The sequence below is a fragment of the Scatophagus argus genome, chromosome 10, assembly GCF_020382885.2.
Source record: "Scatophagus argus isolate fScaArg1 chromosome 10, fScaArg1.pri, whole genome shotgun sequence".
Classification (NCBI taxonomy): domain Eukaryota; kingdom Metazoa; phylum Chordata; class Actinopteri; family Scatophagidae; genus Scatophagus; species Scatophagus argus.
In genome coordinates, this window is record NC_058502.1 from 4,636,895 (window position 1) to 5,181,520 (window position 544,626).

The window sequence follows — 544,626 nt, forward strand, 5'->3', positions numbered from 1 at the left end:
TAGTAATTGTTTGTGCTAGCAGCAGCGCAGTAGTAAAGGTAGCAGGAGTAGAAGTAGCTGCAGTACTGAAAACATTGGCTGTAGAGGTATTAAAGCTATAGTATACAGGGTACCAGAAGAGTTAACCACAGTCCATGAGTGCCTCCTCAGTTCAGTGTTGTAATAGTTTAAACAGCTCTTTAAAACATGACGGTGCCTGCCATCTAGGGATTCATATCTCTGCCTTTACATAGCTATGTGGTGATGTCTTCATCAGTGAGGCATGTATGAGCTGCTTCCGTGATCGGTTTAGTTTCAGCAAAAGTCCTGCACGTCCCCTCAGGTAAGCCTCTGACAGACTTCAGACAGATAGAGCAATATGAAGAATAACAAAGCAGAGGACGTATTCCAGAGTTCCTCCTCGAGGCAATTGGGAAGTTTGTTTTGCACAAGACCTGTCAAACTCTGAAGAAAGGCTTAAAGAGGGGAATAACCCCAAGCAAATGGCGGAAGACAAAAAACCTTTCAATGGAAATGTGCACAATATGTTCTACTCCAAAGCCCTGACAAGTGTTAATCATATCAGATATGTTTACAGCAATGAGATGAAATGAAATGTTAGAAAATGTATCACATCCATCTGTCAGTCAGTCGATTTCTTCTGATCTGGCAAACCATTTTTATCAGATGGGAAGTTTTGTAATGATTATGACCTTGTTTGAAGTGGGATGGTGTTGATGGGTAATGTGGATTTTTTGTTTTTTTTTCGGTGGCTGGCTGCTGAGTGGCCATCCAGTGCGGGCAAGGTGTCAGACGGCCTCTTGGGTCCTCAGGCCATCTGTTTGGGGTCTTACTTTAGCAGGGGAGATGTGTGGCCGTTTTCTGCTTAATTAGGTCCAGTAAACAGGCACTCATCAAAAAGCAGCTGCTAACGTCCCCATTAAGACACACACACACACAGACACACACGTAAACGAGGACACAGAAACAGACGTGCGGTAGAGATAAAAATCACACAAACTCATCAGTAATGGCTGTGGTGATGATTGAGGTCAGTCCAGAGGGTGAACTCCCTCACCTTGACCGCTTGACCCATGCAGACACCTGAGAATCTCCCACCACATTCATGTCTTGTTACAAAGTTGAGCTTTAGGAGATGTTTGGCATTCCTGTGCGTCTTAATGCAACCACTGCAGTGAACGTGTGCTACACATGTGTGTTAAAAAACAGAACAGTTGCCACATTATCACCTCAGAAAAATTGCAGGGAGCATGAGAGTGCAAACAATCAAATGCCTAATAGCAGCATTACAGAGCTGTGTGGATCGCCTCCACAGTAAAACAAAACAAGCCAGCAGGAGAAGCACAAGCCGCATTTCCACATCTCACTCCCGACCTCCTTGTTTGTGATTTCACACAACAAAGTTGTAAACTGGAGGGAAATATACTTAACCACACTGGACGTTTGCCAAATTTCCATAGGGCATTAGCAACCAACTGGTGCAGGCTCATTAAAGAGCAGAGAAACCTATAACCATTAAAAGACCATTAGGCAGCATGTAATTTTGTGGAACTAAATGGCGGAGAGTAATCAAAAGCACATGAAGCCCAGCTGGGCGACTGGGCAAACTGTTTCGATTAGGGAGGAATCCATCATCGACAATGGCAGCTTTTTGGGGGGTCAATTTTCCTGTGCACTCGATTCTTCCCCTCTGTCACTTCCACTGTTTCTCTCTTTGCCGTTTTCATGCTCATTGGCATTAGGATCATTATTACAGTTACAGTTACAGACTACACATCCAGACCTGTGTCACAACACTAAATTGCAAAATGTGGCTACAATGTCGCCTGCATCTAATATGGAGATAATACGTAGCATATTTTCCCATATTAAATCCATGTGATTGGAAGTCAGGAACAAACTACAATCTTTGACAATATAGATAGAAAACACATACTGTTCAATAAAGTTTTGTATTTCCCTAAATAGCTAATACAGTGCTCACCAACATTTATTAATTTCTCTTTGTCCTTGGGTAATATTTAAAAACAATCATAGTAAATCGTGGTACTTGCGTGTAGTTTTTTGTGTTACAGTTTTTCAAAAAGTCGCAGTTGCTGGCCTTTCTCCATAGCATAAAATGCGAAAAGGTGAAATTTGCTATGTATCTCACAGTGCATCTACAATTCACAGCCAATGTTATTCCATAAATATCCTATTTCTTCATCAGGCTTCAGCTGCACACGCTCCATTCACAATTCACATGCACAAAGATTTAATCAGCAATATAATCAGTATAATTTTCACCCCAGGCACAAGCAGTTTAGAGAGAGAGGCAACAATCTCAGACCTTGTAAAAGTCATGTCAAATTCTCAGGCCAGCTCCCTGTAGTGGTAAATGGTGTCCAAGGCTGAGTTTATTATGTGTAAAATGTCATTAGACCAGTCAAGGCACATATTTTTCATGCTGTTCTGGCTTTGGAGGCCATTGTGACAGGCCAGACTCTGATTAGTAAAATTAGGGGAGAATTTGAACTGACACACCTTTCACAGGGTTAAATCAAGTGCATGCCACCTTGTTTCAATCAAACAGTATTCACACTCGCACCAGAACATTGGGAACATTCATCCTCTGTGTGTTACAGCTTCAAGGTCTTAAATACACTCCTGGCCAGTAAAGAGGGCTGGTGAGAAAAAGCTTTGAGCATATCGCAGTTATGCACAGTAGAAACAGTAGACACAAAGTTAACACACAGTAGAATAAACTTCCATTTATGTATCTCCATGTAACACGTGCTAAGGAGCAACAGTCACTTCACTTCAAGGCAGAAAATGTTAAAACTCAGCCAACATGCGGCCAGTGAAGCTCATCTGAATACAAATGTTAGCCAGCCGGTCAAATTTCCATTCCACCTCATTTCTCTAATGATAGGATTTTGTTCAAGGAAAAGCATTTCCGCTTAGCAACATCAGAGCTAATGGGCATTTTAAGCATCCACTCGTTGCCATCCAGCTTTGTCTGTATATTTTTGTTTAAAATCAGTAATAGCGCAAAATATAACACTAAGTTAGGTGTTAGGTGTACCACACAGACATAAACTCACAATCAAACACGTCACCGGGTCATTTCCAAGGTCTACAGGCAAGAAAAGCAAAGGAGAAAAGGTACTAAGGGTCGAGCGAGACCAAAAGATCATCAAGTGCAAGAAGTGGATGTAGAAAGTGAAGGAGGATCTGGTGGTGGAAAAAAGGACACGAAGGGTTTCTTCTTTCAACACCTCATTTACTACAGCTATCTGCCTGTTTAACCAGCTGCGGCACATAGGAAACATCAGGGCTTCACACACTGCCCATTCTTCACAATAAAACCGTATGAAGGCCATGCTGGTGGAAGGGGAATACCAAACCCGAGCTGGGACACTGAACTCACACAGCTCACCAACTGGGCTGTTGTTGCACAGAAGTTTGCCAATGTTGGACAAAATTCTTATTTCTATTTTGCTTTCAAATTTGTTACAAAACATTTATTTTACTATTGAAAATAGAAATCCATTTCTACTGTTGCGTTCACTGTTGTTCTGAATAAGAGCACTTCTTGTCTAAAATGAAAATGCATTTGTTCACATACTTTTAGTGTATAATTTTTAATTCTGAAGAGTGTGCTGAACAATTCGTAGAAATGCAAATTCACTCCAACAAAGTTTTTATTTGTTCGTTTTGTAGAGGACAGATGTTTCAAATCCAACTCAATTTACTTGATTTCATTTATTTTACAGAGTCACTGACACTGAGCCAAGACTTTAACATGCGGGCCAGTTAATCTGGGAAGTGAAGGAGAAAAGCGAGTGTTTGCCTCATAAAGGTGCAGCGTGCCTTTGCAAAAGAAAGTAAAGTTGGAAAACACAATTCATTACCATCCACTTTACAGCCCTTCAAAGTTACTGACAAAGCTATTGGGTTTAGTCTGTTGCCTTCCTAAATGCTGTTTTTATATACAATATGTACTGCAGCAGTGCCTCCACTTTATTTCTTCACCGTCTCTTTCTTGTTTTCTGGCTCCACGGCTGCTTTCATGCCTGAGTAAAAGACTACTTGGAAAAAAAAGGCACATGTACATAAAGAGAAACAGCTTTTCACAATAGTTGTACTGACTCATGTTAAACAAAGTCTGATTACACTTTCTTAAAATGCTGAGAAGAATATCAGAATTACTTTTTTGTGCATTACTGATTCCACTCTTGCAGTAAATACACAGATAGCAACATGCTGCAGCATGTAAAGAAACGTATTTTTGCCACACGCGGCTTCTTACAAGTACGCTCTTATGGCGCAAGTGATACTGTGTTATGTAATGGTAGTCGTTACTCACACAGTCTGCCCTTTACCAGATTCTGTCATCTTTAAAGAGTGGTGAAGGTTTACCACAGCTGCTGGGCACAATCAGATGACACAACCTTTCATACCTCTGATGAAAAGACTCCCACTGAGAGAGTCAGCTAATTATTTCACATGTTCCACAGGTAATAAATAGTGGGGAGTCAGGTGAAAACGGCAACTCTGAGCTCATTATGGACTCCGTGTTACAGAGATTTTGGCACTTCAGACAGTTTCTGTCCATTTGAAGTTGGGAAGGTACGTGGTGAGTTTCATTAATTCCTAGCAGGCGAACAGACAACCTTTATATAGGTGGATGAGTCAGAAGCAAACTGATGTGGAATCAAGCATGACTCCTCACACGGGTGGCCAATTAAAACTGAACACGTTAGCTGCAGGATGGGCCTTTGGTACATGCGCTGTAAGCTGTGGTGTTGCATGTCTGCTTGCTGTAATGAACAAGAACATGATTTGGGTTGCAAAATACAGAAAAGCGTAAATCTGTCGAGCCTTGTGGGAGGATTCTAGTTTCAAGTGCTCAAACAAGTGTAATAGACTTACAAAATCTGACCCAATATAATACTTAGTCATTGTAATAAAAAATAAAAAACAAATAATATGAAAATTAAGAATGGATCTCTCTTTGGTCCTTTTTTTGGTGACCTTAACCCAACACTCAGCATTCAGCAGACTGCAAAGCACATCACTTTGTCCTCTCACTGTCTGCACAGAGAAAACAATTTAAAAATCATTACACTGATGAAGAGCTTGGATCAGGATCCAAAGTTATAACTCCCAAGCTTGAGTGAGCTGATAATGATGTCTGTGGCACACTGACCCAGTACATCACCTGCAGCACATTAACAATGATATTAGAGTCGTTATTTTGGCATCCGTTTTACCTTAAGATATACGCTAAGCTGACAGAGAGAGTCTCCTTTTCTGTTTATGAATGTGAGCTGTAGGCCTGCCAAAAAGTCTACACTTCAACCTCCTTCCAACAGTTGAAATACACATTAGGGAGTGGGTTGATGTCTGACTTAGAAAGACTGCAATAAAACTATTTTTTTAAACATATTTCCTGGAGGACGTCACAGAGCCCTGACCTCAGCCCCATCCAGCACTGTTGGGATAAACTGGAATGGGGACTGTGAGCCAGGCCTTTTGGTCCAACATCAGTGTCTGACCTCACAAATCCTCTACTGCATGAATGGGCAAAAAATCCCACAGAAAGCCTCTGCAGAAGAACGGAAGCCGTCTGTGTATTTAGAATGCGGTGTCATTAAAGTCCCTGTTGGTGTAATGCTCAGGTATCCCAATACTTTTGTCTATATAGTATATGTGGAGGAGAGACTTGACTGTTTCATTATTTATTTACTTATTGTAACTGTATCTACGCTCCAGCCAAAGGCAGTACAAAGGAACCGCACTGTGATTGATCACGTAGCAGCAGAGCTCTTCTTCAGACACTCTGGCAGCTGTTGTGATCAAACATGTCATCGTTTGGACACACGACAGTCTCTCTTTCAGCACTTGACCACCTGCACACGCATGAAGTCATTCATCTTTACTTTATTCAGTTAGCTCATTTCACTGTATCATGCCAGGAGCGTATCCACACAGAAGTTCCAGCATAAATATTATCGCACAGATTCCTAATCTGAGAAGGAGCAAAGAGAACAAATTATCAGTTCTAATAAAATTAAAAATATCACATTCCTTACTGTGCAAATAAAGAAACAATGCCTTCCTGTCAAACTAATAATAATCTAATCCCTTAATTTCTAATATAAACTATAGTTCCCCCCCCCACACTAAGGGGAACACAACATGGGATGCTGTCATGCTGTTGACGACCTCCAAGCAAAACTTCATATTCTGATGGAAACCTAAAGAGCTGTCATACTGCAGTATAGGCCAGAGCAGGCTCACTGCGGTTATGGAGTAACTCTGTCTTCTCAAGTCGCTCGCCCCCTCCCACACCTCCTCAACAATGTCTGACTGCTGCGTCAGGCACTTAAGCCCCTGACTACTCTGATTTACAGGGATGAAAAGGGAGAGTTGAGATGTTAGTCAGTGAACTACAGCTACGCTAGCTTTCCGCGCTGTCCTCACTCCGCCGTGACAGTATTTTACAGCCGCCCAACAAATTTACCACTGCATCTAGCTGTGGGCTCAACATGAGTCTGAGCCAAATATGAAAAACAGCGAACAACAAAGTCCTTCTGCCTCAGACAACCACAGACAGCCGCTGCAGACGCACAGACAAAGCCAAGAATTAGCATCTGACATGACCAAGAGCTTTGATGTTAATCATATTGCAGTCATGTTAGATATCCAAACAGCCACATCAGAATTTATTCTCATATTTGGGGATGGTGTAACATTATTCATTTTTTTCTATGATGCTTCAAGTCTTATATTATGATATTATTATCACAACATTTGCTTTCTGAGTGAAACAGACAAATAAAGCTATAGATAGTGATGGATTTTTAAGCTTTAGTAAAAGTGATACCTGTGCAAAATAAGGTGCCGTTCCATAAAAGCTAATGTATACAAATGTGTGCCATAAGCACTTCACTTTCTACAAGATATACAACGTTAGAGCTACTTTCTCCCTCTTGAGTCCTTCCAGCATTAGCCTCTCACCACAGGTTCATCCCATATCGACCTCACCCTGCGATGAATGTGGACGACACTGAAAGGCGCCACTATGCACCCGTACTCACACTCACTACATCATATCTGGAGCTAAGAAACACAGTAACCCAATATCTGGAGTTTCCCCTCGATTTGCCGTAGTTCCCACCCACCCCCCGAGATCCACCCTTGGCTTCGGCCTCATGATTCACTGAGGACAGGAAAGGCTGAGTGGAGACATGTAATCCATTACGGAGGGAGATGGAGGAGGGCAATGAGGAGGAAGAGGAGGTGGGAAGGGAGTGGAGATGGGGGAAGGCATGCGGGATGGAGAATTCGAGGAAGGGGATTTTGCTAGTCTCTGACAGTTCATAAGAGGACTCCCACAGGCAAAGTGGAGAACCTGGGGTGGGGTAGTGTGGAGGAGAGTAAAATATATCTTAGTTTCTTTGCAGGAATCATTTCTCAGCACACAAAGAAGTGCATTGCTTGGTGCAGCTAAGTGAAATCAGTGGCCAGTGAAGGTTTGGTAAGAGAAAGTGCTTTCTCTTCCTTGCTAGTTATACAATTTCTTGGTTCTTGCATGTTTTCTGGTGCCCAGACGAGGGACCATCATGTAAACTGTAAGACGAAATGTGAAAATGATGGGTAAACGGGCCTGTGAAGAGCATCAGAAAACTGATGCAAGACATCTGAACCTCAGCACTGTTGTGGGATAAGATTTCAGTATGGCAGATTTATTCTAAATGTAGTTATTGTGACACAGCAATGGTCTCCTACCACTTATTCTGTTTTTCTTAAGCCCTTGTTACACTCCAAAACACACACTTGGACTTGATCCTTCAAATACAAGTACCCCTGTTTGTTTCTGCTCCACATAGGCGATATTTCTATGCAAAACAGCATCCACTGTCTGTACATTTACGGCTTAATACATCCCTGCCATGAGCATGACAGAAGCAGCTTTGCTTTGTCCATCACCAGATTCTCCTGCTCTTCTCAGCATACTCAACTCAAACTGTATACCATATAATCAGATCCAAATACCTGTCACGGTGTCTCCCTCACCGTCTTCTTCAGACGCAGGCGCTTTCATATAGAACCTTGACTCTCTGCCACACAGTTCCTGCCTTTCCTCACCTGCCCACTGATTGCCTCCTCTGCAGAACACCTGAGTGAGTCGCCTGCTTAGCCAGCTGCTCCTAATCAGCAGTCAGGCCTTGTATTTAAAGAGGGCAGCTAACACCATGGCTACTTTGCCTTTGAGTTGTACTTAGCTATTCCCGTGTGCCTGAAATCTTCTTGCACACACGTTGCTCCTTCATCATGTAGGAAGTGTCTGTTAATTCAAATTTCAGGATGTGCAAAAAGTTTATTTTCTCAAGGTCTGCCATAAAGAGCTACAGACTCCTTCCTTCCTTTCCAAATGTGTACCAAGTATATTGTTTGCCTGGCTGAGACTGTACTATTTTGTGCTTTGGTATGAGGTCTTATATGAAGAGCATGAATGTGAAATATTTTATTAACTTTTGATGTAAGTCCTGTAATTTAGCAATATAGTATCAAGTATAAGAAAATGACAGACATGAATATAACCAGTATCTATTTTAACTATATAAATATTAAAATGTCTAGTTGGAAGAGCTCACACTTGCTGTGTTCAAGTGTCCTTAAATAACCAGAGAATATTCAGACCGACCCCCAGCACCTAAAATTTGTTTCCTTTGCTCCAGAGGACCCCTGCTGCTTTGTGGTGAAGTCTGCTTTTATTTATATCGACATGGAGGAGAGGTGGAGAAAGCTGAGATGATGAGAAAGAGGGATATCAACACACCCTCCCAACACATGTTAGGACACAGAACTCCAGAGAAGTACTGCACCTGCTGCGGCCGCTGGCACGCAAAGCTCATCTGCACAAACACCTCATATATTAGAAGCACACACACACACGCACATGCAAACACACACAGCAGGACAAAACCTGATCTGTGACATACAAAGTGGAAGCAAGAAGTCTGGTGCAGAAATGGAGAATGAACTTGGTGGTACAAATGCAGTGATGCAGTGTAATGTTGCCTGTGCTTCGAGCTGCATTTTACAAAGTGACCACACGGGATCCAGAGGGTAGACCAGAGGCTCTGACTGCCGTAATCTTAAATCTCTGATTCAAATGATGCCTCTTGCAGTTAATCAGCCCACTTGTGCCCATATTGCAAATAAAAACCAAATGGACTCTGATAAAAATCTTCGTCCTTATGCTGGATTTGGTTACATAGGTAAAACTGAAATTTGCTTGTTCACATGTTTCTTTTGCTTTCCCTGGTTTGTGGTCATTTATACAGTTGTGGTGTGTTGTAAAAAAAGGCTACAGTCCTGCGCAGGGCTGGGCCAGTTCTGTGGGACAGAGGATGGAGACTGGTGGGGGATTGTTTATTTGTCTGATTATTGGACTCCCTTTTGAAAGTCCAGGCTTTTGAATCACCAATGACGATTTGAAAGCGAAAGTGTTTTTTTAGTCAATTTAAGGCTCAGAAAACTCAAACAATAAACAGGCTGCTCTGAAAGCTAATATTTTCAGAATCAGATATTTATTTAAAAGGCAACGTTGGACAAGCTACAGATTATTTGTGTGATCAAAAAGTACTTTGCCATTCGGCCTGTGACGCTTTCAAGTTGGGCTACGTTCAAATAAATATGGAAAACGGCCTGAAGTTTAAAATCACACACAGATGATGAGGGCTGATGTGTGCAGTCACACACGCTGCGGGAGCCCCGTGTGCTCGCTGCAGGAATATAAATGGAGTTTTTAATTGTTTCTGACTCTGGTCTGTGGGCTGGGTCTGGGTAAAGCCAATTAGGAGACTGGAGGAAACAGTGAAGGATTGTCTGCGGAAAAAGGCTATGACTTTCTGGCAGACAGCGTATGCGGTTTCGTGTTGTTGTGCATGTAACTCTGTGTGTGTGTGTGCACATTATGTGAGACTGCTGGAGCATAGTTTGAGTCTGCATCCGTAAGTGTGCATGTGAGTGCTTTTCTGTCTGTGTGCAAGTGTCTCTGTGTGTGAGACAGCGAGCGCCCTTTGAATCCTGGGGAAGAAAATGTCACATGGCATATCTGATTACATGTTGCAATGTTTTTTGTTTTGTCCAGCATTTAGCTTTTCCCTTCTGAAACTGAAAGCCTTGGCCACTGCAAAAAGTATCTGGAGATTGAAATCAGACCCAGAACTCTGGTCAGAGTTGGAACCAAAACAGAGAGAAAAGGCTCGCTGAGAAACCAACTCTTTGGTTTTCTGTGACTTATGTGGTTCTTGAATTTCACCCATTGTTTTGCACAGTCAAAACAGTGTTTCAGGATGAAGAGGAAAGCTGTCAGTGAAAATTTACAGTGCATTTCACCGACGTGACACTTCAGACAGTGTGTGAGGTTGACTTTCCTTGTACCATGTGTGTCGCTGGGTGCTGTGTCACTGAGACAGTTTCCGCTATTTTTATTGTATTTGGCATTTCAAATAATTCTAAATCTGAGGTACAACATTCGAGAGACAGGCAGACCAACCAGCAGCAATAAAGAGAAGCACTTTCATGAAACACATTGCTTTTTATTGGACTCATGTTGTGAATTATACATTCCTACTGTTCTCTATTCCCACTGCACTGATTTGTTTCTGTAGTGTACAGCGTGTGAATGTGGTTGCCGACTGGTGGATCTCGCTTTTTCATTATTAGGGACAAAAACTGACATTTATCATTAGAGATTTGGATCACTTTTTAGCTTAATGTTTTAGCGATTTACCAGCAGAATGCACCACAAAACCAGATGAACCTGAGGAAAAAATACATCTTCAGTAGCTGTTTTTAATGGTTTAGTGTGTTCCTCTTTCAGCATTGCTTCCATATGATTTGAAGCCACTTCTGAAAAATGTTGAAAAGCTGATCTATTGAAAGCTGCAGAGCTGCTTGCTTTATTCAGTAGAATTTTCAGTATACCAACGTGCAGAAGCTAAACAAGAAGGACCTATTTATACCTCATATATTTACAATGCTGTGTGTTATTATAAATAATGAGGTCCCTGAGGTTTGCATGCTGACAGTGTGGCAGTTAATACTAGCAGCCATTTAACCACACTGAGGTCCCTGGTGGCCTTTAGACTTGCAGAAAAAGAGCAATATGTTACCACACTCATTTCACCACTGCCACTCAAAAAGCACATGAACCTGATGGGAGTGTGTGAATCTGCACAGGTGTAGTGAGGCATGTGAGTGTAGGTACACACTGCATTTCTGTATGCGCCCTGTGCATTTGAGGGTAATCTGCACTGTTTATGTGAGTACTGTACATTCATGCATGTGTGCGCCTGCGGGTGTGAGCCAGTGTGCATATGTGTGTGTGTTTGCAGTGCATAGACATACATAAAAGTTGTGTGTAAGAGGCAGATGACCTGATTGGTAGCAGGGTGGCCAGCTGGTGAGGGCTCGTGTTTCCTCTGGCATGAAAACTCTCTGCTTGGATCATCACTGTAACCACGGAGAGGGAATGTGTGTGTGTGTGTGTGTGTGTGTGTGTGTGTGTTTGTGCAGGGAGGCAGTGAGAGCACAGACATAGTATTTTTTTTATGTTTACCTTTATGCGAGTGTGTAATTAACCATTAGTTCCTTACTTTAATGTGCTGATGGATGTTACTTAAGCCTTAAAAAATTGTAAATAATATGTGGCCCTCTCAGGTCTAAATATTTGAGCCAACAATAAGTGCTCTCTGTCTACTGCCACTGGCATCCCCCTTCAGTTTTAAACAGGCCAGTGTTAGTCCTCATGCAGAAGAAGGCCTCCTCTCTGGATCCCTCTGTTTTAGTGAAGTTTAGACCCCCTTTCTAAGCCTCTGAGGATTTTTGGGGGGAAAGAAAATGTCTCTTATGTTTTTTTTTGCTTGTTTGTTTGTTTGTTTTTTAAAAAACATTTTTTGTAACATTTTTATTTTCCTTGACTTCAGCTTAGCGTTTGACACATGTAGGAGACCACAGCATCTCAATCAGCCATCTGAAAAAATGTGTTGGCATCAGCGATGTTGTTCTGGATTGGTTCATCTCTGCGCCCATATACATTTTGTGTTCATGTTTTTTTTGGTTTTTTTAGTTCCTGTTAAATAAATTTCTCTCCTACTCACAGAATTCTCTTATGACAATGCAAACTTTGATTTCAGCCAGTGAAGAGTCTTTAAACTACCAGTATGTCTTCGGTGGTTTCTGCCCATGATCTAATTGGAAGTTTGGTCTTCCTCCAAATCTTAAAAAGAAATCTAATGTCACTGTTCACCAGAATTAAATGTTGCAACTGTATGTTTGTGCAAACCACAGATATGTTACTTTTGTACATTTTGTGTGTAACATGTTAAGGTAGGTGGAGGGGTTGGCAGTGGCATGTTGGTTGCCAAGCAAGAGACTACAGTTTGAGACCACTTCAACCAACCAACCAGTTCATTTTAGAAACCACTGGGACATTTTGTAGCCATCTGTGAGGGACCAACAGCAGACATTTGAAGGTCATGTTGGGAAATTTTCCAACTGTGTCAGTGACAACAAAGGAGACGTTTTCAAGAAGATGCTAGGAGACGTTTCCACCATGTTTGGGACAATAAAACTAGGTAATTTAAGGCAAAATATTCTGTCCTAACCCTAACCAAGTGTTTTTAGCACCTAAACCTAAACAGAACTTAAGCACAGCATTGTCCCAACATAAATTGAAAATTAAAATACAAAGCAACATTTGATACAACATTTCATGTATCAAATGTGAAATTTCAGCATAATCCTTGATTTGCAGAAACGTGTCAACATTTATTCTGACGACTGGGTTGCTAATGCACATTCAAGCTTTTGAGGCCAGCGGTGCACAGCTGCTCTCCTGTTTTTCTCAAGTTATCTTTCTATGTGTCACCTCACAATTCCAGGCTGAGGATCATCCCCTCCTCTTGTTCCCCTCCCGTGTGCATCTGGCCTTGGGCTCGCTCTGGTCTGACTCTGGGCAAGGCAGGTCCGCCTGGGGTTCTTTGGAGAGGAAGCTTCTGCTTGCTTACTGTTGTCCTGCAGAAGAGAGAGGCAGAGGTAAAGCCAGGTGGGGCAGTTTTAAATTTAGACTTGGCTTGGCTGCTACTACTCAACCATGTTAACCCTGTCCATCTGTCACTTTGGACCGACAGGTAGTGAACAGTGTATGAGCACTTTTTTGCAAGAAGCAGCTGCCCATAGGGTGTTAATGTAAGTAGCCAAGACTCAGTCATGGAATAAACGTCAAACAGGACAAAGACAAGGTTACACGGCAGAAAGGCACTGTTATGGGATGAGATGAGTGAGTATCCAGTCAGTATAAATGCTGGTTTTCCTTTAATGTATTTGTGACCTCCCAAAAAAATATAAATCACTGTATTCATTCCTATGAGCTGTATAGGAGTCTAATAAGGACAGACCAAGAATAAGAAGTAAGTGGAACAGAAGTCGGGCAGCAAATAAAATAATAGAGAGAACATCAAGGCTATAAATTGAGTGTGTGTTTCTCTCTAAGAAAGAGAATCCCATGCCATATTAAAAAAGATGAACTGAATGCAACCACACCAAGACCAAAGCGCAGTCAACTTTTATGACAAAACAGAAACTCCACTTCTGCTCTGATTTATTGCTTGAGCTGCAGCAGTTCTCCCCTTCTCCGTCTTTCACTCACTTTCCCAGTTTTAATTTAATTTGTAGTGGTCAAGTCCTCGCCCATAAACAAAGCTCGTACTTCAGATTTATGATGTGAAGGCACACCCTCTCTGCCTATTGTGTATACGTTTTTGGAAAGCAGTGAATTGTCAGTGAGTTTCATGCCGTGGTGGGATTTTCCCCAAGCTGAGAAAGGTAGATTTGTACTTTGTACTTTCATGGAGGGCAGTGCGAACTGATGAAAAGTCCTTGGGAGGTGTTTGATGATGTGATGGCAAAGGTAAATGTCAATGCATTCATTGGACACGCAAACACATACTGCACACTGTCACGCACACACCTCACTCACACACACGACACACTAACGTCAGTGCACTATTGTACATTCTAAATCCTAAAAGAATTGCAAGCCAGCAGACCTTTGAATGCAGGGTTCACTAACAACTACAGTCAAGTGTGTATATATATGTGCACATAAATAAGCATATCCATATGTACACAGCACAAGCAGACAAAGCTATAAGTCCCTGTTTTGTCCCCGAAACACCTATTCCTGTGGCAGACCGACTGGATGACAACACACGCCAGGGAGAGCTGACCTTCACCACCACAGACACAAACATCACTTCATCAGCCACCTCAACTCCGCCGCAGGCTGGATGGAGGGACGGGGAGGGACGGGGGGACGCAGACAGACAGGACAGACAGGACAGGACAGATGCCAAGCAAGACGGCAAAGTGATATTGCTAATCATAACCTAAGAAATTCAGTTAAAAAACAACAACAACAAAAACAATAACAAACAAAGCTCAACACTAAAGGCGATATGTTGGCCATCAAGCATTTTATCCAGCTATGATACAAAGAACTTAGTTTTTCGTCTTCATTATAAAACAATGCACTCTTCAGCTTCAGATTGTGTTGTGACAATAATGCAAAACCCTACATTAATGACCCCATTGAGTGTGAACTGCAGAATCACGTGGAGACTCAGCTGACCGGATCACATTTTGATTCAGAATCACTATTTTCTTTAGTAAAATACAATGATGGTTGTTCATGAATAAAGCGTGAAAAAGCACAGTCATGGATGTTTTTTAGTTCTTAAAATCAAAAGCAGCTCGGTTTAGTTTGTGTTTTTCTCACTTTATTAGCAAGCTGGTAACAAGTGAACAGAACAAAATTGTTATTTCTCTTCCGCATTTCCTCCATAGAACCAAATCACTGTGTGCAGAAATCTTAATTTTCAGATGTATAGATTGTTGGCTCAGTTTCAACATCCAGGATGAAATACTAAAAATGCTATTTGATTTAAAAAGTTACAGATGCACATAATCAGATTCGAGAAGAAATGTTCTGTGTGCTTTTCAGTTCAGTTAAGAATCCAAATGGTATCAAACTAACACTAATGTATCGCTTGACCTTTCATATTCCCTGCAGCTGCATTCACACACACACACACACACCCACACACACACAGACACACACACACACACACAGTGCTGTGGCTGAGGATGGACTCTGGTTCTCCAGGGGGCAGTTTAGATAGTCACGCCCTTCTCTCTGTGCCACTGAGGCCATGCCACTGTCTGTTTCGCATTTAACATGCCTCCCCCAAGACACATACACACACACACACACACACGCACACACACACACGCACACACACACAAGCATGTTCACTACATGCCCTGTTTCACATTACAAACACATGCATGTGCATTACAACACGTACATTCATCTGACACTAACTGACAAGCATGCAGAAAGACACACACACACACACACACACACACACACACATACACACACACACACTGCCTCTGTCCCTGTCTGTTTGGCATTAAAAGCTGAGTCTCTCTGCAACAGAAGGCAGTTGTTTATGCACATATAAACTATTGCTCTAATTACCCCATATGTAGTCCTCCAAAAACAATGACACTCTCTGATGAATATTTAACGACTGAACTCATACACACACATATGCATAATAATGATATGTGTGCACACTGCTGTGATTAGAGTTTATCACAGACAGGAAGCATAAAAACAACTCGTCGTTTCTCCTTCTAGTGATTATGGACATCTTAAAACATCCTTTTTCTCAAACTCACAGTGTGTGCATGTTCACCTTTGTTTAGCAGTAACAAGAAATCTTTAGTGCTTGAAGGAATAACTTCACAGCATGTCGTGAGTGTTGCACAAATGATCTTTTGGGCATAGATGTAAAAACAAGATACTCTGGAGAGCTGCAGAGCTGTTCAGTGAACGGATGAATTCCCAGTAGGTGGCCAGGACAAGCATATATATTGTTAAAGATGTGAAAACAGAATAGAATACCTCCTCCTAAATGCATGAGTTTAAACAAAAATGATCATCAAAACTCCTTGTGACTGATTTTGTTTTGACTGTGACTGATCCACACCACAGCTTGCTTTATTGACAGGCAACAGCTGCAACAGCAGTTATATCTGATTTACCAGCTCTAATTATTGCAAATCAAAATACCAGTATCGTGTACTCTGTCAATTTACTGCCATCGAAGACAAAATAAATATTTATATGGTCCAAGTCTAGATTCCACAGGCTATGCGAGTGTACAAGCAGCAGTGCCAAAGAGAGGCATGACACGTTCATGTTCCACCTACAGGCAAGTGGACCATGAATTCAAAAACATGCTCAGAATTGTCTTAAATCAAACTCAGCTGTCTCGGGCAAATCAAAAATGATAATAATAAAAAAAAAGATAAGATGCAAAATGTAGTCTTGCTTTATGCTTTTCTATGTATAACCAACATTCATGTGAGCATCTAAATGATACATGAGAAGAGCCAGGCAGCGTGTTGTGTTTGCTTACCCCTCAGAAATAAGTGTAACAAGGTGAAACCCAAAGCTAGGGGAGTGATACCTGGGAGGGTTATGGCGAGCTGCTTGGGGCGTCATTAGTTAGCATCAAACAGGCAGATGACAGCTTCCTGTGAAGAAGCAGAGGCAGATAGATTTCAGTCAGATGTGGTAAGTATGGGTAAAGACCTGATTTATCCTGCACACACGAGATGCTTTCTTACATACAGTAAATGTCACATCTATTATTAACTTATGAATATATACATTTCCTCATTCCGTATAAAAACTTTAAATATGCATGACGGTTTGACTCTGCTCCTCTTGAAACTTGGCATTAGTCCCTCAGAATCAAAGAACAAAACACAAAATCCAATTTGAAACTGATGAATGCTGTTTTTGCATCGAGTAAAGCAAATTTTCTTCAGGTATGATCCACAGCTAGCCCAGCTGAGCAGGATAGCATTAGCTTTATCAGCAGTTGCTCTAAACTCTCCAACTCATTGTGACAGGAAGCATCGAAGCTCATCCAACCAGCAAGGGATTTTTATTTTCTTTTTCCAGTTTGTGTACACTAAATATAACAAGATATCTTGAATTGACGTCAAAACATGCAAAACAACTGTCGACACCAGAGAACCCCTCATAAATGTCACAAGCACAAAAGTCAGAGCTCCTTTATCTCCATCTTTCCAATCAGCTGACTGAGGGGGGATCCGGTCAAAGCAATGAAAAAGAAATTGTGAAACGTAAAACATATTGTACATGAGCTTTGATGAGAAAAATCTGTCAGCGTGGAAGCTTTACAAAGTTGACAGCGCGCTCGCACTCATGTGGCAGCCCTGAAAGACATGTACTCTGGCACAAAACACTCTTACTTCAAGGCATACTTACAAACCCAAAAACAAGCCAATGGCGTTGGTCAACCATGTTTTCATGTTAGTTACATGCATTTCAGGACACATGATCCCCAGGCGTTTGCTGGAATTCAGCGAGAGGTCAAAGGGGCCGAAATATTACACTCCTCAACACAACCACAATCTCTCCTCAACTCGGATAAATCAGCGCCAATCGGAGCACAGCGAAGAGAAAATAAACTCCCTCCTATACATGGTGAGTGAAGAGGAGGGTCAAGATAAACTAGTCTTTAAAGTTTGCAGTTGTATTGAGATTAATCACGTTTAGTTTGTGGGAAAATACACAAGTATGCATACATATACACATAACAGCTTTAATCACACGCCACATGTTCTCACACATACACGCCAGAGTGGCGACATCTGCGAAAACAAACAGATATTCATACACAACAAAAATATTATTCTTCACTGAGCTTTATGTGAAGTATTTTGGCAAGATGACATTAAAGTAAAAATTGTGTGTAATAAATCTATAAACTATAATGCTTTTGTCTGTGTGAGGCAAAGAAACAATGCTGTGTTCTTGAATGAACCCTTTTGAAATATTAATAAAAATAAAATAACATTTGCCAGTTGAAATTCAACTTATTTGTTATTTACCAAAAAAAAAAAAAAAAAAAAAACATCAAAGCTAAGATCCTGTCAATACTTTAATTTAACAACTTTTCATAGCTTTACTGTGCACCTATCTGTATGCAAGTGTGCAAAGGTTACGTTGCTTTTGCTTGTACTTAACTGTAGCTTTTCAAGCAGAAACCTGAAAATGTATACTATATGGACAAAAGTATCCAGACATACCCCTTTATTATTGAAATCAGGTGTGGGACGGGGTCGTTTTTCAGGGGTTGGGCTCAGCCTCTTACTTCCAGTGAAGGGAAGTCTTTGGACAATTTTTGGACAATGCTATACTTCCAACTTTGTGGCAGCAGTTTGTTGAAGGCCCTTTTCTATTCCAGCATGACTGTGTCCCAGTGCACAAAGCAAAGCTCCATAAAGACATGGTTGGATGAGTTTGGTGTGGAAGAACTTGACTGGCCCACACAGAGCCCTGACCTCAACCCCATCCAACACCTTTGAACTGGATTGTGAGCCAGGCCTTTTGGTCCACCATCAGTGTCTGAGCTCACAAATGCTCTGCTGCATGAATGGGCACAAATTCCCACAGAAACACTCCAACATGTTGTGGAAAGCCTTCACAGAAGAGTGGAAGCTGTTAGAGCTGTGAAGCTGTCTGTGCATTTAGAATGTGATGCCATTAAGGTCCCTGTTGATGTAATGGACAGGTGTCCCAATACTTTTGTCTATGTAGTCTATTATGTACACACAATGGGTCATCAAATGCAAAAATAATTTGCATTTGCAGTAAGAAGGGAGTCTGTGGAGTAGTACAAACCATAATAATAACTTTTTCTAAATAGGAACAACCCTTTGGAAAGGCAGCAAAGAGGAAATATGTGAGTTATTGAAACACGGCTGAATGAGTTCATCTGAGCCCTCTGGGTAGCAGTTGGTCTTTTGTAGTTGTGATATCTCTTCTGGGGGAAATTTAATAAGAGAAAGCATCTGAATTGGTCCGCTGGAACCGAACCAGTCCAACAGTCCTGAGCCGAGTAATTAGAAGCTGCTAAAGAATTTTACTTTTGAAGCATTTTCCCACTGAGGTGCACTTCATACTTCATCTTTTACACAGAACAATAAACTCATTTTGTTTTAGTTTAAACAGAAATAAATAGTCATGTTCCCCATCTAAAACAGTGATGAAGAAGACCTCAGTGCAGAGGTCAGCTGTTGTCTCTGAGCCTGCTGTTGGAGAGGAAGATGAAGATGAAGATGACATTAAGGTGCATCTCCTGGGATATGAGAATTGACAGAAGATGATGAGGATGCCATTCCTCCCCCTGCACAGGCGTCACAACCCAACAGGTCCATCAGGGAGGAGGCTCAGCCCTCCCGTGTGCCCCACGAGCTCAACCTGCTCAAGGTGTGCCCTCGGGTGGTACCCAGGTTGGTTATCATATGGCAGCCAGTAGACAGCCATGCATACTAATGATGATGAAGGTGGCTTGTAAGGGTGAAATTAACTGGTTCAGTTGGTTAAGTGTCAGGCCACCCTTCCACCTGGCTTGAAATTTCTTGGTAATATGCGGGTGTATTTAAAAGAAATATACAAATTCAACATTTTATGCTTTAAAAGCAAGAAAGCAAGAATAAGCCATTCTACTGGCATGTGCGTTTAGATTTTTCAGCAGGTACAGCGGTAAAGAAGTATTCAACATTACACAAAAGCTGCCCATCCAGCCAATAAAGAACCACACAGAAGCCACTGATATTGTAAAGTGATAGCAAGACAGTGAAACCTGCAAAGGGGTGAACTCAAAAGCTAAACAAACCCCACAGCGCTCAAACCTATTGCTCTGATCCGACACCTTGTAATCCAGCTCCAACATGACAGAGCACTGACACGATTCCCCCGGTGAGCCACCTCAGGCGTAGAGGCGCTATGGTCTTGGTGGATTTGTAAAAGTAGGCGCAGACATGTTGTATAGAGCGAAGTCTTAGCCCAGAGGGAACAACAGGCCTGCCCTTCCCTGCACCTCCACCTCCCCAGTGACCTTTCAAAACACAGAATACAATACTGACAGATACGAGAGCTCGCATCTTCCAGGCTCTTAAAGGATCAAAGAAGCCCCAGACCTGGAGCACACAGACACACAACAAGTGCCTGAACAGATCCACACACATACAGTACCCGCATGCATGCAGACTGTGTACTCATTCACATAATCAAATATGTACAAATGAACATAAAAGGCAAATAAAGACATGGATGCAAAACAGGCATATAGTCATATACACACAAAAGATGTGAGGTGGAAGTAAAACACACATACACACACAGAGGCAACATATACTCTCTCACCCACCTGCACAGAAACAAACTCACTCCAATTACATGTGTCTTTTTTTTTTTTAAGGCTCTCCCTCAATGCAGTCCTGAGGGACAGAAGATGGGAACGATAGAGAAGGAGAGGATAAGAGGATGAGAAGGGTGCCCGGAGCCAAAACGAGTTGGTTTTCAAGAAAAGAGTCATCTAAGCTGCCAGTCCCTGTCTTTTCTTTTGGAAAAGTTAATCCCCGTCCCTCTCCCAGCAGATATGATCCCTCGTCTGCAGGAAGCTACCTGAATGAATAGAAGCAGGTGAACCGTCTGGGGATTCTATCACTGCAGGAGCGATTGGATTCCACAAATACAGAGATGAGCCCTTTTTTAATAGGCCAGCACTATCTTTTCCAAAGGGGGTCCAGTGATCAGAAATGCACCTCTGATTGTACCCCTGTAATGTGTGTGCCAGGCTGAAATGTGAGCATAAGCACATCTGTGCGTATGCCTGCTTGTTACAGGCTTACAGATTACAGGCCTATTCAAGCTGACTATCTGCTATGGTAAGTAGGCTGTAGGAGCAGGACGGGTGCTACTTGTACAAGCATTCATGACGGATGACACGGTTTTTGCCCACATAGCCCATCCTGTGCCCGACCCCTAACAGAACAGCTGAGCTGAAACACTTTGATAATACCTACTATTGAACATTCTTATTGTTTTGGAGCAAAAAAACAAAACAAAACAAAAACCCATACCTCTTACAGTACCAAGAGATTTCCAACAGAGGACCTTTGAACATGTGTCAGCAGGAACGCAACAGGTGTCATGATTAGTCAGGTCTGTGGGCATACTCTGCTACTCTTTGGCTATTTGGGGGGGGGGCTACTAATTAATGACAATTAATTGCACCTGTGCTGTTCCTTCTACAAGACAAGTCAAAATGTTCTTGGTGAGAAACGGTCCAGCTCACACACTCGCCTTTTCGAGCTGCTCAGTGATGGAAGGCACATTTCAGTTCAATAGTAAATCATTTTCACAGTACATGTTCACTCTACTGGCACAGGTACATATTTGTCTATGTGTGTGTGCGCTTACACACTTATGCATACATATGTGTACAGATGTGTGTGTACTCACCCGTGTGATCGTGGTAAGCAGCTGTGAGGGGGACCCCCAGTCTTTGGGTGGTCTTACACCCTCCTCCATAAATTATTAGTCCACTCTCCTTTTGATGGTCTGGAAGTGTGTTGGCGTTGGGGTAACACACTAGAGCATCCACCACCTGTAAATAGCATGTCATACACAACTGCTGTGAACATAAAAATACAAACCATCGTATAGGATCTGTTCTGCTTCTAATCAAATCCCTGCACCGCATATTTCAGTGCTAAAATAAACCAAAATGTGCTGGAAATCCTGTGCTGATCCTTAAACAGTCAAACTATTTTGTGATTCTGTTTTTGTGATTGAACAGACAGGATCAAAAAGCATTTCCACTGAGCTCTGTCTACATAGCTTGATTTATTTTTTCACATTTAGGTCTCCAGAGATTTCCAGCAGGTTTCGGACTGCTGATTAAAAGTCTGTGATAAGCATGAATAGTGTATGTTCCTCATTTGTTATGATGCAGTTCATCATCAACACAGCAGGCTCTGTATTCATTGAGAAAAGAGAAGAAAGAAAGAAAGAAAGAAACACACCACACATTCCCAAGCCTCTTATCTTAAAATAAGCAATTTGTGATTGGGCTGCGGTTTACTTCATCTGGTTCCTCGTGAGTGGCTCTGTTGGCTTGTTTGATTAAAGGTGCTTAAATAAATTTGGAGTTAAACTCAACAACTTTACAAAGTTGCCCACATCAGTTTTATGTAACGAGACAGTCAGCACATTCTGCATGCTCAAACTTTTGCATAATGATGTGCTCATAATTAGCAAAAGATGATCTAAAACTACTTTTATCTGTCCATGAAGCTGAGAGAAACTGGCAGACTGTGTCTTTGACTGACACTTGAGACGATAAAGAAAACACATGCTTGAATAAAATACACAAACAAATCGCCACATGCCTCTTAAAACATAATTCACTGCATATTTTCCCGCTGTTTAATCATTCCCGTAAGTATAAAAATTGCTGTTATTATCTTTGGCTATTATATCTAATTGTTGCCATAGCTCATATAATCAGAGTTGTTTGGGTGTGTGCATGTATGTGTGCATATGTTTGTCTATGTGTGTTTCTCTCAGCGTGTGTATGCATTAATATCCATGTGTTCAGCTGAGCATGCACACATAACATTAGTGTGTGTGTGTGTGGGAGTGTGTGTGTGTGTGCATAGTGTGTGTGCGTGTCCATGGTATGTGTGTGTGTGTGTGTGTGTGTGTGGATGGTGTGTTTGTGCATTTGTGTGTGTGTGTGTGTGTGTGTGTGCATGTGCATTGTGTGTGTGTGTGTGTGTGTGTGGATGGTGTGTTTGTGCATTTGTGTGTGTGTGTGTGTGTGTGTGTGCATGTGCATGGTGTGTGTGTGTGTGTGTCTGCACATGCACATGACTTCTTTGGGAGGAATGTGGTGTGTCTGGAGATTGTGGGCCTCTAAAAGACTGGTGCACTTAACATAGTTGTTCATCAGCAACAGCATGATAGGCAGCTCTCTTTCCCACACGCGCAGGTGTCACAATACAAACACACACAGACAGACAGACACACACACACACACACACCGGCCGCAAACTGATGACCCCTCAGTACTGTATTAAAACCTTCTGTCATCATCAATCACTGTCAAGTAAAGTCAGGTCATATAAAGTTGCTTTAAAAGTGCTTTTAGCAAAGCTTGGCCTCCAAGTGCTTCTCAGAAAAAGACATGATGACAGGTAAAAACAATAGACGGCTGGTAAAAAAAAAAAAAACAAGAAACAACAGACAATTTACAAACTCAACCAGAGTTAATTTGACCGTCCCCAGCTCACCGCATGCTAACTCAAGTAAGCCCAGTCACATAATAAAAACAATGAGTCTTTGAGTGGCTATTACCACCATTTCTCATGAGCTGACATCAATTGTTTTGACTCCATCAGAAATCAAATGGAACCATGCTCTTGGCGTCTTCTTAAGGTTAATGCTGCAGCTTCGAAGCCAATCCAAAACATGGCTCTGCACCAAGGCATCCACTGCGCTGCTGAGCATTATCGAATTCCCAGCGACACGTCCCTCAGCGCAGACCGAGACTGGAAGCAGTACGCTCAGCTGTGCATTACAGAGATCTGTTTGATACTCTGAAAAGACTGCAAGAGCACAGGGGACGCTCAAAAGCCTTTCTGATGGAAAACTTAATCACTAACAACCTTTACTTAAGTTCTACTTAAGTAGAAATTTTACTTGAGTGTATTTTTATGCAACTATTATTCCATCTCAGAGGTACGTATTGTACTTTTTACTCCAGTTGTCTGACAGGTACAAAATATACCCATTAATGCAGCCGTAACATTAATCCAAAAACATCATGTATATTAGTAAAACACTGACAGGAAACATTAAACAGCACAGTAAGTACTTCTACCTTTGATACTTTAAGTACACTCCGCTGATAATATTTTTACCTAACTAAGATTTTGAGTGCAGTACTTTTACTCGCAGTGGCATATTTTCACAGTATGGTACGAGTACTTAAAGTAAAGGGTCTGACTGCTTCTTCCACAACTTAACTTAATCATGCGTGAAAGGAGGCAGTACAGAAACATTCGGAGCCTGTTCAAAAACACTGTGTGTTTTTTTTCACCCCCTGTTAACCCCGTCCAAATCCTGCGCCTCAGTGAGAGTGATAGCATTGTTATGAAGCCAAGATTTTATGAGCTTTGGCCCATCGTGTCGATGATAGGATTCCTTTATAGCAGAACGACTTTTTGCTAATGACCTCTGGTTACTTTAGCGTTAGCATGCTGACGTAGCAAAAGGAAAACAGAAAACCCACAAAATACTTGGACTGTTCTTTGTTGTTTGGAAGCAACTGAATGTCTTTCGTCAGACACCACTGAATCACAGCAAAGAAAGGGAATAAAAAAAAAAAGTGAATCATTCCTTGTGCTTGTTTTCAAACCCGTCCCGGGGAACAGATGTTGTTCATTCTGCTCGGCTGTGCTGAGGAAGAGCACCAAATCGTGCTGTTTTCAGCCCAAATAGCTCACGCACAATTACTCTGCCGGGGATCTGTGTGCATTGGCACGTCGCTGCAGCTCCCCCTTTGTTTTCTTAATAATTAGCTTGTGTTTTCACAGGGGGGTTATATGTGTGTGGGGAAGCCAGCCTTTTCAAGGCTACTTAATGTGCTCTGCGTCTGTCTCCCTTCCTCTCTGTCTCTCACCCTTCCTTCTCTCTCATCCCACCTTACTTTCTGTGTCTCTCTCCCAATGCCCAAGGCCTGCATGATGGATGAATGAGAGTTCAGGTGGGGTTTTTTCGCTTTAGCTCAACTCAAATTTGATCTGAGGAGCAAAGTAAAATGATGAAAAGTGGCACCATTTTTACATCATTGGCCTCTTCTTTCCTGGAAGGTTTGTGAACTCCAGAGAGGTTCAGAGCAGCAGCCATGCTGAGCGTAGGGTGACTTAATAGCGAGGAATATCACGCTGTATTAACACGGACTGCAATGAGGCATGGCCATTACAGTGGCATCACACATCTAAACATAAAATGTTTCCAAATTTCATTCGCTGAAAGTTTGAAATTAGAAAAATCATGTTTGATCTCCAGAATTTTTTTTACATACTAGCCTGTGTCGATTTTCTCCTTTGGTATCTGTAATGTGTGTTCAACACATGAACCCCACTGTTAAACACACTTCCGTTGTGTGTCAGTCAATAGTGACTGTGTTTGACCAGTGGTCGATATGCTCAGTGTGAGCCAATCTCATTGATTTTCCACCTGCTCAGCCGCCTCGATCACCTTGACCCCAGCGGGATCTGTTCACATGGCCTTTGTTAATTAAACTTAACTGAGGACATGCATCTGATAAAGCACACATGCACAGATAAAGACACAGTCACTTACACACACTTGGGAGTACAGCTGTAGACAGCTGGGTTATACACACACAAACACACACACACACCACATTTGCACAGCAGATTTTAAATGCTGTAAAAGCAGCACAGTAACTGGAGGGTCACCAGTTCAAGCCTTGAACCCTCTGGGAAAATGTGGGCAGGGAAGGTGAATCAGTAACGCTTCCTTTAACGCTGCAGAAGTTCCCTTGAGAAAATTATCTCCAAGGCAAATGTTGAGATTAAGAATTGTTGATGGTTGAAAATTAAACTTTGAAAATATATTATTTTGTTGGTTAAAAGATAACTATGAGCAGGACAAGTATTCAATGCCTTTTGGGCTAAATGACAGTCGTCATGCTTGGATCAGATTTATCCAACGTCTGTGAACACCAGGTGGCTCAAAACCAACTGCTCCTGTCGAGCTGCACAAGACTGTACAGAGCTGCTCCCAGGTGTGAATACAAACAACTCTGTGAACATGGCGCTGATGTTTATTGAAGAGATGCACGCATAGTTGACTTTCAATAAATTGTTAAACACACACACTTTTTTCTTTCTCTCACAGATTCAAAATAACCTACTCAGATGTCTCCAAATTCAGCCATCTCAGCCCTTCTGGATCATTAGACGACCTTAAAGTTGTCTCTGTGCCACGTTGTTCTGGTAATCTTCACAGTAATCATTCATCTGCTCACTGACCTTCAGAAAACCTTGAGAACCCCTGAGAACTAAGGAACATGGCTGCCTTTACACCTGTGTTTCCCAAGCCGGGAAGCAGCGATTGCTCCAAAGTATTCTGACCTACCTGCGGAAAATGTTTGAGAAATGGTTGAAAATACTACAGAAAACATACTGAGGTGCAAAATGTTGTCCACACTCTGAATCATGTGTGTTGCTCACGCTGCTGCCAGTGTAACAAGCTCTGTTCCCCTAAAGGTTTTTGGCTGTCTTACCTTCACTGGCACTGATGAAGACAAGAAGAAAAACAAACATTTAAGCTACAAAGTGTGGCGCCGCGTAGCTTGGAAGAACTGTGGGACGTTTTGATGGACGTGTTTTAACATAACAATACCATCACACTGTTTACTTACTATATGCTTGTTTGGCTCAATGTTGAACTTGTGTTTCTCCTGCACGTCAGAAACACCCAAAAACATATACTGGTTACAGTGGTGTGTACAGTGGTGTGTACATACCTTGAAAACTACACACACACACACACAGAGGCATACTTTCCTCCTGGCCCGGGCTGTCGATGAGGCTGTGGGAATGGGGTCACACCTGCGCTGGCTGGCAGGGGTGATAAACGATGTTGCTTTAAACTTTGGAGACCGTCATTTTTGGGAGCCGCTGTTTACCCTCTATTGAAGTATAATGGGGGCCTTTGAAGGCCAGAGCGCCAGGGACAGAGGCTGCCCTCTGTCTGCTGTTCTGAAAGGAGGAGAAAACTAGCCCTCGATTAGCTAATGACACATTCTGCTTCGATTTGCCATAATAGGACAGAGCAGCCCTCTGACATTAGGACTGGCAGATCCCAGCTCTGGCTACTTTGGAAAGTTTCTCACAGCTTTCACCAGACAAATCGAATAAATCAGTTTATTGGAGTTTTTGCAGATGTTTTTTGTCTTGGCGCTTCACGACAGGATGAGTTTTTATGATGTAAATTAAGACGGATGTGCATGCGTTTACAAAATGTCTAGATGGTCTTAAAAAGTGTGAATATGCACGTAAAACCCCGTCTGACCTTTCTCGCTATCACGCTAACATCAACGTGTATGCGTGTTACTCAAACGCTAGAAGCTGGACCGCTCGTGCTCTTCAGTCATCGCCTAAACGAAAACCCTTTGACAGCGATTGCTGTATCAGACACCAGAGCTGCCTTTTCATGCTAGTTTGGAGAAGTCATCAGCAGATCCTCTTACCACCTCTCTTATCAGATGAGGCTGCATATCTGGGTGCTCCTCCTCGTTTGTCTTTAAGGCCTGAAGCGATAAAGTGACGCGAGAATGACAGTCTAGACTGCAGCTGTCTCGGTATGAAGCATTCCAAGCCTTCACTGAAAACCACTGTAATCTCTCCCCCTCTCTGTGTCACACACACACAAAACACACATGGACAGACATTAACACAAAAAACCGCACATTCAAACACACCCCTGTAGACACATTCACATTCAGTACACCCACACACACGTGCACAATTATCTGGGTATGCATACAGTCACATTGCACAGAAAAAACAGCCAATTGATGTTAATCCAAGCATGCAGTGGCTGTTGTATTAGCTCATGATTAGCCCGTACTGCCTGCAGCAAGTGGAACGCAGAACATCCAGATTTTTTTGGTTTTTTTTACGTGGCCAAATAATCTCAGCAACTTCTGCTCAAAGTCTTATATCAACTGTCATTCAAGTTTTCAGGTTCCACTCAATACATGTTGATTGTACTTTTCATGCAGATTTACGGCAGTGAATAGACAATTTAGGTTAGAGTGTACAGTCGATACAGTCGACATAAGAGCTGATAAGCCTTTGCACTGTGAATACCTGTAATGTTCTATGTATGGATAATTAGTAAGATTAAAGTCCAACATGATTATTTTTGCATCAGCATGTTTATGAAACGTTGGCCGTTTCACAGTTCAATCAGCACTTCATCTAAGTATCCATGAATGTATTTAGAAAGAAGAGCGTAAAAAAGGGATAAGTTGAAGAGCACATGCTGTCTCCTTTCACACACCCACGCAGTGACACTTTAATTTGCATCTACGAAAACTTTTTCCTTCCAAAAAACCCCTTCTCTTCCTTTTCCTCCTTGACACCAAATCGCTTCCCTCGGCTTAACAACCCCAGAGGAAAGTTGCAACTGAAACAAATGGGTTTAAATAACAACCATGCAGCAACAATCTTCTCACAGCGCGGTGCATTGCAGTTGTCATTCATCACGCCACCGCAGCATAACGCGGGACTTCCACAACAATTACTTCTGTCATTAAACTCCCCGTATTGTTGTCGTTTTCTCGTGTGATAAGCGTGATTACCGGCCAAGCGCGGGCTAATCTTCTCCAATCTGCTCTGCGGTAGGAGGAAAAGCAAACCTCAGCTTGCCACTCAAACCTGAGCGGAGAAGACGCGTACTGCTGTGTTAGACTGCCCCCCTGTGGCTGAGAGCAGGAATTTCATTTTAAAATACTGTGAACAGGCTGGCGCACTTAGAGAAAATGAATGAGACTCTTAACAGGTTTTAAAGGCAGCAGGTTTTAATTTTGCCGCCTTGAACAAGCTTATACCTTGATTGTAGAAATTATCTGAGACACTTTTTGTGTGTGGACTGGACTGCGCAGTTGGGTAGACAGTGAGTGATGTGGAAAGCTACAGTCCCTTAGTGGTTTGCCTTATTGAATCGTTGCTAATCACAAAATGAGACACGTACATAAAGATAAGCAATGAAATGAAATCTTGTAAGACATTCAGGTTAATTTGAATAACTTATATGACCTCTTTTGTTGTATATCTCTTAAATGACAAAACTTGTGATATTCTATATATTTTTTTAGTATCAACAAATCATATTAAGAGACCAACAGCACATTAGTGTGGCTCTCAGTAAGTTCCTTGTGTGTGGCTCTTAACCTCAAGCCTCTTCGCTGCTACTGAAGATGTGAATCTTAAGCAACACATCTTCAGCATGTGGTTTCTTTATTTTGAGAAAGGCTGAATGATAAAGTAGTTGGACACTTGAGTTTATAGCAAACGATATCACTGATGTGTCTCGGACAACAGTGGAGCTACATGCCAGGTTTTGGCTTCCCAGATGTCAGTAGTTAATCGTCCTATTTGCATTTTTGCAGCTTTATTCCCTTCAGTTCTTAGTTCTGCATTTGTAATGCACAAAACTCAGTATAACTCAGTGGTTCCATTACTTCTAAGTCTGACTGATGTGGAGTTGTATAAATTAACACTGACGTTTTGCTGAATTCCTTATTATTGGCTCCTTTTAATCTTTCGAATTCACAAGTTCAGTCGACCTTCCTTATGTGCATCATCATCATCATCTGGGATAACAGCGTCTGCAAAAAGTCTTAAAAGGGGTGTAAATATTTAGTAGCAGGGCATATAATCTGTCCAGATCCACTGCACTCCGGTCATGTACAGTATATGGACACAGGGCTGCTCTCACAAGCTCTTTTACTCTCTCAGGCTACATCATTCACATCATCGTAAAAGCGGAGGCCCTTCATCACTTTACAGTACCCAGCGCTACCGTTAGCCCCAGGCTCTCACATCAAGGCCTGCAGTCTTCCGCCCCACACCAGCTGTAAACCTCGGCTCTAAGTGTAAGAGGGAAGAGGGATGAGAGGGGTTATTGATGTGCCATAAACCCAGTTATTTTATCGAGGGAAGGAGGAAACTAGGTGTTCACTCCAGCAGCCCCGTTTCTAGCAGGTGTGTCTCTTTTGAGGAAAACTGAGGTGATGTTCTGCATGAGTTTGTTTTGTTGTTTGCTTGCTCAGGAGTCCCGTAAACTGCAACAAGCACGAAATTCAATTTGCAATTTGGACAAGCTTGTGAATATTTCCCCACTGATTGAACGCGCTATCTCAGATCAACCACCAAAACTGTGTTCACAGTGGTGGTGGATCCATGAAACGCGGGCTGGTTTTGGAGAGGCCGATGTCTCCGGGGGGGAGAATAGTTTCAGGGGAGGTTCAGTGAATGAAAGTGAAAAAGTATTACATTAGTTACTACATTAGTTATGGTGTGGTGGTGCCTTTTTTCAAGCTTTTGGGACGCCTGCAGTCTCACACTTTAAAAATCCTTCAACTATAGCCTTGTTTAGTGAATTCATTCAGTCAATTCAACCCAGATAACACAGGAGTGTCTCATCTGGCATGTGTGTGTAAGTGTGTAAATCACTCAGAAGAGCTTAAAATGCTTAAATTTATATCAAAGGTAAATGGTAATTAAATTCATTCATGTCAGAAGCTACGACAGGCTCACATTTGATATTTGAAGCAATTTCTTTTTTTTTCAATAAACGCAACATTAAAATACAGTCCTGGCATTCGCTTTATGCCAGCAACTTAAGAGTTTACAGAATCTCAAAGGTGGAGTGAAAGCTGCAGCGCATGTCCATGTAACCTCATCTCTAAATGAAGACTTATGATCCATGGAGACATAAGGTTATGGGCTTTGCCTTGTTTGCAAAACATCACATGCAACTTGATCTATCCAAAATATTCTTTAAACCTGCACACTTGTATGATAACATGACAACAGCATTAGCTACTGTATAGAGCGAAAAGTGAGACTCTGACTCTTTTATGAGACCTGGCGAGCTGCCACCATCTTCTTCCCCAGCTGTTGAGTCTTTCTGACACAACAGAGGAGAGCAGCTCACGTCTGCACACAATTTCATCCTTCCACTCTACCTGCAGCATGCACACACACTCCTCTTTCTGAAAAGGTATCTGTACGCTCATAGACATATGCGCACACTTGTGCTTGAGAAAAAACTAGAATAGAAGCATACATTCAGTGACCTTGTACATCCATGCATGAGAAACCTCCTTTTCACACACATACACTCACAAACACACATGATCATGCACAGACAACAGTCCTCGGGGCAATCATTTGTCATCTGGAGAAGAATTTACAGTCATGCTCTCTGTGCTGGAGGCTTGGACTTAAGGCATTCCTCTGGAAATTTATGTCCAAACAGCTGTGGTCTCATCCGCTTATGTGCGGACCTTGAAGACAACGCTGTCCCAGGAATTATGAGGGAGATCCAATCCATTACACACCTCCAGTCAACTCTTGAGTGTGCGCACATGCCTATGTAAGTCGTTTTCTGTGTGTGTCTTTGTATGACCATCAGCATGTGTAAGCATGAGCGTTTTCCTGCTTTCACAGTGTGCAGCTGCCTAACTCGATGTGTGTTTGCTTGTGTGTGTGTGTGTGTGTGTGTGTGTGTAGGATTCGGAGATGGTTTTGCGTTCAGCTCTTTGATGGCTGAACGGTTATCCTGAGGCTTTATGCATCGGAAGCCAATAGTTTGAAGGGGTGGGAGGGTGATTTCACATTGCAGCCATATGGACTGTTATGATTCCCTCTTAAAGTGAGGTCCACACCAGAGGTAAACAGCAGGCCGCAGTAATAGATGAGGTTTTCAAATGGTCACAGAGTGAAATCATCATAAAGCTGGTGTGCACATGGGCAAAGGCAGATGAACAGTCCTTGTTTAATAATTCTAAATTTTAGTTGTCCATTAAAAGTCCATTTAAAGCAGTTTCCTACTTGCACACATTCAAACCTCGAGAAAAAATAAAGGATGGAGTTTACTCACAAAACTTGTCTCAGCAATTTTCCTATAACCTTCTGCACCCAGGCTTGATCCTCCATTTAAGCCTGATGGATGGCAGACCGACTCTCACTCATTCAACAAGGAGTATTTCTATGAGTGTGTGTGTGTGTGTTTCTCTGTAGATTAAACACACTGGCAGGAGTAAGGTAATGTAAAGGATGGAAACTCAATAAAGTGTGATGATGATGTGATGTGTTTAGTGAGGAGGGTTCAAGGCTTGGCTCCATGCATGTTTTCAGCATGCCGTCATTTTCTTACACTGCCAAAGTCCACTGGGATGTACAGTGGTGGGGGAGAGAGAGGGAGAGAGTAAAATCGAGAAAGCAATGAACAAAGTATGAATGGTGCATTAGAGCTTTGTGATCTTTCTGATGAAGCTGTCCAGGTTCTCCTGCTTCCCCCCTTTTTTTGAATAATTGTTGTTAGTTTTGAAAAATCCCAGAGAAGTGAATGGGAGTCTGAGGAGTAATGCACTGCAGAAACTCGGGTTAGAAAAAGAGCGAAGAGGGCAACACGTTCTGCTGGACTGATATTAACAGTCTGCGTGTTGTCAGTATACTTCTGCACAGGATCAACAAGACAAGTTCCAGTTACTGAGCGTGACACACAACTGACTGTGAGACAAGGGAATAAAGACACAACATACAGTGACAGTAAGGGGCGAGTATATTGGAGTGGATAACTTAGAATAATCTCATCTGAAGAATGTGATTCTAAACATCTAAATTCCTTATATCTGATTGTTAGCTTTTATTAGTTAGTTTTATTTAATTTTTCTTAGCAAACACCCGACACAAGAAACTAATGTGTTTTCCTTTTAGTAGAGGCAGTCAAAAAAACAAGTTTCTGTTGGACACCCTGGTGGTCCGAGTTTCAGTCTCACCTGCTGACTCTTGAAGAAGTAATTTGTCCCGGCGCTGGGAGGTGAGGGCTAAATAAAAGGAAAACATTGTTATCATGATTAATCAGCGGCTCCGTCAGCGGGCCGAGGTGAATAGAAAGTGGCACAAATGACTGCATGGAATTCCAAGTATGTCAGACTGAATAAACCTGCAATGTCCGTCCTTCACTCTCAGTTGCACTCACTTGCTGTTTTTGTGTTTTTGTTTGTTTTTTTGTTAATTAATGCAACATTTTCACCAACAAAGTCTTCATCTGCCAAAAATATCTTTATTGTCTGACATTTTCTTCTTTTCCTTTGAGTGTGCTTTTCATGCTGCAGCTGGAGCCGTCTGGGGTTGGATGTGCAACACTGTACACCTCTTTTACATCTGTGATGCATCCTTTTGAAATCGTACAGATAAAGTTACTGTATGCAGCTGTCACGGTTTTGTGTCCTTCGGTGTATCAAGAGAGAATTGACATGGAGGAGAAATCCTTAAAGTGCTCAGAAAAGAAGTAAACTTGAACAGCTCATCTGCTCGTAAAGGCCCAGTTAATATGGTTGAAAACGACTGGACATCCTCTGAACAGACTTTGCAGTGGACTATTTTGTCAACTGCTGTTTCCAAGTTCCAGCATGAACTTTAAATCTTGACATTTTTTGGTGTCTTTTCTTAGTTGAACGTAAGTGTTTTGTTTCTGTTGCTAAATTACTGGAGTTTTCCATGATTTTCCAGTTCTAAACTAAAACACTGGCCTCAGCTAAAATCATTTTGCTCTCCTGGATTTGTTTAAAATTTCTTCCCTGAGATCACTTTGGTTTCACTACAAATGAGCTGAAAACCACCAAATGCTCAGGGCAGATTGAGAAATACATTTTTGGTTTATTCCTATGCCCCAGTAAGACATATGGATACATACTGACTCCAGATTGTGACAGACTTTGACTGTTGACAAGACACAAAATCCCAGAAATTGCATGGCAGATATAAGGTTTACTTGAGGACTGAATGGAAATTCTTTGAGGTTCTTGGGTTTTAAGATGCTTAGCACTCAAATGGTATTTGAAAGTGCTGTTTGACTGTGATGCATTTTCGTCTACTTACTGACAACCTACCTCAAATGATGTGCTTTTTCCAGATGTGTTGAACTCATTTGGTTCTCCAGGTTAGTGCAGCCTGCTGCCAGCACACTTCATCCTTTTAGGAGCTCAAGAAGTCTGAAGGGGAAGTCTGCTTCTACCTTCAACTTGCCTGAGGAGGTCATTTGGTCTGATGCCTTTCACTCCATATAATATAAACTTCCTCACCACAAGCTTCTCACAAACAGCATAAATAAACAACCCCAGGACAAAACAGTCTTTGGAGCTTGTTAGGGTGCACGATTTCACCAAGAGAGTTTGTTTGTTCAAATTTGCTCGCGCAGTGACCTAACTCCTTTATACTGAGCACATGTGGGGAAGAGGGCATAGAAAGGCGAACATTACAGAGGAGGGGGGAAAAGTGGAAAAATCCACATTTTTCCAATATGCAGACGGGGCTGTTCATCAGGCAAGGTTTGATACATGTCTTTGAAAAGTTAGAAACAACAACTTGGTGGAAAAAGTAGGATGGTTTGGCTAAACAAATGTCATTTTTGGACGGTGCTGCAGGGAGGATGAGAAAAGGAAAGATGATGAAAAGAATGAAAAGATACATTCCTGAGAGTCTAACTCACCGCCTCGCTGTTTCCTGAGCTTGATTAGAGGGATGCAGTGACTTGTGGATACATTAAGATTAAGATCTCAGCTGTCCAGAGGGAATTACAAAAAAGGAAGCAATATGAGTGTCTTTATCAAATGTGACTTTGGCTTTTATTAAAGGAAGTCTCATTACGGCCTGTGCTTATACAGCGCAGTCATGCAGCCACGCTGTCGTTTGTGATGGTTACAGAGGCCAGTTTGGAAGGAAAAGTCACATATGGGCTGGTCCAAATTGCTACTATCAATGAAGTAATTCTCTGCTTGTTCTGTGTTTAGTAAAATATACAAGAGGTCATAAAGGCAGACTCTATCCTCAGCTCTATTTGTAAACCTCCTCTACAGCTGTCTTATAGTTCAAGACACAACAGCTACACAATATTTACTGCAAGTAAGGTCATCCATATAAACATGTGGATTATGTGAGAATAAAAGTTTAAAAACACAAATCTTTTGTTTTGCTGAAGACTGTTTGACTGTTAGGGAGCAAACATACTGCTGAACAGCCTATAAAAATGCCAGACTCTTTGCCACTCAAAATTGGTTCAGATTATTTCGAGAAACTGTAAATAAAATGTGACAAGGTCAACCACATCATATTTTCAACGCTTTGGATTATACTGGAATATACTGAGTTTCCAGATTAATGAGGCTACTGCAGTATAATAACTATTAGTAAACACCTCTGAGATGGGATACAGCAAACCAACTGCTGGAGAACTTTCACAGCAGATATCATTTGTCACAGAAGGAAAATCACAGGTGTTACCAATAGCATTAACAGTGGCTCCAGTGGACTCAAGCCAAGCTGGAACACTGAGGCAGCACAATAACATAAACCTGAAACTGATCCTCTAAACAGAAGACAGCCAGCATTAATTTTATCACTTACACCTGTGCTTTCCCTACTGTGACATGGCAAAATGTGAAAAACACCTACTGGCAGAAAGCTAGAAGCTTACCTCAAATGTTTTTATGTAAGAAATTCATTATCAGTTCGTTTTAGATGTAATATATTGTATAACATGAAAAAAATAAAAACTCAAACATCCCGTTTGGTGAGTATGTTTATACAGAATCAATTCTCAAAGGAATACATGACCACAAATCACTTATCAACACAATGTTTGATGAATATCATGAGGGTAAAACAAGCAAATACCAAAAATGAACAAAAATTTAAAAATGATTCATAGAATCACTTTCAAAATACAGAGAAAAATCTGCATTTCTCCTAAAATATCCATTTTAATACCTGGACTCTCACTTTTTGAAATAAAACTGTATTTTTTCATGGCTGCAGATTCACATTACAACCCAGTGATGAAGTGAATATTACAAAAAATACAGTACTGAATCATTTGATTCTGGTGCAGTCGCCAGCATCAGCCTCCACAAATATGTTGAGCAAAAGCTGCGATGGGGTGTTTCTGGTACTGCTGCAGGGCAACAGTCTCCAAGAAATTCATGAGCAGCCCATGTAAACACTAGTGTGCTGCTTTGTATGATTCTGCCATAACACAACTTTAGAAGCTGCTACATTGCCTTTTAAGCAAAAAGTGTCAGTTGTCCACAGAAGTGGTACAAAATGCAGTGGGGACAGACCATACCAGACTCCTCCTTTACTTCAGCTCCGTTTTGGAAGCTTTGATGGTGGGGCGTCAGATGCTGTGTTTGCTGCTTTCCTGGACGCAGCTTTTTTCCTGGAATCTTTGTCGTCTGGCTCGTAGAGAGCATTTCTGACGAACCGTGAGGCAGCCCCCTTATCCAGACGGGCGGCTTTCTTCTTGTCTGTGAGCTCTTTCACTTTGTTCATATATGTCCTTATTCGTTCCTGAACAACAGAGGTGACACGTATAAATTGAGAGAAAGCGAGGACATGCCAAGCAGTACAGAGACACATACATACCAGCTCCTGTTTGATTCCATGTTCTCTGGGATTTACTCCTTGCGTAGTCAAGTACACTGTAAACAAGAACACAAGAAAGACTATGAGTCCAAATTATGTAAAAAATGACACACTCAAGGAGACACATGTATGATGCATCTCCCATATGGACACCTGCCTTATCGTTATATACAAAATAATGACATGATGAAACCTTACTCCAGAATAATGAATTAAGGGTGTAGGCACTCATCAGATCCAGCTTGGCTTGATCCAAAGGGTCCAGCTGTCAATAACAGATTAATTTAAATTAACACCAGCTATATAAAAAATATAGAACTCCAGTGAATAATAAGCACAACAGAAGTAAACAACAGATTAATATGCAGATGAATTGACTTTGTTTTCTTTCTTTTGACGTGGCTGTGCGTAGGTATCTGCTCGCTTTAATTCTAAAACATTATCAAGTGATTGACAAGTCACTGTCTTAAGCCTACCCTCTGCAGCAGGTCGTTCCTGGGCATCGAAATCAACTTCTCCAACATGGTTTTGACAGAAGAAACGGAAGAGTCGAACCCGGCGAGCTGTTCGTCTATCTCGTGAGGATAATCCTCAGTTCTGATGTCCGCTGCCATTCTCCTGCAAAATAATTGGCCAAAACAAAGTTGCTTAGCTCCAGTGTTACACGATTTGTTCATTACAATGCAGACGACAGCAAAAAGCTCAAAGTCAAATCTCAAATCTGTAATGTTAGCTAATTAGCTGCTACAAAAGACTGCACATGCTACTAGCTCTTCACAAGAAAACAGGTGAACTTTTAGGCTATAAAAGCAGAAATAAAGAGACAATTAAAAGTGATTTTTGGGGCAACACTGATTATCAGTTTGGTGACAATACACTTTCACTGGAAACGGAATCTGACGATATTTAAAGTAAGCTATTTCTGTTGTACCTTTTTAGCACGCAACACGCTGTGGACGACCGGAAGTGACGTTTAAAAACAACACAACTTGTCGTCTTCTACTTCCTCTTCCTCCTCTCTACTGCCGTCTGCCGTTCGGAAGAGCGAAGTAGACTTCACTTTGCGATTTGCTCCTTTTTTTGCCGGTGTCCGTGCTTTAACTAGAAATTATAACAAAACAGTCTTATCAGCCGCGTGACAGTGCCACAATGAAAAGGCGTTTAAAATATTTTTTCAAGATAGCTAAGTAGCATTAGCCATAGTAACTGAACTGATCTGAGGGCAGCAGAGGTTGCCACGGTAACCTGCAGCGTCAGTGCGGTAAATGAAAGTGAGTGTGCGGACATGTCAGAAAACAGTTTGGCCTTAAGCGCGTTTGGGACTTGGACCGTCCGCACCGTCCGCTGTAACTGAACACAAGTAATCCATCTGTGAAAGAGGCTTAAGACATGGACAACTGTGATTTGGAGAAGCTCTCCGTCTCTGGTGCGAAGCTCCATCCAGCGTTCACTCCAGAAGTCACACACTACAAAGTGACAGTTGAATGCAATGTCAGCGAAGTGACTGTGGACTTGATTACTAGCGACTGTGGGGCTTCATACAGTATTGTGAGTACTGCCCTGCAAGTGTTATGACGTTTTTATCTGGCAAGACTCACATTAATGTTTTTCTTCTTCACGTAAATGTAACCTTTTTTTACGTGCGTATTTCAGCTCTTTGGTGACGGTTCCAGCACCATTAAACTGAATGATGGGTTAAACAGAGTAGAGATTGAGGTGGTGGCTGAGGATGGCACCATAAAGAAATACTGTGTGGAAATCACCAGGCTGTCTGCAAAAGTTGCAGAGCTCAGTAATCTGGCTTTGGATGGAGATATTCCACTGCATCCTGAATTTTGTACCAACATCTATGAATATAATAGTAAGTAGAGGCTAGTAGAGATAACCTAGTTGTATTGAGGTAGTGTTTCATATGTGAATTAACAAAGAAATTAAATAGAGTACGCCGAAAGACTGTACACTGATCATCAGTTAGTAAAATTTTCACATTATATAAGATTTTCATTTTGTTGTTGGTGCTTTTGATCTTTGCTTCTGTCGGTATCGTGCAGGCCTCGTTCCCTTTCACTGTAACGCTGTCACACTGCTTCCCAAAGTGGCAGACAAAAACATAAAACTTGAAGTGAATGGGGAAGGCGGCTCACAGCAGGTCCCTCTGAACTTTGGAGACACTGTGGTGGAGATCTCAGTCTGTTCAGCAGATGGCAGTAATTCACAGGTGGGATGAGTCATGAGAAGACGACTGTTGTGTTTTGAGGCTTAATGTGTGTTTTATGCTCACACTAAATGGTTGACATTATATTTCAGAACATATACACCTTCACGACTTAGCAGTACATCTGATCCATACCTAATAAAATCTCTGGTACTGTATAGTAATTTTACATTTTAATGCGACTCACGCACATGTTCAGTTGCTCCATGTTCCTAAATGATGTCATATAAGTCAGCCTTCAGTTTGTTTGGCCCATTTTAGGTTTCGTAAAGCTCTCCTGCCACATGAGTGGATTTTTTGTGTGAAGGTACTAAACCTGACGTCCCTCCAAATCTGTCAGGTGTACACACTGTTGGTGACTCGCAAGCTGATTCCCATGGCCGTGACCTTCGCTGATGAGAAGCAGCAGCTGGACTACGAATGCCCAGTATCTCTGACTGCCTTTTATAGGCCTGTATCTATCAACCACAGGTGGGGGTTGAATGGGAGGATGCTTATTATGAGAACATATTAGCAGTTATAGCAGCAATTACCTTCTTTACCATATTCACTTTATCATATAATGTTCTATAACAGGTGCTTTGATGGAATAGTAAAATGAAAGATGTTATGACACAATATACAGCAAATCAACAATCCATTTCAAGTCATTTCCTTTTCTCATCCTTTTCTATTTTTTTGAAATATGTAGAAGTTGTTGTATGGAGTTACCTCAGTACCTCAGCAGCATAGACTATGCACATGCTGGTGTCTGTGTTGGTTCAACAACTGCTCTCAAGATCTAACAGGTTGTCTTGTTGATTTGCAGTGACCCAAAGCACATCTTGTCAAGGCCTTATATTGAGATGCTTGCACGGCGATCAAAGGTCGATCCACTTAACGACTGTCCTTTGGGAGATGGCTGGAAGGTTGTTGAGCTGGACCTCGACAGGAAGATGTCGGCTGCTCTGGTCAATTGTTTCTTTGCTTACCGAGGTGAAGCTCGGAGTCTTAGCTCCTGAAAGAGATTTGTCTCAAGCAGAGCTGCTGTGAGCCAATAAGAGCCTAAGCTGAGTTAAAGGTCATTCGGCAGAGTAATAAAACCACAATTATCTCTGCCTAAAGCCTTGCGACAAAGCAAGTGGTATACAGATGAGGAAGATAAAAGCGTGCTAACCTGTCAAGACCATGAATGTCACATTGATCAAATAATAAAAAAGAAGTTACTTTCAGCACACGGGTCCTTTCAGAATACCTTTAGACAGACGACCTGCCCTCAGAGTAAAGGATCCTCTGATTCTTTGACTCCACTGTTCAGATTTTTCAGTATCAGTTGATCAGTTATGTGTACCTCCAAAGCAGCTCTACCTGTAAGAAAAGCTTGTCTAACTACATCATTAATATAAAAGGTACACTCCGCTTTACCTCTCAGCCGTCCTGATTACACCAGCTATGCTATCATGTGACTCCATGTTACTGTAGACAACTATTACGTTGCTGCAAGCAGGTGGATATTGTTACTTAACTAAAACCTTGTGTATCTAACTGCTGTGCGCTGAAGGCCTCCTTTGAGACCAGTAGGCTTTCCCTGCTTGGTCAGGTGGATAATTGATCTCTAGGCAATCAAGCCCTCTGTCCAATTGATTTGAACCTGCAGAGGTTAGTTCTGGATAATTTTACAGTACAGAAGATAGCACCAGCACAGCACATAACAGATTTGTTTACATCAGTAGTCAAATTCATTTGTTAAGACTTAATTTGCTTGATTGCTTGTATTTCTGCGAGTTGTTAATTAAACTGACAGTTCAGTCCATTCCATAATAAAGAAAATCACTTGATTAAACTGATATATTCTGAGTATTCTGTTACAGTTGTCAGTCGTGTAGGACAGCATTTCTGTGTACTTACTTACTTGGTGTGTGAGTTGCTGTGTCTTTGATACATTGTTTTTTTTAAAAAAAGGATGTGGTGGTGTGATGAAATTGTCTGAGCTGGGGTCTCACTCTGTGGACTGTCCACACAAGCCCACAGGGTACCTGGATGCAAAGGTCAGTATGAAAGATTAAACAGTGATCTGCACTGCCACAATCAGTGCCGGCGACCTTGATTCTGCTCATCCTTTATTCACAAGTCAGCGCTCTCTGCACAGTGACTAAGTGCTGGCTTAACTTCCACCGTAAAAGTATCTTGTGTTTGCGTGTGAGGTGTGTGTGATGGTAACACAGATGAGAGTTGATAAAGCAGTAATTTATCGTTCACTGTTGCTAATTTTCAGGATGTGACAGAGACAGGCTGGTACAAGAAGCACTTTGCATCATCCGGTTGTTTGGAGCTCGAGACAAAACACACTTTGGAGGTGATGCACTTATTTTATTTGCATTATCAGTACACAAGTTTAAAGTTCAACTGCATTAGTGACACCACCTTAGACTTCATAAGTAAGCTAGCCAGTTATTAAACATAAAGATCATTTTTTGTTGTTTTGTGTATCACATTAGTTCCATCCCATTAGAGTCGGACTCAAAGTCAGGGTCATATGCAGAGTCAAAATCACTGTTCTCATCATTTTTGATTTTAAAGATCAGGAATTTGCCTTAGTGATTGTGAAACTGTTGTATTCTATAGAGTTACATGTTGACACACATTACAGAAAAGAGGAGATTTTGTGGGAAATTAAAGTGATTGAACTTTGATTTGAAGTCTTTTGAAAACAATGTTTTGACTTGAAAGAGCTCATCCTTATATAACTTACATATGACAAATGTTTCACTGCTGCACACTCGCTCGTTTCCTTTCCTGTCTTTCTTAATCGTCGTTTTCAGTTCCACTGGGCTCTTTCTTTAGTGAAGTTTAATACCACTTAATAACATGAGATAATAATCTGCCTAACTGCCTCTCCTGTTGTACCTGTAGGTAGAATGATTGTTTTCTTTCTCTACTTCAGGTACGTAGCTGGGAGAAAAGACTACAGATGACAATAGGAGAAGACAACGTGGATAAACTGTGTGCCCTGGCCCAGGATCACCTGAAAGTCTACCGACAACACCTGCCAAAGCCAGGTATCACTTTCCAAGAGTGTAGGATCAACGAATAAACCGAATCTTTTTGGTTTGATCCAAAAACAAGTTCCAGTCAAAAAGAGAGCCCAAAAGAGTATTCATTAGAATTGTTGTCAATTCTCTGGAGATATCATTCCCCATATTATCATATCTGCTCTGGTCTGTCTAAACTGCCATCCACTTTAACAAAGAGTTTCTGCAGTTTGTTTTGTATTCCACAGCTAGTTAAATAGAAGTCTGGTGAGTATTGAAATGCACCCTTCGCCAGGGGACAGTTTTCTTTGCCCTGCTGTGGCACAGCAGCTCAGCTTCAGCCATTTAAAAAAATACATGAAAATGGGCGAGTTAGCAGTTGCCTCCAGAGTTTCTTCCTCTATCTGACCTGCCAGGCAGGCACTCAAGTTACTGCTCATCTTTTCTCAGCTACTCGTGCTTTGCTAATTGTTTGATGACTCTGAGAAGTGACATCTGAGACTGATCCCAGAGCACTGAAAGAAAGTCATTGGAACTGAACCGAGAAGTAACACCAGAAGAGAGTCAGTACGAGATATGAACCGACAGAGACACTTAACTGTCACCTCTTGAAATATAAGCAGATTTTCTTCTGTAGTACCAGAACAAGGTGTATGGAGGCTGGTGAATGAAAAGCGTTGTTCAGTTTGCCCTCTGGTGTTGTGTTGCTGCAAAACACAGCAGAGCACATTGCATCACTTGTGAAGATCTTATCTACACAGAGGAACTTGGTAAGAAGAATAAGAAGAATCAACTTTTATTGGCAGTATATATATATTTTACATACACACATACTGAATTTTACTACTGCATTTATCCCATCCTTAGTTGAACACACACATGCAACACCCGGCAAATTACATGCAGTGAAACACACACAGGAGCAGTGGGCAGCATCAAGCGCCCGGGGAGCATATTGGGGGGTTTATCAGCCGGCTAATGAAGGGGGAGGGGAGCATTTTATCACATTAATCACTCCACCACACCCAAATTTTTCTTGCCTGTCTGGTGGGGGAATCGAACCGGTGACCCTCCGATCACAAGCCGCTTCTCCAACCTCTAGGCCACGGCTGCCCCCAATATAGTATCAATATATCATGATGAAATATAGTGTAATATATGAAATATATATGAATTATGATGAAATATAGTATCAGTGTAGCATGATGAAACTTTATTACAATATACTGCAGAAGCTGCAAATGCTTTTCGGTTGCATTATTGGTCACATTATATTGTGCTCTTTTGGAATTAAATCTTTGGATTCAGAATTACTCAATGCTTTTTTGTATCAGGCACATCATTTCTAATTCTTCATTTTTTTTTAATAGTTTCTTTACCTGGTGCTTCCTCTAGTGCAGAACAAGGGAATACTGCGAGATGTGCTGTATTTCAGCTCTTTATTGATGCAGATCCTCTCAGAAATGTATGCAAACTCTGACTCTCTGATCTTTTGTGCATACCATATTCAACAGTGTTTACATCCACAGGGGACATGTTGCAGTATAAGGACGACCAGTCTCCTCTGCATAGCCTGGAGCAGGCTGCTGCCCACTATGCATCAGCTATCAGACTCAGCTCCAGAGATGCCAGGCTCCACTTCCTGCTGGGTGTCGTTCTGGAGGAGCAGCACTATGCTACAGAGATCTACGGCCTCCAGAGGAAGGTAGAATCAGACAACCACTTTCTGTGATGTGTTTGAGGTTTTGCACTGATGACTAGCTGTACATGTACAACCAAACATCTGCTTTCCATCTTTCTATTAAAGGACATTTGCTAACACTTAAACACATTTATACAGAATGTCCCCTAAAGCTGCCTTCATGGATTCTGACTGAAAGTCCTGGTTTCAGTGCACATGAGATCAAGGACTTTGCCACCCACACGTTCACAGCTACTCTTTTCCACATCATACCAAGCACACATGCAGTCCCCTGAAAAAGTCAAATTCCAATCCTGTTTGATGTCATATGGAGGTTTCGGAATTACAAAGTCTCACCTTTTCGGGATTACAAAGTCTCACCTTTTCATTCCTTCATCTTCAGGCTGATGGAGACAGAGATGAATTAAGCGACGCCAAATCTACAGCACGTCAGGATGACATCCTGGCTGTGTGCAAACTCCATGGTTACCTCGGCACGCCCACAGTGCAGAACCAGCTGCAGGCCTTGGATAAAGAGTACCAGCAGCTCAAAGAGCAGGGACAATCCAGCAAAGCAGACTATGTCCAGACACTCTACATCTGGCTCTCTAAAAAAACTGGGAAGGTAACTGTGTCATCAGTTTCATCTCATGTTGCTTAAGAATGGAATATACTCTGCTTGCCATAATTAGGAGCACCAGTGAAACACCTAAAAAGTAAATGTAAAAGGGGGGTTGATCAGATTGCTATTTTGACTTTTTCTTTTCAGTAAAACATAATGTGAAGTGATTAATCAGGGAGACATGTCAAAGATGAAAATAGAATAAAGGGATGGGTCAGTTATGGTATCATGAAATGCAACATCTGATCTCTTATTGCTTGAGCATAAATCTGTTCATTTTCAAGGAGCAGGTAGTCTCAGGACCTTGTCCAGTGACTGCTTGATCTATAGTTAAAGAGGCACATAAGATACCCTGACACTTTGTCAACAAGGGCTTTGTAAATAAATAGGATGCAGTGATGTTGTCTGCCAATGATGGCCGTGCAGCTTTCTCATGCAATAATCAATGCATTCTAAAACCATTGCCAGTTATGAACCTAAGGGCACAATAACCGACTGCGTGGAGAGCTTTACGAGTGGAGAGTGCATATAAATTACATCAGCTGCTCTCTGCAGTTCTGGCTGATACACGCAGGATACAGACACAGATACAGATGTCGCTAAATGTAACAAACCACTTAAGGATGGATACTTAAGTTATGCATTATAATGTTGCTTGTTGTCTTATTATGTTGTAAGTGACTGTCATGATACATTCTTATTGTTCTGGAAAGCCTCTGAATAATTACTAATCAACATGTGGCAGATGAGTTTGGATAGCCATGCAGCCGTGCAGGATGAAGAGAGCTGTGTTCACCGTGCCCTGATGAAGTACCTGGATGCCTGGTCCCTGAGTCCTGACAGCTGGGAGTACAACCTCCATGTAGGAAGGCTGCTGCTGCTTCGGGGCAGGAGCAGAGAAGCCCTGCAGCACCTCCAGAGCGGTCTGGCTCTGCATCCCCTTCATCCTGCACTCAGGTCGGCTCATAGAGGTGTTGTTGGTAGTAGGAGCAGAAATTGTGTCAGCAGCTCTGTAATATTAATGATAACAACCAAAGTTAATTAAAAGTTAGAGCTAGGAGGTTTGCTACCTGAGGATCTCACGTTGTACCCTGGCTTATTTATAGAAAAAATACCTGAAATATAACCCAAAGAGAACAGTCTAATTAAGAGTAAAGCCACGCTGTGCCTGACAGGTGATCAATCTCAACACTGATTCTCACAGGCAAGTAGTGAAATTATGACGCATTTCTGCTCCTAAAAAAACCTAAAAGCAATGTTTTGTTCAAACCGAAGCTCAGATGAAGTGAGACGAGGCCTAGCAGTCCAGTTGGGTAAATGGAGTAGAGATTAAAATGTACAGAGACAAAGACAGCATCACAGCTACTTTTGTCTTCAACATCTCTCCTGTGTTGCCTTCATGTTGTCAGATTCTTCACAGGGCTGGCTCTGCTGCAGCAGGAACAGAAGGCCTCTGAGGACACAGAGAAGGAGGCTGCCCTGTTCTTACAACAGGGACTGGAGCACTTTGTCAGCCAGCGATGCAGCAAGAGGTGTGCAAGTGTGTGTGTGTGTGTGTGTGGTGGAGGTGGATGTGGATATGGATGCATTCAGTAAGAGGGCATGACAGTATCAGTAATGTACCAGGGTGTTCTGTTTAAGGCTGCAGAAGGGAGAATATGATGGTGAAAAACACTGTCACAGTCCACAGATACACACAGACATACCATCTGCAGTGTCACCCATACATAGAGTTCCTTCACCTTTCAAAGTATAGATTTGGATTTTCACCTGAACACCATCTGTGTTTAGTACTGAAGCCAGAAGGTTACATTTTGGAATTGACTATTCACTGTGGATCATCACTGGAGCAATTCTCCTGCTGTTTTCCTGCCCTGCTTTTCATTTTCATGATTTTGTCTCCAGCTGGGTGGAGCAGGGTCTGTCAGAGCCTCTGTCAAGCCTTAATACACAGTTCCTCCGAGGCCTCCTCACTCTGGGCCAGCTGCAGCAGAGGAACACCCTGTCTGGGAAGGCCATGAGTGCAGAACAAGTGTATCACACGTAAGTTACAAACAAAACGTTTTGTATGAGTAATAATTTGACTCTTTTTTTAGAGGTGGTTTTATCTCTTTGTGTTTGTAGTGGATCTCAGCTCCAATTAGCTGCCTCACTCAACTCCACTGTGAACGTGTGATTCAGAGAAAAGTCACTCACACCAGTATGATCCAGTTTAATTACTGTTTAAGTAGTGCATGAAAAACTCTGCTTGTCTCTGTGCTGGAATGCTTCAGTGTGGCAGTGCTGACTGCCCAGAGTGTGAGTCAGTGTGTGTGTCGTGGCAAGGCGAGCGGGGAGCTGGAGTGGGTGCTCCTGGATGCTCAGTTCGCCCTGCTGCAGAGGCTGATCCAGCAGGGCAAGCGCCAGGCCAAGCCAGGCACAGAGAGACAATCCCTGACGGCAAAAAGATGCCAGGCCCTCACAGCTCTCATACGCCTCACCTCTATCGCCCCCTGTCAGGAGCTGCTGGACATGCAGGAGAAGGTAAGGATGTGCAGTTGGGCACGGAAACATACACAATCAGTTTTTATTTGCTCTTATTTTTCTGTTTTTGAAAGCTGATGATAAAACAAAACTCTCAAAAGTTTTTTGAAATGCTGTACACTGAAGCACCATAGTTAGTCCATGTATTGACCGTAATGTTCGTAAGCGTCTGGTTTGACAGACAAATCATACCACCAAACATACCATCTGCCTCACTCCTCCGCTGCTGTGTACAGGCATGCCAGCTAGCAGTAGTAACCACACCGCGGAGCAGTCACGCCCTGTGTCTTCTGGGTCAGGTACAGCTGGCTCAATATGATAACAACCCAAAGTCAGACAGGTCAAAGGAAGCCATAACTGATGCCTGCCTCAGCTTCCAGGCCAGCATCGAGCTGGAACACAAGAGTCAGAGTGGAGAGCCAATTGAACAGCTGAGCAGTGAGTCTGTTAAGTGTGTTTGATATCTTTGATCTAACTTATAATGACAACTGGCTGTGGGAATCATGTAGAGATGGGCCTAATCTTACATTTATGTAAAAATGATCTGTAGCATTGCCATATGATATGGTAACCTGAACAGTTCTCCATTGATAAATGTGTTCCTGCTGTTCAACAGACACTTTACATAGAACGGTTACGATAACCTTTTGGTCACTCCACGCCCACATTCTCCATCCCCTGTTTTCTCAGGACAAAAGTGGTGGCAGGACTGGCAGGAGGAGGAAAACAAGAAGGCTGCCACGCAGTCCATCACCCACCCAGCGGGAGTGAAGGGGCCTTCTGACACCACTATGGCCAAGAGAGGCGTTAAACAGGGCAGAGGGGGACCTGGTCAAGGGCGGGTGGCAGCAGCTGTAACCAAAGGTCCTGCTGCTACGCCCCCAGCACCCATCAGGGGAGGGAAAGCTGCCCGTCCTCCAGCCAAAACCCCTGCAGCCAGGTGAGTCACACAGACAGTTCAAGCCAAGCATTTACCAGACCTGATGTGTGGGTGTCTGTGGATGTTTGTCGGCGTTTATTTATTCATGGATGCTTTCCTATGGATGCTTACTTTTCTTGGTTCTGTCCTGCTTCATACTCACATTCATCGTCTAATCAAAATTTTTGAATCTGAGTAGCTTTACTGGAACAAGTTTGTTTCCTCACAGAAGCTGTGTGAAAATTGTGAATTATACAAATTACGGAAACATTTACAGGTCTTGAAAGGTTTGAGGACCACACTAAATATGTAAACAAAACACATTCACACCGACATAAATGTGATGTTTTGCCATATTTTCTGTAGGAGCCCAAATTAAACTTACTGTGAAGCAACAGACTTGTGTCTCTTTAATCTTGTTATCCATTTCAGAGCTTTTGTCTGATATTTTCTCTCCTGTAGGGGGAAAGCTGGAGCAGGAACCAAGCCAGATAAATCCTCTAAACCTTCCAACAACAGTCCTAAACCCCAGTTCGCTGCCAGCAAGTCTAAACAGGAATGTTGCCCAGATACTGCTGAGATAGCGGAAGGTAACGCATAACAAAATCACTGGGAATGACATAGCCAGCCGAATCCCAACTCAATATTCAGTCTAGAAAATACATTAAATTGTTTGAATGTAGATGATGTGATACCTCATTGCATCGTCACACCTCACACTTTTTCAGATTTCTTTCCACTGAAACAGGTCAAGTATGAAATAAAAAACAGCTGTGTTATTATGAAGCCTCAGCTATGACGTGGCATGGAATAACATCAGCAAACATATTTGAACATATTTTTCTTCCTGGCTTTGTCAAAGGAGATGATGATACTTTACGTGTGTATTAATTGTCGTTGTTTCAGAGCCTGCTGTGGCGGACAGAGCGAGCATTTCCGGTCCAGTGAACCGAAGGTCTCATGTCTCACGACTGGGTCTGGCCCGCGCCTTCTCCCGCTCTGCAGACACCCAGGACCAGGCGAAGCAGCTCTACCACGAGGTCATCTCCATGGCACCAGGGGTCAGTTGTAATCTGCGACATTTAGAATGCAGACATTTCCTCAATGCTTTTACAGTTTACAGTGGCTGTAAAATAAGATAGCGTCCCCTACTCAATTTTAAGACTCCACGTCTCGGTGATTACTTCCAGTGCAATGACCACATTGGGTAAAAAAATTACACATTTAGCTTTCTAAAATGTTTTCAAAACTAAAATATTTTTAAAGCCATTCAAAGCTGTTGATTGATTACATCACTTGATGCAATCCAGATCAGATGTGGTTAATGAATTAAATGACTGCCCAGGTCCATGATGCCTACATCGAGCTGGCGCAGCTGCTGGAGCCATCAGACCCTCAGGCTGCGGTGGAGGTGTACTGCAGATTCCCCCTGAGGCCTGTGGCCGAGCAAAGTTTCGATGATGCATTCATCACAGGAGAGATCGTCCGCATGCTGATGTCGCTGGAGCAGTACGACCACCCGCAGCTTGGCCTCAGCCTCGTGGCGTACGGCAAAGTCATGGGCCTAAGTGAGTGCTGTTACTGTTATTGTAAATATGAGACATCAGCATCGATGCTGTTATTAAAGTTAAGTCACATAAGTAGATGTTTTAGAGTTTAAGCAAGTTTGTGTTTGCTTTTATAAGATTTTTTTTTAATAATTTGGGACAGACAAAATCTGGTAACATACCAGGCTTTCTGAAGTCAGCTGAAAAGGTCAAGAACAGGACTTTGGCCCAGGAGGCCGAGATTTGTGTCCCATGCAAAACTTATTTTTACATTGCATTATTATTTACAGATTTAGTTGACTTTTTTAAGAATTTTCAATTTGCTGTCACTGTTTAGTTCAAGCAACAAAACCCCTTGATTAGTTTTAGGAAAAGGTCATGGCTTTGGATAAAATAGACCCTTTCACTGTGTTAACCACGTGTTAGAAAGCACTGAAGGCTAACCTCTCTGTGTCCTGTGTGACCGTCATGCGTAAACAAACTGCACTTATTATTATTTGCAAAGCATGATTTTCTTAGCAGTCACCTTGACTATATTTAACAAATGTGTTATTTAAACACAGTGCTGAAATCGTGCCACCAGGCCCATGTGACATCCCATGATGTGCTATTTATAGAAATGTATTGCATTCAGTTGGTGGGAAGGCCAGATAGATGGCATATTATGTCACATAGAGTACATACATGCAGCATGATGTCATAAATATGTGACTCTGCGCAGAGCAGGTTACATTCATTTACTTATCTCATACGTGGTGTTTGATTTGAACTGCACTTCAAACAACATGAAGAACATTTTGGATGTCATTTTGAAATGAAACTCTTCATGCCTTTAAGCATCTGTATCCATGTGATGTTTTGATGTGGTGATCTGTGGCTGTTCTTAGGTTGCATAGACAAATACATCAACATCTTGGATGAAAAGTCCATGACAAAGCTGCTGAAGAGTGTCTATGCTAAGATCCATGACAGACAGGAGGACGATCAGGACCTACAGGACTTCTTCAAGTTCAGATGCTGGCTATAATAATGCTTGTGACCCTCTAACAGATACCTGCATTTATCTTTAAGATGAAGACACTTTTTGTGTCCATTGTTGAAATCCTTGACTTAACTTACACCTGCTATTATAAATAAGCCATTCATATTTGACAGAGAACACTGACAAAATTTTCTCCAAAGGGACATTTAATTTGAAAACAAAGAATTCTCAATAAAAATGACATATCAAAAGTGACAACTTTCACAATACTCAGAACTGGAGCACAGCAGTGTTCACCAGTAGTGCAACAAAAGACGTGTTCGAGTGAGCATCCTACAAAAAACGGAAACAAAGAAATGAAATCTTGATCCCCAAAGTGTTTCCAGCCTGAGACTGTATGTCTCATGTCTTCCTCCCAGTAGAAGTTTTCTGATGAACCAGGAAATGTATCATTGTGCTGTGGGGGTATTTATCTGCACTACAGGGTAACATTGCCTGCAGGGCTCAGTGAAGCACATTTTTCAGGGATAACATTTAACAAAGCCAAAACAACATAACTGCAACAAAGAATTTCCCAGTTCATTTGAGTTAATTGGTTTTCTGCAAACATAAGTGTTAAGATAAGTACCAGTTGTACAAAATTTTGGATAGACAGCCTCCAACCTGCAGTAGGAAATTTGTTTTGTTGCCTTCTAATAAAACAGTTTGGCCTCTCACAAAGGCAGTGATCGCAGTGTCTCTGTAGTTGTCTCATTTTGTATCAGGCTGCACAGATCTTCATCAGCAGGTTACTTTGTCACACCATGTTGAGTTTGGTGACAATGAGCACGCGGACACACTGGTCAAAGCCCGAACACACACACAGGCCCTGCTTGTCGGGGCTCCAGTCCAGGCTGGCGATTGGCTGAGTGGACAGAGTGACGTTCTGTAGTAGGTTGACTGAGCCAGCTACACCCACATCCACCCCATCGGAGTCCTTCTTGCTTCTCTGAGCTGGATACTCGCTGAAAATTAGGAAAGAAAATAGACATTACTCTGTAGTAATGCAGGAAATTTGATTCATGATAGGTACCAGTATATTTGGGACAAAACTTTGTAGTTAACAATCAGTTACTTACTACTTCCATAGATGTAAGTTGCCTGCTCCCCCAGCGGTCATGAAGACATCTCTGTTTTGTGGCAAATGCCTCACCTGCCAGATGGTCGACTTATGAGCCTAAAATAAGGAAGAGGAATCATGGTGTGACCTCTGCTATCAGGCCCATGTCGCCGTCCCCCACCCTCCCCTATTCTCCACTTCCCTTGTGTCAACTGGAAGGCATTACTTTGCCTTTCGTGTCTGGTTTCAGGAAACAGTGTGGGAATGCAACACATGTATGCTAAGGTGCGAAGGACAATAACAAACAAATGAGATACAACTTGATAAAAATACAGAACAAAAACAAAGTGTTGCCATCAGAATCCACTGGCCTTTTTTTTATCTACAGTTTTGAAATGTTTTTTTTTTATAATAATGACAATGATATATAAAAACAACATAATTTGAAAAACTCTAAACTTCTAGTTAAGACTTGTTTTCTAGAGTTACACTGATATATTATTTTAGACCAAACTATCTGGTGGAACCTTATGAATGTGCCAACCATTTATCTCTCTGAAAAACTGGACAAATATTTAGAAAGCTGAGGCTTCTGAACTCTCGGATCTAGAAAACACTTGGCAAGCTGGTGTGTGCACTAATACTGATTTAAGTGTGTTTTTTGAGCATTTTCCCACAAAAAGCCACACTTCCCTCTCCTCACTGGCCCAGTGTCGTTTTTGGCCAGTGTCACACATCCACGGAGAATGTTAGACAAACACAAACCCAAACACTTCCAGCTGTGAAAACGGTCAAAGCAACTTGTGCACCCATTTCCCTCTGAACCATACAAATGCACAATCATAACGGTAATAACCTTTTGACATTTTCCCCATGCATAGGAGCCAAACACCCATCTGGCTCTCTCCACCCAGGTCAATTACCTTTTCGGAAACGGAGGCGAAGCCCTTGGTTTGGTGCTGAGTCCTCATGTCAAAGATGTGGAATTTTCCCTCCAGTGAGGTGGCCACCAGCTTGTTCATGTTGATGTCTTTCCTGTCAAACTCCAAGCAGCATACCTGGTAATGATTGTAAGAAAGAATAACAGTCACTCCCTCAGGACATTTATCACAGGGCATGGCTCCACCACAAACTATTTCATGCTGAAATGGACATAATGACCTCTGGCTGGATCATCTAAACTCAGGAGGTAATGAATAAGAGAGAGGACTGTGTAATAAAATCAGTGCTTTGTACATGGCCTGTGAAGAGAACATGCAGTCACCTCAAACTTCCCCTGTGGTTTTACGTACAGTCTGTTGATTCTGGGAAGTCATTCTCAGCCTTTTCTCAACGTCTGTCCCTGTTTCTGTCTACATTATGATTCAAGAACAGTTTGAAATGCTAAAGAAATCACGTACGTTTGGTCAGTTTATCCTAATAAAAACACAAGTTCTGTATACCTCATATTTAGAACTGCACTACTCTTTGTGTTTCAAAGCTGAGTTGACTGAATCGCTGTCGATTTGATTTCTCATTTTCCTCTGAGATGTTTGTAATTTTCATGCTGTGGTGCCACACTGGCTACATGGCTAAAGAAATAGAGAGAAAAATCTTCCCCTGACATCAACACCCGTCACAACACACACACTCATTGGCTTTTTAACCAGCATTCACCTCACCCCGTTTTTAATGTTGGTTTCCCATCGTAGCGACATATTCCGCAGGTCAAAGAGTTTGATGTCCCCGTTGTCATAGCCAGCACACACACAACGGTCCTGATCATTGAACGCATGACCTGTAATGAGAATGAACAGTTTTCATTCATGATGGTAAAGGGACACTTTCAAAGCCAGTTTTCTGTTTGTAAACATGTTAAACACACACAGGTAATATACATACATACTAACTGGAAAGGATCACAGAAAATAGATTCAAAACAGACTGATGTTAATTAGCATTCCTTTGTTATGTGTACAGGGTATACACTGAGAGTGGGAGAATAATTGAGAATAACCTAGACACGCTTCACCCCGCTTTTGTGCATGGAAGGAGTGGATAAACATATGCTATGACAATGTACCCGTGTGCATTCGGAGAAGCAGCCGTTCTAAACAGGGTCAGCCATGGTTAACAATTGTGGATGTAGGTCCTTTTGAAAGTTGAAATCTTATATTTTACAAACCAAACGCAACAGTCCAGCAGTCCCTCTTGGTTTCTCCTTCCACAGGCTCCATGTTGGCTACAGGTGAATCCTTCTGTCTGGGATCCCACACCTTCACTGTCCCTGTAACACACAATGGAATTTGAAGTTTTATCTCGCATCTTTATGTAATTAAGTTCCTTTATGTTGCTTGAAAAGTTTTAATTATACACTGTTTTAAACTTTCTAAACGCTCTTACCGTCTCTGCTTCCAGTGACTATCTCAGGCGCACCATCGCCAATCCCCAGGCCACCAACACCATCAATACTATTCACTATCTCTTTGTGGGCCTTTACAGTGTACACTGGCACTTCAGGCACCTCCAGATTCCTGTGGACAACAGGATCAGTGTGAACTCACTTTCAATTCAGTCAGACAGAAGTTAAAAAGAAGAAGAAGTTCATCTTAAAAATACTGAACAAATCTTCCACTGAGAAGCCAGTTATAATTGCATAATTTAGCGGTTTTGAATTAAATTTTCGGTTTAGTCACCATTTAGTTTCTTGTCTGGTGAGACACAGAAGGTGTGATAGCAGTGAACGTGGCTAAATTACCATATATTGAGATTTCCATCAAAATCTCCAGTTGCTATGTGTCTTTGTTGAAGAGAGGTGGCCCCAAAGGTCCCACACTTAATGGGTTTGGGTTTCTCTATCTGAAACATAAGAGAGGGGCAATGCAACAAGCGGTGAAATAGCAGTAAGAATGGAAAACTACTTATGTTTGGGTCAGTGTTGCGCAGTTTGTCAATGGCAAAACCATACATTTAATGTTTGTGAATTAAATGTTTGTGACAGCTTATTAAATTGAAATGACCCAAATATGATGAAACGCTGATCCACTGACCAGAAATTTAGAACAACCAATGATTAGTCGAGACCAGGGTTTACTCTGGAGTCTTGTATTTCTTCCACCAGAAAAACCTCCAAAAACTGTGCACAAAGACTTTGCTTGTGATGGTTAGCAGTGGCGGTCATTGGCTGTCTCCAGTGTTACCTGTTGCTATGGAGACAATAAACCAGCAAGACTCTTCTAGAAACCTGATGAGATAAGCTAGCTAAACCCAATATAAGCACTTCGCGTGATGTATTTTTTGAAAAACAAAATCAAAAATAAAAACAAAAATAAAAACGGACGAGAGCAAACAAGAGTGAAATCTTTACGTGTTACCTACCTCTTTGATTAGCTGAGCCTCTCCGTGCAGCGCTTCATATATTTGCATTACTCCGGTTCCTCTAGGAAAGTTCCCCAGGCAGACAAACTTCGCGCTGCAGGGGATCCATTTGCTGTCGAAAACTGTGTAGTTCAAACTCTTCTGAATATGAGCAATAATCTGGGGCTTTGACAGAGGCGATGACATCCTTGCTATGTATGAGATAATATAAAAACGGTTGACTTTGTCTTGTTAAGGTACTAAAGGGACCACTCAATCCAACTAGCTGCCAAAATAAATGACGTCAAGACCCTCCTACCGCGCCTGCCTAAACATGTGCCTGAAAAATAAGTGTAAATTTCAATTAAATAATTGACTCATTTGAGACACACATACACGTCTACTTGCATTTTACCGTTTCAGTACAATTCTGTCAACTCATCAAGCCATATTTTTTATTATAACACCGGTAATCATTATTTTCTCTCTTCAGGCGTCGACGTCGTGGCCGTTTGGGTCCTTTTCGTTGCACGAGGACACCCTCATGCCTCAGTGGCCGTCGTCTTCCTCAGTTTTAACTGCTTAGTCTGACATAAAACGAGTTTCGGAATGGACACTGATAAAAATTCAACCCCAACCGCCGGCGCTGCCGCGGAGAGCAAAGATGGCACAGATTCGTTCACAAAGGTAAAGTCTAAAAAGTCCCAGAAACGAAAACGCGAACAAGATGGAGTGGACATGGACACAGAGGAGTCCGTGGCAAGCAAGCGACCACAGTTTCCACCAATTTCAGGCGATAAACTGAAGGTAACTACCATTTGTTCAAATGTGTTTTCTGTGTGGTTTCCATGTTATCTAAACTGAAAGAAAAGGAATTTAATGTTTATGTCTTTGCTACGAAGTCGGCCTAAGTGCTTTGCGCTTGCGCAGTGTAGTCTTGTGACTTTACAACATACTGTATGTTGTGTTGTTGCACAGGGAGAGAGCAAAACAATGACAACTAATGTGTTTGACAACAGTTTTGTAGAACTTTGCTTGATTGTGTTTAATTTTGACTATATATTTGAAAATATTTAATTGACTACCTAGTCAACAATACTCTTATGCAATACCTGCAGTCACCAGTTACATTACAGAATAGGTTTTAGAATGCAAAATAGGCTTATAAGATATTCATAGCTAATATCTACCCAACAGTATAGGGCTTAGTGAGGCCACCCACAACTTTTAAAATTAACATTGCACATTAATTTATCAGCATCTGCAATGTATGTGATGATCGGTTTGTGTTTCAGGGACCAGATGAGATGCGCAAAATCCCTGTCCCAGCTCACAGATACACCCCGCTGAAGGAAAACTGGCTGAAGATTTTCACCCCAATTGTAGAAAACCTACAACTTCAAGTTAGATTTAACCTTAAAACTAGGCATGTTGAAATCAAAGTAAGTTTAAGCTGAGCTTTTTTTTTCAATAATGCCCATCTGTCCTGTTTTTCTCTGCTACCCACAGTCCTGTCTATATTGTGCTTTTCTTCTTTCAGACATGCAAAGAAACACAGGACATTGCCTCACTCACAAAAGCAACAGATTTTGTAAAAGCGTTTATTCTAGGATTCCAAATTGAAGTAAGTACACTAACAGAAGGTCTTAGTGAATTGTGAATGTCTTCATTTTTGCTGAAAAGGTTTTTTTGTAACCAGTGTTCCAAAGCCAGATGTAGAGGATTTTACCTTACTGGTGATATTGATGTTTTATCAAACATTTAACATCAGCAAGGTGTCTGCTGTCAGTAAGATAAAACCACCAGGAAACAGGTCATTTTGTAGGTGTTTTTATTTTGCGCATGTTTAAACATGGATGGTAAATTTATTCTTTAAGTGTTATTTTTGTCAGCTTTTATAGGCTGTAGTGATCATATTTAACTTAACTAACTAACTAAATCTTAGGCATTTAGCTCTCAAATGACTGTCACAATATTTGATTGTTGATGATGAATGAAAGCCCCTTGAACTTGGTTTGATTTTGCTTTGTGATATAACACTCATCTCCTTCCAGGATGCCCTGGCTCTTATCAGATTAGACGAGCTTTTCCTTGAAAGCTTTGATGTCACAGATGGTAAAGATGACACTGACATGAATCATTTGTCTCTATGAAACTGTTTTTTAAGATTTTACATTTTAAGATTTTTTGCTGCTGCAAAATGAACTTAGTGTCCAGTCTTTTTAATTGTCTGGTTGTGTTGTCTGTCTTGGCAGTGAAACCTCTGAAGGGAGACCACTTGTCCAGAGCAATCGGAAGAATAGCAGGGAAGGGAGGGAAAACCAAATTCACCATTGAAAATGTCACAAAGACCCGTATTGTGCTTGCAGACACGTGTGTACTTTTCATTATTCTTGTTCTATTACTGTTAAAAAAAGTTGAATTATTACATAAATTAACTATATACATTTTTAATCATTTTGTCATTTGATTTTCTGAATTATTTAATTATTTCATTGCACTTTTGCAGTCTAACATTCAGTATTTTTACAACTCTACTACTATTCAGTTTTGTCACCACCTTAAAACAAAGGTTAGATTGTAAAGGGTTTGTGGATAGCGACTGTAATATCCAATTATATTTTGATTATATTTAAGTAAAGTGGTTAAACCACTGTGGGTTGTCTTTTCTGAAGCATTCAACTCTCCTTCATCTGTTTCTTAACAGGAAGGTTCACATATTGGGGTCTTTCCAGAATATCAAGATGGCCCGGACAGCAATATGTAACTTAATCTTGGGTAAGAAAGTGCTTTTTTTAATGTTTGATTAATACAGTACAACAAAGTTTAATGTCATGTTTGGAATAGAACTCTTTGAATCCACATGTAGTGCTGAGAAGTGACCTTTTAAATCCCTTTTGCCCCTACAGGAAGTCCACCTTCAAAGGTCTATGGCAACATCAGGGTGGTGGCTAGCAGGACTGCAGAGAGATTCTGAAGTCTTATTGGCTGTTGTTTGTCTTTCTGCCCCCCTCCCTTTGGCTGGTGGAATTGCCACTTTGATCTGCCTTGATGAGTTAAGTCTGTTAACGTCTTTCTGGATGGCCTGATACCTCAGTTTCCTCTGTTGGCCTCATGGTAATTTATTTTTGGATCAGGTTATTTTTGGACCCCAAACCATTAGGAAACATCAAGATACATGCATAAACAATGTGCATTTATCTGTAAGCGTGAGTTTCTGTAAATAAATAATTTCAATCTCTACAAAAAATGAGTTTAATTTTGTTACTGAGGTCTATAAAATGTCAGATTTTTGGACCAGGAATGGATTCATTAATAGTTAAAAATGCTGCCAAAGAAAATTTGTGACTACGACTTTATAGTTCCAGTCAATAACTTCCTGAAGAGAAATTATGTTTTGGAAAAGAAGGGACAGAAAATCTTTTACTTTCAACATTTCAAAGTTTATTTAAATTTTATTTAATTTTCATACAGTATCAAGTTTCCAACAGTCCCACAGCATAAGATGCAGCATGCAGAAAAAGGAAAAAAATGGTTCTCAAACTTAAATCTTCTCAGATATCCCCACACAAACTAAAAAGTCCCTCAGAGAAAAGGTAGCTCTTACAAACTAAAGCGTGGTCTGAACTATACAGAGAACAGAGAGCCAGAACTGCATTTAACAAATACTTATATACAAAAGAAAGGAAAAAAAAACATCAAATTTTCCCCTTTAAGCTGAGTACAGTGTGTGGCAGTTTGAGACAGGATCAGATATGCAACTTTTACTGGAATAGAAGCATCTTGCTGACCCGGGTAAAATACAAAAAGTTATATGTAGTTCAGTTCATTTGGATTACCTCTCATAATATGTGTACATTTACCAAAGTTTGGCAACATCCATATTGTATACCATTAAATTTTTAAATATATTAACATCACCATCCATGTGTAAACAAGAGGATTATTTCAAAAATTGATCTACATGCACAACAAAAAATATATTTCCATGTCATGCAAGCACAGGGAGGCCCAAGCCGTGCAGAGCTTTGGGATAAAAGGACAACAGAGCACTCCAGAGTCACATCTCTGACCGAAAACTCCTGTTCAAACCAGCAGTCGGCCTCCAAAGCAAAAGAAAAAGCTATCCTGATGCAGTTTATAGTGGGAAGCATTTTTCCCCATAGAAATTAAAATTTGGTTGAATTTGTTTTTCTCCCTGTTCGCATTAGTGGGTGGGAGGGGGAGAAAATGAGGTGATTGTGACGGAAAAAAGTGGAAGAAGAAGCCAACTTTTGAAATGTACACTTTGGGAAAAAAGAGAAAAAAAAAAAACTACATTATACAGCCTCTCCCACTGCACGCTGATCATACCAACGCGTTTAAGTGTTTGTGGTGCTTTAAAGAAAACAGACCCGTCCTGCGCTGTACTAAGAAAAGTTAAGTATTAAGAAGGGCTCCTGTAAAGCAGAAACAAAGCCTTCTCTTCCTGTTAAGGAAGATGAGCACACATTGATTACCTAATATACACATATTGGTTAAGAAATGCTGCCTGCAGATAAGTCTCTTAAATTGCTATATACTCGCACAAACAATGTATAATCTCACCATTATTCACTCTCATACTATTACTCTCAGGTCGTAGCCACGTCTGTCCAGCCTCTGTTCTTAACATTTAAACGCAAGAAGTTTGAATGAATTCAGTCCATTTGTCAGTGTGAGTGCAGAGCTTTTCTTTGCATTGCAGATTGTCTTACAGATGCACGCTGTCCAACGCAAAATGCCTCATCAAGCGTAAACCATGAACCAGTTTGGAGCCACAAATTATTTTGGAAAGACATTTTCTTGGCATTCATCTACCTTTAATTTCATGACAGAAAACAACGATAATCTCCAACAACATAAACACATTCTTCAGTATGAGTAAAACTAGAAATCTTATCACAAAAAAAAGAGAAACATGAATTGCCTTTCTAAGAGTGACTGGAAGCTTTTATTGATCTACACCAAACTGCTGTATGTAAGCTTAACAGAGGACACAAAGTCAGAAAATCAGAAATTTATATATGACTCGCAGTTGGAAGTTTCACGAGCCTATCTGTCCGGCATGAATGACAGTGGTGATGGTGGGTAATAACTTGGACTGGTTTCTGGATATGTTCTGGTTGGCACTTCATACCCTACTTTTGAGTTGTACTGTAAGTCAAGTGTTAAAATACTATACACTTCCACTCACAAGACAACCATAGATATACTTGTATTTTTCTTCTTTATAAAAGACAAGAACAAAAAATAAATATCAAAAATAACAATTAACAAAAAAAAAAACAAAAACAAAAAAACAGGAAGGATGAAATATGAAATATGAACAAGCCAACCAGCCTCTCCACTGCGCCCCCTTTCTCCCCCCTCATCCAAAATCAGAGATGCTCTTGCAAATGACAAATAGATGTCCTTCAGTCTCATAAAGTGCTACGACCGGGTTACTGAGAGGATTTCTAGTTCAATAACACTTCAAAGTTGGCTTCACGAGGCCTGTGGTTTTTGAAAGAAAAAGTGGCTTCACAGAGAGCGAGAAGAGAGAGAGAATACTTCCATTGAGTTACACAGAGAGCATTTGGCTGGGCGTCTCGAGCAGATCTTCAGAGATGGTGGAGAAAGCGGCTGTCGAGGAGGAAGGGGTGCATGTGTGTGTGTGTGTGTGTGTGTGTGTATGTGTATGTGTGTGGTGGTGGTGGCGGGGTGTCAGCAAGTGGAGGAGCGCTCACACGTCCACCACCATCTTTTTGTGTATATCGAGACCACCGACCACCTGGAAGCAAAACAAAATACTTCTTTTAATCCAGAGCTGTTGCAGGCAGTGATAAAGTGGTCACTAATAACATTACTGATGGCTCAGTCCCATTAAGTATCCCAGTGGGTCTTGACACTGACCCAGTGTGCACAGTAACAGCTCCCTGGCTCCACTTGTTATGAATCTTATTGATTAAACAAGTGCTTTATTATGTATTTCACTTTTGAGTTCTTGCTGTAACAGTATGTACATTGCAAATACAACTAGCAGTTACTTTCATTAAACTGTTATTCTTACAATTAATCTTTCAAACTGTAATATACAGACATAGTGAAAAATACCCCTAACAATTGTCCATGGTGAAAACCTCACTTCCTGCCAACCGAGAGTCCAGTCACTTGATATCAAACACAGAAAAGAAGCAAATACTTAAATTTGAGTGGACACAATGAATGTCAGATTCCCGGGATAAGTGACTTCAACAATTAACCTGTCAAATTAACAGTAATTTAATATTATGCAACCAAAAAGCTGGGAGATTCACAAGAGACACTTTTAACCACAAATGTTCACAACTGAAGCCGTAGAGGATATATATAATATATATAAATTTGGATCCTATATTTCCCATCTTGCAGCTCAATTGCAATGTCTCATAATTTCATTTCAAACTTCTTTCAGATCTCACACCTACAGTTTGAAATCTTAAGCCAAACTGAAGACATTATATAACTGCTTTCAGAGGCTGAGAAGCACTTACTCTTAAACTCAGCCAAGGTTACTACTACACATCATCCAGCCTCTGTTCTCAACATCAAATGACAAGTAGAACTTCCTGTGTAAATGAGCAGAGTTAACACCTCACTGTAAACACCCTTTCCCTTTACTACAACAAACCCTCTAAAAATCTATTTTTATAACCATTGTGATATGTTTAGACTGTCTTTTTTTTTGCAGTTTCTTTCACCCTACTGTGCTCAGATCAGGGTTATGTGAAGTCAGATTAAAATCATGTCACGCATGTTCACTGAACCTCGAAGCGTGTGAGCAGCAACACTTTGTTAAAAACAGGTTCTAATGTTCTCCTGCGCCATTCTAGAAATACACTCCCGCAAGGACACGAGCCTTTTTAGTTCAAGGCTCCGGAGATGCAGCCATCGCATGTGGGCCTTGTGTCTGTCGGAGTTACAACTGGCGCCTTTCATTTCAGAAAATGTCTCGGAGCAAAGCACGTTCCACTGGGCTCCAATAAAAGGTGTATGGATGAATTTTTAACACTAATTGTACGTCTTTGTCTTCTTGATCTTAAATTAGATTATTAAATTAGGTCATGTAGCTTCTGTCTGAATTATAAGGTCCGTATTTGAATCTGTGACAGAAATGCAGTCACATAATAGCTAAATCCTGGATGTCAATCTTGATTGTGTGTTCTCCTTAACTGTGACCAAGGCTTTAAAGAGTAACTTTGTCACAATTTCATCATCTTTGCAATATCTCCTGCAATACAGCAGCTACATCTTAATCCCAACTATATCAAACTATTGTGACTCTGTCCACTTATTCATCCAAAAATGATCCCCTGCAATGATGCTCTCATGACATTAATGTCAGTTTATGAGCTGATCATTTCAATGCTTGCCCGTCTCACATGACCATACCTGGGTTGTGAGAATAATGTCAAGGCACTATGCCTCTGACTAGTGCTTTCTCACTGTAAGTGAAAGCTTGTTTCATGGTGGTACTTGTAAATATCATTAGATAAGCTTTAGCTAGATGCCCTCCACACAGAATAAATCTTTTATTTACTGCTTGGTCCAATGTTCCTGTGGTCGTACATAGTGCTAGCTGAGGACTTTTAGTGCCCCATAATGTGTAGAAAGAAGCTAGCAGCCTGTGTTTACAGCCCTTGACACTATATTTCAACAGGAAGTGTGAAATTGAAACCCAGTGCTGTCGAGCCTAAGCAAAAATCTGTTGAGTTTGTTTGCCCCTTTGGCATTTGCCTTTACCATAACAGGCTGCATCAGCAGAAATGTCACCACCCCCAAAATACCCCAGGAGAGCTTGGACTTACTGCACAGAACTCTTCAAAAGATATCCTGCCGTCTCCGTCCTTGTCTGCGTTGATAATGGTCTTGTCCACGATCTGCTGGAGCTGCGTGTCCTTCAAGTTGTTGCCTACCATCATCTTCAACACCTGGAAGAGTTCGCCGTTGGAGATGTAGCCGTCCTTGTCCATGTCGTAGATCCTGAAAGCAACTGTGGCACAAAGTGTGGCGTGAGGGAGGGGGAGGACAGAAGCAGGGGCAGACAGGAGTGTCAGTGTCAGTTACACTGCAAAAACTACAGAGAACCAAACGTTCAGAGAAACAGTCACTGATCAATGGATCTCAGAGAGTCGCCTACCTGACTGACAGTAATAATTAAAGAACATAAGTCCTACAGGTTTTCAGATATTTAAAAAACAAACCCTTATCAAACGTGCTCTTCTTTGGTTTCCAGAGAGTGACTAGCCATAAGCTTGATTCTAGAGGAGGATCATAACCCTGGATAGTAACCATTTCTAACAGGAGATGTTTTCGATTTATAAGCCAGTAGCAGGTGTGCAAAAAAAGTGAATTTTGTACATTGTTCAACAATTACCGATTTTCCCCCAGGGGATGTTTTCTGTTGTAGCAGTAGAGCAGGGTGAGACAAACAGAACAGGGGAGACCCATGGGACAAAGCCCCGGCTGTTTTTAGTCCCAAAGCAGCAAAACAAGGACACAAGAGACCTTGAGCCAGAGGTGCTACATATGTCCACATGTGGTTTTAATGAAGAAGCAGCATCACTTACATCGAAGCTTCTGTTCCTTGTCTCCCTTGACGCTGAACTGTGAGACTCCCTCGATGAACTCTGGGAGATGAGAACAACAATGAGCACTGTAGGTTTTACAACTCGCGAAAGCTGTGACTATGTTTTACAGCATGCAATATTAATGAGAGAGCTGATCACTCAAATCAGCAAAGATAAACTCAAAGTCCTTGTACAACAGTGAAAGAAGATATAAATGTTAGAGCTCTTTTCCACAATTTTTCTATTTAATTATTATTTTAATGACTTCCAAGATTTAGGAGGCAATAAAGAGCTGAGAGAAACTCCCGGGTGCAAAGTCCCTACATATAGAGATATGAGCATTTATGATCTTTCACTGTAGTTTAACTTTCAAGACAATGATGTATTGACACTGAGAATCATGGGTATGTTTTGTATCACTTATCACTTATCACTTAAGAGTTGGTGAATTTCCCCATCATGTATTCAGTTCACAAAGTGGACCTTTTTCACTACTCAGAGCAGCTGTGTATTTGTGCTATTAATCATCTTTATTGCAGAAAATGATCTTCAAATCATACTTAATGCTAATGGACACTGCTACAGCTGCTTAAAAATAAGAGCCTGCAGTGCAGGGACATTAGTTCCAGCAAACATTAAGGTGCTGAATGACTGTTGTTCATAACAACTCAGCACACCCTGCATTCACATAATAAATGCACTTATCAGTCCAAACTATGGGTATGAATTAAGACCTAGAAAGATGACTTCTGAATAATGCCAAGCAATTACTAAGGCATTATTTTAGTCAAATAAGTGAAGTTCCTCTGAGTGAACTGCATGCTCTGCTGTCACACCAACATATAAACTGTCAAAGTGGCACTCCAAAATTCAAACACTGAATTTCGAGTAAGGCAATTTTGAGAAAGTAGTTCTGAAATACGATAAAGCTGTGATCAAATTTGGGATAGCAGTCAAAACACTAATATCATATCAGCACTTATGCAGTCTCGTTAGTCCGTAGACTACCAATCCAACTCCACTGAGGCTCTTAAATCGAAACTCAGAGCTCATTTACTTGCCTTGATTTTCAGTTATATTTCAGTTATATATTTATATATATTCTTTCATTACTTCAGCTGTGAGTGTTTCTCCTTTGCTCTCACTCAAATCAAGATCTAAAGATGGAGGGTGTCAAACATTGTGCAGATTGTAAAGCCCACTGAGCAAATATGATTTGTGATCTTGGGCAATATAAATAAAACTGACTAGACTTGACATAGTCCAGAATAAAGCTGTAAAATCTAGCAAGGGTAGTTCCCCACACCAGTAGAGTCTGTTGCATACCTTTAAAGTCCACCTCTCCGTTCCCGTCTGTGTCAAATATGTCGATGACCCTCTGGACCAGTGGGTTCTGTTGGAGCTCCGGCAGTGACATGAACTCCTCCACACTGAGTGAGCCAGAGTTATCTAGGTCGAGTTTCTTAAATCTCTTTCCTAGCCTCTTAATCTCATCAGCATCAACTGGAGACAAAAAGAAAGACAGGGAGAAGATCCAGATGAGATATTTACATTTGTTTTGTGGACATCCAGCTGATGTTGTTATCCATTTCCTAGATCATCACAACGGTGAAGAGCAAATTGTACTGGGGTCAGATGCATGGTGTCCAGATAGACCCGAAACTCAGAACAACCACTGATACTAGGACAATGGAAAAAAAATGAGCAGAAAACAGCAGGGAGGAAATGAGCCTTTGCATTTTCCACCTGCGGTAACATTCTTCCAAGATGGATGAAGAATCACATACAATATGCCAGTGGATGTTTATGTCAAATATAATTATCCCTTTGCTAACACCTGCATGAACAGTAGTCGTAAATTTTAGTAGCCACCACTTGCAACTAGGTCAAGGACACCACTTCTGGCCTGCACAGGACTGAGCCAACCACTGAAAGCTGCAGACACACAGTACATTTTGTTCTGCTGTTCTCCAAAGAAAAACTGAACTGGGTCCCACTATTAAAAAAGCTCCAGTTGCTAGACTGCAAACATTACATTCAGGCAACAGCTTTGATAATACTGCTGTGAATCTAAAATAGAAGAAAGAAAGCTGAAATGAAAGGGTGGAGGAGAAGGAGCAACACAGGAAGTATCAGAGAGACAGGGGCAAATGCATAAAACTTCTTGAAAACTTACAGCCTATGTTGTCTATTGGTGCTTTTTTAGCAGAAGGCGTCCGGATCTTTCGTTCTCCTGCCATCAGTAACAGCCTTAAGTCTCTGACCAATGTACAATTGCAAGGAGTAATCCATAAGCAATAACAAAGCCAGTTGTTAATTACTGTATAAGCTTATTCAGTCACATGATCCCATTGGCCAACCATGAACTACTACTATGCCTGCTTTAATCTGGGGTCCTAAATAACATGGGCTATCAATTTATCTTAACACATAGCTGACAGAGGGGAGGTGGTGTGACACATTTATGACACTAAGAATTCAGTTCAGTCCAGCTCTGATCAGGTTTACTGACCTCCATGAGGGAAGCCGTTTCAGATAAGTGACAGGAAAAGACTGCGAAGTTGATTTACAATGTGAGCTACGATGGTACATCAGCACAGAGTAGGGAAAAAAGCTAAAACTTAAGTCAGCCAGTGGGCTGACATCAGATTTATTTTACACTGCACCTGACAAATGTTCACGTCAGCCTATTGGTGTTAATTACAAGTAGGACAAGACGGAATGTATCATATGAACCTTGGATGTCTGTACTCCCAACAAGACAACCTGAAGCAACTGCATGTTATCCCATCTTTCCGCTTCTTATTACAGGATGCAGAGAGAGAACGAGAGAGAGAGCTGGAGGGGTGTGGGCTGTGTTTTGGGTTTCAACATTCGGACATGCTGTGCTACATCAGCTCGATGACTAATCAAAGTGTGAGTGTGGTGGAGCAGTAGGGGAGGAATGAGAGAGAGAGAGTGAGAAAGGAAAAGAAAAAGTTGGGATGGACACAATCACAGCAGCAGCAGACACTTGTGCTGGTTGGAGGGCCTAACAGTAAAGTACAGTGTAATCTGTCCAATCTGCTGTCCATTAATTTCTGTCCCTGGTATAACATAAACATGAGAGAGGTTAGGTTATAAATGTGACAGAATTAATCACCAGTTATTTACTGATTAATTCATCTTTTAAGTCATCTTTAAGTAAAATGGCAAAAATCACTCGTTCCAACTTCTCAGAGGTGGATTTTTGCTGACCTTCTTTGTTTCTATGATAGTAAACTGAATACATTGTGATTGGTTGTAAGAACAAAAGCAAGACCTTTGATCACTTCAACTTGAGCTATCAGAATTGTGATGATTTTTTTTCTCCACTGTTTTCTGATCATATGATTAATTAAGCAGGCAAAGTAATCAAAACAGAAAAGACTGTTAGCTGCGGAACCTGTATAATAAAGTAGCAGTAGCAGTTACATAAAAGCTGAACTTCAAACAAGAACACAAACTGTTAAATACAGTACATATATATATATATATGTATATATATATATATATATATATATATACACATATATGTTTGCAGCTGATGATAACGCTGATGGCTTGACTGGCAACCTGAATTCATTCACATCCTGTTGTTCTTTGATGAATAATGTTCTTACTAATCTTCAGCATTAACATTAACCACTGGTAAATTATGCCTGTGTGCTGTGCAAGCACTTGGCAAATTAAATTGGTGATGCAGAAAAGCCATGCAGCCTGTTGATTAATAAACAGCTTTTTTGTCTTCTGCATCTCTAGGCAGCACAGCAACTCAGTGCACAACGGATGTTTGTTGCACTGCGTCTCATTTCCATGATTTTTGCACACATTAGGTAGGTTGTGTCGCTGGTTCTTGGCCTGTTTTTACATGTCTGACAACCCCTGACACATGATGAATCAGTACTTTAGCAAAATCTGATATATGCCGCAGGGTTTCTGTGTCTGATACGTGTGAGTTACCAGAGCTGAGCACACGGCTGTCCTCTGACACAAAACACTTCCTTATCAGCAGCCTCCTGTTTCCTGTTCACAGCACATGACACCAGCCTGGCTCACAGGGGTTTAATGGGGGGTTTCAGTGCTACAGATAATTACCATGCGGGGTCTAGTGCCCAGTATAAACTCAAAGCACACTGCCGCACACTAAAGTTATAAATGTATTTATGATTTAATGTTCAGCTTTTTTCTGACACACTTCCACAGCCCACATTCTGCAATGGTCCTTTTGTTCGCCAATGACTTCATAATAAAAAAGCACTTCTCAACAATTATCAGGATGCCATTTTCAGGACTGCCAAATGACGAGAGAGGGGATAGCTCAGGTACTAGAGAGTGAACAGGTCAACTTGAACTAGTCAGAGCCCAATCTATATGGCTCAAAAGATTGAAAATGGCAAAACATTTATAAGATTCTGCTTGTAGTTCAACTGGAGCTCCAATAATTAGTTGATTAATTGATCGACAAAAAATGAGCTGCCAGCTATTTTGATAATCAATGAATCATTAATTGGAAAATGTCAAACATTTGCTGGTTCCAGCTGCTTAAATGTCTGGGTTTGCTGCTTTTCTCTGTCATTTATAATCTAGTTTACAAGAGTCTTGGTTGAGGACTGTTGGTTGGATACAAGGCAGATCAGTGAGTAATGAAAATACACATTGATTCAATAGCTACAAAAAGCACAGAATTCCAAAATGCATGGGGTACCAGCTGCTTGAATAAAAACATTTGCTGGATTTTATAGCTGTGACGGTTATTTTTTAGTACTTTTGACATTTATAAACCCAAACAATTAATCAGCAAATCAAGGAAATGATTGGTCAATGAAAATAATAATACTCTTAGTTGTAAAAATAGGCATGCACTTTAAACTGGCTCTCTGTCACAATTTAACTTCTTTTGGTTGCTACACAGTCAGGTCAGTGGGATAAGCTGAAAAATCATTCTGACATTTACAACGCATAACAAACTTTGCTGCAGTCGCTGAGCAGGGAACATCTGAGCGCTGTGCCCAGATCCCTTCCTGCTGTCTGGAGCTGCCAAGTGAGGAGGTACATGTATTATTCATGGCAGCAAGGACAACAGCTTTCTCACAGTCTGAGTCCCTCTCCCAGTCTCAAACCAACAAGTCTCAAGTCTGCCACCATCACAGACAAACGTGGCTCCCAGTGGAGCCAAATAAAACTCATGATTAAGACTTTTACTACAGCAATTAGGTTAACTGACCAATCCAGCATATCGCTTGTGCAGAAAACTGTTATGACCAAGAGATAAGTATTCCTGAATCATACCATAGCTGGAGGTTTATGACTCTACAGAAAAACACCAGAGAAGCTAATGAGGTTCTCTGATGTAACTATCACCATCATCTCATGCTTTCATGCAAACTCTTCCCACTGAGTGCAGTGAAAAGAAATAATTCCTAGATCACCAGCTTTACAAGCATCGACTGCCATCCTCCTTTACAGATGCCAAAATGTGGTGCGATGACAGGTACCAAAAACTGCCCAACAAATACAGGAACAGAGTCCAACTGGAAAGTGTCACTGTCTTAAGAGGATAGCTGTGTCACTGAGAAGGCCATGCTTGACGAAAAAATGCCTGGCACAAATATGAGAGCCAGGAACGACAGGTACAAGGTGGTCTTATTTTTTAAAAATCTCACTAACATCTGTACATTCAGCTACAGACAGGAGGGAAAAATACTGTTACAGCAAAGGTGACAGGTTTCTGCACATCTTCGTGCGCATAAAATATAAAACCTGCATAACACATTCTGTTCTAGCTGATCAACAGCCTCCTCCATGACCCTCTCTTGCACAATAGGAGGAGGCAGACGTGTTTTTAACCCCAGCATCAGGCCATGGCCTGTGTGTTTGAGCCTTTGGCAGAGGAGACAGCTGTGATGATGTGGGCGATTTTGCAAACCGACACATATATATGCACATCTCTGTTCCACATCGCTTGTAAGGATATGGATCAAGTTACAGTAGAGCCACAGGATTTAAATGATAGTGCAATTGACTAAGATCACCCAATAACCTATATTTACATTTGCGTTAAAGATTCTGAGTGTAACTTACACTTCACAGGAGGAGAAATGGATGGGGTTTTAATATAATATTACAGAGCTATGTGCGTTCTCTTACTTTCATTTGTATTAAAAAAAAGCTGAATAATACACCCAGGGATTCATTTTTCATTTAATGCAACATTCAAGGGAAAACTATCCAAAAATAAATGGTTTTCGGATAAGGCTGCACAGTCATAGAGGCTCCTCACACTGCTATGCTAATGAGCAGCTCTGAGGGAGACCCAATGTAACTGTGAGATGATTATGATAATCTCATATACTCCGCCGCAAAGTACAACACACAGAGACACACACTTTCATAAGCACTGCATGCACCCTCAACTGTGTTACTAGGCAACTGGAACCTGTTAGCCCCCAAGTTAGCCCACACACACACACACACACACACACACAAGAATGAGAAACATTTCAACAATTGTTCATAAGGTGTGTATACAACAAAATATATGCATATGCATGTCATAAGTGTTTGATTGTGTACAGGAAGTTCACACTAAGTCTGTCACAAACACATAAGCATCAATTTACAATTACAACTATGTCATCACGACCGATTCCTGTGCAGCTGCTTGGATCGAAAACGTAGCCATTTTTGCTTTAGTACAACCAGAATAAGAATTGTTTAATCAAGTGCCAATGTCAGTACCAGTGTTTCTGTAAGTGGTCCAACCTGTCAACAACCTCATTTCAGGGCAGCATCTCTGACCGCCACACTAAATCTTCTGCTTAACCCTGCAATATTACCAGTACCACAGTTAACAGTCAGCTAGCTCAAGCTAACCATTAAACAGCAGCACAGCTGTGTGAACAGAAAATCTTCTAAGTGCAACTGGCTTTTGCTCCCCATTTTTGTTTAATTATAAAACACAATGTTCCCAAAATGTCATTAATGACTTTGTCCTCTTAAGTACATTCAGCCATCAAATGGTTCACCCTGCACATTAATGGGGACATGTGACTGCATTAACACAGGGAATCTGCACTGAGACAAGCAGGGGAGGGAGTGATATACAAAGCAAAAATCAGCTGGTATGTTACTGATAATTGCAGCCTAGACCCTGTTGTATACAGCTAACCAAACACACAAGATAAGGTGTGAGGGTGCATTAACATGAGAAGGTTACACGAACAGCTCCGTAATTACATGAGTGTGATACATGACACTGTGCCAGTTAGCACAATAGTGTTGTGCTGAGACAATGAGGGTGGAGCGTCATCTAAGGAATATATTTATATAAGTGTGTCCAGATAAAAAAAAAAAACAAAAAAAAAAAAACAAAACAAAACTGCATACAATCATGAAAAAGGAACTCACAAATCAGACTGGTGGCCATGAGTTGAACTGCTTAGCTGCATTACATCTAGGACTCTACAGTACAGGAGTTTTATAAAGTTGTAAAAAAAAAAAAAAAAAAAAAAAAACCCAACCCTGATGATGTCATAATTTGCATGAAAAGGTTAAACGTAGAGATGCTACTGAGCTGCATCACGGGAAGTTCAGGATCTAACATTTTTTTTTCACGATTTGAGAGTATCTCAGCCTCTGCTTGCTTCCATTTTAACAATTCCCCTGAGTTCCCTGACATTACTGCAACAAAGTGCAACTGTAAATTTCTCTTTTGTGTAATTCATTTTTATAATAATTGAGAATAATTGTTCTTTTTTTCCCCATCCAAAGAAAAATTATTGTTCCAACGCTCTAACCCCCAAAGTGAAGAATAGTGCTGCATTAGTTAAAACTGTGATTCCTGTTCAAATTCAAACACAGGCAGCTTGGTATTTGGTTTTCATCAGGTAGCCACAGAACAGGCTCCAGTTTACCTGTGAATCTGGAAATCAGGAAATCATTTCTGAGACTGAAAAAAGATAAGCGCACACACAAACACACACCTTCTCTCTCACTCCCTCAGTCTTATCTCACGTAGGCCTCTGGGAAGAGAGGCCATACAGCTGAGTGTGTGTACTACAGAGGAGGGCTCCAGCACTCGGTGCATTAGGCTGATTGCTCTGCCTGCTCTGATAATGTACAGCTTGTCTGCACAGACCAAACTGAGGACGAAGCAGGGCAGTGCACCAATGGTGCATATATTTATAGCCATGCCGTCATCAGAAAACCCCCGACTCACCCCTCCTACAGAGGATCTGGCTGCCGCCCTCAGGGAAACCCCTAGCAACAAGGAACTCCAGCGAGTCACCCGCCGTTTATTTTGGGTGGCTGCAGACAGGCCTGCGATGGTTTCAGGCTTGCTACTGTGTTTCTCTATGAGAGCGTGATGGGTTGAGGAGGTTGTCTATGTGTGGGGTGAAGAGAGTGGCGGAACAGAGTGGGCATGTGCATGCACTTTAGCAGAGTGTGTATGGGAGTGTGTGTGTGTGTGTGTGTGGAGGTGTGTTTCTGTGCGATTTGTGAGTCTAATTATGCACGCTCCCACAAGTAGGCCATTAAATTTTGCCCGATCTAAGTTCAGCTAAACCAGCTGGGGTGAGACGCTGCACTGATAAGAGGATACTGGCGTTTAGAAAAATCCATCCTCCAGCATTGAATAATGAGAGATACTAAAAGACACACTCCTCCTCTTGATCTTTGGATATCAGTTAAGAACTGTCTAGTGACTGGTAGACTTTGCTGGTTCCTGTCTCATTGAGGGCGGTAATAGCTGGTGCAACACCGTGAATCTATCTGACCAGCAGGCCAGAGCTAATTTCTTCACAGCCAATTCCTGCCTGTCCAAGCAGTTGATGAGCTGAACAGCTGCTCTGTCAGCAGAGGGTGAGAGAGAGAGAGACAGAGGCAGAAAGCCAAAGAAAGACCAAGACAGACAGAGGGAGAGAGAGAGAGAGGCAAAAAAGTCCATTTTTGATTCAATATGTACCCATTAAACCTTGTCTTTAAGCAATTTTTGAGTTTTTCTATTGGTTTAGTCACTGGTTCATTTAATATTGTAAAAAAAATATCTGTCTTTTTGAGTTTAAATTAAGCGATTTGATGTTTTTGCATTTCTGACAATGCAAAGCAGAAGACAGGCACTGAGCAGAGAGGAAGAAAAACAAACAGTGGTGAATAAGTAAAGACAGCAAGAGAGAGCGATATAGACTGGCAGACAGCTGGAGAGACACTGTAGGTATCTTAGACTGAATATGGAGATCCCTAATGGGTTGAGTTCAGGGTCATGCATCATCCAAATCCACGTCCCCTTACTATGGTGGCATAATCCTGGGGAGGGAATGCCTGGAAGGCCTGGCAGGCCAAGGTCCTGTCCCCCATGATGCTACAGTAGTCCAGTCTAAGTATGGTCAAGCCACAATGTGTCTCCGCCCACTCCAATGAGAAGTGTCATTTTGAATATATTTGTGTCTGTATGTGTGTCTTGGTTAGGTTATTTTGCAACACAACACAAACAGGTGATGTTTAAACTTAAAAGAGTTCAAACATGTACCAACCAAGTCCTAGTAGCACAGTCAATATGTAGTACAGTCCCTTAAGATACAATGCACATCAATTATTGACAGAAAAAGCAGGTCTGTATTTGGAAACAATTCATCTATAGGGTTTCTCAGCAGGAAAAAAAAAACAAATTTAGTCAATAAGATTAAAGATCTCTAAGATTAAATCCAAGCAGATATAATCCAAGACCATGGCTCATAATTAGCATTAACATTAAAGATATTTTACTGCATAGTTGCCCCTTACTACATCTTTTTATCTGCAGCACCAAACATCTCAACAACTAACTTCTAAGCTCTGGTGTCACAGCAGTTATTCTGAGACATGATGAGGTCAATCTAAACAGCGACACTGTTCCTGAAGTACGGCTACACTACAGAAGGACCTGCTGTGGTCTCAGTGCTCATTAAACAGTGGGGCCATTTCAGTCTGGTTCTTAACAACCTCACAGTGCAAATCAGGCAATTAGCACCACAGCGGGCAGTGAGAAATCTGCATCTCTGAGGACTTTTCAACAACGCAAGCCTGAGTTGATGTATCATCAGGTAGGGAAGGTGAAGGAGGCGGACAAAGAAGAAATGTGAGTCATATCCTCAGCTCTCCTCCTCCTCCTCCTCCTGAGAGCGCAAGGATGTCTACTGGGCAGGCATCTCATAAACATGACAAAGAACATAAAGAGAGTTTGATTCCAAGATGAAATCTTCAATTTTAGAACCACAACATTTATACAAAAAAAAGCATGAAAGAAAACACAAGGAGAATTTAAGTGAATACAATGAAACTAAAATTTGTTTTAAGAGCAACAGATAATGTCATCACACGGGTGAATTTAATGGATAAAATCATTTATATGTAATTTCATGCTTCGTTAGTCATATGTAGTGTGATATAGTACATTATCCAGAAATTTAACTGACAGATAAACCAACCAGATGACAATCATGTTTTTCAGAAAAGTTAGTGATTAGACATAAGATAAGCCTGCTGTCTGATCTAATCACCATCATAAAAATCTAGAAAATTTTAATCAGAATATACACAGCAAGCACTGTACTCATCTTCTGGGCAAAACCCTGCAAATGGCGAACTATCATTTGTGTGAGCGGGGAAAGCAAAAATTGAAAATACTTACAATGCGAGCACATCTCCAGGGGGTAGCTGGCTTCATTTCCCTGAACAAAGAGACAAACAGACGTGTCAATTTATGTTGGAACTGGATACATCACAATAGTACAGAAACTACCTCAGTTTATATGTAGTATATCTGCAGTTTCAGTAGAAACCCATTACATCTGTTAAGTTTATTTAAAATAGGATGGCAGTGAATAGCAACCAGGGACAGACTGATTATTGGAACTGGTATTGAGCATTTTTCCATTTATCAGTATCATCTGTTTCACCAGAGATTGAAGTTAATTGTCATGTTTAATCCTCTTTGTCTGCTTCTGCTGTGCATTGTGTAGTTGCATCTTTCAACAGAGATGAAAAGGAAACAAGATGGCTCCCTCCTTATAGTATGCTGGCATGCTGGTTTTGTCAGTATGAACACATGTAGCTCATTAAAAATCATTGCAGACCAAACAAGCATTTTTAGACTGTTTTCTACAGAACTCGCAGTTGCTTCCTTGTTCGTCAATCAATGGCACCAACCGGGAAAGCTAAAAGACAATAGGGCCTGTTGATCTGTGGTGAGCACAACATCCATGTTCATGCTGCACATTTTCTCAACAACAGGAATGATGCAGACAACAAAGAGCATTCAGCTGTCTTCTGTGCTTGAATATTTAGAGATGTAATGATATCTGTAGAAACAGGCTGCTGGTATTTTAAAACCTGATGATGAGGTTTTGTTTTTTTTAATTATTGGGAAGTTACATCCTGCCAATAGACAGAAACAGGCAGGACCGTAAATTTAATGGCTTAGACTCTGGACCGTTGAGTCTACTGTTCAATAAAACTGTCTTAACTTCAGCCAGTATGTGTAACACTCTGTCAATAGATGTTGAAATGTGGTATTGTGCATTCCTGAACGAAGTCACGGTCTTCTGGTTTTCTTAGCTCCTGTGTCGGGCAGGAGGAAGGATGGTGCTCTGTTGGTATTACAGAATGAAAAAGCCTAAGTTGAGTCATGCATTAAGGCTTTTTGAAATCGTTTGTGAAGGTTTTCATCAAACTCGACAATCTTTCAGCACGATGCTTCCCTGATCTTCAAAGTAAAACATCTTCATTATCTAGAAATCGCTGATGTGAATTCTTCAGATAGTTTGCATGCAAATGTGTCCTTCATGTCCTGCAGCAGAGACAAGAATTCATCCCACAAGTTAGTACTTTATGTTTACAGCTAAAGTTTTTACTAGTTTGGATTTGGAACTGCATAATAACATTTTTGCATATTTCAATGGGAACACCAAAGGATACTGGTTTAAATACCACACTTATGATACACAGCGTTGTATGGGCAACATGACTGAAACTAATATGTGACAATGCTAAGTATCTTAGGGCAAAAAAAAAAAAAAAGTTTACTCAGTTTTTCTAAAAAAAAGACACTAAAAAATGTTAACACTAAAATTAAAACTCATAGATATACATGCAAATGTTTTAACGCAATTATCCACAGGCCATTTTGAGGCCCTAACACAAATACACTGGGGTGAAATGTGGACGAGGAGGTAACTGCATGCACTTTGATAAATACAAGCCACTTACAGCAGTTTTGGTGAACATTTCAAAATAATATAATAATACTTCAATCAAACCCCTTGCGGCTGATTGCTATTTATATATGCAGCCTCTTTCATATCGTGCATCATGCATTGCATGACATCAAATTTTCCAGCAGAACGCAAAGGCTCTTTAAATGAACCATACTATCCTGTCCTGTGCGTGTGTGTGTTATTGACTCATGTTCAGCAGTCACATCCGCATCCCCTCTAACATCGCAGTGTCCACTGAGTCTGCGTCCAATCGCTGGCAGAGTGAGGCTGGACGCTCACATGGGAACCAGTGAGGAGTCCCTGTTGCAGAGGGGTGGGGGTGATGCGATGGGGATTCTGCAGAGAGAGAATGATGCCCCGAGCCAGCATGTAATCGACCGGAATTGTCCTGCAGTTCCGTTGAGGAATACCAAAGTGTGATCTTGCTCGGCAAACTGGAAACCGAGTACCTACGGCCAGAGTTGGTACACCAGGAAACCAGCTACCACCTTTTTGGCCAAACGTTTCTGAAAATCGTGTCTTTCAAATTAGCAGAACCATAGCCGTCTGCAGTATCTTTATTCATGCTAGTACTAGAAGCCCGAGTCAGAATTTGCAGTCAGAGGTCCACAAAAGTCTTAACAAAGAGCGGATTTATCCCAGGAATGAACTGATTAATTCAAATCAAAAACTAAGGCATATGAACTTTGACTGCACAAGATAACCACACAGAGAATACTCCAAAAAAGTTCTCCTTACAGCGTAACTTAATATGATTCTGATATTGAAATTTTTCTTTCCAAATGTGTATATACTACGATTATCAGATGAGGAAAATTTTGAAAAATGTTGATTGACTTTGACTGTCTTGCTTGTTTGCCAGTGTGAGTACAACAAAAACAAATTTCCTGCAGTGGTTAAGACCAAAGAAATAATCTCACCCAAAGAATATAAGTAACACAACATGAATGAGAAGAGGTGCCCTTCATGTTGACATCCAAACACACTATACACACTCACCTGTCTTAAAAAAAAGTGGCAGTTATGTCATCTACTGGCTTATCACTGTGCTGCCATACCACAGCAGACTTACCTCCGAGAAGTTGTGGTATTTTAAGAGCAGCGAGGAAAAAGAGGTGACACAGGATTAGCCAGGAGAGCGACTTAGCATTTGACACCCTATTAGGAGAGCGGAGTCAGCCACTAGTGAAGTGATCGGAGGTTGACATATACATGGCTTTCCTTTATGAAACAACAAGCTGACTGTGTCTGAGAACGGCTAGTTTAATGGATTGAATTCCAGTGCAGCTCAGTGCGTAGTGCATGACTCCACCATTACTGGGGTTGGGTTTCCCATTTGCCTGTGTGGCTCAGAGGGAATAGTGACAATGTGATACTTTATCGATCCCTGTAGGGAAAAGTCTTTTTGTTTGCTCCCCTCCACAAAACTTGCTTGGTGACCAAGCAGCATTGCAAGAGCTGTAGAGATACAGTGACTCACTAAAGGAAGCTTGCATTCAAGGCGGTGTCCTGGTGTCCTGCAGTTCAAGGACAGGCTCTCAATGACCCTCACCATGCTACATGAGACTTCCATTATTGTTCACACCTTTATTTTGGTTCCCTATGGTAGCACTAAAGAAAATTAATTCTTTGTTGTATTTTACTTATAATCCATTTAGGACCCATTGTGACTTTTTCCAAATGAACCAAGAGTTACAAACATCGCACCAGAGATCACTGTTGGGTAGACTGAGACCCTTGTCTTATGCTTGTCCAAAAATATTTCAAAGAATTTGAGTCATAGTGTTTTCCAATGCACAAATGTTTTAACAGTCAAATAATATACTCCAGAGTTCATTTTAACTACAAGGGCATTTGTCTTTAGTTGACAAGTCAGTGACATGCCAACATGTTTAGTAGGTCGGTTTGGCTTCACAAAAGTAACACACCATCATGCAGTCCAGAAAAATGTAGGCTCCTAAAGGTTCAGTGTGCAAATTTACAGATGTGGTGGATTGCAACCACATGAACATTCCACGTCGCATCCTCCCCTATGATGACAACTAAAAATGTGGTAGTCCCTCTCTAGAGCCAGTGGTTTGTGGTTGGTTTGTTCATTCTGGGCTACTGTAGAGACATAAACAGTCTAACAGTTTCTATGCTCATGTCACGATCCACCTGCTGACCATTTGTATTGTTTACCCTACTTGCACTACTTCCACTCTGTACTACCTCACTTTTGTACTACCTCCAAAACCATATTTATTTTACTTATTTTACTTTGTTTCACCTTATTCTATTTTATTTTTAATATTATATGCTACTCGTTCTTACGTTCTACGTATGCACCAATCACCAAGACAAATTCCAGGTAATGTGAAACCTCTTTACTTACATGGCAATAAAGACAATTTTGATTCTGATTCTGAATACACATGTGGCTTCAGATGATTATACACCAATTAAAACATGATTATAAATATTATGATGCAATTTCTGCCCCTAAATCCTACACACTGGACCTTTAAAGCCCAATGCATCAAAAGCATGAACAGATAATATATCTTTATGTAAATTGCAAATATCAGGGAAGGCTTGGAGGCATCACTGCCTTTAAGATGCATCCATTCTCTATACCAGTTATCCGTCAGGATCGTTGGCGCTGGAGCCTATCCCAGATGACTATGGGCAAGAGGAAGGGTACACCCTAGACTGGTCGGCAGTCAATCACAGGGCTGACACACAAAGACAGACTACCACACATGCAACCCTGCCGCCCACTGCCTTTAAGATTTCTTTCATATCTGAAACAACAGAGTGACTTCAGGGTCCAAATGAAAACTTATAAAAGAATAAAATAAAATAGGAAGTAGATGTACGAGAGGAAAAATCTCATCAAATTCACTGTTCAGGCAAATAACCATTTTAAAACATGTGTTTTCTGTACTGATGCCTATCCTTTATGACATCTTATGATACATTTGTCTTAGCTTACAAAGGTGGATAAAAAAAAAATACCCAAACAACATTCTGGGTAAATGAATGTTAGGTGTGCATGCTCTCAGCTACATCACTGTCATTTAAGTACTAACTGTAGGGTCCCTGGAGGTCAAGACACTTACAGCAAAGCAGATTTGTTGTTGAGGATTACAGGTTTACTAAGGCCTGCCTTGGATTCACCGGTGCTGCTAGTGAGGGGTCAGGAGTAAGTCTTGACTTGTCTTCTGTAACAAACCATTTCATGCATTTCTTTTAGAGCTGCCTGCCCTGTTACATAGAGGCTAACACAGCGTATCAGATGGGGTGATTATAAACAAACAGAAAAAGAGGTGAACAAAGTGAAAAGGCATCTGGCATACGCAGAGAGAAACAGAGGCAGAAAGGGAAAGAGAGACTCGTGCTGGCTCATCTATAATGCATGCTTCATTCACAATCAATTAGGCCTTAGCACACAAAACATGTTTTGCATAATGAAGAGTCTGGCAACAACGCTGGTTCAGCAGCAACGCTACGGCCGACCCAAAAACCCGGCTAATTATAGACCTGCAGAACCCAGTCATAACATGAAAGACTGGGGAGTATATCACACAGAGCTGCAGACATGGAGGGCTTTTCTGAGGCATTTTGGCAGTACATAAAAATGTATTCTGCTCTCAAAATCAAATGATAGCACACTAATTCTTGATTAGTAGTAAGGGATACTGCTATCATAACATGCTCACTATAATGGAGCAAAAAGTTTAAATCCTCACCTTCAGGTTCCATTCACAATAAATTTCTAGTTTATTGAAGATTAAAAGGCCATAAGAACAAGAGGATCCACCTTAACTCCTAACTAAAAACTTAACCCTTATTTAATCAAGGCAGGTTTTCTGAGCATGAATGCTCTTTTTCAACGGTGACTGTCTTCACCTGGCTGTCAGGGACATGTCAGTGTTCTAGAGCCACTAATTCACTTTCTGGTCTAAATGTAGTCAGACAACCTTAAAGAGTAAGAGCCTGCAGAAAATGCAGAGCAGAAATGCATCATTCCCTGAATTCCGTCTGTGGTGTCTGAGATATTGTGCATAAAACTATGGATGGATTGACAGGACATACAGTGTGTGACGGACACACTGGACAGACACATGTGTGAGTTGAGCAGGGCATTTAAGATACTATTCCACACAAAGCATGTTACTGACATTATTTTTGAGGGCTGATAAAGTCTGTTGTGTAGGCATTTTCTTCCTGCTTCGCTTGTCTGCTTGATTACTTCAGGGATTGCAACTCTCCTCCATGCAAATGTGTTTGCACATACTGAGCTTGCCATAAAGGCAGGCTTTACGACAAACATACTCAACCCCTCAGAGCCACAACAGAGAACAGAGCTGAGCTGTGCTTTCAGATTGGTCTTTAAACAGAGTTCACCACTTCATCAGCCCAACTTTATACAGAAGGCAATATCCAGGCCAATAACCAGCTGAAGCAATGTCAATAATAACCTACTACTCTATTGCACAGATGAGAAGCCACGGATGATATGTGCAAGAAATGAGAAAATAAGCTGCTAGAATTTCATAGTAATCTGTCTGTTATTCTCCTTCTGCTCCTCAAAGCATCAACTCTCACCTGAAATTCTTGTTTCATAATATCACCTGAATATTATGTTTGCTTGCTTCTGTGTTGATTCATGGTCAGTCCTGCGTGGATATACTGTACGTGCGCTGCGTACGTGTTTGTGTGTATGTCAAGGATCTGAGGCAGATTTAGGAGTCAAGTGCAAATATGAAAATAATTACCAAAATCTTGCTGCCCAAGTGAACTCTGGCAGAGCTAATCCTCTCAGCCATTTCTATCCCCGACTTGAGCTTACCTATACAGGGTTTTGAAGGCCTTATAATGCTGTGTAAACTAACAATGCCTAAATCTTCTTACACATTAACCTAGTAGTGATAAAGCTACTGTATTTATCTAGTGTTCAATTCATTACCAGGGACACACTGAGTAATGCTGTCACATCAGAAGGTCCCGGCTGAGAACACGATGGTGAAAAAAATTACGTCTTCAAGGCGCTCACGTTGTCAAAAATAATCCAAAACCCAAATATATTTCAATTTGATTCAACTTACAAACAAAAACAACAAATCCACATGTTTAGAATCATAACTGGATGAGTAACTTAAATGATCGGTTAATTATAAAATTACCACTAACGCTACGTGGATTCAGGCAAAAGGCTGAAACAGCAACCTCAATAACAGCTTAATTTCAACGTCAAGGGATGCAATGAAGTTATACTTTTTTAAATTCAATACCTTCACAAAACTATTTTCAACTGACATTTTATCACCATATTTCTTGTAGAAAAATATTTTTACTTTCTGTTAAAACATGAAAATGTATGTGTTTTGTGTTTGACTAACTTTGTCCTGTTGGCCACAGCCAACCCTATATCAACAATAGCCAATTTCATTTATTGCCCCATAATCTAATACCATGAATCACTGCGTAACACACTGCTGGCAAAAGCTATCCGTGAAGGAAGCCCCATATTGTTTGGTCCACTGCTATTATTTAGATGCTTTTGAGGCCTTGACTGCTGATGAAGCAGAAAAAGAAAAACACTTTGATTTAATTAAATTAACCAAAAATGTCAATCAGCCATAGATTCTGCTTCTTGCCAACAAGTGACGTATTTATAATTTTGCCCAGACTTTGTACAAACAACAACAACAACAAAAAAAGAACAAAAAATTGATACCAGCTTTTAACCCACCCCCTTCACCTCCTCCTACATCAGTGTCAGTGGCTAGAATTTATAATCTATTCATCTATTTTGACCTTTTTAGCTTCTGAGCACCGCTGAACAGTCTCTCATGCATTACATCCATGAAACGGTCTATTCCAGGCAGTAATTACAGAGGCGAGCAACCCTTGATGTGCCATTTGAATGTTACTTTAAACTTTTCAATTCACCTGGCACAGAGGCTGACATACCAGACAAACAAAAGTTTACTGACAAGAGTTTGGCCTGCGCCAGTGACTGCTGCCTTCAGTGCAAAGCCCAGCACTGCAGCGGTGCAACGACCAGCGAGGAGAATAAATCCAGATTGAGTGGGCTGGTTGGAAGTGCACTGTGGATCACATACTGTTGATCATCATTTCTGCTGGTGGTTCGCTGTGGCTTTTATCTCTTTTACATTAGCTACGGCTCGATCCTTATGTGGGTGGTGCTTGATTGCTAGGCAGCATATGGTCCCCTTACCATCAGATCATTCCACTACATGCTTAAGCAACTGTGTGTCCCTGCCCCCAGCCTCACCCTGCAGCAGAGAAGAATACATTTTGACAAGCCATGACACACTATCTTTGCAACATGCATGCCCTTAGTTTCTACCCTCTGGCAGAGAGCGGAGACTGCTGCAGGGCAAATGTAACAAGGTGTTCTGAGCATTATAGCTTACCTGTCTCTGGATAATGTATTCACTACAAGAAAGCCGAGAAGCCACTGCTACTATTTCTTATTTCAATGCTGTGTCACAGGCAGAAGATGCTGCTGTTAACTGTTGTGCTGTTGTGAGTGGCTTCTGAGTTCCTTTGTGTTTACAAAGGCATCATAATACTCAGGAACAGCAACCTTAAATCACAATGCATGAGCTCCTGGTAGTGATGTAGCAAGTACCCAACCTGTTCCAAAAGGCTGGTTTACTAAGTTATGTAGTTTATGCAGCAGAACTGAAGAGAAAAGACTGAAAAGATCTTTCCCTGCTCCACATTTAAGGTTGTACTCGGCAAACACATCCAGATGGCTCAGTCAACCTGCTTCTTAGAACAGGCATCAGGTGAGTTCACGCTTTGTGGGCTGAAATGTGAACTTAAAAAACAGCTCTTACAAGACATATTCTGAAAATAACTGTTTGTTGACATTTGTGCTCACACAAAATCCCGATGAATAACGGAAAATCATTTTGCTCATAAAGAATTGAAATTACTTTGTCACCATTCCCTGCTGGACCATCTGATGATGGCACCATTTCCTGAAACACGTCTCTGACATTTCTTCTTGCTCATCAGCTGATGTACATGTATCTGCAATAAGCTAAAATAATCATTCATATCTGCCTGGCAAATCTATCAGGGTGGTCCCAGTTTGTAAACTCGATGACAGATCACTAGCTTGGGTCAATACTTACAGACATGCGAATCTACTGGTTATTAACAAGTGTGAGAAACCAAAATCTACAAAACCCTGAACAAATAAAGCTTCCCCCAGATCTGATACAGATTTTACCTCCAACAAACAGGTAAAAGCAATACATTGTGGCTTTTATCCCTGTCTGCACAAAAAGAAGCCAGTAAAACAGTCCTCCGTGGACATATTCTGAATACCGGGATTACAGTGAACAAATGGCTGCTTCTGCCAATCAGGACACCAATAACTGGTCAGAAAATTGATTTGTGGAGGTGTGTTTGAATTATGGTTGGGTGAATAGTAGAGGGAAGCACACAACCATACAACTCTTGCTGGTGACTGGTTACTGACAGTTTGATCCTCCATCAAGGCCTGGACGCTGCTGCCCGGTGAAGTCCACTCCTATTGGTCATTATATGGATGCTTAACGGTTACTAGGCAACTCAACCTCTTACATATAAATATACATATATAGTAGCCGACTGACCAATTAATTAGGGCAGTGCGAGCCAATCCAGTGGCCTGCAATGGCAGCCTCCTCTAGAAAGCGCTGTAGGTAGATACAAATATAGCCCCGGCCTATTCATTAAAGCTGGGCTCAAATGAAACAATGTTGAAAGTATCAACAGAGCGCCGCGCTGCCTGGGAAAACATACAGAAACATGTCGTTATACGCCGAATGCAAGCGCGAAAGACGTGACTTGAGCAGACGTTTCTTTTTCCTGCCTGATGTGTGAACTGTGCCACATTTAGTCGCTAAAACCAGGCCTAAATAAGCGTGTATTTTTGTCACGAAAACTCATTCGCACAGGCCTCGTTGCTAATAAGAGTGAAGGCTATGTCGAGGAGGGATAAGAAATATCTGGGCCACAGGCTTCAGGCTACTGTCAGCCCCGGGGTTTAGCACACACACACACAGAGAGAGAGAGCGCGCGACAGGGAGCCAAAAGTGGGTGAGAAACGCGTTTCCTCCTCGCCGGAGCCCTACGTGGTCGACCGTTAACTCCATGCAAAGAGCTCACCGCGAAAAACAACCTGTCAAAACGCCACATTATTCGATACATTAAACAGTAGGCCTGCCCACTGGTGTGTTTACCAGTCGGCGGAGGGTACAATTAGGAGCTTTGCCGCTTACCATCTTGCAGGTCGGATGATGAAATCCAGGCGATGTGTACGGAAAAGAGGTACAGCAGGGGGAGGGGGGGGAGTCGATAGGCCGCCGAGTTGTGGCGAGAAATACAAAAAATATGGTTGTGGTGCTCTCTGAGGTCTCGTCCTCGCTTTAAACCCAGCTTGAGGCACTCTTCCCCGTCTATCTCTCTCTCTCTCTCTCTCTCTCCTTTGCCGAGGCTTTCACTGCAGTGGCAATGGGAGGGAGACCCGCTGGGAGGGGACAGTAAGCGGAGGAGGAGGCTCGGGTTGACAAGCAGGCGGTGGCGGAGGGGAGGAGAGAAGAGGCGAGGGAGGGGGAGGTGCAGCAGTACTGTACATCCGGGACCTGCAGGTTACATTTATTTATTTATATTTTTACCTCCTGAATAAGTTTGTGTTTGTGCTCCCCCTGCCGGTGGCGCCGATGTACTGCAAGAAGTCGCCACTCAGGCTTTTTCATACTCTGTACACCCGCAACCTCACTCAGCTCAACTCAACTGGCAGATGGACTTCATTTTATCTAATCCCTATGGCACTAAGTCGGTTCATCAATAGTACAGACTTTGCCTCATGAACAAGCACTAAATCCAGTCTAAGCGTCGTAAACCACAGTGAGATTTGAAGTGGTTACAGATGAAAATAAAACCTAAACAATCACAGGCCTGCAGTTTCTGAACACAATCTTTGGGCTGGAGCACAAATCAGCACTATAACAGAAGGCTTCATGTGTTATGAGTAGCAGTACGTATGGGAGTGTGTAAACACTTGTAGATGCAGGAGAAGATATTAGGTTGTATGTGTGTGCAGCCATAGCAGCAGATGCACATCCAAGCAAGCACTGATTTGCAGATTAAAAGCAATAAAACGTCTAAATTAAACTTAGTTGGGTTTTTTTTTTTGTTTGTTTTTTTAAAAAGATATTTAGGCGATCTAACTGTTGATTCACTGTTTTTTTCCATTAATATGTATTTTGAAATATGATTTGTATGTAATAGACATTTAAAAACCTTTCAGTTTGTAACTAAGTATAGACCAGCTGAAGATTAGTCAAAGTTGAAACCCTTCTGACTCAAATGCCTAAATTCATTTTGACACTTTTATTCAACCAAGACACATTCTTACAATACGTCCTCCAGTACACAGCACTTTTGCATGAGTTTAATAATTTTGCGGGTTGTTGGTTGATATATGCATATATAATTCATTCTATCATTCTTGGCTTTATATTCCTACATAACAGTCAAATTTTGCAGGATACATCCAACCTTATCCGTGTTTTCTGCAGGACCTCATTTGTAGCTAAACATACAATACTGTCATAATGACATCATGTTTGGTTTTTGTTGGGACAGAATTGTCAACTCAGAAACACATTAAAAAGTAGCTTGTGATGTCAGAAAATGTCATTAGTTTGTTGTCACTATGGGCCCTATATTCATCCTAACTACTGTGGCCTGTACACCAGAGCTTTAAAGGACATTTTCCTTCCCATGTCCCATACACTATGTAGACAAAAGTACCCAGACACACCTCATTATGGGGTGCTTTTTCAGGGATTGGGCTCAGCCCCTTGCTTCCAGTGAAGGGAAAACTTAATGCTTCAGCACACCAAGACATTTTGGACAATGCTATGCTTCAAACTTTGTGACAACAGTTTGTTGAAGGCCCTTTTCTATTCCAGCATGACTGTGCCCCAGTGCACAAAGCAAAGCTCCATAAAGACATGGTTGGATGAGTTTGGTGATAAACTCCTTCCCAGTTGTTTGAGTTGTTTATACTTTTCTGAGGTTTAGGTAGGTTTAGAATTAGTTAAATGAATGCATTAGCCACATTAAATATTTCCCATTTTACTATTAATAACATCACTTTCACAAAAATGTAAATTTCAGCACTATATTGTACAATTTCATTTTGCTGCTGCTTGCATAGGTCAATTCAACATGTCAGTTTCTACCAAAATACACACAATAATAAAACATTTTCAGTGGTTCAACACCGTACAAAAATACAGTTTTTCTAATATTTTGATTCTCCACAAGAAATAGAAAAAAATATAACATTAACAGTTTATGTTCTGAATGCTTCAAATACATATTTTCTCCTTAATAAACATGAATATTCATGGATAAATGGAAGAGGTAGAGAAAACCAACAAAGAAACAAACATGCTGTACAAAGGAGCACAACTTCACCTGAATACCAAATTCCTACTTCCAGTACCACAAAATAATGAACACAGCTACACAGAGCATTCACTCCAAAACACTATGGGCCCTGGTTTCATCATAAGGTGTAGGCAGTGGCACAGGTTCGCTTGATTCACAAGATTCTGGGTAATTTAATGATTTGGAGGTGCTGACGCAGAAGAGGTGCACTGCAGTGTAAAAGGATATGGGCTGAAACACGCTTTTGAGAGAGTAGACATATTATTTCTGGGTCCAGCTATCAGCAGCTCGTAGAGGCTGGGAGATGGCTTGTACACTTTTAAACAAACAATGTCCTTGTCCATTTGGCTTGTGTCCTGTGTCAGTCATGAGTGACCTGAAATGCTTTTGCAGGCTGCAGCAACAGGACTGTTCAGATATAGAAGTGGTATCTCCCCGGTTTGGCGAGGACCAGCTTCAAGGTGCAAGTGTCTCAGCACAATAGGCCGAAGGCAGTTCGGTTTTGTTATCATTTTACAAGTTCCTGCACTTAACGAAATTTGAATTCATTTTCAACTGTGTGGACCCGTGACCCCACAGTTTTAACTTTAGAAGCTGCAGCTGTCATGGCAAGTTCCCATAAGAGGACAGATGGAAAAAATTCTGCTCGGGGCCAACGAAATCCAAAGTCACTCATGCAAGGACGCTGGACTTTGTCGAGAGGAGAAATGCTCTATTCTTAGACGATAATAACATTTTGGTAACTTTTGTAACATGACTTAAGTTAACACATAATTAACTTTCATGCTAGCAATAGTTTTGAAAGAATGACATGAATTTCTGGATTTTTGGAATGAAATGTTTCACATATAAACATAACTTCAAAATACATAACCACAAATAAACACATCTGAACAAACACGGTTTATGAAATACACACGCACACACTGTAGCTAAACACACAGGCACACAGGCGTTCACACACACACACACAGTACTGCACATGCACATATGTCTGAATACACTTGAGGGTCACCAGTTGCCACAATCGAATTGTACAAAACAGTTACCTCCTTTAATCTCCCATAAATAATTTTAACAGATTTTAAAGTAGGTTGTTGAGAAGTGCTACACGTTCCATTTTGACCTCAATACAATGTGCCAGGTTAATTTTGACACATTTGTATCATCACCATAAACAAACAAAACCAATGTGAAAACACTGGCAACATCACTGCATTTTACATGTTCCGCCATAGGATTGGATTTGGCAGGAAATTGGGTGCATTTTTTAACAGAATTAAAACAGGAAAAGTTGAGTTTTCTTTTTCAAACAGGGAAAAGCGTTTAGGTTTTTTCTTACTGGTCAATGATGGGAAATATGAGAGGTTGTAATTATGAAAAAAAAAATATTGAGCAGACTGGATTGACAGGAAGGAAGGACATATACATCCTTTTAGCAACAGGAAGCAATAGATCATAATTACACACTGACGGTTAGATATGTCACATCTTGTGTTTTCACAGAGTACACGCTAAATGTTTCAAGCCATTTCTCCATCAGACAAACATCTCCTTGTTGACCCACATGAGTGTGCGCGTGTCGTTGGGTTTGCATTCATACTCGATGCTGTTGAAGCTGTTCCCCCACTGGCAGTGGTCCCTCTTGTTGTAGTTGTAGTACTTCACCTGCCACACAGTTTCAAACATCCCCACCTCTGTGAACTGAAGGAGAAGCACACACACACACGCACACAGAGATGAGTGCAAACACAGACAAACACTAACAGCTTTCAGCATCTTTAAGTGGTCTGATTTGGTGAAACACACACTGATAAACACACACACACTCACACTGTATCACCATGTGTGAAAAACACGTGAAGGTGAACTGAAGAGGAAGCTGGACAGATGGGTACGTGCACACACAAACATGCAAACACACACTGCGTCATCCCAGAGGCCAGGGGGTATGAACTGGACAGATGGGGAAGGACGCACACAAACAGTGATGTCAAGGCAGACGAGTTTACTTCTAAGAATCTTTACTCTCTCTTTCTCCATTAAAAAGAGAAGCTAAACATCCATCCATCCATCCATTTTCTATGTGGCTTATCCGTCAGGGTCGCGGGGGAGCTGGAGCCTATCCCAGCTGACTACGGGCGAGAGGCGGGGTTCACCCTGGACTGGTCGCCAGTCAATCGCAGGGCCAACACACAAAGACAGACAACCACACACTCTCACACTCACACCTAGGGGGCAATGTAGAGCAGCCATCCATCCATCCATCCATTTTCTATACCGCTTATCCGTCAGGGTCGCGGGGGAGCTGGAGCCTATCCCAGCTGACTACGGGCGAGAGGCGGGGTACACCCTGGACTGGTCGCCAGTCAATCGCAGGGCCAACACACAAAGACAAACAACCACACACTCTCACACTCACACCTAGGGGCAATTTAGAGCAGCCAATTAACCTAATGTGCATTATTTTTGGTATTGTGGGAGGAAGCCGGAGAACCCGGAGAAAACCCACGCAGGCACAGGGAGAACATGCAAACTCCACATAGAAGGGCCCAGACCGGGATTCGAACCTGGACCGGGATTTGGCTCGCCTTGGACCCTGCTATGAGGTGACAGTGATAACCACTGCACCACCGTGCCGTCCGAGAAGCTAAACATGTTTTTTTGAACTTTTAAATCAGATGGCAGGACTTTCATTGCCACAGCACCAAACAGCTGCTTCTTTCAAGCGTCTGCGTATGAAGCTGAGTAGATTTGGCCCCCAAACACTGGGGACAAATTATGTGGTTGATGTTTGAACCAAAACACAATGCACATTCATGCTGGTGGAATTTTAGTGCTTGACAGGCGAGTGTTTGCGTCACATGAGTGGTTTGAAAATCACAGCATCTTTTAACTATTTTTTTTTTTCAGGTGAAAAAAGGCAAAGAGTCTTTTTTATGCTTGGGTTTTGGACCGTTGCTCACACATAACAGGACTTTTAAAGACATCACAATGAACTCAATGTGAAAATGTGGTTTTATAGACTGAAGTGTTTATCCAGAAAACAGCCTACAAATTGTCTGACAGTGAAAAGAACTATACCCACAGCGACAGCACACATCTGGTACGTAGTACCATAAGTAAGACATTTAAGTGTTAGATGGACATTTGAGTCTGGCATGTGGTCCATTTGTTCCTAATGAAGATGTAAATCTTTTAAAATGCATTGAATACTTTAATTTTGAAAGGCCTGAATAATTTTCCATTCAGCCGGACACTATTTTTAGCAAATCTTACTGGAGCAAATAGTGTATTCGTTGGTGACTGCTTTCAGCCACGTCACCCAGGAAAACAATGATGTTTGGATCTGGTTTCATCTGTTCAAGTGCCGCAACAGTACTAGTGAATTATTCCTCATTCAAGGAGGTATGAAGGGGATTCTGTTGCTCAAATATCAGACTTCTTCAAGTAATATGATCAATATCATATAGAAATCTCATAGTAACCATCAATATCACCAAGCTGGAATCAATGGAACTGAGTTTGTTACACACAACTGAACTGATTACTTAATAAATGTTTTTATTTATTTATTTTTTTGTTTGTTTTTGCAAAACCATGTTTGGCTCACCTTGATTTTGAGAGAGTCCTCACCTATCATACCAGTAGCTGAGGTTTAGACAGAGTAAATATCTTTATCCAATCTCTAAGACGGTTTCCATGTTGCCTGGAGTTTGTCTTCTCCCCCAGCCGGACAGGAAACCAAACAGACGCTCCTCTGATCCTGAACCCTTGCTGGCTATGCAGTGATTTTTGAATGTTGGACTTCTCTCGCCTCTGCCTCCAGATTAAAGTTAGTTTCCTGCCCTGTGTGTTACCCATACCTGGATGTTGATCTGAACTGGCTGCCTCTCTCCACTCTTGGTGTGCGCCACCCCTTCTGTGTCGTACTGGCCGGTGTAGACCACCGCCTGCGGGTCTTTAGACTGCTGCTCCAGAGGGAAGGTCACCCCACCCACACTCATGGACCTGAGACGAGTACACAAGACATCTGCCGTCTGTGGTCTCACATTCACATGAGCATGTGTGGGAATGTCACGATAACAGATAGATGGATAGATAGATAGATAGATAGATAGATAGATAGATAGATAGATAGATAGATAGATAGATAGATAATTTATTGGTCCCGAGGGAAATTCAAGAATTCAATTAGATGTATGTATTAAAAATAACCCACACAATTTAAAAAAAAATGAAAAATTAAAAAACACTAACTAATAGATGATGAGTTCAGTGTCTGCTGTGAAGATCAGCTGTGAGCTTCATACTCACTGTTGCTGCCAGGATTTCACGTTGACAGATCTTTAGTGAAATCGGTCTTCAGCTGCGTTTCATGCTCCAAATTGAACGCCTATGCATCATCACGTCTGACCTATTTTTATACCGGAGCGCATGTTGCAGCGCATTTATTTTTACAGGCTGATATTTAGAAAGACATCACTAATCCTTATTTGGAGACGGATGTACAACATCGTTCATTACATAATCATGAATTGTAGGCAAATCACAAGAGGGCGGAGACACAAAACCCAAACGTGGAGTCCTAATCTGTGGTGGATTTGACTTGCGGCCAGTTAGGGGTTTATGCTGCCTTCAAGCGCTCCTCGTAAAATTAAGCCCACGCTTGAAAATATGACTTGTTGAGTACTTAAGTACAGAGCTTCTGATAAAAAAAATTAAAAAAAACTAATCATGGCAACAATATCGCAGTGTGATTCTAACATGAAAATGTGTCAGAGCCATTTGTAATGGATGTTTTCTCTACAGTCTGGAAAAACCTCCACTTTTCTTCCTCTTCATGTAACGGCCATATCTCCGAGCGTACATGAATGCAGTCTGTGAATGAATCTGTGCTTACCTTCTCAAAGAAAAATCGGTTAAATTAACCACTATGAGAGCATGCAAGAAATGAGCATCACGCTCACTTTCAAAAACAATCAAGAAATGTGTTTAAGCTCTGTGGCATTAAAAGGGAAAACACGAGCGTACGTCCTGCCGAGGAGGCGGACAAAGACGAGATTGTTAAAAAGCAACGAGGCTATTTTACCAAATCAACAAAAGAAACTGCCAACATTCTGCAAATGAAAAATAAATATTTACAGTTAACAACTTCATTATATTAACAGACAACCACCGCAATCATTCGGAAAGCTCCATGTGCATTTCTGCCTTCCATTTCGTTCATTAGACCAAGTGAATCAAGTGATCTTTGTGACATCTTCCAGGAAGAAGTTTAAGGAAGATATTGTCCTGTCGATGTGTTTGTCTTCTGGAATGGACAGGTTTAACACCGCAGTTTGGGTTATGGCAGGATCATTCATGTCTGTAACAAATATCGCAGGGATACCTACGTGGCCTCGACCGCTCCTGGCTTAATGACCACCTCGATTTTGTATTTGGATCCGGTCAGCAGCTTGATGGTCCGGGTCTGTCCGAACCTGGCGCCGTCGGACTTGAAGTGCACCGCGGTGTTGTTGGGAAGCATCTTCAAGGAAATCCCAATTTTGACGATCTGAGGGACGTCGGCCATGTTTCCATATAGCTGCTAAGTGAGCGATCGGAGGGGATTGTGGGGTGTGGGTGATAGGTCGCAGGTGTGGATCAGTTCACGCAGACGGAGAAATGCCGTGCGAACAAGTCCACAGCATTGCGCACAGCAAGGGGAATTGCGCCGCGGCGCGCTCCGTAATCCCGTCCAACCTGCAGCACAAGACTAATCCCAACCAATGCTCTCTCCCTGAAAATCTCTCACGCCCTCACCCTCTTTCCAACTGTCCCCACCCTCCCTCTGCCCCCTCGTCTTCCTGTTTCCCTCCGTCTTTAACTAACTTAATGAAGCATCAGCTCAGATCTCCCGTTGGATTTCAGCTGGTTGTCCGACGTGGCTGTCGCTGTCCGTGGTGCTTAAACTCTGCCAATTAAGACTGTGGAACATGAAGGACAGGGACGTGTACAGGAAGAGCACCACCAGCTCTTTGTTGACGTTTAACTTTATATGGTCATTTGTAGTATTTAAATGTTATTTTTTTCCTGATTTGGCCTACCTTCCACTGATTGAGGTAGCTGACCTCTAGTTGTAAATGAGTCAGTGTTAGGCAAAGAACAAATACGAGTCTAATAATCAGTCACCTTATAGTCACCATAATCCACACCTGCGACCCATCACCCACACCCCCTAAACAGTCTAATAATCCAGCATCCACCCTGCAGTCTACTGTCAGACACCACAGTCTACACAGAGAGCAACATTTTCTATCCAGTGAGATCCGTATGGGGCGGTTGCAATGCCTCACGAAGCCAGCTAAAGAAATCTCTTAAATAATCTTCACTTATGCTCATACACGGATCTGAAGCTGAAGCAACCTATAACAAAGCAGAACAAGCCGCTGGAAGTCAAGGTTGGCTACGGGAGCGTTTCTGGGCGTCACGAAGTGCGCTCCAACACTACTGGCAGATCCGCTTCAGAACAGAGAAAACACTGTCAGCTTTCACTCACCTGCTTGGGTTTCTTATGCATGAAAGTTGTGTGTGTTCACTGGTGTCTTACGGAATGCAAAAATCCCTTTTTAAAATCTACTAACAAAATGGTGACTAGACATAAATAAGAAAGCTGTCGGTATAGTGAAAATGTTTTTGAATTCATTAGTTCTTTTCTATGTCTGAGTCTGTGTTATTGTAATATCTCTTTTTTCGTTTTATTTGTTTCTTACTGTTCTGAATAGTGATTGTAGCCTATTGCTGCACACTAATATCACCACCTCATGGCGCTGTTGCCTTGTTTGTATATTGTAGATAATTACAAGTTGCCCACAAATTATAGTAGCCTACAGTGACAAAACAGCATCTTAAAAAATTAGCCTCACTGTAAAGCTGTAGCTATCTTGAGAAAAAAGGAGGAAACAAAAGAAGATCAGCGTAAATGGTCGGTGTTGTTTCTCCCTACCCTGAGTAACCCTACATAGTCATTTAATAATAAAATTATTATTAAAATACAGACAGGATCTATTTAGGAAATCAGTCCATCAATCAATCAATTTAACACAATCCGATAAATCCAGACATTCAACACTGATTGCCGAGGGCTTTTTGCCAACCCCTGTTGGAGCTTCTCCTGTAACGCCCATGTTTGACCACTAGAGGTCAAGCTTTGATCACAGCAGGTGAGACCCTCAGCCCGTCTCAGTTTAAAGCATGTTCAGCAGAGTCTGATCATTTTACAGTAGGTCAGTGACGCACATGATGCCGTCATATTGCTGACATCACGACGAGTCTTGGATGAAGGAAGCCAAAAAGTCAACATCTCTACAAATAGTAATAATGATAATACTTTCAGGTGCGGACTGCCACAAAACAGAAATAATGATAACATCACAGTTTTAATAATTTTTTTTCCCACTTTGTTGCTGACAGTTGAGTCTCTGTTAATTTGACATATTTGATTTTTACTTAAGTAGAGTTTGAAAAGACATAGCCAGACAAAAAAAGCTACGCTGGTCACATGGTCCGTCAATAAGGAAGAGAGTGACGACATGACATAATACGAAAGCGTGTTCGGCTCCGGGCTGGGATAGTCTGAGACCGAGCAGACCTCCGTCCCCGTCCTCCAGCTGCTGAATCCGCCACTGTTCACTGGAAATAATCTCGGCGTGCTGTTCAGCTTCGGCCAGTTCACTGATGGAAGTTTAAGTGTGACAAACGGTAGCCTACTCATGCATTGTGAAACCCGTTTCAGAATGTTTTCAGTGATACCAGCAACTGCGCGTCCAGTTCCCTTCTAAAGTTGGCCTGAGGCGCAAAATAAGAGACCTTATCGTCTTTCAAGGGTTTCAGAGATGAACTGTAGGGGTGGCAGATCTTCGCAGCGTGCTGGCTTTATTCACTGACATAAACACATCAAAACGATCAACCAACGTGAGAGTTTTGGGCAGCAGGCATTTCCTCGCCTGCGTAAAACTTGCGTCATCCGTTCCCTGGTGTCTTCTGACGCTTCTTCAGTTGAAATGTATTATTTATGTTGAAATATATTGATACTGCCACAATTGTTCGAGATCACCTACAAATCCAGTGGTTCTCGTGGTGCTGGCTGTGCTGTGCCCTTCTGCGTTCGTGCGTAAAAGACAAATACAATTTGAGGCAGCACCGGCAAGCTCCACACACTTTGACAGAAAGAAGCAAGACGGCGAGTTAGAGTGAGTAGGGGGAAGACAGTGTGGGAGGGTGGGAGAGAGCCCTCCCCCCGCCAAATGTCTCGATGGATCCACTCCTTCTTAACGCAACTCTTGCCCAGGCTTGCGCAGATGGCCAAAGTGTCCAAACCTGACTGTGAATCTGCTCAAACGGCCACGGGATGACAAGATGAGAGCAGATTAGATATTTAACTCTTCACACGCTGCTTTCTTTTGTTTCGTGTTGAGTGCAGTTCAAAGTAGCCAAACATCCTCTGGCGAAAGAGCATTTGGCTACATGTGAATGTCTGCCGGTCTCCCAGCGCACTGCGCTGGTGATGCCATGCCGAGAAGTAACACCGGCGACGAGAGTGGTGGCACCGGACTCTGGCTGAAGACCTCAACGGGACGCCGGGTGCAGGAATACCCACTGAAAGATGTGGAATCTGGGCGGAGGACGATGAATAACGCGGTGCGAGTCGGGGACGGTCTTCTGTCTCCCACCGCTGCAGGTGCGGTGGGAGCGGAAAGGAAGCAGGGCGCCCGGCTCAGCCTGCTGGGGAAGCCGCTGACCTACAGCGCGCAGAGCGGCCGCAGGAACGCACGGTACCGGCGGCTCCAGAATTATCTCTACAACGTGTTGGAGAGACCGAGGGAGTGGGCTTTCGTCTACCACGCTTTCGTGTGAGTACTTGGACTTTTGACCACTTTGCAGCAGAGCTAGACAGCATAAGGCACTTAAAACATCTTTCACCCACTGTTCATTCTTTTGAATGGGACAACAGTTTCCCCAACATCTGAAGGCTGAATTTAAAGGTTTAATGTTTCAGAATGTTTCAGTGAAAAATGGTTTAATGTTGGATTTAAACAAAGTGAAATGGAATCATGCTACACACACACTCACACACATGTCATGATACCGAACTGATTAGAGTTGGATGAGGATGTGATTTCGATACTTTCTTCATTTCTTTTATTCTCTCACATAAGCAGTTCCATCTCCCTCCAGGCTGCACACGTGAACGCAAACACGTGCAAATGAATAAAAAACACAAATACACACTTTCCTTTCCCTAATTTTTATGGTCCTGTGGGTTAGATTATCCTCACTGTGACTATTATTGACCAGATTTCATTCATCTGATGACTGAGTTATCTGCATCTCAGTACAGGATTTCTCTTGAATGTGTCACCTGTTGCACCAGCTGCAGTGTGCAGAAAACACAGGTGACTCAGAGCCTGAAACAATCCAGATTTAATTTAAACACGGGCTGCAGGTGCGTGTGCTGGTATGTGAAGGTGTTTTGTGTGTGATATTGCACACCCAAATGCTGAAACTGCATGCAGAATCAGGAAATCAGACGCAAGCATGATATTAGCTCCAAGTTCTTCCTTATCTTTGCGTAACAGTAGAAGCTCCAACAGATTTGGGCCTCTTTTGAAAGGTGCAAGCTGTGGACTGAAAGGGTTGAATCTGATATTAACTGCCACTCCCGTGCTGCTTCTGAGTCTTTCATCACTGGTTTGGACAGGGAGAAGAATGAGTCTGGGAAAAGTCCTGCAGGCTGACATGTTTCAGTGGTTAAACTCAAAGCAGCCTTCAACTGCAACGCTCTGGTTTTTCTGGTGTGACACGGCTCCTTCATGGCCAAAATGCACATCCATGAAACATCCAGTTTCCTCTTTCTTCTTACCATTTCAATTAACCAATCAGGAGATTATTGCTAACATTCATTCCAAATGTTCCCTGTTTGTGCCTGTCTAAATTATAGGTTTAGTTGTTCTGTTGTCCTGGTGGTGTTTGTGTACCCAAAACAACAAATGTTATCTTGTTGTGGTAACAGAGATAATCTGCAAGATCCCTTTGTAATTTTCTTTTCTTTTCTTTCTTTTTTTTTTATTTGCTGTGCTGTTTTTACGCTGCACATCGAGCATCGAGCTCACCTGTCGAGCAAACGTTGTGGGAGGTGCTGATGCGACTTGATGGTTGGCTTTCCTGTGTATACTCAGGAATGGATGCAGTCAGTGCTCCCTGTTAGCAGTGTATTTAAAACACCAGTCAATGTAAAATGCATCATGTCCTGTATGGCTGAAGATATTTCAGAGGAAAAAAGCTACACTGTGTAGACAAAAGTATTGGGACATCTGACCACAACACCAGCAGGGACTTTAATGACATCATAATCTAAATGCATAGACAGCTTTACAGTAATAACAGCTTCCACTCTTCTGGGAAGGCTTTTCGCAAGATTTTGGAGTGTTTCTGTGGAAATTTTTGCCCATTCATTCAGTAGAGCATTTGTGAGGTCACACACTGATGTTGGACCAAACGGCCTCACAATCTCCGTTCCAGTTCATCCCAAAGGTGTTGGATGGGGTTGAGGTCAGGACTCTGCGTGGGCCAGTCAAGTTCTTCCACACCAAACTCATCCAGCCATGTCTTTATGGAGCTTTGCTTTGTGCACTGGGGCACAGTCATGCTGGAATAGAAAAGGGCCTTCAACAAACTGTTGCCACAAAGTTTGAAGCATAGTATTGTCCAAAATGTCTTGGTGTGCTGGAGCATTAAGATTTCCCTTCACTGGAAGTCAGGGGCTGAGCCCAGCATCTGAAAAACAGACCCTTAAAGAAGTGTTCCTGGATACTTTTCTCTACATAGTGTATCGGACTGGGAATGTTTTGTTACACAGGGACTTGGTGTCTCATTGAAGATCAGATTCTGTATGGACACAGCTGTGGTTATGTAATGAACACTGTCTTTTTTCTTATTGCAGTGCATCTGTCTGTGCATATACAGTGTATATATGCAGCATATGCATTCAAACACATACACCAGCGTGGTTGGAGTGATGAAATACCACATCCCCACCCCTTTCAGAAATCTTGTTGGGCGAGGAGTGCTGTGAGAAGGAGGATGTGGAGCTGTCAGAGTTGGGGCTGTGAAGCCGGATGTTGACGTTTTATTTGCTCAGGCGGGACAGCTGAGGTCGCAGGGGTTAAGTTGTTGCATCTGCTCACAGCCGCGGTCCGAAATGTACTGTTGAAAAGCAAGATAAAGAAACCTCAGAGAGATTTGTACAATAATCTCACTTTGAGGGCAAATTGGCAGAAAGTAAAGTTTGTTTTTTACGAACTTTAAGGCAGAAAATATATTTTGAAGGTTCAGACAGAAATCGTGGATGTGCATGTAACTTCTGTGCAAACACGTTTTACTCTCTGATGTTTACTCCGCAAATACCCAGACAGCCTGCATGTGTGTACGCAGGGTATTTTATTAGCATTAATGTGGCGAATGATCTTGATCTTACAGTTGTTGTGTCGTCCTTTTTTACACTTTAGACGTTTAGATATGATATCCCAGATCCACTGCCACTACTAAGAAATGTAGGCAGAGGCAATTTTGTCCCCTTTGCTTCACCACATTAGAACAAACAATGATTTTAACCATAGTCTTGATTATCAAAAAATGACTTTATGTAAGGGCATCAGGTGAAAAAAAAAACAAAAAGATGGAGACCCCTCAGAATATTTTTGACAGTCACAGTGATTATGTGGCATCTTGATTACAGAGGCTGGGACACTTTGTTTTGTTGCAGCTATCTTGGTCTAGACTTTCGACTTTTGATTTATGGAGGTATTTTTACATGAGTGCAGATTGTGTTAGTGATCACAGAAAAATATGTTGCACTTACATTTGCATACTTTCCAGTGATTTTCCAATTGCTCTGGCACTTGCGGTCTTAGAGTCTTCACATATTTATGTCGGTTCCTGTGTGAGTCTCGTGTGTTAAGGCCTTGACATGCCACTACGCCAAAAGCGATCTGCAAAAAACAAAAAAAAACAAAAACAAAACAAAAACAGACCACAAACACTATTTGGCCAAGGTCCTATTTCAGAATCTAATTGGACTCCTGTAATTACCATTTACCATTACCATGACCATTTATGGCACAAAAAAACAAATACACTGCAACGGAGTAATACTTGTTTATACATTCAATTACTCTACTAATGTTTTAATGGCTTATTTGAAGGCAAACATTTTCTGCCTTATCCAGGAGAAGCAGAGCTTCTTGGGAGTCTAATTGGAATCTGCCGCCTCAAAAAATCTGCAGGTCTCCTTATTAGACTCCCTTTAGCAGTCGTTCATTATCATCACACGGACGCCATTTCACAGTGGACCCAAGTGTAAAATCCACTCATGTGACGTCATGTTTCCAGCAGCTGCCAATAATGTTTTATGAATGGATTTGAGACTCGTTTCAATTAAACAGTGAATTGCTGGGGTGCAGCACTGATGCTCAGTGGGAACAGTGGTACTGAGAGACATATAACAGTAAAGGGAATCACGTTGTTCAAAATGTAAATTATTCCTTCTAAGGGATCTAAATTGCGCTCTATTTAATATTCCTGACATTCCTGTAGAACACATATGAGTATTTGTTGACAGTTTAATTGCCACAGTCATTTCCGGACTGCCAGCCAGCTTAAAGATCTTTGCTCATTTGTGGAGTTTGTTTGAAGTCGTTAACTTGTTGCCGTTTGCTGTCGCACCAAAAAAAACATTCTGGCAACTCATATATGAAACCGAAGTCATTGATCTTAATACATTCAGTGGAGTTCATTCAATAGTTTTCACGTAAGGCTGCAGTAAAACTTTGAAGTTCAGATTTAATTGGCACATAGTAAGTCACATCTCTTGTGCAATAAATTTTTATTGTGGGTAGTTTTGATCCAGCTTGCAAATGAAATTTAGTCAGTGAATGCAGCGTTCCGTTGTAATGTGTGAATAAACCCTGGAGTGTAACGTTATGGTTGGCTAATATATCAGCTGCTCTGGTGATCACAAGCTCCAAGCTTCATGTTCTGCGCTGATTTACTGTTATTTCAGTGTGTCAGATGACATTTAAATTAATGGATGTCTTAAGTGGTCACCCCTCATCAGTCGCTCCTGTGCACGTAAATGTCACGCAGCACACAGCAGTTAATGCACACACATATACACACACATGATTGTACAGTGGCTTACATGCTTACTCGAATAGATATGCTGTGTGTGCGCAGACGAAAAGGCAGAACTAAATACACAAACACGCAAAGACACACAGGAAGAAATTCATCATATGTGCAGTAGGTACTCACTCACTCACACACACACACACACACATGCATATAAGCTGATACACTCACAGATACAGATGTTCACTTTAACTAGAAACACACACACACACACACACACACGACTGACAAATATCCACATTGTGTGCAAATGATTTGGCCACATAGACTAACGGCCCTACGCATGTGCCACATAAAAACACATTCACACGTCGAACGAGATGAACAAACACACACCAAAAGAAATTAGATGATTTATAAAAGAAAAGTTTCCTTTGATCATTTAATTAGTAAGCCGTTGTGTTGAAACAGATGCTGCTGTGTGTGCATGGATCCATGCTGCGCAAACGTGTCAGAAAACAGTTTGATCGTGCGTGTGTGTGAGAGAAAGAGTGTGTTAATGTGTGTGGATATTTGCAATCTATGCATGTATGCTATTCTGTATTCTCTCTATAGGAATCCCTGATGTGCTGCAGTATGAATCAAGACACTGATAAGCATCTGGGCTTACTTCTTGCCAAATAGTGCTCTGAAGCACTGCTGGCATTAACATCCAATCTCTTAATGAGATGGCGTGTGTTGGTCTAATCACATTTGCTTGAAATGGGTTCCAGCCACAGTCTGCATTATGTGCTATACTCAGAGGATGTTTCCTCTCTGTGCGCGTGTGTTTGTGTTTGTGTGTGTGTGTGTGTGTGTGTGTGTGCACGCGCATTTTTTTCACCCAATCTTTAATACGTTCGCTTAACATTTTTGTATTTTGCACAAGTGTGAAGATGATGTATGCCACTTGTCCATGCGCTGATGTGTTTGTGTCTTTTTGATGATATTTCATGTGTTGTGAAAGTGAATAAGAATGCGAGTTCAATGCATACTTTGTAAGATGAGTGTGTGTGTCCACGTGTCTGTTTTTGTGTCTGAGAATGAGCTACAGAGAAGTGTGTGTGTGTGTGTGTGTGTGTGTGTGTGATTGATTCAGTCACACAGTTTGAGTGCGTTGGCCATTGATCCCAGGCCCGTTCTGGTCTATCGACAGGTAGCACATGAAGCCAGCCTGATGATTTGCCACATGGTGGAAACGCACTAATGATCAACCTCAGTCCTGTAGCCAAACAGATTTGTGCAGAGTCTGTGATGCATTAACTGTCAGCTTCAGTTGGCCCTTTGAAAGGAACGACACTTTATTTCTATTTAACTGCCACATAGCATTCACACTGACGAGGATCTGTGTTACAGGACAGACAGTCCTCGCTAAATGCTCTGAAAGGCATTTGTTTGGTTGTACAGTAACCATACAGGAGGTACATCGCGCCATTTTCTAAAATGGTCATTTGGAAGACACTGACAATGTTTTGCGTGTATCCGCTTCATATAACGTTGATTTATTGAGAATGAGACTCCACAATCAGTTCTCTTTCTCCAGAATCCCCGCCCCCCTCTTTTAAAAAAAAACATAGAAGTGTGAGTACTTTTCCAGTGAGCCATACTGTTAGGGATCAGAATCTGAGATACAACCATTACATTACAGTTACTTAACCTGTTTCACTATACTGGGGGGTCAGCTTGACTTCTGTCTTACGATGAGCTCAATGAAGAGTCGATATCTACTATTTTTGATGGATGGTAGCTAGAAGACATCGCATGATAAGTTGCATGTCTGTCATTACATAACCTCCAAACTGTTGGCAGGCTGCTTGTTAAATCACAATGTCTTGTTTTCTACTCAATCTGTGGAGGGTTTGGAGGGTTTTAAAGGCACCGTGGACAGATTTGATTTTTTTTTTATGACAGTTACAGAATTTTCACTTGTTTGTTTTCATATTTATTTGGTCCAAACTAGGTTTTCATTGTTCTGTTTGGTTTACTGGATGTTTTCCAGCCAGGTTTGATCAAACCACATGTCTCACAGTTCCTGGCATTGATTGGATTGTTGTCCCTCCCCTTGTGGTGTTCTGGCCATATTTCAGTATCTGCATGCAATTGACTATGTTTTATGAATCACTGGTCATCTAATGGCCTTGTATTTCATTCAATATTTGTTTGCTTTCCTCTGTCCATTCAGACCAGCCATAACAATTTTGTTTGTGCCTGTGTTGACACAGAGCTGTGATTTATAAGCTGAAATGACCATTTGATGGGTCAGTAAGTTGTTCAACATGGAGCTGAAAGAGTGTATCTCTGCTGTCTCGGAAAACATACCTCTCACTGCAACTTGGATTACACTGATTGGGCTTTTGAAATACGAGAAAAGGCCGTTGCATGCAGAGATTATTCAAACAGCAGGTGCATTGATGAAGTAAAATGTGCTCAGACCTGAGGAACATCAAAGGCATCGCGAAGAGACTGTACTTTGTTTCCTGAGAACAAGATGACATTCGAGACACCCGAACACATAAAAGAGTCTCTGTGTTTAGTTTCAGAGTTACTTCCAGGTAAGGAGGAGGATGTTGGCTACCACCCAGTGGAAAATGCTGGAAAATGCTAAGGACCCATTAGATATGGATGAACAGAAAGAGTGATGCGCAAGTGTGTATTTGTATAAATACTGTCACGATGTGTTCCGGTGTTTGCATGAATCGGCACAGACTGGGTACCCTATCAAAGGTTAAGTGTGTGCGTGAGTGTGAACTCTTAATGTATTCACTGTAGAGTGTGACACAGCACAGACACGGTGCGGATTTGTGTGTCCAGGTCACCAGTTGGCATAATGTCATCCATGGCAAACCAGAGGAATGACTGGAGAGGAAGCAAGAGAGCAAGATGGAGAGACTGAGCGAGAGAACAGGTGAAGACGAGAACATTCAAAAGTTTGTGTGCAAGAAAACACAGGAAGAATATTAAAGGCTGTTTATTCCGTGTGCTCTGAAGGAAATGCAACATCTGCTTCTCTACTGCTTCTCTACATCTGCTTCATCTGCTTCTCTACCCTAATTCGAAACGAGGAGCACCTACAGTCATCATACCCAGACAGAAGTATTTCACAGACGACTCTGCATGCAAGATATGCAAACACACGGTGGCAGATTTATAAGAAATACAAGTTCACTCAGTCAAGATTATGTTAGCAACAGAATTTGTTTGCATATTAAACATTTTTCTCTTCCTCCAGTATAAAGTCAAAGCACATATTCAGGAGTTGGACATTGGAGACAAAAAAAATAGTTGCATTCAAGGACACTTCAACTTTAGGCTTTTCAGCTTCAACTGCCAAGCATAAGACCAGTTTTCCAACAGTGTAGTCAGCAGACTGCTTCCTGATTTAGATAGCATTCATATATCCATAAGCTTCCTTCCTGTGAACTGTTGATGGTTTGAAGTTTAACACATCAGCAGTGAGATATGAGAACATTTGGGTGGAGGGAGTAGAATTTATCATTCAAACTGATGATTAATGCATGACTCAGTGCATTGCTGTGAATGGACAGTGCATCATCAGAAAATCCCTTTTCTGTATCTGAAGTCACACTGAAGACACTGTATTTGTCTGCAGTTTAACACTCATTCTCTCTCATTCAATTTCCGTGAATGTTTACGCAAAGTTCCCAGTAAGCATTTGGCTTCATTACACCCTCATATTCTCTGGGTGAGTGTGCTGCAAATATGTTTTTACAAAAAGGAGCTAATTAACCTGTGTCAGAGTGGAGAGATCTGATGTGCGATCAGATCAGCTTTGACATCGTTTTCGTCAGAGAACCAGTCGACAATGTCAGTCCGAGCTCGCTGGTGAGAAGGTGCGAGATCGGAAGGGACTGCAGTGACAAATATACTGTGACATTCGAGCAGGTCACACAGGAAGTGTGTAGGTTGTAGGCCTGTGTGTGTGTGTCAAAGAGGTTGAGAGAGAAAAAGATGTTTGTCTTTTAAAGTGCAAACTTATGTGCAATAAGAGAAAGAAAGAAAGAGAAGTAGCGATGGTGTGTATAGTCACTACTGCCATAAGACTCACGTTCAGGTTTTCCCACAGCTATGAATGTATGCTGGTATGCACGGCGTATCTGTTGCTCGTGTGTGTGTGTGTGTGAACAGCAGTGTGTGTCTGCTTGTTAGTCATCCGGCAGCCCTCTCGTACATCAGCGGAGTTGCCAGTTTGCTGAGCAGACTGCAGCGCTGATGGATGGACGCAGGCTGAGCTTGTCTGTCCTCCTGCCCACACAGAGTCCACGGCTGCTGGATTTGCGTCACTCCACCCTGCCCTGCCCTGCCCCATCGCGTACACCTCAGACGTTACCCTGTCAGCTCTTTAAAAAAGAACAAATCTCAAGAGCACACACTCAGAACCCTATACACTCACCTAAACATACTAACACACGTGAGTAAATGTGCACTTGCTTTACGAATACACACACATGCTTTGTCGTGTTGCTTCATTCAAGATCCCTCTGCTTTACTAAGCTGTCTGTTCAGAAACTTCGGAAGTGACTGTGATTAGCAGCTTTTTCCATTTAGTCTGAAGCATTTTAACGTGATTGAGCTGTGCAGAGAACAGCTATGTGAATTGAATCAAAGTGAGTGTTGCTCAGGTTGTCACTCTCGCTTGTTAGAGCATTAACAACACTTAATAAATCCACCCAGTGCTTTTGAGCAATGTTGCCACTGTTGCCTGATGACCTCACAATGACATCGAGAAGTCAGTGTGCTTGGCCGTTATGCACCAAGAAATGTTCACAACATTTAACCCACAGCAAAGCGGCAAACAGTAGTTTTCCCTTAACTGTTTGAGTACTTATTAAAGAAACAAAATAGACAAATTGACTCAGCTCATGTTACCTGTTAGTGATAGAAGAATCTAACACTTGATAAGTTCTGTTTCACAGTAGTAGATGTTCTTTATTGACCCCAGAGCCTGTGTGCATTCATCTAACATGACAATCATACCAAAGAGCTGCTGCAACAGGCTATAAAATCTCTAATGCTGTGTTGACTTTTCTGAACCCACCTGCTTTGAACCCAACAAGTTCATTTAACTTGTGAGCTTTAGAAGTGTTGGTTGGAGGATGTTTGAACTTCTGAAAAGAAAAAAATACATACCTACATATATATATAGCTGCTTCCTTCTGCATGCTGTCTCTATGCTAAGCTAAGCTAACACATTCTGCCTTTAACTCCATACCCCTCAAGCTCCATGTCCACAGACACTAAAGTGCTATTGATCTTCTCATGCAGCTGTTGTAAAGTACGTGAATTAACTAATTTCCCAAAACTATTTCTTTTATGTAATTTGTGTCAGCTATAGCAGACCGAAAGTACAATATTTTCCAGTGAAATGCAGTGTAGCATTCTATAAAGTAGCATGAAATGAAATTAACTCTAATGATGTACAAACACTCTGGAATTATGCTTAAATAGAGTGCTTAAATGTAGTTTATTACACAGCTGCTCTATTTGCATGCGCGTACACACACACACACACACACACACACGGCTCTTTCCAGCATCTGCACTCCTTGCTCTGTGGCCCCTGAGAAATCCTCACATATACAGATATAGCAACAATTATGAGCTGTATGTCGCAGTATAGCTCAGCCACCTGGGGTGAGAGTATGAATATTTCAGTAGGTTTTTTGTGTGTATGTACTGTATGCATGCATGCATGTATGTGTGTGTGTGTCAGACAGCTCAGTCTGCTCTGCGCAATCTTCATGAATACACAAACACACACACACACACTCACACACGTAGCCATATCGTAGCAGAGACATACAAGCCAGCTCAGCCCAACACATATTGTGAATAATTTATCTTGGTTAGTCATACACATTTTTCCCAGGTGACACACTGATTCAGGCAGAGCAGCACCGGCTCACCCACGCTGACAGGTTTCTTATACAGAGTGAGACAGAACACTGTACCAACAGGTGTTCGCTTTATTTGACATGTTTTGTATTATGGGAGGATGGGTTTGGGAATGTCATTTGTCCTGCCAGTGGAAGAATTGTGTTGAGAGCTGCAGGAGATGGAGGTGCTAAGAGGAGGAGAGAGAGAGAGAAAGTGGCTGGGTGAGAAGAGGTGGAGGTGAGGAGAGATATAGCTAGCTAAATGAGATTATAGAGAGAACTCCAAATAGTTATGTACCGCTGTAAGATACATCCAATAATCTGTTTAACTGCATTAAAGTCACTCTCTTACACACACACACACACACACTCAGTGTTGTAAGGTCAAACACACACTGACACAGATCTGACAAAAAGAAAATTAAGCGCAAGCGATGTTGATCAGCTTTAAAATTTGCTGCCTTTCTATGTTTTTCTGTAATTCTATTATCTTTGGGTTTTGGACTGCTGGATGTGATTATTTCTCACATTTAGTTTGGCATGTTTCTCTTATGAAAACAGGCTCCATACTTCAGACCCATGCATGTGTCTGTTATTGGCCCTGAAGGACTGTGAGTGACAGTTTCCACACCTTTGCACTTACCCTGAATACAGAGTCTAGTATTTATCCCTAGAGAAAGTAATAGCATTGACTTGTGACCTGCTGGGAAATGAGAATCAAAATATTTCCCAAATTTCGCAAGACCTGTGTTAATGTGGGATATTCAGTGCTAGAGAGGTCTGTCCCCCCAAATTTGTGTAAAAGAAATTTCCCTTTTTCACTGTATCTACCCAACAAAGCACAGATTGAGGGGAAAAAAGCATTTGAGGAAAAAAAGTCATATGTGTGCACATTGTGAACAGTAAATTCTATGGCAGAAATAGAAGACATTTCACAGCAGGGAACAAAAGCCATTTTACCATTTATGACATTAAATACAAGAGTAACAAAATAGATACATACGTACATACCAGAGGATAAATCCAAATTATCTGTCTTGCCTGGACTATAGACCAGCTCAGCATCGATACTGTAAGGAGGTATTTAACAGGAAGTTAGTACACTGTGTTCCTCAGTTTCTCAATTTCATTTCGTCTCTCTGTCTTGCTAATATTGAGCTAATGTGTGTAGGCGCGTGAGTTGGCTTTGCTTGTAGTGTGAACTCATTACAATTCCTCTGACAGAGGTAGAAACAGCAAGAGCTTCCCTCTGAAGGCAGACTCGAACAATCTGTTAGCTCTTACCAGTGGCTGTCTCATCCAGTCTGTCTTACTGAGCTTGTTTATTTTGGTGATTCATCGGCCATTTGACATATAAAGAAGAAGCTTTAAAAGCAGCAAATGAACCTGACAGTTTTTGCTGTTCACCGTTTTGACTTACTGTGAAAATTATATCAAAGTTAAAACTGTCCTCCCTCCCTCTTCCTCTCTTCATGTTGCAGAATCTGTTCAAAGATGCTTGTTTTGTTGTGGAGGAGTTAGACAATGGCTGCCCTTTGAGGTGCCCTGCGTGGAGAGTCTTAGGCATATGTGCATAAGTTTAATGAAACTGACTGAGGCAAGCTTTTTAGTTTTTATTAAAAGCTATCACGTGCCACAACGTGTCTTTCTTAAGCAGCGTTTATCTGAGGGGTTTGAGTGCCATCCATCATCTATTTCTCTTTGTTTACTGAGTGAGGAACCTTTGTTGTCCCCTGCTTTCAGATAAAGAAGTCTGTCCTTGTTTGTTTGACTGTCAGATCCTGATTAAACTTGAGAGAGTGATGCAGCGTATAGTTACACTCCAGTGTCAGGATGCATTAAAAGGTGCCCAGACAGGTGAAGACATTCGCATCACACATGAGCTGTCACATTGTTTGCTTTTGTATTGTTTAAAAGAAAAACACATTCACTTTTACTGTGCCAAAAGCACAAAATGACCCTGATGTACACCTCTGTGGTGTCAAAGCTCAGTTATCCTGCTTTAAAGTGTCTGCCTCCTTCTATAAGCAGCTCCTTTGTGGTTGATATAGATCTCTGTTGACAGACAGCCCACGCTCTTGCAAGCTTGCACTACTGCATAGTCAGCATGCACAATTTCAAGTTTTTCCTCAACATTGAGATCATCCAGCATTTCAAAAATCAGTTTAACTCACTCAACCCGTGGGGGAATTGATTATCAACTAAACAATGCAGAGTTTGTAGAGTTTTGGCATTTAGATTCTTACAAAGTTACTTCCCCAAAGGATACACAAAGGTCACCATAGCAAGCACTGATGAGTGGCAGTAATGATTTCCACACCAGTGAATGTAGCTTACAGGTGGGCACCATGGGTGGAGGTGGGGTTTATGAAATGCTACATGAAAGACAGCAGCAGTAACAGCCATGGCACCAAGTCACTGCAGTGCCTGCGTCATTGGTTTCAGCTGAACAGTGCGGCAGTGGGCAGGTTAAAGCTAAAGAGCAAGGTAAAGAGCCTTCTGTCATATTGCAAAATGTGTGTTGAATGCGCAGTTTGCTGAAAAAGAAATGTTCAGACTACAGACAGACAAATGAACGATAAAACGAGACACCAGAATCTGCTGCTCTGTTGGCTTGTCAACAAGCGACTCAGTCTTAATCATTTCACCAGGTGCCTTGAGTGAAAGACCAGCGCAGAGCACTGTGTCAGGTAGATATGAGCAGGTAGAGGCACAGCTTATCTGACTGATGTTGCACTTCCGGCTGGGCACCACTAGGGTTTGATTGATGTGGAGACTCATTGAAAACGCGATGGAGTTGTCGCTGTAAATCAGGTGACGGATGATGAAGATGATGGTGAATGTGTGATTGCAAAGTAAGCTATGTCTCCGAAACAACATGACTGATCAAAGCCTTCCATGCCATGGAATTCGTTTTGTTTTTTACACTTAAATACATGCACGTGCCATGTGTCTATGACTCCCCCAAAACATGACTTAACTCCAAAGTATGTGTTGCCCCCAGGAACCAAAGCTTGGACAAGAATGCAGTGACTCTGTTACACTCTGTTAAAAATCCTCAGTTGTTTGTGTGTGTGCATGGGTGTGAGAGGGATTGAGGCAAGAGGAGAATGTCTCTGTGAACGCCTGTGTGTGAAGCCTTCTCTGCACTGTAGAGCATGTGAGAGAACGTGTGTGTGTGTGTGTGTGTGCGCGCGTGCAGGCGCTGGGCCCAGTCCATTGACGGGAGTCAGTCTAATGTAGAGTGAGTCTCTGTTTTCTCTAAGTAAGCCTTCTCCCAGGCCTGCAGCCAACAGAGCAACCGGCCTGACACAACAAGACAGCTGGCTGTTTGGATAACATCACACCTTTTGTGTGTGTGTGTGTGTGTGTGTGTGTGTGTGTGTGTGTGAGAGAGAGAGAGAGAGAGAGTAAACATGAAAGTCTTTTAACATTTGATTAAACTTAAATAGACCCATTTGACTGGTTAGTAGAGTTATGTGCACTGAAGTCCTTCATGGGCCCAAAATCCCAGGCCCAGCCCTGGCCCCAGCCCATGGTGTTCAACAGGGCTGTAACTACGCTACTCACAATTAATCAATTCATAGTTTAGTCTATATCATATCAAAAACTGTGAAAAATGCTCAGAGACCAAAGTGACATCCTCAGATTGCTTCTTTTGCCCAACAAACAGTCAAACCCAAAGAAAATCAGCAAATCCTGACATTTCAGAAGCTGGAAACAGCAAATACTTGACAATATTGTTTGAAAAAATGACTGAAACAATTAATCAACTATCAGGGAGCTAGTAGCTAAATTTTTTTGACTGACTAATTGCTACTCATTGCAGTTCTAGTCCTCAATCCCTATAGCCCTGCTCCAGTCCAGCAACGTCTGCCATTTTCCAGCCGAATCCAGACCCGGCTTGAGACCAACACCAGCTATAAGCTCTCTTTGACACACACACACACACACACAACAGGAACAAGAACAATACAAGAGGTACATACGAAGCTGTTAAATAAAGATCTGCAAGCACCTCCAACTCCTCAGCGAGGTAACCCCCCCACCCTTTGCTCTGCTTTTGTGTGGAAAACAGTCCAGGCTGATTTCAGCATGAAATAATACTGCAGTTGCTCATAGCCCGATGGAAATGGACCAGGTATTTACTGACTTCTTTATTAAAACAACGTGAGTTTGTTGGGCTGTGCTGTAAACAGACACTGCAGCTGCTCTCCTGTTGTATTTCTGACAAAGTAGCTGCTCAAGGAGTGTTTGTTGAAGTATTAAACTGCACTTGATGATGCTGCCAGATCAGACCTTAAGTAGCACAACTTGAAGTTTATGGCTAAGTGTCTGAAGATTTGAATTTCTCACTTTGAGTGTGTGAAATCTTTGAAAAAGTCACTATTAAACAACAGGAAAAAAAAAAATAATAAAAGGCCCATTTCCTTTCATTACTGCAAGTCCTCATAAAGTCGTTCAGGCAAGAGAGAGAAAGACAGTGTGAGATAGAGGGAGTGTGAAGGGGGATATTTGTCAGCCTGTGTTGTACACTTGCTAAATGTCAGCTCCATCCAATTTTGCATGAGAATGTTTATAAGGACACCAAAGACTAGAGATGATACCCTTCACTTCCCACCTCAAATATATTTAAACACTCCCCCTCCTCCCCCTACTATTTTGGATTGTTCAGAACAACCACAGTGCACAACACAGCCAGTCCTGCTAGCTGAAACTGGAGATTAAAAAGGCGCTGCAGCTGAGACCATTTGTCAGATATGAGCAGTTTGTGCCAGTTAGGAAGCAAATATCATCATTAGAAAGGTGTGTAATTATTATCCTGCATTTGTCTGTGCAGGTGTTTTCATAAGCACTGATACTACAGATCAGATGTAAAGTCGAATTGGTTTTCTGAGGAACCGTTGCTGGAGCACAGGGTTGCTATCAAGAACTGCTGAACTCAAAGCTTAACTGTGTGATGTTTTGACAGCCTGTTAAAGGTAGATTCACCTAAATGAAAATAAAATGTAAACATTTTTTAACTTGCCTCTTTTGGTATCAAGCCAGATTGGTGTGGTTTTATTTGATCAGGTTTTGAGATAATCTGATTCCAATTGTTCCAATCTGCAAATCTTTCTGTGTAAATGCCGGTCCCAAGCATTTTGAAGGGGAAACTCATTTTTATTTTAACAACTGAAATCCTAAGACGCTGTCAAAACACTTGTGTTTCAGGTGAGACTCATTTAAGCTCATTTTTGCCCAGATGACAACATACAGTCTAAAGCAGTAAAAACACCACACTGATGGCAAAATGTGAAAAAAACCCCAATACAATTAAAAAGCCAAGAGTGGAGGAGTGGACTGACGGCAGCAGTGAAAGGGAAATGGCTCCGTCCTCTTTTGTGAAACTTGCTGCCAGTTTCCATTTGCAGGAAGGAAGTTAAAACATATTTGAAGATAAAAAAACTGAGTGTTTATTGCCCAGTACACAACAGCAGTGCATCATTTAAATCAGTTTCACAAAAGAGGCCCTAATCTCCCAGATAATCAGAGCAAAAGAAAAAAAATTCTCGGCGTGTTACAGTAAATGTAAACAACATGGCATTTAACTAATAGCTGTAGGTCCCTTGCCTAACATTGCTGCAAAACCAATTAGCAGCAAAGTGTCGGAGCTTTGGAAACTGCACTCATGCTCAGACAGTTTATGTTTTTTAGACTCAGTTCTGGTTTTTGAAGAGTTCATGTTCCTGGCACTTCTTTGCAGATAGAAAACCCAAAACCCTCCATTGTTCTCTCCATTTGTACCTTCTTTGCACAGTGAAGGTATTTTGTCTATTATGGTACAATTTTGTATAGAAAGTTTTTTATTCAGCCAGCCTTCACAAGTAGAATGTCCTCATATTCTATGCAGTAAGGCCATCATCAACCCGGCCTGCGGTGATGTTCGAGAAAGCCAACGCTGTGTTTGGAGAGGTACTCACACAGCTTCAAAAACACACACATAGAGCTGCACATATTGAGCTGTCCACACACACACACACACACATTGGAAGACACAGAAAGATTTCTGACCCAAATCTGCTCATTTGGAGCTCCAACCACAATAGATTTTCCATACTTGCAGACACAGAAATGCATACATATACACAAATACAAATACATATGAGACTGCAACTTCTCCACCACGACATCCAAGTGACAAACTTCTTTTCTCCCCCATGTTTCCTGACCTTGTTAAGTAAAGAAAGGAGCAGTGGATGGGAGGGAAAGACGACATGTTTCAAAGTGGCGGGTGTGTAAATGGTCCAACTCAGCAACGTTAAAGATATTAGGACAGGCACTGAACACAAGACCTGATCCAGACCTGGCCCCGCTCCAACCAGCTGAGAAATGAAAGGTTCAAATCATCGCTTCTGGTGGCCTCATCTATCACCGCATGGGTAGAAAGAGTTCTACACGTGTGTGAGGGATCTGTCTGTGCGACAGCTTTGTGAACAGCCACAGTTCTCACCTGTTCCACGTCCATCTGCAAGTCATAGTTTGGCTTTGATGCAGAGTTGGACACAGCAAGGTTGAGATACTGTAGCACTGAAGAAAAAAAAATGTTTAGTGTGTGGGAATGTTTTCCAGCATGCACTGTGGCAGCTTACTTATGGACATAAGTATCATTTTACACACATAACTGTACTGTCCGTTGCGGTGTAGTATCTCAATGTTTCCACTATTTTCATAACTCTCTGGATGTTGTGGGTTATTTGTTATTCTGAAGAATGAGCTTAGATTGTGATGTATTGTGCACTCATTTTGTAATTTTGCTTGTGGTACCACAGGCAATGGGCGGTATGAAACTTATCATTCCTTCCCTCTCCTCTGCTCTGTTTTTCACTTCAACCTTGACTTTACTTTTTCTTCTTTCTGTGTTTGTTTGGATTAGCCAACAGCATCAGAGACAATTTTCTAATTTCATCCTGTCTAATTCATTTTCTCTAAAAACCCAGACAGATTACGAACCAAACTACGACGCAGTGGGAGGTATGTAGTTGATGTGTCACATAGTTTAAAGATATAGGATGTATAAATAATCAATTCCAAAATTGAGCCATCAAGTCTAATATTCGCAGGAAGTTTTGCATCACAGTTAGTCTTGTTTTTATTAGATTTTAATATAATGTAGAAAATTCTAATAAGTGTTCATTTTAGCACTTTTGGACGTCACAACCTGGAGAGTTTTCTAAGCATCGGTGTTTGGCCTGACTCTGTATTTGCCTGCTTTATAACACTAAACACAATTAAGTCCAGAATCATATAAAATGCAATAAAGTCCATAAATTTTCTTACAGCATGCAGCAGTTTTGAAAAAAAAAATGTTGAAATCTTTGCAAAACTACATAAAATGCATCATTGTTCTTATCTTTACAACTGAAACTACTGAAGCCACTGACAAAACAACCTCAACACCTCAAGGTCCATTCAGTATGCCAAAATCTATCAGGAACAGATCAGTGATTGATGGATCTACATTCCCATGACATTTGGGCAAACTTCATCAGATTATTACAGTTCCCTAAACTTTCTATATATGATGACCCAAAGAAAAACAGAAAGACCAGCTCATGCAACTGTCACAGATTCCAGTTGTGTGAGGGAGGAACACAATGCTCACATAATTCACACTGACAACATGCAATCTGCATTTCAGAGTTCGTGCTCATTTGATTTATGACAGCTCATTGGAAAAATATGGAAGAGGATGGAAGTCTCACTATAACTGTTACCACAACAGTGACACAGATGTTCCCCTATGCAATGACAAGGCTCAGTGCAGCCTTTAGACAAACCGTGTGTGTGTGTGTGTGTGCGTGTGCGTGCGTGTGTGTGTGTGAGAGAGAGACACAGTGGGAGGTATGTAGTTGTCTGTCTTTTTATAACTGTTTCTCAGTGTCCTCGTGCCACAGAGGCTAAAGAATAGAACAATGACAAAAGTGTTGGGAAGCATTAACAGAAATAAGAAAAACATTTTTATTCCATCAATCTTGAAATAATTGCTGAAAAACAACATTTGCCGGCCAAGAAATGTCCTTTTAACTCTGGGTCTCTGGCAGCCACTGTGTGTGTGGTTGAGTCAGTTTCTATGCGCGAGTGAAGTTGTAATGCTTTTTCCATTATGAATCACTTTTATTATTCATAATTAAGAAAAGCAGTGATCCTGATGCTACAAAGCAAAACAAAAACACCCCCATTCAGTGATACAGCTGGCCCATGGTCTCATTCTGTAATTGGCAGGAGATGAGTGGAAGCGAACAAAGCATCCATATTAATGGAGGAGAGGCAGTTGGGGGGTTGTTGTAAACGCACCCCACTTTTTTAGAAGCATCCCCCACTGTTGATACACAAACAATTTACACTGACAAATCAACACAATGAGGTGATTTTATGTTGAATATATCTGCAACGTGTCGCTGCCAAGACATATATGTATTTCACATTATCTGCTTCTGGCACATAAAGCATGGATAACATTTTCACAGCTGTGTTCAGGAAACTCTTGGGTGGAGGGTAAGGGAAGATGGTGGTCTTGGCTAAATATTCAACAACAATGACTCAAAGTATGAGACAAGGTGCATTTACTTTTTAAAATTTAACCAAAACCTTTTGCAAAAACAGGCTGTGATCTCCATTCTCCAGGGCCAAAGTCCTGTGACTGGTAAAACTTACTTTCCACAGTCGGTGTAATAAAGACAGCAATTACATCTACTTCTGAAGAAATGTAAAGCAATGCAGCTGTATACAAACTTAATATGTAGAGGACATGGTTGTAGATATTAATCCTATAATAATATCTAATAATAAACAGAATTCAAAACTAGAAACAACCTTTTTTCTGTCTCTGTATGGACATACTTTATGATGGGTTAGGGTAAGTTTCCTTAAGGTTATATGATTAATATTTTATTTTAATTGTGTAACTTTTCAGAATCAGAAATACTTTACTGATCCCTGGGGGAAATTGAGTAACTTTAGTTGTCCCGTTAACTAAAATTCATAACCCAGTGAAAGCAGGGATAATACTTTTATTTCATGATTCATCGCCCCGTTTTGCAGAATGACAAATTCATCTGATTTTCCCATCCATAGATTCTATTTCATCCCGCATGCAGGTGAAGGAGCGAGGGCAGGTTTTCACTGCACACTGATTCAAAGCAATCACAAACGCTATAGCAGTCTTGCTGTCCTCTGCCCTGTATGTTTCCATGCAATGCTAATCATAATGATAGAGACAAGTCCTCCATCATGATCGCCCCTGTAAGCGTTCAGTTCGCCTGCTCTCTTCACATGCTGAATAACTGATAATGGATTGATTTTAACCTATCATTTTCATATCGCTCTGTGTACGTATGCGAGTGAACTAGAAGTCTGTTCAACCTTCCTGATGTCAGTTGTACTCTCTCTTATTTTTTTTAGTACATTGAAAAATTTGAACTTCTATGGCAAATTTTGTACAGATCATATTCACTGTATCTCACAGGATACAGTGAGACGTTCAAAGTTTGGTGGAATACGTAGCTAACATTGGTAGCATGCTTTCATAGGACCAGATGACACAAAAATAGACAAAATTAGCTTCTCTCTCATGTCTGCGGTCGCATTTCCATCCATCCATGGCCTGGAACACCAGAAGACACATGTTGTATTTTACACAGAATTATGAACACAAAACAAAACTTTGTGGAAACGAGGTGTAAATGACCCACTCGGGTGTCTGGTGCAGCCATTACTTCCATCTCTCTGCCCCAGCATGAGCACCATCCTCTTTGCTCTCCAGCTCCCAACTTGAAGCACCCCAGTTGCTGTGTCTTGGCCGTTTCTATAGTGACACCAAATCCCTCTGAAAACACAGGCCGTTCTTCCTAATTCAAAAGGGAGAACTCAATTGATTACCACTTGGCTTGCTGCATGAGGTTTGTGCTTGTGTGCTTGAAAACAGAGCAAACGAACCAATAGATCAATGCACAAGCTCATAAGGAAACGAGGGCTCCTCTGTCATTTAGGTTGTTAGTTTCAACTAACCTATGCATTCAAACTGCAACGAATCTCGTGGTTTTTGTCGTGAATCAGGCTCTTCATCACATGACACTTTTACATTTCAATCTTTATATGCTACAGCCATTTAATTTGGTGGTAATTTAAGAATTTAACAGAGTTTTCATACAGTTTAGAATGTTTTTGTAGTCTGAACTCAGTTACACTGCGACAACTGCTTTGCATTTAATGTTTAGATTTTAAATTTTAAAGACCTGTAACATTTCCTAAACCAAATGCAGTGGGTGGTTCGAAGTGCCGAGGGTTAAACAGCCAGTCAGCCTTTGAAAATGCATAACATCCGCCAACCCCCCAAATCAGACGGTCCAACTTGCCAGCAGTGCTGATGACACCAGCAAATCCTATATCTCCATTTTTTTCTTCCTTCTTAACTTTTATGCCTTGTGCTTTTGCTCAGTAATCCAATATGGGCGGCCACCATTTCAGAGCTGCCAAGTCAATAAAAGCAATTAGAAATGAAATCACTTCAGAGAGCAGATGATTTCTTACTGGAAATCTGCTGATCTGTGCCCCAGCTGAGCTGCCTGGCCAAATACAACTGGAGGCTGTGAACAGCTTGATTGATTGGAGGAAACGGTGGCGAGACAAAAGCAATTATGTGGCAGCATTCAGGGAGAAGCAGGCTTATTGACAGAGAATGTACCTTGCATCAAAAGAGTTCATTCTGCTCTGTTATCTCTCATAAGATAAACTGTAGGTTTTTATAGTTAAGGCCTGATAATCTGGTATGCAAAGACATGCATTGGCTTGAAATTGAGCTGAAGTGGGTCTTTGCTTATTGTTTATGTATAATGTTTACCACACTGACAACCTTAGATCACATGCTCACATTTGCTATTGGCTTGAAATTGCAAATGTTAAAAGTTTGATCTTTTCATTTGTAATTCAACTAAAAAAAAAAAACAGCTTAAAAATAAACCCTACAAACATTTTTTTGTCTTTTTCTATTGTGAGTGTCCATTTATATTAGATATATTTAGTAAATAGATGTTTACTCTTAAGATATTTGTGTTTTAGTTCTAACAGATCATTCAGAGGCTTTTTAATAAATGGAAATAAAAAAGGCAATTCTGCCCACATACTGTACTTCAGCCCACAGCTCTGTGTTGTTAATGTCAGTGGCATTTTGCAAAACAGTTGCTTTAGCTCACCTGATGAATTCCTGTAATACTGGAAAGGGGATTTATTCTGTAGGTGTGAGTGAATTCATTTCTCCGTAGTTTGATCCACGCTGTTCCCATGCAGCTCTGACCTGACATTTTGTATACCATAAAGCTTCCTGTCAGTCTAAACACTTTAGAAGCTCTATTGTGCTGTGGTAATTTTCTCTGCTTTTCAACGCTGTGAGCCTAATTGACTGTGTGTCTCCTGCTTTTTCCTCGCTGAGAATGTACATTTTTATCCGTGTTTTTCTTCAATTGTCAGGACTCGTCTTAGCCCGTGAAATGTAAAACACAAAATTTATCCACTTCCTCAGAGTTAGATGACAGAATAGAAATATATTCAGTATGTTTAAAAAATAAAATAAAATAAAATAAATAAAATGTCTACTGTTATTGTACAACTCAGAATTGTTCCACTGACCTATTTTGTTATTCATTGTGTGGACTTCTTGGTCTGATGGTGAGGATTACAGAAAAATGCCGCTTGATCAACCTTGAGGTTTGTCTCAGTGTGTGTGCACTGGTGTGTGTGGACCCAAAGACAGAGCGAACCACTGAGGCGTGCTGGTCATTTCTCAGTTCATAACACTGGATTTCCTCTAAGACCTCAGCTGGATAGAAGACTTTGTTACCTGGACACCTTGATCTCCTCTCAACATGTGACTCATACAGGCTGAGTCGTGCACACTGCTCCCTTATAGTCTATGTCTGTCTTTCTTTGGGTTAAAAAAAAAAGCATGTGAGGTCACCAGTAAAAAGATCATTTATATTTAGAGTTATTTTAGAAAGACCACAGATCACAAAAATATCCAGCAGCGCAAACCTTTGTAGTTAAAGCCTTTCTGAGTGACTGTTTTGTATTCACTTTCTGTTAGTGGAAGTGCAGGTGTTGTTGATTGTCGCAACCACCTTATTGAAGGTATGTTTAGTAAGTTCTTCACATTTTGTGGCATTTAAATAAATGTGTCATCACCCCAATGTATGTGATAAATCAGACAGTAAACTACACGTTAGAGGTTATAATTAGCCGTGTTTTGGAGAACCAGTTCTGACTCTTTCAGACACCTAATTGTTATTATTCAATCCTGTATTGAGTGGTTATACTGTCTGTTACATTTCATTTTATGTTGATTGGTAATTCCTGTGGGTCTCTTGCATGCAGAGAATCAATCATTGTTTTGGGTTTTAGTTTATAAAAAGGAAAACACTTACAACACACAACTGTCTTCATGTTTTGATTTTGCAAATGTATTACCCACCATACCGTCCAAAGAGCAATACAGCAAAAATAGAAATGAAGGATGTCGAGACATAGCAGTTCTTCAGTTGAGTTCAGTTGATTTGTTCCCTAACCGCTTTGCTTATTGGGTTACACTTCCTGCCCTCCAGCTGTTTTGACAAATACTTTGCAATTCTCTTCTTCCCTTTGTCTGTCTGTCTGTCTGTCTGGATTTGCTTGTTGTCATTTTTTGAAGTTGTTACTCCCTTTTTGTATGTTCTTGGTCATTTTAGTTTGGTGTAAGAGAGTTTGGTGAGAGAGGAGAACCTGAACCCCAAGCAGGCTGTTTCATTTTATTAAAAAGATCACAGCAGTCAGTCTGAGATCACTTCCATGAGTTTTCTCTTATCACTGAAAAAGGTTAAGGGTTGAAAAAGTAATCTGTGAAAACTTCAGTTCATATAACGTCTCTGTCATTGGTGTTCAGATCTTATATGCTGATGTTTCTGTATCAAAGTCTGTGAATCAAACAGAATGGATGATACCGAGATGTCTAAAATGTTTCCTCAGACTTCCCTCTGATAAAGTTTCTCCAGGTGTCATTGTTCACATTCAGATTCAAATGTAATATATTTAAATATGCTGTTGACTTTCACTCTGACTATTTCCGGGGGCCTATTTACATCTATATGGTATAATTAAATAGAATACAATAATACTAAAACTAAACTTTAAACCAGGTAAGTATCTGTGTACATATATGCATGTTACTTTACACTGGTGGCACGGGGTGCCATCTAAATGACTATTTTATATTGTGTTAAGCGCAGGAAAGGTTGGGCATAAAACTTAAGAGACAAAGAATGAGTCTAGTTGATAGATTGTCTTCATAAGTAGTGTTTAACAGACATGTGTGAGTGCACTCATATGAGCCTGGACGCTCTCCTGTCAGTCATTAAATCGAGTCCAGACTCATCATCTGCTGCTGAGTTTCTCTCTGACCTTCGCAGTCCCTTGTTTAAATGTTAATTACATATTTCACATCTGCTACACTGTTCTGCCTCGTAGCCACACAACCTGCACAGAATTAATAGCCGTTACCTTTCTACGGTATTACGGGCTGTCTTCAAGCTTCCTGCATTCGTAATCATGGGATATTGGCACACGAACATTTTGCATTTTGCTTTTGCAAATTAGTCTGAAACACACACATAGACAATGTCCTTTTCTCAGTATGCATGCTGTAATGGCCCAGTCTTAGCTGTGAAAATGAAAACTGCATGGAGCCTCTTTGGCCACGTGATATCTTCATGTCAGCAGCTGACACATGGGCACATTCACGTGATCACAGCAAGGTCTTGAATCAAACCATCCAAAACTGGGTAGGTATTATATTGTTAATTTTACAGACCACAGGCTTAATTTAACTATTCAAAGAACAGACAGCAAAGTGCAGGCTAATTATCGGCTTTTTCTTGTTGATTCATGCTATAAAGCCCCTGGATGCGGTGCTCAGAGTACAGCTCACACACACCTGCGCTCTGATGTGTGTCACCTGAAAATTCAGCTTAGGCTGCTGAACCTGCACTGTTCGCTTACTTGCTTATTTACTTGCTGGGCAGTGCGTTATATTATTGATAAATTGAGCCTTTGTTACCTTTGCGGAGGCATGGTAACTCCAACACTAACTTTAATCATAACCTTTAATTGGATATCTGCAGTACAAATAATATTTATACTGCCTGACAACTTGCTGTAAACACACAGATGCACTTGCACTTTTGTAGTAGTCACGAATTGCTGATAGGGCCTTTTTCGACCTGCAAGCCCCGGTGCAGCCGCAGCCTTCACGACATCTGCCATTACTTTTTCCTTCAAAACTGGACGATGTTTACATGAACAGGCTTTTGTGACATCCAGCTGTGAGTCAGCCCTGGACTAATAACCACAGCGTGATTACAAAAAGAAAGATGTTATCACTTGTAGTAGATCGAAACAGCATTAAATTACAATCACAGACTACATCATCTATTCACGATAGTGACGCAGCAGACATTTAAAATCTACCTCCCCGCTATCTGGTCTGGGCATTCATGCCGCTGAATTTAGTGTCCTCATATGCAGTTTATCTCCATGACATTACAGCTGACCAGTACTGACTGTGCTTGTACAAATGTCAATGCGGCCTGCGCCTTGTCACTGTGACAGTTTGTGTTCCTGCTAAGCAACTCATGGTTGATCATGCCCATTGCAGGCCGAGGTGTTTGTGGTAGTAAAAACGTGGAGGAAAAACAGATGATTGTGTTTGATTTCAAACATTTACAACAGACAAATTATGGATGATTTCTCTGGATCAGAGTTTGGCATAGTTGGCTAACTGCTGCAGTTAGCAACAGTCTGCTCTTGCTGAGGAAACTAATTTCTGGTTTGGGAACTCGGTTGTTCCTCCACACACAGAAAAATGTGAGGTGAAACATAAGCAGTTTGGCCATCGTCAGGAGCAGTTTTAATTGGATGGTTTCAATGGAAATGTTACTTACAGATCTATAACAGGATGAAAGTCTGACATGCTGCTCAGTTCTCCATCCACTCGACCACCATAACATCGACGCGTCTCTATCACTGACTGTATATAAAGATGGACGACACGTTCCAGTAAAGGTCATGTTATCAGACGGGACATAGACCAAATAAAATTTTTCCCTAAGATTGTTTCTGTCATTTTAGCTTATGATGCTGATGTGTACTCAAGCTCCGAGTGACATCACCAGCACAAGATGGTAGCCCTTGTGTCTGAGATATTTTATTAAAGCAAAAGTTCCATTCATAAAAGTCTTTACGCTTTCAGTACTTTTTAGTTCGTAACTGACTTTGTTGTTTGGACTTTTGTTGAACTCATGCTTTTGTTCTTACTGTCATTAACATGTTTACCACAGCACAATAGGGCTTCTAACAACACTAACATGTATCAGCCTCACTATTCACTAATGGCTTTTCTGTTGGAGTCGTATTTGCTGAGCTAACCTACTGCCAAGACAGACTGAACATTTCCTGCTGCTGCCGTTTTTTTTTCACATGAAAAGCTTTCCACTGAGAGACCACAGGCAGGTATGAAGGAGCTGCAACAAATGCATTATACAGCATTTGTGACCACTGCTGCAGTTAAAAACTGGTCTACATAATTAAGATAAGCCTATATTTACTGCGTATCCTTTAGCAGATCACCTTAAAAATGCTGCAAGGATGGATTTGGTACAAGAAACAATCACACAGCATCAAGTTAAACAAGGCTTTTTATCTGCTGTCTTGTCCCGTGAAATGTTACACAAGTTGTGAGTTTTCAATACATTTTGAGTTAAATGTGGGGGTAATGTGAGGGTAATTTCAAAGAAATTAAAAAAAAAAAACATTTCACTTGGTAATTATCACTGACTTACCATAAAAATGAAGTGTTACCAAAGTTTGCCCGGTTTTTGCTACATTTACAAGAGTATGAATAAAAGACGAGATAATATAGTGATAATACCCGAGAAGGCATGAAGATCCTTTTTAACCCCTCTCCCCATCCTCTCCACGGACTCGTTGGTCACTCTTAATGATGCTGCACATATTTCATGCCACTAGTTGCCTGCCTCCCTTTAATGTGGTGGCCAGGGAGGGAGGGCTGACTGATATGGAGTCCAGAAATAGTCGTCCTGTCTCCATGGGTTTCTCTCCACCAACTCTTTTCATCTGCACTATATGAAGCTGCCAGCTATCGATCTACACACTGCTGCTGAGTGTGTGTGCGTAGGTGTGTGTGCGTTTGTGTGTGTACTTTAGCGCAAATCATTCAAATGCAGCAGTTTACACCTGTAAATTTCATTATATCCGGCGTGGTGGAGGTGAAAACACAGTGTAATTTGGCTCCTCTGTTACACTTTCCCAGCAGACAGCGGGCGCTCCAGGCAACAGCCTGTGAGGTCTCATTTACGTGCCACTGCTTTCATCTGCTCTGACGTTTTTCTTGCATTTTATTCTCTTCTGTCTTTCTGCCTTTCGGCTCACGTTCTCCTTCCTTTTTCTTTCCCACCTGTATGAGCATGACGCATGTGTTTGGCAATGTGTGTTTGTCTGCATGCTGGCTGTGCGTTGGCTTGGCGTCATTCCTCTCTGCTTGATCTTCATTTCGTATGCTATTTCTCTTTATGTTTTTACACTTCCTTCTTATGGCTTCATGAATTATTCACAGGCTGTGAGAAATATTAGACTTAACTGAAATCATTTAGGAATACCCACTTTTTATTAAATGCTACACTGTTCCCTTTCTTTTTCATTTTCTCATTCTGGTTCTTCATCTACTACTCTCTTCTTCTCTTCTCTTTTTAACAGTGGAAACAAAATCTGGTCTGAAGTGTGTAAAAATTCTCAAAGCCTTGTAAATTTGTTTTACAGAGTTTTTTTTTACAGCTCTTCAAACTAACTGCCAAACTGTCTGATTCTTGCAGAGATTTACAATAGGTTGGAATTTTGGGCATATACAAGGTGCTGGTAATGTTGGAGATGCCGATGATGATCCATTTAATAAGGTGTCTCAGCAATGGTGGGAATCAACATGGAAAGTGTAGCTTTGCCAGGTGATTTTATAACAATGATTTTGAGTTGCAAGTACAGCTGAGGCTGTTTGGTTAAGTAATGATCTGATGATGGCACAAGATGAAAAGTTAAAGCATTTGTCCTGAGGGGAACCTGAATGTTTGTATCAAATTTGAATCCCTCAAATGGTTTTGGAGATGTTTCACACAAAACCACAAATGTCCAAATGCCTCATGGTGCCGCTGAAGGGTAAAATCAAGGGGATCACCGAAGTCATGAAGAAACATCTTCTGGAAACCATGAATGTTTGTACTAATATTGGTGCCAGTCCTTCCAGTTGCTGATTAGATATTTTTATCTGAACCAAACTTGTGGACCAACTAGCTGACTTTGCAACCCTGGTGCTGCACTGCTAAATTTCTCCACAATGTTTTTGTTGGTGGTCTACAATAAGATATTACTGAATCCTTATAGCATATGTGGAATATTCTCATCATTGTTTTCTAGTGATACAATCATTGAAAGTAATTTTAATTCATGGCCTGATACCATGACAATAAAAACACAATCTAATGATTTATGGAAACATGAGTAATCCTATCCTTAAATCTGTATGAGTGTATCTGAAACGTGTCAATGTTGCCCATTCATCGTATATCACATAGACAGGCACATGCACACCCAGAGCAGGTCTCACAGACAGGATTAGTGTCTGTGAATGGCCTGGCTTTACTGGTCTGTTTTGTGTGGTCACAGGTTGTGATAGCAGAGGGATGAGGAGAGCAAATCCTTTAGTAGCCCCAGGACAAAATCTGTCACATGGCATCACACACACACACACACACACACATTCATACCAGACAAACCTGACTCAGTGAAGGGGTAGGGATAAAAGTATGAGGCGGTTCATATCTCCGGAGAAACACACACCAGCTCACTGATGTCGAGAGTCAAGCTAAGTTTAGAACAAAATAGTTTTAGGCTATGAAAGTGGTTTAATTGAGATGGTGCATCTAATTTTTTTTTATTTCAATTATGTAAGTGAAGTGAAAAGGGAATTATGATCACAACCTTGCGTGTTGGAAAATAATTTGACCTGTTACATTTCAGTACATTTCTGGAACATAATTCAGGCCTTACATGTTTTGACATGACTGATTTAGATTGAAAATAAAAACTAAATCAAACCATCACAGCATTTAATGTACCCAAACCATATTAAACATTTGAGTTTCAACAGGTCAAAGTGCAGTAACTTTACTCTAAGTCATAAATCAAGCTAAATTGTATCCAACGTGAGATAGGATGGGCTCCATCCGGTTGCGAGCCTGCAAAGGTTTAAGGATGGATGGATTAACTAGTGGTGACGCTGGTGTAGGCAAACTAAATTCATTTAGATAGATAGATAGATACTCAAGTTTTATTCTTAAATATCTTGACAACGCGGGTGGCACAGTGGTGCAGTGGTTAGCACTGTTACCTCATAGCAAGAGGATTCCAGGTTCAAATCCCGGTCTGGGCCCTTCTGTGTGGAGTTTGCATGTTCTCCCTGTGCCTGCGTGGGTTTACTCTGGGTACTCCGGCTTCCTCCCACAATACCAAAAACATGCATATTAGGTTACCTGGCCTAACCTAATGTCCAGTCCAGGGAGAACCCTGCCTCTCGTAGTCAGCTGGGATAGGCTCCAGTCCCCCTGCGACCCTGATGGATAAGCGGTATAGAAAATGGATGGATGGAGCTTAACAACACTGGCCTTTGAAAAAACAGAGGGACAGCAGATCCATAATGGAGGAGGCCTCAAGATAGATAAATAGATAGATACTTTATTGATCCTGAGGGAAATTCAGCTTATTAGCTTTGTTGCAAAATCCAGTATGCAGATAAACTGTTCCACAAAAGAGGTATTGTTTGCATACATTTAGCATTATATTGTACTTGCTGATTTATATTGTATCTGCTGTAAATCTGTATCTGATGCTCTGGGCTACCCAAAGACACTATAGCAGGTCTTATTACAAGAATAATGTTTTGAGTGAAGCCATACCTGGTGCCTTTATTCACAAGGCCCCTCTGTTTGTTGAACTTTCCAACACTGTCAAAGGAAAAAATATAGCTCTTTTTTTCCATCTATATGACATCAACTATACTTGAAATTTGATTGTTTTGCTCAAGGAGTCTGTGAATGTTTCCACTGGGGGAAAATGTTATCGCACAGCGAACAATGTGTCAAATCGAAGAAAACATTTAGTCTTTCTCTGACATCTTGTGTTTCCATCTTTGGCCCTGACTTTCTGCACTGGAGGGTGAACAGAGCGACAGAAAGGTGGAAAGATGGATGGAGGGTGATGAGAGGAAAGAAGAGAGGGATACAGTCTCACAGAGTGAAGGTAGATGTCTCTGTCCTGCCTCACTAAGCCTCTCCTAATCCCATCAGGATTATGGATGTTTAGAGACGTTTCAGACACGAACGAGCGATGTCAGATTTCAGCCGTGACCTTTGACTGATGTCATTCGGTTAGCGTTTGGGCCTGCACTGGGATGCAAGCACTTTGTCAGTTCTGATCCGTGGTGATTCATCTTTTTGTAACTTGAGTCTGTTTATATACATGCTTGTATTTTTATCTGGCCGTATGTCTTTTCAACATGTTGCCATGGATGTGTGTGGTGTTTCTCTGAGAGAGACAAATGTGTTTTTACACGTAGTCATGTTTTTATTCGTTAAAAGTAAATAAATGTTGGAGCGGACTGTGCCATTTAATCATTGACCATTTAAAATATTTTCCATCATGAAGAATTTGTTGTTTCAAATCATTTCCTAACTCCAATCATGCTTTTGCATTTGACATGACTTTAACACTAGCTAGCCAAAAACTTTTCAATTCAGAAGCGTTTCATTAATTAATATCGCTGATTGTTGTTTATTAGTTTAGTATTGAACTTTTTAAAGTGTTTGAAACAGCATGTAAATCCATATGTACAAAGGAGGCCGCTGTGTAACCTGATCAGGTCCATTATGTCACATACAGAGCAAGAGACAGGAGAGCCAGACGGACTATAAATACACCCAGGAGGGAATTGCATTAGCAGAAACAGCAAACATTATGCTTGTGAAGTTGATGTAGACCCCCTCTCTTTACATGATGAAAGTCTTTCTTTGTGCATGCGAAAATACCGTCCAAACCATCAAATTTTTCAGTGACAATTCATTCATTCATTCAAAAAATCTACATTTAGAAAGATTACAAAGTTCAGTTTATGTTGACACTGACAGATAGGTGTTAATGCAGCTGTATGTTTGTTTTTGAGGCTGTAACTGGTGGCGTTGTACTGCATTGAGTGATGCTGAACTTGAATTTAAATGTGTTTCTGATATTGTTCCTCAGAAATGATGTGGGCAAAATATTAGGAACATCTCTGAATATAATGTAGTGCATATTGTTCATTTGTGTTCATATACAAAGGTGAAGAATGTGCAGGTTTATTTATGTGAATGAATTTTTATGGTGCTGAACACAATGGGATTCCTGGAAGAGAAAAAGCTCCTTCTTTTCACAAAGCACTTCAGAGGAAAGGGTACATTACATGTCGTTATACGTATCGATTTACTGGGGAGTCATCCTTTACATTGCGTGTGTGTGTGTGTGTGTGTGTGTGTAGAAGACATGGTTACCAATTTCTTGAGCTACATACCGTATTTTCCAGACCATAAGCTGCTACTTTTTTCACATGCTTTGAATCCTGCTGATGCGGCTAGTTTATGGATTTTGCCTCAAGACGAAAGTGACGTTGAGAGCGACAACAAAAGAGAGACCGACAACGTGGACACCTGCGGCTTACAGACAACTGCGACCTATATGTACAAGTATTTTTTCTTTTTAAATTTAGTGGGTGTGGCTTATATTCAGGTGCACTCAATATAAAATTTTCATATCTGTATCACTGTGTTCAAAACAGAACACAATCAACAGATTGAGTTTGACTCACATTAAATGAGTTTGTGCATTGTTTCGTTAACTATACTTAAAATCATCATGTGCAGATGCTCAAGTGTATTTGTTTCTGATATTTAAGATAATTAGACTTTGCATTTGCCGTATGAGTCCAATTAAATTACAGGAATTGTATTGAACTACAAGAAGTCTTTTTTATCAACATTAATTTGGTGTCATGGATTTTTCTTCAGCATGAATTCAACAGTTTAACAAATTAAATGCTTCATCAGGATTGAGCTGAACGCTCCCCAGCTTAGTCTGGACTAAATCCATTGGTGGCTGCGACTCAGGCGCTTGCTATGTGTGGACAGACGGTAAAACTGGTAGAAATGCAGCTGTAATGTCTGGTAATGGCAGAAATCACTGTAGTCTTTGAAAACCTGTGTCCTTTCTGTGTCTCAAGATCAGATATTCAACTTTACTGTATAAAAACGCTTCCATAGCTGTATCATTGCACGCTAACACACTAACACTAATAGTAACTAACCACCTAAATATACAATATACTTGACCAAGAAAGTCATTCACATCTAGTTCATACTTTCATAAGGCAATGTTAAGGTCAACATTGTGGCAGAAATTACACAGACACTTAAAGGATAGGTTAAATCTACTAGCAGCGCCTGTGTTGACTAATGCACCGCCAGTCAGACTTTACAGCCTCGCAGGTAACATACAGTGTCAGAAGGAAAATTATTTCCCATCACCATGCGGAGATACTCCTCCATGACAAAACAATACTTTCGCATTTTCAGATTAAGGCAATCTTTATCATTCTGCTGTCTGCAGGCGTTTCTGCAACAGGCACCGTTTTGATAAGCTGTGGCGAAGCAGAAAGAACAGAGGCCTTTCCTGTGCCAGCATCTGCTTCGAGACACGCATGATATTTGCAGCTTCATAAACTGAGTCACACTTTCATTTTGGTCTGTGACTCATATTGCTGCGCTGACTTCTTCGAAAAGTCAGAACTAGCCTCCCCGGCCATAATGATAATTTAGTGCTCATCTAATATCCTGTCTCCATCATGTGAGAGCCGCGTGGAGAGAAGGAACTCATATGATGAATTCTTTGTCAAGGCCAATGTTCTGCTGCAACATGTTTAACACGACAATTTGATTTAAATAAATACATACTGTACAGATGTCATTCAGTTTCTTTGGACTTTTCTTCAAGCAACAGTAGCAGTTGTCATTTTTCCAGTGAAATATTGCCCCACCATGTTTGCATTTGAGTGAAATGTTTCATTAACTGTTGTGGGTTTGCCAAACTTTGGTACAGATATTCATGTCTCCATAAAGGCCAATTGTCATAACCTTTTTTGATGCTCCGACTTTCCATCTAGTGTCATCATCAGGTTAAAAAAAATAAAAAATATGTATAAATACCTGCAAAGCTTATGTCATTGCTGACAACTTGAGCTGTGTTGTTTAATGCTAAGTATGAGATGTTTGCATGCTAACAACCACTGACTTATATAAAGACCGATGATACATGTCAGCTTCCTCCCACTGTATGAAATGAATCCCAAATATCCAGTATATGAGCAGTGCCGTCATGGTGATCCGGTGATATTATTTGGAGCCAGAGTCTTTGCATTAACGTTTGAGCAGCGGAGCTGCCGTATCGAGTTTCTGCCCATACACCCGCCCGCTCAGTCATAAGCGGCACTGAGCTGTCAACAAAGACATTTCAACCCCTATTTGTAGCGTCAAGAAACTAATTAAAACCAAACTTATCAGGAAAATGAGCACTTAAGCACACTACAGCTTGATAAGAACTACGTCAATCACAAAAACAATCACTTTGACATGAGCTTTTAGTTGGTCCATGTCCCATCTACCAACATGAGGACAACACGTGTGCTGTAGACTCTTTCCCTTTTCATGTTGACGTGACATCTAAACTCGATGTAGGTGCTAAAATTATTACAAAATTGAAAATTTGATGGAATGATGCTACTGAATTGTGCAACCAATTTGCCAAGCACATGCCAGCATCATTCATGGGGATCAGGTTTTCCCCTCATGTCCTATAGTCTAATAGACTTATCAATCACTTTAAAATGATCTTCTATAAACACATTAGCGTGAAGTGGCATATTCCGTCATATCATGCCAGCACTAGATATTCTTGTTGTGTATAGAGAAACAACCCGTGAGTTCTTAGTCTTCCTACATCATTTATCAGTACATACAGTACGAGACACAAAGGTCAAAGCAGTGGACAACAGAGTGTGAGGGAGGCATTTGTGTCAGTTCAGTTGGACGCAAATAATTGATTGTGCAGCGCAGTTTGCGGGCTCAACCCAGCTTCGTCCCTCTGCCCTTCACTCTCAGTCTCCCTCATTGCCGTCACTGCTGGCATTAAAGTTTAATGAGCTCAATCTGCAGAAACTGTCCAAACAAACGGCCCCGTTGACAAGACAAAGCTTTGCATTTAGCGCTTCACTTGCCAGAGGGGTTATCTCGAGTTCAGTGGAGACCACTGCTAGAAATGGAGACAGGAAAAGACTGGAAATAGAACCAAGACAGAGCAAACCTCCGCGCTGCACCCTGGATACAGGTTGTTTGGAAACAGATACATAGCAATTTAACTGCTGTAGAGTTACCTCAGAGTGGTCTAGTTGGCTGTTTTACAAAAACCCACAGTCACTCCCTGAGAGCTTTGGGTTGCTGCTGTCTCAGGCTTTTGAGACCAAATATGTATTTCATTTGAATCATTTTCCATATGTCAATATAAACATTTTCCTTTACTTCATCATTTAACATCTCCATGTATCCATGTTCACTAAACCACTTATCCTGTATAGAGTTGCAGACGGGTGGAGCAGTGTGCATGGGCCAGGAGGCAGGACTTACCCTCAACACATTTCAAATTCGTCACAGGCTTTTAACTGTCCTCTTTTAAGAATGTGTTTACATTTGTGTCTAAAAAATGATTTAATCTTTGCCAAATGAAGCCACAAAAAAGCCACAATTTCTTTTAATCTGAATACCGTACTCAGGTTGACATATATCATAATATGTAATCACTGTAAGAATTGGCATAATGTATTAATCTGTGGTTAATTCATGTCATTATCCATTTAGCTGATGTCGCAAGCCAAAGAGACTTACAGTGAGGTAGAAATTCAGAGGGACTTTTGAATTGAATGTGGGTTGAACTTTCTAGTTAATTAGTACATTTAGTGAGAGTACAGGCCGTCCAACAATGGCCATATAACCTTTAATACAAAGCTAAACCTTGGCACAGATACTGCTGATCAACAAATCAGCAGTATTATACTAGATGGACTGTGATAAATGCAAGAAATTGCTGCAACTATGTTACAATCAGGCTACTTTTCATTTTAAATTCCTGCTTCAGCTGGTGTAAAATTTGTAATTATGAACTGAAAGGCAGGATTAACTGGAGTAATGTGGTACAAATGGCAGCGATGCGTAACGGTAGCAGTGAAAGTGTGACTGAAAGTAGTTACTACTGAACAGTATTAGCAGTAGATATAAAATAGTACAATTTTTCTAATAGCAAGGTGGAAAAAAGTCAAGCTGAAATCCCCTGCAAGTGGTAAAACACACTCTCTAAATCTAAACCTGAGTCAGACAGGCTGAGCAGGAGCAACATGATGAAACTTAACAGTAAGCAGCGCTAAGCATAATTATATGCAGTAATACCCAGTACAGACGCTTGCTGTTTAACTTAGCATACTGATTTAGACCCTGTGTGTCTAGTCTCTAGCCTGTTCCACTATGTCATGCTCCCTTTTCTCTTTTTAATTTTCCCATGGCAACCATTACCAAAGACTTATGATGTTTTCACCACAGTACAAACGCTTTAAAGGTCTTTCACTGGATGCTAACAAGTATTTTGACATGAATACAAACAAGCTTTGCTGGCTTTTCTGGGATCACGTAGTTCCACTTTATATTCATTTACTTGGAGGCATTGATACAACACAGTGAGCCCTCATTAGCAGAACTGACCTCTTCTTCTATTCTTTAGTATTTGGTAGTGTTATGGTCTGAAATACCAAACGAAACATGGAAAAAAAGAAAGATAAAGAAGTGATAACATAAGCATGACTAGTGATGACTAGTAGACCTGCTTTGCCAAGTCTTTACATCAGTGTCTGAACACCTGCACTGAGAAAATGTTGACCACAGTGACCGGATTCTAACCTGACACCCCCGAAGCTCCTTCGTGTCATATTTCTCCCAGGCATGATGCCCCCCCTTCACTCTTCTTAGCCATTAAGACTGGCAAATAGGGCCACGACCCCAGCTAGCGAGCCTGTTAATGGGTGCGTCTGTGGGGGCACAGCTCAGCCGGCGTCTCCCCCGTGCGGGGGCCTCTTTTCCAGAGGCTCTTAAATGTGCAGAGCTGGAGGCCAGGAGCTCCATAGATGTTCATGCATCCTGCTGGTGATGGCTGTACCATAAACGGTCGTGAAGTGGGAATACGTTCCAGATGCTGCGGGGGAAACAAACACACATACCCATGAACATTCAACCATATAGGAAAAAAAAAGAAGCCACACACACACATTTACTTACACATGCTGAAGTCTACCAGTGTGGGCCTCGAGGAAGAGGAGCTCTGAGCCTGCATGGAGACAAAAGTTCAAGGGTCAAAGACCACATGAGATCGTCCGGTCATTACTCATATACAGACAGCATTGTGTGCGTGTGCATGTATGTATGTGTGTGTGTGTGTGAGAGAGACAGAGAGACAGTGCGTGTGTGTGTGTGTGCGTGTGTGTGTGCGTGTGTGTACAGAGGGAATGTAGGGCAGTTAAAAAGGGAAGGTGTATCCTTTACACCACCACACCCTGCATGTTAACATACACTGAGTGATAAGAGACTGATACACTGCACTGATACTTTCAGAGCAGCTGCTGAGATGCTGCTGTAGAGGCAAGTTAGCCTGTAGAGGGCGGGAGGTCATATGAGCATTTTCATAACAGGCAACTCACATAGGAACACAAAAAACTGTGGACAAGACTCCTTGCAGTGTTTTCAATATAGTTTGGGAGACGGGTCATGATTCAAAGCACAGTGTATAGTTTCTGGCACTAGAGATCTTTTTCCTGGAGAGTCCGTGCTAATCCACAGACCTTGTTGCGAGCAGAACCACGTAGGAACTATTGTCTTTCCAATGAACTAGACTGTATCTCTGTGCAGAAGGAATTGCACATCTGCTCGTGGATGAGAAGCATCCTCCTCAGATGAGCTGTAACATTAGCTAGCTCGGCTAGCTTATTTAGCTAGCCCCCATTAGATGCATTAGATGCAACCCTCCTTCTGTGTAGTGATACATAAAGAAAATAGTTTCTACATAAAACTGCTAACATCAAGGTTTGTGAATTATCTTGAGTAACTGGGTCATGGTCTCTGGAAAGAGACATTTTTATTGAGTTTTTCCAAATGTATTATTTACCACTTTGAGCACTTTGATGTCACTTTAATGCTCAGCATCTTTATTTTTTTAATTTCTTTTCCTGTCACACAGATGCATGTAATGTGTCAGTGATCTCTTCTGAATTCATACCTGACCAGGATTCACACCACAGACACCAGATGTGGGTTCTGACTTGTTCTGCTGTTTGTTGTCCCGTGGTCTTTAACCTTGTCTATCTATAGACTGAACTACAATCATCCATCTGTCCTCTTGGACCCAGCTTTTTCATTCATTCGTTGAGTTGCTTCTCTTACCTCAGCTTGGTCAGTGGTACTGGTCAAGGGTACAACATTTTCTGTATATAGCTAGTGCAGATGCCAAAAAAAGCAGTCTAAAGAGGTAAATTAGAAATGGTAATGTCCAAAAATATAACCTGCGACAACCAAAAACATGTGTATCACCTTACAAGGCCCCTACTGTAACAGAAACCCAAAGCACGGAGGGAAAAAAGGATTCCTACACACCGCAAGTCAGCTTGATATGTTACAGCATACTGTAGGTGCTGAGAAATTTGAGTACACCTGAAAGTGCAGACTGCAGCCTTTTTTCTTCTTTTTTTTTTATCTCAGCTGCCCTCCATGCACACTCATAATACAATGATATGAAGGTGAAGGATTTTCAAGAAATGTGAAAGAAAGTGAAAAGACAGCCTGCGGCATTAACTGAGTGCAAAGACACATTGCCAAGAATAAAAAAAATAAACTCAACCCAGACTTTAAAGACAAATTGCATAGCCCTAAAATTTCATTTCACTGAAAAGAAATATTCCAAATCGAAACAAAGTCCAATGTTTATATTAGAAAAATCCTTAAGCACGACCCAGACAGCTCAGATTTTGCAAGGGGAGCTGGTCCTGTCTGACTCAGTTCAGGGTGCAGAACTGAGCATTATAATTGCTTTAGCTTCATCACATTTTTAGGGTCATGTTTAAAATATTCACATGTGCCTGTTCTTACTGTACATGGGTGTGTGTGTGTGTGTGTGTGTGTGTGTGTGTGTGTGTGTGTGGCACTGGATTAAACTAGTTAAACCAGTAAAATGCTGCTCACACGCTGATACATCAGTAATAATTATCCAATGAAGTCATATATATTTTATATATATTGAACGCGGCCATTTTGTGGGTTTGAACAACACTTAAGTGCACAGTTTGTAGCACTGCAGGAGGGTTGCATGATGTTGAAGAGACGTGAAACGCACTGCAGTGTGTACAACTTATTATTTAATACAAAAGTCTGCAGTTTCTGTCGTTTGCATCTCTGTGTTGTTTGTTTTTTTCTGTTTACTGTTGCTCTTCCTGGGGTTCCTTCTTTTTTTCTTGTGCTTTTTCTTATCCACATCATTAGTTACAGACTTTACAGACTGTAAAGCCCTCTGAGTGCAATTTTTTGATTTGTGATTTTTGGTCTACAAAAGACAAAAGATTCTTTACTTGCTGCTGCAAGGCTGTAAAATGCACTTGTACTCTGTAACACGGCCGCCGTCTCCTCTTGTGTGTGCGTGTGCGTTGGCCTGTGTGTGTCTGTCTGTGTGCGTCTTTGAAGACAAGTGTAAATTGTGTGTAACCCAGACACCGCCATGTTGACCACAGCCTGTGATGCTGTCCAGACCACAAGCAGGCTGCTCACAGACACCGCTGCTTCAAGTGTGTGTGTGTGTGTGTGGGTTTGTGTTCCAACAAGAAATGAAACACAGCTACAGTAGTAAGCCAGACACGAGACTCACTAATATTCCATTACGTAGTCCTCTTTTCCGCAACAAGGCTGCAGGCTGCTCACAGTCACATCATATAGCCATGATTAAACATTTACTTCGCAGATCAGTCGTCTCCAAGGAGACGGTGATTACATTTACTTTACTTTGGGGGGAATTTTGCTGACATTCTTTTCCAGAAATGAATCTAACAGTAAAATAAGCTCTAATTAGTACATTTGCCTTAGAGATCTGAAGTCCTGATCCAGAACAGAAGCTCATACAGTCCTGAGTGGTTTATTCAGACAGGGGAGTGTGTACTCACTTCATTTGGAGGATCACAACAGCACGTGAACTCCCCTGATAATCACAGAAAAGCCTAAAAATCTCAGTCATTTTCCTGAATCTTAAAATCTAAGGGTTTATGGGTGACAGGGGACTCCAGCAACTCACCAACATGCTGTCCAATAAACAAGGTATATGTGATGGTCACGTGAGTTTGGTCACAAGCTGAAGTTCACTTTTAGCCGTGTGTCATAAAACGAGATCAGTCAGGCTCCGTGTTTCTGCGTTACTTCAGTGAGCTTGACATTGGTGGATAACTGTTTTCACAAAGCTGGTGGTAACATGGCTCTCTTAACCCTGGCTTTTCTAATCCTGGTATGAGCACCTTCACATGAAGGACAGGGACTTCAAGGTTATTATGAGAGCACAGGATGCATCAAGAGATTCAGAGCAACACATTGAATGAGATGCAAATCTCGGAAATGAGTTTGTAGCAGGAGAAAAAGTTCTAAATTTCACAAAGAAATGTTCCTAAAATAAAGACACACTGCATAACCAATGCGGATCTTTAGACCTGTGAAAAACATGGAAAACTTAATAAGAAGGCTTGCTTGTTTAATTAATGCTTGAAGGATATGGCTGAAGATTATTTTCTTAATTTCTTTTCTGTCTTTTGGCCTTTAGGTGTCGTTTCCTGTTCAGCACAGAGTAAAACAATTTAATACACTTTTTTGGGGGAATCCTGTTTGCTGGTTGAAAGTATCTGTCAGCAAAAGCAAATGAGCTCCACAACTTTTGTGTCTCTTCGCACAAATTTGATGGCTGTTTATGACTGTATTAATTCCTTTTCTCTTCCGATTTCTTTTTCTTGCTGTTGCTGTTTCTTCTCAATGTGGATTCCCTTCCATGCAACGAGCAGGTGAGTACTTTTCACTTACATGTGTATCTGCACGCACAACCAAAACACCCATCCAGAATGTGACACATCGTGCTAAATATTACATAATTAGTGTGTTTACAGTAATGAGTTTTAAGTCACTGGATCTCAGAACGACTCTCCTTTCGCCTTCAAACGTGTGTGTGTGTGCAAGTGTGTATGTGCGTGTGTTTGTGTGTGCATGTCTGGGAGTGCTGCCACTCTAATGGATGGAAAATCTCTCTACACACTCCAACACAGGATCGAACCATCCCTTGCTCACACTTGCATACACAAACACGTTCACACAAAGAGTAAATTTGCACACGTGCATAACACCATCCATGCGGCATTGGACACATCCACACACATACACACACACACACACACACACACAGACTACTGCTCTTGTGTTTTTCTCTCTCCTCTTCTTCTCACTCTCTTTTCTGCGACTTGAACTCACTGTTCCTTTGATTTTGCCATCAATTCAAGTCAGACACACACACACACACACACACACACACACACACACACACGCATACACACATACACACATGCAATCTCTTTTCTTCACTGACTCTTGCTTCTTTTGGCAATCTCAAAGGACACTGTCAAGGTCCAAGTTCTGCTATTAATAAAGTCATTTCAGCCAAAAGTGCCTCAGTGATGGTGACGGTTTTGTTTTTCTCTCAGAGACTCTGGCATGGAGTTTATGCCGTGGAAGATTAGCTTTCAAATTATATGTTAAGTTAACGTGAGTTGATGTAATTCCGGTTTGTTTCAGAGAAGTAGCTTTAGAAACAAGAAGAGTTAATGTGTGATCTCCTCAGTTATGTTTAAAGGTCATCTTTCAGAATAATCATATTCTAGCTGGTGTGCTTCTGCACAAAAACGATGTGTATAAATAATCTGCTCGAACACTAAGATAAGCAAAGCAACCCTCCTCACTGAAGGGTTTGTTTCAGAACACAAACGAGTCTTTACGTAGATGATACCTGGTGAAATCCACAAACCAGGTTCTGCAAAATTTCAGGACAATTTAGTGAAATTCTGCAAAGCACTGATTTTGTCACCCTCAACTCTCAAAGCTGCTAGCATGTTGTACGTCTTAATACAAACTCCACACTCTGACCTGATCCTTTTCAGAGTGAGTCATATTGTAGCAATACTGTATGAAAGTAGATTTGACTTTAATGGAATCCAAATGATGCCCAGAAGATGGAAAATCAATTGAAAAACTCTTAAGACTTCAGTATCACTCTAAAAAGCTTTCATATCTTTGTTTTTAGTCAATAGATGATTAAAGATGATTAAATGAAATCCCTGTGGTGTGGCCCTCCATTAGCCCACTGTAATACTGCAACCACTTGTACGGTCAATTAGATAATGTGGGAATGGAAACAAATCGGTGTTCATCTGTGGTCATTGCACACATATCAGACCAGACTAACTGTGCTTCACACAAATGCATGTTTGAACAATGCATAGTACTTTGTATGCAAACACACACCAATGCACACAGTAAAAGCATTTGTATTCCTTCCTCAGTATTTATATGTCAATCTTTTCTATTAAGTGGAAGTGCAAAGAAAGGCAGCTGCACTTGCTATCACAACAGACAGCTCAGGAAATAGCTTCCAGTCCTGCACACACGCATGTGCACACACGCATACACAAGTGCACGCACACACACACACACACACAAACACACTGCTGCCTTTAGTCTTGTCAATGTGCAACAGCTGGGCACAGCTTAAGTCAAAGACGCAAGTGTGAAGGCATGTGGCCACGAGGCTCTTCAGCGCTTCTGTGTGTGTTTGTGGAGACCACCAGAAACGGTGTCTGTAGAGAGGCTGTAATGTTGCACACACACGCGCACACACAGCACATGCTCTGTTTGCTTGCTGACTTAGTAACCGTGAAGAAGTCACTTCAGCACTTGTGCTGTGTCACCTAAAAGCTTTGATGTTGTGATTTTGAGTCAGAGCTGAAGCTGATTTAAATCATTTTTGTTTTTAATTGGTATATTAAGTTGTCATAGACAAATGCAATTACAAAATTTCAACACAAAGAGCAATACCAAGTGAGGCCCATTTTTACTGGAACTTATTATTAAATGAATAGATGTTAATTTTCCTTGAAGTCGAGTAATTTTCTCTGAGATCTGTACTCTGTGCTCAAACTGTATTTGGTTATCAGTGACTCATCCTGCTTGTTTTTGCTGCACTGACTAAACTGAAGGCCTTCACCATTCATCAAACTATCGCTGGCCTTCCTCCTCCTCCTCCTCCACCTCCTCCTCTTCGTTTTCCACTGAAGTTGTTGTTTCTACGATATGAAATCGTACAAGATAAACTGTGTGTGGCTCTGCCATGGCTTTTCTGGACAAGATTGTGTCTGTTTTTGTAGAAGTTTCTTTAAAGTTATGGTTGATGCAAACTGTTGGTGTGGAAACCATTACAAAGACAGAAAAGAATGAAAAAATGAAGAAAGGGAAGGAAGAGGAACACTGTTGGGAAAAGAGAGACAGAAAAAGCCTCAAGAGACAATTCAAGATAGAAGTTAAAAGGTAGAAAAATAATAAAAAAAAAATACAGTTAAAGGAAAGCAGCAAGGAACTGATGGAAAAAGACGCATTAAGACATCGCAGTGTGTGGTGGTTAGTGTTAATCAGGGTGAGGAAGAGCCTCGCTGGCTGCTCTTGATGGGAATTGGCATGAAGTCAGCTGCAACGATATTTAGGATGCGACAGAGCTCTGTGGGACGGGATGCGAAGTGTGTGTGTGTCCAGTAGGACATTAGGCTGGGAGTTGACACCCGCAAAATCAAAGCAGCGCATTCAGCAACCCCTCCAAATCAGTTTCCAATCAAGACCTTGCTGCTTCTGTTGTGCTCTGTTCTCCTTCTTTTACACTCAACAATCAAGTTTCCCTCAACAACAAGTGAGATATTTCATTAAAATAACACCAGTTGGAAGTCTTGTTTTGCTGTTGTTTCCCACAGTTTTCCAAAATGTCAACATCACACGCTCGTCACAGACTTCCTGGCAGGAAACACCTGAGCCAGTACACGTCCCAGCAGTTAGAGAGGTCATCCAGCTGTCTGGCGTACAGACACACCTGCTAAAATCACCTGTGAGTCAGGAGGAAAAAGCAGGTTTTATACAGACTTCAGCTGATAAATAGGAATAAATCGTAAGGTCTAGTGATGGTAAAAGGACTGTACTTATATCACGCTTTTCTAGTTGTACAGACCGCTCAAAGTGCTACTGTCGCATTCACACATTCAGAGAAAGCCACAATCTAATCATTCGCGCACATTCTCACACCGACGGCGCAGCATCGGGAGCAGCGTGGGGTTCAGTGTCTTTCTGTTCTGCTAGGACATGCTGGCTGGAGGAGCCGGGGGTCGAACCACTGACCTTCTGATAAGTGGACAACCTGCTCCTGAGCCACAGCCGCCACAGAGCAACGTACATTTTTAACACAAATCTTATACACAAATCATTAGAATGTAATTGTATGTTTAAAAGAAAGTATATGTATACATTGAACATACATTGAAAGTGCATGAGACAAACGATATGACAGCAGAGCTCTAAGACTATTAAGTTTAGGCACACCTTGGATCCTTTGGATCCTACCTCTATTTAGTTTGTGTGAGTGTGAAGTTGCCTAAAGTTGTGAGAGGAAGCTGTAGAAGAAAAGGTCAGGCCTTTTACTCGAAGAAACACACCAATACTTTGCCCACATTGCATGGTCCATCAAGGCCACTGTGGATGTTGAAATCAAGCTCTTCTTCTTGTATGTGATGGGTGAGTTTTTAACTGTGGTGCTAATGGCAAAAAAACCCTCAATTCTTTGATTTTTAAGGAGCTGGTACCAAAACCTGACATTTACTATAACACTGATCTTTTTAATTGAACTCTTCTGCTGTCATACCTCATTAAAGCTGCAAGAAAGAGTGCAGCTTGACAGGAAGTTGGCTGTTAACTCAGCAATATGAAAAAAAACAGGTGACTCAAACCAACTGATCACAACTTAATGACATTATGTAATCAAATCAGTACCAAAGAAGATGTGAGGTGTTGGTCCTCACAGATGGAGCAGCAGGCGTTACCACACAGGGAGACGAGATAAAAACAGATGCAGGCTGTTAGGCAGGGCATGCACTGCGCGCACACACACACACACACACACACACACACACAAAACACTGACACATGCACATTTCATTGATACACGCTTTCAATCATAAACAAGTATGTTGCGTTCATTTTACACAAACACATACACACATGAGATTGCCCACAATTTCCTCCCCAATCAGACATCAAACAGCCGTCTGAGGGTTCCCGGCCAGAGCTTTTGATCTGTTTAAATGGGTGTCATTGGGGCACACGTTTCTCCCATCTCCCTCCATCAGCGAACAGCCATTTGTCCCTATGGCTGATTATCCATCTTATCTGGAGGTCATCAGCTTGGCTGATTAGGACATTCCCAGAATTCCATCTTTTGCTCGCTGCAGGAATGTCTGCATTTCTGCTGCTTGTTAAAACGTTGGCTCTAACTACACATGCCTCCCCTTCATTTTGTTTTCAGTTGTATTTTTACGGCATTGTTTTATTCCATCCTATTTCACAATGGTGTTTTGCATTCAGCCCGTGTGCGATTTTCATATCGCATATGCGATCAACGACATTGTGAAATGTTATCAAGATTAAGAATATTTAGGATTTCAAAGGTTTTTTATGTTTTTTTGTTTTTTTCAGGCCTTAAACGTGTAATAAGCAGCTCTGGGGCCGACCCAACCCACCCGATTGTTTGTGTTTGCCAATTTGAGAATGAGACTCAGCAATGAACTATCTTCATCCAGAATCTGTTGCTATGCCTGTAATCATTCAAATTATTGCCCACCTGAAGCTTTAATCAGTTTCAGATACATTTAGTGTAAAATATCTTTTGAAATGTCGGTGCTCCTGTCCAGAGCAGAGTCATGCAGTCAGTGTGAGCTGCCAGGCTGCACTTTGCTGGCAAGCCAACAGCAGCATAGATGTATGCATCCCACAGGGAGAGCAGCTTGCACACTCAGGAAACAGAAAGCTATGTTTTCCTTCAATTACACTTAATTCCTCTTTTGTCTGCCACTCATGCCACTAATGATCAGCAACACATTGGTTCCTCCACCTCTTCCCCTCGTCGGTTTTGCCTTCTCTTTACTTTTTGGTGTGAGCTGATTTCTGCCACTCAGACACAGAACAGCTAGTCAAATTTAATTCAAAGAAATTCTTTTATTTTTGATATTTTGAAAGGTTAGCGTTCCTCATTCTTTGATCCTGTCTAAAGTTCTTTAAAGTTCTTCACATACAAGATGTATTTTCTAATGCATTTTGTAATTGGTTTCAGTTTGAGAGTTTTGATTGTTTATGGTAATCACTGGAATATTAGCTTTATAACTTTTTGTTTTCTTATACATTTGCAATTTCCTTTTAAGAATTAAGAATCACTTTTATTGACAGTATATATATTTTTACATACACACACTGAATTTGTCTTCTGCATGTGACCCATCCTTAGTTGAACACACACATGCAACACCCAGCAAATTACATGCAGTGAAACACACACAGGAGCAGTGGGCAGCATCAAGCGTCCGGGGAGCATATTGGGGGTTAAGTGCCTTGCTCAAGGGCACATCAGCAGGCTAATGGTGGGGGGCATTTGTTTTACAAAACAATGATCTACAAATTGGTCAATATGAAACAGGAAAACACTTTACACCATCCACAAAACACAACATTTAGTGACATGCACATTTTCAGTAAACACTGTGGGTTCTTCTTATGAAATATTCAAAGCATTTGTTCTTGTACTTAGTATATTATTTGTTCTTCTGACTGGATGATTTTTTCTTCTTAGGTAATAGCTGTTTAGTTTGTTCAAGAAATGCACTGAGTTGTTTGTGTGTGCCTACCAGTCTGCTGCTGCCTTTTGTCTGAAAAATGCTGTATGAATCCAGGATCGATGCAGGATGCAGAGCTTCTACTTCCACTTCCACTCTAAAGGAGGAAAGTGTTGATTTAATTTTAAATGCCTTATATCCAAGAAATGTGGTACATAAAACTTACAATGTGTGTTATTTTTGACTCTATATATCAAGATATTAAAAGCAATAATTCAGAAGTAGCCGCAGGGATGTGACGTAAAAGTGTGTGTGCTTGCTTCCCTCCCACAGGGGGTAAAAGTAATTGTTACGTGTTTATTTTTTCAATGGATCTCTCAAACACATACAGCTCTCGTGGTGTCTTTTCTTTTGGTTTGTCCAGGAAAAAAAGAGAGAGAGAGGGGAGACAATAACAAGAGGTATAGCTGATTTCTTTCTACCCTGCAGGCTGACTGCGTCCCATTTCCACCAGACTGGAAAAGGGGGAAAATTCTCCTTCTTCCTCTTTGTCTCAGTCTTTTTTCTGTCTGACTTTCTTTTTGTATCTCAAGCTCTCTTCCCTCTTCCTTTTCATGCATCTTATTCCTTATTAAGTCATCTCATCTTGTCTTCATGTGTGTTTTGGAGTGTCGTACCTTTGCCTCCAGAATAACTCATCCCTCAAAATCATCTGTTGCTTTAACATTGACTGTTATCATCTGTGATTGATTTGATTGTGGCTAAAACACTCACACACACAGTACAGAGACAGGTGAGGTTTGAAAATTACAGAATCACTAAGAAAGCATGCAAAGCCGTCACATCTGCCTGTCATCTCGGTGGGTTTTTGAAATTGCTTCGTGCTCTTGAGAGTGTCTAATTAAAACCAACCAAAATGAAAAACGCACTGATCCAATTTGCTTGGTTTAAAATCTTCTTGAGCACATGGCATGTTTTGCAGGTAATGCGGACTAAATCATTCTCAAACGTTAGCTGAAAATTAAAACAGGAAGACATCAAAGTGCAGGTCACACTGATCAACTAACAAGTGAAGTGTAGCTCAGAAGTACAGCACAGTAATGAGACTTGAGCACCAAAGATAGAGATATTTAAAAACCAAGAATATTAATTCAGATAGTTCTCTTCCAATATCAAACTTCAAACAGGCTTTTTGCTTGGCGGTGGTTTAGTACCCGGAGCATCAGACCGCTTCACAGAGACACCTCATCATCCCTTTGACCTTCACGCAGCCAGGACTGCAGATAAGAGAAAAACACGCAGACAGAGAGACACAAAATCAAAGATGCAGAGTACAAATTCAACCCTTCGAAATGTACCTCATTTTCTGCATCTTGTTCAAAACGTGTAACCCAGACATGCGGAGGGCAGGAGGCAGCAGCAGCACAGATGGAGCTGTGTGGGCCGACACATGCGTTGACGCACTTGATTGTGGCTCGGACTAAGTGTACAATAACAGCACATTTGCATATTTATGCACACACGCACACTCACTCAACCCTCAGCACACACACACAAATATATCCTATGGACGCTCTCACACTGGCATAAGCAGCCCTGAGTCAGCCTCTCTTCAGTTAAGTTCTGTCTCTGTGCTAAAGGGAACCCGTCAGCCATCTGTTGGCCTAATGAGCTGACTCTCCTCCACCAAAGCAACTCAACAGCACAGCTTCACCCCTCTAATTCCCTCATTCACATCTCACTCAGTGTGTTTGAGCATCTCATCTTCCTCTGCTGTGTTCGGTGCACAACGGCACTGCTGCTACACCCGGTTCCTGACATGTTTTGTGTAAAGTTTATAGTAAAGAGGCACAGGGTCTTGATATGCACACACATTGTCTGTGCATGAAAAGTGACACAGTGAGAAAGAAGGAAGAGGAACCTCATTTTCACAATGCAGGAAAAGTTGTGTATTAATTTGTAGTTTTTAGATAATATTTGCTCCACACACTTGCTGTATCTCCAGGCTTAGCCCTTTAACCACAGCAGAAATGCTTCTTGACTGCTCACAGAGTTTTATAAAGCTTTTGTTCACATGTGCAGTACTGCTCCTGAAAACAACAGAAAACACAGTTTGGTGTGAAAATTGATGAAGTTCCTCTTTAACTGCCATGCTTTAAAAAAATGTTCTTTAATTGTCTGTACATTTTCACAAAGACCAGATGATTGCACATAACAATATACAATTTGGAGGCAAATCACTGAAGCCACAGGGGACTTCTGGTGATAAGTACAATTCATCAAATCCCTTGAATCATCATGGACAACAGACACATTCTCAATAGCTTTCAAAAATAAAAGAACTGCAAAAACTGTAAGAGATGTCTTCTTCAAATAAATGCTGCTAAACTTGATTCATCTTTAAAATATGAAATCTCCAGAATCTGCTTGCAGTTGCTGTGCATTTTGTCCATCCAGTTCCACACACATTTGAAATGCAAGCCTACAATAAGTTCTGCTCAAGATACTTTGTACTTGCTTTGGCTAATACTGACTCGTAGGACAAAAATGAGGCTCACAAATACTCAAATTTAACACTTACCTAATTAAACTATACACACATTTTATTGGCCTCCTGTCTGACAGCACTACAAACAAACTAAACCAAATGAAGCCTAATTAAAATATTAATCAATTTGTTTTTTACAGGTCTGGAAATTACAGCAACAATCTTTCTGGTCTTGCCGAATGAACAAACAGGCTTTACCAAAAATGCCTGACCTCCCACATTAGAGACAAAAAAGGCAAGAACAGACTCCTGACAAACCGTGTTTTGGTCTTGGTATACTGAGCTCAGTTAGCTGCACCAGTAGTGTACTCGTTCAATCATAGCCCTCTTTGGATGGTACCAGCGAGGTCTGAGTAATGAGCTCTCATGCACATGCTGCTAGACTGTAGCTGAGTGGCATTAATCAAGGCTGCCCACTAAGCCTAGTGGATTTCCTAAGACTCACAAGGTGTAATGCTCTCTGTCATAATGTGCACAATGTAGCATGGTAAGCTTAGTGGAAAATGGCACTGTTTAGACCTCAGCTGGAGGAAGGTGGAAAGTCTGCCACATTCACACAGAGCTCATTACTGCACTGATAGTGCTGCTGGATCCAGAACCCTCTCCATGGCCCTGCCCGGATCCTGCTGCTCCTGCTCTGCACTGTTCTCTCTATCCTCCCTCTCTGTCCTCTCTCCCTCTCCTTTTTCTCTCTATCTCCCCCTCTCCTGTCTCTCCTCTCCCCCCTCTCCCTCCCAGGCGATCACAGCAGAAGGCCGTCTACACTGAGTCTGGTTCTGCTCGAGGTTTCTGCCTGTTAAAAGGAAGTTTTTCCTAATCACTGTCGCCACATGCTTACTCAGTGTGGGGTTTTGCCCTGGGACCTGTTTCTCTCTGATTCTCTTCTTTTTTTGTTGTTTTTTCTTGTTGTTGTTTACACACCTGTAAAGTATCTTGAGATAACTCTGTTATGAATTTGCTCTTTAAATAAAGTTGAATTGAATTGAATTCATGTGAAACAGATAACTGTAGGTCCTTAACTGTGCAGCGACTGTGGAGCTGAGCTCCTAACTCACTTGACCCAGAGGTTTGATTTGGACGAGACTGTGTTTATTCATACTCTGATTTCTCAGAAATCAAATGATGAAAAGCATTTGATATGAAGTTCCAGGAAGAAGACAGAAGCTGAACCCCCCAGTAGCACCCCCCCACCCACACACACACACACACACACACACACACACACACACACACACACACACTCTCTCTCTCTCTGTCAACTGTCATCTTTTGGTGATTTTGATATCCAGTGGTTTTTTTTGATTTGTTTTAATTTAAAATAGCTTTTTGTCCCATCTCCTGCTCTCATAGTCTCTCTCTTCATCTCTCTTCATCTCTGACTCTCTCTCTTGCTCTCTGTCTGTCTCTCTGACATCTGCTGAGCAGCACTCTGAACAGGAGTCTTGGAGTGGTATTAGTGCTGAGATGGGTGCTGATAGAAATCTGATGTATGGTGTGTGTGTGTGTGTGTGTGTGTGTGTGTGTGTGTGTGTGTGTGTGTCTGCTAGTAAGCTTGTGTTTTTATGAACCCTGTTAGCTGTTGGCCTTTTTCTACAGCATGTCAGTCTGTGTCTAGTTAGTGAGAACACACACACACACACACACACACACACACACACACACACACACTAAAAGCTTTCCAACTTCTCGCACCCGTCACCCATCCTCAGTGCCTCCCACATCATGGAAAATTGGCTCATGTCCGGCTCTTTCTTTTTCTCTTTACTCCTCTCATAAACTCTCCATCTCTATCTCTCTCTCTGTGTCTTTCTTCACTGCAATCTCATGGCTCAGATGTGGGATAAGAAAACAAACAGCTGCTTCTTAAGCTGGTATACCAGTCGCCTTCAGACGTGTCATCAGCAGCCCGTGACGAGACTCTGCTTTGTTTCACGTGATGCTTTGAATCTGCTTAGGTTGCCATATTAAGCTTTTTTTGTGATCATTCTTTTTTATTAAGATTTAAACTTAACTATCAGAGTAGGCTTAAAACTCACTCATCCCAACCACAATATCTTTGCTGCTTTCTGTGTGTAGTATACTATATAAATATGCACCAAGGTGTGACTCATGTGTGTTGTCCTTAGGATCCCTCGAAGATGAGTTGGTCTCCGAAGGTGTAGGCTTGGTGATGTGGATGGGTCAGTCAAAAATAACATGACAGCCACAGCACAAAAAGACAGAAACGTCTAAAAAGCACTGTTGCCTTATTGTTGGTTTTGTCATTTCTGATATTTGCTGAGCTACAATTGAATACAATTTATGTGAGTGAACCTTAAATTGACCGACACAGGAAGAAGGACTCGAGTAATACACTTGCGTTGAGGTGAAACATTGCATACTGTAGCTTTAAGGGCAACAGGCCGGCATAATGAACAGCGCCATAACTCGTCATCTCTGGTTCAAGCCTTTGTACTCGCCCGGATACGCCTCCCTGAAACCTCCTTAAGCAGGTAATTAAATTCGCTCCACCTCCAGCTGACCCATCTCTGTGAACCTTTGGAGGTGAGCTGGAAAATGACGGTTATTATGGTTAAGCTTTTCTTTTGATGAAGAAAAACCTTTCACAAGTGAGCACAGAGAACTGGTCTGTGCAGCTCTGTGTCCTTGGCCCAGCTCTGTTTGGTCAAGTAGTTGCTTAGAAATAAAACCGTATGTTTTATCGCTGCCATCATCAGGTAAGATACTGCACTCGAGTGGATAAACACAAGGATTAACTAATAGACTGTTGGCAAGGAGTGGATCTGGCTTCCTCCCTCGTTCTCCCTCCCTCCCTGATTCTTCATCGTGCCTTTTCCTCCTCTCTCTCTCTCTCTCTCTCTCCTTGTCTTCTCTTAATCTACCAATGTGTGCTTTGATTCAACCCACCTTCTTGCATAAGTCAGAAAATCAAGATAGTGACAGAATGAGTAGCACACGAAGTCATGCGACCATGTACGGTGAGAACAGGTATCGATTAGAGTAAAAACGTGATCCACACAGTGACATTGTGGGAATCACAATGTTCTCTCAACTTGTCACCTCATTCTTAATCTCTTTCTTCTTCTTCTTCTTCTTCTCTATCTTTCTCTTTATTTTTTGATGTACTGATCCACCGGGCCTTTCCTAGAAGGCAAAATGTTATTTATAGCTAAGCTCAATCTTTATCTTCCTATCATAACCTCCACTCTGCTGCTTTCATCCAGGAAAACCTGCCAAAATCACCCCCGCTGCAGCGTTTTCAGTGCTAGGCTACGTTTCAGAGGGAATTCATTTACTTTTACTTCACTGCATTTGTCTGACATCTGGGGTTACTTAACTGATTAAGATTTTACAAATGTGATGAATTTCTAAAATAAGATGCTATAGATGAAACTATCCGACGCTGTATAACATAGTTAAAATGGGTTTAACTTCCACAAGCTGTAAGACTGAAACAACACTCCTCACCAGGTGTGTTTACTTTAGTGCTTCAAGAGTATTTTTTGTTAATAAATTTAGCAATATTTCTTACTTTTACTTGTAACAGAGTAATTTTACAAAGGTATAAAAAGACATGAGTACTTCCTCTGCTCATTTTGTTTCACAGAATCCAACCTTTTCCCTTTGTGCCACCATGGCGGTCCCCACCACATGAGCATCATCTTTCGTACCCACCATTGCTTCTTTTGCTCTGTCGCCCTGACATTACGACTTTTACTCATCCACGTACCCAAAGCAGCTGGCCTCAGCGACTCTCTTGGTTTCTCTTTCTCTCTGTTTCTGATCCCTCGCTCTGTCTTGATTGAAAGGGTATGCATGGTTGGCACAAAAAGAAAGAAGGAAATAGATAATGATACCAGACCGTATTGTATGGAAAACCCTGACCTCTCACGTACGCAATTTGTCTCACACTCACTCACACATTTTCACACCCACACCCACTAAAATTCTCATTTCATATGAGCACATGGAGGAGAACGTTTCACCTTTTTATAGTGTTTGTCCATTATATCTTAAACATGCTTGCTCATATTTACATGTGTACTCTACATACTTTCACACACACACGCACACACACACACAGATCAATTTATGAGCTTGACGATGGCAAAAGAATAGATTTACACGTAAACATTTGCAAAGACTCACATGTTCAGCTAAAAGTCTGTTTGGTCGTTTTAAATCCACGGAAGACAAGTGAAATGTCCCTCTCTCTGCAGTTGTTTCTATGGTGTGTACTTTGCTGCATGTCTTTATTTACTCACTTGTGTTTTTATTATACATAAGTAAATACACTTCACTTTCTGTGTGTGTATGCATGTGTGCATGTATGTGTTTCCTTGGCAAATCTCCCGTCCATTTCTCCCACACTTTTCATCCAAATTCAGTTAAAAACATAAAAAGAAAGTGCAAATTATTGTGCATTTGCGTAAACCACTCTTATGTGAATATTAATGAGTTTAGTGCACATTAGTGTTTCTTGGAACTGCCGCCTGTTTCTAGATGTATGTATCTAATCCAATGAAACCTTCTTGCGAACCCACGCTGCAAATCTCCAGGGACCTGATTACACACACAAACACACACACACACAGCTCTTCTTCTCAGGCCTTTCAGGCATGTTTTTTTTCAGTTCATAGAGGACCAGAGCAGGATCTTGGCTGTATATGGTTTTGTCTGCGGGTCCTCAGGTCATCCATCAGCATTAAGTCAGAAGCACTTTGTCTCTGCCCCATATGCACCAAAGCTGGGAGTCTCTCACACCTGCATCCTGTCCCAGGGTCCACTGAGGACGTCAAGCACCAATTTTGCCAGATGTTGGTTTGACATCTTGACGACACAGCGGGCAAACACTCAGCTGAGATATTTAATAAGAGGAATTAACTGGCATTTAGAGTGGCACATCCAAAGCAAACGTTCTCAGTGGAGTGAACTCACATCCCCAGTGCTGCTGTAGAAGAGTGTGGCAGCTGTTTACAGGTATTAAACATCAGTAAGTAACAGCTGTCATATTATTAATACCTGCTAAGCATCAGAAAGCATGAACAGCTTTCTCCTCAGTGTTCTATTGTAGTTTTTACAGCTTGATACTCTCATGAAACCCATTTTACTTTAAACTCCCAAAATTACAAACAAGCTTGTATTACTTTTCTAATGACCATAGAAATGCCGGAGACGTGTGCTCTATCATTTTATGATCTTAACAGATTTTAAATTCACAGTTATAGTTAATGCAATAGTTTGATATTTTGTGAAATTGTTTTAGTCAACCTCTTGCTAAGAGATAGATGAGATCTGCACGTTAGATCTGTTAGAGCCAGGATGTGATTAGCTTAGCTTAGCATAAAGACTCTAAATGTTATCAGTTAGCATGATGTGACTTGTTTCATCATCACACAGACACAGACAGGTTGTGGAAAGAAGTCACATTTTTCACCAGTTTTGTCCAGGAGGTATATTTGCTACGATTATCTACTGAGTGCCTGAAACACACCCAGAGAAAGACCATTTCAAATACACTTCCTCATTTTTCAAGTTCTCACATAGATAGTCACAGAGAGTAAGACCTATGAACCAGCAAAGCTGTTGATAAACATATATGTTGTTAAAACAATCATTTCAACAATCATCACACCCATGTTGGAATCTCAGAAAATCGATAAATTATTATACACAGAGTCAGCCAAAATAACATATACACACTTCAGGGAAAAAGGGTAATGCCATCTGTTGAGAAAACATCGTACAACAGCACACAGTGTCATCGTAATTTGATCAAACTTCGAAAGGGGTATCTATATGTATAGAAGTACTTATACAAATTAAATATTTATGCATGTTTTTCTTTTCCTGGCTGACTCTGTATATGAAAAAAAAAGCTTCTGGGAGGATTGTGTCAATGTTTTCCTAACAGTCCAAAGGCAATCTGAAAAATCTAGTCAATGAACCACCTTGCCTGAAATCCATACAGCGAACACGCGCATGTCTCAAGCATGGCCACACAGGCGTCGCTATCAGCAGTTCACCTCTGAGTGACTGATCTAATGGATAATTCATCAGTGTGACAGTAATATTGATCATATCTCACCCTCTCATCATCGTTCAATAGCAGCTTCTCACTCATCCGTGTGCACCCACTAAATAATTTATTTCATCATAAACTGATAAACAAACACTGTGGGTGCCTGAGTGCATAAGGTGATATTGATCGTGTGCTGAATGCATCTGGGAAAGCTTTAATGTGTAAAAATATGTCAATCTTATCAGAGTGTGCATGCTGATTTATTTCTTGTTGTCACCACCAAACGGTCAAGGACCATTGACCTTCTTCGTCAGGTGAACTTTGTAACTGGGTCCCTCAAAAGGAAAAAACGCTGCTGCGGCGGATGTGAATTTAAATGCAACCGAAAGAATGACTACAGGCTGTGTTGTTACTGCCATCAAAGAAAAATAATGGCTGTTTCTGAAATTATACATGTAGCTTCTGAATGAAAATTGCAGAAGCAATTTAAGCTGTTTGTTCACCTTTCACATGATGGCCTGGATTCCCCAGAGGCTGTAATCAAGGACTCTGCACAGAGGAACAAAGCGCTGTTCATTCATCGTATTCAGGCACACAGCATTCACTTTGGTTTGTGTTCTTTCGCTCAAGACCTCAGACTTCTGCAGTGTGAAGTGAGAAATTTGAAAATCAGAAAGAGACTTTGTGCCAAATGTTTTTAACTTTTAATTTCATTTGTGAGCTGACATCCTACTGAGCATTTTATTTTACCATATGCAGGGTGAAATGAAAAGTTGGGAAAATTCAGTTTGCTGCTAAATTTACTTTCTAAATCCGTTTCTGTTGCCAACATGGTTTTTGCCAATGCTATTTCATCGTACCCACACGTAAACTGTTTCACGATTTAAACAGAAGTATTCAGACACACCTCTTTATGGATCTGTTTTTCAGGGGTTGGGCTCACCCTCTTACTTCCAGTGAAGGGAAATCTTAATGCTTCAGCATACCAACACATTTTGGACAATGCTATGCTTCCAACTTTGTGGCAACACTTTGGTGAAGGCCCTTTTCTATTCCAGCATGACTGTGCCCCAGTGCACAAAGCAAAGCTCCATAAAGACATGGTTGGATGAGTTTGGTGTGGAAGAACTTGACCTGTGTGACCTCACAAATGCTCTGCTGTATGAATGGGCAAACTCTCCCACAGAAACACTCGTGGTGAAACTTCCTTCAATTGTGATCTTTATCTACTCACCATTTTACTTTCGTATGTCAAGAGTATGACATGAGTCATTCAACTGGATGATAATTATAAATCTGCTCTCTGTGCTGTGTGTCTGTAAAGAACAATAAAGAACTATTGTCAGAAACCATCAGTCCTCCTCTGCTGTAGCTCAGCTGCAGCTACACACAACACTCATACACACATATACATTGACTCCCCTTTTTATATTCCTCATGGCTCTTGTTGGAAATAAATGGCAGCACCAAGAGTCATCAAGACAAAGTGATGGCGAGGGAGTCCAGAAGGAGAGAAAGGTGCAGACTAAGGGATGGGAGATGAAAGAATCGAGGTGAGGAAGAAAGCAAGGCGGGGGGAAAGAGCATTAAAGATTAAATAAGAGTAAATAAGACAGAGACGACTGTGGGAAAAAAATGAGAGGAACAAGGCTGGAACATATTCTGTACACAGAAAACAAACACGCAAAGATCTGTAGAGATGAGACATATCAGAAAGACAGATGGCATCTTTAAAAAAAGAAAAACAAATGAGAGAGAACAGCGGGCTGCGGCTGATAGCCCGTGCATATGTTGCCTGGAAGCCGCCTTATGAATTTTAATTTGTATTTGCTCATTAACCAAGATACCATATGACTTACAAGGAGCTGAGTGGTTTCCTTGCGGGCAGCAGACGAGGAGTATTTTGGGTCAGTTGGTGCAATGAGGAGGACTCTGATGGAGGAGATCTTCTCTGTATGTGATTATATCCAGTTTGATCCTGAAAGGGTTTGCAGTACCTAGAAGTATCACATCCAAAACTGCATTTGTGTTGTATATAAATTCTCTCTTATTTCCATACTTTGAGTTTGACACTTTGAGATGTTGGCTCTGACATTCCTTCTTTTGGACAGAAATATTTGCCAAATGAAAATTCAAGGGAGAGCACGCTAAAAAGAAGCCAACAGTGCTGCCAAAGAAACAGATTTGATAGGAGATTGCCACTTTAAAGGAATTAATCTTTGCTCTTCAGGTGATTAACTGGGTACTGGCAACAGTGCACACACACACACACACACACACTCACACACTGTTATCACAGCCTGCAGCTCTGTGTCAACCGCTTGTTTAGCCAGTCTTACTGTGAGAAGGTTTTGTTTTCCTTCCATTCATACAGTATGTGAATGAGATGATTCACCACACTAACAGTAAGATAATGAGGTTTGGTGAAGCTTTAAACAGGGCTCATCCTGGTCCTAATCATGCTCAGAACGGTTTAAATTCTGCCTAATGAAGCCTGGCACGTGAAAGATAATCACATCACTCTGTAGCTTGCAGGTTCACTTTCAGCAAGTGTGTGTGTGTGTGAGAGAGAGAGAGAGGGACCTAATGAGCCAATAGCATGTTATTTAGCGATTAGATTTTATTTATTATGTTTGCCTCATTTGTGTCTGTGTCTCCATGTCTCCACAGGTTCATCCTGGTCTTTGGATGTCTGGTTCTCTCTGTGTTTTCCACCATCCCTGCTCACCAGGAATTCTCCTCACACTGCCTGCTCATCCTGGTAGGACGGACACACACACACACACACTGCAAAGGAGAGCTTATCAAGTTGATATTATTCTTCTCTGATGAATTATGAATGTCACATGGTTAAGTTATTATTACTGAACATGAGTGATGCTCATGTCTGGAAATTCTTAGCATGGCAATGAACTAACTGATCATCAGTCTCTTGGTATTCAAAATCGCAATCAAAATCAAACCTCCAATCAAGCCTCCACCTGAGTCGAATAGAGGAAAATGATTTTGTCTGTACTGCTCAAAGCAAAAAAACAAACAAACAAACAAACAAGCAAAACAAAACTACATTTAAAAAGTATTCCAATAAAAGTATCCAAGTTACTGTGGATGATCTACAGAACTCACATTAAACCATTTCCATAGGGTCTATTTCTATTTCTTTGGTAGAAAGTAGTTCCAGTATAAGATAAAAATGTCTGTCCTTTATCCAGACTAATATGTGCACTGTTGGAAATGAAAAAGAAATGGAAAAGTGCTTTATTTTTATTTTCTGCTCTTGCTGTCTGGTTGAACAAAACCTTTAGAAATACAGCTGATTCACTTCCATGCAGTGAGGTGGACGAGAGGCCTTATTTTAACCACACAAGCACATCAACCAGCTGTAGGTTGTGGACTGTTTGGGCATCTCTAAGCACTGCTGCCTTTGGGTTCAAGTCATGGATGTGTCAAAGGAAAACGTGGATACCTGGGTCCTGTTCAGGCCTCATGAAAACATGCTCAAAAGATGTACTCAAGTACAGTAATGATAGTACAAGTATGTGTTTATTTCAGTGTGTCACAGCAAGGATGAACCTAGAAGCAAACTTCTAACCTACTAACTTGCATAGACTTTCTTTCTTTCTTTCTTTCTTTTCTCTGCGTTTGTAGCGTTTAAAGGTTAACACATGTGGGTTTTTGCGTGTGTGTCCTGCAGGAGTTTGTGATGATTGTAGTGTTTGGTCTGGAGTACATCATCAGGATATGGAGCGCTGGCTGCTGCTGCCGCTACCGAGGCTGGCAGGGTCGCCTCCGCTTCGCCAGGAAGCCGTTCTGTGTCATCGGTAGGTCTGTGTGCGTGTGTGTGTGTCTGGTATATTTAAAGGACACTGTCGATGTCATGCATCATCACAGCAAGCTTTTTGGCTGGATGTCATTGGATAGCCGGGCAAGAAATAAATCAATAAAATGTTATTTAATTATACTTTAACAATGAAGCTGCTCTCCAAACACATTCACTGCACTTATTCGTTCTTATTTTTGGCTTAATATTTCCCAAGCATTTATACCAAGAAAACTACAGATTTTTTTCAGCATGAACAGAAACATGTATTTCTGTTTGGTATTCGCATCATCCTTTGAAAGCTGTTCAATGCATTTAGTCAACAGGTAATGTCTCTTACCAATATGGAAATGTTGATGTGTCTGGTATCACATGAAGACACATTTAGAGGTTTGTGGTATTTCTTTTGCTCCAGCAGAGGGGAAGAGAGTCTGCTGGGAAATACAAGGGAAGAGAAAGTGGGATATCTCAGGGTTTTAGACAGAGTGACAGAGGAAGACTAATAGAGGCAGAAAAGGAAACAAACAGCTTGTAGTGAATCAATAGTTGTTTTAAAGGTGATGGACAGCTCCTGTTGTTAATATTGTGGAACCTGCGACCTTTAATTTTCACTCTTTTTACTCCCCAGACATTATTGTACTCATCGCCTCGGTTGCTGTGGTTTCAGCTGGTAGCCAAGGCAACATCTTCGCCACCTCTGCGCTGCGTAGCCTTCGTTTCCTTCAGATCCTGCGCATGGTGCGCATGGACCGCAGGGGAGGGACCTGGAAGCTCCTGGGATCTGTAGTGTATGCACATAGTAAGGTGGGACAACCGTTTCTCCTCTCCTGAATTTTACTTTTTGTGGCTCAGATCAAGATCAGACAGTGCCGTTATGTTTTTGTACCGGTTGCCGTCTGCCAAACTTGGTGAAGAGTAGTTTCACCTTTTGGTGTGGAGTTTTTTGTTTTCCTATGTTATCTTAGCAGCTCTTTTTGTCTGTTTGATCATGTTGGATATGACTAATGCTAAATACTCAGCTCAGTTCTGTTGTGTATTCCAGATTGCACAAGCAGGTGTACGCTAGAATATTATCAAACTTTTGCACTGAATACTCTTTTAAATTTAAACTGGGGATCAACCAGATTAAGAAAATTGTGCTTAATTTGGCACATTTATGTCAAATAACAAAGATGTCTTATTCTCTGTCACTGTAAATAAAAAATGAAAATGAATTATTGCATATTTTTCAATGCTTCTGTAAGGGGAGCAAATGATCCAATACATAATGTTTATCTTTCAAACCGTGTGACGTAAATCTTTATACTGGTGAAAGATATCGATATATATTTTTTTTTTTTTTTGCGTGTGTGTGTGTTCTAGGAGCTGGTGACCGCCTGGTACATTGGGTTCCTGGTGCTGATCTTCTCCTCCTTCCTGGTCTATCTGGTGGAGAAGGAATTTAATAAGGATTTCGCCACCTACGCCGACGCCCTGTGGTGGGGCACGGTGAGCACAAAAAATAAAAATAAAATCATAATGTCCTTGTGTGCTAAGGTATTTTTAAAAAGTCAGACAGTGTGACTAAGCTTTGTGATTTTATTTCAACAAAAAATATGTGTACTGTATGTTTTTTTTTTTTTTAGAACAACCATAACTCATTTAACTGACAGCCACATAGTGTTGAAATCATGAAATATGTTTGGAATAAGTTTCCCCATCCAACATAGAATGCTGCCCTTAATCCAAATCAGGGACAGCAGCAAAAGTGGATGTCAGCAGTGCTATATTTCCATTTACAGTTTCTCTCTGACCTTAATGACATCTGCTATATAAAAACCAACAGCAAAGCCCTTTAAAGTCACACTTCGCTGGCTGCACTGCACTGTTTCCTCATACATCTAAAACCTATCATACCTTAGAACCGTGGAAACAGACAACACACGAACAAGAAGTGGTCCAGTGAATAAATTCAATTTCCTCTTGCTGCCAAGTGAGACTGGCCTGTTAGGCTTGTGGGAATGGCTCTCAGATACACTCTGTTTCTATTATTCTGTTATTCTGTGGCCTTGGAGCATCTTTCTGGTAGATAATAGAAGCTTTCAAGTTATTTTTTTTGTGAAAAAGGTGAAGTTTAGTCACAGAAATTTGAAAGATTTATGAGTCAATGCAAAAACTGACAAAGAGAAAACATCCATGTAAATCTGCAACATCCATGATTTTCTATATATATTAATCATATATTAATTAGATTAGATATAAACAGGGCATCATTTGCTGAGTGTAGCACGAGGCCCCTGGACAGCGGCGATAAATTCATCCAGTTGGTGATCACAATACAAGATTACAGTAAACCTCTGGAGCTTAGCATGATTTTGAGTTGAAGAATTAGAGCTCAGGAGGAGGCTGCTTGTTTGTGCTGCCGGATCAGTACTGTTTGAGTGATTTTATTTGAGTGTGTGACTGCAATGCACCACATTTCACTGATGCAAAAATTACACCACGGCTGTCAGTGATGACGCAAGTGTCCAGAATCACCATTTACTGCTCACAGTAAACTACTGAGTGTCTGATATGGAGGGCGTAGTGAATGAGTGAGGTGCAGATTTCAGACAAAGTCCTGGTTATCTAAGTGCTGACCTCTGACCCCACAGATCACCCTTACAACCATCGGCTACGGAGACAAGACCCCTCAGACGTGGACGGGGCGGTTATTATCAGCCGGTTTTGCTCTGCTGGGGATTTCCTTCTTCGCCCTGCCAGCTGTGAGCCGAACTGATTACATTTATGTTGTCGCAGCTCATGCTCACCTCATGCTTTGTCATTTTTTTAGAATTTTCTGCAAATGTAAAATTCTGTGTCTGTGTGTGTGTTTATCCTTTGTAGGGAATCCTCGGGTCAGGTTTTGCCCTGAAAGTGCAAGAGCAGCATCGACAGAAGCACTTTGAAAAGAGGAGGAACCCAGCTGCCAGCCTCATTCAGGTAGAGAACAAATACACACTTTAACTCCACAGAATTTCTTTTGGCAGCAGCTGAGGTTCGAGAAGTTTCTCTGCCTTTTATGTGCCTCTTTTTATGTATGTTTGTGTGTGCTTAACCCTAGAACACTAACGTTAAAATTAGTAACACCATCACTAACGTTGGGTATATTTTACCCGATATAATATCTCGGATAAAATACAGTTTATCACACCAGCGTTCATCATGCCATATAGGACACACAGTGGCCACCTCTTGGTTTTTCTTTCACAGCTGTACTGAGCACACATTTGGTCGAAAATATCAACACATCCCTTCATTTGGTTGTAAAATTCGATCACTTCAAAATTGTGTGGGTGAAAATCACCCGACGTTAGTGTTCTAGGGTTAATGTCTGTTCTGTGGACCTTTCACTGTGCGTCCCTGTGTCTGAATAAAAACAGTGTGAGTGTGTTTTGTCCACTCTTTACCCCTTCGATGGGACTGCTGGGAATACGCTGAAGTGAGCGTACCTTCACTCCTATAAGAGTGAAAGTGTTTCATTAAGAATATGAGAGTGTGAGCGTGTGAGAGTCCTTCCTGGGCTGTCAGGGTGTGTAGCTGATGATAACTAACGGTGTGTGAGACACGCTGTCATCTCTCAGGTCCAACAGCAACACACACTGCCAGGATTTATGAGCCGTTTCCATCACGATTGTTCCCTGGGCAGACGCTCCTCCAAACCGTCACTCATTGTAATAGACAAGACCAGCTGCATTACTATCTAATGAACAATAAATATCTCCTCTGTGTGTGTGTGTGTGTGTGTATTTCTATATGTTTGCATCTGACAGTGTCTGTGTTACTTTGTGTGCTTGCATGCATGTGTGTGTTCTTTGAAACTCCCTCTACCTTGGCCTACTTACTGAATTTTTCCATCAAATAAAGCAGCTTGTATGGTATCATTTTTTGTTCTCAATGAGATCTAAATATGCATGATTTGGTAATAATTTTTGTCAGTTAATATGTAATACTAATTATCTTTACAGTCACAATGTGGTGATAAAATATCTGCAAAAAATCAAATGAAATTTGAGTCAGATGTTTTGCAGTTAACCCAGTTTTCAGCATTTGGAAGTAGAAATACTGCCGAACGTCTCCACTATTACCCACACTGTCTGTAAAATACTGCACATTGTTTGCCACAATGAGTCTCATTCCCAGGTATTGTTGTTGTGGCTCATCCGAACCACCAACCCAAAATGTTGTTAACTGAACATCTGTGAAAGGGACTCAACCCCAACTATTTTTTCCAAAACGCTCACTTCATGTTTAATGGCGCAATCAGCCGATCCTTGTCAGTTTGTAAAGCTCTGAATATCACTGCACCAATGGAAGAGCTGCTGCAAGCTGTAAATAATGAATACCATAAACTTGTTTTTGGATGAGTGACTGATGTATATTATGCACAATTTTAATAATACAATTATTTGTGCAAGTGAAACATCTAAATACTGTGTCATCTGTTTGACCTATAAACTTCCTTTAATCATGGACACGTATGCCTTATAATAGAGTGGTTTATTATACAACAGTATGGTTGCATTCAGTTTTGTTTCACTTCCAAAGAAGTGGTTTAGCTGATTTGAGTAAAGTGAGGATTTGTTTAAAACCTGTCTGGTTGTCTCACCATCTGTGAATTCCCAGGTCTCAGTATGATATTTTCATACATAAGATTAATCAGTTCTTATATCTTGTCTTGTCTGTCCTCCCTGTTATCAATTCGTACCAGTTGTTATGTTTGACAAAGACCAGTCGGTGCCCAGTTGATCCTTAAGAAGCAATTAATCCACTGTGTGCATGGATCTTGTTTCTGTTTTACTGGCTTTGTGTCAAGCACCTGGTCACTGTCTGTTGCCTGCCAAGCTCATAACATTTTCCTCAACAGGTAAAAGGAAACTTGGAAGCAGCTTTGATGTGTTAAATATGTGGATGACATTATTATTCTGTCCATCACTTCACTCCCCCATCTCACACACACCTCTCCCTGCTTTTTACCACTGTGTGTTGTGTGTGTGTGTGTGTGTGTGTCGGTGTGTACTGTATGCAGGGCAGGATATTGCCACTGTCTTCAAGCCTCAGCAGCTGGTCAGTTGTAAAGTTCACCTGCTGCAATAACTATTTAGCTTACAAATTGTATTTTTAGAACAAGACTGAAGCTCCAATTGACTTTAAAGTAATCTGTAGAGTAGCATAACAACCAAGAGCCGAAACTGACCAGCATTTGGCAGGAAGCCGGTGTTAATTTCCCAACCTGTCTGTCTAAAGTGTTTAAAATATCAAGGCTTTCCAGTCATGTCACAAATCTTGTACCCCCACCTGGCACCATTGAGGAAGCTCAGTGAGTTCAAAATAGTTCAAAACGTAAAGAGAACAACCTGAAGAAATGATTGTGGTGGACGTAGGTCATTTCTGCAAAACGGCCCGTACATTTGTCTTCAAATAAGGGTTAGCTTTGAGTCCAAATTACTTATTCTTGTAACCTGAATCTGGCTTTAAACATTTAATTTGAACAGCAGTCTCTCATGCTCAAGTGATGGACTTGTTTAATGAGCAAGTGAAGTTCCCATCACATCATGTCAAATCAACAAAGGTGTTTGTGTAGAAACACAATCCGTTGTTTGTAGTCATACTGAGGACCTCCAATATGGCTGCCAGCTGGTTGCATCCCCTGAAACGTGTGTGAGTGTATCTCAGTCACATTTTCCTCACTATATTTGTGCCATTGCCCTTCTGTGTCATGTGTTCTGTGTCCATGTGAATGTGTGTGTGTGAGTCTTGTCCATCTCTGCTCCCTCCCCCACCCAGGCGGCTTGGCGTCTGTACTCCACCGACGGTGCTCGTCCCTACCTCAGAGCCACCTGGCACCACTACCAAAGTGCACTCCCCCCCTTCAGGCATGTATCCCCACCACCATCACCACCATCACCGGCCCCATCTCGCTCCAACAACCCCCAACCACATTGCATCAACATTACCCCAAGTACTAATCAGCTTTTCCCCCCTCCTCACCTACCTTCTCTCATTTCTTTCCCAACTTATACATTCCTCCCTCGCCCCTTTTTCCTCCCACACTTTACCCTGTCAATTGTTTCATTTATCACTATTTTATTTATCCTGTCGACTCTGCACGTAGTGTGTCTGGCGTAGTTATGCTGCTGATGAGAACTCGGTTTCCATTGCTACCTGGAAGCCTCATTTGAAGGCGTTGCATACCTGCAGCCCCGCCAAGTAGGTAACAACTTACAGACTTACAAACATGGCCGCTGCTGCTCAGCCTTCTCCTCATGTCTTCCTCCTCAGCTGGTGTCTGCTCGTCTGCATCGGTGCAGCTTCATCTCTTTTTCCACTGTATGACTCACTGTTATGCTGCAATGCAACCTTTTCTTTTTTTTTAAAATAAACATACCTGTATTAACCTTTGTTTTTTTTCCATTCTGAGAAGGTTTGCTTAGTATGCATGATCTTTAACACCCCTCAGACAGTTGTGCTAAAATACTCACATGTGAGACAGGTTCTTATTTGTGCAGAACGAAGCTAATTCCACATTAAAGAAAGTGGAATTTTTAATTGTTTTGATACCACAAAAAACAATAATAATAATTATAATAAACATTTGACACTCACGGTCAAATCACCTTTGGTCTGGGCCATGTCAGACCCAATTTTTGGGATCTCCAAACAAAACTCAGTTTTAGCATTTACATAAGTTCAGTGTTTCACTAACATTTGAGTCATCCTGCGTACTTAGAAAGTGGACAAAAAAGGATGATGACCATTCATGCTTTCACACACACACACACACACACACACACACACACACACACACACACACGCACACCAGATTTAGATTCTTCTCACCTGAGTGCTTAACCTGTACTGTGCATGGCCAGACCTTGCATGTGCTTGTGAAAAATTAACCCCATTGAATTTCCTTCTTTTTGTTTTCTTTTGGCTTGATGCCTCTCATATCCATTAGTGGAATCATCTGTATAGAGCTGTTTTAATCTGCTGGAGTACTGATTTCTCTCCCTTTGTCTCCTCCTCTTTGTCCCACTAACCACTGAAGGAAAGAGCAGGGCGAGACTACTTACAGGTTTGTATGACTCTTAGTTTATTACTCCAAAGACACAAACATGTACGCACACACTCAACATATGACACAATAAGGTAAAGGCCTTTTGTCATAACATCTGATTTTCTCGGCTTGTTAGGTTTATTTTTTAATTCTCATTTTCATGAAATTCAGTGGAAGGATGTACCATGAGCTAAGAAAGAAAACACTGTGCCGAGATTCTTACAGTGAAATTGCAGCCATCCTCCTGATAAATCCCGAGTTCCATCAAAGCTGTCTAAAAATACTTATTTCAGAAGCTGAAAGTTTAATTCTGTTGCCTCCAGAGAGTTTCCTCCTGTCCAGTCAAGCTTTTAGTGTTGCTGCTTGAATGTACCACGATATTTTCTGCAGTGATATTACTACATGCATGCAAACGTTTAAAATACCGGAAGCAGCTTCATTAACCATTAATGTAAACTTTCACACATTGTTACAACACATAATGATGAAATTGCCTGGAAAACTCTCATTGCTTGACATAATTTAAGAGGTAATATAGCTAACAGGGAGTGGTAGAGGTGCAGCAAAGTGTCTGTGCAGATGGGGATCCCTAAATGAGAGAAAGTTTAGACTATGCTCACATGCATTGTTAGTTGTTTGAAGGTAATAAAAACACTGAAAGAAGGTTCACTGAAGTGCTATTACATACCAAATAAACAGATAATTAGCATGTACAATGACAAGGTTGCTGTGCTTGACAAAAGGGAAACCAGAGGTGTCAGGTTAGCATTTAATTGCCACTTGAGTATCACCAGAAACAACAGTAGCGAATACTTTCTCTGAAGTGCTCTGCTGAAGTATAGTTGTTGAGATGAAGTGACAAAGATCATGTTTCAACATCATACGCAGACTGAGAGTATATGGCAACTGAGTATTAGAAGAGCTACTTTCTTATGATCTTTTTGTACTGGCACAATGTGCTGCTTTTCCCAGCTTTCATCTCCTTTCTTCATTTTGTATTCACTTTTCTAACTTTTCTCCATCTCTCACTTTGTCTCTCCTCCTTTCATTACTGTTTCATTGCACTTGACTCTCAGGCAGGGAAGGGTGATGGGCTTCTTTGTCTTTGTTCAGTGTGTGTGTGTGTACGTGTGTGTGTGTACGTGTGTGTGCATGCACACACGCCTTCAAGACAGGAGCCTGTACCATGTCTGTACCATGACGCACTTTTTCCATTGGGATGGTATTTATATAACTCATCAAACAAAAGTCTAGGAAAGACAGAGTGAGGTTGAAAAGGGGAAGGAGAGGGGAGGGGAGGGGAGATAGGGGATTTCGGAGAAGGGAAGAAGACAGAGAGATTTGTGAGTTTAATTATGCTAGTATACTTTTTACAGTGCAGCACATCTTTGGAAACATTCGGAGGCCTTATATTGAGCCAGCAGCTTCTGAAGCATTTAAACCTAAGACAGCCACACACACACATAAAGAATAAGTTTATTCTCTCATTCAAACAAACAACTCTCTCATCCTTAAACAAAACAACATTTAATTAGGCTTTGTTGCATCCACAACAACATTTATCCCCAACAAATCCTTCTGTTTAAAGGACAGAATTTAATTGGGCTTTCCTTTCTTAGAAACTTTTGCTGCAGAAAGTCCAATTTCCACTTGTGAAATCATAATTATGCTCTCTTTTATGACACTGTTTCTTTTCTGTATGTTCCCCTCCACCAAGGGACCACACGGCTCTCTGTGTTATTAGTGGTTTTACAGACTGTCGGCTGTCAGCAGTAGGTGCCTTGGTAAACGGGTTGGTGGTTTTGGTTTAAGCAGACTTGTAAACACCAGTGGCAGTAAACATTAAGCACACCACAAAGTACTACAGCGGACATCATGCCGAGTTTAAGTGTGCTGGATGTTGGCAGTGAGAGGCAACATGAAATAAAGGATAATGGGGGCTTAATGTGGAGTTTATGTGTGTAGGCAGGTGTGCCTGCAAGTGTGTGTGTCTGACTGTATTTGTACCTCCTGGTGCAGTTTAATTCGACCTCAGTGAGGGCTAGTGTCCACGCTGTGTTGTTTTTCTGGCAGAAAAGCACCTGAAGGCCACTGGAATGCTTGCACAGAGAGGAAAAACATGCAGGCACTTTGGTTTTGATTGACGTTAGCTCAGAAGCTAACTTAACACTGTTAACACAGGGTTGACTAACAGTCATAGCCACAAGCTCCTTCTCCTCTCTTTTCTTTGTTACCAGGGTGATGGGCGATGAGTGCCGCTCCATCTAATATACGATTGGTTGCCTTAGAAAGAGCGACTGTAAAGACCGCAGTACCTTTGTGAAACAGACACATATTTTCTACCCGAAGCCCTCTGAGTTGCCACACAAAAAAGATCTTTAAGAACAACTGAAGAAAGATGAAAGAAAGATGCTGGGAAAGAAATGTTATGAGCCTGAATATGCTAAAGAAAGAGCTGAAGAGATTACATTTCCAGTAAACAACAACACTGTAGGAACACAGGGGCCGTGGTCAGCAACCTCATTCACCACACCACATTCAACGAACAACGATTTTGATGCCTTTGGAGCTTTCATGTATGATTAGGGAGCCAAACCCAGGCAGGAACACCTGAATCATTTCTCAGTGAAGCATCTGGTGAGAGTTTGGTCAAATTTGTTGGAACAACAAACCAGAGTCCAGGTTGTACTTGTACTTACAGAGTAATGCTTTAAAACTGACTTTAGTTTGATAACACTATTAGATGTGCGTCATGAATTCAGTGAGTTCAGGTGGGTTTACCTTGGGTACATGCCTGCTCATTCATTCCCATCCTCCTGTGAAACATATCCCCTGCCCTTTTCCTGCGTGTTTACTTTGCATCAGTATCGACAGCAGAGAATTTCTCCTCTCCTTCCTCTGCTGAACTCCTCTTTTAACCTCCTTCCTCCTTTATCTCTTTTCTCTCCATTCCTTCCTCCATCCGTCTCTCCCTCCTTTGCTCTAGTAAGGGTCTAAGTAATGGGAGGCTCTTCAGAAGGTATACTCGGAAATATAGGAGGTACCTGCAGTACTACCCAGCATCCTCTCTGCCCTGCCCTTAGCCAAATAACTTGTGGGAATGACTGACTAATAGCATGGAGGACAACAAGGGAAACAAAGTTAACTTCCTTCTTGCCTCCCTCCTCAATCCCTTTTATCTCGCAATAGACTTTGTCTGAGACGACTACTGCTGCCTGCTGCCTGCCAAATGCAAACAGGACTTTGTTACCATGTTACAAATTAAAGGGGAATTCCACCAAAATTGATGGAATTTGGAACTGAAATTTAGATGTAGTTTGAAAGGTAGTAGAAAACTAGCACGTTGAGCCCCTATTCGATGGATGTGCATCATGGGATGTTGCTTTCCTTGATCCTTTCTGATTTACAATCAATCAATTGATTCAGACAGTCAATTTTGGGAAATGTTCCATTTTCTCATTAAGAGAGTTTGATAAGATACAACTCAAAGTTAAAAGCTAAAATTTAAGGTCCAAATTCCCCTTTATTTTTTATCTTTTTTTTTTTTTTATCAACAACTGCCTCTCAGACCCCCAAAATGTTCCTATCTACCCTAGAAGTCCAGCCACATGATTATATATTTTTTTTCTTTCATGTTTTTTGTGGCCAACCATCAGTTTCTAGACTCATGCAACCACAACTTGGTTCATGTGAGGATTGTTTTTTACCTACAGTCCCTTCGATTGTAAAAATAATGTGATCATGTGAACAAAACCTGAATTGATATAAAATGAGCCATTCATGGGGCTGGACCAAGTTTGCCATAAATGATCCCATGCATATGTCAGTACACAGATTTGAGTAGTAAGCTGCTCTCTGTTTCACTGCATGCTCTGTGTATTACTGCTTCACCTCTCTTTTCAGTCTTTTTTTATCTATCAGAGTTGCAAAGAATGGAAACAGATAAGAGTATTATTAAAATATCTAATTCAGTCCTATTGAACAATAAATAAAGTATAATTTTTGAAGGTCATGGACACTGAGGTCTGATAATGAAATAAATGACATTACAGCATGAAAAATGTGTTAGAGCCCTGCATCCCCCCCCCCCCCCCCCCCCCCTCAGTGCTCTGCTGCATTGCATGCTGGTCTATTTGCCTCAGCAACATAATAGTTCACAGCAGCGAGTCTCATTGATTGGGTACTTTCTGCATCCCCACCAACTCCTTGAAGGTGACCAAAGATCTAAACATCATGTGGATAAATGCACTTAAAGTGGCTGATGTTATCGGTTATTTGTTTAAACTGACAAAAGTAAAATGTATAACATAATGTATAGTATTAATGGCAAATAAGTACATTATGTCATAACATGGTGTAACTACAGTGAACATTTGAGACCGAGATCCTGGTGCATCCTTTGCTTCACTGCATTGCTAAATGCTGATTAACATGCTACAAGTGATTAAAACAGTGAAAGAGATGACAATGAAAAACACTGTGTTGAAGCTGTTCAAGGCTGCTCTCATTAATGGTCTCATTTGTTTAAGGTAGTCTCGAAATTAATGTGGTGATGATGTGTTAATGTTACCACGCTTCACATATCACCTTTAAAAATCTCATTAACTCTGTTTTGAATAAGAGAACACATGAATAGATTATCTGGCGATCGGGTGAGGAGCGCATCACTTCGGGATGCAACACTGAGGGTTTGCTTTGGTGGCTCGGCGGGCAGTCTGGCTCTGCTCTGGTGTTATGGGCATGTCAGTTGGATGGATGATGTTTGGGCTAAAGGAAAAGACAGAACGCTGCCCTTTGTATGTGCTCTGAACTCTCCTCACTTTCTGAGGGGAAATCGGTGTTGACAGCATCCTTTTTTATCTCTCTCTCCCTGTGTCTGTGTGTGTCTCTCTATCAACACACTCCATCCTTAACTCACTTTCCCCAATTTCACCTTTTCTCCTTCTGGATCATCACTTCCATCACTCTTGCTCCCTCTGTATCCTCATCTCAAATCTTTCTCTGTGCTTCTTCGACTGGTCTTCTCTCCTACATCCCCCTCTCTTCACTTCCTTCTCTGCTGGCTTCTTATGTCCCCCCCCACTCCATCACTGCAGTCAAAAGTTGAGTTTTAAGGAGCGAGTCCGCATGGCGAGTCCTCGTGGTCAGAGTATGAAGAGCAGGCAGGTGTCCATCAATGACCGCCAGCGCTGTTCCCCTGGCAACGAGGTGGTGGGAGGCTCCGAGCTGATGGGTGGGAGCCCGGCCAAAGTGCAGAAGAGCTGGAGCTTCAATGATCGGACCCGGTTTAGGCCGTCGCTGAGGCTGAAGAGTCAGACTCGCACTGCTGTCCCAGACGGTGAGCCGTACAGCGTGTGTGTGTGTGTGTGTACTTTCATCTTTCTGTACATGGCAGCCAACAAGCCAACAGATCAACACATATGACAGGTTGCCCTGGCACAGTGTGCCATTTTGTGCTGTATGTGCAGATCATATGATCATTGATGCAAGTCAAAATCAGTAAATACATAAATAAAAACACGAAGTCTGTATATATTGTTTAATCTCTCAATATTCTAGATATACAGGATGAAGAATGTAGAATTTTTTTTTTGTTTGTTTTTTTTATCCAGGTGATTATATTGCATTTTGGGAAAACTCGTAACAAACTTGATTTACACACTTTCATGAAGCTCTAATGTACTTTAAATCTCAGTTCTTACTCTTTGCACTTTTAAGGGAACACAGATTTATTGTTATGATCTAAAATAGTCTGTCTGTATATAGAATATAGTGCACCAGTGTTTTTCCTCACATTTTCCAGAAACTCCTACACTGCAGTAATAAATGAAATTGCTGACTGTTTTAATAGCACCTCTGTTTCACTTCATTTTCCCCTGTATCATTTATTTGAACTAATTTCATAACCTCTTACATGCACTACAACATTATTCATTCTCTTTCCATCTTTTGCCCATTGCTTTTCTCTTTCCCTCTCTCTTTTTTCCATGTCTAGCTCTCTGTTCATGTCTCCCACCCTCTTAATTATATATATATATGTACATGAATACCCTCCTCTCTCACCTTACATTGCTGAGCTGGCAAAACACGTCCATTCCTAAAGATCCCATCCAAGCAGGGCATAAATTTTCACCTCCTACAAGCCAAAATAGTATCAGTTTGAAACATTCTTGGAGAATCCCATCAAGACCCGCTTTGCAGAAAGTGTTTTATGAGTTTTAAGACTGGAAATGATTTTGCATGGGGCTACATTTATTGATAAAACGGCGGTCTATCTCTCCCAGTGGACGCAGGCATGACCACAGAGGATTCCTTTGATGAGAGAGGCTGCCATTGCGATGTTACAGTGGAGGATTTATCAGCTCCCCTCAAAGCTGTCATCAGAGCTGTCAGGTGAGATCCTAAAATGCTTACACCTCACATTTCAGGCCTTTCAGCTGATGCTCTTATCCAAAATCAGGGGATTCAACATAGTGAAAAAGATCAACGTCAAATAATAACATAAAGAGGCTGCAAGAGTTTTTACGCTTTGCTTCATAAAAGTGTATAAAACAATAAATAATAATGTAACTTCACGTTGATGAGCAAATGAGCAGCTGATCATGTTAAGTTGCGACTGATGAGTCCTATCAGTATCAATATTTTGATTCAACTCTATGTTTAAATCATGCCGGGGTGTTTGCTGGTTTTTAGAAGCAAGAAACTTTTCTGCTTTCCTGCTCGGTCAGTGGTGCCACCGAGGCCTTCCTGCTAATCTGGTTTGCTGTGTTATCCAGCTCCTTGTATGTTGTGGTTTGGTGGACATGATAAAGGGCATCTTATTGATTAGTCACTCATCATTTAAACTTCTCACAAGAGCCCATTGATTCTGAAACCACATTGGCAGCTTACTGATTTATCGGTAAATTGAGGATGTCACTGAACTGCTAGTTGCTGATCATATGAGAAGTGCAGTCTTTTCTGTAGATGAACTGTTGCTAAAGCCAGGCCATGTTTCCTATTGATTGACTGGCTTGACTTGCGTCTTTCTCTGTAAGCTGTGGCCATTGATACCAAAGTTCACGAATGATTCATTTCAGAGGACACTGTGTGAAAATACCACCAGCTACCAGAAGGCTGCATTGTGAAAGTATAAAGAGCCTGTTGTACACCTTGGATTCATACACCCAAACAAGTTACAAATCATCCCAGATTACGGCTCTGGAAGGATCCATCAGTGGTGACAAACTCGCAGGGCTTAAGTAAGAGCCTCCTGTGAGTGAACTGAATCCATATCACAACATAAGAACACAGACCCCCGTCTTTCTTCCCTCAGCTATACGTGTAATTCTGGATGTGAATAAACATACATTCCCCCACGAGTGCAGGGGTTCACATGATGTTTAGCTTTTTCTTCTCTCTTTGCTCTATCTTAGTCTCGTTATCTATATGACCTGCTGCTGGGTTTGTGTGTGTGTGTGTGTGTGTGTGTTTCAGCAGACCATGCTCTCTTACACTGGCACCGGCACCCTGTGAGCGAATGTTTATCCAACCGGCGCCAACTGATTCTCTCACTCCACCCCTTCTTCTCACTTTCTTCACATTTTTCATTGTAAAAATGGTCATTTTACCCACTCAACAAATCAGGATTTCCATTAGAAAATTACAGGCTGGTGAGAAACTCGACTTTTGTATGCGACTCCTATAATTCTTTAGGGGTTATTATTAGATGGATATTATTCTTATTCTTATTCTTAGACTTCAGATGTTGCTATCCTGTTTTTATACATTAAAAAAACATTTTCTCACATAATAAAATGACAGATGTTTCCCTGGATTATCAAAAATGAAAGGCCTGAAATTTTAATGCAGGATGAAAGACAAGGTCATTGTGATTTGATGTGTTGCTCTGATAATCTCCATTACCATCACTATCACCAGAGTGTGCCTGTAAGGAAAGTCAGTCTTTTGCATCTGACCAATTATCTGAAATGTTTCCTCTGGTCTGGTGTGTCATAACGTGTTGTGGAGCATCCAAATTTGTTCAAATCGGAATTTGTAGTTTTTATCATTGTAACAGAGAGGACAGGTTATGTAAGAATTTCCAGTGGAAGCTTTTTGGACTCAATATTTGACACAAATCAAATCGAGGGATCATTTTCTGCAATGTTCCCTCCCTAAATGACCGTGAAGTACTAATATCCAGTCAGTCACTGTTTTACTTTGCTCTGGAATGTTATCATATTTGCAGGTTTAGAGAGATGCAACATGAAGAGACTTTAAATTGCTGTTGTTTTATAGCAAACTGAGCTGATGTCAATCAAAGCACCAGCCGCTCTGTTTCTCCATACTGACAAAGATCACCACCACCACCACCACCCAAATCTGTCCAGCCTGCCCACCCAGCAGGCCTCCTCCATGGGCAGCCAGAGCCCAGGGCTTTCCCAGGGTGTCGGGTTGAGGGTTGGACAACCCCTCCCCTTTCAGGACTGTTATTACAGAGGGTCATCTGTCACTATTGTTTCCATTTAGACAGTGAGAAAAACAGGCAACTGGAGAAAAGCAGAAGCCGCCGGGGAATCCAGATGCGCAAAGTACCTAGATCTCCTTACCTGTATCAATATTATTCACCCAGCAGTGGCTCAGTTCACCAAATAGAAGGAGATAGAGGATTATACTCAAGTTTCAAAGTCATTCATTTTGGCTGTTATGGATTTGACAAGAGAATCAGGGAACTTTGGTATCCTGTTATACTACTTGAGGTATTTGAGATTTTAATAATGTTTTCTTTATCGCAGTCCAAAAACAAGATCAGGAGTGACACATAACAGGGTTTGTCGGGTGGATTTGCTAACATTCCTGCTGCCATCTAGTGGCTGATTTTAGTAATTACATCTTTACTGTGCAGGGATCTTTTTACTTTGTAACTTATTTCAGCATCCGTCCTCCTCTCCGCCTCTCTCTTTTCTCATTTCTTGTGTGTTTGTATTTGTCTGTTTGTGTGTGTGTAGGATCATGAAGTTCCACGTGGCAAAAAAGAAGTTTAAGGAGACATTGCGTCCATACGACGTGAAGGATGTCATAGAGCAGTACTCTGCGGGACACCTGGACATGCTCTGTCGCATCAAGAGCCTTCAGACAAGGTCAGGACACACACATGCAGCATTAGACACAAAGTTACACTCACATTTAAATAAAATCCCAGGGGGGTCTGCCTGAAAATCTCGATATATTTTGTAATGTTCAGATGTCCTCTATAAGAGTTTTTAATCTTTAACATGGACATACACAGGTGGATGTTGCTACAGCTCCTGCTAGTCCTATAGAGGTTAATTAACCCACTTTTACCTTCATCTCACTTCAAACTTTTTGGCTTTTTAAACATGTGTGTGTATATGTACATGTGTCCCCTCTTTCTCAGACTAGACACTGTAGTCGGTCCCCCTCCAAGGCCTATCAGCAGCCGCGTCAAGACCTTTTCTTCCCCCTCCCTGCATTTATATTACAGCCAGGCCCGGAGGAAACAGGCTGCACCGGGGTTAGGCTTACCCCGACCTGATCTGCTCGCCAACTGCTTCCCTACTAACAGAAGCCTAAACCTTGACGATGTCACACCTGGGTCAACAAAAGTTGAAAAGAGATGTTTTTGGTTTTTTTTGTTTTTTTTTATTTAGTTGAAAGTTTGTTTTAGTTCAGATGCAGTACTTTGTCTAAACATCATCTTTATTCTGGCATAAATGGACTCCCATAAAGCACTTCAAGCATGAGGACGCAAATCGATATTATTCATCTCAGGAGATTTGTCTCCCATCTTCTGGCAATATTGCAAGTGGCTACAGTCCTGTTTTACTGCTATGTTGAGAGAAAATTTGCCAAATTGGCTGTTTGGCCCAGGTCTGGCTGTGGAGGTTGTCAAGGAGCTCAAGCAATTTTCTGATTCAGATGTAACATTTGTGGGTAGAAACAAACTATGGTCATCTGAGCCTTGGTTTGGATGCATTAAGAAACAAGCCCTGGCCAACAGATATTCACTTTTTCTTGTCACATTTTTCAACCACATTGTGCAGATCATGACTGAGCACCTTGACGACCTCATCTAAGTGTAACATTTTGTCAGCTAACATACCGCAGGTGACATACTACTCACTTCTAACGAGAGAAGCAAAACATCTACAGTGTTCTCGTGTAAAAGGCTCAATCCAGAATTTATTTGAACTCCTAAAACTCAAGCGAGATGCTTAAAAAACCTGATTTTTCCATCATCATTCATTCATTCCAAATCCAGCTGCTTTATTTAAGTGCCTATTTCCTTTTGCAGCTTAAAGCCACATACGTGGGCTTTCAGTTGTCGTATCAAAAATCTATAGTCAATTATTTGGTGAAAAACAATGCTGGAAATAATTTAGCAGGAGGTGCTCTGATGCAGTTTGGATTGGGACTTTTCACACTGACAAACTATATTTATTCATTAAAAGGAAGTTAGAGTTTAGCATTTGTCATTGTCATTCCATTGTACTTCAGGTGGTGTGAGGTTCCAGTGCTGTCAGTATGTACTCCCAGGGAATATAATATAGTGCTTGTATTCTCTATGTGTGAGTGTTGGTGTGACGTGTGCCAAGTGCTTCTGTGAATATTTACTCACCAGAACTGCCACTAGACTTCCACAGTGTTGGTCACCTTTCTCTGAGGATGACGGAGTGCGTTCGTCTTATTAACGTGGGCAAAAAATGGACATGGAAAACATGATTTTTCAGTCTCATTTTTTTGAACAATCAGCGTTTTATTCAATAATGACTTTCTCCACCATCCATTAGGTGAAACGAGTAAATGTGCCTTAAAACTTTGCAAGCTCACCTGAAATTGTTTTAAATTAATGTGGTTATGGGAGATTATTGGGCTTCTAAGCTTTGCTGCATCAGCATGAATTTAAATGTGGGAGTCAGACTAAATATAAATATCTAAATATTTAAGCTGCTTTTCTTTCTCATCCTGTGTGCTTATCTACATGCCGAAGTTATGCTTTAGTGCGTGTGTGTGCGTGTGTGTGTGAGAGAGAGAGAGAGAGAGAGAGAGAGAGAGAGAGAGGTATCTGACCCAGTCTTTCTCTTGTCTCCAGACTGGCCAGTGCAGCAGGCTCTGGTCCCAGCCTGAGTAGCCGACCCAGGAACATGTCCTCTCCTGCCCTGCACTATTATTACAGCAACAACAGGAGGAAGCTCCCTGGCTCAGGGTTACTTTAATTTCACTTAAATTGAGTTTTACCCGCAGTATAATCCCTTTAGTTGCCCCTACGGTGGCCATTTATGGCCCTTCCAGTCCTGACTGAGTGTGAAATCTCACATGCTTGTAGGCATGCAAATAATCATCATTTGTATTAACTTACGTTGCATCAGATGGTTGAAGTTTGCATTAAACATTAGAATATGATTATTCTAGTGTGACTGGCTCCAGTTTTGGTTAACCCAGGTCTGACACACATAAAAATTTGCTTTTATGCAAAAATGTCCAAACATGAATCCATACACACCCCAAAATAGATCCCATCCATAGTTCCACTCGTCATTCACCAGAAATGGAAACCAGTGAGTGTGTGTGTGTGTGTGTGTGAGAGAGTGCTGCTAACTTTTGTGCAGTTGTTTTGAAGTGTTTTCCAATTAATTTACATTTTTTACGTTTTTTTGTCTATAAAACAAAATAACTTGTGTGGTTTTTCCTGGGTGTTGGCTTCTCTTTTATAGATGCGTGTTAGAGATAATCAAACGATATTAACTTGCCTAATTCAACATTATTACAGTGTGAAAGAACCCACATGATTGATCACTACTGCAATTTCACTGGTAATTTGACTGCAGCATTTAGCATCTCACTAGGTTTTTAAACACACCATATGTGTGCATTTCTTCGTCCATGAAGATTCTCAGTTATCCAGGTCATGGTTGTCCACATGGGGTTGAGTAAGGACAACTGGGCTTGTAGATTCACTCGTATCAACGAATCACCTGTTGTCCAAGAGGCTTCCTCAGGTCTGACAGACAAGTGGGGAGACCCAGAAGTCAAATAACTCCTGGATGAGAGGTGAAACAACAGTTGGCCTTACTCAACTCTGCGTGGACACACCTCAACATTGTTGTTTTAAAACCTTTTAATTTCAGTATTGATCATTTTCAGCAGAAGAGCAGTCCTTTATGGGTTGTGGGCATTTTTGAACTCGCTCTGTTTAATTTATTTTAACAAAATGCATTGTGACATACCAGGTTGTCAACCAACAGCAACAATATGACTTACTTTACTTTGAACACGCTGTATCTGTAAACTTGAATTTGAGATGTAGTGCTCAATTTTTTTATTATTACTTTTTCTGTATTCCTGAAAAGCTGAAAACTTTGGAGATACAGAGCAGTGATACAGCCACGCCAGGTGTGATGTCTGTTTTACTAACCTTACTTTTAACATCCTGCTGCCGCTTTAGGTTTGTTGACTTACTTGGGATAACCTGAAACAAAGCTTTTGTACTGTGTCTACTTATATTACATCATCTTATTTTCTAACAACACCAGTGTGTGTGTGTGTGTGTGTGTGTTTGTGTCTGTATCAGGGTGGATCAGATTCTGGGAAAAGGCCAGATTCCTGTGGATAAGAAAATGAGAGACAAATTGCACCCAGATGGAGAATCTCTGGAAGGCATGAGCATGTTGGGGCGTGTGTGTAAGGTGGAGAGACAGGTGAGTTTAGAAAAAATCAGAAGAGGGAAAAACATTTGCAAGATTTTATTGCCCTATAATGTTGAAGACATATGTGCAAGGAGCTGATTTGAACTGTCTCATTAATTACATTGCCAGAAGAATTCTGGTTTTCAAAAGTCACTTTCTGTTATGGAAACAATCAGCGGAGATCTTGCAGCATAAAAAGAAAACTTTTTGCTTGCTGTGTGTCTCTGCCTCCATTTTCTCACTATGTTAGTCTTTTCTCTTGGTCCAAGGTAACTTCTATTGAATCGAAGTTGGACTCTTTATTGGATGTTTACCGCCAAGTCCTGCAGAAAGGCCCGTCACCGCTCACCCTGTCCTCCCTGCCCCTGTTCGAGCTGGACAATCACCAGCACCACAACTCAGGCTACCAGGCCTCCATCATCAGCAGAGATCTTCCCTCTCCCCAGGAAGGTGATCCAAATGGAGATGTGGGAGATAACAACAGGGGCATACGCCAATCACTTAGCGCCAACCCAAGAGGCTTGCGTCTTATCCTGGCACCGGCAGATGATGACGGTCCCCCAGACTCAGCACCTCCATCCTATCCCCCGTCCACAGCCTCGCTCTCGCCATCTCCCCTGCTGCCGCCTGATAGCCCCTACCCAACCTTGGTCACACCCAATGGTACCTCCAAAAGAGCACACTTCCCTGACCTGCCGCCCCCACCACCCTCAACAGGGGGCTTCACACTCCAGTTGCCCCCTATGGTGCATCCCTCCCACCATCGGTGCCCCGCTGACCCTGTCACAGATGATACGACAGGTGGCATGGCAGTGGTTGAGGGGAGCCTTGGCCCCTCTGTTGTCGTGGGATCGAGTGTAGATGCTGACCAGGAAGGGGACAGTGAGGCAGGCACTGCCCAGGGAAGGGTACAGCTCCGAGAGAAGCCTGGCTTGAAATGTGAGGGCGTCTGGAGGAGGCACATGAGCCTGGAGGTCAACCCCCTGCTGTTTCTCCAGTCTAGCTCGGATGGGACACCCTCAGACTGGGGAAGCAGTCTTGGGAAATCCCTCTCTGTGCACAATCTCACCCAGCCTTTGACCAACCGTGCCCCCCGTCTCTCCTCAGCGCTCAACAACAGCAGCAGCAGCAATGGTAGCGAACGCAATGCCCTTAGTAATTGGGGTGGAGAAGAACTCTTCATTAGTGAGTGCAAACTAGAGCCAGCGGAAGAACATTTCAACTTCCTGTCCCAAGAACCTGATGACCCCTCAGTCCTTCTACAGACTGTGGAGGATGCTCCACCTCACCCCAAGGGAAACTCAGAGTTTTTAAGTCAGCCCCCACACATACAGCTGGCATAACTACACAAACACACACACACACACACACACACACACAAACACTTGCATACTGTATGTACCATTACTGGGGAAACCACTTCAAAATATTTTTACAGATCATTTTGCAAATGTCCAATCAATGCCTTGTATAAAGACATACAATATTTTTACATTCTTTCCAGCATGATTATGTCCGCTTTGATACAGATTTTATTATGTTATATACTTTTTTATGGAGTACTAAAATTACCAAAAAGAAATCAAAAGTATAGTGATGTATAAAATATGTATGAAAGTGGACATAATCGTGCAAGACAGAAAACACAAACCGTACACAAATACAAATAACCTTACTTTAAAAGGTACTGCTTTGGTGTTCATCCAAAGATCAGATTCAGAAATAATTAATTTTAATAACTTTATACAAAAAATGACATATTTTTCATACACAAGATGATATATTAATGAACATGATAAAAATAATTGATACTATTGAATTCCGTGAACTACGAAGGAATAAAAACTGTGATATGACATGTATCTACTCAACATCGAGTGTAGAAGCAAGTCAAATAATTAGGTTTCACAAAAATGACTGTGAGTAATGTTAACATTCTTTTGAAAGTAATTTCCAGGAGTCCTGCATTTTAACTCAGTCTGAACCTAAATCCAAACCAAAGAAGGTAGTTAGGGTTTGTCACTGTAACAACCAGGAGTGTGAACTTTTCAGCGCAGAAATGAAAGCATATCCCATTTGTAATGTGACAATTAAGTGAGTGAACACAATCAGACAAAATACTGTAGCCTATGTAGCCAGTAGTAGTTGCAGGTTGCAAAAGTCAAAACTGAAGTTGAACCTCAAACAAACCACTGGAAACTATAGGTCGACCACTTCTTTCTTAACTTGTGGTGAGACCAGTACACACAGGTACATGCACAAACATACACACTACAACACACTGACACACACAACCTCCGACCACAACCACTGAGTACCCTGAGAAGAGCCAACATGAAAAAGAGCTGGGACTGCCTAATGACTTATTTTTTCATACAAAAACTTGTATTCAGAGATGTTCTTCGAAGAGGAGGAGAGTCACTTACTCTCCTTGTTCAATGTCTGTCTTTGACAATGTAAAATGTCATCATTTACTTTTATTATTTTCATACATATCACTGCATGGACTGTTTCTGAAAAAAAAAGATGGAAAGGAGAATACCGGGTGTGGTCGGTTGTGATGGGAATAGCTGAATTATAAGAAGAGTTAAAAGGTTGAACCTTTAGCATGTAATCTGACCACTAGCATCTCATTCTGTTCATTTTCCATTACCACTGAAATGTTAGCTAATGTGTGTGAGGTTGCTTGGTTTCTTCTGTCAGCAAGTTATCAGTGAATTTTGGATGCAGCAAAGTGATGGGAAAAACAGCCTATTGGCAATTGCTAAAGACAAGTAACCATGTCCCACTTGATTTTTACAGTGGCCTGGTGAGTTAGTTGCTAATGATGTGAATGCTGAATTGCAGTTAGCGGCCTTTTCCAGTCAAGCATGAGATGCTGCATGTCTTAGCTGTCGTGATACATAAAGTCAGGAGCAGTCACGTATTCGCTGGAGGCCTGGATGTCCTTCTGCATGTTAAAGTGATGTTTTCTCCAAACCTTCAACAAAAAGGTATGAAAAAAAGTCTGGCTTAATGAACATTATTATATTCTAATTTGAACTAATTTGAAAGTAGCTAAAATGTGTACAACCTGTTATACAGATACCCACTTAGTATTAAATTTTAGGACAAATATGATTAAGATAAATTAATATGTTTGTTGACAAACCCTTTTTACTGGGTGCTGGTTGCACCATGTGTATCAGCAGTGATTAAAGGCTGCTTGACTGATCTTATTCCCTCCTCCCAGTCTGGAGCAACACTAGGTGTAGTGTGGTGTTACAGGGGAAAATGTACAATGCACAGATTCAATTTGGAGTTACCTGAGAAACCCATGAAAACGAGATCCCTTATGTGCAGTGTTGTGTGCATATATTTACCCATGTGATAATTTTGCTGCTATGACAATGACAAACATATGTGTTCGCATAATAAAGCAGGGCAGAGGAGAGAGAGAGAGAGATTAGAAGAATATGTTCTTTAATCTCAATACAAAATCCTAACTGATTTTTTTTTTTTTTTACTTCAGAATTTTCAGCTTTCAGCTGGTGCAGAACAATGTGCTTAAGGGGACGTAGGCAGGAGACTAACTACACAAAGTACACTCTCATCTGAGATTGAGATTAAAATATATATTATATGTGACATCTTTAAACTCTCCCGCTGTATTTAAGAAAAAAAAAAAGATGTATGATTTACCAGGATTTTAAATGTGCATGCACTTCCTTCTCACTACATCAAGCATAAGTACAATATTTAGCCATATAACAATTGTTGTAGTACACTCAAAAATGTTATATAATATTTTTGGTGCATTTAGTCCATATTCAGATAGAGAAGTTATGTTCTCACTGGCAGGCTTATGAAAAATGGTGTGTTTCAAGTGTCTTAAATGACATTGTCCTTACACTACACTTGAATTATGCACAACACTATGTCAGCCATCTTAATTTTTGTGAGCCCTTTTGATTTCTTTTCGCATGTTTACCTCTTACATGTATGCAGTCACAGCAGTCTTAAAAAAAATTGTATTTTAATGTGTTAATGACAACCTTTATTCATCATTGTTTTCCAGTTATATTCCCTTTGTTTGAATGGTGAGTAAGTGCATTGCTAAGCAAATTAATAGTTCCTTTAGAAGAATATAACAAGTATTATTCTCTAACAAGCAACAATAGTAAACACTTGTAGATTGATTTTGAAATATTCTGCAGCTGATGCAGGAGATGTGGTATGATGAAGAATATTATCAACATGAAAGCACAGTTGTTAATGGTGAGTTTGAGGAGCCTGAAAATGTGACATGGGAGTTTAATGCTTAATATTGGAATAGATTTGTTGTAGTTATTGACTGAGATTTTGATACATCTGAAAAGAGGCCAGTCAAAAGTGTACATTACTTTGGAGCAAGATATTGAACAAATGCTGAATAACTCAGCCAATTTGGATATTGGATGGATTATTCCCCTCAAAAACATGTGCATTTTTGCAATCTGTAAATTGCTTCAGGGTGCCTTTCTTGCATATAAAAATTTCTTCTTTTTTTTATTCGCAAGGCTATAAAGGTCTTTTTTGTATACAATCTATAGCATACTGTATATTTGAAGTCACGCTGCTCATTTTTGGTTGGACATCCAGTTCACTTAAGTCCTGTAGCTTTAGCCACAGACTTTATATGGCTTGGATGGCTAATAATACCATTTCTCTACTGCTAGAACAGTAATTTATTACACAACTGGCCTTAAAGCTTGATAATGTTAACATTATTATTTCTTTGAAATTAATTTATTAAAGTGCACATTATGTTCTCTGGATGAGAAATGCAAAAATAATTTTATTATTCATTAATAAAGTACGAATTAATTAAAGTGTTTTGGTGTGTATTTTTTGGCAAATGCAACAAAGGTCACAAAGAGGTCACGCTGCCTTTCCTAGAAAGAGGATTTTATAGGTTCAACATGGATTGGATTTAAAAAAAACAAAACAAAAAAAAGGATCTAAAAAGTGTTGGGTTTTGGCAAACTTCTCGATCTCTTTATGCTCTACTGAGAATTTCACATTTTTTATTAATTGTCATACTATTCAAGATTTATGAATACACTATTCATCAAAATCTGTCCAAAGTCACAAAGTCGGAAGTATGAGTTTATAGAGAGGAAGTGAAGGCGGCATAGTCTTGATTGACAGCTTGACGGCCGTTACAGCTAGCTGTGCTGCAGTTGGGGAGCCAAATTTAAAATGTCTGACTGGGAAGATGAGTACGACGAAGAAGGCGTTGCTATCCAGAGGCCTGCTCTAAAATCAGCTCAGACTGAGTGGAAACCGCCATGTGATGGCCGTCAAAGACAAAGCTTATTTTTCGGTGTAAGAAATGCATTTAGGTTTGGAGTGCCTAGAGAGGACAGAGATGGTAGTGGTGCCGAAGGATGTCAGTACAAAAGTCGCAGAGGTGGACGCGATGTACGTTCATTTTCCCAGAGCGATGGACGACGATCATTTGGCAGTCAAAGGTTGGACTCTTCTCCGCCTGTGAAAGTCACTGTGGAAAATGCCTCCGTTGGGAGGGTAATAGGTGGGTTTGTAAAAAGTTGTTTCAGTGGCTACCACACATTTTGTAGTCTCAGCTAACTAAATTACACTTGACTTCGCTGTTGGGTAGTTATGCTAACGTTAGTTAGCCTGCTTTGGTCTTATGGCTTCCGGTGTAATTCCCTGTCTGCCAAATTCTGTGAGATGTTTAAGGTGTGTGTGTGTTTGCCCTGGAAATAAGCGTAGTGTATGTTACATATGTTTCCATTGTGTAACTAGCGATGTGTTTAAATTTTGTTAAGAGCCTAAATACGTTTTTTAATAATGTTAAAGGTCGTGGAGGAGCAAAAATTCGTGAACTTGAAGAGAGCACCGGTGCAAGAATTAAGGTAAGTCAACTAGGATACTAACAAATTAATACAGCACTTCTCCTTGTTTAAGTGAACTAAAGTCAACAATTTTAAATGATAGAAGTCAGCTTTATCTGCTTTAATGGGAGTTGTAAACCAACCTAACAAGACTCTTAAACCAACCAGTCAACCAACACATGCCGGTAAATTTCGTGCAGTGCCTACGTTTTCCAACGTTGCCTACCTCATCAACAGAAAATTAGAAATTACGTGTTTCATCAGGACTGTTGTAAATTTGGAGTCCGGAGCCTGATCATTTTTATTTCAGACTAGAGACTAAAGGGGGTCAGGATCAGTTCAAGGCAATGTAACCTGGCTATGTGGATTTAAAGTTTTGTACTACATTTTCAGTAATACCAATTAATCAATAAATTGCTGTAAGTCATCTTGAGATTTTAACTTCTCAGTGTGTACTGAGCTATCAGTATCTTTTTAAATTGGTAAAATAATCATTTTTATCATGTTTGACCAACATCTGGGCTGGCTAAAAGCCAAGTCAAGATTAGCGATATATTCAGGCTTTATTTTCACATGGTGATATATTTCATGATATAGCATGTTTTCTGATTTAATTAACAAATAAAAAGTGCCCACATGGAAAAGGCAAATTTCTTATTATTTTGAGTAATATACTCAACATATAAAATGTTCTTAATCATATTTTCATCTTTTTAGAACCATAGTGCAAATTTTCAATTAAGCATGCAACACAATATAAAATTTTAATGTCTAAAATTAAAAAAAAGTAAATAGAAAACACATTTTGGGCCTAGACCTAATGGGAAGGCTTGCCTGCTGTGCTTACAGCCCTGCATCATAATCATGTACTGCTAAACATTTGTGCTGTTCTTTTGTTAGATAAACAAGGGAAGCTATGAAGGTGAGGTGATCATTTTTGGCTCCCCTGCTGCCCAGCAGAAGGCCAAGCAGATGATTGAAGACCTGGTGTCTGATGGCAACTCTCAATTTTGCAGTGGTATGAAGTCAATGAAAAAAATAAAATAAATTAATTTATAAACCTAAAAGAATTCCTGACAGTTGTGCGTCTTAAGGCAAACCAGACATACTTGCAAATCCACCTCCTAATTGCATTAAGCGCAAGTGTTTCAGTTGTTAGCTAGCCTACTGATGACATTTGTACAGTCTTTTATAGTGGCTTTTTTATGGGATGTCAGCACAGACTGCATAAAGGGTCAAGCTGTCTTAATTTGCATGAACAAAATTTGCTTCTTCTTTCCTTCCTTTTGATCTTTTATCAATAAGATAAGATATGATGAACTTTATTGATCCACAGTGGATAAATTCACTTGTCGTGGCAGCTCACAAGAATAGAATAGAACAATATAAGGACCTGTTACTTAATGGTACCGGGTTACACTACTGTACTGCAGCTTATAAATGAAAATGAATCCCCGCAGCATAGTGATCCATTTTACAGGTCTTCGCAGGAGGCCAGACTATGAAGGAGGAGATAATGAACAAAGGAATGGCTCCGTCTGGTCTGCTGCAGAATTACAGGCTGCCAAAGTGGCCCCGGTCTGTGTATCCATAGACTGGAACACCATCCGGGAAAACAAGGCAAAGTATGACGAGCTCAAGTGGAGGGGTGAGGGCTCATATTTTGTGACTACTGTACGTACACTGCAGTCCACAAATATATGGAAATTGATATGGTTTTCGTTGAAATTAAACAATGACTATGAGTGGAAGATATGACAATGGAATTAAATTTTCAGAAAAGGAAAGGGGCTCATCTGTGGCTTTAAAGGATTTCTGTAATATTTGCAACTTCTGTCAGACCTCCCACCCATGAAGAAGATGTTTTACACTGAGGCAGAGGGTGTATCCATGCTGACAGCAGAGGAAGTCAGTGAATGGAGGTAAATTTGACAGCTTTACCGACTTATCACATCATTTTCTTCCTGGAGTGTGTAACCAAAAAAAAAAAAAAAAAAAAAAACAGTGAGAGAGAGAACCATAAGTGTCCACATTATATTGCATAATTCTAGGTGTTATTTTTAAATACAGTTATGTTCTTTTTTAAAGTTTTTATTGATGCTTTGTTGGTTTTTTTTATGTTTGTTACTGACAAGTTAACTAAACCTCAAACCTCCCTCTTGAAAATCCCCCCACCCCCCCCCCCACCACTACCACTACCACTACCACTACCACTACCACCACCACTACTACCACTTTTCCCATGAAATGTTTGTTGCTGGCATTATTTTCCTTTACATCTGCAGACAAGTAGGTGGCACCATTTGTCTACAAGTTCATGTCTTGTCTGGGCAGGCCCGGCTGTATTACATAAGCTTTACTGTGTGCATATTCAGTTTGTAGATTCAGTGTTTCTGGGGAATACAGGAAAAGTAGTTGGCAACAAAGGCTTGATCGTGGTCCGAATTTGGACCACAATCCCATAGTTACTGGTCATGGTCATGGTCATCTTTACAAATTTTATTACATTTATTTTGCATTTTGAAATTGAAAGAATATTCATTCTCCAACATGTGGAGAAGGAATAAAAGATCAGCAAACAGTTTTTGATGTGTTATTTGGAGCACTGTATAGTTTGCACTAAATGTGGTCTTATCCAACATGTGCAATTATATCCAACATATGCAATATATTCACTGCTTCATTTTTTTTCTTTATGTGGGTTACATACTTTTAATTTAATTTATTCTTACTTTTTATTGCTTGTTCTTGGTTCTTTGTTATTCCAAATGCACCTTCAGCTGCAGCTCTTTTCAGTTTCATAGTATAGGTTGTGCAATGAAAATAAAGACTATCTTATATATATGTTATTGTCTTCCAGTGGTGTGGTTTGGAATCCACATTTCAACCAGTTCCACAAAGTTCTTATTTGTGTTATATTTTTTCACAGGAAGGAGAATAACAATATCTTTGTGGATGACCTGAAGGAGGAGGGGGAGAAGCGGCCCATTCCAAACCCCTGTCGCACCTTTCTGGAGGCCTTTGAGGTTTATCCTGACATCATGGAAAATATTGAGCGAGTTGGTTTTGTCAAACCAACCCCCATCCAGGTATGAGCCTGTCACCTGAGCAAATTTAATTTGAAATTTATCACAAATCATACTTTGAAGTATCAGTGCTGAATAAATATGAATCCGAAGAAGCCACATCCTCCATTGATGGACTTGATGATTATGTGTTATGTGTCAGCTTTAGCTGATGTTCAAGTTGTCTTTATGTTGACAGACAAGGTTAATGTGCTTGACAAGATGAACTTAAACTAGATCAAATCTAACTCCTATTAACTACTTAGTTGAATTAATGACCAAAAACCCAATAAACCCAGTGTTTTGGGTTAATTAAAAAAAAAGGTAAGTATTTGTTTTACTTGCCGCCAGTGAAATACTTTTCCTGTAAAGGAGTTGTTTTATTATTTGTTTGGGAAAAATGTGAAATCATTTGGAGCAAAACTTTCCGTAAGTGTATACTGTGAGTGGTTAGTATTGTAGTTGTTGTAACCTGTCCCACACGTTTAATACCTGTGATTTACAGAGATTCCTATTATGCAATACCCACATTAATGTCAGCCTTTACGGGAAATCTAGAGCCTTTGTTATTATTATTAGCCTGTGGTTGTACTCTCCCAAGAAAACAGAAATGAAAGGAAATTGGACATATTTTTAGGTAGTCACACGATGATAAATATGTTAAGAACATTCATACTTTTGCACATAAATTACCTTTTTAACTGAGATGCTCTTGAAGCTCACCTTTTTTGAGAATAACTATTCAGTGTTTCATTGTATTGAGGGTAACAAGGAAGGTGTGGAAGGTGTACTATTGTAGCTGGCTCAAGAAATGATAGTAATTCTTTATTTTGCTCAGTTGAAAGGCTTTGCTGTTTAAGCACACGGATGCTCATACTAGTTGTAGACTGTTGCTACACAACATTTATGTTAAACTTTTATATTTAGTACTCATCATTAAATTGTGGCTGCAACAGGGATGTGAATATAGGTAGATTGGTCAGGAACTTACATTTCCTGAACTTGAATTGAATAGTTTTTGTGTGTTTCCTTAGTTTTCCAGAGGCTCTTAGGCAGAAAATGTTACTGCTTTTCCAATTTCACTTTCATTTCACAGTAAGAAGGTTGGTCAGATGGAATGCAGTCATGCCGGCCTCTACTTTCTCAGTATAATGCAGTGTCAAACGCTTCTGTTCTCTTAGATGTGCGTCTGCACTTCCCCACCCCTGGCAGCTTTTGTTCACCCTGATTCCTGCTCATACCTGCATGATGCTATTAGATTGGTATCTGCTTATCACCCCAGTGAGGTTTAAAAAAAAAAAAAACTAACCTTATAAAAATATGTTCTTCGGTGCGTTCTTGCTCGGTTTTACCCTCTCAAAGCAAAATTGCTATGTCTTTCTATTGTTCATCAACATGTGACCACAGCTGAAGTCATATATTGGAGACGGGGGGGGTTATGTTTTGAAAGTTTTGGTAGTTCTGATTTTTTTTACTTTGGATTGAGATGAGGTGAGGTTTCTTCCCCGCCTGATGTTGTCTGCTGAAAGAATGTACATTTAAAGGCAAAATATACAGCAATCATTTTTCTGTGATTGCAGAATCTGTTCTGTTTGTGAAAAAACACCATTAAGCGATTCTGGAGAAAGATAGTTGATGGCTGACTCTCATTGTCAAAAAATACTGACCAAAAATGTCAGTATTTAACAGCTCAAAAATCAGCTGTCTTTCTCCTGAATCACTGACACCCACAAAAGTCCAGAACACAGCAAAATAATGACAAAACTGCAAAATACAAGCAGAGTGCAAGGTATCTCCACTTCATGTGAAATTAGTAAAAATTCATGAAATCTCCGAAAGCCACACTTGAAACTAATATCTGGCTACGCTCAGACTTAGGTTCTGAAAAGAAAAGATAATTTGACTTATTATTCTTTTTGAAAAAAATATGCCTAATATATTTAGTATAATCTTGACACCTATTTAAATTCACGTTCCCGAATGCTATTTGTAGATTGTTTTTGATTTAATTTTGTATCACACAGTAACTTAAATACAGTATTTTTAGAGAGAGATAACTTGTGGTCTGTCTTTTCACCAGTCTCAGGCATGGCCGGTGTTGCTGAGTGGGGAGGACCTGATAGCCATTGCTCAGACAGGGACAGGAAAAACCCTGGCCTACCTGCTGCCAGGCTTCATCCATATGGATGGACAGCCTGTGTGAGTACAAGACCCGTGCCACACAATGCGTTTCAGTGCGTTATTTTCATTTCTTTCAGAGGTGTGCAGTTTTAGTAATTGTGCCCGTTTGTCTGTGAGATCATTTCTTTTCGTGCTGCCTTTCTTGATAGACCCAGAGCTGAGCGGGGTGGTCCAGGCATGTTGGTGCTGACTCCCACCAGAGAACTGGCCCTGCAGATTGAAACTGAGTGCAGCAAGTACCGCTATAAGAGCTACACAAGGTCCACCAGTCTTATATTATCATAAATCATTAAAGATAATCTTAGAATCAATGAGTGATTGTGACTGTACCTTCTTTCAGTGTTTGTATCTATGGTGGAGGGGATAGGAGAGGCCAGATCAACCTGGTGAAAGACGGGGTGGACATAGTGATCGCTACACCAGGCAGACTAAATGATCTGCAGATGAATGAGCTCATCAATCTGCGCTCCATTACCTACTTGGTGAGCTGTTTATGTCTGAGCATGTTTGTTTTGACTGTTTAGACGAGTCCTTTATGCTCAACATGTTCTGTTTTGTTCCCACAGTTGTGTTCTTTTTGTACGGTGGCTTACAGTATTTTTACATTTTGGCACTGCTCACCCCAGTGGGAATCATACATTTCCACAGCTCTCATGTGTTAGCACAAACCAGTATAGCAGACGTTTGTGTTGTGTGTCTTTGTACATGAGTTGCATTTTTGAATTTCTTCAAATTTGGCACAAAAGTACACTTGGATTCAAGGATGAACTGATTATATTTTGGTGATCAAAGGTCAAGCTAACTGATAACTCACAAAACCGTGATGGCCTTTTGTATCCAAAATGTCAAAGGCCAGCTTGACTGTGACATACTTGGGTACTCACCTTGAAGCTGTGCTGATTGTGCTGAATCATAAGATCACTTCCCAATTTCAAAATCCACAGATGGATTTATTAGTAGTTTAACTGTTGAGATCATGCTAAAATTACATCAGCCGGTGATAGCTTCCACTTTACGAAGAACTACACTTAACCTCGAGACGTACAACCACGAGGCTGTAATTCTAGCTCCTATATGTTGTGTGTGGCAGTACAGTGTGTTTTTATTAAGTGCTCTGATCATGGTGAAAAGGTGCTGGACGAGGCTGACCGTATGCTAGATATGGGCTTTGAACCCCAGATTATGAAGATTCTTCTGGACATCCGCCCGGACCGACAGACTGTCATGACCAGGTTTGAGTCATTTTAAATGAATGTTTGTCTTCACAGGGTTAATGAGCAGGATATTAGGACAAGTACAGATGCAGAGAGAAAGCATTTATATTGCAGACTTTAAGTGCGAAGATCTTCCAGTGTTGGTCCGTGTTTCTCACACCATGTATATTTTTATCAAGCTAAAAAGATTATTATTTCAAGAGAAAAGTTGTATATTCTACTTTAAGTTAGCCCCTGCATTCATTTACTATGTTACAGTATTCTGTATACAAGTGCTGTGAACATGTATTGACGTGATGTAAGATGTACAGTACAGAACTGAAGATAAATGTCCTTTTTCCACTTTTAAACTCCACTGTTTTAGTGCCACCTGGCCCACTGGTGTGAGACGATTGTCCAGATCCTACCTAAAGAATCCCATGATGGTTTATGTCGGCACTCTGGACTTGGCGGTAAGTTGACATTAATTAAGTTAAGGTTATTGAGTGGGTGCGTAGTGTGTCCCACCTGAACACAGTAAGCCAACTGAAGTCAAATTTGTGTTTCTCTGCTACAAAGGATAAAACCGTTTCTTCATGATTTATTAGTGGCAGATATTTAATTGCTTTTACAAAGTGAGTTTCAGATGCTTTATGCTCCCATCTGGATAACATGCTGAAATGCGTTCCTTTTCTTCTCTGGGCCTTAGGCAGTCAACACAGTGCAGCAAACAGTACTGATTGTCCATGAAGAGGAGAAAAAGTCGTACCTCTTCGACTTCATCAGAAACATGCTGCCCCATGATAAAGTCCTTATCTTTGTTGGCAAGAAGATTGTGTGAGTGTGGACTCACTCTGTAACATATGGCTTGTCTTAGCTTGTCTTAGCTTGTCTTACTTAAAAACCACAGACTTAATCACAGATTGACGTCGGCAGTGCTTGCCACCTACACTAACAATTCTTTTGCGTGTGTTCATCTCTAAATGAAATCTCAGGGCTGATGACCTGTCCAGTGACATGTGTCTCCAGGGCCTGGCTGTACAAAGTCTCCATGGTGACCGTGAGCAGTGTGACCGTGAAGAAGCCCTCAAGGACTTTAAAGCGAGTAAGTAACTGAAAGGAAAATGTGGCCTAAAAATACACTCAAATATTTTTTGATGTGTAGCTGGTGTCCTAATACTCAAACTGACCACAGCACAACAGCCTGTTTTTGTTTGTTTGTTTGTTTGTTTTGTTTTTTCCAGGTCGAGTTCGTATTCTGGTCGCCACAGATTTGGCGTCTCGAGGATTGGATGTCCATGACATAACACATGTCTTTAACTATGATTTCCCACGCAACATAGAAGAGTATGTCCATCGCGTGGGTCGCACTGGCCGAGCAGGGTAAGGTTGTCCTGCATTCTTCACGGATCTCATGACTGAAAAATCAGTCCTTGTCTCGGTTAGTTTGTGATATCGATGCATTTGTGTTCTAGACGTTTAGGTGCTGCTGTTACCCTTGTAACAAGAGAAGACTGGAGGATGGCACCTGAGCTGATTCTCATCTTGGAGCGAGCAGGACAGGTTTGTAGGACAAGAAATTCATGAGATATAAATACCAATATTCCTCCATCTTATTACAATTACCCAGTCGGTTCTGTACATGTGCAACTCTGAGACGAGAAAGAAGTGAGACGGCTCACTTCTTAGGCACTTCTATATGTTTGAATTCTTTGATCATCAGGTAAGTGAGTTGCTAGATTTACTAGCTCGAGGTGGCATTTCTACATATAGGAGTTCATATAAAGCTTTATGATAAAATGGTTTGTCTGATAAAAATATTTGTTGTTTTTATTTCAAAAGAAAATATTGTTTCCTGCTTTAGTGACACTAAGTCATTAAATCAGGAAAGAATGCTTAATTTACAAGTTGTATTTGTAACCTTAAAGCCGATATGAATGGTATAATCAAGTAGGAAGCATGTACTGTGTTCTTATTTCAGTTTATCAATTTCAAATTAGATTCAATAAAACATTTCACAAAACATAGCAATGTGTTTGTAATCTTGGTGAATCCTGTTGCAGGACATCCCTGATGAGCTGGTGCTTATGGCAGAGAGATACGAGAAACACAAGAGGGAGAAGGAAATGAGCGATCCAAGGGGAGGAAGAGGAGGAAGGGGGAGGAGAGATGGTGGAGGGAGAGGTAGAGGAGGCAGAGATCGAGGCCAAAACTGGGCATTCTAATGCATGATTGTCCATGTAAGTCCACACTTAACACAAGGCTTCCTGCACACGTCTACAAATGGACTTGGATGTATGAATGGACAGAAGGAATTTTTATTTTCCACATTTTTTGTTTTGACAAAAAACACTATTTTTACAGGCATAAATAAACAGTGGTGAATTTCATTAATTTTTTGATTCTGAATGAGTAACAATTTAGGACAAATGTTAATATCCTTATGCTTTTTCTTTCACGACTGGGTCAAGCAAGGGTCTGATTGTAATTTCTTTTGAATGTATGTTTCAGTTTAATTTTTTTTTCTTTGAAAAGTTTTGCTAGATATATCATCTGTTGTAATTTAGAGGAAGTTCTACTGTTGTAATCTTGTTTTGAAAACATTAAAAATGCACAATTTTGACAGATTTTTTGTCTGTAAACCAGACACAGCAGTGCAGTATCATTCTGAATGTTTTGTCATTTCTTGATCTGGACAGAAACATACTAAAGAGATTTTACACTCTGTGTATATTTCATTATTTTGGTAACTTTCATATTTACTGTGTGATACATCTGTTTTCTATACCACTTATCAGTCAGGGTTGTGGGGGGGCTGGAGCCAATCCCAGCTGACTACAGGCGAGAGGTGGGTTCACCCGGGACTGGTCACCAGTCAGTCGCAGGGCTGACTCACAAAGACACAACCACATGTGCATGTTTTTGGGACTGTGGGAGGAAGCTGAAGTAAACATGGGGAAAAAAATTTTTGGAAGGTGTCAAGTTAAATAGTTTACATGATTACACTGGATTTGGTTGCCCTAATTTTACTTCTGGAATGTTTAAAATGCTATGAGGAGCCAAACCGTTGATGTTTGTTGTGAAGTTGTCACTTGAAAATAGGAAAGCCCCTGTCGCTTTCCTCCCTGATGCAACGAGCCAGTTTTTTGCATTGTGTTTGTCCAGGACTGGAAAGCAGGTTCTGGTTTGGAACGAAGAAGTTGTTGAGTCTGCCATTTTCCAGATGGTCTATAAAATCCTTCAGGAGCAGCTGAAAACAGTGACTCAGAGTTGAGGCACTCCAATCGCTGTCTTTAGTTCTGGAGGCGCAGGCGTGTAAAACAGTCGTCTTGGCATGGTAGGAACAGAACTTGTCAAATGAAGAGTCCCTTTCCTTCAGCAGATGGAGAAGGTGCTTCAGGAGCTTCAAACAGTCCTTCCTGTATGCAAATGAAAAGGACAATCATTATGATGATCATTATTTCCAAATATACAGTACTGGGGAAGGGAAATAAGCTTGATGTGTTTTTCATCGGCTGCACTAAGTTTCCTTGGCCAACCGCTGTGCCTACAATCCTAAACGTTGCCCGTTTCTTTGTGCTTCTTCAAAAGAGTTTGAACAGCACATGTCGAAACCCCAGTCTGCTTTGAAATCTTTATCTGGGATAGATCTTACTGATGCAGTAGAACTACCTTGTGTCTTGTTGCTGTGCTCAGTCTTGCCATGTTGTATGACCTGTGACATGAAACAGTCTTCCGCAACCTCACCTTGGTAGCAGAGTTTGGCTGATCCTCACCCAATTTAAGCCTCCTACACAGCTGTTTCTGATGCAGTTAATGACTGCGTTTCAGCCAATGTGAAATTGATGATTTTTAGCACCTATTTGGTATAATTGATCATGCAACTGACTATAATCGTACAAAATCCCTGGGTTTATGCAAGTGTACCTACAGGAATTGATGCTGGTTTGAAGGCAAAGGGTAGTAACACCAAATATTGATTTGGTTTAGATTTTTCTTTTGTTTGCTCGATAAATAAAGGAATTCTGATTCTGAAATTGATAAAAATAAAGAATTACTATTTATATTTTTGACAGCATTCTTAGATTACAACATTTTTTCCACACCTGCCTAAAACATCCGCACAGTACTGTACATACAGAAAGGTTTCTCTCATGGAAATTATTTGACTTTGATAGAAGGAAATCCATACAGTGTTGTACTGTCACTTTGAAATCTAACCTGCAGCAGCTTGCTCCATGCTTTTCGCAGCATGTCTTCTCTGATCCGTGATTCTTCAATATGGCCTTCTCAACATGGGAGAATGAAATCCTCCAGTTATCTGTTATAGAAGACAAATTACTGAAACAACACAAAAGAGTGTTTACGTGACATGAAGACGTGAAACTGTTGCCGAACAGAGTAAATTTGGTTTACTCTGTTCCTCCTACTGATCTTAAAAAAATTAATTCAAGAAATACTGACATCTCTAATCTGTGACAGCTTACATGGTGTAGTTGTTTATACAGTACACGACCAACCCACCTACCAGAGTTCAGTTTTCAGATAATGTTAATTGATCACCTCTCTGGCAATTACAATTTTGATTCACTAGCTGAGAAAAGTTCAACTTACCTTTAGCAAGGACCCCGTCAACTTCCACTGTGCCCCTGCCTTCATATTTCGGGATGAGATAATATGGCTTTCGCTTGTATTCCTGCTTTACTTTGGTTCCCAGCCAGCTCTCTATTTTAAGGCCTTCCTTGGTGAAAACAGGCCAGCTTGATTTAACCACGAGACACAGAACAACATCCACTGAAATGGTGATTGATTGTAGTTCTGTGTTCAGGGTCACTGCAGGACAGCCTTTTTTCTTTCTTGTCACCTTCCATTCTGTTCCTGTATTAGACATTTTCTTTCTTAAGATCTTTTTCATTGAACACTGACATATATTGGAGTCACAGTAAAAGCTTTACTCATGTCAAAATTGATTTAGTTGGATTGGTTGTCTGATTAAAATGGCTCATTTTGTCACTTACCTTTAAATCCTTTGACACACTTCACCACTTCTTCCCTGAACTCCGTGAGCATTTTACTGGCAGATAAAACATTGTTCTCTTCAAATTTCTTCAGAGGGCTGCCACCACGTTTTAATGCCACACTGTAAAAAGCTCCATCGTCTCCAAATGGCTCGATAGTCACTCGGTTAACAGGCATGGGCAGCATGAAATCAAATTCATCTGGACTGGAGATCTGTTCACACACACACACACACAGTAATACACCACAAATTATACAATAACATGAATATAACATGAGTATTATATGAAATCAGAGTGTTAGGCTTTCCTCAGAAAATGATGGCACCCCGTACTTAAACTTAAGTACCTTACCTTGAGATTTTCATAGTAACTTCCAGTAGGTAGTGGCTCTTCTACTTCTTTAAAGCATTCAGAGTTTTTCTTCAAATGCATGGTTATATTTTTTACTAGTTCATTAACGACTTTTGCAGCATCTGCTCTGTCGTTCCTCTTAATCTTCAGTTCTTCCAGAGTTTTACGGAGGAGAGTGTTCAGTGCAGCATTATCTTCACACTTTTGTGGTTGCGCCATCTTTGTCTTGTCTGTGAATTCTTCTACCGATTTGGTCTTGTCAGTACATTTTGTTGCTTTTGTGGCCTCTGCTTCCATGGTGCTTTTTGGCATCTCTAGCTGCGTCTTTTTTGTTTCCTCCACAAATTTTTGGGGTGATTTGACCTTTACAGCAGGCTGCTTCTCGGTTGTCTCTGGTGATTTTGCCTTTCCACCACATCTTTTTGCATTTTTGGCCTTTAGATTGTCCTTTGGTGTCTCGGCAGCTCTAGTTGTACTCGTGGTACACTTAGTGTCCTGACTATTTTTCGAGCGTGGTCTTCCTCTGCCAGTCATGATGATGCAATGAGAAGAAAGGAAGTTCTCTGCCAGTGTTATACTCGCCTTGGCTCCAGCATTGTATGAGGACCTGCCCCTTAAAGGTGCAGTAGGCGATTCTGGATAGCAATTGAGTTTTGGTTGTCAAATACTGCCACATTGTGTTAACCACAAGCATTGGCATTTAACAACCTGGGAATGAGACTCAAAACTTAACCATATTTCTCCCAAATCATCCCCTACACAACTACTTTTCAATCTGCTCTTAAGCTGTTTGAAATTTTGAGGTGAACTGATAAATATAGACATTTTTTTGTCCCATCAGTGGGTGAAAAAGGGTTTTATGGTAAATACGTGTTTATGTGATCGTCTCACAATGTTTGAAAATCATTGACGAGTTCTATTTTATTCCTATACCAATAGCGACATCTTGTGGACAAAAGGGTGTAAGGAAGATCGACTTTTTGTCAGGTTTGTCTATAGGATAGGAAATTAAGAGACGTGTTGCCGTATCGCTTCTTTGCAGCACACTCAAAAAAAATCAGTCCAACACTTTGGTTGAAACACATTTAATGTTGCAAAGAGGCTCATGCCATCTTACAGTAAGGTGCAGTAGCTTATGCCAATTTAAGCTTCGTCAGTGCAAGTGCAAAGTCAGCAAAACGCCAATCAAAGTGCCATAAGAATTAACTGGTGGCCTACTCCGAGTCCCTCTGCAAAGAGACTTTGGATCATTTGTTTTAACTGCTTTTTAAAGCTTAAACACAACAAATCACTAAGTTCTACTAATCAACTACTCAGAAGAACATATTTTAACTCCTGCCATAGGCTCCTACAGAGCACTATGTAGTTGCAAACAAACACTAAAAGCAAGACAACATGTACCATGTAAAGTGACCTGTAGTACCTGCACTCCAGAGAGCTAGAGAGGTGATACATTTCATTACCTCTGCTTGTTTAATGTCTCAATATCAACATTACACAATGGTATTCCCATGTCGACAGTGCACATTTAAAACTACCTGTTTGATATTACATTGTACGTAATGGTGATCTAACCACTGAAATGGAGTCAGGAGTGCCGCCTCAAGGACTTAAGATCTAAATGTTGTTCTTTCCTTCGAATGCTTTTGCGATGCATTGTGATGATTAACCAGTCTTTGATTATTAAGTTGTAGTAGCCAATTGTAGGATGAAGTTGGATGACTGATGTCCTGCCCTGGGAGACCTTGGGGTCGGCAGAGTAGCACAACATTCATTTGTTCCTCTGGGCCTTCTGGGCGGACTTGGTAACTTTACCAGTGGTGGAGACCTTCTTCTCTACACCCTTAATTACGCCCACAGCCACAGTCTGACGCATGTCACGCACTGCAAAACGGCCTGCAAATTGAGGAGGGGGAACACAGATATTTCAGCTAGTGCTTTCATCTGACTTACAGTGGAGTCACAGAGCCTTTGATATGGGGAAAAGTGTGTAGGGTAGCTGCTGAAATTTCACAATTCTCCTCTATTCTTGAACTTACCAAGTGGAGGGTACTCAGAGAAGCTCTCAACACACATTGGCTTGCCAGGAATCATATCGACAATGGCAGCATCTCCTGACTTGAGGGATTTTGGGTTGTCCTCCAGTTTCTTGCCAGAGCGGCGATCAATCTTCTCTTTGAGCTCTGCAAACTTGCAGGCAATGTGAGCGGTGTGACAGTCCAGCACAGGAGCATAACCGGCACTGATCTGGCCAGGGTGATTAAGGATGATCACCTAAAAAGAAAAGAGACAACATGGATGGCACAATAATAGAAAATTTATTTACTTCCTGTCAGGAACACTCACTGCAAAGACTAAACTGTTCGATTGATTATTGTTGTGATTGTCCTCTTTTTTTTGTCCTTCCCTCTTTGATAATCTAGGCCAGACAAATCTACTCTTTCTGACCTGTTGTGTGGTACAGAGTTTGACAAGCTTGTAGCATGCAACCATCACTGGGGCTGAAGTGACACTCAAAGATAACTTTTTTTTTATGTGAAACATTTAAATAAATTTTAAAACAAATATTTATCAAGCCTATAAATAAGTCTTGTGTCAAATCATGCTTATGTTTCATTTATATAAATGGATCCCTTGCAATGTCTACCTGTGCAGTGAAGTTGGCAGCTTCCTGCGGTGGATCGTTCTTGCTATCACCAGCCACATTGCCACGACGAATATCCTTCACCGACACATTCTTGACGTTAAAGCCCACGTTGTCACCAGGGAGAGCCTCAGTCAGCGCCTCGTGGTGCATCTCCACAGACTTCACCTCAGTAGTCACATTGACGGGGGCAAAGGTGACCACCATGCCAGGCTTTAGGACGCCCGTTTCCACACGGCCCACAGGCACTGTTCCAATACCTGAGAAGAGGTCCAGCACAGAGAACATTCAGTGAAAGACACTATGCTCACCATATTCTCATGGTGTTTAGATTTGATCAAAGTCTTTCTCTAATCGACGCACGACATGCCTCCTATCTTGTAGACATCCTGCAGTGGCAGACGTAGAGGTTTGTCCGTTGGACGAGTGGGGGGCTGGATGGCATCCAGGGCCTCCAGTAACGTGGTCCCCGATGCATTGCCTTCTTTCCTGTTGATCTTCCACCCCTTAAACCAGGTCATCTGGAGAGAACAAGGTTATGCACTATACTATTATTGTTATAGCAAAAGAGAACAACTGCTTGGATTATCCTTTGTTGAGCTGCATTTCATTTTTAGGTACATAAAGTTACCAAAAACTCACTTGGCTCAATTTTAGTAATTAAATGATACTTATAAATGAAAAATGAAATTCATAATTATACTCTGTCTGGTATAACCAACAGCCTGTGGGGGCTAATGTTAGCAAGCTTGAGCCAGACATTGCTGTAAGTTTTCTGATTTAAGGGCTCTTCTGTACCTGCACTACTGCTACACTACGTTTCAGCATTTATGATTATCCTGTAACTGCCACAGTGGTCGTTGTTGAGCAGCATTTATAGAGCTGCTTTAAACACTTAGTGAACTCCTTTGGTACTTGCACGGGAAGGGGAAAGGGTTACTCAAACTGTTTGGTGGCTCTGATTATTTCAGTTGACTGACAGTCACAGCAGCTGGTCATCCTTTGACCTACAGTTTACCATCCCTGACACCAGCCATGCAAATTAGAATTCAGACTTAGGGCTGTATTTGCATTACTATTACATGTGTGGTGCTTACATTAGGGCTGGGCTCAAGCATGTTGTCTCCATTCCAGCCTGAAATGGGTACGAAGGCGACGGTGTCCGGATTGTAGCCGATCTTCTTGATGTAGGTGCTCACTTCTTTCACGATTTCCTCGTAACGCTTCTGGCTGTAGTTTGGCTCGGTGGAGTCCATCTTGTTGATGCCCACGATGAGCTGCTTTACCCCCAGAGTGTAGGCCAGGAGGGCATGCTCACGGGTCTGTCCGTTCTTAGAGATACCTGCCTCGAACTCCCCCACACCAGCTGCCACAATCAGCACAGCACAATCTGCCTGAAGATGCAAAAGATCAAATATTGGTACTGTTGGTGCACAGCAGCTGTAACCATTGCAAAGTTTTCTTTGTAACTGTAAAAGAATAAGTCAGAGTGAGTCATTTCCTACACAATTAATAGTTAAAAAATTGATAAACATTTTTAATATCAGTTCTGATCTGGCTTATTTACCAATAATAGCAGCGTGAAATATGACAATTTGAACAAAGTATACCCTTCAGTTGGTGAATGACCTTGCTGACAGTTGCTGGATGCTGTCCACTATGACTTTTGCAGCTACTTGTAATGTTATTTTCCCAGGAATAAGGGCCTGTTCTGCTGTTCATCTCAGGACAGGTCACCGTAGCCTCACTGATCAATCTTTCTAAAAGGCACAGAGGCTTACAAAAACATGCCACAGCTCTGCCATACAGCAGGTAATGTAAACAGAACATCTGAGCATCCTCATGTTACATACCTGGGAGGTCCCAGTGATCATGTTCTTAATGAAGTCCCTGTGACCCGGGGCATCGATGATGGTCACATAGTACTTGCTGGTTTCAAACTTCCACAGTGAGATGTCGATGGTAATTCCACGCTCCCTTTCTGCCTTCAGCTTGTCCAGCACCCAGGCATACTTGAACGACCCTTTTCCCATCTGTGAAAAAAGTAACAAGAGTTTGGTATGTTGGTATGTCTTTAATTTTGCGATGAGAGGAGTGGGTTCCTCAAGGAAAGACCTTAATTGATTCAAAAGGCTTCTTTCTCTTGCCTGTATCTCCTTACCTCAGCGGCTTCCTTTTCAAACTTCTCGATGGTTCTCTTGTCGATGCCCCCACACTTGTAGATGAGGTGGCCTGTGGTAGTGGACTTGCCGGAGTCCACATGTCCGATCACGACAATGTTGATGTGGAGTTTCTCCTTTCCCATGGCGACTGGAGCTTTCTGAAGTCACGAAAGAATCTGTCTGCTTAAACCAGCATTTAATTACGGTTAGTAGGGTATACAGATGATCCGCTGGGTGGAAAACAGAAACCTTTCTAGGCTTTGTGCGAGCAGCAAAATATTCTTTGAGGGTGGGAAAAACAAATGAAGCTGAAGAATTTGGTGATTGAACACTGTCAGATTGAATGGGCTTCATAAGATCACACAACAAATGTACTGCCGCACTATCAGAGTCCTAATGCCTCCCCAAGCGACTGGCATGGACAGAATGTGAATGGCTGTACAGAGCCTTTAAAGGAGCTGCTTGTATTTGTTCTGGATATGTTTATGAGATGATACTGACAATGACAGTTCCTGACTGGCATTAGAAGTTTTCTCCTATGCGGTGTTTCTCAGAAGATTAGAAATCGGATCAGTGGCCACTGCGCCAAGCACAAAACCCTCTGCCCCTCCTGCTCTCTGTTCCTCCCTCCCTCCATCCATCCACACCCCTGCTCTCCTCTTTCACATCCAGCCAGCTCTCCTGTCCTCACCGACATATCAAAACAACAATGCTCAGATATTTCACAGCACCGTCCTCTTTTCACTGTTGCAGACTTACTACTACAGCTTTACTACAAGCCAGAATCCACCATTTTGTCAGGTCCAATCCACTCATGGTGTAGCAGCCATTTCTCAGACACTGCAGTGCACTGCACACAGGTTAATGCAGAGGAGAGTACACTGTTTGTTTCCTCTGCAGTACTGTGTTTATGGTTACAACCTTCAACATAACAATCTGTACATGCACTGCAAATTGTGTGCAAGTTAGTGGGGATTAATTTGATCTGGATAGTCTGCACCAGTTAGAAAAGCCCAATAGCTTTAATCCAACTGTAACATGAATCCCCACTTGATCCTGGCCAGACTTTGTCAGGTGAACTCCAGAGCAGACAACCATTTTTACATGCGCGTATTTATCTCATCCCTCATACATATAACATCACGACAGCTGCCGCAGCGCGCCTTGAAGTACAAAAAGATGATGAAACACGGAGCAGTGAGTAAAGAAAAAAGACAGCGCGGGTACTGCGATAAATGTAATGTTAGAAGGGTTTAACGGAAATGTCAGTCCTCCGCCATGTTCTATCATCTGCCCGCTTACTGACACCGGGATGCGTATTAGCAACCAGCCGCCTGCCCTCTTTTCTGCATCACAACAGTATTCCCAAAATGCTGCCCGGAGACTGAGCCTCGCAAGGAAACGTGCATTCATTTTTTTCCCTGACAGCATCCAAAAAGAAACCCACCATCGATGAATAGTGTCATGTACTGTGTCGTACCTGAGAGCTTGCCGGTGTCAGGTTAGGCGCAAGACCGAAGTGGAGAGACACTGATCCGGTTATAGCGCACAGGACAGGAGGGGTAGTTGCGTAATTGCGCGCACCCGCTGCTGCACAGCATCGCTGAGAGGGAGCAGGAGAAGTTACCGTGAACGGGTTTATCGTAGGACAGAGCTACCAGCGAAGCATCCATTATCGGACACAGTCCCGTTCACAGAAGTATCGGAGCAATAAAATCACACTGTAAGCTGCAGAACTAGATCATGTGACGGCAGTGGGTCACAGAGAGCTGCTTAGAGGTTTCTGTGTATTTAAGTTCTGGTCGCATCTGTTTCAGAGGTGGTGTTGGTGTTGGTGTTGCAGCGTCCGTCACGCGCAGCTCACCTTTCCAGACGCGCCCTAGTTGGATTAACATTAACCCCGATGCCCACAGCTCGTCTCCAGTGCGCCTGTCTGCATGCCTGTCTGCCAATTAACACAAAACGGGCGGCTGCGGGACTGCGGGACGGTGAGCGACCTGCCAGTAAACATACAGCAGCCTAAAGGCCGTTTCTAATCCAGTGATACATTTTTTTATGAAAATGGGCCACTGTAAACCTTTATAGCAAAGGTGAAGTGTGTCCAGACGTTATCATCTTAGAAGTTTTTCTAAAACAGATCATGTCATATTTCCCCTCCAGTAGCAGCCCATATAGATTTTTGCTTACCTATATTAGGTCACTGATGGGTCGGTGTCTCCCTAACATAACTATGAGATTCTGCATTTAAAGGTAATAAGAAGGATTGAAGAGGCTTTAATCAGCAACTCCAAGAATTGGAAGTTCAGTAATGCAAAGTACAATTTTCCTGTGGTTGGTCGAAAGCTGTGGCAGAGACTAAAATAATAACCCAACACAATGCCTGATCTGAACACAGATGTTTATGATTAAGTATTTACATTACATGACAACTGATTTAAGACATATTTCTGGAATGTTTCCAGACTGAAAGTTTACAATAATTACCCTCTCAGCACAGTCCCTTTTACTCTCTTTATAGACACTAATGATTAAATGATAAAAACAGCAACGAAATGAATCTTTTCTGGAGAGAATGAGGCTACAGTCCTGAATTGTCTGACCTCGTTTAAGATAAAGTAATAAGGCACAAGTGCATTCCAACTTCATTTGAGATGATGCTACTTCTGCTAAGAAAATGCCATCAGTCACCAGACAGGTGACTACTGCATAAAGTTGTTAACTGTGATATCTGAAATAATTTTAAAATGGGATCTAATTCAGATGATACTTAAAAATTGAGAACAAATGGCTCAATGTAACAGATCAAACAAACTGTAAAAAGTAAACAAAAGTCCTTTTCAACCCTTAGAAAATACCTGAGAACACACCAAGTGCAAATGTGTGCACCAGGAGCCCGTCTGAAGCACTTTTCCCTTTGCATTCATCAGAAAGGTGCCAAAACCTTAGCATCTTCTTAGTGTTACAGACTGAAAATACCAGGGCCCGTGCACATTCATTGGTTACATGCTCTTACCTAAGATAAAACATGTTCCTGGTGGACATAACCTGAAAAGACAATACATACTGCTTTGCACATAAAATCCCTTAACCGCACCATAGGACAAGTTACTTCAAAAAGGTCTATTTGGAATTGCACAAAAGACAAAGAGCTTTAAAATCATTTTAAACAGGTTTCACTGTAAGGCATTTCCCCCCATAAAAACAACAGTGTGCAGTCACAACATTGTCTCAAAAAAGGCTCATCACATGTGCATATAGTTTTTAGCCAACCCTTAAAAACGACACTTACCTTCACTCACTAAATGCAAAGTAGCACATTTGGTTACCCCAAATCTTACAGGCACAAATGAAAGAAAACATCCTTCTTTATGATGTAGAATTTTTACTATGCCAATTAAACTAAAGAGGATTTACTGTGGCATTTAAGGGTAAATAAAACTGAAAGCAGAAGTGCTCTGGAGACAGAAATGCCAACTGAACCTATTAAGTTAAAGAGGAATTCTGGCCTTTTTAAACCTGGGCTCTATATTCACACACTTTGGTGTGTAAATTATTCGTACTTGCCAAAAGTTTTGAAATTGGTCCAGTGGATCACCTCAGCTAGCAGTCGTGGCACAGCTGCAATAGCTGCAACATGATAATTTAGGGCAACTCTGACTGCCGAAGTTGCATCCATTAAATTGGATTTCTGCCACTCACAGGATGAGACTGTGACTCTGAGTGTCTGACAACATTAAACAAAGAATCCCTACAGAGTGAGACCTTTTTGTTAAGCAGTAAAATCCATTTTTATTTAACCAGAGGCACAAGTCTTGCTCGAGGAGAAGTCCTGCTCTGGAATCTCATGGGAGGTGTGTTGTTGCCTCATTTGGTTCCCTGAAATCAGCTAAATATACAGCCACAACTTTGGAAATAAATTTTTGCTGGTAGTTTTACTCTTTCCAGCTTCACTGTCATCTTCCTGCAACAACTCACCTCTCGCAATGCTGTGAGTGAGACTTCTACTTCTGGTTTGGGCTCCTTCCCGTGATGTTGTCAGAAACTTGGAGTAACCATCTCATCCTCTGAGTAGCAGAAAAAGCCCTTTTACTGGAGGTAACTTTGACTGTCAGAGCTGCCCCAGGGGATTACATTGCAGAGCACAAGGCTCAACGATCTAATGGACCAATTCCAACTTTTGGTAAGTATGAATTATGTACACAGTAAAATATATAAATATTGGGGCCAGTTGTAAAAATATTGAAATTACCTTTAAATGTCTAACCAATCACATGTCCAGGCTGTTAAATTTCAACAAAAGTCTTTCATAGCTTATTTACAATGGTTTTCATAACATTTGGCAATCAACAAGGCTTAAATAGCCTATAGCTATTTTTCTAACTTAGTCTTGTTGACCTTTCAGCTTTAAATCAAACATAGTAACATGTAACTACCTGCCTAACTATCGGAGTTCCCTTTTTCAACTGTGACAAGCAAACACTACTCATAATTCTTTCCTAAATGACTATTTTTGCCTCCAAGAAATATTCACCTCACCTCACTGAAACTGCAATTGCCTCTGGTCTATGGCATGAGTGTTGGGTTATCTGTGAACAGACTTCTGGGTCCTCATGGTCACAGTAAAGAATATCCTTGAGGGTAATATGGCCGTTACTCGCTGTTAGTTAGCTGTGCGAACTAACAGCTGACTAGCAGTCATAAGTGAGACTTGTCCATTTGATAATTCAGATTTGTCAGCTGGATGAGTCTAGTACTTGTATTCTGCCTCAATCTCCATGAGAGTAAGATGCTTGGACAGCCCAGGGCTGCACCGTTCCTCGACCAAACACAGTGTAGAAGGTCGCTCCAAACAGGTTGATGGCGGCAGCGATGTAGAAAACAGTCTGCCATTCTTCTATGGTGTTCTAGAGGAACAGGCAGCACATTATAATTGTTAGTTAATTATGTGTGGCAAGAACTAACAACAATCCAGCAAATGAAATACTTCATAATTTACTGCTACAGGAGGAACTCTGCACTTTTCAACTATCCTCTTCACAGACAATTAAACAAACAACAAGGTTAATGTGTTGGCTGTCATCAAGCCAGAGAGAAAAACTCTGGGTTTGACTATGCTGCTTTTCTCAAAAGTCTACGGATGCCCCCTGGTGGCTACATGTGTATATGTTAATCCTGTTCTGACTAAACCAATTAGACAGGAAATGGAGCATCACATCAAAGTAAGGATACCATCTGTTTAGCCAGGAACACTTGAGGTCAGGGCACACACAGTGACCTCTGTTAGTCTGTAAGCAGCAGTATGCTACATACCAAAATCAGTCACAAAGTCACATCACTGCAGCTCACGTGAAACCAGGCAATGTGCTTAGTAACTGTTATAATAAAATACAATAAAACATAAAACCTAGACTCGAGTCACGACCTTTGAAACACAAACAGCTCTGTTAAATTTTAAAGGAGTCAAACCCACTCTGCTGACTGCTTAATGAGGTTTGATTGTTTCTTACGTGTTTGGTGAGCTCTCTTGCTATGACTGGTCCCACCATACCAGGAATGGTGGCGAAGGTGTTGGTGATTCCTAGGAGAATACCTGCATACCTGCAAACACAAGCATAATGACTGCTAAACACTAAACCCACTGCAGTTTCCACAGCTACACCACAGTTTTTAGAGCCATCTCAAGTACAGCCCAACCAGAGTTTTGAGGCCAGTGAAGACAATGATAATAGGTAGTAAAGGACGATATGGACACATTTTTTAATGATCCCTCAAACATAGAAATATGTAATGGAGGCAGGATTTGTACAGTTTAGCCATAAACTTCGCTGTCCAAAATGACATCAGCAAAATTAAATTATCCCAAGCCTCTTCTTATGCATTATGTTCTGTTAAACAAAATAATTTCAGGGTATATCAAACAACACAATGGGCCAATATCAGTCGATAAAACGAGCCAACCAATATATCAGTCAGGCTCTATTCCTAATACTTCTTCTTACCTGCAGAAAAGCTATTCTAGGGAGTTTGGACGTTCATGCAAGAAGATCATTATCATGGAATAAGAAACGTTATTTGGTTTTGTTATGAACTTTTAAGTTTGCTTTTCATGAGCAGGTAGTCACTATTATATTTACAGTAAATGTTATTTCAGTGATAGAATTTGATAATTCTTACGAAGGAGCGATGTCAAGGTGGTTGATGTTGAAGCCAGAGGCCGAGACTCCGCCCAGAGAGGAGGAGACGGTGAGGAAGGCCACAGCCAAAATGTAGTTACAGCCTGTGTAGCCTGCTGCCACCAGGAACACCGCCGGCCCAATCATGCCTGCAGAAACAACACAATAAAGATGAAAACATCCTCAGATGGATGTGCACAGTCAAGGACCTGTGTGGGACGTTGCCGTTCCTTACCAATAACAGTGAAGGCCTTCCTGACGTTGACGGTGGGGTACTGGCAGGTTTCCCGCAGGTAATCAGCAAACTGGCCACTCAGCACAGCCATCACAGCGCAGCCCAAGTAAGGAAGAGCCGACAGCATCCCGTTCTGTTGTGGACAGAAGGAGCCAATAACACACTGAGAAATTATTTTTGACACTGATCATATACCGCCAGCCAATATAAGGCCCAGTTCGTTACAAATGGTGATTTAAGTTGTAAATCAATGCTAATCATATGACAATCTCACCTGCTGTATGCTAAATCCCAGTATGTCATTCATGTAGGTTGGCAGCAGGGTGAGGAGGGTGTAGAAGGTCCAGTTGTAGGAGAAGTGGGCCACAACAATGGCCCACAACGGTATGGATGTCAGTATGGCTTGCCAGGGGATATCACGTGCAGATGTGGACAGCTGGTACACACAGGAAGTGGAAAATAGGGAATAAACTGATTAGGAAGTTCTAATGCTCACTGTGCAACTAAGAAGAGAAGTGAAAGCTAGTTTTACTTCTGTGTTCAATGGGATTAATCTGTATTGAATATAAACAAAAATATCTACTGTTGTCCCAACAGAATATGTTCTACCTTCATTCCCTCTGAAAGACTGGCAGCAGGCCATACAGGATGTTTCATCCTCTGTGTATGCTGCTGGTTTTATTACTTGTGTTAGCTTTTCCTCCCCCTGCTGGCCAGAAAAAAATCCTCCTTTCCTACTTGATGCTGTGTTTTTGGTTGTTTTCTGATTTAAAACCCAACATATAATTTATTAGAATGTATCACACTGAGTCTCAGTGTAAAAATCCAATTGTACACAAACGACTATCACATACACTTTTTCAAGGACTTTAACAGAGAAGTCATCCATGCTGCTAGTGCTTCAGGGTTTCTACAGATTGTACTGTAATACTGTGATGTACTGTGATTGTAATCAGAGGGAGAACAGGGAAACCAGGGGTCAATTGCCAGTAGATGAACCCTGGTAATTAGTGTTCAGCATCACTGTGAACATGTACAGTATGCAGGTCAGCCTTGCCTCTGAATGTCAAAATAAACTGCAGAGTAACAGTGAGTGTTGTGACCTAACAGCTGAGTCAGACAGATAAGAGAATAAAACACCACAACACTGAGATTATGCAACACTTGTATCTGATAAATGCACTGGACCGGAAAGGTTAAGCCACAATTTATCAGTCCATCAAACTAACGTTTTATCCACATTTCAGATAATGATCCTGGGATGTTGCAAGTTTTAGCATAAAGAAACTGTACTAAAGCATCTGTTTAAATTACTTATTTTAACTTGAACAGTAAACAAGTCAAAATCTACCTTTACGTAAGTTTAATAAGACTTTTTTTTGGTCTTGTTTCTGGCGTTACCTCGTTCTTTAGTGATGTGTTGATGTAGAGTCTCTCCCGCTCGGATATCCGTGGGTGAGTGTTTGGGCTGTCAAAGACAAGAAAGGCCCACAAGACAAACCACACCAGGCCAACAGCACCTGGAGACAAGCAAGCAAGTTCTCATTTAACGACAGATTAACTGTGATTAGACTGTACAAAGTGAGCAGATGCATGGATTATGATGATGAAGAGATGATGTGCAAATCACTTAACCTCAATGCACTGAGAATAATAAGACACTAACATACACTAAGTGGGTTAGAGATGGTCTTACATTAGTAGTAGTGGTGGTGGTGATGAGTCACCAGACAACCGAGGAAGTAAAAAGGGATGTCCCTAAAAACAAACTGCTGAATTTAAACAGAAGTTTAAACTTAGTAGGAAGAAAACAGCTAAAAACTGAGCACAATTTAAACTCAAAGGTTAACCATTGTCCATATTATAACGACAGCTAACCGCTGTGGTTAACAACAGTAACGGATGTTGTTTCGGTAATTAACAGAACAATAACAATTTTAACTTACTAGGATTTCTGATACTGATTAGTGAGGGTAACAACATTTAATCGACTAGGCCACTAATGGTGCACATCCCTACAATTAAATAATTAAAGGGGAGTTCAGCAGTGGCTCAGTCTGTAAGCACATTTTTTTCTTCAACTTGCTAGATCATCGTTTCTACAGAGCAAAGAGGAACAACGGAACAGACGCTGGAAGCAGCTTGTCTGAAAATTAAAAATGGCAAACAACACTGATTCATCAATGGAGAGGCCACCTCAGGTCAGAGGAAAAAAACGAGCAGCAACTTCATTAGAAATCATGCCGTGCATTTTTCCAGTCATAGAAGATGAGACTTGATCAGCCTCTCATATTCATGCAGAAACTGCAATACTGTGAAAAGTGGGGGAGGTGGGTCTCATGTTCACAGGCTACAGTGCTCAGCAAGTCCCATCTGGGAAATGTGCTAACCTCACAAATAAAATCCAAATAGTATGAGATACATCAGGTTGAAGGAGCACTTCAGCTCCCCTCACGGCTGAAGGGCTCATGAGTAACAAAGTAAACCTCACTGCTACCCCTCACTAGTGACAACGCGGGTGCATTACCGAATACATAGAAGACGTAAGTCCAGTCCAGGTAGAAGCAGATTTCGCCAGAGAGAGGAAGAGATATAACCGTCCCCAGCTGGGCTCCTGGGATGGAAGAGAAAAGACAACCATCTGTCATCTCAGCATCTCATCGCACAGCTATCTGAATCCACACAGTGTAACAACTGAATGAAGAACACACAGAGAGTGACAAGCTGACACTGACAATGAAAAGTTCTCTGCAAAAGTCCTAAACAGCCTGCACATGATCAGACGGAGGCATAAGCCGAGGCCGCTATTAACAATTATTTTCACTGGATCAACTACACACCCACCAACAGATAAGATAAAATACTTCATTAATTTGTAGTTAATCTATTAATTAACTTTTTACTCAAATGAAAATGACCAACTTCAACTGATTATTTCATAAAAGAAATATTCTGGCAAGAGATGAGAGAACAACCTGTCTGCACAGTTTAGTTTACACAGAAACAGGTTTTGACTTTGCTGTTCTTTGTGTCTGCATTGAATCCCGTGTGTGTATGTGTGTTCCACACCTGGGACTCGTACCAAATCCTGGTATTAAACTGGCCCAGGGGCAACATTATTAACGACATTAACGGTTCTGCTCTCAGATGAATGAAAATAGATTCGTATTTATTATTGCTTTATTTAGACATTTGTCCAAGAATTGTGCGTGCACACACACAGTGAAAGAGAGAACTTAGAGGTCAGAAGTGTGGTTACACTTCACCAGAATGAAGGCCACAATTGCAGCAAGTCTTTTGCCTGTAAGGGCAGAAACATGAATAGTCTGTCTAAACATCTGCCAAAAGTGGAGCGCTGCTCAGATCTGTTATGTGCCTGGAGCCCTGATTAGAGTACCATACAAGTGCAGGATCGACGAGAAGCAAGAGTATTAATACTGTTAAAATCGTAACGATACCCATCCCTGGTCTTACCAATGTAGGAAATTGTGAGCAGTCGGCTCCTCTCCAGGGGTGGGGCCCACGTTGCCCACATGGTGTACATTGCAGGGAAGGTGACTCCCTGAAGACAAACACAATAAAAACATCAACCGGAATGCAGGAGTGGAGTTTGTCTGACTGTCTGTGCCTCTAAGTCTATAAAGATGACATTATCACAGCTCAGCTGATGCTTACAGCACACACAACAGAAACCCCGTGATCAAAATGTCAGGGTTAAACAGACGGATCCCTCACCTCTCCTATCCCTTCCAGCACCCTGACAGCGATGAGGTAGCTTGAACCCAGGTCAGCAGCCACAGGGGTGAGCAATGTAAAAACTACAGTTCCCAGGATTCCAAAGCCCATCAGCCACTTGGGTCCGCAGCGGCCAGCCAGGTAGCCCCCGGGTACCTGTGTCAGGATGTAGCCGTAGAAGAAGGAGCCCAAGATCCAGCCCTGTGTCTCAGAGTCCCAGTTGTACACGCTGGCCTGTGTGGGCAGGTTTGAGAACTATATTAAGAAGCTGGATGAAATATTTACTAAATCTAAAAAAAAATAAAAAATAAAATAAAAGGTAGTGTGTCAGCTTAACAGAAGCTACCACACATGTGCTGCAAAGATTTCAGGTGTGGAATGTGTCCTCATCTTGTTACGTCACGTCTGCAGAGAAGGCGGTCATCAGCACAGCTCATCAACAATAACACACGGTAAGCTAACCTAACAAACAGCAAACACAAACAGCATCTTTGCAAAAAATGTTCACTAAAGCAGCAGCACTTCTGGATGTTTGCAGCACTGTTTTCTTCATGGGAACCTCGATGGAGATCACTGGGCTGAATGTTACATACTCAGCTACTGATATTATTGTGTGAATTAAAAACAGATCATATTCCAGTAAACTCTGACTTTTTTTACACATGTTGGCTCGGTTTACACTCTGTCATTTACCATTTGTGAAGCTGCCATTTCATACCAGAGGAAAAACTTGGAAGAAGTAGCTACACTTGTGTTTTCTGTATCCAGGATGATGTTTGCTCCCAGTTCATTTTTCCCAAGACTCCCAAACTGCTTCAGTCTCCGAATCATCCTGAGATGTTTAGATTGTTTTCCAAGAACAGCAAGCAAAGGTGGAAAAACAAGACTGTGGTGCTCACCATTGTTTTCAAAAGGCACATCTGAAGGCCACCAATGAGTTTATCAGTCAGTAGAATTTACACAACAAGGAGTGAAATTAAAGCCCAATTATTAATGAAAATCTAGATTCAGCTGACTGAGATTTTTACAGCTGTGGTAATTTGTACTCAAGTGGATTTAATTCTAGCTTCAGGGGTCAGAGACAGTCTTTTCAGGCAGCACATGTAGTTATGCCAATTCAAAATGGTTCCAAACCCAATTTAACTGGAAACATTTCATGCATGCTCAGAACAGTTTTGCCGTGCCGTCGAGTTGTTGCTCACCGTGTGGTTGTGTTTGGGCCGTGCAGGGTCGGCATGTGCAGGACACACTGAGCCGCTGTGGTTGGTGCTTGACGGGTGGGTGTTGTTAAGCATGTCCACCATGGCCACACTGAGGTTCACCCGCAAGGAGTAAACCACAAAGAAGCCATAGGAGGAGAGCAGCGCCAGGCCATAGCGTGCTGAACAGCATGCCGGGGCTACAGGGTGAAGGGCAGAGAAAAGACACGCAAGGGAAAAAAAGACAAACATTTATTTCAGATTTCTCACTCATTCTAATCATCAACCCAAAAAGAAGAAAGAACATCGAATCAATCCAGTATTGATTATGAAAAAATATAATAAGCAAATTAATGCTGTAATCTGCAAATGTCTAACGTAAACCTGTCCATAATGGTAATGTAATTCTTTTACTAAAATTATAACTAATTCATTTCCTGTCATTGAGAGTAAGTAGTCGTTTCAGTACTTCATTTAGGCATTTTACTTTAAGTAAACGTTGGTGTATCTGGACTTTGCATAATAGGCAGCTACTTGCAGATATGATATTCAAACCACTGCAATTATATTCTCTTATTCTTTATGTAAAAGATAATGGCACAACAAACTCCTGTGTCTTATCCTGCAGGTTGCCATGCTTACGCAAAAAAAACAGACAAACTCTGGGCTTATTTTTATAAGTCATGTTCAAACAGGGCTAAATTTCTCTGCTGGATGCTCAGTACACTTCAACACAAACACAGGCTCTTTCTCTTCCAGGTCCAGACTTTGCAAGACTTTTAAACTCTCATAGAACTGGTCTATGAGAGCATGACACTTCTCAGAGTTCAGGCAGATCTCTCTTAAGATAAGAGCTCAGGGAAAATGTCCCTAAACTCGTGACTCGGGCTACTTAAAATGTCAGCATATGTACAAAAGCACAGATAAGACAACTGTTAAGAATGCTGTTAAAAACCTTTCCATTTAGATCTGCTAAACATTGTCATGATCAGCGGATATTGGCTGATGCACACGAGTTGGAAACAATAACAAAGACACCCTACTGTGACCCAATAAAACAGAACAAAAATACTTTTAAAAAATGTTAGTTCTGCTTATAACTAACGCCTTATGTTAAGTTCGCACTATGGTCTTTTTAGGAGATTTAGTCTCGTCGTAATGCAGCACACAACATTTTGCAGGTGCTCACCGTATCGTTGTTGAGCTCTTGTTTCTCCTTCGCTTTTTGACATATCGTACCCGAAATTACACTCACGAGGAACGTTATTGTTAGCTCTTTAGTAACCCCTGAGATCTTTTTCCTTTACCTCCCTGGGCTTTGTCTCCGTGCCCCCGGTGAAGCAGCGGTGTCTCTTGCTCGTCCCCCTCCGTGTCCGACCCGTACGGCTCCATTTATCAATCAACGGTTCACGACGTCTCGCGTTACAGCATCACAGCCAAACCAAACAGACTTAAAGACAATAGCGGCGTCACACGCATCAACTTCACCAAAGGATCGCGGCAGCTGATCTCAACTCTACACGACACAAGCTAACTTCCGTCACGTGACGATGGGCACAAGACCGGAAGCGAGGAGCCGTCTTTGCCTATTCTACCCCGAGTTTTGCCTACAGGTGGATGAACACTATGGACGTGTAGCGGAAACAGTGAAAATGTTATTTACCAGAATACCATTTCATGACTAATTGCTTGTTGATACTGTGCCAAAGAGTTATTATCAGTTCTAGTCTTCAGAGTTTCATTACCAGGGAGCACCATGGCTAACTGCCTGAGGGCCCAGGACCTGGGCTATAGGAGCATGCCGCAAAGGCCCCAGCTATCTGTTCGTCAACTACCTAGCCGTTATTTGATAAACTGCAAATTTCTCTAGTGATACGCAACACTAAAGGACAATTAACAGGTGGCCACTGCACTTTACCCACTCGAGAGAGCCTGTCCTGCAAAGGAAGCTCTGTGATAAACCTGAAGCCCCTATTTGCAGGTTGTTATTCCAGTGTCCAGCTTGCTTATCAAGGCGTCAAATTTTCCACTGAAATGCTGTCTGCAGCTATGAAAAAGATAAAATAAGTCTGACCTTTTGACCACCTTGATCCATAATTCATGTTTTTTTATCTAATCATATTGACCAATACCAGGACAGCTTATTCATCTCTTGCTGTGATCATTGTGTGAGGGGAAACTCATGCAGGCCCAGTCTGTAGGTCTGTGGGCAAGTCTATGTAAGAAAAGGCCAGAGAATTCATGTCTCTGAATCCTGTTTTAACTGACTGTAACATCCCGAAAAATGAAGGTGCATTTCACAGATGAATGGAACTTATGCTACTCTGTACAATGAATTTCACATTATTCAGAGGACTCACTAAATAGACTTACAACAATATAGTAAGTATAAACAGGATAGGAGATAAGTATATACTTACCTGTTATTGCAAATGCAGTAAAAGACTGGTACAGTAATAAAAGTAATGTTTAATAACTGTTTAAATGAAATAAATTGTTTTTCAGGCCCTCATAAGCAAATGATCAGAGACACATTTTCTCTGTTCTTTGTAAGGCAACTAATGGACAGCACATTATCATTGCACACACTCACATGTAGCCACGCAATCAGATGATGCGTGGGAATTATGTAACCTTCAAACACAGGTTTGTTGTGCAGCTCAGCTGTTAGTCTCCAGGCTTTATATTGTCTCCACCACAGACAGAGGGACAGCGAAAACAGAGACTCCAACTGTGGAATTCAAGACAGACAGACATGCATACAGAAGCAGACAGATCGATGTTCAGTACGATGAGGTAATGACATGGACAGAGAGACAAACACAGGCTTCTGTCAGCCACGACGCAAGAGGCTGCCACGCTGATTATCGGGCTAACATATGCCTGAACACAAGTCTCTGAATCAAAGTTTTGGGGCAGTTAGATTCTAAGAATTCCATTACACAACAATCTCGAGTTAACTTTCACGACCAGATCTTTATCTAACTCTTTCTGAAAACTGTTTGGCATTTTGACTTGGTAGAAACTCTTCACAGTACCACTTCATTCAGCCGTTACATCTGTCAGCTGGGGGAGTTGCCACCCTGTTCCAAAGCGAACCCTGACCTAATAAAAAAACATATTAAAGGTTACTTTAGGCCGGGTCCATTACCCTTAGAAGATGTATACTCCAGTACTTTGCCCATTCAACATTGCACTGCTATAACATTGTGGGATGTGAAATGGACAATAGACTAAAAAAAGTCTAACAATCAATGCAGTAGAACAAGAGATGTTGTCTTTTTTTCCTGAATTTGTCTTCCTTGTCAAAATCTGATGCCATTATTACCCACAATACAACTCACCCCCTGACAGTTAAGTTGGATATTCGGGTGTGTTGAGCTAGTAGCAGCTAATGAAGCCTCCAGCTGGGATGAGGAGCAGGATACTGGAGGATGGTAAACTCACTGCTCTCCAACACCACATCCTCAGCTCACTCTGCAGCCACAACTTACTTTTATGTAGTTTTTTTGTTCACTTAAGTAGTAGTAGTACTCCTCCAAGCCTCAAAACAAACTTTGATGTATAAAATCAGTGGAAATGCCCTTCAGAAGCTGGTATGTTAAGACTTTGAAAACTAATAAAACAGGCCATATTCACTTATAGTCATGAGTAGTAGTGTTTTGGCAAAAATTTGATTATATTTACCCATCTATAAGCAAATATATTGATCAAGCCACATGAGTGGTCTGAACAAAGCAAAGGTTGTCCTTTAAAGCTACAAGTACCTGATACACAACAATGGAGTTTTGAAGGAAGAGCCTGTCACTTTCAAATTTAAAGTATATTAACAGTGGGCTAAGGACTGTGAATGATAATGTGAAAGAGGTGGCTTGTAGTGATGGATCCACAGGGAAAACCACTCTGAGGCTCCCCTCAGGTCTATGGAGCTTTACATCATCTTTCAGCTCATTGTTTTCATTTGGGTTTGGTTCACTCTCAGTTCTCTCATTGTCAGCGTTTCCAGCCACATGCAGCTGGAAGCAAAAACTCTGATAAACTTACTGTATGCTGCCTGCCCAGCATAGGATTTAGCAGCAAAAGACCAAGATATTTGTCTCGTGAGTTGGTGGAGACCAAAACCAGAGAGAAAAGAGTGAATATTGGACTTTGGACTGGACTGTGTGCGCTGTGCCCATAACATTATAAGGTGTCAGTGTTTATAACTTGCTGCACTGCCACCAGTAATCTCATTAAGGAGTGGAACAGAAGAAGTAAATGTGGTGTAAACACATGAAGTTCTTGTGTGTTTTTAGTACAGACACATCCGACAGCTCACACTCTCGGAACCTAGCTTGAAATCCACCACTGCACAGGACTACATTCAATTATCTAGTTTCATCTTTACCCACTTAAGTTCCATTTCATGCCCACGCTGATCAGTGCTGTTGTGTTAATCATCCTCATTAATATTATTAATATTATTACTTAGCCATAGTACGTGGTTGCATGAAGAAAAAATGTCTCTCTCTCTCTCTCCTCCTGATCCTTCCTTTCTGTCCCTCCACTCTCTGAAGACAAGAGCCTCATTGTTCAGAAGGGAAATCATAGGACTCACATGCTTTGGAGGAGAGAAAGTGAGTGATCACAGCAAAGGATAGGGTTGTTCAGAGGCAAAGAACAAGGCAGGAGAGAGGACTGAAGTCACCTTGAGCTGCATAAGGACCTCAGAACTGGACAGCTGCGAACAAGACTGGACAGGATACCTAAACATGGAGAATGGAAAAACAGAAACAGAAGACATGACAGAAGCCGTGTCAGAAGGTAAAATGTGTCCAAAAACTTGACCTGTAACTTATAAACAGATGTTCATTGAGGCAAAGCTTCTGGTGTGTGTTAAGGCTGCAACCAACAGTTACGGTAACTATGGATTCATTTATTGATTATTTCTTTCAGTAATCAATAATTGGCTTATAAAATGCTAGTTGCACTGAAACATGACCATCACAACTTCTTACATCTCAAGGTGACATCTTCAGATTGTCTGTTTGGTGCAATAAACAGCCAAAAGACCAAAAATGCTTAATTTTCAATTATATAAAACAAAGAAAAAAAAATCTTTGATGTTCACATGATGTGCCACTTTTCTTTGACATAAAGGTACCAAAGAGCAGTCCTGTGTGAACACATACATTTGCAGAATTTGCAGTGATCTCAAGTGCAATGTTCAAATGGGGTTCAGTTCGTTTTCCTCTTCTTGGCTGTGGATGATTTGAACTGCAATCTCAGATCTCCCCCCCTTCCTTCCTTAGTTATGAAGAATGGCAGTCTGAGCTTGTCTGATAAACATCAGTTTGAAATTAGGTCCTGATCCATACTGATTTTTATGACCTGTATGTTACTGACTAATCATATGAAGTCGGATGATTTATCAGTCCAGCTCTGGCTGAAAATAATTACTCTGTACTAAAACATTAAAGCTCGTTGTTACAGGTGAAATCAACAATGTGTTTGAAAAAAAGTTGTAATGTTAGTGAATATATAATCCAGTAGGAACTGTGAAGAGCATCATGTGTTTTCCTCCAGTTGCAGAACCACATTCTTTTGGTTTCCCAGTGTTAATCATTTTGTTTTATAGTTTGAGGTCACTCTGGGAACTCTAGCTTGAAGCTGACGTGTCAATGCCAACATTTTCTGGCCTGTAACAACAGTCAAATAGTGTAAAGCCAAGCTGTGTAAAGCCAAGCTGTCAGGGAAAATTTGTCATACGCTACTGTAAATCCAGCAGACAGAAAGATATTTTTTGTTGGACACTTCATATTCCTTCTTCTGCTCTTTTGTAGTTATGAAACGTTATGCAGTACTGATAAGGTACATTGTTCTTACTGGCCTCGTGAATTATGCATTATAATATATGTAAAGTGCGTATTTCATAGTAGCCTCGACCTGTGACGTATTCAGAACAATCTGAGACATTGTGTCTACATACAACCAGTTAACTGTCCTAAAGTGTCCTAAACTGCACTGCAAGAAAATCATCATCATAAATTTGAATTTCCTTGTGCAGCACTGCCCCCAGCAGTCCAGTCATTTTGTAAACATGAAAAACAGACGCTCAAACCTCCCCAGCATGACAAAATCAGTACAAGTGAATGTGACTCTTCCTGTAGGTGCTCCAATAACCAAGAAGAGGAAACTTTCAGACCTACAGTGTCTACAACATTGACGTATGAGGAGTTAAAGGACATAACAGCGATGCTTGCCCTCACATGTAGTTGGATGAATTCCTGTTCTGATAGGAACTGGAATTTGGAGCACTTTCACATGACAGCCGGAGCCCTCTAACCTTCCTGTCCTAACCTTCACTTCTGTGGATTTCTGTCATGAAACCTGGTGTCAGCCCTGACACCTCACATGCAGACATGCACTGCATTGCATATGATTATTATTCTGTTTTGATAAATATTCAAACCATTAATTACAGTACTATAATTAATGGTACTATAATAATACTATTATATGTAATACTATGAACGTATATTATGGACGTTAATCATATAACTAACTACGTTTAACTGAGCTAACTGAACATTTTTTTCTGATTTTTTTCATTTAGATAAAGAAGAGAATGAGGAGGAGGCTAACCTAGAGATTGCTCAGGTAATCAAGACCAGCTTCTTTGGCTTTCACCTAGTAAGGCCCATTTTAAAAAAAAACAAAAAACTTGAGTGTCATTACTTTGGATGATGGTAATATGTTGGCTGTCTCGTCACTAAAAGCCTCCCCTCCATCTGTTGGGAGCCAAGGGCAAACCATTTCTGTTTTCTATGTTTTAAAAGTTTTCTGTCAGCTGCCTTTACTAAACGCTGCATGCTCTTAAGCTGCAATTAATGTTTACTTTTCAATCTGTCATGGGAAAACCCTCACCTCTAAACCATATGACATGCGATCTTCTCAGGATCTCAAAAAAACATTAGGAGCATCATTTACAGAAAGGTCAAAACACAGTTTAGTCATTTTTGGATAGAAGAATAGAAATGGTTTTAGATAAGAGAGAACACAGTGTCCAAGGAAGTTTAGCATGTGAGGAACTGTTTCATTTTACTTTGATTTCAGTCTGCACTGGGTCTCATGACATTTGATGACATATCTGATCAAGACGACAAAGAGCAGAACTGCATGCATCAGACTAACTGTCTACTAACAAATCAGAGAAAAAATTAAATTAAAATGTTTACATGAGCTTTCGTCAGATGTTGGATTTACTTAACCTGAAGTAAATTAGCAGAGCAAATTCTTGCCTTTTAGCTGAGTGTTTGCTGTTATCCCATCAGCTATCACCTAAGATTGTTGCAAAAAATCATATCTCACAAAAGCTGCAAAAATTCAATATCTTTATTTTCAAACTGAGTTTTGAATGGGTGTCACTATAGCCACCAAAGTTCACATACTACTCAAATCACATCTTCATCAAATTAGTGTTTAAATCACCTGATTCAAGGGGACCAACAGCAAATGGCAATAATATGATTAGATATGACATCTATGAGGAATTAATACTGTTGTGCATCTTGAGATGATCCGCATGTGTAAGGATGTACAGCTGCACTGTGAACAACAGATAGCATCAGAAAGGAAGAAAAGCAGAAGACGAACAGTACAGATGCTCTATTCAGCCTCCTGCCTGATGCCTTTCACATGACTGAGAGAAAGACACAGCAAGACAGAGCTGCTTCAACTCATGTTATGTTCCCATGAGCTGATTTATTTATCCCTGCTGATTCAATTCAGTCAGCTTTGAATGAAAACTAAAGGCTGACTGCAGAGAAAAAGGGAGGCAGATAACAAATCCACTACTTTTAAGATGAAGAAAGGAAGAAAAGAATGACATTTTTTTTAAAAGAGCTATGCACATAAGAAATAAAAACAATGAAGGGGTAACGAGAAGAGAGTAAAATTAGGTGAGACGCGGCTGTGAAAGCATATTACCTCAACGACTGCACAATAGAAGGCTGACAAGAACCAAATCAAAACTGGTGCGTGTGTGTGTGTGTGTGTGTGTGTGTGTGTGTGGAGGGGGGACAGCTAAAAGGCACAAAAGAAAAGAGGAATACAACAACTCAAATAACAAGTAAAAAAAAAAGCAGTTAAAACAACTCATAAAAGTGAAGAGTTAAATCTACTATGTACAAAGAAATATTAACACACTCAAAACATTATGAAAACATTATGGATTCCTATTGCCTCTTATGATGCAGCTGCAGGGGCTGGTGGCTGAGCTGCGCGAGGGGCTCCATGCTGCCCTGACAGAGCTGTGCGAGCTGCGCCAGAGGGACCATAGCTTGGAGGAGAAACTCCAGGCCCACCAGACTGATGTGGATGATAAGATAATGGGCCTCAAGAACTCCCTCAACACATTTAAGGTGCTGGAGACACCACACACACACACACACACACACACACACACACACACACACACACACACACACACACACACACACACACACACACAGTCTATTCTTGGTGAGGCGGAGAAGCTTCTGTAACATAATTTAGAACGTCTGACTAGACTCTGTTGAAACTGTAAACTAATTTCACTTGTCATTATTAGATAGGAAGACAGCTTGTTCAGACTCTCACACTCCTGTTCAGCAGTTGAGGAAATACTGTCAGGCATGTGCATCTTCCATGTAGCCTGTTTCGTATGATCTGTGGACTTACTGTTTGGTGCTTATAATATTTATCTGCACAGACACAAATGCACCAACTTCAACAAAAGGGTCATTCATTCATGACACAGTGTGTCATCATGAGATTATTTTCACGTGCTGCATCTGCACACGTATGGTGTTTCAGGCAGGTGGTATTCTTTATCATGTTCATTGTATGATTAATGTGTATATATGTGAAACAGTGCAGAGATGGTGCACATTAACTCTATGTGATAACAAAGCTAGTTTCAGTTTTGGTGACACTTTGAAACATAAATCCCATAATTTCTTATTAAATATTAGTTTTTTTTTTAAAAGGTTTCCCTTGAAGAATTTCCCTCCAGGGATTAATAAAGGAATTCTGATTCTGATTCTGATTCTGATGGAGGTGATTTTCCACACATTTATTCTTTTAGTTGCTCTGAAAGAAAAATACCTTCTTCTCAACTTGTGCCCCAAAGCAGTGCAGTGGATTTCTCTTCAGATACTGACCTGGCGGCTCACAGTGAAGACACACCACACACTGTTAGTCACAGCAGTTACACCAATGCAGTTCTTTGGTATAATCTGCTTGCAGGAGGAGCTGAATGTGGCCTTGTTCCACATAAAGGATGTTTCCATCAGGCAGAGAGAGGTGCAGAAGAGGATAGAGCTGTTCCAGTCAGAAAACACCAAAGATATCCTCCCTGTTCCACACAGGTAGGGCCGAAATACATGATGCAAAGATTCATCCACAGAGATCATCACAGTTTAATCTTTGATAGAGAAGAAACTGTGATGATGTGTAACTTAGCAAATAAGTTTTTATCTTCTTTTACTTCTCCTCCTACTGCTGATTGGGTCAACAGCAGAAAGAGCTCCAAGGCAGATGTGCTGGCGGCATCAGGGGATGAACACATCTGTGTGCCCACTCAGACGGACCTCAGTGTTATCCAGCACTTCTTTGCCAGTCTGTCACACAGTGGGTCACCACAGAGGAGCACCACATCAACACAGAGTGAGTCTGTCTGTCTGCCTGTCTGCCTGCCTGTCTGTCTGTCTGTCTGACTCGTCTCCTCACATTCGTGTGTGGGTTGCAGCTTCTACCTCTGAGCAGGAGGCCCAGCAGCAGCAGCTTAGAGGTTGTCTGTCTAAATCTCCAGCGTGGGAAGAGAGGAAGAACAGCAGAGACGACACAGAGACGCCCAACAGCCCGACTGAAAACAGTAAGAAATATAAGTGTTAATACAAGTCGTGATAATACTACTGCTTTACTATCTATAAACTACTGCTGCTGCTTTTACCTACTGTACACTGTGCTCACTGATGCCTCTACACACAACACATGACCATTCATTAAAGGAAGAGTTCTACATTTTGGGAAATAAGCCCTTGCATTGTCTTGTCAATAATTAGATCAATATCACTCTCATATCTGTCCATTTAAATGAAAGGCTACAGCCAGCAGCTTGTTAGCTTAGCTTAGCACAAAGACTGGAAACAGAGGGAAACAGCTACCTTGACTCTGTCCACATAACACCTGCAAAGCTTACTTACTAACACATCATATTTTGAGTTTTGCTATCACTATAAGGTTGGCAGAAAGCCAGAGAAGGCTCCAGGAAGTGTCTACCAGATCAAGAAAAATTAGCCCTACACTGACACAGATATAATGTGTGCTTTTTGAGAACCTCGGTGTTGCTGGTAGATTGATATTCCACCGTTGGACAGCGCCGGGCCTGTCTCCTGGCTCCAGCTCCAAACTGAACAGACAGGCCAATCGTCTTATTTGACAAGAAAGACAATACGCATATTTTCCCAAAATGTCAAACTTTTCCCTTAATTGTCTCTACACAATATGAAATACTGTACATATGGCAAAATATAGATTGGGTCAACACAGATCATACAACACAAAGCTCTCACCCAGCCCCCAATCGCAAAAACCCTAATGAATCCCTTCCTCTGTTTGATAAAATCTTGATGCCAGATGATGAGGTGATGGCACTTTACAGTCATCACAAGGCTCCAGAGGTCAGCCAAAGGCAGAGGGCTGCTTCAGTTCAGTGCTGAGCACCACCAGCTGCAGGGTTTTGCAGAGACTGATAGGAAGACTTACATGTAACTCACCATAGTTTAAGCTTGCGTTTCTGTGTGTGTGTGTGTGTGTGTGTGTGTGTGTGTGTGTGTGCAGATAAGAGACAGAGGGTGGCTCTGGAGCTGCTCGAATCAGAGAGAGTTTATGTGTCCCACCTGTCTCTGCTGCTGAAGGCCAACATCTCCTTTAACGGATCAGAAGCTCTCACCTCCAAAGACAAACGGTAAGCCTGCGGACGCACGAAGACAACTGATGAACAAAGGGTCAGTACATGGACATCAGCCCAAGATAACCCAAACATCACCAACCTTAGATCCTACGTTAAGCCATGAACTAACTACACAGACACAGACAGACGCAATTTCTTTCTTTACCTCTTGTTCACATTCACATAAACACACAGATGAACACTCATCCAGGAGTTGCTACTGATCTAATTTGAGAGCTTGCAGTGGGAGGAGAACAGGAAATAAACTAATCAAATAAAAGCAGGTTATAAACACCAGTGAGACAGAGAGGATACTCTTTTTAAAAGCGCCTTGTTAAAGACTTCTTGGTAATGTAATCACTACTAAGCTTCAGCACACGTGTTCCCAATGATCCAAACCACCAATGAAAAGGTGCAAATGCTGAACTGGTTTCACTGGTATTTGTAAATTATTGCATTTGTTTTAACCTGATTTACCTTCTGGCCAGAAGTCTGGCTCATATGATGGCACAATAATTAACAGGAAGTTTACGTGGAAACACAACCTTGACAGATGTTTGCAATTTGCCCTGTATATGAGCCGATTCTGCAAGCTGGAAAGGCACTCTGCTTCTCCACAGCAGGGCCAGACTTCATGTAATAGCTTATTCTATGCACAAATACATGCAGATAAATAAATAAATAAATGCATTTCACAACAGCAAGTATTATATTACTACATTTCATGTGAGAGTGAAAAGAAATCATTTTATGTCTTTGCTTGTTCTACAGTATTCATACAACAAAGCAGAAACAACACAGTGAGTGGTCTCTAATTTATCTTTACTGTCTGCTCTTCTCTGTCTTCAGTCCTTTTCCCAGCTCTCTGAGGTTTCTGATCCAGCAGCACCTTGAGCTCCTCCATACTCTCCAGGAACGTGTGCTCAAGTGCCAGTGGCAAGGCATCATGGGAGACGTGTTCATGAGGCTCACTAGCAGAGAGGTAAACCTCAAACACAAACTTTCAATACAAAGAGTAATCGGCATGATTCAACAATTTGTAATCCATCCGTGAATATTTATTGTGCAAAAGATGTGGACCTCAAGTTTATTCGCTTGTAAATCCGAATCTCGACATTCACAATGCACCGTGCTGTTTCAGGCCAGTTAATGTGCGGGGGTCAAAGGGTTTGGTCTTGTGACTGGCCATTTATAATGAATCTGAATCTCTTTGGCAGACATGCTGGAAATAAGGAAATGTCAAATTCCAGCAGAGCCACGCTGAGAGCTGGAATACAGACAAAGACAACAGTGATGTTTCTCAGCACTCTACAAAACAGCAGATGGCAAAAAGGGATATTAATCCTGAGTTGACAAAATTACAATTCTCTGAAGGACTCGACTCTCCTACAGGTTTTCTACAAACACTGAATAGTGATGCTTATATAATGATTTTTATATACAAAGAAGGTAATTCCCGTAAATACCTGAGAGCACTTGACAATTTCCTTTTCCCTCTGAGGGTACTTCAGTTCTGACAAAAGTTCAAGTAAATTTGACGTAAAATGTTTCAGGGAAGAATTAAAAACCCTTTACTCAAAGTTGAAAAAAAAACTATTGTGTTTTATTAGTGAGAGCCAAACCTCAGCTGATAGCTGAACGTAGAAACAATACAATGACACAAATGAGTCCATACTATTAAAGTCAACATAAAGATAACTGGGACTGAGTGAATGGGAGGAAATGCAGTCACTGGTCAGAATCTGGTCAGTAAAAATGAAATAAAGTTATAAGGAGGAGAGGAAGCAAAATGTGTGTGGATGGTACGTGAACACATACATATAAACCCATCTCTCTGTGTCTCCTTATAGAGTGATTTCTTGGACTTTTATGTGTCATACCTGAAGGAGCTTCCAGAGTGTCTGTCAGTCGTGACCATGCTCGCCTCCAGCTCGATGAAATCGGCTGGCTTCCTGGAGGTAACAAAGTGACATGATAATGTAACACTGACTGAACAGGGCAGGCAGAGCAGGATGATGTGATAATGATTTAAGGGGTTTAGAAGAACAACATGAGCATATGGTCATAATTTCCAAGCCCTGTTGGTGAACAAATGCTGCAGACAGCTGAATTTAAAGTCACATTGCTTATACCTGCTGTACTTACTGGTTTTGTCATTCCATCCTGGCTGGCTGTCCTGTACTGATCGGCTGCTTGGTGCCTCTACCAGAGTGACATAACAGGGGACGAATCCAAACCCTCCCTCCACACTCTGCTCCTTCAGCCGGTTCAGAGGATCCCTGAATACCTTCTGTTGCTGCAGGTTAGCACACGCACACTTCACGCAGGATGAATAATGAAGGGTTTAACTTCATAATACCATACACACATCCCCTACATGTAGCAATAACGTAATGTACTTTATAAAGAATAAAATAACTGAATAGAAGAGGACTCAATAAAAAAAATAAACATCAACCAGTAAGGATACAAAAAGAAAGACGATCAAAGACCAGAAACAGAAAAGTCTATTTAATTGTTAATTAATGCAGATGACTGAGCTTACGAACAGTCAGAAAGCCATCCAGACCCGGGTGAGTAAGGGCTGTGCTGTATATTTGTGTATGTGTGCAGGGGCTGCTGAAGCAAACAGAAGCAGATCACCCAGACTACTACCTGCTGCTGGTGTGCATCCAACACTTCAGGTCCTTCACAGCTCAGTACCACCACCTCATCCAGCACAACCAGGAGCTCCTGCTGCACAACCGCAAGGAGGTGAAAAGGTCAGGATTAGTATGATATTAAAAACATAACATTAAGAGATCAAACAAGACATATTTTCACTGTCTGGACGTGACAAAATAAGGTAAAGCTGTGCCTTCTGTCTCTGCAGGTCTACGATGAAGCATCTGTTGAAGACGGTGGAAAGTGGGATTCAAACTAACAGCACTGGCTCACCGTACCCTTGCAGTAGTGCCATGCTGTGAGTATGAGAGATTTGAGAAAATGTGAGGGAGTTTTCTTAACTAGCTAGTGACTAACTTATTAACTAATTTATTTTGCTTAAGCAGGTAGCATGCATTTGGTTTATCAGTGTTTTATGCTGTAAAAAGCTGCCCGCTGCTGCTGGAAACAGGACTGATGAACCTGTTGATATGAATCATCTGTCACTGGCAGAGAACATGCGAACCAGGTGAAGCAGAGCAAGCAGCGTCTCCTGGAGCAGATCCAGTCGCATCGTTTCCAGGATTGGGATCGGGACCAGGATCACCAAACTCATCGTTATGACACAGATTGGCCCTCTCAAGTCCCATTCTTCAGTCCAGACTTGGACTCACGAAACCACAAACCAACAGGTCTGGGGTCACAGAGGCTTCTGCTTATAGAAATGGAAGAATTTTCTGTAGTTTCTGATTGAATATACATTATACTTTGCAAGTTTTATTACTTGCATAACTTTATTACTTCATCCTTACTTTTTATTACACCTGTAATCTTTGTCTTGCACAAGCACAAACAAAGCTTTATGCAGTGATTCATTAGGCATGCAGAGGTTGTGTACAATGGAGTGTGAGAGGCCTCATTGTCTTGGGGCAACAAGACTGGGTACACTCATCATCTTGCAGCACGAGTACAGTATTGTAGTGTCCCATGTCATATCCTTAAGCTTTTGTTTAGTTTTTTTCATGATTTCACTTTGTGTATCCCACGCAGGGATTCTGCAGGTACAGACGTGCAACCCATGTCACATAAATGTTTATGAGACAATTGCACCATCAGCCAACCAGTCAACCAACCTTTGGCTTTCAGGTCTTGGCAGTATCCCAGAGAGTGAGGGATCTGAGAGGTCCATGTCATGCCAGCATCATCTGCTCTCCAGACCTGCAGACATCCGTCAGGTTCAACCGGGGTCTGCTCTGGCCGATGCCCTTGGAGAGTTCCTTCTCCCTCCAGATCCCCCAGGGATGGAAAGCCTCTATGAGGAGGACAGAGGATCCTTTCATGATGTCTCAATGTTCGACCGCTGTTCCTCTGCCTCATCAGATTCCTCCATCGACATTGCCTTTGTGAAGTGCCCTAAAGCTCCCTCAGCATCACATCATGCAATGGCAGCGAATGTGTCGACAACCTGTGACGTCTTTGGCAATGGTAGAAGTCAGGGTAATGTTTACAGCAAACTGCCCAACCGAGGGTGCGTGTCCCCAGATGAATCTGTAATGATGCGCCGCAATCAGCATCGCCCCCTTCAGGCCAGCCAGCGTAAGAGCAAGGTGAGCTGGTTTGCACTTATGCACACAGAGAGAAAGACTGTCAAAGAATTTTTACATGTCTACAAACATGACGTGTAATTTTGTGCTGTGCAGTCATTGAATGGCCTGCAGATGGACAACACAGTGAGTGGTCTGGATGGTGGACCTCTTTCAGACCACCCCCATAGAGTGGGACTGGGCAGCCACGCAAAGCTGGAGCGTCAAGGCAGTAAAGGAAGCAAAGGGTGTCCCACTCCATCCCGCAAGGTCCAGAGCCCCTTAGGAAACAGAGTGGATGCCGACAAACAGGGCGACGATCTTCATGGGCTGCTCAGCATTGTGGGTTTCAGCAAAGATGTGAACAAAATAATAATTTGTTATGTAAAATCTGCCTGTATCAGTTTTTACCCAGAGTGGCAGGGATTCCCTTTCTTGTTCTGGGTCACCTGGGCAGGCTGTAACTGAAATAAGTATATTGTGTTCAACCCCACCAGGACCCCGGGTTCCAATCATGGGGTGACGAGTCAAAGTGGAGGGGCGGGACGGAGGAGAATAACCACACGGCCTTCAGCGAGAGGAGTCGGAAGCAGGACAAAGGAGGCTTCAGAAGCTCGTTCAAGAAGCTCTTCAAGAAGAAGTAAGAATGTAAATGTAACATGAAAATATGCACAGGAATGGCTTGATACCATAGCTGCATTAACTGAAAGAGAGCAAATGAATCCTCTCAAGAGATGGAGATGGAGAAAAGAGGGAAGGATTGAAGGAAAAAACACCAACGAAAGGTTTCGTCTTCAAAACAGCATCTTTTTGCATCAGAAATACCTTCCATAGACATTACCACTCAGACATGGAAAAATCAAATTTACCCAGCTTTTCTTTTTTTCACACAGGAGTGGTGATGAGAAGAAAGAGAAGGGAGGTGAGAAAACACCAGAAAACCAAAACACTGGTGAACACGAGACACCGGGGAAAAATCCCAAACTGGTACATCTGGAGATAAACCGCGGCACAGCTGTATGAACACCACTCACATCACGCACACACACTTTCACAGACTGATCAAATATAAAGTGTAATACGAGCATGATTAAGCATGTGTAAACTAAAGAAGTGCAAGTGTTTTTTTTACATTTACAATTGTTAAAATGCTGTAACATATAAACAGGTATAAGCCATTTAGCTCAGTGACTTTTCCTCTAATCATTTTCTAGATGAAGTCTTGCCCCATGACTTCATACTGAAGGAAAGCACTTGAAATGGCTGAATGCCATTTTATTTCTTTTTTTTTTTTTTTTTTTTTTAGCAAAACAGATCTGATCGCTGATGTTGTGCTTGTGCTTTGTGTTATTTTCTCACTATTAGTAACAGCAGGAGCTCGGTATCATTTTCCCACACCAAAATAATTTCACCTCTGGAGGGTAAATTAACACACTTCACCACTAGAGGGCTTCCCCAGACTCCACATTTCTGTGCTCTACCTCCAGTTTCTAAAGGTTCTTCAGATAACTCTTTTCTTTTACTTGCTGCCCTTCTTTCTATGCAAATCTGGTTTTTAATTGTTCAAAGCTCTATATTGATAGGAGGTCCCCTCTTCATTTAACTACTGACCTGAAATTTAACTATTCCATTTCCATCAGTTCAACAGGCTCTGATGCTCATTTTCATTGGTTTCAATCCAGCCAGTTTGCTTAATGTCTTCTAGCCATAACCAGATTTTTATATTGTGCATTTACTCAGGAGAACAAACAATAAACTGTTGTTATTTGTGTACCAGTATGTGTATATGTAAGTTTCATTTTGTCAAAGGGCAAAACAGTAGACCTAAATGCTGTGACAACAGTTTCTATGCATTGAACAGAACTGTTTTGTTAAGATATAAAAGTGGCAATCAAGAAAGTTCAATAAAGGAAAAATAAAAAATGTTATGTTGCTGGTTCCTTTTCTTTGAATCGCTGGGTAATTCAAACATGATCAGATTAAAATAAAAACTATATATGATGAACTAAAGGTTGTTTTAACTGGCAGGACACATCTAAAATTAAGCCAACAGCAGATGAACGGATAAAAAGTTTCATCAGTCGTGATTCTGTCGATGAGTTTCTCGATTACATTAACATGAGACATATTTTACAGACGTGTTTCACCTCATGGGACTGGCCTGTAACTCTCTCATTCAGCAGGCTGCAGATTCCTCATTAGGACAGGCCGTTTGGTCCTGAGGTCCATTTTTGTCCAACGTCTGCCACCTGCAGGAAAGAACCTGTAAGCTCAAATACAGTAAAGGCAAACTATCATGTCACATTATCATTTAGTGGATATTAGGCAATTTTTAGAATTTAGGTGTTGGTTTTACCGTTCACCACTGGGCTCACAGTGGACACTACTTAATTTTACTACTTAAAATTGCACTACTTAATAGCTTTTTGGAGCTATTGGTCTAAAGCAAACAAAAATACATCACAGATTTTTATCTTATCATAATAAAGGTTAAAGATTAAATGTGTTCCAGTTAATGCCACAAATAACAAAAATCTTACACGTGACAGGTGTGAAATGTAAAACATGAAGCCTCACCCACTCAGCACAGCTCTGCAACCTGATACGACACCTGCTGGTGTCGCGTCACCTGTATTCAGGTTCACATTCATATTACTGTGTACTTCTCTACATTCACAGTAAATAATACAGCTCTCTGGAAATTACTCATTTTAGTGGATAGTTTTCATAGAAGGAAGCGATAATAAAGTGATAATTCAGCCACCATCAGACTTATTATTTACACGATTCTCACTGTAACGTGTCAAAACGCCTGCCGTGAAAAGGCCTGTCAGAAATAACCACCTTGAGACACGTTATGTTTCAGTTCCTTCTTTTTAATGTGTTAACCTGTCATCTCATAAATCTGTTACACTTCTGAACCAAAATATAGGCAATTATACAGTATGTAAAACAAACCCATTTTTATTTTACACTATATACACTTCATAACGTGTGCATTGCATTATGAAAACAAAAGACAAAAGTGATGTAACAGCGACAGAACAGAGGAGACTAGTTGTGTTTTGTTTCATACTGGGAGGAGACCTGGGATCAAACAATAACTCATCTGTGTTTAATTTAATCTGACTGGGGCACCAGGTAGACGGGGTTGCCAGAAGCCACAGGTGATCCCAGGAAAATTATGCCATAGACCAATTTGGGATTCTTTTCTGTGACTGTCTCATTCTGGAAGTCCACGTATCTGGTGCCCACGTCACCTTAAAACAATCGCTCCATGAGTTGCTTTCACACATGATTTGACCCAGGAGAAGATGACATTATAAAACAGACTTTTTAACACATCAGCAAAACCCACAACAGAAGGTCGTGTTGGCACCTGCTTTGGGGGTTTACAGGCTAAGCTTGCAGCTACGACAGCAGACATCACCGAAGCAACATTCAATCCCACGGAAACTCGCTTTGTTATTCTGCAAAAGGACAGTTTCAGCTAAATTAAAACTTATGAACACAACAGAGAAAAAAGGTACAAGATCTTAGGACTGCTCATATTGTCCGTCTCAACTAAATCAATACATTGTTGCCATGATTTTTAGATGTGCGGTTATGTTGGAGGATGCATTTTTTCAAATTGGGTATTTTAGAAAACAAAGAAAAACTCTTCAGTGGATATCTCATTCACTTTGTATTTATGTGACGGGTTCTAATAACCTTTGTTCATTTACGTACTGAGAAGACATGTTTTGTTTAACCGTACATGCTGTAGACCACCGCCACATGTTGCTTTTTCCCCATCTCTGACACACCACGAGGTAGACTAAAATTCTAAACTTATTAAGCAGATTTTGGCATTGCATTAAAAATGTAAATTAAAACACGTTCTATGACATCAACCAAGCCAAAGTACACAATCGAACGCTTACAGTTTGTTGTGCAGGGCTGCTGATACTCAGTGATATTCCATCAACACTTGTACGGGTTACATGTACGGGTGTTGGCTCGAAGCACATGTATTGTCACGCTTGTGGCTAAATTGTGGCTCATCTAAGGCAGTGATTCACTTTCAGGGCAAGTCAAAACAGTGCTGATGCATTTTAACATTTGCTTTTGTTTAGAAAAGCTTTTCAGAGAGAAGTTCAAATATATAAATTGCGAAACTGCAGCATGCTCCACATGGCAGGTTAAAGAGTTTCGCATCCCAGCTTGAACACATTTCTTGCCTTGAAAGTGGATCAAACTCAGCTGCTGATGCCAGAGTTCAACTCATTTGTCTCATTTATCTGCTCTATGGCTTTGTGTGGTTAAATTCCAGCCATCAGAGTCCTGTAAAGAGCACCACATTAAGGAATACATTACACTTCAAATGTACTACATGGGAATTCAGTGTAGTGTCTTAGTGTCTTGGATGATTCATGTGTCTGAAATTTGTTTTCCAGGTGCCAAGCAACACCATGTGAGCATTTTATACAAGAAAAGTGTGCGCAGGTGTTTAAAAAATTAGAAAATGAATTAGATCCTCACAATGGATTCAGGTTCTCTGCACTGGACTAGACTATGCTTGTTTATATTTACTTCACCACAAAAGTGCAATAAATCATTGGGGACTGACCGCGTTCTTCAAAAACAAAACCTTAATTCAGAGATATTACTGTTACCACAGCCTGATCACTCCTCTGTCGTTATGTTAAAGACATTTAATGATGAAGCTGCTCTTGCATACACAAGTATTTTGTTCATCTCAGGGCCAGATGGTTCAGTGATGAGCTTATGACTAACTTTCTGTGGAGCACATTAAAAATTCTGGAGAGTGGCCCAATTTAAAAAAAAAAATGCACCAAAACATTTCAGCTTTTTCAGATTTCAGGTTTTAGTGATGGGGTCTCGGTAAGGGATCCTCTAAACTAGTGTTCACGTCCTCTAGTGTCACAGCTTGTAAAGACACATCAATACTACACACCACGCAGTGCACATCTACATGCATGTAGCGTGAGCTCTTGCACAGATGTCGGCCTTTAAAAAAAAAAATGTCATAGCAATGGTGGCTGGAGTTCAATATTTCTCTAAATATAACTTCAATTTCAATAAAAAATCAATAAAACATGTGGACTTACAGAGAAACTGAACTGCCCACTGCACTTCTGGGTTAGCTTCTCTTTAACTAGCAGAGTTTTATTAACTGTTCCTTCTGAAAAAGTTCAAACAAACATTTAATAGATTTCATAATCTCAGCAGAACGGGTATCTGCTGTTGAACTATTACTATTGCATGTATCCAGCATAGTAGCACACATCTATTTAGCAAATATCTGGTTCGAGCTTCTTTGTTTTGGAAGCTCGTGGAACAGAAGCTTGTCAAGAATGTGAGTTGGGCCTCTTTAGTGTACTCTGTACACTAAATACATTATCCATGGGGCCTGAATGTAATGTAATGTACTAGCTCAATAGCGGGTAAAACCCTTCTCAGCATTTGTTTTATCCTCCTTGGAGCACAACATGGGGGAGGTGTTCTTGTTCTGCTACTTGTTCCAGACCACACATACAGAAATCTATCAAACCATTTCAATGATTTAACAGAGTCCTTCCACTCAAACCATGTGGAGTTCCACAGAAGCTATAATTAATGCTTAAACCGATGGAAAAGAGCTAATACACACATTCCAGGTGTTCTGATTAAATATAAGTGACTTTTCCTTCCGTGTAAATCCAGCTTTTGTTTTGATTTTTAATATCTGTTGGTGGTCTTTTCAAGTGGCCTCAAGCACAAACACATCTGCTTAAGACCACATCTGTACATGATGCACTTGCACGTGTGTAATCTACTGTCTACATATACACACACACACACACACACACGCACACACTACGCATACACACAAGGTCATATATTATAATGACATCACATTTGTTTGTCAAATACCCTTTTCTCTGTGCAAATTTTTAACACCAGTGGTTCAATTAAAACAAACAAACAAAAAACAAAACAAAACAAAGCTTTCTGATTAAAACAGCATTTTTTTAAAAAAATGAAAAAGATGACATCAAAATAGGAGAAATAAACTCAAACAGAACTCTTAACGTCCGCTGCCCTGACGACGAGCAGGAAGTTTCGACGGTGGTGCATGCAAAACAAAAATGACCAATCAGCGTTGCTTCCTGTTTGCTCAGTCTAATCTTGAGCTGTGGATTGTTATTCGAGTGAAATCCAATGACTAAAGCTGTCCACCTAAGGAGACCGCAGGGCTCGAAGTGAATTTACTGCTCCGTCATCCCTCCATGCCTGTCTGTCTCTCTGTTTGCCTCCACAGTTGTACAGAGCGACCATACACACGCCTATCTACACGACCATGGTCTTTTTTAGTGTTCGTCTCTGTCAAAAAAATACTACATTTATATTTACAACAATTAAATAGAGGTCAATTAAGCACTTGTGTGGTGTAGTGATGGGTATCGGAATTCAATTCTAGCAGGAGTGGCGAAGCGGTTTAATTTATTTTTTCTTTTTTGTCGTTTTTTTAAAAAAACAAACAAATAAAACAGGAAAGCCATCCTGGCTGTTAACATCATGCCACAATAAATAAAGGTGTAGTTTAAAAAAAAAAAGGGGAGGAAAGGATGATGAAGGAGAGGAAGGTTTTCTGTCCAAGATGGCTCTTCTGTGAAGCTTTAGCACAAGTAGCAGTAGCAGTAGTAGTAGTAGTAGCTGTAGTACTAGTAGTATGTGTAGAACTTGCAGAAGTAGTGTTGAAGTCAGACTTCTGTGCTGGATGATGTTTTCCCAGTGTGCAGTGTACACGGGGGGAGGTGGGAGGGTATCAGGAAGGATTTTGGGTTGAAGTCGCTTTTGTAAGGTGCAGAGAAGAGATTCCCCGACTATCTGAACCCAAACTGAACGCAGACCACCAACGTTAACCCTCGTCCCATCACAAAACTGGTTCACAACCCCGCTACTCTACCACCACAAGCTTAGCTAACACACATCTAACACTGTGGTGCGTTTTAAATTTCTGCAACTGGGAATCAACATCTGCACCCACGAACGGCTCGTCTCCCAGTTACGAGGCAGACGGGAGGTCGGGTGGGTTAGCGGTAGGGTTGGGCTGAGTGTCTCCCCTGGTTGCTCGCTCCCTTGTTTGCATTAGTGGTGGGATGTTTGGAGAGGTGTGTTTACGCTCGTGTGTGTGAGTGTGTGTGTGTTTCAGTAGCTGTTTTCATGGCCTGCCAGGATGTAGAGGTTGCTGTGGGCTGTAGGGTTGTCTGTAGGCCTGCTCTCCAGCACCACCACCCTGCAAGAGACACAGACACACACACACACACACACACACACACACATCCAGTTTAGTTTCAAGGGAAAAGTCTTAATTTCACCTTTAAAATCCCAGGCAAAAGGACAACCCAGCCTGTTTCAGAATGTTATTAGTTTTCTTGACAAAAATAAATACAACACAGAGGAATATACAGTGTGAAGACACAGTAAAGACCCTTAATTTACTGCAGCAATATGTACAGACAGCCAGCAGCCCACACAGGATATGATCCAAGCCTGTAAGAGCCCGTTATTTGGAAAAAAGCAGCAGAGGGAGATGACTTGTGTTGACACTAAGCCTTTCACAAAGTACTCTGTGTTTACCCTGAGGAAAACTGGGAGAAAGCCGTTAATACGATTTAACAGGGACCCAAAGGTTCACACATTCACACATCATAACTCAAGCGCGCTCGTAATGAGACGACAGACACCAAAATCACCCTGCCCACACAAAAGCTATTGACAGTTTAAAACAATCATATTTTGGGCAGGTTTCTCCAATCCCTGACACAAAGACATACTTTTCATGTCCTGCTATCAGTTAAAAATGGTGTCAGCATGCAGCATCACACCAGACAGATGATGATTTTGGTGTCTATCCTGTCATGACTTAACAGGTAAAATCCCCCAAAAGCTTTGCTGAATTTCTTCAGACACTCAGACACTCTCTCTTCCTCTCAGTCTTAAAAGCTCCTGATCAACGGCATCCAGTATCAAGAGAGTCCCGAAGGAAAGAGGGAGCGTTTTGGGCTGGCAGCAGCCAGCGAGCAGCGAGTGTACCTGCGATGAATGAGGCCTCGGTCCTCGGCCTCCGGATCTCTACAGTCGGCATGTCTTCAGTGATAAGACATCAAACAGGATGTTAACACGAGCTAAGCGTGTGCGTGTGTGTGTGTGTGCGTGCGTGTGTGTGTGTGTGTGGAGGAGTGTTTTTACCTGTCTGATCCCAGTAGTCTGAAGATGCGTGTGCTATCTGAAATCTCCTGGGTGATCTGATGAATATATGTGGAAGAGACAAAAAATATGAAGCAGAAAGTTAAAGTCAGAAAATGCAAGGACAAGCCAGTCCAAATTTCTCCATTTTAAATGTCATTGCTGATTAAAACTCCGATTAAGTCCGATATTTTGGATCAAGGTATCTGACATTATGAGAGGCAAATAAGAGTATTTTTATTTGTTGAATTAAGTACAGTAATGCACAGTATTTCACTGGAATATCCAGTGGAATTTTGTCTGTCCTATGTTCAGACCCAGAGGGAGGATGAGGAAGACCTCGCATACATAGAAATAGACAATAATAATTCACAGAGAAAGACCTCCTCAGCAACAGGAATAGAGGGACGCTGCTCGTGAGGACAACGTTAAAGGTTTTTGCAGAGAATATGGGGCTGCATGTCTGTCCAAAGGTCAAACAGTTTGGGGACATAATTATGGTTGATTGTAATTGTAAATCACAATAAATAAATAAACAGATGATCAGTTGTGTCATCCCTCATCAAAATGTAAATTATTTCGCAGGTCTGACAAATCCACCTAAACTGCTAATCTAATGTCACGCTCCTTTAATCCACTTAGGAATTCTGCAACAACATTGATGAAAACCACAATACTAATATGGTCTGAAATTACATCCTGCTATGATGCCTGGGAGTGAACCTCATCATACCACCCAAGGGCACCGCTAATGTGCCTTTTCTTCTCAAACAGGCAAACACACAAGCACAAGCACAAGCACACACACACACACACACACACACACATTGCGTCTCACCTCATTGGTCTTGAAACTCCGCCCCTGCATGCCATGCCTCCAGAAGGCCAGTACACTGTCTTGGAGACAAACTGGAGACAAATGAAGATATACAAATATCATCATTATGAACTAGGAATAAGCTTGTATTGTATAAATCCACTAGTCAACACATGCCACTCACAGTGGCTCCATACTAGTGCCACAAGTTATATATTTGTGATTTGAAATATAAAAGTAAGGCTCTTTCTTTTCTTCTTTACCTGTGGCTTCGATCTGGAAGTTGAAAGTTAGCTCGGCTGACAACTTCCTGCTGGATTTCAACCTTCCCTGGAGGTTCACTATCTTTATACACCCTGTAGCGAGAAAAAAGGAAAAGATGGGAACGAAATCCTGTTTACTTCCTGACCTGAAAAACTTGAAGCAAATGAACAGATGTGTGAAATAGTGAGAGTGTTTACTCACTGTCCAGGCAGACCAGGATCGTGTCTCTCTCTAGCTGAGTGACGTGGATCACACATGTCTGCGGTGTGTCTGCACGGAGAAGGACGAGAAGTTTTGACTTTGTGCTGAACACAACACCTCAGAACAAAGTGTTGTTAGTTTATCTTAGCGGCACTGGCTCACTGTTCTCACCTGATTCTGTGAACCAGGAGGAGGTAGAGTTGGGGTTGACTGTGCTGAAGCGGACCACCTGGTTGAGTTCGGTGCCTTTGCTGACCGCCACACAGATCAGAGGGTAGGTGTGCTCCGGGACCACCAACATCTCAAAGACCTCCAACGGACACGGCAACGGGAAGTCGATGCTCTGTCGAGTGGATGAGGAGGCAACGGGTAAAGACAGAGAACATGGGGCTACAGAAACCCTACAGAAAGGCAGTCAGCGAAGTGCTGTGCAAGAGGTTTTAAAGAACAAAAACTGACCTTGATGAGCATGAACTTCTGCATGGACTCCACCCACTCCAACAGCATGACACTGGACTGGAAGGCTCCACACAGGTACTTATGGCCTGTGTACGGGTTACGAACTGCAAGGAAACAAAACCAGCTATTAGTCATTTTATTTCTTGACGAGACTTTGCTTGTGTGTATAAAACTCAAAATTACCTGTGAAATGTGTGCATCTTTTTCTTTATTTCTTTGACTTTTTTATTTACTGATGAGACTTAAATGAAATACTGACAGTGATATTTTACATATGTTTCCATGGGATAATACAAACCAAATAATTGCATGATTTTCAATGGTTTTTATGGTACTTGTCATAGGCCAGATTTCAATACAAGCAAACAAAGTCAGTCTTGCAGTACTGCAGAGCCATGAAACAAGCAGTATTATTACTCAGAAAAAAATACAACAGTCTCCTTCACTAAAACTCACCTACACAACATTTTTGGCACCCTTTCGTGTCTGGAATTTTACTGGACACTGCAAACTTCCTATAAACAGACAAAGAAAGAAATCATGATCACTCAAGAAAAAAAAAAAAAAAAAGTTAGTTTATTATTTATGTGACTGATAAGTTTTGAGCCCCTGTCCAGTGAGCTACCTGGGAATGATCTTATCAGGCAGCTTGTGTGTGGGAATGGCAACTGGCAACTTCTGCAACTGTCTGGCTTGTTCGAACAGACCGCTGAGACTATGAGAGTACAGCTGAGAGGCTTTTCCTGGAATGGAATAAAACAGAAGAAAACCAAATGAAAAAGAAGAGAGCAAAAGTGAAGGATGAATAATGTACACTTTAAATACAGATGTATCAATAAGTCACACAGATGTGTGATAGCTCACCAGATATGGAAAGAAGACAATTGTTCATGACATATAGCCAGGTACACCGCCGAGGAAAGAGCTGCAGATGTATACAAGACACAGAAATACAACATTACACAACTAGCTTAAATAATTTGTTACAGTTCACAAATCAAAGATTTTTAAAAAAGGTTTTAATTATAATTTCAATGTGGAAAAAAAAGGAGAAACAAATAAAACAAATAACTCATTGAAAACACTAGAAAGCATCGTTATCTAGGAATTTCTGCATATAACAATTAAAAAAAATACAAAGCAAAATGTGAAGAAAGTGAAAATTTTTTATTAATACTTTCATAAAGTATGTTGGTTCCGTCTCAAACGGCATGATCTCCAGTCTCACCTGTTCCATCGAGGTCTCGTGCAACTCATTAAGGTTTAATGTGTAGATTCCCTCTTCAGCTCCAAATATCAAATACTGGTCTGAAACACACACACACACACAAAACAACAGCTCACATGAGACAACACTGAAAAGTTTCTTCAAGAGTCAGGGTGGATTGATTCAGGATGGAAGCTAATGGTCAGCACTGGATCTGGGTTTTCTGCTGCTTACCTCTGGTGTCGGGGTTGATCCAGGAAGTGGCACAGTGGATCTTCAAAGGGCAGCCGTTAAACACCTTGGAGAAACACGCACCCATCTGCGAACGGGAGGAGGACACCAAGAAATGCGATACAAATGATGAACTCTGGTGACAACTTGCTGACCCTTATGATGCTTGAATGTGTTGCGTTTTTCATTGCTTTGTTTGTTTTTTTGATCAGAGAACAACACAGATAATTATTGATATTTCTTCTGGAGTTGCTAAAGTGATTAAGTGTGATGGTATTTCTGTTTCCTCGCACAATACAACTCACTGTAACTGTTTTCCAAAGGAGAGCAGAAAGGAACCTTTACTTACATGGACTTTGGGTGTAGGAGGGAGGCCATTACTGATCGGCTTCTAGAAGAGACACATACAGTCAGTCATTACTGGACTGTGAACGATTCTGGTATCAAATTGTGAAAGTGAATTTTAAACAGGGATTAACGATTTGACAAGCAGGGAGTAATGAAGGTACACAAACAAGACCCCCTAGTTTTCATTACAGCACTAATAATTTCTACAAATGTAAACAAAAATTATTTTCAAACAAATTCAACACATCCACAGTGGGTGAACGGTTTTTAATCTGGGGGAAGTATCGGCTCCTGCAACAAAATTCCTAAACCCCACCTTGTGTTAACATAGGTACCCTGAGTGACCAGTAGGAACTGGACATGACAAGGAAAAGGATGTGATCCCTCACTGGCTTCCCACCCCTAAAACACAACCTACAGGATTTGACAGAATGCCTGATTTTTCTATCTGTGACAGCATCATGTCTATTGTTACCAACTTCAGTAATGTGTTCACTGAGGGCATTTTTTTATGAAAACATCCTCATCATAACTTCCTGTTGTAGAGCCAAGTCTGCTTACCGGAATGTCCTTCTTGTCTTTCCGTATGGGAACACTAGGGGGCATAGTAGACTGTCTGTCTGCTGGACCATCCCTATCTCCACTGTGAGGAGAGTTCAGCCCATTTCCTACAACGACAGAGATGTGTGTGAGAGAGAAACTAAGAGGAAGCGAGTATGTGTAAAGGACAGAAAAAGCGAACGTGAATATGCAGCTTTGTGTTTGAGGGGAAAAAAGTGAGTGACAAAACAGAAACAAACTCAGCTGCACATGGACACTCGGAGTTGGTTGCACTGAGCTCAATCTAGTCTGCGGGACTGAAGACACAGAAGATTTAAACTAAAACTGCAACAAACAAACTAGTGGGAGCAGAGAGGGAGGGTAGGAGGGAGCAGGCTAGCAGGAAGAATACAGAGGATCACATAGAGTCATGAGCACAGGGAGGTGCCAATGCACAAGTAACCAGCAATTCTATGTGCCCTTCTCTGTGAGAAAGGTCTGACGTGGCTTTAACAATAATACTGAGTCTTTTTTGCGATAGTCAGCCTGTTGAGCACCGGACACTTTTCGACAACACTCACATGTACGCACACACGCAGTGCTACACCACCCATGTGTGCTTGCTGAAGGCCTAACAGTTCCTCTCATTTCTGTGAATGATGTTTGTTCTGTTATCATCAGAGACAAAAAAGTAATGCCTCAAAAATTAATGTTATTGTCAGAACTTGTGCGTTGATGTATTGAAGTCATTCTTATATTATTTAGTAGAATTTATATTTATTTATTTATGCTGCTAGCAGAAACACAAACTACCAAATCATAAAGAGAAGAACAAAACTGAATCAATACTTTCAAATCTTAAAAAACAAAACAAAACACGGGAGCAGGGGATTTTGTGTACGGTAGCAGTCATAATAAATGACGACTGACTTCATATTGTGTCTCATATCACAATCGTGTTTTTGGACGATGTTTTCGCCTCTTCCTTCTTCCTCCTAGGAAGCGAGGGGGGAGCGGCAGCAGATGACTAGCTTTTGATTGATTGGATTAAACAACCAATCAGACTTCACAAAAAAATGACAACATGTAAACTGAGCAGGAGCTGATGGAGGGAGGAACTACAAACAAAAAACTGAAAAGGACTATTATTAATGGACTCATGGAACAAAGAAATCAGACTACGAGGGCTGGGAGACCACACAACCAGTCGGAGGGGACGATGGGGTCTGCGGACACTACCGATCTATTAAGTGGCTGCGCTTACTCTCTTCCTTTTCCTCCTCTTTTTCCTGCTCCTCTTTCACCTCCTTCAGCACCTCCCATGCCTCCTCCAGCTCCTCCTCTGTGTGAGGCGTGTGGAGCCACTCCCAGAAATGCCTAAAGCTCCCATCATCCTCTGGGGCTGAGTTTTCGACGTCCGTGCGCTTGGGGCTCTCGTTACCTAGGCTACTGCGGCGGTGGGGCGGCAGCTTCGGGGGTGGGGGCCGTGGGGGGACATTGGATGCCGGCTTGGCAGGGCTCGGCGTCTCTGGGATCGGACAGCGTTTGATGGTCCCTCCTCCGCCATCGTCTTCGCTGTGTGATTGGCTATCGTCCTGTTTTTGCTGTTGTTGTTGGGATGAGCGGATGGACTTGGGCTGAAAGAAAATAAAAAGAACACAGAGTCAGCTAATTTCTCATATTCATAGCACAAAATTCCTAAAAAAGACTAATCTGAACTTTCAAGTCTCAAATGACAAAACATTTACTGTGGCTGATAGATGGATTCGGTTGCTCGTACCTTGGGAGGAAGCGGGGGTGGGACCTTCGGCCTCATGATAGTGCTTGATTTACTGAAGAATAAGAAGACGGAGAATTTGAGACTCTCCTTGATGAAACACCCAAAAAATAGACCTACAACTGCAGTTTGTTACACAGAAAATATTCTACACATTCATCAACATGACACCACTGAAGCTATGGTTTAACTTGTCATTTTAAAGCAACTGTTAGTTTGATCATAAAGGACAGATTTCTTAAGATCACAGAGTTTAGTATAAATACTTGAAAAATGACAAGTATAAACACAGCCTGACACTACTGGACACCGTAAAAGATTAAACAACACATACAAAAATGACACTGGCACACTAGCAGGTGTAAAGTCTCTGACAGTAGTAGTGCTGATACTGCAAGTATACAATATTTTTAGTGTTTGAGTTCTGAGTTTTTCTCAACTGAATCAAGAAAAGACCACATTTTCAGTTTTCAAGCACCCAATAATCCCTTAAAGGTCAGCACTATTTTCACTGTTCACAGAGACTTTAGCCATTTTGCCTTATAAACTACAGATTTTCTGAGCCACTTGTTAATGAGTGACAGACAAAGAACCAATCAGAGCACACAAATCAAAACAGACAGAGCAGCCAATCACAGTGGACACAGATAAAAATGAGACAGTGATTCATCTGAATGGCGGTCAATAAACATATATGGCTTACCCCCTTAATGTAAACATAATCACTAAAACTGGTCAGTAACAGACACACTGTACACCTCTGAGCTTGTTAACACTGTACTGGAAAATGTTGCAAGGTGATGGGTGGCGAATGGCAAAGGACCTCCTTCAGGAGGGCATACAAAGGTATTTAGAAAACAATACTGTGTGTGGAAATAAAGGAAAAAATATCTAAAAAGAAAGCAAGATGATTTGTAACACAACCTACTGACCCTACACATTTTAGAGTTTAAAGCATTTTAAAGCTGGATCAATACTGGTTTAGACACTAGCACAAAAAGTTTCTTAGTGGCAGTGAGCCACAAAATTTAGTGATTTTTGTTTTCATGAACATGATACTTTGTCGCTAAATGCAGCTCGCTAGCACAGTTAGCTTTTCTATTGCTAAAAGGTCTTATGCAGTTGCGCTTAAACAGCTTGAGCACAAATTTGAAATGTGAGTTTACACTATCACTGGGTTTCTGAGGCCACAATTAGCTTTATCCACAAAACGTAGCTTATCTAAAACATGTTTGCAGCCAGGAACCATAGTTATGATTCCAATTTTATATTGGCTACAGTCAATTTAGGAATTAGGGATCTTTCTATTTTCGCAGTCGCTGTACTTTGTGTGCGTATGTCTGTGTGTGCTAAGCGCTAAGGCCTCTCTGCTTGTGGTGGAAAATAAATGTCTCTGAAGAACACTGGCCACCGCAGACATTTGGCTTTTACACAATGACGGATGAGGCTGGATGCCAAATAAACAGTTTTATAGAGGCAGGACAAGACAGAAGGCAGCGTGAATGCGCACACACGCACACTCACATACACACACACAAAGTGCGAAGGCACACAGATGGCGATTCAAGTGGAGAACAAAACAAGACAACAGCAAATAAGACGTCAAGGTCATGAGTGCCACACTGGAACTACACTCAGACTTCATAATTTAAGATTCAAAAAAGTGCTAAGAATCCAGTGAAAACTAAATGATGCAATGTGCCAGAGTTTGTAGCTTTAATTACATGTAGCTATAATATCTAATACTGTGGCCCTGCTTTCCCCCGTCCCTCTGTATGTAAGGAGGTAAAAATGTAGAAACAATTAAAAAAAAATCAACAAAATCACTTTCCGGGTGAATTTTTACAGTTAGGGTTACTGTTAGTACACACAGGCTGTAAATACACGCACACACACACACACATACAAACACATGTGGCATATGTGGCGTGATGGTGGGGTGTGCTGCATAGAGATGCGTGGATGAAACTGTGGCAAAGATGGGAAGCCTTTCTCCTTGTCTCACTCCTCATCATCATCATCATCCATTCCTCTTAAAAAAGAGAGAGGAACGGGTGAGGGAAAGAGAGAGACGAGGGCAGAGAGGCTTCCGGTTCTAAGACCGGGAGAGAACTTACTGAGTGTGAGTTTCATCATCATCTGCACCATCATCATCCTCATCCTCATCATCCCCTAAGTGTGCCACATGGCCCCTGGGAGAGGAGGTGAAGACAGGAGGGGGAGGGTGGGGGAAAGGAGAAGGGAGGGTTGGGGGAAGGGGGAGAAAGAGAATAGAAATAGAGGGTTGAAGGTAGGGAGAACATAAGATGGAGAGGTTTGGGATGAAAGGGAGCAAGCAAAGGTGACAGCGGGAGGAGGTGGGGGTGGAGGGGGAGAGGATAGAGGAAGAAGGGAAAGGGGAGGGAGATCTGAGTGAAGCTTGGTCCACAAACTACCTCTAACCCTGAGCATATCTGAAAGGACTGAACTGATCCAAACAGAAAAACAAACAAAACAAAAACAAAAAAACAAGAATGTCCCTCAACAAAATCAATAAATAAGTTGATGTCCAGGCATTCCTACAACCACAACATGGTGCTGATTACTTCCACGAACGAACACCTGTGAACTAAACTGTACTGCTTAAACCAACATGGTCCTTACAGATTTACACCCTTCAACAGTACACGTAACCTCTACAGCAGAGTCACGTCACACTCACCACCCTGAGTCACGCTTTTTAAACAGAAATACGCAGCAGTTGCTTCGACTTTGCCGTCCTTTTGTGTTAAACTTTCATGAGTGAAATCCAACACTTCCTGCAGATGTTTCACAGTAAAAGCCTATCAGGTAAGAGAAGGGATCTTGTTTTTTCAATCAATAAAATGACACCTGAGCAGGAAGTGATGACTTTCACTGACAGTAACTTTAAACGGCTCAAAACAACAGCAAAGTCAAAGCGACTGAAATGACTTAGTGACAGCCACTACAAAACAGGTCATTTTGCTGCTAACATTAAGATTTTACCTGGGCCTTTATTATGTAGCTCACATTTGTATAACACTGACTCAGTGGAGCAGTCAAATTTAGCTTCTACTGTCCTGACCTAAAGGTTTAGACAACATATTTATATCCTCTGTTTACAGATCTGTACATTTGTTACTATGCAGACCAAGAGATTCAGTGAAACACATTTGTCGTATCAAAACTGTCTCGCAGAAAATAAGAAGCACAGGAATGGTGACCATCAATACCTCTGGGGCAATTAAAGAATGTCTCCACAGACTCGCCAGTAAAATTGACACCCACTGCAGCTTTGGCTAAAAAACTGTATAGACGTGCATGTGTACGTGTGCGTGTGTGTGTGTACACATGAATGTCTGCGTGCGTGCGTGCGTGTGTGTGTGTGTGTAAGCCATGCTCTGCAGGAAGCCCCTATGAAGCACAGCCTTTTTCCTGATGACATCAAAGCGTGAAGCAAGCCGCAGAGGAAAAATAAAAACCCACAAGAATCCAAAATGCTGCGAGCTGTGACGACTTGATTTCATTACGGCAGCGTTAGTTGCTTGTGATTGGCCAAGATTAGTCCTGCTGTGATCAATGATTGGCTGATGGGTGGGTGTGGTTAGAACACCAGCAAAACACGATGCCCTGGGTGAATCAGGATGCGACTTACCTTTGTTGTAGCTCCTCCTCCACAGATTTCAGAAGACTCCTGTTTGTAGGAAAAGTGAAGAAAGAGTATGAATGACAGAATATGATAAAGGAGAAAAATCAAAGTAAAAACAGAAATCTGATTTTTGAGACTGAAAATGCCTACATGCCTGAGAAATCTTTTTAGTCCTTGTCAGACTGTGGAGGACATTCTGCTGCCCTGATCTGAACCTGAGCTTTCTGCTTACAAAGCACACTTGAAAGCTGAAAGCTCACGCAAACACTTAACGTGGAGAACCTCTCAAGCTGCAACTATGAATAAATCATCAAACCTACAGCAGGAAACCTTTCTAGATCTCACATTCTGTTAGTCTAACTGTGAGCGTAGATGAAGTATGGGAGAAAATTGAAGCATTAGAGAAATAAAAGTATAAAACAAAGAGTGAAACAGACAAGGTGAGAAAAAGAAAGCAGGAGAGAAAAAGAGACTTACTTATTTCCTCCCAACAGACTTGGTGAATCGTGCCCATACTCCAACTGCAAGTCCTACAAGACAAATAAACTACGTTACAACTGTGACATAACACTCCATAACTGGCTCATTTGAAAAGATGCTACATTTATGACACAAACAGGGTTGAAGACTTCAGTCAAGTGCCAGAATAAACCACATACACATAGTGATTACAATTAAAACCCTGTTAAATTGCTAAATTATAGCAGGTGACAGTTACAGCAGCCTGCTAGAAATAACAATGATAATAATAATAATGATGATAATGGTATCCCCAATAAAACAGCAATTTCACCTAAAGTTTAATTCATAACCACAGACATACACAGACGTACACAATGAGAGTATGGAGCAGTATGTGCACAGATTTGACTCTTGCTGAGTTCACATTGTGGCCTTGAAATATTATAATAATAATACGATGTTGCCACAACAGATGCAAGACAGACTGAATAATTTATCCAAAGCAAAAAGTAAGCTGTTGCTGATGTCCCACTATATCATCAGTAACAAGAATATCAGGCTGACACATGTAGAAACAGCCGTCGTCCCGCTCAGCTATTAGAATATCTGCTGAGCTGATATCTTTGAAACCAGTTCTTCCAAACATTTTTGGCATGGCTACTGGTGAAGGTGTCATCATGTTATGGCCTGTGTGGAAACATGAGGTCATGATGCCAGTTCAAGAGTTTCATTTCACAGACAAAAAACCAGAAGAAGTGAACTTCCAAAAAACAAATGAATCATTCTGTCAGCTGTAGCTAATGGGAAACTAGTTGCGAAGAGGGGAACAAGCCTTACACTTAAGTACAAGTACTGCAAGTAGTAATTTGGTTTATCACGCATCATGAAGTATGACAAAAAAGTCCTCCAAACTCTTTAAATACAGAACATTTATCTTACCAGAGATTTTCAGATAATATTAGCTTACTAGGTTTCTGTGCAAAAAGGGATATAATTTCACACTCCTGTAGCACCTTTCAGGCAAAACGCATGCTGATAATAAGCAGCAGTTTGAAATGAGTGAAAACTTGGCATAGCATTTATTGTGTAAAGCCACAATGTGAATGCAGCATCATGTCACCGAAACATTTTTTAAAGATAAAGACACAGTGCAACAAGCATGCAGAGGGAGACACGTACTATAAATGAACAGATAAAGACAAACATCACACACGCGCGCACATACACACACACACGAAACAGGTCTTATTGCTTTAGTCAAGAACAGGACAGAAAAGGTCAGAGGACATGTAAGCAGTAGTATACAAAAGAGAGACACACATTCTGTAGAGGGAAATATTAGAGATAGAAAGTATTAAATTTTGTGAATACGAACATCTGTGATCCAGCCCATGTGTCCCAGAACAAGGCACTACATCCGCACATTTAACACACAGATTTACAACTTGATTTCATCGACGTGTTCGTCTGAATGTGTGCACTGTATGTATGTCCCACAACAACAAAAAGTATAACAACATCACTGATGACTCTTCAACTCAACTTGACAACTACAACACCAGTTAAGTGAGGCAAAAGCCAAAGCTGGAAAAAGATTAACAAAATGAACAGAAACAGATGGATGGGCCAGAATAGTTGGAACAAAACTGAAAATCAACAAAAATACATATTGGACATGGAGCAGCCAAAACAGTCAGCACTCTGGAAAATTAAAAAAAAAAATGAAAGAGACATCAAGGGCTCAGAAAGCAAGAGAGCCAAAGGAAGGACAAGGATATGTCCTTCAGAAACAGATTAAGAACGAAAGAGATATATGAGAGATTAAGACGGCAGTACAAATGAATAAAGACTGAAAATAAAAAGAAAAAAGGTTAATGTAATTGACAGAGGGAGAGGCTGGAAGAGAGAGACAGAAAGAGTACTACCAGATTAGATCTCGCGGTATAGTAGAGCTCCTCAACACAGTCCAGATAGGGCTCAGAATCACACTGGTCAGCAAGACAGAGCGAGAGACACCTCAGTTAATACATTAACCTGGACTGATGGAGGGAACGGGGGCATTGTGGGTGAAAGAGAAAAGGACGAGGGTTGAAAAATGGATTAAAATGTCCTCTGAAGCCTGTGGGTCAGCAAGACAGGAGCTGGAATATTATTCTGAAGAGAAGAGGGGATGAATGTGGATAGAGATTCAGGGTGGGATGAATAAATTAGTGTAGATGAGGCTTTGAAATCAGTAAAACAGAGACAGAGAGGCGTTAATATATATGCTAAAGAACCTAAATTAATATGGGGACCTTCGTATAGCCTCCTGGACTGAATAAATGAAACAATTAGCAGCCTCTGTCTTCTTCAGTCTCTTCTGTTCTTGACAGTTTTTCTCCTGAATTATGGCAACATGTTACCATGTTAATCCAGGTTCAAAAGTGTCACTATGGGTGTGTTTGTTTTCTGTTTCATATTACAAAAGAGGTTGCTACTTATTGCACAGTAATCCTGAATGGATGCCAGAGAGCTAAAAACCACACACGACACCAAGACACACAGAGGCCTAATGCCATTATATTTACTTTCAAGGAGAGAGCAGAAGCTGAAGAACACAGTGATGAATGTCTCAAACACTAACAGATTTCATTATAACAGTCCAAAATGATGGATTTATTGGTGGAGGGAGAGGGGTCAGAAGGAGGCATTTTAGGATGGATTTTCACAGTCAGTTTGAAGGGAGGAGGAATATAAAAGGGAATTTGTGGAAGAAGTACAAAGGAAGGACAGCAAAGGTGGGAGGGGGGTGAGGGAGACACTGTGGTTGAGCACAAACTCTGAACCATCCCATTTGTTCACAAGTAGAACTCTTTCAGCAGTTCTAAAAGTGACGGACAGCAGCAAAATCAGCTTCAGTCTCTAAAAAAAGAAAGAACTTACTAAACTGCTATGGAACAACCAACACACAAAGTTCAAGGTCGGTGCAGACTTTTTGGCCAAATGTGATGACCTAAAAATTTGCTGCGCTTCACATTTCACAGATCTTTTTATGTCCATGTCAGTGGTTGCCGTCTGGCTGTCAGTCAGTGTCACCACAAGGCCAAAAACACAACCGAATTGTTTCCTGCAAATTTATCCATTTTCTGCTCATCCAGGTCGGAGTTTTGGTAGTGGGATCAGAAAGATAGCTCAGGCGTTGTTCTCCCCAGGCACTACGTCCAGCCGTTACTTGATGATCCTTAGGAGTTCCAGGCCAGGTGGGACACATTAACCGTCCGTCATGCTCTGGACCTATACCAAGGTCTCCACGGATTTGGACATGCCCAGAATTCCTCAACAGGAAGGTGTCTAGGAAATGTCCTAATACCACCTCAACTGAAACCTTACAAAGCAGAGGAGCAGTGGTTCTACTCTAAGCTCCTTCTGGAAATCTAAGCTCCTCATCCTGTCCCTAAAGGAAAGCCCAGTCAAAAAAAGCTCATTTTGGCTGCTTGGTTTCACAATCTGAAGCTTGCATGCAGTGAAAAAGAATAAACTTGCGTCGACTTAAGTAGCCTGCTTGTAAAAGTCACATTTGATTTCTGCTTGTCAGCAATCCGATTTGTTTTCCCTACCTGCTGAAAGATCTATGAACTGTGGCTGGCATCGCTGGGGACGTTTCTACTTAAAACGCCTCAGTTTTGAAACCACCAGAGAGAACTGTGTGGATAGGCTTCATGTGTGGCTCACCACAGACTGACAACATCGCAGACTGGTTGAGGTGCTTCCTGTGATTAGGTGAGGATCAGCCATGCTGGAGCTGGTGATGTGACAACCACGCAAACACACCCTCACTAATTCAGACACAAACTCACACAGATATACGCCACAGCTAATAACTCACCGGTTCATGATGAGGCTCCGTCTCCTTTCTCATAGGAGGGTCGAACTTCACCTGCCCAACTGAGAAAAATAAAGAAATAGGCAGGAAAAAACAAATGAAAATAAATTTAGAATACAGTGAGTCCACAGTACAGAGTCGGGGAGTTAAAAAGCCTGTGGACCGTGTTGACCTTGTGTATGGACTCACAGTTAATCTCTGACAGCGTCTTTCCCTCCCTGGCGCTCCTGCTGGTGGAACGAATACGATGAGGAACAGAGACTGGAGACTGTCAGGAAAGGGAAAGACACACACACACACACACACACACACACACACACGCACGTTCAAATAGCTGTTCAAAGATTATACATAGTTTACACAGTGCTTAAGAAGATCACAATAGGTTTTAAAAAAAACATAATCCCTCTGTTATTTCCTGTGGGATGTGATGACACAGCAAAACAGGCAGCCACATTCTGCAACCAGACAACCAAAACATAGCAACAAAGTGGCAGGAAAAGGCAAACCTTCCCTGGAAACAATATCAATATTTTGCCTCAGTGTTACAGCAGTCCTTGTGAGTCCCTGCAAGGTAACATATCCTCTATAATAAATGATGCAAGATCTTCTCCGAGTGCCACAGATATGCCACACATATTTTAGTCTAGGTGACTCTTGTGATAAACAGCTGACCCCAACAGTCCTGGCATCACACACTACCAAGAGAAGTCAATCTCTGCTTCACATCATCACATCATCTAGTCTAATAGTTAGGATGTATGCTGGTCCCTGCTAAAACACAGCAACCTCAAACCATGCTCGTACAGCACTGGAAAAAGACAAACCAAGACTACATAAAAATGCATCCATCAAAGCCACACTTGTTGCACAGATCCAGTAATAGACTTTTCGGTTTAAAACCACCTCTTACAGGTGGAGTAACTATCATTGCAACTCATAGTTAGTAACTGTAATGGCACAGGTAGATGAGGATGGCATAACTGACATATTGGAGTACTCCCCTCTGTTTTCAAAATGCATCCTGTATCTTGTGTTTCCAAACCGCCAAATGGAAAAACAAGATTTTGATCTTTCAATCAGAGCTGGGTAAAACAATTCTTACTGTCAATTTTAAGCTGCTTAGAGTAACAGAGGGCAGCCTTTACTGTACCACTGATGAAATATTTCCCAACACTTTAAAAATTGAAACTTTAAATGTAGGTCAGGTTTGTATAAAAAGGGAGAAACTCTTCCACTCTGGCACTTAAGTGGACAACAACAAACTACACAGTCAATACAATTAGACCTGGATGTGGTTAAGATGCATTATTATAAGGAGTGCGACGTTTTCACACTTTAGTAGCCATCTTCATGAACAGAGCCATTTCTTCATTGGCCAGCCGACGCCACAGAACCAGAACGAAAAAAGCAAACCTCACTGATGACATTCACTAATTTGTTTCCACGACAGCAACAGCAGACACTGAACTGAGTGGAAATCCAGTTTCTATTCATTCAGTTCTGTTGTTCCCCCCAAGAGAAGAAACAACCGACAGTATCGTTTGTGTTAGCATGACATCACTGCAGACACCGCAGCCCACATCGGTACCTTTCTACGAGCTGCGAAACGGGGTGCACGCCGAGCACCCGGGCTTATGGGTAGGAAACGACCCCTGTACTTAAACTGAGGAGGAAGAGGAGGATGGGGGATGGAGACAAAAAGACAGGAGAAACAAAAGAAAGGAGAAAGAAGGAGGAGAGAAAGGCAGAGAAAAAGTGCTACGAGGAGGAAGACACAAGGAAAGAGGAAGTAGATGCGCACAAGGACAGAGAAGATAAAAGACGAGAAGAGTGAAACAAGAAACAACAAAGAAGAATGGCAAAAGAAGAAGAAGGAGAATGACAGGGAGAAGAACAAAGAGCAGAAAGATGAGTCACTTGTGGCAGATAGAAGAGGGGCTGAGGCTGAGGAAGGTGACCGGTGAATGATGAAGAGGGAATTTAATGAGCAAATGAGTAGAGAGGCGGGCACGATTTGAAGGGAAGGAAGTGAGATCCAGTAAAACAAAATCACCACTCTGTTAACATGACTGAATGCTTGATGACACTTTTGTTTTGAAAGCAAAACCTGAGACGGTCAAAGGTTACCTCTGGCTCAGGGTCATCATCATCGAAGTCATTGTAGGTGCTGTGGTCGGGGTTGTTGGCTTTGTCCAGCAGCTCTATTGCCAGCGTCCGGCTGAGAGGCTGGGACACAAATGGATGCTGAAAGACAAACAGGGAGAGGTAGCCAATAAGAAAGAGGAGTTACACATGCTTATTTTGTCAGTCTTAACAGGTCCAGTTTATGCAATACACAAAAACATTTTTACCACCAGAAGCACACACCTGGTATATCTGAACTCATAAGCAAACATAAGTTTTGCTGCAGAAATGGTCTAAACCGCAGTGTGTATTAGTATGTAAGAGAATAGCTGGGATGGGTCACCCAGTCTGTTTGTTTTACTGCTCACCTGCAGCAGTTTCTCAGCTGTGGGTCTCTTCTTCGGGTTCTTGGTCAGGGCCAGTTTGACAAAATGGTGGAAGTTGTTTGTCCTGCAGTCCAGCAGAGAGAGAAAGAAAAAGAAGAAAAATGAGAGAGGCTTAATCTTTGTAATTAGCAAGGGGCAGATTTAATTAAAATGGTTGATACAAATGAAGAAGAAGAAGAAATCATGGACACGTTGCTCTCTTACCACTTGAGTTTATCTTTCAACTTAGGAGGCTGAAAATTACTCTTAGTCATTAAGAAGAGAGCCCTGTGGGAAAAGAGACAGAGAATAAACAAAGATCAGAAGTATTTCCAATCGGGTAATGTTATATAGTGCTGAAAGTGTGCAATCATAATGATCAAAACATAGGAGCCAACACCGCCATCCCTCTCTATTCTAGTTGTTTATACAGCATATACTGAAATACTACTATACTGTATATAATTTACACAGAGAGCTTATTACATTTGGTGAGGACACAATATTTTAGCAAGAAACATTCATCAGGTAGTGTCAGTGTTTCACACCGACTGCAGGTCGTCTCTGCTATGATCTCTCTCTCATACGCACACGCACACACACACACACACACGCACACACATCTACCTCATGGGGTGCAGGTCAAACATGGGTGGCTGTAGTTCAGCCAGTTCTATAGCAGTAATGCCCACAGCCCAGATATCACACAACTGGTTGTAACCTCCTTTCCTCTCAACTGCTGCTACTTCTGGAGCCATCCTATGGAGAAAGAGAAGAGAAGAGATAGAAGCACAGCATGAAAACCAAAAAAAGGTAGAAAGGAAGAGAAAAAGAATGTGAGTACAATGTGTGTTAATTTTTAAGTACTAAATCAGGCTTAAGAACAGAATTTGGATTTTCCACAGTATTCTCTAGCTGCAAGCACGGGGAGACCAACCATGACCCTGATGTTAAACTGTTAGCACTTTTATGGTTTTTAACAGTTATGCACTGTGATTTTTCTTCTGTAAGTGCATCTCTATGACCCCAAAATGCTTTTCACTGCACTGCTTGTGCATGTTTTGTAAACGGGAGAAAAAGTCCGAGTCTACTATAACTGTACTGAAAGCTTTCAGCCAACACATTTCCCTTTGGACCAATTCTTTCACGCTACCTAAGATTAGAGAATTAGTGAATTCCTCCCTCAGCGGTCAAGTGCCTCTTGTAAACTGTAGGAACTTTTTTCTTACTTTTGCTCTACCTGCACACATATCCAGTATAAAGGGAGCCGATGAGGGAAAACAAACACAACTTACCAGTACGGAGTTCCAATGAACGACTTCCTCTTGGCTAGAGTGGCTGTGATCTGTGCCGATACACCAAAGTCAGCTATGAAAAGAGAGAGGCGAGAAGACAAAAAAGGGGGGAATGAGAGAAAGAATTAAAAATGGAGAAAAAACAAATAAACAAGTAGGAGTTTAAGAACAGACATGATTGAACAGAGGGGGAACAGGAGGGAGAAAAAGAAAGTAAATGAAGCCATTTGGATTCAGTCTTTTGAAGCAGAAGGTAACTGCAGAAGCCTTGCGCGTTCCTCTCACCTAGTTTAACATAGCCGTTGTCTGTCAGGAGGATGTTGGCTCCCTGTCAGAGGAAAACACACCATGAGAAAATCACATTTTCAGGTCATTTCAGATTAACATGAGAAGCGCATTCAGCAGTGCAAGCTTGTTATTGATCAGTGAAGCCTGCAGCTATGAATCAATAATCATTTTCCTCACCACAAACACCATCAGCACCAATAATTTGGGGATCAGTTTTCATTAACAACGTCACTACATGCATGTGCTTGCACTGTTTTGGTAGACTCTCGTTAATTTATTTTTATTTTATCCTTCATTAAAATTAATAAATGATTACCGGAACTGCCTCTGCAGAACTTAAAAAGGTGTTAAGTGAATTGTGTGCGGGTTTGAAGGCTGCAGTCTGTGTTGTCATAATACTGAGTAACATTATATTGAAAAGCAATATTTTATGCAACTTTTCAACAGGAAGCCACATTAAAGTAGAGGGGCAGTTTTGCAGACATGCACATTTCATTTAGCAGTTTACTCCAAACTCACCTTGATGTCTCTGTGCATTTTGCCTTTGTTGTGTAGATAGTATAAACCCTGTAAACACAATCACACAGCGACTAGTGTTATTGGGCCATGCAGAAAAAAATGAAACTGAGGGAAATGTACAATGCTAACACTTGTGTTAGCATTTGTGTGTATGTTGTTGTGTTTTACAGAGAACCTCCCAAAATATGCATCTTCATTTATCTCATTTACCTCTCCTTGCCAAAAACACAAGCACACTGGAAATAAATGCGGTGTATACGCTACCTGCAGGGTCTCCCGTGACATGTAGGCTATCTGTGACTCTGACAAAGGCCCAGTTACTGGAGTAGTGAAACAAAGGGGAGAGGGAGTGAGGGGGAGAGCGAGAGAGAGAAAGAGAGAGAGAGAGAGAGAGAGAGAGATGGATATCACTGTGAAATGTTACAAACAAAAACAGCTCAGTTAAGTTCAAAATATGTGTGTGTGTGTGTGTTTCAGTGCATGTTGCTCTAACCGTGATAGATATCCTGCAGAGAACCTCCTCCGCAGTACTCCATACTGATCCATAACTTATCTCTCCTGCACAGAGAAAACTGTCAGCACACTTTCACACAAAACTCACATAACCTCACACACTTTTCTTTACTTCCTCACATACACCAGCTCAATCACTCTTTGCAGCCTCTGATAAAAACGCTTTCATGCACTTTATTAGTGATCATTACTAATTCATTGTACCTCTGACACTCTCACTCTGACTGACTCACTCCCTCTCTCTCACTCACTCACACACACACACTCTTACCGGAGATAACTGCCAAAATAGGCTACGATGTTGGAGTGTTTACAGTCCTTCATCATTATAATCTCCTGCTGAACGACAGCAAAGTCCTCACCTGGGGTGAACACATATGTACACACATTGTTATTTTCATTGTGTTAATCTCTAGACTGGGCTGTCATTATTTACCAAACCACAAAAAAGAAGAAGTGTGTTTGTTCTTGGATTTGTGTCTGTGTCAGACACCAGAATACGTGAGTAGACAATAGGAGGCAGACTCGTGGAAGCCAGTGCAAACATATTTCCTTTTTAAATTCCACACATTATAATTATTTAGCAACAGTGTGATGAAACATTTCCCCACCTCCTGCAACTTCTGAAGTGTTTGTTTTTAAATGTTTTCCTTTCTTTAGTAGAGAAGCAGAAGATGGAAAGCAGCAGAAGGGAAGAAAATGGGGTACATAATGCATGAGGAAAGAGACAGGGCTAAGGACAGTGATAGATGGGAAAGGATCTGTAAGTGTCGGGTGAGAGTGGAAGTAAACAGGGGAGATTGAAGAGGCTGAAAGAGTCTGATGAAGGAAAAAAGCGGTGGTGAGAGGACCGTCAGGAGGAAAAAAAGAGCACAGAGAATGACGGAGCAATCGAGAGAGGGGTTGATATCAGAATACAGAGGAAGATAAAGCAGCAAAAGGGGAGATAAAGGGATACAAAGAAAGATGAGGTAGCTCACCCGGTTCCAGTTTGATGACTTTGATAGCAGCCAGCTCTCCTGTGTTTACATTACGAGCCTAAAGGAGGAGGAAGAAGAGAAAGTGAGTGATGGGACGCTCCGAAACACACGGCGAAGATCTGGCAATATTGTTAATGCAAAACCAAGGCAGATTCATGCAACTACAGAGCACAACATTGCAAACATAAATAGAAAGCATGTCACGTACACAAGGTATGCCTATGTAAGGCTGTTATACAGCTACCTGTAATCCATTTGACACGTGATCTCTGGTCACAAACCATTTTCTCGTACTTTTGAACGCAGAATTTCTGACTGCACAAACACACTTTCACACCTTTTTTTCCCTGAATTGTTAGTGTCATGTTCCTAATGCAAAGACCACAATTTATTCCTATACTGTTTGTTTAATATACTAGAATTCATTCATAACTCATTCAAATTGCAAATTCAGATAAGGCAGAGCATTAGAGCAATACACGGACTGTAACAGGAAATCAAGACAGCTCTTCCTGTATTCCTGAAAAGCTGACATTTGTCAAAACGCAGGGGTTTTCCAACACGCGGAGGCTGCTTTTCTATAAATAGGGAGCTGTGTTTACATTTAGCAGCAATGGTGGTGGGGTGGGAGATGAATTCTATATGAAATATACATGAATAAAATATAGTCTTTCACTCAACTGCTTGCTTCTCAGGCCAAGAATGTGCAAATGTGACTGTGTGACATTGCAGAAGTATGTGTGAAAGAATGACCGTCTTTGTGTGTGAAAGAGAAGATAGTGAGAAAGAGACATTTTACATTAACTGACAAAACCAGGACTTTTAACATCAGAAACAAAACGAGAGCTTCAACACCGTGAACAGCCCTGGAGTATTATATCAGGTCTAACACAACAGCTGTTGATCTGTTTTCACCAGTTCTGCTTTCATTGGAGGGGCCGACAGAAAGAGCCCCATCTACCATGATCCTGACAGCATATTTATCTAACATTAAAAAGAAAGAAAAATGAGATTTTACATTCTGGTGTGATCACCTTATTGGAAAGCTGCCCCGTGTTGGAAGGTAAACTTTCTTTTTTATAAGAACGCCCACTGAGTCTCGATTTTGAGGTTCTCCTCCAAATCAAGAACACATAAAAACTTAATATCATATCTACAAATTACAACACATTAAAAACTAGGGCACTGGCACAACGTGTTTCAATTTCCATTCTCAACTCATTGTACAAAACATACAAATGAAAAGAAAGACTAATTAAAATAATTGCATGAAGAGCTGGAAGTTCTTGCCCCAGTAGCCTTGGGGTTTAAAAAGCTCCCTACCCACATGCAACGTCTCTGGTTTGAGTCCAGCTCCAGCCACTGACCTTTGTCAGATATCATTCCCCATCTTGCTCTGTTCCCTTATTTCCTGTAAACTCTCCACTGTCTAATAAGGAATAAAAGGTACGTATGTAAATATCAAAAGTGCAGCGCAATAGAGGGCCGAAGTTTACTTAAGATAAAAGGCTTAGTCAATGTCCCAATGCTATTACAGTATCAACATGAGAAGAAAAATGTCTGTAATTCAAGTGGTGTCCTTTTATACAGTGATACATAACATGCAAACTGAAGTGCTGAACTGTCAGCATGATCAGTGATAGTCACGGCATCAACAGAAACCTAAACGTCACCAACAAGGCAAGGAGTATTACCACACATAAGAACTGCAAAAACACAACAACTATGAGAAGACAAAATAAAAGAAGTCAAGGATGACCCCAGGAAAACCAGCTGCACTATCAAAAGGAATCAGTAATATTAAACGGCAAAAAACAGTTTCTTGGTTTTCCAACAGGGAGGCAAAGATTCCTTCCTTAGTTCAAGAGGAAGATCAGCTAACAAAGAAGAACAGAGACAAACCCACACCAAAACAAAGATGCGGTGGGAGGGAGGAGACACAAAGGGATGCGAAGAAAAAAAGCAGCAGAGGGACGAAGAGCAGTGATCAGAGACAGTGTGTCTTCAGTCAGCAGACAGACCAGAGATGACTCATAGCGCTCGGTGCCACTGTGAGCGGCAACAATACACAGCCTGACTCGACTTGACTGACAGGCTGTTGTGACGGACTGAAGCCTGCAGTCTGGTGTAACCAAGTAGATGTAGATTGGCTCACCCTTTACCTAAAAGGTCTGTCGTGCTGAGGTATCCTTGAGCAAAAGCCAAAGTCTAGGCACAAATACCACCAAACATTGAAACAAATCAAACTTTAGCCACCTAGAAACAACCGCCACTACGACATTTTCACAAAGTTTCATGTTCAATCAAACTAAATTTTCGTGCCAACCATTGTGTGCAACAAAGAAATCTAATGTCAATCCTGCAATCCATCATCCCCTGACATTTCAGAACGATCCATTCAATGACAGAACGAAGACCGAACAATAATCAAACAAAATATCAAACTAAGAAAACACTGACTACAAGGCTGCTACTTATAAATTTCATTTAATGGTAAGAAAGATAGAAGGTAAAGTTTGTCAGCTTATTTTTGGTGAAAATTCCAAAACTAACAGCTAAAAAGGTCATGACTCATGACATCACCACTACACTAACACAGCCAGGGTGCCTCACTGTTACATGCTGAGATCACTAAACACTTGGTGATGGTGACACAGGAGAAGTGATTAATAAGAATCACAAAGGCGATGAGGGCTCCTACAGTACGTTCCTGGGAACAGGGCTGTGCGTACTTGTTCCAGTATAACTCAGTTTCAGTTCTGACAACAAAACAATACATTTTTCTACTATACGGTTTCATTTAAAAAAGAAGCCAAAGTTGTCAAATATTAAACACAAGCAGTTAAACGGGAACTTAAAATGGTGAAAACTCAATTTTAAATAAAGAAGAAATAAAGAAAAGTGTCAAATGAGAGGATTTTTTATTTAATCAATAATAATAATAAAAAAATGAACATTTTCTCTCACTCCTGGAAAAGTGAGTTGTTTCCATGCATTGTTTTGTGTATGTGGGCTTCGGCTACACAGTAGTGGAGAAATTCAGCTCTCGTCCATTGTTACCACAGGCCACATGTGTGTGTGCATGTGTCACACACTCAGCATATGGCCAGCTCAGTGGAGGATCAGTGTGGCATTTCACTCTCTCTTCTCTCTAACCAGGAAAGACAAACATGACCAACAGCACCTCACCAAGCTAATCCTGCCACTTGAGCTGCAGTAAGCAAGAGTGCACCTTTTGCTTTTATTCCAAGGCTGTTGAGTGCTTTTTATTTTGTCTAATATATGAATGGATGTTTATCTGCTCCAGGTCTGACAAACATGCTTGTGCTATTAGCCGGCAGCTAATCCTGTATGACAGTAGTCTTGTACGGTTAACTCCTGGCGGGCGAGGGATGGACTGACTTACATAAGGTCAGAGGTCGGGTCAGGGTAGTGGTCTACACAGCAGAGACAAGTCACCCTCAGTCACAGGTTCATGTCCAAGGATTCACACATTAAAACTCAGCAGGGGCCTCCACATTAAATAATATATTAGCTCTTAATATACTGATTTTTATTTGTGGTAATTTGTGATTCAATTTGATTATTTTTGTCCAAGATTTCTTTTTTATATTTCACTCTCATCACCTGCTCTCCTGTCACGCTCACTTACCACCTCATCAATCTGTCTCTTGACATTTTTGCACTAATAGTTTTTTCCCCTACAGCCTGGGGGGCAGGGAGTCACACCCGCATGCAGTCCAGTATAACCTGAGCCTTCTGCTGAAGGCCACTGAGCAGCTTCTCTGCACTGAGTTGGTGTATTAAGGCCTGCCCTGCAGCAATAGCTACAACAGTAGATGGTTATTCATTTCTTCTGACAAGATTTTTCCGAGAGATCTGAGGTTTCAAACAGGTGACCTTCCACTCATGCATGTCTGATCTGCGTGATAACCAGTGCATTAGTCCTTGACGCAATGGCCTTTTCCTCATTTTCTTCTCACTTATCTGACATTACACGATGACACGTACTAAAATGCCTCTCCAGATATTACTAAACTCATGTGAAATGCTCTTAACTCCTCTTCCTCTTGACTTTTTCTATTCAGAAAGGAAATAGAAGATATCTTAGTCTGTTGATTAACTAACTTGTAAAGCCTGATTTAGTATGAGAATAAAGTTTAAAAAGTACAAATGAGTTGGTTTTGCTTTTAGTCAGACTTGCTCTGAAAGCTCTATGTTTGGAGCGCCACAGATGAGCCGTTACAAACACAGGGCCCGAGGAGGGGAACAGGTGAGGCAAAGCTGTATGCAGTGAAGTGTTTTTAATTAAAACACCTGTCTATCAACAAAATACCCACCCACTCAAGAAAGACACACATATATGTTCATACACACAACACCCAGCAGAACCATCAAAAACACTTTGGTTTAGCCAAGAAACTTTTACTTTTAAGCTCTCAAAGCTGTCCTCTGTACACTGCAAAGTCATCAGCCCAGGAGTCAATTACTGCAGCATCTTGTACTGAAATTCTTCTTTCTTAAAACAAGCAATTTAGTGGTATTTGTTTCCAGTACAACTCAGCTGGGCTGAAAGAAATTCTCTTCACTGCAAGGTTGAGATGTTTTACAAGTAAATAAAAAAAAAAACAACTTTAAGTTTGGCTGATGTTATTGTCACACATGATGTTTGATGAGATGAATGTGATAGATTGTCCCTCTGCACCAGTGGCATCAACACTTAGTGTCAACCTGTGAACTCACATACCACACACTTGACACACTGTATGTATATGAACGCATGCACAGCATGTGCATGTAGCTGCAGTTCTGGAGGACTCAGACTAGACACTGTTCACATCACAAGCAACAGCAGGTCAGACAACAGACTTAAACATTCTTGCCAACATTGATTATGCATGTAAATGTTTCCCAAGAAGCATTCAGCTGGTCTTAAACAATTATTTAGCCAAAGCCAGCTTTGAGTACTCCCAACTCCATCACATGAGCACACAATCTCAAAATAGGATTTGACACTTGCTGCCAAGATTTACTGATCTGTTGAACAGCACAGGTATGAACTCTAAAGCGCTCCAAACAACCCTCGCATACATATTCACTTCCTGGTTACTTATTAATGAAGCGGTTTTTAGTTTAAGTCATATGTCAGTATTGCAGAGGGCAACAGTGCCCATTACTGCCTTTAATTTATTTGTGTGGCACCATACATATGTCCTCATCTGAAAGGATTAATTTTCATTAATGCATTTCAAAACCATATTTTAGCCAGGAATGCCAACAGCTTAGGGGTGAAAAAAAGGAAGGGGTCTGAAGAAAATTTTGTCAATTTCAATGGTTAAGTGCACCAATCTGGAAAAACACATAAAAAGATTTATTAAGCTTAAAAATGTATTATATGCCCATGCATGGTACATGCAAGTTAAATACAACAGGCGTAGAGACACACAAAAGAGCACCTGCTTCCTAAAGCCTGCATGAGAAAAAAAACAAGATGGCAAAACATTGTGTTGGAAAATCACCTAATAATAGATTATTTGTGATGTAGTATCATTATTATTATTATTATTATTATTATTACAGTCTCTCTATAACACACAGATCAACTATGTTCTGTTACACAACGATGTGTAACTATGCAAGTTATCAGTGTGTCAATGAACCAGTGGCACAGCGACAAATTCCTGCACAGCACATTAACTGTACTTGGCAAACAGAAACCAGAGTGCCGGGATGGAGACTAAATTACTGATCAGAATCTGAAGCCAGAGAGAGAACCCGATTTGCTTCAGAGTTTTCGTGAACACAGGCTGGGGTCGCTGAATCCAAAACAACTGGAGGAACAGTGACAAAAACAGGATGGTTCTCAGCCAGCCGCTTTAATTGTGACTCTACAGCCATCTGTGCATGTGTGTCAATGCATGTGATGATACAATCATGTATGTGTGTATGTGTGTGTGTGTGTGTGTGTGTGTGTGTGTGTATTATGCTGAAGGCTCCTGGACTAGTGTGAAACAATAGCAAGCTCGCACACACACGGAGGAAGTGAAGATTCCTGCATTCCTGGACCACGGCTGCCCAGCTGTGCCACACACACACACACACACACACACACACACACACACACACACCCACACACACACACAGGCCTGGCCAGAGGAAACACTGTTACCATCACCACATTTATCACTGTTAAATACTTTATTATTACAATAAATACATCAGAAGTGTGTGAATGCATACTCAGAAAGCCACTAAATATGGCTTCAGTCATGATGAAGGACTTCATGCTTGTGTTTCTTTCATGACGAGAGGATGGAGCATCAAAGTCAAACCCAGGCTACCTAGAAATTATCCTCGTGAAATCTGGGATAGGTTTAGATTTCAATTTCGTTTAAGTGGGTTTGAATAGTAAATTCTGCTCACACTGTGGCAAATGTACTGTTTGGTCATGTTAGAAAGAAGAAAGAAGCCAACAGGCATAACTGAAGGCGAGTAGAATTGCTTGCCCCTTACATAAAGTCCAAAAATACCCCGTTGACAGGAATGTTTCTACAGCACACACTGCTACTGAAATTGATTTGTTATCAGCCGATGTCTGTCCACACTGAAGGCCGTTGTCCGGCTCTACTTCCTCAGTCTGAAGCCACAAGTACTGTCACCTTGAGAAAACACGCCAGTCATCCTATTTAAACAACAGAAGTCACGTCAGATCCTGTGTATCGGTAAATACTTGGCCTTGAGTGAAGGCAGCTATGGGTGCCGTAACCCTTATGCAGTTTTTGTGGCTGCTGAGCAACACACTAAGCTGATATTGGCATTTACTGAAGCTCTTTTGAAGCAGCCTAAGGCCTTGTTCAGACCTGGCATTAACATGCTTCCTGAGTGATTTGATCTCAAGCGGACAGCTCCAAGTACAGGTCTGAATGTACCCAAGACACATGGGGACGCATTTGAGATGTGATCACTTAGACCACATTCTAAAGAGGTCTGGACAGCATGTGACCACTTTGTTTTAGCGCTGTGTACGCAAATGTGTCCAGGCCACACTGAAGGACCACATACTCCACTGATGTCCTCTGTGAAACATGGGGCCACAACAACAGGCATAATGGATTACAGCCTGTCTGTGCACTGTATCATGTTTAGGCTGTTTGAGCACACACTTTCAAGTGATTTCACCTCTTAACTAGTAGTCACAATGCCTCCTAGACTACCAGAAAAACCATACAATTTTGGGAGTTACTATGACAAATTCTTCATTTCTAGCCAGTGTTATGCGTTAAGTTGTTTCTTTCATCGTGTGAAAAATGTGTCCGTTTTCCCCTCCTTGGTGTTCATGTTTACTGGCAAAGAGGGTGGAAGTGAGATCCGATCACAAGTGGTCACGCTTGAGGAGATGCATTTTAACGCCAGGTGTGGACTGCCGGGTTTAAGGCAGCCGGATCACTCAGGGCGCATGTTAATACTAGGTTTGAACAGGCTCGAAATCACAAAGTGGCACTGCAGAAGAAGAAGGTTATTGCTTCTGCGTATCTTTAACAGTGAGTGATGTAGGCTCATCAAATTTAACGTCAGCCTGTTTGGATTTCTTTGCTTTTATGCACCACGCACCAGTCAGAATGGTAAACATAAGTGTGCAGTTTACTGTCATCACATTGCAGGAATTCTGAGTGTGGAAGTTTAAATGAATCAAACTGCTACCTTCTACTGGCTTTTCAAGCTCCAGAAATGAGAAGCAGTCTAATGTAGGTTTAAAAATTGGAAATCACTCAGTTCAGTGGAGGGGAGAAGGGTGGCTTTTTTCCAATACCGACACTTAGCTAATGATTGTGTCTGGGACTAGTAAATCACATATGAACATGTTTAGTGGGTGTGACACTGCACTGTACATACTGCTCTGCTGTGAAGTGTTTCAGGAATCATTCAAGGAGAAATCTCAAATAGGAGCTGATTTTTTGTCTTACATTAGGTGGTAGAAATTTTGACTTACATTTGTAATCGAACTAAACGAGTACAGCAGCAATCAATACAATGTGAAACACTGATGTATTAGACCGCTCTAAATGTTGTATTTTTCTTTTCTTGTTCTCGACAGCCTCTGGCGTGTCTGTAAAAGCCAACCTTGCCTTAAGAGGAGAAGAATTTCATTATAATTTAAAAGCATAGTTTTGGTGAATCTAAATTCTGTTCATGTATTGACAGCTTGGAAAAAAATGGGACCTGTCTTCAAAAGAAAAAAATCAAACACTGGCATGCTTGATTTTTGATGTTTGACAGCCTACAAGTTCTTTAAATGGAGGATCGAACCTGTGATCTTGTAGTTAGGGGGCCAGTCTCGATATCAACCAATCCTCCTTCAGTTAACTGACAAAGACAAAGAGGCAGGGCTACGAGCAGAGGAGAGAACAAGCTTCACACAAGCTTTCCTGCTCAAACATTCCTGTCCAAGCCACAGATTTTCACACAGCGATACATCCAAATATAGGCATCAATGAGGTTTACTGAGTATCCTTGTGCTTAGAAGCACATCCTTTAATCCAGAGGTTTCAGGTTGAGCCCCCAAGTCTCTTTCAGTAAAACCAGATCATCAGCAACATAGTAGTTGTATTTCCTGCAGTATATCAGCTTTATCAAAAGATGCACTGACTGTCAGCATAACTGAAGAGTTCTTACTGATAATTTTATGACGATTATGTAAACTAGATGAAAGGTTTTTGCCCTGCACAATTGTTTTTACCTTTGTGCACATTATTCAGCCGCACACTGTTTGTGACAAGTTCAGCAGACGAGTTTGCTCTGAAGAGCTAATGTCAGATCTGTGTGTCTGCAACAAGGCAAGATACTGAACCTAAATTAGAAGCAACTAGATTAGCAGCAGGGCGGGACAGAAAGTTGAAAATGAGTGAAAGGGAAGACATAATGACAGATATAAGGTTTCTGGATGTACTTTTAGAATCAATGGCAGCTACGCATTCAAAAATTCTGGAAATCATTCATATCTCCTGTCTTTAGGATACATTTATTTTTCCGTAATTACCATGAAGAGCCTGGAGGTTTACCAAACATCATTTATTCCTGTTACAGTGCTTAATGAATCTCCAGTCTGCCAAAAGCCTCTCCCTCACCCAGCGGTGAAGTTAAATTCCTCGACTGAGTGACTGCAACACAAACAACTACGCCGCTAAACAGAGTCGATGTTTAACTTGCATAACCTGACCGATAAAATATAGAGATCTGATGTGGAAATCAAGTGGGTAAGGCTGAAAACACATCAAGAATGAGGCGTCAATGACATCTCATAACTTGTTCTTCATACTCAGCTGCACGGTTGTCTTAAAGAATCAATACTTCTTTGATAACACGTGCTTATGACCATACAATATTATCAAAAGCACAAAAAGCTTTTAAAAAACACATCTACACATCACATCAGTTTCAACAAAAGGCTGCTATGTATGTGTTGGCATGTGTTTAGTGACTTTTTCCTGTACCAACTCTGTGTGCAGCTTGTTACTTGACCCGGTAGTGTGCTTGTCTTTAACTTCATGCTAGTGAATACAATATTCCAGAGGGACTTTAGCCCATCCTGCACGATGCTACTTATTTTTATGTTCGGCATTATCTAACTGTGTCTTGAGATAACATAAAATGTGCATGACATGTCAAAGCCTTGCTGCTTTTCTACTGTGTTATATGATTATGACTGCATTTATTATTATATATAGCATATGATAAACACAGAGATACTCGATGTAACTGTGCTTGACTTGGGGTGATATTCAGGAACTTCCTTTCCTTTTGGATGCAGGCTGTTTGCTCCCAGCACAGGCCTTTGGTAAAGTGTAGAACTGCAACTACAACTGTACCGCGACATAAATCATACAGACCGCATAGAAATTATTATTACATTTCCTCGTAACGACGACTAATTTTTACTGGTGTTAAAACGTCAATAATAAGGGCTGCTGCTGCTGCTGTTGTTGTTGTTGTAGCTCGCTCATTCCTGAGAGCTTTAGCCAAACTGGATTTCCAGCTGTCAGTTTCTGTCACGGGAGGACAGTTTGAACAAATTCAACAAAAGCGGAGGGATATTACGATGGCTTGTAAACCTGATCGTTTGACTCTGCTTCAGTTTGTGTTCCCGAACATGTAACATATCGTTTCCTGTTGTCATTTTGCCACAATGTCCCCACGAAGCAGCTAAAATTGTTAGCTTCTACATGCTATCGGGTTAACTGCGTCCGTTCTCGGACAGCTAGCGACTAACGTCTATTATCGGACACATCTAACAATCGTTCATCAGTATTACAGGTAACTTGGCTAATCACAGCAACATGTATACGTGAACCGCAGCTTACAGCATGTAAGCAAACACGTCAACACGGCATAACGTTACACAAAACCTCTGTCACCTAAACGACTCGCGCTTGTGGAGTATAAAGTCGATGATTATTGTTCTATAAAACCAGACTTGTGCACTCGAGTACCGACTGTAGGTCAGCGTTAACGTTAGCTATGGTTATTTATGATTTCCCGATGCCCGAGCATTGGAACTAACTGCTAAAAGGCATTTTTTAGGAAAAACAGTCAACCAATCAGTGTCCGATAATGGAACTGTGTGATTGCTTCCCTCGCTGCGGTTTTACCTTATACACATCTCCGTATGTGCCGCTTCCTATCCTCTGGATCAGCTCGAAATCCTCCTGCGGATTCCTCCGGGACAGGTCGACACTGGAGTTCATCATTTCCACTACCAATTACGGCGCCGATCGCGCACGGTTGACGAACCCCAATAATATCTAAAACCAGATATTTTAGGAAAAACATACGGCGTCAGAAAATCCCAACCCAAATCCAATGTAGCTCCAACATGGCTTCCACTGCGCATTGAGCATGCGCAATGGACATCATGGCGTACCCTCTCCATAGTGTCTGATGATCAGGCAGATGCAGTTAAATTGAAGAGTTTAAGTTTAGATTTTTATTCAAGAGATAAGTGTGTTAATAAAACAATAAGGAAAAGTCTGTTGTTTACTGTGTTTGTGCAGGGAAAATTGAAAAAGGTGTGAGAAAAACATAGTATGTTCATTTTTAACTCAGGCCAACTCAGTCGATCATCAGCACCACAAGGCTCATGTAGTGAAAGTGAGGCCATGTTTTCTAATCTGCATGGGCAGTAAAAACACTGGAAGATTGTAGCTAACAGGGAAATTCATGAAAACACTAAGCCCCATGTGGCCTTATCTGACCCACAATGTAAAACTGGGCTAAGCAGGGCTAAACAGTGGCAGATGGCAACATTATGATTCAGCCTATGGGGTCTATGTTAACAGCCATAACAAATGTCCTATTACAGAAACTTTATAGTTGTCATTTCAGTCTGCTCACAGAACAAAGCCAGTGTTATTCCACATTTTCCATGGCATGTCAAATCCAACAATGCATCGATCCAACAAGTATTTTCTGTGCAGCAAAAGGTTAGACCTCGTGGCCCAAAAAACATCAGTGAGCAACATTTTTGAATTAGGTGACATGAACCTTCAACAATAACTGAACTGAACTCATCGTTATTAAAAAATATAAATTTGTTCTTATAATTTACAATTGAAAGTGGGAGGCAGACAAACAAAAACAGTAGTTCTAAGTAGTTGTGGTATTTCAACATTTTTTATAACAAGTAACAAATTACTTTGAAATGGAATCTCCACCAAAACTGATCAACTGTCTATCTTGACATACTTATGGAGAAGTCCATCTATCAACCCTAAGCTGACTCTCAGAGTTGCCTGATGTTTCAAGGAGGAGAGAGGGGGAGGCAGACTGTGTTGTAGCCCAGACTGATGGCCTGTTTTCTGGGCAAGTGGGGAATTGATTCCCTGGTGGATCTGGATGGTCTGCTGCCTTGTGGAAGTTGAAGAAGGACACGGGCAGACTTGTGTCCCACTTTGAGGCTTTGTTTCCTCTTTCGATGTTGGTCCAGTGTTTTTCTGTGCCACAAGTTTTTTCAGCAGACAGGATAACTGAGGACTGAGAAGCAGAACCAGCGTACCACCAATACAGAGGATCCTGTACACAGAAACATTAATCAAATTAATTACAGTTCTAACTAATTTTTTGGATATATAATATTCCTCTCATGCTTACTAAAATTTCTAATGCCAAATTAAAAGGTGTTTTACTTTAAAAATAACAGGACAAAATGAATTTATTCTGATATGCAATTTGACTTGGATGAGAATTTTGCACAGTTCATGAACACAAACACAGAAACTCAAAACAACTCAAACTCGTAACATTTTCTGATTCACTGGATAATTTCAAGCGAAACAATGGAAACAGACACACAGAGGCACAAACCTCTCCATCTCACTGAGGATGAGTGGCAGGTTGGAAGCCATGTTTGTTTTGGTGCCAAACTTCCTGCCAAATGGCAGGTCACAGACAACAATGTCCACACTGGCGCTGGGCAGAGGCAGTGCTGCACACAGAGAGGACAGACAAGACAAAAGGTAATGTAATACATGACAGCGGGCCCCACACTCACCTCCTGATACCTACTATATTTCCTCATGTACAAATGTCTTTTTCTAAGTGAATGTATTCTACATTCTATACTTCTAAAGTCTAAATGTTATAAAGTGTACGAACCACTATACAACAAAACATGTAGGCAGGTTTAATAAAACCACTGGACATGCATATGACGATTATATAGGAATATTACTTTTTTGTTTGTATATCTTACTGATGACCATTAATTTAAGGACAAAGGAATATAAATACCTGTTGACCATTTATAACTTGACAGTAAAACTCCTACCCAGAAACTGATTTTACTGAGGCATCCACTGTAGGTCTCTCCCCTTATGAACATTAACTTAATGGCAAAAATGTAAAAGGTTTAATGACACACATTTAACTTTTTTTTACCCATAGACGATGCTTTCAGCAGGTGTATTCTGTTTCTGAGCTCTGAAAACTCTATGTTCTCACTGGCTTTGTGTAGCTGTCCATCATCAATGTCCACACCCAGGAAACAAGCAGCCTGGAGAGCCCAGTGAGAGGGATAAATCAAATTATATTAGTGGTGTTACAGTTGCACAGTACAATTCAATATACTATTACCAAAGGCCATATCCTATGTATTAAACGTATTCTTTTTTTAAAAAAAACAAACAAAACTTTTGGTTTTTCTATTGAGATCAGAAGTGGCGTAGTCACGGTGGCCGAGAGGTTAAGGCGTTGGACTCGAAATCCAATGGGGTTTCCCCGCACAGGTTCGAATCCTGTTCGTGAGTGGGGCAGTCGTGGATCAGCGGTTAGGGTGTTGGACCCGTAACCGGTGGATCGCTGGTTCGATTCCCCGTCCCGGTGTCCATGGCTGAGGTACCCTTGAGCAAGGTACCTAACCCCCACTGCTCCCCGGGCGCTGCACGCGGTCGCCCACTGCCCCGGGTTTGCTGTGTGTGTGTGCACGTCACTTGGGTGGGTTAAATGCAGAGCACAAATTTCGTTGGAGTGAGTTCCCTCCAATGACAAAATATGTCACTTTCTTCTTTCTTCTTCTTCTTCTTTCTTAAGTGATTTTTCAAATTCAAAGCATTCAATAAACAAAATTTACCAAATCATAAAAAACGTGCATTGTTCGTAAATGGAAACATTACACGGAATTACCAATTCAGAACAATTACACTATTAGAGCATATCTGAACAATATTCTTTGCATTAAAATACATGTGTAAAAAACAAGTTAACAACTGTAAAATGTGTTGCCATCATTTTCAAATGTTTAACACACAATTCCAAAACTGTTTCCAAAAATGTCAGAGTTTTCTACTTTTGACAGATATGCAGGAGTTCTGTGCAGATTTCTGACCTCGTGCTCCTGTGCGGCTTCGATTAAGATGGTTCCCACCCCGCACATCGGGTCGACCACACAGAAGCCTGGCTGGGAAGCAGGAGACAACATGCAGTGTGACTGTGACCAAAGGGCAGCATTAAACCACATTCTGATACAAGAACAGGCCTTGCTGGTATTGTCTGATGATGCCTTCTGATTTGCATACATAGACAAAAATGTGCACATAATAAGTTAGTTTCTTCCCAGATAAAAAATACAGCAGCTGGGAGCCAGCACGTATGTGTGTTAGTACCTGTATCTGAGCCAATGAGGCCATAGCCCAGGCTACAGTAGACCTCAGTCCTGTGGTTTTAATGTAGCACCGGTTAGCCAGAGGTAACCTGAGGGAAAGACACATAACTTATGAATGACTGCTTATCAAATGAATTGGCTCTGTTCAAAGTCTGCAGCTTCAAGGGGATTTGATGGACCCTCCAAGAAGACGGCACATAATCATTAGCAATAAGTGTAATAATATTAAAAAGTGTTTTTGTTAACAACCTGGTTAATGGGATCCCCAGCAGGCAGTGGTCATCACTCAAATAAATGTTTATCTGCGGACCGATCAAATAACTAATGATGAATAACAAATCCATACAACTAAGTAGACTTTTAAGATGGTGAAAGAGTTTACCTCCAGCTGAGGATTCTTCAGGTCAGCCTTCCAGCCCAACAGTCTGCTCAGGCCTACACCTATTATTTTGTTCACCTCCTATATTAGATACAATGTGTAAACACACAATATTACTCTGAATGTAAAATACATACATACATACAATACAAATGCTCATAACAAAGTAGTGTGAAGTCAGAGAAAAGTCACTGGTAGGTGTATATGTAGGTTAAGGAGTAAGAAGGGTTGGTCTTTGAGTCAGCATCTGATAAAATTGCATATTGTGAGACTTCATGCAAAAATACATCTCATCAATCCACCGTAAAATAAAAAACTACAAAGCAGTCAAATTTCCAATCTCTGTCAAATGGACTCCACACACACAAACAGACATTTGTATTCGATGGAGGTATCAGATTCAGATTCATAAACAACTTCCTCTACCTGAGTGCTGAAGTATTGGGACAGAGATCCAGTACACTTGCAACTGATCCTAAAAGACACCAGGACAGAAGAAGGTTCTGGTTTGACCCTGCTGGGCAGCAGTGAAGTCTTATCACTTCCTCCAGTAATCTCCACTTTAACATGAAGGCAAACGTGACAAACAGAGGGAAATAAAGAATCAACACAGAATAGGAATGAAAAGATGTTAACCTTACACAGTTTAAATAGAAACTGTAAAATTAAAAAAAAAATGTATTACCTTTTTCAACATTTTCTACAACAACGTCCTTTGCTATGTCATCTGGCCTCCTGAGGCTACTTTCTGCATTGACAGCTGCTCCTGGTGTTGCAGAGTTGTTGCCACTGAAATCTGTTCCTGATGTCACTTCATGTTCACCATTTGTTCTAGAGCTGCAGAACTCCATGACCAGTCCCCTCTCCTCTTCTCTGCCTCTGCACTTTTCTCTCACAGATGTCTTCTCTTTCTTTACATTCTTCTCACTGCTAGAGTCTCGAGCTGCATCCCTCCTTTCCTTCACCTCTTCCTCTTCATCCCTCTTTCTCTTCTTTTCCAGTGTCGGTGCTCCATTTTGTTCACCGCTTCTCTGCCTCTCGTTGCTTTTCTCCTGCCTCTGTCCTCCTGTACTTTCACTAGACTCCACATGGCACTTCTCCCCCTCCTCTCTCCTTGTCGTCACTTGTGGACCAGTGCCTGGTGTGTTGACAGTAGTCCTTCTGTCTGCCAGCTCCCCCTGCAGGCGACTCCATGTCAGTACAGCACTGGTCCATTGATAGCTGTCACCCAACAGTCTGGACTGCAGCACAGAGGCTGCCTTTGCTATGAATTTCACAGAAAACAAGTAAATACAAAAATGGTAACGAAGGTGGTTTCTCTTTTGGAGATTTTACTTTTAGTCTTGTGGGAAGAGAATTATTTTGTTACCATTAACGTTACTTTTGGACATTCATCTGACTAAATTTCGATTGTATTAAATAAAATAGATCATCCAAGGTGATTTGAGCATTTTTTTTCATTTAATTGTGCTCATTTGATGAATGAAATTAAAATTTATATTTTATTAACTGAACTTTTCAGGTAATCACGAACTGAAACACAGGCACAGAATTTAAGATCTGCTAAGATATTCCTCATGTTTTCCATTCATGTGTCTGTGTATTTGATGTGTCAGGCTGGTACCTCGGCTGGTGTGCACAGGCAGGCATACGGGCGAGTCTTGTTTCAGCAGCAGGAAGAGTCTCTCCGCAGCCTTCAGCTTACTGACTCTGTTGATCCCTGCAGAGGAGCTGAACAACACTTTACCTGGTATCTGACACACCTGGACACATGCAACAAATCAACTTGAGATGAAATAACAGACAGATAAGAAAGTTGGTGTATTGGCCAATATTTTAGGGTTTCCAGCATTGGTTTATGGCAGAGAGGGCCCACCTCACTTTAATCAAAAAATGCCTCCACAAACTTAATAAAAAACAATACATTTTTATGAAAGAGCTGCTATTACTGGGTGATACCATGTTTGTTTTACACATAAATACTGTTGCCAAGAATCTTTCATATTTAATTAGTTCAGACTTCTGTCTAAGCTAATCTACATACTGATACAGTAAATTCTTTTTACAGTTGTAAAACAAACATTAATATCAGCTGACAGAAACAGTAACTAAATATCATGTAAAGACGGCTATCAACTATGAAAGTATATAAATATTAATATAACAAATATATCTATATGACAGTCTTTGAGCTGCTCAAAGCTTATATTCATCTTGTACTACAGCTCTACTACAAAATGCGGACATTAGTTACCAAAACAAATTTATTAACAGTTAATTTCTTGTTTTTAGCTGACGTTTAACAGCACGTGTCAAAAGATTTCGCAGGTCCAATGCCAATGTCTTTGACAACACTGTATTTTTAAAAAATATATGCATAGTGTATGTTATGAATTTTTGAACAGCGGTCGGTTTGTCTCTTCACTTGGAAAGCGAAGCACTCACATCTTCAGCTGCCAGCTTCTTTTTGACTTCGTCAATTAAGAAAGGCTCCATCCCGTTACCGGCGGTGCAGTAATAGCGAACTAAACCGCCCTCACTTCTCGGTTCAGTCATTATGTTGAATAATGTATTCAGCGGCAATAAATGTTTATATCTTCTAGCAGAAGTTTGCCGTGTCTTCCTTGAGAGTCGCCATATTGGATTGTTTGTTTACACCGGAAACGGAACTACGTCCTCACACCGCAGTGACAAGTCTTGGCCAGTAGGGGTCTCTGTTATGCCGTCGAACAAGTTAACAGGAAGCTGGTTTTTGCAAGCATTAAAAGAGAGCACATAAATCGTAATATTTATCACAATAAATGGCCCAATAATGTGCCAACGCTGCTCAAATTTGTTTACATTAATTTTCGTTGTAATCATGTTGTGTTAATATGATACAACAACGTAAATGCCATGAAAACAACCCTTAATTTTAATATACTTGTATACATTTGGTGAAATGATTATTTTACTCGATTTGCTTGCTGTAAGCCACCGTACCCAGGTTGTCTGGTCCAATCAGAATGCTTGATGTGTTCGGTTACTCTGATTGGATCTGTAACAGGAGTCAGTCAAGTTCTCGTGATTAAACTACAGTCATGGTATTTTGAACATGTAATCATTGACTTACAACAACAGATAGATTTCTACAATACTGATCTCTTATCACTCAGACCCACACATATTCATGTAACACCCACATTTTTCAGCGCACACATTATTCAGACACACACACAACTTCAACAAGACAACAAAAATGTGAACACATACATTCAGTACTCATTGATCCAAATAGACGCAGCATACACACACCTCTGCTGCAGTGTATTACCTGGAAGCAGCTCTGAACTGGTATTCCTCCAAAGCTGAGTGGGAACTTTTAATAAGCCCTGCAGCAGAAATTTATACGTTCACACTGAACTCAGATAGCTCCCCCTTCCATCTGTGTCTCAACACTTCACACTCTAAATCCCTTTCTTATCGCTGCCTTTCATCCCGCCTTGCCACATTTCCTCCAACACTTTTTAATCTTCATCTTTTTTTCTCTGTGACATTTTAATGTCCCCAAACATATTTAATCTCCTTACTTTATTTGATGAACAGTGTTCTGCTTGTTGCCTTGTGCCATAAACCCTTCAAATGCTGACAGGCTGGTGTGACCTGCCACAGTGTAGTGCAGGCTCATAACAAGGTGAGGAATCATGTTAAGTAATTGTTTTTCTATAACAACAAATATGGCCATGGTTTATGCTTTATGGCAATTCATTCAGTGGTTGAGGAGGCCGAAGTCGTGGACCAGCAGACAGACAGGCAGACATTGCCATCACTGGAGCCAAACTGCTAACAAGAATTTAACAAGTTAAATTCAGTTTGTCGCTACATTACATTTATTTGATAAATGCTTTCCATCATTAATTTAGCATGGAAAGCATAAATATTAAATTTCACAGTCAGAGGACCTGATGTTAATTTTATTGGGTTGCAAGATTTAGTCGGTGATACTTTTAATTAAAACAGAGAAATTTGGATTTATGGAGGCTTATACACAATAAGACACAGCTGAAAAGGTAGGTTTCACCTTTTCTTTGTCACTCTCATTCCCTTTCAGCTTTACCATGTAACGACTTTCATCAGCCCATAATACTGGATGTATCCATGTAGAAAGGAAACATTAATATTCCTTTCAACAGCTGCCATTTGCAATAATTAGCTCCACTGCTGCTAAGTGAACACAACAGCTCCACAAAATGGATGCCGTCTGGCACACCAGCCATGGTATGATGTATTACTGTACATTAAACTTGTTTTTATTCTCCTCCACACCCCATAAATGATTGGAGGGAGGGAGGGGGATAAAGCAGACAGAAAAGTGAGGATAGAAGAGGAGAGAAGTGAAGAGAAGAAATGATGAGGAGGGGAAAAGGGCACAGAATAGAGAAAAAACAGAGGGAGGGAAAAGATAAATATATGAATCATGGGCATGGAGGAGGGCAAAGAAAACAGTTGCTTTGTTTTCCAGCTTCATCATGCTGGACTAATTAGTGCAGCCCTGACAATAAAGTGTTTATGTAGAGAGTTTCGAAAGAGACAGTGATGTAAACTGTGTGGTAAAATTGCAAACAATGCAGAATAAAAGTACAGATTTAAAGTTTGGCACAGCAAATAATAGACACAAGCAGACTCACGCTGCAGACCTTTGACCTTAATTTCACAAAATTTCATTTGTAGAATGAAAGACTGAATTTTGTTTCTGTTCTAGGGAAGAAATTCAATGAAAACCAGGTAGTAATTAAGTTATTAGAAAGATCTTTGGGAGTCAGAGCAGCACAGCCAGAAATGCATTTTGTGAGTTGGACAGGGAGCATCCCACTGCAGTTTCCTCATACTTTATTTAACAAACTTTTCCCTCAGAATTTTTTAAAACACAACGGTGGGGTGAGAGGACACCAAGCGCCAGCAACTTTATAGTTATTTGTTATCATATTAATAGAAAAGTCTGTTTACACTGTTGTCTTTGTGTGTTGCTGATCTACCCACATACACATAATGTATACAGTCACTTACACCCAAACTCACATATAACAGACATAATATGCCCACTCCCCGATCATCTGTTTTCTGTTAGAGAATTAAACTTGAGCTTCAAGTGGCATCATTAAGCCGAATTATGTACATTCTGTGCGTGAAGATTAATATTCAGTGAGGTTTCAAGAGGATTGTCATTTAGAAGGTCACATTATTTGTGTGTGTGTGTGTGTGTGTGTGTGTGGTGGGTTGAGTCCAGTCATTCTCTCCTCTCCTCTACCAGCATCACCTTAACTTTATCTTTTATTGTGTCTCTTTTGATTTGCTCTTCTCCCGTCATCTCTTTCCTGCCCTCCTCTCTGCTTTTCTTTCCTTTCATCTTCACTTCACTCACTGATGGAAATGAGACCTTTACAAAGAGGAAAACAAGGAGAACGAAAATGCACAAGAGAGGCTGCGGGTGAATTTTCCCCGCTTTAAGCACATACGCACGTGTGCATGCATGCCCATTTCTGAAGTGTGTGTGTGTGTGTGTGTGTGTGTGTGTGTGTGTGTGTGTGTGTGTCACGTGAGCGCATTTAAATATTTACTGCCCTCAGAGGAGTGTGAAGTGTGTCAGTCAGACAAGCACCCATGGAGTGAGACAAAGAGAGAGGAAGAGACAGAGAGAGGCAGACCTCAGTAGGTAAACACAGTATCAAACTGACAGAAGCCATCAACATCAGCAGTAACAGGAGAAATAGGGGAGTGCAGGAGGAGCAGACTGAAGGGACAGAAAGATGAATACAGAGGAGGAGGAGGAGGAGAAGAAGACGAGGAAAAGGGTGCATGTGTTCAAGCTCACCGTGTTCAGTTTTTCAAACATCAGCATTTCATTCTCTTATTCACTGCGACAAGTCAGCACACTAAGCTGCCTCTATCTCACAAAACAGTCTTATTATTTTTCACAATAATAACTTCCCATGTGTACTTCAAATTCTCAGTGTAACGACTTGGAAAAGCGCAGGTGTCACTAATAACATTAGCAACGCGTTGGTTCTTTTCAAGTGCCCCAATACGGCAGCAATGCCAGCAGCTTCTACTGTCATACGTCAAACTGTCTTTCCTTTATTTGTGGGGCAGTTGGTTTCAGCCAGGTTAGCTGCTCTTACAGTTCTAAAAATGTAGATATCCAGTTTGTCAGAGAGTCACTGAGCTGAATAAATGCTGTTGCTTGCTGTTGTTGGCATTATTAGACACTATTTATGTTTTAGCTCCATTCATTTTAGCCCATGAGTCAGCTCTCAGCGCTATTCAACTCTGGTCCGGTCTCTAGCAACTCTTGAGGGGAACATGTAGCTCTTAAGCAGCTCTGAGCTCCACTTTGTTTTAACTAATTGCAAAGTTAGCTGTAAGTGGTGAGAATTTTGTGTATTTGTCACAATGAGCTACACATAGCCATTTGATTCAGTGTAGAGCAGCCAATTAGACCAACTTTAAAGAATCAAAGTTAAATTACAATTTGAACTGTGACTGAATTACAGTGAAATTGTCATTACTCCTTATATCTAATTTTTGCTGGACATGACTCTCTCTCTTTTTTTAGCGAGCACACAAAATGCCTTGTGCAAAATGACATGAAATAAATGAATCAGGGTTACAGTCCACAACACAGTGTGGGGCATTTGATTTAGCTGCACAGGTCTGACAGTGCACAAGCCCTTGTCCCAGTTAACAAAGAACATCTCTCACACCATATAAAATCCCAAATCCCCTTGCCCCATATTTTATCAAGTAAAAAAACATCGCACCACCACGCTGTTCCATTTAACTAAATAAAAAAAGCTGAAAGCCCTTGGCCTATTTTTTTTTCAATATTTAACACAGCCATAAAGAGTTTGTAGCTATTACTTTCATTCCCAAGGACCTCTGGTCCAGGGAGTCCCCCAGCACAAGGAGCATTACTTTCACTATCATGCATCCACATAAAAGGTTGGGCTATAAAAAGAGCGAAAAATACTGTTCTCAGGGGTTTTAATTTTCCATGCACCAACAAGAGACAAGCAACAAAAACCTTCTCAGATGGAGATTACCGGGACAAAACCCTAACAAGCTGGCCTACTTGGCCCTGAAGACATGTCAAACTCTCACAAGCGTTCACAGCAGTTGCATTTCCTGGTCACGGAAGCCAGGGGGAGGTCTAGGTTTACTGCTGAGCTACATCCTGCCCCTGTGTTGTCTTGGTTAATCTCTTTACTGCAGCAGGCGGGGGCAAGGAGGAGGAAGAGGGGAGGTGATGAGACAAAGGCCGGCTGCTCAAAACACAGAGATTAGATTTGACTGAAATGCTGCTTAAATGTTAGCGTACTAATTTGGTGACATTGGAGGTATGCATCTTGCTGGTATTATGATTTAAATATAGATTTATATTTTACTTCAGTTATGTAGAAATTTCAACTTAAGTGTTGAAACCCTTAAGGTCGTTGTATGATGCATGATGTTTATAATCATTCATAAAAGAAAATAAAGCAAATACTTAATTAAACTGTTATTATCTGAGTATGCGGTTACCTATTGGCACCAGTTATTGAATGCTGAATGTCTGTTTTTGTGCTGTATTACCTGCACTTTAGTATATTCCCTCTTTTCTGTTTTTCCTCAGATGCTGCCATGAATTAGAAATACAGTATTTACTGGTTTGGAACTACACATTGAGATGTCATAATGGGCCAGCTGCTCTCAACAGAAGAAGAGCTTTCTCAAGTGAAGAATGCAATTGGTTCTCTCCTCTACGATACCATGTTGGAAGGCGGTGCGATACCTGACCTCAGAGTCGTCCACCCTGTCCTCTTAGCCAATCACGACGAGAGCTTTGACTCCTCGGCCTGCCTCCAGGAACAACTGCAACAGGTTAATAAGGTTTGAAAGAAAGTGTGACAGTATGTACGACTGAAGATGATGTTGTGTACTACAAAACATGAGGTGATCTGCTGCTTTTCAAACAGACCGAGCAGCTCATCGATTTTCCCTTTAAATCCATTCAGTCATGAAGTGGAGATGGAGATGAACAGGTTGCGAAAGAAAGATGTTGTTGCCTTGAGACAGTTAAGAGAACAATTTTGCAAAATGAAGTACCACTCAGTGTTAGAAATCTGGTCTGGCAGGGTTTGTCTTGGTGGTACAAATCAATACAATGGCCATCAAAGAGCAATTTGATGATGACAAAATGCTCTTCACAGTTGTTCTTTAAATGAAGGGAGAGCAATCTCCTCACCTAGCATTTTTATTTTACTGAGACAAATGGTAAAAAATATTTTTTCTTACCCAGCTGCAGGGCGACATCGCCAACAGAGCGCCCACCTACCTGAGGGATTTGATTGGCCGATTGTCAGCCTTCTCAGATGAGCCCCGCCTGGCAGGACTGGTGGGATTAGTGGTTACTATGGTGATGGATATGGTGTACACATCATCAAAACAACCATCAGGTGTGAAAGGAAAGTCAGCAGGGTCATCATCGTGCCAGGTAAAGCCTCTGATAGAAAATAATGAAGCAAATTTGTAAGTGAGACACCAAAGTTTAATTGAGAATCTCCTAATCAGAAAAAAAACAAGGTTGCTGCTATAATACCAATGCATGAATCACTACCTGCAGCAGAGAGTCTGGGAGCTGCAGGAGGTGATGGAGGAGTACCTGAAGCGCTGCAGGATCAACCTGAGTGACAAAAGCAAGCTGATCCAGGACGCCATCAGACTGGAGGCCCAGCTCAGCCTCACCCTCACCCAGCTGAAGACCTGCCTGCTCGGGGGAGACTGTGACTCCAGGTGAGAGAATACATAAGAGCTGAGCATGGAGCAAAGGTAAAACATGAAATAGTTGCATGGAGGAGAGAAGAGTACTACAGTAAAATTCAACATAGCACAGTACAGCAGTTAAAGGGCCGAGCTCATGAGGAGTTTGTTTTGCTCTGGTCCTTCAGGTCTTTCAGGCACTGGGCCAGCGGAGCAGCATTTAACACCAAGATGTTGGTTCACCTGGCTGGTCTTGAGGGTAAGCCTGAGCCCGTGGCGGCAAGGGCAGCACTGGAACAATACAAGGAAGACCTCACACAGATCATACCTGCTTACAGGTAATACAGTCTACCATAGTCTACCATACAAACATAGTGGAGGTTATCATCACTTTGCAATAATTTACCAGCCACCATGTTCATCTGGCGCCCTACTGGGTTTGTAGGGTAGTGGCTCCATATGCCACATATTTATGTCCATTTGGGCCCCTAATTGGACCAAAGTGTGCTACAAATTGGGATTGGTATTTGTTTGTTGCCATGTGGGATTAGACATTAGACATACTGATCCCATGAGCAGCCCACTTGGACATTTTAGCTGGGATGTTGCTGTCTGAAAGTGCAGCCTTTTAGTTAGAAAGGGTGGATGAGTCAACTCTTTGGCTCCAGAGTGTTTTGGCTGCAGACTGGTAATGACTTGGAGTTTAAAAGTGCTTAAGCAATGATTTATCTTTTTGTCCTTTTAATGAAACGTGTTTGGCCAGGATCAAATAAAGTTGCATGAGCCATTTGCAGTGCCGCAGAGTTTGTTTTTTACTGATGATGTTTTGGTGCAGCTGGAGACTGTAGGTGGACAACATACAGTCAGACTACAAACACTGAAGATGTTGTCAGACAGCAAACACACAGCACTTCAGTGCAAGCAGGAGCCTAATAAAGCACACTGACAGTGGAAACACAGTCACACAGGGCCTGGTTGTCTACTACGAGACAGGCTCTCCAGCCTGCTGCAGATATGACAGCAAAAAAACAGAAAAAAAACTAACAGACTGTCAGAAAGTCTACTCCTAAACTTTCAGCTTACATTTAGACTTGCTGCTTACAGTAAATATATTCAGGCTGACAAGCAGTAGCTGCAATCATGGCACAACCAACAGCTTATAAGTAAAATAGGAAAAATTACATGGAAGTCAAAACTTCTACTTTTTCATCTATAAATTTTTAAACCTACTGACAAACACACAGCGTCTGTAATCTTGCAGTGGTGAATCCAGGTTTCTGTCTCAGTAATGACTATGCATTTATAAAGCGCTTCTTATGAAAGAAGTTGAAAGTGTTTCATACACAAATGAACGAGTTGGTGACAAACTAGATAATAAACTAAATAATATCTGTTTTCTCTTCTTTGCCTTCCTGTCAACCTCCAATCTCTTCACTGTAGGCGTTACAAGTCTTGTACAGTGTGTGTTGTGAAATGTCGAGGGGATCTTCTGGCATCATGTGACCCCTCCAGCGAGATGCCTGAGGAGGGAACCATGACGGGACTCACTGTGACAGACAGAGAGACAGGAAAGAGTGTGACCATCCCTCTGTCCACCATGGAGACGGAGACAGGTAGACTTTCTTGAAGTAACCAAGAAAGTTGTTTAAGCCTTTCTCATTTGAGCTGCATTTAACCCAACCAAAAATGATGTTAACAGGGAGGAGAAGGAAAGTCCCTGGCCCTGGTACCACTTCTGCAACTGTGTCCTCCATTAACCTGGACCTGATCACCTCAGATCAGTACGCCCAGGCATACCTGGACCATTTGTTTTCTGATAAGGGACCGGTGGCAGAGCTGGAGAACTACTTTATCAAGGCTAGTGAGAAACTGAGAACTCTAAGAACTCAACCAGGATGTAAAGACAAGACTGGACTGGAGACAGAAGACAGGACAGAACAAAGAGCAGACATGGGAAAAGATGATAAACAGGGCAAAACAGAAAGGAGAGGGAGGCTAGAAGAGGCTGAGGAACGCGAGCAGAGAGGTGAAACTTTGAAACTGAGTATTGTGGAGACACAGCCGGTTGAGAGGGTTGATCAGAATCTTCACAGCACAACAAGTGCATGAAAGCCTTAACTGGACGGCAGCAACCACAAGATGTCAGCTGTTTATCAAAGAGTCATGTGAAACCTCAGAAACATGAAAGCATTTTGCAATGCTGTTTGTAATTTATTAAGATAATTTAAAACTGATTGCTGGATCAAAGCTGAACGACAGATTTGTCTGCAAGAGAACTGATACTTATTTTCAATAAAGATTAAACTGCCCATTATTTGATTTCCCAAAGCCCAAAGTGTCTTTTGTCCAACCAACAGTACACAACCCAAAGATTCTCCATAAATGACAACCCCCCTGTAACTGTAACTGAATAAACAAATTTTCTTTGGCCAGCAGTTGTGTAATGAATATGTAAAATTTCGAAATGCCTTTTTAAAAATTTTCAGATTGAATGTTTCACAAACCACATGCACATTTCAAAGTAACTTAAGCTGGTAGAAAAATGGACTGAAATCACATGGCTTTCTTCTTCGTACCACACTCTCGTCAGAAGGTCACAAGCACAACAACCTGTCAGCCACCTGCGCACAGACCATTTCCTCCACGTTTGTGAAAGGACACGCTGAGAAAGAAGACATTTTGAGTGACGCTCCCAGGAGAGATGACTCTTTCTGTTAAGTGTCTCTCACTCAGAAAGGTTGAAAAGACGCTTTCCATTGCAACATTACGGTGTGCGATGCAGCGGGTGGGCGAGCAGCACAGGAAGGAGCTCTTATGTGGGGTAGCTGGCAGCACTGGGTGAATGTCAACCCAGGAAGGAGTGTGTATGTGTGTGTGTGTGAGACTGCATGCATGTCTGTGTGTCTAGGTTGGTGAAAGATTCGTTGAAGAAATCAGACGCATATCTTGTGTGGAATAGAGATATCAAAGAATAAATGAAAATGAAGGTGTGTGAGTTAGTTAGAGGACACGGGAAAAAAGCGACGGCAGTGCAGAAAGAAAGAGGGACAGCAGTACAAGTGGTTGATGGTTTTTCTGCGTGTGTGTCAGGTCACGCTAGCTGTCGATGAGTCACACTTCACAGCTCCAATTACTGCTCTCCGCTCTGCTAATGCTGTCTGATTGGTGTTATTACTCTCTCACTCGCTTTATTCTCTTCCTCCTGCTCTCTCTTTGTCTTTCTCTCCCACTGGCTATCAGACTAGGTTGACTTTATTATCCGCTTTATTGAAAATCTGACTGGGTTTGTACACACACACACACACACAAAAGAAAAGCAGCACATTTAATGCACACACACCACACAGCAGCATAAAATTACAAGAACTTTCATAACACTTATTCTCTTTCTCTTGCGATGTATTGTTTTTCTTGTACTTTTTTCTTCTATTTCAGAAACAGGTCTTTATAGCTATTTATCCATTTTTTCCCCCAAATCCTTGCAATCTCTGGCTTTATTCTCGAAGTTTGGCAGTTAATTTCAGCTGAGATTGATTTATTGACATTAAAATGTCCTAGCAAAGTATTCACAGAGGCATCAAGAAATAAAACATTTCACTTCATAGCTTGCTGTCACACCTTTATCATCGCCATTAAAGGTGACCAACATGATTTTACAGGCCTGGTGGTGATGCATGTTTATGTGTATTTCATTTACACTATATGGACAAAAGAATTGGGACGGCAGATTACACCAAGAGGGACCTCATGTTCGAAATACATTGATACATTCCACTCTTCTGGGAAGGCTTTCCACAAGATTTTGGGGTGTTTATAGACCTTGCTTTGTGCACTTGGGGTAAAGTCATGCTAGAAAAGCAAAGGGCCTTCTGCAAAACTGTTGTCACAGAGTTCAAAGCGTGGCAGCGCTGTGTGAATACCAAAATGTTTTGGTATGCTGAAGCATTAAGATTTCCCTTGACTGGAATGCTTTGGAATGCTTTTGTCCATATGATGTATTTTAAGAATAAGTCAGATTTATACAACAGATGTAAAATGTAAAAAGTGCTAACAGCAGCTTATACTTTACTGTTACTGTAAATTTCTCTACAGTTTCTTTGCACACCCTCACTATGTATGACAGTTATTCAGTCATATGGTGTCAACAACTGTGTAACACCAAAACATCCACTTACTTAAAGTGCTATAAAATGCTTTTGCATGTTTGATATACATGCATGTTCTGTATATAACCACTCCTCACTTCACGTATATCCATATAATAATTATGTCACTGCACTATTTGAATTGTTGTGATGCCACCTAATTTTGAGGTTTTTCATTGTTCTGTATGATGTCGCTGTCATCCTTTTCTCATTTTCCCTTGTCCTATGCCTCTGTACCTTCCTAATTCTTGTGGGATAAGCATGGACAAAAGGTCAGAAGGTTAGATTTTACACATCTAAAATAAAACCTGAGGAGGGTCAGAGAGTCCTTATTAAAGTAGGCTAACTCTACCTGATGGCCTGTGAGTACATACAGGTGTGGTAAAGAACCTCCGTGTCTGGATGAGTGTGTGTTCATAACTGAAAGCATGCTGGCATGTTGCTGCGATCACTTGTCATGAAAGCGTCGCTGCGGCAACCAAAAATCGCCACAGTAACTCGACATCATCTCACCGCCCACAGCCTCTCAGCAGAGAACAGTCTCTGACACAGAGTAACCTACAGTCGAGAGAGTGTGTGTGTGTGTGTGTGTATACGTGGTTGTGCTAGTGTGTAAACTCGCTTGTGTTTTTTGGTAATGTGTGTATTTGTGTGTTCTTGTGTGGGTGTGTGCAAGTCAAAGAGAGGAGGACTTGATTATCAACTTCTGGCAAGAAAAAGGGTGGAAGACGAGCAAGTGAGACAAGAAAGAGAGACTGAGACTCAAAGAGCAGTGAATGTAGAAGGGAGGGACATGAGGAAGAAGAGAGAGCCATGTGGAAGGGTGACAGACTGAGGCAATGAAGAAGAATCAGATGTAAAGACAGGAAGAGCAGGATGGAGGTCGACAGAAGGGAAGTTTTGGGCAGAATGACAGATGGTGGAAATAAAGGCGTCTGAAAAATTGGCTCACTGACGAGTTTTAAACCTCTAAGGGTTCGTTATTACTAGGATCATCTCTCACATTACACGTAGGGTAGTCATCCATCATCATTGCTGAAAAAGTATTGATAAGCTTCAAGAGCTGAATTAGATTTAAGAGTTAAAGTGCCGCATTATAGGTTTTACATGTTTTAGCTCATTAACTCCAAATTGCATACACTTTACATTATTGTAGACCTCTTAGATTGATTCTCTACCTTCAAGGGGCAGCCTGTGGATTCAAGTAATTTCACTGAGGTGAAATTAACTTTCACTGACGTGGAACTTGTTTGAGACAGACAATCAATCACAGTGCACAATTTATTTAATAAAAGTCCATTATTGTCAGCTGTGTGTAGGAGACCATTGGTGTGTTCATGGACGCTTCCATGATGCTTGAGATATGAGAATTGGTTGCTGGAGGTGCCAAAACCATATTATTCTCTAAAGATCTTATAGAACGTTTTTTGAGAGAGTGAGGTACTAAACTTTTTTCTCATGTTTGTGTCAAGTTTTGTAATTCTTCGAACATTGTTAACCCAAAACAACACCTACTACTGTTTCATGTGAAATATCAAAACTCACTGCAGTGCCACGGCCACGCCGTTCATCTTAAATTTAGAATCACAAAGGTCTTCAGATTGTAATGACCGAATATGAAGTCAATTGGATTAAGTCTTTAGGAAGAGTTTGTTAAAGAACAGCACCTGTTAATGTAAATAAAATGGGCACAAAATTCAAAATGACTGACCACCTTTTGGGTTCTGGTCATGACACCAAGAGGTTTTTTTGTAACATGCCAACATGTTCCTTGCATTAACACATATGTTAAATAGTAAGAAATTAACAATTAATTTAACAAAGATTATCAATGATTGTATGCATGTTAATATGCTAACATCATCATACTATCATGTCAAAGATTCATTTATGGATTTTAGCACAAGGTCTGAAATGGTCATCTGTCCATCTCTATCTCAAGGAAATTCAATTTGAACGCAACTGGACTTAGTTATTTGTCTTTGAAGACGTTTCACCTCTCATCCAAGAGGCTTCATCGGTTCATGCTCGCTTGACTAGGCTGGGACTAGTCCCACTACCTACCCACTACCAACTAACTTAAATGCTCCTTCTGTGTGAGGAGCATGAACTGATGAAGCCTCTTGGATGAGAGGTGAAATGTCTTCAAAGACAACTAACTAAGTCCAGTTGCGTTCGATTGAATTTCCTTGAGATAACCATGACCTGGATGAATGAGAATATTCACAGGCTTAGCTGTCCATCTCTCAATAAGCACACATGTGCACGCGCACACACACAGGGTACGTGGAAGTAATTTATGCTCTTATTATATGTCTGTCAAGTTAGTCAAGCAGCTACTCATTTGCAGCGGTAAAAGCAGACATGTAGCCTGCAATATTAGTGCCTGATGATTGTCTGACAACCTGTAGTATGTGTGTGTGTGTGTGTGCACGTGTGGGTTTTTACCAGGACCTTTTGTTCTGGGAAGAAGAAATGACAGTCCCATTACTAAAAATTAACCCCCTGGCCTGTGTAGACCTCCAGACATCCTCCTCCTTCTTCTCTTTTTTTTAACAAGCTTGACATTATTACTACATATATGGCATTTCATTTGCAGGGTCGGAGAGAGAAAAGTATGTGCTTGAGCACTTAAAGGAAAGGATAATCAAGGAGTTCTGTCAAAACACAGACACAACAAGAGAATAATCAATTCAACATCTATTTTTTTACTGCAGCTCATACACAGGCTACATGATACAAGCCCATGCACACCTCGCTCACAAAATGTAATTTTGTTGAGAAAGCTACACCACAGATTTACATTTGAAGCAGATCTTTCCTGGATGATTGACAGTGTACTTCTATTAAGAAATCTGTGCACAAGTCTGGCAGTTATTGTTATTCCAGTGTTGCCCAAGCTGTCAACCTGTACCTCTGAGACAGGCAGAATAATGTCTGACTCAGAGACAGCTAAAAGAATAAAGAAACGTACAAAGGGAGGTATAAAGTCTAAATGAATGTCTAGACAGCGAGACAGTGTGAGACTGACATATTGACACATAAAGAGTCAGTGTGCATTTTCCCTGTCATACTGTAGGTGTAAACTGGGCTCCTTGCACTTAAAGCCCACTAGACAAAATGCTGTAAAACTGCTACGCTAGTGAAGGGCACCAGAGAAATATATAACCTCATGCAGCATACAGCCAAATACATTAACGCATAAAGACGAAATAAAACATGAGCCCACACAGAGAAGCACTTTTCATCACCATGTTACATCACCATGCTTCCAGTCTTTGTGCTGAGCTCATGCTGGACCATCTCTTTGCTGAACACAATATTCTTATCTAACTCAGCTAAGACAGCGTATTCCCAAAATATCCCAGCATTCCTTTAAAGGCCCTGCACGCCCATACAGGTTAATTATTCTCACCGATTAGACCTCTGCTTGTTGTTGATGTTGGGCCTAGTGCACAAGTAGGCCTACGTGGATATTTTTGTAGAACAGAAAACGATCTCTCAAGATGACGTTTTGTTCATCTGATGGGTAACTGTGGGAATGGAAATGAGGCTAGTGCATACAGTATGTCCCCATTTCCACGATGATTGGGATTTATGTAACAGAACTGTTTAACATGCAGATTTGTAAGGTGCGCATGTTTGCGTTTTTGTGCCTGCACACAGTTTTAGTCATGAATCTACAGTGGATACACAATGTGTAGGAGATCCATAAAGACTATGATCAAACTACTGAAAATGAGAAAAAACAAACAAACCAGATTAAAAATCACAATATTTCTTTCAGTGCCATTTCTTTTGTCAACAACAAGAGTCAGTAACATTGTCAAAAAGTGACAAGTGGTTAGCATGTCTCAGGGGACAGTATTATTACTGCTGTTACTGAATCTGTGAAGGCAGAGACAGGTCAGTTTAATCACTGCTACACCAACATGCCACTTCAAGCAAATACATTTGTTTTGATTTTGAAATTTAGCTTACAAGGATTCACAGTTTTTATAGGCACTTTGTAGAATATTAGCAAGTGAAAGTTCAATGTATATCAAACATTTCTTTTAAAAAACTACTTCACCACATGTGTGTCACCGTTGAATGAAAGGCTGGTCCTGTTGTCTCTCGCCACGTGATTATGTATAGTTTGTCAGCTAACGAGGACTTTCTGACAGTTTGGGCATTAGTCATCCTTGAGGAACAACCATGCACACACATACAGATAAATATCCACACTATTTCAAAGCATGCTAACCTGCAATAGACGCCGTCTGGACGAGTACCTACAAATCAAATGGGACAGCATAATGAGATTTTAGAGAGACATAGCAGCGAGCAGGTAGTATAAAGACTCGGGGCAAACACCTGTACGCAAGAAAAAACAGCATAAAACACACAGCGACAAATAGTCTCTTGCCGACCCATTGTACATATCACGCAGCCAGTAAACATAATAAAATACCTCCAACCAAGTTATCTTGCACTTCAAATGCACAAATACTAAACAAATTTGTTTGTAATAACAGTAAGAAAAAAAAATCCCCAACCAAGAAGAGGATTTTTAATGGGAAGAATCCATCACTCTACACTCAGAGAATGGGCACGATCCATCACAGTGGCAGCACGGGAGGAAGAGAGGAACTGAACGCCACTCTTTCATCAGTCAGATGTGTTATATGACTGTAAAGGCTTTCTGCTGACCAGCTGAGCAGCTCTCTATTCATGCATTCACCTTGTGCTTTGCCTAAATCCCATTTACGTCAAGGAACTGACGATTTATAGCAATTGGTTTTACAAAAAAAAAAACCAACCAGGCAGCAAGTTTTGCTAGCGAAACCCCCTTTAAATACATAAGGAGTTTAGAGCGGTGGAGGAGCATTGAACAGCGAATTTTCACAAACAAATGAGTACATGTCACGCAGCCCAAAGGGAACAGGAGCTGAGGTGAACAGCGAATGCAATATGAGATGATCACTTAAAGCCTGCAAAGTAAGTTGAGAGAGGTGAAGTGGGTTGCTTACAGCTTGTATGTACAGTCGCCATCTTGTGGTCACAATGAGGCACTGAAGAACTACACTCAGTATTGATAACGAAATTTTAGAACTGTGAACAGACAGTTTGGGTGGAACTTCATACTTTCTATTGTCACCCTGCAGCCAATCAAAATCAAGTATTCACGCAGACCATAGTACCATAAGTTGATATTAAAATAACCATATTGCATATGATGCACATTAATATTTTGCCTTGTTTCATCTTATACAATCCCACCCTCTGCAGTGTTCCCTCAACACACACACACACAACATAAAGAAATTATTTCTGTACCCTATTCAATTTACATAAATCTGCTGCTACTATACAGATAGCAGATTTAATTAGTCCATTAGTCAAACATTTAATTTTCTCTGACGTTCTATCCGTTGGAAGGTTAAAAGGAGCTTTTCTTTTAGTACAAATTAATAATTTATCTCTCCTAATGTTCTAATGACAAAGAAAGATTGGTGACTATGTGTTGAAAAAAAAGGAAGGATCATGGAGACAATGTATATTCATTATTTTTTTCCATGGGACTCATAAAAAACAGAACGAATTACTGAGTGGTGACGCAGCCATCGCAACCGTCTCTGACACAATAAAAGAACAAGTCAGTTGACAGTTAATGAGATGTCAGCCATTCAAGCAAATGTCATTTTGATCATGAAAAGTTTGAACATCTGAAAACATAAAAGAAAAGGGATGTCTGTGTGTGTGAAACAAAGGGAGAAAGCAACACACACACACACACACACACACACACAAACATAATTAGGACTGGTTGCAATTCACATGTACTGTAGTTCCACTAAAATGTAAACTGCAGTGCAAATTTGAATAATAATTAAGCTTTCATATTAAAGCTTTTCATTATAGACTGAATGTTACACACACACACACACACACACACACACAATAGAAAGGCAGTGGACTCACAGGGTCTCTGAAACAGGGTATCCCAAACTTTATTTTATTGGTTTTATCAGAAGTACCATGGAGAGCAGTCACAGTTAGTGGCAACACACACACACACGACAACTTTCCTCCTATCAGTTGGTTGCTCAACAGAAATTAATTTAAAAAAAAAGAAGAGAAAATTAACACACGCACACATACATAGGACAGCCGGCAAAATGAAAAGAAAGACTGTTAAACCAAAATATAGAAACAAAAGACAAAGATTTTATTATTACCAATATTATAACTGTTGTGGTTATTATTCCATTTAAAAAAACACACCAAATCAAAATGAACAAACATTAAATCCCCAACTACACCCTGTGAGAGAGAAGGACACAGAAAGAAAGAAAGGATGGAAAAAGTGTGGAGGTGGAAAAAGATGTGACGGTTCTGAATCAGACAGATGGTGACAAATTGTCCTTTGAAAGACACAGGGCAGATAGGGAAACAGGCAGATATACTGTTCTTAACTAGAGAAGGATAGACATGAAAGAAGACAGACAGAAAACAGGTGAGTACAAGCAGGAATGAACATAGTGTTGAGTCAGTGCGATAAACAACCAGACATGCACTAGACGGACAAAATGACACCACCTGAGTCAGAATCAAAGGTGAAAAGATTGACTACGGCCCATCTGAAACGCCCCTTCAATAGACAAAAAAAGACGATGGGGGAGGGGGAACAAAGAGAAGGATAAAGTAAACCAGCAGAAAAGGAGGGATGAGTGAAAAGAAAGAGTGAGGCAGATAGAGAAAAAAGCTTTAAGCAAACTACAACTTCTCCAAAAAAGGCAATATATGTCATTCTTGAGTGTAGTGAGTGTTTTTGTTTCCTTTAAATAAATATGTAGAATTAATTCTCTACGGTTTGTGTGATGGCCATATGGTCCACCTCACTTATAACACTGTACAGTATATACACAATATTATTATTATTTCTTTAATGACAAAATAACCTTTAGATGTACATACAGTATTCCTCGCCCTCTGTCAGAGAATACAGCCACGGTATTAGAAGTAGCAAGCAGTATCTTTTGTTTTGTACAAATAACCCATGCAACTCCCATATAGATCATTTATTTAAGATACATTAACTCCTTTAAGATCTCATCTCTCATTCAATAACAGCAGATATTGCCTTTTTAACAAAAAACCTTAATTAATTAGTCAGTAATGTGCAAGTTAATCCAAAACAAACGACGTCGTCCTCTTTGTTTAAATTAAAAACATCCTGCTTTTAAACTCTACACACGTTTAAAAAAATGTAACCGAACGGAATAAAAGATGAACAGAAAACCTGAATCTGTACAACATTCAAACCATTTTTTTTGTCAACACCAGGGGAATGGGATACGATTCTCTATTACTATATACAGACATGTTATCATTCATGCACAGTGTCAACAAGTAGCACATTGACATTCCAAAATATGGAAAACATGGCATAGGGAGACGGAGGGTAAGAAGGGAAACTTGGGAAGAAGAGAAGAAAAGACAATGAAAAGGATTGCTGCCTGTTCTGGTTGCTTTGGCAGCAGAGAGACTGAGAAAGAAAGACAGAGAAAGAAGGGGAAGAGACACAGAGGGACAGACAGACACTATAACAATACACATGCTGGGCAGGAGAAGTCCATTTCAACCTCACTGACCCAGAAATCAAGGTATGGCTGTAACTTCATGTTTTTTTTTTCTTTAATGTTCATCTTCTTCCTCCTTGTCTTCCTTCTCCTCCTTCCTCTCTTTATCATCATCTTCTTATATCATAATTGTTAAATGTTACTTTAAGGATAGAGAATAACTCCGGGTAATGTTTTTTTCTTTTTTTTAATCTTTTCCAGCAGTGTCCTACATAAATTGCTGTAGCAACGTCTCAGCATGATGTCGCCCAGCTTGTACCAGCAGGGGTGTTTGTCCTTCCTTTCGTTCATTTATTCGTTTGTTTGCTTGCCTGTCTGTCTGGTGTTGCGTTCATTTATTCCTCAGTCTGTCAGACAGACAGTCAGTCAGTTAGGACGTGAACGAGCCGTAGAAAACGTATCGTCAATCTTTACATCAGAAGCAACATTGTTAATGTTTCACAACTGATTCAACACAACTGTATTTTTTCTACACCAGGTACAACATTATGACTGTGTACATTAGAGTAAAAAAAAAAAACTAAATCTGTTGTTGTTTACATCAGAAGCAACTTTGCAGCAACAGCTGTTTCACACAAGCGACAAGAACCAGTGCAATGCTTTTCCTTCATTTAAAACCCTGCCAACTTCTTCAAATCTGCGGTAGTCTACAGCACATTTCATAACTCCTTGCTTGCTCTTAGTGTTATATTTACAGCGGAGTCCTGGCTAAGCTTTGACCCTTCAAGTCTCAAAAGTCCAAACCAACCAAGACAAGAAGTTAAATTCAAGCGCTATTGCGATTCTTTGCCTGGAGAAGTTACTTTAGACGAGATAGAGCTTGACTGGGTAAAGACAGTCGTGCCAGGTGAAGCAGGCAAACTTGCTAGTCGTGTTTAGCTTCCCACCTTGGGCTTTGAACAGCTGTCATTAATCTGCTATTAGCTTCACGTTAGACTAGCTTTTAAGTCAAGGTAGATACACTGACAGAGGCGGTGCAACAAAGCCGGCACAGCAAAAGAACTAATTTTCCATCTATAAATTATGTTACCTTCTGGCAGCAAACTATATTTAATGCAAACAACTACATCAAGCTTTTCATTCCTGCACAAGGTCACTCTTGACAAATTAGGCATCAGGCACGTTTTAAGTAAATCCAACATGACATAGAAATCTCAAAGATAATTCATAACCCGTTGAAGTTACTCAAAAAACTGATGCAAACAGCTCCCACAATGTTATTTCTTTTTTGCGCAAGCTAGCATAACTTTTTACAGTGTATAAACCTTTAGCTCCATGCCAGTGAAGAGACAAATGCATACAAATTTAAATAGAAAGATTCTGGCTAGGTTAAAACAACAAGGCATTTTTTTGTCTCTTTTCAGAGTGTTAATGAAACATGAATAATATTTGGTGTTTTAAGAAAGAGCCATTGTTTAGAAAACCCTTTATAGATTGGACTGTAATATTAAGTTTCTGCTAGAAAGATTTCCCTTTGGCAAAACAGGGGTAAACTGCCACTCCAAGGCCTTCACAAGAAAACAGCTACTCTAATGGAGAGCTTCACATGGTGCAGAGTTTGGCAAATACAAGTAAAATCATCATGTATTCATTTTGGACATCACCTTCTGAATATTACAGTCACTCTGCAGTGATTCTCTATTCCACGACAATCATTTGGTGAATCAGTAATAAATCCCAGATTACAACAACCTACAACTGCTATACATCCTTAAGATACTGAATATTTGCCAAACTCCTTCAACCCAGCTCTCTACTCAGCTCTACTCTCTCACAGGGGTTGAATGCTGTGTATGACAAGATTTTTGCCAAGTTTTAAATAAGTTACATCTAGCCCAGACTACTTACTTTACAGATGACATTTAAAATACTACTTATTATATTATACATCAAGTAAAAAACACAAATCAGCAGGAAAATTCTGGCCAATTTAGATGCATACAGTGTAGTGCCATACAACGTTTAGAAGGCCTACATATACAGTAAGTTTTTTGAACATTGAAATCTCTGTGGTTTTAGGTTGAATGACTAAAATAGTTAACAGTCTGAAGTGTAAACCTCTTTGACAGTCAAGTTAGCCTTAAACATTTATATTTTTACATATATTTCAGGACAGGCTTTTGGGGACACTTTTGTGTTTTGTTTGGGCAAAAATACATGAAATATTTTCAGGATATATTTCTTGGATGTTCCCGATGATGAAAGATGATTCCCAGTCAGGTAGTCTCTGTCACTTGGTCAGTCTGTTGCTTTTGCAGTTCAATGTGGCTCATTTGACTAGCATTTTGGTGAAAGTAGTGTTCATGCTCCTGAAAGCAGGTATCGAAACATGTTTACCAGCTAGTCCAGAACCTGACAAGGGTTTTCAAAGAAGCTTAGCAGTTGCTCGAGATCCTGTTTGGTAGCTAGTTCCCTGAAACAGCATACTTATTATTTTTAAAGCCCTCGGGGAAGCCAGCTACACAATTTTCTAGATGAAAAGTAGTGTGGCAGAGCAACATGTTTGTAGAATCACTTTTCTTCCCGTAACTCAAAGGTTTCTTTGCACTCTACTTCCATTACTGCCTCAAGGTGAAAGCATAAGGTATGGTAAAAAAACAAACAAACAAAAAAACAAAACCCAATCAGATAGTGCGCTTAAATAACCAAAATGAACTCTACCACTTTGTTATTCATATTGGTTATTCAGAATCACCAGTTTAACCCAAAGAGAGCCTAACTAAGTTGAATTCACTTGGTCATACAGGTCCCAGATGGCAGTTCTGAGGGTTAAATAATTGTCTCCAATGTCTCCATAATTGTCAAACAGAGCCTGGCTGTCTTGGTTTAGTTCCTACAGGGCTGCTGTAAGGTATTCACTGCTTGCACTGGGTTAAGGCATTCATGATCCACATGCCTGAAGAATAGTGTACTGTATTTAAGAAGCATCACAATGAGTGCATGGATGGTATAATTTGGAATAAGGCTGACCACAATTTATAGACAGTCTTTAAGACTCCAAAACAGAGTGCTTTGGATCATTGGGACACTTCTTCTTATTGGTAATTCTGGATACTTGGTCTAGCAATGCCTGCAGTCAATTAAGTAGTCATGTAGTTTAGTTTAGCCACTTTGAAGAAATGTCGTAACAATTGAGAAATTGGTGTCTAAGATTAAGAAATACAAATCACTGTTAAATAGCCTACTAAAGACCAAGCTAAATGAAGAATTAGAAATCATGGTCAGGGTTAGGGATTAGTGGTCATTTTTTAAAAAGCCCTTGAGGATTTTGATTGGTCCACTGACCAGCCAGGGGGAGGTGCTTAAGACACACAGGGTTTATGACTAAAGCTGTCGAGTGAACCAAATGGAAAGTGGCATCAAAACGAGATAAACAATGACAGAGAAAGTTAAGAAGCAGACAGCCTATGAGGTTTCACAGAGGGCGGCATCGAAGTTTTTCCAAGTCTATTGCAATGTGATGACTGCCACATGATTCTGGCAATCTCGTTGGTGGAAAACCAGGTAACAGAAATCCACATTTAAAAAAAACCAAACAAAAACAAACACATGTAAGATTAACCTAAATATTTATGCAATGATAACAGTTTCTCTAACAGTTTTAAACGGTACAGTGGCCATTTTGTCTTCTCAGACATGGCCTTATTAAAGGTAAAAGCACACTAACCCTTTCTTGATTCAAATTAGACCTTAAATCATTTACATCTACAGTATAAAGCAACAGAGAAAGGGCCCGATCAGGAGCGCATGGCATAACCAAGACATTCAGAAGGAAAACAGGGGAGCTGTAATGCATGTTCAACTCTTGGTATTTACATTTCTAACCTCAGTGATGTTCAAAACATTTCACTGAACGTGCCCTTCCACAAAAGAGTCTCGCTCAGCTTTTCTACAGGCTGGGAGAGTGAGAGTCAAAAAGACCTCAAATACGAAAGCATATTCCGCCTCATTCAGCAACAACAATACGAGAGGCATTTTTTTTTCACAGTACTTAACCATCTTCCCACAACGCACAAGCACAGAAACACACAGTCAAACACCAGCATACACACACAGTTTGTTGTCATTAAAAAGTTGTGGCAATGCATCTGGTTCATTCTGATTGTGTTGTCCGTATCATCTGACCATGCATCTATATACTGATACAGTTATTCTGTCTTTTTCTATCTCACTCGTGCCTGTCACTGTAGCTAAATGCCAACTATTCTCCAACACCAGCAGGAGGGGATTAATGGGACTGCTGTTGTTGAAGCCACATATTGTAGGAAATGTGATGGTGTGTCAGTCTGTTTCAACCTTTAGCTCCTAGTCTTATTAAAACTCTTTTTCATTTTTGTATGGTTGAACCTGCTGGAGCACAGCTGGGGATTGGTTTTATAATTTTGTAACAGGGGTGGGTTTAAGACAATTTGATTGGTTTGAGTTTATGGGTCAAGATAAAAGATGCATTCCTTAGTTTATACCTTTTTCTTCCATTTTTCCATCTTCTGAGCTATCTATTTAGCTCCTTTGATTTTCATGTTTGTCGTCATCCTTCCATGCATTCGTACTTCCTTCCATTTTGTTTTCAGATGCTTTAATGCGTCCTCCATTTCTTCATCTGTACATCCATCCATTCATTGGTCATTCAATCTGTTGCGTAAAGGTAGGGAGTGATAGATCAATGACACAGCCTTGATTTCCAAATTCATCCATTCATCCACCTCCCCTTGGCTTCTTCCTCCATGTTCTCCCTCACCCTTCCCTTCATCACCTCCCATTATTTTAGAAACCCTGGATGTGGCAATAAGCCTCCAGTGAGGAGAAGAGGATGTAGAGGAGCCACAGGCTGATGAACAGCATGGTGGTCAGGACCTTCGAAGTCCGGGGCCCACCCAGCTCTCCACCGATCTCTGGCCGCCGTCGGTACATCAGTACGGCGACGCAGATGAAGGCAAAGATGGTGAAGAGCGTGACGGAGAAGGCCAAGGTACCTGGATCCACGTTGAAGTCCTTCCCCTTGCTATTGTGGTAGATGGCTGCAATGGACCACGCCACCTGTCAGACATCAGAAGAATCAAACTTAACAACAAGACTTGTAGTGACTCAAAGCACTCATGAAACGAGAACTATTACAAACACAAACGCAGTAAGCAGCTCCGAACCAATTCATTAGTCTATGAATAAGCTGAACTCACCCCAATGCCCAGGAAAACATTGACAGCATTGGAACCTGTCACGTTACCGATGGATGCGTCTGCGTACTGATCCTGGATAGCAGCTACCTTACTGGCAAAAGTATCTGATTGGACAAAGAAAGGGAGGGAAGCAGATTAAATGTGGGCATACCTTTTATTTTCTTTCAACACGCACTGCTCAGCGGATGCTTATCAAAAAAGTCCTGCTATACTTTAATTATGATGGGAGCTAAATTCTCTGACCGTAGCGATGCTCATATTTTCATACTATTAGATTAAGTCATCTCCGAACAGAAGTCTCTTAATTTGAATATCTAAACAAAAGAGAGAACAGGGATTGTTTCAGTGATGTATCAGTTCCTCCACATTAAAACTTAGCAGGGTCAGAGTAAGAGTGCAGCCATGGTTTATACTTCCATTTCCAGCTAAGTAATCAGAACATTTAATTTTTACACATGCTTGTAACATGCTTTAAGACTAGGCTGTTGTGCCTGAGTGCATCAAAAGCTCCACATAACAGAACAAAATTTTTGGTGGAATCCTTTATGGGAATATCCCCAGGTTTCTGCTCACACACAGAAATACTTCACTCTTTGAAGGAGAAAGCTTTATTCAGAAACTTCTTTAATTGGATCATTAAGTTGAAACATTTTGAATAATTTCACAATGAATGTCCACGATGGCATGCAATGGGTATGGACTTTAGTGAGACTATGATCCTTTCTCTTGTGCCACAATCAGGCCAGATTTTAATTGTGCACATGTCCTCATCACTTTGCTGTAAGCAAGAGGAAACAGTTTATTATGGACTTGGCCTTTTCTCTTCTGCCACCATCAGACCAAACTTTAAGGCTACCGTTATGTAATTGCTGTAATTTACCAAACACAGTGCAGACTGAGAGAGTGAAAGCTATAGAGAGGTCACAGTGCATTGGCTCTAATAACACAAATTGTGCTGTTCAGTGCAAATGATGTTCTATACTGACTGAATGTTATGGACCACATACAGATTTATACTTTAACACGAACAGAGTAACAGAGAAGGCCGTTCTTGGTAAATGCAGATCACTTACAATTATTAACAGAGAACACTGTGCAATCCTTTTCCCTGCATTTAGACAAGAAACCTTAAATTAGAAACAAGATCTTTAATCCTGTTACAGTGTTCTGTCGCTGGCAGCCAGCACAGGCCATTATTGGTCCAAGATCAATAATTTACAAGGCTGAATCACAGCTTGCAGGGGCAAACAAATCTTGGCCTGACAACTAATCAGCATTGTGCTGTTTAGTCCCAAAATTCTCCCCTGGTTTCATACTTGCCAAGCTACAGAAGCCCCAAAGGCACTGTTTTCCTCCTGGTATTGAAAGTAGCAGTGGAGACCTTGCCAAATCCCAACAATAGGCTCTTCCCTCTGAGCACAATGACTTAGCAGAAAGCCAAATGGTCAGTTGGCACTCTTTTCTCTCACTAATGTTCTGAACATCTTCTCTTTTGTTATTGATTATCATGGAAATTGTCTGTAAGCTCCAACGAAATCATGAAATTAATACTCAAAACATTGATGGTTCAAATATAGTCATTTTCTAATTTCAATGGGAAACAAACAAACAAACAGGAAGTCAAAAGAAGTATCTCAAAATGACAGGATGACAACACTATCTCTGATAGTTATCCAGCTGCTCAGCTAACCAAGCACAACTTTCCAAGTGAATTACACAATGGACAATTCCAGAACATTACCTTCTACAGATGCTAAGCAAGAGGCTACATCAGCTACACAGACAGATTTACAATTTGATCTAAGATAAGACCAGATGCATCTATTACTTTGAACACGAGATGAGCAAACTTTGGGCCACATCAATATGATATAATTAGGTACATGGCAGTAACAGAATAGTACAAAAAGGAGCGCTACACTGAATAAAGATAAAGGTAAAATTCAGAAATTCATGTCTTCCAAACATAGCGAGAGTAGCTACAACAGTTAACAGTAACACAAGTTAAAAAAGGCAAGGAGGTGAAGGAGAAACAGAGAAAAAGAGAAGCAAGAGTTTTCTTGGAGCAGCAGCCAAACTGGCGGAGGAAAAAGAGGATGATGGGAGGTCTGACAGAGGACTGAGAAGGGGAGAAGCAATGGGTCAAACAAAGACTCCAGCAAATATAAATCTCCCCATACAAGGTGTAAAGCTTCAAGAACAGGCCTGCTGGACTTGGAAAAGTGTGTGTGTGCAGGCAATTTTTGTATCCCTATCTTTCTGTGTGTGTGTTTCTATGTACAGTGCATACATGTACACTGTGTGCCACCTGGGTCCAATCTGACGCCATGCCTCCACCAGCTGGTAAAGGGCTGCGGATGTATGTGTGCATGCATCAATCGGTCTGTGTCCTCGTGTGTCTGATTGAGTGGGTGAGCGTGTGAGTGCTTGCATGTTCAGTAGCAGAGTGTGTGTGTTTGTGTGTGTGTGTGTGTGTGAGAAACAGGTTCCACTCTGTAGCTCCTTCTGTTAGAGCATGCCTCCCTGGAGAGTTTTCTGCCCTTTTCTTCTGCCTCTTTGTCAATCATCCAGTGTTTCTCTCCGTCTCCTCTTTCTGCCTCATCCACCCTCTCTCCATCCTCTCCCTCAACCTTTCCTCTTGCCTCTCAAAATGGAATGACTCATTGGGGAGCAGTGGCGTGTCCTAGACAATGGAGGTAGGTGTGGAAATGTTTGCCTGATGGTGACAATAGAGGAAGGATCAGGGGTCCTCAAAAACATCAGGATCCATCCTCTTGGGACCATTCTATCCACAGAAAATTTCAAAGAAATCTGGCCCTTAGTTTTAATGATACCTTGTCATGTTCAAATAATTGCTCAGGGCTCTGACCGTACTGATGTTTATCATAATAGAGCTTTGTCAGCTCTGAGTAAAATAAAGGTCTTTATTTTCCAGATTATTTCCCTGCATACACATCTCCTGCTTTCCTACATAGCATGAATATTCTTAAAACATAGAATCAACTAATATTCTAGATTTCTGTGAGACCCTCGCTGAGTTGTGCTGCTTTCCCTTCGATTCGTTGAATTTCTCAAACCAAAGCTGACAATGGTGTTTTCTTTCCTGAATCATGGTTTCTTCTGATTATCCTCCAAGTCATCTTTAGCATTGGCTGAAGAGTTTATGCCAGGATGTGCAAACACAAGAAGGATCCATTTTTGTCTTTTTGCCTTCTTAAATCTTTAATGCCACTTTAATATCCCTTCATGACCCCAAATCCTCGAGGTTTAGATCACATTTTGCCACAACAAATTCAAATTAAAAACGGTCAAATGATGATGTCACTTACACTGCTGCAGTTTGCGTCTGTTTCTGCCCAAGTCAAGGCATGAAACAGAACAATACATGCTTTATAGATGCCTTATTATTCAGACCTTAATGTTTTCAACATACTTTAGATTTCGAACTGATGATGCTCAGGAGTTTTATTAAAACCCCAAACCAATAACAAATTTTGGGTTCTAAAATCTCGTTTAAAAGCTCCACTCCTGCTGTTTTCTTTCTCCTTTCTGTCTCCTTCGTTGCGTGTGGGTGTGTGTTAGCCCAGCTAACTGTGATAAATGAGGTTAATCATCATGGAACCACAGCACAGGATGGGTTTTATTAACTGTAATAGCCACAGAACTTGAAGTCTGTTCCTTAGTGTGTGTCTGTGTGTGTGTGGGCCACAGGAGGTTCTGTTAATAAGGCTGAGAGCCTCAGAATCTATGAGCCACTTTGTTTCCATTCTGCAGCTCTTCACACTGTGTGTTTGTGTGTGTGTATTTCTGTGTTTCAAACAGCTGTGTGTATGTGTTTGTCCGTAAATGCAACTGTTAGCTAACATGAATACCTGTTTGTATGTGTTCAAATTTTCAGCATGTTTACATATATATTTGTATGTGTGTATGTGTGTGTGTATGTGTGTGTGTGTGTGCAATAGTACCTAATACATCACTTTTATCCCTGAGCTCCCTAAATGGGAGGACAGAGACCACCTGAGCCTGACATGACAAATAGCCCCATGCTAATAACATATTGTGGTCACAGTGCATGTGTGTTTTGTGTGTGTGTGCATGCAGAGGCAGGAGACTGAGGCCAAGGTTAAAACATATTTAGCCAGCTGTTGCAGTCATCGGTCATTCGTCACATTTAGCCGATGATCCATGCTGCTGTCTGCAGACTGCACTGCTTCCTCTAACAGACTCCCACATATAAAGAGACACTGAAGAGACTGGGAACTGAAGGGTCAGTCATAGTAAAACTCTTTCAGCGTGACACCATATAAATCACTGTCATGTAGAAAACCTCTTAAAATCTAATTGTCTGAATGTTATCATGATGACAAATCTGTGCCTATCATTTCTAACTAATGAATAACAACTGATTCCCTGTTATTAAATAACCATAAGATCTAAAAATTCTTTGGTCAAACCAAACCCTACATTTCCATTTCCATACATTCATTGCTTTCTGCTGCGTTTTCTACAGTGGCAACAATATGCCATTGCCAAGCTACTGTTGACTTGATTGTTGTTTAAAGGATCACTAACTTTAATGAGCTGAACACAGAACACAGTCTATACCATAAAGCTGTCTGTTTTATTCGGCAGCATACACACTGAAGGAAAGACATGGGAGGAGTAAAACAACTGGTAATATAACCTGAAGCAAGAAATTTAAAATGTCAAGGTACAATTCCTGAAGGAGATCATTAATGAACACAAATGCCATTCCTACACTGAAGGGCTTTAAGTATTTGACGAACATTAAAGCTCTCTGAAGCTCAGCGCCAAATAGGGACCGAGAGGAAGCGGGCACAATGTCCAGCAGTAGGATATTTAAGACAATAAAAAGAGCAGCAGTAGGTGGATGAACATACATTATGTGTCCACGAACATACAGTGAATGAGCTCACAAATACACACACTCACCTGGTACAGAGGTTCCCAACGCAACAAATACCACTGCTGTGACTGAGTCTTTCAGGCCGACTGTGCAGCCAAAATGAGAGGCCAAGTCCCCTGTAATAACATGAAAGGAACATCATCATCATCATCACCACCATTACACTTAACACTACTTCCATTAAAGCCTACACTGTAAAAAAGCCTGTCTAAAATGATAAATGATTCTTTTATCCCGATATCAGTCAAATCTTACCTAATGAAGACAAAAATAAACATATCTGAACATCTTTTCTGTCACTAACACAAATATATGATTTTTCTGTTGTGGATTTTGAGTCCAGATTTCCTTAAAAATTGGGTTTTAATTAATTTGAATTTGCTTAAACAGATTAATGTTAGAACTGGGCTTGTCGGCTGTCCTCACCAATGACGGCTGTGAGCAGTCCAATCATACAGATGGAGACGACAAAGCAGGCCCAGCCGTTCCAGTACTCCGTGGGCGGGACAAAGGCGAACAGGACCTTCCAGAAGACGGTGAGGAAGTGCATGACGTAGTCGAAACACGACGGCAGCTTCTCCTCCCCGCACTCCTCATCATCATCATCCTCACCTGGCGAGAGGGAGAAAGACGGGTTAAAGAAATGAGCAGCTGAGTGATGGTCTGGGGTTTGATGGGTCTGATTCCCGCAAAGTTCTCAAGTTCTGAAGGTCTGGTAGCCTAATAAGGAAAAACAAAGCTGGAGAAATGAAAACAAAACGACAAGTTTTTGCAAACTGTTACATGCTAGCAACACAGACACCACAGGCTCCCCACAAGAATCGTGATTGTATGAGGTTAAAGTTACATAACTTGATCAATTATTAATGGAAACATAAACCAGACTTTCATATTAAAAGCTGATGTAAGACATATTTTGTCTTTATTGTTAATCTGACAACTAAACTCAGCCGTGCTGGAAAAAAAAAAAAAAAAAAAAACAGCTGACATTTTGTGTCCATGACCCGAGACACCTGAAGTGCAAAGGATTAAAGGACTTTCACTCTGGCGAACATAAAGATTATAAGCTTTATTCTTCAATGGCTGACATGTAGAGCGTTAAGTCTATTATCCATCATGAAAGTGATAAAGACAATACAGACTGGATTTCACAGACATACCTTCTGACCTACTGACATGTAGGTGGGCATGTGTATGTGTGAGATGTCAGTATCAAAGTCTTATCATTGTCTGGACATGGACAGCAGCCAACCACATGCTGATAAGCTGTTTTGTCTGTGTGTGTGTTGATGCTTGTAGGTCTGCTGAATAGGTAAAACATGAAAATTAAATCACTTTCTTATGATGAAAGGCATCCCGCCATACCTCACTCACACACACACACACACACACACACACACACACACACCACTGGCTGTCTGCACACTCCTCTGTGTATTTTGCTGTTGTTCTGCTCCATTTATAAATGAGTCAAACGAATGAATAAATGAGATGACCTAATGTTTCCATGAAACACGCTGACTGAGTTAATCTCACTGAAAGCCATGATCTCTTATTGATTTCAGACGCGTCATTCACTTACTGCATACTATTAACCTTTGAAGAACTACTGACATATCTCATGCATAGAAAGTGGTGAAAAAACACTTTTGAGTGTCTAATGACAAGAGTTTCTTGTTTCTTGTTACAGATCTTCCAGTGTTAGCTCGGGAGGTCTTTCTTTGGGTTTAGGGTTAGGGGGTGAAAAATCCAAACAATTATATCTAACTATCTCTACCAGTTCAGATTTATGCAGCAGTTGTAATTGATATGATATGCAGGTTTGATAGAGAATTTAGTTTCAAAATTTTATTTCAGAAAGAAAAATGTGGAAACTGCCACATGCACGCTTCTATTTCTGTGATGGATATATTACTTGCTTTTGAAATATGCCATTGGGGACTGAATGCATGAATACATCAGCCTTGCAAAACTGTCACTACAGATAAGAAAGCATCAAATCCTCTGCAAAAATGCCAACTCATAGCCACGATGACCTCAAAACAAGATCTGCATTTTCCACAGATTTAGTGCAGCTGTTGACACTTTGAGTCCTGACCTTCTGTTGCAAGTATAATTTTATAAGCCAGCCTGATATTTAAGTCATTTAACACAAGTCACAAACCAGATCCAGGCTGTGTTGCACAACTGCTTTACGTTAGCATGGGTTAACACAGCGTTTAATACACTCTGATAGGGCCAATAGTTCCCTCAGGGGTCACATACCTTGTTTAAAGTAATTAAAAATAAATGCTTCCTTTTCAGGGTGAGCACTTAGAACAAATCAAATCATCTGCCATAAATGAACAGTAGAAGGTCAGTGCTGAGAGCATCATCCACTATGTCTGGAACACACACACACACACAGAGTAATAAATTATAAAACAAGACTCTACCTGAGTTATGTTACCTTTTACTTTCAGCAGCTCTCCTTCCCTCCCACACAGTCTGTTATGGCTGAATGGAGCCATTTCTCTCTCTTTCTGCTGATGTTTATAGGTGCTCTGCAATCACAGTCATGGTCTCTTTCTTCAGTCTCTTTCTCATAATATTCTGTTCCTGTATGTGTGGGCATTAATTATGTGGCTGCCATTGCAGCACCCACGAGGAAATAACAATGTGGGGTGACCACATTAGGAGAATAAGAACTTTGTCTAGCGATCACAAATAGAGGACAGGAGGAGATGTCAAAGCAGTGGACTCAAACTTCAACTAAAACACTTTGTGAAATGACCGTTTGACATTTAGCTGTAGCTAATCGTTCACTTTCAAAATCGAGGAACTGTCTTTACCAAGAATAGGAGGCATTACATTTAAGTTCTGCTCACTATTTGCAAGGAGGTGGCTGATGTAGGTGGTCTTGCAAAATGCCAAAGGTTGACACCAGAGAGGGTCTGCATCCATAGTCCAATGTTTTAGACAGCAAAAACCCTTGGTTAAGTTCAGTGATGTGGACAAGTCCCAGGTGTGATGCTCTAAAAGACCTGAGCCCAATCATATTTAACACTGAAATACAAAATAAAAACAACTGACACATGCATGTCATGGTCTGGAAGTTGTCACTGTCTAATGTCATAGCTGCAAATTTCCCTGATTTTATCAACATATGCCATGAAAGCATATAGACTGTGTCTGTTGAGACAAACCTATGAACTGAGCACAGTGCGTCTCTCTCTCTCTCTCTCTCTCATTAAAAGTCATTCTTGATCACCCAGCAGTGGGTCTCTCTCTTTTTCTCCCTGCAGTCAGCCTAAACAAAACATAATCCTGCCAGATCATCCAAGCAAGATGGTAAACTTTATTTATGTAAACATAATCGACATGTCAGTGTTTTAAATAAATGAACATACTCGTCCACACACTCAACAAGTGTCAGAATCACCTTCAACACAACGACATCAGTTACTTCTCTGTTAGTGAGACGACCAGCCAGAAATCGTCATAGGAAGGCAAACAGGATTACCTTCTGTAATTAAAAAGCCCAGCCAGAGTAAATTCTGCCTATCCAAAATTTAAATACTGGCATTATGTCTGACGTGCCCTAAGCCCATACTTCACGACACTGTTGACTTAATGTTTAGCCAAGACTGCGGCCTTTCGTTAACCTTAACTAGCCTGTGCGTTGAGAGCCTGAACAGAACCATAAAAAGCTTTGTTGAACCAGTATATACATATACAATACATCCCCTCCACTGACAACCAGATCTGAGTTAATTCATACGATTTTAACAAAATCTAACAAGAGAATTGGTAGAAGCTGTAGTGATCCAAGTGTCTCCAATAAAATATATGAATACAGCATCTGACCACGTGTGCTTTAGTGATCATTAAGTAGAGATGTAATGATCTCCATGTAGTTTATAGGCTTTATATGCATATATATTCACAAAACATAAATGGCTCTGTCACATAATCTTTCTCCAGTGTGGATTATATGTCTCATCTCTCTATGTCTGACTTTATTTCTCTCTATGCCTCACTTGAACTCTCTATTCTCTCCTCGTCTATCCATTTCCACAGTCGGTTAGACGTTATACCGATCGTGTGGTTCCTCATTGGTTATGCTGTCTTTTTTACTCCCTCTCCACTCTTTTTATCCTTGCTCACATTTTGCTGATGTAGACTTTATATAATTGAATATTCTCTGTCACTCTTTCGCTTCATCCCTCTAAATCTCCTTCATCGCTCGACAACCTTCTGTCACTCTCTAAATGCCACTGATGGTTTCCCCTTACTCCATTGTGTGTGTGTGTGTGTGTGTGTGTGTACGTGTATGTGTGTGTGTGTGTGTGTGTGTTTGTGTGAGATCAGTGATTTTTGTTACTAATTTGAAGGCCAGTCACAAAAAAGGAAGAAATATTATCACAGCATCAATAGATCAAACCAAGTAACATCTCTAGGAGTTGCTCATTGGTTAGCATCTCAATAATGCTACTAATCTAATAGCTGCCCACAGAAACACTAGCATGTTCATGTACTTGACATCAAGAAATAATCTGATGCACACACATATCAATGTCTCTTTTGCCTGCCGGAGGAGTTGGATGTGAGCGCCGCTCACTGAGCATGCCCAAGTGAAGCGTTCTCATAGGCAAGAGCAGATGTGGACTGCATGACGTCTCTGCAAGCTGCTAGCCAAGCAAAGTGTGTGTACATGTGTGTGTCTGGGCACGTAAAGTAACATGGGCCAAGCTCAGGGGATTTAGAGGAGCCATTCACACCGCGCATGTGCGTGCACACACACACACACACACACTGCTGTTGCAAAAATAAGAACAAGATATAAAGTAAGACAAGAACATTACACACTTAGTGCACTGTGGGAAATATCTCACACATCATTCATCCATGCTACTTCAAATGTAGGCACAGTTTGTGCCTCTCAGTGTTTTTCTGACAGCAATCACTACATTTGACTCAAAAAAATAAGACACTCCAGTTGTCAAAACTAAAAAGAAGTCACATTTTGAGAATCCAGCTCAGCTTTAAACAAACCTCACTGCATTTATAAAGACATGTCCATGATCTTCAGAGCCTCTTCTGTCCTGTTGGTATTATCCTGTACGGTGGATCTGAATTTTAACCAAGAAGTGATTTATCAAGATGTGCCTGGACTCCTTGACCAGAAAAAAACAGGCACAGCCTTGCCTGTAGAATGATGACAGCTGTGTGACAGTGTGTGCGTGGATGTTTGTCATAACTCATGATGACATATATTCTTGTCCCACTGGTCCCATCATCCTGTCTGTCTCTATAACCAACCACTCTGAAACAGTGTAATCGTTTAGTCCAGCATGGACCGAAACTTAACATCCCCAAAAACACCTTTGAATTTGTTTTATCTGTGCTTTGGCAACCTTTTACATGAGCAGCTGTCACATACGGTCCATCAGTGAGTGAGCCAGTCAGCCTGTCTTTTGACAAGCCAATCATTCAGTCAGTCAACAATTCAATTAAATAATCAGTCACTGAGTGAGTCAACCATTCATTGTCATTTGCCGTCTAAAGGATGAAAATTACAGTTTGTGCACAGAGGGAACAGAAAGGTGGTGACGTGAGATGCACAGCAGTCAGGGTAACTGATGAAGTATATTTTTTTCACATTTAGCACAACAGTTGCACTGTGAAAAACAGTCATATTTGGCCATAAAGACGTAGTTGATCTCTAATGCATATCAAAGGCACAAAAGCCCATTCCAGAAGTTCTAAGATGCTTTGGCAGAAGTTTGGACAGAAAAATGAAGACTAATGCCGATGTCCCTTCTTTTGCATGCTGCCCAGCTTACGTTGCACCAGGCCCAGGAAGGTATGTCCACAGGACGACAGCTCTGAAGTAGTTCCTTTGAGGTGTACCTGATTGGCCCCGTGGGTCAAGGCCCAATCCTCAGATGCTCACGGGTGAGCCTTCCTTCCTGGTCTGGCTCCAGCAGGGGGCTGAGATAGAGTGAGCAGCTCAGACATCCACAGAGAGCTCAGAGTAGAGCTGCTTCTTCTCTTTGAAAGAAACAAGCTTAGGTGGTTTAGGCCTCTGATACCTCAGAATATCTCCTGGGTGCCTTCTTTTGGAAATTTTCCAGACACAATCAATTGATAGTAGACCCTGAGGTAGACCTACAACTCACTGGAGAAATGATAAATATATATCATCTGACTTGGGAACACGCCTGGATGCCACAGTTCCAGAAAATGAATGGCACCCCATTTATTCTTTAGAGAAATAGAATACTGTATCTCTTATGTATATTCAGGTAATATTTATGACATGAAATTCTCCAGTGAACACATTTATGCTTAATAAGCCCTTTCATTGTATTTTACCTCTTTCGATGTTTTTCTTTGATTTCATACTACCTCCGTAAACGTCCCTTGGACACAAAAATACATCTGTCCATAAATAACATACACACAGACGAGCAGGTGATGGACAACATGGCACTGACTTAGTAATTAGAGTTCAGTGAAGTGTGTAGTGATTGCACATCAGTCTCCTTCTCTTTCCTTCACTTTTCTCCCTCACTCTCTGTCCTAATCCCCCTCTCTCCCCCGATTTTCTTTTTCATTGATTTTTTTTCCATCTTGTTGTCCCTTTGTTTGTCTCTGTACTTATTTCCTTTTCTTTTGTCTTGTTGTTGTTGACCGTGTTTTGTGCATCTCAATTTTCAAACTTGTACCAAGACATTATATTCATGTCAATTATGGGTGCCGGGTTGCTGTTTAACACCTGCATCCAACATGGCTCATATGACTGTCGTGTGGTTTGGCACCGCCATTGGCCACCATTGGTCGTCTTTGGTCAGTGTTTGGTTAGGTTTCTGCATCTTAAACTGCTCAGTTAAGATTAAGGAAAGGTTGTTTTTTAAAGGAAAAGAAAATGACAGTTGGTGGAAGAAAGGTTGTGATCAACTGTCTTCTGTGTCAAAGTCACATGCAAACAGTTGTTCTCTCAACTGTTTGCCCTGGTTTCCCACACTAGGCTACAAAATATCAGCCTGTTGAAAGACCAACTTGATCGTGTTTTAAGAATATTAATGGAAGGCAACTGATACGGCCTCTGTGGCAACTCCTGACATGTCGACGAAACGACTTGCATGTGGGTGTTTTTGTTTGCCTTACCTCGCCTGGTTTGATGTGCCTTTTTTGACGCGTACCCATGGCAGCACAGATCATTCTGCACTACAACAAACATGACAATGCGAAAATAGGTAAGATTTTAAGTTTTGCTTAATTTCCTGTATTCATGTATCCTCTGGTTAGAAGCATAGCATTAAATTAATCACTAATGGACAACAGTTGTTATTCACAAGACCCGCCTGATTTTGGCTCAGATTGGCTCAGATTATATGTGCCCAGCTGCTCACTGGCAAGCGCACACATAATATCTCCATGTCTCTCTGTGTTAGCTTATCTGGGAAAAATTCTCCATTAGCCACATAACAAACAGAAAAAGACACACAAGGGAAAACAGGTCAGTGTACATACACACAGTGCCAGCACACTGACATTTCAGAGGGCTTTAATGGCTGGCTAAATGCAGGTTTCTCGCTTTGAGATGAATGTCACGGTCTTTGCAGCATTTTGATGTGCATGCGAGTGTACATACAGTATGTGCATGCCAGTGGGAGAGCCAAAGTGCTGTTATGAAGTTGTGACCTGGAGGTTAAATCTTGGCAGATTTTAAATGTCATTTCAGGCCTGCCATCTTAGCAGAAAAGCTGTTCCAAATCTGCAATCTTCTCCTAATTGAACCGATTAACTGATAAGCAACAACAGATCCTTCACCATCATCGAGGCCAAAATAATTTCTGGAACGCCTCTGAACACTGAGATCTTGAACTGACACTTCAGATGAAGGGTAAGGATTATAGAGACATTGAGATATTCTCAATGTCTTAAGTTAACATGACAGAATATTTGAGGCTCCTTTAAAGTGATTTTAATCTTGTTTTCAATCTAATATGTTTAAGAGAACCAGTTAGGCTGGAGATAAGAACCAGTTAGGCAGGATGATAGAAGGAGGGAGAATAAGAATGAGGGGCAGAATGAGAGTGAGGGAGAGATAAGATAAGACAAAGCTAGCTTATCAGTATGTATTAAACTCACCACCGTATCGGCGACAGACGCTCTGGACTTGTTCAAACCCTCGAACCAGCAGGGTGTATCTGAAGGGATGAACTGCCAAGTTACAGCATGTCTCCATTTGGGCTTATTTTCAAAGTGTCTGTGAGTGGCTACATGTGTGCTCAGTTTGTACAAAGTGTGCCATTCAAACTCACACTGTGTGTCAACAACAACAGCACAAGATGTCCTTGAACATATCTGAGATTATGAATAACTGGGGTCATTTTAGCTATTTTTTCCTCTGTGTTGCTGCAAAGGTTTAAGTTCATTCATTCATTTTCTATGTCACTTATCCGTCAGGGTCACGGGGGGGGGGGGCAAATCCCGGGGTTCACCCTGGACTGGTCGCCAGTCAGTCACAGGGCTGACACACAAAGACAGACAACCACACACTCTCACGCCTCGGGGCAATGTAGAGTAGCCAATTAACCTAATGTACATGTTTTTTGGATCGTGGGAGGAAGCCGGAGTACCCTGAGCAAACCCACGCAGGCACAGGGAGAACATGCAAACTCCACACAGAAGGACCCAGACCGGGATTCGAACCTGGAACCCTCTTGCTATGAGGCAACAGTGCTAACCACTGCACAACCAGGTTGCCCAAAACTTTAAGTTATCCCTTATTTTTTTATTATTATTTATTATATTTAATAACTTTTCAAACTCTTTTTCTTATTTACATCCTCCCCAGTTTTCTTTTCTTCTTTTTCCCCTTTTTCCTTCAGCAAGTTAAGGTACAAGTTTCTTAAAAGATTTTTTTATTTTTTTTAACCACACCAGAAATTTAACCAGATCCTCTGGACTTGTCTTAGTTCCACCATAACCTTTCTCCTCTACCTTCAGCCTTCTTCCTCTCTTGTTTTCAGTACACATCCATCCATCTAGAGTAGACCCTGGCCCTTATGTCACACAGCCAGGCCCCTTCACTTCCCTCTCATACCTCCATCATGGGCTCTACGCATTTGTATTCCACAGGAGAGGTAATTCACCTCTGACCTTCATCCTCAGGTTTGGTAATGAAGTGGAGGAGGCACTGAGGCAGTGTGGGGGAAAATGGAAAGAGAGCAGTGAATAGGGCAAAGTGAAGGAAAGAGAAGGAAGCGAAAATGAAGGTAATAATGTTGGAACTACAGTGAAGAACAAACCCACCTACAGTCACTGAATGCTTCTTTATGAGTCGTGGTGAGTTACTGTACTGTGCAATGAATAAGAGTCCTTATTCACAGTCCTTATTTAAGCTCAGCACAGCTGGACTGTCACCTCAGCTGCTCTTTGCTGTTTGTATCAGTAAAAAAACATGAAGAAACATCTCAATATAACATCTCATCTTCAGCTTCCATCCAACCGTCTACCTAATTTTTTTTTACTGAGAAAGATGTATTTTTCTGAGCCAGATAAACCCTTACAATCATGCTGGATGTGAACGAGTCTTTGTGGTAAAACACGGTACCACAGTGCTGTCCTGCACAGAACTTTGCACTACTCTTTCCATTTGCACCCTACTGCTGTATATGTTGCTGTCATCTCTGTTCATTGTTTATATTTTTTATTCTGGCTGTTTTTATATTTATAATGCTGTTTCTATATTTATAGTTCTTATATTTACATGTATTTTACGTATTTTTTGTAGGTTATTGGGCTTATACCGGGACCAGGGAAACTAATTTCGTTGCACCTCATATTTTTAACATGTGTGAAATGACAATAAAGCTCCTTGAATGCTTGAAACCTTGAATCCTTGAAATCGGAGCTGGTAGTTATGTTTACAGACATAATTGATTTCAGAGTGATTCCAGCTGCCTGTAAACAAACTTCTATATACTTGTTGTCGTTAACTCCAAATTACGCATTAAATATTTGCTATATGTACTTTTAGAGCAGGCTGCAGTTTTACAGTATGCAAGAAAATGAATGTATGTAACTGCATAAACACTTTATTTTCTTCCACTTTCAGTATTCACCTGGTTTTTTATTAATTTTATGATTTCTTTTATCTGGCTGTGTTCTCTCCTTTCTCTTTCCTCTCCTTCTTTCCATTCTCAGTGGAGAAAGACAGCAGAAAAATGTGTGATCTATCTACCCAAATCGATTGTTTCGCCACTGGATATCTGTCTACCCAATCAGCTGTCAGTTTGATCTGCAAGCATCCAATCGGCTCTCAGACACTTTGAACTCCCCAAATCCAATCAGTTTCAAGTTTAAAGGCCCTGAATAAACCAATCGCCCTGTAGTTAGATCTAGTTTGCATCTGATTTGGCTTGTCAACTTGTGTGTGTGTGTGTGTGTGTGTGTGTGTGTGTGTGTGTGTGGGTACATGTTTTTCTTGCCTTGTGGGGACAAAAACCTGTTTATACTTGGGGGGCTGTATGTATGTGTGTCCTTAGTAGAAATTACACTCACACATAAGATCCAGTTCGAGGCACACACACACACACACACACACACACACACAAAAACACACAGCACTCTGTCAGCCTAGACAAGCTAATCCCAGATAAGAGAGTGAAGACAGGCTTTTTCATTAATGGCATCAGCTCGCCAACAAAGGCTGGCTGACAGGTTGGCTAACTAAAGCACAAACAAACACACACACACACACACACACACACACACACACACATAGAGGATGAAGTTATTTGAAGACACAAAAGCGATTGAGCTGGCTATTGACGAACAATGCTCTAATAAAAACCCAGCTTCAAAGACAGTAGCTGCAGCAAATTGGGTGATTTCTTTGTCCAGCTATGCATTCACAAGAATAATAATCTATTTTCACGTACATTAAAATAAATAAATCAGTAAATGTTTTGCTTCATTTTAACAGTTCAATCTGGAGATGGATAAGATTAGACACCTTAATATTTGCTTGGTAAATATAAGGCTACAGCAGCTGACAGTTACAGCTCGTCTTATATAACCGGAAACAAAAGGAAGGACGCAGCATTTCTGACTCTGTTCATGGTAACGAAATCCACCTTCCAGTAGCCTGAAAAGCGCACTAATTAACATCTCGTTTGCTGAATTGATGCAGACTTACGTGTTGCAGTAGGTTCTTGATTCTTACTTGATTGGTACAGGTAACTTCCTGAAGTATCTGCTGATTGCCTGGCAACCTCAAGCTGGCGATCAGACTCCAGGAAATTACTGTTCTGAGCCAGGACAGAGTCAGGCTAGCTGTTTCCAGTCTTTGTACTAAGCAGAACTGACTGGCTGCTGACTGAAGCCTCATTATCATACAGATATGATAATAAAGTAAAAACGTCCTCATCTAACTTTAAACAGGAAAGTGAATATGTATATTTTCCCAAAGGAGGAAAAAAATAATCCTTAAAGCCATTAAGTCAAGCCAGGTTACAAAAGCTTTAGATTTTCTGTATTGAATTCTTTGCACATAAAATCAGAAACTATCACTCCTTGTTGTTGGACTCAGAAAAACACAGCGGCAGAAATCCAACAGCAGTGAGGACTTTCTGCTTTCTCCGTTTCCTCTCTCTTTTTCCATTAATGAGCTGCAGTAATGTTATCGTGCCTCCAGAGGGCAAATTGCCACTGCTAACCAATGAACTGTGAAGATTCTGCAGTGAAACAGGAAAAAATGCTGCCTCTTTTCTTTCATCAATTTTCTCTCTCTTTATCCACTTTTCTCTCTTGTTCCTTTTCTCCCTACCAGTCTGTCTTTAGATGACCTACATGTTTCATGAATTCCTTTTATCTATTGTTCCCTTTTTCCAATGCCAACTCCTGCTTTGTCTTCCTACATGCATTCATGCTTTTATTCCCTGAATTATATTTTCTCTTCATGCATGCATTCTTTTTCCTGATGCGTATGTTCCCAGGGATTTTTCACATTGCATGCATTCTCTCTCTCTCTCTCCCTCAATCTCTACATAATACATGATCACTCTCTCTCACACACCGGGTTCTCTTATCTCTCACATGTATGCTGTCTTTCTCCCTCTTCATGGGGCATTAACATCACCGTGGCTTACAGAAGATCTTGACAGAGACAAAACATCAAATGTGTTAAATATTCCCCCCTCTCTCTTGCCCTCTCTATTTTGCATGAACACACATACAGCCTTGCTGTGGAGGCTGAAACACACACTGTCACTCCCATAACTGCTTTCAACATAATCTCCCATCTGGTCAGTGTTTGTCATGTCCAAATTTTCAAACCAGGTCAGTCCACCTTCCAGTAACCATTAAGAAAAAAAGCACACACTTGACTCCGTGAGAGCACAAAATCACCCTGCTTCATTTCTCACACAGTCAGCTGTTATTTAAAGCAATTGGCATCAAAGTAGCAAACCACACATGCACACAGGACCACATCAAACTCAATAGTAAAACTGCAGCTGTTCATACTAAAGAGAATTTATATGTCACACATTAACACACACAAAAACATCTGCTTCTTCAAACCAACCTCAGCTGAGTCAAAATTCAGGAAAAGTAAAACATCTGAACCATTAAACTGAGGAGTTACAGACATCTCTCCGCTGAACTTACCTGCGCTCACAGTGATGGCTTCTATGAACTGATCTCTCCAGCTGTTGGTTCCTACCAGCAGAGCCAGGTTGGTCTTCTTTATCAGCTTGTCCACTGTGTTCTGCAAGGGGACAGATGAGGAATAACACTGGTTAGATGGCAGACACCAGGCTGTTCACCGAACGATGCCTTTTCATTTCATAAAATCACTCAGAGTTTAAGGAGACAAAAAGTGGTTAAAGACTTTACGGTGACAGAAGACTAAGAAAAAGACTGACGACAAAGGTCCACTCTGTGTGTGTCTGGGCCAAAAATGCGAAAGGAAATTATGTTATGATAAAGCAGTGTTTACCTTTCACATGATGAATATGTCAAGATAGACTCATCTGGGGATGAGATTTCAGGGTTAAGAACACAATCTTTAAAAAAACTAATAATTGTTTTTTTTTGTTACTTCTCTATGTAAGTCTATGCAGTTGAAAGGGACTCCACTTTTCCACGTCTTTCCGTGTTTTATTCCTAGTATTTATGCTTCTTTGTTGCTTTCTTCAAAAGGAAGACACTATACTGAGATAACAAACACTCATGCACTCTCTATCTCTGTCTCTCTCTCACCCACACACACACACACACACACACACACTAATTAGCGCAGCGGTGGGGATTGCTTTCTCCTTTTCTCTCCACTTCAGAGGGAAACTGGGATGCTAATTGTGTTGAATGAAGCTTAGGAGTGTAAATGGTGCCTCTCTGCTGCTGTGGACACACACACACACACACACAAACCAGCTTTACTCCGCTGATTGTATGTGGAGTGTTTATTTAGCCGTACCCAGCTAAGTTTTTGTAATCCCATCTTTGTGATTCGGTGAAAAGCTGTTATTTTTACTTTCTCGTTTCCTCCCTCATGTCATTACTGCAGCCTCAGCTGGACTGGTGTGAAATACATATGTGCTGATGCATGTGTGTGCACATGTCTCTGCAGAGGTGCACACATGTGAAACTCCACCAGCATGCTGTGCCTTAAGCTGAAGTGAGGACCCAACAAATGACCTGATGCTGACCCATAATTCATTGCACTATGATAAATCTCTCCCTCTCTCTCATCCATATCAGCTTTAGGGCTTTATTATTTACTTATTTTACTTCATTATTTACTAAAAAGAATTTCCCAAACATCATACTGATGAGGAATGAATGAAAAAGTTTTAATGCACAGTTAAGTTGGATTTATGTAAACAGCGTGTGATATGTGATGTTTTGTAGTACAAATATCTCTTTAAAGTCACGAGGAAAGCAGCTCCTTTCTTCTCTTTTTCATTTGTGGACTCGAGATCAGCTCCTCTCTGTGCGTGCCTCACTGCCTGCCAGAACATGAGCCTCTGGACTACGTGTGAACTCACACTGAACGTGAAGACAATTTCATACAGAGGACGGTAGATGTGAATTCGCCCTGAGCTCCAGGAACTGAGGTGAAGTTGCAGTGCTGTGCTCCTTTACAACTTTACTTCAAACAAGAAAACCAAAAAAAGAAGAAGAAAAGAAATGAATTCCTAGTGCCAAGATAAATCAGAAAACATTTATTCATGGACAGGATAAACTGGGACTACAAAAACATGTCCAGTAGCCAGTTTTGAGTGAATAACCCGTTTGTTGTGGATACTGTGGTTATCGTTTGAATGAAATTCACTTAGATTTCAAAGGAAACTTTCAGATGCCAAGTTAACTCTCTGGCGATGCGACTTTTCTTTTTTTCTCCTTGAATCTGTTATGTCAGACGCTCTCATGCTGGTGCACTTCACTGTCAGCCAACAGGCAGTACTTCAGATAACTATAGGATCCAGTTCCATACCCTCAAACACAAACACACACACACACACACAAACACACACACACACAACCTAATGTACAAAACTACTTGACAAAGTATAGCATCCTGTCAAGTGGCAACTATTACTGGGTGTTATTAACTGTCTGTCGAAAGCGTGTGTGTGTGTAGGTGGAATGGAAGCAAAGAACATGCATTAACACACACACACACACACACACACACACACAAGTATATTACACAATGTAACATGGACAGTAATTACATGTGTGGGATGCACACAACATGAACACACAATTATTTCCTATATACCTGAAAGGTTTGTGAATGGTTTGTTTGTGTGTGCATGTGTGTGTACTTGTGTCTTTTCTTCAGAAACATATAAATGCTGTAGTCACGACTGCAATGAAAAGCCTTTCTGCTTGCTGTTTCAGTGTTTGCATCCCCAGTACTGATTTATAGTGTCTGGATTACCACTGTGCCATCCCAGGGACATCACTACACTCACTACATCTTAGCCTCTCTCACCTTCAGCTTTGCATAAACTACAGGTTATGGACTTCATTTTAAAATAATGGACAGGGGAAATTATTTGTTATTATCTTAGTTTAATAGCACTGGCCATGAGACGCAGGTGGTTATCTCTTGATTAAGTTAGTGGAAAGACAAACGCCTACACTGAAATATTATGGTAATACAGCTAGTTTTTTATTGTCTCTTTCAGTGTTATGGAGAGCGAGAGGAAATTTACCAGATTCGCTACTAAGCAGACTGTTTTTGGAAATGCAAATGTCATGAAAAGTAGTGCAAACGTCAGGTATGCCTGCGCTTAGACAAATCACATTAAAACATGCTCCTGTCAGACTAAACAATCAAATCTTTAGCTTTCATTTATCTGCCCTCATACACACAAACACACTCTGCTTTACCTTAAACTCATATGATTCCTCAATGATGACCTCCAGCTTGACGTGGTCTCCAAGCATGGGACGGCCCATTTCAGCAATGCGTCGTTCCTCTTCATCTTTTCCCGCCAGCGGCTCTTCCTCCTCGTCCTCTTCCTTCTGCTGTTCCTCTGAAAACGGCAACAGAAAATCACCAACAGCAGCGTTAGAACATGACAGCAGCAGGCCTTGCAGACTTACTTTATTTCACCAGAGTAATCCTCTTCAACACTGTAAAACAAACAAAAACCTAACAAATCAGTTGGAAACAGAGAAAGCAGTGACGTTTCTGTAACCTTGTAGGTACTGGGGAAAAATATAGAGTCAGATCAGTCTCAATATTAATACACAGAGAAGGATTCGCAAATGGGGTTTATACATAAATTATTCTCTCCACATGGATAATTTTCAATGTACACAAATGTAGCTATCGTTCTACATAAATACTGACCATTTGTGAACTTCACAACATTTGTGTATGGGTTTTTCTTCAGACTTTTCAGATGTGGCATTTTTCTAGTCAACAGGGAATTATCTGCAGCCAATCAGATGGCTCCTTCTACTTCAACCAATCATGTGAGAGTAGATTAGAGGGCGTAATTCAATTTGTTGACATCAAACAAATTGAAACTATGAACAGGACAGAGGATGGAAGTGATGAAATGCCCAATATATCTCGTCATTTATTGGGCATTTCATCACTTCCCTCCTCACTTCCAGGAACTCTGTGTGATGTTCAAATAATAAGTGCTGTCTCTTCACGTTTCAACAAAGACCAACTCGTGACACCTGTGACATTTTTATTAAAAAACATGGACATTTACAGAAGCCGTTCTGTGAAAATAATTATCAGTGTGTATCAGTTGTCATTGACTCAGCAGTGCTGGAACTGTACAATTTAATGTTTAACAACGGCATCCCTCTGGTCACCGAAATTCTTTTAAACTCCGGAGTACAGGGCTGAAATAGACAAAGCCCACCCATTAAAACCCACCAAAATCAGACCACTAGCATCTGAGATACCTCAGCTGAGCTGTGATACAGGTTGCATTACTTCCTGCTTCAAAGACAGTGAATCTTTGAACTATAAACTTAATTAAACAATTCAAATCAGTAACCCATAATTCCCACCTCTAGCGTCCATCTTTGTGTTGAATGAATGACTAGATGTTTCTGTGCTTTCAGCTTAAATTTAAGTGACTTAGACTTTCAGTTCCTCCTCCATCTTATTATCCCTGTCTCTCAGTTTTCTTGTGCATGACCCTTTTCTTCTTTTTACCCTTTTCTTTATGGTGTCTGTCAGTAATTGAGATTCACTGTAGAGCCTGAATTCAGTACTGGGATCAAAGAAAGAGAGAGAGAGAGAGAGAGGGAGAGAGAGAGAGAGAGGGAGAGGGAGAGAGAGAGAGAGAGAGAGAGAGAGAGGGAGAGGGAGAGAGAGAGAGAGAGGGAGAGAGAGAGAGAGAGGGAGAGGGAGAGGGAGAGAGAGAGAGAGAGGGAGAGAGAGAGAGAGAGAGAGAGAGGCTATGATCAAATTTTCCGCAGGGGAACGGTTATACATGCTATTGCCTTCCATTATAGTGCAGTGCATTGTGGGTCTGCACCAACTCGTTGGTCATTTGTTACAGCATGAAGCTTATTGCTCATTCAAATGCATATGCATGCAAATTTCTGTCAGAAACACTTTCGTCAAACTTCATGACTCCATCATAAGAAAGAAGCACAGTTTGGTGTTGTGGCTTCCTGCCAGTCCAATGAGAACAGAAGGCAAGATGAGCAGCAACCGAACCAAACAGTCCAGCTGAAATTAAATTGCATCTTTATACGCTGTCACAACATACATATCTGATCTCTAAATCATAAGTTTTTTCATTTATTCTTCACACCCAAAAGGAAAAAAAATATATTTCATATTTTTGGCTTAATGCTTTCTGACATTAACCAATCAGAGAGCCACTGGTTCTCTGTCTATGTAGATGGAGAGCTGATGCATTTTGCCCATGTTTATATAGTTATACAGTACATGGTGTCACTAACGATGTAATGTTGTAATAGTGTGTTGTCCCTGTTTTATGTTTTATCCTGCTTTATGTACATATTACACACTGAAAATCTCTTTCAAACTAAATTTTCACTTAAACTGCATGGTGAGAATATCATCTCACATGCTCTTTGTGGTTCTCTTTAAGTTAACTTGAGTTCACAGTGCATTGAATTAACACACACATGCACAAGCTCACACTGTTACACACTATTTAATGATGATTTAATGAACTCAATTAACAGCCTACACAAAGCCTCATGTGGGATGAACAAGACCGGGCAGAATCCTCGTTAGCTCCCTCTGTGTGCGTGTGAAAGTGTGTGTGTGTGTGTGTGTGTGTGTGTATGGAAATGGACCTGACAGAGGTTGAATGTTGTAGGGTAAGATGCTGCTTCCTGTCAAAGCTGCTGTCCGTACCATTTATCATTTTGATTTTTCCTCTCCTCTGGTGTCCTTCTCTCTGCTACTTTGCAGCTAAATTCAATTAAATACAACTGAATGCGCTTTGCAGCCAGAGCACATACAGCTGAGACTGGGAAAGCAGCACTAAGGGATAATAAAATTTATTTCAAAATTGGACCCTCTCTTTTCTACTTTTACTTTACTGAGTGTGGAAATAGACAAACGTCATGATGAGGACATACTTTGTCCTTTGTCCATACTTCCTCCTCTCAATCTGAATTTTCCTCCTGACATACCGTCTGTCATCCCATCCTCTCCGTCTCTGCTCCTCAGTATTAAAGCCTCTAATTTGTATTCCTCTTTTCACTCTAATTCCTTCTTTCCCTCGTTCCTGATATAGTTTCAATTCAAATGAGCTTCAGCGAAAAGCCAGAGCAGACCAACAATGAGCATATTACTTATTCAGTTTGCAACCCTGACGACTGTCAAATTAAAACTGCCGCCTGTGCATTTTCACTGTGAAAAAATGAGCTCATGTGGGGAAAAGTGTAACATGTCTCCCCCATTAGTGACATTATTAGTGCCTTTGTTTCATTTAAGAAGACTTCTTAGAATCTAAGTTGCCTGTCACCACCACTGCCAGAAGAGGACGATTTTCGTTTGTTTGCAAGTCCATTCCTCCTCAATGAGCACCTTTGTTTTTTGGTTAGACGTCCTCATCCTGAAAAGCACAAATCTTTAAATCTCAAAATCATTAGTGATTGCTTTGTCACTCTACTGTTATTGACAGAAATAACGATTACAAGTTAGGACTTTGAAATTATCTGTGGTGGTTTCTCACTTCAAACAAGGTGAGGAAGTTCTGATACATGAGCTGTGATTCATCGTGGTTAAAATCCTCCACAAGGCTTCACCGGTAACAGGATGGACACGTGTTAAGTATCTCTCTAGCCGTGTGGTCTCGTCTCTGATCAAAAACTGAAACATGGGTCAATATGTGCTGACACAAAGTGTGTATAGTGGGCATGTGGGGCTTTCACACCTTGTCGTGCTTTGATAGAGCCCCTAGCTCCACAGAAGTGATGAAAGGCGACAGGGAGACGTAGAGAGGAGGGGAGAGGACGAGAGACTGGAGGAGGAAAAAAAGTCAAGAGAGGAGAGGATTTTTACACCCTGTCATGTCTGATGGGTTCGGGTTCCATCAGAGGAGGCGAAGAGAGACAAGAGAAGAGAAAGAGGGGAGAAGAGGTATCTTTGCAAACCGTCAGCATATAAAGACAAGAGGAGGAGCAGAGGGGAGAAACTTCTGCACCGTGTCAAGGAGGAAATGAGCAGATGGAAGGAGAAAGAAGACAGCGGGGAGACAGGAGAAGACACAGTCGTTGATGGGGTTTAACAGTACAGCTGGGGAGGAGGAGGAGGACAAGGAGGACAGGGAAGAAGGAACGGTTACACTGTCACATTTTCGGAGAGTCCCATAGGAGGAGACAGAATAGGAGCAGGAGGATATAACACGAGTGCAACTTTTAGAGAGGACAGGAGAGGACAAAAACAAAAGGAAAGGAATGAGTGGATGCAATAAGTAGGAAGAAGAGAAGGGGGTTAGGGGACAGTTGAGAGGGAAGATAGTAAATATATAATAAGAATGTAGAGAGGCAGGTGAGGAGGAGGAGAGTGGAAGAAGGGGAGCAAGAAAGGAATTAGGATAAAAAGGACAAGGAGGAAGATACGAATGCAGAAGTGATAGCTGAAGAAAGGCCAGAAGAAAGAGGAGTAGAAAGAAAACACACTCCTGATTATGTTTGCATACAAATAAATTGCAACAAATACTTATGAGAACCAGTTAATGTTATTTATCTACATAATGAGGAAGTATTATCTGATAAAGTGTCAACAAAATGTCAATACAGAACGTATTTATCAAACTTGTTTGCTTACAATATGAAGCATGTTTTTATGGTTATGTTTCGACTACTGCAACACTGAAGCATCATTTAAGTTATGGAAAGATTGTGGTCTTGGTTAAATACTGACAAAATGACCTGATTGGAACTGACTTGAACTAATGTATTTGGCAAAACAGATTAGCAGCACACAGTACAAACGTCATGTATGCATGACAGACAGGAGTGAGAGGAGGCAGAGGAGTGGAGTGATGAAGAGGATTGATGAGGTAGAAGAGATGGTTGAACAGGTGCAGGAGGAAGAAGACGGGATGCTTTAAAAGAGATGGATGAGCAGAAAGCTGAGTTAGAGGAATGGAAGATGATGATGACGATGATGATGATGATACGGAGGAAGAGCAACAGTCAATCTAATTGAGCTGATAAAGTCTACAGTCTAGTCAATATGCTCCTCTGGGCCATCAGCCAGTTGTTTATTTACATTATGTTTCTATTTGGATCATTGTAACAATGAATTAAACTGCAAAAATAAACAAAACAACAATTACATTAATTTCCAATAATCATAAATCATTGCTAATATAAATGTTATTCCTGTCTGCACATTGTAATAAACATGCAAATAAATTCATTTACATTGTTTGGTGATTTGTACTGATTAATGACAGCCTTAATGATACTATTTGTACACTCATTTAAATGCAATACTAATGTTGTTTACTGTTGTCAACATCGTAACAGAAGGTTCAACGAGTTTATTTACGAGTTTATTTATTATCATGATTTAGTTTTCATATATATTTTATTCTAATAATTAAAATAAATATAATGAGTCCTCTGTGAACACATGACTGACATGATAAACAGAGCATCACGTCTCCTGTTAATTTGCGCTGTCACAGTCTCAATGCCAATGTTACTATTGCATAACTAACACACACACACACACACAGACACACACACGTGAGAACACAAAAGGACATAAGGAAAAGGTTGGCTGGAGGAGAGGACACCGCTGCCAGACAAAATCTGAGACATAAATTTACATGCAGGCACATATGCATCACGGTGCACACGCTGCAATGTATGTCACGCCACGAGTGTGTGTCAGTGCACGTTTGATACTGTGTGTGTTTGTGTGTGTGACAACATGAGGTCATCAGCCTCTGCAGGGCGCGTGTGTTTTCAGCTGCTTTCCCTCTCAGCTCTGTTCTTTCCCCACGCTGCACTGTCTCCCAGCCGGATGACTGACGGAGGTTCACGGACTGCAGTGAACTCTCCTCTGCCTCCCGCTGCCCTGAGGCGCCTCTGGGCCAAATCAAAAACCTGCAATATTCACAGGGTCATCTGGAAACTTCTAAAGCCTCCAGTGAATTCATCTTCTATCTCCCGAATTAAAGAATACAGCATAAAATGTGACTGAGGGAGTCGGAGGCGCCTTATCTTACCAGAAAGACACAAAATCTAACACTGTTAGAAGACTTGATGTCTGTCTCAACCTGCAAATATGAAATCTACCATCACCTGCACAAAACAAACAAAAGCTGGATACAAGTTCACACCTGCTCTCTGGAGGTTGTTGAAAAGCGTTGTAGGACACGAGTAGCTCCAGAAATAGTGGAGGTTGAAATAGGTTAATGGAAAAATAAATCTCAAGCCTTTTCATCCTGTCCTGAACAAATGAGGACTTGTAACAGCTCTACAGCTACAGTTTATCAAGAATTATTTGTGTTGAAGTAGATTTGTGACAAAGTGGTAACATTTATTTTAAAAGGGTACAAAAATGCTTTCAACAGGGCCTACTTTCCCTGTTTCCAGTCAAAGCAACCAAGACAAATCACGCCTCAGAATTCCCATAGCTGATGCGAGTATCTGTTTTATGGCTAAGATGACAAACAGGCCAGACACATTTGGTACATTCATTGGAAACCGACTGAGTGTTTGGAGAGGCGCTGAACCTTCTATCTGCTTACTCTGTGACAGTCATTCTGCATGATGGCAATGGAAATTTTAAGCTGCGTGATATCACGTAAAGAGTGGCAGCTCTCGATTGTCCATTCAGCGCTGCCTACAGTGCCAGTAAAAGCTTTGTTACTCATTCACGGCTTTCTTGTTCTCACTAAAGTGAAACAGCAACAAGCGAAGTGACTGAGCGCCTTCTCCCTCGTCCCAGCTTATCATATCAGTAGAGCAAATATCCTAAAATGTTAAGTCTGGTGATTGTTTAGTCAGCACATTAATCTTGTCCACGTTTGTTGCCTACAGCAAGAAGAAGACATGAAAATGAAACAACCAAACAACCAAAAAGGGATAAAAAATCTGTCTTTCATCTCTTGCTCAGAGGCGCTTTACTGCAACATGAAATACTGCTTTTGATAGAAGATAAAACAGGGTCTCACTGTATTCCAGTAATAACATCCAACAGTTTTCTTACTCTGACACTCATAAATGTTAAAACTGTTATCTGGAATTTACATCTGAAGGCACAATTCACACATTAATCAACATTAGTGAGTCAAAGTGCCTCTTTTGGTCGGTTTTCAGCTGCGGTCTCTGGGGCTGCATGCTTAAAAGCCTGTTTGAAATATGTGGGCTTGAGCTAAAATGCATTGAGAAAATCAATTCTATGGTCCAGAGTCTCTCCACAGTGCACTTTGTGTGAGTTAATTTACTGAAATCACAGCTTACAAAACACTGATACAGAGCCAGGGATAGGAAAAAGGTGAAAAATCAAATCTTTGTCAGTGTGCTTTTTCAGAATCACATGTCTCTGCAATAAAATATACAAAATACTGAATATTTATTACGTCTCTGTTGTCTCCTGTGTAACATTCAGCAGTTTAAACTGTCCTTTGTCTGCTTTGACATGCTGTAGTTCATAATTTTATTAACTTCGTATGGTGTGCTTGTCACGACCCGTCGGCCATATTGGACAGCGACACACTGCAACAACATTACATCACGTTACATTCGGTAACGATTGCTTTGGATGATAATGTGTGGTTGCCTGTTGTGACATAGATAATATTTTCAGTTTTGCTGTTACTGTGTCCAAATATTTCCAAATATTCACTTTTCACATATGAAGTGTTTGACTACTGAGTCCATACTTTAAACATTAAGAGCTCACGCTTCTTGATTCTGAGTTCATAAAATACTGTTTCTATATACAGAAGGCCATAACTCATAAGTATGCATACACACAAACACAACATGCACAAATACACGCTTACAGAGACACACAGTCATGGCACAAAGGCCATAAAGATCTGTGCATGGCTAATTTAGCACAGAGAGAACCACCACGTGAGTTCATGAAACGCACAAACCCACTGCAGCCCCTAATCTGTGTGTGTTCGTGTGTGTGTGTGTGTGTGTGTGTGTGTGTGTCTGTGTATCCCGGAGGTGTGTTTGATCTCCTGACTGTGATAATGTGATATCCAGCCCTTGTCTTTGATCCCCTCATCACTATAAACACTGCTGATGCCTGGTAAACACACGCCGCTGCCATTAACACGCTGATAGCACTGCTCTGTGAGTGTGTGTGTGTGTTTGTGTGTGTGACGGAGAGACAGAGATAGAGCTACTTTTAATGAGTGTATCCAGTAGAGTTAAAGTGAGTTTAAGGGCATGAAAAGCCCCTTTAGATAACGACACTGTGGTGGGCAGGTTTCCCACCTCACATTAACATACATTTGGTTTGTGGCGGATGTCAGTTTAAACATTAATAATTTTTCTTAAGAGAAACTGCAATTTATTTCAAAATTAATAATAGAAATATTACTGAAATGCACATCTGTTTGTGGGTCTCTGTGTTTGAAAGGCAACAAACAACCTAATGTTACATCAGACCGTAACAGAAATGGTGGGAGACGAGCGGCTCGGATGACATAATGGATTAACACAGTGGACAACAGATGCACAGAGGTGGTGTGTGACTGAGGACACACAAACAAATGCACAAACTGCAGTGAAAACACTACAGTATGGCATCTTTCAATCATTTCATCTTTGCATTTCAATTAAGAGAAATTTAAAAATCAATAAAGCCTAACCTCATTACTCGTGACAGGTTAATAAAAACTGTATTATATAATAACATGAATTATAGAACCCTGGTCAGATTTGAAGTGCCTTCACTGTCCTAACTGCATCAAGGCAGTACTGCAAATTGTCACCGTCCTGTGAGAACAATTTTTCTCCAAAACATCAAAGACAGTCTATTAATTTACAGAAAATATTGTGCTATTTGTCTAAAACTCTGCAGTGACTCAAAGGCTGTTACAATTTCGTTGTATTCTTTGTACAATGACGATAAAGGCTTCTGATTCTGATTCTGACACTGTGTGATACACTATATAGACAAAAGTATTGGGACAAAGTTTTTTATTATTGTATTCAGGACCTATCGTATGGAGCTGTTTGTCAGGGTTTGGGCTCGACCCCTGACTTCCAGTGAAGGGAAATCTTAATGCTTCAGCACACCAAGACATTTTGGACAATGCTATGCTTCCAACTTTGTGACAGTTTGTTGAAGGCCCTTTTCTATTCCAGCATGACTGTGCCCCAGTGCACAAAGCAAAGCTCCATAAAGACATGGTTGGTCATTGGTGTGGAAGAACTTGACTGGCCCACACAGAGTCCTGACCTCAACCCCATCCAATACTTTTGGGATAAACTGGAATGAAGATTGCAAGCCAGGCCTTTTGGTCCAACATCAGTGTGTGACCTCACAAATGCTCTGCTGCATGAATGGGCACAAATTCCCACAGAAACACTCAACTACATGTTGTGCAAAGCCTTCACAGAAGAGATGAATCTGTTATGGCTGCAAAGCTGTCTGTGTATTTAGAATGTGATCTCATTAAAGTCCCTGCTGGTGTAATGATCAGGTGTCCCATTACTTTTATCTATATAATGTATTTCTGTGCTGTGGATGTTAATTATTTTCATACTGAATATACATGGGCAAATAAAGACAAAATACTGACTTGGGAACATTCTTTGGTGGGATGCTGTTCACATCATAGCACACACTTAGTGAGCTCCCACTTGGGTATTAACGCTACATGTCTTTCTTTGTGCCTGAATGTGAAACACTTTGAAAGGGGCGATGACATTTTCAAACACCAGTGGAGAACAGATCTCAGTGCGTGAAAAGCTCTTGGCTGGATGAAGAGAAATGAGGGAACAGGGCAGAGGAAAAGGAAAGGAGGGGACAGGTGTGAATCCCACTGAGTTTTCTCTGCAGACCTCCGAGGAGAAGCAGAGGAAGGAAAGTAGAGGGAGGAAAAAAAGGAACGAAAAGCTGAGAAGCACAGAAGGGATCAGCAGAAACCCTCCAGCGCGTGTTGAACCTGAATCCCAAATCAACAGGCCTGTTAAAACATAAGCGATTAAGGAGCAGCTCTGCATTTTGTCACTTTGAAAATAAAGTATGAGAGCGACTGATGATTTGATTTTATTTCTTGCTGCGTTGCCAGCTGTAAAGTGCTTTTTCGTGCCAACTTTAAATTGCTCTTGCACGGCCTATCGTATTGGGCTTTGCATAACATAAATATGATTCAAATTCCACTACAATGAATTTCACATCTACTCTGTGCTGTCCTCTAATCAGCCGTCTCTTTCATATGTCTCCATTTTTGGAGACTGCTGGCATTTCTGTGCTGCAATTCCCAGAGATCACCTGTCAGTCAGTCACTACAGGCAAAACCGTTTTGGTTTCTGGAGGTGATACTCTGAAATATGTCCCAATTCTATTCTAACTCTATATAGAACAGACTAGTCTTGACAGATCGTTATAGTGTATTATTTTTGCAGTTAGTATATATTGAACTGAACACACTACTAATGATAAAATACTTACATTGTCTAAAGTCAAATCAAAGCTAACTAAAAAAAAAACAAAAAACAAAAACTAAATATATTTAATGAAATGACAGCAAAATGTTTTTCACAAATGTAATTGATAATTTACCTATTGGCTTTCCTAAGCGTTTGTTCAGGTGTTTCATCACCATCTGGTGTGATTTGTCATTTTTCACGTGACATGAGCAAATCTTTCTTTAACTGACTACAGTGTGAATTAACGTGCTGCATCAGTCAGTGATGAAAAGTTAATTGTGCGACTGGTCTGTTGATTCAGGATTCTGTTGATTCAGGATTCTCTGAGAAAGAAAAAAAAAGCGCCTTCTCAGTGCCGATTGGCTGTCACACCTGTCTGTTCCTTCCCGCCGCGTCTCCATTGGGGGGTTTCAAGCAGAAGGTAGAAGGAGGACAGCTTATTGTACTCCTCCCGGTCTAAGATCCTAACGGTTATGGTCTTCCTGTATGGGACACACACGTACACACACACACATACAGGGAGGTGATGAATGCATGCATGGCCAACAAACAACATGGCAAGGTATGCACATACACACGCAATAAAAAACACACACACGAGCGCACACACACACACATAAACCAGGTGCAGTGATGGATGTGGTGTGATGAGGTGACCTGCTGCATGTTCACTGTCACAGGAAGGGCACATCAGGAGGTAGCAAGAAAGAACATTTAAATTAAAATGTCCTCCTGTGCCTCCCGAGTGTTGAGAACATGCAGCCTCTGCGGACACAGCGGCGGACACTCTGGGGTCAGCGTTCACAGGATGACGAGCCTCACCCCCTTCCTGACCTTTGGTGTTGTTGCTCTCCACCAGGCGAGGCTCTCCGATCTCGATGTAGAAGGTTTTGTTCTTCTCGTACTCCTCGTCATCGATTATTTTCACCTTGATGGTTTTACTGAGGAGGAGAAGGAGGAAGTGGGGGGGGAAGAGAGCAGGAGGGAAGAAGAGAAGGAAGAAAAAGTGAGGAAAGGACAGGCTGGAAACTGGAAAACCAAGAGGAAAACAGAAAAGAGCCGCATTTGGTTTTCCCACAAGCATCTCGGGCTAAAGATCTGAAGAGAATCTTTTCCAGTTTCAGTACCTCCAACAACGTCGAATCATTAGGTAGCATTTTTTGAAAATGTCAGATTTAGCATGAAATCTGATAAAGGCTCGTGTATTTCCACCTCATCTAACCATAACATCTGTCGTCAGATTAATCGCTGATGTTATCGGAACAGTGCACATCAGTCTGACAAAATCAATGTGATAAAACCGTCGCTCTGCCAGCCTGCGGCCCTGATCAACGCTCAGTTCTGTCTTCTGTTTTTTTTTGTTTTGTTTTCCCTTTAAACTTGGTCACTTGCATGCTAAATGAGGTCTGGAAGCGGCTGCAGAGTTTATCAGCTCTATTAGTCATTTCGACAGATGAACATTAGTGGAACACAATGATGAATTTGACTTGTACAAAAAGGAAACTTTTAGGGTCCCGCAGTGGGCTTGCAAGCACTTTTCACTCAGCTATGTGGCAATATAATCCCATGCAGTGACAGCTGTTGGAGTCTGAATGTGGTTAATTCTTGTTTTTTGATGCCTGTGAGAAACCAGGACATTTCACCATCAATTCAGCCAGTACAATAGCCACATTTTCATAAAAATTTATTGTAAAAGGTTGATATCCAGCCGATATGAAATAACTAAAAATTGACACTTTAGCAAATTAGCTTTTCTTTTCCTTTTTTTCTTTATACGCTGTTGGCTGAATTCAAAGTGAGCTGAGTGTACGGAAGTTTTTATAGTTAAAAAGATTAGCATTTCTACAAGTCTGAGACATTAGAAGAAAAAGGAATCATTCAAGACTCAATGCAATGAAAAGAGAGACCGAGACGGAAAATAATGATGAAGAAGGTGAAACACGTCTGCTGCTGCAGTCAGAACTTTCAGCGCCTCAACAAGACACGGTACAGAGTCCAGCTCCGTTTTGTGATTTAAGCCAAGACAAACTGGTCAGAAATTTGCACAGTCTGTTCAGAGAACATGCTGATATGCCACAACTGAACCAGCGCGCATTCAGCTATCATTCTCCGTCAAAACCTTTTAGTGTCTGATTAACTCAACAGCAGTAAACCACCTTGTAAACTGTGACAAGCCAATCATTTCTTTCTCTGAAGCTTTCAAGTTCTCATCAGGACCTAAACCACTAAGTGTAACTCCTATTACTGACCAACCAAATGCACCAGCAGACTCATGATGGAGAGAAAGTGTGTGTCTGACTGTCTGCGTACACTGCAGCACTTGGCTTCGGTCACATTTGGCAGGGAAGCTAATACCTGAGGTCACAGGGCTATGGAGCGAGACGCGTTGTGTGTATACACTAGGTGTGTGTGTGTGTCTGTGTCAGTGTGTGTGTTTATCAGTGATTCCAGTCTGGAACAACAGTCATATTCTGACAGGCAATAAGAAATGAGAGAATACTCATGATCTGACCTATAAGGTGGTAAGCACACACACACACACACACACACACACACACACACACACACACACAAGCCCATACAAGTCACTATCTGTGATCACAGGCCCTGCAGCCTTTTCTGAATTGTAAGCAGGCATCGTGTTAGAAGCTCTACATTTCAATCCACTGCTGTCCTAACTAAGCAGCCAAGTACAAGTAAGAGGCCCTGCATGTATGTTGCACAACCACGTCACACAAAGTAGCACCACACTATTAAAGTGCAGAATTATAAGGAAAGACCAACATTCAAATCAATATTTAACTACTACAGATGTGTCATTAAATTAATGTGCTTAAAGCTTAAAAATAAAAGTATTAATTTTTCAGCCTGTTATAATATCATATCTCAGTTATTATTGGAACAGCTTTCACATTAAACTAGTTGAGTAGAGGCACAATACATGAGCACAAAGACATAAAATGGAAGCAATAAAGGACAAAAGAGAACAAAAAGACAACCTAAAAGCAAACTTAATAATAATAGATAAATCTATGTGGAACCTAAATGTGGGTCCTACCACTGACAGCAGCTTCATCAATGACAGAAGACATCTTATTATACACAAGAACATCTAATATAAATGCAGAAGATGGTAAACTGCCAACACACACATTACACAACGCCAGAAGGATTAACCCATTTATGACCGTCCCAGGACAGCAGATGGAGAGCAATTTTCACCTTCTGGCCTTGCGAAGCTCAGGACTAACAGGCTGTCAGTTAGCACTCACACAACAGCAGGACAAGTGATGGTGTTAAGCTCCCCCTCCTGACTCAAGGGGGAGCCATTGAGCAAGACACTTAACATCCTGAATTGATGGTGTGATGAGACTCAGCGTTTACAGCGTTTACATTCTCACTTGGAATACAATTACTGCCACAACTACCACTCTATTAATACAAGGTCTATTGCCAGAGGAGAAGTACAAAGGGAATACCTTTCACATTTGTGTTTTGTACAGTTGTCTCACATTTGTGTGAGGTAAACAAAGTCTGTGTGTACCTTGGCCTTGCAGCTACACACATCTCTTCACTGTGCACCCATATTACTATAAATGTTTTGATTTGCAGCCTCCACGATTAAAAGTAAAATCAAGCAAATCATGTTAAAAAATCCAACACCAAATGGCTGATTCATGAGGCCAATATTTTTTAGATGACAAAGTTTATTTTTTCTTTTTTCTTTTTTTTTTTACAAATGACAGACAGAATGACAGATTTGTACAGGATTGAGAGCGCAGCTGAAACTGTGACAAATCACAGACGGACACAAAGCAAAACCAGTCCCATGTGAATAGGGTTTTGGACTCTTTTTTGGACTTATAAACACAAAAACATTTCTGTCAAATCAGCTTCAGAACAAATGTTCTTGTATCAGTAACCCAATTTATCAAAGACTCTGTAAAACATTTTAAAAGGGCTGGCTATGTGACTCAAAATCAGGGGACCCTTAAATGACTCTTTCTTTGGAGAGAAAATAAAAGATGTGATTTAACTTCTTTCTCTCCATAAATGTGTGAAACGACAGTGAATCATTTTTGCAGAGTCAGACTGGTGAACTTTTTTCCCACAGCTTGGGAATGGTGACTCCTCGGTTGGAACCTCACAGATGACCAACTCGCTGGAAAAACACACACACACAAACTTGCACACATATTCTGTGATACTTTTACAATCAGACAATCCTCATCCAGAAAGAGCATCAATGTGGGTATAATATATCCACATTATCCACCAAATCGCTCATCTCACACATAAACACACACTCAAATACGTGGTCAGAGACGCATACACACACGTGGACATCCCTCCGCATGACAAGCATGCTGGCAGTACAGTATGCCGTCTTGTTGCCATAGCAACACAATGTTTGGGTAATCAACAGGGGTGGAGAAGATTGTTTCCAGACCAATGATGTGTGTGTGTCTGTCTGTGTGTGTGTGTGTGTGTGTGCATGTGGGTGTGGGTGTGTGTATAATAATGTGTGTGAAAGACGTTGATATTATACAGTAGCCTGCACTGTTTGTAGTAAGCAGTGCCTCTTTGTGTGTCTGTATTCAATCACATTAATCTACAAACTATATATACAATCAGGGGAGTGTGAACATATGCTTTTGTGTGGTGTGTGTGTGTGTTTCAGTGTGAAATGTCCTCAGAAAGATGCAATAGTGGTACATTTGAAATTTTCACACACATGCATGTTTGCACTTTTCTACTTGGGAGGACCCTTGTTAACATAACGCATTCCTTAGTCTCTTATTAAGGACTATAAAGTAAATCTTAGCCCTAACATCATCCCTGAAACCAAATCTGAACCCTCAAGAAGCCTTGTTGACAGATGGAGGCCCAGCCAAAACATCCTCACTCTGCAAACATGCCGTCACTCTCTGTGGCTTTGAAGTCAAACTAGTCCTCACATGGATAGAAATACCATTACACACACACACTGTGAGAGAGAGAGAGAGAGAGAGAGAGAGAGAGAGAGAGAGAGAGAGAGAGAGAGAGAGAGAGGTGGTATCACACTTGCATGGAAGCATTCACAAATACATCACACTTGCATGCTTTGACACTCACACATGAATACACTCAAGAAATTTCAGCTGGAGGAATTCAAAAATGCACAAACAGACAAACACACACACAGCTCTCTCTCTCACACACACACACACACATTACTCCAGGGACCACGATGTGTGTACATCTGTTTCCAGAGTTGTCCTCCGTCTGACTTTGAAAAAAGCATAAAAAACAAGCAAACATCTGAGCAGCTGCGACAGATCTCCAACCCATCACTTCTCCATCACACTTCATCTCCCGCCGTTTCCTCCGCCTTTTCTCTCCTTTGTGTTTCATAAACAAGATTCCTGCAACACTTTCAACACTCGGCCTCTGCCAGGGTTTATAAAACATTTCTCAGAAACTCTTAAATAGAGAAAAGCTCCTCAGAATTAGCCAGAAAAATAAGAGATGAAGGAACAAACAGGTAACAGATTATTCGAAAACAGTTTGACTAAGTCATGCTACAGTGATGGACAAGTTGCTGCAAACACACACGGCTGCAGGAGGTGATCTGAATGTGCCAAAATACAGACTCACTGTGTCTGCTCAGGTCAGTGATCTTCACCTTTCAGTGCCACAAAAGTGGCGACTGTCAGAGTTCTTTTAAATTAACAGATCACATGATTTGGCTCATAAACATCACAATTTATTCATATGCTCCTGCTGTTTCACGATAACACTAAGTCATACAATAAACTGTTTACTTCCAAAGAGGGAACACTACATCTTGAAAGAGAGCTGGCGAAGAGATGAGTATCTGGCAGGTCTGCAATGGGAGCCTGTTTAAGGGTAAGCTCTGTGCAGCCCATAAACATCAGCTGGATCACCAGAAAGCTGCTTCAGAATGAAATCTGCCTAAATGCAGATTTGCTATTGATACTTACATTTAAACAAACAGGTATGTCAAGAGCAGAAAGTTACATATAAAGTTTTGGTGTGTTTTCATCACTTCCAGCTTAATGCTCAATTAAGCTCAAACATACAGCAGCATTTCAACTGCGTGGCTGCCTCTGCAACTGTGACAGAGGAACTTCAAGGTAAAAGGCTCCTTTGCATCCCCACAAACCCTGACAACCCAGTCTTTGAGTTATTTTTTTCCCTATCTTGTATCTAGCTGAGAAAACAAAGTTTCCAGTGTGTGGTGACCCAAAGGGCCTCTCTGTTGCACGGCACATATTTGACACTAACAAAGCACTTTCCCCTGCCACACACACACACACACACACACACACATAAACACACAGGAAGTTGTAAAGCACGACAGGCAGCAGTGCCGCTCGCTCCCCTCTCCGTAGCAACCTGCCTTAGCGACGTATTTGGAACGGAAAATTTGAGTTTGGGAACCACTGCTTTATTTTAGGTTTCAGGAAAAAAATACCGCCACTCAGTTGTTTGATGTGTGTGTGTGTGTGGACAAATGGAGGAAAGGGGAGTGGACACCCAGACCAAGTTTACATGACAGTGATGAAACAAACCTGTATGTTCGTCTGTGTGTGTGCATGGCTGTGTGCCTTTAAATATGACATACATACATATTACATATAACGTCGACATGAGAACGTGTGTGTTTACATGCATGTTTGCTTGCACCTTTTGTCCAACCTGTTGTTTAAAAGTGCATTTGGAAGGAAAGTGGGGGAGCGATGTGTATGTGTATGTGTGTGTGTGTGTGTGTGTGTGTGTGTGTGTAGAATTGGACTCTCAGACTGTGAACTGGTTGGTTTGTGTGGAACAGATTGCAGGTGGGTGGACTTCGGTCGCAGACTAAACAAAAGAAGTGTGTGTGTTTGTGTGTATGTGTACATACATGTGTGGTGTGGATGGATGAAAGCGTGTCAGCATGGGTGCTGTTTGTGTGTGTGTGTGTGTGTGTGTCTGTGTGTAAAACTGTGTTATGTCAGCCTACAGAGTCGCTGTTTAATATACAGAGAACAAGAGTGCATAAGTTGTTTGCACTTATATAAATATGAACGTGTAAAAACTGAGTGATTTTATTAGCGGTAGTGTGTAAATGCTTTTGTGTGACACAGCTTAGTGTGCGTGCGTGTGTGTGTGGGAGTGTGCTGTTTACATGCAGCGGTTTTATAAGACAAAGCTGATAATGATGTTGGCCGCAGTGGGAAACCACAACAATAGGCCGACAGCGCTCAGCCAGGCCTTCTCTAATTAGCTCCAGTCGGCCCACTAATACACATAATCCTGACTTTATGGAGGCTAATGGAAACACAAAAAAGGTTACACACACACACACACACCTGCCACAGGGCTGCTGCAAGCCCCACATGGACCACAGGGCTCACTATTTATCTGAGTGTCTCTCTGTCCCTCTTGTTATCAATCCATATTTTACATGAAAGCAAAAGAGTCATAGAGATTCTGGTTTCACATTTAGGATGTCTATTCCAATAAAGCTTTGGATTTAAACCCCTTAAAACTCTTTAAGCATGTATTGTCTGACAGCTGTTCCATGGGAAAAAGTGACGGGACAAACACAGTACTACTACTACTACATTACTACATGATCAAATTGACTAAAATGACACAATGTGTCATATCTTCGGGATATTTTTCTATATGAACTTCAGTAACTTCCTGGTGAAGAAATTGGACTGTAGGCCAAGGTCAACATAGATGGTTAAAACCAGTGTGACGACAACATGGCCGATATAACAAAAGAAAGGTGAATAAAAGACTCACTTTTATTGATTTTGTATAAAGAAGGGGTTTCAAGACTCTGCAAGTTTAATTTTATATGGCAATCTAATGAATGAGATCCGGCAGCAGGATGCGGGAAAGAAAATCAATCTGCAACCTGCGGTGCGCTATAAATATATTCAGTTTGAATAAAAAGTTCGAATGAAAAATATGGTTACGCTTAAACTCTCTGACACCTAGAGGGAAAAATAAACCAAGATTTGGCTGGGAAGCTTCCAGTAGCCAGATGTTAAAGGTTGGACTGTAACACGATGCCTCCAAGCTAGAAAGAAGTTATAAGCCGTTTCCTTTGAGAGGCTTTTACGGCTCTCTCAGCCCAGCCAGAAAAATGTTGAGGACTCGCAGTGACAGCCATTTTCCTTGTTTTTTCAGCTCAAAGTCCCTTTATCAGTGTGATACTGAGCAGGGCCGTAAAAATAATGTTTACGCTAATGGTCATTTTTATTGGACAGCACTATGCAGAACAGTTGGCGGAACCATAAACAGCAGTCAGTCTCCATTTTTGTGTAAATGGTGCATGTGTGTTTGGGAGTGTGCGTCAGAGCCTCCTCTGCATGCTTTCGTCTTTTCTATCATCACAGGGAGTTTCCCCATCTTCTCCCTCTCTCACATTACAGTAAGTCTGGCTATCGTGCTCTCCCTTCATTCCTATCTGCAGTTGATCTTGTTAACCTAATAAGGAGTTTAGATAATCCTGGGGACTCCCTCACACACATACACTTGCACACACAACCAGAAACACACACACAGGAAGCATCTTGGAGGAGCTTGTAAATCTGATGGAATATAACAACTTCCACCAGCTTCCCATAAGTGACATCCTTTTTTGGTAGCTTACGTGTTTGTGTGAGACTGGGTGTGTGTTGATGTGTTATGGCGCAGAAGTGAAACAACCTCTTGGACCAAAGTGTTGAAATCTGCACTGCAGCATCACATAAGGTCTAGTACGCACACTGAAGCAGACACAAACCCGACCTCGCACGAAAAGGTAGCAAACTTCCTAAGAGTCCGTTAAGCAACACTTGAACTGATTTTTATTTGTGAATTTGGTTCTAAACGGGACAAGCTAAACTGATTGCTGTCTTACCACTCCTGTCTTTGTGAAGCAGTTTACTGTCCAAAAGAGAAGGGTGAAACGAAAACTGATGGTGCAAAACAGCCAATAAGAAACTTCCTCCACTTTGGACTCTCTGGCTTTCTGTTCGCTCAAAAGGCATCGCTGCTTGCTATTGGTCAGCGGTACAAAATAGGCCTTCAAAGTTCACCAAAGCTGAAAACCACAGGGAAGATCTACACAGATTTACTTTGGTTAATGTGAACGAATCAGCTGTGTGTTGGCGATCCCAGTGAAATTAACTGTACAGTTACGGAGAGAGAGAAAGACTAATTACGGGTGTTTTTAGATATTCCAGTCAGGATTAACTGAGATGGCTGAGCTCAGCAATCTACATGAACTGAACAAAACCACAGCCACTCTCACCCACACACACACACACGAACTGGGGCTTCTAATTGCAATTACAGCAAGAAAATAATTAGGGCTTAGTGAAGTGGAGGAGGAAGGAGCGACACATGGCGAGGCTGCGGAACAAAGTCTTAATATTTAAATGCTGCACATATGTCATATTCCATAGGTACAAACCAACATAATGAGGTCGGAGTTAGAGAAGCAGCAAAAGAGCAAGACAGAATGTGAATGCTAAGAAGCTGACGGTGCCAAAGCAGCTGCGGTGCTCCATCATTTCCAGGCCATTTATGAGCTCTAAGCTGCACGATGGGATCAGCACTGATGGAGAGTGACGCACAGTCGAGAGGGCTGAAGAGCCTCTGGAGCCACAAGCCACAACTGTGGAAGTGAAAACATCTCCTTTCTACCAACTGCTCCCTCACAGATTAAACCTCCAGCCTCAGAAGATTTAGAGTCGACAAAGAGTTTTACAGATTTAGTTTTTTGTCTGCTGGGGAATTATAAGGATAAAATCTTTTTTTTCTGGCTTTTGTATAACCATAAAATATTCACTACAACCCTGCAAAAAATTTCTGCAATTTTTTTTTCTTACTAATATTCAGACTTGCATACTCCCACTACATAAATGTGATACTTATTCCTGTAGAGGATCTGTGGACTGACTGCTGTTCAGTTTTGGATTTAATATTACTCCACAGACTGTTGCGTGTATGTAGCTTGTTGCTTTCTGGCTCTGAAAAGGAGAGTTTATTTGTTAATGTTGAGGCGCTGACGCCAAAGTTTACTGAAACATTTTGTGTATGCACTGCACTGACAACGCGCTGATGTGGTGTCATGTTGCCTACGTCTGGGGAGTTGGAGAACACTGCAACTGTCGGATGTCAGAACAAAAACGGCAAACACGCTCCACGGCACAACAAGGATGAAAACATTCACAGGTGATTAAAATATGGTGCAAAGTACCGAGACGTAAAAGCATTTTCATTTGAGTTGGATATTTAAAAAAGGCTCTGATGCAGAGATACTTTCCAAAACCAGCTACGTCAAGCGTTTTTTCCTCTCCTCACACCCCATAAAATGATGACAAAATGACATGAACATTCAGGGGAGTTTGACTGAGAAAAGTTTAAGTTCAGGTTTTATAGTTTGACAAGTCGGATGTGAACACCTCGACTACACCCTACATCAAATCCACAGGCCTCGTCCCGTGTGTGTGTGTGTGGGCTCTGACTCCAATGTCCCCAAGCAATGAGACGTCGTGTCCAAATGTAGGACAGATGATTTCATCTGAGACAAACATGAAGTGAACACTTTTATTCACATTGAACACAGATGCTGATTCTGACTTGTTCTTCTCATCACTCTCGGCTGCCCTCCTCGTCTCACTCTTTGCTTTTCTTTTTTTTTCAAAACATGTTTGTGACTCAGCCAGACTGTCCTTTGGTTTACTTTCAGCTAATTTAAGGCTACTTTTCTGTATTCCAAAGTCTTGATAAGAATAAAAAAATAAACTAAGCTCAGGAAACTTGTGCCAGGCTGGAGGACAAAATTGTTTTCCCTACAATGTTTTTTAGACATGGGACATCTAGCATAATTTAAATGTTGTTCTGAGAGTCTACAGCCTATTTAAGATGCACCTCCACTACAAAAATGCCTACGACTCACTGATGATTCGTGTTCTCCATATTATCATCACCCACACCGCAGAAGTTCACATGCAACAACTACCACGGCAAAAACAAGGTTTGTAGCTTTGTCTGTAGCTTGTGACCGCATTGTACTGATATATTACAGAACTAATTTTCCTTGTGGATCCCTTAATAAACTCCAACCGTCCTCCTACTTGAAATCTCTCTTTCACTGTTGTCTTTGGCTGTACGCTTCCCTCAGACAGCTCCTTCCTCCACTTTGAAAAATAAGATACAGCTGCACAGATGCTGATCGTCATCTCAGAAGAAACCCACACACACACACACACTCTCACACCAGGAAGATAAGAACATGAGATCACGGTGTGTCACATCTACCAAATCAAAAAGTGCTCCCATTTGAGCGCAACACGATAGAAGATTTACAGGTGTTTCATTGCTACCCAGCACTGCTCCAGTTACCATAAAGAGGCTGTCACTGATGAAAAGGTGAAGATAATTCCACTTTTGCTGAATAGGTAGAAGGAGATCAGTCTATTACACCTCCTTTCACTCACACACACCCCCAAGCTTATTGCTTACTTGATTTACTCTTTTGATCTTTGTGTGTACAGAATGCATTTAAACAGCAAGAAACGATTTTACTCTTCAATCTTACCCCACAGTGTATGTATGTGTGTGTGAAAGAGAGATGTGTGTGATGTATGTACCTGTAGCTATTTATTTGTGTGTTTGCTAGTCCCCCCCCCACACACACACTCTTTCTTTGATTACACACTCAATCAGCCACTGTGCGTGTTTGTGTGTGTAGGTCTTTGTCTGGGAGTCTGTGTGTGTGTGTGTGTGTGTGTGTGTGTGTACATGTGTACAAGTAAGGAAAGGTGAGTCACTGCAATGTAGTCCCTAGAACAGGGCAGCTGGTAAAATGAGGGTTAGGAGCTAACAGATTAGCTTGATATTGATCATGACAAGTACAAATACTACATTCTGTAACCTGGAAAACTATCGGTTTAAATGTACATATTTACTATTCTTTTCAATGTAGAAATCTTTGAGCTCCGTTTTTCTAAAAATCTTGGATTAATTTTCGTCCGTCACAAACTTACTCTGTCGCTGTTTCCTCTTTGCACTTGATTACTTGTCAATCAAAACCGACTCAGTTTGGCCCCCTTTGGGAATCTTAAAATAATGGTTTGTTTTTACCCAGTCTCAGTGTTTTATTTTAAATCAGGGAACTAATGATTGTGATAAGAGTGCAACTGATTAGCACTTAACATTTTCCTGCCTGAAGCTCTCCAAAAGCACCACAGTGAGACCTGCAGCTCTGGGCTCTCGTTTTGTCGTAGGAAACAGGAGTATGAAGCAGTCGCCGGGTCGGTGCTGCAGTTTGACCGCACAAAAGACAGCAGGGGAAAAGCAACTGGCAGAGTTATTCACAGGGCTGGAAACCATACAATAAACCTCACTGTCTTTCTGTCGGACGTTTGCTCTTTGCCATTTTCCTTTATAGACTTCTATTCGCTCTCTTTCCTCCCGCTGACATTTCCTCTCGATCTACAGATTCAGCGGCTCACTTCACCTCCTCTTGTCAAACTCTCCCTCCTCCTCTTCCTTCTCGTTCCCCTCTTCCTCCTCTTGTCGGCTGATTAATTGGGCAGTGGCACACTATTCCAGTTGGCAACGCCAGCCTCTCCTTCTGCCACTTACATGCAAACTTCAAATCTCTTTCTGTTCCCCTCCAATTTTCAAATGAATTTCATTGGCATGAAGATGAGAAGCCCATTCACCTCCCTCTTTGCCACCTCTCGGTTGCCGTTTTGAGTTTGCTTCAGAAAGCTTTATTGGCATGAAGCAATGACAGTAAGTCTTTCACTTTCTCCTCCCTCTTTCTCATTTCTGTCTTTCTGTCAGTTCAAACAGCTTTCTTTGGCACCAAAACACTCTCAAGTGCTTTAATAACAGCTGACCTGAGTGTGTAATCTCAGTAAACCAACTCAGGTAAAACGTATTGTCATGATAAATAATATCTTATTTTATTTTTTGTACTATTTCTCTGTCTCCCTTCTATCCTTTTACTTTCTTGAATCGTCCCTCTGTCTTTTCTTCTTTTTGCTCTTCTTTCTTCTCTTTGTGTTGAGAACATTACGTGACCGCTAGCCAAACATCTAACATTAGATGACAGCATACATGCAGGTCATAATTATCGTACTGCTGAATGAGCACAGGCGGGGTTTGTGCTTTGAATGATTGTGTTTACTTACTCTTAAAACATTCCCTCTGAGGAAAAGTTGCAGTGCAGGCAGAGGTCATGCTCATCTAACAGGTGAAGCTACGAAGACGTAGATGAGCAAGCTTTCATTTCAGAACAGGCACTGAGGACGCAGCACAAGCCGGTCAGGTTTATCACGCTGGCTTTGAACGCACCACAAATACAGAAACAGAAGCGTGAATGAAGAAGTAAAGGATGTCCGATCTTCTTAATGTAAGCTAGCAAAACACTGTAGAAAATAAATAACAAAGAATTCAGGGTGCGGTTTAAAGAATATCAACTGCTTTTATGGTGGAACGTTTTCGTGCATGTTGCTCTATCCAATAGTTAGCCCTGGGAATCAATCAAAACTTTGGCCATTCCCTTTGCTTTCAGTGGCTCTCTTGCATGACATAAGCTTAAGAGATGTTTGGATCTTCAAGTGCTTAAAAAGACACATTATACAAACTGAAAAAAGAGCATTATTTTGGTGCTCTAAATACGTCCTGTTAGTTAGAAAGCTCACACATCATCACATGTGAATTCCCATTAAGTCAATGCTGAAATGAGCATTTTATTAAGAAAATGAGAATTTTATTAAAGCTCATACTCACTCACCAGTGTCAATAATGTCATGTTTTTAATATTATTGAGTTGATGAATGTTGCACTTTGTAACCTCAACCTATCTGAATACGACTGATGTCACGAAATGCACGTGCTGTAGTATAATTTCTCTATATATAGACTATATATAGATTTTAATTTTACATTTCAATATTCTCTGGAAGGGAAATTGTTTTATTAAAAAAAAAATAAAAATCTGCCAGCTTGTCATTAATGATTGTAATACTAATGCTGGGCAGGTACAGCATGAATATATTCTTCTGTCTGCCTCAAACAGTACAGTAAAACCTTCTGCTAAGCCCTTATATGGCCAATGCATTCATACAGTGACCCTCTGATTCCTCCCCCTTATAAGGTTGTGTATACATGGACGAATGTATACAGCCACTAGCATGACAGCACAGAGCGGACAGTTGGTGAAGATAGACAGTCATCTTTGTTTTTCTCCATCTTCCTCCACATTTTTCTGTTCTCTTCTCAGTCACATCCAGTTGTGTTGTAAATTAAACACAAGGAAATTTTGGGGACTTGAAGGCCAATACCATTTTGCTTTCACTGAAAGTAAAAGAAGCAAAAGGCAAAGATTTTCCTTTCACAAAATACTTTCCAAGTTCATGTTTTTGGAAAATCTCCAAAAAACAAACAAACAAAAAACCTGCTAACCTGTTTGGCTTCACAAGTTTAAATTAACTGTAAAATGAGTGAAGACATTTACTGAAACATTTTACAAAAGAAATTTGCAGCCTTGATGCCTCTTTGGTCAGGAAGAAAACCACAGTCACATCAAAGATGAGCCAGAACAGCTTTTAGATCCCGAGCTCTGGATTGTAGTATATATCCATTGCTCCATCGCTCCCTCTTGTTCCAGTAACAGCAGACTAATCTGAGCATGTGGAACAGATACTTCTGAGGTCAGTGTGTGACAGAAATGTTTTCTGAATGTTTTCGGCTCTTTGATGCTGTCGGCCGAGGTGAAATGTATCTCTTCCGCTGCGGAAGCATAGCTGACCAGCCACCAGCCATCTCTCTCTCTCATACACACACACCCACACACACACACACACTCTGTTATTTGGAAAACAGGGAATGAAATCTGACACAAAATACATGCCAGACACTTGGCAGCAGGCAGTAATACACACTCGTTACTTTATATGCCGGACATAAAAAGAGCAAAACGACCTATACACACTCATTAAAAAGCACGTCTAACACTTGCATGCACACACACACCTTCAGAAATCACTATGGGTCTTACAGCCACACTGACAGAGAAAGAACAGAGGTAAACAGAACGAGACAGAGGAGGAGACAAAGATAAGATGGTACAGAAAAGGATGAGCATTCATCTTCGTTCCATTACATCATCATCATAACGTAATCTGGTAAAATGGGAAGACTGGTGTCTGTTGTAAGTTCAAGCTACAGTATTAACATACTTTGATTAGCAGAGAAAGAACACAATCAAGTGACAAAGACAACGAGATAAAAATGTAGAAAACTATTCCAGAGAGAATATGAGAGATTGTGACTGAGGTGAATGTATTTTTCTTCTTCTTTTTCCATTTTTGATTTATTTCTTGGTTTTTATTGGATTTATTGTCTACTGATTATTGTGTGCTTATTTTTGTTTTTTGTTGCATTTCCCTAAATTATATTAGCTTAGTTTATTTTATCTTTGCTATTGTTCTTTTTCTCCCATTAATTAAGGGGATGTCCATTGTACAAGGCTTTAGCTTCTTTACCTCGCTTGACACATCTCTTATCTAAAAAAATAAATAAAAAGGTTTAAGGGTTTGACATACTACAATGGTCCCTGAGGGAGCGACCTGACTGGCTGGGGGTCAGAAAGAGGTCAACCAATGACATGCAAGCATTTTGAAGCGTACATAAACAACTGGTGTCTATTTCTGTTTAATGCACACCAGGCAGGAAAAGCAGCTTTATAGGAAAAAACCATAATGTAAAGTTCATCTCTGCTGATCGAAATGTAATTCAATATGCAGTCTGACAAGCCTTTATGTCCTTCAGCTTAATCACAGTCAGTCAATCAATAAATTTAGAAGTATTATTTTTTTTTTAAATATGAAGAAAAATGTTCTTCCTCTGGCATCTGGTTGAGGCCGTTCGCTTGATGAACAGCAGGGGTGAAACTTAATTGAGATATCACTCATTATGTTTAAATGTGATTAACACTCTGTCAAAGCTGCCTGCAAAACACCGAAAGCCTTTATCTATCACTGATCTGGAGGGACGAAGCGGTGCGTGAGGGAGATGAAGGAAGATGAGAAGAGACATTTAGCAATTTGCCGGCTCTGAAGTAATCATCCCCTCCGCTATTTGGGCTGAGGACTGTTGAGAAGAACTTAAGTACGGTCGACAGCAGGTCTGTCAGTGTCAAGTGGGAAACCTCTCTTCGCAAATGAAACATTTAAGCTTGTTTTAGCTGTAGTTGGTACAACAGCGTCCTTTGAGTTGTAAGACCAGATCACAACCTTGGTATGTTTGACATTTAAGAAATCAAAGTCTGTTATCAGTCTGAGGCAACAGGACCAACCAGCCTTTCTAAGCTCAAAATACTCCGCTGAGCAGAATATAAAGTAGGTGTTGCTTAATCTTTCTATTTCTCAGAGCATCTGCAGGAAAGAAAGGGAAAAAGCTGGAAAAAGCTTCATGTAGGTCTTTGAGGCCTTTTCATCATCATAATTTTGTAACTGAACTATTGTGTTAATCTGATTACAGCTAAATGGAGCCTTGGTTTGCATGAAAGCAAACAAAATTGAGGCCAAATGCAAACCTGGGCCTCTTGGCTAGAAACAAGCCATCCATCAGCTGCTCTTACTGACCTGAGAGAGAGAATGAAACAGAAAGCAATGATATCGGTAGCGCAGATTACAATCAGCTCACACCAGCTCATCTAATTCTCTGCTTTTCCTCTGGCTGAATGAGGTGAGAGCTGACAAATGGCCCAGCCAATATCATTATATTCAGATGGATGGATATTAGAGGGGAGAGCTCCAAGTGTCCCATTTTCCCATGTCTTGCCCTTCAGATTACTTCATTGTTTCTAATCTCAGATAAACGTTTGCATTGAAAGAAGAGAAAACAACCTTTCAATACACACGCCTTACACCTTTGTAAAGAAGGAATTAACAAAGGTGTCGCACAGTAAGCACATCAGCAGAAAATTATGGCCTCTGCACTCAACACCACCACCACAGCAGCCACACACAATGAGCTAAAGTTAAACTAAAGCTCAGACAAGTACGGAAAGAAGTGATTCAACTCAACCCAAATGTTTGGCATCCTGTTCATCTGTCCTTTGGCTTAAGCCTGTTACACAAACAGACAGAATGCGCCACTCTACGCACACACACACACAGAGTTGACCCCACTCGGCTCTCACCGTTGAGTCCCTCGAGATGCGATTGAGCTCTGCACTGCCAGAGGCAACAGACGGCCTCTACGGTTAGTGAGCCACAGATGGTTCAGAAAACAACATGAAGGAATTCACACAATAGTACTGAACACACTCAAAATCTCAAAACTCAGCTAAAAGGTGCCTTGCTGCTGTGTATGAATGTTCACTGCTACATTACTGTGTAGTTTGTCCATACACAATGCAAGTGGTGCACAAAAATGAGAGCAAAGTGATTTACTTGATCACTACTGCAAACGTTACAAAAAGTCATATTATGTCTTGTGCAAATAAGCAGTAACTCTAACCACGTTATTGTGCAGTATCTGTCAAACGTCTCACTGCAGTTATTTTTGACGTGACTGTTGTTTGACAGATTAAAATTAAATTATTTCTTCAAAGTATATGTAAGTTCATAGAGGTTAACAATGTTTTTTTGCACAACTAATCAATGAAGGATTATCTTATTTAGCCTGGAGTAAATTTCCCTTTTTTAGCCAAATGCCACCCTTTGTCATTAATATCACTAAACAAATGTCTCTCATGCACCAAATTGTGTGTGTTTAATTTTTAATTTTTTTTTTTAACACAACATGGACCTACAAAAACAATTTGGTTGGAAAGGAAACGCAAACTGATTAAAGACCATTAACTACTAAACTACATCCAATATAACCTCAGGGACTCGTTGCTTGTTGTTGGAGCCTTTGGAAACTCCTCGTTTCTTGTCATCCAGACAAATTTTGCACTGGAACTATTGTTTAAAATACATTTCTTGTTCTAAACAGCTGATTTTTGTATGTAATAAATTCTTATTTACATTGGATTGCCCTTTAGCTTCTCTCCCACAGCGTTAATGCCTCTCCAGGGTGTGAGTCAGGGTTCAAAGTTCACCAGGTTCAGTGATGAGGCATTGATTGGCTGTTGCCATTTGACTTGTCTCACCTGTTCATTAGTCACAGGACAAGGGTCAGTCTGTGTGTGTGTGTGTGTGTGTGTGTGTGTGTTTTAACACTCATACATCACTTTCTGTTAAGAGTGCCTGCTCAGCACATGACTTCAACAAAGACGGCCGACAAAAATAAAAGTGAATTCCTGCTTGAGGCTCCGGCTTTATTCTCCTCACTAAATGACAGTTCTGACAGGCACTTCATTTCTGCAGATGCCCGTGCTAATAGATTAGCTCTTGCATTGATCTATTGATTAAATTGGCTGGGCAACCCTGCTTCAGACCAACCCTCTCATTTACATAAATAAATCTCTTATTAGAGTCAGATGGATAGTCAAAAGTAATAGTTAATCTGTTTTCTGATGGTTAAGTAAGAATTGGTGCTAGAGACCAAAATGTATCAGAAAAAGTTGATTAGAAAATATTTTAAAAGTGTAAATGAATGCTTGAAAATAAACAGCTGCGACTCGTTGATGGATGGTTAAATAGATCACTGTAAGCGCTGAACCGCAGTTGAAATAATTAGTAATTGAGTAGCTGAAATTTTCAATTTCTCAGAAGTGCAAACTCAACAAACTGAACTGAAACATTAACAAATAAAGTGTGTAAGACAAAAATGATAAATTCCAATTTAAAATTCAGTTCAAATGAACGTGAGGGGTGACATCGATGAACGGGTACTCCACTTCATGGAATCACAATCGGCTATATTTTTCCGTGCTTACCATTTTGTAATGTCTACAATATAATTGATGTCATCACTTCACTTTACTGGCCATCAGTTGCCTTTGATTTGTAACTTCAGCATGGCGTTGTGCACTTCCACATAACTTCACTCAGGGTTTCACCGCACTGGATGCTTCTGATGGAAACTGGTCAGCACACTCATACACACACTTTGCACGTCTCACTCTTAGAATAACTAACATCATCATTATGTGACAGTGACGGGTGGGTGTTGTGACAAACTGCTGACTTTCTCCCTGATGTCACCGGACACTTGTCAATCACCTACCTGGTGAAAAGGTCACGCTCACCCACACAAGCTAACACACACTGCCAGTTACCAGGACCTGCTGTCTCACACACAGTGTAACAATGTCAAGTCAATGCCATGCAAATCATGCTACTTACATATCACTTGACACATTTAATATATGTCATAGTTTACTCATAAGACTACGCTATAAAATACTGGCACATTAAAAATTATTTTTGCTGACTTCATCTGAGATCAAAGCTCTGTAATTATGCACAGAATGTATAAATACGCAATATGTGTGTGTGCACAGATAAATTCAGAGAACCCTTGACCTCGCCTGGAAGGTAAACAACTAGTGACGCGGCAGCTTCTCCTCTTCAACGAAGTTACACGCACACACACTTACACACCTCCTACTGACAGTCTAGTTTATGGCCTGTTTTGCCTGGAGGTTACAGAACTTACACATATCCACACTGAGATTGATGAAGATGAAAATACTGATTATATGAGAATCCATGTAGCAGCCACGTCTTCTCCTCTGAGGCAAAAACTAAAGAGTAAAAAATGCGTTTGGTGTGAGAATCTGGCCTAACAATCCAAAATAACCTTCAAATATCGACTGTAGAGACTAAGTGGGTCAATGTGCCATTAGCAGCTGCCTGATAGTATTTGGTTTCTATCAGGAGCAAAAACATCCCTGACAAGACATTTCTACATTACAACTTCAGCAACAGATCTCCAACATGCAGCTGCACACAATATGTCCAATACATGAAAAGATAAACAAATGAATACAGACAAACAATATAACAAAATGTTGTTTGTTGAACTATTACTGACCTCTTTCATCAATCAGAAAAGATCCATAAATAAATTCAAAGCTACCTCTGTTACTTCATTGAGTTTTTTCTGTTGGACTGCAGGCACTGAGAGCTGCACAAGTACAGCTGCAAACACTGCTGTGTGCGTGTGTGTGTGTGTGTGTGTGTAAGTAAGCAGTCTGTCTATGTGTATATAATGTTAAGTCTCACCAGCACTGGGAGACAAGCACATACAGTATGGTACAGAACTGTATCTGTGTGTAAAAACTACAACAAACTACCAAATCAGTGCATGTGTGAGCTGTGTGTCTGTATTTGTGTGTACATGAGTGAAAGTGTGCTCACGCAGCCAACTGAGAAATTGTTTCCTCTTCGGTCTGTTTCATTAGTGACTCCATAATTATCACCCCATCTGCTCCTGGAGTTCAACTCTTCTCTCCTACTTTCCCTCTCGTTTTGCTCACTAAATAAAAAGATTCCCAAACACAGCCGGGAGGATTTCTCAGTGACATGCAAATTAAGACTGAACTGCTGCCCATACACTCACCATGTTGATATAAATGTACTGAAAAAAAATAAAAACCACCATCCTCTGTTTAATGCTCTTAAGTTGTCTGCCTGAGGTCTCATTAAAGTGAACCAATCCTCTTAAGTCGTAGGGGTTGACTCACTGACTTATGGGTAGCAGGTAAATTGGTGTTTATTATCAAACCTGTGGCTAACAAATGAAGGTGTGAGGGGTTTAGTCTGTGTTAAACATTAGAGGTTACTGTTTTTTAGCTTTCTTTAAATATCCCTGGTCTACTGCTCTAATAAAACACACACACAACTCTACCTCCAATTCTCAAGCTAATTATGAGCAAATCCGGCAAAAGCTTGTTTTTCTACTTGAACATTGCAAAATATAATTTTTTTTCATGTGAACAATGGGAAAAATGGATGAGCGTTATATGAAAAAGGTGGCTTGAAGCAAAAAGCATAGAAAATTATAACCTAACTCTGCAATTACCCTCAGCTCTATATAGTATTTTATTGTATTTCTATTCAGCTCATTGTTTTGGATTTGCTTTACTGTTTCGGTTCACTCTCACTTCTTAGTAAACGACCTGGCCAGCACCAAACAGCAGATAGACAACGTTAGCAAGCAGCTGGAGGCACATATTTCACTCAGGAGTTTGTGGAGATCCGACTAAAGTCAAAAGGAAGGTGAACACTGGATTTACATTCATTCACACAGATACACGACTCCCACGTCTAAGGGCTTTTTGCTAGCATGACAGACAATTCAAGTTCGCTAGGTGATAATATGTCAGTGTTGTGTTTACAGGTGCCTGCACTGCCCCCAAGTGGCGAAAAAACAAATTATGAAGGTCACACTGTTTGACATGTCAGGGAGGTGATGATGGAGAAATCCTTATTTTACAATATCATTTTTTAAAATCAGAAAGCGAGAATGCTGAAATGGATAAGAATAATCATTACTTGCCATTTCCATTCACATCAGAAACCAGATATCAACTCAAATATCGCTAAAATGGAGCTGCAGACAGTCAGACGGAGAGACGGAGAAAAGATGAGCACTGTGCTTTCATATACTGTGTAGGTTGAAAGGAACAGGTGGATTCCCAGTGGGGAGAAAGCTCCTTATTCATCTCCATTTCCAGACCAGTCAGACACTGAGGGGGTTTGAAAATTAGCAATGCAATGACGCTGCTAATTGGCTGGAAAATTACATTTGGAGCAAAGTGTCGAACCTGCTGTGTGGAGGGCGTGTGGATGTGTGAAAAGTGCGCGTGTGTGGTCTGAAGGTGCATAAATGCAAGTGTATGAAGACAGCCTTTATGTGCATGAGTGTGAAAATGGAGCTGTTTATAGTACGGCTGTCTTTGTGCATGTGTGATTACGGACACTTTCTGCACTTACGGTTCATACAGACTTTGGGAAACTTGCATTCGTGGACCACCGGAGACATTACAAGTAATCTTCCTTTACTTTTATTAATTTGAGGATAAAGGCATAAAGAGAGTACAATGCTACAGCAACATACTGACACACACACACACACACACACACAGTATAATGGCATTGTTTTCCAGGCAGCAAAGCACTGATGGCATCAAGCTTCTCAGAATAGAACATGCTGAGGTTTCAGTGGTGAAACCTGAGGAGTTTTTGGAGCAGAGTAATGGACCTCTGTGGTTCTGAATCCATCTAGAGGCGACAGTAGCACAGTCCACGGGGACTTGGATCAGGGACTGGAGGGTGGCCAGCTCACCTCCGGGCCCCTGCCTCGATGCCTTTGAGCAAGGCTAACCCCTCACCGCTGGGGCTGCTGTGCTATGTGGCAGATCTGTTGCTCTGAAATCTGTCCACATTAATTACAGGCGTATAGGTTGCCTGTCCTTTCCCCAAGGACACAAATAAAGTAATTATTAGTGTACACCATTTTAAACAGACAAGATATCTAATCTGGCATGAAATCAAACCATATGAGTCGCTGTAGAAGCTATGAGTCATCTTACAGGAACACTAATCCTGCAACCCTGCTCTGAATACAGGACGCCTGTGCCATCGATGTGAACCGGAGCAAGATAATCACAATGGTCAACTGTGTTCCTGAATAAGCTCAGAGATCTGAACACTGGTGCTCACCTCAGGCCAGCCCCAGGCCAAAAGACAGATCTATCAACATCTCCTATAGTAGATGCTGTATCATATGACCCTGACTGCCGAGGCTTCATTGGTGAAGGATCAATGACCTCTAGTCTGGACTTACTGGATCAGACAAGACCTCTGGGATTACACAAACACACACACACACGTACCAGTCGTTGCTTCTAAGGGCCTATTGGATTTCTCTGGTCTCTTGCAGTGACTGTCATTATGAGCCAAGATGGTTGCCTGCCTCTCCCTCAGGACGGGGGAAATTGCAGACTACTAACAAGCTAGCACACGTGCACAGACACACACATACACACCGTACATACAGTGTATGCAGTACCAGGTACAACATGTGATGTGCATGACACACAATATAACCCTTTACACTGTGTCTCACACTATTCAGGTTTTATGGCGAGTTCTGGATAAACTGGACGTGTTGTACAAACAGTGAGGTCTACCATTTTTCCACTGTGACCCCAGCTGGGCGTGACCTTTGATAAACAGCAGCCAGTATTTACACCACTGCAAGACTGATGGCCTGTGCTTTCTCTGACATTTAAAGAGCTGGGGTTTTGGTTGCCTTAGGCAAGGGAGGCAGACAGAAGGAGAATGAAGGAAAGACAGAAAGAAAGAGCTTAGCGCCAACAAAATGTCTTCTCTACACTAAATCTGTGTTCATACTGATTTACTGTTTATTTTGAACAACTGTGGGTGATACAAGATGTTCCAATGGTGTTTGTCACACCACTCAGCTAGGTTTTCAACAGGCAAGTGATATTGCTTTTCCTAATACTACACAGCCTTATAAAAGGTGCTAAGTAATATTTAGAATTAATGAAAGAAACAAGAATGAACAATTTATTAAGATCAACACTGCATTGTGTTTTACTGACATCATTCCATTATGTAATGTAATGGTTTTTGTTTAAAAACGTGTATTCGTTTGCACTAATGTTGTATGTATTAGGATGGGTTTTACATATTTATATATGTTAAGTATTTTAGTATGTTTTAAATGTCTGATCTGAAATGTCTGTATGATCAGCTCTGTGTGCTTTCCACAGACCAAAAACAGACACTCTGAACATCAGCTCATTGGAGCTCAAGTTTGCTCATTTGTCACAGGTTTATGTCGAGTCCAGACTACGTAGGTGCCCAAACTCAGTTAAGGGACCAACTCTTTTAACCATTATTTCACTCTGACACTACCTGACAGGACTTATGATCTGACCAGATGCTCATTAATGCATGAGGACACATTTGACCTTTTGGCTGCGTTGACAGTAGTAAAATATTTCATGAGATTCTGTATTGATTAAGGCAGTGGAGTGTTAAAGACTTTGGGTCCCCTAAGGGGAGACGTCCAGAGACTCATCTTTTTTTCATACAGTTCAGACAATTAAATTCAAACAGTGAATCAGCAGCAGAAAAAATATCATTTGAGAGCTTTGTGGCCTGATATATTTGTGTGGGGACTTTGTGTGAAGAATTTCTAATTTCTAATCATTTAGTCAAGATGACCAAATGAAATATGAACGGGTCATGTATATTCTAACAGAAGCAGATTTCTCTCTGAGCATTTCAGTACAGCTAATTCACCTCCATGATCACAACACATGCCTACACACCTGCACAAACAAGCACCCGCACAGATGGAGGGAAGAGAGACGACAGCCTGCGTGAAAGAGACGGAGAAACGGAGAGAGCAGAGTGTACAGAAAGAGAGAGAGAGGAGGCACTGAGTGGGTTAAAGTTAATCTGTTACTGTGATGGATGGATAAATGAAATCACTTGCTGATTTATTGATTCTCTGGCTGTGCTGCTCCTGTTGACTGCCTGGGCGCTAACTGGCTGGGTTGGCTGCTGACTGAACGAGTGACATGCATGCATTGGTTTGTCTCATGATACTTTCTAACTTCCCCACTCTGTCTTAGCTCATTTGTTCCCGCTGAAGATGTAAATCTGTAAAATGGGTCACAAATGTATAGTTTTATTTTTTTTTTAAAAAAACAGCTGGGATCTGTAAGTTTTATGTTACTCAGGAGCTCTATGGTACAGATGAATATGATATATGGGGTTTAGCCATACAGGTAATACTAAGTATGATCGATTTAGTGTTGATGTTCGTATTTTCATGGGAATGGTTTGACAATAAGAATAACTTATAAAACGGCCAGACTTATCTTTAAAGCACAGCTAGGAGAACAGGAGAATATTTCTATTAAAAAAACATATTTCATTTCCTCTCTTCTTTCTACTACACTGCAGCCTCTGAAGAGAGGAGGAAGATGAGGAGAAGGCCCTGAAATGAGACTGAGATGCTGAAATTGTTTGTCACTGATCTGCCTGTTCCAGACATCCTTTCACCCTTCCTCTCCTCTCTCTCCTTTTCTCGTCTTTTCTCATTTTTCTTCTCACTGGAGAAAAAAGAAACCCAATTTTCAAAGATGGCGGACACTTTCTTTGAGATTGAAGTGTTTTATTTACCTGCAGTGTGGGATATTTTTGTTTTTTCCAGGACCTGCAAAAATTCCATACACTTAAGTACTGAAGTACTGTGAAGTACTGAAAATCCCTCAATCTTCACAAGATTCAATTTCATTTTTCCTTTAGGTGGACGGACCTGCTGATTAAAGTTGAAGATCTGAAACGAGTCTTTAGAAGCCTGGATTTTGGGGGACAGATGGTCGAGGAAAAGCGAAGCCTGCGCTTTAATCTAACGGAGAAAATGAGATGGGGTTAAAGGGGCATGAAGAGACGAGAGAGATAATTTAGTAACAGAGGGACAGAAACAGGCTGAGAGGGCAGCTAGCTGAGACAAAACAAGTAGTTTGAGACAGAAAAATAAAGAGGTATAATCTAGAAGAAGATTAAAGTGTCTGTGTAGATTGAAAGGTGAAGATCCTCTTGTTTATCACTACAAACTCAAGTTTTTGCTTTGTGTGGCTCCACATCGGTAAGATTGAGATTATTTCATTATTATGACTTTCATTTGTCATATATTTGTCTTTGCTTGCTACAACAAACCAGTTCGAGTCAACAACATTACGACGCCACCGCTGCTCTTCTCTCACAGGACCAATCAAGAGGTAGCTTAGCGTTTGTTAGCGCTTTCTGCAAATCTGTTTGCTAAGGCTCCATAGTTGATGCTGTTGGGTAAAATCTGCATGTGAACTCAATTCACATGGAAGAATACAATAACACCATTATAAAACCATACCCCTGGCTGTTGTGGCAATGGAGCATGTTTGGCTCTCAAATGTATGATTCCTCATTGTGTGTTTTCTCTATGTGTGTGTGTGTGCGTGTTCTCGCATCCTTGAAAATATTCGGCCATGTTATCAGCCTATTGTCACTGTAATTATGTGAAAAGGAGCTCTGCCTGTGAGCGCATTTAAATATTTGTGTATGACTGTGTGCGTTCATGTGTTCGTGCTGGATTCTGCTCTCATAATAAAACTCTGATCGCATCTTTTTTTGTTTTTTTGTTTTTTGCAACATTTCAGCAGTTTTTGTTCCAAGCATCCTAAAGGAAAATTTTAACCCCAATCCGTCACAGCAGATGCAGCACAGGTTTTCCATGGAGAACAGCGTCTGATTTCCTCTGAATGCAGCCGCTGCAGGCTCACTACAAGCTGTTTGATGTCTTCCTCAATGTCTGACACTTTGTGTTTACTTAATGTCAAAAACAGAAGTTTTCGGGGAATGATTTTCCATCTATTAATTTAATGTCTGTCAGCATGTTTACTTTAGGAGAGACATCATTTAATTGAGTGGGAGTTTGTCATTATTGTAACTTTTAGCTTGTAGTTTTTGTGATAATTAGTGACATACATCAATCATTTAAAGACTCCTGATTTGTGTATTTATTTTACAGAAAACTGATAACAACAGCCATATTGGTCAAATCATAGTAGAAGAGGAATAAAAGAGGCATACTAACAGTATTGCTGTTGCCATGCAAAAATCCACATTTCCAGACAATGAAAGAAACGAAAAACAAAAAACCAAAACTTGTGTCTGGCTTGACAGCATGCAGTTTTTGACTTTACCAAACCCACTTCTTAAAGGACTTTATAAACCGAAGGAAGCAATCTGTCAACTCAAGTTTAAACACTGAAATCACGAACTCATGGGCTCCTCTGCAACTTGCTGTAACAAAAGAAGAAGCTTAGAAACAGTGATGAAGTGGACTGAGAGCCGCTCCACTGGAAAAATCACCAGCACAGAGCAAATCTTGTGTGTAAACGTGTGTCCTTACACATTTTCCATCCATAAATGACTGCGTTCTGTTCACTTAGTCATAAAAAAGGTTAAAAATAGAGCTGTGCCGTGTGTTTGTGCGTGTGTGTGCGTGTGTGTGTGTGTGTGTGTGTGTGCATGAACACGGCAGACTACATCATGCGCTACAGTAACCGTCAACATCTGTCATGTTAAAGCTCACTTAGCCTAAACATGGAAACTTCTTACTCCCCTGTGTGTGTGTGACTGTGTGTGTGTGTGTGTGACTGTGTGTGTGTGTGTGTCTGTGTCTCATATGGAAGCACTTAACATGTTACAAGCTCTGTGCTGCACACACAGGAGTGAGAGGAAGAAAAATACGATTCACATGTGGTTTATATTTGATTTAGTGAGGGATTCCCCATTTAACCATATCTCCCTCTCCTCTCCCTCGACCCCCCCCCCTCCCGCTCCCCCTCTTCCTCCCTTCACCCCTTCTCTCGCTCCCACTCCCCCTCTCCCTCCCTTCACCCTTACTCTCCCTAGCCCCTCAATTGATTTAATTTACTTTGTAATGGGGACAGCAATGCAGACAATTATTCAGTTTTATTTAATTGAACTGAGTAAAACAAATACCTTCCATGTATCTATCTATTAATCCAATTACCTCAAAATCAGCCTCCTGACTTATTTGTACACTTGGGGCTTTTACTGTACAAAGTAAAAGCCCCTGTGTGTGTGTGTGTGAGTGTGTGTGTGTGTGTTTTACAACCTAAACACACATAGACACACACACAGCTCAGGTTTGTGGATGGTATGAGAGGCATCACACAAAGCTACTAAGACATACACACATATATGACAACACACATACACATACACATACACACACTAGCTGCTGCAGACTAACTTAATGTCATTATTGCACGATTGTCTTTATTATCACAGTTTTAACTGCACGGAAGGTGAGAGAGCAGAGAGGGACTGCGGCAGTGGAGCAGCACGCCGCAGCCCGTGTGTGTGCTGCACAACTGAGTCAGTGTGTGTGTGTGTGTGTGTGTGGAAATGTATCTGCTTATGAGCATGTATTAGAGAGAGTGTGTGTGTGTGTGTGATATAATATTAATGCTCCCTGATGGAGTGTTGCACCAGTTCTGCATCAAAGCAGAGCAGAGTGGAGAAACAGCCAGATACAAGCTCCTTAAACAGCACAACAACACAGTGAAGGGACTGACTGTGTGTGTGTGTGTGTGTGTGTGCATGTGTATTATTTATGTCTCCCATGGCAGTGCATGTTACTGTACAGAACAACAGTGTTTAACTTTACATGACTTACCGATCAATACTGTATTTACTGTAAGTCATCAAACTGTCTTTTGTCTCCAGCACTTTTGATTCCCCAGCAGCAGAGATTACATCACTGTGTGTTGAATGTAGCTGTGGTAAAAACCATAATGCACTTTACGGTGTTCTGACATACGAAAAAACGGCCTCATGGAGAGAGAAGCAGAGATAAAAACACATCAGCCTTGTACTTTATTTTCAGGTCTCTTTTGCTTCTGTGATTCAACATGTAAGCACTTCTCTTTGTGAACAAGGCAGAGTAAAAAGTGTCGCTTTGCTTTTTGTGGTGAACATCATGCAAAACTGTGTGGTGTTCCATCTCGTCTCTAACTGCCTCTGGCATCTTTCAGTATCTGTGAAACTAAACATGAAACAAGTTAAACCTCAGTCTGTAATGTCGCGTCGCAGGGACTTTGTCCTCCACTTGCACTGACGGTGTGTCTGTGTCCTGGACGTATCAGGACAGGCCTGTGATTTCAGTATAATGTTTTGCTCCGTTTACTATGACTCTGCATTCAGGTATGTGCACATACACTTATCCATTATTGTGTGTGTGTGTGTGTGTGTGTGTGTAGACCAGTAAGGCAAGTTGTTCTGCAGTGAGGACCTGAAGTCATGGAAAATATGCAGCTAGTTTACACTGCTTCTGTAAACAATGAGAAACTGACAGAAAGTGAGTGAGACATACATGGGAGTGAGAGAGTGTGTGTGTGTGTGTGTGGGAGAGGAAGATCGAAGAACACACATATTGTGTGTGAGTGTGTGTGTGCAAAGGAAAGAGAAAGAAAAACTGTGAGTCAGAGGAAGAGAAGGAGAAAGGAGAGTGATGAAGAGGAAAACATCTTTTTATCAGCTCCGTCTGCCCTTCCTTGGCTGGAAAATCATATTTCCGTTTGTGTGTGTGTGTGTGTGTGTGTGTGGCCTGCGTTAGTCAGCAGAAAGCCTGAGAAAAGAGCACAAATCTTGTTTTAACATTTCCACAGAAGTAAGACTCTGCAAAGCAAACATGTTGGTTGTTCACCACCGCAAAGGTCATTTTCAACACTTCCATGCAGCCAGTCAGTGTTGGTCTCGCTGCACAACATCCGTTACAGCCGAAACATGGAAGCAATGACGACACTGAACAAAGCATTTAAGTAGACTTTGCATACTTAGGAACAAAAAAAAATGTAGATTGCAGAAGTTTCAAATGAAAAATACAAAGTCAAGAGTGTCAGACAGCTGGATGAACTTTATTGTTATGAATGAAAAAGAGAAAACGTGGAAACGAGAGACGATGAGGAAAAGAAGCATTTTGGCTCAGTCGGAAGCCAAGCAGAGCCATCCATCATCTCTTTAAACAGCCATCCACCCACACACACAAACACACACACACACACACACACACACACACACACACACACACACACACAGACTTTCCGATCTGAAGGGGTGAGCTTACCTTGCAAAACTGTTACAACTGTTGTGTTGTGTAGTGAACGTCACTCCAGCCTCTGAGAACTGAGGAGTCTGATCTTATGGATTACAACATCTTTAAGGTTTGAGGACCTCGACCTTGGAAAAAAGCTATCATTGGCTGTCAGTAGGAAGTGGGTCTGTTGTCTGACGTCCACCAACCTCCTCCCCTCTGCCACAGAGCTCCTTCAGTGTATAAATGTGTGACATTTTGGAGGGCTTTGCTTAAATGACTTAAGTGCTGTATTTAACAGAAGGAGAGTCTCACAAAAAACATTCACATACACTAAATGGCCACACACACACACACAAACCAAGCAAAAACTACACATCCACTCCAGTAAGATCCTCAGTTTCTCCAGAAACTGATTTCAAAGCTCAAACTGGAACAGGAGAGAGAGAGATTAAATTTTCCTCCTTGTTCCTCTTCTTCTCATATCTGAAGGACCCATCTGGGGCTGTCCAACACTGCTGCATGAACAGCCCTCACTGACAACAGCTGACAATCATCCTGCCAGGCCATTGGCCAATTAGGACATGGTTGCCATGGTTGCCAGCACACACTCGCGCTCTCACTTCTCACCTCCGACAGTGTCCGCCTACTCACGGCATGGAGAGAGATACAGAAGGAATGATGAGAGATGTAAGGGTAGAAAGACGAAATGAAACACTTTGAGCAAACCTGCAGAGGACAGCAGAATATGATTTAATTCTTCCATTAAAAACGAATAGGCGAGGAGTGCAACGCAGGCTGGACTCTGGTCCACTCCATGGATGAAACATGTGCAAGTAGAGAAAGAGTGCGAGAGCAACTGTAACTCCACTTAGTGTCCTTTATTAGTTTTGCTTATGCAGTGCAAATTACAACAGGATCACATTGTTGTCTGAAAGCTATTATGCCCTTAACTAGTTTTTATTGGAACTGTCACAAGTAAGATGAACAGATACTGTGACTCGCCTCTCCAGTCTGGCCAAGTTTGGGCAAGTTTTGCCTCTAGAAAATTCCATGATGCAAATCTGTTTGTGAGTTGGGAACACCATGCCAGATTCCACAGAGAAGAACTTCTAATCAAATCTCACAACAAAAACATCAACTATTCTACAGGTGAAAACCAATATATGAAAAATTATGAGTAACAAAATGTTTTGGAAAAAAAGCATTGATTTGATTTTACATTACATTTTCATCGTGTAATTTTGGTATTATATTGAATTGTAAAAGTATGACAATGGATACATGTAACCCAAGTCAGACAGACAGACAGAAGAACAAGCCTCTGCATCTCATACTGATTTGGCACAAATAGGCACAGTACATTAACTGCACGTGCACACACACACACACACACTCAAGCACACACGCAGACACACACATAAGCACAAGTCATGTACATAATCCTGCAGCAGTGGTGCTTGATCGTACGTGCACGTGTTCAAACACAGACACAAGCACACACACATATCCCTTTCCCACATAAAAGCTGCCTTCGAAGGAACAATCAATAAAATGCTCCTTAAATTCCTCAGCTTGTCAAAGAGGGTGAGAGAGATGGAGAGAGAGAGAGAAAGAGAGAGAGACATCGTCTAACTGTCCTTGCTCATCTAATCTCTGCACAGCACAGAGGAGGGGGATGAAGGCAAGAAAGAGAGGAGAACGATAGGAGGAGGGAGCAATGGGGAAAGGAGAAAAGCCGAGAGAAGGTGCTGATGTCAAAGAGAAAGAAGCAAAAGCAGAGAGAGAGAGAGAGAGAGAGAGAGAGAGAGAGAGAGAGAGAGAGAGAAATCAACATTTATTTATGACTTTGAAAAAAGGAGGGAGGGAATGCAGAGAGATAGCAAACAGTGAGCTGAGTTACTTATGGAAGTAAAGACAGGATGGAAGTATACTGCAAATGAAGGAAGAGAGAGAGACAGACAAACAGATATACCTCGTTATACAAGAGCAGAAAGGATAGGACATATAAGAGAGAGAGACAGAGAGAGACAGAGAGAAGATGGGAAAGGAACAACGAGATCCAACCAAGTTATTTGAGGAACTAGGGGAATGGAGAAGGAGAGAGGGGGAAAGACGGAGTAGATGATAATAAGACAGAAAAGAGAGGAGGAAGAGAAGATGACAAAATAAAAGCTACAAAAGGAACAAAAGGAGGGCTGAAAGGAGATGTAGGCAGTAAAGGAGAGATAACAAGAAATGAAAGGCAAGCACACAGACAAAGTAAGCATTGAAAGAGTAAAAGTGAATGGAATAAGGAAAGAGGGAAGACAGAGAGGCAAAGACAAACAGGACCAAGAAAAGATGCAAAGGGAAAGAGGGAGGGTGAAGACAGAGACAGGTATGCAACTAAAAAAACAGGAACAATGCAAGGACAGGAAAAACGAAAAGAAGGAAAAGACAGTGAATGTATTATTTGAAGCCCTGAGGTGAAGAGGGAGACAGCAATAGGTGGAATACAGGAAATTAAAAGGGGAAATAGAAGATGAGGGGAAGAGATAAGACCTGAGATATCCAAGATGAGAGGAAAAGAGAGAGTGAAGGGGGGATTGAAGGAGGGAGGGACAGCAAAGCATGTGGAGATCAATTGTGATTAAGGTGGGAGAGCAAGGGACAAATCCAGAGAGGATATACATAAGCTGAGACATACATCAATGGAAGATACCATCTTAAATACCGCTGTGGGGGGATCACACTTTGCCTCTCAGCCCATCTGTAGCCATCAGGTCAGTGGAGACATGCAATTAATTATGATATTAGCAGCTTAATACTCAGCCATCAGCCAACGCAGCTGTGAAATCACTAAATGTCCTATTTTTATTTTAATTTTTCTTTGTATTTGTCCTTAATTAATTGCTTTGACTTCCTCTTGTTGCCTTATAAATCGTTTTTTTTTATTTTGTCATAAAATAAAGGAGAAAAAAGCAAGATATTTGCAGACAAATTACTTTAAAGATATGCATTTTAAAAAAAGAAAATTTGGGTACCAGTTGGTTTTTTGTGCTCCACATCAGAGTGGTCAAGTCAAGTAAAACAAACCAAAGCCAATGACATGACAGTTAATGCAAGTTAAAGGGACAGTTTGGGAAATACTTTTATCTGTGGAATCACTGGTCTGCGTATCAAAAGACTGTGACAATAATAGCAAATTCACGAGAAGCTTTGCCTTACAGTTCTACACCAAATCTTGCGGCCCAATGTCAAAATTTCCTCTGGGACCTTTTATTATTTTCCTTTATATTTTGCACCTATGGTTCATAATCCTAAATGAAACGGCGTCAATCAAGAGCACACACACACACTGCACTTAAAGCGTCTGTGGGTAAGAAAAACTTAATAACTGTTAATGTGAAACACCTCATAAAGCTTTCACACATGCATGTGTTGGAAACAGAGCCTGATCACTGTGGACAGTTCATCTGATAAAAGCAATATAAATCACTCTAATAAACAGAACTGCAGCTGTTCTGCACGCTAATTTCTCCCTGTTGTGTTATTACTGTCGGAGGGGTCGGCTCTCAGTCTTCCTGCCATTTCCTACGTCTGACTGTATCTGTGATCGTGGACAGACAACACATGCAATATTCACCAGGGGCAGACTGGGATTAAAATCTATTCTATAGAGATGAAAGAAGTAGAGAAAATGAAATAAGGAGGTAATGATAAATGATCTTGCTCTGAAGATGATTTCACGTCCTTGAAATTGCACGCTCACATACATATGCTGTACACACCAGTTCAGAGATACACCTTCTGAAACATTCATTACACCCACTACAGATCCCACAGACCTGTCCAGGCCATCCATCATTTAAGCCAGGAACCAGTGACACATTCTGAAGATGGATGTGTCAATTTCAGAAGATCTGAGAGTGCAGCACATGATGCAGGATTGGTAGGTGGATGGTAGGTGTTGCATCTCACAAAGACACGGACGAACTGAAAAATAATGGCTATGTAAAAGGCAGGAAGAAAGAAAAGATGTCACAAGATGTTTCTTTGGTAATCTTTCTTCCCTCACGCCTTGTTGAAAACACAAATCCACCCCCATCAGGGCTTCTCGAAAGAAGGTTAATCAAATGTCCTCCTTGTATTTCTGTCATACTGGTTTAAAATAGAAGCAGTCACACACCAATCATGGACCTAATTGGACACAGTGTGATGTACACACAGACACGCATGCACGCATACACATCAAACTCACTCATATGCACACACACACTTGTCTATTAAAAAATTATCCAGCTATCAAGAAGTTGTAACCATTTATCCAAGTGCTCTGCTTTCCAAAAGTAGCTTTTAACCTCATTTAACACACATCACACACTCTCCGTCTCTCTCTCCATCTCTAGTTCACACACAGACACAAACACACACACACACACGTGTGCTAGTTTGTGGCTAATTGGTTCTCTATCAATTGCTCTGATTAGACACGAAATGAAGCCATCTAGTTTCCAGTGATTAGTGCAGCTGCATGGCCATTCGTCATGCTCCCAACACACACACACACACACACACACACGTTAAATCAAAAGTGTATTGTAATCTTGATACACCTCCTCTTCAAAACTATCGTGCGGCTCTGCATGCACAGACTCTTCACGCACTGTGAAGCACCCGAACACACATCACCACGTGACCGCAACAGCATATTTACCCACACTGCACTGTGGCTTTGGGACATGTGTGACAAGTCAGATGCACAGTTCTGAATGAACTCACACGCAGACCTAAACCCGCTAACCTCCAAATCTCTCCTCTCATCAACACACAGACATTTACACACAACCGTGGATATGAAATATGAATTTGCAGAGTGGCAGATAAATAAAAGATGACAGCGGAGGCGGTGTGGAGGGACCTGTACTGTCATACGTTACTAAAATCAAACCTTAGCCGGGATTTCCTCTTTCTCTCCGTGTTTATGGTGAAGTGTCAGAGCGCAGCCGGGCTGGTTTCCTCTGAGGACTCTCAGTCTATCTTTAGTCTCCAAACGCTCTGCTCTGGTCTGCGTGGCTGTCAGGTAGCTATGCTGCACGTCCAGCTGATCAGAAGAATCTCAAAACGCCTGAGGGCTGGGTGTAGCAACGCTTTTTTCCTCAACAGCAAGACTTGTGTGTTGTAATGCATGCAGTCTGCTTCACCAGTTTTAACCACGACAAAAAGCTGTTGATTTTGATTCATTTTTGTCTTTGTTTGTGTCTTAATTTCAAAAGGAACAGTTCGCAGTAGCTTCACTGGAATGACCGGACTCCAGGTGATGTACAGATTAAATTGAATAACATTTTAATCTTAGCTTTTTTTCACCCACTTGTAAGGTTTTCTGCTAAGTTAAGCTAACTGGCTACTGGCTCCAGCTTCCTATTAGACAGAAATGAAAATAATAATAATAATACAAACTAAACACTGAACAACAGAAAATAATTTGAATATACCTGAAGGTAAAAGTCATGGAAATCAATAAAAGGCAACCTTCACTTTTGTTTGGACAAGGAAACAGAGCTGCAAAGTGTGCTTTTTTAGTGTGCAGCAGACAGTGCATACAAATATGAACTTTTATATATATATATTTTTAATCCAGATTAAAAGAAGAGTTTAGGATTCTGAGAATCTTGCAGGTTTGTCAAAGCTTGCTAGGAATTTCCTTTTCAGCAAAACACACACCGTGTCAAAATCACCTGGTCAACACAGCATTTCAGTAGAGCCAAGAGTAACACAGCAGATCTTAAGCTTATAGTATTAATGTCCCCAGCATTGTCAGATCGGAGGGTAATCCTGCACAGCACCGTGTAAAACACTGTTACGTCAGTAAGGATAACATGTTGACAAAAAACAACACATTATTTGTTCTCATGGTGTCTGTGCATGCAGGAGAAGATTACCAAAATTCACATCTGTCAGACAAAGAGATGAAGAAAGAATGTGAAGCTGCTATTAGCGATGGACAAAGAAAATTACTAATAAACCAATAATCATCTGCTGTGGGTTGGTTAAACTGTACACTGTTGCTTATAATACTTTTAACATAAGAGTCACAGAAATAAAGCTGTCTTTCTGGCGACAGTAAGATAGAAAAAGAGAGGCAGAGAGAAGAAAATGGATGAAGCAACAGCGTGACAGGAGGGAAGATGAATAAAAATTGATGAGATACTCAGGTCGATGACCAGGTTGACAGCCAGTCATAGTGTTTGTATGTAAGTGTGATTCAGCCTGATGGGCCCATCTGGTCCTCAGAGAGAAGCTCCAGGCTGATCTGAGGTTTAGTGATGAACCACGGGACACTCTGACCCTAAATACATCCAAACATGAATGTGCAGGTTATTTTTAATGCAATGCCCTCTGTGTTATGTTAAAATTTTTAATGAATTATGCATTCCATCTACAGGGAAATTAATGGAGGTAGGGGGGCTACTCCTTTCTTACTTTCTGTATTATTCACTGTTGGGTCTTATAGTGGCTGAACGTGTGTGAGAGAGCAGCTCTTCAGTAAGTACAGGAAGCACATTAAAGGCAGCACTAATGTATGTTTATTTGGCGAGAGATGATCAAGTACTCATACCTGAGTGAATTAATCTGAATGGATAAATGCCTTAATGTTTGGAAGAATGAATAGGCAGAGGAAGGGAAAGAGTAGGAAAAGCGAATTGATAAATGACTGAATAGAATTAATGTATCTGTGAACACAAATAAATAATTAATGAATGAACGAAGCAATAAGTAATTGAATGGATGAATGGTGAAACGGTGTGTGAATAAAGTGATACGTGCAATGCAATTACACTATGTAGACAAAAGTATTCAGACACATCTCCATGGGGTTGGTTTTCAGGGTTTGCCTTCTGGTCCAACATCAGTGCCTGACCTCACAAATGCTCCACTGCACAAATGGGCAGAAATTCCCACAGAAACACTCAAAAATCTCACTCAGAAAGTGTTTGCTAAACTACGCACACAAATGATCAACTGATAAATTTCAAAGCTGAAATGGGAAATCAGAGCTTCAAACACACCTTGATGACAAACACAGACACAAAGTAAACAGACCAGCCAACATTATTCAATTCCCACATATTAATTCAATTCAAGTCAATAAACCAGCATCATTTTCTTTATCCCAAGTTTGGGTTTCTGTGGTAGTGGTATTGTTTTTTTGTTTTTTTTTTACCCTGGAAAGTTAGCAAGCATTTTTTGTGCCAACTATCATTATCCCAAACAATAAACATACTGTCGAACACATCACTTCCTGTGTCTCACCAAACTGACAACTTCGGAACTTCGACAAGCAAAGAGACCTTTTTCAAAGCTGACATTTTGAAATGTCACAGCAGGACAAGCACAGGTGTAATTAAAAACATTATGGCGACTGCATGCCATTTAGTTGTCCCACTTCCAGAGCCCTTACATAGAGCGCGCCTCACTCAGTGTCACGGCTGGGAACTCTTACACTAAACAGAGACAACTTTAATGTAATTAGTCGCACCTGTGTCTCTGCTGCGGTAACAAGTCAAAGTGTGCGCTGTGAAAAGGGTCTGCGAGGAACAAACTTTCAAGAACAAACTATAGGATGAATCACTATTACATCATATCAGTGTCATCTCTCCATGCACGTACGTATTCAGCAGGCAGTGGGAGCAGAGACAGACACAGACTGAGGGTCTTTTTTAGGGCACAGGGCCGTGACAAGCAGCAGTCTCAGGAGAGAAAAGTCAGACAAATTAATGGTGAGGGCAGCTAAAACACAGCTGGAGCCATGCTACAGGCTCGGTCCATATGTGTGTGTGTGTGTGCATGTGTGTGTGTCTAACAACACTGACAGGCCAGCCCCTCCTCAAAGTCTGAGGTTTAAAATTGGTATAGCAGACACACACACACACACACACACACTGAGCCTCTGATTCTTACTGTTGAGCTCCAGATCCCTCATTGCTATGCTGCATAAGTGAGGCTGTGTGCACATCTGCTGTCTCAGATCCGACAGTTTGGCTTCATTACAACTTGGAACTTATATCCATAATTGTGGCTACTCTTCCTTGTGGTAATAACACCACTGATTTCCTTAAAGTGACTGTAATCAATATTTTCATAGCAATAATGATGTATTTAATGACAATGTGAAAACAAAGGGGCAAATATCTGTGACAGGTGGCAGAGAAAAGTTACCCGAATCTGTAGCTCCACTCAGATTTTTGGAGCTTTAGAGTCTTATGAGTTTCAGCTCATTGGTTTCAGCTGTCCAGATAACAACTTTACTGCTTTGGTTCACTCTCATTACATTGGGCCATATTTGGTTCCAAAACAGGCAGCTGTTTTCAGTTAAAAAAAAAAAAAATCAGAAAAACATGCTGTACACTGCATGCTCAGTACCAAACAGCTGACACACGCAGTCAGCAACTAACTGGTGAACATAATGGAATATTTAGCAGCTAGAAAACCACATAAGTCCCTGGGGGGTTGATAACCCAAAAACAGCTAATAGTAGAGCAAATACCTGACTTGTATTTATCAGGTGGGCCAGAAAACACAACTCTAAGTGAAAGACAGGGTTGCTCCACAACTGCTGGATGCGTAAATAAGCAGCTGTTTGCTAACAAGCTCACAATATAAGACATGTAAGAGGCCAATTCTGTGTTCATAACTTGTTTGTTCAGTGCCGAAGCAGCCACAGAAATCAGTCCTTTCTGCAGTAGTTAATTGTTACATGGAAATAAAAGAGGAAAGTGGGTGAGTGTATATTTCTGTGATCTGGGGGAGTTAAAGAGTGTGTGAGGGGCCACAGAGTATACAGAATGGAAACTGCGGGTACCTTATGTCACTGTGTGTGTTTAGTTTGCACTGCAGCCTACACAAACATGTTCTCTAGTCCAGACTAGGGTTATTTATGTCCAACACATGCACAGACACACGCACGCACACATGCATGCATACACACACATGCATACACACACACACACTTAGTGGAGATCTGTAGTCTTTCAAGCTATTCAATTACAGAAACTGCTTTGCTTTGGCTATGGTCGGTTAACTTTTCCTACAGGGAAATGACATATGTTTGCAAACATGCCAAACACTACACACACACACACACACAGACACCAAAGAGAGCTGGTCCACTGCTCTGTGTTATGTCATGACCTCACATAATGGACACTCATACACACTTATGCAGACAAACACTAGTGGTTACATGACAATATGCATAAAGACAAATTGAGCAGACCGCATTATGGTTCTGTGTGGTTTTCTTTCATAGCTGTGGCAACGTGACTCTTCACTCAATGGACCTTTAGTTTACCCTGGTTCCCACTGCAGGGCCAAACAGATCCAAACAGTGCTCACTCATCAACAAGACAATATCAGACCAACTGCAGCTTAGCCTTGTTTCTGCAACGGAGCTGCAGACAGATAATCATGCTTAACTTTAGTGCTCATTAACAGAGCCAAATGGGGGTTTTCAGTACTTACCCTCACTGTAAGTTGGATTCCACTGTACAGCTAAATAGTCCTCATTAAGCCTTGTTAAGACCTGCTTCTGTACATGAACAAAGAGGGCCAGAAAGAGAGGATGAATACTTATTTATTGGCCTGGTTTTCACTGTAACACCACAGGACAGAGCTCATTAATGGCCTACTGTTTCTAGGTTTCCCAGCACAGCTGGCAAGTGCAAGTGCAACTTATTATCATTCAGTCTTCAGCTTTTCTGTCTTTCATCTCCTTCCTTGTCACCATCTCCTTCTTTTGTGTCCTACCCCTTGACAGTCTGATGGCAGCGGCTTGTAATATGAGAGCACACACAGAAGGGAGAACGAGAAAAGGAAACACAGCACACTAATCACCCACTCACTGTGGGGATTAACAGTGGGAAACACACACACACACACACACACACACACACACACACACAGAGCCCCGCTGCTCTTCTCCACCTGCCACAGTTCAAGGGTGAACCGAAACCCTGTGGAAATGTATGAGTGCGTTAGGAGATGTGAGTATCTACGACTATGACAGTGAAAACAGGATATATTCATGTATGTATTATGAGTGATGAGGGCCTGGTGCTGTTGTTGTAAAGCCTGCTAATGTTGCTTTGATAGTGGGGAAAAAAAGTTTTACAAAGAGAAAGGAAGACAGAGGGAATGAGGGGAGGCGAGGCAGAGACTTGCAGAAATGTCAGCGAGATTAGCAGAAGCACGTAGAGAAGGTCTGCTTGTGCTGATTCAACAGAAAGCTATAAAGTTAGTGAGTTTAAGGAGGCACGCAGCACTGCAGAACTGGAGGTAGCAACAGAGAGGAAAGGGCAGCAATAAAGCGAAGGATGGGAGAGGTAAATGAAGCATAAAGAAAGAAGCAGGAAAACTTTGCATTTGCTCACTGCACTGGAAAATGTGACATGGCCAAAATAAAATGCTTACTGTACTTGAGTTTACTACTGTACGTGAATAAACCTAATTTAGTCTGTGTCTGTTTGACATGCACTCCAGTCACAACATGAAAATGTTTTCCTGGGGATACTGGGCTCTTCAGCTGGTTTACACAGATGGCACTGTGAGGCTTTGTATTCTCAAATATTCTATAGTTTGTAAGGTTGAGAGAAGATTCACTGGGATGACAATCCAAATACTTGGATGTGCATGTACTGTATGTCGTTAAACAATCTCATTTATAGTAAAGTAATCTCCTTCAGACAATATTTCAAAGAACTGAGTTGCATTGCTCTCTGAGCTTACCGGAAAGACCGCTGAGAAACATTTTTGGAAAAATCAAGATTAATAATTAGAAACAAGACAAACTGAAAAGGTCAGGGTGTCCCATTATCCCATTTTCACTCTCTCCACATCTCTCCTCCCTCCCTCCCTCCCTCCCTCCCTCCCTTTCTCTCAGTAAGCAAACATTATCCATTTGTTCTAGAGCAGATTAGATTAACTTTCCAGTTTGGAAGTTATCTGTTCCATCTGAGTGATGGGATTACTTGGGGCATCTTTTTATGCAAACCATTTCCACCACTGGTTGGATACCATTTTCACTGCTTTCACAGATGTTCCCGAGGTAAGCATCATAGAAAACATGACTTTACAAAAACTGAGTCAGTATTGAGCTTTTTGTTTGCTCTACTTCCTTCTTAGTCATGAGCTTCTACCTAAAAAGAGGCCCAGCTACGGCAGGTAGTGCATTATGTAAGCCGGTGGTGGGAGATGATTAGCAATGATAATGTTAAGCTGCTGCAGAGAGAGAGACAGCAATGGCCGGAGGAGAGGAAAACAACTGACAGATAGCTATATGTGAGAGGAAATAAGGTTTGGATGTTGTACCACTGAGGCCAAAACAACAATGGAAGCATCCAGACAATAACGAAAAACTCAATTTGTTGCAGTGGACCTCAATAAACAGGACAGAATCAAGTCGAATCAGCTTGACAACCTCCTGATCTGGGCTTCATAAGAAAACGACAGAGAGGACAGAAACCAGTTCTTCAAAACCCTGGTCTGCACACTGAAGAGCTGATTTATATTTTATATGACTGTAACTCTGTAGATTTTCTATTTTGGATCTCTGTGGTTTCAGTAGGCTGCAGACATACTGATACTTAAATGATAAACAAGCAATAATAAATTAATCTGCAATTTATGTGTGTAACCGGTTAAGTAGGTCAAACATTCTGCCGTTTAATAAACTTTTCATGATTATCTTTTTTCCACTTTTTACCACACAGCTCTTTGACAAGAAGGAGGCGCGCGCACACACACACACACACATATTTGGAACATTTGCATTTGTATATTTTTGCCTGAACTTGCAGTTGTGCACTGGACCTTGTGTGTATTTGTGTTTTGGTGCATGTGGTAAACAACCCACTCCACCCTGAGAATTAACATATTAGAGGTCAAAACCATAATACTAGAAGAAGGCTGGAGGGTGTGTGCATGTATGTGTGTGTGTGCGCGCGTGTGTGTGTGTGTGTGTGTGTGTGTACTTGCTTTTCTAACCCCTCCTGTGATACTGCCTGTGCTTCCAGCCTGCAGCTTGAATGTGTGTGTGTGTGTGTGTGTGTGTGTGTGTGTGTGTATGTGTGTGTGAACACGTTGCTCCCTTGTTGATGATACATCTATTGCATCAGACATACACACATACAGAACACAAATACAAAATTCGTTCACACACACACACACACAGTGAACACATCTTCTTTCCCGGAGGAATTCCAACCAGCTGTTGTGGAAATCGTTGCTTTAAAATGACGACATGGACCTTTAGTTTGTTATTAGGTAGTAAGCTTGTAGCAAACACTAACCAGTGGAGTCTCTGAGGAATGTTAGCAATGTGACAAAGCTGGTTTCACATCTACCAAACCAAGTCTTATCATTAAAGCCATCGTAAAGAAGAGTATTGTGACAGCATTTTAAAGCAACGGGCTAACACAGAAAATGAATGTTAACGCGAATCTAATCATATATTCAAATGTTGACATAACAACAACAGTTGACACAAGACTAAGAATATGGTATGGTATTTTAGATGGGTTTTTTTGTTTGTTTTTTCCTGAAGTTGAGCCAAGTAAAGGCATCATAATCACGAGCATGAACGCACTGGAACAAAAGCTACACGCTTAATCTTTTAAGGTGACTTCGATCATAAGACTGGATGGCATTGATTGATGTTGATGATTGTTGTGACTGCGAAGTGTCATCATCACTAACTGGAGTTAATTCTTTTACAGACATTCCAATTTACCATTACTAACACACTGAGGATACAATTCAAAGGGATGCAACAATGAACTTTTAAAAAGAATTTATAAACAAGACAATATCCAAAGCACTCTACACACAACCCCACCTTCATCCAAAATGAACTCACAGATTCACACACACACACACACACACAGTCAGACGTTGCCGTAGGTAGATGCTATTAATACGTGGCTGAACCAGGACAGTGGAAGTGGGGAACGGAAACAGGCCGGTATCCACTGGGAAACAGATCGCTGCCCCCGTTTTAACCAGAATACTGCTGGGAATACCAGCAGGGATGACCAGCGGGAATAACAAATGGGAAGACCGCTCGTTCTCTGAGAAAATCTGTGACCTAGACGTACCATGCAAGGCACATTTCCACTCTAGTCACTGCTGTGACACTCAGACCTTTGGTGTCTTACACAGGGAAACAACATCAGTTATCTGTTCCCGGGCATTCCGCTGTCAATAGTCTGCTTCACTAACAAGATATGACATGATCAGATGAAGGTGAGAGGTGGCACAGGGACAGTGCAGATAGTGTTAGCACTTGTTTCGTACATAACATAGATGGCAATATTCCAAATAAAATTAGACACAAGCTAACAAGAAACAGAAGGAGATGAAAAAGGGAATTAATAATGAGACAAGAAACGGGATGAATAACACAGATGGAACGAAAAGGACACAGAATGAAAATTAGAAAAGACGATGTGCGAAAGGAAAGAAGCTGCATGGTTAGAAGGGCGAAATTTGAAAGCAGTGTGGAAGAAAAGATGGGATTTTGACAGTGAGGAATGTAGTTAGATGGACTTCATTAACTGCGATAGAAAACACACCTGTTGCCCTGCTCTTTCTGTCTCCCCATGTGCGCATGAATGTGTGTGTTATGACAGATGTCGTACCATGCTGCTTCCCAGCAGAGGACAGGCTTAAAGTTCATTAGGAAGGTTCTCTTGACATTCAGCCTCTGATACAAGACACTTCTAAAACACTGAGGACTGCTGCTAGAATAATAAATACAAACATGTATTCATGACCTCTGATCGACTGAGATATGTTACAAGCCACCTTGAAAGACTCAATGAGTATACAACTTGTGAATTTTCATGTTTAAACTCCTTATGCAAGTAAAATAACTGCTGAAATCTTATTACGACAGCATGAAAGTGATCAAATACTGCATTTCATTTGAGGCACTTGGATGTTTAGTGGCCTGGTATTACCATAGCAGAAAATTCAAAGTCTGAAAATGAAAATATTAAACTCTTTGTTCACAATTTATGAACAGATTAACTTAAGCTATATGAGTTGAAATGACCTCAGGGACATAGAGAGAGAGAGAGAGACAAAGCCAGAGTCAGAGGCACAGAGCTGTTTGTATTTAACATTAACCTATGAACTTCATTGTATTTAACAGGAGCCAGAGTGTAATCCATTCTGTAACCACCTGAGAGGCCAGAGAGGACCTCCTGACTTTGCATTATAATGAAGTGAAACTCATAGTCCATTCACTCCTAAATCAGTGCAGACAGTAGTGGCATGGCCTGGTATCCAGGGACCTGAACTCATTAGAAGATATCAGAACTTCATACAGTTTCCACAGAGACGAGTGAACAGTTGAACCTCATGCTTTCTTATGAAAGAATATAGTGGAATCATCTTCGGCACTGGCTGTCTGTTTAAAAGAACTTTGTGTTGTCTCCACATTTGACTTAACAGTAGAACATTCAAACCCCCTGCTTTCTCAAGAGAGTGGTCTGAACAGTCATACCTCCTGTTGTATCCAAAGAGTAGACCTGTTTTCTGTACAGATTCTACTTCTGGTGCTGCTATCTCCATAGTGTCTACAAATATTATGACTTTCTGCTGTCTCAAGGGAGCATACTAAACAATTAGGCCCACCTGCTACCAAAGCCTCTATATAAAGGAACTCCTCTTTGCTATTTCAATAAGAGTCTATTTGACATTAGAGCTTCCTGCTGCGTCCATCCATACAGCAGAACCTCGTACTGTTAGGGCGTCTACATTAACATTACAGCCTACTGCTTTCTCAACAGAATCAGCTGAACAGCAATCAAACAATCCTGTTGAACCCACAGTTTACATCAGAAATTCCCACTGCCCTCAGAGGTTCTGTCTCTACACAGTCTGCTAAACACTGACTGCCTCCATAGACTCCACTGAACATCAGAAATTCCTGCTATATTCACTCAGGCAAAGCACACATCTGCCCACAAGAAACACCTGAATAAAAACACTACATTGTGCAAAGCCAGTTGTGACAACTGACCAACACTTATTCTGTACTTTTGCATTACTTTATCTCTTGCATGGATCTGTACTGCCTCTGTTCAGTCCGTGTACTGGTGTATTCTTCTGTGCTGTGTCTACTACAGTTCCCCGCCGTTCGGTTTGTGGTCCACTGTGCTGGGTTCCGTTTAGTTCTCAGATGAGTGAACAACAGCACACTGAGCGTGCTGCTGCTCTCGATCTGACAGTTAGTGAGATGAGTGCAGGAGAGCGCCGCGGCCCCTCATTGATTTCCACTTTTGATCCACTTCATACATCCAGGAGAGTTGAGGAGGTGAACGACAAGTCTGACAGACACCGGGAATGAGCAGGGACACTGGAGGGATAACTTCGTCCTGTCCTGTGACTGTAGATACGTGAAATGACCTCTAGTCAAATGGCAGTAAGGGGGGAGGGGGGTGTAAGGAAGGTATTTTCTGGACTATGGAGATGATGGATGAGGCTGAGATGGTTTAAAACAGCCTGTATGGTTCAATATACAATCTGAATAATTAGAATCATGTGGTTTCACAAAGCCCACTTTCATTTGCTATTAGAATGGTGGGGGATGGGAGGAGGGGGCACAGCATAGGGAGAGCTGGTGTGTGTAAGTGTGTGTAGACAGTGAGTAATGTGGAGTAGTGCGCTGGGCCTGCTGCCGTCTCCAATAACCAATGATGGAGGAGAGACCCGATCAATAACGGTGCATGCGCACACACACACACACACACACACACACACACACACAGAGAGAGAGAGCTCTTTTTCGCTCTTACTCTACGTTCTGACATGCACACTCCGAAAAATGCACACAGGCAGACAAACACACAAACACACATAAACATGCGTACACATACACACTGACCTCTGCAACTTCATCTTTTTTTGAATGCTTGGGAATGGAAACATTCCTGTGAGAGAGTCCCCAGTGAGTCAAAGAAAGGGGGGTGGAAAGACAGACGGGGAAGGATGGAGGGCTAGTGGGGTCTAACACAGTACAAGTCTGGACTCTGCTCACAGGCACTACAGCAGAGCTACATGATCTACCGTTCAGATCCAAAGCTACCTCATATTTCTAACTTTCTGCTTCTTTCCGTCCTGTCATTTAATATATTTATATTCTGTTCATTAGGGTTTTTTTTTTCCTTTTCATGTCAGCACCAGTCTTAAAATAGAGCTGGTCTTGTCTGGAAACTACTAGCATGCTAACACAGCAAAAAAAATAAAAAAAACGGGCACACAGTCACAGAGAGCGCCAGTGGAAATGGACAGCAAAGCACTAAAGCCATTTAATGTTTTCTGAGGCATGCTAAAGCAATAATCATAAGTCTTACTAATTGAATACCTGCATGACCTTGTGGTGTGTGTGTGTGTCTGAGGCTGCAAGCATGTGTTTTATGAGCATCTTTTGTCAGTGAAGGCATCGAAGGGAGTGAGAGGTGGTATGGCCCTCTTCTTCTGTTTGGGGAGACATAAATCGACATGAGCTGCTACTGAAACACAAAGGGGGTGTTTGAATGCCTGAGTGTTGAAACCTGGTCACCACTGACTCACTTAATGTGGTATAGCATTACACTTCATGTGACGCTGAAGATAAAATAAATTTTGTTTGCATGAAAGTATTGCACATAGATTATTTCACCTCCTTGACAATGTTGAAAACCCCCCAGCAACCCAGTGACAGGAAGATTTGTCCGCACCTGAGCCTACACATATTAAGTGAACAATAAATACACACTGCAATGATGATAATAGCAGTTTTTATTGTTTATAAACTTACAGCTTGTGTCCATATCTAGAGCTTTGCATCATTTGAAGTTTTTGATCCAATGCTATTTTTTGATACCTTGCACTGAGGATTATAATTAATAATTTCTGTAAACCCTTTTTGTCAAAAAGAGGTTAAACTTTTCTAATATGTATTTGTAAGAGTTTAAATAAACTGATTAAAACTATTTCAGACTCATCAATGGAACTGAATACAAGCCGACTTTCAGACACTGAGGAGGAGACTTTATGACCCACAGGGACTGATTTAGCTGTCCAGTAGCTGGTCCTGAATCAGTGCAGTCAACTGTAAGGTGTCTAACAAGGGCTTGTCTCACTTCAGCAGTTATCACTGACCTCTTTTCTCTCCCCCGCTTTCTCCCAGAGGGTCAGGGGTTTCTATTGATCCACTATAAATTCTCACACACTGGAGGACACTGAGGAAATCTTCACCGTGAATAATGCACACACACACGAATCTGCACAACACACTTTGCTACTAAAAGCGATGATACATCAGCAGAAACATGTGCTGTATGTATGCCACTAAACAAGCAGCTATTCACTTGAACACACAATAGACCCCGGCAAAGGTACATAGCGTCTGTACAGACGCACGCAGTGAAATGACTGATGTCATTTTGAGTTCCCAGAGATGCACCAGAAGCCAAGTCCGGCACAGCAGACCGGGAGAAATGATTTTAGACCCTGGTAATCACAGCTTTAATTACATATTCTGGTCTCTCTTTTTCTCCCCCCTCTCACTCACTCACTCTTTCTCCCTTCCCTCCCTTTATATCTGTCTCTTCTTGGCTGCAGTTTATGGCCAGACGTTTGTCACTTTGCCATCCTCCTTATGGCTTCCTCTCTGCCTCTCTCTCTGTGTGTGAGGCAATGGAAATGGGATTTTTCTTCTCGGTCTTTCTTTCCACTTCTTTTTCATTTGCTCACCCCCCTCTCTCTTTCTCTGTCTCTCTCGCCCTCTTTTTCCTCCACCCTTGTTCACCTCCTCCTGCAACTCCTCACTAATTCACTTAAAGTGAGTTTTTGTATTGTATGTTTGTCTCTGTGTGAGCAGCTTGTACAAAGTTGCATCAAAATGACAAGTGCAGCCACAAACGGCACAATGGGGACAAGCGTACAGTATACTGTGTTTGTTTTCACGTGCATTTCAGTCGGCAAAGTAAGTGGATGAACGTGCACAGCCTCTAAGGATAAAACTCAATTATTAACACGCTGCAGAGCTTGATCACAGCCTCCCTACACACGCAGATGCAGTAAGGGGGACTCCAACTATAACTAAAAATGCATAAGTGCAATTGCAGAGAACATGACGTTTATTCTGTGTGCACGATTTATCAAATGCATGCTAAATACATCATTTGGGGCATTAAGTGTTCATTCAGACTTAAAACCACAGATGACACCTCTACTTTGTTGTATCTACACAAATCAGAGACAACATATTAAGCATGGAAGTAATGTCCACTCTGCTACACAGAAGCATTTTTTCCTTCTCAAAGTAACAAACATCAGATGTTTGAAGCACAGCTTGCAGAAATAAAATACACACTGAAGCTGATATTATTGGTCTGGTCTGGACCAGATTCAAACAAAGTCCTATGGTAAAACAGCTCATCTGATCAGTGAAGTGGAATTCCTTGTTTTTCAAGTCACTTCCCAGAGGACAATGACTCAAGCTGCTAGGGGAGAGTTCTGCATGTTCAGAACACGTATTCATATTTGGGCAGATGCCTCCATTCAAAGAAAACTAAAGCAGACAAATCATATTTATTGTAGAATTTGTTCCCCTGCAAAAAAAACAAAACAACATTCAGAAGGCACAGATATTACACGTGATTTCTTTCCATGCTAATGAATGCATTCATCTACAGCAACAGAGACTGATCGCAGTGATTTTCCATCGATATTTGACTGAATCTTGTACTGCAGCCTGAGATCTTTGGAAAACAGACAAGCAGAGGAGGCTGGCAGTGCAGTGCAAGTGTGTGTGAGTGTGTGCGTGTGTGTGGGCAGGTCATGAAAAGTTTGGATTTACTGTATACCGGAGGCAGAGGAGGCAGGAAGAGAGTGTGTAATGGAGGATTTTATAAAGGTTTGGAAGTGACACAAAGTGACACACACACTGAAACATACACACAAAGGCCTTTAATATCTTCATTGTAAAGGCATTATACCATTGTAACACAAGTGTTGTTAGGTATGCATGTTTTGTTTTTTTAAATATGCAACTGACTTCTTGTCTACTGTTGCAGTGGCTCGTTTTTCCTTATTCTTTTCTTTCAGTCTCTTTTTCAGATTCGATGCTGACTGAATGACATTTAAGCACTGCTTAAAGGGAGATGGACAGAAAGGTATTTACTCGCCAACATCCTTCCAACTTCCATGTGTGTGACAGCATTGCACCTGAAACAGGCAAAGGTTAGCGCGTTTCCTCAGGTGTCACGTTTAAATAAGAACCAGAGCTGATAAATATGGATGAATACTGATCGTATCCTTTTTTAATTGGCAACAAAAGCCAGATGTTAGTGTTGGAGAGTGTGTTTGTCTGATGTGAAACGTTGATGAGATACAGAATATGATTTAACACACACACACCTCCACCACCAGAGCAGACAGACCCTTTCAGACCGTGTTGATCAGACATGGCAACCAGCACTCGTGTTTGTCTGACCCTGTTTGTTCTCTGTGTGACATACAACAGATAGAAGGGCAAACTGTAGGCCAATCAGTGTGAGTGTGTGTGTGTGTGTGTGTGTAACTCCTCACAGTCCTATATTACCTGCTGTCTGCTGTAAGATAGAGAATGATACGGAGCTGTGCTTTTCAAATGAATTACGTTTTGCTTGGACAACTGGTCAAATATTCTGAGTGATGAAAAATATTAATTCACTTCCTTTACTTCAGGAGCTTTTGCCACCTTGTTAGTGATACAAACAGTTAATACAAACTATCACGCATTCACATTTCATATTGGCCATTAAACACAACACAACAAGATTAGCATCAACTTAATTTCCATTTTTCCATTACTGGTTACTGTCAGCAGGCGTTCCAGATCACGACTTGTTCTTCCTCCTCTTCATTCACTTTTTTAATTTTTTTTTTTTTTACATGTTGGTGTTTTGTCTCTTGTTGATGCAGTGGTTTGTATCGATTGTTATTTACTCCCACTTGCTTAGAGAGAGCGCTTCGACCAATTTGGACTGTTTCAATCTTGTTTTTGAATCAAACTGAACACAAATTCTCAGATAGAACACAAAAGCATTCAGAGAGACTCCCACGACCACCAGTACTGTTCCACGAGAGACTGTAGTCCAGCTGACACATGAATGGCAAAAACAAAATGTTTGAGGGTAAAATATAAAGTTTTTATTTGTATTTTTTTATTATTTAATTTTTAAAACCATAACTTCTACCATTAACCCATGTCAGTATCTTTCCATGTGCCACTACACTATGCTGGTATTTAAGCACAAACTGCATGGAGTGCAACAAAGTTTAATGTGAGCATTTAAACTTCAACCATTTCAGGTGCTGCATGTTTCAAAGTCTGCAAGACCGAAGCTGTCAAAGATGTAGAATAGTGTTAAATTTGAAATTTTGCGATCTTTGCTCAGAATTGGCTCAATATCACAAAATATTTTGTATGCAATTCACTTGTCTCATTTAGTAAAAAAAGGTATGGTGATTGTTTTGTAGTCAGATGTGTAGATGTGCAGTAGATGTGTAGACAATGGTAGATTATAGGGGACACAGAATCACCGCGCAGAGAACAGTTTCAAAAATAAACGTTGTTATGGGTGATTTTTTGGGATAACATTAGAGAGAGACCCACACATAAAAACATTGCTCCATTGCACTACTAGTACTACTACTCTGCCCACAGAGCAAGTGTCCTTTAAGAATCAGAGTGACATTCACAAATTAAGTCGTGTCAGTTGACCAATGGGGGGCAATCGCCTAAAGAACTGATGTATTCAGAGAATCAGATACATTAAAAACTGCTGTAGTGTAATAATCTTTCTCTCCGAGTAAGGAGAGACACAGCGAGAGAAAGTTCAAAGAGATCACATGAAAAGAGCTGAGAGTGATGAAAGACTTGAAGAATCCCTGAGAGAAAGTTAAAATGAGTGTGAAAGTGTGACAGAGGAGGACATATGCAAGAGAGAGAGAGAACAAGAAGGAAGGCAAGCCTGAGGCCTTTCTCTCCCTCCTGTCCTCTGCAGCATCATGGGAGTCGGTGTGCTACATTAGAAACAGGATCAGCTGATAGCCTACATCCACCGCTGGCCTGACTGTCTTACAATAATACTGTTCAGCCTTGTGTTTCGTAAAGCTATAATCCAACAGAGAAAATGGACAGTGTTTTGAAATACAGCAGAGGAATATAACACAGCCTGATTACTGAAGCTTTTATACTCACTGTTCTAAACATCAAGGCCCTTTGCAACTGATTGTAAACTAGAATTAAATGCACTCATGTTTCTGTGAATGAGGATTCTGGACTGGGAACAAATCCACCTTCATATAAGCTTTCAGGTTGAGCGATCTGAGCACCATTAGATCTGCTCTGTACATTGAACCTCACTGAACACCAAGAAGAGTTGAACAAGGATTCTGTGATATGACAGCTCGTGACTTTAACGGCCTTTACGCAAAAAGCTCCTAATGGCCCCAAGCTAACTCAGTGGACATTTTAGCACATCCACCACTTCCTCCCTTGAAAGTCAGTGTTATCATGTGTGTATGTGAGTGTGTGCTTGAGCATGTTTGGGTTTCTTTTTGTCATCCTTCTATTGAGATTAAAGATAGCCATGGCAAAGGGCCATATGCTTCGATAAACAGGAAGTGGCACAAATAATGTCACTCAGATGCCCTACAATAAGAAGTAACTTAAGGGAGCCAAAGTCCTGACGTCATTTCCAGGCCTACCCATTGTTCTACTGGCTTCTGAATCTCAGCCTAATATCCCATTGAGGTTTTCTTTCCTTTGTCTTGTGAAATGTGTCCCTGGTGTTCGGACACATAAATATCCACTATAGCACTTACTATCTGAATTGTCATGTGTCAAATGTAAGTCAGCACAAAGTCCTCGCACGTGACGAAAACATGCGTGTCCATCTTGGTGTGTGCATGTGTGTTACAGCACACTTTAACACACAAGTACACACATAAATGGAAGCCCCAATGCTAGTGAAGCAAGCATTGGGGCATTCCTTATTCTTCACAGTCAGTATGGAAAGTCATAGATCTTTACACACACACACACACACACACACACACCCTCCTCCCTGACAGTTTGTTCATCCAATCATGGCCCGCCTGGGAGATGCTTGTCACCACGGAGACAGACAGCAGGGCCACCAGGGCATTGTGGGATATCTCAGTCCCCCAACATATAGACAACCTGCCATTTCTGATAAATGGGAGAGTGGATTTATTTGTTTCTCTCCCTCTCTCTCTGTTTCTCCACATTGGACTCATTCTTTCCATCTTATTCAACATGTTTTACTGACTGCCTCTCTTGTCTGCGACCCTTTATACTAATATAAATTTTATATATTGGGATTAGATATCAAATTATTGGCCTTGTACTAAAAACTCTGCATTCTGAGTTATCGTTAATGTCCAATTTTTCACCAAAGGCAGTCAATTATCCCAGATTTTCCTTCAATTATATAATAGGTGTGGTGGGTTTTCTGCTCGAAAAGCTGCTAATGCTAAAAGAATTTCATTCGCCTGCATTTCCATGGAGAGTTTCGGTTATGACCTTACTGCCATTTTGGAGGTTTTCCACCCTGATGAGAGGAAAAGAGGCAGGTTTTATAATTCGCTTTGTATGAAAAAGATGCCTTTTAAAATTGATTTGGAATGGTGGAACAAAAAGTCAGCAGCTTCTCCTCAGTTTCTCTTCTCATTGATCCACCCGTAACCTCACTATAACCTTAAGGAGAAAAAGCTCATTTCTCTTAATCAGGTGAGCTGCCCCTGGCTTGCCTTCAAGCATCCAGGCTGCATCAGTCACCATTTGTCTCATTAAAGACTAGCAATTAGCCTTAACAAACTTACAGACACCCCCATGTTCCTGTCTCTACAGGAAACCCACAAGAGATGAAAGGAAACATGATGAATACACAGACAAATGCATGAACATTGTGCAAACAATAAGTTGAAGGTCAGGTCTGTCTGTGTAGACAGACTTAAGTACATTTCAGTGGAGAGCGCAAAACTCGTACGGACAAAACTAAGTAAACAAACGTTTCTAGTGGTTCATTTGTCAAAAAATGTCTTAGCAAATTAAGATTTAGGTTTGAAAAAACAGGCATGAGTCATTTCATTCCCCAGGGAGATCAAATTTATGTATTTATTTATTTTTCTTTAGCGGTTCCTAGACATAGCTTGTAAAAAACAATATATGGATTTCACTCTGTGGAGAATTAGTCTCTATTGTCCTGTCACTGCAGACATGTCAGTCCTAACAAAAGTAACTAAAGTCTTCTCCTAGATGATTCGTATATTTAGTGTTCCAGCAAGACAATATTTAGTAATTTGAAAAAAAGAGTATTTATATTCCCTAAAATGGTCTCTTATTTGTAGTTTTTATAAAAAATTATGCTTAGTTGTGCTGTTTTTCCCAATATACTCACAAAAACAAGAGATAACAGCATCTCCCCACTGGCACATCATTTAGCTTGTTCTAAGAAGATCACGACTGAAACTCTGAATATTTTGTTAGGCTGGTTCAGTGTCTGCTGTTCTGCTGCCCCAACATTCAGAAGCAAACTGTGACACCGGGCTTCACTTCTGGTCTTGAACACCCAGATGTGGGACCACACGTGTGAGACAGACGGCAAATGATAAGCTGTCGGTCTTGGTAACCCTGGGTTAAATTCCTACGGCAACCACACAACGGCAGCTTACGACAGTTCAGTGATATATGAGAACATGGCAGTGGAGCTCTCACGTGTGCACACAGCAAATCCCTCCACTGAATGTCTACCATTGCATTCCAGGTCGGGAATTCCCAGCCGGAATTCCCGAATTATACTGTTATTCTTGGGATCGCGGGAGAACTCAGCAGGGTCGGGTCCCACAGGACCCAAACTGACATTAAGAATATGTATAATTTATCTCCCGCATAATATTAGTATATGTACACATGAAATATACATATACAGTAAAAAAAAAGAAAATACAGTAAAATTACCACTACATGACATCACAACACAATCATGCCATATATTAAGGCTCTTTACTGCACATGCATTCTGCACATTAGTTCAGTATATAAACATGGTTGGTTTAGGTTCAGAGCTGCGTTCAGGGGTGAAACCAAATATTTTAACATGTTTAGGGTAGAGAACCTTGGAGGGGACTGATCTCTTTCAGAGACTTCATTTACCTGGATATGGAGAAGCATGGGGCTGATGACCTATTACATACTTCATGTGCAAACCAAGTTTTTCTAAAAGTCATTAACACACCGTCTGTCAGCTTCAGGAGAAACAGGAAGACAGATTGGAAGGAAGCAGTCGTCCAGTGGTAGGCTTAGCTCAGCACATCTGTTGAGTCAGAGTGTAAGTGAGGTCACCAGACACTTTGTCACAAGTCCAATGATTTCATTGGCTCCACTGACTCTCTCTCTCTCTCTCTCTCTCTCTCTCTCTCTCTCACACACACACACACACACACACACACACACAAACCCACCACCATCATCACTCATCTCTTATCACACAACACTTTACAATCTTTTCATGGAAGCAGTTTGTGAGATTGGAAACTGCTGTATAACCAAAAGCTCATTTCCCTGTTCATCATGACATTTTAATGTTTTTGGATGAAGCCATAGGTAGCTTGGCACCTGCAGTATCCAGATTGTGTTGTTGTGTGCAGTGAGAGAGAGACCGGAATCTGAGTCACACATGGCTGCTGGTAATTTAGAGACAAAAAATAAAAAAATAAAAAAATCTTCCACACACCTACATGCCTTTGAGACGTGTAGAAGAAGAAAAAACATGCCGGTTTGGAGATCAAGACTACCTACATAAGCTCTTATGTTTTTTTTATTCTGTTCGATCACAAGTTAAAACTTGATTGATTTATAATTGTGAAATCAAGCTGCTGCAGCTACACAGGTTAAGAAAAGTTTATGAATGACTATGAAAGGTTTGAAAAGGACACAAAAGAGAAAGAACGGACGATCTGAGTGATCTGTGTATTTCTGCGAGCTGCGTGACCTGGTGACTAAGCATCAAATCCAGACGCTGTCCCCAGCAAGCTGGGACATCTTGTCATCATAAATTACATGGAAATTCATCTGGAGGCATGACAAGGCTTTTCCACTGTTGAGTAATATTGATTCTTAAAACCGCAATCCACAATTGATGTACAGCACCCTTTCAGCCAAACTAGAGTGTTTTTCCTGCAGACCACATAGACTCTGCTACAAGGGATGGAAATAGCACCATGCACCAATTGCAAATTGGGGTTTTAAATCTTAAAAAGGTAACACATCGATGCAATCACAGATTTTGATTCACTGCAGCTTTAAAAATCTCTAAGCTGCCTCCTCCTTTGCATCTAAATCCCTGCTCATGACTGAAGTGGATTTAATAGGTGAAATCAATCAAAGATCAGAGCCTGATCAGCCTGTTTCATTGAGGGAGCATGTGGATGTAATATATTTTCAGCTTTGAACACTACACAGAGAGAGAAAGAGATGAAAAAGAGAGACAGATGAATCACTATCAGATCTCTGTAAGCCAGGGATTCTGCACACTGGAGCTCCTACAGATTAGCTTACACTGCAGCTGCTGCAGCAAGAGTGTGTGTGTGTGTGTGTGTGTGTGTGTGTGTGTGTTCTTTACCATACAGCACTGCACTTGCAGCGAGCGTGGCACTTCTGTGCGTCCCCTCTCTTCATGCAGGAACCAGTTTGGCAATCATTGAGTGTGTTTGTGTGTGTGTGTGTGTGTGTGTGTGTGTGTGTGTGTGTCACTGCCCCCCAGTTGTGACCGTGATCCCATACATACACATCCCACCAAAGCTCCAGGCAAAACTCGCTCTCTTGCATCAAATCCATTGCAGTGATTCGGGCCACTAAGCGCCACAAATCAGTTTAACTTCAGCTTGGTTATCACGGGTCCCAGCTCACCACACAGTTTGTCCTCCGACATCCGACATCACCCTGCTACCTTTGCCTTGCTCACCTGAATCGCAGCAGATTTCTGGATAAATGTAAATCAATACATCACAGCAACACAGAGGTTTTTTTTTTTATTTTTGGTGGTGGAAATGCCAGAGATTTCTCACTGAAACATGTGCATGTCAGCATGTGGGCTTCATAAGATTTGCATTCAAAACACCTCATCAGCAGAAAGTCAGACTATCCCGCTTTGCTTTGAAACTCAGCTCTGTATCTTACAGTAACTTCTTCAGCTATTTACAGCTCCATGCAAAACACGTCTTATCCTATAGTTTGCTGCACAAAATCAAAAAAAATTGACCCAGAAAACAGTTTACACTAGATTAATACTATCCATCCACAAGTACATGCATAAATTAAACCTAAACTGGCCATAAAATGAACTTTTCGATTCTAAGGTTGAAGAGAACAGTGAGAAATTACCAACTGCAGTGAAAGAGACTTTAATGACTAGCAAAAAATATGAGGTCCAAACGACTTATTCATTCAGCAAATAAAAGTTTCATGTCACCGTGCTGAAACTGTTAGACTAATATGTCGATATTCAATGTTGTCTGTTCATTTGAAGTGTGACGATTTTTTTGGCCTCACTTTCCAGAAGCCTGTCGCTCATTAGCACTGCTGTGTGTTTCTCCGCTGCTCTCATTAACAGAATATTCCTAGCCAGTGAAATCAGAGACAATGAGAGGAATGACACAGAAGCTGGAAAGCATAGTACTGAATTTGTAATCCATGCTTGAGCAAGAAAAACTGAACAATCTTAACAGTTTGCCTCAACCTTGTGCAAAGGGCTGATTTTTCTCAGCACAACTACCGAATACCATATATTATTCATATATTTTTGCAAATTCACATGCAGAGCTGCCCAGCACACCTGCAGACCTCTGCTGCTGGACACACATGGGAGATCAATTACTAAAAGGGCACCTTACCAGTAGAGGGTGACAGTTTCCTCGCCCACATTGTCTAAACTCATTTGCGGATTTTGACCTGGCAATCTCCCAAATAAAAAGCTGCTTCTTCACCTTTAGGCCACTGGCAGCACAGTGTTTTTCTCTACCTTCCCATCCACTCAGCGCAGGAATCAAACCAAAAATATTATGATTAACAGTCCTTAATGTGTGGTAAGGAGTCAATTCTCCAATGAGACACTGATTGGTCAGAGTAGTCCAATGTACCCCAGAGAAGCACGAAGTGGCTCCCCTTCTAAAGTAAGACTTCTCATTTTAGATTATTAAAATACAAAAGTAAGCAAGCACTCTAATGCATATTATTGGCCTAATTACACGCCTTTGATTTGGGAGAATATCGTAATGCATTGACTTGTTTATCCTTGTCTATCCAAATTTCCAAGTCTGCGTTAAGATAATTTGGGTTGTTTATTGATCTATCTTTAAACGCATTGATGCAATTTCCTTTCAGCTCAGCTTACTTGGATTTTAAAGATGTGCAGATCTCTCCGCCTGCCTGCTAACAAGTGGCTAACACATTCATTTTCTTTTCTCTCACAAATTTAAGGATAGAACTGCAACAACCTCTCCGTACTGTTATGAATTATGCCTGCTGTCAAACACTGGACTTCTTACATCATGCACCACATCAGTATCAGCATTAGTCCAACGTGGCCAAACATAGGCACATCCATTTTTAGAAAAAGTTCCCCTTGTTGCTAACCGACCAAAACTATGCTGGCTATGTTAACGTGTTATAAACACTACATGGTCACACAGGGTGCATGAAGAGGGAGGCAAAGGAGAAGAGAAAGAAAGTACTCCTAAGACTTTAGGGAATCATCATAATAAAAAAAAAGTGAAGGAAAGTGTAAACACAGACTGAGCAGAATTTCAGCTAAGAGGTCCAACTCATCAGCCATCAAATGTGATTATATTGCAGCAGATCTTTTAGAGCTGCTGAATCTAACTGTAAGCTGATGTCTCTGTCTATCACAGTGAAAGAAAAGGATCGAGTGAGTGGAGATAAAGTGAAATACAGAAGCAAATTTAAAATGCGAAGACTAGTTACTCGGTTACTCTCTTTCATATGCAGTACAGACACAGGAATTTAACATGTTAGTATGTTAATGTTTGCTAATTAGCACAGAACCATAAAGAATACCTTAATCCTGCACTCTTTCTAATGGCCAGCAGGGGAAACACCACTAGTATGCAAGCTTGGGAGAAAATGAACCTACTTCTCATTTGATTGATTACCTCAGTGAATAGTTTCCTAATGAGCTTATGGTCTCAGTTGCTAGTTTCAAGTCTTCTTCAATACAGCACGATGCAACATGCCACTTCTGGCTCCAAAAAATGAGAAGCCAAACTCCAGGCAAGAAAACCTCATACTAATGTTCAGATGCTGAAGATAAATGGATACAATAGATGTAAAGAGGACTGGAACACACACGAGACTGAAGAGAGGGGAAGGATGGGAAAGAGAGAGAACAATGTTAGGCTGGGGTTTGGTCTTAAAAAACAGAATATGTTGTGGCTCTGTGGTTTAGTTGATTGTTTTATGCCTTTGTCTCTCTTACCAGCTTTTGCTCGATTCCTTCCATTTTTTCCCACCTCTCTCTTTCTCTCTCTCATCCATTCATTGCTCCACGGTCTCCTTTATCAGTCCACTTTTTCTTTACATTCATTGATTTCTCTCTCTCTCTCCCTCCTTCCCTCTCTCCTCTTCACTATGTCTGTCAGTGCAGTACAATAAGCAGCGGAGAAAGAGAGAGATAGAAAGAGAGGCCCAGCAGAGCATGAAATGGTCTGAGCTTTTACTACAACTGGCAGCGTTTGACCGCATACTGCACCAGCCTTTGCCGTGGTTACCCGCAGCAACCCTGCACTAATAGAACGGCACGCTGAGGGGGGAACTAAAAGAGAGAGAGAGAAAAAAAGAACAAGTAAAGCCGCTGTGTTCTGCATGTGGAACAGGTGTTAATGGGCAAACTGAAAACATGCATGAACACAATGACCCACAATGAATTTTGCTGTATAAAATGCAGGCTTCCTGATTCTACAGAATATAATATGTTCTCCCCACTCTTTAAAGCTATAAACACACACACATACACACTGAATCATGCAAATAGCATTTGCTAGAGTAAAACTGAGACATGAACCCAGAATTTATCATCATCTTTAGGACCCAACCTGAATGAGACCAGTCAAGAGAACAATGTGTGCATTTTTTTCATGATACATCATCATGATATGGTTACCTATTAAAGAAAATAACTATTTTATCCACAGCACTGAGTGGATAAACAAGGCTAGTGGACCCCAACCTTGTTTCCCTCTGAATTTAACATTTATTAAAACTTTGATGAGCTCTGACAGCTGGTGATAAGTAGTTTAACAGGTCATGAAGTCTTTTCTGAATGACTGGGGATTGTGGAAGTGCGCCTTTGGCAGGTTTTTGCTTCCTCGTATTCATAACTGACAATTTTCTTGTCAAATTAACATACAGGCTGCAGTCTGTTTGCTTTCTCTCTCTGTCTTACTTGGAACACACAACACATCGACATCATGACCACAAAAGCCGATCAGTGGCCCTGAGTTTTAGGCAAGAAAAAGTGTCTTACAGAACCCAACGGAGCATCAGGTTTCACCTATAGCAGAACTCAAGACATTTAACACATTCAATTAAGTTAATCCAGGGGCATAAACAACGATAATACATCTGTTTCACTTGACCTGCCAATTTCATACTCTCACACACAAAGAGAAAGACACAGAGACATATTCAGCCGTCTTACTGCCTCTGCGGGGTCTCTGTGACTAATGTGGAGGATAAATAACCCGGTGAGATTCAGTTCCAATATCACAGGCCCCGCTCGCCAAAAAATTAACATCAGCATAATACTATTAGCCTGCTCACAGTCATCCATTAAAACTACTTATGGCAGACAGGCCTGGGAATACAGCAGCCCTGTTATTAAAGCACTTCCCTTGTAGCACTGAGCAAAGAGCTACGCTGTACATGGGAAGATGCCACAGATTTGAATCTGACTCATGTCTCCTCCTCATCATCAGATGCCTCTCAATCAGCCATGCAGAGGTGGATGAAGATTTAGTACTTTGAAATTAAGGATTGGTAAATTTGGACATTATTTGGTTTAGAGATTTAGAGATCCCATTCAGAACTTTGTGGTTAAAGCCTAACAATAAATAAGAAAACCAAGCACCAAGAAAGACAAGTAATCACTGATTCTGATCCTGTAACATGAAGCAAAGCAGAGTAAGTCCTTGGCTCCAAGAGTCCACTTGCCCCATTGTTTTAGGGAATAACCCTTAAAGACTAACAAGTCCCGATATGGGATAAAGCCTTATCTTTTGGATTTTCCCAATTAAAGCCTTGTGTGTAGAAACAGCACTGATATGCAGTGTTTGTTTGTGTGAGCACAAACAGCCCTATCAACCTTTTGTCCTCCTGTTGAGATTTCTACTCACTTCTTTGTTTCCCGCCTTCCTCTGTGTAAGCATTCCTGAGCAGGATCAATGTCTCGCAGCTACAACACCAGAACAGAAATAAAAAGAAAAAACCTCACCCCTCCAGCTGGTTCAACTGCCCATACTTGTTTCAGGGGCTGAATTCCCAAGTTGTGCAAAGGAATTGTAAACTGAGCTGTCACTGAGAAATGGGTGTGGCTGTTTAATGGGATAACCCTTTCTTCATAGAGTTGAATGGGCTGGATGACACAGTTGTGAATAGAAGTGACCTCAGTGGGTGCGTGTTGGCCAGAGGGGCGGTGGATACGTCGGAAGTTACACTAGTTACTCAGAAAATCACGTGTAAATCACAGACCGTGGGTGGCCTCATAATAATAACGATAACCACAGAGACTTTCACGGATGTCAGCATTCAACTTGATATTACATGCATCAAGTAGCTGTTCAGCATCACTAGGCATTTCATTAACGCAAAATGACTTGTGCCCTCTTGTTCAAGCAGAAAAATCCAAACCAGCAACTACAAATGATTTACATAAGCGGAGGACACATCTGGCAGCAAAAATAACAAATAACGATGTAAATATAGTTTCCCATCTGCTCTCTCGCTTCATATATTTCACTCTTCCTCCTCTACACCAGATCACTGTCTTCCTCGCTCTCGTGTCTTTTATCACTCTCTCGCTCTGCATCGCCACATCCCCGTTTTCTTCTTGAGTCTCTCGTTCTCTCTCGCTCTCTCTCTCTCTCTCTCTCTCTCTCTCTCTCTCGCCATCCCAGCAGTTGTCAAGGCGATGGTGTTTTGTGGAGGCAGCTGCTTAGGGCTCATTTGTCAAGCTGCTGACCTGCCCTTCCTTCTTTTTTCTCTCTTTTTAGACTGGGCTAATTCTCACACTCATGCATCCTGAGCAATCATGTGGTACAAAAGAAAATGGTACATTCCAGTACTGTCCTTCAAATGAAGGTTAAACCTTTTTTTCGGCTGGTACCAATTTAATATATTATACAATGAGCAAACCAATTAACCAAACGAACAAAAAATAACAATAACACAAATAACAACTTGATGATTTTTCTGAACAGTGATCGCCCCCTCCATGAGAGCAGTTATGGCAGCCTGTCAGAGATAAACGATAAACATGATATTGATCTGTATACTTTCCTTCCTCTTCCCCCTGCTACTACACTTTCTCTTTAGCTCTTTTTCCTATGAGCTACAATGTGGCTCTCATTTTCATTATCCATTTGATCTATTGATCTTTTTAATCAGCTAAATTAATATCATGAAAAATACAAGTTTGTAAAAACATCTAAAAATCTGTTAAAATGATCAGAATTACAGTTGATTTTCTTGTCTGTTAGTGTACTGTAGCCATCATTTAAACGGTAAAGCAGATGTACAGTCACTTTCATGTACTACACAACCTTCACACCTCATCCATGTGTGTTTGTGTGTGTGTGTGTGTTGATTGTGGGCAGATGTGGGAAGACAAAAATCTTCCACCGGATGATATTTTACAATTTGCTTCATTGTTCAGTGTCACAGAAGAATTTATTAAAGTAAATGCAAATCAATGCAAAACACATACAAACACAGACCCACTCACAGTTTTAATCATCTGTCCAATACAAGCGTGGCTCTCCCACAACACTTGTTATCCTCCTCTGCTAATTAATTCAGCATTTTTTACTAATGACGCTGCTGTCACAGGATGGAGAGTGTATGTGTGTGCGCTTATGACCTACAACCTCATCAAGGCTCATTACCTTCTAATGCCTCGCTGATATGAGTGTGTGAAGTGCATATGTGTGTGTGCACAAGTGTGCTGGCTGAAGTGTGATTTTGTCTCTGTCAGTCACACTGGATTTTTTCAGACAGAGTCTGAACAGATCATAGTCTGCAGATGTTACATGTATTATGTTTTCACACTGTATTTCCTTGTGTGATTTCCATTTGTTCCACCCAGCTAAGCCCTCATGACTTCGGTCTTGTTGTCTCAGACTATTCAAGCCCTATTGGCAGGCTGTATGGAGGTGAGAGGATGAGTAGGCTCTTTTTTTCCCATTCTGCACACATCTATTTCTGTTTTTTCATGTGAACAGAAAAGTGCAACTGTATGAATGCCTTCCAGCCCGAGAAAGTCTAAAATGTCCACTGTTGTCCACATATTGAAATGATCACCTGGGCCTCAAGTCAAGAGTTGGTCAATAAACCCAAGTCTGAATCTATGAGAAGCAAATTGTAATTAGTTTTAAGATAATTAGTTAACAATTTTCCACAGAGGACAATTCCGTAAACACTGCGTTAGTAAATGATCTGTGATGATGACTCTGCTTCTGGGAGACAAGACATACAAAGAAAATATGCATATTAAAATTTTCAGCAGGATGACTAGTTGTCAGAAACTGGTCAAGCTCAAAGCGGAATAATTTTCCCAGCAACTCAGTCAGGCAACCATGAACCCCACTGGGAATCTTAAGAGTGAAGCCTGATTAAGATAAACCCTGAACAAAATTCCATTGCAAAAGAAATCAAGATCTCCGCTTCTCTCTGACAAATGACTCAAAGTACACACATGTGCGTTCACATGCAAAAGTGTTTGCAAGTATGCACAACCCACATTCCTATAGCATTCTGATGATGTATCTCAAAAAGCCAATCTGTGCTGCTTATTGGGGTGTGAAGTCCCAGTCTGCTCTGTATGTTTTGTGTGTGTGTGTGTGTGTGTGTGTGTGTGTAGGAGGAAGCCTAATTTGATTCTCGACTGTACCATGTTCCTCTGCTGACTGCCTGTTTATGGAAATTGCATAATTGGCTCAGTGATTGTGTGTGTGACTGTGATCCATGTCTTTACAACCAAACAGGGTCAAAACATCACTGAATAAAAGTCAAAACCAACCGGGCTTTAATGTGCCTCCAGTGGCAGGTCACACACATACACACACACGATTTTCTCCCAGGAGATTAACCATAACCAAAGTGCCACTCCATGTTAAGCGTGTGTTAGAATGGCTTCGCGGCAGGGAGCCTTTGCACGTCGGCCATGAGTACCTTGCCAGTCTGGATGAGACACACAAGGGTGCGACAAAGCATCGGTGTGTGATGAAAGTGTTGTTTTGTTGTTGTTTTTTTTTTTTTTTAACTCTTTTGACCATAATGTGTGTGAAACGAGGGCTTATCCTGTACACACAGCTTCACTGATGACTACTGAGCCATACGATGAGGACTCATTTTACAAACCAACATGACACTGGACATATTTCACTTGGCTGTCCTCTTCAAGGTCTAAAAATACAGCTTCAACAGCCAAAAAGTCGAATTGTCGACCTATTTAGTATTAAGTGGTCTGATAATTCCATCAGGACCATCCTTAATAAAAATAGAGCCACTTAGGGTGCTGGAAGGTGCTCTGGATAAAACTGCTTATCATGTGACAGATTTGATGCTGGTTATTTGTAGTACGGATATATCTGAGCAATAGCACTATAGTGAGGAAAATGTTTATTTAAAAAAGTTATCAAGTCCAGTATTGAGCCACAAAACCTTTTTTCCCCCTGAAAGGAATGCAAAGTTAGCCAAGGGCCAGCAGAATAATTCTGCCTGTTTCCTATGCAGGTTAGAGTTAAGTTTTTATTTTCAGTTGACCGTTCCACCTACTTCAAGGTATACTCGATTCTAACCTCACAAAACCAGCCTACAATTTTCACTTCACTCATGCTTAATAGACCTTCCTTCTGAATCGTCATCGTTGGACAAGAGTGCCATATTACATCGTACTATATGGAAGAAAATAATCAGTTCTGAACCGACTAAATGGCTTTAAATTTAGAAACATAAGTTGTAGTTGAGGTAGCAGTAGTACTAATAGTAATAACACTAAATAACAGTGTAAAAATATCTTCAATAGTTGCAAGTGCAATAGCAATTGTAGTACTTCTAGCAATGGTACTAAGAGTTACCTGAAATTGAAAAGACCTGTCGAAATCTGGCATAGTGTGTACTAGTGCAATACACCACAAAGTGGATAGCAGAGTGCAGAACACACACACACACAGGACTGAGAAGGGATTTTTTTATGACATACTGCATTGAAGACTAAAATGGAGATAATTTGACACTGCCGAGTGCTGTGTGCTGGTTGTCTGTGCACTCTCCTTATTTCTCTGTCACTCTCTCCATCTCAGTGTCCCTCTCCCACACATACACCTTTCGATCTTTCAAAGAACACACCAGCTCTCACAAACTATTTCGGAGACAAATTGCACAGGGCCTCTTACGAACACAGAAAAAGATACATTTAAGGGGATATGGGAAGAGGTAAAATGGTTTAAGAAAATAAAGGGAAGACGGTCACAATGAAGAAAAGTCCAAAACTTTAAGAGATCTAAAACTTTTCTCTTTCTCTATCCCCTCTCTGTCCAGTCCATCATTCTCTGCTGTCCCTCCTCCCATCACTGCCTCCGTTCACCCATTTATGTATATAACTGCACCCTCTCTCTCTCTCTCTCTCTCTCTCTCTGTCTCTGTCTCCCTCGGCGTCCTGTCTCTCTCTCTGAGAAACAGAATCAGGGTAGAATTAGCCTGGAGGCAGTCCTATTTAGATCAGCTATTTTGTAATTCCTTTTTTCTTCAGCAAAAACGACCTCTTCTTTTCCCTGCAGGGACACACTCACACCCTGATGGCTCACTGAAGACATACACTGTGTATTTCTATGGAAATGCATATGTTATCTTGGGACAAGTGCTGCTAATTACTTAAGGCTTTAAATGCTATGGTATGTGACAATTTATTTAGGTAATAATCCCTACCGTGTATTTGATGTAAATGTTATATGTTTGTTTACTGCACTTGCAGTTTTCGTCAACAACACAACAATGCTCTTAATGTGTGTCCACAGAAGCTATTTTTAACTAGCGTCACATTAAAGGAGTGAAAATTTACCCGAAAGACAAAGCACAGCGCATCACTTAACTATAAATGAGTACCAACTGCATGCCCTAAAAGCTTGGAAACCAAATATGTATCATTTTACATGTTAAAAAGATTAAAGAACAATTAAAAAAAAAACAAAAAACAATAAGCATGGTCGACTTTGAGGGCAGTCTAAAATCACCCACTGTGGCTATTTAGCAGAACCTAGCTAACTAGCTACAGTATATATATGTTGATATGTTTGAGACCTTTCTTTTAAGAACCAAATTTTCTGCTCCCCTTAATGTATTTAAGCAGGCAAAGTAAAGACTTCAAACTTTCTTACAGCTCTTATTATCACATATTAGGCTGCTATTTAAGCAAAGGCAACTATATTGAACTATTTAAGACTGCATAAAATAATTCAACACACATGAGTTAGAGGTGTATTTAGAGATTAAGTGGTTGAAAGACACTATGTGGGAATGAAACTTGTAATTTTCTGGTTACAAAATGGCTTCTCCTTGCGTACATGTAGCCGAGGTCCAAATGCTTCTCACTGCAGGCATTCGTATTGTAGTTTATAGTCACAGTGCTCCACCTCTGGGTCTTTTCCCAAGGAAATACACACACGTACACACACAGTAACCATGATAGCCGGAAGGACTGTCCATCATTTGATTTGGACAAAGTGTTATTAAAATCCACTTAGTCCTGGCTGTAAGAGCTATAAGCCATGGAAACTATGTAGTCTGCCACAAGCTGAAAAAGCCAGCCCTGCAGACATCTGCTTCAAATCTGGCCCAAAACAGAAGAGAGAGAGCGAGTTTTAGACTACTGTTACTAAGACAGCATCTCTTCCATTCATTCATCATGACAGCAAACTTTGTTTCATGTCACTGCAGCCTTTCTTCCTCACAAACAATTCGAATATTTCAATCTAACACTGTAAGCAAACTTTTGGTTTCCAAGGCAACCCACTGCAACTAACAAGTGATGTGTGCCAGCAAGAAACAGAGCTCTACATCTCTTCCCCACTGCATGTCTCAACCAAGTTAAGACTTGTTTATTTATATTGTTCCATATCAGATCCAATATCACTAGCTTTACAGGCCCACAGCAACAGCAGGAATTCCCAACATGGCTTAAGCTTTCCAAGAAGACAAAGAAAACCTTCTCCCCCAAACATCTGATGACAAAAAGACTAAAATGGAGTAAAGACAGATCAGACTATCCTTGGCTGAGGGTGCATAAGCAGCCAAAAGTGAAAGGTGAGCAAGTACAAATAAATACAGAAACAGAAAACTTTAAGGTTGTAAAAATCCAGACTACCACCATGAGATCATAACCTTAAAAATAGTGTGTGGTGGGACATGGTGAGTGATCAGGTGAGTGGGTTTAGTACTGGTAAAGAGTAAGTAAAGTAAAAAAAAACAATTAAGTTGTTATAATAAAATTATAACATTCTCAAACCTTACAGACAACTCCTCAAAACTAGGACATGGCCCAAACAGTAAAAAGGCCAGCTGCTTAAAGCTGTGAAGTTTATTGTATTCCCGCTACAGCGACAGGTCCAACAGGCCTACAGGCCACCACAGGAAGGCTAAAATGCAAACAGCAATTTGTGGCGACATCATGAACACGCCCACCCTGACATGTGGGAGAGAAAAAGAGCGGCAGCCATCAGCAGCAGCAGCAATCATTCTGCACACAAACCAGTTGAGTGTTTTATGAAAAACAGAAATGTCATCTCTCATTATGAGTATGTATTTCAGTTTTGTGCAAAAAATGCAATACTGAAAACAGATTTTCAGCAGTTGCACGACACTTGTCCAAACATAAGCATCCATATGGTTAATAAAAACACAAAACCAACTAACAAACTATCCTTATACATTCACCTGATGCTGTTTTTTCAGAACCAGATTCTATCAGTTCCACTGTGCTGTAAACATCTAAGTCAACTACTGATGCCATTTGTGTGTGTGTGTGTGTGTGTGTGTGACATTTGAGTCTGTGTCATATTACCAGCTACTGATGAGTAATGATGAAGTAAATGTGCGGCAAGAAACACACAAGTATGAATAGCTGTCACTATAAAAAAATGTAAAGCACAAAAAGGGGATTTTGAAATTAGGTTCGGTTTCAAGCCAAAGTATTCAACAGTGTACAAACACTTGGCTGATAGCTAATTCGCCACACTGAGTGGGTCGGGATGAAGAGCACAGCAGCTGGCTGTGAGCAAAATCACCACAGCGGTGAAAGGCTTCCTTAAATGTGGTCAAACGGCAATCACGGACCTCACCATGAGTCACCATCAGATATTAAGACCTCTGCCTTTGACTAAGAAGAGCTTTGCTTTAAATGGACTTTCAAGTTCTTTTCACACAGGAAAGACAACAAAAAAAAAAGAAAAAAAAAAGAGGCTCTAGCGGGCTGCATGAGTGGTTGCTCCAGGATGTTCTCACAGTATAAAGCCACCTAAAAGGGCAACTGGCACTTTATTAAACAGCCTTTGTGTATCCAAATTAAACTGGCAAGACAGATGCTCCTTAGCATGATTCCCTGCTGCTCATTTAATTCATGTACCAATTCCAGCAACCAAATCCTCCTGGTTTTCCATTATGTGCCTTGCTTGTGGAAGCTTCAACACTTCTCATTCAATTTCCGTGTACTAACATTCTGTGTAATTGAAATTCAAACCATTACCCGGCTGACAAATAACCCAGTTCCTTGAATCACGCAACTCAAAACCTAAACCTACTGTGCTGAATGTGTAGCATTCCAGAGCGTAGGAATCCGTAAAACCCACAGAAGACTAAAACAGCAGCAGAATTCAAAGAAAACAGGAGTCACAAAAATGACGAAGATGAAAGAAGAGTCTGAATGAGGCAAAGTAGAAGATGTAAAGTATAAAGTATCAAGGGGTGAGGAATGGTTGATTTTGCCAAGTCCCCCAATGAGCAGTCCGCCTCGCCGCTCATCATGACCACCACATCACACTCACACCCTCATTTTCTCACATCATCAGCAATAACATTTGCAATATCACACTGACAAAGGGCGTGAAAATCATGCAGAAAATGACCATGAAGCTGGTAAATATCTGCATGAATAAATTTAATAGTTTTCATTATGATTCAAATTTAAGGTTACTCACAAGATTTCGTCATTCTGAAATTCCAGGATGCCGTGAGTGTCTTCGAAGTCCTCTCCTCCTCCGCGTGCTGTTCCCTCCACCGTCTTGTATGGCAGCATGACCACGCCGCGAGCCCCCGATGTTCTCAGCACCTTCACCTCCATGGTGCCAACACTCTCGCTCACATGGCATACAGGCTCCTCAAAAGTAAAGATACCGGCATGGTCGTCATCAAAGATGGTAACGGTCGCTGTGGAGGGTAAGCCGAGACATGCCACCGAGTCCACATGATTGGCTGACTCGCCTTCCTCTGCTTCCTCGCCTTCTGATGTCAACACCTTGACATTGGAAAGGTGAATCAGGAAGTTTTCATCCTCTTCAAAGATGTCATCATCAATGATCCCAACCCGGATCTCCTTCAGTGTCTCGCCAGGCTTGAAGACCAGCACACCCTCTGTGAACTCGTAGTCCGAGCCAGCGTTGGCTGTGCCATCTTCTGTCCGGTACTCCACAGAAACCGTTTTGCCCATATCACCACCACGTCGCACCACGTTCACTGCCACTGTGCCGCAGTTCTCAAGGCACTGGTAAGAGCCGGGCTCGAAAAGGATCTTCGAGATGGGGTCATTGTCACCGGCATCGGAGCGAACCTCGTGCATGCTGACTGCTTTTCGTGCCTGATCAGCTGCATGTTTCTTCAGGATATTGCCAGCACCTGTCATCAGCCGGGTGGCCTGGCATCGATAGAAAGCACGGCTCTTCTGCTGCTGGCTCAGAACTTGGTAGTTGGCAAGCTCAATGAGTTGTTCCACCTGGTAAAAGAAAACATGAAGGCACACAAAATTACCTAAAAATGTTTTCTTCAGCATGATCAGTGGACGTGGCAGTCTTTGCTGAAATGTTGCATGACCTAAAATCCACCAGACAGCTGGAATAGTATCTGCTATTGAGGGAAAGAATGTTTTTGTCAACTTGTCTGCTTCAGCAAGACAACACTGTTTAACAACAACTTGTCTGGATAAATAAGATTTAATGCTGTTTCACGTGAGTGAATCCAACATTATAAACAAAGAACAGTGACGTTACAATGAGTCATTCTGTTATAATATGTCAACAGAGAAACAACAGTGAAATTTCCATCAGCAGGATCTGTCACACTAGTTACACTGAGGAATAAGCATCAGATTAATCTATGCCTTTATGAGGTTTTACACAGCTGTACGATGCCCCAAAAGAAACATGAACAGCTTGGAAAGTTCATTAGAAGAGAAGTCCTCCTGCAACGAGAGGATCCAGCTCCAAGCTCACATGACAGTTTTGGACCTTTAGAAAATGACTACTATCAGGTACAGCTGGTGAAGTCTACAAAAAACAAGACTATAGCAGCCCTGCCTAAAGTACGACCATAAAGTAAGTAACTGATTAATCAGCCTCGTTGTTAATTCATGTTGAGACGAGGGCAAAAGCGTCAAACTTTATTTCAGGAGGCTCTCATGCATGTAAAAAAGGTTTGCCACTTCAGAAGCTTGTCATGATGTGTGTAGCTTCCATTTATGCTCTTCAGTGTTAAACCTGAAGAGAACTGAGCCGAACAAACCACGTCATGCCATACTTGATGGCTACGATATATTGCTTTCTTTTCAAATACAGAGCTCTGCAAAGTGTGAGGTAGGAAGAAAGAAAAAAGAAAAAAAAACAGTTTAATCTGATTTATTTTTATCTTCATGATATCAGCTCAGATTTAGAATGAAACAATTTCACTTTGAGGAACTGTAAATCTGCCTCATATCTTACTGCTGTCCTGTATACGTAGACCCAAGTAGGCACTATAAGACTCTGTGTTTAAAATAAGACTCTGCAGCAATGACACAAAGACAAATTCCTGTGTTTATCATGTAATTTCAGACAGTCAGCTGGCCAGACAGAATACGAATTGGCAATTTCAGATGTCAGTGTATCTGTATTTAATTTTTATTCACATATTGATTAAACTTCTGCTCAGTCTAATTGACAATTTTCTTTTTTCAGATGTGCCATTATAAAATTAATCTGAGAGGTTGTGATGAAACCTTCAACTGCATTCATCACCATAATCACTGCGATAATAGGAGCAAATACAGGGTGTCATCTGCTGCTGCTTATTTTGTCATTTCATTTGGCATACAGGAAAACAACAATGAGGAAAACAGCCCTGACGGGAACAGCGGTAACAGTATGTTTTACTGCACCCTATGTGAGGTGCTTTTGATTTTGTTACCCACCTCCTTGTCTGGGTGTTTCTGTTTGAGCTCCTTCAAGATCTTGGCCATGTCTCTGCGGGTCTCCTCCTCATCCAGATCCTTCTCATCTAAATCCAAACCCAGCGGACCATCCAGGAAGTCAACACCGTGAGAGTTCAGCATCTTCCCATCCATCTCAATGTCCACCTTATAATGAAAAAGAAAACTATTCGGTCAGCACTGAAGTTGGTTGGAGGCTTTGGCGCAAAATCTGAAGGCAAACAGTTCTCATGCTATCATGGAGGTTAACTGAGAACTGGGTGTGTACCAAAAATGACCTTTAACAACCATTTAAAAATAGGCAGAGATGTATGGTTTGTATAAGTCCTACCCTGTTCTGGATGCATCCCCCCCATGGATCACTATTCATGTTTCAAAGTTGTAGCCTGTGATCTATTTTAAAATTTTTTGAATGCGAATTTCTTTCAGTTCAGCTTGAGAGGATTCAGCTCAGTTTAGGTCAAAAATGGACTCTTATATATCTAATATAACTTATAACATAATGCAAGATAATTTCACAAACAGTCTACATTAATCTGTACTGTGCATGTGAAAACAAGCAGATTGCAGCATCATCTTTTATCAGACATGTTACCAAATTGTCAGCCATCTGTTTCTCTCACAGTAAAGAGGTTGTTCTGCTATTCAGTTTGTTTTAAAATGAAGGCTGTTAATTTAAAAATAAGCTATTTGCCCATCACCCCGGAGAGACTGTTTGGCTTGATTCAGTAATTTCTTTTAGTCAGAAGTTGACATTTAAGTGCTCTCTGTGTGCTAATGGAGTACTGACTCTTAATAATCTCATCAAAGAAATGAGAAAAACAATAACACAAGTTACTGGACTGAGAGACTCTCATTTAACTGTGTGGTGAATAAATGTATCCAAAACCATAATACAGAGAACTTAATTAGATGATGTTTAATGCACTGCATGGGACATCACACAAAGCATCAGATATTAGTCAGAGCAGGAAATGAAACAGTGACAATACTTAAAAAGTATTTGTGTGTGTTTGCAGTAATAAGCTTCATGGCATGAGTTTACCTTGGCAGAATTCCATTCATTAATTCAGATAATTGTTTCAGATACGCATTACTCATGAACTCAGTTCCACCTACACAGAGCACCTTATCTCCTCCTTTGTTTTATCTAGCCCATGTTTGGATGAGGAGAGCTTAATTAATTTTTACTGGTCGACTGCTCTCTAACTAATATACCATTGGAATACAGAGAGCTCTCGACATGACTGCCAGGTTCTTTATGAGACGCTGAGATGGAATTTAACTCTGAAATTCAACACTTAGACATCATCATCATCATCACTGCCACCTTGGAGTGATTTCTGGTGGGAATAAGAAAGGGTAGCATTTTCCTTGTTGACAAAGGCTGCAAGGAACAAGGACAAGGTTTCTTCCCTTATATTTGTTCCATTTGTCATCTCCAGGTTCACAGTTGTGATTGCTATAATCCTCCATTTTTGACTTTGTCTACCAATGCTCACAGCTGATGAATAATGACATAACAGTCATGTGAGCATGCTCAGTGGGAGAGAAACCACATGAATTCTGATTTAACTGTTCACACAGTCATTACATCATCAGGAATCAGATACAAATCTCATTGAGGATCACACATGAAAATGGCCCAAATCACAATCAAAAAGATAAGTCTCTTTGTGTTTGAGCTGGTCAGCCTGTCATGAAAAAGCATGATGTGTCATATGAACAAAAAAATAAAGTTAAAAAATAAGAAATATGCTAATTTCACCAAAAGTGAAGCAAAAGAGTACTAGAAATGGTATGAGTACTGCACGAGTAATGTTAGTCATGTTAAAGGATAGTTAAGGTTTAATACAACTTATGAAAACACTGTAGTAACTTTACTACAAAAATAGTACCAAAGTTGTACTGGAAAGTGATAATTAAAATTTCCCTGAACATACCTTGGGCGGAAGTGGACGGTCTCCCTCGGTCTCGATGATCATGCCACGCTGCTTGCCAGTGCGGTAGCGCTTGTACACATACTTGTAAAACAGCAGGCGGCGATCGGCCACCCAGGCGAACACCACACAAATGGGGAAGAAGAGGAATGTGAGCAGCCCCTCCCACACCTGCACAACGCCAGGTGTGATGACAGACAGGATCAGGTAGAGCCAAATGTAGGCAAAGATACTCCAGGTGGCCGTGACAAAGAAGACACGAAGGTGCTTGACCTTTCTCGTCTCGCCATCAGGCACAACATACACACAAAGCCCGATGATGACAAACATGTTGAACGCTGCAGAGCCCACAATGGTGGAGGGGCCCAATGCACCAGCACTGAATTCATGACCTATGACTTCTATAACGGACAGCAGAATCTCAGGAGCTGAAGAGCCCAGAGCCATGAGGGTAAGATTGGAGACGGTCTCGTTCCAGATCCGAACGGTGGTGGTGGTGGTTTCCCCGTTGGGTTTTTTGATGGTGATCTCCTTTTCCTGTGACGTGATGACCTCTATTGATGCCATGAAACGGTCTGCAATGATTGACACACCCAGGAACATGTAGACCAGAGCGACAAAATAAACCGTCGCTCGGGCAACCTTGTCACCAAATGATGGGTTTTGGGGCTCCCAAACAGGTAAGATCACCCCCTTTGAGCATGCTTCAGCCTTGGGGCATTCAGTTTTATTTGTGGAAACCGCAGAAACGGAGCCACCCAAGCTCTGCTCAGGGGGAGCGCCGGCCAGTGAGGGATGGAGCTTGAGGAGGAGAATGACTGCGATGACTGCTAGCCTCAGGCCAGGGGACAGGAGGGATGAGTGATCCCAGCGGCCCATGTTGACGTCCAGACTGTGGGCTGAGGATTAATGAAGGTCTTGAACCTTTGGAGAGATGAGAAAAACAGGAAGTAATTCAGGTTAGACTGTCACAGACCTCCAGCATGTGGGGGATGTTTATGTGTGATTGTCTGCTTTAATTTGAATTGTCACCACAATAATTTAACATTCTTATCTAGCAAGAGCATAATGCAAGAATTTGGGTTGAGATGAGTTTCTGCAAATGTTATAAACAACTTTGTTTAGAGGCTGAGTGGATAACAGTTTTGGTTTATATGTGCTGAGGCTGCAAAAGGTCAAATCTGCATCTGTCTGAGAAAAATACAGCTGAAACACATCACCTCGGCAGAATTATGACTGGTGTGGTTCATCACTAAACAACACTCAATGCTTTGCAAAAATAAAACAAAAATAAAATAAAATAAACAGCCCAGTTCACTTTCAGACATTAAGAAGCTTAAAAACCCAAAACCACACAAATAAAAACATGTTTTCAGTGAACATATTTTGCTTAGCTGTTTAGGGGCAGCAAGTTCAAATAACCACACCTAAGGTAAACCTGAGCTCCTGATCTCAGCAGTATAGATTCCCAGCCAGACGACCCTGCTGTTCCTCATGGAGCCTGGCCAGGAGCCATCAATTGATTGAAATTTTGAATCCAAATTGCATGCATTTCTAAAACCGGATAGAACTGACAAAAAAAATAAAAAAAGCTGTTAACAAAATAGGACTGTACAAATCAAAAAATCAATGACTCAACTAATCCTCATGTCACTATGCAAAATTCGGGCTTGTGGTTCGGTGTTTTGATGTACAGTATATTTAACCTGCATGTCTTTGGACTGTGGAAGGAGGCTGAAGCATCCAGAGGGAACCCACACATGCAAAATCTAGGCAGAAAGGGCCTGGCTGGCCCGTGGGCTCAAACCCAGAACCTTCTTGGTGAACAGTACTGACCACTGTTCACTGTCTCCGTCCCTCTGTCAGCCGTGTGTATGTGAGCAACAAACAGGCAGATGGGTCGAGGCATGCAGGCAAAGGATGAAACCTACACTTCTACGGTATTCGCGCAAAATCTAGAGGGTTGTGCGGAGGTGTGGGCGTCTTTATTTGTGTCTCAGAATGTAACCTCTGTGAAACAATCAGGAAAAAAAACCATTTTATTTGCCCTCTCTTTTCATTTACTCTTCCTATCACCTCTGGGCTCTCTCCCTCTATCTCGACCAGTGAGCCACAGAGAAGTGACAAACTTTGAAGTGTTTGTAGTTTACAGACAGCAACCGAAATATTCTGTATATTAAAGAGATCACAAATATCCCAATGCTTGAGCTTCCATGTGATTTAATCAGCACAAACATAAAAAGATAATAAAATTTGATGAAGAAAAAAACATAATTAGCTGAGCTCATTTTAATAAAGTAAACATTTCCCTGTAGCCCAACACATATTGAGTGCAGTTACCACATATAACAAGCTAATTGCACATTGTTGGGACATTTTCCATAGGGAGAATAATCCATCTGTACATAATTTGCATGGTTATCGGGTGTGTATGAAGGTGCTCAAGTCTATGCATTTAGACAAAGCAATAATACTGATTATTGAACTTTATATAGCTTTTAATTTTCTAAGGACAATTATACATATGTTGATTTAAAATGGACTGAACACTATATGGACAAAAATACTGCGACACCTGACTGTTACACCAATATGGACTTTAATAACATCGCAGTCTAAATACACAGACAACTTTGCAGCTATAACAGCTTTCACTCTTCTGTGAAGGCTTTCCACAACATGTTGGAGTGTTTCTGTGGGAATTTGTGCCCATTCATGCAGTAGAGCATTTGTGAGGTCACACACTGATGTTGGACCACAAGGCCTGGCTCGCAATCTCTGTTCCAGTTCATCCCAAAGGTGATGGATGGGGTTGAGGTCAGGACTCTGTGAGGGCCAGTCAAGTTCTTCCACACCAAACTCATCCAACCATGTCTTTATGGAGCGTTGCTTTGTGCACTGGGGCACAGTCATGCTGGAATAGAAAAGGGCCTTCAACAAACTGTTGCCACAAAGTTGAAAGCATAGCATTGTCCAAAATGTCTTGGTGTGCTGAAGCATTAAGATTTCCCTTCACTAGATGTAAAGGGCAGAGCCCAACCCCTGAAAAACAGCTTCATACCACACCTGAATTCAGTAATAAAGGTGTGTCCAAATATGTTTGTCTATATGCTGTATTTCTCATACATGTTTTTTGTGGCAAATTAGTAGTCAATTTCTATTTTCTAGGATGCAGGGTTGCCTGCCTTAGTGTACACTAACCTGAAGATCCCCAACTGAACCAGCGCCTGTGCTCTGGCCCACTTGGGATCATAACATAACTGGGAGCCTGGCCATGTAATACTGTATCCTAAAAACTATCAAAGGGAATTTAAAATCAATTCTAAACTGCACAGGGAGCCATTGTGCATAGGTGGTCTTGAAAAGGAGGAAGGAAGCAGATGAAGGGAAAGGGATGTGGGTGATTTCACATTTAAGCACAATTTTCTAAGACACACACATCCTCCCTTGAGGTTTAAGAGGATGAAAAGAAAAATGCAAATACTCCTTTCAGTGCTGCCACATTTAAAGAACACGAGAGCGTACAGACAGATGTTGAATGTGTGCACTCGTGCATACTCTACGGAGCTGTCCACAAGCAATGAAAAAAATGGAGGACTTAACTTTATTTTTACAGTGTATACAGTCCCTTCGGGTCAGTATTATCTGTATATGTGCACATGTTGGCAGATTGCAGGAACTTCACTCTGCATTCAAATGGTAGACAAAGCAATTCTTTAGTAATTCTAATTACTGACTTTAATTGAATTGAATTGAATTGAATTGAATTGCATCGAGATGATATGACCAGATTTAATGGCAAATCATTCAATATTGGTGACACATTTCAGCTGGAACTGATAAACGTTAATCTTGTGGTTGTGCTGAGTCTATAGGATTTATCCTATGGGGACCATGAATATCAGTTTTGCAATTTAAGATGACAAAACAACTAGTGTGACAGCAAACAGATCAATTTGAGAACAGTATCGTAGGAACAATGAGCTGCTTGTTGATAGACATGTTTCCTCCTGTACAGATTATCTTCCTACCATTTTCTTGAAAGGACCCACAAACTGTTTCATGTTCCAGCTGGACAAACAAGACAGAATGACTATCTGGCCAACGCACATGATGTTCATTGCCTCATTAGTCACATCTCACATCTGTGTTACCCAGGAGCAAACTTTTACCACGTTGTAGAACTTTAAGTGAAAGCACTGCCGCACACACAGGAGTAGTAATGCTTTTAATCAGGGATCAGTAACAACGGAACCAAGACCCAAAACAAAGATCAGCTTAGAACGCTCCTCAAACAAGCTTCTTACACTGTACTGCACGCCAACATCCATTTCCTGATAATTAACGGTTCACGCTCTTACAGGCAGACACAGCACAATTTACCCAACATTAATAGTTACATCAGTACTTTCCTTTTTTTTCTGCAACAATACTCATTATGGATGAAGCAGTGAATCCTCTAACAATATGAGTCAGATTTTCTCTCGTATTACATGAAGCGAGGCTTGGGAGCCATAGGGCCTGACACTAAATGATCAGCACACAGGCCATTTGCACTGGGAATGTAATCAATGTTTGAACATTCTTTCACATATTGTACATATTGTAGAGAGTATGCACATGCGGTCCCTAATGTCGTTGACAGCTACTTGCTGCATAAATCAGTTACTGTGTAATGCATAATCAGTACACCAATGCTGAATTTTAAATATTTGGGTTAAATAAATGAAGTGTGACGTGTGTTCAGTTTGGCTGGTATGTTGAAGTCTACTGAGTGGGCTCAGCTGTGTTGTAATAGTTTTGCTCAGATGTTAAGAAAATCAATTCCAATCGAAATTACTCATCTACTTAATTAAACCTCAGTTCAGCAAGCTCATAACCAAACATTTTCCTCCTGGCTAATGTGATCCAGTAGCCTTCTACGGCCTTCTTGTGTGGTCACACAAGACTTTGAGTGGCATTTCCATCTAATCAATAATTCAATGTGCTTTGGGATTTGGTTGTTTTCACTTAGCGATGTCATTGTTCAGGCAGGCTGATGGATAAAAAGCATGCTCTTTGTGCCAGCTGTTCTCTAGACAATACAATGTGTTTTCTGTTACTTCCGTACACTAGTGGATGCTCAAGGTGAGATGTCTGAAATCTTAGAAAATCAAAATGATATTTTCAGAAAAAGTATCTAATGAGTACAACAGAAATGTATGAATGAAAATGTCCATGTCTAGAGGGAAGACACTACAGGTGAAACTAGAGGTTTTTTTATTACTTTTTTTAATGCACAGGTCAATTTTGAGCAATTTTGCTTTTGTCTTCTTTCAGACTAGTGGAAAGAAAACACCCAAAATACACATTTAGATGTGTTTTATTTTAGATTTCTGCTCTGAAATTTTAGAAATACTATCACATACTTAATTAAACAGTCTCATTTACATATTTAAACTAATGACCATAAAATAAAAACGGCCGACATGGGAGCTCCCCTAAAGTGAAGTCAAATATCTACCTCCTGTAAGAAGTCTGTAGCATAAGTCATAAATCCTCAGAGGATCTGGCAGCGCTCGTATCCAGGATTTTTTAGCTTTACTTTAATCAGTGGGAGAATGTGGAGATGGATCATCCATCAATTATCTAAACATAATATTTCAGAAAACTTGTAGTAAAGAAAAAAAAATCCATTCAAATGTAGACCTTTCAAATAAGCTGTCAGAGGTAATAACATGGAACTGTCATCCTTTATGTAACCCCACCCTGCTCATGATGTCAAGTCCTGTATGTCTTTATATGCATGAAACACACACATTAAAAGGGAGTCAGTCATTAAAAGGAGTCAAATAGTCACCACAAGAGGGAAAAAAATGTTAAATTCTCATTCACGATTTAAGTTCTTTGAGTGTGTCAGTTCTTCCAAAGAGCACCTAATATGAAAAAGTCCATTGAGGCCAGCATTGGTTATTGGATTCAGCACAGCCATTCATGGTTTGAATATAATGAAGCTTTCAGAAAGCAGGGGCTAAATGTTTTTTCACCATAGGAGGCAATGTGTGATTAAGAAGTTAATCCTTGAAGAAAATAGTTCACTTTGGAAAATGCACTTATTTCTTTTCATTCCTAGGAGTAGAATGAGATGATTGACACCAGCTCTGTACATTGAATATGAAGCTACAACCACAAACTGGTTAGCTTAGCATCGATATTGGAAACAGGTAGCCTGGCCCAGTACTAAGGTAAAAATAAACCCACCTACCAGAACTTCTAAAGCTCACCAAAATCAGTAAAAATTGTAGGTTACTACTTAATATGTAAGATACTCTGGGTCCTGCATTAATGTAGACCATGTTTTAAACCACATCATAGAGAAGCATTTTAATCAAAGCTCAAAGCCTTTATTGCTCATTATCTCCATTTTTCTCCTGCAACTATCTATTCAAATGATATTCATCTTATTGGTGCCACTTTGATAGTCATGTGATCCAGAACAGGACAAATTAGGAAACTGATGGGCTAATGAACACTAGGAGCTTGCATGTCTTCAAACAGACAAATGGAATTTGCAGTGCCTTGCAAAAAGGAACCCAAGTAGCAGTTGTTGGTTAGGGAATAACATCCAGCAATCCATGCTCTAGTTTCTGTCCCTCGCTTCATTTCTTCTCACCAACATGCTTAAAATTCATCCTCAGCGGTCCTTCATAAACCTTGCTTACACAAGTCTGATTGCTCTACACTTTATCAGGAGCTTACACATCAGATGACTTCAAATAATTACCTGGTCTGTTTGTTCTTCCTGTTTTGTTGTACGTCTGCAAAACACACCCTGCAGGGCAGACTCACTGCAGTTGCGCTCTCTAATACTGGCGGCTGATAAAGTAAAAATTGATGTCTTGGCTGATATCAGTACCAAACTCAAGGCTGTGTGTTTATGTGTCTGCTGTTAACAGAGAGGCTTAGTTGCTGAACACTGGCTGCTATTTTGGATGTGGTAATTGAAATATCGGGTTTCAGAATATCCTGCCATGATTTTCCCTCGTGTTATGACCTCAAAAACTTGGCTCCATTTCAAGAGGAGCACATTAGACAGACCAAGCCAGCTCCAAGAAACAAAAAAGTCAAACTTACAGGCACACACACAATATGTAAAGTTATGAGACACAGAACTACAATGAAGCAAGATGCTCCATCGTACAGTCATTCACCAGGATCCTCTGAAGGCAGCACCCAAAGATACCAAGAAGGCAGCTGATCAGACCAACAGGCAATAGGAAAAAGAGAAAAAAGAAGACAATAGTGTACAAAAGACATGCACCGAGTTTTTGCATTAACCTCTAATGTTCATCAGATACCAAGTCATGCAGGAAAATTACAGATATTAGAAGTGATGTAGTTGCAAAATAAAGACTTGCCGACCATGAGCAACACAAATACTGCAGGAAAATACAAAGAAAATGTCTCAGCCCGCTGCTCTGAGGAGGAGTCTGAATGTAAGAGGCAATGATAAAACTTTAAAACAGTGAGTGGGAACGAGAGGAAAAAAAATATAAAGTAAACCCGATGGGTAAAGGAAGGCATCTAAAGAGAAAGAGAGACTGGATGAGAGGAATGTAATATAGGAAACAGATTAAGATGTCTAGAGACAGATAGAAAGAAATGGGAGACAGGAAAATGAGAGGTCATCTACCGTACTCTCATCTCTCTTGGTGAAATAAAACTGAAGGGCTTTGTGTGTGCATGGGCACATAAGACCAAATATGCATAGACCCACACATGCACACTAGCCCCTGCAAACACTTGAAGATCAATGGCCTGCATTTACCATCATTAGGGTGATGTTGAGCTCTTTTAGCCTGAATCTGCCTTGCAGCCAATCCTCAAGCCAAGATGTCTTGTCATATTATTACACTGGGAGTGAAGGAAATGATCATATTGGCACTGTACACAGGACTGTTTCCTACTCTCTGTTACTTTGTTTATTCATTGACATTATCTGTCTGTCTGTCTGTCTGTCTGGGATGTGACAAACGTGGGAGAATGATGATAAGCTCTGGCAAATGAATTGTATGGGTAGATAAAAAAAAAAAACATAAAAAGAAAATAATCAAATAAATCACTCCCCTCATCTCCAGTGCTCCATTCATTCATGGGAGAAGAACCAACCGAAGGAAAGCAGTCATCCTCAAACTAACCACATTTAAATCCTCCTTCTAGGTTCAGAATCCTAGGTCCACCATCGCTCCAGTTCCCTGTACCTCAGTGGGTTTTCTAAAAGGTTTCTTTTATTTGTTCTTCTGAAAGCTTGAAACATTTTATTTGTTTTAACATCCAACAACAACATGTTGCATAGAACTGGCAACTGTCAAAACCTCACAGACGCCACTAGTTGCTTTTATGGCAGCATTACTCAATACTTCTGTATTATCACTGAGTGTGTATAATGTGAAAGGAGTTGCTCATAGTGACAAACAGTTTATATCACCCAACAGGTGTTTCATCAGCTCTACAGCATCTTTAAGCTAATTGCTTTGGTTTTACCACCGGCAACTTTGCCGTTTTCGTTCAGTCTCACTGCTGTCATTGGCTTTGTTCTCAGCAGGATAAGGCAGTTCTTATCAGTGGAAAATGTCCTAATAAAGCAAAGTTAGCAACAGGCTGGTAAACAAAGCGAAGCATTTAGCAGCTGATGAGATATTTCCACGAGTTGATGGAGATCAAAAAAAGCACAAGAAGGCTTAATGCTGGACTTACAAGGTTGAGTATCTTCGACTGGCTGTTAGATAACTGCTAACATGTTTGCTATATCAACTCCAGAGTTTATCCTTATCCAGACTGGGTGTAAAGAGAGATCTTATCAGTCTTATCAGATGTAGAGGCTGTGAACACACTGACACAAACATACTTTTGACTTGAAAACTGTGCTTTTCATCATAAGAAGCTATATGATACACAGCTCAATACTTTGCACGGATCCTCGTCTGGACTTATCTTTTATCATTCTGTACGGGCTTCATAACCACAAACTGCAAAGACACAACAGAATTACTTTATCACCGGTTACTCATTTAAAAACCATGGTCGGAGGCAGCTGCTAGCCTCGGTCTTATCCTTAAAGTACTAGTCTAATGCTACTGATTTCAGGAATTAGACCATATTTCAGGTAAACACCGTCTCTTTCTACAATGGATGATAAGTTTATCTGGGATAAACACAACATTTACAGATTACAGGTAAGCTTTGCTTTGTAGAACAACACCCTTGTCTTTTCTGTGCTATAACAGTGTAGCATTTCTGCCACCAACTACTGCCAAGTAGTGCATGGCAGCAAGCAGAGGGGTGGCCAATCAAGGCTGACAATCTTCCTGGTAATTCATTTGTTTACAAAACTTTACTAAGATTAACATCACAATAATTCGTTTGTGTTCCGCTTCTCAGTTTGACAGGGTGAGTAGTTTGTGTCTGTAAATGTTTCATTTAGATGTGAGCATGACGACAGTGCAGCTCAGCCTTGATCACAATTTTTCACAGTAGCTACTAGCTGGATTGCAGTAAAAATTTTCCCAGTGGTCCAATAAGTATTTTAAATAAATCAAAGTTTTCTTTACAGTACAGTATGTATATTTTATTTTGGCTGCCAGATTACCAAATCTGTGCATGAGACAAGCTGTTTGTCACATGAACAAACAAAATGGAGTACGGGAAAGTGAAAATGGTTTACAGTAATCTTTTTTATCAGTATTACAGAACTGTAATGTGGCAGTACACCAACACTTAAAATGGATAGTCAGGTAGCACATTTCTGTTAATGGCCTACTATGATGCAAAAAAAAAAGATCTAAAAAAAAAATTCAAGAAGTGAAAAATCATAGCTAAAACAGGATCTGTAAAAAAAAATGGCTTTTACTCCAAGAGACTGGCAGCAGAAGCATTACCTGACCTGTCCTTGTCGTGAAACAAGTCTGTTTTTACTGTAAACAGCAGTAGACGCGGTCCATTTTGCAGAAAGGACCAGCAGACCTTCAGGAGTGTGGGAACATAAATTAAAATCATAATAAAAATCTTATCAAACTGGTCTTGTTCTTAAAAATTTACAACCAATTTAAACATTGATTTGTAAAGCTATACCGTTACATTGCTGTTCAGACTTTCTTTTGTATGCAGGTAAACATAAACTGCAACCTTTATCTGCAATCCCCCCAACCCCCAACCCCATAACAACACACACAGGCAGCAAACAGAAGCCACAGCTACAAACATTTCCAGCAATTGCAGAAATCTTCAAGTGGAGGTTGTGAAATCTCTTGATGACTATGATAATCATGTAGTTTAAACCTTTCACATCATACAATCGAATGCATTATGCTAAACCTGCTCCTTCCAGATAAGATGAAGCTCAGCCTCCCCACAGCCACTCACCACTGACTTATTCACGACATAGTGACCCAGCAGTTGCTGCACTGTAGCGGTTATATGCCTGGAGAAAGTTGTGCATCTGTGTGTGTGTGTGTGTGTGTGTGTGTGTGTGTGTGTGTGTGTGTGTGTGTGTGTGTTATATGCTCTCCTCAACCAGGTTAAGAACAGGCCTAATAACTGATTGATGAAGACCCACTGAGAGGCAGTCTGAATCTGGTGGCAAATATAGAAAAAGGTCAGTTTTTTTTATTGGAAAATGCATCACGTATGCTAATCTAATCAGTTTTATTGTCATGTCCAAAATGAAACCTTGCCACTGCGCCATTACAAGATATTTCATCAATTACCAAGTACACCACTGCTGCAAAGTAAGTAAAGCAGCAAAGAGCTTTAGCTGCATTTGAGTATTTCATTGTCATAAATAAATATTTCATACCATCTACAGTGGATTAGCCACAGCTCCTCTGTGTCACGGCCATAAAGCTCCGACTGAAGTCAGCTGGAAAAGATTGCCTGGAAAGCCTTGATGGTACCTGCCTGATGTGCCAAGCACTCCTCACAAGACGAAGCGTTTATAGTGTCACGTCAGGAGAATGAAAAGCTGCTGCCTGCTGCCTCCTCTAATATTATCTGCGCAAGGTCTACAAGAACACTTGACTGATGTGTGAAGCTCTGAGATTGTTTAATTTCCTTTTTTTTTATAACGTTTTACACACACATCATGCAGAAGGCAAAACAAGCTTTTGTCCCCGGATTTCACGTTTAAGAATAAAAATCCAACTTAAAAAGGATGGATTCCTGAAACAACGATGAATTAAACCCATTCAAACTCAACCACGAGGTCCGGACTCGGATTCCTCCCTACAACCTGCTCTGCGCTCATGTACAAAGGCACTCAAGTGGTCCCAACACCACTGCACCGTTTGGCGCAAATGATGGGGGACGTGCAGAACTGCGCAAATGTGGATCTCAGTGCGCTTTTAAGCGATTGGATCTTTGCTCCTCTGCGAGGATTACCATCTCTAAGGGGAAATTTAGCCCGGACTGCGCATGTTTGCCACCCAACTTCCACATTGAAAGCCTATAAAAGGTGTGAGTGTGGTTATCTGAACGTGCTCTGCATCGCTAATTATTATTCCTCTAGAAATAAGCGAGGCAGGCGGTGGGACTTAAACATAAGAGGAAGGGAGAGCAGGGAATGAGGGTGGGAGTGAATTGCAAAAACGAAAATAAAAAAGAAAGAACAGCCTCTGAAACGAGCCTCCAGGTTCTAAATTTTCATGACAAAAACAAATAAATGTTTTCAGCCGCACCCAGTGATTTATAAACCAGTGCTGATTTCTCTATTAAATCAAAGAGGGAGAAAAGCGCAGCTTGGTGCGGGAGGATGAGGTGAGGAAACATCGTCTCCACATCGCATCCAAACCCTGTCGACGCATGGTGCTTTCAAGTGTCCAATCGGGGCTCCATGAGGCGACACTGTCCCCTTTGCATCCCATTCCCTCAGCCTCCCTCCAAATAAACTTGCTTTCCCCAGACAATGCGGTGAAAGGCAAAGACCCCCAGCGCTCACCATCATTTACATCAGTATGCCCGCTGAAAACGCACCAAGAAAACTGCAGAATGTCCTACCTTTTTATCCAGAGAGTGTCCAACAATCCGGAGAAGACTGTCAATAGTAAAAGCAGCACTATAGCTCTACTAATAATAGTAGCAGTACAAGGAGTAAGAGGAGGAGGAGTAGTGGAGGTAAGCCAGTAGTGGGGAATGGTAATGGAGACGCGGGGAGCTCTTATACGCTAGCCAAGGCGGCGTGTCCACCGACCGAGACGCACAAAAGAAAGGGAGAGGAGTCCGGATTCCCATGCATTGACAGCGTTTTATTTGTTGCTGTTGTTTTCTGTTGTTGCCTACTCCTCGTTTCCATACAGTGCGACCTGTATGATCGGATGACCGGAGCGGCGCTTTATCAGCAATCCCGCATTTGTTGGGACGAGGCGCGCAGCACGGCGGACTTCTTCCTCATTCTTCCCTCCCCGTCCCCTCTCGCTCCGAGCGCAAGAGAAAGAGAGAGAGAGAGAGAGAGAGAGAGAGAGAGAGAGAGAGAGAGAGAGTGAGAGAAGGGGGGTGCGAGAGTGTCTAAGAGTGAGAGAGAGAGGCAGTGTGTGTGTGTGAGCAGGTCTCTACTTCGCCTTTTCCCTCACACACTGACTGACGATCAGCTCGCCCTCCTCCCTCGCTCTGTGTGTTTCACTTCTGCCTCCCCCCTCCACTCACACAGGCGCTTTAGCAACTCCTTCGGCTTAATATCAGTATCCCATTGAGAAGAAATCGTGAGTCCAGAAACATGTCTCCCTGTCTGAGTATCTCTGTCTCTCTCCTTCTCGTTTGCTGCATAACAGGAGGCATGCAAGTTGATAACTTGATTTATCTCCATGTTTTGTTTAGCTTAATCAGTGTCGACAAAAAACGCCTCTTTCTAATCGGCTTTGGGCGTCCATTAATTAAAAAATACATTTAGTAAATTTTATTTTATTAAATAAGTTTTATTTATAAAAAGGAGATCACTTATAATGTCACGTGTTGATTACCTGTTAAACCTAACAGCTTAACTAAACCTGACAATGAAGAACTCCGTATCCAATATTTGGAGATCCTATATGTAAAAGCCCACTTTGAACAAAGAGGAATCTGCATGAACAAAGTTCAACAATGAGCTTTCAGAAACACTGACACTCCTTTTCATCATCAAGGGGAACCAGTTTTTCAAAATGTGGAAATGTGGAAGAATAATGTCCACAATACATATGAAAGTATAAGACTGAACACACAAGAACAATGTTTAACTATACATTTTCTTGTGGTAAACAGCAATATGTGGACTAATGGACTTGGGTAGAGCAAACCATCCGCACCTCCGCCTCAGTCATTACAAATGAGTTCACATTCATACATCAGCTCTGCTTCTTCAAAAATTTCATTATCACAAACATACATTGTGAAGGGAGGCAAAGAGAAAGAAAGAAAAGAGGAAATGTTCTACAAGCCAACTTAAAACCCCCATAAGTATAACTGTTATAACTGTTTAGACTCCAAAAACAAACAAACAAAATGGGGGAAAAAAGCCACCACAGATTTGACCTGGAGACACTGAAAAAAAGAACTGAAACACAAACATGTGCAAAACATATACACTATATAGATAAATGTACCTAGACACACCTCTTTATGGATCTGTTTTTCAGGGTTTGGGCTCGGCTCCTGACTTCCAGTGAAGGGAAATCTAAACGCTTCAGCATACCAAGACATTTTGGACAATGCTATGCTTCCAACTTTGTGCCAACAGTTTGTTGAAGGTCCTTTTCTATTCCAGCATGACTGTGCCCCAGTGCACAAAGCAAAGCTCCATAAAGACATGGTTGGATGAGTTTGGTGTGGAAGAACTTGACTGGCCCACACAGAGTGTGTCAAGTGTTGTACGTTATAGACCAGGAGGGGACAGCATACATTATTATTATTTTCTAATGTCAGTGAATCACCGATGTCACTGGCCAGATAAAAAGCTTCTAGTAGATAATAGTAGGTTGGCTGAATCAAACACAGGACTGTGGGAGATCAGGGCTGGAGTATCGTGTGTGTTTGCTTTGTTTTTTAACTTAAATTATCTAAAGTAAGTTACATAAGGCATGTAAGTTAACATCCCTATTTTAATCAAAAGGCTGATGCGCTCACTAACGTGTAATATTGACGTGTGTTTGAACGGTAGTGTGACCACTTAGCTTCAGAAAGAACAAATTTCACCATCAGCACTATGAATCTCTGAACTGAAGTGAAAACAGTGACTTGAATCAATGAAGTGATGAGTGGTTACCGTTTTTGTTCAGAAGAATTTCTTAGCACAGATGATCTGATACTGGTGTTCAGATTTCAAGTTACTGGCAACAAGAATGAGGGCCCAAATGCAAACACTGAAACCTACCTGGTAAAGCGCAGCTTGTTAAGCACTGATGGTCTCATAGTTGGAAATAGGCAGGCAGCCAGAAACAAGCAAGCAGAATGGCTCAACCACAGCACAGCAACTTAGACACTGCAGCAAAAGACGTTTGAAAACTGGTCTCAGTGTATTCAGTGGGGTTAATTGTGTAAAAGGAGCAGCTGGGCAGGCAGATGACTAGATCAGCTGACCTCTAGTGGGCAGGTGAAACAGGACAGGGAGGAGAGAGAGTCTGTATGTGGAAGAAGGACGTCTCACAGTGCCAGGGTTACGCAGATAAACCGGCCATCTTTGAGCAGGAGGCAGACATCAGTTCAGTAAAGGGCTGACCCAAGACAAATTATGTGCCAGGCTGATGACGTTGACAGTGACAAAGGCCTGTTAATTTGTGTAAGTTAATTTAAAGAGACAGATCGTCGATTGACATGAAGCACATGCAAAGTGACCGTAGTCAAGTGGACTTCCTGTGCACAGAGTAAATGTAGGAGCTTCCAAGACTACGTCCTGGACTCTGGAAAAGCAGCTATTAAGGTGGACACGCATGATTTTTAAGGATCAATAGATCAGGAACTGGATCGTAAGAGATTGGAACAGGATGACCTGGATTTGAAGGGTTTAAATTCTGGGGACACAGGATTTGAAGATGAAACCAAAATAAGCAGGCTGATAATGAAAGGACACCCACTGGGGCTGAGATTTAGGGGGAGACCTGATGGAGACACTGATTTGGGATACAAACAAGGAGTCAAAGTGAAGCTGAAGCTTAGTAAAAGCAGGATCAACAGCTAAAGGGTTAGGAAAAAAAATGACCAAGTGATACCAAAGCAGACTCCAAAATAACAGATAGATATATGCTTGATGGACAGATACAAGCTTAGACATTGACACAGAAAACCTCTTAAAAAGACACAGAAGCAGCTATAAGCTCATGCTGAGAAACAGATTCAGACTCAGACAGAGAGGCAGAACAGATGCAGGTTCGGACAGAGGAGCAGAGAAAGGGAACTGGAGGCTGGGAGCCAATTCATAGGGAGCCAGAGGGAAAACTAATAGGTTTGGAGACAGAGGGAGGGTTACCCCACTGAGAAGCAGAGGGCAAACTAGCTGTCAGAAGGGGTGAGAGGTAAGCATTAAAAAACAAACAACTGGAGAGTGGGGCAGCAGAGAATCAGATAAGGTGCCTGACTGAGGAAGTGAACGGCTGGTTAATGAGGTTAGCATGGCTGATCTACCAAACGGGGAAACAGCAGATTGAATGACTGCTGGGGAGGCTGTGCAGCAGAGGGGACTGTAGAATGGTCCTGATGAGGGCCCTTGAAATCACAAGTAATACCCTTGGGCTGAAAGGGGCCATTAGTTTATGTCCCTGAAACGCAACAAGTCTACATTCCACAAATTCTCTCTGCTGGTACAGACAGCTATCCAGCTTGTTTGCTAAAGACTTGGTAAGGAGATGGAGAAAATGCTGGGAATCTGACACATAAGGCTTTTAGGGACCAGGAAACAGGTTGGCAGAGACTGCAACGATGTGGACATTAGCCCAGCCAACAAAAGGTTTGGTCTTTAAGCTAAGTGATGATTCCATCTCTTAAATGATTCCTTTGGTTCAGTGCTCATAACTCAGTGTGTGTCACTGATTTCTGCACGGCGGTTCTTTGTCATAGCAAAGCACCTTGTCAACCAACACAAGTCTCCTTTGATAATGTTGTGCTTTTCCAAAGTTATACTCTTTATCAGTTATCAGAGTTAGCATTCATGTTCGGTTGAACAAGCAAGGATTTAGAAGATGTAAAATTTCCACTTTGGGCACAAAGTAAACATGTAGAACTAGTGACACAAATGTGTTTTGCTCTGTTTCAATTAATGTATGACCACTGCGCTCCTACAATCTCACATAAAGAGAACCATAATGTCCGGAAGCTGACATACTGATTTGTAAGAATTTGGTAATGGGAGACAGTCATCATCAATAATCTTTAGCCTCTAAAAATGGTTTTATGTCATATTTTTTCATTCACTCAATTCATTTTTAGATAATATTTAAAAGTAGGAGATTATATATTATAACTTTTTAAAAATATTATTTTTGTGATTTTTATTTATTTTTTTTTTTTACCTTAATTCTTATTATACTTTCACTGAATGATAATATTTCAGCTGAAGTGGCTTCACTTCAAAAAGCATATTTCATTAAAACTGGCTTGAAGAGCGAGAGAGGAAATGCGAGAGCTGTCTGCAAATGTGAAGTTGACACAGGGAGGTAAGATCTGCAGCCCAGTCATTCATAATTCAGAGGAGCTGGACCCCAGGGTGCCTTCTTAGAGCACAGTCATTCTCATACCTGTCACTCAAACTATCCTGATAACACCAGAAGCTCAGCAAGCGCTGTATAGGTAATATAAGCTAAACATACGGTGTGTGTGGACTGAAATTGTGGAGCGGAGAGATTCAGCTGGAATTTTTTGTTGTTTCGACATACAAAAGATAATTTTCTAGACTAAGTAAAACAAATACATACTTATAGTAAAATCCTGTTTATGCGGCTGATTTGCCAAGAAATGTTATTTAAAAAGAGCATTTTTGTCATAGTTGATATCATCGGTTGGGATGAGACAAATCATTTGAAGTTTTGTTTAAGTATTTCAGGGTGAATATCCCTTTCACTCTATAAAAGGGGTCTACACTCTTTTGTGAATGCAGGCTGAGAAGCTTGCTGCATCTCTGCAGGGATGCATTTTATTAGAATGTCACCATGATTATGATAATAGTAGACTGCTGTTTTGAAATAGGATAATTTACATTTTAGTATAATTTGGCGGTGACAGCTTAAAATATGGGAAAGACCTTCTGCTAAAGATGGCAATTTATCACGCAGTTCAGGGAGTGCTCACACACACACACACACACACAAAGCATGCAGTATACACTCAGAAAAAGGATTAGGAATAGGAAAGTCACATGCATAACAGAGGAAGCCCACATTCTTATATAATTTTAAGTCTTGCTGTCTCACTACACACACTCACACCTCTGTGCACACAAGCACACACATAGTTTTAACATCACAATGATGCATAAATAGCCAGAGGAGGACATGTTCTGCAGTGTTAAGACATTGCCCTCAAGGAGCATCTTACAGCTAAGATTAAACTTCAGCACCATGATTCTTCTGGACACCTACAGCTGAGGTAAAAGTCACTGATGGGTTTGCTACTCAAAATGGTCTCAAAGTAGATGTTTTATGCTTTGTGTTTAAGAGTGAAAATACCTTTTAACTAAGTGATCGTATCATCTTTATTATTTGGTTAAATGTACTAATTCTGATGTTTTCACGTGTAATTCAAGGCTGATACGCACAAGCCTGTGCAGATCAGCTGATCTATTGGAGATTCCTTCCACAGACAGTGAAAGTCTAAAATCTGCCTGGCCATTGATTGCAGTTTGATCCAAATTTTTTCTCAAACTTGCACTTGGTGCTGCAGTTCCACGGTGCATACAGGAAGTGGGAGAGAAAGAAAAGGCGAAAATTCACCAAGCACTTTAAGCCCTGTGCCGGTTTAACACCTGAGCAACCTGTCCAATTATTGTGGAAAGTCAGTATGACTTTGTGAAGTGACAAAAACTGAGGCTACTGCCACATAAAATGAGCTTCAGCACTTCACCTTGCACGCCAGAACTTCACCTTACATTCATCGTTTAGGGGTTTCAATGATTTGGAAAGTCTGAATATCATATGAAAAATAGCACATTTGCACATGATCATGTTCTGCATTTTATTGAGATTGTCTGCAAGCCTGTCGAATATGCAAAAGTACGTACAGGCTATTGATTGTCTTTGATTATCTTTACAATATACGCTGAAGATTGACCAGTTACTCAAACTAATAATATTGACATTCGAAAGCACATTAGGTTACAGTGAACGAACAATCTTCTCTCAGATGCTGAATCCATACCTGAAATGTGGTTTTAATATATGTCTTTGTCTCGTGTTTTAAAGTTCCAAAAGAGAAGTAAATTGTAATTTACTTTAAAGTTAATTGCAAGAAAAGAATGATAGATAGATATGTCATGAGATCTGCATGCATGCCTTTCACTGAACGCACACATGTCCTAAGGCTGCACAGGCCAGGTAACAGACATCACATTAACTGGCACACAGGTAGGCTGGAGCAGGCTGGAGGTGAGTAATATTGCCAAAGGGGACATGTATAAACGCAGTCCTGAGTAACTCACATGCCCTCCCCTGTTCTGTCTCTGCATTTCTGTTCCAGTCTCAGCACAGACAACGTCAGCCGGTTGTTTACGACATGTTCACCCACCTTTGACGCAACTCACACCTCTCTTCTCTTGAACAAGTCTATCCCAAGTGTTGACAGGCATTAATGCACATTTAGAAATGATAAAATACATAATAAAAGTGGTGATGCAGTCAGGTATAGTGAGAGAACTGAGTTGCATAATCAACGTAAACAAGCTTGATTAATAGAAAGCTGTCCTACCTGGAGGGGAACACGAACCAAACGTTGACAAGTATGTGAGTGATGCTCAAAATAAACCAAACCACGGAGCAAATGGCACTGGCCAGATGAACACACACCTTAAAAGATCCAATTTAAGCATTTGAAACTGATCATTAAATGAACAGGATATTGTAAGCTTCCTCTTTTACATCCAGTTTTATTAAAAACAGTAATGAAACGTATTTACTTTTACCTGAAAATGGCGTCCATGTCTGCTGTTAAAAAAAAAAGTGGAAGTATGTAGTTTGATGTTATTGGACCTGTTGGGCTGAGGGGGACAGAGGATCAACTAGGAGTTTCACTTCCAGTTAACTACCTCAGTCGATGTTGTTTTCTCATGACTGCAATATTTCCCAAATTTTAACGAAAGTAACTAACTCATGTCTACAGCTCTAAGTTAAGATCAGTCAGATTTTATCATTTGTCAAAGGCACTGATAAACTATGTGGTCAATTGGAGCATCAGATCAGAAAACACTCACATGCGTCCTCTCAGAAAGACAACAACAAATGTCTTACTGTTGTTTCATTTGGAGGATTGTGTGGCAAAACCTGATTCAAAACCAGATTGGGTCAAAACTGCTCTTACTGCTCGCAGCTGTCGAGACACTGTTAGGTAGCTCATGTTCTTCTGTAGTGATATGATCCACAGAAAGCCACCAGAGGTGCATGTTTTTGTGTGTGACACGAGCAGGCGTGATTGCTGCTCCCACCTGCTGTGTCTTGTTCACGCACCTGTTGTCAGATGATTGGCTCAGAACAGGTGCCCAACTTGCCCAGTCACTGACGTGGTGGCACTGGTGTCATGTTGTGTAGCCACAGTAAAAAGACAAATACCTCGCCTGACTTAGTCTGGAGGAAGAAGAACACAAGTCAGTGTACGGCTGTTCTGACTGAAGACGTTTTGTTGATCCAAACAAAGGTACCTTTAAGTATTGTTTTTATACACAATTGACCGACGTGGTACAATAAACATGCACAACATCAGGAACAAAAGAAGAAGAAAAGGAAACCAGTAACAATGAAAAATGAATCCACATGAATCCATGAGAAAAATAAAATGAGCAGGTCTGTCCTTGCTGAATGCTGAGGTTTCTGCAGGGCAGCGATGATCAGTCTGCCGAACTGGATTAGTCTGAAATGTCAGGAGAGGAAAACAGCAACAGAGGAGAAATGAAAGAGGGGAGAGTATCAGACATCAGCTGTGAGGAGAGACCAGCCTGCAGTCTGCTGTGTCCTTAAATACTGACAGAAACCTCTCTCACACACACAAACACACACACACACACCTTATATGTGTACATTTCTACAGCTTACGCTCATCCTTTTCTCTTTTTCTCTGAGGCAATAAGAATCAGGCGATCGCGTGCAGTCAGTCAGCAAACATCAAACCATATATTTGACCCTTGACTTGCACATATGAAAGCATGTCAGTGATATGTGACTCTCCAGGCTGAAGACACGATGAAGATGGTGCAGTAAGAAGGTCGTTTCAGTGCACTCGTTGTTTCACACAACATGAACCTTGACCTTCTGACGATTAAACTTTTAATGGTTATAGAAGACCCCAGGGAGAAGACAGTTGCGCAACACACACACACACCAGACACACACAAACACTAATTCTTCTGCCTTCTGCAGAGCTGCCATCAGAGTTTCGACCAACAAATTGCCAAGATTCATTCCCTCTGAGGCAGTACAGACCACATTACTGTCCCCTCAGACATAAGCAGTGTGTTTGTGTGTGTGTGTGTGTGTGAGAGAGAGAGTTTGTCAGTGTCACAGAGTTTAACAGCACCAATATTAACCTTCCACCCCCTCTTCACACACTTCCAAGCAATGAGAAGAGTTTATTGCATTTGTAATTTCATGTTTACTTTCAGCATGGTCATCCAAAATTTAGAAGAAAAATAAATCCACTGTGCAAAAGGAATCGGCAGGGTTTATAAGAAATGTGGTCTTGCATGATAGAAGCACAACAACCAATGAGCCATTTTACCTCTGGTGTGAGGTCAGTTCATATAATCACAAAATAATAAATGCAGTTGTCCTTTATTGATATTCAGAATTACATGTGGAGAACGTATATGTGTTTTTGCTTTCATGTTGTACTAAAAAGCCAAAAAAGTCCCGTCTTTGTTTTTCACCTTTGTGTCACATGAATTCGGACTATGCTGATCCCAGAAAAGAACAATCATTCCTTCGTCTCTCTCTCACCTGCAGCCACTTCTCTGTTATTGGGGACAGCCTAAAATAAGGGAACTATTTTTGGGGAGGGGTGGGGGACTGAGCTAAAAAAAATAGCTCCGGGCTCCTCTCTTTTTCCTCTCCTCCCTCCTTTCTCCTCTCTTCTCCTTTCCAGTAGCCCTCGGCTTCAGTAAAAACAGAGCAGCTCAGAATGAAAAAGCACCCAGTGGAGCAGAATGACACACAGCAGAGCATTACAACAAGTCAAGAAAAGCGGATTTCAATGCTAATATAAACTGTATTACAATATTATTGAGTAGATGAATAAATGAGAGACAAAATAATTACACAAATAGGGCAGGATAGAGCTAAGCAACAGTAAGTACAACAGTAAGTACGGTAATTTGGGCCATCGACATGAGATGAAAACACAGCACCATATAATATTGTACTCTTTGGCTAATAAAAATCTGATTAATGGTACACAAGAGCAGGTGAACACTGACTCAAAACTGAAAACTAAACAAGGAGTTAAAGAAAAGTCTGCTGGTTCAGGATGAGCAATAAAAGTGGGTCCAAAGAAGCATCGGTTTTATTGGATGGGTCATTTTTAAGCATCCAGTGAACAGTTTTATCATGAAAAATAAAAACAATTTGACTGACTGCACAGTTTCTGCGTGGATTTTCTAAATTTTAGACTATAGTCACAGTAGCTGTTTTGAGTTTATGATTAAAGCCAAAAGCCAAAACCAGAAATGCAGTAGAATAACACCTGCAGAGTTCCCAATCAGCATAACTGGCAAAGAGAAAAACAAACTTATAGAGCAGGACCAACCTGTGGTTTCGCTGCGTGTTCAAATAAAACCATCTGAAAAGAAGGGGCGATGAAAAACACACACACACACACACACACCAGAGTGATGATGTGAAATGAACAGATTGGAACTGAGCAGAGAAGAAAAGAACAGATCAGAGGGGAAAAGAGGAGAGCAGAGCGAAGCAGAAAGGAGAAAAGATTGATGTAGTGCAGGTGCAGTGCAGCCCAGTTAACAATAGGGCTGATACAGGAGGGCAGGAAGAAATAAAAACAAGAAAATCCTGTGAGAACTCCCAGTTACAGGGTTTATTTATTTGCACAGAAAGAAAGAAAGACAGAAAGCTATGAAAAGTGTAAGGACAAATGCTAGGAAAAAAAATGAGCAAATAAATGAGTAATAGCAGGAAGGAACATATAAGTGATGGGACCAAGAACAGGAGCATGAAGGAAAGACGGAAGAAAAAGCACGTAGTTATTGATCTTCTTTTTCTAAAGCTGACACAATCATCTATAATCTCTTCATTTGTTTAGAGCAGTTTTAATTGTCTGACATCTGGAACGAGCACCAAATGTAATGAAAATCAAATATCTCTTCGTGGATGACAGATGTTTCCCAGAATGAGTTTAGAAATGGAGGAAAGGATCTGGGAAACGTTCCTTGTTGCAGCATATTTCAAGTACATCAATTTCCTGTCCTGCATTTTTCATCCTCCTCTCCAGTCATCTCTCTTTCTCTCTTCTCTTTATCCAACTTGTACATCTTCTCATAATAGTTTCTTCTTCCCCTCCCCTCTTTCTGTTTTCGTGTCATCAACAGTCTCTCTCTCCTCCTGCCTGCCCTCTGCCTCCACCTTTTCCCTTCACGTTGCCTTCATCATCCTGTCATTTTGTAACCTCTCCTCTCCTTCCTCCTTCTCTGCACCCACTCTCTCCTTTTGCTTCCTCTCCTCACTCCCGCCCTCCTCTCAGACCTTTTCCCCTGCTCTTATCTCAGCAAACATTCACTCCCCCCTCGTCCTCTCCTCCTCTCACTTTATATTTTCTCTCCACACCTCATCTCTCCATTTCCACCTTTTCCACTTCTCCTTTTTCCATTTCCTTTCCTCTTTCTCTTTCATTCTGTTTTTCCTCTCCCCTTTAAGGTGCAGAGCTTTGTTCATTACCTGCACTACAAACAGGGTTGACATTTACACAAGTGCTAATCACAGTGGACACGTCTCTGTGATGTTTCCGGTCAGTCTGAAAACACACACACACACACACACACACACACACACACACACAAACATTGAGGTGAATGACTGAGTTCCTATAAAGCCTCCAGTTTTTTCCATGCTTTATAGTAACTGCATTTACATCTGCTGTCAGACTTTGATCACACAAAAACAATTGTGTGTGTGTTTAATTCTATGCATGCCATCTAAATTTGTGTTAGAAAACACTGAGACCAAAAACCTGAAATGGTTCAAATCTGTTTGTATTTCAGTGGTGTCGTAATATTCGACAAAACGCTGTGTCTGCATTTTACTGTTTCACTGCCATGGGATTTTTTAAATTTCTTTTTCACAGATTTTAAGGTAAAATAAGATAACCTTTTATTTACCTCACAATGGAGAAATTTTAATTGTAAGCAAGACAGGTAGAAAGTAAAATGAACACAGAGAACAATAAATAAATAAACAACAAACAAACAATGAACGTAAGAAGACTAAGAGCTGGTCAGAAAAACAGTATAGTGAACAGTATGTGACTGTGCTGCTGTACATGCTAGGTTACTGTGAAAACAAATCAGTAGAATACAACACCTGGTGTACAAAAGTGGAAACAATAGTGAAGCTTATGCTGCCAACAGACTACAGTTCTGCCTCTGCCATACAGCATCATGTGAGGGACAGAAAGGTAAGCAAACAGAATCTGAATTCTTCACTATTATCAAATCAAATGTGTTTATGATGTGCTGGAATACAATTCAGCCAAGAAAAGGTCATTAGTAATCAGAAGATACAGACAATAGTAGTAATAGTACTTTGCTGGTGAACAGTTCTTTGTAGCAGCCTCCATTTCCTGCTGTTCTTGTGTGTCTAATGTCATTGCGTCCGTGTCGTCCATAGCCACGTACCTGTTCACTGCACATCTTGCTGGACTGAGCTGTACAGCAGGTCACCGACTTGAGCTGGCATCAGAGCTTTTTCGCTCTTTAAAGTGGCATTCATGCTGGAAATCCTGTCTTCTGCTTCAGCATCATGAATGGCAGGATGGACTGACTGATCTGTATGACTAAAACTTACATTCTCTTCTATCCTTCTTATTCAGCAAATAATCTCTGGGATCTTTTGTGTTTCCAGATATTGATCATGCCGGGCACTTATGCTTTAGCAACTGCTCCGTTGTCAGATTAAAAAGGACCCACATCTCTCTATGTGATGTGCATTAATTGATTACAGCCCTCCTAAGTACTCTGACTTGGCATATGTCTTTGAAAAGAAATTTCCTATGTGTGCATGAAACAGTCCAGAGTATTGTCTCTGTGCGGCATGACTAAACCTTCCAGCAATCATAACTCCTAATTGTCTCATTTAAACATTTTCTTGTCTAGAGAACAATTCTGTACAACAGTCTTCTGGCAGCTAATTAATCATCACATCAGTGATTTCTCTTTTCAGAAATTTGGCAGGAGAGGTTGTGAAAGCGTTGAGACTGTTGCCAAACAACTTCTAGAAGTGTGCACTTCATCATAAAATGGAAATCTGTGCTGAAGACGTGAAAAGTGTGAGACATACATTTTGCCGTTATTACCAGAATGGATGGAGGTAATGTTAAGTAGCCTGACATTTACAAAAGAAAAGGCAGGAGGCGTTGGTGTGGGGACATACAGAGTATTCCACTCAAAATCATATCTTTCCATGTTAGATTGCTGTTGAGTCTGGTGCTCTGGGCAGTACTGGTCATATTCATCTCCAACGCCATTCGCTCAACGCCGAATACATCTAATCATGAGGCCTGCAAGTCCTGGTGATACTAATGGTGGTGGAAATACTTAAAAGTAAAGACAAAACAGACAACCTAAAACTCATTGGCATGCTGACAAGACATTATTGACCAGAAAAAGGGGACAATATATTGCAGGCTAAACTGTGAAGAAAACTGTTTCTCTGAATCAAACAGCTCATGAGAGCATCCTCGGTCCTCGTTTGGTATTGAAGTGTCTCAGAGCAGAAGAAATAATTTAAGATTAGTTTTGCTTGAGGAGTTGGCAGGTGAATGGTATTTTGAACTAGTTGAGCTCATCACAGTTCAAAATATCGAATGTTCCACTGTTGTCTCAGGAGGAAAAGAGTAATTAAAATTTATGCTGAAATGATTTACTGAGCACATCGAAAACATTGACCCAGTTCTACTCATTCACACCTGCTAGAGCTGCTGGTTACAATCAAAACGACTGCTGGTCACCGAGCAGGTCCGAGGATTAACTGCCTTCCTTAAAAGGATGAGTAGCAGGGCTCAGTTCCACAAAGGCACTTTTCTTGCCAGACTTTCATAGCCAGTCGAGCACCTAAATGACTCAATATCAATGAAAGAGTGTGTAGTCTTGATGAAATTTAAGGTTCTCTACGTATATGAATTGGAAACTTGGATAACCAAATGGCTGATCTCAAAAGTGAGCACTCACAGCCAGATGGTAAGTACAGTAAAATTATATTTGTTTGAGCCAGTTCAGACAATTTTATATTATATTAGAGTAGAATAAGAGAGCAGTTCCCCTTTGAAAACAAAATGGGGACTACTTTCATCATCATCAAAGGTAGAGACTGTAATGTGGGATTAAAAAACTGAAAATTGCTGCTGAGTGGAAAAAGCCATTCAAAACATTTCATCTTAAACAAAAGGGTTCTGTTCAACAAAGCAGTTTACAACATCTAATTGCAACAGAGGGAGTCATGACCAGTACTTTCCCAAGCTGCCAATAAGTACCATTACATAATAAAAGGGTGCTCAGTGTATGGGTCCCTTCCTCTCAAGTATGTATTGACAAGATCCTCCAAAGAAATGCATTCGCAGGTAATTGGCCGAGAAGCCCTTTTTCCACGAACAGGAGGAATACTGAGATAGGAGGAAGTTGCTAAAGCCTCAGTGCATCCTGTGCAGTATTTTCAGGTGGTTTGCTCTTATTTGAGATGCATTAGTGGGAGCAGTCCAAAGATTTGAGGAAAAAATTGTGGTTACAGTTGACTAAAAGACAAATTATCATTGACAGGTTTGTGACAGGATACAAACTGCAGTCCTCTATGTGAAAGTCAGACATGCCTTCGATTTGACGCTGTAAAGAGCACATTATTATTATACCTATACATTATTATTACACCTTTGCTGAACCACACATATGTATATTTATACATCTAGTCTTGATAACTTGGTGTTATTCTTTAATTTGATGCAGTCCTGACAAAATAAAAATTAGGTTGTCAAAGGTCAAAAGTTTTATGTTACTGTAAAGGGCATTATCTCTTTAAGGTGTATTAATAATCTGCTTAATTTGGTTCTCCATAGCTGCCACTCAGAAAAGCATCCCTTTAAAATTAGTACAAAAACATTTGCTGGCAAAGAAAATACATTGTAAATCTTGTATCTTGTAAGAGATGCTGCTAAGAAGACAAGAGGACTCTGCAGGAACGCACATAACATGCATTTGATTATAACAATAAAGAAACGGGACCTTCCTGTTTGGGTTTATCTTTGAAACACCAGAGACCACTTTATCCTTCATTTCTTTTTAATATGGGCCCTTTTGCTTCACTGACCATTTACAATATATCTACATCCACACATTATGTCCATCCAAACATGAAGCAATGAGCCATAACACGCTGTCATTTACAGCAATGGAAGCACTCAGAGGTGTTGTTAGGCACACTGTTGGCTGTTACGCGACCACATTCAAATGTTTACTGGGATTCTACATGGTTTTAAATGCGAGTCTGACAATCAGAACTAAGGACCAGAAGAGGTTTCGTAATCCCCACCAGCATCACCACAAGCTGTGAGCCACTGCAGTCCTTCGCACCTCTCTGGCACTGTGCTGACACATTTCTTTTGGACCTGAGAACTGGCCTCCACATGGAGCAGAAAACAACAGAAGACTCAAAGAAGGCTGCTTGTCTGCCATTCGTTTTTGCCAGACCTTAACCTTTTTAGGACTGCGGCACAGTCAAAAGCTATAGCAGAATTGCAAAGAGCATAAAATTATAGAATAAATTGCTTGAAAACATCACACCAAGGTCTGATCACACATTTGGCATACAGGCTGAGCAGCTGGACCCACCGGGAAAACAAACCCCTCAAACTCAAAGCTTCTGAACATAACCTACAATGTGCAATATTTAGTTGTTTTCCTCTTTCTTGCCTTTTGTTGATGCATCACTTGATTTGTCATCAACAACTGTCAATCATTGGAAGAGAATGGATAGTGTGTACATTTGCAGTGAGTTAGATGCAGCAGGAGTTAATTTTCATTACGCAGGGTCCTCGAAGGGCCTTGAAAAGTCAGCTATTTGTGGAAATTGAAATTAGGTACCTGGTAGCTAGAACACTTTCAGTGCTTAGGTGGGCATGAGCGTTGAGCCCAGTCTCAATCCCACCCTGTCAAATACTGCCATTCTGGCTTAGCGCTCAGTGCCTCATCCAGATGCAGCGGGTATTCCAGGGCATCTGGATGTTCCTGCCCTCACATTTTTTCAATTCAATCATGTTTCACTTTTACAAGAGAAAAGACTCGGATTAAGACTAATTGGCTGAGCCAGTGCACGTCTGCCCCCTCCATTAGAGAGCAGCGCATGGATGCTTCATGAGCTTTTCAGTGGGAATAGTATTACAAGGCCCTGCACCCTCAAGAAAGGTGAAGACATGCAACATTATTTCCATTTTAATAGGGTTGCTTCGGCTCAGCAGAAGGTTATCCATTTATCCCAGGGAAGTTTGATGCCTGACTCTTCCTGTCCACGTGTCGAAGCCTCCTTGAGGATGATACTGACCCCCAAATTGCTCTTGAGGGTTAGGCCAGAACCTTACATGACGGCTTGCAATCATTGGTGTGTGAATATGTGTGTGTGAGAGCGTGAATCAGAGTCACACTGTAAAACACTTCTCTCACAAGCATCTTTATGCCGGCAAACCAAACTTAAACATGCTACCCAACTGATTTTCTATGTACATGTGTACATTCTCTCCTTCTCCACCATCTCCTGTTTTTTCCTTCTCCATTGCAATGAAATGTGTGTGTGTGTGTGCGTGGTGTGTGTGAATCAGAGTCAAACGGTAAAGCACTTGGATAACGTTGTGTATACTGGTAATAGGGTTTGTGAATCACCTTCAGTCGTGCTTAACGTGTATACACAGCAGGATGTGGAGCAGCACCAGGGCACTGTTGAGCTGCTCTTTGCTGCAGGCTGCAGTGCAGTGCTGTGCATGTGTCCTCCACAGCTTTAAAAGAATCTGTTGAATGTATTGTGACTGACAAGACGTCACCCCTTAGGAAATAATTAAACAGGTTGTACAACTGTGGGGGTTGACGAGCATGCTAATTAGAAACGAGCACATTGGACACGGATTGACTTAGCTAGTCGTCTGTTTCACTCTGTCTCTACATTGTTTCTTATTCATCTAGCACTCTCTCATTCACGTTTTCTTCTTCCAGTCTCCCCTCCATTGTATACACTCCTCCCTCCCTGTTTTGCTGTATTCCTGTGGAGCTGCCCCACTTTTTAAAGTCAGAGAAAAAACAAAAAGCACAGCATAAAAAAAGTGAAATACTTTATACATCTACCTCTCTACCTATTGAGGGAGAGGAATAGAAAGCAGCACAAGATGAATTAAAGGACGTCGATTCATGTTTTTTAATCCGTACCCTTGATTCCAATTTCTGTTTGAAAATTTCAACTTTCACATTTTCTTCTTCTTTGCATTATATCAGCAGTTTGCAGGTGTGCTTAGAAGATAAAGACCAGGTGGTGGAGAAGAAAAGTGAGTGTGTTTGTGTGTGTGTGTGTGTGTGTGTGTATGTGATATGGATGGGTTCAGATAGCAGGAGAGGGCAAACTAGGCATGGAGGACTAATTTTCACTCTTGACTATGACATTTTAGTTTCAGTTTTTTATCAAATCCACATCCATCCACTGCCATCTCTTTCTCACTACATACACTCTTCTCATTTTTTCTGTCTGTTTTGCTCAAATACCTTACATTTTGCCATCTTCATCCTTCACTGTTTGTCTTTCTCTCTCACACACACACACATAATGTACACACAAATACAAAGTCACACTCTCCAGTCAGACCAGCACTCCTCAGCGTGTGGTTTGTGCAATGTTGCTGAGGATGCAGAAAGCATCCGAATGCTGCATCAATCCCGCGTTGTTACATCCACAGGCAACAGAAAACACCACAGGGCGAGTAAGGTGGCAAGATGAAGAAAGAGAGAGAGGGACCGCTGCCTTTCTAGCAAACTTGTTTCTGCAAGTGAATGAGGAACAATGACAGAAAGAAAGACGGTGGGGGTGGGGGGGTGGGACGACAAGGGGAGAGAGATAGCAGGGATAGGGAAATTGAACCTGTTCGAACACATCCAGACAATAAAGATTGAGTGTTTGTGTACGTGTGTTTGTGTATGTGTGTGTGTGTGTGTGTGTGTGTGTGTGTCGAGCTCTCAGTGTGGGCCTTTGTGTGGGTGGGAAGGCTGTCATTGCAGTATCTTGGAATGAGGAGCTTGTGTGACTTCCTGATTGCACCTTTGTCTGTGAATGTGTGTTGTGGTGGCTGGCCATATCAGGTCTCTGATATGCAGGGTTTTTATCACACACACCACACACACACACATTCATTAAAATTGATACATACATACACTATATAGACAATAGCATTGGGACACCATTACACAAACAGGGACTTTAATGACATCACATTCTAAATACACAGACAGCTTTACAGTTACAACAGCTTCTGCAAGATCCTGGAGTGTTTCTGTTGGAATTTATGCCAATTGAGGCAGTAGAGCATTTGTGAGGTCACGCACTGATGTTGGACCAAAAGGCCTGACTCACAATCTCTGTTCCAGTTCATCCCAAAGGTGTTGGATGGGGTTGAGGTCAGGGCTCTGTGTGGGCCAGTCAAGTTCTTCCACACCAAACTCATCCAACCATGTCTTTATGGAGCTTTGCTTTGTGCACTGGGGCACAGTCATGCTGGAATAGAAAAGGGCCTTCAACAAACTGTTGCCACAAAGTTGGAAGCATAGCATTGTCCAAAATGTCTTGGTATGCTGAAGCGTTTAGATTTCCCTTCACTGGAAGTCAGGGGCCGAGCCCAACCTCTGAAAAACAGCTCCATACCACACCTACCACACCCCCATACCGTACAACACGTTTGTCTATATAGTGTATGTCAAAGGCCTGTGATTATCTGCAGTCCTCATATTGGAGAAGACGCTACTATATGCATCTTGATGTGAAAAGAAAGCAGAAGGTGTGTTCAGAAACAAAAGAAAAAGATGTGTTAAATAGCTTTGCAAATTTAATCATTCGTGACATTTAGGCATCATACATCCAGTGCTTACAGTACTGTAATACGCAATTATCACGAATAGGCTCACCAAATAAATGCCATTAAATGTGAACATGTGAATTGCTATAGACCTCATTTTTTTCAGTTAACACTGTACTTTCTGCCTTTTTATGTTGGTGTGCTATTAGTAGTGACAGAGTGGCCCAATTACTGCTTCCAAAACCAACAAGGCAAAACAAATTAACAAGTAAGGTCCTTCACTGGATTATAAAGAGATATTTTGAATCCTTTTGACTTAAGTGCTTGTGCTACAGACTCTGGCTCGGTAAATGAAAATCAAGGCAGTGGGGAAGCATGGATGGATACATCTGTCAGCGAAGCAAAGATGCCCTTGAATTGATTAAAGAAATCCAAAAAGGTATTGACTTTGTATTTGTATTATGTTGACTATTGGTCCACCGAATTCAGTGAAGTCTGAAACTTGTTAGAAGCTCAATTGTATGTCTACATACATGCACAGTGTCTTGTCAAACTTATTAAATACATTCTCTCTACCCTTTTTTCTTTCTCTTCTCTCTTAATGCTTGCTCTTCTCATTACAGCTAGAGAACAACATAGCAAAACAAATTATATTTGAGCACATCTGCCCCTCAGAAACATTGTATGTATGGCAAACATTTCCACCCACAACACAAGCAATTTTGTGTTGAACTCATCACACAATCCTGAGATTTGTAAGAGCTGGATTTTAAACAGCTGTGGTTAATAGATACACTGCAATGTCTATCTTTTCTTGTTATAAGTGACCAGCCAGTTTTTTTTTTACCTGAATCACAGCAGTGAGTGTCAACTGGAATTTGTCTGCTGTAATAAAATGGCAGCACTGGCTTAAATTGTATCCCGAGGCTTCCCAGAAAGCTCCCCTTGTCAAACTTTAACCCTCGACTGTCTAAATCAGCTGTCTCTGTGGATCCAGAGTGCATCCTGTAATGGATGACAGCATGCAACAAAGTAATGGTGTAAGGTTCAGCTGTGTGTAGTTCTACACTGCCGTCAGAGAAACACTTCGGTGTGCAAATTAGATGGCACAGCAGCAGTTAAGATGAACATTTTTGATTTTTTTTTTTTAATTCCTTTATGTCTTCTGAGCATTTCTGCTATTTATCAGCTCACTGTAATTTATATTTACCCTCCAGTTCCACCTCTATATCTTATTAAAAGTCCAGCTAGTCATCATATTTTCCCAGGCTTTACAACGACTTCAGGCACAAGAGCACAGCTTCTGCTTCATTTAACATCTATGAATATAATTTTCTACTGTAAAAGCAGCTAATCTCATATACTGACCTGCGTGTACACACACACACACAGTAAACACACAGATAGAGACTGATGCATCACATATAGTGTCACACAAAATTCACATGTGAGTACACAAACAGTCAGGAAAGCCTCACATTAGGCAGCAAATTTCACAAGATTGTTCTGCCTGGAAGATAAGAACCTGCTTTACAAAGGCCATGAATACAAGCGTTGTTCCAATCAGCGTAATGACCCTGGTCTTCGTTGCTTTTAGTGTGACTGTGAGTGTCTGCACGAGAAGCGCTTTGACGTACGTTCGCTTTTACTTCTGCACAATAGCCTCCATGTGTTCATGGTTCTGTATTGTGTTTGCGTGCCTACAGTTGGCAGGCAGTTCCATGTTTGCGGCGTGCCTCCCACCTTCCTTCACCTACACTGTTTCTACATAATCGCCTCTATGCTGTGTCCACACAAACAGAACAGGATTATGGCCTTTTCAACAAGCCACTTTTATGTACCTTGCCTTGGAAGAGAGAAACAAAGACTTGTGTGTTGATGTTTTCACCAGCTGAGAAGTAGCAATCATTTCAACATGTAAAGGTTCTGCTTGCCTTTCACTTCAGCAGAAGAGATCAGTGGGATCAACACTTCAGTGTGCTAACCAGCTGTAAATTGATGCATGGCTGTTTGTCAGTGTTTGGTCTTGTCTTAACAGGAGACATTTTGTGTAGGTTCTGCAATATCTTTATAAATTTAATTGAAATGAAAAAAATCCACTGAACAGCATGTTCTTTTTCTTTAAAAGAATAAAATCAACTTTTAGGATTCAGTTATGCTGCTCACCTTCACCTTGCTTTGTGAGTATTGTTAAACAACCAAGAGCCAATAAGCCATCTGAGTTTCTGTTGCTATGCCTGTCAGGTTTTCCACTCAGAAATTTGTGATAATTTTGGAACAACAAGTTAGTGACTACAGACTACTATCACCAGATAACTGTTAATCAATATAAATGTCCATCTTAAAAATCCCCAAAATCTGTATATGTAAGATTTTTGTATGGGTGGCAGTGGTTTGGCATGAGGAGTACTACTGTTTACTTTCACTTCACAAGCCAGAAATCAGCCAAGCCTGGCCTGTCATTCTGCAAAATAAATAGTTTTATTACATACAAAGGCAGTTCTGAATACAGCCACTGTTTAATCCACACCTTTCACCTTGGCTCTTATGATGTTGCTTTCAGAAAAGCGATAATAAAACACCCTCCAAACTCTTTAAATGTCAAGTATCACTCTTCCCATTCGCACCTGTTTTCCATGAGGGAAAATCCAGACCATGACAGTCCCGTCTTGCCTTGCAACAGCTGCAAAATTATATGACTATTACCATTTTGGGGAGGGATTTGACAAATGATAAATCTTGGAATTATATTTGAATGCTACTATTTATGCCAAAGTTGAAGTGACATCAGTTTTATCTCCACATTTCTTCTATCACATTGTCCACATTGGGCTTAGAAGGTCCTGGCAGAGGCTGGAGGGGCCTGTGAAAGCAGTGACTCGATACTGTATCCAAGACAAATACAGCAGGGCTACGTATCCCGTTTTAGGGTGTCAGTACACAAATTAAGTCACACAAATAAAATTTTGTTCCCACACACGCCTACTCGACACTGAGGTTTTAAACCAAAGTAGCTCACAATGAAAAGGTGTGCTTCAAGTCCTCAACTGGCAACACCAACAAACATGAAACAGTGAAACCCACAGCGTGCAGTTATGTAACCAATGTTTGTTCTGTCCCTGAATGGTAATGTTTGTGTAGGATTAAACACTTAGCAAAGAAGAGAAAACATGCAGTTTTTTTTTCTATGTATGCGCACACTCACACTTACCTTGATATTTGGGTCACTATTTCATCAGCGTATGTGTTAATGCATGTACATGTCAACATAAATACCCAGAGGAGAATCCCCTGATTTAAGAGAACACGTACAGGTATCTGTAGCCACAACACTCTTTCTCTCAGTCTGAGCTCATGACCTTTTAGTGGGTGAGGTCAACTTTTACAGAGCCTCTGAGAGCCAGAGGTAATAAATATGTAGATTTATAATCATTTTAAAGGGTGTCACAGTACATAAAGTGTACAGCAGATCCGAACAATTTCCTGTTGTGGTTTCTTCTTATATTCCTGCCATTAATCAAGACATTTAACAAAAAAGCAACAAACTTATGAGTGTACAAAGTTTAAAAAGTCATTTTCTCTGGCAACAGCTCAAGTTGTAATATAAATAACAACGTAAAGTTTTCACAAGAAAGAAATGTTCTGAAAATCAGTTTTAAACTCGAGAAGCAGTGAGTGGAACAAACGCAGAAAAACAATACTGTGCAATCATTTTGTCTTTCCATTCCTAGGTGCTGTGTTTTCCACATTTTAGGCCTGGACACAGCATTGAATCCATCATTAGGACAGTCATGTTATTGAAGTGTTAGCTATTTGTAGAATTAACGATTAATTTTCATTGATGGTTTCTTGACTCGTGGGGATTTGAAGAGCTGTCCCGTCTGTCAGCGGCCACCTGAGGTCACAACCTCTTACTTGGCAGCTCGGCCTGTACAGCGAAAGAGGTCAGGAGAAATAAATAATTCACAAGTCACATAACACTGAGTTACTGCAATCAGTCCTTCTGAATATCTGCAGTACTTTTACGACTCCATCTTTAACAGCTGTAGTGGTAAAGTGGTAAATGAGAATTGATAACAAAGCATCCTACCTGTCTACCATGTCTACATCCAATTTTTAAAATAAATATTTGGTACTACTTTGCACTTGACTACATGTCATGAGAGGAAAGAGAGAAAGAGAAGGGCGGACTTGAACTCAAATGAACTCAGTGACTGCCTCATTCATGCTCACTGTGTAGTGTGTAGGATATGAAAATCTCTCTAAACTTAATTTTCACATGGCTTTTTATTGTTAATGTTCGAAATAAACTTTAGCTGCGTTGTATTCTGGTCTATTGAGGCTAATACTGAGAAATTAATTTGTCTGGCCCATCAGTGGGGAGAGTATGTGCCTGATCGCTTTTAGATGGAACAACTTCCACTGGAGAGTGGATGGTGCTGTAAAAGGAGTATGGTTTTGAATTCAGGAGATAAGGCATCACACCAGAAACAAGCTATAGGCACTGCTGTTCCAGACCGAGTTTTCCACAAGGACTGTTTTAACAACATTATAATGGTATAGGACAACTACTACATTTTAAAGAAAGCTGTTGTCAGCTGTTTGTTGCTTCCACAAACCAAAAAGTCATTTTTGCATGATTATTTGCAAAGATGTTGACTTCTTTTCCCACAACAGGTGTCATGTTTCACTTTGCAATCCCTCAGTGCACAAAGCATTCTGGGAAATTTTCTTTGATCACTCAATTTGGATGCATCTGAATGCTACATTTGTGGGGCTAGATGACAACCACCTTTTGATCCCCAAAAGAAACAGATCACCCCACCCTTCACTGCCACAGGCCAACTGGAGCTGTAGGGGCAAATGGTTGGGCAAAGGGGGTGAAATGGAGACTGGGCAGGCCAAGCACATAAATATACACTAATTTATACTTTTTAACTTTCCTTAGGCTTCTGACTGTGTTTCCTCTGGGACTTCATGAACCATCAGGGGAAAATGTGAGCCAGAGGAATGAACGTACAGAAACCCTCCAGTCAATAACTACTATTGAGCTGCCCTTGAGCCAAGCACTTAAACCCCAGCAGCTCAATGATCAGTCGAGCAAGGCAGTGCACAGTACAAACAATGGCAGTTTCAAGGAGAGAGCAAATGGATATGTGCAACCCTGCCATCCTGCAGGTATTCCCCTGAGATGTTGTTTATATTAAGAAGACATTCTTTGTGAACTAGCTCATAAAGAGTGTGACAACCAGCTTTATGAAGAGAAATAAAAACATTTGGTTTCCAGGCAGAAGCAGAAATAGACAGAAACAAGATGTACAGCAAGCAGACACAAAGCAGAGGAAGAGAGATTCGAATTTAAGATATGCAAAGTGCAGAAGAGTTTGAGGGAGTGTTTGATTGCTGGTTTACTTTGGCTTCCACTTTAACCACCACTTACAGTACAATACCATGAACAGAGCGGGTGAGGCAGAAGATAGGAAGGGAGTCAGATTAACACTTAAGGCTGGTTTGGAAAGTTTCCCCATCACACTTGTCTGCAGGTTGTTTCTGCTGCACTGGTCTTACAGTGTTAGTCAGAATATGAATGTGGTCTATAATGTAAAGAGTACAAAGACAGCAGCCAAAAACCCTGCTGGGCTGGTACCCAACATCCTTTAGTTTCAGGTTCCTAGGACAGACTTGGATAGAGGGAGGAAGGAAGTATTAGTGATTTGCTTTGGCTGCTGTTCTGCCAGCTACTTAACATGAGGAGAGCAAATCCCCTTTCATAAATAAAGGCTCAGCTAACTGCTACTGTTGGCACGGACCTCCTCAATACTGCACTGAGCTGGCAGATTGGAAGAGCACTTAGAGAGCTCATCACCCACAAGCTTGTGGCTTAAGCTGCAGTGGTTTTAAATCTGAGGTCATGATCACCAGCATGAAATCTTATGAAAAGGAAAAGGTGGAAATATCTTGCAAGGTGCATAGTGCCCTGAAATGTTGAGTTCCTCAGTGGTAGACTGCTTGGCATAAATAGCTTACAGCTGAGCAACTGAGCGTGTGAAGCAACTGCTTTCCTTTTAAATTTGGAAGGGCATATGGACTGAGGCAATACACTTTAAAAAGCAAAGCCAAAAGCTGAGGTCTGTATTCACTTATAGGAACATACAGCAACAGTAATTGCTTGAGCACCAGAAGCAAAACGTCAGCGTTAGAAGCATTGCACACATCGACACATAGCTTTCTTGTAATAATTCTTAACATAAGCCAGGTCTACACTGTGTGTAAAACTAAGAGCTTGTTTAGCTGTCAAGGTGTAACATCATAAATGCAAATTGCTGGCTACAGGACGCATACTTGTGTGCATGCTCGAATTTCTTAATATGAAGTTTAACCCCAGAAAAAAACAACAACAAGAAAGGGTGTTAACAGCTCTAGCCATGAGAAAGGAACAGGAGGAGAAACACTGGTGTGGAGAGATGGTGATCATTACAGAGAAAGAGGGATGAAGAGCTGACATTTGACAATACAGTCAATCTGGTTGATTGGTAATTTTGCTGTGAGGTGGATTCTGAGACGATGTTTGAAAATTCATAAGCTAACTTTCATGATGTCAAAGACAGACACGGGAAATGTAGGCAATAATAATGATTTATTTTTGTTGCTGCTCTGCCAGCCATTTAACATGAGAAGCTATAAGTCCTTTTCATTAAAAAAAAGCGCTCCAGCGGCGCCTACAAAGTACTCCTCTTGGCTAGAGCTGCTTAAATTGTCAGCTGAATTGGGTTACTGAAAAGATGATGCTTAGAAAGTGTTTGTGTGTGTGAAAAACTGCTAAACTTGTGTATGCACTAATATAGTGTTGTTATGTGACTATCAGCAAAAACAAATATCATCCCGTCGTGTTACAGCGAGGAACTAGAAAAGGTTATTCAACAAAACTCATAAAAGAGACATTAAGCATGCCTTATACACTCTCAAAGCTTTCACAAAACGTACACACAAACGTACAAGCAAATGTAACTCCTCTTGTAGGCAGCATGTAAGTGAAGAGAAACAACAGACCTACTATATTTAAATCTGAATAGACAATTAGAGCCAGTTGTCAATTTGATGGTTTAACTGAGCCAGCAGGCAACTTAAGAAGTCAGTGTCCTCAGTTCAGTCAAAGCTGAAAAGCTGTGAACATGTGTGGAAACAAGGGGAGTAGACACAAAAATAGGTGACATATTCTGTCATTATTCTTCTGTGCACATGTCTCAGTCACTTTATATTGCCATCAGTTACAGCCAATAAAAATCCAATAGATATGAACATTCATCCTTAAAAATCAAAGACATGCAGCTATTCAGGAATGAAGCCATACTGTGTGGGTGCAGTCTTTGTCTTCAGATCAGATCAGATACTCTTGTTACTGCTGGCTTCAGCTGAAAAGGCACAGCAAGGGATTTATGAAGCAGAGCTCACATGCTAATACTACAGTCTAGCTGTCAGCTCATGCCTCGTTCATATGATAAAGATTATTGTTGTATTGTATTCATGAGATGTATTTGTACCTGTAAAATCCTCCCTGGAGTTCCTTTATGGTCAACAAGGATCATCACTGATGTCACCTATTTTTATTTTTTTGGTCTGTGAGTCTGAATATCAGAGCACAGGATTTCTTTTCTAATCTCTGCAGTGCTTTTGCTTTTTCAAGAAAATGTTTTATCAGCATGCAGACGACGGACTTAAGAAAGACATGGTTGAATTAAATGAATGGTTCAGAAGGTCAGCTGATGTTATCCTAAAAACAGTAAAGAAGCTCTTTGTTACTGATGCTGTAGAGCGTGACGTAAGTCATCCTCTGATTTGTACAGAGCTGTTTGAAACTGCTGGCCAACAAAAAAACAATGTTTTTTCTGTCTGTGTTGTCTGAGTGTTTTCAAATCTTTGAGTCTGTGCACGTGTTAAATTATCCTGCATCAATAGATGTTTTGACAGCCCCTGTCTAAAAGTAGCCAAACATTAATTATTCATAATTCATTCAGAGAGTTATTGTAGAGAGAGAGAGAGCGACGGAGATCAGAAAGTTGCTTACTGTTAGGATTTTTAATGTTGACATCCCATTAAATAACGGAGATGGAAAGCATTCTGCTGAGGTTTTATCACCACTGATGATGATTCAATGAGATTCTCTCTTTTATTGGAAACAGAAGCTGCTGAATGCAGGACGGTTAAGTTTCTCAGTGTGATGTCTTTCTCCCTTGGGGTTTCCAGGGCCGTCGTCAGCTAAATGATGAATGCCTGACATCCAGTTTTCTTTAAATTCTCTGTGAAGGAAGTTATTGTCAGCATCACAAATGTTTTATGATTGATGTATTTTATTTTCCACTAAATGTGGTTACAGTTTGTTTTGTTTGACTTCTATGGGTATTTTGTTTATAAACAGATTCATACATTATTTTTTCAAACTAACAAATGTCTTAATGTAAGGAAGACAAGAAATGAGCAGATAAAGAGGACTTAAATGTATGTAAGTAAATGTAAGTAGATGACGGGGGGGTGTCGGGCGGGTTTGTCACAATTGTTTATTATTTTTGTTCCAAACCTCTGACCAACTGGGTCTGCAGGCTTTGTTGTAGAAGGATATAAAAATTCTGTACCAAGTTTGATATATTCTCATGCCAGACTCTGCAATTCTCCTGGCCTCCAACCTCTGCTGGACCTGAACACATCAACCCACCAACACAACAGTCCTCTCAAACCTCCTCAGGGGCAGTCAGAACCATTTAGCTCCCCAGTGTAAGCTGCCAACCCTGGGCTTAAAGAAGAGCTGAGGGCTGACTGGGACAGCCAACTCTGGAGGAACTGCCTGAGTCAGCAACTTGAATCAGAGAAAGAGGGAGGAAGTAGAAAAAGAAAAAGAAACAGAAAGGGGCAAAGTGAGCGTAGAAAAGAAAAGAGAAAGATGACAGTGTGTGGAAGGAGGAAAACATATTGGCATGGTGTGTTTTTCAGTCGGTGCCTTTGGGACAGGTTGTCAATGGTCGGTTGTCAGTGAGCGACAGCCTTTTGGCCCTCAGGGGCCCCTGTCACCAGCCCCGAGCACCTCGGGATGATGGTATAGGACAGAGGGAGGGAATGGTATGGAGCCAGAGATGAAACAAGAAAGAAAAAGGGCTTTGCTTGCACCATGTCACTGACCCTAATCATCCCTCAATGTATGTGTGTGTGTATGAGAGAGACTCGGCTTGCATCAGGCAAAACTGTCACTAACCTTCAGTGCTGAGGGCTTTGCCTGCAGTGGCTGTCAAAGATCTGGGTGTATGTGTGTTCTTGCTCTTTCATCCTTGTGAGAGTCAGTTTTACTGCACTACCTGTTACATCTCTGCACTCTTCCTTTACTCAGGGCTTCTGGAGAACTGCTGCTGGTATAAACCAAAAAGCTATAAAGGTGTCAGAAATGGTATCATATCAAAAAGCTATTCAGAAGATGGAGGATTTCTGGAGACATGCTGCTCATATAGGTTCCTCGTGTTTATTTCTGCAGTGTACATCAGGAGAGAAAGCACCTCCCTGGAGTTGGATAATTAATTGCCAAACAAACCTTGGCTAGTATTTAGTAGCCATCATTGCATACATGTGCATGCTTTGATCATGAAACACAATAAAATACACGTGCGTAAAGATGGAGTACCACGCATGCATACTTGCAGAAATACAAGTTTGCAGAAGCATGTGCTGTAACATTAACAAACACACGAATTAAAAGATCAATAAATAAAAAATTTCTAAAAAATCTTAGAAACATGTTTAACACTTAAATATTTCTATCAATAAATGTACAGAAAGCCTAAACTGGTGTTGACATGTTTGTGTTCATGTACGTGTAATTAATGTGTGTTAATGTGTATTCATCTCTTCAGAATGACAGGTGGCAGTGATATTGTGCTCCCCTATGGCTCATTTAAACGAAATGTAGTGTGTTCAACATCACAGAGCTGCTGGTGTGATTCCCATGGTGCTATCCATGGTTAGCATGGAGGGACGGAAATTAGTTTGTGTGCGTATGTGTGTGTGTAGGACACTTCCACCTGTGTCTGTCAAATGCAGATATCCCTCTGTAACAACGGGAGACAGAGACAAGGAGAAAAAAGGAGGAAGCACAGTTCAGCTATGCTGGAATAATCATTTGTGACAATCTGATCCGAAATATTAAATTAAAACAATTTGGACAAAATAAAAAAAAAGCTTTCTGAAGAATGTCAAGAAGCTTCTGTGTGTATGTGTGTGTATTCATTTACATGTTCAGCTCATTGCCATACATGGAGAACAATCCACACTTGAATTTCTATTCTTCATTAAAAATTTAAGATGTATATTTGTTTCTCAGCATGTATGTGTTCCCTCTGTGTGTGTGTGTGTGTGTCTGCACGTATCCCCAGTCTTACTGGAATCCCTGTGTTGTTGTAAATTAGAAAATCTCTGCTCCTACTGTCCCTCCTTCTCTCCTCTGCTTGTGCTAACTGAGGCTTTTCTCTCTTCATTCACTTTCAAGCTCACTTGACCACCCCTGCTAACGCTCTCGACCGCTGAGTGGCGAACTTTAAATCGCGTGTTTACAGGCAGCGACAGAAATGTTCTACATGTGATGTCTTGAAGTGTCCGTGTTTCCGCTGTGTGCTGCCGTTTCGTATCACACATTAGCCATCAGGCAGACAATTTGCCCAGAGAGGAAAATAACTCAGAAAGAATTGTTGCTTTTTGATCTGATTGTTCTGTTGTTGAGTGGATGTTTGCTCAGGGTGTGTGTTGGTCCCGTGTTTACTGACCACTTGTCTGTATGACCTCTGATCCGAGCTGTCAGCGACACGAGCTCATATCCATCATGAATGGAGAGAGAGGGAGAGATGACAGTGAGATCAGAGACAGTGGCTGCAGAGAAAAATTGGTCTGTAAGAAAAAATGGAAGGCAGGGAGATGGTTGGGGGTGCTTTCAAATCAGCAGAGATAAAGGGCTGGGAAAATTGCTGTCCCTTCAGTCAGTTCCTATAAATGTCCATCTCAGGCAGGTGAAAGATGTCATTTTGAAGTTGTGTTGAACAATCAAGTTTATCATTGCACTGCCGCTGCTAGATGATGCTGGTTCTGTTTCACATTTTCACTTGTAAGTGACTGCAGCCACAGAGCCAACTTCCTCCCCTGATCAAACCGTTTTTAAAGTTTATTCTTAAAGTTGCTTACTTACATTCAGCTTGTCCTCTTCTTTTCACCCTGTGCACATCAGACTTCAAACATACCACGGACAACAGTCACCACATAATGTTCTCCGATAGTACAGTGGATGTGTTTCAGAAGGGAGCGAACAGCAATACAAGGATTCAAGGATTCAAGGATCCTTGAATCCTTGAATCCTTGAATCCATACCACGGACAACAGTCACCACATAATGTTCGCCGATAGTACAGTGGATGTGTTTCAGAAGGGAGCGAACAGCAATACAGGGAGGTTTGTCGACTTTGTCGACTGGTGTGAGCTCAGTAACCTTCACATAAACACCAGATGGTGATAGACTTCCGGTGGACTTTTAGTGGCTGAGTATTGAGATAGTACAGGGCTAATGGGAGCGCAAATCATCGCTCAGGCCACTCAGTCCGAAATATATAACGGGAAGTCTTTAGCTATCAGTTTGGTGAGACTTACAGTGAGTGATAAGGGGATGGGAGCGTATTTTACTATTGAAGCAGCATTGAAAATCAATAAGGTCACAGTGTCCTGGACATATTATGTAGCTGACAAATCATCATGCAAGATGGAAAGGCTAAGGAATGAATCAAATATAAATCCAAATCAGACTGACCCATGCCGTAGGAATGAAACAGCATGTGGTTTTGGTGAGGAAATTCAGTTGGCCACACAACCAACAAGTCAATTCAGACACAGTGACAAAAAGACACTCAACAATGACTTTCTTTTGTGGTTGTAGAAGGTAGTTATTGAAGTGACAATGGACTTCAGATATGGCATTTTAAACTGCAACAAAGGGTTAAACAATTAGCATATTTAGCTAGCCAATGAGAGAACATCTAAAGTAAGTATGCCAAATAAAGTAAATCACCTCCTGACCACACTGCTGTGAGTAGCTGCAAGCAAATATTATTTCTACCACATATGTTTTAGGAATCCTTAAAACTTTACCATTACCATTCAATCACATCAGTGTTGTCTGTTACACACAGCTGTCAGAGGAAGGATGGTAAGAAACCAGTTGATGCATTAATTCCACTTAAATTTATGAGAACAATAAGGGAATTCTGTACATTGGACAACGTTATGTCCCAAACGTAAAAATTCCCACAGGAACACTCCAAAATCTTGTGGAAAGCCTTCCCATAAGAGTGTAAGCCATTATTGCTGCAAAGCTTGTTAATTGTCAGGTGTCCCAATACTTTTGTCCATATAGTGTATTTTGCTCGCCATTTGACTCGTTTGTCAACTGCAGGACCCGTGTCAGGCCTCAGCCAGATTCTGTTACACTCACATGCCACAATGCAAATGTTTGCACTTATTTTGTTTTTTTAGTATGAAGAAGGACAATAATACACTCACATTTACTGTAGTGTATAGAAAAACACACAAACTGCTCACATCAGCTTGCACATACACATACACACAACCTGAGTGAGTGTTAACAGAAGCTCAAAAGCCATAACCACAATTAAACACCCCATCAAAATTCTGGACACATAAAGTGTGAGCAAATACCAACATGCAGAAACACACACGAACGCTCAATAACCTGGCAACATACATACAGTAAACTGGACATACTGTAAGGCTTTCTGTAAGCACAAACACGCTTGAATGCACACAGACGTGTAGGATACATAACAAGAGCACTGGGACACACAAAAAGGCAAACACACAGGTTTACACATAAGGTGACATATGCATAATGAGGCAGCTGAAGCGATATAGACTATATGAACATACAGATGTAAACACACACACACATGCACACACACAGAGACAGAGCAGCCCAGCTGTTGTGTCTCTGTTTCTTGGAGGTATTGTTCTCATGGCTGAGGACTGGAAATCCCCACTGACTTATCTGTCTCTCAGGTTTCTACCTGTTTACAAATGCCACTTGTTTCACCTCCTCTCTTTCCACCTCTCATTCCTTCCATCTGTCCTTTCCCTGCCTGCATGAATATGGATTTTGTAAAGTTCAAATACAGGGTTGATCTCTTTTTTTTCTTCCCTCATATCTATCCTCCAGTATGCTCTTCTGCTGAATCCTTCATTTCCTTTTCTTCCATGCCCCAGTGGAAATACTTAGTCAGAGAAGATCAACCACACAACTGCTCTCTTTGTCCCTCTTCCTCCTCCATGAGACAAACTTTGGTGAACTCACAGAAGAGTAACCAACATTTACAGCATGGGCTATAGATCATTTGCATTATAGATACATATCTAGGAACTAGATACCAGCCAAACATGGCACCTCTTAGGTCCAATGAGATCTGTGAGCCTCCTCTCATTCTTAGGATGTCAAATATCAGGGCTAAACCAAAACCACAGTTTTCACAGATAAATGCACATAATTTCTAATGCTGAAGTGAGGAGTGAACATCAAAAAGCTTTAGCACATAAAAAGATATAATTTTGAGGTTATAAAGGCTGCTGTAAAAGTCTAGTTTTGCAGGTAATGGATTTAAACTCAGTGGGTTCAAATGCAAGGCAGGTGAAGTGCAGGGAAAGTGCAGGCAGGTTTGTTCAGAGATGATCAGTCCAGGTCAAGGCAGGCAGGCAAACAATCCGACAAGACAGCCAAGTGATAAAAACAAGCAGCGAGGAAACAAGAAGGCTGGATGCTAAGTGAGAGTGCATAACAGACATCCGGCAGGGAACTGAGGCAAGGTGGCAGGTAGATATACCAGGGAGCTGATTAGTGGATTGGGAGCAGGTGCGCAGGTGAGTGTGGAAATCAGGTGATGACTGGAGGCAGGAAACACTGGGGACTACTGTAGAAGATTGAGCGAATAGACTTTTTCTACAGCTTCCGTCATAGTAGGAAAGGCACAGGTGATAACACTGAGAAATGCTTGTTCTATTCATGAGCCCCAGTAAGTCATGACAACGACTGTTTACATGCACATGAATACTTTACGATAAAGATGAATATGATAATATACTGAATTTCATACAAATGATTTAATCAGTGTTTACACTAGTTAGGCCTAATTCTGCTTTGTCATTTTCCATTTAACACATGTGGGATATGCTTATTAATATAAACAGCAAATTCAGAATATCTGAGCTGGCGTTTTTACCACAGTTTGCAACATAAGGCCTCTTGCCTGTTTATGTTTAGCTCTGTGCAGCACCTGGCCAACAGTTTGCAAGGCTGGGGTTGATATGTACGCAAGAGAAAAACCTTTCTTGGTAAGAAGGAGAAGCGAAAGACTTAGAGATGTGTGGATTGCAGTTATATCAGTCAGCAATGTGGGTATGCATGTCTGGATCAAATGTAAAAATGTGATTTCATTACCTGTAACAATTCCTCAGAAGCAGAGAGTTAAAAGTTTGTCTTCCCATTAAGAGAGAGATGCTGTGTGAATTTAAGTATGACAAAGCAGCATGACCTCATTAATTATTTAGACATCCTGACACGCCGGCCCTGAAACTGAAGGAGCTAAATGACATTCAGCCATCATTAATTTTATCATTTACACCTGTGACTTGTCAAAATGTCTTCTGTGAAAATGGCCCAGTAATGACAGAGAGAGTCAGTGACTAACAAACTGACACCAGGAGAGAAGATGTGAAGAAAGTAACCGCTTGTTGCCATGCCAGCCTCCCTGTTCGCCTGTATGAACATTATTGAATGTAATTAGTCAGCTGGTAAGCGACATATGAACGAGCATCAACAAAAAAGCTGAAAATCAATGTAAGTGTCGACTCACAGGTGCTTAAATGCAAGAATGCATTTCAAGCAAGCGTCGAAGCAGCATAACATAACAAGAATCCATTTACAATCTTGAATCTTGAATTTTCCTCGGGATCAATAAAGTATCTATCTATCAATCTTTCTGATAGGCTTTAGATGACTGTGTAGTGTGTGTGTGTGTGTGTGTGTGTGTGCACATTTTCTGGCTAACTGCATGTCAGCCTTCAGCAACCACTGATATGCTCCATTCATTGCCACCGTCCTTGTGTTTGTACATGTTCATGTGTACCTGTGGGCCTGAGCTGCACATGGTTTGCTGCTCAATGTGCACTCATTCATTCGTAACACACACACCAAGCTACAGTGTTTCTGCCGCTGCTCCGTCAATCCAAGAAGAAATGTTGACTCACTGTAGCGCTGAGCAGCTTCAGTGCACATGGATAGACTCATTAATAAAAGAGATTACTCTCTTGTCTCTCTCTCCTCTTTCTCTCATTAACACACACACACACACATTCAAACCATTTGTGAGCACTGGAAACCCAGGTTAGTTTTTTTTTTTTTTGCCTTCCATGCACTCCTCCGAATTGTCTGACCACAACTGACCGTCCATCTTTTAATGAATTTTGTTATTAGTCTCTCTCTGTATCTTATCACAGTTTGACCAGTGTATCATTCTTGTGCTTGATTAGCCTTTTTGATGCCGTCAGGGTGAAGACGTTGGCTGGTTAATTCGCTGGGCAGAGCAGCTTGATGACAAAGTCCCAAATGTCATTCCATTACAAGAAGGATGATATCAGATGAGACAGTCCGGTGAAGTGATTTGGTATGAAGTTATGTAGGGAGCGGCAATTACTCTTCATGATCGGCCTGTCAGTCCACAGACAGAGAGAGCGATGACTTGGAGTAAATTAAGTTAGAAAACTACAGGAAATGTTATGAAGGCACCATGACTTCTGTGTCAAACATCTGTACCTCTGTCTGTCTCTCCGTTTTGACTTCATTCATCGGACACAAATGATAGTGAAAAATACCCCTGCAATTAAATTATAGTATGACCAAATAACACACAAGTGGGAGAAGAACAGGAAGAACTTCCATTCATTTTCTCCATATGCTGTATTACATGATTTACAGATGTGGGACAGATGATTTGTGTTAGAAAATATCTGGTTGTCTGATAAATTTTGAAAGTATAGGCCTGTGGACATAAAAATGTAAGATGAGAAGTTAAGTAACTACAACTCCCTAAGAGCATTTTGGTAAGAAAAATATCATAACAGAGCTTAAAAGCATGTGTGCTTCTGCTGATGGGCAGAAGTCTTATACTTTTGAGAAAATTAATAACACAATCTGCAGTTTAAAACAGCTCACATTTGATTCTGGGTCAGTTTTGGAGAAAGTATTTTGAATTTGCTACAGCACAGAGGGCTGAACCCTGTGACTGCCTTCTTCTCCAAAGCAAAAGCAGCTTAACCACTATGTCGTAGTTGCTATAACAAACTGACATGTTGCTTTGTAGAGATACCTTGTATGTATACCTTTGTTGCTGCTGTTAAATTACCGAAATGCAGACAGGGCAGCTCCCATCATTCATTTTAGCAAAATGGTGCTTGGAAATAAAATACTATTTCTAAGTTGGTCAGTGTTCCCTGGATAAATAATCTAAATAAACAGATCCATAAATCTTTTTTTTTCCATGGAAACAGATGATTTGTGTCCATGGCTTGCATTGAAGCACATTCTGTCACTGTTAAGTTGACTCAAGAGTGGAGTGCATTTTGGGAAGTTTTGTGGGTGATGGGAGGTGTATAAAAGTTAACAGTAAGTTGTAACTGGAGGCTGCAGAGTTGAACAGGAAACCAACCTGAGAGAAAGTAAAATATCAAATTTTCTTCTTCCCAGCAAACAATATTTCCTGAGGCACTCACTGGTAAAGAACAAAGACAATTCACTTCATGGTTCAAGGAATTTCACTTGTTGATCAAATTGTGTTTTTTAATAGACAGCGAGAAAAAACATTTAAAAGAATAAATCCTGCTTCTTTGTCTTCATGTGATGACAGAATAACTGGTTTCAAGCAAAGATGTATTTCTGTGACCCCAAAACGACCATGTTAGGGGGAGGAGAGTAGAGTAGGAGTCGAAGTCTTTATTGTCACTATACAAGTACAGTGAGATGTCGTTGAGGAGAGGATGAAATCAGAGGAATAACTTTGAACAGAGATGCATGGGATTATTTCTACCTCAAAAAAGAGTTGAGATGCAGCAAAAAATCCCCCACATTTTTTCTGGAATTTAACTAATGAAATCTGTTTGCCTAAATCTACAAACACAGATACAATACTGAGTAGTTTGTGCATTTTAAAAATACATCAGCTGAGTTGTTCTTGTAGGCTGCTGCCATCAGTGACAGCCACTCCATGTTTGGATCCTGCTGCTAGGACACCGTTGTTGACTGCTGGTTGCGAGACAGGACATGAAACAGTCTCCGTAGCTGAAGTGAAACACTTTGTGCAGCTCTGCCACTGTGAAATCCCAAACCTCACTGTGCTATTGCTATAATTCTTCTTCTTCTGCTTTTGACAATGAAACTGAACATAAAACAACACGACAGCCATTTCAACAAGGCGAAAACCAGCACCATCATTTTTCTGCAGAGGGCAGCTGTAATAAATCTGTCAACTCATATAGTCCACTTTGCTGTGTCAAAGTTTGTTTCCCAGAACTCACGGCAAAATGGCATTTATATTAATGCACGTCCTCCACTCTGAAATTGCAGTTTGCTTCTTTGCTCCAAATTTCAAAACTTGTGAAAAGATGCAGAGTGTTATTTGTCAGCTTTTTGCTATGCGCATTGTCCAGTTTTTCCTGACATTTTTACATCAAGAATAGTATCGTGTCAGAACGTGGGAGAATGATCAGCTACATGCTACAGGTGAAATGAAAGTGAGACTCATATTAACTGGATGGCGTAGAAGAAGGCTGAATTACAGTGTTTGTCAAGGGTGGCATGTTTACTGCTGCTATTTTTTATTTTTCCTTCAGTGGAAAGCAGTGAGGAAGACAGATGGTAGGTAGGCAGACAGGCAAGGAGAAGAAGAAATTGGCAGGTAGAATATAAATGAGGTTGCCAGACAGTTGTCAGTCATCAACCAGGGAAGCAAACAGTCAGACAGGCAAACAATCAGCCAGCCAGGCCAGCAGACAGCCTGCCAGTCCTTACGCCATATGGGCCAATTGAAAGGGTAATTGAAACCCTGATAGTTTTATCACTTCTGCATACCTGGACAACAGTTCCTGGAAGTGGGCAAAAGCTGTTAATGATGTTTTCACGTTTTGATGACAGTAATGTGTGAGGGTGTAGGGTTTCAGATACCGTATCTGTACAACACTTTGGTTGATCAGCGCCGATGCCTCAAGAAAATGTGAGCAGTCACTCGTTGAGACAGTATAGAATGGACTTTTGAACATACTGTAGGCCAACTGCATGCATAAATTTTCTTTTCCACGCTGAACTGGTGCTCAACATGAAAACATACTTGGTGCACCCACTTCATCATCACATTTGTTTGTAGCAGAATTCTGTTTAGATGTCTTGTCTTGTGAGAAAATATGCACCTTAAACAAGCCTGCCTATTGTAGTTTATCTGTGATCTGAAGGGAAAGCAATGAGACTGAAAATTCTGAATATTATTGACTGTAAAGTAAAGATGGATGACATGAGAGTAGACAAAATGAAGCCGAAACATGCCGATCGCCCCCTGGTGGCTGGCTCCAGCATCAGTCATAAATCCTGCTTCCTTCATGTTAGCAGACGGGCCATGAGCCAGACTAAAAACTCAAAATGTGTTTCAAATAACTTTCTTCAAAAGATGGTTTCTGTCATTTTAGGTAGTTATTTTTACACTGATGTATAGCCAAGTGTTCATTTTTCTGATGTCTGGTTTTAATTAGTTATTTGATGCTATGAAAAGTGGGGTTAGACATCTTGACTGACAGCTGAGTGCCGCTCATAAGAGAGTCAGACAGGATGAGTGTATATCAAACAACAGGTTGTCCTTTGCCATCACTCATAACTTAACACAAATTCTCTGTTCACCGTGGCTTTAATGTTCCCCAAAAATGTCTGAGGGTTGACAGCCACACTAGGAAAAATATTTTATACATGATTTCCAGATTATCAACATAAAAATCAATGAAGTGGAAGCTATTAGATGCCATATTTTCTCCTAAGTAATTTCCTTCATCTTCATTACCGTTCAGCACCGTCAAACTGTGTGCATACAAAGAATTATTTTTCAAAAACAGCCACCACCGTAAACTACTGTACATGAAAGCACCAACAAGACACACAACGGGTTTGTGCTCTTGAACAAGCATGTTTTCAGCAGAGCAGAATGCTTTTCAAAAAAGCCCGAACCATTTTTTTCTCTGCCAAAGAAGAGTGAAAGACTTCTTTTATGTTGCGTGGGAGGCTTGCCTCTTCTCCAAAGCAACAACCGAGAGATGGAAACAGGAATTCTTAAATAATCTTGTAATAATCAGTTTATATGCAGGTCATCTTTGCCTTCTCATTTTCTACAGTGACACAAAATTCAGTTCCAGCCTTCAGAAAGACCTGCAGAGCCCAACTTTGCACAGTTTTTATTGCTGCTTTGGAGGCAGAAGTGTTGTGTTATTCACCAGGAGAAACAGGTGAAGTAATAAAGTTTGAGTGAACACACACACACACACACACACACACACACACACACACACACACACACTAAGACACAATGTGTGGGACTACGGTGACGAGAGATAAGGGAACATGACAGAGAGAAGGTGTAGCTCATTATCACAGGCACAGAGAGCTGTAGTGTGTGTGTATCTGTTACAAGTGTGTGTGTGTGTATGTGTGTGTGTAGGATATATTCCAGGCAGAAACTGAAGGAAAGAGTGTGATTTTCTCCAGAAACAGATAACTAATGCCTTCTCCTAAGTGTGGATCAGATTTACCATTAAAATAAAGGTTACATATAACAGAAGAGAAACGCAGACCTTGAACCTTCCACTGTCACACTTCATATCTTCATATAAAGCAGCATGACAGAATGAAGATGTTCCTAATAATCTAAATGAACAAATATATTAGAATTCTTGTAGGGAGGCAAATATAAATATAATATAATAAACGAAAAAAAATGTGGGAGCCATGTGTGGTAAAGAAAATAGATGGATGGAAAAAAATGTAAGAAAAGATAATATAAGTGATTATCTGTCATATCATTCTCAAATAGTCAAGGAATATTTGTGATATGTAATTTGTTCATGTTTTAATTACACAAAAGGATGCTTTAATAATAGGAGATAATAGGAGCTAATAGGAGACAGAGACAAAAACAAGAAAAGACAAAAGGTAAAAAAAATGAAAAGGCTTAAAATACCTGAAACAACATGGACCGACTTTTTTCAGCAAATAATTTTAATTAAAGCTCAACAGCTGACTTATCAGATATTGTAAAAATAAAATAATCATAACGACAGAGACAGGAGGCCCCCCACATCCTCCTGCAGTCCAGGCAACATGCCAAACCCGCTGAACCAATATGCATCCTCCCAAGGTCGTGCTTGAGTTTTCCCACTTGGGAGCAGAACCAGGAAAATGAATGAGTACATTCATACGTGGCTAATACTACAGCATGATGGAAAGATGCTGAAATAATGCAATTAAATTAAAGCGCTCATGTGTAAAAGACTATCATCTGGTTAGGTTGAAGGAGTGTAATCAACAGAGACGTTACAGAAGGAAAATTAAAGGCCGCTATTCTGTGTACTTTATTTTGGAATTTATTTTTATGATGGATTTTGCTTTATTGGCTGGTGTGCAGTGGAACTGGGAGGGAAATGTGGGATGTTATGAGGCAGATTTAAACCTCTGGCACTGCAGATGATGGGTTTGTGTTATTGCTCATTCAGTCCATAAGGACAGATCACTATTCTTCTTTTGTTACTGCCAGCGATGGCTGCCTGACATTTTTATCCAGACTGGTACAAAAATATACATATTTAGCATGTTGTGAATGGCAAAGAAAGCACTTCATAGGCTCCAATAGGCAATGGTGGTCCCATGCCATGAGCAAGGTTCATACTTCTGTCAGGATTTAGGATTTTTAGGATGATTTTCATATAAATGCATGTCCTCCTTTTTATGTCCCGGTGTCCCTCTAACTAGGCTTGTAGGTGTGTTGGTCCAGGTGCATTTACATTGTCCTTCAGATAATGTTGGACATCTTGGCCTTTAGTTATTTCAATATTGACTGGTCAAATTGAAGAAGACAGGTCAGTTGGCTAACGACAGATTTCCTAACAACAGGTTAGGCAGCCTTTGACCCTAGGAATCCAATGGGACAATACAATACTCATTCTAATTCAATCAAGACAGACAGCACAAGGTTGAACCCTCATCCCAGAGGGTAAATAGTTGGGGATACCTGGAGCTGAATATGTCATGAATGTTGAGTTACTGATCTAAGGCCCAGCAAGAATACATATGTATGAAGGTGCACTGGCCAGTCTAGTTTGTATGAACGTGCACAATAAAACATTAGCAACAAATACTATGATGTATTTTCCTCCAATTTTCCTCTGCCAGCTGTCTAGTAAAGGAATACAAAGTCAAAAAATACCGTTTACCCTGTTTTTAAATGGGTTTTTAAAAAGCTCAGTAAACATCATTTGCCCAACAACAATATTCACAATAAATGTTGAAATGTATTCTTTCCTGTAAACATTTTTTCCACTATGTAGTGCTTTGAAAATTAGCTTTATAATAGCAGTTGATCCTTTTGCTTAAACAAGGCTGCACACTCTGACATGACAAATATGTGTTGTCCAAAGCAATTTGTATGCATCAGCTTAATGTGACATTTAAACTGCATCAATGGAGTCCTGAGTCTGTTAGATCCAGTATTGACCTTTGTTATCTGAATGCACTATACTTATCTGCCAACATCGTGATAAAAATACAAAGTGGATGCCCAGATCTGCTTGTCTAGTAAGGAAAGTATAAATCACTGTTATATGTGGTGTACTTTGCAGTTGTGCTACTCCCCCTTCGTGAATGAGTGTGTGTTTTCAGCCTCTGTTTGTCTGTATTTGTGGTGTGCAGATAGATGCCAGCAGCACCCAGGGACCAATGACATGACTTCAAGTATCACTAACGGCCAATTCGTGACCTGACTGTCGTGTCACCGGAGAGATCACAACAAGCCGCTGTGAGCAGGCTGCCCTGGGCAACATGGAGGTCAGATTACCAAGAACTAGGAAGAAGGAGATACACACAAGTATCCTGATTGGTTGGGAGGATTGGTGACCTTGGCAACTACCCATTATCAAGAACTCCCAAGGGAAGGGGGACAACTTAGCAATCTGAGGTTTACTCCCCTGGAGGGAGAGACACAGAGGCAGAGGAAGATAACCAGAGGGTCTCTCCATTTCTTTCAGGAATCTACCAGCTTCCATCCCATTGTTCCCATCCCTAAGGCTGCAGGATCACCTTGTCACCTCTTGTTCTCTCTCTCTCTCTCTCTCTCTCTCTCATTCTGTGTTTCCCCCACTTTCTCTAAATTTCTCTAAATGTCACTGAACACACACAAACCCACTCTCTCTGATATTCTATTTACCCTTGAAATACACGTGCACACACACACACGAGCTTAACAGCGGGATGCTTAGAGGCAACAAGAGGTGACGCCAGAAGATTAGTTAGGAAGATCAAGTGGAATTTAATGTCGCCACTCTCATCAGATTCAGACATAGAGAAAGGGAGCAGAAGGAAGAAGGTCTGAGTTAGGTTTCAAATGAATCTGACAAGATTTTAATGCCAAAAAAACTGAAGCCTGAATAATCTCTCTCTGCTCGCCCCTTGAGTCATTATTGGTGAAAAGGAGAAAATGTGTGCTCTAAAAATTTATTAGAAGGATAAACTTGAGATGAACCATCTTACTTCCAAGGGAGTCCTTAACACAAATATACATAAAATATAGTCAATAAAACAAAACACAAATAAACACAGACACATACACAAAAACAGAAGCACTCTCACACCCACTGATTGCTGTAAACATGCCAAAACACATACTGTCACGCTGTGAGCTGTCACAATCTCCAGTAGGCCAGTAAAAGATTGCTGAAGAACATGTTCACTTGGTGAGTTTGTGTTTGTCTCACACGAAAGCTGAACAAATTCATCATTTCAGAAGAAAACATTAAACATCAGTGTGAACTGTCCTGAATTTAGCACATAGTGAAGTCTGAAGAATGTTAAAATGTTACATAATTTAACAACCCTTGCAGGGATAGACATTATCTAACGACAAGAGAAAGAATGAGGGAAAAATAATAAACATCTCACATGCAAACCATACATTAGTATATGGATGCATCCAAATAATCCTATATGAAAGCAGCATTCCCCCTGTAGCAATATAACTGCACAGTCAAGTCACATTAAGCTGTATAAAGTACAGTACAATTATGCATCACAACTTTTATGTTCTTTCCTTCCACAAAAGGCAAACTGTTGGTTTTCACACTACAGGAGCATCAGTCACAATAACTGTGATTAACTTGGAAAGAGGAGGCAGTCATTTGCAGGTTTCAATCTGAAGGTGACTCATTGGGCTGAAGCGCACAATGATCTGATCCAAAAATCTTTTTATCACAGAAAGAGTCAATTCTTACAGTAAAGTGCTGCCTATTTCTCACTGTAACACACTGTCCAGTACATCTGAGACAAATCAGCAGCAGCAGTATTACAAACTGCACTGATTATGTATTCAGCAGATGAATTTATGAGTGCTTGTTCAAAAAGCAACCCAGTGAGGCATGTTTGCATCAATACACAGCATTTTGTATTGAGTATGTATATAAGGGCGTATGTATGTGGGTGTGTGTCCACAACATCAAAACAGAACTGCAACAACCACATAGAACGTGTTTATGTCAAAAATACTACAAAGCATTTGAACTAATGAATATGTATGTGTTTGCATGCTTGATTACTGTTTGTGTCAGTCACACATGAGCACAAGTAGATCTTAATAAAATTCAAACTTCATTTTAGTGGTGCTTGTGTGTGTGTCCACTACATATCCATGACAAAACAACATACTCGTATATGTGTTCAAGTGAGTACACATGTAAGGTCTGAAAGCTTCAAACAGAATACATGATGCAGTAACTTGCACGTTTACGGTTCATACACGTGGCAGTTGTAACTGCTGTGAAGTACATTTTTTGGTTATTGCTGTGTGCAAAAAAAAACAACTTTTCTCCATGTAACCACTTACCTGAAACTGGATACCTGCTCTACTGTTTCTGAGAATGAAACAGTACTTTATGTTATGTTAATTCATTAAAAAAATTCATTGTTGATGAGCACCACTAACCCGTGATATAAACTGAAACAACTACAAAATTCTATCTGAGCGAGTATTTTATAGTTTTATTCACGTTATGTTTAGTCACGTCCGCCGACTTCCTTCCTCCCTCTCTGGTTTTTTCAGCGTGTTATAGCGACAGGTGACCAAATGAAGCCTACCGCTACCTGGAATAAAATTACAGATTCTCTTGTTTTGAAGATTGTTGGACACATTTGGGTTAATATAAATACACAACTCAACAAAATACATAACAAATGACTTATCATTTTTGGGCATTTGAATTTGTAAATAATTCACATTATATTACATTCTTTAAATTAAAATAACTAAGTGCTGTGTGGCTGACTGGCCCAGGTGAGAGGGCTGCCTTCAGGGTGGTATTACACCTGTCAGACTCTCTCCCAGCTCAGTCCATTTTAACTTTACCTGGTGAGACTTAGCGAGGAGCCTTTGATCACTGATTTAATACTTCACTAAGCCAGAATGCAAAGTGACCTAAATTTCACACACTCTCAGTGCAATTCTCCAGCCATCAGGTGCAAGCTGGGTGAGGTGGTTGTACATTTAAAAGTGGTAGTCCGTTCTGTGCGTAGGCTGGTAAGTAACCATCTCTATAAAATGAATTAAACTAATCTTGGATGTTCATGTTCAGCGTGACCCTGTTCAGCTTGTGGCAACAGGCGTTATAACCATGTGAAAAAGAATAGCAGACAACCCAGCATTTTTGGTCGTGAACATAAAAGGCTTTAGGCAGTCAAGGCAACAATAGCTTTCTGTTGGAGGAACAAAACTGAAAAATCCAAGCCATGGTTCTCCACTCCTCTTCACTCCTCTTTCTCTCTGCTCTAATCCTCTATTCTCTGTGTACCCTTTTGGGTCATGGCTCAACACTCCACACGTCTGTCTCATAAGGAGGTTTAAGCCAAAGGAAATGTCTGAGCTTTTGGCCTCATTTCTGCTATTATTTAAAGGAATTTTACACTAACAATGCTGAATTGAGGGTAATAAAGGAGGGAAAATTGAGAGCTGATGAACTGATGAAACGGTATAAATGTTTTTCCTCTAATACCTCTTCTTAGTGTGTTAGGAAAACATGTAGCTATTATAAGTATGTGGCTAACACTAACGCTTTGGGTTATCCAGGCTAGCATGCTAGCTAAATCAGAAATGGCCAATGGGTGTTAGCTTAGCAGCATTAGGTCATCGATTTCCAAAGGTTCAACAGCCCTTTAATTCCAGAGATATGCTTGGTCATCCAAAATCCAATCCTGAGCATGAGATAGCTCATCAAAAACTGTTTCCATCTATCTAACGAACAAGATAGCATTAACTTTTAGTGTCTCTCGCAGTCATATCCTTGCCCGAACTAACCAGGTGCTATGTTTGCATAGACAGGCCTTATTAGCTGAGACCTGATAACAAAAGGGGTGTCCAGGTTATTTGTTTTTTCTACTATTGGTTATTTCAAATAGGTACCTCTCCATTAGTTTCTAAAGCAGGATCAAGTGCAGTGGCTTTCTGACTGACCGTTCCTCAAGAACACCAGCCACTGTGCTTAGAAACATGTGATTTATTTGAGAGTATAAAGACTCAACCAGGGAGATTAGCTGTCACTTTCACATCTCAGAATACAGGAGATGGAAAGGAAGAGAATAAGCAGTGATGGGGAAAGTTGCAAAAATAAGGGGTTAAATGGTTACTTATTCAACTAATGGAAGGATAAGGAGATAGATGGACGAGTGGACAAACTGATGAATGGGATAGATGAATAATAAATCCATGCATGTAAAGCGATGGAAGGACAACTGAATGGAAATACCATGCATTTGATGGATGAGCGGAAGCAGGAAGGCATGACAGGACAGTAGGATGGATTGATTGATGGTAGCAGAGATGATCCAAGTTAAACAAAGCCTCCACAATCCTCAAGCCCTTCCAACCCCCCCCTGCTGCTTCTGTAGATCTATTACGCAATCCTTTAACACACAGACACACACTGATTGGAGCGGAGTGGCAAAGTGCCTCATACAGCAGATAAATGATGTGTGCTGCAGCAGTCTGTGGAAAGAGATACAGAGAGGAAAGCTGGAGGGATGAAAGAGATCGGGGAGGAGAATGATGCAGAGATGGATTATGAGAGAGAATGCAAAGATGGGAAAACAGTGTGAGTGTGTGAGGTACACACACACAGGGTAGTCATCGCTGAAACACTGCAGCATGTAGCAGATGACTCTATCCATCTCTGTCTGTATTTACCTCCTTCTTCAGCTTAAATTTACTCACTTCGCCATTTGCAGTCTGTCCTTAATCTCAGAGTTGACTTTTTCTTCCTCCCCTGGCAGACCAGAAGAGGAGGTCCTTTCATCTCCTCTGTCAGTGATTTGCTTGAGGTCATAATCTGTGACATTTTCAGATAAATAAAATCTATTTTGCTTTATCGTCATCTCATATAAGGGGGAAACACTGGGTTAAAATGACTGCTTGGTTAAGGTCTGGGGACCTTCGTTGTTAAGGTGACAACAATAAACAAATGGTTAAAGTTACGGAACGATTATTTTTATTCGTTTAAAAACCATTGACTGTGAATTGGTATCGGTAAAGAACAGCTGTCTCCCAGCTATATAATAATGTCACCTGACTTCCTTCTTTGCTCCCAACCACTACTGGATGGATGGATACAAAATCCAATACTGACATACTGATGTATCCTAATAATTTTGATGGCATTTCCTATATCTCCACCATATGTTAGTTTGAGTGAAATGTCTCAACAACTACTGGATAGATGGCCGTGAAATGTGGTACAAACATTCGTATTTCATGCAGGATGAACTTTAATAACTTTGGGGATTCATCAGGTCAAGATTTTGATATGCTGAAACTTTGTTTTTGTGACCAAATATCTTAAGACATTCCCATCAGCCTCACATGTATACTTTGTTTAGTATTAATTAGCTAGTACTAGCATGCTAACACGATAAATGAAGATATTGAACATATTGAAAAGAAATGTCATTGGGAGGATGTTAGCATGCTGCCATTAGCAATTAGCTCAAAGCACCACTGTGCTTTAGTGCAGTATTTTAAAGCTACTAGCGTTACTGGAGACTCAGTCTTGTGTTGTTTCCCGTTTCCAGCCGCTCTCCTTCTCTCTCCCACCCTGTCCCTGGAGGAAGCTTCAGTGTGAGTGTGACAGTTATGAATAAATTAGCAGTAGAGTTTCTGTACTTGCATGTATGCACTTGTATGAGTTTGTAAGAGAAAGTGTGTGTTGGCACATCTGCAAATTTGTGTACAACTATTTTTGGATCCGAAGTGTGTGTGCACATATGTGTTGTGACATTTATTTGAAAATGTTAAGTTGCTGTTAGTGTGTACTATATTTGTTTTATTGTATTAAAGCTGGACAGCCACACACAGTGCCTGCTGTACTGTACATAAACCTTTGTGTTCAGTGCAAATCTTTATGTTTAGTTTGGCTTTAATTTTGCTTCATGTGTTGCATCTTATTGACATTCTCACCTGTGACTGATTCCAAAAAGGGAATAAAAATCTGTGCTCCAGCACTGCAAAAATTGTATGTGCACTAATTTCTCCAGACAAGGAAAAGTACAGTGGTCACACTTGCCTCTTTAAGGCAACACTTTCATCACTGAAATAGTCTGCCCGGAGTATAAAATGCACTGCTATTGCACTTTGAAAGTGAGCTAATCAGCTTTGTTGTGCCAAAACAGATTAGTCAGTCCAGAAGACGATCCAGTGATACTGTTGATGAGGGAGCAGTGATGGACTTCTGGCCTCACACCGTTAGCCACTACTTATAAACAAAAAAAAAAAAGAAAATTCAAGGAAAAGGTAGAAAAAATTATTTCAGGTCTGACTATCTAGATGCAGAAAGAAATGTTATTTGAATTCCCAATAGAAATCTTCATCTTTATATGAAAGAAACATTCAACTTCACAGTCTGTCTGAGAAACAATACAGCACTATGAATGAATGGTCTGCTATGCTTCTTGATTTTTTCTTTTTTATTCAAGCTTTTATCATGGACACTGTATATTACAATAAGAATATGTACAATATGTTCTGACTCGAGGAAATATCAGAACTCCAGGATGTGAACATACAGTGACCTCGAAAGGAGACATAGCAAAAGAACGCCTGTGTAGACTGAGAGAAAGAGAAGAAGGGAAACAACCTTTTTCTGGTGTCTTGTCTCCTCTGGATATTGTAGCTGAAGGGCCCTGGTTTGTCAGTGACAGCTGGCCTCATGGACGCCTGCAGAGAAATGCCAGGATGGATCAACAGCAGAGCAACAGAAAGGACAGGAAGGGTTTAATCTGCACAAGAACAATGTTTTAAATCTATTATTTGAAGAGACAGTTCAGCTAAGAACACGAGGAATTCAACTAAGAAAAGAAATGTTACTTAACCAGGCAGTGTGGTGATTATCTTATCATCTTTGTTTGCAGAGACAATAACTCACACTTGTATTTACTCAGCTTAATTTAAACACAGTCTGTTTTTTAGGTGATTTCGAGAAACTCCAAATCTTGTGACTTTGTCCCAAAGACAAACTTCATATACTCCCTGTCATGACATCCAGCTCATGTGATTATGAACAATAGTCAACACAAAGCCTGCAAGTTTCCGTCATCGTAATCATATTATTAATCTCCCTCAAGCATCTTTATGCTGGCAAACCAAACTAAAACATGCTACCCAACAGATTTCAAATGTGCACGTGTACCGTCTTTCCTTCTGCACAGCCATAAAATAGATATATGTATGTGTGTGTGTGTTCTCAGTACAAGTTTGGTGTTTTTAGACACTTTAGTAAAAGCACCAATACCCATACCACACTGTATCAAAACTCCACTTTAAGTAAAGGTCCTGCATACAAAACTTCATTGCTGTCATGGCTCAGCCGAATGGTCCTTGTCAGTGTTTTACTGTTATGCTGGTTTGATGTGCATGTTGCCTTTTACTGCAGTAGATGTTTGCTGTAGATGTTTAAGGCTGAGCTCTTAACTAATTTCTGTACTGTTTGTAGCATTGCAGTCCCCAGAGAACCTGTTTGCAGCTTCAAGACAATGTGTTTTATAGCTCATCCAAGAAGGTTTTTAAACAGTGTATTTAGTTTAAAAAGCGCTTGAGTGGATGCACGTCTTCCCACTGCTTTTCAGTTCTAGTCTATACGACTACTAAAAACAGATCTCAAAGGCATAAGAAGGTATTTGAAATACATGTTAATTCCTATACACGTTAATTAAATACATGTTAAACATTAAACTTTCCCATATAGTACAATGTTGGTGCTTGCCAGCTATACAGTAGCTTATGATGATGAACAAGACGTCCAAATTTATTAAAACTTTGTAAACTTTGTTTGCTATATCGCTGTGGTAAATCCAGAAATAATATGCTAGCTACTCAGCTCCAAGTAGCAGACATAGTCAATGACTGGCAATTGAAAATAAGGAAAAAATAAATAAATGAATTGGAGGAGGTGGAGACCAAACCAGAGCTAAAAGGGGAGTGAACATAGGACTTTTGTTCATCGGATGGACAGAAGAATGGACCCAACAGGATGATGATGTTGCTCAGTGTATGCAGTGTAAGTCAGGCAATTATTTTGCTAACAGACAAAACAGATTTACAAAGTGACAAAGGACTGTGTGCACGCCAGCTTGTTGTGGAATTATTATTATCTTACCCTCGTAGGTAAGACAAAAATGTATTAATGAAATCAGACTTGATTGCTGAGAGGGTCAAGATCCTCTTCTGAAACAATAACCGCAGCTGAAATGACTTTTGCTGAACTGGAAACTTCAGAGCATCTTGATTAACATCAAATTTTCCTTCAGGTGACTGAGGAAGATCATGATCGTGTGAAGAATAACAAATGTGTGTTAAACAGCCTGATGGACATATTGTATCTGTTAACTGTATATTGATTTAAACTGATGTATCTTCAGTTGATGTAAAGTGCAGTTACTGTCTTACGTCTTATGCAATGCCAGCCCTGAGGCTCACACCCCGTCTCACCCTGATGACTGGACGATGATGTCATAAACCCTGTGACCGTGAAACAAACCCTGTCACTGCATACGCTGTGGCCAGAGTACTCAGGCAGAGCCTTAGGTCGGCCTGAACGCAGGTTGGGTGTGTGATGCATCATTTTCTACTTTCCTAATTTTCTCACAGAAACAGAAGAGCTTGAAGAGGTGACAATATACGACCATTGTTTCTGAGACGTCTTTGCAAAATTTTCCAAAGTGAGAGTAGAGTTAAGATGAGGTTTTCTTCAGGGTGAGAGGCCAACATTCCCATTAAGCAGATCTCCTATATGTTGGGGCTGCTCTGTGATATTTGCTGTTTGGGTGGCCCTGGGACATCTGTATCATGGCTGCATACTAAGTATCCCGAGGGACTGTCTGACACAGACATATGCGTGTGTGGGTATGCATGTCCAGACAAGGTTGGAGGAACTTAACAAGCACCTCGTATCAAGGAAAATGAAGATGACGAGAGATACAAACTGAGTGTAAACAAAGGGCAGAAGCACGCGGGAGGTAGAGGAAAGAAAAATGACTGAGGGAAGGGGAGGAAAAGAGACAAATCAAGGAAAGGTTGGAAGAGAGGAGAGTAGTGGAAGCTGTGAGAAATCAGATGAATAATGTACGACTTTCGTCCAGCTCTCTCACCAGCGTTTTGTTCATCTGCTGTTCGTCTGTAATAAGCTCTGGCTGACATAAATCGCTGCTTAGACCTTCTGTAGTGGTTTCACTCATTCTCTGACTCCCTTTTTTCCTCCCACTGTCTCTATCACTCTGTCTCTCTCCATCTTTGTATTCACTCCCATGTCACACTGTCCCTCGGGGCTTCTCCATTGACACCTTTGGCCTTGGTGTTTTCATTTCAAGTTTAAATGCATCGAGTTATGCCACGCCACGCCCGAGTGGACCATCTCTGAAGTGGCCTGACCCAAGAGTCTCCAAGTGGGTTACCATGACCATCTCACTGATTACGACCAACCCATGTCAGTACTTTGGAGCTTCTAACTGAGTCTCTGTGGTTTGAACTTTAGCTTCTCTCTGGCGTACCAGTTTTGTGACCAATAGTCACAGCCCAGAGTAGCCTGCTGTTTTTAAATACCATCAACCAAAGTTAAAGACGCATCTGCAAGTGAGTCTCCCTGTTCTAAAAGAGATGGTCGATTGTCTGTTATGGCAGCAGATTAATGTTGGTGTGAGATGGTCACATATGGGTGTAATGTTTGGGTGTGCACACAAAAATCATGTTACCTCCTGAAAAATATGTTGCATGTCTCCTCATGTCACTTTGGTTGAAGGATAAGAGGAAGAACAAGGTAACTGTCAATAACCACCCTGACCAACATGAAGACATTTTTCAGCTACTAATATATCCATGATCTATCACCCCTTATCCTGTGGGGGAGGGTTTGGGCTTTAGGAGGAAGCCGGAGTACCCACAGAGACACGAGCGGAACATACAAAGTCCACCCAGAAGGTCTCTGGATGGGATTCAAAGGAAGAAACTTCCTGCTGTGAGGCGACTGTGCTGTCCCGAAGCAAAATCCCTTTGTGCCAAATACTAGAATGTGCTGGTCACATCAGAACATGCAGATGCTTGTTAGATTAAGTAGAAAATTATGTAGATTTAGCATGAAGAGAAAAGGGAATAATGTGGTCTAATAAATAAAAGGAAACAGCAGAGTAAGAAGTGGACGTAAATTAAAAATACAAAGAAAGAACAGAGTGATCCCAGAGTTATTATTGACACTGATGTCTGGGCCTTAACATGAACTTTGTGTATGTGTGTGTGTGTGTGTGTGTGTGTGTGTGTATGTGTGTTACTCAGAGGTGACCTTGGGTTAAGAGAACTGGGGTTGACTGAGGCAGCTCTGTCGCAGCCAGAGACACAGACCTGACAGACAGCACTGAACTCTATGTGTAAGTGTGTGTATGTGTCGTTTTGTTAATATGTGTGTGCTTTGCTTTTTTTTTTTTTTTTTTTTTTGCATGTGTGTGTGTGCGTGTGTGGCTGTGCACTTCCACCCTCCCTGCAGGTTCTTGTACCTTCCAGCAGCCCAATATCTAAGAATAAACCCAAGTGTCAGGACAAGGAACTGGCAAGCCCTCACCACAGTGTGACACACACACACACACACACACACACACACACACACACACACCTATCGGTTGCTCTTTCCTGGGAGGAAGGGGAAGAGTTGGGTAAAAAAAAAAGAAAACAGTATGGTATGATAACGCTGTTGCTTTGTTTCTAGCTGCCTCACTCGATGTCTCTTCTCTTTCTGAGTGTCCTCTGATTGAGTTTGATTTTTGTGAATTTTCGCCCGCATTTGTTTGCTAATATTATTGACTGCCAGAGTGTTTTTGTACTGACTGCGTATTTATTTGTGCTGTGTGCTTCTTTATGCATGTGTGTGTGAGAGACAGCTTTTACTCAGAAATAACTGCACTTACTGGGAGGTTTTAAAATGAGCCTGTTATTGTCCTCCAGATTGCTGTTTTTTTTCCTTTTGTGTCTGTACATTCACACGTTTTGGAGAATAAGCATAAATCTATAGCACATGTGGGGATTTTTTCAACTGTCGCCAATATGATGCCTTTTTAATGTTTCAATACACCATAACACAGAGAGGGACACAACAATTCATCTCGCCTAAATATTGTGTGTTTGCAAAACAGTTTTGTTGTAGAGGAGGAACATCCACAACTTGCGGGGAGATAAGACTTTGAATTCACTTCCTGAGGCCCAGATTAAAAGGTTTCGGTAACAAAAGGACTTTGATAGTGAAATGTTTTGGTTTTGGCTAAGTTTAGGCCATCTAAGATCTTACCTTCATAATTGCTGTCGGTGCCTACGGGCAGAGTCATGCTGGAAAAACTGGCCATCATGGAGAAGGGTGACATTCAATAATTGCTTAATTAAGGGAATAATAGTGCACATTTTCTGTGACAGCGTCTCCTGGAAGGCACAGTGTTGCACTTGGTTGCACAGACAAAAGTAGTAGGAATAATCTGAGCACACACACATACATACACAAACACACACTTTGTTGAGCGGAACAAAATGCAAGTCCCGAAAGAACAGTGAATGAGCTCCGACAGTGAGGTGCGGAGACAAAGAGAAAATTTAAGAGAAAGGGAAGTACACAAAAGAGCAAAAGAGAAAGAACACGAATAAAAGGGCAGAAAAATGCTCCAGAGAGAAGGAATGAGTAGTTCAGAAAGCAGTGAGGCCGCAAAAACCTAATGGAGAAAAGGAAATAAATGGCTACACATATGAAAGGGAGAAATATCAGATGATTGATTACGGTCATCTTAGCTCCTCTGGCTGTGGGTCGAGTTGAACTGACTGTGAACTGACTGTGACACAGTGGGATGTGTCCATTCATCGGTCTCTCACCATGCCTCCAATGGAGCAGAGCCCCCTCAGGACAGATAAGACCAGGGAAAATGGAACAGAAAGAAAAACAGAGTCAGGAACTGAACTGAACTGATTTGCATTGCAGGGTATGTAACATCATAATCTCGCACAGAGATATCACTCAGTTTGTTTTCTGTTGTTGCAGTTAGACGACAAGACATCAATGTTTCTTGTCCGTGTGAGTGAGAGGTGATGTTTAATGCCTTGACAGTTTTCCAACCAATGTGGATCATGTGCCCAACCTGACGATTTTGTTTGGTCTTCTTGTCTTTCTTTCTTTAGTTAGATGTTGAGGTCCTAGAGGCAAAGTCCCAACAACCAAAAAGAAAAAAACTTCAAGAAATTGTGTGGTCGCTCCCTCTAAAATCACAAAATGTGGGGCATCCTGGTAGCTCAACGGAGCCAGCAAACCAAAGAAAGAAATCTAACGGAAACAGACAAACACAAACAGAAACGTAAAAACAACTAACACGATACAGAGTGATGGCCCTGTGAGGGGCCTCCTAAGGATCAGCCGATCCAGAATAACCACAGAGAAGACACCTTGAGAACACACGATCATTAACACGACCAAAATGACAACCAATTTAAACACTAAAAACTCCCAGGCTGAAAGGCATCAAGGCCAGCAGCCCTCCTCTGTCCAGATCAGGCCAGGTGCACCTCATGAAGCAATCAGGAGGCAGCACACCTGGACAGAAGTACAGAGGATAGGAGGAGCGAAGGAACGACAAAACTTAACTCTTCAAAAGAAAAGAAATAATCCATTTCCCATGGTTACACTACAGTAAAACAGACTGTGTTTAATGCTTTGAGGCAGAAAGTGACTGCTGTGACCAGCAGTAAAAACGACCCCCCCCCCCTCCCACACACACACACACACACACACACTTTACTTTATTAGTGTGAATAAAACAAACTCCCATTTCAGTGAAACGTTAGTGCTTTGATCCTCTTTGAATGTCTGATTCTTGACAGGATCCATGTTCCTCATTACTGTGCCTGTGTGTGTGTGTGTGTGTGTGTGTGTGTGTGTGTGTGTGTGTGTGTGTGTGTGTGTGTGTGTGCATCCCTACACAAGGGGACAGACTGTGTCATTAGCCAAAGTGTCATGTCAACTCTCCTTCTGACTGTGGCTCAGGACCAATTAAAGTGTCAGTTAAGGAAAAGGTCTATTTCAGGCATAACTGGGAAGAAGGAGGTTCTGTGTCTCAGATCTTTTCTCTTCTCCCAGTGCTGCAGTTTCATAAGGTCGCCTCACTTTAGCAGCTATTCATTATCTTTATTATCTGCTTGATAGTTTAGAGAAACATTTATTTCTCATTACACCCCTTTGGTAGAGTATATTTTAAAATGCAGCAATAATGAGAAAGGCGATTATGATTCCTCCATGGACCTGTGAAATCTGAAGCGGATTTCAGTAGTCCCTGCTTTCTCAGGCCCTTCTGCTTTCAGACTTGGACTGAGCCACAGTCAGCTTGTATTTCTTTGCAATGTTTGCCACCATCTCCAAAATTGCAAGATTGCATGCTCAACTGAAGAAAGCGTGATGACCAGTACAGAACTCCTCTCCCATTGCCCTGCAAAGGGAAACGCCCTCCATTAAAACGCTAGTTGAGAATTTTACTACATAATATTACTACATATATTTTTATGCGTGTGTGTGTTTCTTGCTAATGTGCAACAGTGTCTCTTATTATGTCAGGGACTGAAAAGGAAATCAGGAAGGTTTAAAGGTTTCCACCTGGATTTACGTCACTAGTGCTCTTCATGAGGGAGCATCTGAAAGATCTGATGTGGCCGCCACGCTATCAGCAGCTCAGCAGCCTCTTGTTATTGCCTGTGGTCGTATTTTACATTTCACACGTGCCTGTGTATTAGACAGCACATTCGGGGATAGCATCTAAATTCACAGAGGCACTCGGGGTGCTGGCTCTGCAGAAGGTGAGAACAGGTTTAAAGGGCTAAAGCAGCATTTGCTCTTTTTTTTCTTTTTTCTTTTTTTTTTAGGATTTTGTGTGGATTTCCCCACATGTCAGTGTGAGATGACAATCAACTTGAGGAAAATTTGTGTGCTTGCATGTGTTTTTAATTCAATTTATAATTTGAAATATTGTCTTTTTCTGCTTTGAAGCTTTTACCAACTGAAGATTTTTTTTGTATTAATGGATCAATTCGAACTATTTCCAAAACCAGTATGCAGAACATTTACACTTATCCTGAAATTTTGTAAAATACTTTAATTGAAAGCTTCTGCTTTGTCTGGATCACAGCCAGCCGCAGTGCACATTATCCATACAAAAGAGACAAGGTGGAAGGTGGCAGGGAACTAATTTTAACACAGATCTAGAATGAATCCTGCTCTGGGAGAGTAAATGACATTTTGAGGCCAAATGCGGACACCCAGAGACGTCTCTAAACATCAGGTTGTAATGATCAGACACCAGCAATAGGCAGATGGCAGCAGACTGCGGCTGACACAAAAGTCACAGGCAAAAACACAAAGGTGTCATTATACCCGCATTTTCATGCTTCTCTTGTTCTTCCTTTTTCACTAATGAATGTTTCAATCTGCTTTTTTCCTCCCTGTTTTTTCCTTCCTGTTTTCATCAGTTCTTCTTTCCTTGTCCCCCATCTCCACACACATATGTTGTTAAGTTTCTTCTCTTTCTATTGATATATTTTCAGCTTAACTTTTCCTTAATGCTTAATGTCTGAAATCTTCTCGTCCTTTATTTCCCATCTCTTGGATTCCAGCACTTTTTTTATTTCCTTACCTTCCCCCCAAGCTCTTCTCACTGACCTTCTCTTTCTTACAGTAGTTAGTTTGTTTCTGCACTCTGTGCCTTTCCAATCACCTTCTATTGTGTTTCCTCTCTCTGCTTCTCAGTGTTATCAATAGACATTAGTTTAAAGCATTTGATGTCAGTCGCTGGTGTCAGTAATAGATTGAATCAGGGAGGTGTGCAGCACAGAAAGCAGCTTGGAGTCAGATCTGCCCAGCTTTGCACTTGTGTGCATGCTCTCCACAGTACAGTGTGTGTGTGTGTGTGTGTGTGCCCCACATTTTGAACACCACATTTTGAACAGTTAGTTCATTTAAAAGCCAACAATCAGCAAGCTCTGCGTGTAGCTTTAAAGGTTAAATATACCACATTCACTGCCATTGGATGTTGCACCAGAGCACCAGCTTTGTGGACCAAAACCAACAGAAGCTCCGTTCACTCAATAAAAATGAAAAGACAAAAAAAAAAGGAACTACATCCAAATACACACACTGCTCACTCTGACGCAACTGCACAATTATTCTGATCAAACATTAATCACTTTTTGTTATATATAGCCTATTTCTCACTTAAGATGTTTTAGAACCACATTTAACTATACTTCTTAGCTCCAAAATTAAAGTTTATGATGACTGAGCCGCCATTTTGTGTCCTGCTTTGAAAAGGAGGCTCACGAAACTCTAAACTATACAATTAAGCAGTGTTAGTGAAAGGTTTTGTCACTGCATAGCCTATTTCTCACTTTCAAACTGTTTCCAGAAACATATTTTAGTGTGCTAGTAGGCCACAATAAGAGAATATTTCTTACCAGGCCAGTATGTTGAAAATGGATGTGAGGACAGACATTGAGAGGGACTCACATGAGTTATATTCATGTTCAAAAAACCTGACATTTAACCTTTAAATAAAGAGTACTGCAACTGAAATATCCAGTAAATCAATATGATAGATTTACTGCAGGTTTAATTTTACGATAAATTTAAGAAAGTTAAGTTTTTATAAAGGTTAATGCCAGGGTTAAATATTTGCAAAGTAAATTAAATTCAGTGTAATAATTTGTATGTAAACATACTGCAATTTTCCCTGATCAATCAGTTTTTTTCCTGCATTTGTTCTTTTTCAGTATATTTTATTCCTTTTCTGTTATTGTCATTTTCTTCTCCTCTACAGAAGTCAATAAAGATCTCCAGTCTCTCCGTAAACTGTATTGATAAACCTCTGCTGAAAAAAGCGTTTTTTGAACAGTACTTGGTCCCCATTTAAGAGCTATCGATGCTCCTGTGAACACAAACACAAAACCTTTTCTTCTTACCTGTGGAAATAAGTAGAAATAAGAAGAATAAAATTTAGCTATGAAGAATTTAGATAGTAGATAGATAGATAGCAGATGCTGAAAAGGTGAATGCTGGTGTTGCTTTTCTAGATTTATTTGGCTGAATTTAACATCTGCTCCCGAGTGTCTGTGGTGCCTTCGGATTGCTACTGATCGAAGGTCATCAGTTCGATCCCTGGGCCTGCAGGAGAAATCTGTGTGAAGGAGCGCCTCTCTTACCCCTCCCTCTTTACCATCGCTGAGGTCCCCGTGAGCAAAGCCTTTAACCCTCCCCATCTGCACCAGATCGAACTGTGGAGGTACTGAGCAGCTTCCTGCGGTGAATACTATGTGCAACAGAGTATGAGTGTTATCAGGCCATTCCTGAAAAACACAGCTTGGCTAACAGTGCAACATCCCCTGAAGTTAAAAATCAAACAATGATCAATACGCATTGGCCAACCAAAAGGGAGGGATTCAAGACTAACAATACAATTTTAATTTCCTGAGGCTCGTGTTTCCCGTGATTTACTTTGGTAACACAAACAACACACGAATAAAGTCAGTTCAGGCAGACACGTTGCACTGCTGCAATCGGGTGTGGCATATTCTACCTACTGCAGCATCACACTCACCTTTGCATTCAAAAGCTGTCGATACTCAGCTCACTGCTTTGCTTTGTTATTCTGCTGCTGCAATGCTCATTTGCAAACTGCTGCTCTGTTTTAAATCAGATCCACCCCATCATCATGAACTTCCAAGTCAAAATTCTTATTTTGTCCATTTCGCCTCTTGAGCTGAGCTTAGTTTTCTGCTTACAGGGAGTGACAAGGGTGCAATCTGTGCAGGCTTTCTGCTTTGTATTCACATAATAAACCTATTTCAGTGGATCTAGTTCACAGAAATAAAAAGTCCAACATTTACAGAGACGCACACTGGATGCAGTGCAGTCATATTAGACTCTAGTTATAAAGGAAGTAAAAAAAAATTGGGGAAATGATAAGGTCAAGAAATGAGGAATGAATTATGTGGAAAATGTCGATTTGGTTCTCTTTGCAGCTTTAGGAAAGAAGGTGCAGCTGAAGGTCTGACAAAAAATGCTTTGATCAATGTGTAAAAAATCCCATACAGCCATGTCTTCAACATTTGAGTGAGAGAAGGCTGCAGAGGCTGGTGCAGAACTGAAGGAAGATAGTCGTAGGAAAGATATACAGGATGGGGGAGTGTTTTTTTATTTTTATGACTGCCTCTACAGCTTGGGAGAAGTATGGGAGTATATATGAGTGTTGCAGCTGTGGCACAGGTCACATGTATAAGGGAATGAAGAGAGAGATTGGAGACATGAGCTTGTGTTTTGTGTGTAATGGAAAAAAGACCATGGAGAGAATAGTGACGACTACTTATCAGAGAAACAGAAGACTGATGCTGTTCTGCTTTTATGAGAAAAAAAGAATCAATCTTCTTTGTTTTTCTGGTGGTTTTTTGTTACCTTGTCTTCATTTGTTTTCTCCACAAAGGTGGACTGTCTCTTGTCCCAGTGTCTCTCCTTCTCTGACATCACCTTTGGTTGCATGCATAGCTCTGTCTCTGTATATGAGAGCACATGGTCTGGTGTCAAAAAGGAAAACAAAAAATTCACAAAGTATAGTTACAAATAATGTCAAGTTACATTAATGATAGACCACAGTCAGAGGATCCCCATTTGCTCCCTCCCTCCTTCACATTCTCATTAGCAGTTACTGTCCATATAAAGGCGACCTCATGTTCTTGTAAACTATGAAACTCAGTTTTTCTTTAACCTTTTCAAATTTATCCAGGCAGATTAGACTGGTCTCTATGTTCCTTTCAGCTCCAACCTGCTTAAAATGCAGAGAGTTCCTCACATTTATCCTTGCAGTAAAATCTTAATTCCCATCCTCAAAGACAAAAGTTCTGCATTGATTTTCTCCACCTAAATTACCACCAATCTGGTCCCTGGTTTCAAACCAACCAATCGAAGTTCAGTTCAGATAATGATGTGCACATGTTGCCACAGTGTACTTAAAAACATGGAAACCCTTTCAGAAAAACCTGCGTTTACCTGCGATGACAAATACATCTGGAAGACTAAATTATTCTTGTCTCATGGTAAACTTTATTTAAGAACGAAAAGACTGAGATAAAAAGACCAAACTGCTGTATAGAGTCTGAAAAGACTAAACATCGAACATTTTTTTGAGGATTATCTTACTTTATTCCTCAATGATTTACTTCACAGAAACTTTCAGGGTTTCAAATGTGTCTTCTATATGATATCTGGGATAATACGGCTGAGTTTTAGTTTCATTCCACTCTATTAAAAGAACAAACTAAATATATTCACTCACTAGAGAGAGTTAATGAAACCAAGAAGTACTAAAGGAAAGAAAGTGGCTGCACAAAGTGGAATAGTGAGGCTGCAGTAATTGCTGAGAGTCTATAAGAATTTAATGCAGAAAGAGAAAAAGAACGAAACAAAAATACCCCAAATAAACTCCAACCATGTTTACATCTCATACAGTGATCAAAGGAGCCCAGTCAGGACTTTACGTTAATGTGGTAATGTGACTGTCCAGTGGTATTAAAAGTTGAGGTCTCCTTTTACAAACTTATTAAACATGATAAAAATGCTTATTAATTAATTGGGATGTTTTGTTCTGCTTGTGTCCAAAAAACTGGGATGAGATGTTTTCATAAGGCTCCAAAATGCTAAACAACGCATTGAGATTGACATCATTTTTATCGCTTTAATCCCTTTATTTTTAAATCATTCTATCATAATTTAAGTCACTCTGGAAAAAAGCAATAAGTGTTATTTCAGATGTAATTAATAGGTTGTTAAAACTCACAATAACCTCAGAATCAAAGTGCTTTGTGACCCAATGTGCTATAATTCATTTATTTTAAAGCCTAATTGAAATTTGGGTGTGATTTTGGGTTGTTTAATGTTATGGAAGTACAAGCCTGGGGTAAAACCAGTACCTGGACATGCACACCTGTTCTGGGGAAAGAGAATAAATTCAAACACAGTGACGGAAATGTACTGACAGCTAGCTCAGCCAGTTCATGTTCTTGGAAAACGTAAGGTCAATAGATAAGTTGTGTGTGTGTATGTGTGTGTGCATGTGTGTGTGTCTTGTATGACCTTGTATGAGTGTGTTTCCATTCTTCAGCATTGTCCCAGTCTGTGTCCTTTATTTTTATCTTTGATGACTCAGCGTCAGACACACAAGAACAGATACTGTTTCAGTCCCATCTCACGTCTTGTTGCTGTTCTTACTAAGAAAAAAAAAAACAAAAATTAAAAAAAAACCAAAACTAAACTAAATTGCAGTGTTGTCATTTTATCTGTAGACAATTCATAAAGTTTTGTTCTGGTAATTTCTGCACCAACTGCAATTTCCCGTGTGAACGACTATTGAGCAAAATATAATTTTACTCTGTAGGATATTTTGATTCTCTCGTTGGTCTTTGTGTCTTTGCTGATATCAAACTGTGTCTGAATGTGTTGAATCAGAAAACTTCCACAACACTGGAGCCTCCATCAGCACGTTAAGAGTCCTCCGTCTCATGGTATGCATCTCAAGCTTTTAAATGTTACTTTGCTCAGGTCTATGGGTTGATTTCCAATTTAAAATTTTGACATTCATAAATTTAAGATGATCCCAAGATTAGAGAAAACTTTGGTTTCTCCCACTGCTGTAGGTGAAAGGGAGGTGAAGATATCAGAGCCACAATGTCTTGACAGTATTCCTGTGACTCTGCAGAGATCATGTACAAGAAAAATGGCAAGAAAAAAATGAGAAATAATAGCTGAGGTTGAGGTAGAATAGCCTTTTTTTTATTACAGCAAATTACTCTGAAAGATGTGGTGACATTTTTTAATGGTGTCAGTGTCATTGCTGCCACCTCGGGACTGTGAAACATTTCCAATAAGAGTCATGTATTGAAAAAAAACCTTCAAAGTTACCGATGAGATGTTTTGGCTGAACTTAGACAATATGCAATCAAGAGCTGCACCTGCAGCTTTTAACAAAATCATTAAAGCTTTTGTCAACTCTGAGCTACGGGGAAAGCTTTTGAGTGTGCAAGACGGAGTAATTAATCACTGTGTATGCCAAGATGTTTTCATGTTTTGCCAGATTTGAAAGAGGCTGGATCCCACTGCGAGATCAGACGGCTGTAATGTGAAACTTACTGTGAAACTTCTGTTTCAATTTTCTAATATCGCTGGAACACTTGTAGCTCAGTGTGCTTCCAGATGATGACAAAGCCAACAGCCACGGCAGAGAATTAAAAAGTGAGGAAGAGAAAGTGTTCTTGGAGTTCACACACAGGAAACAGCCTTTTTTTTTAACACAACAATGATTTCTGACTTTAATTCAGCATGTCATACTTACTTCAGTTACTTAAGTTTCGTTTTGCAGCTGCAAACCTGCATGTCGTGTACGTCATAGAGCCACAACACGCCACCAGAGAGTAAGCACGATCTCCAAGTGCTGACAAGTCACACACACACATATACACACAGCAGTGGTCCAGGTGTGAAACATAAGATCACACAATGACACGGGTCCACTACCCTTCACAGGTTTCAGTGCATGTTCACTTGGCTCGGACACCTCCTTGAACACCTTAAAGTACACACTAACACACTTTTCAGGGCATGTAATCCACACCTCTTTCACACTACACAGGAACCCTGGATGTGCGTGTCATGCTGGATAGCTGAGGCATGAACAGATTTGCCGTGTGACAAACATGAAGGCCAACCTGCCAGGAAGAGTTCTCGCGGTGCTTTGAAGGTGTTGTGTTACCCAAGGTGACTGGATTTATCCTCTAAAACACCGCCTCAGCCTGTGTGTTTCTCACCCGCCTTTCTCTTACTTAAACACCCCCAACCTTGAAAGCTGATCGATTCTTTCTATTTTTTAAACCATAAGTCAAAATTAATATTTATGCATAATTAATAAACTTTGTATTGCTGTTAAACATCGTTTGAACTGTAAATGCCCCAGTCTTGGCTGGGATTTTCATGCCATATAACATGGTGGTGCAACAGGCTGACACCATGGAAGAGCCTTTTATATCTGTGGATCCAAAAGGCTCATAATAAGGTAATGAAAATGCAACAATTCCTGTTTAAATCAGTATGAATGGTTTGTGTTGGGTTTATGTTTCTGGCCACGTGACACATGTACATTTGATTGTTTCCTTTAGTTCTGGTCTGGACACCACTGACTCCTGAAGGATATGCAGCTGCTTAGTTACTAAATGTTCCTCTGTGTTCATCAGCTAGCTGATAACTCTGTCCATCAGACATTTGGTGCTGAGAATGTGCAATGTAGTGGGTTTATCAGAGCTTTTTTCTTTTTTCACTTAAAACACATGGAAACAAGGTAGCAAAACAACAAAAACATGTATTTGTGGACTGTAAAACCAAAATATATGAGCTGGAAAAACGCTAAAATGCTCCTTTTTGAGCTGAGGGCAACAGCAGTCAGCTGACACCTTTCATGTTGCAAGATGTACGGACAAGATTTTGTCACTCGTTTGTTTCACCGGTCTTTTCCCAGGGACTTTCTTTGAACGAAACAGTAAATGAGTGTGATTTGATTGTCTCGCTGTGCTTCATGGCTTGTACTAAACACAGAGAGGGAGACACTTGAACATGTCACACTGCATGAGCTGCGTGTTATCAAGCCCAGCAGTGTCATTTTTCTCTCTCCAAGAGTGCGTGTGTGTGCGTGTGTGTATCTTCGGTCCCATGAGGGGGCCCTGTTGGCTGGCAGAGTTGCCCAGTTGTCGTCACTGTGCCTGGGGCAGCCTCTGGGACAATCTGGCCTCTCTGGAAGATCCTCTGCTGGAGCGACATCAGAGCTGGCATGCAAGAGGAAAAACCAAAGAGACGAGGATGATTCGAGAGCAGCCAGAGCTGTCGAAACAAGACAGGGCAGAGCAATGAAACGGGCAAAGTCCCAGCTTGTCCTGGTAGAGGCCTGGAGGAACATAAATCCAGCAGTCTCAAAGCAATTTGAATGGTCAAATATATTCAAACAATGAAAAACTCATCTATGCTTTATTGGTTGCCGCTGCAGTAGAAAATGAAGGCAGTCGGGGGACTTGCACCTCACACCTGTTGAATCAGTCTCAGTTTTATGTATGATTACTCTGATAAGCAACCTCTCAGATTTTGCTCTTATCGTCAAAGAAACTGCCTGGCTGGGCACCATTTCCACCACATCCAAACTGATGCACTGACAGTTTCATTTGACACAAGGTTAGAATTTTGTTCTGAGGCCCTGAAAATAAAACAGCAAGAAAATCTTCATTGAAGTTTGAGTTTCATGGCTGTTTCATGAATTAATGACTGACTGCCTTGTTGGTGGAAGCTGGAATTACTACTGTTATTCTTCACTGCTGATGTGGCAAATACACACTTTAGGAGTGTGACAAAGGGAATGTCATATCCTGCTCCAGTCAGAATCACTAAGACCTCTGGGAAATAACCAGCCTCCAAGTCACCTGCTGATTAATGAGATGTGGAAAAGCGCCTCATCATTATTGTCTCATTAGCACCTCGACTCAACTCACGAGGAAGCTGCTTGAAATTGTCTGCAACTGCAGGTGTCACAGTGGCTTTCTCGCTTGGACTGTCCTCTAAGTGACATTTAAGTTTCTATTTGTTGAGAGTGCGCTGCTGTTTAGTCAGACAAAATTCTCTCCCGCGACCAACTCACACAGGTGTGTACTGTGTGATTGTTTACAGACCAACCTGGATTGATTTTAATCTGATGCTTTGTGACAGAGTTGAGGGCACAGTTAGGGACTCGGTTTTTGCGACTTGGACTTGAGTCACTCACATAGTAGCTTGAGACCTGATTTGAGATGCTGAGGTCTCTGAGCTGAATTTACTTCCCTCCCTTTTTATCATGCATACCCTTATGCATCTGGTGCATCTGCAAAAGATTTTCAGCTGCATCAGCAACACCAACACACATGTGGCTGCTGAGTCCTTTGTCATAACCTTTGGCTGTAATAACCTCACACAAGGCTCAAATTAAAAAAAAAATCACACTGAATAGCAAACCTGTCTCTTTAATTAAATATGTCATTGATTTTCTTTCATACTAAAAGTGCTTTTGTTTCGCGGTTTCCTGGAAAATAAAAGGCTGCATGAGATGAAGTGAAACTGAACAGAAATGTGATGAAGAACAGACAGGTATGAAGAAGTGGGACGAAGGGAAGAGATTAAAATCTGTATCTGTCAGACGGGCTTTACTGATTCCCTCAGTCACTGTGTGTCCTAAGCACACACACACACACACACACACACACACACACACAGCACAAGGTGGCAGCCCATATTTACTGAGTCTCATCCACAGAGTCGGAGTATATAGGGGACTGTGTGTATCCATGCTGATAGCTCAGCATATCAGTTTCTGTGTAGCTGATGTCATGTTGACCACACACACATGCACACACACACACAATGCCACAGGCTAGACTTTTTGAGCTGACGAACTTTGGCTTGTCACAGTTGCTGCTAGCCTGAGCAGAGGAGCTGTTCACATAACATTTAATGATTTACATTGTGGGGGCATTTTGTCCCCATAAGTAAGGCGGATCCTCACAATGTGACTGTGTAAACAAATTTTTTTGTCACTGTCACGTGACAAACGTTCATGTGCTCTATACTCCCACATGTGCAACACACCCCTCATCGCTCACACATATGCAGAGTATAACACAAGGCCATAATCTAAACATGACAGCTGTGGTTTTAATGCAGATGTGCAGACAGCCAGTATTTTCTCACAGCATGTTGTGAAGGAGAAGACATTCATCAGACATTCAAGGCATTGCTGCATGATTCATACTCGTGGTGGAGTCATGACAGATGTGACAAAATGATAACGGCAGCGTTTCAGATATTCTCCGGGTTAAGTAATGCTTTTCACTTTGATCTTTTATCCCTCATTTGTCAAAGACGTGATTTCTTGCCATTTGCCAGGTCTGGTCATCTTTACACTCAGATCAAGAGTGTCACCTCAGCTAAAGCTTGTAATTTTCAGAGCTGACCATAGTATTATTTTTAATTTAGATGCGCAGGAGGGCTGAACATTTACGGTTCTGGGTGACTGTAATTGCCCCGTGTTATATTTGCTTTGATTTACACATTTCATTTTGCATTTTAAACACTGGCCTGACAGTCTGGGCCAATCAGCTGGGCAGGCCACCACTCTTCTCCCTGGAGCTGCCTGGCCTGCAAAGTAGCGCTTTGCACACTGACAATGTTAACATGCTGTTGTTTGTCAGGTAATTATTATGCCCCCAATATTGTATGCAATTATATGCTAACATTTGCTGATTAGCATCAGTACAACAACTGAGGCTAACAGGAAGATCATTAGTTTTGCTGATATTTGATCATGAACCAAAGTAAATGATAAGCTGTGTGTGTGTGTGTGTTGGTGGGGAGGGGGTTATGATTATTCATAGGTCCTCTGGGGATCATGGGTGATTAGCTCCACAAGGCATCAGAAGCTACTGAAGAAACTGCCACAACAAAACTTAAGACAATTCAGCTTTAATACAGGCAGGCAGTGGAGGCAGAGGACAATAATTCAACAGTGAGCACTTTTTCCAAACAGTGAAAATGACTGCCGGTTGATGAAACCTTTACCCAGGAGGAATTTAATATCAAGGAACAAATATTTGAAGGAGCAAAGGCCACAGACAAAGATTCCTCAGACAACATGGGCAGACTGACCTCAGAAAATAAAAATCTGACTAATACATTAGTAGATGGAGGTACACTGATGAGGTCGGTAATGTCTCAGCGTTGATATAGTGTACCATCACTTTACCTCCCACACAGGCAGACAAGCAATCAGCCCTGTGGTCACTGTAACCTAAGGCTATTATGATAGCATGAAATCCACTTACATAACCACAAAAGACTGGCCAGTTCACTTCCACACAGTTCTTTAATGACAAAGACAATGAGAACTTAATTAATTAAAAGCACTGACATAAGACATTTTTTCAGCTGGGAATAAAATGTAGCCCACAAGTGTATTTTACTTCTTTAAAACAAATGATACTGTTAGTTTAGCTTAGCATAAAGGCTGAAAAGCAGGGAGAAAAGCTGTTCTGGGTCTGACCACATTTCATATGCTGGAGATATGTCTTGACAGACAGGAAAAATCATGCCAACCACAAAGCTGCAGAAAGTTACTGTGCAATGCAACAACTTTGACAAGCAAGAACTGTTGTTTCTGTGGTCTCTATGCTAAGCTAGACTACTTGTCTCCTGGTTTTAGCTCTATACTTAACACATAGATGAATATGGTGTCAGTCATCTCTTCTAACTCTTGGCATTAGAGCAAGTAAGCACATTTTAACTATGTCTAACTATTCCTGTAAAGCACAGCCTTCAAAATGTAAAACAAGCATCTGTTTTGATTAAAAACAAATTCGATTTTTATCATCAGAAGGACCAGATTCAGAAACAAGAGTAGTAATGAAATCGCTGCGCTTTTAAATTGTTAAATGTGTTATTGGCCCAGCAGGAGTTCAAATCACGGTCAGTTGTTTGCAAGAGATAAAAATATGTTTATTTAGTTTGCAACTGCAAAGAACTGATTCTCAAAATTAATGGAACACTTTAAATTTAACTGTTTTATCACATAATCCAGCAATTCCCCTCAGTCCATATCGTTATCTCAACCTGTCTGTAAAATAGACAGAAACAAAAAAGCTGAGTGATACACTCTCATGCCTGTTGTTCCCTTCGGTGCCATTTGCCTACCATAATGAACTGGTTGTTTAACAAGTACATCTGGAAGAAAATGGGCCATTGGGGCATTTTGAACAAGAAATGTGAGCCACAGAAAAAAAAAATTAACAGAAAATAAAGTATGTCTGATCTGCTGCCATCAACAGAACATGTAACTCAGTGGTGTGTGTTAAATCAGGAAAATCATTAATATGAGATTACTGTAAAAAAATAAAATCGGTACATTCACCCTTTTTTTTTTCATAAATTCCTTAAGACATCCATTTTGTGGGCCTTTTTTGCAGTTGTTGGATGAGTCATGCTCACAGTGGATCAATTAAGTCACTGTAACATCAACCCTGCAAAGTGGAAGTTAATTCCACTCCCAAAGAGAGTAAAGCGAGCCTCAAAATAAAGGCAGCACCAGACACCAAGAGCCTTTCAGAAGAAAGTTGCCTCATACATCATTTGGTCTTTGTGTGGATTAGCTCATTAAATGCCATTACATGTGTAAACACCCAGGATATGTGAGACAAACATAAAGACACAGGTAGCATCTATGTCCCCTGTGATGTGTATCGATCAGTGCTACACCAAGGCTAAAGCTAATAACGTCTTAATCCGTAGGAACCCACATCAAAGCTAACAAAGCAAGAAATGGCTGTCAAAAGCAGACGTGTGCCAAACATGAGTGTGTCAATAAAAGGGTTGCATGTTTGTGATGCGTTTGTGGTGTATGTGTATGTTTATCAAACACGCAGACAGGCTGTGTGATGTATGAGGGGGAGACTGATTCTGTCAGCTGTGAAAATTAATGTACGTTTGTGCTTTCAGTCTTTCTGACATGCCCAAAGTGAGCAACAAAATTGGCTAATATGATCTATGTGTGTGTGTGTTTTTTAGTGTGTATGTGTATTTGTGCGGTGCATACATTGCATAATGTGAAAAGCATTTCAAATTGCGCACACAGCAATGCTGCCAGCTGCAGTGCATACATATGCATGTGTACTGTGAGTCTAACATTGGTTGACATTGTATATCACATTAAAATTTGATGTGAATCAAATGTGTGAGTTATTTTGTTTAAATTTGCATAGAAAAATCCGACAGGGTCATACATGAAATATGTGTTTGCATGTCCACAGTTCACATCACTCTGGGAAAGCAGCTAAGCAAATCAAACATTCAGTTATCAGCCACTTCAATATGACGGAGAAGTCCATCCATCCATCCATCCATCCATCCATCCATCCATCCATCCATCCATCCATCCATTTTCTAGACCTGCTGTACTCCTCAGGGTCGTGGGGGGGCTGGAGCCAATCCCAGCTGACTACGGGTGAGGGGGGTACACCCTGGACTGGTCGCAGGGCTGACACACACAAAGACAGACAACAAACAACTCACACACTCACACACTCACACCGAGGGGCAAAGTAGAGTAACCAATTAACCTAATGAGCATGTTTTTGGGATTGTAGGGAGAACCCAACCCACACAGGCACAGGGAGATCACGCAAACTTTTAGAACCCTCTTGCTGTGAGGCGACAGTGCTAACCACTGCACCACCCATTATAGAGGAGGGTTTGTTATTAAAATTATAAGATTAAAAACATCCTCCGTCCACACCTCTGTTAGATTCAGCTCTGTACAAGTGTCATTAGCTGCATTTAATACCAGCTGAGGGTAGGACTGGTATTAAAGGCTTAATGCCAGCCTGGGGGCATCAACCTGTTTTCTTCTGCATTCATCATATCTTCCTCCCTAAACCCTGGGATAGAAGTAAGGTTAGAAAAACAGTCTTCCGGACAGTTGCACAGAGTTGGAAAAGGTCACATAATCCCAGTTTAAGCCTTTTCTGACTTTCCTGCTAGTGATGAGGTGAATGGGAATCTGTATGAGAAAAGAAACAGTAAAAAAGAAAAAAAAAGGCTGTCTGTGACTGACTTTACAGCAAAGGCATTTTTTTTAGCTATAACTGCATGTTGAGTCCTGATAGACACATTGAAAGAGCAAGAAAACAAAAAAGATCACCTCTGCTCTCTTTCTCTGGCCAAGGAACATCACAGCAGCTAAAACAGACAGAAATAAAACAGACTGACTGCAGTGTCTGACACTTAGGAAGAAATTTAAACCCTTATATCTGTTAAGATTCTCAATCTTCCAACTCGAAGGATTTCTAGAAGTACTGAATCTAAGGAAATTGGCTGTTTTAAATTTTGCCATTCAACCAATGAAATGCCTGGAGCATCCATTAAGTCAGCAGAAGAGATAAGTCCTCTTGGACAAGTAGAAAAACATCTTTTGGAAACAATAGCATGTCCATTTGGCTTCTTTTGTGATTATTTGTCACAGCTGCAGCTCACTTGAGTCCTCTCAGTATCTTTCAGCAAGCTTCTCTCACAGCAAGAATGAACAATGTGGCAGGGCACAGCTTTGGAAAAGCATGGGTCATATGTGTAGCCTTTAACTGAAAACTCAAACATGAAAAACAAATTATTGTTGTTGCTTTGCTCATGCAGCAACCGTAAATTACATTTTGAGCCCTGTTAGATGAGAAATACTAGAAAAAAAAAAGAGATGGCTTGTCCTGTAGTAATTCTGCTCTGTATTTTACAGACATTGTTTGATTTATCTCATCATCGTGTGGAAAGATTGGGTATGAAAAGGTGAGAAGGAAGAGGCTTATGTTCAAGCTGTCAGATGCAGGTGGCCGTTGAGAGTGATGGTGAATGAAGCAGCATCAGGACATGAAGGCTGTGACAATGAAGTAGAAACGCACATTCATGGAGCTTAAGGCAGACACAAAGAGGAGAGACCACTCAAATACAGAACTACATGTACAGCCAACAAAGGTACAGTACAGAGAACACGTGCAAAGGAACACAGAAATAAACAACAACTTACAACATTTTAATGATTTAGAGCCAAAAAAAAGGACGGTTTGAAGGATGGTTTGATAGTTTCTATCTGAGCCAAGTTCAAACTAACCATACACAGCTAAAACCGGTACAGTAACCCTTTTTAAGTTGTGAGCATGGCATTTGTGATCAGCAAGCAACTCAGTTGTTTGTATACTTTCCTTATAAAAACCGAGTGCACTGAACATGCGAGGGTTTATTTTAGTAAGAAGGAATAATTTCTGACCGTCTAGAAGGATCAAGGTTTTCATTTGACCTTGAGTAACGCTGATGTGCACAACAAAATCAAAGTTTGTAGTTTCATGCTTCATGTTACACACATAGAACACATATACAGGTAATTAAATTTAGAAAAGATTCCAATAAAAAATAACATGGAAATAGAAGCTGTTACGGTTATGTATAGACATATCTACATAATACGTAAACGTGTAGCCTATAGCCTAAAATCAGGAAATAATTCCACACGTTATTTTTTGCATTTGGGTGAGTGAATGTAAAAAGCAGCAACATGATGGTGATGATAACATGACTGGCATGATGTAAACACAGTCCACAGAGTCCACTTCCCCTCATCCTGCTGAAGTCCTGCAGATTTTCTGTTGCTTGCTCATCCCATTTCTTAGGTTACACTGTCCTATAACCAGACATTAGGCAGGGGCTCCTTAAACCCTGCACTTCCTTCTCCAATTAATGCATTTCTCTTATGGGAAAAAAACATGTTTCAGCAATAACGCTGAAAAATGCGACAGATTAAAACAAAATGTGGCGTGCTTGAAGGAGCTACCAGCTGCTACATCCACATGCACTGCTGTTTCCATAGCACTGTTGTTAATAGATGTGACAATAAAGAACTTGAACTTGAACCAGCCATTGCATCCATGTGCGTATGTGGGAAGGTAACAAAACACAGCAGGTTCAACTCGCTTCTGCTGATGTATTCATCTGCCAAATCATCTATCTCTTGCTTCTCTTTTAGCTTCTGTTCCAGTATCCTTTGTGCCCCGTCCTTTCCTCTCATCTTTTCTCATCTCTGATCTTCTCCCCTGATATTGTCATTTCACCCTTATTTCTATGTTGCTGCTTTGAAAACAGCAACATCATCATAATAGGCAGTAGAAAATGTTTTGACCATGTAGTCACTATGGAGATGAAAGTACAGTTGCTGCAAAAGCTAATTTATTAACACAAACTCTGCGATTTTCTAATACAGGCATTTGCTCGACTGAACACGCACAATGGGAGGCATGTTGTGCTCAAGGCCGAGGCCACACAGGATGTGGGATATGGAACAGTTTGTGTGTGGGAAGGTGTGGGAGAGGAGATATGGCAGGCATGATGAATGCCTAGGCGTAAAAAAATATATATTCACTTGCAACCTTGACCACACACACACACACACACACACACACACACAAACACACACAAAGAGTCAAAGATTTTTGTGACTTCAGAGGACATCAGGAGACTTACCCTAAAACCTAAAAATAAAAAAAGCTTCATTTCAATAATTACCTGATTCTGAAAAGTCCAGTACACTCTCAGCTCCAGTGGGTATGCACTCACTTCTCTCTAGGCTACAAAGTATGAAGAATGAATGCTTAGGAATAAGATATCTTCTCGCCTTTCTGTTTGTCTGTGGTCCTTACGAAATGCTGATTACACTAATAGCACTTCAGGCCAACAGCCAACTGCATCGGGGATTTGCTTTAGCACTTACTGTTTGAGAGGGGTTCTCCTTTCTTGTGCATATGTATGTGTGTGTGTGTGGGGGGGGGTTATTGCAACAGATATTGGTGTAAATATACACCAATATCTGTAGTGTATATTTGTGTTCACAAACACCACAAAGAAATTTTACTATAATAATTTGGGTGGGAAGTGACAACATTAAGCAAACTCTTTATGCCAGTGCTCTTAGTTATCCTACCTTTACATAAACCTAATCTTAACCAAGCCAAGTCTCCACCCTAAAATTTAATGGTTTATGTTGTAGACGTTGTTGTAATTTATGTTGTTGTATGTTGTCCCACAAAGGAAGGCGATTAGGCAAGTGCCCACTATGGGAATGTGTAAACAAGTATATATAGTCCCCACAACGTGAATATTACATATCCGAGCACACACTCATACACACAGTCACAGACATTAACAAATATAGATGTCTTGCCCATGAATGCATCATCCTATGTTTTTTCATTTGCAAATGTGTGGTTTGCCCTTGCTTAACTGTCTTTCTTCACAGCACACATACAGTGTTCTGTCTTGTGTGTTTGCAGAGTTCAGCATTATGAAAATAACCAATAATGTGGAACACTGAAGTGAAGCTTGTATTCACCTCATGTTCATCTGAACAGCAAGTCTATCTGAACAATCCAGTTGTTGGAAAGCTGGTACAGACAAGGACATGCAAAAGCTTGCTGTTTCCAGGCAACAGCACACACATCCAGACACCATGGCCACACACAGCGCGAAACCATCAGAGACCAGAGGCATGATCACTGACACTGGAAATTATTCTGCATGTTGTTTATGCTTTTTTTTTTTCTTAACAAAAATGAATTTCTTTTTATTTTCCAGCCTCCACTCAAGTCATTGTGGTGGAAATAGGATGGATGGCAGCAGGTATCACAAGTAAAAGTCTCATTGAAGAGGCACGAATACACTGACCTTCAGACTTTGAAAGGAATCAACACTGGAGGATGTCCTTGGGGACCCTTCACTGCTGTTGAGCCAGTCCAGTCCAACAAAAGACTGACACAAACAGAGCAGAAACAACACTCTCTCTCTCTCCGTCTCACTAGCCGTCCACTGAAGAGATAGGAGGGAAGTATTCACACTTATTCCATGCTTCATCCTCTGGCAAAAGCATAATCTGTAGTCTCTGCCGTCTCCAGTGAGTTTGCTTTCCAACAGCAAGAGACACTGAACTGTCACAGTTTGCAAATGCTGCACAAACTTGTTAACATGCTTATTTCTTCCTTTAATTAAGGTTGTGTAATTCCCACAATTTAGATGCTTAGTAACAATAGTTTTCTGTTCTGAATGGAGCTCTTCTCTTTAGGGAGGACAATCTTGTTTATACATGATGGATGTTCCCATTTGCTGCATTCTTTTATTTTTATTTAAGGACATACATTTTGCATTTTGTGTTAAAAGCAAAGTGACCTTTACTGTGTTGGTCAAAGCACACTCCATGACACAAAACATTGTTTAAGAAATATTACATAATTGAAAAAGGTCACAGTCTGTTAGACTGAAACAACACCTCTTGGGGTGGGCAAACTGGACAGAGCAGTAGTGATAGTGGATTAAACTCTGGCACAATATACCCAGTGCAGTTTCTGTTCTGCAAGGTTATTCGTACAACTGATGCAACTGACTGTTTTGCAGTCTCGCTGTAAACCTCTGAGGTTCCCTGCTGGGCAACTTTTCAAAATTTGCAAAAATATGCTGAGTGTATTGGCCTGTGAACACTGTATTGTCTAAATGAGTGACTCAAGCTCACTGAATCTCTTCTAACCTTATTTTTATCATTATTCAACTTTCAGCCTTTAATTTCATACGTTAATAGCATTTCTGTTGACCCAAATTCCTGTCCAGAGGTGCCCACAAACTAGACACTCTAGACTGAGGTTTCTACCTTGAAAGGCAAGTAAGTTCTTTCCAACTGTAAGAAGAAAATGTGCTTGTCCCCCCTCTGGAGGAGGGTTTACAAGGGATTTATTGTTAAAGAAGATTAAACATTCGTTCTGATGAGTGCTTGATGCTGCAGGGATGGCATGGAACAGCCTTAACCGTGGATGCAATACAGGTGCCCCTTTTTTATTTTCTACCCTTTGCCTTTGACATTACTGCACAAGGAAAGCAGACAGGTATGGATTGAAAATTTCACAAAAAAATACAGTAAGAAAACAATACAAAGAAAGAGAGACGGATATTATAACACCAGAGGGAGGGAAGGAAGAGAGAAGACTGAGACTGAGAAAAGAACATTGCTTCAACTCATAATACGAACTGCCCAGAAGAAAAGCATGAGAAGGCCGACAATACCTGCCCTGTGGTCACAATACACAGCCATCACAATGAACTGACTTCCACACTGCGCTCTCTATATGACATGACTCTTATTAGACCAGTCAGTGTGCGTGTGTGTGTGTGTGTGCTCACACTACTATCTGTGTAAGACCTTTAGATCGAGAACATTTTTGCTAAGTGAGGATTTGCTGTCACTGCCTTCCTTTTCATTAGCACCTGTTTAAGAACTGGGACTAGTCTTAGTGCTACAGCAGTGTCTTCAGTTGTTTAAAGATGAGAGTTGTGGGTACATCAGTCAAAACCTTCTCCGACGAGTTTGTGAAGGTTTTTTTGTTGTCTTTATGTAATCGATCAGAACTATCATAAGCTGTGTTAAAGTTAAGCTTGACTCTTACTTAAATGGAGCAATGGAGCTCAAAATTATTTGCAAACTGACTGCAGAAATCTCACTATTAACATCACACTAATTTCTCCTCCTTGACTTTTGTCTTTGATTTTTGGTTACTCTGAGTATATAAATGTGGCAAGAGAGACAACCTGGCTTTTAAGAAAATCTTAAGTATCAATATTTACCCAAGGCTTCTGTACAAAACTCTTTTTCACTCCTTGCTATGTTTCAGTTTCTTACTAGAGAATAGGAGGGACCTGTAATGATATCTTTCTGCTAATAATATTCAATATTAAAGGCCTTCACGTTCAACTAGAAGTACTGCAAAAATAACAGATTTGTTGATTTGGAAACATTGTTTGTCTCATGATTATCTCCTTTTTTACTGGTGAAGAGGCAGCTGCACACTTGGATGTTCATCCTTTCAAATCACTAATCTTCACAGAATAGGCAATAACTTTCAAATAATGACGTTTCCTTCACCTACTATGATTATGGGTGTGAGGCTGCATATGTTTATGTGTCTACATATATACAAACATACACACATAAATAGGCCTTTAGCAGTGAAGGCCTTATTTCCTGGGAAGCAAAGAGAACAGAGATCTGCAGACACAGTAAGAAGGAGAGCAAAGTGTTTTGGGTGTAAACCCACGCATGCACGCGCACACACACACACACACACACACACACACACACACACACACACACACACACACAGCGCTGCGTAGGCATATAAGATACTTTTACAATTAAAAGGTAAACACACACACAAGCATGCACAACTCACACATTTGCAAAGCGAGGATTTTCCCACGGTGTGGTGGGATTAGTGATGAGATTCTGCACTGATAGCATCTCGGTGCAGGTTCAGGTGAATGAAACTCTCTGTCTCTTTCTGACTCTAAACACCAGACAACAGTTCTCTCTTTCACTTTAAAATGAATGTCCAAAAGAAAAACAATCCTTTGATTTCAACGGCGTTGCAACTATTGAAATCAAAGGCCACACTGTAATAAAGGTGGCACATTAACATTTAAAGTTTGGTTAGAGTATCTACACAAATTAAATGACTTTCATTTATGTGCATTGATGACCTTTGGGTTATGGTTGTGTGTCGGTGACCTCTGAGCTGTGACTGTGTATATCTTAATATATTTTATATTGGTGTATGCACATGTATACATTTGCTTCCCTTGCAAGGCCGGATGATTTATTTGCCACGATTCAAAATATGTGAAGCATTATGGATACTCAGGACACGGAGGAAACTTGATTTCCAATACTGTCCACAACAGCAGAGAATATGGTGGATAATTTGTCTTATTTGTGTATCTCGTCAATATTTATGCTGCTTTATTTCCCTTTCAAATCAAGAATTTGCTGCATCATCACATGCTGCTATTGTCTGGGTGAGCAAATTTCACTTCTTTACTGAAAGCAGGGGAACATAATACACAACATAATGGTATAGTCCATTTTTCATTGTTATGGGGGAGTTGCTGCGGGTTACTGTCTGAGGCACTCACGTGTGCACACGTGCTCCATTGTAGTTACACTGCATCATATATTCCATCATTCCAGATGATCATCTTTACATAAAGCGTCATTGTGGCTCCGAGGGCCACTCATCATGAATTTGTCTTTACAAACCAACTCAAGACTACTTTCCCCTTCTTAGTTCTTTAATTTAACCAAAGTTTAGTCATGATGTTCTGTATGGCAGAGATAATAGAAATGCTAAAAGCCAAGTCTTGTTTTCCTGTAATGGGATCTTTTAAAATGAGATCTTTGCACATTGTTAGCCAGGGCACCGCCTGGTTCAAAGAAAAACAAACCATGCTAATCATTAAACTGATCAGTCTCATGAGAATGAAGTGGAATCCTTCCCAACATTGACGCCTGTTTTCCGCTTCAAAGGACACACCCAGATTCTTGCTCATAAATGGCATCATTTATTTATGGATAAATGTCTACTAATGACAAAATAAATGAAGGATGAATCAGGAATACATGTGATGAAGAAAAGCATAATTACCACCTTTGTGGTCAAAAGACTGTTTTGTGAGGTCATGTGGACATTTGTGCTAAATGTGAAGAAATTAAAATGGTTTCTCTTATCTCCTGAGTCCAGTGAATTTAGGTTAAATGCTTCAAAGTCACATACTTCACATACTGCAATCATTACTTGAGAAAATGGCATAGTGGTTGCATTTATTGAACCTCATTTCTGGGTTACATTCACTGCTATATCTGATATTTGATCAGTGTAATTCACAATGAAATTAAATGTTGTTCTCACTAAACAACTTTTTGGTTGAATCGATGCACATTGTTTGTATTCTCCTTGTTTTCTGCCTCCACTTGCCGCCAATTCCTCCCTCCTCTGTGTATACTCATTTCATTCTCCCCTTGTAATCGTATGCCCTTTGCCTATCTGATCTGTTTCCTCCATCTGTCCTTTTCCTTCTCTGAAATTCTGTCTGTTCACCTACTCTCTCTGAGCTGAGGCGCATCGCTCAGTGTCTCGGTGTCATTTTGTAAAGTGCTAAGCACTGATTAAATAATCAAACTTGTCATTAGTGAGCTCTGCTTAAGTCCTTCAATTCACAATTTAAAAGTTCAAGAGGACAAACTCTGTTTACATTGTGCCTCTCCTGCTGTGGGAAAAGGAAGAAGCCACTGTGTTTATGGATAGTAAATCAGCAGCTATGTGGAAGGAGGAAGGAAGTTAACTGTATTTGTACGTACCACAAAAACTCCTTAAAAACCCTTCAATGGCAGAACAAAATGGAAGAAACCTCAAAAAAAGCATCAGATCTCAAATGTGGTTAATGTGGAATCAGGTTTGGATGTGAAAGTAAGACACAGCACCACCTTGATTGGTAGCCGTGGTGTAGTCACATGGAGAAGTTTAATGGTGGAAACATTTGGTTCATCACACTACCAGCCAAGACTATTTTCAAATCAAATAATTTTATCAGCAAGCGAACTAAATTTGAGGGTTTGAGTAATAGTAGATTATGCATTAATTGGAATAAGATACTTTATATCCTTTGGTATTTTGTTCTGTAGGACTTAATCAGTTGCTTTGAGGAACATCTGGGAACTTGCAATCTTCACGGAGCAGATCTAAGAATCTTCTGCTCGACAACATTGAGATGACTTTTGATCTCGTCTCATGCTGGTGGTTGCAGTGTTTGTATTTCAGTGTCTTAATTCTTCATCTGTAATGGACAGTCAGTATAAACATGCCAATATGCTCTGTTTATCTGTGGGAAATTAAAATAACGACCTGTCATAAACAGTAATACAGCAGTGCTTTTCATTATTCTTGATGGCCTTAAAGTATTGTCAAATGAATTATTCATTATCTTCATTTAAACTCAATATCTAATTCTTGCAGCTGCATGTGCACAGAGGGTTTTTGTTTTCGTGGTATTAAAGGGCTTTCTATTGATGAAGCATTCATTGAGGGCAACATTATCTTATAATGGGAGATGGGAATCCATTAACAGGCAGGTGGAGGAATGAAAGAAAAACAACAAAAATAATATCCAATCTGGGAAAAACTCACAATGCTTTAAGATAATCCATGTACCTGGCCTCAAGTGAAATTCCAGTTACCGCTCTTGTTTTATATTTCTGAAGATGAAAGCAATAGTAGTACACAGCAATGAATTAGCAAGACTCTTAGTGATGCAGAGCCACCCAAAAGCAGGCTATTTTGGGTGTAACACACATACACACACACAAAATCTGACCAAACTTGCACCTTTATGCTAACATTTGCTAATGTACCAGTGGTGGCACAGAACACATTTTGACTTCTCATATCAGAAGACTCACAGGTGTATTAATGAGTGCTGCATTCTGTTGAGAGGAGATCCTGCTATTGTGAGTGCTGCTTCGCTGTCGCTGTCACTGGGACACTTTTTGGGGCTAAGCCGTCATTACTGTTATCGAGTATGACTGTCTAAATGTCGGCTGTGAAACCAGGTCTCTTGCACTAAACACAGTGTATATAACCGAGAGTGAAACCATTAATTCAGCAAGTTTTTGCACATAAACCAAAGTATGTGACTACTTCCGATTTTCAAATTCAGTAGGACACATCTTCTTGGTACTCATTACTGCTTGTACAAAATGTTATGCAAATCCATCCATGTTGATGCATAAAAATTTGACCAACTTGTGGTTCAAGAGATTTGTTACATCTGTGCCATGTAGCTCAATGGCAATATTTCATTCTGCTGGACAGAACCTATAATGTGCACACAGGATATTGCTGAGCCAGCCATTTTAAAATGGGTCGAGGTTAAACATGCTTAAAGGAACAATAGTGAGTTATCTCTGGACTAAGACTCCTATCGCTTTGCAACCAACACAATATCATGAAATGAAACCTCAGCTTTCATCGTTTATCCTGTTTATCAGGAATCTAAAAAACATCAGAATAACAGTATCTGTTGGTTTTTAGAGGATTTGACCAGGATCTTCTCGCTGTGAACCACTGACCCAGCAGGTCACAGCAGTGAGTGAGCAGTGAGAACAGACTGTCCTGGTGAGAAGTCCAATCAGCCAAACACCACACACCTGTGTTGTAGAAGTGAATGAAACAGCCCTGTGTGTGTGTGTGTGTGTGTGTGTGCGTGTGGATATGCAACAGGTGTACACAATGTTTAAATTAAGAGAGAAATTTAAAACTGAGGAAAGGAAAGGATGTATGATTGAACCTTCAGTTTCTGTATCAGCGAGTGAGACTTTGGTAGAAATGAGGAAGAGCTTTAAAACTGTGACGCTAAACAATTTCATGGGCACATAATACAGACATCAGACACAGCATGAAATAACTATGATGCATTGAAAGCTTATAGATAAGAACAGTATAAATAAAATATGAGTGCACAGGCCTAAATAGTGGCATTTTCATGTAAATATATGAATCTTGATGGCCAAATTGCCTAACAGTTGAGAAGTATTCTGCAGATGGAAAAGATCTCACCCTGAGTATAGTTTTTTGTCTGTGCTGATGATTTTTCACACATGCATCCAATGCATCATGGAAATGTCAAATACTACGTGTCAGTCATTTCCTCAAGCAGATGGATCATCAGGAATAACAGCATCTTCTTCTGCCCAGCAAATCACCAAGTGAACATCACTCGAGACCATATGAGTAGCGTAAACATAAAACGACAAACACCTGTGTTATATCAATAAAATATTGAGGTAAAATCTAAACATGAAGGGTCGTCAACTAACACTACTGACCCTGGTGATTTATTATCCACAGCAGCGTATAGAAAAACATTTATAGAGGAACATTTTTGCTCAATTTTTGGCTCTTTTCTGAGGGACTTTGTAGGCTTGAAATAATGCAGCAAATTTCATATTACAGAATGAACTTTTATTTTGATTTTGTGCTCAGTTGCGGTATACACAACGTATTATCATATTCAACATATCCCACAATTCTTTGCCAATGGACATCCAGCAGTCAGTTAACTTTTTTACTTTCACTGTCTTCAATTATTCTATTGGTTTTTATTACTTTTAAGAATGTATTTATATTTTGAAACATGTTGCTGTGTTGTTTCAGTTCACTGCTGGCTGTGGTGGTTGGTGGCTTTGTCAATATCTAATAAGTAACAACTTGAATAATGAATGTGAATATGCTGAGATCTGAAAAAAGAGTGAAAAATGGGACTGTAAACCTTTAAGGACATTTTGGTCATGCTCACTTTCTTTTCTCTGCATGAGCATGTTGTGATTTACTCTCTGACATTTTATTTAAACTTTGGTTTGGGATCAGAGGCTAAAGACACTCTGATTCCAGCCACTGCTCATCGACTAGATTGCTATTTGGCAGTGACTGTCTGTCCAGATGAATGATGACGTAGATAAATTAACCCCTGGCTTAAGAGCGAAATCCAACACGTCCACAAACACTGGAGAGACCCCATGCACACACATTCACACACGACAAATAAGAGAGGGAGCCAGTATGACATCTGTGCAGACATACAACACCCAGCAAAGCAACAAACACACACTCACGCTAGCCCATTACAGTGTAACTATTGAGTGAGTGAGTCAGTGGCCAATGTTACAGATAAGATAGGGGCAGTCGTGGATCAGCGGTTAGGGTGTCGGACCCGTAACCGGTGGATCGCTGGTTCGATTCCCCGTCCCGGTGTCCATGGCTGAGGTACCCTTGAGCAAGGTACCTAACCCCCACTGCTCCCCGGGCGCTGCACGCGGTCGCCCACTGCCCCGGGTTTGCTGTGTGTGTGTGCACGTCACTTGGGTGGGTTAAATGCAGAGAACAAATTTCGTTGGAGTGAGTTCCCTCCAATGACAAAATATGTCACTTTAATCTTTAATCTTAAAAAAGAGCTAGAATGGCATCCACCTGATCTGATTAAGTCTTAAAATGTTTTAATTAAATAAATAAATAGATTCCATTTGTATATTTAGGAAAGAATATGTGGGGGAATGTGGGATGACAAGTACTGTTGTACACATGGATGAAAGGTTGGTGGCAAGCAAATGCGTTTGTGTATGTGTGTGTGTGTGTGTGTGTGTGTCTAAAATATCCAATTCCATTAAGTGCTGCTAGGTGGACACTGCTTTCTCATCTGAAGCATGAAGAGGAAGACAGAGGAATACAAATTACTGGTTAAGTGACCAACCCCCCCACCAAAACACACACACACACACACACACCTCATGGTACTCACTGGTGGTAGGTCTTTTATCATGTAAACCTCAATGCATAGTGTGTAACATTTAGATTCAGTGCACATATCATACCATTAATGTATCAAGTGTGTGTAATAACAGCTTTTTAGGGGGATGGGAGATGGGTTATATCCACCTGGGGAAGCTCATCAGGTCAAAAGAAGTGGCTGGCGGGACCATGTTTCATGAAGCAGATGACTGCTGCTGCTACATATGAGCACACAGACATAACAAAAGCAAAATGCCAGAACAGTAAAATGATCAAACATGGAGGATAAGTCAGCACTTAATGCAGGAGATGATCTCAAAGATGACTTAAACCTCTCAGATAGATATGATGAGATGAAAGCTCGCCATTCAGTGAGGCTCCGTCCTCCATGTTGAAACTGCCACATTGATCAGATGAGCATCTGCAGACTCATTATCGTCACTCAGTGAAAATATGCTGGCAGTTATGTTACGTCTGTGAGGAATTATTGGCTCTCTAGATGAGGACATCAGTGTATATAATGTGTAATGTACATTAGCGACCTCAGAAGAGGATTTCACCGAACTTGGCTCTGCTATACTGCACATTCAGAATATTTCCCATATATTATCTTGAATTTCCCTCGGGATCAATAAAGTATCTATCTATCTATCTATCTATGGCGTGCGATTAATGGGACTTAGAAAACAACGACAAAAAAAAAAAAACCCCTCAGTGCTCTGGCTGCTCTTTCATGATTCCTGTCAGTGGCACACAGTCTCCGGCATTGCCACTTCACACACACAAAACTACATTAAAAACCCGGGCCCTGATCTTTGATTCCTAAAGCCAGCCTGTTACATTAGTAATTGTGATTGTGGTAAAACAATGCTGCATGTTGGAAGAAAGAAATAAGAAAAATAAATCCAACATGAGACGGAAGAATCGGGTCGATAATAGGTGGCAGAATTAGATTACTAGGTGATGCTTTATCTCATCCCAGATCCTCTATGACTTTGACTTTCAGTACGCTTGAATATTTACTTGGAGGTTTCACCACTTTGAGCCACCCCAACTAGTTTGTGTTGAGAGAAAGTGAATAGAAAGTCTGCCTTTACACGTCATTCTCCACTCCCTTTGAACTGCATGTGACTGATAGTGAAAAGCATCCCACAGCTCACCTGTTTTTATATCCTGAGCTCTAATGTGAAATTTCCTCTGCAGCTCAACAGATTATATGGAGTGACGCTTCGTGGTGAAGTTCAGCTTGGGAAAATTCAATTGAGCGTGAGTACGAAATGTGAGTTGGACTGGAAATCACAGAGACTGTGAAGAAGATGTGGAACCAGCTGATGGAGGATGAGGCCAATAAAACCATGACAGCACGCGGGTTTGGCATCGTGGTCCGTTTAAAGCTCGATTTGATGGTCATTTAATGAAATGGTTGTGCAATACCCAGTATGTATGTAACCTGTGTTTGGTGAAGAAAGGCACCTTTTCAGACTATTTGCTTGTCAGCAGTCATGGTTGAGTTGAGAGGCTACTGACAGGCCTCTTGAGTAAAAACAAATGTTGTAGTTGTTGTACAAAAGCAATGACTTATTCAAGGTTGCACTGACAGAATTGACTGTTGCACAGTGGAAATGCAGACTCAGATGTTCCTGTTCAATAATGAATTCCCTCTGTTCTGGAGTTACAAGAAGTGCCTGCGCTTGTCACTTCGATGCTGAATAATGTAGCAAAGTGAGACACCACTTGAGGATGACTGTCAATCAGGCTGAAATCTACGATGACATTTTAAAATGCCACAAAAATGTTGCACTTTGTCACATCAGCTGTGTAATTACTGTCAATTACTGTTCTGGTTCAGTACATTCAAAAACTAACCCAAATCCAACTCTGTGTGTGTTCAGTATTTATGCCCCTTCGTCTGTGTTTGTGTGTCACCATCTTCTTTTGAGTCTCAATCCCTTCCTCTCTCTGTTGCCCCTTTTCAGCTCATTATTCCCTCTCTCTCTCTCTCTCTCTCTCTCTCTCTCTCTTGTTCATTTTCTCTCTCAGCATCCAACATCCTCATCAAAGGAGATGACAAGACAGAAAGAGGAAGATGTGAAAAGAAATCTTTACAGCATTGCATCCTGCAGTGTCAGCTATTTGCTTTGAGAACACACACTCACACACACACACACACACACACACACACATCACATGCACACACTTTCCACTGGTCTATTCAGAAATGCTTTATTTTCCTCTCTGTTTGGCCAAAGGTGAGCTGTAATTCTTCATCATTTTTTAGATATGTGCTTTCCAGTTTTGGACAGTAGTGGCATTGCTAGTTTAACTACATTTCTTAGTAGCATGGTATAGTGCCTCACTTGTCTTCTTTTCAGCATCGTTATTTTTTTTTATTTTTATTTTTTTTTTGAGATGAATTGAGTTAACTTTTAGCTTTTATTGTCCTGTCCATCCCTCTCCTCTCCTACCCTTCCATAAAATTATGATTTATTATAAATTTTATAAATTTTATATATTTATTATATCATTTATTTTAAACAGTCATTAGAGTGTTGAGTGCTGATCATCCGTCAGCCAAACCATCAACATCACTGATCTCGTGCTTGTTTTTTCTCTGCTATGTGCTGTTGAGAACTGACAGCCAAATTTCTCACAATAGTTTTCTCACAGTATGAGTTTGTACGTGCTACAAAAGACACCATATGGCAACTACAACCCAATGCACACATGCAGCATAGCAGAAAACCAACAATATCATGCATTTTATCAGTCAGTGTTTGTATGAAAGGTGACGGCAAAGGATTTGGCATTTCCATATCCTTTATCTGCTCCCCGCTCTTCCCTCTATTTGATTCAAAAACTAACATCTGTTTACCAGAAGCCCATATGTTGCTGTTTCCTCCTTCTTGTCCCCAGAGGGAGAAGCAGATAGAAATAGATGAGAGGGGAGATGGAGAGCGAGAGGAAAAGAAAAAAATAACAGGACCACTTGAAAAGGGGTGCGAGAGGCAAATAAATAGGCGGGTCAGATAGTAAAATAAAGGCTGTAGCAGTATACAGGGCAAGCCAAAGAGAAGAGGAATGAAGGGGAAGAAAGATTTTTGGTTTCAAAATCTCTTTATTACACCATTACAGGGAGACAGGCATCACTGTGAACTAACTAAAGAAGAGAGAAGAAACAAAACGAAGGGAATATTTTCTCTCGAAAATAACAAAAAAGTGGTCCAACAAACGCAATGAGGAATGTATTTTGAAATTTAAATAATTAATAAATAATTAATAGCTCTCCATTGCTCACCAAATAACCTAAAATGTCCCCAACAGCCCATTTCTATATGAAAATCTGCGAATTGTCCACCATTTGATGGTAAGTGTACTCCACCCTCAGCTGGGCATTCAATAGTCCTTCCAGTACTCGCCTCTGTTCTACACTGTTCCTCTGGGTCAGACAAATGGCCAGTTTGTCAGAAGCAGACAAGAAATTTAAAGGTATTGTCTTTTTCTTTGTTCTGTATTTTGGACCGTAAATGAACATGAAAAAAGAAAAGACTCACCAAGACCTTGAAACCACCTCTTTAAAAGATTGAAAAGTGGGGCCAGCCAGGGACACTGAGCAAACAAGTGTTCCACGGTTTTTCCCCCAGTTTAGGATCCAGGTGTGCTTTGTATCTGAGGGGGGGAAGATGTACTCACATTGGCCAGATAGAGTACAGCTTTCTGCAAGGGCTCTTAGAGGCTGTGGCAGGGCAGCACAGATGTAAACTTGAGGTTCTGTCTCAGGATGTCCATTGATGTTCCTGCCATCTTCATCAGATGGCCCAGTTTGGTACAGCCAAGGCTGGGAGATTGAAAAGTTTGAACCCTTATAAAGTCATTTAACAATAAGGGTTCTTCAAACAACCACATGCTTGGACTACTGTGGCGTCTGTGGCTCCTGTAGCCCTGAAGACCTGCCAGCCCTGCAGGACAGAGCTATAAAAAGGGGGTTAGTCCACCAAAATCCACTTCCCCAGCTTTTACAAGGAAGAGCTGCTTATCATAACCCAGCCGCCTGGCTCTCCTCAGCAGCAAACAAGCCGTGTCTGTCAAAAGGGGGCACAATCATAGAGAAAACTCTGTGCTATCTGCAGCCTAAAAGATGTAATTTTGGACTGAATGTCGATGAGGTCTTGCCCCCCTTCTGCTACAGGCAGGTACCGAGGGGCCACTCTGATCCAGTGTTGGCCAGACCAGAAAAAGTCCAGGATAGCCCTTTGAACGTCTTCCGTCGGACCTCTTGTGCAATGTTCAATAAGTGCAATAAGTTTGTGCCAGGTTTGTGAGTCGAGGCAACTACCTTATTGGCAACCAGAACTCTTCCCCTATTTCACAGCCGAGGCAGCTACCATTTCCATTTAGACAACTGAGCACACATTTTCTCCTTCATCCCTTCCCCATTTTTTGTTGGAAAGGCCTCAGAGCCAAAAAACACACCTAAGACTTTCAGCCCAGCTTCCCCCACTGCAGGCCACCAGGCAAGCCAGGCACAACCCGACTCCTCTGCTGACCAAGACTCTAAACATCATCCTGGTTGGTTATAAAGACATATACATCATCAGAGTAGGCAGACACAGCCAGGAGGAAGACAAAAAGCCAAGAACCCTGGCAGAGAGAGACCACTGAGCCGACCTCTCAGCTTGCACTGCAGGGGCTCAATCACGATGCTGTACAGCTGTCCAGAGATAGGACAACCATGTCTTATCCCCAGGTGTACAGGGATTGGACGACTCCAGTTCCCATCTTCACCATACATTCAGCACCTGAATATAATAAGCCAACCCAATTTTGAAACCCATCACCAAATCCAAAAGCCCTGAGTGCAGAGAACAAGTAAGAGTGATTGGCCCTATCAAAAGCCTTCTCCTGATCAATGAGAACATGCCAAAACGCCAAAATTTACATCGTGACATCTTACAAACATCAAAAACATCACAAATAAGAGAGATATTGTCCACAATTGATCTGTCAGACACAATATGTTTGATCACTTTCTTTCCCATAAACTAGACAGAAAGAAAAGGAAACAGGATGGGGAGAAAGAAAGGACATAAAAGGGAAGGAGAGGTGATGAACAAAAGAGTAAACAGGAAGGTGCTTGACTAAGGAAAGTATGGTATAAGTTAAAGCATTTAACACAGAAACTACATTTCTGTACCAGCATGTCTGCTCAGTACACACACGCACACATACACTTTCTCTGTCACACATGCATGGACATCATTGAGGTTCTTTGTCTCTCTCACAAACTCAACTACATGCAAGCCCATTCATTTACTCAAATGGGTGAGCACACACACACAGACAACATTTGGCTTGCTGATGCCACTGTGAAGCAATGGCCAGAAACAGGGAGCGTTTGCCAGTGAAGTAACTTTTAAAGCAGCAAAGCAATTAAAACCTGCTATAATTAGCTCTGAACCAACACAGAGTGGGTTCATTACTCTATGAAGAGAGCAATCTTCTTTGTGTGTGTATGTGTGTGCATGCGTGTGTGTGTGTGTGTTTGTGTGTACATTCACAAGTGTGAATTTTCCGTGGGTATTCTAGGTAGTTAACTGTCCTGAAAGGGAAATCAATTTTTCTCAGCTGTAGCCCACAAAAACAAACACTGACACCACAGCAGATGTGATTCATGACAAACATCCTCTGAACTCTGGCCACACCCAATCAGTGACACCACTTCAGGTGTTTTCCTTAAGGATTCGCATAGACTAAAGAGTATGGGAAGTGAACATGGATGTTCAAATCATTTTCAGCCACAGCAGATAGCTTTCAATGAGGAACTGATTGCAAGGTAAAAAAGTGAAAATGCTCTAAGGTGCCTGAAAGGTGTCAGTTTGCTGCTGACCCTGTCTGCAGCAGCACATTGTTTAATTTCCTACATGGGCACTTCTGTTGAGTCTCCAAACCTGGGACATGTCGACTGCCATCTTTAATACACTGATGATGAATACGTACATCATATATACCCACTTCATAAAACCCAATCTATCCCTTCAATGTTTTTTGGCGTACCACACTGTGGCTTTTTGTTTCTAAAATCGTGTGAACTTGGTCTTAGATTGGACCAGAGAAGAGGCAGCAAAAGGAAACAGAGTGAATGATCTGGGCTGTTGGTGTTTTCTGATTGACAGTGCTGGTGATGAGGTCATGTTGGTAGGAAAGCAGGGAGGCCAATTATTTTCTGATGCTGTTTGAGTGATTATAATGAATCCATCTGAGAGCACAGTGAGGAAACAGATGGAGAAAAGGGGAAGAGCAGAGCTCAGCACACTACAGGAGCATAACTTATGTTCACCTATATGCCATATTGCTCATGTATGTGAGTCAGAGAGAGTGCATGATGTCTGCCTCTTTGCAAGTGTGTATCTGTGTAGACTGGATGTGTATGAGTCCAAACCAGAGACTTGAGTTAGTGATTTGTCCTTTCTCAAAAACTGTTGGATGCAGCTGAGCCAATTTCAAAGGTGGATATGTGTGCGCAGGAGGGGGGTGTTCACATCATTTGAAACACGCTGACTGACCCCTCAATGCATCAATGCACCTGACCTAATAGGATGACATGCAAGCTTGTCAGTCTCAAATCAGATTCAAATCCCACATCTTTTGTGACCAGTCAAGGTAAACCGTGTCACATCACAGGACTTTAGATTTGGCTCGTCAAGAAGCCTCAAATACGTTAGTCTGAAGTCCTTACATCATCATTTTAGTCTTTAGTCTCATTAACATGCAGTGCAGTTCAAGAATTTTAAGTTCCAATGGGTTACATAAATGTATACAGTCTATTACACACATGAATGGTAACCCATTTAAGAACACAGCACTCTCATTAGTGCACGCTGCACTTGTTATATAAAAATAATGACATCCTCAGCTGAGACTCAGGGCTCTGCTAGCTGATTTCAGTGTGGTTTTATATGGCTGAGATGTAAGAATCTAAACATGAATTAAACCTAAAATAATGAAACATTCTCCCTCTGCAGCTAATTATTAGCATGCATAAATAAATTCCAGTCATTACTGCACATGCCTTTTGTTGGCCCTTAACTGTAGATGTTTCTGTATTTTGTGTAAAGAATTCATCAGGAATTAATTTCTACCAACCGTTGATAGCTGAAAGTATAGTTTTAATTGTTGCTAAATATTGAGAAAACATCAAATTTGAGATGAAAGAATTTGAGGTTCCCGCATAACCTAATCAAAATAAATAGAAAATTACACACATAGGGAGCCGAGCGAGGAGTAAAAATGGCAGGCGTTTTGGTTTAGTGGGCGGAAGAGTCCATTAACTTTCAGTTCTACATCATCTGCCTGTTTTCATTTGAGCTTTTAATTATCATTTCTCAGCTTTAGTGATAATTCCTGGATGTTCATTGTACAAATGTGCTGTTTTCATCGAAAGTCATTTTCCTGATTTTCCGCCTGCGTGGATAAGACAGCAGTGATGCTAATTTTAACTGTGTGCATATCCTTGCCTGGGTTTGTGTGTGTTGTGTGTGTGTTTGGGAGAGAGAGAGACATCTAGCCTACAGCATGTTTGAGAAGGAACAAAAGCCAGTGTTAATGTGTGTTTTCATTCATATTCCATGGCTTTGCTTATAAAACTGAGTTTCTGTGAGTCAGTTCATGCATGAATTCTGTGAGACTGAATGTGTTCAGAAAAGCACATATTGATTGCATGTGGGTCAGTATCTTTTACATGTTAATGTGTGCACATAATTCTGAAGAAAATTCCACAATCAGGTCATCACTTTGTGTTGAGCGATGGTACGTCATTACAGCTGTTCATAATGTCAGTGTAACCTGATCAGCTGGACTTCAGTGTAACCCATATAATCTAATCATAAACTACACTGTAGAGTTGACATTATTCCATTCATTCCTGCTGCCTCAGTGGCCCAGAGTGACAGCTAACTTTATGGCTGCATATTTTTTTATTTTCAACATACTCAAACAGCTTTACAGCTTTTCCATCTGTAATGTTGTGTCCAAAATGCTCCCATGCATTTCTTCTTAAATGTTTTGGCATCACGATTCAATCCAGCATGGTTTGCTAGCAATGATAACAACGATACCCTGGGTTACAGAGGGGGTCGGGACACACACTGGAGGCAGTGCACTTTTGGAGAACTTTGATTTCCAACAGGTGATCACTAATTAAATAACAGTGACAGCGTGCAGTGAAATGATCTTCCCTCACATAGCTATTTAAGCCATCTGTTCTGCATCTCCTTCACTCATATTCCTTGTCATCTGTCAGTTGTCTGTTTGATATACAGCCTGTCTTGTGTTTTTCTGAGAACTGATCTTCATTCTGTATTTGCAGACTCGCACTAATGCTACATATTTGGCGAAGAATTTTACCATTACCATATTTCAGATCAATACAAAGGTGGCATTGTTGCATATCGTTGCATCATTGCATCTCTGGATGTCAGCAGCACAAACCTGGCACATCATACATAAGAAGTCGAGGTCGGCGATAGACAAGGTACGGCAGGCAGGAAGGGGGGCGTCGTTATACCCTGCTCTGAGACAAACAGTGTTTTGACACACATCATATGTCACTGGAGTGTACAGTGGATAGTTTACTTGACCTTGTAAAACCTACATGAACGACATGAATCTAGACAGAAATGTTTGTCCTGACTGAGTCCTCCATTGTGTCCGCATTCATCTCACATCAGTTTGTCTTCATATCCATCCATCATTCATTCATCCTTCATCCCAAATTCAACGTCTGTGTATTCTGCTTCTCTCCTTCAGTAATCTCACACTGGTAGTCACGTTACATCCCTACTTTATCAGTGCTTTCGCTTCCAATGGTGGAATGACTATTCTCACTGCCGCCACTTCTCCCTGGGACTTTGATAAACTGGATTGAAGTGTGATGTTAAAACATAAAACTGTCATCTAGTGAACAACATTGGAATCTTCCAAATGGAGCCTCTTGAGATGCTGAGCAATGATCTAGTAATTATTACAATATTTAACAGTGGTCTCATGTGTGTGTTTTGTTTTGGGTGTTGGGACACTTCTGTTTTAGTACATTTTTGACAGAGAAGAAAGAATCCGCTTTGAAAATAAACAGCTTGAAATGCTTTTTGATGTGCACAACTCGGCATCAAAGCCTTTCAATGTCTGTGCGCTGACTGACTTTTGCTTCTCTTCACATTCATCCAAGGAAGAGACTTCACTACAGTTTGTCACATTTGTATCCTGGATGTGGTCATTCTGCATTTCCCTTCACTTGGGAAACTTGACATTTTAGTACATCCTTTCTGATATTTCAATGACTAAAACTGGTTTGTAGCACAAAAAGGTAACGAGGATTCGTCATTTGACGAAGAAGAGTTTTTGTATCTGTCCACATGTGCGTAATGTATTTATAGTGATTACATCCGTAATCCCTGCCTTTCGCTGTTGGTTAATAGTAACGACCTTGTAAATAATGAATGTGAGAAATTCTCACAGCTCCCCCTTGTGGAGAACGTGCAACGGGTTAAAAGCATGTTTCAGAATGTGTGCGTTTCATTCATCCTCCCATTCATTCTCTTCCAGTAACATCTCTCTCTCTCTTTCTCAGTCTGATTCGTGGCCCTCTCATCTCCCCTCCCTCTGTTTTCGGCAGCACACTGCCCCCCACCCCTTCCACCCCACACCCACCCCCCTCTATCATTCATCATGGTAAGCTCCCATGACAGGACAGCGCTGCTCGGTGGCAGTCCGCTTAGTAGAGCCTGACACACACAGCCTTGAAGACAACCTCGCAAAATGAAAGTGAGAGAGAGAGAGAGAGCAGAAAGGAAAGACAAAGAGGTCACATGCTCTCCTCGTGGAGCTGTCATTGGCCAATATATTTCAGTCTGTGTGTTCGTGTGTGTGTGTGTGTTTGGTGGGTGACCTTGGGAACTGTGGCCTTGTATCTGTGTGTGTGGTTGTTTGCAATGGTGAACAATTCAGCCAAGGTAATGCAAAAGCACAGAAGAATCATGTTTTCCTGAAAAAATGCAGACTTAAATCTTTTAAGTAGATAGCTGCGAAGTGTGTACGTGAAGATTTAATTAGATTTGCATTCATGTGGTGAATAAATATCACAACAATCCCCATAATAATGTTTGTCAATTCTCTCTTCCATAAATAAACACAAATCAGAGGCTTAGAACATTTTTTAGATTTTAGGGATTAAATGAATGGCATTAAAGAATCTCATCTAATCTCATAAATGTACCAAATGAGCCACACACACGGAGGATAACACATGAGTGAGATCTGCATATTTGTCATTTTGATTTGCAGTTTCACACACACACACACATACAAAAAAAAAAAAGTCATTCTGACCTTTGGGCCTGACTGGGTACAGCCCTGTGGACCCGCCACCTGCAGGGATAGGCACTGGGGTTGGATGCACTGCGTGCCGGGTTGCAAGCGAAGGCAGGGTCCTGGGGGTGCCGACTGCAGGCATTGCAGACTAGTCTCAGGGATGTGAAAGGTCACCTCTGGGAAATCATCCTCCTTTAATTTTCTCTTCCTCCTCCTCCTCCTCCTGAAAAACAGCAGAACTTAATATTGTCCAGTGAAGCTCACTCACCTCCAGAATCATGTGATTATTGTCTAACCCCATCAAGAGACGTGAATGAAAACAAAACGAGAGTTCACTACAGCTAAGGCAGAGTCAGAATGATGCTGCAGGTGAAGCATTTGCTGGAGGTACAGCAAATGTTAGAGGTGAAGTCTATTCCAAGCTTCAAAGTTATTTAAAAAAAATAATGTCCCCAGTACAGTATGTGTTTTTGGTACTGAAGATGCCAAGGGATGCTTTAAAGGAGGTGTTTGATTATCTCTTTGTCACACTCCATGAGGCCATCGCACATGAGATGCGGGTTTAACCCAGCTGAAATATGGTGTCAAACTGAGTTACTGCCAGGGCAATAAGATGCATAATGTTGTATTAGTGCTCTGATCATCCATGCTCAGTTTGCCCACTTTGTCGGTGAAACCAAGGTCATCTGAGATCGCTGTAGAATCGCAGCCTTTTAAATTTATAATGAATCATCCACTGAATAATTTGCTTGTCTGTCTCCTGGTGTTTTTCAATATGAGTGCAGAATGTGGGCTGTTGACCAGCTGTGTGATAAATTCTTTAAGGTCAGCATCAGCATATTGTGTCTCACCAGTGTTCAGTAATGCTGCTCAACCTGAGGAACTAATGGGAGAAAAGAAAGAGTTATTTACAGGAATTTTACTGTACAACAAGGAATAACTGTTTGTTGTAATTTGTTTCTTAAAAATACAATAAGTAACATCTCATGATTAAAATGTCTACAAATGACCAGACCTTTTTGGTTTAGTAGTTTACTTATAATCCCAAATGTTTCCAACAATGTTTCAAGGAAAATCTGCGGTTGTACTGAGGGTAATGGAAAGAGTTGGAGAGTGAGGAAGGAAGTTGGCGAATGTGACTTATCATAACATGAAAAAAGCTTTTAACTTTAGCTCGTGGACGTGTCACATGGAAAGAGTCACATCTGAGTCACGTCAGTTGCTGGTTGTTTAACAAAGAAGCCAACAGATCCCACCACGATCCCACCCGACTCCACCACATCATACGTCTTTTGTTGCCATTGTTTTGACTGAGAGAGCACAAGCAGCAAGATTACACACTGCGCATTCATTCTCTATGTGTTTAAACAAAGTAATTGAAAATAAAATCGCATGAATGACTTTTCAGATTAAACCTGAAGCTTCTGACGGTTGTCTGGCACATACCCTTAAGTAAACAACTGTTTCTCACGTCCCTAAAGTGTAATTACTTTTAGGAAATTCAATAACTTCCCATTTTTGTGATCGGATTAGTGTAATCCTTTTATATGCAATCCATCACTTGCCACACTCATGCAGTGGCTAAATTCAGAAGAAACTGATGTCAGTGTTTACACGATGAGGCCTGCGCTTGGTTTGCTGGCTTTGTTAGTGACGCCAAGGTTGGCGAATGGGATATCCATCATCCTGAACCAGCCGTGTGTTGTGCCGCTGTGGGTCAGCAGGCATGAGAAGGAAAATCTGAGCCACTGTTGAAGCTGTAACTGATTAGTTTCTGTATATAGATCATAGATCATTTCTGATGAGATATTTGTGAAGTTGCTTCACTCTTTTCGTAGTTGAATCATGAATCTGAATGGATCATTAATACTGCATTAATACTGTGAGGCGCACAGCTCCAGTGGCACCTCATCACATGAGCGATTCTCTGCAGAAACAGATCTGAAATGAGCTGTAGACAGTCGTGTCCACATCATGATGTCAGAATATGCAACAGATACGAGAAAAATCAACAGGTGAAAGGCAGTATGATCCAGGAGATCTGAGGAAAGTGATGCTTTCGTGAAGCTTATGAAGAGTTTTATCTTGTAACTAGATTCAGATTCACAGATGGGAATAAATCCAAAAGTCCAATATTACCAGCAGTTTGTTCCAAACATTTTACAGATTTAGTGCAATTCAGAGGCACTTGAGATATTTCCTTACAAAATAAAGTATCCTATATCTTTCAATTAAGTAAAGAAATGCTTTTTTCCTGAAAACAGGATGTGTGGTGGTCTCATTATATTTGAATACTAGACTTTCACGACAGTAGATGTGTAGACAATAAGGAAGGAGATTGAAATAACAGAAAGATGGGAAAGAAGTGATACCAGCTATGAAGAAATGATTGATTGACAGGAGAAAGAAGGAGTGAACAGGAAGAGGCAGGAAAGGAAGTCAGAGCTAGAAATAAATAATGCAAGCTGGAAAAAAACAAACTAATCGAAAGTGAGAGATTGAAACACAAAAATGAATGCATGCTGGGCTGCGGCGGGGGAGGGATGGACGTACAGAGGTGGCCAAGAGCAAAATGAAATTGCAGAGTTGCTGTTTCTGGAAGTGGGGAATATGAGAAAGGTGTGAGCTGAGGCGAGAGGGAAAAGTAATGAGACAGGTAGAGAAAGATGGATGAAGAGGTAAAGCGGGCAGTGAAATTCTGTATTTAATCATCCTTCATGAAGGATTCCTAAAGAAAACAGCCAGTCAACGGTTGTAAGTGATTCGTATGCCTGCTGATGAGGGCGTCTCCTCCGTTTACTCTCCTTCTCCTTCTTATAAATTATTTCAGGAGTCACCACAACTCACCCACAGCATGTTGACTCAAACAAGCTCTGCATCGGAATCTGAATCTCTTTGTTTGACTGATGTGTGTGTGTGTGTGTGTGTGTGTTTGTGTGTGTGTGTGTGTGTGTGTGTGTGTGTGTGTGTGTGAGAGAGAGAGAGAGAGAGAGAGAGAGAGAGAGAGAGAGAGAGAGAGAGAGATGCAGCTTTTGGTTGCTTTTTCAGAGCTTTCTGGGAGCTGAGGATCAATAATCCATCTTCCCATTCACTGACCTACAACCCTAACTACACTCACACACACACACACACACACACATAAAACAAGTCAACATTTACACACACACACACACACAAACCTTCACTGGCGAATATTGTGCTCGATAACACTTTTAGTAAAGATCAGTGCTGTGTCTGGTTTCAGATGGTTCACTGACTCCATCACTCCTCCTCCCTCTGCACTCGTCTCCTCCACACTTTCATCTGCTTCGGCTCTATAACTCGGCAGGTGGAGCAAAGCGCCAAAGCTGCCAGAGTTTGTGGTTCCAGTCCCTCCAGGAGAAGCTTTACCACAGCATGTCTGTGGGGCAGTAAAATCTTTGAAAGTCTTGTTTCAAAAGATCTGAAATAGTGGCAGTAAAAGACTGTAAAGCCAGTTCTGCTAATCACTCCCATCCATATGTTTCCCAGCCAGTGTTGGCTCATTTCTCAGTGCACAATATCCTCAGTTAGTCCGTGCTTTCTGTCTTCTCTACGTCTGTGTTGACAATGAAACTTGTAATCCCTTCATTCATTTTTTTTTAATCGTGCTTTGACTTTCCTTTCTTGCTATGCGTCCAAATCTGCTGCATGTTCTTCCATGTCCCAGTCGTTCACTCTGAGACTTTGCACTGACAGAATATGGTCACTTAATCATTGAAGTTGACAGTCAGCTTTTGTTTATTCTTTACCCCATAGGTCAGAATATATGACTTTTTTCAGTGAATTGTGGACTAAACAATAATGTCTTCCATCTTCAGTTATTCTTGAGATGTTTGCAGCCTTAGGATGGACATTACATTATATTTAGTCTCATTGGTGTAATAAAGTAATTTTTAGTTTCAGAATTTAAAAAAAGAAAAATCCAAAATCACAAAGTCGCTTTGCTTTTAACAGGACAGAAGAGGTACTGGTGTATTTATACTGGTTTTACTGGGAGAACACACGAGCAAAGTAGGAAGTGGAGCAGATTGTGGAGGAGGACTCGGTGCTGTTCAGACAGATGAGAGCAACAACAAACTCACCGACCGGCTGTCGTGACTCTCTCACCCCAGAGGAGAACATCAACAAGCACAGTTTTGCTCTACTTGGTCACTTTTGGATTTGTGGTTCTAGAAAACCTAACGTGTACATGGAAGAACATTTCATGAGTTCATGCGTATTTGAAGCCCACAATCCACATTTACGTAATTTGCCATCACGTCTTTACTGCTAAGAGAAAGAGGCACACATGGATACACAAAAGCATACACAGGGCGGATTGAGCCGCTGTAGGGATAAACAGATTCACACACACATATACACAAACACACAAGTGTAACAGCCATACACACAAAGGAAACACACTGTTTTCCTTTTGATTATGTCTGCAGCCACGTAACTGTCATCTAGCTGTTCGTCACGTCAGATACACAAGAACAGATGTAAACCAGACATAACTCTTTATGGTTCAAGTGCTGTCGGGCATAGAGTGTGTGAGTGTGTGTGTGTGTGTGTGTATGTGTGTATATGTGCGTGTGTGTAGTCAAAACAAGATATTATGACCATTTCCCATACAAAAACTGATATGTGCTATCAGCATGGATACACACACAGTCCCCTACTAGCTCTATTAGTACTTTATGAATGAACTAACTGTATAAATATACTTTATGGCTCAGATAGAGAGCCATAGCAAATATGACTCTGATCGGGAAGAACAATAAAACAAGACTAAAGCTAAAGTTTTTATTACATTACTCAGTCTGCAAACAAAGCTGCAATGTGCCGTCACACATTTGCAGCCCCGAAAGATTAACTTAATTACTTACTTACTCACTTACTTACTTACTTACTGTTGAAGATTACGTAACTCAGACATCTCAGTGTCACTTAAATAAACATTCATGTGTGCTGACCTTTCCCGTCTGCGTCCGCCTCCTCTGGGTGCAGCTTTTCCAGGTGGCATTCACCTCCCTGCCACTACAGGAAACAAGAACAACTTCCCACTTTTCACAAGTTGAATTAAAGTAATTAAGACTTTTTTCATGCACACAATGTATCTTATTTCTCTCATGTTTTAAGCACAAATTTGAACATTTATCTTGACCCACCCACCTGACAGGTGTGGCATATCGAGATGCTAATTAAGCAACATGATTGTCGCACAGGTGTGCCTTGGGCTGGTCACAACAAAAGGCCATGAGTGACCGGTGCTTGAACGGTTGGCAACATTATGTTTTCTTCATATCTGATCTGATCTGCCAGAAAACACCAGCGTGGGTGTGCAGAGTAGTGAGATTACATATGTGTCTTATAGGGATGTGCTGCATTTATATCATGCAATATGTCTTGAATGCTTCTCGGGTTCATTCACATTTCAAATTCAATTCAAACTGTGAATTGTGAATTATTATTTGGTAGCTATGCAGCCAGACGTGGATCTTTAAACATGTCACGTTGTCACGGCTGTGGTCTGAATGTGTTCAGTATCTGGACAAAAAAACATTTAGGATTTCATGTTGTTTGTGCAGAAATGATTTTGAAAGGAACCGAGGGTTCCAAAGTTTGCCCCAAAAATATCTGTCAGTTCATACAGCTCAGGGCACAAGAAAGGCCACACACACACACACACACACACACGCCACCTGTCTAAGAACATTTACGCACATGCACCAGCAAACAAACAAATGTACCCTTCAGTCTAAGTGCCCTCCTACCTGTGCAGCAGCAAAGTGCATTTGTCAGAAAATGCACACAAACACACATGCACACATACACACAATATGGGCATAGAAGGTGGAGACTTAATGGACTCCAGCAGCAAGAGAGTCACATCTACACACACATGCCAGTGAAGCCACATGCTTTACACACACACACACACACAGAGAGAGAAACAGACATTTCACACTTACACCCATATATAATCATTTACATACATCTAAGAAGAAACACACACACACACACACACACACTGTACGTATACACACAGCACAGCAGCCATTTTGCCCGTCACTCGCTTTGCAGCTGGAGGTGCACAGAATAACAATGAGCAAACAAACGAAGGAGGGGAGGAGAGATAAGGAAGGAATGAAGGAAGTGACAGAGTAAGAGAAGTGTGGCCATGTGTGTGTGATGGGGGGTGGATGAAAGGCAGAGATGATAATGAGAGGAAGATAAAACATAAAATGACTAAAAACAGGACCACGAGCTCAGAGGAGAAAGCAAATGAAGGGTGAAGGAAGAATCTTAGAGTGAAGAAGGATGGGACTGAAGAAGAGGATGAAATGGACACAAGAAAACTGGAAGGAAGACCCGGAGGCACTTTACTCCAAACCTACAATCTGTAGCTCAGCAGCAAAAGCCTTTTGAATTTCACGGAGCAGAACAAAAGATCATCAATCTGTGCGACTGCTTTAACATTCTCCAATATTTTATGGAAAAAAAGAAACACACACACAACTTGAGTCCAACAAGTAAAGGAGCAGAAGAAATGAGCCTCATCTGGGTGTGTGTGGATGCACAACAGTAACAAAGATTGTGTGTCTGCTTAAGTGTGTGTGTGTGTGTTTGTCTTTCACGTCCTTGTCATTCCTCTCTGTGTATTTCAAAATTTATTTGTCAGGAGTTGAATCAAAAGTGACCTGGCAGGACGGAGGCTTTTACTACCGTCGCGTTCACACTCACACATGCACACAAACATAACGTTCACGCTGACACCAGACAGAATCAAGACATGTCACAACAAGATGTTTCCTTCCGCGATCCAAACCTCACTGATTGTGTCGGTCTTTCAGAATCAAAGAGCAAATGATTATCTCTAGAGCCGCCGATGTTCAGAGGTGTGATCTATCGTGCAGCAGGAGAGGCAGGAAGGACGATTTCTCCCTCCCTCACCCTCAGTGGGAGAAACTGATGTCGTATCTGGTTGTGTGGTCAGGCTTTCGCTCAGATGGAAGAAACACTCCCTATAGCCACATAACAATTTCCAGCTGAATGCACCGAGATTAAACCTGTTTTGTTTCTTTTCTGAAGTTGGTCAAATAAAGTCTTGGAGCACGTGCCCACAGAGTCCCGGGGGGGAAAGCCATTCACTTTGAGGCTGTCACAATGAAGAATGCATCATGACACATTCGGTGAGTTTTATTTATATCAGCTTTCTGACCCTTGGTGGAGGAAGTACTCAGCTCCTTCTCTTAAAGATTGTATGATGATATTTTCAGCCACTGGACTTAATAATAATTTAGTACGGTAATTGAGCTGCTTTCCCACTGCTGGTATCGACACTGTAAGAAATCATAAAGTTGTACAACTGTGTGATCAAATATGACTGAGAAGACAATCATCTGTCAGTGAATAAAGCAGAAGGCTCATGGAGAGAAAGTGGATCTAACAAAAAACAAATAAATTAAAATAATTATTGCATTTTTCTCTTTTTTCCTTGTGAGCTCTCTGGTGCATTTTTATCCATTTGAAACCAATATTTTAAGTTTCATTTTTGGCTTATTTTTTTTACATTTAGGTGAATTTGCTAATTTCATGCTGCATTTATGCTGTAAATCCAAGCAGAATGTGTATGTTTTTACTTTTTTTTTAACTACATCAATTAAGTTCAAAGGGTTAAAGGGGAATGTCTGACTTTTAGACAGAAAACTTGAAAAGAGCTGACATGTTGCTCAGTGATCACTGATGTAAATGAATGGTCATAGACACCATGTATTATTCAACAGGCCGTGCTGTGCTGCCTTTTTCATCACACTCTCCCCAGTCGCCAGTCAATCTAACACACATACACCTCATCATGCACTATTCATAAGCCTAAAGATTATCGACGTCTCATAATTCACAGTGACACGAGGCTGTGCGGCTTCAGAGAAAGGGAGCCGTCATTTAAAAATAATGAGGCGACGGTTTTCAGCAAAAAAAGTGTTTGGGAGAAGAGAATGATGGAAAGATGGATGAAGTACAAGAGAAGCGAGAAACAGAGTGGGAGACAATGAAATGGAAATAAGGGATGAAGGAATTAGGGAAGGAAATGTCTGAGGGATTGAGTGAAAGAAGGTAAAGGCTCTAGGCCATTCTAGGCCATTTAAAGTGACCAAAATGTAGTAGCAGTAACAGAGAGAGAGAGCCTCTGCACTAAGGTGGTGGTTGCACTTCAAGGCCACAACACATTAACTCCACTGAATTACTATGTAAAAAAAGATCACAATGTGATTGATTGTAAACACGGAGTATCAGTGCTTCAATTTTGTGTGGAGTAATTAAATCATAGTTTCGCATGGGAGTCAACCCACAGCCTCCTGTTTAAAAGCCTCTCTCACGGAGCCACTGGCACTTACAGCTTTATGTATTTCACTTAACTCACATAATAATGGCATTAACAAACTTATTTTATGGAACCATGATGTTTTCCCAAACCTGACCCCAAAGTATTTTATGCCTAAAACAGCAAAGTGATCTCTTTTTCTAATTCTAACCAAGTAGTTTTGGTGCCTCTAAACCTGACCAAAACAAACCAAACTGTGACTGTGACAGCAACAAACGGGCTCAGTTCATACTGTGTTGTTGTCCACAGACATCACTCATCCTTGACTTTGCCCTGAAATATCAGAAGCCTGTGCAGGTGATTGGTAAATCCACAGCGCTGTCCGTGGTGCTGAAGTAGCACACAGATTTGTAATTGTGCCTTTTTCTCTCTGTCCCTTCTGCCAGTTTCCTCTCATATCATTATGTGACCTATATACTATATTGTAGACTATATACTATTTAGAGAATATGTTAACAAATCAATGACTTACTGAAAAGGTAAATACAGAAAGATAAAGACATTAAGGGTGGACACAAGCAGAAATAAACAGAAAGAAATACAGAATGAAAAGGGCAAGAAAAGCTGTAAATGAAGCAGGAATGGCGTGATGGAAATGAATAAATACATCATATTTGCCACAGTGTTTCTATGTCCTCAGACTTTGACTTTTCTGGAGAACAAGTCTGTAACAAAGAGTATAAAGCTAATAGGTTATTTGTCTGTCATTTCTATAAAATGAAATCCAATCACATGCTTAGTTCCAGATGTTTTGACTCAGCAAACACATAATACAGCTGCAGCCTCCCTGCAGTCAGTCAGTCACAAAGAGTGTGTCTGGGCAGAGAGTTCATTCAACTGGTTCTGTGATTTTTCACCCAAATTCAAAAATCACTTTGACTGCAGCATGAGAATTGATGCCAAATATCAGAAGTGTTTTCTGTGTTCACACCAACAGCTCAATCAGTGAGTCAGTAGAAGTCATACAGTATCTCAGCCTTTGGTGATACTCAGTGGTCTCAGTTGTTTGAACACATTCAGAGGTCCACAGGTCACCTCTCCAGCTCAGATTTTAACATAACACAACGTTTGTGAACACTGTGCTGCCGCAGGATGACCATCAACTCGCTGAGCTTCATCTCACCCTGCATTTGAGATATTAACTCTGCTGATCACGCCAGTGAATTCACACTTTGATTTGTGTAGCCCCACAGTAAATCACTTTGACAGAGATATAAAAGATTTTTTTTCATTCATTTTTTTTTGTTTCCAAATACAAATGACCCCCAGAAAGCTTTTTTTCCAGACTTGGGCACATCAAAACTTGTCCAGTTCTCATTATGTCTTACAGTTTGATGCATATCAGTCAGTCCTTATCCAGCCTTTGCAGGATTTTTGTAGCAAAAATACCAAAGCCAAAAGAGTGTGCAGTCGCTGCTGATAAGCAGTGTTTTGGTTAAAACGAAAATGGAAAGCTCTCATCAGGGACTCCGCTCACCTTTGGCCTTTCCTGTGTGTGCTTGAAAGAAATCACACGCTGCTAAGATGCAGCTCTATGAGTTGTTACTGAGACGCTGAGATTGTGCATGTGGGTGGATAAGAGTCTTCAGTCAAAGTCCTGCTGCAGGATTTTTTATCAGTTACTTGAGTCGCGCTCTTGTCGCATTCTGTGAGACTTGACTTAAAACTGAGGCTGCAGACTATGATGTTTAATTTTAAATTCCTGCTCTTATCACACCCTTTTGGATGACTGCACATACTGTAATCTGTCTGTGTCTCCCAGAATTGAAAAAGTAGGCCTTTCTTTGTTAAAAGGCTTGCAACACATACAGCATAATGTACTGCAACAAGACAAGCTCTTCTTCTTGAGAAAAAGGGTATAAAAATATCTCCTCATATGCTAAAAGAGATTGCATGTCTTGACTTGTATTCAGATCCATTGCTAAACTAAACAAGCAGAAGTCTGAATTTGAATGTATGGTAGTTTGGCCTCTGCTAATACTTATGTGATCATCTGGCACATGGTAACACTCAAATAGCCTTTCATGACATGTAAAGGTTACGGTTACATCATAAAGGCTGTGTATGTCCACATCTTCATGTACTGCATGTCATAATCAACGATCAAACTTTGGCTGATAATCACTAGAAGTTAAGAAGATTCGTTTCTCTCCTGCATCCCTTAGAGTTGAGGTGGCTAAAACTGAGGAGGTGCCAGTTGTAGTTAAATCTCTACAATAGATTGAGATTATCCCCCCAACACAAAACGACTGTTTCCACCAACATAGTCAGTTTTTTTGCCCTTTTGGTTGCCATTAAAGAGCATGTGATGAGTGAGGAGTAAATACAGAGACAACACATAATTCCTGTGAAAACACTCATTCTGTCAGCTTCCTTTCCAAATCAGACACAGACATCCATCAGAAGGAATTTGTCCTGCTATTTTACACTGCAAATCCGCATGAAAAGAGGAACTAAATGAAGATTAAACGCTTAAAATGAACTGCATGACAATAAACAGCATGATGACTTTATCTCCTGCCTGTCGACACCGGTTGATCCATTGGATGTTATTTCCAAATCATATCTGTAATCAGAAGAACCAATTTAAACTTAAACTAAATCGAGAAATAATGAAAGCTCAAGAGAACCTTTGAATGGCTGTAACTGAATTTCTTTTCATCTGACATGTCACTGACAAAGTTATTTTATTGGTGAATTTAAAGTGCCTCGATACAAACGCACTGGAAACACACTGCTGAAACCTGATGAGCATGAAATGTGCAGATGTGGCCACCGTCTCTTTGCTGACAAGCTCATTCTAACACACCGTGGCCCAAAACTTGGCTGACGTCCCTTATTTCCTCTGGAGCTGAACTCCGATCATGACTGCATTCACCATGACTGATTGCTCATGTAGACGTAGTGAGTGCAGAATATCAGCACCAGCTGTTCTCTCCCCGAAACAGACCGAGCCAGGTGGACCCACTCTGGTGACGCAGCGCAGGTACAGATGAAGGAGACTGAAGGTTACAGAGGAGTTTCTCAACTTGAACACAGAGAAAGGAAGACTCTAAATGAGGCTCCAGGTCTTTGAGGTTGCTGCTGATTAGTGAAAATGCATTCCTCTAAAGCACCGAGACAAAGCTTAATCAGCATTTGGATTTTCAGAGTGTCAGTGAAGTGACCGTGAAGCTGTCAAAGCTGCAGGGCTCATGTCACCTCGTTGTGTGTGTGTGTGTGTGTGTGTGTGTCTGTGTGTGTTCATGTGTACATGTGTGTTAGGAAGAACAAAGCCTTTCAAGTTTCACACATACAGGGTGAAATCATTATTGCATCACCAATTCATGAATAGCTTAACTCTGAATGTCAGTGTTACTGTAGCTGACATAAGCTCTGTGTGTGCGTGTGTGTGTGTGTGTGTGTGTGTGTGTGTGTGTGTGTGTGTGTGTGTGTGTGTGTGTGTGTGCGTGTGTGTGTGTGCGTGTTATCTTCTGTACCTGTGCACGTGTGTGACTGTGTGTACGGTATGTGTGTGAAGACCTGTGATGCATGGTGTTTTGACAGCAGACAGATGGAAAGTTTCCTGCTGATAATTGGTCAGATGTGTGTGAGAACACACTGTGATGATGCAGTGTGCGTGTGTGTGTGTCCATTTTCCTAATTATCAAACAATGAAGACGATTCAATAAGTGGAGAAATACTCCCACCCCAGAGATGAATTAAAATAAGTGTACAGACATGAAAGCACTGATGAATGTACTGTACTCACAGTGGGAAACAGCCGAAGACATCAACACACACACAGCAGGAGGAGCTCTCCCCACTGTGTTGGTGTTTAAATAAAATGTCAAGCAAGTGATTTTTATTTATTTTTTTCCCAGAAACAAAACCCATTGTGGACTATCTTCCCTGTCTTTAAATTGTCTCTCCGGCACTCAACCACATTTAATTTAGTTTCTGTTATTAAATTATCAAACAGCACCGCACGTCACACAGATGATGCTTACATACATTTTTTAAAATTTGTTTTCCGAGTCACATAGACTTTAGACTGAGCAATGACATTAGTCATTAGTCAGTGCTAATGTGTCTCTTTAATGAAGTTGCAGTTATATGAAATCTGCCTCAACTCTAGTGACTCATGAGCTGAGTCACGCTTCTCTTGTGGAGTTTGCAAAGGTCCGTATGAAAGGACCCAGAACCTGCCTATCAGACAAAGACTGACCCTTTTCCTATTTAAATTATCTCTTTTAAACGAACCTTCTTTTACTCCATTGCGCTGTTAAAGGGGAAAAACATCAGTTCCACTTTACATTATTCCTGTAATTATGAGCCTCACACTCATAACTCAGTCAATGAGAAAAACACGCATTAATTAAGCTGATAGTGTTTTTTGTCTTCTGTATTATTACCTTCATAAATAATACCTGATAGAGCAGAGAAAATGTCCTGCCAATGAAAGAACTGCGACTTTTCTGTGGTTAAACTCACCAGGAGATCATCAAACTGCAGGAGTCATTAATACTAACACAAAACTACTAACACTGCCAATCTATTCACACATGCTGAACGTGGAAAACGTGGATGATTTGGATCACCGTTCATTTCTTGTAATTATGTCTCACGATCACATTTTATCTTAGCTGAACACATGATCAAATGTACTGTCTCACAGTATTTTTTATCTTGCTGCGTCTTTTTTGTCTTTTTTCAGTTGTTCCCAATGAGAACTTAGCCTTTATGTCCGCTCCGACCACTTTGAAAAGGTGAAAATATCCCAACTGATCTTAAAGTGCAGGGATCATCACCGTATCTCTGATTAAGGCAACCAGTCACATGTTAGACAGAGCTGGACTAGTCTCTCATCACCATGTTAACAATGGTAAAAGTGGATTTTTTTCGACAGAACCACGAAAGACTCACTTGAGACACTCTAAGCTTGTTACTCTCCGATAACATAGCAATAAGTTAGCAACCGAGCTAATGAGTTCATGTTAATCAAAACCGACATATACTGAGTGAGTGTTTTTTGTTCCTTCCCCTCACAAACCCATCATCCCTGAGCTCCCCAGCAACCCGCCAATGCTTTTCTACCACAGAAACACACGACGTAGACAGTCCCAATGATGTAAATCCATGCAGTGTTTGAAGGCATTCATTTCTTAAGCGTTCAATTTTATTTTTAATGTTCGTGTTCGTCCCTCAAAAGAGCAAACGATTAAGCACAGCCTGCTTAATAACAACTGCAGCCGGGAGGTTAAAGTGAAACAGTAAACTGAGAGTTTAGCCTCCTTCTGCCGCTCTTGTTAAAACTGAACAAATCTCTCTCTCTGCACACAGTAAAGTTGACAAGCTGCTGCTGGGTTTAAAAGGAAGGCAAGACTGTGGCCTAATTTGAGCTTCACATGAGAGAAAGAAACCACTGATTTAACCACCCACCACACCTCCCCTTGTTACAGCGGAATAAATCTCGGACCCGGCTTGTCAGACTCTTTAGGGGCTACCACTCTGCATTCAGATTGCCTTAACGAGCACCAGTGGTGTACGCATGAGCGGCGGGGAAACAGGAGAAACATGATGATGCTGTGATATCCATATCAACAGGGGAGTCTAACCAGCTGCGAGAACTACAGCGTGAGCGTGAGCTACTACTAATCCCTACTCACTCTTCACTTTAAGCTTGCACTGAAAACAAATGAATTCTTAAACGTTTGCGGAGCGTCTCTCACTTGCCGTCTCTCCAAGAGTGACACGAGAAGACCGGCATTAATTTAATTTCTGCATGTTATATATAGAGCTGGAATAGAATGCTTCCATCCTTGCTTAGGATAAAGACTGGAGGCTGAAGTCTGCATACATAACTGGTACAAAAACAGAAATGTAGAAATTGCAAAATATAGTTTGTCGGCATGCTCAGTATTTCTCTTCAGCATGTCAAGCTGCCAGACATGACCTTTAAGTCCGGGTTTCTGCATAGGCATGAGACTTCCGACAAGATCTGTAACTCTCTGAGCCCAAAGATTGGACTTTCACATCCATTTCACATTGTGATTGACCAAAAGGAACTCACATAAAAGCTATTTCATCTGCTATTTCTGTTAGTTGCAAGTGTTTAGACATCTTGGTATGCATATTCTTGAGTTTTGGACTGAGTCAGGCCAGCTTCCACCTTATTTCGCGTGCTTCTAGCCTTCATGCTAAGCTAACAGCCTCCTGACTGAAGCTGTCTGAAAGAACACAAATATTTCCAGAGGAATTTCTTCACAGAGGTTTCAGCAAACAATGGTCAAAATCATAAAAACTCTGCTGGAACAGTGTGACGAGTTTCGCCAAAGGCTCTGTGGAGCCTGTGGAGGATCAGGGTCCAAGCAAATATGGATCTTTGCTAAACAAAACAGCTCTGTGTGTTGTTTGCCTCGAGATCTCTTGTAATCTTGTTTAAAGTCATCATGGACTATCAGCTGTTTTCATTTTCAGTCACTGCAAAGAGCTGCAGGTAGAAGGAATAAAGTACCTGAGAGGGTTTTATAGTTTTATCTAAACAAATTTTGCACATTTGATACCTTTCATCACAGTAATGTAAGCTGCAAGCAGCACTTCAACAATCTGACTGTAATTACAGGCAAGAAAAAGAACCATTAGCTGAGCCAGTGCTGCTAAATTACCCATAATCACCATCAGAATACAAAATAGGTGTTGTGGCTTTTATACAACACATTTTCCCAGCATCGTCTGAAAAGTTTTCTCCAAAGGTGTGAACATACGTCAGAGAAAAATATAAACTTGAAAGAAAATTTGCATAAGAGCTCTCTGGAAAGCAACACAACTTGTACTTTCTGTCTGGTCCACGATGGATGATGGACAATTTTACATCAGCGGAAGGAGTGAAAGAGACCTCCTGAGACAACTACAGCAAAGAAGCTGTCTGTCATCTTCACAGGCTGCAGCCTTAACTGGACAGCAACTCCCCCAGAAAAACATCCTCATCCAACTGGGGCATGAATGACACCCATAAAATGTGCATATGTTCTCTCTTCTAGATCCAAAATATCTGCAGCTGTCACTTACATGTGAAGACGGGATGAATCAGACTGCCTCTTAGGAAACTGAATTAAAGAGAGATAATTCAAGCACACAACTCAGTGTGCACACACACACGCACACACACACACACACACACACACGCATACACACCAAGATAAGAATTATAAGAATTTATGGCCCTGAAAGCAGGAAGTCCAGTCCCTGTAGGTTTACAGAATGTAAATTAGATTGATTTTACTGGAGCAGAAAAATCCATATTATTCACCAGCAGGAATTGGTGGCGATTTAGGAAAATGCACATTTTACATGTTTACTTCGTGGTTAAATAAAGTCATTTGGTTGCTTAAGCTTAACCACAAAAATATTGCAGAAATTATTCTTCCTTACAAAATGTAATTGGAAGAGTGGAGTAAAGAAAAAAAATGTAGACCCCGGTCACGTTTGCAAGATAATTAGCTTTTAACATTGGGGACATGATTAGTTAATGACATGTGCTGCCTAATGTGTTCTTTGATAAAAGAAAAAACAAAAAAACAAAAACGTTTACAGTCATGATCACAATATGACAAACATGTTAGCTTAAGTAGGTTTTTTTTAGAAAAAAAAAAACACTACAGAAAAAATAATTCAAAAGCACCAGCACTGAAAATTTCTAATACAGACTCACCTCCACATTGTCCTTTCCTATCTTGGCAGGATGTATTACACTTGGCTTAGTGCTTTGAGTTAAAGAGGAGAAATAAGTGGGCATAACTAAATGGACTGCTGTGTTTTACAGTCAACATGGCACTGGAATAATAAACAGCAAGCTGAAATATATAACTTCAATACAGGAACAATAAAATCTCTAAACTCTACCATGTTGGCATACACACATTTATAATGATAACCTGTTGGAAGTAATGCAGTTGAGCTCTGAACAGCTGCAATCACATTCATCTGAAGGAGAAGTGAAATCTCGCTGTGTTGATATGACACTTGTAATCATCCAGTGGCCTCATGCGTATAGCAACACACACACACACACACACACACACACACACACACACACACAGAGCCACCGACTCAATCATCAACACTCAAGTGACCACCCGCGGGAGCCTTAAGTCACACACACACACAGACACACACTGATGAGCCTCTGTTGACCTTGGCCAAAGCCACACTGCTGACAGTGTAAATCTGTTGGATCCCCGATGGAACAGGGATGCAAAGAGAGAACCACAGAGCCAGTTCCAACCAGTTTCTGAACCAGCAGCCCACAACACAGACTGATTCTCCATGTATCATGAAGACCATCTATTCAAAAACATGAAATAATGCCATCCTGTGCATAAAACAGCCCATCCTATTTGTTTGGTTTATCCTGTTTCTCTCTCTCTCTCTCTGGAGCCAGGGTTTGATTTGTCCATCCTGGGCTACTGTAGAAACAGAGTGGTGCAATGTGGCACTGTGGAAGAGCACTCGCTCCATCTGTAGATATGAAATTCAATTTATGGATACGTAATTAAGAACACACACAGGGTCATATAACACCTGATGACACACAAGGGACTGCAGACTTCACTAAAGAGGACGATCAGCGATCACCCAGGCAGCAGTAACACACACATAAAGTTGTGTGTTTGAGTCCTCAGCTTTAAATAATTCAAACTGAGACACTCAGCAACAAAGGAAACAGAAACAAGATCTACACACCGAGGGTTTCTGTGTGTGTGTGTGTGCAGTGTTCATCAGTCAGGCTCTTAAGGATAGGACCAGTCAAGTTCTTCCAACTCATCCAGCCATGCCTTTATGGAGCTTGTTTTGTGCAGCATTTCTCTTCACTGAGAGTGAAGGTAAAGTTTTCCTAACTTCACGGTGACCTTTTCTTTCTCACATTTGCTCTTGTTCACGTTAGAATTGTAGTTAAGTGTATTTGCAGGCACATTTTGGAGGGTGACATGTGTAAGACGGGAATGAAAAGAGCTGACAGAGCGCGCGCGCACACACAGGGTGGTGTTTCCATCACTACTGAGGACATTGCACAGACTAACATTCATGTCCTGGAGGCTTGACCACCACCTAACCATAACAATAAACATTACTTGCCTAATTCTAACCATAATCCTAGTAAGTCTTCACCCTAATATTTAATGATTTACGTTGTGGGGACTTGCATTTTGTCCCCATAAGTAATGTGACTGGGTAAACAGATTTTTGTCCCCACAACTACAGGAATACATGTCCACACACACACACACACACACAAGCTTTGACAATAAAAATGACATGAACTATGAGCCATGTCAAAAAAGACGTCGCCTGAATGGACCAGGAAATGAGTCTGTCGCACAGACGCGTGCGTCCACACACTTGACCCCGCCACACACACTCTACATGCATACATGACTATACATCAGTATAATCTTCATAAAGCGATACTATGTTGTCATACCACAGTACTGACAGACATTTTCTCTCTCATCACGCATATGTGACGACTTAAAAGAGATTGCAGACTTCTAGTTAGGAGAGGATAAAACATGGGGAAGTGCTTTGCTGAATTTAAATTTATCAGCTTTGTGTCCTTCTTACAGAACTTCAGATCAGAATAAAGTGTTGAGCGTGATTAAGTCTGACTCTGCAGAATGAGTTTATCTTCAAATTTTGGCGTTGGAGGCAGAGAGAAGACTTATAATATTTTTATTTCAAGTCTTTAATATAATGTTCAAAATATGTAACATTTTTCTCCTAAAATGGCAATGGGTATTTGTTTAGACAGCAGGATGTTTTTGAAATCAGACTCTGGTTGCCCCATACTATGTGTATCATCAATTTCTGCACCAAAATATTGATTACACTTTGGCTTTTTAAGCCCTTTCACTCTGAAACAAACTGATAATGTTGCGCTCTCTGATGTTATGTAATTTAGGGAGCCGAATCGCATTTGACACCACTGACAGACGAAACAAAGAGAAGCACAGAACTGAGGGGAGGTTGGAGGGGAATCCAATTTCCTACGACACGGGACATTGCTTGTCTGTATCTGTCTGTGCTTTATATATTTGGCCTCGGGGAGAGCAGCAGTTGGATTGTGCATCCTCTGCAGGCAGCTCCAGTGGCACTTTCATTTCAACTTCATAATGTCCTGATGGAGAGAGAAAGACAAAGGGAGAGGGGGGCTAGAGAGAGGAAAGTGGTTGTAAAAGTGAGTAATAAGACAAAGAGACATTGTGCAGCGAGATGCGACGGGAGGTTCAGACTGTGTTTGTGGAGGAGTGGAATAGCAGAGAGGCTAAGTGAAGCAATCTGCCTGTCTGTCGGTCCATTCATCTGGCAGTATTATTTTGATGTGATTGATTTTATTTTTGGCATCATTTGAGGACAGAGACAGAAACCGAATTTGAATTTAAGTTTAACAAGAAAACTAAAGAGCCAAAACCAATTTATTAAGAAGCCTCTGGCTGTTGATGGCTTCATTATGAAATTGCAAGCTTTCGTAATGATTATGATGTTATATTAATACAAAATAAATGAGGAGGAAAGAGACTTGGAAATTCCACCAACCGGCTCAGTTGAGCCCAAAAAAGGTGAACAGAAACTATGAAGGATGGTGAAGACTCATTAAGCTTATGGTGCTCAACCAAACTTAGAAATTACACTCCTACATGCAGACAATTATACTACTGATTTAACAACTGCTTGAGGGACCGTGTTTAGGGCTTAGTAGATTCTGAAGAGGCTTAAAAGCACATAAAGCACATATCTCCAGAAATAATCCACAGCATTAACTACTCAACATGGGGAGGAAGACACTCACCTTGTGAAAACAATAACATCTCTTGTGGCTCTGGAAGGGGACTTCGGAAGTCTGGAAGAATAGCTTGAGTGATGCCTTCATGGTTATCTTCTCAGGTTTATTGGGAAGTGGGCTTGTTGAGACTGAAAGGCATTGGCAGGGAGGGGGTCAGGAGAAAATAATGTTTTTGCTGTTGGAAAAGTGCTGCTTCACTTTTGACCTTTTTAAAAAATGTTTCTTGTGAGTTTGATGAATCACTAAATCACTTAAAATCAAGACACCATCAGACTGAAAATAGCACTGTTATAGAAAATACAAGACGGCATGTTGGTATGGGCAAGAAAGCCAATTTAAGTAATAAACCCATGAATTTGAGGGCTACCATTCACCAAAACACTGCACTTTGGCATACGAGACAATGAGAGGATTTTACTGCTTGAGAAGGTTATCACAGCAGGTTTAATTTTGTCTTATGTTATGATGTGAACACGGAATAAATTCAATGGTTTGGCTTGTCGGAGCCCCCGTTGATGACGCTTAGATGAACAAAGTGGCTGCACATTTCATGCAGAGCTACAATCTGTTTGAAAACTGCCATGTAGATGTACTTTCACATTCACTAAATTAACGCTGGAAAAATTTTTTTTTTTTTTTTTTTTGCATGAATGTTTTAAGTCAAGGGACGAAATGTTCTGCATTCTGCATTTGCAGTCTATGAAGGCTTTGCAGATGTTGCTTACATCAACCTCAGACTGTGTGACAGCCCCTCAAGTTGAGTGACAAGAGTTGAGGCGTAACCAAACTGTTGGGATGAGGACAGCCTACCAACCTACACTTCTCGTCTCGAGGCAGAAAGTTGAATACTTCTGCTTCCACAGTAAAACTTTTCAGTGTGGCTTTTAATCAAAGCATTTGTCATAATTTGATGGCTCTCATTTCTAAATGTAAATCACTAAGATGCTACTGTCAGAGCGCGCAAACTGGCAATCTTGAAGTTAAAGAACATAATGATATAGTGTAATGTTCAGACGGGTGAGGCCCTGCTTGGCTTTGCCGTGGTGAAGTGGTTAGTAATGCAGGCTGGAGACCAATGCCGATGTGACAAATTGAGCCTGCTTTGAATTCCCTTAAACCATCAGCATCTCCCACTCGGGGGAAATAAGCCTGTCATACTCGGCTGATAGATTAAAACAGTCTCTATATACATATGTGTATTTACTGAGATACACTTGCCTCCAGTTTGATAGCTGTCAGAAAGTGAGGCAGCAGCGCATGTGTGTGTGTGTGTGTGTGCGTGTATCGGAAGGATGCTTGACACACAGGGGCTTAACACATGGCACTTGGATTCACTGCTCTCTCACACACACACACGACAGGCTGCTCATGCATATATAAATGAAAGAAAGGAACTGATGGCGTGCGGACCCGACGTATAGATGAATGTTGCGCTCCACACTGCTGGTGGAGTGTAAGAAGATACAGAACGTATAGAAGATTTAGAAGAAAAGAGATTCCTAAAAGGCCAATAAAATATACTAACGAAAGAACAGAAGGGCTGAGTAAGAGAAAAAAAATTATCATAAATCAGTTAAATGATTTGGACTGAGAAAAGTGCTGCTGCAGTGAGGGAAATTGAGGCTTGAGTGAAAAGAGGAAAGATAAAAAGGAAAAAGAGAAGCCGAAGGAGTCTGAAGAGACCTTCTGCACTTTAAGCACCATGGACACTGTAATTTAACCATAACCCTGTTTATGTCCATGAATGACTGGAAGTCTGCAAAAGTTGATTTCACTGAATAACACAGCACAAATCCTAAAAAACAGTCCAATCAGTTCATGCTAAGGTAGTCAAAGGGAGTGAAAGCCTGCAGGTTTTCTTACTAAGCAGATAATGTGCCATATATTTCACTGATTTGCAGCTGTTTCCCTGTTTGGAGGGAATCTGCAAAGAGCCCTGGAGGGTTGAGAGTCTGCAGCATAATAATTTCATTAAAAAATTTCTCTGTTTATAGTACTTTCTCCAAAGTAGGATGACCCATCTGGAATGTGGCATGAATCAAATATGGCTGCTGTGCAGAGCAAGCAAATTAAGGTATGAGTTTTCCAGAGGGGGCTACAGCTTGTTAACAGGAAAGACTACCTGAAGTTTAGCTCAGTAAATATTACAGAACGTAAGCAATGGCAGATGAAAGAGTTAATGTGCATGAGGTGGAGTGGTGAAAGTGAGTAAAAAGAGACTAAGGAGGAGGAGCGGTAATGAAAAGCTGGTGAAGGAAAGCCGATGAATGAAAGGCAGCCAAGAAGAGAGATCGAGAGAGCTACAAAGAGAAGAAAATCAATATCTAATTTTGCAGGCAAACATCCTCACAAACAGCACTGAACCTCAAGAGGTGATTCGTTTGGTTGCTTCATTCCACATACGAGAGAAAACGTGATTTTGCCCCGTGGACTCCAAGCTTCCCAGAGATGAAAACCTCATGATGGATTCATTTTTACTCACCTTGATGCCTTTCTGAGTGTTCTGCCTTGGCCTCTGCTGTCCGTTGATTAAAATCTGTTGGTGATAAGTAGCAATCAGGGAAAATCAGCCAACAGGAATAATGAAACTAATCATTGTTCCATAGCCACTGATGACTGAAGGAAGCAGCAGAAAAGTAAAGAATTTGGTTTGCATGGAGAGATGGATGGATGGGTGGAAAAACAGAAAAATCAAGAACAGAAGTATAATATCCAGTCTCCTTTCAGCTCTGTTTTGGTCATCACCACCACCTGAGGGAAATGTTTGCCTCCTTGGCTAAATGCTAAATGCGTATGCTAAAGGCTCGACTATGTTCACCAACCCGTCGCTAAGTGTAGTCTGTCTGCGTTTAGTCGCTGGACAGGCAGGTTACTGTGAGTTTATCTGAGATTTTAAGCTGAAAACAGTGGCCTGATGACGAGAGACAGTGAGCAATAAAAACAACAACAAACAAAAAACTGTAAAATTCAAATGGCCAAAACCAAAACAATTAGCTGAAAGACAGTAAAGCAGGTTTGCAGAGCTGAAGGGATGTGTTTATCACTATGAACAGTCTGTCGCCTTTACGCCTTTGATCATGTGGTAATATGCATTAGGGCAGCTTTAATAAACAAATTTATGGAGGACAGTGGATAGATTCATTGATTTTTTTGAATATTATTGCCAAACAGAAAAAAAAAACTTAATTTAGAAATGTAAACTGTTGTCTGTGCTGTGCAGAAATCAGTCACAATGATGATGTTGTGTGTTCTGCTGCTCAATCATAAACCTACACAACAATTATTAAACATATAAACTCCAACACAATAACAGATGCCCACATTGTCCTTAAGGCCGCTGGGATAAATCTAAAAACAACATTCTTATGATTTGTTTGAATATCCCACTGCCAGAATCAGCTATCCATGATGAACAGAAGAGCATAATTATGACTGAGCTTATGAGAAGATGAATGAATCAGCTTCATCTAACCCTCAGTATGCAAAGAAGAAGAGCATTGACATAGAAAGGTCTAGTTGTGTTGCTGGCCTTAAAGTGTCGTGTAGCAGCTACTTCTCTGGGTAATCATTTTCTGACTTTTTATAGAACACTTTTCGATCTATGAAGTACCAAGATAAGTTTTGTAAGTGAAACTTATTCTGCTGCTGCCTCTCGAATCCCTGTTGGGTTTGTCTGTCGAATAATTAAAATCTTAAAATGTAAATGTTTTCCCTCCGGAAAACTGTTGAGCCAAAGGCTAAAAGAGAGAAAAATAACAATGGGGGTTCTCAGTCAAATATTAATCAGTCCTGGGTAGGTCTGAGGTCACAGATTGTGCCCCGTGTGTGAACCAGCCTTTCAGACCGGGTCAGGGAAACACACACCATACGTTCCCTCACACACTTTGAAAACACCTCTGAGCATTTACACAGCGACTAACACACTGTTTCCTTATGCATGAATGTACTGAGTTAAATGCTCAAATACTCAGTGACTAGCAGCTAAAAAATGTTCACACGGTCATGTAGAGAAAACATGTATGTCTCACACACACACACACACACACACACACACATTTCTTCTGCATATATTCACAGAGTCTTTCTGTTCTATCTCGTGAGCCAATAAACTCCTCTGTGAAGTCAGGAGAGCAGAGTCACTACCCAACTTTCTCAGCAGGCTGAAAACTCAATGTTCAGACCAGACCTCAACATCCCACGCTAGCACTTGCCTGTTTGCACTTAATGAAGCCCTGTAGAGTCTAAACATTACTTTTACGCAGCTCAGTAAAGTTAAATCCAGCAGACATAATCCACTTTTTCATGATTGAAACTGTTATTCTGCACTTTGCCTAAACATGGAATAGTGTGGCACACAACCACCTTTCTGCATCACTTGTTGTGCACCACTGAACAGGCTTTTAGGTCTTTGTTTGGGTGTTAACCATACTCCCTGACATCTGGCTCTTGTTCCTGCGGGGTTTGACTGCATGTATTGTATGACTTTGGACAAAAGCGTCTGCTGAACGAACATGATGTAATATCTTTCTATAGTGTCTTTACAGGCTCAGTGCAGCCCATTCAGCTAACAAAGATGAGCAGAAACTGTAAACGTATGATAATATTTCTGGAGAAACGTTGGCAGTGAGCTCTCCTAAACTGAACTCTCCTCACTGAACATATTAGAGGTTTAGAATCGTATCATCAACATTATGTTTGTCGAGAGGAGGTGATCCATGTGCACCTCACACAAACACACACACACACCGAGTCAATCAGAGCACTTAGCTGTGAAATGAGTTGATCTCAGTGTGACTGTAGCAAGCAGGCGAGACAGAGAGCGGCCATGGATTCACTGACTTCCTCTGCAACATATCGCATGGTAAACACAAGCTCTGTCAGCTGAAGCGACCTGTGTGTGTGTGTGTGTGTGTGTGTGTGTGTGTGTGTGTGTGTGTGTGTGTGTGTGTGTGTGTGTGTTCTACAGCTGTCTCCTGCCCTCTGCTGCTAAAATTCCATATCTGTATATGCTATAAACTACTAACTTACTTTGCAAGCCATTTGAAGCAAACATCAAATAGCAGCTAAAAAATGCCAGCTTGTTCTAACTCTTCCCAACAAAAGTCTACATGCTGGGACAATATCAACTTTCAAGTATACAAGAAATCGAGACAACATCGAGGCTTCAGTTGCTATAGCAATGACCAAACATGACACACACACACACACACACACACACACACAACAGACATATCCAACAACTGTAAACCATGTATTTGAGCCAGATGAGCCCCCAACAACCACAATGAAGATCGTAGAGAAGCTTCACCACGCTCAACAAGAAATTAAATGAGAAATTTGCTCTTGCTGAACGTTGACATAGTATAATACAGCTGAGTGGCAGAGCTGCTTAAGCCTCACAAACAGCTTCTGAGGACACAGCAAAAGAGGTTTAACAGGCCACAGGTTTTTGTTTCCCTTCTCAAACCTTCATAAGCTAAATACTCTCATGTGTTTCTGACAACCTTAACACTAAACAAGAACACTCATATGATTCTGCAAAACCCTGGATTACATTCAATGTTGTATTTAGATCCATTAATTTTTCATTTTTTTAATTGGCTGGGTATGGCAGCTACAATACGGATAAGGTTAGTCATGAGGGACACCATTTCCTGCCTGCCACTCCTTGGCATTGGACGGAAATTGTGAGGCACGTAATTGCCTAATGTGGATGCGCCGTAACTCCTTCTGGGATGGATCAACGCCACGATCTTCTGTGAACAAGTCACGTTTCATTAATCCACCCAGCAGCTGCCAGCATTTTAACTATACAATGACAGGGGAACTTTGTTTTGTCAGTGGATGCTCTTTGGCAGCACAGCCTACTGCCTGAGCAGGAACAAGAGCAGAAAATCGGAAACTTAATCTCGTTAGTATTTCTGATTCTTTCACAGTTCAGAAGGATTGTCAGGCATTAGTTAAATGACTACCTGTGTGTTGTCCAAAGATGACAACATAAAACACATTTCATGTTTTTCACAATCCCTAATTCACACTCTGTGTAGCTCACTTCTGTTTCATCCATTATTCTGATCTATTATTGCTTTAACTTTGGTATCCAAGCTGTCAGTCTTGCACAAATTGAATATGCAGGCACTTAAAGCCATTGTCATCTTGCTTTGTAGGCTGGACTTGATGTCATTAGGCAAACAGCAGGTCTGTTTTCTAGCTGTCTGTCAGAGCTTTGTGGCTAGTCTGTCACGATTTTAGACAAACGACTGTGAAAAGGGTGACAGAAAAGTTTAGTCCTGGATCCTCAAATCCAGATGCAACCAGGTAGGATGAAGGCAGGAAGGGATGGAGGGAAAAGCAGAAAAGACCAGAGAGAGATAATGAGACAGAAGCAGCAGCAGAAGAGATGCCAAAATCAAAGACTGAGAAGGAGATTAAGGAGGATCCAGATGATCAGATGGAAAAAAGGAAGGATTTTGGTAAAGGACAGAAATAGGAGTGAACAGGTGGCAGAGCATAATAAAAGAGTGCAGACAGAGAAGATGTGGGGAAGAAGGAAGTCAATAAAGGGAAGGAGGTAGCGTGAAATAATTAAGACTGAGATTAAAAATAAAAAAAGGTCCTGCTAGAGAGAAGAGAGCGATGAAGATGGAGTGAGGCGAGGAAGACGTGATGGACGGAAAGAGGGAGAAGTGTAGCGAGAGATATGGGGAGAAGGAGAAGCCGAACAAAGAAAAATGAGCTTCGAGATTTGAAAAAAGCTTTGCAATTCACATGCTGGTGTGTGTGTGTGTGTGTGTGAGAGAGAGAGAGAGAGCTGTATTAATGAATTTGAAATAAATGGTATATTAAAGCTGGCATGTTATTACTTTACGGTGTTGTGATGGCAAATGTATCAGCAAATTATGTCCAATTACACAGACATCAGACACAGAACAATATTATCTTTCATTCTTAGTTGTATACCTGCCCACCTGCTAAATGTTACAATTATGATATATCATATAATATTCACTCTCTGTTGAGCTCAGTTGTAATTAGGCAGTCGCTAAGTTTGTCAGTCTGCCATGTGGCTCAAAGATAAAAATGAGCTGTGAGATACCGTTGATAAGAGTTGAAGGGAAGTGTAAAGGTGAGCGATGGCTTTGTCACCACAGTTTTGCACGTTGTCATTTCATTAATATTTAACACAAAAGTATTGATTAGTGCATTATTTAGGAGTAATAGCGTTCCCACTAAAATCCCACAAACAGTCTCTTAAAATACACAGTCAACTTGTTTCTGACACAACCTTAAGGTCTCATTAGCTAACTTAACATCTTCTCATGTGTGTCTTTAATTTCTGAGCCCGTGTCCTCTGCTGAGGCAGAACAGTCTGCAGTTTGCTTTCATACTTTGAGAATCTGTAATAAAAAAGCCAACTAACAGTGGCTAAGAAAATGGCCTTTGCATTTCCTTGAGGTCAAACAAAAAGATTACAGAAATAACCTATGCTGGTACTGCAAGAATAAAACAACACACACCCACAAACAGCCTCTCCAGTGAATGATTCTCACTACGCAGGGATATTAAGCCCTACGGGTAGTGCAATCATACAGTTATATTTGTTCTGCTTCCTGTGTGAATCACGCAACGCAGGAACACAAAATCCTCACCACGATGACAACAACATCAGTACCAAGAGTCGCTAACACCATTCTGTCACACCATAAGCTTAATCTGCAATTCAGACACAGGGAACAACAGGAAAGACAGGAGGTCAAGTGTTTTGAGTAACAATGGGTAAAGTCCAAATAGAGCTGCACTCATAGGAGGCATATATGAGCAACCCCACAGAATGCTAAGGAAAAGAATAACACTGAAAAAGTTCTTAACTGCCCAACCCACTGAGTCAACACATTACTCATAGCTCAGCAGTACATTAGAGCCAGAGACTTTATAGTACAGCGAGCATACTATTCAACACTAAATGAATAAAACCTTCGGCAAAGATATAATGCAGTCTAAAGGTTAGAAAGCCATTCCTATAACCAAGGATTAGCATGCTCAGTTGCAGCAGGAAGCACCGAGTGCATCTCAGAGCAAGGCACTGACCCCCCCTGCTCATTTATCTGAATCTCGTCTCAGATACCAGCAACCACTAAACAACTGACAGTCAAACGGGACAGCTTTTCAGCTCTCAACTTTTTCATCAGCAGCAATAAAACTGCGGTACGAGCAAACATAATTGGACACTGGAAGCCGTGCTTGTCTGTCAGGTGTGCATATCAGGCGCTTACAAGACACCGGTGTATCTCAAATTAATGAAGAGGGAGCTTCAGTGCTACAAAAATAGTTAACATGATGTGGGCACTCATGTTAATCAGAACAAGGACAAGAATGTAGGGCTATTCTATGCCAGCCTAGTTTCACTGCATTTAATTTGCCTTTGATTGGACTCACTTTTCTAGAGGGGACACATTTCACACACTTTTTTGCTACTTTCAATGTCTTTACTTGTCTCTCGCGTTGACCTGGTTGCTCCACCTTGTCAGCAGATGGAAATGAAGAGACCTCGGAGCAATTTTGCTGCTCTATCACCTTGTTCATTAAAGCATGATAATAACAATATGTCTCATCCTGTACTCTTAACACACTTACAGATATCTATACATAGAGAGAGGACAAGTACAACAGTACAATAATGGCATGACGTCAGTTCAAGTGAATTTCACTGACACAGAGCTTATAAAAGGTCAAACCTCTGAAAGTCAGAGGCCTCCAGCTTCATGGTGGTTTGTGCTGGTGGAAAGACCAGCCACCATGATATCATCATTACCAGTAAAATTTAATTTCACTAATGTGATCCTCTAGCCTCCAGACAAGCAAATATTTAGCCAAAGCTGCTGCCAAAAATCTGAGGGAGAGAAACCCCTCCATCATTTGATGAGAAGTTTGCTCTTGTGTCTTATTATTTAATCTAATTCTGTGTGCATAAACATAAGAATGAAAAGTGTAACTGATTACTATAATATATTCAATGGAAGCAGCAGGAGGTGTATTATTAAATAAATAAAGTAATAATAAATAATAATAATATATATCCTCATAGTATCCCATTACTCTCTGTTTCTGATAATGTGGTTGCTGATGATTATTATTTTTATTTATTTATTATTATGATGCAGCCAGAAAGAAACAAATAGCAGACAGATTATTTCTCTCTGCCGTTGTTACATTAACATCAGGAAACTTAAACTTATTAAACTTACTGTGGGCAGAGAAACACAAAACTAAAATTAGCTAGAAGTCTAGAAGTATAAAGTGAATTCCAAACAAAGAATAATCCAAATGAGGGAGATCCAAAGAACACGGGGAGGCACAAAATGGAGGACAAGGGAACAGATGCAGAGAAGACAGGAAACACAGACAAAGTGACAAAGTGAGGAGGGAGTACAAAGACTAAATACACTAGAGGGGGTCATCAGGGTAATACAAAAGGTGGGAAAAAACAGGACATGTAAGAGTAAACATGAGACAAGAGTTTACAAAATAAAACAGGAAGTAATTCAACTATAAACAAGACATGAGGACAGCCAAGTTGTGCAGAGCAGGCATCAGTGGGTTACAGAGGATTTGTCCCACCTTATGGCTGCCTCTAGGGGTGTTGGTGACAGAGACGGGACACATGATGTCCATTCACGTTCATACCATCTATATGCAGCCATAAAAACAATGACAGAAAAGCTGTGTTGAACAGCAGAGCAGGGTCTCAGTTCTCACAATATGCAGACATTATACAGACCTTATACAGGTGTTTAAATCAGTGTCAAAATACTGCTTCAGTCGGCTTCACTTTACCTCTCTGTGCCTTACAAGATGCTGTATTTTCAAATGAATCATAAATGTCTCACATTGTATCATCCTGCTGACTTTTGACAGCATAGTTTCAGGCAAATCCTGTTCTGGCAATGTTTCTGTATTTTCCCTGCCGTGAAGTTTGGCTGCGCACAAAGGAAATCAACAGAGCGTTATGTAATAGTGAGGTCACAAGAATGTCAATCAGTCACCACAAAAAAAATCACATTATGCTAATTAAAAATATGACTAATTTATGCTAATCCCTTTAAAGCACTCTGGTTTAACCCAGACACTACTAGATCATCTGAGAGCATACAAGTGTGTGTTGGACGTTTTGGTCTCTCAGCTGTGTGACTGTGTGTGTGTGTGGGCAAGTGTAATGCTGCTGTAAGGACTGTTCTGGAGTCAGCCACCCTGAATTAAACCTGTGTCTGCCTGGTAAATCTGAAGTCCGTGCACTGAGCTAAGATCAGCCTACTCTCAATCCTTTTATTTCTGTGGCAATTTCACATTCACCAAGCGTGTGTGTATGTGTGTGTGTGTGTTTGTGTGCCTGAGTGAGTCTCCTAACATGCTCTTTATGTACTAATCTTACAACATTCAAAGAACAACATGCGTTCTTCTTATCCTGCAGCATCAAAGATTACATCCTTTAATCCTGATCTTAATCCTGTTCAATAAAACTTAGCTGGAAGGAAACTATGATACACACAAACTTTTTTCACAGCAAATAGACCTGTTTTACAAGACTGAAGATTTCAGTTTTTTTACATCAAAAACATCTAGAAGCAGTTAACGAGTTTTACTGATCTGCTAATTTCCAGCAGTCAGCAACACCTACACATGCTGATTCAGTGATCTTCTTTATGATTAATATTTATGGTTCTTTTGATTAATTAAAGAAATGGTTTACCATAAACCACAGAGTCCTGTTCATTCACTTTATGGCTTTAACGAGCAGACGTGATGCCAGTAAAGCAGAAATGATGTTTTTTAAAAAAAATAGATGGCTTCTTTTGGCATATCTTGTGTATTATTTTGAGAAGAGGAAATGCTGGAATAGTCTGTGGAAAAGTTGACACACAGAGTTCAGTCCTCGTCTCTCTCACAGCGTTTTTTTCCACTCCATCAAAACTATGAGCAATAATGTGGAAGGGGGAAATGAATATTTCAAAGCTTATCTATCTGCAATATACCAAGATTAAATTTAGCTTCCTGCACCCCTACAGGCATGACTGCTGGATCTGAAACACCAGCAACCAAGGTTCCAGAGAATAACAACACAAAATCATGAATGGAAATACACATTTTTAGAAAAACAAAAGCAAAAAAGTGATTAATAGGTTCTTTTTCTTTTGTCTTACATGTATTTGTGTACTTTCAGCAACCAAGTTTTGACTTTTCTTGCCTTGGTAGGACAAATCTGTTAAAGTAGTCTTATTGTGGGGACTCATCTCAGTATTAACATGTGTATGTAGAAAAACTCAGGGCACACTGGTGCTTTGAGCTACATGCTAACATGCTCACAATTACAATGTTAACATTTTGATAATTAGTAGTCACAATGTTTACCTTGGTCGCAATACACATTTAGCATGTTAGCATGCTAACATTTGCTAACTGACAATGAGAGCACATCCGAGGCTGACGGCTATGTGATTAGCTTTGCAGGGACAAACTGATATTGTGACCTAATGAATGTGCTACAAGAAAAGGGAAGTGATTGCCAAAGTTGTTATAATTCATCCTCGGAGGAACATGAATCACATTTAGTAACTGATTTTTGCTCATGTCATGATCCACCTGCTGTTCATTTGCACTGTTTACCTCACCCACTTGCACTATACTCCACCCTGCACTACCTCACTTTTGGACTACCTCCAGAACCATATTTATTTTACTTATCTTACTTTATTTTATTTTATTTGATTTTATTCTTCTATTATATGTTACTTGTTACGTTCTATGTATGCACCAATCACCAAGACAAATTCCTAGTAATGTGAAACCTCTTCACTTACAATGGCAATAAGGTCTTTTCTGATTCTGATTCTGATTTGGGAATGGGAATCCATCCAGTAATTGTTGAGACATTTCAGCGTGGACCAAAGTGGTGAGCCAACCGACAGAACTGCATTACCATCGATGGTGTCCCTGTCCCTTCATCTGAAGCCCCATACTGTATGGGCCTAACAAATCCTGCACTGCTCATTTGATTATGATCTGTTGTCATCCTCATCAACCATCAGTGAAGCGTGACGAGTGATTCAGATCTCATGTATAATTATACTGAACATGAACATCTAGTCCCCTGGTCTTACTGGCGCACACTCATCAGCATCAGTAAGCTCACACATATCCCTCTGCGTGCACACACATGTACTTATGTTGCTATATGCAGGAAACAAATGAATACTGTCACACACTCCAGTAAAGAAATAAAGAACTCCATCTAGAATTAGAACACTTTTTTTCTGAGCTGTCAGCCTTAATAACTACTCAAAATGTCCCGGTTGGTCTGAACGAGACAATGACATTGAAATGGCGGAAAAGGCTGTTCATATTGCTCATTGTCGTTATACTGAGTACAAATTTTGACAGACATTTTTCTGTTTTGCCACCACTCAGGCAGAATCTTTAATCACAAAGTACAATTTATGTTCAAAAGTAGACTCATTATTATTTTACTGGTCTGACAGAGAGTGCATTTTTATGCAAATTAAGGTATACTGATCCTTGAAAGTAGAATGACCCCATCAAATTTTATGAAATTTCTCCTTGCAGTTTTCTCATTTCTTTAAAGAAGAAAGTTTTTGTCAATATAAAAGATTATACACTATCTACCCTCCACTGTAGACTATTCAGTGAAGAAGACATATCAATGCCCATATCAAAAATGGTTTGTCAAATTGGACAGGACATGTGTATATCACTAACACAACATAATTAACCTGAGAAAATAGCAAAGTGGCATTTTTTTTTCTCTGTAGGGAAGCATGTAATGGACGGAGACCTGTGGAGAAATTAACTGCATTGATAGGCAGAGAACAGACCATTCAGACCTTCAGTGAAAAGATCCGACTTCAATAATGCAGTGCTCAAAAACCTGATGTTCTGCCTCTACTCTAATAGTTCTGTATAAATGCCACATATACTGTGCAGTGCAGCCCACAGTAGCTCCACTTATCATTGAGGTGACAGGCACATAATAACATGGCTCTATGGCTAATGGCTCCCACACACTCAGGGCTTAAAATGTATTTCTCTCTGACTATATAACTCCTGCCTCCCTCTTTCTCAAACATGATGGGATAATACATCCAACAAAAGAAATAATTCACGGTGACTAGCGTCAATGTAGATGGAATTGTTCTTAGGCCAAAGAACAAAACCAACTCATTTTGCATGGGTTTTAGTCATGCACAATGAGTTGGTTTTATTCTTTTATTGTTTGTTTTCAAGTTAGATCAATTGGCAACGCTTTAAATTACGACCCACAGCATACAGTGTTTACAATTGTTCAATTGTTGTTCCGCATTTACAGAGTAATTTCTTGTACTAACGGGACAGTGCGTGCTGATACACAGATGCAGGAACAAAAGGTAAAGATAAGGAATAAAACAATAAGGAAAATGAAAAATTATTAATATTGCTGCCATTTTTAGTTACCTCTTCTATCCGAGTGAAACAAATTTAACGATGGCCCAGTATGCATAATACAAGGACCGTGGAATTAGCTCACCTAAATGGACTGCAGGTTACTCATGGCCTGTGCTTTTCCTGTTCTGCCAAGCCAAAATATCCACAGTGAAAAAGGTATACTGCACCCCAAACCAGCTCCACCTATAAAAATACAATTTCTAAACTTGACCAAAATAATTATGTTCTGACTCCCAACTCGTCAAATACAGTCGATTGGTCGGTGGCCCTAAGCTTCAAACTGTGACGTAGTTGGTACTTGGCCATTAAGGTTGTGAAGTGTTCACAGTTTGGTTAAAATTAGGTTAAAATAAGGATGTTAACTTAACTAAATAACGTGTATACATATCATAAGTTAGGTAACTTCAGTTCAAAACAAAGCAACTAACACTATGAAGCCAAGGGCAACTGACCACGCTGCTGTATTTGACAGCCAAAATGTGAGTGACTTCACAATGGTCAACTATCTGAACTAGATTAGCAACTTACAAAGACAGACCTGAAAACCTTGTCTTAGAATTATGATAGAGATACTCTGTCATGACTTCACTGTGACCTGTCCTCTGTTTCAGAGTTCCAATTCACAGCAACAACATCCTTCCTTTTTGCTTTGCTGTGTTTCCAACTATGATGGAAGAGTGCCCTCCTGTTGGTCATCATTTCAGACATGTCCTCAAAGACACGCCTGTCTTAAATGACTGAAACACACCAGATGTGTCGTCCACTACTCGAGATAAAACAGTCAGTTTGCGCCTGATACCATTTTCATTTCCTGATGCCCTACACCTGTCAGGTCGGGGTATTGTCAGGCTGGCATCATGTAGTCTGAGCCTGACATGTTAAAACCAATCAATCAGCTCGCAAAAGCTAGAGGCCTGACATAACTTTGAGCTGACCACTGTTTGCTATGAAAGAAGAAACTGCCAGCTTCTACCAGCCACCTTACGAGTAGACAGGGGGTTCATGTCAGTATATTTACAATCATGAGTCAAAGTTATTTATCTACAAGACAAAGTATTTCTAAATCTGAATGGTGTGTATGACACCAGTGTTATTTGTAGCATAATTCAAACTCACCAGAGCAGGATGTGATCTGTTGCTCAGCCTCTGGTGTTTCTTTCCTGCCAGGTTTCTTAATTGCTATCACCTGTTGTCCCAGATGGAAATCAGCTCTCTGATCAGACTGAAATCTCATGCCAGAACCCATTTGTGGACTCAGGTACTGCCAAAAAACTTAATAAATAAATAAATAGATAAATAAATAAATCAGGCAACAATTACAACCAGAACATTTGTGTGTTTAGTTGAGTAGCTGTAAGATCATTTCTCTCCCACTGATGCATGCTGCCTCACACTAACAATAGTGGCAATTTTTCAGTGAAGTCATTTTGGCATGTCATGAAAAGTACAGCTGTAAATAACAACATAAATAATGGCTGTACTGCCTTGACGTAACAGAAACATGATTTAACAGAGCCATTGTCAATGTTATTAGTAACACCTGGGCTTCTCCGACTCCAAGTCAAAATACCTGTTCTGAAAAAGGCCCATTTAGAGGGTTGCCTTGTTGACTGTCTCAGCAGTAGTTTGATGGTGGGTTAGTATCAGTTCCAGGGTTTGACAGCTTGATGCAGGAGGTGGGAGGATGCAGAGAAACAGGAGAAATGAGCTTCCCTTAAACGCCGAAGTCGTCTTCTTTGCACGTTGAGTGTTTGAGGTCTGCAGTCACAGGATGTTTGAAGAACTCCTTATAGTCACTGGGGCTCAGCTGGATGTTGATGCTAAATAAACACCTCCAAATGGCTTTTGGCTGCATAAGAACAACAGTTTTCATTTATATATAAACACAGATATTTGGTGCTGTTTTTGATCACATTTGAAATCTGGATATAACATGTTCAATAGAAAAGGTGAGTAAAATTAAAATTTAAGCTCAATAACTGAAAAGTAATTGTTTGATTTAATAATTAATAATCAAATTAATTTTTGTTTGATAAAACTATTCAGTTTTTCCATTGTGTAACAAGGAATTAATTACTTTATTTAGCCTTCCTAACTTGTATGTTCAAATTGTCGTAAATAATGCTGTGCACTACTCTTAGCTGATAATGAAAGAAGAGGAGATTTAAGTACGTATCTGCTACTGTAGGAGTTCAGTCATGGAAACTGAAAAACAAGCTTTTATTGACCACATAACACAGGACCAGTGTGAAAAAGAGGTCGACAAAGTGGTAAGTGGAAGGTCTGACGAATCTGTCGGTATCAGCTAAAAAGAGCAGAGGACACTGAACTGTAGGATTAACAGGACGACTGGCGCTCAGGCTGATAATCAAATATCAGATCCACTGGTTGATGCGTGTTGTAGGACGTATTGATCTTGTAGCACTGACTCCTCGTCTTTTCTCTTTTTCTATTCTTCACCCCCTCCCTTTTCTTGCTGAGCATAGAGCCCATATGTGCTTTTCTTTATGTTTCATTACTCTCCCTCCACCTGCTTAGGTCTGTCCCTGAGGACATGGTGGCAGCAGGATGTATGTGTGTGTGTGTGTGTGTGTGTGTGTGTGTGTGTGTGTGTGTGTGTGTGACTATGAAATGCAAGGCAAACCCTTCCAATTTCAGCCCAGTTATCTCTCCTGCATTATGGGATGTATTGGTAGGATTTTATATGTGTGTGTGTGTGTGTGTGTGTGTGTGTGTGTGTGTGTGTGTGTGTGTGCCCCATCTTGTGATGTATCTTCTAAATCACCGTTCCAGTTGATGTGTGATCACTCAGATGTGCTGCTGAATGCCCTGCAAGCAATAAACTCAGGGAAGGGCACCATATATGCCATCAAATGAACAAGGTATTACAAATGAAATGAACCATGTGAGTGTGTGTGTGTGTTTTGTGTGTGTGTGTGTGTGTGTGTGTGTGTGGGTGGGTGTATGCTTTAGCCAATAATTAGGGGATTTAAGGAGAAGGTTTCATTATCATCAACTAAATAGCTTGTATTTAATGGAATGTGTGTGCATTCACATGTTCTTCATGTTACCTGTGTACTGTACTGTACTGTAATTGGGTTCCTTCACGGACGTGTGTCCTTCCTCGTGCACACATACTGTAAATGTGTGTGTTATAGTCCACTAAATCAGGTCTTGCCTTCATTATGGTGCAGTTTACATGAATTTGTGGGTTCTTTCATTTTGTGTGTGTGTGTTTGTGTGTGGCTTCTTATCAAAAACGTTTGTGCATGTGTGCATGTGCATGCATGTGAGTGTGTTTGACAAGAGTAAAGGACATCTTGCCATTATCATGCTGCACTGAACTGTGGCAGAGCTGAAAATATCCCAGAGGTCAAATTAGTTCCATCTGAAAATAAGAAGAAACTGGAAAGGCTGTGTGTGTGTGTGTGTGTGTGTGTGCGTGTGTGTGTATATGTGTGAATGAAAGGAAGGAAGAAGGTTTATCACCTTAATGTCTGTTTGAGATGTTTTATGACGTCCATAGAGCTTCAGCAGATGGCACGATAGGCGTCTTCCCCGCAGTCTGCTGTTTGCTGTGCTGTCAGTTAAAATAGCTCAGCCCATAAATGACTAATGGTGATGGCTGCATATCTGTGTGTGTGTGTGTGTGTGTGTGTGTGTGTGTGTGTGTGTGTGTGTGTGTGTGTGTGTGTGTGACAAGGAGAGAGAGAGAGAGAGACAGAGAGATGTTGCAACAAATACCATCTTTGTATGCAGCATTTAAAGAAAGAGAGTCTTTTGGTGTGTATGTGTGTATGCGTGTGTGTGTGTGTGAGTGAGTGGATGTTTACTTAGTTAAGTGAATGAGCTGCTGGGCTTTGTTTCAGCATCATGACATCATTTGCCCCGAGTGGAATCAAGAACATTTCAAACTGTTTCCCTTGCATTTGCTCTGTTTGTGTGTTGTGTGTTTGTGTGTGTGTGTGTGTGTGTGTGTGTATGTGTGTGGGGTGATATGTGTGTTTGAAGGTACCTAGTCATATCTTCGTCTGGAAGATTGTGTTCCTCAATGTGACTGTGACATGACTGTGGAGTACAAATTTCAATATATATTTTGCTGGTATGTGTGTGTGTATGTGTGTGTGTGTGTGTGTGTGTGTGTGTGTGTGTCTTTCTGAGAGAGTACAGGATGTGCCACACAGAGCTTAGTCAGTTGTGTCTGTGGCTAAACCAACCTGCTCCTCAGAATAAGAGATGAAAACATGATTTTTCAGGGTTTATACTGCTGGCACAGAGGTTGTATCTCAATATGAATCTAAAGGTGCAAATCATCAGTCAATTTTGTCTTTGTCTGCAAAAAATCACCCATGGTTCATTTCTCAACCCTTTTTCGATCTTGTTGTTGTATTTTAGATGCTTACATTTTTTCTGATAACTTGGGAACAGTACACATAATAACCACTTCAAGATGCAGTTTGTGGCTGGTTCCTAATTTTTTTTTGTATCAGATGATTTTCCTCAGCAGTTGGGGTTGGAGGAGTTGGTTAAGGAAGATCATGTGATACAGTCAAAAGCACAACAGCCATTAAATTGTCCTTGTTGGGAGATTTTTGATCTTACAAACTACTGTTTACAACCTTCAGTCTCAATTTTTCCTATTTTGTTTTCTGTAGTGGCCTCCTTTTATGCCATTAAGCACCAAGAACACACTATAAAACTCAGCAAAGGTACTGTAACTCCTCTCAGCAGTGGTCCTGTTTGTTAGTGTACACAAGGTTGAGACTGTTGATAAAACTGTTGCTTATTAAAACCAGCATGATGGAAAGCATTGGCTTTGATCAAGGTGTTGAAGCCTCTCATGCTCCGCTGACTTTTCCTGCACAAAATATAGGTTTGTGAATTGAAATATCACTACAAGCCAAGTCGAAAATCACAATGTCAGGATTTACATGACGCGCCCTCATCCGCTCTGTACCCGCCCCGGAGTCTGTTTTAATGATAGGCCTTGAACCATTAGCACCGAGGGAGTGTCAAAGTCCTGCTGAGCTGTCAGAGCTCCTCTGTGAAACTGTAGATGGAGACAGAATATGACTGTAATTATAACACTTGTTGTTTATGTAGAAGAGACCAGAATTTGAGAATGATGTGAGGGCAGAGATACAGTCAGCAGAGAGTAAAGAGTTCATATGAAAGATTATGCTGTTAGGGTATTTTGTAGCATGTATAGTAACAACTATATGTGCTATACAGCATGTCCATTTAACAATATCTCCAAAGCAAACAAAGGGATGTAATAAGTCTGACTATACATGAAATACTAACCCGGCCGATCACGACAGTTGTCTTCTGATTTAGGATAAACTGCTTCTTACTTTCAACATTTTGGCCAAGTTTCATGCCTATGTGGGAACAATCTGGGAACACAGTGAGATTGTTGAAGAGAAGTTAGATGAGACAGTTTGAACAGTAGTAAACGTCCATCACAGTCCACAGACTGACTTCCTGGTCGTATCGTACTTGTTAGCTGTGATTAATTCCTGCGTTCCTTTGTAGAAAGCCAAGGTGACTGGTTTTGTTTCTCCTTCTTCTTTTTCAGCCAGTTTGCTTCCTTTGAAGCACAGGCTACATCTACTGCAACGTGAAGCTGCTCTTAATTAAAGTTAAACACTAAAGCGCTTCAGTTGAACTGACACTTTGGTTTGTTTTTTCCTCCTACCTTTAGCGCAGGTGTGTTGTTTGTGCCACCGTCATAAATCAAAGATAAGGGCTTCCACCAAGGGCAAATATCTGCCAAGTAACATTGCCATGTCGTATCCAAAGCCAAATGTTCATGAATTATTTTTGTCAGGTATTTTTTTCCACTTCATAAATCAGATCAAATCAGATGAAAACTAAACAGTGTAAGACAGTGGGGGCTCCCTGATGAAGAGCTGAGGGTCTGTGTGAAGAACCGTTCGTTTGCTGAAAAAAACGCGTTCAGTCAACCTTTTCCTCGTGAATAAATGTTTAAAATTATTGTCGCATTTCCAGCAAAAAGCCATGAATCAGACTTTGGCAACACAGGCGAGTAATTCTGCCAAGATGTGCTGTTTCTCATCCTCGTGCTTTTGTACCTCTTAAACAAATGTGTAATTCACTCTGATGTGCAGCCCTTCTTGTTGGACAAAACACATTACTAATCTACATTGTCTGAAAATGTTACTGGTGGTCCAATGACCTCTCACTGTCCCTGACCTTCAGTGTGAAAACCCGGTGCTTCCAGCCAGGCCGACAGACAGACAGATGGACAGAGAGAGAGAGGATAGCAGCATTATTTTATGGTGGTTGCAGTTCACTGATCTTAATTGTAGTGTACATAGAGTGGCTCACAGCTACATCTCTCCATGTCAAAGAGAATTAAAGTTACAGGAGCTCAAAGTAACTTTAATGTTCGGCTGTGATGCCCTCAGCTCTGCACAATTCTACTTTTACCAGCCTGCTGACTCTCCTCAGTCGGGTCTCCACTGCAGGCCAGTGCTTACTCATCACACTGTTTACTATGAGAGGGTCAAACATATTTACAAAACATTTTCTAATGCACAGGTGCCTCTAAGCAAGGCTGTGAACTCCCACCTGTTTTATTGAGCATAGCCAAGGGAAGAACAAATGCTGAACTAAAATATTAATATTAAACATGGACAGCCAAAACAAACTACAGTAATTTCAGTGTATACAAATGCAGAGATTAATGTCAAGAAGAGTACAAATTGTAGCTCAGTTAAACATAGGTAAATAAATCAAAAGCAGGAGTAGTTAGTCACGCAACAATTATTACAGCAGACAGTCCACACTCAGACGAGAAAACAGCATCCTCGTATGTTGTCTGTTGTAACTATCAATACTTTTGTTAAAGCTAATTAATATTTTTGTGTGTGAGGTGACAAAAAAATAGAAATAAAAAATCCAGATAAAATCATCGCCCAACTCTTCAGTTCCCCTCTTCTTTATGGGGCGTTTCAGTATCTTCAAGCTTTTCATTTTCATGTCACAGCCCACAGCTTTACTGTTTTGGTTCACTCTCACTCTCAGAGAGGTTCATTCTCATGAACCTCTCTGTGATAATCCCAGTGTACACTACCTGCTCAGCAGCAAACAGCTGACAGCTAGTGACCAGCTGGAGATAAAAACAAATCAAGCTAAAAGGAGAGCGAACATGACTGCTAGATGTGCAAATAACATTTTTGTCATAAAAAGGTGATTTATGTAAGTCAGTGTTGCATTTTTAGTCATTCAAGCTGCCCCAAGTGCCCAAAACAAAGCAACTGGTACAGCTTTAACAAAGTGCTGTGATACGGTATAAAAACATCCATCCTTTGCTTCCTCATGTGGCTCCAGAGAGGCCATGGAAAAGCTCTGCCTGGCCCTGATTAGCCCTGTTTGGTCCTTCGGTGAAGATGAGGCTAATATGAATGTTTCTCCCAGTCCCTGCTCTCCCTCCACCCTCCTTCTTCTCTTATCCCTAAAGCTCTCTCCACACAGAGGGATGTACGAAACTATCCCACACATGTTTCTTTGATAGGCTTTCACAAAGGATAATTAAAGTCCCAGAGCTCACCAGTGACTCTGGAACACCAGTGCACTGTAAGGTCAAGGCTTTACACTTCATCTAGTAAATCTCGATGTTGCCTGCCAGGAAAAGACATTTATTAGCATTATGAAAGGAAAACTGTTGAGATTTCTATCTGAATTTTAGTCAAGATTGAGGGATGTGATTGGCTACAGTCCCTTGAAAGCTTTCTGCAGCAGGCTGAGAGGACTATCAGAGCTGAGTGTTGTTGAATTGCTTGGTGGTTAAAAGCAGTAGAGCTGCAGAGGAGAGAAAATGGAAGGAGGGTGAGGAAGTTTATGTAACGTGACATCATAAATAGAGCTTTTCCTGTAAAGTTAGCCCCAGTGGCTATGCTAGAGGTGTGTGTGTGTGTGTGTGTGTGTGTGTGTGTGATATCCCTGCTGAAATTACAGGCTTTCAAGTATCACCATTCTGCTGCTGAAAGTGTGAAGATTAGTTTGTCAGAGGAGGCTTTAGTTCAGTCTTATCATTCAAGATGCTGACAGGAAAGGTTGGTGGGATAATACAAAATAAATGTCTCTTCATCGTAACACTGGTGGGTTTGAATTTCCCTCGGGATCAATAAAGTATCTATCTATCTATCTAGCTTTTATCATACAGGAACATTTATTTTAGGAGAGTTTGAGAATATAATCCCTTCATCGCCTTTAAACCCTTCTTCTTGTACATCACAACTTTCAGTCAGCTCAGTATAAGGAAGCAGTTTGCATTTCGAGGACAAAGCACTTCTGCTGGACATGGAAAGTGTTTCTACTAAAGAGAAATGATGATGGCCGTAAAAGATTGTCTCCTGTAGCTCACTGGCCATTAGCCATTGGACTTAAGCCATGCGTCCCAAGCAGGATGTTTAAGAAGGCTGCTGGTTTGTTCTGCATGTGTGATTCAGGATGAAAAGAGAAATGAGACGTCTGTCACGAGTGATGGCAAAGACACACACCTAAAATGTTGTGACTGCATCTTTCACGGTTGTGACACACTGACAGCACCTGTCCACAGACAGACGTATAAACACCTGGCAAAGTGCTCAGAGCTGCTCCTGTGGTAGTTCCTGCAACATTAGGCATCTCCAGGACCACATTTTGCCAAAGACACAATAACAACCACACGGTCATCATTAGTGCTAATGTGATGTTTCAGAGAAAAAACAGAATGTATCCTAACACAAAAGAGACACAGCCTGTGGTTAACATGTACATCAATAAAACTTTCCAACAGCAGTGACATTTCTGTGAAAATTTGACTTCAGCCACAAGCATCCGCACAGGATGACACGCTGTTGATTTTATCTCACTAAGGAGCCGTTAAGCATCGACTATCCAGATTCTCTCTCTTTCTCTCTCTCACTCTGCCTTTCTCTCTTTCACTTTGTTGTTAAAAAGCATCTTAAATCATTTTGTGTAGTTCAATCCCTCTTTTACAAGCTAATTTTCTCACATGCGTTGTCTGTTTCTCGCTCCTCCTCTCAGCTAATTGTGAGCCTGCAGTTAAAACCGGAGCCATTTTTATCTCATGGTCCATTATTTATCAGCTTACATTATTCAACAAGTGTAATAAGTGCAGAATGCTGGTTAAATGAATAATGGAATCGCAATCATTTTAAAAACATATTTCTCACTCAGTCTAACTGGCAACAGCTTTTGTATGACTGCAGGCTATTAGGCTGCCTTCAGGAGGCGTGCCATGCTGAGCCATGCTGTTTTAGCTTATGTTCTAACTTATTATGTGATGTGCACAGATGCCTGCCACACACTATAATATAAAGTGTGGATGCTGACAACTTAAGTCTGATCAATATTTGTTTTTCTGGTGAATGAGGATAAAGCTTTTTTGGATTGAAGTTAACAATTGTCTGCATTTACACCTTAAGTTAATGCAATTTAAATAAAATTGATATATAAATATTTTTTTGTTTGCTAGAGCACTCGTACACAACTGCTCTTCTTGAACTAAAATTTGTGAAGACGAAAGGATGAGTGTTGTATGGTTTTTGGTTTATGGCACCCCTTACATTGAAACTCACTGGAAGCAGGCTTTTCATCATTGTAGACTGAGAACTTGTTTCCATCCAGGCAATCAAATCTCCTAATTTTAAACCATTTACATGTGGCATTCATGTAACAGCTCTATCATAGGCAGATGGTCACTGTGACTAACAGCCAGACAGCCGCCTGCGACACAACTCAAGATCCTCAGAGCCTGAAAAACAACCCAACCCTCGTCTTTCCGTCCAAAGTCTCCTTCTTATCCAACATACAAACATGAACACACATGCTGCCCTGCACCTCAGCTATTTTTTAACAAGCAACCAAACATTCAGCAGGGAAAAGTGCATTGCTGATGTCAGAGAGCTAACAGCTGTTCAGCTGCAGCACAGTAAACAGCATGTAAAAATATCTGCAAATGTCACTTGCTGCTGTGGTCCCCACTTCTTAACATCATTAACATGGAAAATGCTCAGCCTGCCAGCCTGCCTGTCCATCTCTCCAAAGGCCTTTTCTTTAAGATATTAAGAAAGTTACATTTCATTTCCAAATAAATATGTTGTTAAAAAATGACTAAATGTAATTTCCGTTTGACCTAATAAGTTTTACATCCACAAATTAAGGGATTCCTGTGTGTCTTTTTTGTGTAGAAAATCCTGAGATCAAACAAAAAAAAACTCACACACTTTTAAAGTTCACAAAAAACTCTCCAGGGTTATAATAAAAATTTGGGAACAGTAAGGCTTGAGAAAAGTCACCCCACCTTTATTCTTACTTCAAAAGCCAGGATATGAGCCTTTTATTGTCTTCAGAGGGGCCAGTCCTAAGGTTATCCACAGATATATCACATTTTCATAAAAATGGCTGCAACATCATTTTATAGCTGCCAATATCAGCCCATAAACAAGAACTAGCAGGTTAAAAAACAAATAACCCTTCTCAGTGCTGTATGCAAGTAAACTAAACTGGACCAGACTGTGATGTGACTGTAATAAGTAAGACCTTTCATATGTGCACAAGCAGTGTCTCACTGTGTCATCACAGTGTCAGACTGAGTGAGTAATCATGCGACGTTAAGAGAAGTTGGCAGAAAAAGACAAATCGCAGATAATGAACCGATGTCCAGAGGGAAGGTATAGCAGAGTGAGGTTCAGGTGAGGTTAAATGTTGAATACTGAATTTACTTGAATGCCAGGTTAAACTGTATCGACACAATAAGGGTGAGATGGGCTAAAATCATCAGAGCCAAAGGGGATCCAGATCGAATGATGCCAAACAACCAATCTGTCGAAATGAAAAAAAGATGATTGCCCTGAAAAGAGAGTGATGGTGACCCAGCACCTCTTCTCTTCATTTCACCACTTGTGTCTGCCTCCTGACTGTGTGTATAAGCGACGGGTCCTCACAGGCGGTTATTGCTCATTTGTTGAGAAGGGGATGAACATTAGATGCAGCCGGATTCATGAGCTCACCAAGAGGCTCCGTCTGAGCCTCAGCAGGAATTACTTTAGGAACAAAAGTATGAAAAAAAGAAACAAAAACCCACAACCAAAACCTTTCCATAACCTGAATTCAAAATGATTAACTTAATCCACAATGCTGTTATTTCTGCAGGACACAATCTGATCTACCATGAAATAACCTCCAATACTTTCTATCCCTCCAAGTCTCCCTCCCATTGCGTTTAGTTTCATGCTTTAATCTCGGTAACGTTTCCCTTTCTCTCGTGCTTCCTTTGTTCTCTGCGGGTGTCCATATGTTTTGCTCCTTATGTTTTCATCCTCTCTGTCTTTCTTTATGTCTCATTAGCTCCCATTTCTGCTGCCTGACGCACACACACACACACACACACACACACACACACACACCCTCTTCGACTTCTCTCCATTTTTCTTTTCACCATCCTGTCATTTATCCCTCTCCTCTGCTGTTCCCATTTTTATTAAAATCCATTTAATTGACATTTAATCTCTGTTTCTCTTTAGGTGGTCGGGTCACCCCTGCCTGATGATACTGCTGACTCTCTGCAGCTCCATGACTCACAGTATACTTATGTACTTACAATTCCCTTGTTTCCCCTCATGCCCTTTTCATATTTCATCCTTCATAGCACCCAGCTTCCTATTGAACTGGTCAATCCCTTTATTTCCCCTTTTCTTAATTTGCAAATCCTTCAGCGTCATCATCCTTCTCTCTTCCTTAATTCCTCCATCCTCTCCCACCATCCTCCCAGTTACTACTTTAACTTCCCTTCATCCTTCTCTCCCTCCACCCCTCCCACACTGTCCTTCCCCATTTTGTTTCGCCTTCTCATAACCTTTCTTCCTTAATGCTTCCTTCTCTATGTTCTTTCCTATTTCGTCTGTTCTCTCCATATTTACTGTATCTTCCCTTCCTTGATTTTTCTAGCCTCCCATTTCCTTCTTCCTCTTTTACTTCCATTCACTCACCTTTCTCCCTCTCCCACCTTCCTTTGCTCACCTCACCTCATGTATTTCCATTTGAAACTCATTTTATCTCCTGCTTCTTTCCATTTTCAACCCATCTTCTTTGTTCATGTCAAATAAAGACACATACAGGCCAGTGTATACACTCACTCATGCACACACACTTACACACTTATCTTGTTGGCTTTCAAAGTGGTTTCTCGCCGCTTTCACCAACTGTATTTTTATTCATTTCCACTCGTTCACTTCTCTCCTGAGTTTCTTTGTCTTACTCAGCCTTTCTTCCTCTTTGAGTCTCCCTTAACTCTCCTACACTTTGTTTGCTCTCTCCATATCCCACATCCCTCAAGCCAGATGTCTGAACTGGATTTCATCAATTCATCCTTCTTCTTTGCTCGTCTTTTTTCTTATTTCCTTTCACCACCTACTGCTCCTGGCAACCGTGTCTCTTTTTTTTCTGCCCACCGCTTCTGTACCGATTCCCACCTAAATAACAACTTTATCAGATAGCCAGTCAAGCCTGCTGTCACCAACTTAGAATATTCACTCCATTTGCTTGAAGAAGAGATCCTCTGAGCTTCGCCCTGTACTGTTTGACATCAGTAGGTGATGTTTATTGTTACTGAGTGTCAGTATCCCTTCAGTTCCTCTATAGAGGTGCTATGATGCAGGGATTGTCTCTCTTTTAGCTGTTCATAAGGAGTTCTATAGTTTACAACGTGAAGCAGCAGTGGTGAGAAAACAGCAACAAGCGCAGGCCTCCTCTGTCACAACAGTCGGTCAGTCGGGGGGTGAAAGATTACAGGATGGGGGCAAAGTCAAACAGGACACAGCTTTTGTGCATGAATGTTTAAAGGAGCTGTTATGAAGACTAGTTTTACCAGCATATATGCATTTGTATCTGCATCTCATTGCATCTCTTCCACCTTACTGTTCTTCCTCTTCCTTGAAGCCTTTCATCGTCCGCCTGTCTCACCTGTCTTACACTCTTGCTTGTACTTGTCCTCCTCTTCATTTTTGCATCATTTCATCATGATATTTTGAGCCTCTGTCTCCCCTCTTGTCCCTATCTATATCCTCTTTCTTCTTCTTGTTTCCTCGTTTCTCGTCTCTTACTTTTCCTTATTTCTTAACGGTTTCACCTCTCACAGCCCCCCTTGTTGTTTATCTATTATTTTTGTCTTTCCACTGACAATACTAGTTTCTCCTTTGCTCTACAACTTCTACAATATTTAGGGTTGCATAATGTCTTTCATGGTAAATTTTTTCATCCGACACTTAAGTGGCTGCACAATTTATGTTCAGGGAGAGAAATTTTGAACCTTCCTGTTAAACTGAAAAAAAAACGAAAGCAAAAACACAGGAAAGCAAGAAAAATGAGATGTTGCGGAGAAGGAGAGAATTCATTTCATTCACAAGTATTGCAATTATCATCAGCGCTTTGTAGAAAAGAAAATCCAAAAATCATAGCGAGGAAATGACAAAAGCAAAAGAAAATAAAATGACAGACTAACAAAAGCAAGTCTGAACACAAGCAAGGTAATTTCACAGTTCTGATCTGTTGTCCTTACTGATGCTACCTCAAAACCAGAAAATTGAGCTTTCTTTTTTGGATTCCCGCAACCATCACCTCTGTGTGAAGTCACAGAATTACAGTCCATTTTGCATTCAAAGCTAAATCTTTTTTAAAAACGACTCTGGCTAAACTAAAGTGAACAAAAACATCAGGACCGCTCACTTTTTCTGTCAAAGGCAGATCCCATTAAGGTTTTATGTGTTTAATTCACTTCAGAGGCTCAAACTGAGGTGGACAAATGCCCACTGGCTACAATGGAGTACAACTCTAGATAGTAAATCCATTATTCACTCAGATTTGGTCTGAGACGACTTCTGGGGGCTTTGCAGCTCTTTATTCTCCATGTTCACTGCCTCACTGACCTACTAACACCATCAGCAGTTCAGTGCTGGACAGGTAGCATGTAAAGGGTTTTTACTGAAATTAGCTTTCTGTTAATTAAGACAGTGAATGAATCAAAACAATAATGTCGTGAGCCATAAAACCAAAACCTGCAAAAAAAAAAAAAAAGGTCAAATTAAAAAGCTTTGTGATAATTTTTTTCAGATTCATCATGTTGGCCATATAGTCATTTAATATAATATAAATTACATCTAGTAATTTGATCAATTGTCAACATGGATATGTGGATACAAGCGTCATTACTGAACTGTTGCCCTCCAGGAAAAGCTACAGATCCATCAAAACACGCAGCACAAGACCCTTGGACAGTTTTAATCCAAAAGCCATCACTATGTTAAACTCCAAACCAAAAGTACACCCCCACTAATGTGCAATAAGCTCAACTTTATGAATAACATCTATGTGCATTACTTAAATTCTTGGCTTTTAATCTCACTTCTTAACTGCATACCTTGGCAATAGTGTATGGAAAATGAATGTGGGTTGTGTGAAGGACGAATGGGGGTTGTTGAAAGCATTTATTTATTTTCTTCGTTTTTATACTGAGCCTTGATTCTTGAGTGCATCTGAGTTTGTACAATGACAACAAAGAATCTTATCTTATCTTATGAGAGCACAAGTTTACCCACCTAACTTATTTAGTTATAATGTTTACAAGCTCTCCACACAGCCAAAATGTTTGGGCTGTTGCACTATTTCCCCCTTCTATTATCTGCAGAAACAAGCAATTAAAATGAAGCCAGGAGAACTTTGGTGACAGCTGTTGGTTCATACAGTCACAGCCAGGTGTGGCGTCACCTCCCCTCATCTCCTGTCCCTTCCTGCCTGTGTGGATGAGGTGAGGAAGAGGAGGCGTCAGAGAGGGGACAGCAGACAGTTACTGTATCGATCCACGTCAGGTAAAGATGACTCGAAAAGCTAACTCAGCTGGGAGCAGCCTTCACCTCCCTCTCTAACTGCTCTGTCGCTCTCTTTCTCTTTCCGGCTGCTTTGTGCTTTTGCTCGCTCTGTCACCACCTCGTGTCGCTTAAATCCAAATAAATCCCATTGCGTTACAGGAGGAAGATATCACAGTATGACCTGTAGGTTTTGACTGACAGGTGAGGAACACCACAAGTATGAGAGCTCAAGGACAAAGATGTTTCATGTCGTTCCCTCGTTTCTCCCACTCACTCCCATATACTTCTGATCTCTTTGCTTTGCATACGACACCAGCACTTCTCAGACCTGCTCACCAATGGCTGTTAAAAGTTCTGCGGTCAAGGCTCAAAACAGTGCTGTGCTTTTCCAGGTTTAGCTCCAGCACCATGAGACAGCCTCCTCGTCAGGTCAACCGAGTTGGTGCTTCATTTTGAAAAAGCTTCTAAAAGCATTTAAAAACTAAACTGAGGTTTAGTGGTTGTCACTCTGGTCGGTTGCTTTGCTAATCTCACAGTGAATTTTAGATAAGGCTAACTCACATGCTTAATCTTTCCTCCTCCCTCACACACACACACACACACACACACTGTCAAACTCTTGACTAGCTGCCTGGAGACAGAAACTGCACTCACATATGTTTAAATTTGATCATATTTATCCTGGGCTGACTATGTGGTAGTTGTTTGTACTTGTAGCTAGTGCTGTGGTTCCAGACAGAGAGAATCCAACAAAGAAAAATGTCAAAGGATGATTACCGTTCATGTTCTCAGGAGGATGAATCCCAGTGGCTTTGGTTTCCTGACTCTTCCTCTGGCATCACCAGCAGGTTGTGATTTTGAGTGACGTGTCTCATTGTTGCATTAGGCCAACCACAACGTTTTTCATCGAGCACCATCATTAGGTCGTAACATCAATTTGTCCAGTAGCCCTACTTTGGTTTATGACAAAACTCCAGCAAAACTACTCTGTGTTTAGTGTTTATATGGAAATGGACTAAGTTCGTGAGAGACAGAGCTGTTTGCAAGCCTGCAGGGCCTTTTGAACAATGACCACAGCAATATTCCATTAACACAAGGGATATTTGAATCATTTTGCATCTCTGCAATGGCCCAAAAACATATTTTCACTAAATAATAAAACAACGGTAACATGAAAAAGGTTATTGATTGCAGACAAGCACAGGGGATTTTCATAGTGTTAATAATCAGAAAATAATTCAGCAACTATTATGTGTTGTTGTGGTCAAGTGCCTGAAAATATATATAAAAAAAACAATACATGGAAGTGCAAGACAGTAAAGCTCACCAGCGTTGCAGTTCAAACACCACAGATTATATCATCCCATCTGGTGAAGCTAAAATGATCAACTGTGCATTTGAGCAAAGCAAAAAGGGCAGAGCTGAGAGGTGGAGGTGATGTTTAAGTTTCAGATAAGAGCGCAGCAGAGTGCAGAGAGGGGAGATCATGATTCAGCAGGTGGAGGTGACATGAGGTCTTACTTTCAGCCAAGAGATTTCAGCGTTTGATGGAAAATGTGGAGTTTAAGAAACTCGTGTGCGAGTGTGTGAACATAACAGGAGGAATTTTTTTCTGTCTTTATCTGAGAGGAATTTATTTGACATTTTCTAGTCATTTGGGAACAGGGTTTTTAAGGTAACAATAAAACAACTGGGGAGGAAATAACTTAAATGCATGTACAGTAAAATATCAGAGTTGTTTGTTTTGAAAGTATTTTTTTCTTTTAACCACAAAATGCTTCCTTTAATGCCCATAAACACTCAGTTCACCCACACAGGTGTTTTCACTTGATTAGCTTGATTAGGCCTCCTCTCAGCACTTGTACAAATTGTTCCTTCTCTCTTCTGTTGAGTTTCTTATTTCCTGTCGGGACATAACTTCTTATCTTTGCAGCATAA

At 40.9% G+C, this 544,626-nt stretch overlaps 16 protein-coding genes, 1 long non-coding RNA gene and 1 other non-coding gene across 33 annotated transcripts; 7 read left to right on the top strand and 11 right to left on the bottom strand.

Moving 5' to 3' along the window:
• Window positions 1-35,416: 35,416 nt before the first annotated feature.
• Window positions 35,417-37,336, bottom strand: c1d (C1D nuclear receptor corepressor). Its single transcript, XM_046400983.1, has 5 exons — window positions 37,208-37,336; window positions 36,753-36,894; window positions 36,475-36,541; window positions 36,277-36,332; window positions 35,417-36,201 (listed from the first exon to the last, which is right to left on the bottom strand). Exons 2-5 carry the CDS (start codon window positions 36,888-36,890, stop codon window positions 35,995-35,997), a joined length of 468 nt encoding a protein of 155 aa, XP_046256939.1. The 5' UTR covers window positions 36,891-36,894; window positions 37,208-37,336; the 3' UTR covers window positions 35,417-35,994.
• LOC124065539 lies at window positions 37,329-49,836 on the top strand. The gene is made up of 20 exons (XM_046400978.1): window positions 37,329-37,824; window positions 37,930-38,137; window positions 38,328-38,494; window positions 38,832-38,962; window positions 39,300-39,466; window positions 40,433-40,518; window positions 40,746-40,826; window positions 41,415-41,529; window positions 43,032-43,207; window positions 43,587-43,808; window positions 44,551-44,762; window positions 45,215-45,337; window positions 45,711-45,848; window positions 46,079-46,328; window positions 46,565-46,766; window positions 47,019-47,268; window positions 47,710-47,837; window positions 48,154-48,308; window positions 48,593-48,815; window positions 49,682-49,836. The coding sequence occupies exons 1-20, from the start codon at window positions 37,666-37,668 to the stop codon at window positions 49,819-49,821; spliced, it is 3,333 nt and encodes a 1,110-aa protein (XP_046256934.1). The 5' UTR covers window positions 37,329-37,665; the 3' UTR covers window positions 49,822-49,836.
• Window positions 49,837-49,964: 128 nt separating this feature from the next.
• dnaaf10 (dynein axonemal assembly factor 10) lies at window positions 49,965-54,580 on the bottom strand. Its single transcript, XM_046400979.1, has 8 exons — window positions 54,233-54,580; window positions 53,613-53,713; window positions 53,258-53,388; window positions 53,040-53,141; window positions 52,537-52,652; window positions 51,799-51,933; window positions 50,895-50,992; window positions 49,965-50,780 (listed from the first exon to the last, which is right to left on the bottom strand). Exons 1-8 carry the CDS (start codon window positions 54,416-54,418, stop codon window positions 50,573-50,575), a joined length of 1,077 nt encoding a protein of 358 aa, XP_046256935.1. The 5' UTR covers window positions 54,419-54,580; the 3' UTR covers window positions 49,965-50,572.
• Window positions 54,581-54,710: 130 nt separating this feature from the next.
• Window positions 54,711-57,461, top strand: pno1 (partner of NOB1 homolog). 2 transcript variants are annotated; one of them, XM_046400980.1, is made up of 7 exons: window positions 54,712-55,018; window positions 55,507-55,653; window positions 55,752-55,835; window positions 56,266-56,326; window positions 56,467-56,584; window positions 56,919-56,989; window positions 57,121-57,461. In XM_046400980.1, exons 1-7 carry the CDS (start codon window positions 54,821-54,823, stop codon window positions 57,186-57,188), a joined length of 747 nt encoding a protein of 248 aa, XP_046256936.1. In that variant the 5' UTR covers window positions 54,712-54,820; the 3' UTR covers window positions 57,189-57,461. The 2 variants fall into 2 exon arrangements, with proteins under 2 accessions (XP_046256937.1, XP_046256936.1); XM_046400981.1 differs by lacking the exons at window positions 56,266-56,326; window positions 56,467-56,584; window positions 56,919-56,989; window positions 57,121-57,461 and adding an exon at window positions 55,896-56,161 and having other exon boundaries at window positions 54,711-55,018; window positions 55,752-55,858.
• A 171-nt stretch (window positions 57,462-57,632) lies between these two features.
• On the bottom strand, window positions 57,633-83,688 carry ppp3r1a (protein phosphatase 3, regulatory subunit B, alpha a). Its single transcript, XM_046400982.1, has 6 exons — window positions 83,384-83,688; window positions 73,511-73,550; window positions 64,147-64,323; window positions 62,821-62,880; window positions 62,059-62,243; window positions 57,633-60,002 (listed from the first exon to the last, which is right to left on the bottom strand). The coding sequence occupies exons 1-6, from the start codon at window positions 83,384-83,386 to the stop codon at window positions 59,955-59,957; spliced, it is 513 nt and encodes a 170-aa protein (XP_046256938.1). The 5' UTR covers window positions 83,387-83,688; the 3' UTR covers window positions 57,633-59,954.
• A 1,632-nt stretch (window positions 83,689-85,320) lies between these two features.
• Window positions 85,321-91,323, bottom strand: cnrip1b (cannabinoid receptor interacting protein 1b). Its single transcript, XM_046402114.1, has 3 exons — window positions 90,962-91,323; window positions 89,432-89,576; window positions 85,321-87,269 (listed from the first exon to the last, which is right to left on the bottom strand). The coding sequence occupies exons 1-3, from the start codon at window positions 91,138-91,140 to the stop codon at window positions 87,105-87,107; spliced, it is 489 nt and encodes a 162-aa protein (XP_046258070.1). The 5' UTR covers window positions 91,141-91,323; the 3' UTR covers window positions 85,321-87,104.
• Window positions 91,324-93,245: 1,922 nt separating this feature from the next.
• kcnq5a (potassium voltage-gated channel, KQT-like subfamily, member 5a) lies at window positions 93,246-177,139 on the top strand. Its single transcript, XM_046402732.1, has 16 exons — window positions 93,246-94,459; window positions 151,193-151,283; window positions 152,217-152,343; window positions 152,971-153,146; window positions 153,705-153,830; window positions 154,976-155,086; window positions 155,208-155,303; window positions 158,476-158,570; window positions 159,409-159,435; window positions 164,514-164,755; window positions 165,702-165,810; window positions 168,408-168,539; window positions 168,818-168,934; window positions 170,513-170,626; window positions 171,992-172,118; window positions 172,376-177,139. Exons 1-16 carry the CDS (start codon window positions 94,080-94,082, stop codon window positions 173,447-173,449), a joined length of 3,144 nt encoding a protein of 1,047 aa, XP_046258688.1. The 5' UTR covers window positions 93,246-94,079; the 3' UTR covers window positions 173,450-177,139.
• Window positions 177,140-177,251: 112 nt separating this feature from the next.
• Window positions 177,252-187,151, top strand: ddx43 (DEAD (Asp-Glu-Ala-Asp) box polypeptide 43). Of its 2 annotated transcripts, none has more exons than XM_046402725.1 (16): window positions 177,252-177,660; window positions 177,951-178,006; window positions 178,886-179,003; window positions 179,538-179,633; window positions 179,826-179,907; window positions 180,915-181,074; window positions 183,131-183,249; window positions 183,381-183,491; window positions 183,572-183,713; window positions 184,363-184,463; window positions 184,810-184,897; window positions 185,134-185,261; window positions 185,420-185,529; window positions 185,669-185,807; window positions 185,900-185,987; window positions 186,488-187,151. In XM_046402725.1, the coding sequence occupies exons 1-16, from the start codon at window positions 177,327-177,329 to the stop codon at window positions 186,647-186,649; spliced, it is 2,034 nt and encodes a 677-aa protein (XP_046258681.1). In that variant the 5' UTR covers window positions 177,252-177,326; the 3' UTR covers window positions 186,650-187,151. The 2 variants fall into 2 exon arrangements, with proteins under 2 accessions (XP_046258681.1, XP_046258680.1); XM_046402724.1 differs by having other exon boundaries at window positions 177,253-177,660; window positions 179,466-179,633.
• Window positions 186,890-190,459, bottom strand: cgasa (cyclic GMP-AMP synthase a). Its single transcript, XM_046402729.1, has 5 exons — window positions 189,797-190,459; window positions 189,443-189,656; window positions 189,039-189,302; window positions 188,646-188,745; window positions 186,890-187,843 (listed from the first exon to the last, which is right to left on the bottom strand). Exons 1-5 carry the CDS (start codon window positions 190,328-190,330, stop codon window positions 187,513-187,515), a joined length of 1,443 nt encoding a protein of 480 aa, XP_046258685.1. The 5' UTR covers window positions 190,331-190,459; the 3' UTR covers window positions 186,890-187,512.
• A 417-nt stretch (window positions 190,460-190,876) lies between these two features.
• On the bottom strand, window positions 190,877-196,197 carry eef1a1a (eukaryotic translation elongation factor 1 alpha 1a). 2 transcript variants are annotated; one of them, XM_046402730.1, is made up of 8 exons: window positions 196,083-196,197; window positions 194,602-194,782; window positions 194,294-194,473; window positions 193,538-193,834; window positions 192,811-192,961; window positions 192,444-192,700; window positions 191,836-192,070; window positions 190,877-191,692 (listed from the first exon to the last, which is right to left on the bottom strand). In XM_046402730.1, the coding sequence occupies exons 2-8, from the start codon at window positions 194,743-194,745 to the stop codon at window positions 191,568-191,570; spliced, it is 1,389 nt and encodes a 462-aa protein (XP_046258686.1). In that variant the 5' UTR covers window positions 194,746-194,782; window positions 196,083-196,197; the 3' UTR covers window positions 190,877-191,567. The 2 variants fall into 2 exon arrangements, with proteins under 2 accessions (XP_046258686.1, XP_046258687.1); XM_046402731.1 differs by having other exon boundaries at window positions 194,602-194,785; window positions 196,083-196,162.
• A 784-nt stretch (window positions 196,198-196,981) lies between these two features.
• Window positions 196,982-207,506, bottom strand: slc17a5 (solute carrier family 17 member 5). Of its 4 annotated transcripts, none has more exons than XR_006844582.1 (12): window positions 207,252-207,505; window positions 205,948-206,144; window positions 204,746-204,979; window positions 204,485-204,572; window positions 203,538-203,624; window positions 202,412-202,530; window positions 201,285-201,446; window positions 201,011-201,143; window positions 200,777-200,924; window positions 200,110-200,200; window positions 199,139-199,506; window positions 196,982-197,647 (listed from the first exon to the last, which is right to left on the bottom strand). XR_006844582.1 is itself a non-coding variant. In XM_046402728.1 (11 exons), the coding sequence occupies exons 1-11, from the start codon at window positions 207,174-207,176 to the stop codon at window positions 199,369-199,371; spliced, it is 1,440 nt and encodes a 479-aa protein (XP_046258684.1). In that variant the 5' UTR covers window positions 207,177-207,506; the 3' UTR covers window positions 196,982-199,368. The 4 variants fall into 4 exon arrangements, 2 of the variants coding, with proteins under 2 accessions (XP_046258684.1, XP_046258682.1); XR_006844581.1 differs by having other exon boundaries at window positions 196,982-198,666; XM_046402728.1 differs by having other exon boundaries at window positions 196,982-199,506; window positions 207,134-207,506.
• Window positions 207,507-210,314: 2,808 nt separating this feature from the next.
• On the top strand, window positions 210,315-222,185 carry arhgef33 (Rho guanine nucleotide exchange factor (GEF) 33). The gene is made up of 17 exons (XM_046402962.1): window positions 210,315-210,747; window positions 212,540-212,583; window positions 214,182-214,346; window positions 215,212-215,333; window positions 215,483-215,631; window positions 215,714-215,839; window positions 216,808-216,934; window positions 217,769-217,901; window positions 218,770-218,877; window positions 219,129-219,221; window positions 219,533-219,681; window positions 219,792-219,881; window positions 220,076-220,254; window positions 220,709-221,169; window positions 221,263-221,487; window positions 221,643-221,785; window positions 222,039-222,185. The coding sequence occupies exons 1-17, from the start codon at window positions 210,696-210,698 to the stop codon at window positions 222,166-222,168; spliced, it is 2,496 nt and encodes an 831-aa protein (XP_046258918.1). The 5' UTR covers window positions 210,315-210,695; the 3' UTR covers window positions 222,169-222,185.
• A 1,815-nt stretch (window positions 222,186-224,000) lies between these two features.
• On the bottom strand, window positions 224,001-260,257 carry LOC124065694 (mitogen-activated protein kinase kinase kinase kinase 3-like). 6 transcript variants are annotated; one of them, XM_046401323.1, is made up of 34 exons: window positions 259,931-260,257; window positions 249,285-249,342; window positions 248,576-248,666; window positions 248,285-248,349; window positions 248,056-248,111; window positions 247,792-247,839; window positions 247,270-247,312; window positions 246,985-247,057; window positions 246,317-246,448; window positions 245,915-245,977; window positions 245,693-245,774; window positions 245,328-245,444; window positions 243,387-243,465; window positions 243,201-243,259; window positions 241,261-241,323; window positions 239,351-239,403; window positions 238,880-238,918; window positions 237,342-237,416; window positions 235,228-235,279; window positions 234,889-235,084; window positions 233,469-233,575; window positions 232,909-232,950; window positions 232,563-232,647; window positions 232,350-232,429; window positions 231,986-232,046; window positions 231,747-231,864; window positions 231,578-231,636; window positions 231,122-231,225; window positions 230,834-231,005; window positions 230,663-230,731; window positions 230,461-230,553; window positions 230,219-230,289; window positions 229,384-229,439; window positions 224,001-228,427 (listed from the first exon to the last, which is right to left on the bottom strand). In XM_046401323.1, the coding sequence occupies exons 1-34, from the start codon at window positions 260,027-260,029 to the stop codon at window positions 228,340-228,342; spliced, it is 2,748 nt and encodes a 915-aa protein (XP_046257279.1). In that variant the 5' UTR covers window positions 260,030-260,257; the 3' UTR covers window positions 224,001-228,339. The 6 variants fall into 6 exon arrangements, with proteins under 6 accessions (XP_046257279.1, XP_046257275.1, XP_046257280.1 ...); XM_046401319.1 differs by having other exon boundaries at window positions 234,712-235,084; XM_046401324.1 differs by lacking the exon at window positions 241,261-241,323.
• A 411-nt stretch (window positions 260,258-260,668) lies between these two features.
• thumpd2 (THUMP domain containing 2) lies at window positions 260,669-266,485 on the bottom strand. Its single transcript, XM_046401325.1, has 11 exons — window positions 266,261-266,485; window positions 265,440-265,578; window positions 264,501-265,079; window positions 264,242-264,375; window positions 263,819-263,896; window positions 263,686-263,738; window positions 263,438-263,525; window positions 263,161-263,232; window positions 262,215-262,329; window positions 261,642-261,762; window positions 260,669-261,350 (listed from the first exon to the last, which is right to left on the bottom strand). Exons 1-11 carry the CDS (start codon window positions 266,369-266,371, stop codon window positions 261,002-261,004), a joined length of 1,839 nt encoding a protein of 612 aa, XP_046257281.1. The 5' UTR covers window positions 266,372-266,485; the 3' UTR covers window positions 260,669-261,001.
• Window positions 262,501-262,588, top strand: trnas-cga. Its single transcript has one exon. It is a non-coding gene; the product is annotated as a tRNA-Ser (tRNA).
• Window positions 266,486-271,033: 4,548 nt separating the features above from the next.
• On the top strand, window positions 271,034-274,909 carry LOC124066468. Of its 2 annotated transcripts, none has more exons than XM_046402854.1 (7): window positions 271,034-271,188; window positions 271,464-271,720; window positions 272,130-272,324; window positions 272,454-272,623; window positions 272,779-272,928; window positions 274,031-274,203; window positions 274,290-274,909. In XM_046402854.1, exons 2-7 carry the CDS (start codon window positions 271,526-271,528, stop codon window positions 274,697-274,699), a joined length of 1,293 nt encoding a protein of 430 aa, XP_046258810.1. In that variant the 5' UTR covers window positions 271,034-271,188; window positions 271,464-271,525; the 3' UTR covers window positions 274,700-274,909. The 2 variants fall into 2 exon arrangements, with proteins under 2 accessions (XP_046258810.1, XP_046258811.1); XM_046402855.1 differs by having other exon boundaries at window positions 271,464-271,711.
• A 7,794-nt stretch (window positions 274,910-282,703) lies between these two features.
• Window positions 282,704-407,049, bottom strand: slc8a1b (solute carrier family 8 member 1b). Of its 4 annotated transcripts, none has more exons than XM_046401088.1 (12): window positions 406,850-407,048; window positions 392,476-393,396; window positions 390,515-390,679; window positions 388,275-389,065; window positions 320,448-320,557; window positions 309,867-310,012; window positions 307,131-307,230; window positions 301,617-301,676; window positions 294,891-295,076; window positions 294,491-294,580; window positions 289,538-289,641; window positions 282,704-289,397 (listed from the first exon to the last, which is right to left on the bottom strand). In XM_046401088.1, exons 2-12 carry the CDS (start codon window positions 393,349-393,351, stop codon window positions 289,125-289,127), a joined length of 2,901 nt encoding a protein of 966 aa, XP_046257044.1. In that variant the 5' UTR covers window positions 393,352-393,396; window positions 406,850-407,048; the 3' UTR covers window positions 282,704-289,124. The 4 variants fall into 4 exon arrangements, with proteins under 4 accessions (XP_046257044.1, XP_046257045.1, XP_046257047.1 ...); XM_046401089.1 differs by lacking the exon at window positions 406,850-407,048 and adding an exon at window positions 404,503-404,929; XM_046401091.1 differs by lacking the exons at window positions 301,617-301,676; window positions 320,448-320,557 and adding an exon at window positions 320,910-321,016 and having other exon boundaries at window positions 406,850-407,049.
• A 107,260-nt stretch (window positions 407,050-514,309) lies between these two features.
• LOC124066383 lies at window positions 514,310-529,069 on the bottom strand. The gene is made up of 3 exons (XR_006844584.1): window positions 528,908-529,069; window positions 516,780-516,833; window positions 514,310-514,425 (listed from the first exon to the last, which is right to left on the bottom strand). It is a non-coding gene; the product is annotated as an uncharacterized LOC124066383 (long non-coding RNA).
• Between the last annotated feature and the right edge of the window lie 15,557 nt (window positions 529,070-544,626).

What these genes read in the sequence shown, in the direction of transcription:
- c1d (XM_046400983.1), bottom strand. Translation starts at nt 36,890, where the DNA reads ATGGCAGCGGACATCAGAACTGAGGATTATCCTCACGAGATAGACGAA. An exon ending in CCTTAATTCATTATTCTGGA is followed by an intron (nt 36,333 to 36,474) that starts GTAAGGTTTCAT and finishes TCTTGTTTACAG; the next exon opens with TGTACTTGACTACGCAAGGA. An exon ending in ATGGAATCAAACAGGAGCTG is followed by an intron (nt 36,202 to 36,276) that starts GTATGTATGTGT and finishes TCTGTTGTTCAG; the next exon opens with GAACGAATAAGGACATATAT.
- LOC124065539 (XM_046400978.1), top strand. Translation starts at nt 37,666, where the DNA reads ATGGACAACTGTGATTTGGAGAAGCTCTCCGTCTCTGGTGCGAAGCTC. An exon ending in GCCAAAACCCCTGCAGCCAG is followed by an intron (nt 47,269 to 47,709) that starts GTGAGTCACACA and finishes TCTCTCCTGTAG; the next exon opens with GGGGAAAGCTGGAGCAGGAA. An exon ending in CGGCAAAGTCATGGGCCTAA is followed by an intron (nt 48,816 to 49,681) that starts GTGAGTGCTGTT and finishes GGCTGTTCTTAG; the next exon opens with GTTGCATAGACAAATACATC.
- dnaaf10 (XM_046400979.1), bottom strand. Translation starts at nt 54,418, where the DNA reads ATGTCATCGCCTCTGTCAAAGCCCCAGATTATTGCTCATATTCAGAAG. An exon ending in AGGCTCAGCTAATCAAAGAG is followed by an intron (nt 53,714 to 54,232) that starts GTAGGTAACACG and finishes CTTATGTTTCAG; the next exon opens with ATAGAGAAACCCAAACCCAT. An exon ending in CTGCTGGACTGTTGCGTTTG is followed by an intron (nt 52,653 to 53,039) that starts GTTTGTAAAATA and finishes TTCTCATTACAG; the next exon opens with GTCATGCGTTCAATGATCAG.
- pno1 (XM_046400980.1), top strand. Translation starts at nt 54,821, where the DNA reads ATGGACACTGATAAAAATTCAACCCCAACCGCCGGCGCTGCCGCGGAG. An exon ending in TTTCAGGCGATAAACTGAAG is followed by an intron (nt 55,019 to 55,506) that starts GTAACTACCATT and finishes TTTGTGTTTCAG; the next exon opens with GGACCAGATGAGATGCGCAA. An exon ending in CGTATTGTGCTTGCAGACAC is followed by an intron (nt 56,585 to 56,918) that starts GTGTGTACTTTT and finishes GTTTCTTAACAG; the next exon opens with GAAGGTTCACATATTGGGGT.
- ppp3r1a (XM_046400982.1), bottom strand. An exon ending in CGGAGAGGTGGACTTTAAAG is followed by an intron (nt 62,881 to 64,146) that starts GTATGCAACAGA and finishes CTCATCTCCCAG; the next exon opens with AGTTCATCGAGGGAGTCTCA. An exon ending in CAAGGAACAGAAGCTTCGAT is followed by an intron (nt 62,244 to 62,820) that starts GTAAGTGATGCT and finishes TTTGTGCCACAG; the next exon opens with TTGCTTTCAGGATCTACGAC.
- cnrip1b (XM_046402114.1), bottom strand. Translation starts at nt 91,140, where the DNA reads ATGGCCGACGTCCCTCAGATCGTCAAAATTGGGATTTCCTTGAAGATG. An exon ending in CCAGGAGCGGTCGAGGCCAC is followed by an intron (nt 89,577 to 90,961) that starts GTAGGTATCCCT and finishes TACTCGTCTCAG; the next exon opens with GTCCATGAGTGTGGGTGGGG. An exon ending in CAGTTCAGATCAACATCCAG is followed by an intron (nt 87,270 to 89,431) that starts GTATGGGTAACA and finishes CTTCTCCTTCAG; the next exon opens with TTCACAGAGGTGGGGATGTT.
- kcnq5a (XM_046402732.1), top strand. Translation starts at nt 94,080, where the DNA reads ATGTCTGCCGGTCTCCCAGCGCACTGCGCTGGTGATGCCATGCCGAGA. An exon ending in TTCGTCTACCACGCTTTCGT is followed by an intron (nt 94,460 to 151,192) that starts GTGAGTACTTGG and finishes ATGTCTCCACAG; the next exon opens with GTTCATCCTGGTCTTTGGAT. An exon ending in AGGAAGCTCCCTGGCTCAGG is followed by an intron (nt 170,627 to 171,991) that starts GTTACTTTAATT and finishes TGTCTGTATCAG; the next exon opens with GGTGGATCAGATTCTGGGAA.
- ddx43 (XM_046402724.1), top strand. Translation starts at nt 177,327, where the DNA reads ATGTCTGACTGGGAAGATGAGTACGACGAAGAAGGCGTTGCTATCCAG. An exon ending in CAACTCTCAATTTTGCAGTG is followed by an intron (nt 179,004 to 179,465) that starts GTATGAAGTCAA and finishes TCCATTTTACAG; the next exon opens with GTCTTCGCAGGAGGCCAGAC. An exon ending in GGTCGCACTGGCCGAGCAGG is followed by an intron (nt 185,808 to 185,899) that starts GTAAGGTTGTCC and finishes TTTGTGTTCTAG; the next exon opens with ACGTTTAGGTGCTGCTGTTA.
- cgasa (XM_046402729.1), bottom strand. Translation starts at nt 190,330, where the DNA reads ATGACTGGCAGAGGAAGACCACGCTCGAAAAATAGTCAGGACACTAAG. An exon ending in GTGTGTCAAAGGATTTAAAG is followed by an intron (nt 189,303 to 189,442) that starts GTAAGTGACAAA and finishes TGTCTAATACAG; the next exon opens with GAACAGAATGGAAGGTGACA. An exon ending in CATGGAGCAAGCTGCTGCAG is followed by an intron (nt 187,844 to 188,645) that starts GTTAGATTTCAA and finishes ATTTGCATACAG; the next exon opens with GAAGGACTGTTTGAAGCTCC.
- eef1a1a (XM_046402730.1), bottom strand. Translation starts at nt 194,745, where the DNA reads ATGGGAAAGGAGAAACTCCACATCAACATTGTCGTGATCGGACATGTG. An exon ending in TTGAAAAGGAAGCCGCTGAG is followed by an intron (nt 194,474 to 194,601) that starts GTAAGGAGATAC and finishes CTTTTTTCACAG; the next exon opens with ATGGGAAAAGGGTCGTTCAA. An exon ending in CTCTGAGTACCCTCCACTTG is followed by an intron (nt 191,693 to 191,835) that starts GTAAGTTCAAGA and finishes CTCAATTTGCAG; the next exon opens with GCCGTTTTGCAGTGCGTGAC.
- slc17a5 (XM_046402726.1), bottom strand. Translation starts at nt 207,336, where the DNA reads ATGGAGCCGTACGGGTCGGACACGGAGGGGGACGAGCAAGAGACACCG. An exon ending in GAAGGCCTTCACTGTTATTG is followed by an intron (nt 200,925 to 201,010) that starts GTAAGGAACGGC and finishes TTGTTTCTGCAG; the next exon opens with GCATGATTGGGCCGGCGGTG. An exon ending in CACCTTGACATCGCTCCTTC is followed by an intron (nt 200,201 to 200,776) that starts GTAAGAATTATC and finishes TTGTGTTTGCAG; the next exon opens with GTATGCAGGTATTCTCCTAG.
- arhgef33 (XM_046402962.1), top strand. Translation starts at nt 210,696, where the DNA reads ATGGAGAATGGAAAAACAGAAACAGAAGACATGACAGAAGCCGTGTCA. An exon ending in ATCCTCCCTGTTCCACACAG is followed by an intron (nt 215,334 to 215,482) that starts GTAGGGCCGAAA and finishes TTGGGTCAACAG; the next exon opens with CAGAAAGAGCTCCAAGGCAG. An exon ending in CTCACCTCCAAAGACAAACG is followed by an intron (nt 216,935 to 217,768) that starts GTAAGCCTGCGG and finishes CTCTGTCTTCAG; the next exon opens with TCCTTTTCCCAGCTCTCTGA.
- LOC124065694 (XM_046401319.1), bottom strand. Translation starts at nt 260,029, where the DNA reads ATGATGAACTCCAGTGTCGACCTGTCCCGGAGGAATCCGCAGGAGGAT. An exon ending in AAATGCACAGAGACATCAAG is followed by an intron (nt 247,313 to 247,791) that starts GTGAGTTTGGAG and finishes TTCCTCTGACAG; the next exon opens with GGAGCCAACATCCTCCTGAC. An exon ending in TTGTCTTCTTTCCATATCTG is followed by an intron (nt 231,865 to 231,985) that starts GTGAGCTATCAC and finishes ATTCCATTCCAG; the next exon opens with GAAAAGCCTCTCAGCTGTAC.
- thumpd2 (XM_046401325.1), bottom strand. Translation starts at nt 266,371, where the DNA reads ATGACTGAACCGAGAAGTGAGGGCGGTTTAGTTCGCTATTACTGCACC. An exon ending in GCCTGTGCACACCAGCCGAG is followed by an intron (nt 265,080 to 265,439) that starts GTACCAGCCTGA and finishes TGAAATTCATAG; the next exon opens with CAAAGGCAGCCTCTGTGCTG. An exon ending in TGAAGAATCCTCAGCTGGAG is followed by an intron (nt 263,739 to 263,818) that starts GTAAACTCTTTC and finishes ATCGGTCCGCAG; the next exon opens with ATAAACATTTATTTGAGTGA.
- LOC124066468 (XM_046402854.1), top strand. Translation starts at nt 271,526, where the DNA reads ATGGGCCAGCTGCTCTCAACAGAAGAAGAGCTTTCTCAAGTGAAGAAT. An exon ending in AACTGCAACAGGTTAATAAG is followed by an intron (nt 271,721 to 272,129) that starts GTTTGAAAGAAA and finishes TTTCTTACCCAG; the next exon opens with CTGCAGGGCGACATCGCCAA. An exon ending in GGGGGAGACTGTGACTCCAG is followed by an intron (nt 272,624 to 272,778) that starts GTGAGAGAATAC and finishes CTGGTCCTTCAG; the next exon opens with GTCTTTCAGGCACTGGGCCA.
- slc8a1b (XM_046401088.1), bottom strand. Translation starts at nt 393,351, where the DNA reads ATGGGCCGCTGGGATCACTCATCCCTCCTGTCCCCTGGCCTGAGGCTA. An exon ending in ACCGTCCACTTCCGCCCAAG is followed by an intron (nt 390,680 to 392,475) that starts GTATGTTCAGGG and finishes TTTCATTATAAG; the next exon opens with GTGGACATTGAGATGGATGG. An exon ending in ATGTTTTCCTGGGCATTGGG is followed by an intron (nt 289,398 to 289,537) that starts GTGAGTTCAGCT and finishes GATGTCTGACAG; the next exon opens with GTGGCGTGGTCCATTGCAGC.